Raw genomic sequence first — 576716 nt, forward strand, 5'->3', positions numbered from 1 at the left:
TTAATAGATTCTGGGTGAGATAGTCTACAATCCACTGAGTCGCTCTCACATTCTTAACGGCTAGGGTCACTGGAAGGTGAAAGCTGTTTGCGGCTCCTGCCTCTGTTACACGAGCTAGAACTAGTTCTTGTGACTTTCACAAGAGAATTTGGTTTCGCCTGCTGCTAGGGAGAGCTTTCTGGATGCAGGCAACACTGCGGCATGAAACTCCAACTCTGGCATCTTCTTTCTAACCTCCCGCTGAGTGGGAGCTTTCTTGGGGACGTCAGTGTTGGCCCTGCCTCTTGCTCTCATGCTATGGCGGGGGGAAAGAAGGGGTTCCAAGTGGGGCCTGTGGCAAAGGGTGAGACATTCAGAGGAGAGAGATCTAGTCCTGGATTTCATACCCCGGGCTCTGGAGCATTCAGCCCCAGGGGTTTCTGGTAAGTCGTTATAGATAGGGGGCGACCCAGGGCTGGATTCCAAGCACCCGCCACACACGCGCACACATACCCAGCTCTCAGGGTTAGGGAGGAATCAGGAGCTTGGCGTGCAACCTCAGCTTTTGTTTAAAAGAAAAAAATAAGTTTTTAGCCCTTAGGGTTGTGGAGAAAACAGTGAGAGTGTGAAGCGAGCGCACCCCCTGAAGCACCAACAAGCAAAGGGGGAGAGAACCCCCCAACTCTATCATTTTCAAACGATCTCATGATCTTTGAGCCAGTCTCATGACTTTTGGTGGCCTGAACCATGACACCTAAATGACGGAGGTTGGCAGACCTGTTGCAGGGAAGTAACACTGTAAAACGAGGGGAAAGCCCAGCCCAGGATCCCATCTTCTGACAGGGGCCAGCGCCTGGTGCTTCAAAGGGAATGAACAGAACAGGTCATGATCGACTGCTCCATCCCGTCAGCCAGTCCCAGCTTCTGGCAGACAGACAATAGGGACACCCAGAGCATGCAGTTGTGTCCCTCACCATCTTGACTAATAGTCATTGATGGACCTGTCCTCCATGAACTTATCTAATTCTCTTTTGAACCCAGTTATACTTTTGGCCTTCACAACATCCCCTGATGGACTATATGTTGTGTGAAGTACTTCTTTTAGTTTCTTTGTTTTAAACTTGTTGCCTATTCATTTCCTTGGGTGACCCCTGGCTCTTGTGTTAAGTGAAGGAGTAAATAACACTTCCTTATCTACTTTCTCTACACCAGTCATGATTTTATAGACCTCTCTCATATCCCCACCGAGTCATCTCTTTTCCAAGCTGAAAAGTCCCCATCTTATTAACGTCTCATCATGTGGAAGCTCTTCCATCCCCCTAATCATTTGTGTTGCCCTTCTCTGTACCTTTTCCAATTCTAATATCTTTTTTGAGATGGTGCGACCAGAACTGCACGCAGTATTCAAGCTGTGGGCGAACCATGGATTTACATAGTGGCATCATGTTTTATTTATTTTCATTTTATTCTCTCTCCCTTTCCCAATGGTTCCTAACGTCCTGTTCACTTTTTTGACTGCTGCTGCACATTGAGTGGATGTTTTCGGAGAACTATTCATAGTGGCTCCAAGGTCTCTTTCTTGAGTGGTAACAGCTCATTTAGACCCCATCAGTTTGTAGGTGTAGTAGGGATTATGTTTTCCAGTGAGCATTACTTTGCTTTTATCAACACTGAATTTCATCTGCCATTTTGTTGCCTAGTCATCCAGTTTTGTGAGATCCCTTTGTAACTCCTCACAGTCTGCTTTGGACATAACTATCATGAGGAATTTTGTATTGTCTGCAAATTTTGCCACTTTTTTCCAGATAATTTATGAATATGTTGAACAGCACTGGTCCCAGTACAGATCCCTGGGGGACCCCACTATTTACCTCTCTCCAGTCTGAAAACTGACCATTTATTCCTGCCCTTTGTTTCTGATCTTTTAACCAGTTACTGAACCATGAGAGGACCTTCCCTCTTATCCCCATGACTGCTTACTTTGCTTAACAGCCTTTGGTGAGGGACCTTGTCAAAGGCTTTCTGAAGGTCCAGGTACACTATATTGACTGGATCACCCTAGTCCACCCATTTATTGACCCTTCTCCAAGAATTCTAATAGATTGGTGAGGCATGATTTCTCTTTACAAACGCTGGGTTGACTCTTCCGCAACAAACTGTGTTCGTCTACGAGTCTGATAATTGTTCTTTACTATCATTTCAACCAACTTGCCTGGTACTGAAGTTAGGCTTACCAGCCTGTAATTTCTGAAATCACCTCTAGAGACTTTTTAAAAAATTGGTGTTACATTAGCTACCATCCGGGCATCTGGTACAGAAGCTGATTTAAGTGATAGGTTACATACCACTGTTAGTAGTTCTGCAATTTCACATTTGAGTTCCAGTAGCCAAATGCGTATGTCCTATGTTGTTCATGCCAAGCAGCCATTTTCCTCTCTTTATTTTGGTCATTTATTTTAGCTCTCCTGAGTGTAATGGAGCTACAGCCAGTGGAATGTCACAGATCCTAGAGAGCGCCCCTTCTGGCTACCCGCTAGGATGGCTGTGACAGGAATTCAAGCCTCTTTGCTTGGATCCCGTGGGACTGCAGCCCTGCTGGCCTCTCCCTTGGCCTCTTGGAACATTTTTCTGAGTCCCCTTCTCGGAAAGGAGGCTCCTCGGCCCACCTGCACTAGCACCCCAAGTGCAGTGCTGACCCCTAGATACCCCAGTCATTTAAGTGCACCCTCTCCAAGAACTCACCCAATGGTGTGACACTTCTGGCTACAGCGTGCCTCTCTTGGGGCACACAGACATTGTGAAGCAGCCAACACATACACACCCCTCACAGAGTCTAACACGTTTGTGCTCTTTTATACTTAATCTTAGAAAGCCCAGGAGAGCACAGACCACCCCAAATAATAAACATCTGAAACCTTGCCAGCTCACCCTCCCATCGTGAGCCTGTGGGGACCCACCTGGATGCAGGCAGGCAGCTGTTACATGGTAAGTGTCTGCCCCTCATGGCCTGGACAAAATGGACACCTGAGCAGATCAGCCCTGCCATTTTAAAACTTTCCACTTCCCCCGCCCCCATGTCAGGTGGCCATCCCTGCCAGCTTCCCTGCATGAGCACAGATCCCTGTCAGGTGACTTTGTTGCCAAGGTGACCATCCCCTAGACAGTCTTTCTGGGCAGGGACTAGTCTTTTGTCTAAAGTGAATAGATTTCCAACAATTGGATACTTAGAGTCAAGGACCCTCTGTTGCTGTTCTTTTACCATGAGCCTCACCCAGACACGAGGGTTCATGTTCTCACACCAAATTCACAAATTGTATAGACATATTCCCAATGCATCACATGGAGTCACACTGGTGTAATGGAGCAGAGAACCAAACCCAGGGGCCTAGATCCTCTAAGACAACAAACCTTGCTGGAATCCATCACCCATCTTGTATCTAATTGCCATTTAAAGAACATGTATTTGTGTATTGTTTCTGTATAAGAGACTAACTCTACAGGGAAGGAAACAATCTTGTGCTACCCCTGGGGTATTTCCCATTTCTCATTTCCCTGATTATATAAATGAAAATTGTAACACATTTGGAATGCATATTAGAATGGATAATTTCCTTGCAGATCAAATGGGAAGGCATTAAAACAATGAGAAGAAAGAAATGTATTTATATATACGTGAGACCTATGTTTTAAAACAAAAAGGACTGCCATGGATTTTGGCATTTCAGTTTCTTCCATACAAGTATGCATTCCTAATCAGGCAGATAAAGCCTAAGGGCTTTTTAATTAGCAGTTTCTGAGAGGCAAACCAGCTTATAGGAGGTTCTGTCTTGCGTAATATCTAATAGAAAGTTCAGAGCTCCTCCCAAATGCATATGAGTGTCTTCTCTCCCTGCCTTGGCTAAAACATTGTTGACAATAGCAGGTTCATCATAATTAGGAGCATGTTAACTAGGGCGAGCAATTCTGAACCAATTCGGGCGTCTAACTCTCTCCAGCTACTATTAGAATGTATGTCTTGGGCAATCAGCTGCAATGGTGTTATTTTCTAATTGAATCCACAACTCCTTACACATGAGATGTAAACAAATTGTTTAGAAAATGTGTGGGGCCTAGTGACGTTCTAGCTGCTTCTAATCCTTAGTCTTGGTGAGGCGTCAGCCCTCCTGCACCACTACAGTCAATGGGAACTTTGCTGTTGGCTTCTGCGGGTCCAGGAGCCGGCCTGCTTAGGAAGAGAAATCACATCAGCTTTTCTGCAGACCCTTTGATTAAGCAGCTGTTTACGGTCTTTCCCATTCTGTGGGTGAGGATGACAGTCAGATATACAGCCTTAGTCATTTATATGGGAACATCTGCCAGCCGCCCGAAATGACTGAGATGGAATGAGCACAAAAATAGGTACACCGCTGTGATCAATCGTTTCAGCCAATCACGGCTCAGCTCCCGCTGGCGTGAGAGAATCATTTGTGCTGTCAAAGGTGTTTCGAAAACAAATTAAAAAATAAATTCCAGTGGCAGAAAATGGAACATATGAAAACAAGAAGAAATGAAAGGCGAATGAAATCCTGGGTCCATTGAAGTTGATGGCAAAACTCCCATTGACCTTTGGTGAGGCTAGGCCTTCACCCAAAAACTCCTCAGAAGCTGTTAGGGTCCTGGACCCAAGGAAAGTGCCAAACTCTGTGGTGATAGCAGCAGCGTTTAGTCACACTGGATTGGCCATGCCTGGCCCTTGTTTCTTGTCCAGTTAAGTGTGCTGCCTTTAGGAGTGGAAATATACCCAGTGGAAGGCCCCACGTCCCCCACTGCACCAATCGTGCTTATAGGTGAATGCAGGCACATTGTTTAGTGTTAGTATTTACCAGTTCTGTTGTGGAGTGCCCCGAGCCCCACTGAGAATAGGTCCCCATTGTGCTAGGCGCTGTACAGAGAGCCCCTGTCCCAAAGAGCTAATCAATGTGACAAGGGCTGCCTTCCCAGCTGGATGGTGCTGTGACACTGGACCAGATGCAGAAGACCTTTACTCACACTTGTGGGCAGTTTCTCTGACAGACAGCACCACTGAAGCTGATAGATCTGCTCTCATGAGCAAGTGTTCACCAGTGTGAGTAAGGGGCTAATTATCTGGCCCCCAGTGTTTTACTAGACTCACGTGCAAGGCGGCAGGGCAGGAGAAAGAAGAACACAGCAATAAAGCGTGCCCTGGCACAAGCAGCATGGAGTGAGGTGCTGCAGTCAATGGCTGGGGTGTGCAGAAAGCCATACATGTGGGTTACGACTCTTGCAGGGCCAGGAGACATATCTTCATGGCTCTGATATGTGGAAATGGACTCTGAGTGCTCTGTCACTAGAAGCCTTTCATTTAATACAGTGAGACTTAGTCATAAAGTAAAGAAGATGCAGGTTTATTGGACATATCCGGCTTTGCGGTTCACCACGCTGTGTCCCAGATCCTGTAAAACCCCAGGTGCATTCTTTGGGAGCTGTTTCTGCTTGGACGGGTTCCCAAGTCCAGGCCTCGAAAAGGACTCTTTGCTGCAGACTGTGGACACTACAGTGACTGCAGGGCAAATGGTGTGACAGATATCTCCCAGCCAGTCTTGCATGGCAGCTCTCTTTAACCATAAACAGGACTTGCACAGGTTTGTGACAGCAGTGCCATGACAAAAACCCAATAACTGGGCTCATGCTAAGGCCTGGCAAAGAGATATGAGTACATCTGACCCTGAGAAATGTGTATTATGTAGCACTCACTGGGCCAGGGAGGGATCAGAGCCCTGTTGTGCTAGGCACTGTACACACCTCTGGGGAGGGAGACAATCCCTACCCCAAAGAGCGTACAATGTAAGCTTTCATTTGTACAACCCGTAAATCCACTTCATAACAAACTGACATTTACTCCTTGGATTTTACAGAAGCTCTGCTCTGAGTGATCTGAGCTGGGCGGGCAATGAGTAATCTTGGTCTGTCCGTCTGTCTATTGCTACCATCACCAGAATATTGAAGCACTTCCCAGGTAAATTAGATCTGTGTGGCATGGTCCCTAGTGGATTTCATGAGTCTTCTGCTCTTCTTCCTTCCCTGGTAGCAGAGGCTCTGCTTGGGGGATTGTACGTGTATATGTTGTGTTCACCCACTGCAGTTTCTCCCCCATTAGTTGGCTCTGGTGGGACTGCTTTGGCAAAAAGGAGGGTCTTGCAGCACTCCTTGAAAGTGGTCAGATTTTAGATTAGTGCAAATCCATTGGAAGGTCATTCCACAGCTCAACCCCTTTAACAGCAAGTGCCTTGTACCTAGCCTTCACATGGTTCCTCTTGGACTTTATAAGGTGCTCTACCCCAGAGGAGTGTGGCTGTCTTGCTGGGTCATGGAGGGAGATGTGATCACTGATGTAACTATGTCCTGCCCCACTAGCAGCTTTCAAGATCAGGTCCAAGGCTTGGAAGTGGCAGTGGAACTGGGCTGGGAGCAATGGAGAGATGGAAGCACAGGGGTAATGGAGAGGGAAAGGCCGCCCTGTTTGGCATGTGCTGGGGCCTTCAGACCCAGGTACAGCAAGTTAGAGTGCTCCAGGCTGAAGGTGACAAATGCCTGGATTGCAGTGACCAGATCTTTGCCCAGGAGGAGGTGGGGAAAGTCACTTTTGAAAAGTGATACTCCCTTGACTTATGGGTGAAGTGCTGAGTGAGAAGAGACCCAGAGGTGATTTGCTGAATGCAGGTAGTCGCCCTTGATGGAAGAGAGAACCGTGACCTGGCCCGTTCTTCCAAGTGTTTTCCCCTTTCAGCCAGCATCACTTCAGTCTCATCTGGGGTTGAGTGTGAGCTGGCTGGTGGTCACCCAGGGCATGGTCTCTGCTAGGCATTGTAACATCAGAGTGATGGCACAGATTGCCGTGGTGGCATTGTTTGCCATGGAGCGTTTGGCACCTCACACCTCTCCAAGAGAGGTGGGGAGATGTTGAAGAGGAGAGGGACTGGATAGATCCCTCTGGGACCCTGCAGGTGAGGGCCATCAGGGAAGGGGAGCAGTCGCCTATCATCGCTCTGGGTCTGTTGGAGTGGAATAACTAACTGAAGCCATTGCAGTGCTGTGCCTTCTCCAGCCAGCAATATGTCATGTAACTGGGGCAGCAGGGCACTGGAGTCACTTGTGTTGACAGCTGCAGAGAGGTCAAGTAGTATCAGCCTTGAGATGTGGCCTCCGTCCATTACCATGAGATATTCATGTACGGCATGGAGCTGCCCCCAAAGCCTGGGATTTTGTTCACTCGAAATCTCAATGTGATCTCCTTAGCAAGGACTCTCTCGAGACAGCATTGGTTTTAGTAGGAGTGCATAACAATGTTTCTAAAAGTGGAGGAAAGAGCTTTTATAATTAGCTGCTTTCATCGCAAACAGTGGTGATTAGAACAAAACCAATATTTTCGCACTCAGCAAATTCTGTGGGGGAATGACCAGGCAAAAACGGTATTTGGAGAGTTGGTTCCCTTCATTACTTGTGCTGCTAGCCAAATGAGGCAGTATTCTGTCAAATCCTTATGCTTCCTGAATTTCAATTATTATTATTATTTTGTTCCATTTTTTCTTTGTATGACTGTTCTAAGTTTGAGCCCTGCTACCCAATCTTTGTTCTGACTCATAATGTACTTAAATGAAAATTATTTATCTTTGCTTTCATAGATTTATATTATAAATATAAAGATTTTAAACCCAGAAGGGACCATTATGATCATCTAATTCTACCCTCCTTTATACTCAGGCCCTAGAATTTCACCCAGTAATTCCTGCATCAGGCCCATAACTTGTGGTTGAGCTAGAGGTTGTTTTGTTTTGCTTTTTGAAAAAGACATCTCATCTTGATCTAGACGTCAAATGATGGAGACTCAACCGCATCCCTTGGTAAATTGTTCCAACTGTTAATTACCCTTATTGTTAAAAATGTGTTCCTTATTTCTAGCCTGAGTTTATCTAACTTTGGCTTCCAGCCGTAGCCTCTTGTTATGTCTTTGTCCGATAAATTAAAGAGCCACCTGCCCTCTTAAATTTTCTTTCCCTTGTAGCTATTTGTGGATTTGCTCATGTCAGCTCTCAGATTTTTCTTTGACAAGCTGAGTAGATCGGGCTGCCTACACCTTCCAGGGTGAGGCCGGTTCCCCCTGACCTCACGGCAGTCTTTGGCTCTTTTCAGAGCCCTTTCATCTGGGCTAACGAGTAATTTGTTACCTTAATAAAAATATTCTAATGCAAAACTGTGGAGAACTAAATTCCATGCAGCTAAAGAGTTTGCATGTGTTGTTCACATGGGCAATGAACATTATGATACCTGTGCCAATCCAATTCTACCTAAACCAGGGGTTCTCGGGACACATTTTTGGTGGCCTCAGAGTGCGGCCACCAATTCTCGCTGGCGGCTCCTCTCACACTTTTTCCTAAAATACTTAATTAGCTTTAGGACAAACAAATAAATAGGCACAGACCTATGGCACATGTCCAAATCACTGTCATTTATTTATTGCTAGCTAGTAAGTCTGTTCTGACAAGTGATATTAACAAACATACAAGTATCACTTGTCACAGCAGACTTATTCAGCCTTGGCAAGCCTGGGGACAAATTAAGCCCCAGATGCGGGGATTGGGGGAGGCAGCAGGGGCCAAGGAAGCAACGGGAGCTGGAGCCTGAAGCCCTATGGCCGGGGGATGGGGCCTGGGGATGGAGCCCGAAGCCATGTGGCTGGAGCCTGGGACCGGCTGCCATGCAGCCATAGTCTGAGGATGGAGCCTGAAGCCCCAGAGCCAGAGCCTGCCACCCTGCCACCCCAGGGCTGAAGCCCAAAGACTGAGCCCCACTGCCCCAGGGAAGGTGGGGAAATCATGGGCTGCCTGCTCCTCCAGCGTTGTGCCTCCAGAGGGGGCAGGGCCCAACCCCTGCTGGTGGCCCCAGCAACCAACACCAAGGCGGTGCATCCAGGAGCAACAGGGAGGGGAGGTGCTGCTATTTTGCCCCCTCAATCACAGTCCAGGAGGCTGTGGCCTCAAGAAAAGCCCCTGATGGCCACATGTGGCCACCATGGCTGCATTTGAGAAACACTGACCTAAACAATCTACTGTGCAGGCAGAGAACAAGGCAGTGACTCAGACTGGGCCAGGAGAAGTGAAGACTCTGTAATGGAATCCAGTGAAAGGGAGAAGGAGCAAAAGGAAACATTGGAGGTTTAGAAGAGATCTAAGTCTGTGAATTATTCTAACAACTCTGTGTCAGGAAACATATCCATGAAACCAAAGAGAAATAAAGTAAATCACACTTCAGAGTCATCACCTATAGACATCTAGATTGGTGACATTAATATTTCAGGTACTGCCACTTTCCTAAAAGAGCCATCAATGCCTGGAAGCAGAACAGCAACTCAAAACAGTATCGCTTAGTCTGACAGGTTGCTTAGCCTGATTCAGCTGATCCACACCATGCCATGTGCACGATCGGCCACACGAGCCTGTGCCAGGGCAGGGGAAGTCCATAGGAAAACATCGCTCGTTTGAGAGACAAGGACCTGGGTGGGAACAGAAGAATCGAAGTGTCCCAGATGTTTAGGCATTGAGGAGGAGCTGATGCAATGCAACCACACTCAGCACAGTTCCTTATTCTTCTGGCTCATGTGAGTGGTTCCTCAATGCGTGAGCGATGCCATCTGTCAGAGAGGGACACCACCCAACAGTTCTCCACCCTTCCCATGCCCTGAGCACTCCCAACCGACCGTGGGAAAGTTCTGACATGCCAAAGAGCTACAGCCAATCTTCCTGCAGCAACACCTCCCTATCAGCTGGAAGGCAAGTGACACCACCCTCAGCAACTGGGTGGAAAGAAATCAAGTACGTAATGAGTCATTCACCTGCCAAAGCCTAGTGTAAGAATGCTACAAAGCCGCCTCGGGCTGCTGCTTGCTGGCACTTCCACTTAACCATCCCCAAATACATGGCTAAAAATGGAGCACATTTACATCAGCCTTCTCTGAAATTTCATGCAGGAATTAAAGTACTGTGTGTGTGTGCGTGCATGTGGGTGTGTGTGTTGTGTCTCAGAGTCACTGATAGCCTGGATTAACCTCAGAAGAATTGGTGCTTTGATTCTCATGAACACCCAGAAATCCAGATGCTTTTTGGGGGATGTCAAGGTTCCTTCCCTACTCTGAACTCTAGGGTACAGATGAGGGGACCTGCATGAAAACCTCCTACGCTTATTTTTACCAACTTAGGTTAAAACTTTCCCAAGGTACAAACTATTTTCCTTCTTTCCTTGGACTTTATTGCTGCCACCACCAAGTGTCTAACAGATATATACCCGGGAAAGAGCCCGCTTGGAAACATCTGTCCCCACAAAATCCTCCCCAAACCCTACACCCCCTTTCCTGGGGAAGGCTTGATAAAAATCCTCACCAATTTGCATAGGTGAACAGAGACCCAAACCCTTGGATCTTAAGAACAATGAAAAAGCAATCAGGTTCTTAAAAGAAGAATTTTAATGAAAGAAAAAGTGAAAGAATCACCTCTGTAAAATCAGGATGGTAAATACCTTACAGGGTAATTAGATTCAAAACATAGCGAATCCCTCTAGGCAAAACCTTAAGTTACAAAAAGACACAAAAACAGGAATATCCATTCCATTCAGCACAGCTTATTTTCTCAGCCATTTAAACAAACAGATTCTAACGCATATCTAGCTAGATTACTTACTAAGTTCTAAGGCTCCATTCCTTTCTGTTCCCAGCAAATGCATCACACTCACTCACACACACACACAGAGCCTTTGTTTCTCTCCCCCTCCAGCTTTGAAAGTATCTTGTCTCCTCATTGGTCATTTTGGTCAGGTGCCAGCAAGGTTATCCTAGCTTCTTAACCCTTTACAGGTGAAAGGGTTTTTCCTCTGGCCAGGAGGGTTTTTAAAGGTGTTTACCCTTCCCTTTATATTTATGACAGGGGACCTTTCCCAATGCCCTGGGTGTGCAGTGGAGCAGAGATTATTGTGTAAGTTTGGCACTACCAGCAAAAGACCCCTTGCAAACTCAGCACAAGAGATACTGCAAATATTGCCTTAGGGTTCAGGCATGAGCCCTGCTACACACCTATGCAGAGAGGCAAAGGGGCATAAAGAGACCCGTTATTCCTCTGTGTGAACTACCTGTATCACAGAAACTTGCACACTGGGAAAGCAACTGATGCCAGGTGGCTGTTCCCCCTCCTGCACAGCTGGGCAGCAGGAACAAGCAGTGAATGGAGGTTTGGCTCTGACACACACTGTGCAACAGCCAGCACCCACAGCCTGAGCAGAGGAGCAAACCCTCTACACCAGGCAAAGGACTGGTGCCGATCACTCCCACAGGAAGCAGGGACCCAGTGGAGACTCCCCGTCCCAGTCCAGTTACTGCCTGGAGCTAGTGCAGAAAGGGTGGGGGCAGCCCAGCAGGGAGCCAGAGCCACCTGCCCCCAACAAGTTAGAACAGCATGGGGCAGCTCTAACTCACCCCACTGGCACGGGGCCCCTGGTGCTCAGGGTTGGAGCGTGGCCGAGCTCCACACCACCAAGTCTCCATCCCACCCAAGCCCTGCCCAGAAGACATCCCATGCTCCCTCTCACATGGGGGCAGAGGGTGACTGACACAGGACACGGAGGACCCAGCACGTTCAGAGAGCCCCCTGTGCAGGGGAGCTTTTTGCTGGCTGTCTCTGGCTACACCGTGCTTCTGGCCCATCGCAAAGTGGCCTTAGCAGCTCTGCTGGGAATATGGCCCATGGTATCTCCCCAGGAGGAGCATGTTGTGTGTTCCATGGGCCTGTTTCTGGCCCACCTACACAAGCCATGGGGCGGGGGCACCTGTGCAACCTGCTGTGGGGCTGACCCTTCTCCTCCCCAGCCCCAGCTGAGCTCGATGCACCTCATGGGTCCCTGTCGCCTCCAGAGTTCTGTGGAAACCGGCCAAACGGGGTCAGCTGCCGTGACATGCAGGGGCCATGATGGAGGTCACTTCTCACTAGAGATCTCTGCCCCCTGCGAGCTGCCCACGGGCCTCGCTAGTGTGCACAGGGCTCGCACCACTGGGCTCCAGCCAGGCCCCACTCCCAAACCTAGCCTCGGTATTTGGGTCTTGGCTCAAACCTTTCAGAGGGCTTGTCTAACCTTCTCCCTTTCCTGAGAAGCCCTGCCCTGCCCCCAGGGCCAGACCCCACTCAGCCGTCTTGCCACCCCGCACCCATGGCTCGCTTTTTCCTTGGTGTCTATGGACTGCCCTTCCCTCCCCGCACGTGACACGGTTCTAGCAGCACAGTGAGGAGTAGCAGGTAGGCAGCCTCCTTCCACCAGGCCAGTATCAGGGCTGGGTGAGCAGGCTCAGTTTCAGGGTTCAGATCTCTGCATGGCTGAGTTTGACTGTCACTGCAGCCCTCGCCCAGGACCGCTGGCACTCTCCCACAAACAACCCCCTTCTGCAGAGCATTTTCCCCCTTCTTCTCCCCTCCCCCCATCACACCACGACTCTCTTCGGAAATGGGCCCATGTGACTCAGGTGATCTGCCCCAGGGGTGTATTCAGAGCCATATCTGCAGACATCACTCACAAAAAAGAGATTTTACTCCTCTCAGCACTGCAGGGTCGATTCTGGTCTGGGAGCATGAGCTGGATTCTGCCCTGCTCTGTGACCCATCGACAGGATTGGGAGACTCTGTGTCCCTGGCAATGATGCGTGAAGCAGAGAGCACCCAGCCTGCCTCTCAGATCCTAGGATGAGCAGTGAGTTAGTGACCAGTGCAAAGCTGGGAGACAAGAACCACAGATCATTAATGATCTCGATGATGTGATGGATTGCATCCTCAGTAAGTTCGTGGATGACACTAAACTGGGAGGAGAGGTAGATACGCTGGAGGGTAGGGATAGGATACAGAGGGACATAGACAAATTAGAGGATTGGGCCAAAAGAAATCTGAGGAGGTTCAACAAGGACAAGTGCAGAGTCCTGCACTTAGGGCGGAAGAATCCCATGCACCACTACAGACTAGGGACCGAGTGGCTCGGCAGCAGTTCTGCAGAAAAGGACCTAGGGGTTACAGTGGAACCTGTATGAGTTGCTGGATATGAGTCAACAGTGTGCCCTTGTTGCCAAGAACGCCAATGGCATTTTGGGATATATAAGTAGGAGCATTGCCAGCAGATCGAGGGACATGATCATTCCCCTCTATTTGACATTGGTGAGGCCTCATCTGGAGTACTGTGTCCAGTTTTGGGCCCCACACTACAAGAAGGATGTGGAAAAATTGGAAAGAGTCCAGCAGAGGGAAACAAAAATGATTAGGGGACTGGAACACATGACTTATGAGGAGAGGCTGAGGGAACTGGGATTGTTTAGTCTGCGGAAGAGAAGAACGAGGGGGGATTTGATAGCTGCTTTCAACTACCTGAAAGGAGGTTCCAAAGAGGATGGATCTAGACTGTTCTTAGTGGTAGCTGATGACAGAACAAGGAGTAATGGTCTCAAGTTGCAGTGGGGAAGGTTGAGGTTGGATATTAGGAAAAACTTTTTCACTAGGAGGGTGGTGAAACACTGGAATGCGATACCTAGGGAGGTGGTGGAATCTCCTTCCTTAGATATTTTTAAGGTCAGGCTTGACAAAGCCCTGGCTGGGATGATTTAGTTGGGGATTGGTCCTGCTTTGAGCAGGGGGTTGGACTAGATGACCTCCTGAGGTCCCTTCCAACCCTGAGATTCTATGATTCTAAGATGAGGTGTTAGTCTGCACACACATTACTCAAAAACATCTCCATTTTCTTTGCCTGATTATGCAGATACAAGGCCTTTTGATATGCAGAGCTCATCTAAACTAACCCAGACCTCTGTAGATTTGCCTATTACTCCATCTTGCAGCTCATAGCTTTGCCTTGGAAGGCTCCCATCCAACTACTAGCCAGGCCCAACCATGCTTAGTTTATTAGATCTGAGCTCGCTGTCCAGGCAATGTGGCTGCTGACTGAACCCTCATGCTCTCAGGGCTGTGGATCTCACCTGGGCGTGCTAATTCCATGGTACTTCTCCTGGGTAATGCACCCTGCAGCTTGGAAACACTAACTTCTTCCTCCGTTCCTTCTGGTGTCTCTTTACTTGCCCTTTCTGCTCCCGTCAGACTTCCTGCCCAGCTACCAATCCCCTGCTGTTGGCCAGCGATCCATGTCACGCCAAAGGACAAGTGCACACACAGAACATCCCTCCCAACTATGGAAACAAGTCTCCCCTGAAGAGCCCCTGCAGACCTGTCAGGTTCCACAGGTTTTGTTCGTGGAGGCTTTCAAGCTCAATAACCTCTTTGCAAACTCTTGCCAACCTCTCAGCAATTTCCTGTGATTGTCAGTCCAGCTTTCATCACTTCTTTCCCTCCAGCCGCTACTTCTTTTATCTGCAGATGGGCAGCTTCATTAGTAAACATGCATTGAATCATGGTTCCTAGGACACAGAAGAACCAAGGAAGTGCTAGGAGCTATAACCGTGCTCTGCCCAAGTAGTCAAGGCCCTCATACCAGGTGGTTTACTCAGTGGTTAATTGCACACCACCTTGCCTCTTGTTGCCTTTTCACAGAGCTGACATCAATCTGTGCAGTCAGATCACCCCTCTTGCTCAACTAGCATTGAGTGCCTCAGCCCAGGTGCTGTCAATCAGGGAGATCAGGTGCTGTCAATCAGAGAGGAGATTCTCTCTGACAGCCTTATGGGAAGCTTGCACATTTTGCTCTGAGTCAAACTTCAGAGAATGGTGGGATGCCGCTAACCACTAGTGAGTCAGGGCAGCTGGGTGGTGGAATGAGGAAGAGAGAATGGACATGCAGCAGGGGAAGAGACATGCCAGCAGGGACACTGCAAGGAAGAAAAGCTGAATCAAAAGTTAGCCACTGCTCCTGGAGAGTGGAAGCTTTATCTGACAAACAAGGGCAGGTGGTGGCAGTGCACAGACCTTCTCAAGCACACACAGCTAACCAGTCACATGATGACATGGTGACAAGTGTGGAATTAGTCCCCGCTTCTCCCCACTGGGGTCTTGGCCTCCTGCTGTTTTCATGTGCACTGTTTTCACACAGGTGTAACTCCACTGACTTCAGTAGCAAAACTCCTGAACTCTACTCTTCCTTCTCTCATCTGTTCTAGGCCCTCAGATCATGTCCATCCCCATGGCATCTGAATTACACTGGGGTGGCTGGTAATGTACATACTGCCCAGATCTGCAATGAGCAAGATCCAAAATCCCTACATGGTAACTTCCCCTCTGTATATAACAGCCATTCAACTGGCTTTTGAGGAGACCAGGATTAGCACATTGAAGTACAGTGCAGCTAATTTAAACTAATGAATGCCCTCTGGGTTGGAATTCATTAGATGAGTTTAATTGTTAGTCAGGGACATGCAGAGAGGTTTGGGGGCTTGTTTTTTCTCTCTTTGTTTTTCATTTATTTTTGTGGCATATTTTATATTTGATGCCTTTTCTCTCTCTCACACACACAATGACTCGGCTGGGCTGTGTCCCTTTTGTGCTTTGTAAATTGCACAGATAGGCTACTTTCCATCTCTTCGTGGAGTGTAAAACCCAAAGGTCAATAGTCTTCAGTGCCATCTACCTACAATATCTAACCCCTGTAATCTATTGGGATTTCTAAAGTGCCTGACTCCATAGTAGCTGGTATGTATTACCCAGAGACACCAATTACTACTGCACTACAGTCGTTCAGTGTCTACTGCAAGGGACACATTGGACCGACTAGCTGACTCCCACTGCCAACAAAAATGTGGTTACCTATGCCACCCACCCCCGACTTCAGATGCTCATCCAAACTCTACTTCTTATACAGTTAATTTTACATATTCCCTTTTTGGCTCTTATACTTTCTTTGTGACTGATGGATCCACTAATCTTGCAGGTTCCGCAAACAGTTCCTCAGTGTTGGTCCAGTCTAGTTATCTGGGAGAGCGCTGACAAAACATTGTGGTATATTATCGTTCATTTAAGCTCTGACTTCATGTGCCTTGTCCTCACTGTTCTTTTTCTTTTCTTGTTCTTTTAATTTTTTGGTGCTGTGCTGTTCTAGTTCTGTCTCTGTGTTGATCTGCCATTTACCCCATCCATTGTTTTGGGCATTTAAAAAAAGATTCCCTCCATTTTGCTGACTTTATTTTGATTTGAAGACCTTGGCAGTTCATTTGCAATCATTCCAAGTTTTGGAGGACTCAATGCAATTAATTTACCCTGTATAAGATCAACTCTAAGAAAATCTGAATTTGGCTTGAGCATTTCTTTTAGAGTGGAGCTGGAACCAAAATCTGGTTCTGAATTTTGCACTTAACCCTCACAACATAATTGGCCAAATGAAAACCTGGGATCCGAACTCCCTGTGTGTGAAAATGCAGAACAAAAATGTGCAGTTCTGACCTATTTCCAGTTTAGTTTCTTTCTCCTACTGATGTCTGTTCTCCCACTGACTGCAGTTTGATTCTATGATCTCACAACCATAATAGAATATCAGAGTTGGAAGGGACCTCAGGAGGTCATCTAGTCCAACCCCCTGCTCAAAGCAGGACCAATCCCCCAACTAAATCATCCCAGCCAGGGCTTTGTCAAGCCTGACCTTAAAAACTTCTAAGGAAGGAGATTCCACCACCTCCCTAGGTAACGCATTCCAGTGTTTCACCACCCTCCTAGTGAAAAAGTTTTTCCTAATATCCAACCTAGACTTCTCCCACTGCAACTTGAGACCATTACTCCTTGTTCTGTCATCTGCTACCACTGAGAACAGTCTAGATCCATCCTCTTTGGAACTCCCTTTCAGGTAGTTGAAAGCAGCTATCAAATCCCCCCTCATTCTTCTCTTCCGCAGACTAATTATTGCTCGGGTGTGGCGGTTCAATGATGAGACAGAACACAGATTTATTCAAGCAAGCAAGCTGGTCAGCTGAAATGGGCTGCTGCCTGTCAGCTTTCCACCTTCTCTTTTATTATATTTCTCCCCCCTGCACATTACCTACTTTCACCGCAAAGGAATGCATGACATTGATTAATATTCTTGTTTTTCAGCCTCTATCTACTACATTCCTAATTCTCAGGCCTTAAGGCCAAGCCAAGGAAGCTTCCCACGATTACTGTCCTTTAATCAAGTTCCCAGGGTTCATATCTGGTCCTCGTCCTTGGACGGAGCAATGTGTTGCTCCTCACAACGGTCAGGGTGTGCCCTGACTGTTTGCAGGTGGATGGACCAAACATGGGCCCTTCACTCGGGAATGTAGGAATGAAATCAGGAGGGCCAAATCGCACCTGGAGCTGCAGCTAGCAAGAGATGTCAAGAAGGGTAGCAAGAAGGGTTTCTTCAGGTATGCTGGCAACAAGAAGAAAGCCAAGGAAAGTGTGGGCCCCTTACTAAATGAGGGAGGCAACCTAGTGACAGAGGATGTGGAAAAAGCTAATGTGCTCAATGCTTTCTTTGCCTTTGTCTTCACTAACAAGGACAGCTCACAGACTGCTGCGCTGGGCATCACAACATGGGGAGTAGATGGCCAGCCCTCTGTGGAGAAAGAGGTGGTTAGGGACTATTTAGAAAAGCTGGACGTGCACAAGTCCATGGGGCCGGACGAGTTGCATCCGAGAGTGCTAAAGGAATTGGCGGCTGTGATTGCAGAGCCATTGGCCATTATCTTTGAAAACTCGTGGCGAACGGGGGAAGTCCCAAATGACTGAAAAAGGCTAATGTAGTGCCAATCTTTAAAAAAAGGGAAGAAGGAGGATCCTGGGAACTACAGGCCAGTCAGCCTCACCTCAGTCCCTGGAAAAATCATGGAGCAGGTCCTCAAAGAATCAATCCTGAAGCACTTAGAGGAGAGGAAAGTGATCAGGAACAGTCAGCATGGATTCACCAAGGGTAGGTCATGCCTGACTAATCTAATCACCTTCTATGATGAGATTACTGGTTCTGTGGATGAAGGGAAAGCAGTGGATGTATTGTTTCTTGACTTTAGCAAAGCTTTTGACACGGTCTCCCATAGTATTCTTGTCAGCAAGTTAAAGAAGTATGGGCTGGATGAATGGACTATAAGGTGGGTAGAAAGTTGGCTAGATTGTCGGGCCTCTGTATCCTATCCCTACCCTCCAGCGTATCTACCACTCCTCCCAGTTTAGTATCATCCGCAAATTTGCTGAGAGTGCAATCCACACCATCCTCCAGATCATTTATGAAGATATTAAACAAAACCGGCCCCAGGACCGACCCTTGGGGCACTCCGCTTGATACCGGCTGCCAACTAGACATGGAGCCCTTGATCACTACCTGTTGAGCCCAACAATCTAGCCAACTTTCTATCCACCTTATAGTCCATTCATCCAGCCCATACTTCTTTAACTTGCTGGCAAGAATACTGTGGAAGACCATATCAAAAGCTTTGCTAAAGTCAAGGTATATCACATTCACTGCTTTCCCCATATCCGCAGAGCCAGTTATCTCATCATAGAAGGCAATCAGGTTGGTCAGGCATGACTTGCCCTTGGTGAATCCATGTTGACTGTTCCTGATCACCTTCCTCTCCTCCAAGTGCTTCAGAATGGTTTCCTTGAGGACCTGCTCCATGATTTTTCCTGGGATTGAGGTGAGGCTGACCGGCCTGTAGTTCCCTAGATTCTCCTTCTTCCCTTTTTTAAAGAAATTTTCTGTTGATGGGTATTGGAGTACATCAGCTTCAAATTCACTTGCTGGAACACTAAGAGATTATTCACTAGAAAGTTCACGGAGAATGAACACGAGTCCCCAACGCTATCAAATATATCAGTTTAAAAATGTGAACCAGTATCTACATCACAACCTCACCCTATCCATATACATAAAGGAGCCTGACTGTCCCCTCCCAGACTGAGTTTGCAGGGCTGGCTCTTTGAAAAACAAACTTTTAACTTTGAAATGGAACAAGTTTAATGTGGAGTTGCTGAGAGACAACAGAAGAAACTTCATGGTGCTAATTCCCACTGAAATCGATAGGACCCTTCCACATGTTTTGGGCCCTTAGAGAGTCACTTTCCAAAGTCTGGCCACCCTTTAAGAAATTATTTGGATCCAAATTATGTTTAAGTCACTTCATTGAATTTTGCCAGTTGATTGAGCTCTTGCATCAGATGGAATGAGAACAGCAGTGCACTTGTTACAGGACCCAAAAGGTTATGGGGCCCCAATAGACGTGGCAGTGTTCCAGCATTTCACCTGGCACTCAGGGTTGCAACACCACTCATTCGAATTTGGCCCATCCACCAAGCCCGCCTGGCCATATCTGAGTCAGTGGCATTGTGACCGGGTGTGCAGTGCCAAGTGCAGCTCAGGTTTGGCCCAGCCACCCCTCTGTCATGGTGGAGGGGCAGCTGGTCCAAACATGAGAGACCTCCCAACCCTGTGTCACTCAGATTTGGCCCATACCATTGGAGTGCAGAGCAGGTGACAGGAGTAATCGGTGATGCTGTGCAGCTGGGATGGGGAGTAGCTGCCTGGGGTGGGAATGGGACACTGAGATACAGGGGTGCTGGGCAGTGGCCAGGAAATTCCCAGGTGTGGTGGGTGGGTGGGCAAGTTACTGGTGGGAGATGGTGGGGGCTCTGGGGTGAGGAGTTGGGGGATAGAAGATGGTGGCAGTGGAGGAGTGAGAGTTTGGGGTGGGTGGCTGATGATGGGGGTTGCAGGGTGAGGAGTTGGGGGTAGGAGATGCTGGGGGCTGTGAGGTGAGCAATTGGGATGGGAGGGAGATGCTGGGGTGGCAGGGTGAGGAGTTGGGGGGTGGGAGATGGAGGCAGCACTGTGGTGAGGAGTTGGGGGTGTGTGAGAGACGATGGGGGCAGTGGGGTGAGAAGTTGGGGGTGGGTAGGAGATGGTGGGGGCTGCAGAGTGAGGAGTGGGGGGGTAGGAAATGGTGGGGGCTGCCAAGTGCGGAGTTGGGGGGGAGGAGATGATGGGGGCGGTGGCCTGAGGAGTTGGTGGGTAGGAGACAGCAGGGCAGTGGGCTGAGGAGTTGGGGGGTGAGAGATGGTGGGGGTGGTGGGGTTAGGAGTCGGGGGGTGGGAGATGGTGGGGGGGTGGGCCGAGGAGTTGGGGGGTGGGAGATGGTGGGGGCGGCGGGGTTAGGAGTCGGGGGGTGGGAGATGGTGGGGTGAGGAATTGGGCAGTGGGGGCAGCGGGCTGAGGAGTCGGGGGGTAGGAGATGATGGGGTGGGGTAGGCTGAGGGTTGTTGTGGTGGTGGTGAGCACAGTTTTACATTTTGGAATCAGGAAGGGGCCCCTAACTAATGTTGCACCAGGACCCTCGCGGGCCATTGTTACACTCCCCGCATTGTCCTCGCAGAATATGCAGCCCTGGGCTGGCCCCAAGCTGGACTTTTCCCTTGGAGGAGAGGATGATTTCAGAGAAAATATCTCAAGGCTTGCCCACGCTCTGGGCGCGACAGCCACACAGCTACAGCGCTGGAGCTGGGTCGCTCCAGTGCCGACGCTTCCTGTCCTAGTGGCCGGAGTGTTTTCCACCGCCGTAGGTAACGCCCATTCCCAAGCAGTGGTAGCTCAGGCGAGGGAAGCATTCTTCCATTGACTCCACCGTGTCTACACTGCGGGGGCAGGGGAAAGCCGAGCCACGGCACTCAGGGGATGGATTTTTCACACCCCTCTGTGACTTTGCTATGTCAATCTCAAGACTAAATGTAGAGCAGGCCTCAGCCCCATCTCCAGCCTTTCCCTCCGCCCCGTGAGGCCCTGAGCCTTGTACCTGAACTGCAGCCAGGTGGTCAGTTGGAGGCCAGCAGGCTACCTTCCTGTGAAATCAGGCAACGCTTTGTGAAGTGTTTTCAGCAGGCCCGACATTTCCATGGAAGAAGTTCACAGACTTGACTAACTCTTGGTTCTGACGCGAATGGCTGTTTGTCTGTGCACCACACACGAGATTAGCCAAAACCCACGCAGCCTCTTAGCAGTTTAATTTCTCTCTGTGTGAGTTTCTCTTTCTTTCCTTGCACTCTGGGTGAACATCAAGCAGCCCCCAAGAGATACCATCTTTTCCCAGTCTGGCCTATTCAGTTAAGTGGCTCATCACTTTAATTCTTTTAATGTCAAGTGGTCACCGCCCTCTTCTGCTCCAGTGCAAACATGTGTGTTAGAGAACAGAAATGAAGTATTCCCAACTCACCATCTATGATACTTATCATAGCACCTCAGTATCTGAGCCCCTCACAATCTTTAATCTATCGATCCTCGTAACACCCCTGTGGGGCAGAGCAGGGCTGTTATTCCCATTGTACAGATGGGAACTGGGGCACAGAGAGACAAGGGACTTACCCAAGGTTACACAGGGAGCATAAGCTAGGAGTTGAACCTCGATCTCCTAAGTGAATGCCCTAACCCACCTTCCTCTGCTAGTTGATGCAAACTCAGAGACCCACAGAAAAAATAAACAAACTGGGAAATGGCACAAAAAGTTCCACAACCCCCCCGATCAGAGTGTATGTTTATCCACTAGAGCTCAGGAGAAGGGCTCTAGGGCATTCCCTTCTGCTAGTCTTAGGTCAGAGAAGAAAGAAGCTAAACTGTGCAAGCCAGGCAGCGAGCCTCTAGGTCCCCCTGGCGAGGTGTTACTCACCTACGTAAACTCCTGAAGTCCATGGGAGTTCTTTTCACTCGTGTAAGCAAGGGGTTCGCTCTGGCTCTCGATTCTCTCTCTCACACATATCTCAGTGGTGTCCATAAGGGAGGAGACGTTCTTGCCAGACAGGTGGTGCAGGTGTAAAACTGTTCCAAGGAGTTTCAGGTTTGCTCTGTAAGATTTAATAAATTATATCTATTTAGGCACAACCCTTTTCTTCCACTGTATTCTGTTCTCCCAGGGTCTTTACCTGCCTTTGGATGGCCAGGTACATGGCTTGCCCCAATTGCTGGATATGTCTTCAAAAGGAATTAGCTCTCACCATTTTCCTGATGGAACTACTGTTATAAAGCCAAAATGTTCATGGGAACTGTGGTGGGGCAGTGCCCCCATCCCCAGGCCAGATTGGGCTACAGCAGGCCAGAGCGGCTGCGCAGATGGGCAGCCAATCAGGGAGGGCCTGTTAGAGAGCCAATCAGGGCTGAGAAAGAGGCAGCCAATCAGGGCCAGGCTAGGCCCTATATAAAGGCTGCCCAGGCAAAAGGCAGGCAGTCTCTCCCAGGCCTTCAGAGGGTGAAGGTCTGTCTCCTGTGTGAGGAGACTAGCACCAGGGACAGTGCAATGCTGGGCAGGCAGGGGGAGCAGAAGGGAACCCCAGCCTGGTACCTGCCAGGCTGCAGGCCCTGAGGAAAGGGCCTAACTGGTGCAAAGAGGCCGAAGGGGAAGTGGCTCAGGAAGAGAGACAGACAAAGGGAGAGAAGGAGGTTCAGGCAGGAAGGCTGCTGCCAAAGGGCCCTGGGTCGGGACCCAGAGTAGAGGGCAGGTCTGGGTCCCCCCCTACACTTACACCTGGCTGTCAGGAGTGGCCATCATGGCCTGCACCAGACCCCTGCCAAAAGGGGTCACACTTTGGGGTGTGGTTGGCCATTGTGGCTGGGGCAAAGAGAAGAACTACTGATAACACCCCCACCCCTGGAAGGGGGTGAGCGTGGACTAGGGGGCACTGCCGGAGGGCAGTGTCCTGAAGAGGATGCTGAGAGAAGGGAGCAACATGGGTCCAGATGCCAACAGAGGGTGAGAAACAGGTGGGACACCACCAGTAGAGGGTGCTCCACATGGACTGAGCTAATTCCCGGAGTGACCAACAGGAGGCGCCTTGATGGTGAGTCCCAGCCCCGTCACAGGAACTGAAGGTCAGGTGCCTATATCCATAGTTAGGCACCTTTTTAAAAGGGCCTCATTTTCAGAGGTAATCATGGCACCCAGAAAATATTCTGCATTTCTGAAAAACCCAGGACCCTTTTATTCAGGTGCCTAACTATGGATTTAGGTGCCTGACTTTAGACACCCAGGGGAGAGAATATTGCCATACAATCACCTGGAACTGGATGGAGTTTCTAAGGTAGCAAGGATGCTGATGACAGGCTGAGCTCTGGCTTTCCCCGAATGCTGGGGAAGTACGGGTGAATGGTGGCATGCTGCTGCTCCAAGGGACGTGGCTGGTGGCACTCAGAGACCATGCTGCCTTCTCCACCAGCCAGAGTAAAGCACTGTAGGTGGTGCATTCTCCCTAACAGTGCTACCTGAGACATTCCACCTGTATTTGCCCTGCGCTGAGGGTCTGCACCCAGCACTCCTCACGCACTACAGTGAGTCCCTTACTTTGTACCTTTCCCGCCCTCCACACACACAAGCAGTAGACATGTTTGGAAAATGGGATTTCAATCCAGCAGGAAATTCCCCTCTTTCAACACTTGTTTTCAGCCCACAATGGATTGGAAATCAGACTATCAAAAATGTCCACAGAACAAAAAGTTCCAGAAAATGTCAGCATATCTGAATTCAATTTTTTTTTAAATTTCTATTGAAAAATGAGCAATATTTCAAACCGACAACAGGTCAGTTCAGAATAAAGCATTTTGTTGGGCATTTCCCTGCTGAAAAAGTGAACTTCAGTTTTGACAAAACCCCTGTCATAAATATAAAGGGAAGGGTAAACACCTGTAAAATCCCTCCTGGCCAGAGGAAATCTCCTCTCACCTGGGGTTAAGAAGCTAAAGGTAACCTCGCTGGCACCTGACCAAAATGACCAATGAGGAGACAAGATACTTTCAAAAGCTGGGAGGAGGGAGAGAAACAAAGGGTATGTGTGTCTGTCTATATTCTGTCTTTGCCGGGGATAGACCAGGAATGAAGCCTTAGAACTTTTAGTAAGTAATCTAGCTAGGTACGTGTTAGATTATGATTTCTTTAAATGGCTGAGAAAAGAATTGTGCTGAATAGAATAACTATTTCTGTCTGTGTATCTTTTTTGTAACTTAAGGTTTTTGCCTAGAGGGGTTCTCTATGTTTTGAATCTAATTACCCTGTAAGGTATCTACCATCCTGACTTTACAAGGGGGATCTTTTTTTTTTATTTCTATTTACTTCTATTTCTATTAAAAGTCTTTTTGTAAGAAAACTGAATGCTTTTTCATTGTTCTCAGATCCAAGGGTTTGGGTCTGTGGTCACCTATGCAAATTGGTGAGGCTTTTTACCAAACCTTGTCCAGGAAGTGGGGTGCAAGGTTTTGGGAAGTATTTTGGGGGGAAAGACGTGTCCAAACAGCTCTTCCCCAGTAACCAGTATTTGTTTGGTGGTGGTAGCGGCCAATCCAAGGACAAAAGGGTGGAATATTTTGTACCTTGGGGAAGTTTTGACCTAAGCTGGTAAAGATAAGCTTAGGAGGTTTTTCATGCAGGTCCCCACATCTGTACCCTAGAGTTCAGAGTGGGGGAGGAACCTTGACATGGTGGCATAGCGGTGGGATTAACCTGAAATCATTTTGAGATCCAGTTGAGATTTTTTGAACTAGAAATACAGATTTTAAAAAGGAAATTTTTTTTCCTTTGGAAAGGAAGTCCAAAAAGCAGCTGAAACTGAAAGCAGCTTGTTTTTTTCTCTGCTTTGTGGCCAAGCAGAGACAAAAGGGGATTATCTTTGTGAATTGCAGGTTTTCTTTGCCTGGAGGCAGGGTACTTAACTCCTGCAGGGAAATTCACAGTCTTCCAACCCAGAGTTTTTTTTTTCCTAAAAGTAAATAGAAGGGGGATGTTCTACCCATTTGCCTGGAGACAAAAGGGGCAGGGTTTGTTTTTTTTTTGGATTTTGAGTTTTTACAAGGAACACAAGTTTAAAAAGGAAACTTGTTTTTTCTTTGGGCTGGGTAAACAGGTTTCCAAGTAGTTGGAAGTTTTTGCTTTGATTTGGGCCCAGAGCAGAGACAAGGGAATTGTCTTTTTCTGTAGGCTGACAATCACTATCAGAGAATAGGTATTCTATTCCAGCACAGCAAAATTTTACAGCCAAGTTTTGTTTGTTTATTTCTAAACCTCGGGTTTAAAGTTAGTTAAAAACAGAGAGGTTAGAATGACAAAATCTGCAGCTCGACTACAGCTGGAATTAGCCAGATTTCAGGCTGAGGAAAGACAAAGGGAACATGAAAGACAGATAGAACTCATGAGGCTGAAGAAGGAGGAAAAGGAACAAGAGAGGAAGCATGTGGAGGAGGGGAAGGAAAAAGAGAGGAAGCATGTGGAGGAGGTGGAGAAGATAAAGGCTCAGCAGAATATACCAACAAACCCTAGCAATCCTTCTCCAGGTACCACTTCCCATCCCAGAAAGTTCCCCACCTACAAGGCAGGTGATGATACTGAGGCCTTCTTAGAAAACTTTGAAAGGGCCTGCCTTGGGTACAACATCTCTACTGACCAATACATGGTAGAGCTGAGGCCGCAGCTCAGTGGACCCTTAGCTGAGGTGGCAGCTGAAATGCCTAGAGAACACATGAACAAGTATGAACTGTTTAAATCCAAGGCGAGAGTCAGAATGGGGATAACACCCGAGCAGTCTCGTCGGAGGTTCAGAGCCCTAAGGTGGAAACCAGACGTGTCATTTACCCGACATGCCTACCACATTGTGAAACATTGGGATGCCTGGATATCCGGAGCAAGTGTTGAATCTCCCGTAAATTTGCCCTTCGTAATGCAAATGGAACAATTCTTAGAGGGTGTTCCTGAAGAAATAGAAAGGTACATCCTAGATGGGAAGCCCAAAACTGTAATCGAGGCAGGAGAGATTGGAGCCAGATGGGTGGAGGTGGCAGAGAAGAAAAAAACTGGTCGCAGTTGGAGCGGAGACCAGAAGGGACAACCCCAGACCACACCCTATTACCGGGGGCCACCCAAAGCCCCACCTACCTCCCAAAGAACCCTCCAGACCCCTTATCGTCCCACCACCCCATTCTCCAGCAACCCTCCTCGCCCCAGTGACCCGTCAGCTGGACGATGTTTTAAATGTAACGAGCTGGGGCATGTAAAGGCCAACTGCCCCAAGAACCCCAACAGATTACAGTTCATTGCACCGGAATCACACCAGAGGTCCACAGGCCCAGATACCTCCCAGATACCCTTGGAGCGGAGGGAAACTGTGAGTGTGGGCGGGAAGAAGGTCACCGCGTGGAGGGACACTGGAGCACAAGTGTCAGCTATCCATGCTTCCTTAGTGGACCCCAATTTAATCAACCCAGAGATCCAAGTGATGATTCAACCCTTCAAGTCCAACTCTTTCGATTTGCCTACAGCCAAGTTGCCTGTCCAGTACAAGGGCTGGTCAGGAATGTGGACTTTTGCAGTCTATGATGATTATCCCATCCCCATGCTGTTGGGGGAAGACTTGGCCAATCATGTGAAGCAGGCCAAGAGGGTGGGAACGGTCACCCGCAGCCAGGCTAAACAAGCCGTGAGGCCTAGCTCTGTTCCGGAAACTTCTATCAGGACCCAGTCAGAGGTGATGGACCCGGACCCCAGACCAATGTCTGCAACAGCAGTAGTGGATCCAGTCCCAGAGACCCAGACGGAACCAGTCCCAGAACCGAAACCAGCCGAACAACCAACACCAGACCCATTGCCAGCACTGGATCCAGTACTTGCAACCTCAACACCAGAGGGCCCCACCGACCCTGAACCGGCAGCAGCCGATAACCCGACACAAGAGGCTCAGCCGGAGCCTGAATCCCAACATAGTGCACCAGCGGAGAGCGGTTCACAGTCAACAGAAACAGCTCCATCCCCTATATCGCTTCCAGAGGGACCAAGCCTAGGTCCACAATCCAATGAGGAACTGATGTCTCCAGCATCAAGGGAACAGTTCCAGACCGAACAGGAAGCAGATGAAAGCCTCCAGAGAGCTTGGACGGCGGCACGGAGCAACCCACCGCCTCTCAGCTCTTCTACAACAAACCTGGATCGATTAGAAAGAGGACTTTTATACAAGGAAACTCTTTCTGGTGGACACCAGGAAGACTGGCATCCTCAGAGACAGTTGGTAGTTCCAACTAAATACCGGGCCAAGCTCTTGAGCTTAGCCCATGATCACCCTAGTGGCCATGCTGGGGTGAACAGGACCAAAGACCGTTTGGGGAGGTCATTCCACTGGGAGGGAATGGGCAAGGATGTTTCTACCTATGTCCAGTCTTGTGAGGTGTGCCAAAGAGTGGGAAAGCCCCAAGACCAGGTCAAAGCCCCTCTCCAGCCACTCCCCATCATTGAAGTTCCATTTCAGCGAGTAGCTGTGGATATTCTGGGTCCTTTTCCGAAAAAGACACCCAGAGGAAAGCAGTACATACTGACTTTCATGGATTTTGCCACCCGATGGCCGGAAGCAGTAGCTCTAAGCAACACCAGGGCTAAAAGTGTGTGCCAGGCACTAGCAGACATTTTTGCCAGGGTAGGTTGGCCCTCCGACATCCTCACAGATGCAGGGACTAATTTCCTGGCAGGAACTATGAAAAACCTTTGGGAAGCTCATGGGGTAAATCACTTGGTTGCCACTCCTTACCACCATCAAACAAATGGCATGGTGGAGAAGTTTAATGGAACTTTGGGGGCCATGATTCGTAAATGAGCACTCCAATGATTGGGACCTAGTGTTGCAGCAGTTGCTCTTTGCCTACAGAGCTGTACCACACCCCAGTTTAGGGTTTTCCCCATTTGAACTTGTATATGGCCATGAGGTTAAGGGGCCATTGCAGTTGGTGAAGCAGCAATGGGAGGGATTTACACCTTCTCCAGGAACTAACATTCTGGACTTTGTAACCAACCTACAAAACACCCTCCGAACCTCTTTAGCCCTTGCTAAAGAAAACTTACAGGATGCTCAAAAAGAGCAAAAAGCCTGGTATGATAAACATGCCAGAGAGCGTTCCTTCAAAGTAGGGGACCAGGTCATGGTCTTAAAGGCGCTCCAGGCCCATAAAATGGAAGCATCGTGGGAAGGGCCATTCACGGTCCAGGAGCGCCTGGGAGCTGTTAATTATCTCATAGCATTCCCCACCTCCAACCGAAAGCCTAAGGTGTACCATATTAATTCTCTAAAGCCCTTTTATTCCAGAGAATTAAAGGTTTGTCAGTTTACAGCCCAGGGAGGAGACGACGCTGAGTGGCCTGAAGGTGTCTACTACGAAGGGAAATGTGCTGGTGGTGTGGAAGAGGTGAACCTCTCCATGACTCTTGGGCGTATGCCGCGACAGCAGATCCAGGAGCTGTGCACTAGCTACGCGCCAACGTTCTCAGCCACTCCAGGACTGCCTGAACGGGCATACCACTCCATTGACACAGGTAATGCTCGCCCAATTAGAGTCCAACCTTACCGGGTGTCTCCTCAAGCTAAAACTGCTATAGAACGGGAGATCCAGGATATGTTACAGATGGGTGTAATCCGCCCCTCTGAAAGTGCATGGGCATCTCCAGTGGTTCTAGTTCCCCAACCAGATGGGGAAATACGTTTTTGCGTGGACTACCGTAAGCTAAATGCTGTAACTCGCCCAGACAACTATCCAATGCCATGCACAGATGAACTATTAGAGAAACTGGGACGGGCCCAGTTCATCTCTACCTTGGACTTAACCAAGGGGTACTGGCAGGTACCGCTAGATGAATCTGCCAAGGAAAGGTCAGCCTTCACCACACATCTCGGGCTGTATGAATTTAATGTACTCCCTTTCGGGCTGCGAAATGCACCCGCCACCTTCCAAAGACTTGTAGATGGTCTCCTAGCGGGATTAGGAGAATATGCAGTCGCCTACCTTGACGATGTGGCCATATTTTCGGATTCCTGGGCAGACCACCTGGAACATCTACAAAAAGTCCTTGAGCGCATAAGGGAGGCAGGACTAACTGTTAAGGCTAAGAAGCGTCAAATAGGCCTAAACAGAGTGACTTACCTTGGACACCAGGTGGGTCAAGGAACTATCAGCCCCCTACAGGCCAAAGTGGATGCTATCCAAAAGTGGCCTGTCCCAAAGTCAAAGAAACAGGTGCAATCCTTCTTAGGCTTGGCCGGTTATTACAGACAATTTGTACCGCACTACAGCCAAATCGCTGCCCCACTGACAGACCTAACCAAAAAGAAACAGCCAAATGCTGTTCAGTGGACCGAAAAGTGTCAGAAGGCCTTTAACAAGCTTAAAGCGACACTCATGTCTGACCCTGTACTAAGGGCCCCAGACTTTGACAAACCGTTCCTAGTAACCACAGATGCGTCCGAGCGTGGTGTGGGAGCAGTTTTAATGCAGAAAGGACCTGATCAAGAATTCCACCCTGTAGTGTTCCTCAGCAAAAAACTGTCTGAGAGGGAAAGCAACTGGTCAGTCACTGAAAAAGAATGTTACGCCATTGTCTACGCTCTGGAAAAGCTACGCCCATATGTTTGGGGACGGCGTTTCCACCTGCAAACCGACCATGCTGCACTGAAGTGGCTTCACACCGTCAAAGAAAATAGCAAAAAACTTCTTCAGTGGAGTTTAGCTCTCCAAGATTTTGATTTCGACATCCAACACATCTCAGGAGCTTCTAACAAAGTGGCTGATGCACTCTCCCGTGAAAGTTTCCCAGAATCAACTGGTTAAAATCGTCCTTGAGATGTAGAAAATATTGTTAGTCTTTATGTACTTGGTAGTATATTTAGAGATGCATGTGTCTTATTAACTCTGTTTTTCCTAGAGCTCCAGGAAGAAATCCCAGCCAGTGTTTCACCCTAGCTGAGATTTGGGGGGCGTGTCATAAATATAAAGGGAAGGGTAAACCCCTGTAAAATCCCTCCTGGCCAGAGGAAATCTCCTCTCACCTGGGGTTAAGAAGCTAAAGGTAACCTCGCTGGCACCTGACCAAAATGACCAATGAGGAGACAAGATACTTTCAAAAGCTGGGAGGAGGGAGAGAAACAAAGGGTATGTGTGTCTGTCTATATTCTGTCTTTGCCGGGGATAGACCAGGAATGAAGCCTTAGAACTTTTAGTAAGTAATCTAGCTAGGTACGTGTTAGATTATGATTTCTTTAAATGGCTGAGAAAAGAATTGTGCTGAATAGAATAACTATTTCTATCTGTGTATCTTTTTTGTAACTTAAGGTTTTTGCCTAGAGGGGTTCTCTATGTTTTGAATCTAATTACCCTGTAAGGTATCTACCATCCTGACTTTACAAGGGGGATCTTTTTTTTTTATTTCTATTTACTTCTATTTCTATTAAAAGTCTTTTTGTAAGAAAACTGAATGCTTTTTCATTGTTCTCAGATCCAAGGGTTTGGGTCTGTGGTCACCTATGCAAATTGGTGAGGCTTTTTACCAAACCTTGTCCAGGAAGTGGGGTGCAAGGTTTTGGGAAGTATTTTGGGGGGAAAGACGTGTCCAAACAGCTCTTCCCCAGTAACCAGTATTTGTTTGGTGGTGGTAGCGGCCAATCCAAGGACAAAAGGGTGGAATATTTTGTACCTTGGGGAAGTTTTGACCTAAGCTGGTAAAGATAAGCTTAGGAGGTTTTTCATGCAGGTCCCCACATCTGTACCCTAGAGTTCAGAGTGGGGTAGGAACCTTGACAACCCCATATTTTGCCAGCAAACATTTTCAGTCAAAACATTTCAAACAGCTTTGATGAACGTCTCTCCTCCATCAGCCTATGGTGTTGGCAGCAGCTACTTGGTGGCTAAAATGGAGATTCTGCTCCTTCTTCTTTGCACTTCTTGAGTGCCCCCCAGCCAAGGATCTCCTAACACATCCTGGTCGTTAATGAATGTAGCCTCATAGCACCTCTGAATTAGGATCGATAGCATTTCCTCCATTTTAACAGATGGTGAAATAGAGGCACAGAAACGTTGCATGACTTGCCCAGCATCACACAGGAAGCTGGTGGTAGTGCCAAAGACAAATCTTCCGACTCTAAGACATGCTTTAGCCACGAGTCTTTTCCTTGTCTGGGTTGATGGCTGAAAAAAGAGTGACAATTAGGGTTTGTCTAAATACAAACGCTGGACTGCTTTAACTATACCAGTGTAATTAAAGCCGTACAACTCTTCTTATGTGTCTGCAGTTATAGGAGTATAAAGGTGCCTTCTAACAGTACAGTTATTCCCATAGGGGAAGGGGAATGAAATGAGCAACAGCAGTACAAGGCACTTTTATACCAGTATACCCGCATCCACACTAGGGGCTGCCCCAGTATAACAATATCAATAAAGAAGAAGAAAATCACGCCCCTAATGGACAGTTATACCACTACAAAATCTGTGTGTAGAGCAGATCTTAGATAAAAGCTGAAGAGATCTATTTTAAATTAGCATGTAAAGTTTGGAGTTTGTATTTTATTCAGAGATTATGTAAATTTATCTGAACCTCTTTGATTCAGACGTGAGGTTAGGAATATAACAAGAGCAGGCACTCTTGTGTCATCATGTTCTCTCCCCTTTCAGTCTCAGCCAAAACCAGGATCTACAAGAGCACTTGGTAGTGGCCAGTTTTTCAAGGGCCATCTACCCACCCTCCCTATTCTATGTGGATGGAATTTGCAGCATAAAGATATAATGGTGATACGTGTTTGGGAGACCTGGCTTGGATGCACAGATGGACAAGATACCAGAGCAGTAATTTTCAGAGCTCGATGGGAAATGTTTTTCCCATTCCACAAAAATCTGAGATATCAAAAAATGCTCCTCTCCCAAATCAGGAGAAACAGCTGAAATCTCAAACATTTTCGCAAACCAAAAATCTGGGGGAAAAAAATAGTTCCAGTCAATTGAAACATTTTGTTTTCATGAATATCAAAATGCTTTGGTTTGATTTTGACCTTTTTCTTTTAAAATTTTTTACTATAAGTAGCTAGATTTTCTAAACAAAGTCATTTTGAACTGGAAAATCAGAATTTTTTGTTAAAAAATGTCAAAATAAAATGTTTCAACAACTTGGAAACTTTTTTCTCAAAAACTTTGAGTTGAAAGAATTCATCAGAACCGACCCTCTCCCATGAAAAGTTCCCGTTTTGACAAATGGGATTTCCAACAACAAGAACAAAAATTGTTGGAAAATTCCTGAGCAGCATTACTAATTTTAGGGACAAATACAACAATTTAGGAAGTTAGAGCCAGATTTTCAAAAGAGCATGTTCTACCCAACGCTGGTCAAGTTTTCAAATGAGCGCAGGACAATGGGGGGCACGTTGGATCTTTACAAAATCTGGACATAAGTGTCATAATGAGAGCTGTTGGGTGCCGAGTTTTTGAAAAACCTGGCCCTTATTTAAATGGCAAAATGGGAGCTGAGATCTTTGAAATCTGGCCCTGATTGTAGATGCTGAGCACTTTAATATCTGGCCCTTATGTATCTGCAGGTACCAATCTTTTCATAGTCAGATTTGCATCCACAATTAGCTGTGCCAAAACATAGGTGCAAATTTTGCCCATGAGAAGGGGAGACTTTCCCTATTAAAAAATCCCTCCCCACAGTTTAAAAGAAGAGAGAAATTTTCTCAACTTGTCAATTCCTCTCCCCTAAAAGCTGAGGCTTGATCTGGTTTTGTCTACATTTTGAACAAAGTTTTGAGTCAATTCTCATTATATCCAAACTGCTCCACCTATTCTTACCACCAGCCAAGGGCATTGTGAGTTAAATCCTGGCCTTGAGTTTCAGTTGTTTACAAAACAACCCAAAGTATAGTCCGGCTGCCTGGATGACCAGGAACTTCTTTAGCAAAATGAAAACTATAAAAAAATCAATAAAATGCGTTACGTTGTTCTCCAGACTTTCAGTACTATTCCATACCGCACAAAGATTTATTCCTAGAAATCCCCAGGCCACAGCATCCATCTTGCCTGAACCATTTTGCACGTCAAGACTCTGAGAAATAGCTGGAGAACAATTTCTAACAAAAATAATTCCCAAAGACGTTTGTTAGTCCAGAAGACCTAACTCGGAGCTTCAAACTGCCTGCGTTGGCATGTCATACATCAGATCTTCATGCTCACCCACGCCGAGGATGACTCATGTAAAATCTGTAGTGGAAAGTATTATTTTCAGGCTGATTCAAGAGTATCAGAAACAACAGAAAGTAAAATAAAAATTTAAGACTATTAAGAGTTAGTCAGTAGAATCCCGTTAACACTGCAAGAAAATGGGTTCTTTCTGAAGGAATTGCAGGACTGTATGGCTCAGTCAGTCAGGAAATATGATCTGATTGTTCCAATGGTTTAAAAAGTCCTACTTTTCCCATGGTAGTTTGATTTAGTGGTTTGTTCATATTTTTCTATTTCCTTTTCTACAAAGGGAAATATTCATACCTGTGGAATATGCTATACTGCAGGGCCTGTTATACTTTCATAGTGCTGCTAGGAAAATGGTCTAGTGCTTAAAGCAGTAGACTGAGTTCAGGTCCTTAAAATTTTAGTCCCAACTCTGCTGTTGATTTGCTGTGTGACCTTGGTTGGTGTCAGGGTTCCTTCCCCACTCTGAACTCTAGGGTTCTGACGTGGGGACCCGCATGAAAGCCCCCGAAGCTTATTTCTACCAGTTTAGGTTAAACCCTGGTACGCTGCCACCACCAGGCGACTTAACAAAGAATCAGGGAAGAGACCACTTGGAGAAGTCTTCCCCCAAAATATCCCCCCAAGCCCTACACACCCCCTTTCCTGGGGAGGCTTGAGAAGAATATCCTAACCAATTGGTTCCAAAATGATCAAAGACCCAAACCCCTGGATCTTGGAACTATGGAAAAATCAGTCAGGTTCTTAAAAGAAGAATTTTATTTAAAAAAAAAAGAAAGATAAAAATCATCTCTGTAAAATCAGGATGGAAAATACTTTACAGGGTATTCAGATTCAAAACACAGAGGATCCCCCTCTGGGAAAAACCTTAAAGTTACAGAAAACAGGAATAAACCTCCCTCTTAACACAGGGAAAATTCACATAAAACAAAAGATAAACTAATCCGCCTTGCCTGGCTTACCTATACTGATTGCAATATTGGAGACTTGGATTAGGATGGGTTGGAGAAGATGGATTTCTGTCCCCACTCAGTTCCAAGAGAGAATGGCCACAGAAACAAAGAACCCAAACAAACCCTCCCCTGCCCCCCCAGATTTGAAAGTATCTTTTGTCCCCTTTGGTTCCTTTGGTCAGGTGCGAACCAGGTTATTTGAGCTTCTTAATCCCTTACAGGTAAGAAGGAATTTTAGGCTACCCTTATGGTTATGACAGCTGGGTATGACACTTACTCTCTCTGTGCTTTGGTTTACCCAACAGTACACTGACAATAATATTTACCTAACTCAATGGCTGTTGTGCAATTTCATTGGTTAATGTCCTCACAGCAATTCCAGATCTTTGATTGAGAGGTTCAGGTATGTGCAACGACATCGCACGAGTATTGTACAAATAAAATGTGAAATCCCGAAGAGCATGGCAACAAAGTTTATTAATCAAAAGGCTCTCCATAAAACAGATTTCTAACTGCAGTGACTCATATATTTCTAGTGCACTTTTTCTAAGGGCAGTAGTGAGTGAGTGTTCATCAGACTGTTGGACACACTCAAATGATCTCCCCTATAAAATAACAGTAAATACTGCTGGATGGTAGCACTGATGGTTTGCAGGTATACTTTGTGTCCCTTATTGACCTCAGCCACATCTTCAACATGTTTTAGGGAAATGGGCATATCAAGGGCTTGCCCCAGCCATGCGACCTGCAGATGGAGTTTGCCTCAGGCTTTACCAACAAAAAATTCACAGTGAACTCAAAATAGCCACCACGGATGTTACAGTCCATAACATAAACACTAGTGCTTTGCAGACACCCAAGGCCAGGACACCCAAGGCCACTGCTGTCAGGACTAGGTCTCTGACTGGGTTAGGTCACATGGATTAGGGCAGGGAGAGCATGTCTTCCCTGTCCTGGCTTCACCCAGAACTGGCCCCTAGTAGAAAAAGCCAGCCCTTTTTATCTGGCCTGCTGGGCCCTGATTGGCCTTCACCTGTTTCCAGCCCATCTAGACACTGGAGGACCAACTCTCGCTGCTTCTGCCTGCAGCTGATCCTGGGAGGCCTCTCTAGGCAAATTCTGGAGGTCTGAACTCTCTCCTCATCCCTGACAGCAGTACTCCTTTTTAGGGCAGGGTGTGCCAAAGTGGTGGGGCTTCTAGCAACTGGCAGCGAATGCCTGGTACCACATCACATAATACCTTTCCCTTCTACTTTAGATGGAGTACCTTAGGTCAGGTATTGATCCTCCTACTCCTCACCACAAGCCAGAAATTCATTTTTCTTTGTCTTTTAAGGTGATCTGTAGCTGTTATTCCAGTAATAGACCAATTCCAAAGCAATCTTATATCAAGCAATACTTATCAGGAAAGTGAGAGAAAATCAAAATGTAAAAAGAACAAAATCCTATTGTCTAATAACATCTAGTCAATAGAGGAGGGAACTGCCTCACAAGGTAAGTTAAATCTTTCACCTTCAAGAGACTTTTCTCTGTGGATTGAGGAAAACAACAAGAAAAAACAAATGTAAAGTCCCCATGAGTGAGTACAGTGTGTGTTTCCTCTGTAGCAGGTTGCAGAGTCTGAGAGAACTAAATGGCTGCTGAACTTTCTCTTATAAAGAGAAAGGTGAAATATGCAGGAGTTAAAAATGGATCATACCTTGTCTATACTAGAAGGGTTTTGCCAGCACAGTAATATCAGTATAGCAAGACCAGCAAGACTGTCTAATGTAGAAGCAATTATTCCAGTGTTCCTGCATCCACACTAGGGCTTATACCAGCATAGCTAGGTTGGTAAAGCAGCACAACAACCAACAGAGCTATACCAGTACACTGGTAAGTGTAGACTGCAGTCTCTAAGGTACGTGTGCCTCGCTTCATTACCCTCAAATTCTCTCTGTGCTGTGATTGCTTGAAGCATAATGTGTGACATACTTTTAAGAAGCAGTGGGGTGCAATACATGCTTATCAAGACATTTTTAACCCAGGCTCTCTCATGCCATAGACAATATTTTTTAAATTATAGTGCTGGGAAATGTGCCACTCATTTGGGGGATTAGGGAAATAAAATAATTCAAAGCTAATAACCATGTGACTTTTCCTCCCAGTTGTTTTGCTGTAATCTTAGGAAAACGGATCAGTTTTGACATACATAGTTTACATTTTATGTGATGCCACATTTGATACATGCACTGAAAACCAACAATGGAATATGTTTCACCACACATAAAATGAATGAGAAATATTAATATATTCTTCCTTTTCTGGGTTAGTCGATATGGCCAAGGTTTAAAGTTATTTTCTATATGCTCCATATTTTGACACCTAAATAAGTGGCCTCATTTTCCAGAAAGTGCTGAGCACCCAGCAGCTCCCATTGGAAATCAAATCACTTAATTTAGATGTCTAAATATGGATTCAGGAGCTTAATGTTAAGCTCCCACATTTAAAGAACTGGGCTTTATTGTTTAGTCTAAGTCATGTTGTTGTTGTTCCCCATTTCTGAGCAGGAAGGGGCTGGGCAGTGCAATGCCATGTGAGTATTGTTCTATGATTTATCAGTATGAGATTTAATAGGGAATACATTGTTCAGGGGTTTGTGTGAGCATGCTACTCACTGGCCCTTACACTTCTTTTGAAAGCTTTGTGCAAGGTTTCCACTTTGACTACAATGCAAGTCAGGCAGCATTAAAAACCACATTGTGTTTTGAACGCTCAGACGGTGCTGGTTAGCTGACCAGAGCACATCCGGTAGCTATACCGGAGGAAGCACTGATCAAGAATTCTGAGAATTCTATTCAAGAAGACGGATGTTTGGTGAATACAATCACTATTTATTTATACGACTCCCTTCTCACTCGACTTGGTTGCTCTTCATTCACAGAAAACGCGACTCTCCCTCTATATGGAGTAACTTATTAGACATCAGACCCTGCAGTATTATTGCATTTCCAATGCTTAGATCAGTGACAATCCCATCACAATAGTTAGCATTATCTTGTCATATTTATGATGATTCTAATCAGAGCTGAGCTGCCTCCAACAATACAAGTTTAGCTGGATTGTCTTTGCTCCTTGTAGAACATTTATTATGCCAGGGCAATGTCAATGAAATATATGAGGGGGTGACTCCCTTTTCTATCACCTCTGAAGAAAGGACAAATATAAAGAGATCCAGAGTCAATTAGAGCCACAGTGATCGGTTAAAACAAACAGGGAGTGAGAACTTGAACAGTTAGAGTGGACACCTGTCACAGGGAGAGACTGGCCTTTTCAGAGGGAGCAGGGCCAGTGCATTCATCAGCTAACTCCAGTTAGCCTTAAAAGGGGGCACCTGGGCCCTAGGACGAGAAAGCTGGTGAGTCAGAGCTATCTGGGTCAGTCAGAAAAAGTGGCTAGGGAGAGCTGCCTGGGAGTGAGGAAAGGGCAAATGAGAGCTGGCAGAGACCAAGGAACTGGAGAGGTCCCTGAAGGAAGCAGCCTGGAGATGGTTCCTAGAGAAGGCTGAAGAGCAGCAAGAGGGGTTTTCTGGCTGGTGTCCCCAAGCCAGAGAGCCTGGGACAAAGGGTTGAAGGCCAGGGATCAGCAGCGGGAGTTGCCTGCTGACTTCTCAGCCTGAAAGCCCAGGGCTGAAGGCAAGGGAGCAGCGGAGGACGTCTCCACACCAGGGCGCTGGACCCAAGGGAACAATGACAGGGCCAGGTGGGCGGTGAGGGATGCTCTCTGGTGGAAGATGTTCTCCCACAGAGAGGCTGTGGGGCTCCTGTTGGGAAGAGCAGGGTTGCACTCCAGCTGGAGGGCTGGGGTGGCTGTCCTGGCAAAAGGACAGGTGAGGGCCAAGAAGAGCCCAGGTGTGGCTTCACCTCCCTCTGCTCGGAAGTTTAAGCTCAGATGCCGAGGATTCCCTTTGGACTGTCACCTTTTCCTCTCCTCCCTTCTCCAGCAAGGATCAGCAGCAGCCAGGGGCTGGGAGGAGGGAGAGGCACACGCACAGCCAGGCTGGGGAGGAGGGAAAGTTAAAGGAAAATAAAGGAAGGTGGCGTTTGCTTTTCCTGCCCATTCACAACATTCCTGTGTCAACAGGAGGAAACTGACACGAATACAGTGGGAGGAGGGGGATGTACCTGGAGCAGAAAAGCAGCAATCAGGGCTGCAGAATGCGAGGGAGGGAGTGACCTCTTAGCTGGGGAGGAAGATGGGCTGGCACTTGACAAGGCTGGAGTAGCTGAAAACTTTTATTTAGGGAAAAGGGACATGATTCTTTTTCTTGTGGATCCAACTATCTCCAGGGCTCTCTCTCAAGCTGGTAGGATTTTGAAGGAGAGGCAGTTCTAAACCGTGCACAGTTGACTGGGATTTTAAAGGTCCCTTCATGAAGGCAGCACCTTCTTCCTCACCCTTGGGAAAGACCTTTTAAAAACTGCCTTAAATAATCCAAAACAAGAGCCACTGTTGAAATGAGACTTGGCTCGTTATGGCTCCAGCTCCACTGTTGAATCATAGAATCTCAGGGTTGGAAGGGACCTCAGGAGGGCATCTAGTCCAACCCCCTGCTCAAAGCAGGACCAATCCCCAACTAAATAATCCCAGCCAGGGCTTTGTCAAGCCTAACCTTAAAAACCTCTAAGGAAGGAGATTCCACCACCTCCCTAGGTAACGCATTCCAGTGCTTCCCCACCCTCCTAGTGAAATAGTGTTTCCTAATATCCAACCTAGACCTTCCCTACTGCAACTTGAGACCATTGCTCCTTGTTCTGTCATCTGCCACCACTAAGAACAGCCTAGCTCAGAGGTGGGCAAACTACGGCCCACAGGCCACATCTGCCCCGCGGGACCGTCCTGCCCAGCCCCTGATCTCCTGGCCGGGGAGGCTCGCCCTCGGCCCCTTCTCTGCTGTCCCCCTGCAGCCACTACCGCGCAGGCAGCGTGGCTGGCTCTGGTCAGGTGTCAGGGCTGCGAGCTCCTGCTGCTCTGAGCAGCAAGATAAAGAGAGGGCGGGGGGGGGGGGGAGTTGGATAAGGGGTAGGGGATTCTGGGGGCAGTCAGGGGTAAGGGAGCAGACGGTGGTTGGATGGGGCGGAGGTTCTGGGGGGGGGCAGTCAAGGGACAGGGAATGGGGGGGGTTGGATAGGTGTGGGAGTCCCGGAGGGCCTGTCAGGGGGCGGGGGTGTGGATAGGGGTTGGGCCAGTCTAGGGACAGGGAGCAGGGGGGGTTGGATAGGGGGTGTGGTCCCAGAGGGGGCGGTTTGGGGCGGGGGGTCCTGGGAGGGTGTGTTCAGGGTACAAGGAGCAGGGGGGGTTGGATGGGTTGGGGGTTCTGAGGGGGGCAGTCAGGGGCGGGAAGGGGGCGGATGGAGGTGGGGGCCAGGCTATTTGGGGAGGCACAGCCTTCCCTACCCAGCCCTCCATACAGTTTCGCACCCTGATGTGGTCCTTGGGCCAAAAAGTTTGGCCACCCCTGGGCTAGTCCATCCTCTTTGGAACCCCCTTTCAGGTAGTTGAAAGCAGCTATCAAATCCCCCCTCACTCTTCTGCAGACTAAATCAGGCCAGTTCCCTCAGCCTCTCCTCAACCGTCATGTGCCCCAGACCCCTAATCATTTTCATTGCCCTCCGCTGGACTGTCTCCAATTTGTCCACATCCCTTCTGTAGTGAGGGAACCAAAACTGGACGCAATACTCCAGGTGTGGCCTCACCAGTGCCGAAGAGAGGGGAATAATCTCTTCCCTCGATCTCCTGGCAATGCTCCTACTAATGCAGCCCAATATGCCGTTAGCCTTCTTGGCAACAAGGGCACACCGCTGACTCATCCCCAGCTTCTCGTCCACTGTAATCCCCAGGCCCCTTTCTGCAGAATTGCCGCTTAGCCAGTCGGTCCCCTGCCTCTGGCAGTGCATGGGATTCTTCTCTCCTAAGTGCAGGACTCAGCACTTGTCCTTGTTGAACCGCATCAGATTTCTTTTGGCCCAATCCTCCAATTTGTCTAGGTCACTCTGGACCCTATCCAGAAAGGCTATTTGGGAGTTGATGGCCCAGAGCAGTGGCAGGCAAGGGCCTGGATCGGGGCTGGACTTAGACATTCAAATGGATTTTGGCTCATGGCTGACATCCCAGCCATCATGTAAAATGCTTCCCCTGTAGCCTTTTGACATGCACACAGCAGTATCTCACTGCCAAGTCACTGCCTATCCTAGCAGGGGAGGGGAGGGGAAAGGCTGCAGCGTGATCTCCCACCTCCATGCAGCCAGTGGCCTATGCTTGCCAAATTGACAAAATTTGCAGAATTTTGCAGAATTTTAAAATATTGTGCACAGAATTTAATTTTTTGGTGCTGAATTCCTTCAGCAATATGGGGTGCTGGGCATTTGGGGGGCTGTGAAAGGGGCGCTGGGCAGTGGGAATGTCTGTGGACGGGAGATCGCTGGGCACAGGGATCTATGGTGGAGATCTCTGGGTGATGGGCCACTGGGCATGGGGTTGCTGGGCATAAGGGGGTGGGGGTACTGGGCGGGGGGCGGTGTGGCGGGGCACACTGGCAGCACAGAGCTGGGTTTGGGGGCACAGGTGGGAGGGAGGTGCAGGGTTGGGGTGAAGGCAGCACTGTGTAGAAGTTATGGGTGAAGGCGGCACAATTAAACTGGTTTTAATAATGTGCACGTGGCAAGTTTTCCAATACTGTACACTTATGTTTGTGTTGCTAAGAGCAAGTCGGGCCTAGGGGCACCAGTTTAATAATACTGTGTAGGGCCCCATAAATCTTAAGGACGGTCCTGTCCATCCCTGGACCATGTTGCTGCCCACTGGGCCTCTCGCTAATCCTTTTCACCAGTTCACCAGCACCAAGAGGCTAGGAGACTGCGACCATCTAATCAGACTTTGCAACAACTGCCCATGCCTTTGTCCTCACAGCCCATACAGCCCACAGCGGCCACCCTCGGAGGGAGGCCAGCAGGAGCTTGGCATTTGCACTGGTTTCCTGTTCTCCTTCAGGGGCTACCCAAGACATTAGTGGTACTCTAGAGCCAGGAGTGGTCTGTGCCCTGCTCATCTGAGAGGCTTCATTTTGCCTTGTACTCTGCTGTGGCTCTGAAGATTGGCTAGGCAGCATCTGTTGTCAGTTCCTAGGCAGCTCAAGTCCCTGCCTTTGGCATTTGCTCCCACCAGCAGGTCACGAGTACTGGAGCTGAGCAAATTATAGGGCATCAGGCAAGACTCACCTCTGGGGTTAGCTCTCGGTTGGGATGTTTCTGTCTGCAGTTTGGTTTTTCCCAGTTTTATGCTGTTTTTGTTCTTTAAGCATGTGAGCAGTCACAGTGACTTGCCGAAAGTGAGTGGTCATTTGCAAAGTAAGACCCCGACCCTGCAGGTGCTTCCATGTGGTGTTTCCCGGTACGTGTGAGTAGTTCCCCTGACGTCCATGGCAATGATCACTTGCGTAAGGCTGAGCACATGCACAGATGCTGGCAGGATCAGTGTCTAGCAGCTAGAGGGGCAGGTGCATTGTACATCAATCAATCTCTCCGAGGACAGGGTCTCGTTCGGTTGGATTTTGCTCTGTTCAGTTTTATGGTTCTTTCTCTCTGCATGGTGAAAATTTGAAAAAAAAAAAAAAGAGCAAAGCCAGTGACTTTGTTTGGGGGGGGGGGGGGGAGGGAATCCTTTTCTTGCCTACACAATCCTTTCTCCTGCCCGAAAACCTCTTCAGAACTGTACTTGTCCCCTCATCTGCGTGGCTCTCTGTGGTTGGCCCTCTCCTCGGATGACTATATTGCAAGGTGCTGTGTTCTGTAAGTCCACAGCCAGTGTGTGATTTCTTCTCACTCCTAGGAGTTGCCCAAAGAAAACACCGAGCAAAAAGCTTCACCGGGCAGCAGTGAAACAAGCAGCACAGCCGTGCTCCCGCACAGAGTCATTTCAGGGAGCCCAAGAGACAGTGCTTGGGAGAGCAGTGACACCCTTCTAAGGATCCATTGCCACCGTAGTCACGATCTGCCAGACAAAGAACTGCCTAGCTGAGCTTCCAGGTGATGCTATTGAAATACTATTTACTCCTGACATCGCAGCAGGCAGTCAAAAGGAGCTCCAGGCTCAGAGGCTGGGATGGTTAGGTCACCAAGCTCGCAGAAGATGTCAGCAGGAAGACATTCATAGAATCATGGAATCATAGAATATCAGGGTTGGAAGGGACCTCAGGAGGTCATCTAGTCCAACCCCCCCCAACATTGTTTAACATCACTACAAAAAAAGGCAGGGGAGGGACAGGGAAAATGGAGGCAGTGACATGACACCTCCCCCAGGTATCAGAAGAGACTTTGGAAACCTGAACTGTAAATGGAAAGTGGCTAGATTGTGCTAGATGTTGCTCTCTTGAGTAAGAGCCATAACAAACACTCCATGTCCTCTCTAGCTGAGAGAAGAGACACACTAACCTATGAACTCAAACATTTGTTTTCCCCAAATATATGTATATATTTACACAAGATCCTGCTGCTTTTGACCACATGCTTCTACAAATGGCCCATTTGATTCCTGGCCAGAGTTACGTACGTGCTTATTTATGCAAATACACAGTAAATCCATCCAGGTGCAGACAACAGGAAATTCCATACCAGTAACAGAATCTTCATTAATCCAGAGAACTGTGCTTGTCCCTCTGTTAATTACTCCACATTTGCTAATGCACTAGGGCCCTAAGAGCCTGTTCATCATTCATGTGCATTTTATCCCCTGAAGAAAAAAGTCAACAGTAACCAGGAACAGTGCCTATGAAAACAGACTGAGTTTGCCTAGGTGCTGGGAGGCTCAGGTTTCAGAATGCTGTTCATGGTCGGCACCTTTACAAACAGATCACTTATAGCTAGAACTCTTTGTGGCTGATCAGCCTGGCTCATTGTTACTTTGGGTACATATTATTGTGTGTCTTTTCCAGAAGGTTTTTGAGTTGTGTTTATTGTTTGAGGTTGTTGATGTGTGCCTGGAAAGAGTTAATGAGGCTGGGAAGGGACCAATTAACCTGACAGGCTACCCCTGACTGAGGATGGATCCCAGCTGAGCAGGAGCAGGCCGGGCTGGTATAAAGCCAAGCAGTGAGGGAGGAAAGGGGGTTGCAATGTAGAAGTGAGCAGTTGCTCTCTGGTGGGGGAGAGTGGAAGCCCTGGGATCCTGGCCTGTGGGAAGGGTATACCCAGAGAGGTGGTAGAGTGGAAGCCCGTTAGAGGGGGAGTAGGAAAAGGCCTAGGGAAATGGTAGCAAGGTTTGAGGTGGTGCAGACCTCGGCTGCAGATTTGAGGGTTCCTGAGCTGGAACCTGGGACAGAGCAAGGCGCTGGGTTCCCCTATCAGCCACTGGAGGATTGGCACCATCTGGGCAGTGAATTGGAAGATTTTGATAACTCCTCCAGTCTGATAACGCCCTCTCAGCACAACCCAATGCCTTCTCCCTTTAGGCAAGTCCTAGCTGTCTCTTTGCTGTAAGTACCATGTAATGGGTGGCTTTTTTAGGGCAGTTGAAAATTTCAGTCTGGCTGAAGAGTATTTTCTTCATCACAAGTACCTGTGTGTGTCATTGAACACAGAGAGACAAAGGTGGGTGAGATGTAGGGTGACCAGACAGGGGGTGGGGAGGAGCCTATATAAGAAAGACCCAAAAATCGGGACTGTCCCTATAAAATCGGGACATCTGGTCACCCTAGTGAAGTGATATCTTTTACAGGACCAACTTCAGTTGGTGAGAGAACCAAGCTTTCCTCTTCCTCATGTACTTTTCCCAGAGCAGAAGAAGTGCTCTGTGTGGCTCAGAAGCTTGTCTATCTCTCATCAACAGAAGTTGGTCCAATGAAAGATATTACCTCCCCCACCTTGTCTCTCTAATATCCTGGGGCTGACATGGCCACCAATACGGTGCATCATTAAATACAGCAATATCCCGGATGCGCTTGTATGCCATTCTGCTTTACATTCTTATACCTCTCTATGCAATTGCTCCGTTTTACAGAAATCTTGTCCCTCCCAATTAACTTTGAAATATTTGCCTCCCTGTTTAGCAGGATGTAAGACAACAGTGAAGGCAATTAATAACCCTTTGACGAATTAATTAATTAATTCATCAAATTTGTCTCTTTCACTCCTCCAGCCCTACTCTCTGATGTCTGCATTTTCTAATTTCACTTCTCTTTGTTAAGAAAAAAATGAGAGGCTATTATTACTGGGTGCTTCTCCAGCAGCTCCCAGGATTAATGCCCCGCAGTTGCAGTAAATGTCTATAGGCTCTCTGGGGGATTTTATTGTCTCTCTAAGGGTATGTCTCTACTACCCGCCGTATTGGTGGGCAGCGATCGATCCAGCGGGAGTCAATTTATCGTGTCAAGTATAGACGTGATAAATCGACCCCCGAGCGCTCTCGCGCCGACTCCTGTACTCCAGCACCGCGAGAGGCATCGGCAGAGTCGACGGGGGAGTGGCAGCAGTCAACTCACCGTGGTGAAGACACCGCGGTGAGTAGGTCCAAGTACGTTATTCACGTAGCTGAATTTGCATAACCTAGATCGATTTTTCCCCCCCCCCCCCCCTCCCAGTGTAGACCAGGCCTAAACGGCTGTATATGTAGGAGCTGCCCTGGGACTCCCCGAATCCTGTAAAGCTGAACTGATCAGCATGCTGCCACTGATGTGCTTAAGACCCTGTATTAGAGAGAAACAGAGCTGTATGTAGATACATATGGTTTGATTTTAATGAATCAGTTTTTCCAGTGGATCCGTGCATGACACACTAAGTAATAGTGCTAGTGGGATTACCTGGGGGAAAGGTCAGGAGGGTTAAAATTTAGGAACTGCCTTTCCTCTCTCCTTATTCCAACAGGTTCACTTTTAATGCAGCATTTGTGGGGATCCTTGAGATTCGTTAGTCTGGCTAGAACTGCAAATCTGGCCTAAGCGGACATCTAAGCACCTAAATGTAGTGGCCAGACTCTCAAAAGGGCTCTGTGCCCAGCAGCCCCCACCGAGAACAATGAAGCATAGTGCTAGAGCTGGGGAGCGCAATGGTTTTCCTGTCCCAGGAAAATTTTCAAGTGTTTGAAATTTTTTCCCACCCCAGATCAGAACAAAAAGCCGAAATCTCAACAACTTTTGCAAACAAAACGGATTCCGCCCCCACCCCCAAGTTTGGCTCAATGGAAACTTTTTATTTTGATTTGACTTGACTTTTTTTCCTAACACCTCCTAAACAAAAAAAAACCCGTTTCATTTTTATTTCACATTTTTTTTTGTCCCCCACCCCTCCTCTCCATGGTCTGGAAACTTGTTAAACTAGTTCTGTTTTGCAGTTTCAGTTTGGACCAATCAATATTTTTCAGAGGAAAAACCACATTGTTGAGAAATCCCTGACCAGCTCTAACTAATGCCTTTCATCCAGAGATCTCAAAGCACCCGACAAAGGAGATCAGAATCATTATCCCCATTTTACAGATGGGGAAACTGAGGCACAGAGGGGCTGTGACTTATCAAAGATCACCCAGCCAGCCTATGGCAGAGTTGGGAATTTGACCCTGGTCTCCTTAGTCCAGAATAGCCTACCCACTGGGCCACACAACCAACCTCACTGGAAGACAATTGTGGGTCCTGGGTGCTTTTGAAAAGTCAACTACTGCATTTAGGTGCCTAGAGTGGAATGGAGCTCTCTGAAAAATCTGGCCACTAAGAAACGAACTCCTTAGATAAAAGGCTTTGGGCCAAACTCATCTTACTGACCCCAGCCAAGTGGCAGCAGGTGTGAATTTGGCCCAGTAATGTCTATTCTGACAAATGCTAAACACAAGAGAAGGCTGCTTCTGCCCATGCTGCAGGGCCATCCATCTGAGCAAACAAGATGGACACACTATTTCAATTCCCTGCTTTATCACAGACTTCTTGTGTGATCTTGGGCAAGTCCCTTAGCCGCTCTATTAAAAGGGGATAATAGCACTGCTCTGCCCCAGGGGCATTGTGAGGCTGGACCATGGGATGCTTGGATGCTACAGTAATGGGGGCGGCATAAGTACTATCGCTAGATAAGGGTCTTTCCGAAATACTGGAGTTGTTTTCTTTTGCAAGCGTTTGTTTTAACAGCAAAATTTAGCATGAGAATAAAATGCTTAATTGATTTTTGCCTTTGAATGCCCCTAGCAGACACTGCTGTAAACATTGTGCCAAGATATTGGTTGGATTGTGTTGCTATTTCTATTTTTCTTTTCTTTTTTAAAATAAAAAATACCTGTCCAATATCTTCTCTCAGTAGCTTGAATGAATTATCTCTGTGTGTGAAGAGAGTGCCCCATCACACCTTGATCTGAGGCGGCAGGGAGGGGTGGGGGGTGAATGCAATGTCTTTGCTTGCAGGAGGTTTCCTATTAGTGGCAGAAGAAGATACTTAGCTGGGCTTGACTTTGCTCTTACGTGGCTTTATCAGTGCAGCTCCAGTCAAGTTTTTCAGCCACGTGAGCAGGATTAGAATCAGAGTGGCTGTCTTCACATGCTGAACACAACTGCATAATCTGAGGCAGCATTCAGGTTGTCTGAGTGAGAGGACAATGCCACAGGGCAGGACTTTCCCTTTTGATTTGAGTTGTGTGAACCTGGGGCTGCTTCCCTCAATCCTTCAAAATCTCATTAATCAAGAACCGGGGCTGGAGATTTCCCCACAGCTCCAGTCGTGAGGGGTGACTGCACCACATGGCTGGGGCAGGGTTAAGGATGAAGGCGAGGAAGTGAACTAGCTGTGAGAGGGGAAACAGTGTGATGCGCAGTGGGGCGGGGACCCACAGTAGCTAGAGAGGTGGAGAGAGCAGGAATGCTACAGTCAGAGGCAGGCTTCGCCCTCTCCCTACTTCCCATACGTCAAGGCAAACCTTCCCCTCTCTGTCCCCTTGCCTCCTGCTCTTCACTGCCCCACTCCTCTCTCTCCCCTAGCCAGGCCAGGCTGTCCCCTCCACTGTGCACAGTGTTGCCAGCACTTGCAATTTGATCATGGGCTTTGCAATATCGGGTGTTCTGCTTAATGCCCCTGCTCCTGGAGTCAGGCATTTACATGAGAACCGCAGCCCTCCTTAGTGAAGCAGAAGTAAGTTTATAGCCCGCGTGGCGGCAGAGACTGGCTTGAGGGCATGATGTGAGTTTGCTCTAAAGGCTCAGCCTGACCTGACCAGACCCACTCACATGCCATGAGTTCAGGGTGAGCTGCCATTGCCACTCTACACTCGCTCTGCAATGAGCCTCTATAAGTCAGCTGGGACCCACAGTTAAGGCCACTCTTAACACTGTTCCAGCTCAGCCTATTATCCAAACACCCCTGGGTATAGGGCAAAACCCTGCTTAAATGAGATGTGGCTGGGGGTGTGACAAAGTGGGAATGTTTTCTCTGAATACAGTATGTGTGTGTCTCAGTTTCCCCTATTTATTTCTTAAGTAGCTAGGTGGTGGGATAAGGGTGTGTGCTTGTTGCAGAGACCTAGGGGCCTAGTGTGAGAGTGTCTGCACAGAGAATGGCCGACACCCTGTCTCCTGGCAACTGGTGGCCTGGGCCCCTTCCCTGCAGGGTGCCAACTGAAGGTGTTGGAGAACTAGGGTGACCAGATGTCCCGATGTTATACGGACAGTCCCGATTTTTGGGTCTTTTTCTTACATAGGCTCCTATTCCCTCCCGCACCCACCACCTCCTTTCCCTATTTTTCACATTTGCTGTCTGGTCACCCTATGGAGAACAAAGAGATCAGGTGGCCTCCTGGCCCAGGAAAGAGACAAAGGCCAGAGGAGGGGCTGGAGTGGGGTTCAGTTTAGAGCTGGCTGGGGAAACAGAGGAAGGCCCAGAACCGGGGTCTAGGCTCCCTACCCCACAAGATGGACCTGACTGAGGGGTCCTGTTTTCTGTACCTACAAGCTCTGTTTTGGACTGTATTTCTGTCGTCTAACAAACCACCTGTTTTACTGGCTGGGTAAGAGTCACAGTGAATTGCAGGAAGTGGGGGTGCAGGGCCCTGACTCCCCCACACTCTGTGACAGGGGGGTTGGGTTGCTGTGTGTTTGTGGGAGAGGAGGGGGTGCCAATTTTTTGCATGTCAAAAGTGGTAACCCTGGGGTCATGACCACAGGGCTCCCTCCATGAAGACAATATTTTTGCCCTCTCTCTGATCCCAGCCTACCAGTAAAGTCGCTAAACAGTTCAGATCCCCTTCTGGGGGTGTATCACAGTTCAATGTTCAGTAAATTACTTATCTTCTTTGGGGTCTTCAGTCCCCTCTTTGAGGTTAGCTTAATCTCACTCCTCAGACTCCAGGCAGCAACTGACTGCAGCTCCTTTTATAATAGCCTGGTGGGTCCAGATTGGCTGCTTCCCTGCTGCCTCTTCCTGATTGCGGCTTCCTTGCCCCCACTCTAGGCTGCTTGGAGGACTCATATCTACTGCTTCTTTCTGGGACAGGGTGTGGTGGGAGAAGGGTCTCTGGGCCTGGTTCACCCTGTCACAACCCTGAGAAGAGTTGAGCCGGAGTTGCATTTAGATTCATTGGGTTATCTAAAGTGTAAGCCCCCATGTGGAAAGGGTTTATCTCTGCCCCATTGTGACTAAGCAAATATTAGCAGCTCTCATTCTCAAGCTGCTCACTAGGAGGCCATATGGTGTGGGATTCAACTTCTCGCTGAGATGTTAATGATCATAATCCTATTTCCCTGGCCCTATTATCCTATTACAGTACTGCATTATGTCCCATTATCATGCAACTTACATAATACTGGTCTTATTATCCTATTATTACATGTGATCATGAACATCTTGTTATATTTCTGAACTACTATTCCCCTTCTACTATTGTTACTTGTGCATAAACAGGAGTAGCAGTGAATACGCACAGGGAATGGGAGTCGGACTTTCAAAGTGAGGTACATGCCCATTCTTCACGCAGGCATCAAGAAAGATATTTATGTGCATGCATGGCCAGCAAGGCCTCCAGCTGGTTATGTGTGTATGCAAATCCCATATTTTGCATGCATGCAAGGTATTTGGCTGCATAAGAGACCCAAGAGCAAATGCCTGCCGGCAGCTGCACAACTTTGAAAATCTGGTCCTGTATGTCTAAGTGGTGTCAAAACTTCTCACCTTGAATGGCCAGTGAATGGGACTGTTAAAAATTAGTCCCCTCAGCAAGTAAAAGGGGAAAATACATTTAAACGCTTGTTAGGAATGCAGGGCGAAAAGGGGTGCAGAAAGGGGGGACTCCATGCAGTGATGTCATCTGAAGTTTGGCATATTTGCAAAGAGAGCCTTCTATAACATGAAAAGAACCAGATAATCCCATGATAATAATCACATCCACTAGGCAGTTTGCTGGTGCTAATCTCTTCTGTGTGGAAGACACTCAGATGCCACAGCAATGGGCAACCCAGAGACTCCAAACAGGAAACTCTTCTCTTTTTTGTGAATCTGTCCCGAAGTGCTAAAAGTCCCCGCTGTTTGGAAAACAGAAATCTACTCAATAGTGTGACATCCAGAAGAGACTGATCATTTCTAGTGTCACTAGCAACTGAACTCCACCAGTAGCAAAGCAAAAGGAAATAGAAGCTATGTAAAGTAACAAGTAAATAAATTCTTTACTTCAGTCTTGACGGCTGAGGATGTTGGGGAGATTCCCCAACATGAGCCGTCTTTTGTAGGTGACAAATCTGAGGAATTGTCACTGATTGAAGTGTCACTAGAGAAGGTTTTGGAATTAATTGATAAACTTAACAGTAACAAGTCACCAGAACCAGATGGCATTCACCCAAGAGTTCTGAAAGAATTCAAATGTGAAATTGAAGAACTATTAACTAGGGTTTGTAACCTGTCCTTTAAATCAGTTTCTGTACCCAATGACTGGAAGATAGTTAATGTACTGCCAATATTTAAAAAGGGCTCTAGAGGTGATCCCGGTAATAACAGACCGGTATGTCTAACGTCAGTACCGGGCAAATTAGTTGAAACAATAGTAAAGAATAATGTTGTCAGACACATAGATGAACATAAATTGTTGTGCAAAAGTCAACATGGTTTCTCTAAGGGGAGATCATGTCTTACTAATCTATTAGAGTTCTTTGAGGGGGTCAACAAACATGTGGACAAGGGGGGTCCAGTGGACATAGTGTACTTAGATTTCCAGAAAGTCTTTGACAAGGTCTCACCAAAGGCTCTTATGTAAATTAAGTTGTCATGGGATAAGAAGGAAGATCCTTTCATGGACTGAGAACTGGTTAAAAGACACAGGACAAAGGGTAGGAATAAATGGTAAATTTCCAGAATGGAGAGGGGTAACTAGTGGTGTTCCCCAAAGGTCAGTCCTAGGACCAATCCTATTCAACTTATTCATAAATGATCTGGAGAAAGGGGTAAACAGTGAGGTGGCAAAGTTTGCAGATGATACTAAACTGCTCAAGATAGTTAAGACCAAAGCAGACTGTGAAGAACTTCAAAAAGATCTCGCAAAAGTAAGTGTTTGGACAACAAAATGGCAAATGAAATTGAATGTGGATAAATGTAAAGTAATGCACATTGGAAATAATAACCCCAACTATACATACAATATGATGGGGGCTAATTTAGCTACAACTAATCAGGAGAAAGATCTTGGAGTCATCGTGGATAGTTCTCTGAAGACGTCTACTCAGTGTGCAGCGACAGTCAAAAAAGGAAATGGGATGTTAGGAATCATTAAAAAAGGGATAGAGAATAAGACAGGGAATATCTTATTGCCCTTATATAAATCCATGGTACGCCCACATCTTGAATACTGCATACAGATGTGCTCTCCTCATCTCAATAAAGATATACTGGCATTAGAAAAGGTTCAGAGAAAGGCAACTAAAATGATTAGGGGTTTGGAATTGGTCCCATATGAGGAGAGATTAAAGAGGCCAGGACTTTTCAGCTTGGAAAAGAGGAGACTAAGGGGGGATATGATAGTGGTATATCAAATCATGAGCAGTGTGGAGAAGGTGAATAAGGAAAAGTTATTTACTTGTTCTCATAATATAAGAACTAGGGATCACCAAATGAAATTAATGGGCGGCAGGCTTAAAACCTCGGGGGAACACCCTGCACCCCACATGTTCATCTTTATAAAATGATTGTGTGGTATCCAATGCAAATTTTGTCATGTTGGGTGTCTTCGGAAGGCTCATGATGCAGTGAGCATGGTTGTTATAGTAATTGTTACAGTAATGTTATAGTAAGGTCATAGGTTATAATTTCATGTATATAGTTATGAGGCTGAAAATGTATCCTCCTGGCTTAAAGCAAGCCCAGGTGAAAACTCTCCAAGAACAGAGAGGCAGTTCACACCTCACCAGGGCATGGATGGGACAAACCCAGCCCAGCCGCACAGCAAAAAGGACGCTGGCCTAGGCAACAACAAAATGATCTGTTAGACTCTCAAGTGAGTCACCCCCATTCCTTTTGTCAGTTTGGAACTGCGATGAGGTAATGCTCACCTGACTCTGAAGGGGGGGGCAAAGCCAAGAGTGAAGAAAGGACCTGATAAAAGGGAGAGACATTGGCCGTGCTCTTCCTCTCTCTTCCACCTACATCGACAGGCACCACACCAAGCGACTGAAGCACTGATCAAAGGGGAGAGCCTGGCTGAAGAGCAACCAGCCAGCCTGTGGTGAGAAGCGTCTAAGTTTGTAAGGGCACTGAAAGTGTTAAGATCATCTTAGAATGTGTTTTGCTTTTATTTCATTTGACCAGATCCGACCTTGTGCTTTGACTTATAATCACTTAAAATCTATCTTTGTAGTTAATAAATCTGTTTGTTTATTCTACCTGAAGCAGTGCATTTGGTTTGAAGCATGTCAGAGACTCCCCTTGGGATAACAAGCTTGGTAGGTATCAATTTCTTTGTTAAATTGATGAACTCATCTAAGCTTGCAGCGTCCAGCGGGTATAAAGGGACACTGCAAGATGGCGGTTCCTAGGGTTGTGTCTGGGACTGGAGATATTGGCTAGTGTCATTTGGTTGCACAATTCAAGGAGCAGCTTCCATGCCAGAGACTGTGCATGAACAGCCCAGGAGTGGGGGTTCTCACAGCAGAGCAGGGTAAGGCTGGCTCCCAGAGTCAAGGATTGGGGTGACCTAGCAGATCACCGGTCCAGGTAACACCAGGGGAACGTCACAACTATAGATTAGGAAACTGAGGCACAGAGAGGTTAAGTGGCTTGCCCAAAATCCTCCTGTGAATCAGTGGCAGCTCTGGGACTAGAAACCAGTAATTATGACTCCAAGCCCTTTGCTGTAACCACTAGACCACATGCCTGTTTGAGTGAAACAAAGTCCCTCCAGAATCTTCCTGCAGATTGAAACTGGTGGCCGTTACACTAGAAACACACATCTTACAAATAAATTTCAGAAATACCATGGGGCCTAATGGAAGAGTCTAAGGTACTAGCTGAATTATCAAAGTCTGAGTTCCTTCCTTGATGTCCTTACCAGTGATTCACCTGTGCCTATAAACCAAAGAGACACACGCACGGAGGGCTTAGTTGTGTTGTATGGGCAGGCCCTGAGGAAGGGTACAGACACACACATCGGTGCACCCCCGTCACAGCCTGAGAGGGTTGACATGGATGAAATGACTGACTGGGTGTCCTACTGGCATAGGAGGCACATGGTCAGGGAATACCAAGGAGAGGGTGAGCAGATTCTGCTGCCGCTGCAAAATCCGGCTCGTCTGAAACCAGAACGATTTGTTTCTTTCTGATGTCACCTTTTGCTGAGCCAATGTGCAGTCTTCTGGGATCTCCAGTCTAGTGAAAAATGGCCTTTGCCAAAATGAAAGCCATGAAAATCATCCCTATTCAGGGCATCCTGCACTTCGTGTGAATTCCTGTTAACCATCCCTATCCTAATGCCCAGTCTACTGTGAACACTACCAGAAGAGAAATAAAATAACTATTATCAGCAATAATAAGTGGGCCCAATGGGAATTTTGCCTACGTAAGGGAAGACTGGTAATAAACTCAGCATTTCTATATCCTGTAACTTACATGGGGCGAGATGGCGTAGATTGTATTCATTTGGTTCATTCTGTCTTGGCCTGTTAACAGTCTCACATGAAAAGTTGTTCGTGTTTGAATTCTGATATCTAACAGCTTCCTTAGAGAAATACCAGGAAGTAATTCCATGCCTATGAACTAGGCTTAGTTATATCATCATGTTCTGAGACAAGGGGTCCTGTGCTTGCCATTAGCCATTCCTATGGCTAGTTGAGTAATTGATAAAGCCAAATGAATGACTCTGAATAGTGACTTCATCATTCTTCATGACTGAGCCAGAGAGAATACCACATTCGAGATCAACCTAGAGGGGATTGATTATGGTATGCAAGTACCTAACAGGGATGATTTGGGATCAGCAGGTAGAAAGCTGATCATTTTAAAGGCTAGAAAAAGACTGTGAAGCTAGAGAATGTGTTTAAGGAAGAGACTCAGATGAGGGAACTGGAGAACCTGTTTCAGCCAAAGGGCTATTAACTAGAGAGTTGGAAGTAGCTAATGCCAATGAATCATTAAACAGAATGGATCTCGGTGTTGGGGAAGGAGACCTGTTTTGGTTTCAGGAAGCCCTGGAATATGAGATGCTCCTCCTTAGGTTACCTCATATCTCTCTTTCTAATATGAGCCCTTGGGCTCTCTGAGCAAATGAGGTGTAATTAGTCAAGCAACCCTTCTCAGAATTAAGAGATTTCTTGTAAGCAGTGGGCAGGTGACAGGAAGAGCCCACCCCGAGACTCAGTCCGAAACTCGTGAGCGAGAGCAAACGAAAGGCCAAGTCTCAGGCAGACAGTTGGTTTCTAGCCAGGTGGCTGTCTCTGTAAGCAGCACTGCTCTCCTGTTTCATTCTTACGCAATGCAGCTGTGGGAGTCCAGCAAGGGGGAGCCCAGTGTTGATCAATATACTGGCTGTCCTACAGAGAACACCCTTTGAACAAATGAATGGCAGAGAGGCTATGGGGTCCCATAGAATAGCAGACATGTCAGGTTGGTGCTCCCACAGTGATGTCACTGCCAGTTTGGATGACATACGTGCTGAAAAAACATCCAGCTGATCTTGAAATGCCAAGACCATCGGGGCAGGTTCCAATACACACGTGCACATGCCGCCTAAAGTCATTGTCTCCATATGATTTGGGGGTTCCTCTTAGGATAACTTTATGCCTCTCACTGTATTGAAGTTTGTTTCACAATGGAAAGAGAAGAGTCAGCAATCTGGCGTCAGGGCACTGCTGGCAGTGCTTTGAGTGTGGCTCACTACTAATCCCTGTTCTTCATGCGGAGAGTGTTAAACATACACTGTGCACTTTTCTCCTTAGGGCACCATCCATTGCTTCATTTCTTTGCTCACAGGTGCAAGAGGCTGCTACTTAAGAAGCAATATGAGATGCGCATGGCCATCTAGCAGAAGGCAGAGAACTAGTTTTCAAGAGTACTGGAGGCCTCTGGCTGGACCTGCTGTATGTAAAGCTCTGCACGCAAGGTTTAGCTCAAGTAGGTGGCTTTAGCCAGGGTCCATGAATGCAATTGTACCCACGGAAATCAGGCCCCGGTTAATCACTGTGCACTTGGGGCACTGGCATAGGGGCCCCATTTCAGCTTTGGCCTGGCCCACCTCTGTCATGATGGGGGGTGCCCAAGCCAACTGAGTGAGTAGGGCTGTGAACCGACGCACCAGATCACAGCACCACTCGGGTTTGACCTGACTGCCCCCTCCAGGGGTGGCTGGGCTAAACCTGAATGGCGGTGCATCCCCGTGCACCAGGTCTCAACGCCGGGAGTGTGGAGCCAGGCCCAGCCCTGTGAGTGTGGGGCAGGCTCACTCTCCAGCTCCTCCATCCACCAGGCCTCCCCTCCATGCTTGATTTAGTTGGGGATTGGTCCTTCTTTGAGCAGGGGGTTGGACTCGATGACCTCCTGAGGTCCCTTCCAACCCCGATATTCTATGATTCTGTGCTGGGCTGGGATTAGAGGATGCTGCTGTGAGGGGTTGGTACCCCCTTGGTGTGGGGGAGGAGGAGGAAGAGAAGGACACTGGCCTGTGACTTTGGCCCTCCCTACCCCACAAATATACACTAGACTTTAGTGTAGAGCACCCACTAACGGGGAGGCTACATCCAGCCCTGAGCTGCAGGGACTCCTGCTCTGAGTTCTGGAGCTCCCTTGTTCTGCCCCCTGATGCGGCAGAAAATGACCGTCATTAAACTAGCAACACATGTCTAATAAATCAATGCCGTGAGACTGTGGGTAGAATGGGAGAGTCCAAATGAGCAGCTGACTTATCAGGGCCTGAGCATCTGTGGTGATGTCATTGCCAATGACTCACCCAGGGCTATCCATCAGACATGCAAATGGAGAGGCCTTGCTGTCCTTCACGGCCCTGAGTAAATATATCGTAGCAACCGCAGATACACCCCAAGAGTTTGATTGTGGCCATTGTGACATGGATGAAATGACCATTTTGTTTTCTGAATGGTAGAGGAACATCACTGGGGAGCTCAGGCAGAGAGACAGCTGCCAGGGACAGGACTGCATGGGAGCATGGGTGGTGAGGACAATCAGTGATTGGGACTGGAGGTGGTGGAAGGTATAGAGTGAGTGGTGATACACAAAGGAAAGAGGGGGAGGGAATGATGGGTAGGGGGTCATCATAGGACAGGCTATTATGGCTCCCTTCTTAAGCAGTATAGCCACTTAATCACTGTCAAGATTGAATCCCCACTCTGCCACTTCAATTGTAGGAAGTGGTGGCCTGCAAGGATTTTAAAAATTAATACTTGCCACTCGAGGTTTGTATTACACTCCCAAGGTTGCAGCTTCTCTCTGATCTTGGCTTGGTAAACGCTGCTACCACCCACATGCAAAAAAAACCCTTTTAACCCAGGAAGGAGCACTTGGGAGTTCCTCCCTGTGGAGTACCCTCAAGCCCTTTCACCCCCACTCCGGGAAGAGCTGAAAAAGAAACAAAGGAAATTAGCTGTGCCTACCAGCTAATCAAACAACATGCACAAACCTCTTAGGACACCAATAATCCAATCCTGTTCTTAAAAAAGATAAATTTTATTAAAAACAAAAAGAAAAAATACATCTGGAACTTAGACTTTTGCTAAATTTTAAAAGAGCAATTCCAAAAATTCAACACCAAAAATTCAGCATAGCTTTTTTGGGGTTCATCTTAAAGGTTACAAGCAAACTCATGGAGCAGGTCCTCAAGGAATCCATTTTGAAGCACTTGGAGGAGAGGAAGGTGATCAGGAACAGTCAACATGGATTCACCAAGGGCAAGACATGCCTGACCAACCTGATTGCCTTCTATGATGAGATAACTGGCTCTGTGGATATGGGGAAAGCGGTGGATGTGATATATCTTGACTTTAGCAAAGCTTTTGACACGGTCTCCCACAGTATTCTTGCCAGCAAGTTAAAAAAGTATGGATTGGATGAATGGACTATAAGGTGGATAGAAAGCTGGCTAGATTGGCAGGCTCAACGGGTAGTGATCAATGGCTCGATGTCTAGTTGGCAGCTGGTATCAAGCGGAGTGCCCCAGGGGCCAGTCCTGGGGCCAGTTTTGTTCAACATCTTTATTGATGATCTGGATGATGGGATTAATTGCACCCTCAGCAAGTTCGCAGATGACACTAAGCTGGGAGGAGAGGTGGATACGCTGGAGGGTAGGGATAGGGTCCAGAATGACCTAGACAAATTGGAGGATTGGACCAAAAGAAATCTGATGAGGTTCAACAAGGACAAGTGCAGAGTCCTGCACTTAGGACAGAAGAATCCCAAGCACCGCTACAGGCTGCGGACCGACTGGCTAAGCAGCAGTTCTGCGGAAAAGGACCTAGGGGTTACAGTGGATGAGAAGCTGGATATAAGTCAGCAGTGTGCCCTTGTTGCCAAGAAGGCCAAAGGCATTTTGGGATGTATTAGTAGGAGCACTGCCAGCAGATCGAGGGAAGTTATTACTTCCCTCTCTTCGGCACTGGTGAGGCCACACCTGGAGTATTGCATCCAGTTTTGGTCCCCCCACTACAGAAGGGATGTGGACAAATTGGAGAGTCCAGCGGAGGGCAGTGAAAATGATTAGGGGGCTGGGGCACATGACATGTGAGGAGAGGCTGAGGGAACTGGGTTATTTAGTCTGCAGAAGAGAAGAGTGAGGTGGGATTTGATAGCAGCCTTGAACTACCTGAAGGGGGGTTCCAAAGAGGATGGAACTAGGCAGTTCTCAGTGGTACCAGATGACAGAACAAGGAGTAATGGTCTCAAGTTGCAATGGGGGAGGTCTAGGTTGAATATTAGGAAACACTATTTCACTAGGAGGGTGGGGAAGCACTGGAATGCGTTACCTAGGGAGCTGGTGGAATTTCCATCCTTAGAGGTTTCTAAGGCCCGGCTTGACAAAGCCTTGACAGGGATGAGTTAGTTGGTGTTGGGTCCTGCTTTGAGCCGGGGGTTGGACTAGATGATCTCCTGAGGTCTCTTCCAACCCTGATCTTCTATAATTCTATGAAAAGCATCTGGGGTTAGCACAGAGGAGATCCGCAAGCCTTAAAAAATAAACAGAAATAAACCTGATCACTTGTAGCTAAACATTCTGATCTACTTACACCTTTGGATTGTTAAAAGTAGTTCTAGATATTATCTGATGATTTTCATATCTGGTTCAAACTTTACACAGCATTGCTGCTGCCCCGTCTCTCTTCAGCCCAGAGAACAACAGACAAAGGGAAAGTTCTCTCCCAATTTTAAAAAGTTCTACCTTCCCATTGGCTCTTTTGGTCAGGTGCCCACTCCTTTTCTTTTACCTGTGGGCTTGTTAACCCTTTACAGGTAAAGCAAGTAGAGAACAAACCAAGAGGGATTTTACAGCTAACTGGCTGGCTGGGTGTCCATCAAAGGGAGCTACTCCCCCCGCTTCATGTATCACAATTACACACTATAGCAGGCCAGACAAGATTTATTTAAGCCTCAGTTTCAAGCCCAACAGATAGGAACTCATTAAATACTAACAAGCTGGAAGCTATCCAGCAGCAGAATGATCTAAATGCTACACTACATAGCATGACCCCAGCCTACTCTCCTCCAGAACCTAATTACACCCTTAGCCTTTCATTATAGTTATGGGCAAGGGTGGAGATTTCTGAAAGGGTGTGTGTCTAAAGTTAGGCTTTTAAGTCCATATATAGGCACCTAAATCTGGCCAGGAGCTGCTGGGATCTTTTTGACAATGAGGCCACCTAGATCAATGGTTCTCAGCCAGGGGTACATGTACCCCTGAGGGCATGCAGAGATCTTCCAGGGGGTACATCAACTCCTCTAGATATTTGTCTCGTTTTACAACAGGCTACATAAAAATCACTAGCATAGTCAGAACAAACAAAAATGAATTGTTTTTACTGCTCTATATACCATACACTGAAAGGTAAGTACAATAGTTCTATTCCAGTCGATTTATTTTAGAATGATACGGTAAAAATGAGAGAGTCAGCCATTTGTCAGTAACAGTGAGCTGTGACACTTCTGTATTTGTATGTCTGATTTTGTTAGCAAGTAGTTTGTAAGTGAGGTGACACCTGGGGGTCGGCAAGACGGCTCAGGCTGCTGAAAGCGGCACAGTCATCTGGGAAGGCTGAGAGTCCCCGGGGCTAGAGAACTAAATACGGACTTAGAAGGCCACTTTTAGCCCCTTGTTTTTTAAAGCCTAGGCCGAGGCCTTGCCTGCTCCACCACAGCCTGCCTGTGTGACCTTGGTGAGCTCACCTGGCCTTTCTGTGCCTCCGCTCCCCATCTGTACAATGGGAATAACCCTGCCCTACCTCACCGGGGAGCTGTGAGGATAAATATATGCGAGATTGTGAAGTGCTTTGATATTAAGGGGCCACATACGCATGACAGATAGACAACAGCTGACTTATGACCACCCCTGAACTAGTCACATTTTAAACCAAATCTAAGTTTTTGAGACAAGTCCATCCATCACATACCATTTCTGATCATCATAAACAGCCTCATAGTATGTAGGAATTGATTTAAGCACCACCTCAATGATCTGGCCCCCAGTCGAGACAGTGGAAAAGTGTCCTGTTGACTTAATGAGAGTTGGACCAGGTTCTTAAGACTCCTCTGTGGAAAACCACCAGTCTGGATTTTAAACATATTTTATTTTGGTGGAGCTTATCTAATGTGTTGGATTTATTATTATTTTTTTTTACTAAGGGTCAAATTCTGTTCTCAGTTACTCTCATGTAAACTCAGGATAACACGTCACTGGTGCTACTGGACTTGACTCTGGATTTTACTGAGCGTGGAATTTGACACTTAAGTTAGTGGCTTTGGGCATATTCTCACCTTCATATAGCTACCTTATATGGCCCTCATTACTGTAGTGTCTGAGCACCTCACAATCACTAATGGATTTGACCCCCTGTGAAGCAGAGATTTTTTTTTATTTTTTTTTAATCCTTATTTTACAGATGGTGAGCTGAAGCACAGGGTAAATTAAATGACTTGTCCAAGGTCACAGCGGAAATCTATTGAGAGCTAGAAACTGAACCCAGGTCTTCCAGAGTCCCATATCAGCACCCTATCCACTAGAGCAGGGGTGGGCAAACTATGGCCCGGAAGCCGCATCCAGCCCTTCAGACATTTTAATCTTGGCTCCGTGAGGCGCCTGGAAGCAACGACATGTCCCCCGTCTGGCTCCTACGCATAGGGGCAGCCAGGGGGCTCCACACTCTCCCCCAGCCCCAAACACCGCCCCTGCAGCTCCCATTGGCCAGGAACCATGGCCAATGGGAGCTGCAGGGGCGGCACCTACGGACAGGCCAGCACACAAAGCTGCCTGGCTGTGCTTCCGTGTAGGAGCCGGAGGGGAGACATACCACTGCTTCCAGGAGCTGCTTGAGGTAAGTGCCATCTGGAGCCTGCACCCAGACCCCCTTCCACACCCCAATCCCATGCCCCAGCCCTGATCCCCCTCCTTCCCTCTGCACCCCTCGGTCCCAGCCCAGAGCACCCTCTTGCACCCCCAACCCCTCATCCCCAGCCCCACCCCAGAGCCCACACCCCCAGCCAGAGCGCTCACACCCCCACGTCCCAACCCCCTGCCCCAGCCCGGAGCTCCCTCCCGCACCCTGAACTCCTCATTTCTGGCCCCACCCCATAGCCCGCACTCCCAGCTGGAGCCCTCACCCCCTCCCATACCCCAACCCCCCATTTTATGAGCATTCTTGGCCTGCCATACAATTTCCATACCCAGATGTGGCCCTCGGTCCAAAAAGTTTGCCCACCCCTGCACTAGAGTATCCTGTCTACCTTAGTTCCTCTACCTCCCTGAATAGCATGAGAGGGAAGGAAGGATGGATAGCTTCCCCTGAATGAATGAAATACTCTTAGGGTTAAGACCTGTAGTTTGTCAGAGGTGTTCAGATACTATGGTGAGAGGACCATATAAGAACATAGGCAGACAGACAAGGTGCAAAAATGGAGGCAGTCATGCTGAAGGCTGTCATTCTAGTTTTTAAAAAAGGAAAAGCCTGGCACCTAATATCTTATTTTAATGAATATTAATTTTTGCCCGGGAAATTGAAAAGTCGAATAAACAACCTTCACTTTAAAATGACAATAGTCTAAACTTTGAACAGACGTTAGCCAGCAGTGTAACACCACACAGTAGATAGTCACCCTTTTAACCAGCCCAGGAGGAGTCGTTCATGGTGCTGAGTTGGCCAGAGTAACATAAACACGAGGGTTGGGCAGGGAAAGGGAATTCCAGTTCACGGAGGATTTAGATATTTTGAAATCTGGTTGTGTTCTGATGTGAAAAGAGAACCAAAAATGTCAACGTTGTCTCTGCAAGGGAACGGAGCCCAGGCTCTGGGGCTGTGCACCTGGCAGGCTGTCCCTGAACCACAGTTCTTGGGGCCCCCAGCTTCCAAGGAGCAGTGAGCTTGGGAGCCCGGGCTTCCAGGCAGCCAGCTCCCCATCCGCCTGCTGAGAGAGCTGAGGAGGTGCCCCAGATCTCACAAGTTTGGGAACAGGGGCTCTGAGGCTGCCATGGAGCCGGACAGGCCAGCTGGTTTGGAACCTTGCTGGCTTTCCATCAGGACACCAATGAAATTGAACCATCTCCATGAAACATTCCAGTTTAAACAAACCTGCATTCTCCCCCGGAAAACCGTGCCGACAGCGGCTGTGCGACCGGGTCTCATAAACGCCCCTGAGACAGGCCTTTGAGATCAGAGCCATGGCCCTGACAGACAGACACACAGCTCAGAGGGACGCTTACAAAACCTGTGCCACTTTCCATAGGCACATGAGTTCTGTGGAGGCAAGTCCCCCCCCTGCACCGGTCCCTGGACCTGGGTTGGTGCTGGGGGTCCCCAGGGCTGTTCTATCTCCTCCAGGCTGTGAGTGGCAGCAGTGTGGCTCTGTGGCAGGGATCTCAAACTCAAATCACCACGAGGACCACACAAGGGCTGTACCTTGGCCCAAGGACCACATCACTGACACCTTTTCATACAAGGATACAAAAGTATAGTCAAAAATGAAGAGTAATATAGTATGCTATTAAAAGTCAATGTATTAACTTTTTAAAAACTGTAATACAAAAAGTCAGTGCTAATTTTGACAGTCATTTCATTTTTGGCCACTTAGCTGGCAGCGTTTTGCATCAACCAGAGCATCAATATTAGGTTTGATATCCTGAGACAAAACGAATCTCAGTGTTGCTTGCAAATGTTCATCAGTGAGCCTTGATCTTAACACAGATTTGTTAATCTTCATGGAAGAGAAAAACTGTTCACATATATATGTACTTCCAAACATTGCCATTACCCTTGCGGAAGCAGAGAATAACATGGGAAATCTTTCTTGTGAAAGAAACCCTTAGAATTCTGGAATTCCAACATCTATATACTTCTGCTTCAAAATGTATCACACTGAAGCTCCACGAACTCCATCTGTATTTGTATTTGGTTTTGTATTGGTATTATTTGCATGTGTAGAGGCTTGTAGGGTCTTTGTACTGGGAGAGAAGCTGAGCCCTGATTAGGGGGCGGAGCTTCTCTGACTCAGGGTCCTAGAAAGGGAGCCAGCCAGTCAGGCCGTGGCACAGGAGCCAGCAAACAGGGCTGTAAACAGGGGAGTGGGAGTTTGCAAGGGGAGTTTGGGGGGAAGACTAAGAGAACCAGGCAGAGGGACAGACAGGCAGGCTAGTGAAGGGAGTGTGTGGTGTTCTGGCAGTGTTGTGGTGATTGTTGGGGGTTTGCTTTGCTGAGGGGGTGGTGTTTTGGTGTGGTTTGTGTTTCCCGGATTAACAGGGTTTAGGCGGGAAGGCGATGACAGATACAGAGGCAGCAGCGGGAGTGACTCATGTCGTGGAAGACACAATGGAGATGACTGGATGTGGAAGCTGCGGCATGTACATGATCCTGGAGGGGGGACCTGGAAAGAGTTTTGTCTGCATCAAATGCCGTCTGCTAGAGCTGATGGAAGAGAAGATCTGAGGATTGGAGATGCAGGTGGAAAGTCTGGTTGAGTTTAGAAGGGGGTTTGAGCAGATTATGGAGCAAAGACATGAGGCGGCTGAAGGGAAAAGCTCAGACTTGCAGATGGAAGCAGGACTGAGGAATTCTGATGGGAGACAGCTGGGTGAGGAAAGTGGTCAGTGGAAGCATGTGACTAAGAGAACCAGGCAGAGGAAAAGACGGGCTAGTGAAGGAGAAATAGAGCTCAGGAACAGGTTTGAGGAGTTGGAAAATGAAGAAGGGGCACAGCAGGTAGTCACTGAAGGTGGGAGGGCAAGGAAGAAGAGAAGAGCAGCTAGTCCTATAGGAAAAGGGGAAGGGTCAATAGAGATAACACCAAATATGTGGCCCAGGAGGATATAGGATGGGTTGAAGAGGATTGCAAGGGAGAATAGGAATGGAAAGGACTTGCAGCCAGAGGGAACAGGGAATAGACCAGAGAATCGCACCGTCACCAAGAAAAGGCAGGTCTACGTGATCGGGGACTCCTTACTGAGAAGAATAGACAGGCCTGCAACCAGAGCTGATCCAGAGAACAGAAGGGTGTGCTGTCTACCAGGTGCTAAGATATGGGTTGTGGACCTGAGGTTGAAGAGGATCCTAAAGGGAGCAGGAAAGAATCCACTGATCGTCCTTCATGTGGGAACAAATGATACCAATAGATTCCCATGGGAACGTATCAAGGGAAACTATGCCAGGCTGGGGAAGACGCTTAAGGAAATCGAGGCTCAGGTGATCTGTAGTGGGATTTTGCCTGTTCCTGGAGAAGGGCAACAAAGGTGAGACAAGATTATGACTATCAACAGATGGCTCAGGCAGTGGTGTTAGAAGGAGGGTTTTGGGATGTATGGCCACTGGGAGGCATTCATGGACAGAGGACAATTCTCTCGGGATGGACTTCACCTGAGTAGGGAAGGAAATAGACTTCTAGGATGGAGGCTGGCACAACTGATTAAGACAGTTTTAAACTAGGAATTTGGGGGAGATGGTTGGGAGATGTCCAGGTAATCTCCATGCTGGATTTTAACATTGAGAGGGAAGAAAACGAAGTAAGGAAGGATACAGCCGTGGGTAGGAGAATGGACATAAGGAGGAAGGGCAGTGTGGACACCAGTCTAATAGGTTCTACTGGCAGTAGAATGTCCTTGCCTAATAGGGTAAAGAATGTGAGTGAGGTCAAACAGCAAAAATGAAAATGTTTGTACACTAATGCGAGGAGCCTAGGTAACAAAATGGAGGAACTAGAGCTACTGGTGCAGGAAGTGAAACCAGATATTCTAGGGATAACAGAAACAGGGTGGAACAGTCGTCATGACTGGACTACGGGTATTGAAGGGTATGTGCTGTTTAGAAAAGACAGAAATAAAGGCAAAGGTGGTGGAGTAGCATTGTCTATCAATGACGAGGTAGACTGTAAAGAAATAAGAAGCGATGGAATGGATAAGACCGAGTCTGTCTGGGCAAAGATCACACTGGGGAAGAAAACTACTCGAGCCTCCCCTGGGATAGTGCTTGGGGTGTGCTATAGACCGCCGGGATCCGATCTGGATATGGATAGAGACCTCTTTAATGTCTTTAATAAAGTAAATACTAATGGGAATTGTGTGATCATGGGAGACTTTTACTTCCCAGATACAGACTGGAGGACAAGTGCTAGTAATAATAATAATCGGGCTCAGATTTTCCTAGATGCGATAGCTAGTGGATTCCTTCATCAAGTAGTTGCTGAACCAATAAGAGAGGATGCCATTTTAGATTTGGTTTTGGTGAGTAGTGAGGACCTCCTAGAAGAAATGGTTGTAGGGGATAATCTTGGTTTAAATGATCATGAGCTAATTCAGTTCAAACTGAACGGAAGGATAAACAAAAATAAATCTGCCACTAGGGTTTTTGATTTCAAAAGGGCTGACTTTCAAAAATTAAGGAAATTAGTTAGGGAAGTGGATTGGACTGAAGAATTTATGGATCTAAAGGTGGAGGAGGCCCGGGATTACTTCAAGTCAAAGCTGCAGAAGCTATCGGAAGCCTGCATCCCAAGAAAGGGGAAAAAATTCATAGGCAGGAGTTGTAGACCAAGCTGGATGAGCAAGCATCTCAAAGAGGTGATTAAGAAAAAGCAGAAAGCCTACAGGGAGTGGAAGATGGAAGGGATCAGCAAGGAAAGCTACCTTCTTGAGGTCAGAACATGTAGGAATAAAGTGAGACAAGCTAAAAGTCAAGTAGAGTTGGACCTTGCAAAGGGAATTAAAACCAATAGTAAAAGGTTCTATAGTCATATAAATAAGAAGAAAACAAAGAAAGAAGTGAGATCGCTAAACACTGAGGATTGAGTGGAGGATAAGGATAATCAAGGCATGGCCCAAGATCTAAACAAATACTTTGCCTCAGTCTTTAATGAGGATCTTAGGGATAATGGTAGCATGACAAATGGGAAGGAGGAGATGGAGATAGATATTACCATATCTGAGGTAGAAGCGAAACTTGAACAGCTTAATGGGACTAAATCAGGGTGCCCAGGTAATCTTCATCCAAGAATATTAAAGGAACTGGCACATGAAATTGCAAGCCCATTAGCAAGAATTTTTAATGAATCTGTAAATTCAGGGGTTGTACCGTATGACTGGAGAATTGCTAACATAGTTCCTATTTTTAAGAAAGGGGAAAAAAGTGATCCGGGTAACTACAGGCCTGTTAGTTTGACATCTGTAGTATGCAAGGTCTTGGAAAAAATTTTGAAGGAGAAAGTAGTTAAGGACATTGAGGTCAATGGTAATTGGGACAAAATACAACATGTTTTTACAAGAAGTAGATCGTGCCAAACCAACCTGATGTCCTTCTTTGAGAAAGTAACAGATTTTTTAGACAAAGGGAATGCAGTGGATCTAATTTAACTAGATTTCAGTAAGGTATTTGATATGGTGCCACATGGGGAATTAGTTAAATTGGAAAAGATGGAGATCAATATGAAAACTGAAAGATGGATAAGGAATTGGTTAAAGGGGAGACTACAGCGGGTCCTACTGAAAGGTGAACTGTCGGGCTGGAGGGAGGTTACCAGTGGAGTTCCTCAGGGATCGGTTTTGGGACCAATCTTATTTAATCTTTTTATCACTGACCTGGGCACAAAAAGCGGGAGTGTGCTAATAAAGTTTGCAGATGACACAAAGCTGGGAGGTATTGCCAATTCAGAGAAGAACCAGGATATCATACAGGAAGATCTGGATGACCTTGTAAACTGGAGTAATAGTAATAGGATGAAATTTAATAGTGAGAAGTGTAAGGTCATGCATTTAGGGATTAGTAACAAGAACTTTAGTTATAAGCTGGGGACATATCCCTTGGAAGTAACAGAGAAGGAGAAGGACCTTGGAGTATTGGCTGATCACAGGATAACTATGAGCCGCCAATGTGATATGGCTGTGAAAAAAGCTAATGGAGTCTTGGAATGCATCAGGCGAGATATTTCCTGTAAAGATAAGGAGGTGTTACTACCATTATACAAGGCACTGGTGAGACCTCACCTGGAATACTGTGTGCAGTTCTGGTCTCCCATGTTTAAGAAGGATGAATTCAAACTGGAACAGATACAGAGAAGGGCTACTAGGAGCGGAGATATGATTGTTCTCTATAAATATATCAGAGGGATAAATACCATGGAGGGAGAGAAATTATTTAAGCTCAGTACCAATGTGGACACAAGAACAAATGGATATAAACTGGCCATCAGGAAGTTTAGACTTGAAATTAGACAAAGGTTTCTAACCATCAGAGGAGTGAAGTTCTGGAACAGCCTTCCAAGGGAGGCAGTGGGGTCAAAAGACCTATCTGGCTTCAAGATTAAGCTTGATAAATTTATGGAGGAGACGGTATGATGTGATTTTGGCAATGAATTGATTGTTGACTATTTGTGGTAAATAGGCCCAATGGCCTCTAATGGGATCATAGAATATCACAGTTGGAAGGGACTGCAGGAGATCATCTTGTCCAATCCCCTGCTCAAAGCATGACCAATCCCCAATTTTTGGCCCAGATCCCTAAAAGGCCCCCTCAAGGATTGAACTCACAACCCTGGGTTTAGCAGGCCAACGCTCAAACCACTGAGCTATCCCTCCCCCCTCTCTTCAGGGATGTTAAATGGGATGGGATCTGAGTTATGACAGAGAATTCTTTCCTGGGTATCTGGCTGGTGAATCTTGCCCACATGCTAAGGGTTCAGCTGATCACCATATTTGGGGTCAGAAAGGAATTTTCCTCCAGGGTAGATTGGCAGGGGCCCTGAGGGGTTTTTTGCCTTCCTCTACAGCATGGAGCACGGGTCACTTGCTGGAGGTTTCTCTGCATCTTGAAGTCTTTAAACCATGATTTGAGGACTTCAGTAGCTCAGACATAGCTGAGAGGTTTATCGCAGGAGTGGGTGGGTGAGATTTTGTGGCCTGTGTTGTGCAGGAGGTCACACTAAATGATCATAATGGTCCCTTCTGACCTCAAAGTCTATGAGTCCTCTGCAATGTTGTCAATTTCCACAGCAAATGGTGTAGAAAACAGTTGAAAATGTGGTTCAAGTGCCTTGAAATCTTTAAACCGCACATCAAACTCTTTGTGTAAGTTAGAAATGATATCTGCATATTCTTTCAAGGATTTGGGTTCAACTTTTCCTAAGGAATTCAGAGTCAAGAAATTGACCAAATTGCCAGCAGTCAGCTGTTTCCCCATAAAGTAAGCTTGACTTTGAATGACTTAACATTGTCATACATCTGTGTTATCACCTGTTTTCTACCCTGAAGCTTCAAGTTCAGTGCATTCTAGTGATCAGTTACATCTGTTAGAAAAGCAAGGTTGCAGATAAAAGTGGAATCAGCAAGCTGTGGAACCTTCGTTTTTCATTTTCATGAGGGAATCAATCTCCTCTCTAAGTGCAAAAAAACCCTTCAAAACATTTCCACGACTCAGCCATCTAACTTGAGTGTGATACAGAAGTTCCCCATATTCGCTGTCCATACTTGCTAGACAAGAAGTGACCTGTCTGTGATTCAGCCTTCATGCATGTATAAAATTAACGCTTTTAACAACTATATCCATAACTTCCTTCATTTGTAGACTTTTACTACACAGGGCTTCTTAGTGCAAAATGCAATGTATGCTGGTGAAGCTAATGCCTGGTCTATTGAGGCTGTTCCGTTTGGTCTTCAATCATCCAACCACGCCAGCGTTTTCAGAGCACGCTGATGGCCACCGTCCATAGCCAAAGATACGAGTTTGTTCCATGGCAGTGCAGGTTTTTCAATGCACTCTTCCAGTCCTTGAAATATGTCACGTCCCGTTGTGGGACCCTTCAGTGGCATTAAGTCTAGCAATTCTTCAGTTCTATTCAAATTGCAGTCCACACCCCTAATGAACACTGTGCAGTATCTGATACATCTGTATTCTCAACAAGAGCAATTGAAAATGCTTCGAAGTCTTTTGCCATTTGAATCAATTGTTTTTGCACATTATCTGCTAAATCCGTTATCCTGCTGGCAACTGTATTGGCAGAAAAGCTTCTGCCTTCAAAAACTTTCTTCCTATCAGGACATAACATTTCGCTGGCCTTCACAAGACATTCTTTTACGAATAGGCCTTCTGTAAAAGGGCGCGATGATTTACCTGTCATTTCACTTATCACAAAACTTGCTCTTATTGAATCTTCTCTAGACTGGTTAATCTCCGAAAAGAAATGTCTTTGCTTGGCAAATGCTGCTTTAAGTTGCTGAACTTTTTCCTCTTGGATTTTTCCAGTGAATGCATCATATTTTTCACAGTGCATTGTGTCATAGTGCCAACATATGTTATACTCCTTGGGAACAGCAATCATTTGCTGACAAATAAGGCAATGAACTTTATCTTTTACCTCTGAGAAAAAATATAAATTCTCCTATTTGTCTTGGAAAACTCTTTTTCTTTTTTTCCATGAGTGTTCTTTTTTATTACGCAGAAGTCATTGCCGAGGGGCTTTAATAAACTATAAACACTCAGCAATGCACCTCACTCAAATGACAAAACACGCCTTTACTTTTAGAATTACTTCAGTTAAAGCCCCCACCTCTGCCCCTGGCCCCACCCCCCACTCCACCCCTTCCATGAGGCCCTGCCTTTTCCCACCCCTTCCCTGCCCCTATTCCAACCCCTTCCCCAAATCCCCGCCCTGGCCTCTTCTCCGCCTCCTCCCCTGAGCACGCCACCTCCGCATTCCTCCCCGCTCCCTCCTGGGAAGTCCTAAGGGCTGCCAAACAGCTGTTTGTCGGCGGGAAGCGCTGGGAGGTAGGCAGAGGAGCGGGGCTGGCAGTGGGCTGAGCGGGGCCGGCGGCTGGGACCCCGGCAGGCAGCAGTTTGCCATTAAAAATTGGCTTGTGTGCCGTCTTTGGCACCCGTGCCATAGGTTGCCAACCCCTGATCTAGTCTAATCCCCTGCTCAAAGCAGGACCAATCCCCAATTTTTGCCCCCGATCCCTAAATGTCCCCCTTGAGGATTGAGCTCACAACCCTGAGTTTATCAGGCCAATGCTCAAACCACTGAGCTATTCCCTCCCCCCTCCTCTGCGTACTTCACAGCCAGATCTACATGCATACAACAGCTCGGGCAAACCCGGCGGCATTTGCTGGCTTTGACCTCTGGCCTCTTCTGCCAAAGGAAAATGGAGGGGGAAAACAGAGAAGAACCAGCGGAACAAGACTTTCCTAGTTCTGTGTTTTCATAATTAGGACACCTATTGACATGATTTCGGGGGGGACATGATACTAGAATGATTAGATTTTTACAGCAATAAATTGTTAGGGTGGATTCCCTTCAAGTTTGGTCCAGCCTGTGCTGCAGAGATCACAATAATAACCCTCTTTGGCCCACCTGGCTCAGCTCTCTGCCGTAACTCAGACTATAGTTGGAAATGCCCAGCCAATCCATCCAGCAATCTGACTGTCTGGACATCTCTAATTGCTTCACGGTTTTTCTTTCCTAGCTGCATAAATATTATGCATTGAAATGTTATGTATCTAAAGTACAGAGCTGCACGATTTGGACCAAATGACTCCGCTTGGCTGCTAATGGTATTCATTGATCATTCCCAGCTGCTGTTTGTTTCTTTGAGTTGCTCCAGTGGGAAATATAAAAGCCTGAGATTGGATTTACTGCTCAGGACTCCTTGTGTTCAGCTTTCATTTGCTGGGAGGGTGAACAGTGCAGCATCAGCACATAGATGCCAGACGGTCCCTCAGACAGCTTCCCTCCATCCTAAGCCAATAAGTGGGTAAATCTCCCCCCTTCCTGGCCGGGTGGTGATGCTCAGGTTAGGAAAATCTCTCCCACCTCATTGACATTTGACACTGAAGATGTCCAAGGCGCATGAGCTTGCTCTGTATCTCAGATTCTGCAGTGCATGTGGACACATCCTAGGGACAAAACCGAGAACATAAAGTCAATCGCCTGATGATTTGTAGGCACGTCAGTTGGAAACACCGCAAGCCACTGAATCATTTCTTATCTGATGGTAAAATTCATAGAAAACTTGATGCAAGCCCTTCCCCACTGTCCTTCCCTCGCCCAAAGAAATGGAGCAAATTCCAATATTTGCCAAAAGCTTTTAGGGCTAATTCAAGCCCCCTACTCCTAGCCATGGGCGGCGAGTTCTATGGGCCCGTGGTGCCCGGGCACCAGGAATATTCCTGTCCCAGGGGCCCGGCTCCAGCAAAGTTTCCCACCTCCCCCCCCCCCCACACACACACTCCCCCGCGCTTCCCCCGGCCCCACCTGCCGCCCCCGGGCGATTTAAAACAGCCCGAGGCTCCCGCCACCCCCCACAGTGCAGCGGGGCTGAGCGGCTTCCCGCGCGCTCGTTCCACGTGGAGGCTGGCAGGTCCTTGCCGCCCGTGTGAGGGGGTTGTGCCACTGCCCCCCGCCCCCGCTGCCCCCGCCCTCTATCCACTGCGGCCAATGGGAAGCTGCAGGGGCGGGGCCTGGAGACAGCAGCGTGAGGAGACCCCCCCGGCCTGCCCCACCTAGGAGCCACTGCCGGAGGGGGCGCCCCAGGTAAGCATCGAACCCCACCCCCATCCACTTCCAGAGCCTGCACCCACACCCCGTCTGCAAACACACCCTTCGGCCCCCAAATTTCCTCCTGCACGCCCACACCCCTTCTCGCCCCAAACTCCCTCTCAGAGCCTGCACCCCTCACCCCCTCCTGCACCCCGCACCCCCTCCCCCCAACTCCCTCTTGCACTCCCACCCCTCTCCTGCACCTACTTTTGTCCCCAAACTCCCTCCCAGAGCCTGCACACCCACCCCCTCCTGCAACCCCGCCCCCTGCCCAGAGCCTGCACCCAGCACCCAAACTCATTCCCAGAGCCTCCACTCCAGACCCCCTCCCCCATCCAAACTCTCTCCCAGAGCCGGACCTCTCACTCCTTCTGCATCCAAATTCCCTTCCAGAGCCTGCACCCTGCACCGCTCCTGCACCCCAGTCCCCTGCCCCAGCCCAGAGCCTGCACCCAAACTCCCTCCCAGAGCCTGCACCCCAGACCCCGTCCCCCACCAAACTCCCTCCCAGAGCCCCACCCCTCACACCCCTGCACCCAAACTCCCTCCCAGAGCCTGACCTCTCACCCCTTCTGCACCCAAACTCCCTCTCAGAGCCTGCATCTGCACCCCCTCGTGCACCCTATCTCCTGAACCCCAGACCCCCTCCCCCACCCAAACTCCCTCCCAGAGCCTTAGGCAGGTGTTTGTGGGGAGTTTGCAGGGGTGGGGCGTTCTGGGTGTTCTGGGCACCACCAAAATTTCTACAAACCTGCCGCCCCTGCTCTTAGCACTTCCCTCTGGCCCCAATTTAACTAAACACTTGAGTACATGTCTACGTTCAAGCCCTGAAGCCTTTGCGCGTACTCCCCTGCTCAAAATTAGGCACATGCTTCAAAGCACCTTGCCGAAACAGGGCCTAAATTTACAGCCATGATTGAATACCAAAACGTTTCTGCTGGTCTGAATCTCCACATCAGACCCATGTCTGGACGGAAGAAGAGTGGAGATCGAAGTCCACTGTCTACTCTATTCGCTAATGGCAATGATGTTGCTTGCCTGGCTGAGCATACAGGGCAAGGAGGCATGTGACTGGTTTTAGCTACATCGCACTTCTGTAGGGAATCAGACTGCAGGCACACAGGCCAGGCACCCAGTCCTCCAATGTGTGTTCTACACCTAGCACAATGGGGCTCCCATCACTGTTCAGACCTTATGGGTCCAATAATGATAATGAATAGTACAGAGCTGGTACCCAGTAAAAAACATCTTTGATTAGCTGACGGAGGTGTTTTTGTGCCAAGAGAATGCGAAGAATAAGATGATTGTGTCTGAAATGAATTAGCTGGCCTGGCTTGGGCTACTAACACTGCTTAGAATGGCAGGGAAGAGGGTGGTTTAGACCATTCTGAATTAATGAATGTGAGGTTTGTGTTACAAGATCAACTGAGTGAAAAATGGAGTTTAAAAAGACTCCTTGGCAAATTTCAGTAGATAGAGAGTAGCTATTGCATTAGAAATAGGTCACACACCAAACAAATGGGCAGATAGTCCTGTGTAAAGTCGAGCAGAAAAATTCGTGAATCATTTCCCCTGCATGAAAGTCAGAATTTCTGCTCCCACCACGAAGGAGAAGAGGCTGAATTATTTCTGCTGCTGCTCGTGTTGAAGTCTATGAGAAGTTTATCATTAACATCAATGGAGGAAAAATCAGACCCGTAGTCACTACGTGCAGCCAGGAGCTGCCGCTGCATTATAGATGCAGGAGCTGATTTGAGAAGGTGATCCATAGGTATAGTAATGATTCGCTTTCAACTCTTTGCTCCAGGGGCATGGCACTGTGACAATCATCCATATGCCGCTGCTGGGGGGGCATAGAATGAAGCCCTCTGCTAAACTGCCACGTGTCTCTGTGGAAAAGTGATGGATCAGTACAGAGGAGAGAAAAGGAAAAATAAAATGCATCCGTGACAACAGATTCCACCAGCAGCACTTGCATTAGCATTCAATGGAAATAATAGAACAACTTGGTAACACTAAAACCATAAAAACAACAAGGAGTCCGGTAGCACCTTAAAGACTAACAGATTTATTTGGACATAAGCTTTCGTGCGTAAAAACCCCACTTCTTCAGTCTTTAAGGTGCCACCGGACTCCTCATTGTTTTTTTGTTGTAACATTGCCACTTTTAGGTCTATAATCGAGTGACCAGGGAGGTTGAAGTGTTCTCTGACTGGTTTTTGAATGTTATAATTCTTGATGTCTGATTTGTGACCTTTTATTCTTTTACGTAGCGACTGGCCGGTTTGGCCAATGTACATGGCAGAAGGGCATTCTGGCACATGATGGCATATATCACATTGGTATTTTCCACTGCATGCATCCGATGAAGTGGGCTGTAGCTCACGAAAGCTTATGCTCAAATAAATTTGTTAGTCTCTAAGGTGCCACAAGTCCTCCTTTTCTTTTTGTGGATACAGACTAACATGGCTGCTACTCTGAAAACTATAAGTTATGTTGCCTAATCCTTTAATTGTTCTTGTGGCTCTTCTCTGAACATTCTCCAGTTTATCAACATCCTTCTTGAATTGTGGGCACCAGAACTGGACACAGGATTCCAGCAGTGGCTGCACCAGTGTCAAATACACAGGTAAAATAGCCTCTCTACTCCAACTCGAGATTCCCCTGTTTATGCATCCAAGAACATATTACCTCTTTTGGTCACAGCGTCCCACTGAGAGCTTATCATGTTCAGGAGATTACTACCTAGCTATGCTAGCATGGGTAAATCTAGTATGTGTATGTGTACCCACTCTGCCGTCACACCCCGGATTGCAGTGCAGATGTACCCTTAGATTCCCCAGGCCAGAAGGGACCACTGTGATCATCTAGTCTGACCTCCTGCATTGCACAGGCCAAAGAATCTCACTCAGAGAGTCCTTCTGTTTGGGCTAGAGATATTTGGGGAATCCTGAGGACACAAACATGCACGCTGAGCATTGAGGAGGTGCAGTGCACAGCATGACTAGAGCTGGGTAAAATGTTTCCTACAAAAAGGGGAAGAGAAAAGGGATTTGTCTGGACGAGATTGCAAGGCATTTCACAGGGAACTCACCAAGCTAGGTGAATGAATTTACACACCATTCATTAAGCTGCCCAATGTTGACAAATGCAAAATAATGCACATTGAAAGGAGTCATCTGAATATTCGCACACCTGAATGGATTCCAAATTGACTGTATCAACTCAAGAAAGATTTGGGCCTCACTGCCAGCCGCTCCTGGGAGAGCAGGTTCAGTGTGCAGCCGTGATTAAAAAAGCAAAGAAAACATCAGGCTACATAAGAAATGGGATGGAGAATAATACAGAAAACTGCATAATGCCACTCTATAAATGAAAGGTGCAAGCCCAGCTGAAATGCTGTGCTCAGTTCTGGTCACTCCATCTATTACAGAAAGAGACAGTGCAAACAACCAGAGCTAGCCCTTGGTGGGTACAGTACGAATGTCAGTTTCACAATGGGAGCTTGGTGAATGTTGCAAAGATATTGCTTAAAAGGGAGGACATGGAGGACAGGTCCATCAATGGCTATTAGCCAGGATGGGCAGGGATGGTGTCCCTAGCCTCTGTTTGCCAGAAGCTGGGAATGGGCGACAGGGGATGGATCACTTGATGATAACCTGTCTGTTCATTACCTTTGAGACACCTGCCGTTGGCCACTGTCAGAGGACAGGATACTGGGCTTGATGGACCTTTGGTCTGACCCAGTATGGCCGTTCTTATGTTCTTATGTACTTCAGTGAGTATTGCATTGCTAAGACTGTGTCCTTGACCTTTTGTGTGACTTTGCATTGAGGAAATGACTAAGCAGAGCCAGCATGACATATATCAAAGGAACAATTTCAAGAGCCAGGTGTTATTCGTCTTACAGTCTCTCTGCTCCCTGTTCCCTGTCTTTATATGCTCTTGCAGATACTCTGCAGAAAGAGCATGCAGCAACCATCCACTTTGCTTTCAGGTCAACCAAATGCAATAGGAAATATTGCTAATGCAAAATGATTTGCTTCATGTTGGTGAAAATGGAGGAAGCAGCGAATACAACAAAACCCATTAATGCAGTATTTGACGTCTCTACATGCCACTCAATAGTCTTTGGCATTGCTAACTCAATGCGTACCCCAGAAGTGATCTTTATTTTTGATGAGTGATACTGAGGCAAAAATCAATGCTTAAAAAAACACCACTGGTTCATCTGAGTCCACTTAATCACACTTGCCTGACCGCCATGGGCGCAAACACCAGCATGTAATACTTTTACTATCCTGGGGGGCATATTTCCCATGGTGACAACAAGGAAGTTTTGTTCTTCATCAGTCCTTTCATTAGCACATTGCTAGAGACTTATCTCTGTGCTACACACAAAACTCTTTGTTAAAAGAACATTAAGTTTGCAAAAAAAGTTCGGGCATGCCAGAATTGAGGTAGAAGTGTGCGCAAGCGTTCGGATACAGCCTGTAATTACGTGATCACATGCTATTCTCCCCACAAGACCCTGCCTCGTTCATGACAACAGAGGAATGTTGAGACTCGGGAATCCTGGGTTCCAGGGCAGATTCTGGAGGGGAGTATGTCCCAGTGGTTACAAATCACACTGCCCTTGTTCCGTCCAAACTGGAGCACTTCTGCTTCTGTTCTCTCCAGTCCGTTCCTGTGCCAGTCCAGTCTCTTTCCCCCACCCCAGCTTCTCAGCCCAGTTTTCCCCCTGCTGGGCTCCATGCCGCAGTTCCAGTCTCTTTGCCTAGCCAGTCCCGCTGTCCACCAGGCTCCTTATCCCAGGTCTGGTTTCCTTGCCCAGACAGTTGCACTCTTCCCCTCCCAGCTCCTTGTCCCAGTCTCCTCCCCACGCTGACTCCCAGTCTCAGTCTCCGTCTCCATCCCTCCCTGGGTTCATCCCAGTCCCCACCTCCCCCAGGCTCCTTGTCCCAGCCTCCTTGCCCAGCCAGTCCCAGGTTTCCCTCCCCTGCCACATGCGTCTTGTCCTAATCTACTCCCTCCCCCCGCCTTCCCACCCAACATCTCCTCTCCGTATTCGTCAGCTTCGCTGCCTGGTGACAGCAGCTGGTGTACTGAGACAGTTCCCCTGCTTCCAGTTCCTGTGCCCCGAGCCACAGGAGGCCCTGGCAGACAGGAGGGACAATTGCAGGAAAGGTTCTGTTCAGCCCTTGCAGCCCTGGGCTGGTGCATGCCCAGCGCAGACAGAATCCTCAGGGAGGTTAGCCGCCAGACTCTGACAAGCCCCACAGATCAGGCGGGAACGGCTATGTTTCAGAGGCTGATAACTTGGCCAAATTTGGCTGTTTTTTTTTTTTAAATGGGAACATCAAAAGGCAACAGGGTTATTGGCTCCCTGCCAAAGGTCTCTGCTCCAAAGAGCGGGTGCACTAGAGTTTCTCAATGAAATGGTTGTTATAATTTTTAGCGTCGGCAAAACGCTGTGTTTTCCCTTCGTCTCGTTTTCTGAAATGGCTGAACCATTGTAGCTGAAACTTTAAAAACAGAATTCAGCCTGAGCCAGACACCTGGCATGAAAAATTTCCTCCCAAATGGTTAAAGTTTGGCTAAGTTATGAGCACCAGAAAATGGGATTGACGATGGAGAGTGCCAGGCAACCTTAACTACGGCGGAGCTGCCAGCGATAATTAAGAGCACGGTGCATTTCTCTAGCGCCTTCCATGTGAGGATCTCAAAGCACTTTACAAACATGAACAAAAATGAGGTCTCTCAAAGCCCCCCCTGTGAGGGACGCAAGCAGTATTACCCCCATTTAAAGATGGGGACTGGAGGCAGGGGGAGGTTAAGGACAACAATTTCCAACCTGGCATCCAAATATAGGCATCTAAAGCTAGATTTAGGTTTGTAAATAAATGAGGTCTGATTTTTCAATGGTGCTTATTGGCTTCCCTGGACACTGCAGGAGCTCAGCACTTCTGAAACTTTGGCTACTTTTATTGAGGTGCCAAAGATTTCGCACCAATTCAGCTGCATGGGGGCTAGCGCAGGTGGGAAGCGGAGCGAGGACAAGGCTCAGGTGGCTTTTCATGTCCTCACCACCATATCAGTTAAAGCGCAGCCAGTTTAACTGAGCCAGGCATAGCTACTGGAGTCACATCTACACTAGAGCTTCCAATGCGGCCGCTGAATCAGTGGTAAAACGGAGGAAATTTCTTTGGTGTAATTCCCTAGTGCAGGGGTGATGGCGGCCATCTTTGCCAACTGACTGGGGATTGAACCAATGACCTCGAGAGCTAAAAACATGAGCTCCTACAGCTTGAGCGAAAACACTTTATTTAAGGCTTTAACCGACTCCTGCCCCCTGAGGCATGGGCACAGACAGATTGTACCCCGCACTGACCGGTAGCAGAGCCTCCTGTAACAAACATAGCATGTCTGACAACAGGCCTATGCAAAGAGATCTGGAAAGCACATTTACTAGGACTGGTGAGGAGGGAACCGACCAGGCAGTCTCTGTGTACCTTTTCAGTCTGCTCGCTAATCCTGTCTCAGAGGGGTACCCTGGCTTCTAAGGAGGCCTCTGATTTGCACTAAAAATATTCCTGCCACACTTCAGCGATGGAAGCTTTTTACAAGCTATAAAAATTGGGGAGCACTCAAAAAGTGAGTGTGGGGAGCATTGTTTCCAAATGTATTGTGATCACAAAGGAAAGGCAGGCTTGTTTAAGCAAGAGAGGGATGGTCCAGTGGGTCGGGCAGTAGGCTAGCTGTATGGACACCTGGGTTCACATCTGTGCTCTTCCATAGACTTCCTGTGTGGTGTTGGCAAGGTGGCACAGCCTCTCTGTGGAACTGGGGTGATAGCACCATCCTGCCTCGTATTTGCTATTCGTATCCATAGATTATCTGAGTGTTGTATTGCCACCCAGGTGGCTTTTCAACAGTAAATATGGTAATTTGCACTGCTCTACATGAAATAACTGGGAAGGTTAAAGAGACAAAGGACCTTCCCGTCTCCTTGGAAGCCTAGTCTACTTGCTGCACTGGCCCCAGTTTAGGATAAGGCATCCACTGGCAGTGACGAAAAGTCATCCACCTGACAGCAAACCACTGGGCTGCATGCGATCAGCTGGCCACCCTGGTTCTGCCCTTACTGGGCACATTTTACCATCACAAGGACCTATGAATGCGGAAGCTACGAGGTCACTGATTTGGGTGCATTAGGTAGGCGATGCCCAATACCTAACTAATAGTGGGTGTTGGGCTTCACAATAAGGAGACGCTATTAGTTGTCTCACATGGGGCACCCCAGAACTGAGGCGCCCAAATATACCTATAGGTATATATATAGGGTCCAGAGTGACCTAGACAAATTAGAAGATTGGGCCAAAAGAAATCTGATGAGGTTCAACAAGGACAAGCGAAGGAAGAATCCCATGCACCGCCACAGGCTGGGGACTGACTGGCTAAGCAGCAGTTCTGCAGAAAAGGACCTGGGGATTACAGTGGATGAGAAGCTGGATATGAGTCAGCAGTGTGCCCTTGTTGCCAAAAAGACCAACAACATATTGGGCTGTATTAGTAGGAGCATTGCCAGCAGATTGAGGGAAGTGATTATTCCCCTCTCTTCGGCACTGGTGAGGCCATATCTGGAGTATTGCATCCCGTTTTGGTCCCCCCACTACAGAAGGGATGTGGACAAATTGGTGAGAGTCCAGCAGAGGGCAACGAAAATTATTAGGGAGCCGGGGCACATGACTTACGAGGAGAGGCTGGGGGAACTGGGCTTATTTAGTCTTCAGAAGAGAAGAATGAGGGGGGATTTGATAGCGGCCTTCAACTACCTTAAGGGGGGTTCCAAAGAGGATGGAGCTAGGCTGTTCTCAGTGGTAGCTGGTGACAGAACAAGGAGTAATGGTCTCAAGTTGCAGTGGGGAAGGTCTAGGTTGGATATTAGGAAACACTATTTCACTAGGAGGGTGGTGAAGCACTGGAATGGGTTACCTAGGGAGGTGGTGGAATCTTTTTCCTTTGAGGTTTTTAAGGCCAGCTTGACAAAGCCCAGACTGAGATGATTTAGTTGGGGATTGGTCCTGCTTTGAGCAGGGGGTTGGACTAGATGACCTTCTGGGGTCCCTTCCAACCCTGATATTCTATGATTCTATGATTCTATACCAGTGGCCATGTCTGACACTCTTGGCCTAGTGCGAAGTTCAGATGAAAGTATGCACCAGATGATAAAGCCAGCAAGAGGGTGGTCATGTCCCCAGTGGGGTCAAGGGGCTGGGAATGCTGGGAAGTGAAGGGGAGACACAGCAAGCACGGCTCTTCATGAGTCACAGGAAAGGAAGGGTGTTGTAGATAAGCCACCAAGGACAGACCCGGTTCTCCCAGCCCTTCCCTCACATTGCACAGGGACCTTCCACAGCTACCTGCCTGCAGCTCAGGAGCCATGAACTGGGTGGAGCTGAGAGGGGAGCTTGTGCCTGATTGGGCTCACTGGTGGCTTCTTTCCAGCATCCCCTTTGCTGCTGATTCCTCAGGGCTGGGCTCTGCTGTTCTCCTGGCCCTCATCCCCAGGGATCCCATGTCACCAGCCAGCCTGAAAGGAGTGATGGCATCTTTCCCTGTCCCCTTGTTCCTGCCACTGCGGAAACCAGGGTGCAAGGGAATGACTCCTTCTCTGCCCCCACCCCACAGAAAATTCCCAGTGTGTGTGCCGGAGAAGGGGGGCTTTCGCTGAAGGGAGAATCTCAAAGGGGGGAATTCCCAAAGTGTTGGGGAAAGAGGGAAGAGCCACCCGTAGGTGTGGGGGCCCACGGAGGGTGAGTTAGTGGACAGGAAGATGGATGGCTTGTCAGTGCATTTACTTTTCAACAGTGTATTTGAATGCAGCGTTTAACTTAGCTCTGCTGTCGGACAAGCCCATGTCGTTAGCCTCTTGCCACTGAACTCCCCGGTCCCCCTCCCCAGACGACGTGGTCATGGGGCCCTCAGGACCGAACGCGTCTGGCACGGCTGGACTAGCAGGGTTCCGCTGTGATGGAGGCAGCAGAAACAGAGCTGGAAATAGCAAAATGTCCCAACTCCTGCTGATTAACAGCCTCAGTTCCCTGGGGGGCCAAAACTTGGCTGCCAGGCCGGGGGACTGGGCCGCTGTATTGCCCGTGAGCAGGGCAGCGTGGAAAAGCTCACCTGGCTGCATTTTGTGCTGCATTGGGTGCCCGATGCTCCGTGGACAGGTAAGCAGCTCACCCCCCCATGACTCTCCGTTCTCCGAATGGTGCACATTCTGTCTCCATCTCCCTTTCGCTGTCACTCCTCTGCTCCCCAACCCCGAGTGCCCTGCCCCCATCCGGTGCTGGCCAGGCACGTGCAGCCGGAGGTGGCAGCGCAGCCAAGCTACCTACAGAGCATCACTCCCAGCCGTGTCCAGCATCTCCTGCTGCTGTGGAGAGGCGTCGGGTGCTGGGTCTCAGTGCCGTTAGCCTGGCGATAATGTTATTGGCTCTGTGTTCTCCTGGTCTGCTGCTGGCTCAGCTGCCCCCGAAAGAGGCCGGTCTGCTGCAGTTGACAGATCCCACTGCTTCTGGGAACAGGGGCTGCCCTAGAGACCCCTGCCTCCCCTAGTCATTGATGGGATGAGACCATGCTCCTCACTTACACGAGGGCGGGGGGAGCAGAGGTAGCCCAGGTTTGATGGAGAGAGGGTGGGATGGAGACAGTCTGGTTTAGAAGGTTGGGGCTTAGGTAAAAATATTGTGCAGGGCAGATTAAAAAGCTGCTCAGACCAGCCCTGGCTAGTGGAGATCAGGGTAATGCTGTGCTGGTGGGTGTCCTCAGGCAGTGGGGGCCTGTTGTGTGTTCACAGCCTGGGGAAAGCCCAGCGAAGCCGACACATCAGCTCTAATCCTATTTGCCATTTCCTGGCAGCGGGGGAAGGGAAACTTTTCACCTAGCTCTCAGCTTGGACTCTCTGATTCATCTCACTTCATTCATCTTTCACTCACTCCGTTACCATGCTGGGTTGGGAGCTATGATTGTGGATCAGCTGACAATGGGAGGTTAGGTTACTGTGTGTGAGAGAGATATGCAGCAGTTTGATAGATTAATGACCTTTTCTGCTTCAGCTCTATATGGTAAACTGTATTTTGGGGGTATTTTTGTTCTGTCATCTAAGTCAGTTTATTCAGGTAAAACCTAGACATGTAGGAACTGGATAAAAAATACTTTTCTGTTATTTCACACTCCAGATATTTTGCATAAATGCTTCTGTTTGCCAGGCACTCTTCCACATTCCCTTCAACCTCTAGTGGATTCTCTCTCTTTTTTTTTAATAAGGTTGACTCAGGGAGTTACTCAAATTCATATATAGTATAGAGAGACAGTAATGAGAATGTGAGTCATTTTGAGCTTCTGTGACTGGTTATGTGTGTGGTTAAGGCACAAGAATAGGACTCAGAAGATGGGTGTTCCATCCCTAGCTCTGTCAAAGACTTCTTGTGTGACCTTGGACAAGTCACTTAATCTTCAATTTTCCATCTGCAAAATGGAGATAATAATATTTCCGTTCTCTAGTACTAAAAACCCATAGTTTATTTAGTTCTCCTGGTGAAAACATTCCTTAAAAACAGGTTTGATCCTGAAAATAAAATGTCAATTCTGGCGTGATGCGCACGCAAGCACACTTTTGTTCATCGGTCGGGCATTTCAGTGTTGTGTGCCGCACGCCCGAAGATTTGAAGGCTAAGGTGTGTGCACCTTACCCTTTAAATGATGGCTGGGCAAGTGGTGCTACTTTTCCGGCTTTTCATCAAAGTGCCCTGTAAATATCCTTTCAAAAATATATATTCATAAATAGGCCCAATGGCCTGTGATGGGCTATTAGATGGGGTGAGATCCGAGTTACCCAGGAAAGAATTTTCTGTAGTATCTGGGTGATGAATCTTGCCCATATGCTCAGGGTTTAGCTGATTGCCATATTTGGGGTCGGGAAGGAATTTTCCTCCAGGGCAGATTGGAAGAGGCTCTGGAGGTTTTTCGCCTTCCTCTGTAGCATGGGGCACGGGTCACTTGCTGGAGGATTCTCTGCTCCTTGAAGTCTTTAAACTACGATTTGAGGACTTCAATAGCACAGATATAGGTGTGAGGGGTTTTTTTTGTAGGAGTGGGTGGGTGAAATTCTGTGGCCTGCGTTGTGCAGGAGGTCAGACTAGATGATCATTGTGGTCCCTTCTGACCTAAATATCTATGAATCTATGAAAAATATAGTTCATGAAAATTTCATCAGAGAGGCCTATAAAATCAAATGCTTTTTGAACAAATGCCATGAAAAAATTCAACGCATATATTTCTTTAAATATCCCCAAACGGGAACAACTTCATAAAAACAAATGGTCTTGCAAACACATTAAACCATGCAATCATAACAAATGTGTTTTAGGGGGTGCAGTGCAACATCATTAGCTAAATTTGCTTCTGTGGAGCATCTGCTATTGACCATACAACATTGCCAGTCTGAGCGTGCAGTTGTCCAAGGACAGACTGATCCTTTTATATTGCTGAGTGGAGAACAATGCACAGAGAGCAATGCTGGAACCTGGCTGAATGACGGACATAACCAACAGCAGGAGCTGCCATGGAAGCCACTTAGCCAGCAAATGATGTCTCAGCAAGGACCTGAAGCCCCAAAGCCAAAAACCAGACTAGCAAGAACATCAGCTAATGCACTAAAGGGCAAATTCTCTGCTCAAGTCCATCCCCCAGCACCTACATGATGGACACAAGGGGCATGTCTGACCTAGCACCATCCTACCCTTCTGAAAGAGGGTGGGCTTTCTCAGAGACAATGCGTAACTGTTGATGGGGGGGGCACAATTTAAAGGTTCTGGTGGTATGCAGTGGGGTTCAGGGCAGGGTATATGAACTCTGGCAGAAATCTGGGGGAGCATATGACCCTGTGTGACACACACACACACCCCCCATGCATCACCTCTGGGTTTTCTGATCCTTCTTTCTTCCCCATTTATGATGGTGGTTCATCAAAAAGGGACGTGGATTTTGGAGGAAAATAAGATACGTTTTTATCAAAGTAAATACTGTGTTTGCAAGGAAGATCTGGAGGCAAATTTAGTGAGCAGAGGTTACAATCAACATGAGCCGGAAGCGGAGCCAATGGGAACATGTCTGGCTACATCTTTCTGCCACAACAGAGATGCAAATACATAACGCAGCACTTGGAGAGAGCCTATGGATTTGTGACATTCTCCAGAGGATTGTGGAATGAATGGCTGTCACATGGCAGCTAGAATATGGATAACATTCCTCATTTTATTTAGTTGTTTCAGAGCACTGGCTGTGAGAGAACACAACACAATGGAAATTGCTTCAAAATGGACTGAAAATGTGAAAGGGGGAGCTGAAGTGTTTTGCAGCACTGCATACGTAGGACTAAGGTGGAGAAACGCTTCTTGACTGCCATTTCCTCTTACACCCAAGTAAGTGAAGCAAGAAATCCACCCTTTTCATGGCAAGGCCCTGAAAACACAGCACTACTGTAATGCCATGGCTGCAAGATCTCTCAACTACAGCTGTGCGGAGCTGCTTTTGGAAGTGACTGTCAATCACCAATCTGGCCTGTTTTGCTGGGCAGCTTTTTGGGGCTTGCACATCTTTTAGCAAGCCAGAGCTGGGTTTTAGACTGTGGGCCAAATTTCAGGCAAACCTGGATCTCAGTCTGAAACCAGGCAAAGCTCAGCAGTTTTGGATGAGCTTCCCTTTTAACATTTGGGTTCCCGAAAACCTGAAGCTCCCTGTGATGCAAACCCACACAGATTGAAACCTGGAAAGAGCTTTGTGTGAAAGCCTGTGGACAGAAACCAGCTTAGACTGTAAGATCTTTGGGGCAGAGAGCATCTCTTAGTGCGTGTCAGTGCAGTGCCTGGCACAGCAAGGCCCTGGCCTCACTTGAGGATTCTAGGCACTGCTGTAACAATCACACAAATTACCAGGGATCCCAGCATCACCAACACTGGTGAAGCTGAGCTGATATTAGCAAATATGGAAAATTTCTGCAAACCTGACCCATGCAGATCTGTCCTAAGCTTACACCTAGGGCTATAGTCAGATTTATTTGCATACCTGTTCTTGCCTACACTAAAATTAGCAGCCTTTCCCTCCTCGTTGGGTGCCTCTGTCTTTCCTTTGGGATGCTAATTAGGCTTCTGTTAATTTGGCAGAGGGTGACACCTGAAGCAATTTCTCTCCATCTGTAAAGAGAGAGAATCTTTGTACCTTGTCTCTAATTTCTCATCTATCGATAGTTTCAAGATCTATAGAATAAGGTTCCGGGATAGACCTAAGAATTTCTAGCTCACCACACCTGACAGCACTGCCACCATCCTTTGCAGAGGCCTATATAGAGACAACTGTCATTAAACCATACCAGGAGTCCTTGGAGAATGGACTCCTGGTATTGAAGACAAAGGAGAGAATATTACTGGCCAGGATCAAGTTGCTTGTAGAAACAATGTCTGAACAAGCGGGTTTCCAAGCAAGTATTTGCCTTAACAACACACACTGAGGCAGAATTCCAGCAAACACTCAGACAGGGCCGCATGCTGAGACTTATCTGCCACCTACAACCCTGTATGGAGGAACAGCCTCCTCCTGAAAGCCAGCAAAATTATCCCATGCAATGCAATGATAAAAGGTTTCCAGGAAATTCTGACCAACCATAGGTTTCATGTTTTCTTTGGTGAGCAGGCCATACACTCTCATTGACAGCTGACCACTGGAATCGGAGCTAACACTCAGTGGCCTTCCACAAACATCAGCAGGGAAATTTATCTATGTTGATGACATTGCTCTGATGACACAGCCATGAGATTTGCCTATCATAAAACAAACCCTAACAAAGGACCTCAAAACCATGAAAGAATATTTCTTATATGAGGGGTTAAAACCAAACCCCACTAAGACTGTCATGTCAGTATTTCCTCTTAAACAATCACAAGGCTAGGATGGAACTGCGGATGGATTTCTGGGGCCAGCAGATAAGACACAATCCCACCCTGAAATATCTCTGTGTGACATGAGACCAAAGCCTAACATACCACCCACCCCCCCACTACCTCCACAAGTAGCTGAAAAGTATCATGACAAAACAGAGATGCATGTAAACCTTATTCAGAAAGGTACTGATGCATCCGATGAAGTGAGCTGTAGCTCACGAAAGCTCATGCTCAAATAAATTGGTTAGTCTCTAAGGTGCCACAAGTACTCCTTTTCTTATTCAGAAACTGGCAGCAACGACCAGGGCAGCCAATGAAAAAATGTGACTGACTCCTTCACTGGCCCTTGTCAACTCTACAAAGACTGCTGCTCACCCATCTGGGGATGCAGCTCCCACACACCACTTGCCAATCCGCAGCTTAACACTGTGGTGCAGATTGTCACAGGTACAGTAAAATCAACACTACAAATGTGGCTTCCCATACTGGCACATCTCCACATACCCTAAATTCCCAAGCGATCGAATGCTAGAAGTATCTCTCCCCACCCCCACTCCTGAAGCCATCAGTTGGCTTGCCAACCTAGACCTGGACATCTACGTTCGTCTAACACTGCTGTTTTTAAGCCATACAAAAGAAGATAAAATCATATTAACAAAAATCACGTGAACACAGTTCATACAAGGGTCCTGGCCAGCACAAACCAGCCATAACCATTTTAAAATCAGTGTCAAATATATTTTATGCCCTGTCTACTCTGCAGGTGCAAACGTGAGGGATTCAGGAACAACACAGTTCTCCCCCTCACCTAATGGAAGTATGATCCTTGTTTTATTTAGCAGTGCTAAGTTTTCAGCACAATTCTCAAAACATGTTGATGTCCCATCCACACTGCAAAATCAAGCTATGCCTTAACCATGTCAGGGAATGAATGTAACTTGATTCCCTAACACAACTGCATCGATAATGTAGATAGGAACCTAGGCTAGGTTAACATGGTTTTTAAACAGTATAATCTGGTTATACCTGGCCTGTGCAAGCTGGGCAGAGTGTGTTTCCATTGTGTTAGCGAGAATGATTGTGATGGTTTATTATTTTTTAGCAATAATAATGTGCTCTGAAATTCACTCCTGCACAGAGGATACACCATTAAAAACTTGTCTAACATGGGGAAGTTATTCTAGAATAAGGTAGGGTTTGAATTTAAAGAGCAATAACTATTCTGAAATAATTCCCTGTATCTTAGACCTGGTCTATAGTTACAACTTAAGCTGATACAGGTAAAGCATTCAGGGGTGTGAAGACTCCACCCTCCAGAGCACCGTAGGTATGCTGACCTATGTAGACAAAGCTGGGCTGCCGGAAGAATGCTTCTGTCGATCTAGCTACTGTCACTGAGGGAGGTGGTGTTCCTTCATCCTTGGAAAAACCCCTTCAGTTGGTGTAGGCTGTGCCCACACTACGGGGTTATGCCAGCATGGCTATGGCACCCTAGCTATGCCGGCATAGCCCGTATAGTGTAGACATGGCCTTACTCCACTTTCAAAGTGGATTAAGCTGACTAAGGAGAAAGCACTCCTCTTCCTGAATAAGAGTGTCCACCCATGGAGCTATTCTGGAAGAGCTATTCCTGTCCATTTCCCCTAGTAAACAAGTCCCACTTAAATACTCAGACTCTTTGCCCACAGGTGAATTTCACCCTTGTACCTCACGCATGCTAACACAAGTAAGCCTAGGGCTTAAAGTGAGATTTAAATGGACTTGAGCAGGCACCTCTGAATTTCACCTTAGATGAATTCTGTTCAACCACAATTTAAAACTGGTTCAGTTAACATGGTCTATTGCCATTGTGGGCATTGCCTTGCGGGGCTGCTCTTACCTCACCTTTCTCCTTTGGGCCTGTCAGTTGGGCTCCTCAGCTAAGGATTTCTCTGTGCATCAGTCATTCACCACCGTCATCTGTTTCTCACTCTCTGTTCTAGCACGGCCCTGTCCCATGGCATGATTCATCTGGAAGTGAACCCAGCAGTAAATCTATTTATTTTCTCTCTAGCCTGGGGCCAGAGAAGGAGGGGGAGAGAACTGAGAGGAAAAGAGATTACAACATAAAACAGGCACTTGTCTTTTGAACCAAATAACAATCTTTTAGTTCCTGGTTCCTGCTCTGTTTATTTGTCTGTGGCACTGCATCTGCCCAGGAGTTAGTGTGTCTGGAAATAGCACCTGAAGGGTCCAGTCTGTAGATCCATCATGGCCCATAAGTCGTGCACACTCTTTTCAGCCTGGGCTTTCCCCAGTCAGAGGCACCAATCCGATGCCGTTTGCGATCCCTGGGCAGCTTAGTGCCGGGAGGGCCTCTGGGAGTGTCATACCTCTCTGGTATCCCACAGCTGGCAGGACAGGATGCTTTTGGGGGGATTCAAGAGTATTCCCTGCCATCCCCCAGTCTAGGGCTCTGGCTCTCAGCTCCCCATCAGAGAAGCACCCCCAAAGCACCTGGCCTTCTCCCCAGCTGCTGCTGCCCTCCTCATGCATGGCCACCTCCAGGGCAGGCACATGCCCCCCTCTTCTTACTGTCACCACTGCTGTGTTCTGCCCACCACGGGGCCAGGCTTATCTGCCCCCCTCATACGGTTCTGGGGAACCAAACAGGTGGGGGGGGGGTACCTTGGAGAGATGGGGAGGGAAGCAGACAGTCTGTGGGGAACGGCAGTGACTGGGGGAGGGAGGATCAGGACATGACCCAGTGACAGTGCCATCTGTGAGAATGGAGGGACGTGCTAGGGTGACTGGTGTCCCTCCTGGGAGGGAGAAGGGGTCAGCCCTGGGAGGCTGAGCAATACTGTGAGGTGTCCCAAGGGAATGGTGCTCTCTGAAGTAGCCCTTCTCCCAGCTCTTCTCTGATAATTGGCCTCTGCCCCAGTTTGCAGAGAGCTCGGGGAACAGACCTGACCACAAGAACAGGGTGGAGACAAGCAAATGGCTGCCCATACAATGAAGACTCCTCTCTAGAGTAAGAACTTGTCTGTCACTCAGCTCAGGCCCTGTCCCTCCAAGGAAACACAGAGCCAAGTCTTCTGAAGGGCTGGGTAAATCTCAGCTCAGGGCTATCCTGGAAGGACACTTGGCTAAGCTGAGTCTCCCTGGGATTTGAAACGTGCCCCTCAATGTCAGGGGTGCCGGTGTGAAGCCCTCTGAGCCTGGGTGGCCTGCCTCAGCTCCGGGCAAGGGGGAGACAGCCCCCGGGCAGACTGCATTCCCACTAGATGATTACAGTGGTCCCTTCCGGCCTTGGAATCTGTGAATCGCCGCAGAACCCGCATACGCTGCGCTCTAGGTGAGACCACAGGCCAAATGTTCAACCGTGCCTAGGTGACTTAGGAACACATGTCCCGTTTTCCAAAGGGACTTAGGCACATAAGAGCCTAGCCCTCATTGCCAGTCAATGGGACTTAGCAGCCTAAGTCACTTAGGTGCCTGTGAAATGGTTATTCTGCATCCCCCTAAGGTGAGCTGGAGCCCAGTCACACGGGTTGGCTCAGGATTTCCAGAGCTAGGATGTTCAGGCCCCCCCTTTTTTGGCTTGGGGCCATCTCTCCTCCTGACCTGAAGCCTGACCGAGTTAATCCTCCCCTCTGAGGAAGGACGCAGCCCGGGCACAGTGTTCATCTGTTCTGCCAGCCAGCCTCCCCCCTCCCCGACCGCAGCAGTCGAGGTGACCAGGCCAATCCTGTCCAGCTGGCTGGGGATGCTGCTGAGCGGACACTCACCACTGCCGTTGCCAGCGCTCAGTCCCCCCCATGGCTGGCCCTAACAGCATGTGCAGAGCACTTTGGGGCAGTTGACTGGGGGGAGCAATAGCCAGTCGACTTGTTCCTGGGGTGGTGAGCCCCCCTGCGGCGAAGGCCCAGGTGCCAGCCAGCATGCAGGCCGCGAATAGGCACTTCCTCTCCGAAGCCTCTTCTACTCCAGGTCTTTCCAGACTCATCATTCCCACCAGCCACAGCTCCGCCAGCTGCATTTTGCAGGGTGCCTGGACCGCGACCCCACTGTGGGCGAAGGGAAGAGGCAATGAAACTGGCCCTTTTCCTATTCAGTTCACCTGGGATTTATTACCTAACACCTGGGAGCCCAGCCGTGGACTGGGCACTGCACAAACAGAAAACAAAAAGTCCCAGTCTAGGGCTCTGGCTCTCAGCTCCCCACCAGAGAAGCACCCCCAAAGCACCTGGCCTTCTCCCAGGCAAGCCCCAGTCCTGCTGTCTCCCACAAAGGGCTCCGGCACTGCTGTGGGCACTGCATTGAGCCCACATGTTATGACACCTCCTCCTCTTGGCAGGCTCCACTCTACGCACAGATACTGTTCGGTGCTGCTTTCTTCTCCCAGCCCCAGCCCCGCTGCAGTGATTGGCAGAAGCAAGGGTGGAACGTGGGGGCAGGGGTAGCGAGAGGGTCCAAGTGTGGAGGGCTAGCTGGAGGAGTTGCCCTCTTCCATTCCCTTTTGGGTGCTATATATCACCCCCTTCCCTTGCTATGCAGCTGTTGGGTATGTGATTCATTATCATGATTTTAACTCAGAGGGCCTCGAGTGTAGTGCAATGGGATGCACCGGGGCCATCATGGCCCCCTGCTGGTGGCCCCGTGGTCCTACTACACCCCACCCCAGGAAAGAAGCAGCAAAGGTAGGTCCTCCAGACCTGCCTAGAGTGGCCTCATGGAAGCAGCCAATCAGAGACCAGCAGGCTCAGATAAAAGGATCTCCAGGAGTTAAGCAGGGCAGTTCCTGGCTGGGACCAGAGGGCCCTGCCCTGCCCTGCCCTGCCCTGCCCTGCCCTGCCCTGCCCTGCCCTGCCCGCATGCAGCATCCGGAGGCACTCAAGAGGTGAGATGTGCACACACACCCGTCACAGGCAATAAAATCAGAGAGCCAACCCTGCCAGTTTTCACTGGGGAAAAGATGTCATGGGACATCTAGGGAGGTGCGTGGAATCTCCATCCTTAGAGGTTTTTAAGGCCTGGCTTGACAAAGCCCTGGCTGGGGTGATTTAGTGGGGGTTGGTCCTGCCATGAGCAGTGGGTTGGACTAGATGCCCTCCTGAGGTCTCTTCCAACCCTAATCTTCTATGGTTCTGTGAAACCAACCAGCTGTCTACCACAGCACACTCAGGGCTTGTCTACACTTACAGCGCTGCAGCTGGGCCTCTAGAGCGCTTTAGCGAAGATGCTACCTATGCCGACGAGAGCTTCTCCCATTGACGTAGGTACTCCCCCTCCCCAAGAGGCAGTAGCTGTGTCAATGGGAGAAGCCCTCCTGTCACCATGGCGCTGTCTACACCGGGCATTGGGTCGATATAAGTACACCTCTCTGCCACACCCCTGAGCAATATACATGGGTGGTGGGGTCACATAGGCCTCCCCAAACAGCCAGGTGTGACCCTGCCCCCTTGCTGTGACCGCTCCCTGTGTGCAGCTCCAGTCCTCTGGCTCCAGCCCCCAGTGCTCTGAGGGGGCTGGGGGCCACATTGCCGCCCACCTTCTCCCCACCTCCCGGGCTGGGGCCGCATGCCGCCCGCCTTCCCGGAACTCCTTTGGGGCTTGGGGGGCTAGCCGTGGGGACTGGGCCAGTGGCCACGATGGAGGGGGGGCGGCTCTGGGCTACCAGGCAGGGGGGACAGTTGGCTACGGTGTGGTGATAGAAGGGACAGGGCCTCATGCGGAAGGGGTGGGGCTGGGGATAGCATCCCCCAGCTGTGGTTCACACGCCGCCCATTGCAATATAGTTATGCCAACATAAGTTCCTAGTATAGACCGAGCCTCAGAAGAGCAGCAACCAAAAGGAGACTTTTAGACAAAGGAGAAAAATGGCTTCACTAAGGGCCCAATTCTGAAACCTGAGCCAGGAAAGTGGCCTTTACTCACTCCAGCAGCTAGTCTTGCTAAAGGCTACTGGCCATGACTAAGGATTGCTGCCCTAGCTTAAGGGCTGCAGGGTTGGGCCCCTCAGTCTTGCTCCTGCTAATCGTTTTATTGGTAATGGAACAGGAGTGAACATTCGTGCCCTTTTACTGCTTTCACCCTTTTTCCTTTTACCCAGGAGTCTCCACGTTTAAGAATCTGGGGTGTTTTATATTTTCTCCTCCTCCCCCCTTAACTGACTAATTCATTTGCCATACTTAATTTTATGGCCCCTCTCTTCCCCCGCCCCCCATCCCCACCCACCCCCACAATTTCCTTTGCCTACGTTTTCTCTTGCTGTTGCTGTTACTCATCCCCTGAAACACTCACACTAACAATACCAAAAAAAGGGCGAGGGTAAACTTTTCAAAGGAACAGCCGATCTGAGGAAGTGGTGACCAGTGGGCGGGATGAATCGCTGTCTTTTGAGTATTTCTTTGACATCTTCTCTCCTCACTGAAAAGCCCAGGGGAAAGTGATCTAGTTCCGCACCTCACCGTGTTAAGTGTCTTTATCCTCACCCCGCCCCTGGAAAGTAGGCCAGGGCTGCAATCCCCACTGTACCGATGGGGAGCTGCGGCACAGAGGGACAGTGATTTGCCCACAGGGAGTGTGCGGCCGAGCAGGGAATTAAATCCAGGGCTCCTAAATCCTAATCATGGGACCATCCCTCCTCTCACTCAAGTTTGTCTTACCCTGACCCACAGTAGGTGCACATGGGGACACGTGATGGAATTACTGGTGGGCTAAATTAGACCAAACCATAAGCTGCTACTTGGTCCGGTGTACAGTCAGTCTTTGCAAATTAGAGGCCTGCCCTGTGGTGTTTGCTCCTGGATGGAGCGAGAGCTCTGGGGTAGGGGCATTGGCCAGCCAACCCGAGGCTCTTGGAGATGCTAGTGGAAAGGATCACGTGATGTGCCTGCCTGTCTGTCATGCAACCCAGCCATCCTGCCTTCTCTGGTGGGAGAGCTGCCCCGGTAGCTGTGTAAGCATAGCCCCCCATCCCAAGGGGATGCAGATGCAGAGAGGATGCCGATTCATCCAGAGCAGCACTAACTTCCCCAAAGGGCAGCATGGCACACCAGTGCACCTGCTCCCTGGCTCTGTCCACTTTCCTCCGCCACCCCTAGCATCCCCCCGAGGCACCTGGAGAGCTCCAGCCATGGAGCTCATACAGGCTCATGGGGAAGCGAGGATCTGTTGAGGTAATCCAAAGAGTTGCTTCCATCATACTAAAAAGATACACACCCAGGTTCAAATACATGCACTGTGAGTCGTTTTATTACCTTCAGTAGAACTATTTGTGCATAAAGTTCAGCTCATGGGTCAGTGTTTGCAAGATCAGGGCCTGAGTTACCCAAAAGTGCTTCAGAGAACGTGAGAGCAGGGGAGGAGTGCGTTTGTGTGCGCAAGAGAGAGCGACTCTGGGAGAAAATAAAGAAATGTGAGCAACAACTGCACGTTCCTAGTTGTAAAGCCTGCCATGGATGTGGCTATTTGATGTTCTCTAATTTCATTAATTTTGGCCATTCTTGCCATGCCCATAAGTACAAAGATATTGAAAACTGGAGTAAGAACTAGTGAGAGAGACAGCGAGGCAGTGGCACTGAACCCAGAATGGAGCTGCTCACTGGGTCCTGCGGGCATCCCCATGCTCACAGCCACAAGGCGGCGGAGACAGTTACAGCAAAGACCAGTGTGGGTCGGGGGCCACGTCCACCACCGCAGAGAGGAGCGTATTGTGCAGAAAAGGCCTGTGCAGTCTCTGGGTTGCAGAGAATGGAGGGACGGGGCGGGGGGGTTAATATCTTTTCATGAACCAACTTCTGCTGCTGGGGGAGAGAAGCTTTCGAGCCACACAGAGCTTGTCTTCAGCTTGTCTCTCTCTCCAACTGAAGTTGGTGCAATAAAAGGTATTCCCTCACCCACCTTGCCTCTCCAGTGTCCTGGGACTGACATAGCTACACTCACAGTGACAGAGAAAATGCCAGACTGGAGGAGGCCAAAGAAGTCAGAGGACCCTAGGTGACACTGGGTCTATTGTTTGAGACCATGGACACTGCTGAACACAGAGGTTTGTTGATCCAGATGTGGAAAGAGCTGTACTTCAGTGGCTCCATTCAGGGTGCTGGACCGAGGGGTGCTGGGATGCGGCCGCACCCCCTGGTTTGAAGTAGTTTCCATCACACAGAGGGTTACAGTTTGGTTCAATGGCTCTCAGCATCTCCACTATACAAACTGTTCCAATGCCCCGGGTCCATCCCTCCCTTACAACGCTTGGTTTTGGGAACTACTTTCCCTGGGCTCTCCCCTATGGGGTGTGGCAAGGCTAAATTCTGCCACCTTCCTTGCTCAAGCTGCATGCGTGGCTGCTAGGGAGGCTGGCTTGGGCTGCAGGGCTGTCAGTTTGCAAGTGATCCCCAGCTCCACGCCTGAATGGTTCAAGGAAAGCTATGCAAATTCAACCCTGAGATATAGGCCACTAAACTGTCTGCCTAAAGCACCTCAAGTCTTCACGGGACCCATGGCATTGCTTCCATTTATTAAACTGGAACTCTTCAACTATCCATCTTACCCTATAACTTTACCACGTATTGCTATCATTTCTTTTCTCTCCTCCCTCTCTAGCCCTGTAAGGGGACCGGGGGGAGGCGATGGGCGCTTTTCCTCCCCTCCACTCCTGCCTGCACTGTCGGAAACAAGGGGAGTTTTGACACTGAGGCTGCACTACTCTTGGAGCTAGGGGTGTGATTCCCAGCTCGCATAGACATACGCACACTCGCGCTCACTGAGCCAGCATGCAAAGAATATAGGCGCACAGCCACGGCAACTGGGCTAGCCACCCTGAGGACACACCCACCTGGCGCTAGCCTCTGCTCCGGCTCCCTGCTGCCCGGGCTGCCACGGCTCCTGAGCTAGGGTGTGGCACACCCCTCGCTGAAGAGGAGCAGGCACATGCCCCACTTACCCATGGGCCAAGCCAGCTTTGCCGTACAACCCAGGGAGAGCACGGGCCTCTCCTGACTGCCGTGGAAATGCAGTTTTATTCCAGCTTTTCTTGTAAGATGTACGAAGAGCACTGCCAATGGCAGTGGAGAGCAGCTTAGAGCTGGATCCACCAGGACTGGGAAACAACCTGTCACAAGGGCAGGCGGTACCTTGGAGCCCTGGAGCTTTTTTTCTAAGCAGCTGAGTGTGTGAAAGAGTGAATTGCAGTGCGACAGCCTGGCGCGAGGAGAGCCGGGTAGCAAGAGGCGGTGATTAGTATTCCTTTGCCAGGCTGAGACTGGGGTGGAGACTGTTTGTCACACACGTCTGGCACTCAGTGTTGATCAGCTCCCCTGTCTCAATGGGCATGTGTGAGCAGCGTGCCCTATGCTAGGCTGACAGCAAGCAGTGACCCCACTAAGACACGCAGATTTCCCACCCCAGTGCTTAGCCAAGGAAGTTCACAGCGGGCAGGGGCTGGCTCCCAGATGTGTTCTGTGAGCTCCCATCACTCCTCCTGCTGGATGTTAATTGCCCTCCTCATCCATATGTGTCTATGGCTTGGGACCTTTTCACTAGATCGGCCAACTTGCTTTGCAGAACAGGAAGTTGGCAGAAAAGGAAGGGGCGAAATACAAGACACTGTCCACCTTTTTTAAAGCCCCTGTCTATTTATTTCATTAACTTGTGTCTTAAAAAGGCTGCATGCACAGTGTCCCTTCAGTGCAGCGAAGATGGTCCATTTGTCTGGGCACTAGGCTGGGACTTGGGAGACCTGGGTTCAATTCACTGCTCTGCCACACACTCCCTGTGTGACCTTGGTCAATTCACTTAGTCTTGCTACCTCCGTTCTGCCCAGTGGGGATAAACACACTGCCCTGCCTGCAGGGGGTGTGAGGAGAAAGACACTAAGGCTTGCCAGGGGAGCTCCGATACTACGCTGATGGGCTTCAGATCAGTATGACAGAGAGAAAATGCTGGATTGTTTCCCACCCTCTCTCAGCGGGGTTCAGGTCGGATTCACACACTATTGAGGGAAGCCTGGAGACTGGTCAGTTGCAATGGTTGTTGCTGTGGTTACTGGCCCTTATGGAGCCGTTCTCACGTTGGTCCCCGGGCATCCCAAAGATGATTTAGATCGGGTACAGCTAATATAATCCAGCACAGGGAGCCAGTGACTGACGATCCCCTCCACAGCATGGCTGTTGTCAAGGTCAGAGACAGACCTGAACTAGCCAGGTGACATTTCCCAGCTTACGGGCGGCATGGACAGAGCGATGTATCACTGGACGTGTCCCGGGAAGTCTCCCGCTGGTGCAGCTGCCAGGGTGCTCGCAATGTTGGGAGTGCTAGGCTACACACGGCGCTGGCACTGTTACCTCCGTGTCGAACATCTCACAGCAGGCGAGATGACATCATAGGAAAGAATACCAAAGCCCCCCTGAGCCTTGTCCAAATCAGAGTCTCCCCGGTGGCTGTCCTCAGGACCTGCATTAGGGTGGAACAAGGCTGGGAGATTTTAAAAAGGACAAGCCTAGTGTAGACAGGGCTACGGCAGGGCCAGATTCAGACTTCGGCCTAGTCTATACTTAAAAATTAGATCGACCTCGCTATGTCGCTTAGGGTGTTGTTGGATCGACCTAGCCCCCAGCGTGGACTCAGCTATGGCAGTGGAAGCATTCTTCCAGCAGCCTGGCTCCCGCCTCCCAGAGACCTGGACGAAGAAAATCCGTGTAAAACTCCTTCACTCCTTGTAGGAGGCTGCGCTACGGCTCCGCAGCACAGCTGCCTGGCCGTCGCTGAGTCGCAGTAGCAGCTGCAGTGTGGACATGGCCAGAGCCTGGCTTCTGGGGCAGTGCCTGAGAGGTGAGGCCCTGCCCCTGGAGTGCTGGGCCTCGTGCCTCACCTCCTCTCCAAACCTGCATCTCCCAAGTCCGGGATGTGCGCTGTCAGTCCGGTGAGAGTGGAGTCTGGGGCTCTTCCCAACAGGGGCCCAGCCTTGCCTTCTGCAGTTCTTTCCCGCTGGCCATCTGGGAGGAAGCACAGAGGGTTCAGCTCAGGTTGCGGGGGAAGCTGCATGTGGGGGTGGGAGGGGCTGTCCGCCTTATCCGCCCAGTTCGCTCACCCCTCTGTGGCCCTGGATAGCCTCCAGCCCTGCCTGTTCCGGCCCCTTCCTGAGCGCAACAGCCAGGCGGGAAATGTGCTGTAACCACTGCCGTGTGCTGGGACCAGCGAGACCCCACTAATAAGGCAGAAACAAGCTCCCCTGAACTGAAGAAGAAAGTAGCAAGTGACAACATGCATCTCCTAGTCTTGATCAAACCTGCTCTCCTCCGCCCCTTCTATGGGGGCCTGATCCTGTCCCACTGAAGTCCCTGCAAACATCCCAGTGAGAGCAGAATTGGGCTCTGTGATGGAAAAGGTACATTTGAAGCTTCCAAGGCATCCTGTCCAAACCCTCTCTGCTGAACAGTGACTCCACGCCGTGCCTGGAGGGTTGCTGCTCCAAACCTGCTGGGGCTGGTCCCTTTGTTAAAGTGAGGAAGGCATGCAATCGACCCCCGTTTCCTTTCACAGCGCAGAGTTTGCCCACCCCTGGTTTATCTAGTGCATTTTATTTGGGCTTTGAGACTTCAAATGTCATTGATTAGCATCTGGCAAAGTTGATAATATGTGTGGGTGTTAATGAACTGGGTGATAGAACTGCCCATTACACTCATGTATAACTTGCACCATATATTAGAGAGACTTTATAGAATATCAGGGTTGGAAGGGACCTCAGGAGGTCATCTAGTCTAACCCCCTGCTCAAAGCAGGACCAATCCCCCACTAAATCATTCCAGCCAGGGCTTTGTCAAGCCCGACCTTAAAAACCTCTAAAGAAGGAGATTCCACCACCTCCCTAGGGAACCCATTCCAGTGCTTCACCACCCTCCTAGTGAAAAAGTTTTTCCTAATATCCAACCTAAACCTCCCCCACTGCAACTTGAGATCATTGCTCCTTGTTCTGTCATCTGGTACCACTGAGAACAGTCTAGATCCATCCTCTTTGGAACCCCCTTTCAGGTAGTTGAAAGCAGCTATCAAATCCCCCCTCATTCTTCTCTTCTCCAGACTAAACAATCCCAGTTCCCTCAGCCTCTCCTCATAAATCATGTGCTCCAGCCCCCTAAACATTTTTGTTGCCCTCCGCTGGACTCTTTCCAATTTTTCCACATCCTTCTAGTAGTGTGGGGCCCAAAACACAGTACTCCAGATGAGGCCTCACCAATGCCAAATAAAGGGGAATGATCAAAGTCCCTTGATCTGCTGGCAATGCCCCTACCTATACATCCCAAAATGCCATTGGCCTTCTTGGCAACCAGGGCACACTGTTGACTCATATCCAGCTTCTCATCCACTATAACCCCTAGGTCCTTTTCCGCAAAACTGCTGCCTAGCCATTCGGTCCCTAGTCTGTAGCGGTGCATGGGGTTCTTCCGTCCTAAGTGCAGGACTCTGCACTTGTCCTTGTTGAACCTCATCAGATTTCTTTTGACCCAATCCTCTAATTTGTCTAGTTCCCTCTGTATCCTATCCCTACCCTCCAGCGTATCTACCTCTCCTCCCAGTTTAGTGTCATCTGCAAACTTGCTGAGGGTGCAATCCACACCATCCTCCAGATCATTAATGAAGATATTGAACAAAACCGGCCCCAGGACCAACCCTTGGGGCACTCCACTTGATACCGGCTGCCAACTAGATATGGAGCCATTGATCACTACCCGATGATCTAGCCAGCTTTCTATCTACCTAATAGTCCATTGATCCAGCCCATACCTCTTTAACTTGCTGGTAAGAATACTGTGGGAGACCGTATCAAAAGCTTTCCTAAAGTCAAGGAACAACACGTCCACTGCTTTCCCCTCATCCACAGAGCCAGTTATCTCGTCATAGAAGGCAATTAGATTAGTCAGGCATGACTTGCCCTTGGTGAATCCATGCTGACTGTTCCTGATCACTTTCCTCTCCTCGAAGTGCTTCAGAATTGATTCCTTGAGGACCTGCAATGGTCCTCAAAGAATGACTTATCCTTCAGCTAGACAGCCCACCTGGGGGGCAAAAGGATCATTTGCTCTCAGTGCCAGTCAGTGTTTGGCCTGTTTGCCCAGGCTGCCAGCAGGGCTCAGAGCTTGGTTTTGGCAATGTGCTCACATGCTCATTGGAAGCTGATTGACGGCACAATTTCATTTCCCGTGGCCACCAAACAGCTTATCCTGGGTAGGGATTGTGAGCCCTTCCCCACCTCATTGGAGTGCAGTTAACGAGCTGGTGGTGAAACTGGCTCTGTAGCCCACTCCCTACTTTACATGAGTCTCTGTGCATTATGTTCCCTGCTCTCGTTCAGATGGATGTATCACACACTTGTATTTCAGCTCACATGCCTCCCAGCAGACAACGTGTCTTATGATACATGTTTGTTTAATAAAAAGGGGTTTATTTTAAAAAGCCTTAGGACAGCTAGAACTTCCTAGGGAAAAGGCTGCATCTGGGTTGTGTAATATGGGTGCTTGGAACCAGAGAGCTCATTGCATTAAACATAAACTGCTGGTAAGACACTGTTGGGTGTAGCTGCACATCAGAGCTGTTTGAAACTTCATCCATGGCAGCCAATTTACACAGGCTTGAGGTTTTGTGCCTTTTCTTGCACCTCAGGGAAATGAGAACCATAGAAGAGCAGGAAGCTCCCACCAGCATGGAGCTGCTAAGGGAAAACACCCAGTGACTTTCCTTCCTCTCACCCGTCAGGGTCACCTTCTGGCAGCTTCCCCACAGCCACCGAGCCGGAAGCGGAGCAGAGATTCCTGACACGAGAACACCCTGGCGTTCCTGGGCCAGCAAACCCATGGCAAGAGCCGCCATACAAGGGGGAGGAGGGTATTGCACAGCAATTGATTGCAATTTCTTTTATTTACTACCCCCCTCCCCACTAATAATGAGCCCAGAGTTGGAATATCCCCACATCGAATCACTGGCTCCAGACTGTTGTGGCAAAGAAGGGGGGAAAGCAGAGAACGTGAAAGGGTAAGTGCTGTTAAAGAGCTGGCTTCGTCAGGCTGGCGAGGGAGTGTTAATATGGCGTATGTATCATCCAGGCTCTGGAGGAAAGTCACTGATTATTTGACACTTGCCTGCCAGAGGAAAAGGGCAATTTGCTTTGATTATAGACCTTTTCTCAACACCAAAAATGAGACAACCCCCTCCCCCTCCCCCGCCCTCCCACACACAATCAATATAGGTTTCAGAGTAACAGCCGTGGTTAGTCTGTATCCGCAAAAAGAAAAGGAGGACTTGTGGTACCTTAGAGACTAACGGCTTATGCTCTAATCAATTTGTTAGTCTCTAAGGTGCTCACAAGTCCTCCTTTTCTTTTTACAATCAATATAGAGACAGAGACTAGCCCCTGCTGTCAAGTCGGCCACTCCCAACTGGGTTTGCACCCGTTACTGCTCTTCCTCCCCCCCAGTCCTTCCTGTGCACTCCCTGCAGCACCTCGCGCCCGCTGTGGGGTTTCGTGCTCTTTCCCCAGCCAGGGAACAGTGCTGCCTTCTGAATGCAGCTGGATGCTCCTGTCTGACACACACACGCTGGCCTAGAAAGGCAAGCACTTCCATGTTGGGTTCGTGGTCGACATGAATGAATTCCACCCTGCTGACGCTGATGTCCTTGCTGCTGCGTTTCTGGGCAGGAGGCTCCGAATGAGGTTTCTGCTTTTCCCCTTGGTGCAGGCCTGGAACGAATTTCTCAATGCGCCTTGAAGCCTGAGCAGCTGGCCTGCGTCGCTTTGTCCTGCCAGCCTCAGCCCTGTTTGCAGCCCTGTGCCCCTGACCTTCCTCAGCTCCCTTTCCACACGGGGGACCTGGGAACTGCTTGCACTTCCAATGTGCACAGGGCCCTGTTTCCTAGCGAGTCCACTGAGGTACACGGGGGTAATGCTGGTGGTCAGATCAGCCTCAGGCCCACGCTGACTTGAGGCCCTGCTCCCCTGCCTGTCATGGAGCATTGGCCAGTGTGTCAACCGGAAACACCCTCAGGTGCCCTCCAATGTTAGTCTCAGCCCTGAGACATGTCTGCACTGACTGCCCAGACAGTGCTGGGTTGTGGTGGGTATAAGGGAATAGTTTATGTAGGCTACTGGGCACAGACAGACCCTCAAATTCTCTCTGGGTCTAGCTACCGGACAGCTCAAGGTGGTAGGAGCAGAAGGGCAGAGCAGAAGGGCACAGCTGAGTCAGGAAGTGAAGAGAGACCCTCAAGCAAATGAAGATGGCTTCTTCTACTCCCCGGGGTCCTGCTGAAGCTCCTCCACAAACAAGCTGAGTGCTGGGGCTTCACATCACTGGAGGCACTAGCCAGGCTCAGGAGCAGTAGGCGTCTGAGGGCAACCACAGCCCGTGGCGTGTTTTCTTGGGGTCTGGGCAGAAGCACAACTCAGAAACAGAGCGTGGATCAGAGCTGCTCTGAGCAGTAATGTCCCACACCCAGCACCTGCACCCCTGCATGGAGGGGAGTGAAGGTGCAGGCACAAGGGGCAGCCCATGGCAGCGGCCATATTGGAGAGAGGGGCTCCAGAAGTGACAAGAACTGGTAAGTTATGGTCTCACTCGCTGCCTGTGGTCTGTAAAGGGAATTGCTAAGCTACTCCTGGGAAGGCGATGATGTTCACTCTGAACAGGTCAGTTTGCCAAAATCAGAGCCCACAGAAAGGTGGGAAAAACAAGTTCTGCATTATCCCTTTCAGAAGGTTCAGTGGTTTCTTTATTAACTCCATGGGTGGGCCATGATTCACCATTAACAGGACAGCCAGGCAGCTTTCAAGCTCTGAGACATAATTGCACAACTTCCTTAAGGCCCAGGGCAGCTGGACCTGTCAAGAGGATGACCTTATGGTCTTTTCAGTACCAGGGTTTGATAAAGAGCAAAACCAGGACAGCAGATTAAAGAGGGCTCTCTCTCAGCTTTCTGTTTGCATAGATAGATAGATAGATAGATAGGCTGTCAAGCGATTAAAAAATTAATCATGATTACCTCGCATGATTAAAAAATATAATCACGATTAATCGTGCAATTAATTGTGCTGTTAAACAATAATAGAATACCATTTATTTAAATATTTTTGGGTGTCTTCTACACTTTCAAATATATCGATTCCAGTTACAACAAAGAATACAAAGTGCACAGTGCTCACTTTATATTTATTTTTTAAAACAAATATTTACATTGTATAAAACAAAAGTGGCATTTGCTGGATCCTTTCGCTGATCATAGCATCAAAGACAGCAGCCCGTTGGAGGCTGCATGCAGCTTTGTGGCAAGCATAAGGGAAAGCTGTCAAAGATCTTTGATCTCTCTACTTGTGGTGACAAGACCCCATGTTACACTTGGACAGGAAATCCAGGATGTTCGTGAAAGGAAAGGAAGATAAAGGGACAAGGGGCTGGATTTTTAAAGGTATTTATGCATCTAAGATGCAGATAAGCACCTACTGGGATCTTCAAAGCACCGAGGAGCCTAGCTCCCATTGATTTCAGAGTTTTATCTCCCATTATGATCCAGACTAAATTATCTTGTTTTCTTCAGAGCTTGATCATTCTCTCTCTCTCTCTCTCTCACACACACACACACACACACACACACACACACTCTCTCTCTCTCTCTCTCTCTCCTAGCAAACTCCATATGGGCTTGAACCTCCTTCCACTGAAGTCAGTGGGATCTATATATCTATTACATCCCCCAACAACGGTGTGATTAAGCTTGCAAAGCCAAGCACTCAAAGGTGAGGAAAAGCCACGATTAGTTGCCTCCTTAATTCAGCTGGCTTGTGCATGCGCAGTGTGGCACCATCTCTACTTACTATTTTTTCCAGAGGACCCCGCCTCCTTTCGGGCGCAGTTCCCCTTAATATGGAAACGTTGCAGGGCCTTTGAGGAAGGACACTCAAAAGACACCACACCTTCTGGTAGGATTAAAAAAAAAGTCACACACAGTAACCAAATGACAGGGTGTGCGATTATACTTCTAACTTGGGGGTTGAGATTGTGTCTTAAGTTGTGTTTATACAGCACCTGACACTGATTCTAACCGAGCTATTGGAATACAAACATTAAAGAACGCTCACATCCAGCCCCGGAGTGCCAGGCAGGTGGCACGGCCGCAGTGCCCCCAGCCCCAGCACTGAGCGGGTGAGCAGCATGGCCCCAGCCCCAGGGTCCCCAGCCCTGGGCTGTGTGCGCACTGACCCCAGCCTGCCTGCCCCAGCCTCTTGGCCACAGAAGAGCAGGAAGGGAACAGGAAGCAGGCAGGAGGGGGGACCTGGGGGCAAAGCATGGGCAGGACCGTACCAGGTTGTTTCAGGAGGCACAGCCTTCCCCTGCCTATGCTACCCACTGCCCATGGTCAGGAGACAGACTGCAATAAGAGCTAGGGACACATTCGCCCTGGTGTAATCCCAATAAATGTGCAATGGCAGGGAAGAATGAGGCACCTGCCTTTTAATCCAACCTACCAACATGCCAAGAGGTTTAGAAGCAGGTAACACCCAAGCAACAGTCCGTCTCATAGGCTGTGCCATCCCACACACACCCATGCTCTGCTGCAATGGTGTAAATCTGGAGTAACTCCATTGACTTCAGTGCAATTGTTCTGGATCTGCAGTGGTGTAAATAAGCGCAGCATCTGAGCCCAAAGGCTCATCAAGCCTCGGATCTGTTGTAATAATTCAGCCTACGCATTTACTCAATTGTGAGATCACCTGTAAAAAGTATATGAAAGTTCCTACGGTGGTACAATAACCCAGAATAACAAATGTTAATGACAGTCAATCATGTGGTTTTCAGTGATGAGTGTTACAAACAGGTGCAAGAGAACAAGACAGAGACACTAAATTAGTCCAAACAAAAAGCCACGTTGATATAATTCAAGGACTATTTTGAAACCATGCTTAGTAGAAACAGAAGATGTGGAACTGGAAATTAGTGTCAGATATTAGGCCTAACTGGTGGACAATATAATGAGAGGATGGGCTGTTCCACCCCTCATTCTCCTTTTAAGTCCTTAAAGAAAGAGACTTTGGGGGGCAAGAACAAAAAACAGACGGAGGCTACTGGAGTGAGCTTCTGCCATCCCCACCATTGCCTGGGACCATGGACCTTCTTCGTCCTGATCCTGAGGGGTGTCCTGACCAGACTGAGCCAGAGAGAGGGTCCCAGCTGACATCACCACCCTTCCTGGCTCCAGATGAATCCAAACACCACCTGGGATGAAACAGGATTGGACTGTACCAACAGCAGCTCCAGCCCCTCTCAACTAACTTCTCTTTCCCCCCAAAGGACAGTCATTACCATCTCTGATCCCATCCAAGCCTGTCAGACAAGCGGGGGTTCCGTCTAAAACTCTCCCCAGCTAAAGGGGAAGGGAGCGAGGGACATTGTTAAAATGACAGCCTTATTTAGTACTCTACATTCCAAAGGCTTTAACTTTTTCCTTCTTTTCTGTATCTTTAGTAAAAGGTTAAAAGGATGGGCAAGTCTACACTACAGCCGGAATCAATGCTCTGAGATCGACCCACCGACAGTCGATTTAGCGGGTCTAGTAAAGACCCGCGAAATCGGCTGCAGATCACTCTCCAATCGAGCCCGTACTCTAACCCCGACAAGAAGAGTAAGGTAAGTCGACGGGAGAGTTTCTCCCACCGACCCCCGCGGTGTAGACCCCGCGGTAATTCAACCTCAGGTACGTTGGCTCCAGCTACGTTATTCACGTAGCTGGAGTTGCGTAGCGTAGGTCGACTTACCGCGGTAGCGTAGACATAGCCAATGGTTACTGGGGCGTTTGCCATGGAGCGAAGCAGGCTGAGGTCTCTGTATACCAAACGCTGGGCCTTGTTTAACACTGTTTAATGTTGGACAGTGACTGGGCTATGTTAACACCTTTGACCCCTTTATTCCAACTGAAATAATACAGCAGATTCTGCCTCAGCTGGTGCTCTAACGGCAGGATGGCGAGCGGGAGGACTGGCAGAGTGGGAGTATTTCTGTGGGGTGGCGTGGCTGAAAAGGGGAATGGGTTGGGGTGAAGAGAGATGGATGCAAGGCCCTGTGGGTCTAGCAATCAGAGCTATCAGACAGCGGGCCACTCCAGGCTGACACCTAGCTGCTGCTGTAACCTGCTTGCACTCCACCTCCCATGTCCTCCTGTGGACACAGTCCACAGGAAGTTCCGCCTCAAGGGTTTGACAGACAGCAGCTTCATGGCTCCTGATTGGCTCCCTACCCTATATAAAATCAAGCGGCATGGCAGGAAAAATCCAGGCAACAGTTGTGGCTCTCTTGTAGCTGCCATCACCATTCCTGCTCCTGAATCCCTGGCTTGATTTGGACTTTGCCTCCTGACTTGGACTCTGACCCTTGGTGTCAAGCCTGGCCTGGACCCCGACTGTGAACTCCCCTGTGACTTTCAGCCTTAGGTTTGCCCCTGCCCTGAGCCTTGACCCTGACTGTCCCCGGTAGGGCCCTGACAATGGCTCTCTCAGCTGGACAAATGAGGAGCGGTGCCAGCTGAGGGAGCTTTCATCTTTGCTCTCAAAGGTCTCAGCCCCCCACCTGAACTGGTGTAAGGCAGCTCTAGCGTGGACTAAAGGAAAAGCCTTGCTCCGCTGCGGACTGGCTGCTGTGAATGCACCCGGCCAGCGCAGAACAACCAGGGCAGAACAATTGCTTGTGGTAGTACTTGCTGGTCTTGGTCTCTCAGGGCAGGGGAGGCCTTTGTGAAGAGCCACAGAGTCAGATTGTCCCTGGCACTGAGTGGGGCACAAGAAGCCTCCCCCACCCCTCTTTGCATACCCCACACGAAGGGCAGCAATGATCACAGGAGCTGGAGGCACTGCCCCCTGGGGTGCACGTTGCCCCAGAGTAGGGCATGCAGGGCTCTGCTCCTCTTGCAGCCAGCCAGGGGCAGGGAGGAGGGCATGTTGCACAATCTGGGGGTGGAGGGGACTCTGTAGTAGTCTCAAAGCAGGGCAAAGACTAACTTCCAGAGTCAGACTGTTCTCAGCCCTGGGGCTTTGCATTCTCCCTGGGCTGGGCCCGAGGTCTTCAAACTAAATCCTTGTTGTTCCGTGACGCAGCTCCCAGGGGCCTCTGCAGCCCCTCCCGCAGACTCCGGGAGCTGGAATAAAGTCTCTGTTACTCCGGAACAGAGTGTCCACATGGGGGAGATCTACTGGAATAGCTGGAGCATCCTATTTCCCCCACTGGAGCTATGCCAATTTCCTCGTGTAGATAACCTCTTACAGAGCACTAGCTAACACACCCCCGGTACTAGGGCGATTCATGCCAGCAAGGGTCACCAGCTGAGGCCCAGACAAAGGGGCAAGCAGGTCTGTTAAACTTCCTAGGAGAATTCTCTTTCTCTCCCTAATGAATGGGCTGACCTGGCTCTACACAGGGCAATGCAAAAATCCATAAAAAGGCAGGGTTCTGAGCACTCTGTCCCAACCCAGCGTGTGACTAGTCCACCTGGCAGGTAGAATTATTGAGGCTCAGGATACCTATGCTCTATTGATTTCTCTACCACTGGCCTACTGGGTGACCTTGGGCCTGTTACTTCCCCGCTCTGGGCCTCCATTTCCCCAGCTGTAAAATGGGGCTAAGGATACTGGCCTCCTTTGTAAAGCATGTTGAAATTGCCTGAGGCAAAGCTCTAGGTGAGAATTAATGTTGTTACTTGCATTTAGAATTATAGAATATCAGGGTTGGAAGGGACCTTAGGAAGTCATCTAGTCCAACCCCCTGCTCAAAGCAGGACCGATCCCCAACTAAACCACCCCAGCCAGGGCTTTGTCAAGCCTGACCTTAAAAATATCTAAGGAAGGAGATTCCACCACCTCCTTAGGTAACGCATTCCAGTGTTTCACCCACCCTCTTAGTGAAAAAGTTTTTCCTAATATCCATCTAAACCTCCCCCATTGCAACTTGAGACCATTACTCCTTGTTCTGTCATCAGCTACCACTGAGAACAGTCTAGATCCATCCTCTTTGGAACCCCCTTTCAGGTAGTTGAAAGCAGCTATCAAATCCCCCCTCAGTCTTCTCTTCTGCAAACTAAACAATCCCAGTTCCCTCAGTCTCTCCTCATAAGTCATGTGTTCCAGTCCCCTAATCATTTTTGTTGCCCTCCGCTGGACTCTTTCCAATTTTTCCACATCCTTCTTGTAGTGTGGGGCCCAAAACTGGTCACAGTACTCCAGATGAGGCCTCACCAATGTCGAATAGAGGGGAACGATCACGTCCTTGATCTGCTGTTAACCTTCTTGGCAACAAGGGCACACTGTTGACTCAAATCCAGCTTCTCGTCCACTGTAATCCCCAGGTCCTTTTCTGCAGAACTGCTGCCGAGCCATTCGGTCCCTAGTCTGTAGCGGTGCATGGGATTCTTCCGTCCTAAGTGCAGGACTCTGCACTTGTCCTTGTTGAACCTCATCAGATTTCTTTTGGCCCAATCCTCTAATTTCCATATTGAGAGCAGCACCTTAGGCCAGGGGAGCTGGAACAATGTGTGTAGTGGGGGTGCTGAGAGCCTTGAACCAAACTATAAACCCTGTGTGTGATGGAAACCCACTTCAAGCCAGGGGGTGTGGCAGCACCCCTCGCACCCGTAGTTCCAGTACCTATGCCTTAGGCTGGTGGATTCAATGGACAGGGCTTCCTTGCACGGAGCTTGGCAGAGACCACTATTCCCCCACCTTTCCCAAATCTGGTCTCCGCTTGAAGCTTTATCTTTGACTCTGGGTTTAAAAACAAACAAAGTCTGTGGCAATTCAACATGTAAAATCTTGGGCTGAACCCGGCCCACTGTGGGAGCTAACTGCTTTTGCCTTCTGGCTTTTCAGCCTGTCTACACCACAGACCCAATTTTCAAATGAGCTCAGGGCCAGGTTTTCAACTGCTCAGCCCGATTTTGCTCTGATAGTCCAGTTATTGCTTCGGCTGGTTTCTCTGGCCATGGCCACATCAAACACCGGCTGTTGTTCCGATGCAGATGGCTTCCTGCACCCACCTAATTAGCTGGCTCCCCTAGCTGGTCCCTCTCAGGTAATTTCCACGTCTGTGGTTACTTCCCTCTCATACTCCTGAAACTGACACCGAGGAGAGCATGAAACACACAAGGGTGACTGCATTGTCCTGCCTCCCGCTCTTCAACTAGATTCTTGCATAATTTTCTTTTACTCTCCTCAGACTAAATTCTTGAGCATTCCCTGTGATTAACAAGCAAATGTGCCCTAAAGAGAGTCTCTTAAGTCTTTGCTTTCTTTGGGACATTTCTTTACAACATTAGTTGAATGAACTATTCACTCTTCAGGTAAATTACAAGAGAGACTGACTTCTGAGACTGCATGCAACATCAGCCAACAAGATCACAAGTGTGGAGCTAAGTGACGAATGATGCACACAGCTGCAGAGCTGTGATCTCCGCTGAGGGCAGGAAGGATGGGCTTGTGGTTAAGGCACTGGCTGGAGAGTGACGCAATTCAGATTCTATTCTTAGCTCTGCCACAGACTTCCTGTGTGACTTTGGGCAATGCACTTAAACCTTCTCAAAGGTTAACATTCTCTACCCAACACCCTTGAGTAACCAGGCCTAGAACTGGGCAAATACACAGGGACAAGAGGAAAGTAAACCTTCGCAAGCTCGGGGGTGGCTGCAGAGCCTACTGCGTTCTAATGGCCGGGAAGGGGGCCATGGCCCCTGCCTTGTGTGCAGATAAAGGGATGATCCAGGCAGTAATGGATGCCCAAAACCAGCCCCCTGTGGGCTGCAGTGCAGGGGGTGTGCATCCAGCCCCTCCTCCTGCCCTTGCCCCTACAGTGGGGCTGTCCCATTGCCTGGGGACTAGATTTCAGGCTTAGAGGAAGAAAAAAATCAAGGCAACTTCCACTGAAAGGAAAACTCACCCTTTGGGTTTGTCTGGTGGAAGTGCAGGAGCCGTTCCCAATGCTTTGCAGAAGCAGTTTGTCTTAGGTGAAGTCTCTAGTCTCTTCTGTATAGGTTCTTAATAATTAAATTGAGGGTTTCAAAAGAGATAAAGGCATGCTGACAGCTCCTGCTTGTTCACAATTAACTAGCTTTGTTTTTCAAAATTCCAATTTCTGACAGCACCCCCCTTATTTCACATGCATTACAAAAATAAAACTAGGGCCTAAGTCCAAGATTTTCAAAAATAAGTCCATATTTATACACCTAAATCAGTGGCCTGACTATTCAGACGTGCTGAGCACCCAACAGCTACCTTCAACAGGTGTTGGATCAGGCCCTCATTGATCATCCAGTATAGTCTGTCCCCTGTGTGGATATTTTTCTGCATGTTCCCAATCATGGGATGAATATCCCAGGGGCAGAATAAAAATCAGTAACTATTGTGAACAGTACCTAACAGAGGAAGATTGTGATTGATAGCCAGTGGCCTTAAATGGAGCTTGGAATGACCGAGAAGTAGCTGTTTCATGTATAACAGTAGAAAAATCTCAGAAAGAACCAGCCTAGAAGCCAGGTTTGCTACGAGAAAGGCAAAGATGCTGGGCACTACCCAAAACCAAATGAAACACAAGGCACAGAATCATAGAATCTTAGAACATCAGGGTTGGAAGGGACCTCAGGAGGTCATCTAGTCCCACCCCCTGCTCAAAGCAGGACCAATCCCCCACTAAATCATCCCAGCCTGTGCTTTGTCAAGTCGGGCCTTAAAACCCTCTAAGGAAGGAGATTCCACCACCTCCCTAGATAACACATTCCAGTGCTTCACCCACCCTCCTAGTGAAATAGTGTTTCCTAATATCCAATCTAAACCTCCCCACTGCAACTTGAGACCATTGGGTCCTTGTTCTGTCATCTGCCACCACTGAGAACAGCCGAGCTCCATCCTCTTTGGAACCAATGAAGTGAGCTGTAACTTATGAAAGCTTATGCTCTAATAAATTTGTTAGTCTCTAAGGTGCCACAAGTACTCCTTTTCTTTTTGCGAATACAGACTAACACGGCTGCTACTCTGAAATCAGTTATCCAGGGGTGCTGTATAGGCAGTCCCGCCTACCTCCCCACTTTCTCTCACATGTTATCCTAGTAGTGTTATGTGGGCCCCACCAATATTCTGGAAAATGGCCCCCACCCCACCAATATTTGAGCCAGGGGTGCAACCAGAATTTTGCTAAGAGGGGGCCCAGGTTACCTGCACACCACCCCAAATTTGAGTGGCATTGGGACCTGGTGCATGGATTCACAATGCCACTCAAATTTGGCCCAGCCGCCTCCATCCAAAGTGGTCCTTTGACTCCCACTGAAGGTGCTACCCTCCATTGAAATCTGAAAGGTGCCCCTGCAGTTATCCCATCTGTTAAAGATAAATATTCACACTCACTCAAACTTTAGAAATGCATTATTTAAACTTCAGGGACTATAGCCACCTCGCCAAGTTCCTGAGGCTCTTTCTCCTCCCTGCGGAAATGACTAGTTAATTACAGTCAGATAGTTACCATTTGGGAAGCTCTTGTTCAAAGGTAACTTTTTTTTCAAATGAACTGGTCGTTTATTAGCCACACGGACACTCGTGTCAGCTGTCACATCACTATGAAGGTGGCTGGGGTTCTGGAATGGTAAAAAGGGCAAAAGATGCACTTGCTTTTTCAAGTGATCTAGATTTATACCCTAAGATGACAGTAATGTTCCTAGTCGGTGCAGACAATAAGAGCAGAGCGTGTGACATGAAGGAGTTAGTACCAAAGAGCTACAAGACTGGGACTGATCTTTGTTCAGCTGACCCAGTTCTCTAAATGCTCAAAGATGAGGCTCGATGAATTGCTGATTCAGTGTAGTTGCCTGGGTGTGAGTCAGCAATTAGTCTGACCCATGGGTTTGTGTTCTGGTGGGGAGGGAGAATGAATACTCTTCTCTTGTCTCGCGGAATTGAAGCTTTCAGTCAGGACCCATCTATGCTAGTCAGGGGACCAGCTGAGCATGACTATGCCCTGACCTGGTGACAGCAGTCTACTCAGTAGTGTAGCCAAGATTGCAATCGTGTTCAAGGCTTTAGTCTGGTTACAGCCCATGGTAAAGTCTCAGCTATGCTGGTATCTGTCCCAGGGATAAATGCACCAACACTGGATCTCCTTGTATCTGTAGTGTAAATGGGCCACAAAGCTGTGTCTACGCTACACACTTATCCATGCTTCAGAATTAGGCCATGATCCCACAATGTTTTACACACAAGTGGATTGCTGTGCCCATGCAGAGCCCCGTGACAGCCCACAAAATGTAGGCCTGGGCACCTTGTTGTGTAACATGGTTATGGCCAAATCATGCTAGACTGTCTTGTCTTGTCATTGTGAAAGGAGACCACGCTGGGAAACCATCTTGTAACCCTGTCGTTATCTGTGCAGTGTAGAACAGACCTGTGTTTGCTAGGAGGGGCACAGCTGCATTCTCCTACAGCCCAGCCCTGGAACCCACGCTCAGAGCCACCCCCACCCATGGCTACTGGAGTGTGTACTGATCTTGGCTCTGGACAGTGATGTGGGGCTGGAGGGGAATGGAATGGCAGGAAAAGTAAAAACCTCCCACTTCACTTTTTTCTTTCTCTCTCTGCTGCCATGTTTGGCTTCATAACAGCAGGAGAAGCAGGTAAGGTAGAAGGAGAAACCACACTCATGACTGGAAGGCGAATCTATGATCACATCTGAGGCCTTCCCCTGCAAAAGACGAGGAGAGAGAATATGCAAAGGGAAGAAACAAGAATGAGGAGCTGTAAAATAGGGGGAAACCCAAACCTCCTCATGCCACGGTTAGGACACAACAGTATTGTCACCTGCTCCCTGGACACGGTACGTTTTGCTGTTACACTACACATATAATCAATGTAAACCACAGGTTTGGTCAAACAATTTCATGACCACTGTTTGTGTGGACAGGAGAAAAACATTTTATAGTACTCTTCGACACACAGACTTCCTAAACTTGATCATATTGTATGTTTTTTTCTGTCCACGCAGGCAAGGGAAAGAAAGTATTTCAATATGGGTGGGTTTGTTGTAGACAGGAGATTATCCCTTTAGGTCTGGACAGAGTCATCTCTGCTCAACCCTCTCCTCTCTTCTCCCACCACCATGGTATGTGTTTTTCGGGGAACTTACCTTGCATCGGTGTGCCTCTCAAATTTATAGCCCCCCCTCATTGGATTTTAGCTGGCACAATTACAAGAGGTGTACATTCCTTTTCCTTAATTCAAAGTACATATTGACATTTAATCATACAAATATGCATCTTCTTTGACAATTCATTTCCCCCAAACTCCTTTCTTGATTGCTTTCCTGGCCATGGCTGGATAAAAGACGACTCTTTGAGTCTATTGTGAAGGAAATGAATCACTTGTCAGGATATATTTCATTAAGCACCATTTGGGCACCCTTTGCAGTGAATATTATCTTTCACACTTTCAGAGTTTTAAAAATCAAGAAATGAGGTGACACACTCACTGGTAATTAAATCACTTCTCTTGCCCTGCAACACACAGGACCTTTGCATGATTTCCAATTGACTTGCTTTTGTTGCATCTTAACACCTTCCCAGACAAAGTTAAACAGAATTCCCTTCTAGTTAATTACCATATAGTTACTCCCTAGAAGGAGACAATTAACCCTTTACTTTCTTTAGGATTTTATAGCAACACAAGCAGAGGATGACCTTATAATATCTCAGCTAGGGTGCAAGCCTGGATGTATGCAAGGGAATCTTACTGAAAATCCCCACAGTGCAGGTGTTCTAGGGAGAAGCACTGCTGGAAATTTTGGAGATATAATTCCTTAGTTCCAACAAGGAACAAGAAAGACTAACTCTTCCAAAAGACTGGACGAAAGCAAAGGTTGTGCCAATTTTTAATCAGGGTAAATGGGATGACCCTGGTAGTTATAGGCCTGTCAGTCTGACACCGATCTTGAGCAAGATAATGGATTGACTGATACAGGACTCAATTAATATTGATATGGGACTTGATTAACAATTAAAGGGGGGTAATATAATTCATGCAAATCAACATGGGCTTATGGAAAAGAGATCCTGTCAAACTAACGACTTCTTTTTCTGATGAGATTACAAGTTTGGTTGATAAAGGCAATAGTGTTGATATAATAGACTTAGACTTCTCTGAGGTGTTTGACTTGGTACCACACGACATTTTGATTAAAAAGCTAGAATGATATAAAATTAACCTGGCACACATTGAATTGATTAAAAATTGGCAATGGATAGGTCTCAAAATGTAATTGTAACTGGGGAATTATCACTGAGTGGTTGTGTTTCTACTGGGTCCCGCAGAGATGGGTTCTTGGCTTTACACTGTTTACCAATGGTTTGGAAGAAAACATAAAATCAATCACTGATAAAGTTTGCAGATAACACAAATTGGGAGAATGGTAAATAATGAAGAGGACAGGTCATCGATTCAGAGCAATCTGGAGAACTTAGTAAACTGGATGCAAGCAAAGAATAGGCATTTTAATATGGCTAAATGTAAATGTATATATCTAGGACCAAAGAACGTAGTCCATACTTACACAAGGAGGGACTCTGTCCTGGGAAGCAGTGACTCTGTAAAAAATTTGGGGGTTGCGCTGGATAATCACCTGAACAGGAGCTCCCAGTACAATGCTGTGGCCAAAAGACCTAACGTGGTCCTGGGATGCACAAACAGGGGAATCTCGAGTGGGAGCAGAGAGGTTATTTCACCTCTGTATTTGGCCCTGGTGCGACAGCTGCTGGAATCCTGGGTCCAGTTCTGGTGCCCACTATCCAAAAAGGATGTTGATCAATTGGAGAGTGATCAGAGAAGAGCCACAAGACTGATTAAAGGATTAGAAAACCTGCCTTCTAGTGAGAGACTGAAGGAGCTCAATCTGTGTAGCATAGCAAAAAGAAGGGTAAACGGTGGCTCAGTTATAGTCTATAAGGATCTGTCTACACTTAAACCACTACAGCGGCCGCTGTCGCTCTTTGGGGTAGACCCTACCTATGCCGACCAGAGAGTTCTCCAATTGGTGTAGGTAGCCCTCCTCCCACGGAAGTGGTAGCTAGGTCGACAGAAGAATTCTTCCGTCAATCTTGCACTGTCTACATAGGGACTTAGGTCTGCTTAACTATTCTGCTCTGGGGTGTGGATTTTTCACATCCCCGAGCAACGTAGCTGCGTCAACCTAATTTTCTAGTGTAAACCAGGTGTTAGTATCTACATAAGGAACACATATTTGATAATGGGCTTGTCAATCTAGCAGACAAAAGTATAACACAATCATAAGAACATAAGAACGGCCATACTGGGTCAGACCAATGATCCATCTAGCCCAGTATCCCGTCTTCTGACAGGGGCCAGTGCCAGATGCTTCAGAGGGAATGAACAGAGCAGGTAATCATCAAGTGATCCATTCTGTGGCCCATTCCCAGCTTCTGGCAAACAGAGGCTAGGGACACCATCCCTGTCCATCCTGGCTAATAGCCATCCTCCATGAACCTATCCCCCATGAACTTATCTAGTTCTTTTTTTAACCCTCTTATAATCTTGGCCTTCACACTATCTCCTGGCAAAGAGTTCCACAGGTTGACTGTGCGTTGTGTGAAGAAATACTTCCTTTTGTTGTTTGAAGCCTGATTATTAGTTTCATTGGATGACCCCTAGTTCTTGTGTTATCAGAAGGAGTAAATAACACTTCCTTATTTACTTTCTCCACACCAGTCATGATTTTATAGACCTCTATCATATCCCCCCTTAGACATCTCTTTTCCAAGTTGAAAAGTCCCAGTCTTATTAATCTCTCCTCATACGGCAGCTGTTCCATACCCCTCATCATTTTTTGTCCTTTTCTGAACCTTTTTCAATTCCAATGTATCTTTTTTGAGATGGGACGACCACATCTGCACGCAGTATTCAAGATGTGGGCATACCATGGATTTATATAGAGGCAATATGATATATTATGTTTTATAATCTATCCCTTTCTTAATGAGTCCCACCATTCTGTTCGCTTTTGTGACTCCCGCTGCACACTGAGAGGATGTTTTCAGAGAACTCTCCACAGTGACGCCAAGATCTCTTTCTTGAGTGGTAACAGCTAATTTAGACCCCATCATTGTATATGCATTACTTTGTTCATCACTTTGCATTTATTAACATTGAATTTCATCTGCCATTTTGTTGCCCAATCACCCAGTTTTGTGAGATCACTTTGTTACTCCTCACAGTCTGCTTTGGACTTAACTATCTTGAGTAGTTTTGTACCATCAGCAAATTTTCCCACCTCACTGTTTACTCCTTTTTCCAGATCATTTATGAATATGTTGAATAGGACTGGACCCACTACAGACCCCTGGGGGACACCACTATTTACCTCTCTCCAGTCTGAACACTGACCATTTATTCCTACCCTTTGTTTCCTATCTTTTAACCAGTTACCAATCCATGAGAGGACCTTCCCTCTTATCCCACGACAGCTTACTTTGCCTAAGAGCCTTTGGTGTGGGACCTTGTCAAAGGCTTTCTGAAAATCTAAGTACACTATATCCATTGGATCCCCTTTGTCCACCAGCTTGTTGACCCCCTCAAAGAATTCCAATAGATTGGTGAGGCATGATTTCCCTTGTAAAAACCACGTTGACTCTTCCCCAATAAATTATGTTCATGTATATGTCTGACAATTCTGTTCTTTAGTATCATTTCAACCAGTTTCCCCCGGTACTGAAGTCAGGCTTACCAGCCTATTATTACAGGATCATCTCTGGAGCCCTTTTTAAAAATTGGCATCACGTTAGCTATCCTCCAGTCATTTGGTACAGAAGCTAATTTAAATGATAGGTTACAGACTACAGTTAGTAGTTCTGCAATTTCACCTTTGAGTTCCTTCAGAACTCTCGGGCGAATACCATCTGCTCCTGGTGACTTATCACTGTTTAGTTTATCAATTTGTTCCAAAACCTCCTCTAATGACACCTCAATCTGGGACAGTTCCTCAGATTTGTCACCTAAAAAGAATGGCTCAGGTCTGGGAATCTCCCTCACATTCTTAGCCGTGAAGACCAATGCAAAGAATTCATTTAGTTTCTCTGCAATGGCCTTATCATCCTTGAGTGCTCCTTTAGCATCTAGATCAGGGGTGGGCAAACTTTTTGGCCCTAGGGCCAGATCTGGGTGGGGAAATTGCATGCAGGGCCATGAATGTGGGGCTGGGGCAGGGGGTTGGGGTGCAGGAGGGAGTGTGGGGTGTGGGAGGGGCTGCGGTGTGCAGGAAGGGGCTCAGGGCAAGGGGTTGGGGCAGAGGAGGGATGCGGGGTGTACGAGGGGGCTCAGGGAAGGGGTTTGGGGTGCATGAGGGGGTGCAGAGTGCGGGAGGGGGCTCAGGGCAGGGGGTTGGGGTTCAGGAGAGTGTGGCACGGGGCTCAGGGCAGGGGAGTTGGAGTGTAGGAGGGCTGTGAGGTGCAGCAGGGAGCTCAGGGCAGGGGGTTGCGTGCAGAAGGGGTGCAGCAGGGGGTTGAGGTTCAGGCAGGGTGCGGGTTGGGGTTCAGGCAGGGGGCTCAGGGGAGGGAGTTGGGGTGCAGGGTGCAGGAGGAGTTTACCTGGAGCGGCTCCGGGGTGGCAGCAGCGTGCACCAGGGCCAGGGGAGGCTCCCTGCCCGCCTGCCCTGGCCCCACGCCGCTCCCAGAAGCGGCCAGCACCACGTCCCCGTGGCCCCTGGGGGAGGGAGGAGCAGAGGGTTCCGCGTGCTGCCCTCCCCTGCAGGTATCTCCTCTGAAGCTCCCATTGGCCGTGGTTCCCCATTCCCGGCCAATGGGAACTGTGGGGGGACGTTACTCACAGGTGAGGGCAGCGCGCAGAGCTCTCTGCCCCCCCTCCCCCAGGGGCTGCAGGGATGTGGTACCGACCGCTTCCAGGAGCCCACGGCAACATGGGGGTGGCAATCCTGTGGGCCGGGTCCAAAGCCCTGATGGGCCAGATCTGGCCCATGGGCCATAGTTTGCCCACCCCTGCTCTAGATCATCCAGTGGCCCAACTGGTTGTTTAGCAGGCTTCCTGGTGTATGTTTTAAAAATTGCAGTTACTTTTGCTGTTCTTCAAATTCTTTTTTGGCTTTTGTGATACAGCATGGCCAGAAGGCAGCAGGAGAGTGATATAGGCGAGCTATCCAGGGGAAGGAGTTGGAGCAGAGTGGTTTGGTGTTGGAGCAGAGAGCAGTTTGGAGGAGTTGGAGCAAAGGAGAGTTTCGAGAAGTGCCGTGGCTGGCTAGAAGACCAAGACCCTAGGTAAAGAGACACCTGGCTTGTGCAGAGAGAGGGCAGGAAGCCCCACAAGCTGAAGAGCAGGAGAGGGAAGTAGCCCAGGGGAAGGAAGCACTAGTTCAAGTGGTTTGCCACTATCCCTAGGGCCCCTGGGCTGGGACCCGGAGTAGAGGGCTGGCCCAGGTCCCTCCCTCTCCACTACCCTTCTCTGGGTTACTAGTCGGACAGTAGATACTCTAATTCAGGGACAGGAAACTGCACCCTGAACCCCCCCCCCCCCCCACACACACACACAAGAAGAGGAAGCGCAGGACCCATCATAATGGTGCCGGCAATTTGCCACACCTTCCTAATTATATTTTTACACTTCATTTGCCAGAGTTTATGCTCCTTTCTATTTTCCTCACTAGGATTTAACTTCCGCTTTTTAAAGGATGCCTTTTTGCCTCTCACTGCTTCTTTTACTTTGTTGTTTAACCATGGTGGCTCTTTTTTGGTTCTTTTACTATGTTTTTTAATTTGGGGTATACATTTAAATTCAGCCTTTGTTATGGTGTCTTTAAAAAGTTTCCATGCAGCTTATAATGGCTGGAAGTTGAAGCTAGTCAAATTCAGACTGGAAATAAGGTGTAAATTTGGACCTGTGAGAGCAATTAACCAATGGAACAACTTACCAAGGGTCATGGTGGATTCTTCACCAATGACAATTTTTCAGTCAAGATTGGATGTTTTTTTCTAAAGGATCTGCTCTAGGAATTATTGTGGGGCAAGTCTCTGGCCTGTGTTATTCAGGTCAGACTAGATGATCACAGTGGTCCCTTCTGGCCTTGGAATCTATGAAACTTGTAATATTGCTGGAGAGGGCCTTTCCCCAAAGGTGCTGGAAAGCGTTTGCAGCCATAGGCTTGGGTTCGGGCCGTTAGAGCCAGACAAGAAGTTCCAATCCAAACGTGAATCTGTATCTAAACCAGCTCTGTTTTGGCAACTGTTCAGATGTGGAGATTTGGATTAGGCCCATCTCTAAAGCTTACAGACAAACTAAAATCATATGTAGAGATTTTAAATGACGATGCACTTGTATGAGCAGGGGCATTTCAACACAATGGCAGCTCCCCTAATTCATTGCTCCTGAAAAGGCCATATTCTTCATGATGTTCTCTTGTGATTTCAAGGGAACAGCCAAGCCCCAGAATCATAGAAGTGTAGGACTGGAAGGGACCTCAGTAGGTCATCTAGTCCAGTCCCCTGCACTCAAGGCAGGACTATATAATAACTAGACCATCCCTGACAGGTGTTTTTGTCTAACCTGCTCTTAAAAACCTCCAGTGATGGAGATTCCACAACCTCCCTGGGCAATTTATTCCAGTGCTTAACCACTCTGACAGGAAGATTTTCCTAATGTCGGACCTAAATCGCCCTTGCTGCAATTAAAGTCCATTGCTTTTTGTCCTATCCTCAGAGGTTAAGGAGAATAATTTTTCACCCTCCTCCTCGTAACGACCTTTTTTGTACTTGAAAACTTATCCTGGCCACTTTCAGTCTTCTCTTCTCCAGACTAAACAAACCCAATTTTTTCAATCTTCCCTAATAGGTCATGTTTTCTAGACCTTTAATCATTTTTGTTGCTTTTCTCTGGACTTTCTCCAATTTGTCTACATCTTTCCTGGAATGTGGTGCCCAGAACTGGACACAATACTCCAGTGGAGGCCTAATCAGCATGGAGTAAAGCGGAAGAATTACTTCTCGTGCCTTGCTTACAACACTCCTGTTAATACATCCCAGAATGATGTTTGCTCTTTTTTTCAGTTGCGTTACACTGTTGACTCATATTTAGCTTGTGGTCCACTATGACCTCTAGATCCCTTTCCGCAGTATGCCTTCCTGGGCAGTCATTTCCCGTTTTGTATGTGTGCAACTGATTGTTCCTTCCTAAGTGGAGTACTTTGCATTTGTCCTTACTGAATTTCATCCTATTTACTTCAGACCATTTCTCCAGTGTGTCCAGATCATTTTGAATTTTAATCCTATCCTCCAAAGCACTTGCAGCCCCTCCCAGCTTGGTTTTGTCCACAAACTTTAGAAGTGTACTCTCTATGCCATTAACTAAATCATTGATGAAGACATTGAACAGAACCGGACCCAGAACTGATCCCTGCGGGACCCGACTTGTTATGCCCTTCCAGCATGACTGTGACCACTGATAACTACTTTCTGGGAACCGTTTTCCAACCAGTTATGCACCCACCTTATAGTAGCTCCATCTAGGTTGCATTTCCCTAGTTTGTTTGTGAGAAGATCATGGGAGACAGTATCAAAAGCTTTACTAAAGTCAAGATATACCATATCTATCACTTCCCCCCATCCACAAGGCTTTTTACCCTGTCAAAGAAAGTTATTAGGTTGTCTTTTGACATGATTTGTTCCTGACAAATCCATGCTGACTGTTACTTAGCATCTTATTATCTTTTAGATGTTTGCAAACTTATTGTTTAATTATCTTCTACATTATTTTTCTGGGTACAGAAGTTAAGATCGCTGGTCTGTAATTCCCCAGGTTGTCCTTATTCCCCTTTTTATAGATTGGCACCATATTTTCCATTTTCCAGTCCTCTGGACTCTCTCCCATCTTCCATGAGTTTGCAAAGATAATTGCTAATGGCTCAGATGCCTCCAGGGATTTCCCTATTCCCCCCCCCCCCGGATTTCCCCATAAGCGCCCCGGGGTCAACTGGTTACATGCAGTGTTGCCAATTTAGTCATTGGTTGGAAATTTTAATTGAAATTGAACCATTAATACACTCTTTAAAAGCACATACCGTATATGATAAAATACTTGTACCTGAAAAAGTATAATGGGTTTGAAAAGTATCAACAAAGACTAGCTTCCTCACACAGTCGTCGTATATGACTATGTTGGTGCATTTGTTTCAGCGATATTGGCCAACCTTATAATTTCTAATTATTATTTGTAAGCAAGGTCTGAATGAGCTGTCCCCTGACAGCTCGTGATGAACAGTGTGGGGCAGGCGGAAGCTTCAGGACCAGACTGTATTTACATGAACACACCTACTCAACCTAGGTATCCAGCAGACACAGCTGTGCTGCCCAAGTGATCGATTTTGGCTAGTATTGGGTTACAAATCACTTAAGTATTGATTGCAGGGATAATGAAATGTTGTTATCCTTATTGTATGAGTAAAGGGCAGCAGAACAGTTCCTAGCTTATCCTGATTGAGGGGGTCACCCTCAGTGTTTAATTTAATAGAATCATAGAATATCAGGGTTGGAAGAGACTTCAGGAGGTCATCTAGTCCAAACCCCAGCTCAAAGCAGGACAAACACCAGCTAAATCATCCTAGCCAGGGCTTTGTCATGGTAGGCCTTAAAAACCTCCAAGGATGGAGATTCCACCACTTCCCTAGGTAACCCATTCCAGTGCTTCACCATCCTCCTAGTGAAATAGTGTTTCCTAATATCCAACCTAGACCTCCCCCACTTCAACTTGAGACCATTGCTCCTTGTTCTGTCATCTGCCACCACTGAGAACAGCCGAGCTCCATCATCTTTGGAAACCTCTTCAGGCAGTTGAAGGCTGCTATCAAATCCCCCCTCCCTCTTCTCTTCTGCAGACTAAATAACCCCAGTTCCCTCAGCCTCTCCTCACACTTCATGTGCCCCAGCCCCCTGATCATTTTTGTTGCCCTCCACTGGACTCTCACCAATTTGTTCACATCCCTTCTGTAGTGGGGGGACCAAAACTGGATGCAATACTCCAGGTGTGGCCTCACCAGTGCTGAATAGAGGGAAATAATCACTTCCCTCGATCTGCTGGCAATCCTCCTACTAACGCAGCCCAATATGCCGTTGGTCTTCTTGGCAACAAGGGCACACTGCTGACTCATCTCCAGCTTCTCATGCACTGTAATCCCCAGGTCCTTTTCTGCAGAACTGCTGCTTAGCCAGTCGGTCCCCAGCCTGTAGCGGTGCATGGGATTCTTCTCTCCTAAGTGCAGGACTCAGCACTTGTCCTTGTTGAACCTCATCAGATTTCTTTTGGCCCAATCCTCCAATTTGTCTAGGTCGCTCTGGACCCTATCTCAGCCCTCCAGTTTGTGCCAGGGGTGCCAGGGCTGAACCCCGACACCTCTAGGCTTGCCAGTTAATAGTCCCAGGACCTCTGGGCTTGCCGCATCAGTGATGAATGTAAAAAATTTGCTTGAGCCCCAACACCTAATTGCTGGGGTCCCGGCATCTCTTTCACTGCAAATTAAGCCCTGGTCACCATCAACTGAACTGCACTCCCTAAGCAGGGGGTTGGATGCCTAGTGGGGAGAGAGAGAGAGAGGGTGGGGACAGGTGCTTTGCTTGGTGGTGTGGGCACTGCCTAAGAGCCACAGGCACTATTTGACCTGCCCCTCTACCCTGTTGGGTCAACTGGGTCAAGAGCTCTGGCCTGATGGTCGGGGACGAGTGGCAGGTGAGCTCCCTCCCACCCGCGCCGCAGGCCATCCGGTGGAGCGCGGCTCCACTGCTCTGTCTTGGCATTTACCTTTCTGCCACGCACCCGTCTCCGCCGGAGAACTGGCAAGGTTTAGAGGGCAGGGTATTGGAGTGGCTGCAGAGGTGGACGGGACTACTCTGGCGCCTCTCCTTGCGAGGGAGGGCACTGATGCTCAATTAGCTAGTCCTGGCCATGCTCTGGCACCGGCTCAACGCCCTGGTTCCAGCCCCGAGTTTCCTGGCCAACCTCCAGACGCTGGTTCTGGAGTTCTTTTGGCCAGGACTGCACTGGGTCCCTGCAGGGGTTCTCCACCTGCCCCTGGAGGAAGGAGGACAGGGCCTGAAGAGCCTGTACACTCAGGTCCACGTCTTCTGCCTCCAGGCTCCGATATGACCGGCAGTTCCTTTACTTCCATCCGAGAGGTCTTCCGCGAGACCTCTCCGGGCTGCTGGTCTTCTACCAGGACCTCCTCTGGACCTGGAAACTGGTTTTGGTGACCAGGTCCATGGCAGCCACTGAGGGGGCGGATCTCTTCGTGGAGCCCCTGCTACACAACCCCCAGCTCCGTGTGCAGGTGGCGGAGTCCCCCTCAGTGCGCCAGAGGTTGGTCCTGGCAGAAGTCACCAGAGTCGGAGACCTCCTGGACTACGAATGGGGAGACTGGCTGGATCCCCTGATGCTCGCTCAGCACATGGGGCTCTCCAGCCCTCGTACTCCCTGGCGTGTACTTCAGGAGATGAGGGCAGCCTTACTGCCCACTGCTCGGGCCGACCTCAACCAGGTCCTGCGGGAGGGTGCCCCTCACCCACCCTAAACCCCAGGCCCTCTGGCCCTTCTCATCGGGCCCCTGCCCTGTGGACCCACCTGGCCATCCCGCCCCTTCACCGTGAGCCGGCTGCACGAATTGCAGCTGGCTTGTTTCTGGACTACACCAAGGAAACATCTGTACACTCTTGTACTCCACACCCTTCATGTCCTCACCCTCGCGTCCCGCCCCAACACAAAGTGGCGGGACCTCCTACGACCTCTGGAGGATGAGGAGCCCCAGTTGGGCCAGCCTATACTCCACCCTGGTCCCAAAGCCCGCCGGGGATGTCAGTTGGCAGCTGCTTCATGGAGCCGTGAGCACGGGCGTGTTCTTGGTGCGGTTCACCCCCGTCCCAGACGCCTGCCCCTTCTGCACCCTGGCACATGTGTATCTGGAGTGTGCCAGGTTGCAGCCCCTATTCCAGCTCCTCTTAGATATCCTGTTGCATTTTTGGCTGCACTTTCCCCCTCACCTCCTTATCTACGCACTCCCTATCCATGGCTCCACAAAGTCGCAGGACCTCCTTGTCAACCTCCTCCTAGCACTGGCCAAAGTGGCCATCTAGAAGACCGGGGAGAGGAGGTTGGCCAACGGGGTTTCCTGCGACCGTGGGGCTTATTTCCAATCCTCCGTCAGCTCATGCATCCGGGTGGAGTTCCTCTGGGCGGTGTCCGCTGGCTCCCTTGACACCTTCGAGGAGCAGTGGGCGCTCTCTGGGGTTCTCTGCTCGGTGTCCCCATCAGGTTCCCTTCGTTTAGCCCTGTGACCTCACCCCATCCCTGTTATATCTTTAGCTGTCCCCCATAATTAATTGAGATCCTGGACCTTGTGGATCCTCCCCTTAGGCTGGGGGAGGTCCTTTCACACTTCCAGGATCCCAACAGGTCCCCTGTTTAAAGACAGAGCTGATTAGGCTCCACAGAGAGTCTTTTGTTTTGTTAAGTGACCACTAGAGCTGAAATCACTGATAATCAGGTCTAAGTGCCGCTGTGGGACAGCGTTTCTGTAGAAGAGACAGCCCAGCCTGCACTAGCCGTGAGGTTCTCCCACTGAGAGCTGAAATCACTGAGAGCTCGATGGAACCTCAAAAGACCAACTCGCAGTCTGCAGAGGTCATAGTGGCAGGTGGCAGCAGATGTTGATGGCTCAGGGCCATCGGCGACAGAGCGGAGGAGTGAACGGTGGCACAATGAACAATAGCGGCCAGAGCGAGTGGCTGGAGCGAGTGGTGAGTGGCTGAAAGAACGAGCAAGGGTGGGAGGTGAACTCAAGTGAGAGCACCTCTGAACTCTGGGTCTTCACTGACCCAGGACAACAACTATGAGTGGGGTGCGGTGGAGGGAGAAGGGAGGGGCACGTTAAAGGAACATTTGTTTGTTGGATTATGTTTTAGTGACTTTGCTCCAGAATGCTAGATTTGTGACTGGGAAGCTTATATAAATACACATTTCTTAGTAGGGCAAGATTTTTAAAATGCATTATTTGCTAAGGTCGTAATCTCACATCATTGCTATCTCGAGAGGTCATTATTTTGGGGTGTTTCTGTACTAAACATTTTTATTATTATGTTATAATTAATTTTACATAAGAACATAAGAACAACCATACTGGGTCAGACCAAAGGTCCATCTAGCCCAGTATCCTGTCTTCTGACAGTGGCCAGTGCCAGGTGCCCCAGAGGGAATGAACAGAACAGCTAATCATCAAGTGATCCATCCCTTGTCACCCATTCCCAGCTTCTGGCAAACAGAGGCTAGGGACACTCAGAGCATGTTGTTGCATCCCTGCCCACCCTGGCTAATAGCCAGGATCAGGACCAGATTGGATGGACCGATCCTCCATGAACTTATCTAGTTCTGTTTTGAACCATGTTATAGTTTTGGCCTTCACAACATCCTCTGGCAAAGAGTTGCAGCTGCAGAAGAAGACCAGCAGCAGAATGGTTAAATTGATCTTTTCTCTGATTCTATTGCTCATTCAAGAAAGGCAGCCCCCCTGGGATCCCTGGCTTCAGCAGATCGGGTGGGATTCCCACTGCGTGCAGGGCCTGCACAAAGCTCTAGGCATCATTTGAACTCCAGTGGTTGAAGTTTGATATAAGTGGTGCCTTGTGTGGGCTCTGTGCATGGCACTGAATTTCACTGAGTGATTGCCCAGAACGCACTTTGCTAGCAGCATCAGTCTCATTCACTGGAGAGCATGTGACTCGCCTACCGGAGAACAAGACACTACCCCACTGTGAGCATCTCCTCACGTTTTCACTCCTCCTAGTTCAGCGGGCATAACAAGCAGTATTGCAATTCAACCTTTTCTTTGATTACTGAGTAGACCCCCATGACCCTGGCTCCAGAGAGACTTCCTGGGGTTACTGGGTGCTGCTGATTTTAAGGGCTCACAGAAAGGTAGACCGCAAATACCAACTCCCTAAGCTTTGTGTCTGACCCTAACAAGCCAACAAACTGCCAGTCTCTGTAATTCCCAGATACGCTTGCTGCTGTTGCTGGAAGGGGTCTCTGGCCCCTGGGGATGAGTCTACACTCCAATTAAAAGGGTCCCAGCGCTCGGGTTCCAGTATGAGCCCCAACGACTATATGGCAATTTTACAGCGCAAGCCCGAGTCAGCTGACACAGGCCAGCCTGGGGTGTTTAATTGCAGTTTAGCCGTACCCCCATAGAACTACACTGCCAATATACCGAGGGCCAATGTTCAGCGGGGCTCAGTAACTAGCAGCTCCCAGTGAGAACAGGAGGAATTCCCCCCACGCACACTGAGAACAGTGGATGTTCTCCCCACCACACACACACTGAGAACAATGGAGAATGCCTCACTACCCCACTCCCACGCTGCCACCAAGAGAGACTTCTTCGTCACACACACACACACACAGGCTGACAGCAATGGAGAATTCCTCACCACCACCCGCCCCACACACACACACTAAGAACAGCGGGAGTGTTGAGAGCTGAGCTCTTTTGGACAGGCGGTCCTAAGTCTCCTAAGATGTCTCACTGACTCTTCTCTGGGACTTGTTCTCAATCACCTTGAAAACAAACTCCAGCCAGCCAGGTTCAAGGAGCTATACAGAACTCATTGTTTGGGCTACGCGCTATGGGGAACACTCAGGACAGACTGCCCACTGCACTCCCACCAAGCTCCATGCTTCTGTCGGATAGCAAGGACCAGACTGCAGGCCCTGAGTGTGCTGTGATGTCAGCAGAGGACATGCTGGGCAGGCACCATGTGCAGGGAGAGCTTTGACTGGGGAGCAGGGCGCTGGGCTTTACTGTTCTCCCAGCTGTAAAGTGGGGCTGATGAGTGTGACCTCCTGTATAAAGCCCTTGGAGCTCTGCTGATGGGGAGAGCTAGTTAAGGCTGAATGATGTGCCCGGGTCTGGTGGGGACTCACATGGAGCCCCCTGGCTCTCAGGGCCATCCCGAAGGGCAGGGACAGACCCCATCCTTGCTGCTTGGTGTTGCTGATCACTTTAAAGAGAAGAAATCCCAAACTCGCCTGTGTCTAATCAATATAAATACACAGCTATGAACAAAGGATTGGGGGCAAGTAGGGATCTAAATGCTGGGCTTCAGCATCCTCATCTTAGTTACCTGAGTAGTGAAGCGTCTCACTAGAGCAGGGGCTAATAGGGGCAGCATAGGCTGGTGTTAGTAGGCCGGATTTTGTCCCCGGAAGAGCAGGAGCTGATGGCAGGAGGGCAGATGCATCAGGATGGGTCTACCCCAACCTTAGCCCTGGGTAAGTGCTGTGGGGATAGGAGCTATTACAGACAAAGTGCTGAGTAGCTGCTGGCATTATAGTACCTATGTCCTCTAAACGTGCTGAGATGAGGTCCATGGCAACCTGGGGGGAAAAGCAGGAGACACCAGTGCCTTGTCGGCACCCATGCTCCCCACTGTTTTTAGCATTGCCAGGGTGAGCCACTGAGTGGCAGTGGGAAACTGTTGGAAATAAAGCCCAGGGTAGAGCAGGCCGGAGGAGCTAGCCTGTCTAAGGCCAGGATAATCCCAAGGAATGTTTCACAGACCGGATAGGAGCTTTCACAGTTCCCAATGACCCTATCTCAGTTAATGACCTTATCTGCAATGGCTCGGCAGGGGAGGGAAGCCCTACATCCCAGTTCAACCTACAGCCCTTTGGATCCAGGTCTGGTGAGGAGCCCAGCTCCTGGTCTCTGCGTACTTCCCCCCCACCCCACTTCAGCTAGTGCCACCCTGTTTGCTGCCCAGTGCAGCTGTCGAGGCATGAGCCAGGAGTAAGATGCACCCTTAAAAGGGCTCCTCCCATCTCTGGCATCCACAAGGACTCTGAGTGGCTGTTCCTTCCCCCGCTGCTCCTGGGGCAGAGCAGTGACGTGCTGCCCCTTACTCAAGCATAAAAAAAATCAACTTTTTGTTGGTCTTATGAAGTGCTGCTTATCCAGCAGGTTAAATCACTTCTCCCTTCTCTGCGAATAAGCCACCCTCTGGCTTGCCTGCTGGTGGGAGTGGCAGTGCCTTCCCAGGGCAGATACCCATACTCCATGGGAGGGTGGATCAGGAGCCTCAGAAGAGAAGATGTGATGTTCGTGATCAGCCCAGACGGCTGGAGCATCTTTGAGGCAGAGTGGGGGTTTTAACGCTCATCTCTTTGAAGGAAGACGATAAATGGGAGCTGCCTGAGGCGAAAGAAACTTGTTCATTGTCTCAAGTCTATAAAGAAAAATAGAGTAGCGACCGTCTCCAGGGCTGACTGATTGCTGAACTGAGTCATAAACTGTGCAGGACTAGGAGAGCACTGCCCGCCTGGTCTGGGGGCCAGCTTCTCACCTGCAGCTGGGCGAGGGAGTAAGCTCCATCTCTGGCTCCACACACCTCACTGGGCCTGCCAAGGCAGCGCTAGCGGGGATGGGGTTTTGCTTGCCATGTGGATGGGATAACATAGTTATAGAACTGAGCTGCCACACATCTCCCTAATGTGGCTCTTTAACTTGTTATCCCATCTACATGATTAAACTAAACTCGTGTCAGGACATGACCACAGCCTGACAAGCACGTGCCAGCAAGATGAGACTCAAGGTCTTCTAAAAATTACCCACTGTCATTGGTGCAGCACCATAGGTGGGAGTACTAGTATGGACAGTGCAAAAGTATCTACCGGCGTTGTTACCGCCGTGCCAAGTGTCAGCTGGACTTACTCAGAGCAAGGTCTCCGGACACTTCTGTAGGGCCTCCAGCACCGTTCACCTGAGCGCTCGCCCCATAAGTTTCCCAGACCTGAAGACGAGCTCTGTGTAAGCTCCAAAGCTTGTCTCTTTCACCAACAGAAGTTGGTCCGATACAAGATATGACCTCCACCACCTTGTCTCTCGACAAGGCCATGGGGTAGATGGTCTCTATCTTCTTGAACTCGGGGCCAGGCCCATAGGTTTTCTCGACTCACCCAAGCTCGGGGGTGGGCATCCCAATCACCTGCTTTTCATGGAAGATGTGGATGTTTCTGAAAACTTTTCCCTGCTCACAAACCCTGGTGCAGATGAGCCTCTGGCTGCCACCATTTATTGCAGCACCTCTCCTGTGCTCAGAGTAGGACTACTCAAGGCAGTGCTTCTGCAAGAGTCCTGTCTACAGCCAGCATCCCAAGGCTGTCACCATTGGTGGAGTTGAACTGGAGTGGGAGAAATGGGGGGAGTGGGAGAAATGATTGAAAAATGCCCTATTGTAATCAAGGCTAGATCTGGAAGTCACCTTAGTAACTGGTTCTGATTTTGGCAGTATCCACTCCTATGCTCCAATGCAGCAAGGGTCTGTGGGGCTGGCATGGCCCTCAGCCGGCTGATTCCAGGCATGTGGGAGCGGAGAGATGCCCTGCTCCCCTCCCCCACTCCAAAAGCAGAAGGGTTATGGGGTGCTAGTGGCCCCCTCCCTCCTGCAGACACCCCTTCATGTGCTCCATCTTTCCCTTCTCTCCCCTCAGGAGTTTGGACCCTCACTCTTCCAAACCACACAGGGGTGAGATATAGCAACATGTTCAAGTTAAAAACTCCCCTGTCAGAGGCAGGCTGAGAGGCTGGGGGTCAGGTTCCAGCCCCACAGCGAGGATGGTTAGGCCAGAGGGGCAGAGGAGGTCCGAGGGTTGGGGTCAGATCAACGCGCCAGCTTGGGTCCATACAAACACAAGGAGCTTTTCAAACAAACTGTTCCTTTTCCCTCTGGCAGCAAAGCCACAGTCCACGTGGAGCAGGGGTCCCCCTGTGTCCTCCTAATGCTCAGCGCTGGAGCAGGTTTCCTCCCCCGACTCCTGGCACAGCTGCCAGGGTCCCACAGCAGCAGTGACTCCCAGCCTCTGGTGCAGACAAGCCGCTCCATTCCCCACTGGGCAGGCAACTCCTTCTGCCTAACTGGGTCACCTTTGAGGAATCCATCGAGCCCGTCAGCCGCACCCAAGTGACCAGCTGTGGCTAGCACATGTTCTTCAAAGCTGGTTAGAACACTTTTGGGTACAACATAGCAGTCCCTCCTTTCCATTGCCCACCCCCTGCCAAACACACCGGTGGCTTTGCTTTGTAACGTAGTTACCCAGGCCAGCTCAGACGGACACCACGAGCTGGAGGTTCCAAACTAGATTAGAAACTCCACGACAAAATCCTGTATCTCTAGCTCAGAGCTCTAAGGCCTAGACTTCACCACTTCCTAAATGGAAACTAAGTGCAGTGCCAGTGTCACTTGAAAGCCCGACAGTGACTCATAATTGGGCGTAACAGAAATGTCTGCTGAGATCTGATTGATTTACCAGAGTGAGCAGAATCATGGTAACTTGAATTCATAGACTGTTCTTTACACTGGGATTTACCACCGACCATATTTGGCCCACTCAAACCTCCCCAGTAGCTGCTGTGTTATTCTTCACATTCTGTCCTGAACTGCTGTGTAGTGTTACTGTCTGCTGTTAAAGAGCTGCTGCATTTCACCCCAGAAACGGCTGCATTCCAAAACCTGCATTGTCCCCATTTTCTTGTTTAATGCATCCTGTGCACGAGCTCTTTCGGCCGAAAGTGTGAGTTTGGAAGTATTTAAGCTGTGGCTAGTCCGCTCCAGTAAACCTGCCCAACTGGAGTCAAGTTTTCTCTCTTCCTCTATTACTAGTATAGGAAAATTGGAATTCTTGTATGAATTTGAGTAATATTGATCAAGTCAGCCACCAATGAACATAACAGACTGCTTATACGTACCGCACAGACAAATGAAATATACTGATCTTATCTATTTTGCTGATATTTATACTGCTGAATATCATTTTCTGTACTAATTTTGATACAGCACAATGATACCTTTCACTTTCTAGAATGTGTATTTTAAAATAGGAACTGACACTTGAAACAGGCTCATCCTACCTGTAAATTTGGGAGCTGAGCAAGCACGTACACACACCCACACACCTTTCTGTGAATCGCCTTGAGGCAATTATGGGAGCCAGTCATACACAATAATTGTCAGGTACAGAGCGAGAACTCCTTGTATCATGACATTTTAATATAAAACCAGAGGTAATTAGTATTTAAGGTGTCCAAGATAGTAACATGCACCTGGATGTACTCCACATGACGTCATAGTGTGCACATGCTGGGACTATGTACTCTACATTTCCTACAAAAAGAAGCAGGATTCCTCAGTGTATTCAAGTGTCAAACATTCCCCTGCACAAAGGCCTACATCTTAGCATCAATTCTTTAACTGAACCTTCCATTGATTTCAGTGGGAGTTTCCTGAGCAGAAAGGTGCAGTTTATGGTCCAAACTAACATTAAATTCTGCTTGTATTTGAATACAATTTTTAAATTATATTGAAATCTGACACTAAATTTTACTTTTTTCTTTTCAAAGCTCAAGATTTAAGGATGGGGCTTTATTGTGGACATCAAGGGAAATGTGACGACCCTCTGTCACTCTTTGTAGGGCAAGGCCTCAAGGTATCTTGTATGTCAGTACCTGTAGTAGTAGACTTCCTCTTTCCTGGCTTCCTCTCACAAAGTTACACTTTGTGTATGTGACAAAATAACTTCATCTTACAGTGAATTGTGAGGATGTGGGATGGAATACTTTCCTTGGGGGTATTAAACACACTGCACCCAAGGCATGTAAACGAATGACTATATTTTATCAGTGGAAGCACTCTTATGGCAGCAAATGGTAAATTGCTGAAGGGTAAGACAAACCCAGCTGGCTAGCACAGAAGTCAACAGTGTAGCAGGCAGGAGCTGTCAAACAGGGAAGTGGGCAGCGGCAGGGAAATGGGGGAAGGGCACCTATCCACACCATGTGTCTGGGACTTGGGAACCATCTGTGTCCACTATGGGCCTGACTCCTCACTGCCTTGTGCCATGTGCTGCTATTGGCAGGAGTGTAAATGCTACCAAAACAGAATTCTCCATTCACAGACCTCAGTGATCGCGCTTTACAGCCACTTTGCACAGGTAATCACTGCCGAGCGAGCGTGTAGAGAATCACATCCCCTGTTAACCTGTCCTTCCAAACGCTGCCCTCTGTGGGAAGGAATGTCTTCATAGAAGCCTGCACACACTACCTTGTTGCCTTCTGGTAGCCGCCTACAGATGATATAAGGAGCAAAGCCACATCATTTGGCTAGAGAACTGAACTCTGTTCTGGACTCTCCAGCACTATTTACCCAAGAACAATCAGCCCAGGTATGTGAATGCGTACAAAACCCCTCTGCATTGGGTGTGCCTTCGTCTACCATTTCCCTCTTGTTCCCCTGGGATATGCCCCAACCTAAATCTTACTTGTAGGGTGGCCTTTTCCCAAAGCCATCAGAGGGTGGCAGTTTGATCTTGTTTAGAACCTGGACTTCCAAGCAAACTAACCAGGGCTGGCCAGGGGCCACTTGCTATTTATCATGCCCTGCAGGATTTCACAGGAAATTCTGCATTTTTGACATTTGTTTTCATTCCACATTGGCACAAAAATTTACCATGAAATGAAATTTTTTTGGGGGGGGGGAATAATTTTGTTTCAATCAAAATATTTTGAGTCAATTTTAACTTTCACCTTTTTTTACTTTATAATATAAAATAATTGTCATGATGCAGAGTCACTTTGAACTGAAAACCTGTTACATCCTGTTCTGAAGAGATGAAGCAGAACATTTCAACCTGATCAAAATGCTCCATTTCTAATGTAAAACACAATTTCATTGACATGCTCCCCCGGAAAGTTTCAATTGCAACAAAATGGCAATTTTTCAACAAAACACTGCTCCTGAGGAAAATTTTCATGCAGATCCATCCTGCTGGGTTCTGTTCAGGAGCCCCTTGTAAATCAAGCCCCTCCAATGTTTGTCCGGCCCTAGATAAAACCCCGTGGGAGGCAGGTGAAAGGAAGAGACAGAATGATGAAGAGAAGGGAAGGGGCGCCATAGGGGATCAATGCCTTAATCTTAGTGGGAAGAAAACAGGAAGTATTTGCATTATGGTGCCATAATTCCAACCAGAGACTCTGGTGAATTGAGCTTTTCTCCAACCTCCACCCCAAAATTAACGTATCCATTGGTTAGTCTATAACATGATGTCTCATGGTGTGATTAAAGTGGTATTCTAATATTCCAGTATGTCATGATCTCACCATTCCAAATGGGTTCAGGAAATGTCCCAAAATATACAGAAGGAATATGGATAGCCAGGGAAGGTCAGTTACAATAACATTAGTTTTGCATGTACATTTTAAATATAAGAGGTTGTGTTTCATTCTCAAACAAAACCTTAAGTGTTTCCCTTTTTTCCTCCTGAAAAGCTGTTGAACTCCTAAGAACATATTGGCAGTCACTGATATTTTATTAATCTGATTTTGGTAATAGCAAGAAAAAACACAGACCTGCCAGATGCATTTCAGTATGTGCGTGGAATGCTCACAGACTCGGTCCACTGGTTTATTTGTTTGAAATAATCATTTCCCCACAGAAGGGGCATGGAAATGGAAGCCTAGTTGTTGCCAGGATCCCAGTCACATGGGTATGAGGAAGGATGCCAGAATACAGCTTTTTGTCCTTTAAAAAAAAAAAATCACTAAATCCCACAGTTTAGGCTTCCTTCTAGATTAAGCTGACATCATTCATCCATGGCATTACAAGCAATGTCAGGGGGAGAGTTCCTATGACAGTCTTGTTCCAAATGAAATTCCCCATCCGCTCTCACATTAAAAATAAAAGCCCAGCCATGCAAAGGATCTCTTAGCATCCATTGCTTTTAAAAAAATGATACCCAAATCACTCCTTTCAGGGTCACTATGGTGCAATTCATGCCAGCTCCTCGGGCAATGTGGGGGCTGAATGATTGGGGAGGAAAACATCTTCCCCTCCCCCCAGCACTGCAGACCTACCAACAGCAGAAAGCTATAAATAGGGACATCTGTGGCAAAAGGCAAGGATGATGCTGGCCTACTCAGCTGCGATGTATGGGATAGCGAAGCATTATGCAGAAGGAGAGCTATTTCAAGAAAAACAAACAGGGATGGTGCATCCTCTGTGGGGAAGGGAGTAGGTTTTCAACCTGCTTGGCCTTGTACGGGAGGTGATCCCTGCTGAAGGGCTAGGTAGGTAGATAGGGAAGCTTACACGTGGGACTCGACACATGGGGCTGCCTGGCGTGGAGGGGGTGTTCTGGAGCTCAAGTGTCTGCCCTTTTCCCACCCACTCACTCACACGGTGCTCTCCACACTAGCTGTGCCCCACAGGCTCGCCCCTACTACAGACCCCTGCACAGGCCCCTGGCCCTATGGGCCCCCAGCAGAGGAGTCGGCCCTGAGGACCCCCAGCAGAGGAGCCGGCCCCTGGCCCTGTGGGCCCCCAGCAGAGGAGCCGGCCCGAGGACCCCCAGCAGAGGAGCCGGCCCCTGGCCCTGTGGGCCCCCAGCAGAGGAGCCGGCCCCTGGCCCTGTGGGCCCCCAGCAGAGGAGCCGGCCCTAGGACCCCCAGCAGAGGAGCCGGCCCCTGGCCCTATGGGCCCCCAGCAGAGGAGCCGCCCCGAGGACCCCCAGCAGAGGAGCCGGCCCCTGGCCCTGTGGGCCCCCAGCAGAGGAGCCGGCCCCTGGCCCTGTGGGCCCCCAGCAGAGGAGCCGGCCCGAGGACCCCCAGCAGAGGAGCCGGCCCCTGGCCCTGTGGGCCCCCAGCAGAGGAGCCGCCCCGAGGACCCCCAGCAGAGGAGCCGGCCCCCGGCCCTATGGGCCCCCAGCAGAGGAGTCGGCCCTGAAGACCCCCAGCAGAGGAGCCGGCCCCCGCCCCTGTGGGCCCCCAGCAGAGGAGCCGGCCCGAGGACCCCCAGCAGAGGAGCCGGCCCCTGGCCCTGTGGGCCCCCAGCAGAGGAGCCGGCCCCTGGCCCTGTGGGCCCCCAGCAGAGGAGCCGGCCCCTGGCCCCGTGGGCCCCCAGCAGAGGAGCCGGCCCCGTGGGCCCCCAGCAGAGGAGCCGGCCCCTGGCCCTATGGGCCCCCAGCAGAGGAGCCGCCCTGAGGACCCCCAGCAGAGGAGCCGGCCCCTGGCCCTGTGGGCCCCCAGCAGAGGAGCCGCCCCGAGGACCCCCAGCAGAGGAGAGACCCCTGGCCCTATGGGCCCCCAGCAGAGGAGCCGCCCCGAGGACCCCCAGCAGAGGAGCCGGCCCCTGGCCCTGTGGGCCCCCAGCAGAGGAGTCGGCCCTGAGGACCCCCAGCAGAGGAGCCGGCCCCCGGCCCTATGGGCCCCCAGCAGAGGAGTCGGCCCTGAAGACCCCCAGCAGAGGAGCCGGCCCCCGCCCCTGTGGGCCCCCAGCAGAGGAGCCGTGCCCCGTGCCCCGCGCCCCCGGGGACAGCGGCCTCGCACGGCGCCCGCCCATCCCCCCACGGCCCCATTCACCAGCCAGAGCCGCGCCGCCCCCTCCGCCCCGCCTCGCCGGGTTTTGTGAATGGCGGTGACGCGGGGCGGGCGGGCCCCGCGCTCCATTCAGCGGCCGGCGCGCGGCGGCGGGGCGGGGCCGGGCGCTGTAAAGGGCCGGGCCCGAGCGCCTCCGCGAGGGCTCCCGGCTGCGCGGCCCCGCTGCCCGCCCGCGCGCCATGGGGGAGCTGCGCGAGGTGGAGGGCAGCGCGCTGCGGCGGCTGCTGCGGCGCGAGGCGGGCCCCGGGCGCTGCCCGCCGCTGCTGCTGCTGGACTGCCGGCCCTTCCTGGCCCACGGCGCCGGCCACATCCGCGGCGCGCTCAGCGTGCGCTGCAACAGCATCGTGCGGCGCCGCGCCAAGGGCGCCGTCAGCCTGGAGCAGATCCTGCCGGCCGAGGGCGAGGTGCGCGCCCGCCTGCGCGCCGGCCTCTTCCCCGCCGTGGTGGTCTACGACGAGCGCAGCGCCCGCGCCGAGAGCCTGCGGGAGGACAGCACCGTCTGGCTGGTGGTGCGGGCGCTGCGCCGCGACACGGCGCGCGCAGACATCCGCCTGCTCAAAGGTGCGACCGGCCTGGGAGCGGAGCCCCGTGTGTGGGGGGCTGGGGGTGCGTGGGGGGGGGTGTGGAGCCCCGTGCATGGAGGTGTGGGGGGGCTGGGGGTGGAGCCCCGTGCAACGGGGGAGTCGGGGGGGGGGGGTGTGGAGCCCTGTACAGCGGAGGGGGAGTGGGGGGGGGGGTGTGGAGCTCCGTGCATGGAGGTGTTGGGGGTGCGTGGGGGGGGGGGGGTGTGTGGAGCTCCGTGTATGGAGGTGGGAGGGTCTGGGGGGGGTGGAGCCCTGTACAGCGGAGGGGGGTCTGGGGGGGGTGGAGCCCCGTGCATGGAGGTGTTGGGGGTGCGTGGGGGTGTGTGTGGAGCTCCGTGTATGGAGGTGGGGGGGTCTGGGGGTGTGTGTGGAGCCCTGTACAGCGGAGGGGGGTCTGGGGGGGGTGGAGCCCCGTGCATGGAGGTGTTGGGGGTGGAGCCCCGTGCATGGAGGTGTTGGGGGTGGAGCCCCGTGCAGCGGGGGGGGGGCCTGGGGGAGTCGGGGTGAGGGCTGGGGGCTGGAGCCCCGTGCAGCGGGGGGGTGTTTGGGGAGTCGGGGTGAGGGCTGGGGCTGGAGCCCCGTGCAGCGGGGGGGTGTTTGGGGAGTCGGGGTGAGGGGGGGCTGGAGCCCCGTGCAGCGGGGGGGGGGCTGGGGGAGTCGGGGTGGGGGGGGGCCGTGCACACATTGCAAGGCTCGCAGGGGGCTGCGTGTGACCCATGGGCAGTGCTGTATTCGTCGGCTGCGGGGCTGGCGGGCAGGGTCCCGCTGTGGTCTCTGGCTCGCTGATCGGTGACCGCGTGCGGGGGGCGGACCGGGCTGGCGCCCGGCCTGGCGCGGCCCCCGCGGGCGGACAGTGCTGCTGTCCTCGCCCGGGGCCTGCGCACGCCGGTGCAAAGGGGCCGCTCTGCCCGGCAGCCCCCCCCCCGAGCAGCCTTCGCGGGGGGCGGACGGGAGCTGGGCTGCGCGGGGCTGGGAGCCGGCGGCTGCTCCGGGTGTCGTGCGGGGCGGATCCTGCCTTTCCTTTCTTCCGTTCACACGGGCACATTCCATTCATTCTTTCGCCCTCCCAGCCAGCCTGCAGACCGGGGGGGGATCAAAGGACCCCCCCCCCCCCCCCCGCCGCCTTCCTTCCCCTTTGGGAGCTGCGGGCTGCCTCGGCAGCACGCCTGTGGCTGAGGGTGGGCCCGCCGACAGCGGGTTTATTGTCTGCTCCAGTTGGTTCCTGCCCGTCTGACCGGCCAGCTGTTGGGGAAATGCTACTGGTGACCTTTGCTTGAACCGCGAAGGCGAGTTGCAGGATTTTTTTTGGTTTAGGTTTCCTGGTTTTCTCTCTCACACACACCCCCGCCCTTGTTAACATTTTACCGGGGGAGGCGGAACCACCGGAGCTGAGTGTTTGTGACAAAGATCAAACGGGATCTAGAAGTGCGCAGCCAAATTCGCTTCTGTTTGCGGTCGGGTGCGGTGGTGTGGCAGCTGGAATGTGCTTTCTTGAAGGGAACTCTGCTTTATTCCTGTATAAAACCGTGTTCACGTTCCTAACTGCCTGGAATAATGTGATGGTCTCAGGACAAAAGAAAATTGTCTGAGCGCAAGGAGGATGTCATTTTCTCCACTTGTCTTTCTGTGGTGTTTTTAGGATAAAGCAATAATGTAATTAAAAACAAAACAAAACCAAACAACCCTTCTTGAAGGGTTCTGGTGTCCCTGTATGTCCTTTTTTTGTCTATAGAGTTTTGCAGTCAGACTGGGGGTGTGCTGATTTTGCTAACAGGGTTTAATGATAAGAACAATGCTATCATTAGTCAATTCTCTGTGTCAAGCTTAACTGACCTACTACAAAAAGAACAGGAGGACTTGTGGCACCTTAGAGACTAACCCATTTATTGAGCATAAGCTTTCGTGAGCTACAGCTCACTTCATTGGATGCATGCAGTGGATTTTATAAAATCTCCCCACTGTATTTTCCACTGTATGCAGCCGTGAAGTGAGCTGTAGCTCACGAGAGCTGATGCTCAAATAAATGGGTTAGTCTCTAAGGTGCCACAAGTCCTCCTGTTCTTTTTGCGGATACAGACTGACACGGCCACTGCTGACACCTGACCTACCACCTTATATTTCAGAGTATAGCCTTGACGCTGAGATCCAAAGGGTCTCTTACAGGCCAAGCACGAGTTTTAGGATAAACTCAGATGGGATCCACGTGCACGTTTTTAATATTTCAGGAATGTTGTTCTCCATCAAGCTTGATATTTAGAATATATTCTGTTTCTCTGGTGCTCTTCAGTTATGTCCGACTTTAAAGCAGACTGAGATCAGTGGGAGATGGATTGGTAATGACAGAACTACGCAGATCTTTAGACTGGGTAGATGGAACTAATTTGAATCAAATGAAACGTTTTTTAAAAAAAAGTGTCCACATTGGGATGCTGGTGTGGCTGGGTTGCTGAAGGCAGATTTTGCTTGAGCAAAAGTCGTCTGAAGTGTGGTTCACTGTAGTAGAAAGACCACCCAGTTCCAGAGATTTATCAGCTGCTGATTATTTTTTTTATTTTTTTTATAAACCATCTGCCTCCAATAGTCACTATTTTAAAAGCAGACAGACAGTAATGACCAATTTTTTAAAATAAAATTTTCTTCTACTTCTGTGTGTGTTTGGGTAATGTGAGCTCCCAGTGGAATTACATTTTTGTCTTTCAGCTAGCAAGTTTGAATCTGTTGGTTTTTACGTAGGGATCTGTGTGTGCCATTAGATGATGGTGAGCCCATTAACAGATTGGTTAAACATATTTGACATTTACTTTGTGCTAGGCACAGTAGAAAAGCGCCGGCTGTTTTTAAGACTAAACACTTACATAGCAATGGCACCTAGTATAAATGTTTGGTCTTTTTGCAAACGGGAAATGCTGGCTTGTTTCAATACCATGGCTGACTAGATTCACTTTTACATTCAAAAAAAAAGTTGGGCCCGACTTGGTTTCTTGTCACTTGTTTGACTATGAATTATTCCTTCCTGTAAAACTTGACCCTTTGGTTCTCCAGTCTTAGACTATATGTAAAATCTCAAAGCTTTTTCACAAGAAAGACCTGTTACACCTAAGGGTGTTTGTATGGCACTTGAGACATGGGGGTGGGAGTAAACTTTCTCCTAATGAAGTCAATGGGAGCAATATCAGACCCCCATCTGTTATGTTAAATTCACTGTAATCTTTTTTTTTTAAGTTGTGCATGGGGTTACTGTTCGACTAATGGGAGTCAGGTGAGCTGAAAAATACCTGTCGTATCCGCTGTAGAGTGAAACCAGGCTTTAAAACAGTTGTGCAGCTGGGTTAAGTGGAGTACAAGGAGATCCGAATGTCTTCCCAAACACACAGTGACGCAGTGGCTAAATCACAATTAAGACCCAAGAACCTGCAGCTCCACAGACCTTTCCCTAGACCACCCTGCCTGCCTATAGTTGCTGTAATCAAAGCTATGACATTCTTCTAGACCAGCGACTTTTGTATTACTTGTAATCCCGCCTTGGGGTTCTGTCTGTCATGGAGTGCAGTGTTTTAATACACAGGCTGCCTATCAAGAAAAAGGGTTAGAGAAACATCATTCAATAATACGAGCAGCAGAACCTCCGGATGGAGTGAAATGTTAGCATCGGATTGTTAAATCAGGCAGCAAATTGTGTGTGTGTGGAGGGGGAGGTATCCTTTCTCTCTGGCCTTGATCCTGCAAAAAAATCCCGTTGACTTCAGGAGGGGGTGAACAGGGAGGAATTTAAGCGCGTGCACATAACCTGTTCGAGTGCTTTGCTGAAGCTGGGTCTGTTCCCACTAGGTGCACACAGTCAATGCAAATTTCCAGTTCAGCTTTTTTACCAGTGCAATTAAACTTTAGAACTAAATCACAACCTTTATTGGGGTGGACGACATAAAGAATTGCACAGCCAAGACGCATAGCTCACAATTAACATGGCTTTAGGGCCGGATTCTGAGTACTTCATTGCTGTCCAGCTTCATTTAGGCTGGAGTGACTGAGAGCTGAATCTCATTGCATGAATGAATGAATCAATGAATGAGTCATTGCAGTCAATGGCAAAACACCCTTTGATGTCAGTGGGGCCTGGATTTCACGCTGGGCCTGCCCTTTCCTGCCTGGAAGACAGAGGTGCCATCTGGAAGCTGATGGTGGGGAACAACCTGTGGCCTGATGCTATGGTTGTTCAGCTCTGTCCTCTGAGTCACACACACAGCACCAGTGTCTGTGGGAGTTTCCCCTGGGTGTGATGGCTTCAAGATCCAAGCCCTAGAGACTTAGTTAAAATAGTCCTAAAACATGAAAACTGTTCATAAGTATTAAACGAGAAGAGAAACCAGAATTCCGGCAAAAGGTAATCTCACGTGGGAGTCTAGCAGCTGTAAAGAGAAGGTGTTGTGTAACACCCCCACCAGCTCACATTGAATTGTCATCCTACCCTTTTCTGTTATTCCTCCCAGAGCATGAGTGTTTCTAGGAAGGCAGCAGCTGCCAGCTCCCCTGTTGTGCGGTGGCTGTTGGACAGTGGATGCTCTTCCATCATCTTCTTGCAATTCTTTTTTGCTGCTGGTCATGCTACAGAGTCACACCTCAAAGGCAATGAGAAACAGGCAGAACCTGGGATCTAGAGAAATAAGGGTACATGAGGATGTGATGTGTTGATCTCCTCAGAGGCCTGAGAGACCTGACAACTAAGCATACTGGAAATCTACCGGGCACTGTATTTCAGTGAATGCCCTTCTAATATGGGGCAGGATGCTGGAAGGCGAAATGTAGGCCAAGTAATCAGTCTGCTGGGTTTTATAGAAGTTGCCACCAAGGAACAGTAATTGTGAGGCCTGCAAACCCGGAACTGCAGTAGTCTGGCTGGGATGAAACACGTCTGTGGATTAAGATTTCAGCAACTACCACAGGCCTTAGGCTTTGTGGACACTGGACTTCCATCAGTAAAACTTAGAAACACCCACCCCAAGCGACAAAAGCTTTTTACCAACAAAAAGCGCTGCTGTGAACAGCAGTTTGTCGGCAGGAGAGTGCTCCTAACGCCGCTCATTGGGGGGGGATTTTTTGTTGGCAGGAGAGCTCTCCTGCTGACAGAGCAGCTACACTGCACACCTTTTAGTGGCATAGCTATGTCGCTAAAAGGTACGTAGTGTAGACATAGCCCTACTGTGGCTAGATTCCTGCAGTGATGATAAAACAGCTCAGTTACATGCACAATATGGATTTTTAAACAGAGGTCAACATTTACAAGGACTCAAAGATCATTAGTCTTTAAAAGAGAGAGAAATATCCCTGGAGGTAAACAGATGACATTTGAGTCCCTGCACTAGAGAGCCAATCAATAACAGCTCTGTTTGTCTGTTAGTAGGAAAATATGAAGCCATCTGTGATTGACTGTCACATGGACAATTACGAAAACCAACAAGCTGTTTCCACAGCATCATCAGATCTGTGTTTGTGTGGGTTTTCTTTTTTAATATCTGTAAGTGTGATACAGCAAACCCTTAATCACAGGGATAAGCATTGTCTGTCTGATTCCATAAACTGTAAGGCATGGGGGAACTGGGCCAAGAGTTAATTTTTAAAAAGCTCCTTTGAGCAGAGAGGACTGCAGTGTGGGGAAAGGGAAAAGACGACTTGTGATGAGATAGAACAGCATAGATCCAGAGCTTCTTGATGACAATAAGCATCTGATTCCCCCCACCATCTAAAACCTACCAATCTGCTAGCAAAACCTAACTTGCATAGGTATAAGTGACTACACAAGGTGAATTTCACAGTTGCTCCACACAAGTGTAAATTACAGCATGAGATACAAGGTAAACAGTCTGATTTCTCTCTCCCCGCCACCCCCCAGTCAGTCATATAACTCTTGTTAGATCTGATGCTCAGCACAGGGTTGTGAGTTCATTTGATTTCGTACTTTCAAGTGATATCTTGGACTTGGGGGTGGAGAGGGTAAAAACCTTAACTCCAATGTGGTCCTCTTTCCAAACGGATGGAACTAGGGATCAGTGTAAATGGGAAGATAGGGTAGCAGGCCAATGTAGCTTGAAAAGAGAAGTCTCGGACATTGCAAATGTCACCTCCTTTAGACAGTGTGACAGAAGCTACCCTGTCATGGCCCCACCAGTTTAATTTTGAAAGCTGGCACTAACCTGTTTTCTGCTCTCCATTATCACTTGAGCTAGCACTCAACTGTTTTACTCCAGCTGGCTTTTCAGTCTCTGGAGTATGGTGCCTTTGAAGATGTTATGTTTTTGTTTGTTTTTTTTGCCCATCAAAATTGTCAGGTTTTTTCCCCTTGGTATAAACAACTCAGAACAGTTGCCTTTGCAAGGTTGTTCTTTCTTTTTGGGAACTCTCGCAGATAAGGATGGCAGGACAGTCTCCTATTATCTACTCTGACAAAATCTTGCTTTCCCCCTCCCCTTCCAAGCTAAAAGATACTTAACTGATCAAGAGGATTTTTCAGCCTGAAGACAGAGCAGCCTTGGGAAGGAGATTCTAGCACCCCTGAGAGAGTGAAGGTGCTAGTTTGCTCCTAACCACTTCCCAGAGCTATACTTGCATTTGGGCAAATTTCTTTAAGCAAAATAAAATTATAGCTGAGATGTGAAATCTGGATCAGTCAGCTCGATGAGGCAGGGGCTGTATTTATGTGTACGTACCGCACGTAGCACTACTGGAGTCTCTGGAGACTGCCCTAGTGTGAGTAATTAAGAGTGACGATTGATAAATGAGCACTGAGTCCGCCCCACCCCTTCCCCAACTGTCATTGGTGGGGAGGGCTAGATAGGCTACTGCCGGGGCCACAGTAAGCCACTAATGCCCTATGCCAGAGATTCTCCGCCCCGCACTGACCTCATAGCCCCAGCGGTGTGACCCTCTTTCAAACACAGTTAGAGTCTGCTGGTGACTCCCCTTGGAAGGGTTGGGGTCACGCTCCCCTGGTACAGAACCTCTGCCATATCGATTGCAGGCCTGCCGAAAGCATCCCTTGAGAACGGAGGTTGTGATGCACGGTTGGCTGACATCTGGTTCGGGTCCCTCCCTGGTATTCCGCTGCTGTAGCCATAGGAAGTGCAGCGGAGCCACTGGGGTCAGATCAGAATTCTGCCCCGTGTGGGATTTTTGTGTCGGGGGGCAGATCCTGGCGGCCAGGCTTGTGCCGAGGGTGTGAATGATGGCATTGGCAGGGTCTGTGGCTCAGAAGGGAGTCCGTGAACAGCTGTGGCTTGGACACAGCTCTGCTGCAGGGAACTGTCTGGCATGTAACGGCAGTCTGGGGCCCTTCCTGCAGCCAGGCTCGTGGGCGTGTGTCTTCTCATGCTCTGTGCATGGCAAGGGCAGTCTTGTGCGTCCCTGGCAATGTTGCCCTTTGAGTGCATGAACCCACACTCGCATGGAGCCCCATCCTGTGCCACTGACCTCAGTGGGAGCAGATAAGCGTTGGCTTGCCATGGTGCTGCAACCCACAAAATGGAATAATCCAAGACCGATTCTGTACTGGGGGTTATCCTGATACCAGCCACTAGTGTAAGGTGATCAGGAGACTACCAATGATCTCTGCCCCTGCAGGGCAGGGGAGGGGACAGCACTCAACCAGTGTAAACGGCAACTTTCCTGTGTGTACTGGGGGCTTGCAATGGTGGCTGGAAGGGGGCTGATCCCCCATGAGGACATGGTCTGAGCCCAGCATGGGTACCAGGATGGTGCTTCTGTTTACTTGAGTTATAGAAATGCTGACACGGGGCTGGATTTTGCCAGCATGGTGGTTATTCTGTAACTTCTGTGCAGGGAGGGGGTAGGTATGCTGTGTGACCGACAGGAAGACATGAGAGGGGGTTTCTCCGCAGCTGGGATGAGGGACTGCTGGGTGATGGAAACACACAGTCACGGAGAGCAGAAGTGTATTGCTGAGACAGTGCTCGCCCACCCCACCCCTTGGTTGCTGGATTTCAAGTGAGATGCTGTGTGTGCTGCTCACAAGGGCCACCTGGGGGCTGGGGAAAAGCTAGCCCTGAGCACGGACATTGAGAGCCAATGGCCCAATCCTGGAAAGTGCTGAGCTGCTGCAATGCTCTTGTCTTGGTTTTCCTGGAGCTGCTCATGCCTCCGTGGGAGCCCAGAGGAGGGGCAGAGCATAGCCCCTTGCGAGCTCAGATGCTCCTTAAGGTGAGGTGCCGTGTACTCCAGGGGGAGCGCTGTCCCTCGGGTAGTCTAGCCGTCCTAGGCGACCCCTCCCCTCCCCTGTGCACTGGTAGCATTGCCCTGAGAGCCGGACTAGGAGATGGAGACTAGAAATGACTGACACCATCCCCTGGAGCCGTTTCCTTGCAGTAGTGACATCTAGTGGCAAATGTAGAGCTGCCAGGTCTCTGCATTGTCAGCCCTTAGGCTCTGTAGTTGGCAGGGAATGCAGGCTGCCTCCTGTAGACAGATTTGTCTAATGAAATCGCTTTTCCAGACCCTTCATCCCTGTCTCTTTAATTGCAGGAGGCTACGAGAGGTTTTATTCAGAGTACCCAGAATTCTGTGCAAAAACGAAATCCCTGAGCAGCATTTCTCCACCAGCCAGCACGGAGCCGATCGAACTGGGGTGCAGCTCCTGCGGGACCCCCCTGCATGATCAGGTAGCTTCCCCATCCTTCAGCCCTGCTCTGAGCACCGTGCACACTGACCTTGGTCCCAGTGTTTAGAGTTTTCCCACATGCCATGAAATGTGTACCACCCTGAGCGTCAGGGATGGGGGTCTCTACAAGAGCCCAAACCACCACGTCTCCTGGCTCATCACTTGTGAGCCACGTGGCATAACCTGACATGGACAGTGCGTGCGAGCTCATGCTGTGTGCAGGACAGCATCTTGCTCTTTCAAAGGGTGTCCCCCATGCTGTCTGGGGTCCTGGATGGAAATAGTCCATTCCAACAGGGTTGTGCAGGTAACCCATTTGGGAAGGCCTGCTGTAATGACTGCCGCTCTCGGCTCTGGGGACTGGTCTGTCATGGCTGTGTGAGCCTGCCGAGCTGGAGCTGCAGTCTGCTGTTACATGGGCCTGAGTCAAGAGTGACTCTGGCTTCGGTGGAGACGCTTGAGATTCACACCAGAGCTGGAGGGTTTTATTTGCTCACTGGGCGCCAGAGCCTACATTTCCAGAAGCATGGAGTGATTTTGCATGTCTCTGTTCTTAGTGGCCTGGCATGAGACCCTGGGAACCAGGCCCCTTCAAGGGGCCCTGAGTAGGCCATTCAAACGAATGATCCCCGAATCCTGCGTCACTCTTGCAGATGCAGGACTTGCTGGCTTTTGCTGGTAGCTGGTCCCAGCCTCCTCCCCCTTCTGTGCATGACATTCTCCCCTGGCCTCCCAGCGATGTTCCCCACTGACAGTGACCTTTGTGTTGCTCTCTCCGGAAACAGGGAGGCCCAGTGGAAATCCTTCCCTTCCTCTACCTTGGCAGTGCGTATCACGCAGCCCGGAGGGACATGCTGGACACGCTGGGCATCACGGCCCTCTTGAACGTCTCGTCAGACTGTCCCAATCACTTCGAAGGACACTATCAGTACAAGTGCATCCCAGTGGAGGATAACCACAAGGCTGACATCAGCTCCTGGTTCATGGAAGCAATAGAGTATATAGGTATGTGTGCTCTGCTGGCTAAGCCTGGGAGCTGTGTGGTGGGCGTGGGGGAGGACAGATACTGGGGTGGAGGAGGGCTGGCTTACTCTCTCACCCAAGGGGCTTCCCCTCTGGGCTAGGGGAAGTGTGCATTTTCCTAGGGCCCAGTGCCCCATCTAGAACCTTCCTGTGACCCAGTAGTGGGGCAGGCCCCCTGTCTGTTAAACACTGGTTTGGAAAGGTCCCCTTAAAACACCCACTCACTTTGGGTGCCTGCTGTGGGCCAGCTCTGGGGCCTGCTTTCCAGAGGGGTGAGCATCCACTGCCCCAGTGGAAGGCAGGGGTGCCATGGGTGCTCAGAGGTACCTAATGGCAAGCAGCTGTCTGGAGCTTCTGACCCTGCTCCCCCATCACCTGGGCTTCAGGGCTGTAGCTGCTGTTCCCTACAGATGTGGCTTCGTCTGTTGACAACTCCTGTCTCTTGTGCCAGTGGCCCTTTGTCAGCAGGGGGTGCTCTCGAGCTGTCCATGTGAGTGGGGTGAGCTATTCACAACTCCCTCCCTTCTGCCCCCAGACTCGGTGAAGGACTGCCATGGCCGGGTACTGGTGCACTGCCAGGCTGGCATCTCCCGCTCTGCCACCATCTGCTTGGCCTACCTGATGATGAAGAAGCGTGTGAAGCTAGAGGAGGCGTTTGAGTTTGTCAAACAGCGCAGAAGCATCATCTCCCCCAACTTCAGTTTCATGGGGCAGCTGCTGCAGTTTGAGTCCCAAGTGCTGGCCACGTCCTGTGCTGTCGAGGCTGCCAGCCCTCCGGGGCCGCTGAGAGAGCGGGGCAAGGCCTCCTCCACGCCAACCTCCCAGTTTGTGTTCAGCTTCCCGGTCTCCATGGGGGTGCACACGACCCCCAGCAGCCTCCCCTACCTGCACAGCCCCATCACCACCTCGCCCAGCTGTTAGCACATGGCACTAACTACAGCACTGGGGCAGCGCCTCCAGCAGGAGGGATGCTGACCTCACAGCCGCTGCCAGCCACGAGACTGCAATAACTGACTGGCCTCGCTGGCCAGCCCTGCCACTCTCCCCTCGACACCGAGCAATAACGGCTGGACTGCTGCTGGCTTCGAGCTGCCTATGGGGGTCCTTGTTTTTGCGGAGAAACTCCTTACCTCATTGTTTTTTTTGTTTTTAAGCAGCAAGGCTTGAAATTGTGAATTCCACAAATCCTGACAATGTGTCTGACCAGTTTTGTTTGGGGAAGAAAATTACAATTTCCCAAAGTGCCTGGTTTTGATTTTTTTCCCTAATATTTCTGTAATAAAATCCCCCAAAACAAACACCCAGCAGAAATATTTTTAACCTGGGCAGGAGACTTCTGGTTTTAAAACATGGACTTGCTAAAAACAAAGTTGAACCCGGGAGATTTATTGCAGTGATTTCCTCAGAGTACTGAAATGCAACTTTTGTGCTGTCATTGATTCTATAACCTGTTTGTGTGTTAACTATGAGCACAACAGCATGCAGGTCTCAAAGCAGCTAGAGAACAAATCCTCTTATCCCATGCCTGCAAGGACTGCTGTACCAGTCTCCTGTGTTGGGGGACAGGGATTAACGTGTGTATTTCCGGGCTGTACACAAGTGAGTTCAGATCACTCAGTCACTGCGCCATGGACTCTTCCGTCCAAGGAACAATCTTTGTGCGTAGTGGGTAGCTCCTAGAGGTAGTATCCTGTCTCCTTCCTAGCCCTGCTTGTAGTAATGTATCTTACATCAGAAAAGGGTGGTTTCTTTACTTGGGCATGACCAATGCTTATACACCTGCTTTGCACTCCCCATGCTCCTCTGGAACGCTGTGTATATCCTGGCATGAGCTGGTGGGTGCTCTGTGCTGAGGCTCCTGGATGCTTGCTTGGGATCCATCCTCGGGGGATATAAGGGAACAGTGCCATGCTGGGAAGCCTGGGGCCATGGCATGCTAATCAGTAGTTCATAAGCATCAGTGACAGTAGGGTGCTGCTCTGGCTGCCCCAGAAATGTTATTTCCCAAATCAGAATAGCCTTTTTATCCACTAGAGCAGTGTTCTTTCTCTGTTAGGGAACAATCTTGGCATCTGTGGCTGGGCAGGGTCACTGTCCTGTCTGTGGACAAGGGAGGCCTTTCGCACTCTGAATGTACAGTGCAATTGGGTGTCAGTGGGCACCCATCATTTCAAGCCATGAGTCTGCAATGCCCTGCTGCAAACCCAGACTCATGGGCAGTAATGAATCCAGCTGTACTAAGAATCTATCCTGCCTGAGACTGCATTTGCTGGTAATGTGGTTACTAGCTTTTTGTACCCTTGTCAGTGTCCTTAGATTCACTCTAGCTGCATGCAGATCCTGGTCCCCTTGGCACCACTCCCATTTACTTCACTGAGATCTGGAGCTAACAAGGTACGTCTACACTACCCAAAACAACCCAGGAACCCTGCAGCAGCAAATCTCAGAGCTCGGGTCAGCTGACTCAGGCTTGGGCTAGGGGCTACAAACAGCTGTGTATACATTCTGCCTTGGGCTAGAGCCTGGGCTCTGGAGCCTGGGCTCTGAAACCTGGGAGCTCTGAGCCTCATTGCCCCAGGTCTGGGTTTTATTTGTTGTGCCGTGTAGACACAACCCCTGGGCTCCATGGCAGCAAGCCCCAAGCTTCCAGCCCAGCAGATTGAAATAAAAACCACAACCGCAGCTCATGGCACAATTTCCTCTTCTGTGTCTGGGACGGTGGACAACTCTGGCCACTGGGGGTCAGACACTTTTCACTGCAGACAGATCTTCCCTTGCCTTCCTGGCGGTGTTTTTCTCCATGGGATTTGTGCCTTAGTCCTGTTGGGAACTGTCTCCCCAGAGCGCTGCACCCCTGGGAACCATCAGTTCCCCAGACCCAAATACTGCTGGACAAGCTGACTCCTGCCCTGTGGTGGGCTGCTTGTGGCAGAAGGAAGCAGTCGTGTTTGCCAAAATGGTATCTCAATAATGCCCCCACCAACCTGTTCTGAGCAGGGGTTTCTCTTTTCTTTTCAGTCCCCCTTAAACATCGCCTTGGCTCCTGACTCAGCCTGGGTTGGAATGTGCTAAAATTACCCATTAAAGGAATACCCTAGGCTGTTAAATGAAGGTAGTTTGGCTCAAATGTTCAACAGAGGCAGCTAAGCTTCACCTCTGAGTTCCAGCCAGCGTTGGGTACATGCACATGCCAGCTGCTTTTACTTTTGCATGGGCCAATGTCTTGCAGTCATAGCTTTGGGTTTTGGAAAATGTGTCCCTTTATATGTGCCACACCAAAACTGGTAACTCCTCCCCAAGCCAAGGCCTCAGTGATCTGATCAATTAACAGATGGAGCACGCTCACCAGCCTGCATTGAGCAACACTGCATTTCACATCATTCCACCCTTAATGCAAATACACCCTGGAGTCTGTGACCTCTTCCCTGTGAGTAAGGTTCAAAACTGCCATCACCTGCCCTTTTTTTACTACTGTATTAACTGGTCAAAGAAGTTCAGTGTTTGTAGGGGGGGAATCTATGCCCAGATTTGTTTGAAGACTCTGTTTTCCAAGAGCAAGAAACCAAACGCAGCCAGGCCTGTTGTGTCACTGGGTCTCTGTTGTCTTCAAAATTTCTTCCATGTGGAGTGTGGTGGAGTTGAGCACCTTGCCCTCAGCACCCATGCTGCTGCTGATTCCCTAGTCCCGGCCCCTGGAGCAGGGCTGGGAGTGTAGCGAGAAGTGGAGCTTGGTGCCATGGGGGGTGGGGGGGGAGGGATGGATGGGTGTAGCCCCTTGGCATCACACAGGTATTGTGAATTCCAGTGCCACCTGGCACCAGGAGGCTTCCCATCACCAGGCCCTTCCTGCTCCTGAGGTGTCTTCACTGAGCTTGGGCCCAAAGCAAGCAGGACTCAGGTTAACACTTTATCCACAAGATGGCAGCTCCAGCTGGTGGTGCTGGATGGTGCTCTGCCTGTTTGGGTATGGGTGGCCTGGCCTCAATGCTCCCAGTCTCACTGCTGGCCGGGCGCACACATGGGTGTGGGTTTTTTGCTTCAGTGCTGGTTCCTCAAATGGCCGCTGATCTCTTGTCCTGCACTTTAAGTAACAAAATACCATGGCCCACCATAGGAGAGCATCCTTGCTTTTGATGATCGCACAGAATCTGTGCAGCTGGCTGCCCTCTCTTGACCAAGGTGGCCACAGATCCTTCTCCAAGGGCACAGCAAGGAGGCAGCTTTGGATAAAATCTGGAGAGCAATGCAATAATTCCTGGGTCCAGCCCCCTCACTCACAGTGGTCCTGTTGCTACAGATGTCTGTATGTGTGTCAGATGTATATATGTATGTTTTTTTAGAAAGTTGACATGTTTGTTTTTATTTATTGCCTGAGAGATCATTTGGAGAAAAATAAATACATTTTCAACAGTACTGTCTGTTTCATACTACTCCTACATAGCGCTTTATAACAGCAGATTTCAAAGCACTTCGCAATGGAGGGTCAGTATTGTCCCTGTTTTACAGATGGGAAACTGAGGCAGGTGAAGGTCACCAAGCAGGTCAGTGGCAGAGCCATGTCTCCTGAATCTGATGTTCCATCCATGAGGACCAGGATTCCCCTACAGCCGGGATGGGCAAACTTTTTGGCCTGAGAGCCTCATCCGGGCACAGAAATTGTATGGCAGGCCATAAATGCTCATGAAATTGGTGTGGGGGTGTGTGGGCTCTGGGATGGGGATGAGGGATTACCCAGAGGGTGGGAGGGGGATCAGGGTTGGGGTTGGGGCACTGGAGGAGGTCAGGGGTGCAGGCTCTGAGCAGCACTTTTCCCCAAGCAGCTCCCAGAAGCAGCGATATGTCCCCCCTCTGGCTCCTATGTGGAGGTGCAGCCAGGCAGCTCTGCACACTGCCCTGTCCACAGGCACCACCCCTGCAGCTCCTGTTGGCTGCAATTTCCAGACAGCGGGGGCTGTGTGCAGAGCCCCCTGGCTTCCCCTATGTGTAGGAGATGGGGCGGGGGGGGCTGGAACATGCTGCTGCTTCTGGGAGCCACGGCATGCGTGGAGTGGGACAAGCCCTGGATCCCACGCCCCGGCAGGATCTCAAGGGCTGGAATAAAACATTTGAAGGGCCAGATACAGAAGGGCTGTAGTTTGCCCATCCCTGCTCTACAGGATTCAGTGGCTTTCTTGCGGTGAGCTAGTGAACAGGAGCAGCCAACAGGGATGTTTTTCAAGGGATTTCTCCAGTTGAAAGAGGCAAGACTGTGCTCCTGGGGGTGAGCTTGTCTGGCGGTTAGTTGATAATTGTGCACTCATTTGCTTACTTGAAGATTTCCGTGTGGTCTGTGTGCTGAGCCTACTGGCCAGCTAGCCCAGCTGAGAGCTTCCTACCAAGGCTGTAGCCTGCTTGTAGCGAGGTGAACACCTGCTCCAGCCCTGAAAGGGTTGGAAAAGCCCTGCAGAGGGCTGGGGCTGGGAGAAAAACCCTGGCTGATTAGGGCATGGCCCCCCAGCTGCCACCACTTCCCCCAGTCAGGACCCAGCTGACTCTATAAAGGCTTTGAGCCAGGAGAGAGACTCTCTAGTTTGGAGAGAGAGGGACCTGGCTGCAAGGTGCTGAGCAGGGTACCTAGACTGGGAGCAGGGCTGGGGAAGGGCAAGGGAGCTGGGAGGCTCAGGCCTAGGAAAGCCCCAGGCTGTAGGCCTGGGAAGGCCTATTAGGTACTGGGGTTGCAGGGGCAGCCATGGGTAGGCAGAGGCAGCAGGTCCAAATCCCCTCGCGTGTGATGAGTGGCTGATACTGCAGTCTGGCCCAGGGAGCGGGGACTGAGTGGTGACTGGCAGTAGCTTAAGACTGAGGCAAGGTGGGGATGGTGGGTGGGGGTTCCCTGGGAGGGGGAGACTCCAAACTGTGGGGGTACTGCCAGGGGGCAGTACCCAAGACAAGGGCACTGGGGTCCAGGAGAGACACAGGGGCCAGGGGCGGCAAGACACCAGCCTGAAGGAGGCGCTCTGGAGGCTGGACGCTAATTCCCTAAGATGACCAGCAGGAGGCGCTGCCAGGTGAGTCTGCGCCCGCTTACACTGCTATCCTTTGAACTGTAACCCTTTTAGGATTCCTTGAGAAGGGGGAGAAGGTAACCTGGGGAGCACAGGGGATTAAAAAGCCAGCTCGTAAGAGAGAAGAGGTGCTAGAAGACAGGAGTTCTGTGAGGGCGTGCGGAGAGGCAGATACAAACGTATTCTAAACCACCCCCCAGAAACCTGGCACAAGTAAAAGTAATGCAGGCAGAAGTCCAGCAGCAGAGAGCAGGCTGTCCAGGTAATCACACTGAATGCAGCAGATACAATTATCCATGTTGTGGGCAGGTGGCATGTGTGCATGGTGCAAGCAGCCCCAGGCCCTCAGACACAGTGCCGGCTCCTGAGGCCCCAGTGGATGAACTGGAGAAGCTTAGGCAGCCCAAGATACATAGACAAGACTTTCTGGGACCTGTTAGAGCAGGTCCCACCCCTGGTCTGGCCCCCCCTGTGCTGTTGAGAAGGATGAAAGTCTCAGGGAAGGAGAGAATCAAGTTGGAGTGGAGGAAATGATCCCAGAGCTGGGACCATTCTAGGGACCCATGATGAAGGTGAGGACACGCCCCCCCAGGGAAGGGAACCCCACTTAGTAAGAAGACAGGTAATAGTAATGGGGGATTTAATTATTAGAAATATAGGATAGTTGGGTTTGCGATGACCAGGAGAACAGCCTTGTGCATTGCATGCCGGGTGCAAACTTTGCAGGTCTCGAGACATCTAGACAGACATGTTGTCAAGGTTCCTTCCCCACTCTGAACTCTAGGGTACAGATGAAAAACCCCCTAAAACTTATTTTTACCAGCTCAGGTTAAAACTTCCCCAAGGTACAAACTATTTTCCTTTTTCCGTTGGACTTTATCGCTGCCACCACCAAGCATCTAACAAATATATAACAGGGAAAGAGCCTGCTTGGAAACATCTTTCCCCCCAAAATCCTCCCAAACCCCTACACCCCCTTTCCTGGGGAAGGCTTGATAAAAATCCTCACCAATTTGCATAGGTGAACACAGACCCAAACCCTTGGATCTTAAGAACAATGAAAAAGCAATCAGGTTCTTAAAAGAAGAATTTTAATTAAAGAAAAGGTAAAAGAATCACCTCTGTAAAATCAGGATGGTAGACACCTTACAGGGTAATCAGATTCAAAACATAGAGAATCCCTCTAGGCAAAACCTTTAAGTTACAAAAAGACACAAAAGCAGGAATATCCATTCCATTCAGCACAGCTTATTTTATCAGCCATTTAAACAAACAGAATCTAACGCATATCTAGTTAGATTACTTACTAAGTTCTAAGACTCCATTCCTGTTCTGTTGCCGGGAAAAGCCACCCACCCCCTTTGTTTCTCCCTCCGTCCAGCTTTTGAAAGTATCTTTTCTCCTCATTGGTCATTTTGCTCAGGTGCCACCAATGTTATACTAGCTTCTTAACCCTTTACAGGTGAAAGGGTTTTTCCTCTGGCCAGGAGGGATTTTAAAGGTGTTTTCCCTTCCCTTTATATTTATGACACATGTGCAGTGCTGGGAGTAGCCAGTGGTTGTGGTACATGTAGGTACCAGTGATGTAGGAGAGAGGTCCTGGAGGCCAAATTCAGGCTTCCACGAAAGAGTAAAGTCCATAACCTCTATGGTAGCATTTTCTAAAAAGCTTCCAGTTCCATGTGCAAAGCCAGTTTGGCAGAACTAGAGTGTTAATATGTGGATGAGCCAATGGTGTACAAAAGAGGGATGTTGACATAGAGGAGTTTTTAAACTAAGGGCTAGGGGAAAGCCGACAGGTGCAGAGGAATGCATGGTTTGCACAGAGACATCCCTTAGGGGAGGATTTATTAAAAGGGAATTCTCTCTTAGTAAAGAGGGTAAAGACAGGTAGGCACTAGTGAGGGACAGTTAACCAAAAAAGAGTCCATTTAAATATAATGTAAAGATAAGCAATTCACTATTGACACGCTGTACAAATGCTAGCAGTCTAAATATTAAGATAGAGCTTGACATTAAAGGAGGCTATTGATATACAATGAGGAGTCCTTGTGGCACCTTAGAGACTAAGGTTAGAACCCACTTCAAGCTTATGCCCAAATAAATTTGTTAGTCTCTAAGGTGCCACAAGGACTCCTCGTTATTTTTGCTGATAACACGGCTACTGCTCTGAAACATATTGATATATAGGCATTGCTGAAACCTGGTGCAATGAGGGAAATCCATGAGACATGGTACTAGCAGTACAAAATCTCTCAGAATGACAGTAGGGTGTGCTGGTGGAGGAGTGGTACATATAGTCACATAGGGTTAAATGACAAATGAATTTCTATGGATAGACAGTCCATGCTTGAACAAGAAGAGCAGAGCAGTAGGAATATACTGCCGAACACCTCACCAGGCTGGTGATTGTGAAATGTGCAGGGAGATTAGAGAGGCTACAAAAACAGAAAAGCAATAATACTCAGGGATTTCCCCTATGGAGTGGGAACATGTCACCTCAAGACTGGATACAGAGATAAAAGGTCTAGACTATGTTAATGACAGCTTCTTGGAGCAGCTAGTCCTGGAACCCACAGGGGGAGAGGCAATTCTTGATTTAGTCATAAGTGGAGCACAGGATCTGGTCCCAGAGGTGAATATAGCTGACCAACTTGTTAATAGTGACCATAATGTAATTAAACCTGACACCGTTGTATGGGGTAACATATAAAATAAACCTACCTACAGTAGCATTTAACTTCAAAAAGAGGAACTGCACAAGTCAGTAAAATGCAAATGAAAAGGACTAGGTACAAGGGTGAAATGCCTGCAAACTGAATGGAGCCTATTTAAAAACACCACATGAGAGGCTCAAACTAAATGTATACCGCAAATAAGAGGACCAAAACATGCCCCAATGGCTAAACAGAGTACAACAGGCAGTTTGGGGCAAAAAGGCATCCTTTAAAAAACTGGAAGTCAAATCCCACTGAGGAAAATAGAAAAGAGCATGAACTCTGGCAAGTCAAGTGTTAAAGTCCAATTAGGCAGGCCAGGAAGGAATGTGAACAGCAAGTTGCTAAGGACAACAAATAATTATTTGCAGCAGGCTTCACTGCAGAAGCTATGGGTGGGGAGCAGGAATCACCACCTGAGTCATTGTTTTTAGTGCCAGTTCGGAGGAGCTGGCTCAATTTGAGGTGCCAGTAGAAGTAGTTTTGGAACAAATTGCCAAACTAAACAGTCACCAGGCCCAGAGGGGATTCACCCAAGAGTTTTGAAGGAACTCAACTATGAAATTGCAGAATTACTAACTGTGGCATGTAACCTATCACTTCAATCACATGTACCAGACGACTGGCAGTTCACTAATCAAATGCTGAGTTTTAAAAAAGGCTCCAGAGGCAATCCTGGCAGTTACAGGCTGGTGAGTCTCACTTCAGTACCAGGCTCATTGGGACACATTATATTAAAGAACAAAACCAAACCATCACCTACGTCAATGAACGCTACGCTGAAGCAGTGCCAACACGGCTTTTGTAAAGCTTCACCAATCCACTAGAGTCCTTTGAGGGAATCATAGAATCATAGAATCTCCGGGTTGGAAGGGACCTCAGGAGGTCATCTAGTCCAACCCCCTGCTCAAAGCAGGACCAATCCCCAATTAAATCATCCCAGCCTGGGCTTTGTCAAGCCTGACCTTAAAAACTTCTAAGGAAGGAGATTCCACCACCTCCCTAGGTAACCCATTCCAGTGAAAAAGTTTTTCCCAATATCCAACCTAAACCTCCCCCACTGCAACTTGAGACCATTACTCCTTGTTCTGTCATCAACTACCACTGAGAACAGTCTAGATCCATCCTCTTTGGAACCCCCTTTCAGGTAGTTGAAAGCAGCTATCAAATCCCCCCTCATTCTTCTCTTCCGGAGACTAAACAATCCCAGTTCTCCCAGCTTCTCCTCATAACTTATGTGTTCCAGTCCCCTAATCATTTTTGTTGCCCTCCGCTGGATGTTTTCCAAGTTTTCCACATCCTTCTTGTAGTGTGGGGCCCAAAACTGGACACAGTACTCCAGATGAGGCCTCACCAGTGTCGAATAGAGGGGAACGATCACGTCCCTCGATCTGCTGGCAATGCTGCTACTTATACATCCCAAAATGCCATTGGCCTTCTTGGCAACAAGGGCACACTGTTGACTCATATCCAGCTTCTCAAAAAGAAAAGGAGTACTTGTGGCACCTTAGAGACTAACCAATTTATTTGAGCATAAGCTTTCGTGAGCTACAGCTCACTTCATCGGATGCATACTGTGGAAAGTGTAGAAGATCTTATTATATACACATAAAGCATGAAAAAATACTGTCTGTAGGCAAGGACTGGCCTGTCTCCCAAGATTTGTCCTTGCCTACAGACAGCCCCCCAGCCTGAAGCAAATACTCACCAGCAACCACACACTACACAACAGAACCACTAACCCAGGAACCTATCCTTGCAACAAAGTCCATTGCCAACTGTGCCCACATATCTATTCAGGGGACACCATCACAGGGCCTAATAACATCAGCCACACTATCAGAGGCTCGTTCACCTGCACATCCACCAATGTGATATATGCCATCATGTGCCAGCAATGCCCCTCTGCCATGTACATTGGTCAAACTGGACAGTCTCTACGTAAAAGAGTAAATGGACACAAATCAGATGTCAAGAATTATAACATTCATAAACCAGTCGGAGAACACTTCAATCTCTCTGGTCACGCGATTACAGACATGAAAGTCGCTATTTTACAACAAAAAAACTTCAAATCCAGACTCCAGCGAGAAACTGCTGAGTTGGAATTCATTTGCAAATTGGATACAATTAACTTAGGCTTGAATAGAGACTGGGAGTGGCTTAGTCATTATGCAAGGTAGCCTATTTCCCCTTGTTTTTTCCTACCCCCCCGCCCCCCAGACGTTCTTGTTAAACCCTGGATTTGTGCTGGAAATGGCCCACCTTGATTATCATACACAATATAAGGAGAGTGGTCACTTTGGATAAGCTATTACCAGCAGGAGAGTGAGTTTGTGTGTGTGGGCGGTGGGTGAGAAAACCTGGATTTGTGCTGGAAATGGCCCAACTTGATTATCATACACATTGTAAGGAGAGTGATCACTTTAGATAAGCTATTACCAGCAGGAGAGTGGGGTGGGAGGAGGTATTTTTTCATGCTTTATGTGTATATAATAAGATCTTCTACACTTTCCACAGTATGCATCCGATGAAGTGAGCTGTAGCTCACGAAAGCTTATGCTCAAATAAATTGGTTAGTCTCTAAGGTGCCACAAGTACTCCTTTTCTTTTTGCGAATACAGACTAACACGGCTGTTACTCTGAAACATATCCAGCTTCTCATCCACTGTAACCCCAGGTCCTTTTCTGCAGAACTGCTGCCGAGCCATTCAGTCCCTAGTCTGTAGCGGTGCATGGGATTCTTCCGTCCTAAGCGCAGGACTCTGAACTTGTCCTTGTTGAACCTCATCAGATTTCTTTTGGCCCAATCCTCTAATTTGTCTAGGTCCCTCTGTATCCTATCCCTACCCTCCAGCGAATCTACCTCTCCTCCCAGTTTAGTGTCATCTGCAAACTTGCTGAGGGTGCAATCCACACCATCCTCCAGATCATTTATGAAGATATTGAACAAAACTGGCCTGAGGACCGTCCCTTGGGGCACTCCACTTGATACTGGCTGCCAACTAGACATGGAGCCACTGATCACTACCCATTGAGCCTGACAATCTAGCCAGCTTTCTATCCACCTTATAGTCCATTCATCCAGCCCATACTTCTTTAACTTGCTGGCAAGAATACTGTGGGAGACCGTGTCAAAAGCTTTGCTAAAGTCAAGGAACAACACGTCCACCGCTTTTCCCTCATCCACAGAGCCAGTTATCTCGTTACAGAAGGCAATTAGATTAGTCAGGCATGACTTGCCCTTGGTGAATCCATGCTGACTGTTCCTGATCACTTTCCTCTCCTCTAAGTGCTTCAGAATTGATTCCTTGAGGACCTGCTCCATGATTTTTCCAGGACTGAGGTGAGGCTGACTGGCCTGTAGTTCCGAGGATCCTCCTTCTTCCCTTTTTTAAAGATGGGCACTACATTAGCCTTTTTCCAGTCGTCTGGGACTTCCCCCGATCGCCATGAGTTTTCAAAGATAATGGCCAATGGCTCTGCAATCACATCCGCCAACTCCTTTAGCACTCTCGGATGCAGCGCATCTGGCCCCATGGACTTGTGATTGTCCAGCTTTTGTAAATAGTCCCGAATCATTTCTTTCTCCACAGAGGGCTGGCCTCCTCCTCCCCATGCTGTGCTGCCCAGTGCAGTAGTCTGGGAGCTGACCTTGTTCGTGAAGACAAAGGCAAAAAAAGCATTGAGTACATTAGCTTTTTCCACATCCTCTGTCACTAGGTTGCCTCCCTCATTCAGTAAGGGGCCCACACTTTCCTTGACTTTCTTCTTGCTGCTAACATACCTGAAGAAACCCTTCTTGTTACTCTTAACATCTCTTGCTAGCTGCAACTCCAGGTGTGATTTGGCCTTCCTGATTTCACTCCTGCATGCCCGAGCAATATTTTTATACTCTTCCCTGGTCCTTTGTCCAATCTTCCACTTCTTGTAAGCTTCTTTTTTGTGTTTAAGATCAGCAAGGATTTCACTGTTAAGCCAAGCTTAACATAATAATAATAACAATAAGCCTGTGGCCGAAGATGAGCCAGGTGATCTAATGTACTTGGATTTTCAGAAAGCCTTTGAAGAGGTCCTTCTCTAAAGGCGCTTAAGCAAAGTAAACTGTCATGGGCTAAGAGGGAAGGTCTGTCATGGCTCAGTAACTTGTTAGATGCTAGGAAACAAAGGGTATAACTAACACAGTGGAGAGAGAGAAAGAGAGGTGTCCCCTCCGGAGCTGTGCTGGGACCCGTGCTGTTCGACATATACGTAAATGGTCTGGGAAAAGGTGTAAACGGTGAAGTGGCAAAATTTGTAGCCAATAGACAATTACTCAAGATGGTTTAGTCCAAAACTGAGCTCTCACGCACGTGGGTGACTGGGCAACAAAAAATGGCAGCTGAACTTACTTCAGCGTTGCTAAGTGCAAAGTAATGCATGCTGGAAAAACTAATCCCAACTCTCCAGAGCTCTTGGAGTCAGCGGGGAGCATTTCCTGAAAACAGCCACTGGTGAGCAGCAGGCAAACCCACTACCAGAAAGATGGGTCCCACTGGGAAAGATCGAGTGAATAAAAGCAGACAGGAGTGTGCTACCCCGCTATAAAACCATGGTACGCCCACACCTTGACTACTACCTGGTCCCCTCAACTGACGCCCTGTGTTAGAACTGGAAAAGGCGCAAAGCCGTGTGATGCCCGTGCTTGGGGCATGGCCCAGCTGCCGTAGGCAGGGCAATTAGAAAGACTGGGAAGGGTCAGCTTAGCAAAGCGATGAGTTCGTGTGCTAGATGCGTGCCGCAGGCACGTTGGCCAGGCGGGACGTGGCTCCAGGCTGTGCGGCTTCCCCCTTCCCAGCCTGGCCCGGGAGCTCTTAGCAGCGTGTTTGCATTGCCGCGCGCGTCAGGCCGGCTGGCTGGGCCTGAGGCACCGTTCCCGTGGGTTTAACGCCCGGCTGGTGCTGGAGCTACTCCAGAGCCAGTGCAATCAGGGGTCAGCTCGGCAGAGGCCTCTTGGGGCAGTGTGGGGGCTGGGCGCTGAGGAGAACGGTGCAGAGGGAGGAACGAGCAAAAATCACGAGTCCAAATGAGACTGGGAGAAATTAGAAACCCTATTTTGCAAGGCCTCCAAATTAACCCCTTTCGTGCAGGGAGCCTGGGCCATTCCTGGAGGGGGGAAAGCGGGCACTGGCTGGGGGGAGCTGGCAGGAGCAGTAACCCTGGGCCTGCACTGGGAGCAGGAGGGTCATAGAATCATAGAAGATTAGGGTTGGAAGAGACCTCAGGAGATCATCTAGTCCAACCCCCTGCTTGAAGCAGGACCAATCCCCAATTTTTTGCCCCAGATCCCTAAATGGCCCCCTCAAGGATTGAACTCACAACCCTGGGTTTAGCAGGCCAATGCTCAAACCACTGAGCTATCCCTCCCCCGGTCAGGCTGGAGAAGTCCGCATTTCTGCCTGAGGCCAAAGTGGCTTACTTCCCTTCAGGCGCCTGTGACCTGGCTCCCGTTGAGGGACAGTCCCGGCCCCGATAAAGGTTCACCAGTCAAGCCCTGGATACAGCACAGACACCCAGCGCTTCAAGCCAGTCCTAGACATCCCAGCTCCCCAGTAACAGCCCTGGTCTGGGGGAGGCCAGGAATGGCTGGGGCAGGGTGCTCGCAGGCGGAGGAACCCTGTGGCAGCACTGTGTAGCAAGGGAATGTTTCTTATGGGGGTGCCAGCACCCTGGTAAATGCTGCAGTATATTTCCAGCACACTGCAGCCACTGATGAATACAGCCTGCCGTGCCGGGGACATGGGCATTAGACCTTAGACATGGGTGGGGAAACTGAGGCACAAAGCAGCTTGTCCAAAACCCAGGGGTGGTGGGTGCTCACCCCAATGCCACCTCATAGACAGACACCTGCCCCAACAAGGGCAGCTGAAGCTTAACGCAGCAGAGGGGCCACCCCTGGTGCACAGAGCCTGTGTCACTGCAGGGAGCAGACCACATCCCTGGCAGTGTGCTCTCAAATGGGGGAGGGGGCAGTGGGGAGCTGGGTGATGGTTAATGGGCAGAACAAACAGGTCCCTCTCATTCACCCCCCCCCAGGAGGCGGCTCTGGGCCTGCCAGGAGAGGTGGAAGGCACCGCCTGCCCTGGGCTCCTAGGCCTGACCAGCCCCAAGCAGTTAAGGGTCACACGTCAGGCCACAAACAATGAAGATATTGGACTAAAAATCATGAGTTAAACATCAGTAAGCAGTGCTGGGCTGGTTCATTTGCCTCCTGGTTTCTAAGCCCAAGGTCAATCCTTGCTCTGCACTTACGCAACACAGCAGCTGTTTTAAACTGCGAGCAGCGAGATTCCCATAATCACCTGGCTCCAGGAGCTGGCGCTTGGAGAAAAATACCAGCACTGCCACCCACTTCCATGGAGCTTTTCTCTTATCCCCCCCCGCCTTCACACAGCCCCCCTGTGTCCCAATCAACTCCAATCCCCCTTGCTCCTTCTGCCAGCTCTGAACCCCCATTTGCCAGGCAGCCACCTCCAATCCAGCCCAGTCCTTAGCTGCTATGATAAATGAAGAGCGGGGGTGGGGAGGGTAGCTCCCTTTTAGGGACATGCAGCCATCCAGTTAGCTATAACTTGGTGGCTGCTTAACCTGTAAAGGGTTAAAGTTCCCCAGGTAAAGGGAAAGGAGTGGGCACCTGACCAAAAGAGCCAATGGGAGGGCTAGAACTTTTTAAAATGGGGAAAAAACTTCCCTTTGTCTGTGTGTTGTGGTTCTCCGGGAAAGAGCGGAGACACAGAGCAGCAATGCTTTAAGCAGCTTTAAAACAAAAGTATGAAAAAACTTCAAACCATACTTCAGCCCTACTTATCTGAAACTCCAAATGTGTAAGTAGATCAGAAATGTCTATCAGACGTCGAGAATTATAACATTCAAAAACCAGTCGGCGAACACTTCAATCTCTCTGGTCCTAAAAGTGGCAATTCTTCAACAAAAAAACTTCAAAACCAGACTCCAACGAGAGACTGCTGAATTGGAATTAATTTGCAGACTGGCTACAATTAACTTAGGCTTGAATAGAGACTGAGAGTGGATGGGTCATTGCACAAAGTAAAACTATTTCCCCTTGTTTATTTCCCCTCCTACTGTTCTTGTAAAGTGCTGGAAATGGCCCACGTTGATTATCACTACAAAAGGTACCCCCCCACCCCCCGCAGCTCTCCTGCTCACCTTTCCTGATCACTCTTGTTCCACATATCTATTCAGGGGACACCATCCTAGGACCTAATCACATCAGCCACACGATCAGAGGCTCGTTCACCTGCCCATCTACCAATGTGATATATGCCATCATGTGCCAGCAATGCCCCTCTGCCATGTACATTGGTCAAACTGGACAGTCTCTACATAAAAGAATCAATGGACACAAATCAGACGTCAAGAATTATAACATTCAAAAACCAGTTGGAGAACACTTCAATCTCTCTGGTCACTCGATTACAGACCTAAAAGTGGCAATACTTCAACAAAAAAACTTCAAAAACAGACTCCAACGAGAGACTGCTGAATTGGAATTAATTTGCAAACTGGATACAATTAACTTAGGCTTGAATAGAGACTGGGAGTGGATGGGTCATTGCACAAAGTAAAACTATTTCCCCAAGTTTATTCCCCCTCCCCCCACCGTTCCTCAGATTTTTTTGTCAACTGCTGGAAATGGCCCACCTTGATTATCACTGCAAAAGGTGTCCCCCCCTCCCTCCCCCCACTCTCCTGCTGGTAATAGCTCACCTTAAGTGATCACTCTGGTTACAGTGTGTATGGTAACACCCATTGTTTCATGTTCTGTGTGTATATAAATCTCCCCACTGTATTTTCCACTGCATGCATCCGATGAAGTGAGCTGTAGCTCATGAAAGCTTGTGCTCTAACTAATTGGTTAGTCTCTAAGGTGCCACAAGTCCTCCTGTTCTTTTTACGGCTGCAGACTGACACGGCTGCTGCTCTGAAACCTGTCTATTCTATGAAACTCCAGCTGGCCAGCCCCTGCCTGAAGGCCCATTGTGCCAGCTGGGATGATGAAATGCTGATGCATAGGGAACAGTGGCAGAGGGTGAGGCTTTCGTAACTCGAACTCTGGCTCACAAGTCAGGCGTCCAGTCTGAGAATCCAGAAACAGCTACCCACGCTGAGCAAGCATCCAACCCTTTGCAATCAGCTCCAGCATTGGCCAGGGGCAGGGGGTGGGAGGGTCTATTTTCCCTGCTAGCGGCCCAGGCCAGAGGCACAGGTGATGAGCACACAGCTGCGTTTTCCTCACCTGCTCCTTGCATGAGGGGAGTAAGAACTGGCCCTACAGGTGGCAGAGGAAACCAGGGACAACTTTCTCAAGGGCTATGGCTGTCTAGCGCTGGAGATTAGCCTGCCTCCCTCCCGAGGATTTAGTCCCCTGGAGGCTGCTGCAGATATCACCCTTCAACTGGGGATGTCAAAGTTTAACTGGTTAACTGATACTCTTGATACTTATCAGTTTCTGTTAATGATTAAACTCCGCCCAGGGTCCCAGCTGCCGCCCCAGCATCCCGGCGTGCCCGGGGTCCCAGCTGCCGCCCCACGCCTGGCTTCCCGGCGTGCCAGGGGTCCCAGCTGCCGTCCCATGTCCAGGGCTCTGCTGCCCGTGTCTGGGGTCCTATCCGCCATTGCGCAGAGCCCCGGGTTGCGGGGGGGCAGCAGTGGGGTTGCCAACTTTCTGTTGGCACAAAACTGAACACCCTAGCCCCGCCTCTTCCCCAAGGACCCACCCCCCACTCACTACGTTCCCCCTCCCTCGGTGGCTCGCTCTCCCCCACCCTCACTCACTTGCACTGGGCTGGGACCCCGGCTGCAGGTAGCAGAGCCCTGGGCGTGGAGCCAGCAGCCACAATCCCCAGTGGAGCCCCACCTAAAACGTGAGGGTGCCGCAGCACCCCCAGTTCCCCGGTTAAACGTTTAACCATGTAACTGATAGAATTTTAATCAGTTACAGGGTTAGCGGTAGTTATTCACACCCCGACCTCCAACAGCAACCCATCGCTGACAAGGCGTGCAGCCGGGCCAGAGCAGACAAGGGCAGAGCTCAGCCCTGCCACAGAAGCCGGCCCTGAGTCATTGGGATGGCCGGTGGAAAGCTGCTTACAACACAGCTGTGAGCAGTTCTGCTACTCCCCCCACGGCCCTTCAGCTGTGGAAAGACCACCACAGCCTCCGAGCCGCCTGATGGGCACCCGTGGAGCTTGGCTTACACTAGTGGTAAGGGAGAAGAGGAATTGATTCAGTTAAAGCAGTGCAAAAGGCTATACTGATCATTATTTCAGCTCACACCAGGCTTACTTTGGTTTAGCTTAAGTTAATTATGAGTTGGTTTGCGCCAAACGGAAATCACCCATTTGAAACAACTACACAGCTTGTATCAGTTTAACCAAACCGGGGCACGGGTGTGTAGACAACCCTGTAGGCACCAAACTGGAGCGGCCAGATTAGTCGCTAGCTCGGCACTGCAAGCGGTGGGATGCGGGAGAGGAAACCAGGGTCTGCAGCCTGGGGAGTGCTGAGACCAATCCTTCGTCTTGTTCACAGGCTGCTTTAGAAGCACTGGGCAGAAAAGGGGAGTTAATGGCACATGGGAAACGGCAGCAGGATAAGCCGTGGGAAAAGCAGGGTTATGGCGTCACCTTCACGAACACTCATACGCTGAGCAGCGTGGCCGGAATGGTACTGCTGGAACAGAATGGAGCCTGCCCGACTGGCTGGTCACCGAACGCGGCCTTTCTGTGTGCAGCAGGGCCAGGAGCAGCCTGGGATGTGTCCCCGAGGTTTATTCCCCAGGGACGTTGTAGTTGTGCTCCCCCAGCTGCATGGCACATGGGCAGAGCTGTGGTATTTATGGGCTAGGACTGGTAGCTTCTCTGGTTTGGTCCTTCTTGGCTTCCCCCAGCCCTTCTCGGCCGGGAGATGTGCATGGGCCCAGTTACACTCCAGCTGCGAATTCCTGTGCACGTGCCTGAAATTCACTTTCCGCAAAGCTGCGAGGGGAACTGGTGACTGTGGAAACCTTGGGCTCTTTCGCCCACAGCAGTAAGAACCAGGTAGCGCTGAAGGTGCAGGGGTAGGTCGGAGCCCTGCACACTTTCTGCCCAGAGCAAAGGCACGGACACCATTGTCAACATGGGCATGTTCCACTCCAGGAGCAACACTGGCCCCTGACCATCTGCTCCGAGCAAGGGGCACTGCTGCCCCAGCACAGCAGGGACTGACCTGTGACTGGTGCCTTGGTGGCCCCTTGTCCACAGGGGCAGCAATCTGTCCCAGCCCTGTTGCTGGGCCACCTTACAGGCTTGCAGGAGGGTAGAGAGAAGAGACTGGGCCCACTCCCCACCCAACGAGGGGAAGCACTGGAGCTGCAGAGCTGCTCTCCCACCGTGTCGTGACATGTGATGGGGTACCTTCCCCCTCCTCCACGGCCAGCTCAGGCCTATCCCTAAGCAGCCACAACATCCTTGTCCCCATTCCACCCTCCCTGCTGCATCAGCTTCCCAAGTGTCCATTTGCAAGTCATGACACTACTTGAGCGGAAGCTTTGCAGCGTCTTCTCCAGATTCTGCACTGTGCTTACTGGGGGCATCAGTGGGTGACGGCTGGCGAACAGAAGACAGAAGACTGTAGGGCTGGGTGCAGAGAGGGTTGATAAAAGACAGTTCCCTTTTCTGTAACTGGTGCTCTTCGAGATGTGTTGCTCGTGTCCATTCCACAGTAGGTGTGCGTGCTCCCCGGTGCACCGGTGCCGGAAGTTTTTCCCCTAGAAGTACCTGTAGGGGAGCGGCCCTAGCGACCCCTGGAGTGGCACCTCCATGGCCCGGTATAAGGGGCGCTGCGCACTTCCCACATCCTCAGCTCCTTCTTACCAGACAACTCCAACAGAGGGGAAGGAGGGCGGGTTGTGGAATGGACATGAGCAACACAGTTCCCTTTTCCGTAGCTGGTGCTCTTTGAGATGTCTTTTCTTTGAGTGCTAGCATGTGGAGGCGGCGCTCCTCACTAGACGTGTGGGGTTGGGGCAGAGGACCGGCAAGGAGATGTCCTGGCCCATATGATAGGCGGAGACTGCCTTAAGGAGGAACGAAGGGTGTGGGTGGAGCTGGACCTTATCATAGAACCATAGAATATCAGGGTTGGAAGGGACCTCAGGAAGTCATCTAGTCCAACCCCCTGCTCAAAGCAGGACCAATCCCAAACTCCCCCGATCCCTAAATGGCCCCTTCAAGGACTGAACTCACAACCCTGGGTTTAGTAGGCCAATGCTTAAACCACTGAGCTATCCCCCCCCGGCAAACACGGTGTACGGGGGTTTGGAGGTCAGGGCCCGGAGCTCCGAGACCATTCTAGCAGATGTGATTGCCACAAGAAAGGCTACTTTCCCTAAGAGGTGGGACCAGGAGCATGTAGCAAGGGGCTAAAATGGAGGTCCTGTTAGCCGGGCCAGAACCAAGTTCAGGTCCCACTGAGTGACCGGAGGTCTAACATAAGGAAAGAGGTGGTCCAAGCCCTTAAGGACTCAACTGGTCATGGCATGAGAGAATATTGTGTGGCCCTGTACTGGCGCATGGAAGGCTGATATAGCTGCCAGATGCACTCTGACGGCGCTAGGCCCTGGGCTCTGAGATGAAGGAGTAATCCAGAATAAGATGGATCGGGGCAGCCACTGGGAAAACCGAGACCATTTTGCCAGTTAGGCCTGGCGTGTGGAGAGCCTCCTGCTCTCTAAGCAGGTCCTCTCCTCCTGGCCTAACCATTGAGCAACCATGCCATGCGGTGGAGGGCTGCTGGGTTGGGGTGGAGGCAGCAACTTTGGTCCTGATAGACAAGGTCCAGGCGGGTTGGCAGTGGTCGAGGCCGCACCCTGAGTCCGGCGTGACATACGTGCACACCGACATATAGCCCAGGAGTTGGAGGCATGCCCTGGTGGTCATCACGGGAAACCTTGTGACCACAGCGATGAGCTCCCTCAAGGTGTCGAACCTGTCCAGTGGGAGGGAGGCTCTGGCCGATGTTGCGTCGAGAATCGCACCAATGAATCCTATTCGCTGCAATGGGGGTTTGGTGCTGTTTACCAGCAGCCCCAGTGTGGTGCATGTGGACAGGAGGAGCGCTACGTGGTCCTGTACCTGTGATCTGGAGCTGCCTTTGACCAGCCAGTCGTCGAGGTAGGGAAAAATCTGGACCCCACGATGCCTGAGATAGGCTGCTACCATAGACATACACTTTGTGAAGACCTTGGGAGCCGTTGAGAGGCCAAAACGGGAGGACGGTGAACTGGTAGTGTTCCTGTCCTACCGTGAAGTGGAGGAAACGCCTGTGGCCCTCGAATATGTGAATGTGGAAGTACGCGTCCTGGAGATCGAGGGCGGTGTACCAGTCTCCGGGATCCAGGGTGGGGATGATGGAGGCCAGAGAGACCATGTGAAACTTGAGCTTTACCATGTACTGGTTCAGGCCTCACAGGTCCAGGGTGGGCCTGAGCCCCCCTTGGCCTTCAGGATAAGGAAATAGTGGGAGTAGTACGCTTTGTATCTGAACTCCGCCGGTACCACCTCCACTGCCCTTAAGTGAAGGAACCGCCTCACCTCTTGCTCGAGTAAGTTCTTATGAGGGGGTCCCTGAAGAGGGACCGGGAGGAAGGGTGGGTAGGGTAGAGAGAAACTGGAGGGTATAGCCCTGGGAGATGGTGTTGAGGACCCATTGGTCCGAGGTCAGCAGCAACCACACTGGGAGGAAAAAGAACGAGGAGTACTTGCGGCACCTTAGAGACTAACAAATTTATTTGAGCATAAGCTTTTGTGGGCTAAAACCCATTTCATCGGATGCATCCACTGGAAAATACAGTAGGAAGATATATGAAAGAGAACATGAAACAATGGGTGTTGCCAAACCAACTGTAACAAGACTAATGAAATAATTTAGGGATCTGGTGCAAAAACTGGCGATTGGTCCTGCTTTGAGCAGGGGGTTGGACGAGATGACCTCCTGCGGTCCCTTCCAATCCCGATATTCTGTGATTCTAAGGTAGGCTATTATCAGCAGGAGAAAAAAAACTTTGTAGTGAGAATAAGGATGGCCCATTTCCAGCAGTTGACAAGAAGGTGAGAGTAACAGTGTGTGTAGGGGGAAATAAACAAGGGGAAACAGTTTTACTGTGTGTAATGACCCATCCACTCCCAGTCTTTATTCAAGCCTAATTTAATGGTGTCCAGTTTGCAAATTAATTCCAATTCAGCAGTCTCTCTTTGGAGTCTGTTACTGAAGTTTTTTTGTTGTTGTAATATTGCGACTTTTAGGTCTGTAATTGAGAGATCTGATGTGTCCATTTATTTGTGTCCAAAGAATAAATGGACATAAATCAGACGTCAAGAATTATAACATTCAAAAACCAGTCAGACAACACTTCAACCTCCCTGGTCACTCGATTACAGACCTAAAAGTTGCAATATTACAACGAAAAAAACTTCAAAAACAGACTCCAACGAGAGACTGCTGAATTGGAATTAATTTGCAAACTGGACACCATTAAATTAGGCTTGAATAAAGACTGGGAGTGGATGGGTCATTACACACAGTAAAACTGTTTCCCCATGTTTATTTTTCCCCCTACTGTTACTCACACCTTCTTGTCAACTGTTGGAAATGGGCCATCCTGATTATCACTACAAAAGGTTTTTTTTTCTCCTGCTGAGAATAACCCACCTTAATTGATCACTCTCGTTACAGTGGGTATGGCAACATGCATTTGTTCATGTTCTCTGTGTATATATACACATCTTCCTACTGTATTTTCCATTGCAGGCATCCGATGAAGTGGGTTTTAGCCCATGAAAACGTATGATCAAATAAATTTGCTAGTCTCCAAGGTGCCACAAGTACTCCTCATTCGTTTTGCTGATACAGACTAACACGGCTACCACTCTGAAATCTGGGAGGAAAGTACATAGACGGTTGGAGAAAGGTAGGTTGGGTGGATCCCTGGTACAAATTGGTAAGTTGTCCCTGGGCGTCCCATCAAAACTTACCCATCTGCTTGTCCTTGGAGGGCCCAGGCTGAGATTGCCACTGTGGGAGCTTCTTATAGTCCCTTGATTTTTTGTAAGGGGGCTCGCTTCTGGAGTCGGTGGCCTGACTTGGGGCCTGCTGCAGCTTGAACTTGGTCCTGGCCGGGGCCGGGACACAGAGACCAAGAGTCTTTAATGTCGTGTGGGAATCCCTGAGACTGTGTAACTTCACGTCTGTTTGTTCCGTGAACAGGGCCTTGGTGTCGAATGGGAGGTCCTGCAGGGAGCTCTGTGCCTCGCTGGACAACCCAGATAACAGGAGCCACGATGCCCTTCTCATGGACACTGCAGAGGCCATAGTTCTTGCAGCCCATATCCATGGCATCGGAGGCTGCCCGAAGGGCTACTGTGGTGTCAGCTGTGCCCTCCTCTACCAGGGCCTTAAACTCCTTCCTATCATGCTCCTGGAGGGAGTCCGCAAACGTTGGCATTGAGCCCCACAAACTGAAGTCATATCTGCCCACCAGGGCTTGGTGGTTTGCCACCCTCAGCTGGAAACTTGAGGACGAATAAGGCTAGTCTCCTCGAGTCCTTATTCCTAGGGGAAGGAGTGGGTTAGCCCAGACGCTCCATATGGTTGACTGCCTCGACCACTAGGAAAATCACTGTGCCCCAAAAGTTAACATAAGAACATAAGAATGGCCCTACTGGGTCAGACCAAAGGTCCATCAAGCCCAGTATCCTGTATTCTGACAGTGGCCAATGCCAGGTGCCCCAGAGGGAATGAACAGAACAGGTAATCATCAAGTGATCCATCCCGTTGCTCATTCTCAGCTTCTGGCAAACAGAGGCTAGGGACACCATTCCTGTCCATCCTGGCTGAGAGCCATTGATGGACCTATCCTCCATGAATTTATCTAGTTCTTTTTTGAACCCTGTTATGGTCTTGGCCTTCACAACATCCTCTGGCAAGCAGTTCCACAGATTGACTGTGCATTGTGTGAAGAAATACTTCCTTTTATTTGGTTTAAACCTGCTGCCTATTAATTTCATTTGGTGACCCCTAGTTCTTGTGTTATGAGAAGTAGTAAACAGCACTTCCTTATCTACTTTCTCTACACCAGTCATGATTTTATAGCCCTCAATCATATCTCCCCTCAGCCGTATCTTTTCCAAGCTGAAAAGTCCCAGTCTTATTAATCTCTCCTCATATGGAAGCTGTTCCATACCCCTAATAATTTTTGTTGCCCTTTTCTGAACCTTTTCCAATTCCACTATTTCTTTTTTGAGATGGGGCGACCACATCTGTACGCAGTATTCAAGATGTGGGCATACCATGGATTTATATAGATGCAACATATTTTCTGTCCTATTATCTATCCCTTTCTTAATTATTCCCAGCATTCTGTTCTCTTTTTTGACTTCCGCTGCACATTGAGTGGATGTTTTCAGAGAACTATCCACAATGACTCCAAGATCTCTTTCTTGAGTGGTAACAACTAATTTAAACCCCATCCTTTTATATGTATAGTTGGGATTATGCTTTCCAATGTGCATTACTTTGCATTTATCAACATTAAATTTCATCTGCCATTTTGTTGCCCAGTCACTCAGTTTTGAGAGATCCTTTTGTAGCTCTTTGTGGTCTGCCTGGGTATAACCTATCTTTAGTAATTTTGTATAATTTGCAAATTCTACCGAGGGTCCGGTCTATACACAGACACTGAACCATTCAGGAAGAATAGTCATGGCAGCCAGACATGGAATGGAACACTTGCTGCCCAGTGGTAACGTTGAGTTTTACAGATTATGTGACCATGGCACAGAAGGGGGTGCACCCACGGAATACTTCTGGAAATTGGAAAGAGTTCTGGACCCCAGAGGCGAATAGGATGAATCTCAGGGAGTTAGTATAGCCAGAGCATTTCAGCCAATGCCACACTATCTTACTGTCCACAGTGTCTGACAGGTGACAAATCACAGTCACAATGTGACCAGAAAACAAACCTCTCACACCACTAAGTGTAGGTGATGGATGGCTTAACCCTTAGCTGAAGCTGTTCCTGCCAAGATGGGAGGAATCAAAGCTGTATTTACTGAGACCTTGTGAAATGCTGGGCCAACTGCTCCATTGGACCCAAGTGCTCTACTGGTTCCAAGGCAGGCTTGGTTAAGCTAAGGATGGGTGCCCGAATGTATTTTTAGTACCCATATAGGGATCCGCCAAAGACACTGCCCAGTCCTAGATACTGTAGGACATGGTGGAGCCAGAAGCAGACCTGAACAGTCTCCTTCCTGGCTTAGAACCAGGAACTGGTTATAACTGAAGGTAGGTAATCCAAAGCACAATAATGTTCTAATATTTCCTTCTAAGAGAGATCGGAGATCAATACACAAAGCCGAATGGTCTGTTGCAAAAAAAATGGTCACCTTTATTAGGTTCCAAAGCTGAAGAAAGTTCTGCAGATGTTAAGAAAAACTGAAATTACCATGTATCACATAACTACTCTAATCAAGTAAAATCAGTAATTAATGGAACCAACACTAAAAACTGCCACCCAAAGATTTAGCGAGACAGAAATAGATGTATCAAAACAATCAGATAATAAGCACTCTCAGGTATACTTGTTCATGTCATGTAAAATGCATAATTGGCCTCCCCTCATCTGTTGAGTCATGAGGCTCATTCATCTTTCTCCAGAAGTTTTTCAGATATGTCCCAGAGCTGGTAGGTTTTACTTATATCCCATATGTTCAGTACCTCTCCCTCACTGTTCTGTAGCTTTTCCATTTTAAAATATCATCAGGGTGCCTTCTGTTGAACTCCTTCAACATCCGTAGTTCTGTCTATGTTAGTGGACTCAAGTCCAGAAACAAAGAATAGCAGAATTCTTGAATTTTAACTCTGTTTGGATGTTGACAGATGGAGAGGAAAAAAGGAGGAAGAGAAAGGAGATGCGAAGGAGAGCCATACTCAAGAGGAACAAGAACACCGGTCACATTTGTTCTTATGTCACTGCAAAAATCACTCGCTCTACAAACCATGGTTAGGATATGGTGTATGAATCTCTGTTAACTAATTTCTTACCCAGCAAAATTGAAGTATTGTTTTAAAAGGGGCCTGAGACATTAGTCAGATACTTTATGTGCTGGATTTTTGAGCTGTGTGCGCACTTGTACCTGGGTGCCCAACAGCAGTAAGGAAGCAGACAAATCTCCTGCAAAAAGTGATCAGATCCCAACACTCTCCCCCAAACCCCAATTCCAGGTCAGTGTCATTGAGCATACAAATAATTAGACTGTGTCTTGTTCGTTGACCTTTATTCCATAATTTGTATAAATCTGGTTACGGGCAAATTTGGGTGATGTTTTGTTAGCAATCGTATGTGAATTCTAGATTAAAATAAGGAATTATGTACACATTGCTCTCCATGAGTCTAGGTTTAATAAAGGGATTTTGCCAATATTATAGCAAGCTACAATGGTCTGCAGTTGGCACAAGACTCTAAAATGGAATTGCAGCATCAGGGACAATGTCCTATATGGGCAGCTTCCGTGCAGCATCTGTCAGACCATATGGTTGCATGAAGCTCTGGCATCCAACAAGGCTTCACACTCCCACTGGAAGCAGACACTCTCCCTGCCTGCGATCTCCAGCAGAGAGACTCTTAGGATCCTTGCACTGGGAGTGAGAGGGAATTCTTTTCTCCAGCAGTGGTTTATCTTCAGACATCAAGTGTTTTCTTCTGCATTTGCTTCCACTCTCACCAATGTTGACAGAAAACAGAGCTTTACGATTCTTTTTAAACACAGAATTTTAATTTTAGGTTTATTCCAACTAGTACTGAACAACAAAAGTACAAGTCCATAAGTAAAACAATGAATGAGTTTCTGCCACATATGGTGGTGGTGTTGCTCTGTAGGAAGGGGATTTGGTCACAGGAGGTGTGAACAGGCCGGAGGAGTTTAGAAAGACATTCTTGTTTCTGGGATTCAAAAACAACTGTGTTCCAAAATGGTGAAAATTATATGCAGCGTTTGTAATAGTTTTCAATAGAGCTGGGATGTAGAGATAAGCAGACACAAAAAATCAAAATGAAAGGTATTGTGCTCTTATTTGTTTTACCCTAATAGAATTTGTTTACAGCACTCAAGACTGCAGTATTGTATTTTGGTATTGTACATTAGTTACCTAATTTATCTGTCTCACTGAAACCATCGCAATAATGGAGAGTAAAATCAGCACTTTCATTGTAAGTGGTTGTTCTATTTTTGAGGGTCATGTCACAAAGGGTCCAGAAGTTTCACAATGCATTGCCTCAAAAGGGTTAATGCTAAATTTTGACAGCCCTGAAGCCGGACCTTTCCCATTTTGCTCATGCAGCGGGCGAGCGGGCTCTGTAAATGTGGAGAGCATTCCAGAAACAGGTCTGCTAGAATCTGAACATCTTGGGCCAGGTTCTTCTGCCCGCTGAGCATGCACCATTCCCACTACCGCTAATGGAAGCTGCACACCCTCAGCTGATGGGGTGGCCAGGCTCAGGCTCTTCTTCATCTGGGTAACCCAGTTACGTGCCCTGAACTCTGAATTTCTCACATGCTTCCACTGGGTGTCAGAAGTTCAGACAGGCAGTGTTCTGGGTGTGCTGCGAATGGGTTTGCTCAGAGACCACCATACTGACATTGAGACATTTGCAGCCCTCCTTTTGGAGCAATGAGGATTCTCATCGTTCGGGCCACGTGAGTAGGTAAATGACACAGGTGCTGGGGCCACATTCGAGGCTCAGGCACTGGGTGCTGTTTTAAAGAATTAACAGACATGAAATTGAGTTGCTTGGCTAATGCCTTTTGTAAAAGGCTTTCCTTCCCATCACAGCGTTTGGCCTCTCCACCAGAAAGCTGTTTTACTCTCAGGAAAGCAACTCTGAGGGCTGGTCTTCACTATGAGGAGATCAACGTCGCCGCAACTGATGCAGCGGGGGTCTTCACTAGACCCCCTAAATCGACCCGCTAAATTGACAGCAGAGCACGCTCCGGTAGACCCCGGCACTCCAGCTCTCTGAGAAGAGTAAGGGAAGTCGGCCAGAGAGCATGTCCCGTCGACACAGCGCAGTGAAGGCACCGGGGTAAGTCGACCTAAGCTACATCGACTCCAGCTATGTTATTCATGTAGCTAGAGGAGCATAACTTAGGTCGACCTACCCCAGTAGTGAAGACAAGCCCAGAGGGTTGGACATTTGGGGATGGAACCTCAGCTGGTGTCAAGTGCCGTCAGCGGAGCTCTGAAAACGTACAACAGCTGAGGATCTACTACTTATTCTTTTGGCGAGAACCATATTAGGCTTCTGTGATACGTGAATGACTTTTAGCAGGTGCACTAGGCATGTGCATTCTTCAACTTTTGGCCCTGAACCGTTACAAAATCAAGTGATTTACAAGACAAAAACCACTGCAAATGATTTCCTCACACAGCACCTTTACTCTGCACAGAACATCAGATACATAACACTGGCAGTTAAAAGATATTGGACCACATTTTTGTCTTCTAGAAGTTCAGAGCTCCAGATGAAACCTAGAGCAGCCATTAGTTCAATTAGTACATTGGAAACAACAAACAACAACAGAATCAGGCATAGGGTTTTTTTTAAAGCTGTGAAGCTTTGAACTTCTACACCCATGTTAACTGTTTCGCTCAACTAAGATGCACAATTGTGTTACCATTTAAAACTATGTCTAATGAGAGATGGCCGGTAATATGCATTTTAACAGCTATCTGAAACTACTGCAGATGGCACATCCCCAACCCTTGATTAACTAAATAACGTAAAAATAAAAAGCCCTCTAAATGAATACAAACTTCAAAGCCTAGTTGTTATCATTTGAATTCTAACACTATTAAACAAATAGCCAAAACACAAACACCCAACTTGAGTCAACGGAATTTAATTAAAAGGGACAGCTGGGTCGTACTTCTGGTTTGGACTGACGAAGCATATTAGAGTCACAAAACCAAACTCAGAACCATATGTCCAGTGCTGGCACAGGAGACTTAAGCAAAACAAAGAAAAGTTTGATGTTTATTGAACTGCTGCTTCTAACCTTTTCTCTAGGTATACTGCAAAAGATGGTGTGCAGTTCAGCGAGTCTGCCTCAAATTACCAATTTTACAAGTGGTAACATTTGTTCTCCACAAGAATCTCTCTGCAGAATGTCTTCTGTTTTTATATTGAAAATCTCTGTTCAGATTTTTTTTGGATTGCTTTATCCACAGATTTGTGCAAGTAGACAATTCTTTTATTTTGTAAACGAAAGGCAATACACTAACCTGTCACTTCAATACTTTCTGGAGGTAAAAGGCATTAATGCAAGAATTGTAACATGAGCAATTTAACATCACTGGCTGTTATGCACTCGTAAAAAGTATAGCTCTCTCAGCCATACATTTTCCAAAGTCATTGCACAACAAATGTTGCAGTGCCTCTCGGTGATGCAGCCTATTCGAAAAGAATCTTAAAATGGTTTTATTTTCAACTTCCTCCATCTTCCTAAAGTTAAAGTGGCAAAAGGAAGTCAAGATTTTGTTTTTGTTAAATTTACGCCCTCTGTATTGGAGATTTGAAACCATTTTATATTATGCTAAGCAATGCTTGAAAGTAACCTTCCCCTACCCAGACAAAATAAAAACAGAACATTGTAGGAGGATTAGAAAGGACAAAGCTTGGCTTTGTTCTCATATAAACCCAGTCCCCACTAATTAATGTTTAAAACCAATTATACACTGGTGGAAATAAATGTTTGTATCTTTTCTGTACATCACTCATGCGCTTCAATTGTGATGTTGAACCCAACATAACGTAATCCATTTTTGTCGCTTTAAATTAGCCAGTTTCTGGGTGTGTCTTTAAGGAACTGCACTTTATACTCCTGCACACAATCTTCTGGCTTTTTACCCACTAATTTTCATCCCCTCACAAAGTTGATTCTTTTGAATCATATGCCACTGTCACTTGAGAACACTTCACAGTCTGCATTGTACTTCAGCAGTCTTTTTAACCTTTCAGTCATAAAGTGATATTTATCTTTTAGTCAGCAGAGGGCACTGACCTGCTTCACGAAGTTTTACCTAGCACAAGAGGCAGCTTTATGAAGTTCACGAAGCTCACTAATACTTCCCCAGGAAAACTGACAGAGAAAGCAGCTAATTGAAACTTGATTTGTTTCCACCCTAAAGTTATGCCTGTAGCAACGTTTGCTCATAAAAGTGCAAAAAACCCCTAAGCTGAAGAACTGGACCTAGCCCCTTCTTGGATAAGAAACTCATATTGCATTGTTAATGATTTTAGCCAACTTGACTTTGTGCAAAATATCTTTAAGAAGGTTCTGGCTCAATTTCAGAATATAAAAGAAGTAAAATAAATAGTTGACTAATATCTCTCTAAACAATAAGTTGAATTTTGTGTGCTGAAAAGAAATTCTGGGTTTAATGCAATTTATCTGTAAATAAAAATAACGAGAACAGTAGTCTGTGAAATTTTAACATATGGAGTTGTACTGGTAATGTTTTCTGCTTGTAGCATAATGTTCCCAAAGTCTAGATCAATGCAATGTTGTTTTACACTTGGTAACTGCGGTGAGAATGAGCCTGAGATATGTTGTAAAAAGGCAGTCCCTTGTAAACATTTCCTCAAAAGGAACAGTAGGAGTTGAGTATGTATCAGTTACTCATATTACACTTGTCAATATAGCAATGCTTTATAAAAGACATACAGCTTATTTCCAGGTTGTCATGAATTTTATAGGATATTGATTTTCTGAAACAAAATGTCATCCAGTCCAAGATTTAAATCATATTTTGCTTCACCACTCTACATTTACTAGGTCTTCTGCTCTGCTGCTGTTGCAGTCTGTGAGGGAGCTTCTGGTTTCATGATCTGGTATGTAATGAGATATTCTGGGTAAGCCTGAAAATAAGCAGAGGAACAAACCATTGCTTTTCTGAAGGATATGGACAGTAAGTTACAATTTCAGCCTTCATTTATTTTGCGTTGCTAAAGTATCACAAAGATGTAAGGGTCCATGGACTAGAACCTGGGTCTGCAGAACCTGGGATGGCTAACATTCCCCACAGAGCCACCAGGAGGCTATGGAAAGCTACAGCCAGGAAGCACTGTGGAGGGTAGCTGCAGCAGGAAGCAGCACCCAAGGGAGCCAGAGTGATAGTACCCTGTGGCCCTCTGATTGGCCAAGTGCCCTATTAAACCCCAGGGTTGTCACAGGAAGTTGTCTGGGCAACCATACAAACTTTGGCCTGCTGTGACTCCAGACTTCACCTTGTCACTTGACCTCCCATCTCCAATCACAGCCTGACTCTGATCCCAACTCTAGGTCACTGAATCTGGCTCTTGTGATTCCTCCGACCCCTGCTCAGCAACTACCATTCCTGATGTGAGACCCCCGTCCAGCCAGACTGCTTGTGCCCAGTCCCTTACAAAAGGGCTTTAGACCATGGAGGCTATTACATGTCTGTTACTGTAACACTGATGTTTCAGTATAAACATCTTCCTCCTCCCATCGGCTCTCCCGCTTTGCTTTTTAGCTTTCTCTTGATATCTGTAGAGATCAATGAGATTCCTCAGTAGGAAGGACTATATAACTGCTCCCTTACCTCCCCCTGTTATTCACGGCACCAGAATTCTTGAGCACAGCTACCAAAGAAGGAGAGCAGAGAGGAAAGCAGCAGGAGAACTAGATGTCTATGCCAGTGGGGGCACGGCAGAAAGAGCTCATATTAAGAGCCAGATTTTCCAGTGCTCAGCACTGAGAAAAGACAGTTCCCTTTTCCATAACTGGTGTTCTTCGAGATGTGCTGCTCATGTCCATTCCACAGTAGGTGTGTGTGCTCCCCATGTGCACCGGTGCCGGAAGTTTTTCCCCTAGCAGTACCCATAGGGGAGCGCCCCTAGCGACCTCCGGAGTGGCACCTCCATGCTGCGGTATAAGGGGAGCTGCGCGCTCCCCCCACCCTCAGTTACTTCTTGCCAGACAACTCCGACAGAGGGGAAGGAGGGCGGGATGTGGAAGGTAACTGTCTTTTCTTTTTCGAGTGATTGCTCATGTGTATTCCACAATAGGTGATTCCAAGCTATATCTGTTGGAGGTGGATAGGAGTTCACAAACTCTCGGGATGGAGTCTGGTCCTGCCGAACCCGGCGTCTTCCCTGGTCTGGGAGACGATCGCATAATGCGAGGTGAACGTGTGAACTGAAGACCATGTGGCAGCCCTGCAAATGTCCTGACTGGGGACATGGGCTAAAAAGGCAGCCGACGAGGCCTGCGTCCTAGTCGAGTGTGCCCTCACAGTTGGCGGCGGAGGGATTCCCGCCAGTTCATAATAGGTACGGACGCACGAGGTGACCCAGTTGGAGAGCCGCTGATTGGAGATCGGCCGACCTTTCATGCGCTTGGCCGAGGCGATGAACAGCTGTGAAGACTTCCTGAACGGCTTAGTCCGCTCCAGGTAAAAAGCCAGAGCCCGTTTCACATCTAGCGTGTGGAGACAGCGCTCCTCACTGGATGTACTGGGCTTGGGGCAGAGGACTGGCAGGAAAATGTCCTGACCCATGTGGTAGGAGGAGACCACCTTTGGGAGGAACGAGGGGTGTGGGCGGAGCTGGACCATATCCTTATGGAACACTGTGTACGGGGGGCTCGGAGGTCAGGGCCCTGAGTTCCGAGACCCACCTAGCCGATCGCTACCAGGAAGGCTACTTTCCACGAGAGGTGCAACCAGGAGCACGTAGCTAGTGGCTCAAACGGGGGGCCCGTCAGCTAGGCCAGCACCAAGTTCAGGTCCCACTGCGGGACAGGGGGCCTAGTGTTCAGGAAGAGACGATCCAACCCCTTAAGGAACTGGCCAGTCATGGCATGGGAGAATACTGTGTGCCCCTGCACCGCCGGGTGGAAGGCTGATATGGCTGCCAAGTGCACCCTGACGGACGAGGGTACCAGGCCCTGGGCTCTAAGGTGAAGGAGATAGTCCAATATGAGGTGGATCGGGGCAGCCACGGGGGGAATGCCCCGCTCACCCACCCATCGGGAAAACCGAGACCATTTTGCCAAGTAGGCTCGGCGTGTGGAGGGTTGCCTGCTTTCCAAGAGGATGCGCTGGACCCCTTCCAAGTATGTCCTTTCCTCCCGGCCTAATCACTGAGCAGCCACGCCATGAGGTGCAGTGCCGCTAGGCTGGGGTGGAGGAGGCGGCCCTGGTCCTGGGAGAGCAGGTCTGGGCGGGACGGTAATAGTTATGGCAGGGCGGCCGCCAGGCTCGTGAGGGTCCCTTACCAATGCTGCCTGGGCCACGCCAGGGCAATCAGGAGGAAATTGGCCTGACCAGGACAGGAGGAAGGCATTGGAGATAGCACCCCATCCCAGCCACCCCCGGAGCAGAACCGGGGACAGCGATGGTTCTGTCAAGTCGCGAACAGGTCCACCTGGGGAGTTCCCCACTCTTGGAAAAGTCTGTGCACCATCTCTGGGTGAAGAAACAACTCATGCTGAGAGGAGAAGTCCCTGCTCAAGCTATCTGCCCGTGAGTTCCGGGCACCCAGTAGGTGGTAGGCCTGTAGGCAAATGTCGTGGGCCGTACAGAAGTCCCACAGCTTGAGGGATTCCGGGCAGAGGAACGGCCCCCACCTTGCCTGTTGATGTAAAACATCGAGGCCGTGTTGTCCGTGAGGACCCTGACCACCCTGCCCTCCAGGTACGAGCGGAAGGCCATGCACGCCAGCCAGACTGCCCTGAGTTCCTTGACCAGGTCCTGCACAGACCACAGACCTTGGGTCTGAACGTCTCTCTCATGGGCTCCCCATCGGATACCAGTTCCAGAGATGAGGCCTACCTCTGAACGGGATCCCGTGGAGCATGTTCCCCGGGGAGGACCACCATCATTGGGAGGCGATCACCGGTTCGGGCACAGTGAGGACCTTGTCCATCCTGTCTCTGGCCTGGGAGAACACTGAGGCCAACCAGAGCTGAAGGGGCCTCATCCTGAGTCTGGTGTGACAAACCACATATGTGCACGCCGACATGTGACCCAAGAGTTGTCACTGGGAATCTTGTGACAGAGGCAATGAGCCCTTTCAGGGTCTCGAACCTGTCCTGTGGGAGGGAGACTCTGGCTGATGTGGCATCCAGGACGACCCCAAAGAACTCTATGCGTTGTACTGGGACTAATGTGGGTGTCATTTACCAACAGGCCCAGAGTGGCGCACGTGGACAGGAGGAGAGCCACATGGTCCCGTACCTGCGACCAGGAGCTCCCCTTGACCAGCCAGTCGTCCAGACTGGATCCCACGGCTCCCGAGGTAGGCTGCCACCAAAGACATACACTTTGTAAATACCCTGGGGGCAGTGGACAGGCCAAACGGGAGGACCGCAAATTGGTAGTGTTCCTGCCCAACCGTGAAATGGAGGAAGCGTCTGTGCCCCTCAAATATATGGATGTGGAAGTACACGTCCTGCAGATCGAGGGTGGCATACCAGTCCCCGGGATCCAGGGAGGGGATGATGGAGGCCAGGGAGACCATGCAGAACTTGAGTTTCACCATGTACTGGTTCAGGCCTCGCAGGTCCAGGATGGGCCTGAGCCTCCCTTTGGCCTTTGGGTTAAGGAAGTAGCGGGAGTAGCACCCCTTGCATTTGAACTCCGCTGGCACCACTTCCACCGCTCCTCGGCCAAGGAGCCACCCCACCTCCTGCTCAAGCAGAGCCTTGTGAAAGGGGTCCCCCAGGAGGGATGGGGGTGAAGGGTGGTTGGGTGGGGTATAGGTAAACTGGAGGGTGTAGCCCCGAGAGATGGTGCTGAGGACCCATCGGTCCAAGGTCAGCTGCGACCACTCCAGGAGGAAAGCACATAACCAGTTGGAGAAGGGAAGCTTTACTGGGGGTGGATCCCTGATGAGAACTGGTAGGTCACCCCTGGGCGTCCTGTCAAAACTGCCGCTTCCTTGCTTATTTGCCTTTGGAGGATCCAGGCTGGGGGGCAGACCGAGACTGTCTCTGCGACCGTTTTTTATAGTCCCATGACTTTTTATGGGGGGGCTCATATTTAGAGTGGGTGGCCTGGGTGGGAGCCTGCTGCGGCTTATACTCAGGTCTAGCCAGAGCCGGAACATAGAGGCCAAGAGTCTTAAGCGTAGTGCGGGAGTCCTTCAGCCCATGCAGTTTTATGTCTGTTCGTTCTGCAAACAGAGCCTTGCCATCAAACGGGAGGTCCTGCAGGGAGCTCTGCGCCTCGTTGGACAGCCCGGACAGCAGGAGCCACGACGCCCTTCTCATGGACACCGTGAAGGCCGTGGACTGCGTGGCCATGTCCGCCATATCCAACGCTGCCTGCAGGGTTGCCCTGGCAACCACTGTACCCTCCTCCACCAGAGCTTTGAACTCCTTCCTGTTGCACTCCTGGAGGGAGTCCTCGAACTTGGCAGAGAGCCCCATAGATTGAACTCGTACTGGCCCAGGAGAGTCTGTGCCACTTGTAACTGGAAGCTCGAGGACGAAGAAATTTTTCTCCCAAAGGAATCTAGCCTCCTCAAGTCTTTATTTTTCGGAGTAGGGGCTGGTTGGCCCTGCCGTTCCCTGTGGTTGACCGACTCAGCCACTAGGGAGTTAGGGGCACAAAATACTAGCATTCCACTCTCTTAGAGATGGGGGCGAGTGAGGCTGGGTTTGCCACAAGGCATTTGAAATTTTCGCCTCTCCTTCATGGAGTGGCAAGGCCACCCTGCCCGGTACCGAGGCAGACAGGATGTTAAAGAAGGAGCCCGAGGGCTTCTCCACCTCCTCTGCCTGGAGGTTGAGGTTTGATGCCACCCTTTTCAATAGTTCCTGGTGGGCTTTAAAGTCCTCCTGTGGGACGCAGGGAGGCAGGGCTGTAATCGCCTCATCAGGGGAGGGAGAGGAGATAGGCACGGTGCTTTGTGTGTCCACTGGCACCGGAGGATCCATCCCCTGGTTGCTCTCCAGGCACGGTGCTGAAGACTTGCGTCCTACCGACACCTTCCTCGGAGGCCAGGAGAGGGAGGCCACCGGCTGTTCAGAAGCTCCGGCCACTGGGGGCTGCGTTAGGGGCCATGGTGCCCACTGGTACCACTGCGCCAGTCCCGGGGCCCCGTGTCACTGCACCTGCTGTGGCACTGGCGCAGCAGGCTGTTCGGCCTGACCCATCGATGGATGACTACCAAGGGAGGCCGGGCTGACATATGACCTGCTGCTGTCCCTGGACCGGGAGGAGCGGCGACGCCGGGAGTGGTGCTGACCACGAGACCATGACCCTGACGTGGAAGAATGGTACCACCGGTAGCAGCTGCTCTGTGATCGGCTCTGGCAGGCAGATCCGCGACAGCGAGGCACCGGCGATCGACGTCCGGGGCTATGGGAGCGGTGCCAAGGCGGGGTCCTGTAGCGAGATGACGAACGAGAACGGCGTCGACATTCGTGTCTCAACTGGCTACGGCAGTCCTGTTGAGACGAGGACCTTTGGCGTCGTCTGCCTCGCTCCCGTCGGTATCCGCTTCTCGAGGTGGAGCGGTACCAGGAGTCTCTGTAAGACGGAACCCAGCCAGACAGCCTGGTGGGGGTCGACGGCAACCTACGTGGACTATGCATGGGATGGTCGCTGAGTGGCGAATGGCATCAGGAACATTCCCTCTACCGAGACCGGTACTGAGCCGGGGTAGACTGCGGAGATTCCAGTGGCAGCTTGCCTCTGGACCGCGTGGCCAACATTGATGGTGCTCCTGGTACTGGCATGGACATAACGTCCCGAGGGCATCCAGACATCCGGGAAAGCCTGCTCCAAACGGGCTGGGCTACTCCACTTGACCTGAGTCGGAGGCCAATGGGGACTGAGGACTGCCCAGAATGCGTCTAGTCTCTCCCCCAGTCTTGCTCCGGTGCCATGATGAAGAAGGCCTCTTAGCCTTCTTGGCGTGTCCCGTGGATGGGGAGCCGTGCCGACTGGTAGATGGTGCCAGTGGGTCGCCGTGTACTGACACCGCGGTACCTGGTGCTGACTCGGAGCGGCACGCCAGAGTCGGGGTCAACACTGACTCCATCAGGATGGCCTGGAGCCTAATGTCTCTTTCTTTCTTGGTCCGAGGCTTAAATGACTTGCAAATCTTGCAGCGATTGCTGAGATGGGTTTCACCCAAACAGATAAACAGTCTGCCTGTGGATCACTCACTGGCATTGGTCGCCTACAAGTGTCACACAACTTAAAACCCGGGGCCCGGGGCATGCCCTGGCCCGGGCGCACTAACTAAACTAAACTAATCAACTACTAATTGCAGGTACCAACACTGAACGAACAAGAGTCCTGGGGATGAGTTGCAGCAAAGCTGGAGCAGAGCAGTTCCGAAGCAACTTCACTGGTGGTAAGAAGGAACTGATGGTGGAGGGGAGCGCGCAGCGCCCCTTATACCGCACCATGGAGGCGCCACTCCAGGAGTCACTAGGGGCGCTCCCCTACAGGTACTGCTCGGGGAAAAACTTCCGACACTGGTGCATGTGGTGAGCATGAACACCTATAGTGGAATACACATGAGCAATCACTCGAAGAACAATGGGAGCTGCTGGGTGCTGAGCACTAATGCACATATGGTTCCACACGTTAAACCTTCAAGACCCTCCTGAAATGAGGCAACAAGTCTTAATAAAAAGGTGTTTGCTCCATGTGGGCATTAATGAATGGACCCAACAGCCAAACTTAGACAGTTTCTTTATTCCTGAGTTAACACCATGGGTAAGTTCCTGTCTGCACCTCCCCCAAGAGCGTAACAGAATACAGCAGTAGTACTGGACTGGTCAGTGGCCCTAACTAAGTGCCAGCTGGTGATCTGTTTCGTGACCTGCAAACATTGTAAGAATAAAGTAACTACTGAACGGGCACTGAGCACATAATGTAACTGCACTGCCAGTCCCTCACTGCAGGTCCCTGTGGCACGGCACTGCACTGGCTGTGTTGCTCCAGGGTACAGCATTCTGGAGCTTCTCCGCTTCCTCTGGCCGTGGACTGTGGGAACAACCTTCCTGCAGCTGCTCACAGTAAACAGGCATGTAAATGGAAACTTGTATTCCCAGGGCAAACGTCTCATCTGAACTGTTCTTATTCAAAACAAGTCTTCCATACTACTTATGCTGGCACAAAAGTAAGACTAAGTTTAGCCACATAAGGAATCACCCCAACTCCCTTTTTGCATGGCAATCGTATACTTTGCAGCAACGATCAATGTAACTACTAACTGGCATCTATGGAATAAGACACAGCTCTGCCCGCTAACTACCAGAAAAGTCTTTGAAATTAGTCTGCCTTCGCTGCAGCAGAGCCAAGGCCATGGAGAATCAGTGCCCTCTGCTGTGGCTACCAAGGCCAATGACATATTTTAAGAGGCTCTTGTCTAGTAGCACCAGACAGAAGGTGATTATATATACACAAAGGCCAGATTCTCATCTGTGTAGAACTGTGTAGCACCACTGAAGTCAATGGAAGCTATGCTGATTTACACCAGCTGGGGATCTGGCCACCACTATGTATTCAAATGACTTGTAGAGCCCTGACTGGTACATAATTTGGGAACTTTATCTGGATTGTTATCAGACAAGCACACAATACTTGGTATATGACATGGCCACACTGACTACAAATTTTGCACATTCCATTATTCTGATACTTTATAATTAAGCCCCTTTGTTTTCAGTTTAAACTGATTTTTACTGAAAAATTCCCAGGTTTCACAAAAACAATGATTCATTCTTTTCCGATTTTCACCCTACTTTTGTATCATTTAACTATATAAACAATAACTTGTTTTATTAGGAAAATAACACATATCTCATGCAATATATTGTACGATAATACATTAGTCTGGGTGTATGTGCAAAGCTGCCTGTTGACAGAAGGCTGTGTATTATTAGTCTAAAAGATACACACAACAAACAGGCACGCATGCAAACTCTGAAGTGCATGCACATCTGAACGTACTGATGAATCTCATGCCCACCACGTACACATTCCAAGGGACTAGCAGATAACAGTTTAAAGATTTAACACACTAAAATGGAAAGAGAACAAAAATCTGTCTCAAAACACGTTTCAGAACATAAGGAAGTATTCAAAAATTTAAAAAAAACAAAAACAGGAGAAAAGGATGAAGTTGAGTGTATGCGCTGCAAATGGTGCGGCCCAATTATTAAATGTAAATATTTATATACGAATAGTTCTAAGTCTACAACAATAAACTGTTTATTCAAATGAAAAGTTTTATGTGGGGATTAGAGATATCTTGTTTTCTTAAACTCAGAGGTGGCCTTGGGTTTTGAGTTCTGTTTTAGTTCTGCAGCAAAACACACTGATGAGTGGAATTCAAAGCATTAATCTACTGAATACTTTTTTCCTGTCTTTCAGGTCACCAAAATAAACCCTGATATTTACCCAGAAAAATTAATAATAGTTTTTTGCACTGATTTTCACCTGTTTTTGTTGTTGTGGTAATAAACACTGATAAATTCGCAGGCAAAATTAAATAAAATAAAAACTGAAAACGAAAGGCCCAATTTATAATCCACATACCTGCTCTCCTCTGTAGATAACATATTCAGCATATGCAAGTCCATTCACGCTTGGCCTGCCAATTACAGAATGATGTCCTGGAGGGGCATGAGCCATTTTCATTGTACTGAACTGCAGAAAGGATTTTCCAAGAGTGACTCTACAGAAAAGCATTTGTCTAAGAGAGAAACGAACACAACACATGGATCAAATCTTACTGGGAGCAGACGACTACTGTAAACCTTAAGAACGACTTCAATATTTAGGAACTTGTTTAAGTAATCAAAATGCATTTCCCTGAGCCTTCAAATAAGGAAATTAAGAATACATTTTTAAAAATGAAAACCATGAATGAAAGGAAAACCCTCATAAAAAACGGTGCATGTGGACACACATCTGGTAAAATGCAGGCTGTGGTGATCTACTTTATTTTATTTATTTTAAACTGTTTTGTTGCAGGCAGCTCAAATTCTTATTACCCAATGACTGGTTCAGAGAGGGAGAGAGGCCAAGGCCACTCGCCTATGAACCACTGTAGAGCTTGTTGATGTACTTCATTGACAATCATGGCCTTGAATAAATGACACGCACAAAATCCATGAATATTTGCTCGCTACAAAAACCCTGCTCTTCGGTCAAGCTGCAATAAATCCAGTTCTTGGCATCCCAGGTTTGTTCTGCCAGCAGATGCCACTACATGGAGGCACAAGCAGCTGTAAAGATTGCTTGGCATCCAATCACTATTATTTACCATGATCCACTCAGTTTCAATCCTGACATTTCAAGCCTTATTCAAAAGCCACCATTCTCTTTTATTTATACTCCCTGTAAACTCAATGTCTATATGTAATTTTCAAACCCTTTCTGGGGCTTGCTGGGACCCTTTCTGTTCAGCCCTGACAAAGTGTAAAAACTGAATTTTCATGCCATGTCCAAGCCCAAGTGGCTAGTCTTTCTCTGAAGCACATCCTGTGCCAGAGCTAAAAAGCATAAAGGAAACAGAAATGGTGTGTTTTCCCTGTGGGCAAATCCATTGGAAACTTACCTGTGACAAATGTAACAGGATCTGTCTTTGTGTGTTGGGCAGCCGGTCCCTCCCCCAATTCCATACACATACTGGTTACTTTTCGAGGAGTTCTCTGCAAAGTAAATTCCAGCTCCAAACATCCCTCCAATGTACGCATGTCTTTCATCAAATCCTTTGTGAATAATGGCATTAATAAAAGGAGACCCTAGAACAGAAAGACACATAAAGGGGGGGGGGGGGGGGTTAGCTTTTGTGCAGGTTGGAGCTCAGACTTACTGTAGACTTTTACTGATAAGAGGTACTTGTTTATGTGTAATATGTAAATTAAATGTTTGAAAATGAATTCAGTCAACTCAAGGGGAAGCTATATCTGATAAAATACTGTAAGGGATGGGATTTATCATTATGTACCAGAATCCTACATATGACTCATGATATTTGTTATTCCTTTACTAAATCTCATGACATGTCTTTTCCCCCCCACTCAAATTTCAGTGCAATTTATCTTGTCAAATGTAATCATTCTTCAGCAGTTAATTCCACCTAAGACAGGCAGCTTTTGTCTGATTATCCTGACAACGTTTTGCTACACGAAACCGACTTTTACTGGGGCTTGTGCAATTTGCTTAAGCTATTCAGGAGGCTGTAGTTTGCAAGCATTTCTGAGCAGTTCTCCAGAGTCTTTTGATGTCCTCCTTGTTCTTTCCGTCCTCTCTGGCTCCCTAACCTACCCTGGCATGGTGCAGCTCCCCTCCTTTCTCTGACATCCTGCCTCTCTCATGGCAATGCAATGTCATAGAATCATAGAAGATCAGGGTTGGAAGGGACCTCAGGAGGTCATCTAGTCCAACGCCCTGCTCAAAGCAGGACCGATCCCCAACTAAATGTCCTTCCTAAGGGCTGCCAATAGGTCCAGCAAAGTGGCTTGCACTGAATATGGTTTAACAAAGAAATAACAGTTAAAAGCGAGGTTACAATATAAAAGCGAGGTTACTCACCCTGTGCAACAACTGAAGTTCTTCAAGATGTGTGTCCCTACGGGGACTCCACTTTAGGTGTGCACGCACCCTTGTGCCTTTCGATATTTTTGGTAACAGTGCTTGTTCAGCCCACGCATGCGCCTTACCCATCCTTGTGCCCTGTTCTGCCCTCAGTTCCTTCTCTACCACAAAGTCCAACAAGAGAACATAAGAACTGCCATACTGGGTCAGACCAAAGCCCAGTATCCTGTCTTCTGACAGTGGCCAATGCCACGTGCCCCAGAGGGAATGAACAGACGGATAATCAAGTGATTCACCTCTGTCGCTCATTCCCAGCTTCTGGCAACCAGACGCTAGGGACACCATCCCTGCCCAAAACTCCAAAGCAGAGAGGAAGGAGGCTGGGTAGGAGGGCACATCTCAATGAACTCCAGTTACTGCACAAGATAACTGCTCCTTCTTCATGGCTGCTCCACTTCAGGTGACTGCCAAGCACTAGCCCCAAAGAGAGGAGGGAGCTCTGAAACAGAATCTAGTACTCAAGACAGAACTGCACTGCCAACCGCAGCATCCAATCTAGTGGCATGAACCACAGCATAATTGTTGGAGAAAGTATGTACTGAAGTCCAGGTCGAAGGTCTGCAAATCTCAACAACTGGAACATTCTAAAATAATGTCATAGAAGTAGTCTGTGATCTTGTAGAGCGGGCTAACCCTCTGGAACGAGGCTGAATGCGAGCAGGGTCGTAACATGAAATAACACACCCAAAGATCCACCTTGAGACCATCTGGTTGGAAATTGTGGATCCCTTGGATCCGTCTGCAACTGAAACAAACAGTCTAGGGGTCTTCTGGAAAGGTTTGGTTCTATCCAGACGAAAAGCTGATGTCCTTAGGTTTCTAACATCTAACATATGGAAGGCAGATTCCTACTGAGTCTGATTTGATTTTGGGGAAAAAAACTGAGATGAATGGTCTGGTTTATATGAAATTCAGAAGACATCATAGACACCATCTTTGTTTGGATGTGGCTATAATGATTCTTTGAAAAACTCTATAAAGGGGGATCTGCCATTAAATTCCCCAGCTCTTGGACCCTCTGGACGGAAGTGATGGACACCAAGAAGACTGTCTTTGGGGGGAAAGGTGAACAAGTAAACATGTAGCTAATGGTTTGAAGGGGCATTCAGGAGTCCCGTTTGTTTAAGATCCTCCCACTATCATCATTACATCAGACACACCACTCTTGGGCTAGGGGGGCACATTTGGGGGTCGCAAAAAAAACCAGGGCAAATAGTCATCTCGAGAGCAGTTTCTTCACATCAATCTTCTAGAGTTGAGAGCAGTGATTATCCTTTCACCAGCTGAATGACTGCAGAACCTACTGGGGAACAGGGCTTGTCCAGACTCTGCTTGTTTGGCACATAGACTGTCTGACCCATTCCTGGATGCACCGAAAATATTATCTGGCACACTGAGATACAAAGATGCAAACTGCCATGTGCCCTAGCAGTTGAAGACAATTTTTTACTGGGATATGAGAGCTGCGCATAATCCTTGAGATGAGATTCTGCAGGGTGAGAAATCTGTTCATAGGACGGTAAGCCCTGGCTGTTAACACAACCAGAGAAGCTCCTCTGACGTCTATCTGCTGTACTGGCGTCAAAACTGACTTTTTGAGAATGAGTCGAAGGCCCAAAATGTGGAATAGCGACCTCATTGCTTGTACTGCTGACAATATCCCTTGATAAGATCAGCCCCGATCAACAAATTGTCAAGAAAGAGAAGACCATTATCATCAGGCGATGAAGGTGGGGATCTATGACCACGAGGATCTAGGAGAATTCCCTTGGGGCAGAGGAAAGGCTGAAAGGGAGCACATGGTACCAATGGTGGTCGCGTTCGATGATGACATGAAGAAATATCTTGTGAGCGGGATGAATTGCCACATGAAAATATATGTCTTGAAAGCAGAGCTTTGGAACTGTGCTCCAGCTCCGTTCCAGCTCCAGGCAAAAACCTACAGCTGCACTGCTCCGGAGCTGCGCTGCACTCCAGCTCCGGGCTCCGCTCCAAAGCCCTGCTTGAAAGTTGAGAGTCACAAACCAATTCCTGGAATCAAGGGAGGGAACTACAGCTGCAAGGGTTACCACCCTGAATTTCTGCTGTTCACACAGTTGTTCGTGCATCTGAGATGGCATACTGACCTCCATCCCCATTCTTTTTGGGGATCAGAAAGTACTTGAAGTAGCACCTCTTTCCCCTGAGCTGAACTGGAACTGGTTCCATGGCCCCTAAGCATAGCAGCGAGGCCATTTCCTGTCTCAGCAATTGCCCATGAGATGGGTTTTTGAAAAGGGATAGGGGAAGGGAGGGACAGGGGGATGGAGGTGAAATGATTAGTATAACTAGATGTAATGGCCTCCAACACTCATCTGTTGGATGTTATGGTCTCCCAGCAGGCTGAAACTGGGAGAGGAAGTATTTAAAGGGGAGAAGGAGGATAGGATGGTGCAACAGTGAGTCCTTGTCAAGTGGGCAAGAGTTAGACTCTTGACAAAGCCAACAAAACTGGTGCTTGGATGGCTGGGATGAAGAAAATGTGGCAGCCACTGGCTTCCTTTTTGAATATTTAGGCCTCCTGGCCCTCCTGGCTTGGGTGGCCTATGGAAGGTGGAAAAATGGGCTGAGCAAGATCTCTGTGCTGACTGTGACTTGCTAAACTTTCTTTTATATGTTGGTGTATAGATCCGAAGGGATCTGTGCTTGGCCTTCGGTCATTCAAGGTGTGAATGGAGTCATGTGTAGACTTGAAAAACAATTAACGGCTGTCTCAATGGAGATCTTCAGCATTATTCTGCACCTCCCTAGGAAAGCCCGACAGCTGCAGCCAAGATGCTCACTGCATTATGATCACAGTGGAGATGGACCTGGCTGCAGTACCAGCTGCATCCAAGGAGGCCTGAAAGGATATTTTTACCAAAAGCTGATCTTCCTGTATAATAGCTTTAAACTGCTCCTCATGCTCCTCTGCTAGATGTTCAATAAAGGTTTTAAATGTATTGTAGTTCCAATAGTCGTGTTTTGACATAAGGGCCTGACGAGTCACTATTCGAAACTGCAACATGGCTAAGGAGTAAGTCTTATAACCAAAGAGGTCAAGTCTCTTCTTGTTCTTGTTGCAAGGGGTAGATTTTGTATTGTGCTGCCCACTGCATTCATTATCCGCCTACACTACCAGGGAGTTTGATGCAGAGTGGGCGAATAAAAACTCAAAATCCCTAGCTGGGACATAGTATTTCTTATCTGCATGCTTGCAAGTAGATGGTGCAGTCGCAGACGATCTTAGCAGGTTCCAGTAAAGCTTCATTGACAGGGATGTCTACTTGTGTAGAAGCTGAGGTGTGCAAAATGTCCAGGAGCTTATGATGGGAATCCTGGACCACCTCTAACGGAATATGAAGTATATCAGTGACATCCACACATCAGTCATCCGATATCGAAGGTGGAGGAGGCATGACTGCTTCATCAGGCGATGACAATGATATATTAGTAAGAGATGTCATCTCCTTGTCAGCCCTTGCCTCCTGGTCCTCAAAGATCCTCTCTTCTGCTAGAAAAGGTGGGAGTGGGGGCTAAGGAGAATACCTCTTTATGCTCTCTGTGGGAGTGAGTAGATGTTGTCAAATTGCTGACAGTACAGAGTCCAAGGCCACTGGGGAGGTCCAAAGGGGAAAGCATCCACGCTGGTCAAGCCAAGAGAATGGAGCTGGAGGTCTTCTGTCCTCTTGTGTTAGTACGTATTGGAGAAAAACCCTGACAGAAAAACCCTGTATTGAAATCTGAGTCAGATGAGTCTTCCTCAATATATTCCATGGTAGGTAACAACTGATCATCATGGATGGTAGAGTTCAGTGAGTCAGGTGGCCTGGGAGGAAAATGAGGAGTCAGTGACCGAGCGGGTGTCGGTACAGGTAAACGCTGGGTACCAGAGAGTAGCAGGGATTCTGGCTCACTGAAACAATGTGGTCTCTTGAATACTTAAACTCCTGTGATATTGATGGTATATGGGTAGCAGCTAGGTGAGATCCTGTAGAGATTGGTTTTGGTACTAATGTCTTGGACACTGGAAGCTTGGTTTGAGAGTGACCATGATCAGACTATGTTGTTATTGCAGAGGTTCAAGATGCTGTCGGTACCACAGTGTGATGGGATGGTGTTGTGCGATGGGGTGTATAAACCCCTCATGGGACAGGAGGGGATTAAGGAGCAATTCTGGGCGAAGGAGGTGCCAAACTTCTGCCTGGATACAGGGGAGCAACAGTACCCGATGACCGGGACTAGGGCTGAAAGCCTGGAGGTGGCAATCCCCAGAGATGGACAGCAGCTGGCTGGGACGCAGATTGCAGCAGGAAGTGACGCAGGGAAACTGACTTGAGGCTGACAGAAGACGCCACCAGGTAAGCAGCCAAACCAGCCTCCCAGGGCTCTGCATTGCAACCCGGTGGAGTGGAGGGCCCAGGTTCTCCTACCCTGCCCAAGGCCCATACCCACTAGATGGAGATATTATGAAAGAACTGGACTTAACATAAACCTGCACTTGCCATAACCAGCAGCCTTCTTGTGCATTTAGCCATCATGAAGTGAAAGTGAGGATACCACGCAGAGAGGAAGAATTTGGACTTGCTTAGGCAGACAAAAACAGCTGCACAAGCTGCAGTGTTACTAACAAGGACAGATAAAGTAAAATGGCATTAAATGAGAATGGAAGGGAGCTGACCTTGGTCCAGGTGCCTGTGTCTGTAAAACTTCTAGCTGAAGTTGCTTTGCTGATAAGTAGAATAATGAATTATTATTTGCTGTTGCTAGGGAAATTGCTAGCATATTAGGGGTCATTACGAGTTATGTGCTTTGTTTGAAGAAACCTATAAAGAGTTTAATTAGAGAGAATACTCTGGAGAAGTTTGGATTTTCTATGAGCAAGGAGACACTGAAATCCATCTCCCCAGTGGCTAGAAGGAAAGCCAGCCACTGGAACCCTGCTGCTGCCACTCGACACTATCTCAGCCTTTGTGTAACTATATCTATCTGGGGTGCTCTAGACTATTGCTATTTTTGATGTGTGCTTTGTACTCAATAAAAACAAGGATTTTTGGATGGAAGCACTTTTGTGTGAACCAATCGTTTATCAGACAGAAGTGCTGCGTCTCCCACTGATTTATTTCCTGACGCTGCCTGGAAAACAGAGACTAGTTACCATAGTTTTGGGTTCATATAAACCCAGTGCCACCTCTGACCTGTATCCCCTAGGCAGAGGTGCCACCCCGAACTGCACCCATTAGGCAGTGCTGCTGACCCTAACTGCACTCACTGGGGGTGACTGCCGCCTTGGGGTGCTAACCACTAGGCAGGGGACTCTTCCTCCCAATGCATGTTGGTATCAGAAATTCATTTCAGTGTCTGGTGGTGTAGTCCTCTTTGAGATCTCTAGTGGTCTGGGTACGAAGTAGATGACCTCAGTACCCAATCTCTCTTTGTAGTCGGTCTCTTAGAGGACACCTTAGAGGCCTTTCCGGTACCTGAACCACATGGAGAATCTAAAGAATTCCCCTTGTGACATGAGATATGCAGAGTCTTTTTGTGATTTGGTGCCCAAGATTTTCTAAGACACCCAGTACTCCGATTCTTCTCATCAGCAACCAGAAGCTTAGGTAACACAGCTCTCTGTACTGTGGACTTCTGACACAGACGTTGTGTCTGCTGAGACTTTTGGTGACTGATGCCCAGAGGTAAACTGTAGTTCAGCCCGTATACATTGAGGCATTCAGTGACGAGGATCTCAAAGTAAATGGGGCACTTGAAGCCCTGTGTACGTGGAGGTTTTCGGTACCCAGGTCAGAAGTTGGTCTTTGGGTTTGTTCCATCATAGAATCTCAGGGGTGGAAGGGACCTCAGGAGATCATCTAGTCCAACCCCCTGCTCAAAGCAGGACCAATCCCCAATTTTTGCCCCAGATCCCGAAATACTCCCCTCAAGGATTGAACTCACAACCCTGGGTTTAGCAGGCCAATGCTCAAACCACTGAGCTATCCTTCCCCCCGTCACTAGATTATCACTAATCTAAACTTTGTTTCCCTATGGTTTTGAGATCTGCTCTTGAATGACGTGCAGAACTTGCACTTGCTGGGGATATGAGTGTCTCCCAAATTGACAGAGACACTGAGGATGCCTGTCACTGATAGGGATAGGTTCCTGAAAGGAAAGAAAGCTCTTAAAACTAGGGGATCCAGTCAGACAGCCAGAGCAAAGTCCAAAAAATCCCGCTTAACAGGGAGAAAAAAGAAGAAAAAAAGAGGGAACCATGATTCCAACAACTAACACCACAAACATTAAACATGAACTAGGCTGACGAGGACAGGCACACTCTACACTTCATCTCAGGCTGAAGGAGCCTGAAAAAGAATGGAGGGTGGGTCCCGCATGCGGTTCTATATATCCTCGGAACAGGGCATGAGAATGTGTAGGGCACATGGAAGGGCCAAACGGGCACTGCTTCTAAAAATCTTTGCTCAAAGGTGCAGGGGCGCATGCACACCTGAAGTGAAGCACCCACAGGGACACTTCTTGAAGAAGTGTAACTTTTCTCATCAAAACACACTTGCATACGTTCTGATGGTGGAGAGGACAGCGAGCAGATATACAAAAACAATGTACAATGATTAACACTAACATTTACTCCCCACTCCCCCTTTTTTTTTAAGAAGTCGTGAAGCCTAGAAATAGAGACTAGTTCCTCACCATGAAACAACATACGCTCATTGTGATGGTTGTGATTTTCCTCGGAGACCTCCTTCTGTCTGTGACAGAATCTCTCCCTCAACTTCTTGTTCACAACCTTCTGAATCTACAGTGTAAACAAAAAATATGATTCAATTCTAATGAAATGTAATTCTATACAGTATAGGGAAACTGTAGCAAGAGGCATGGACTGTATAACAAATATCTGGGGTGGTTCGGTACCTAAGCTTTTGCTTTTAAAACAAAATTGGTAAAAAACATTACAGACGGAGCTGGCAGACCACCTTTAGTCCAGGTAGCCCAACACTTCCTGTTATAAGATCCTGTTTTCAGTTGCTTATTACTTTGCCAAACTTTTACCATTTGGGCTGAAATTTTAGGTTCAGGCAGAATTCTCAGGCAGAATTTTGTTGGAAAATTTAGGCAAAAACTGTTCAGCCATTTCTGAGAACAAGTTAGGGGAAAACGTGTTGTTTTGCGCACATGAAACATTCATAATACTATTTCGCTGTGAAGCTCTAGTCTAGTGCTTTCAAGCTTTGAAGCAGGGACTTGAAATTTGGTGGTGGTGATGCAGCTAGGCCTGGTGTCAGGGATGTGCCTTTTGCCATCCCTGGGAAAATCCACCCAAATTGGCCAAGTTATGAGCCTCTGAGAAATCTCAGTTTGCACATGCTCAGTAGAGACTTGTCAGAGTCTGGCAGCTAAATACTCTGAAGATTCTATCCATATTGAGCATGCTCCATCCCTTCACAGCTCCTAATGGTGACAGGACTGCACTTGGCTATCCCCAGAGTGACTGAACATGTTCCATCCCAGGAGCTGTAGGGAGCTCCTGTGGCACTGGGCACAGGAACTGAAAGCAGGGCAGCTGTCTCGTCTGTGCTCCCAATACTATCCCTGTTGACACCAAGGCAATATGAAGCAGGTCGAAGTTTGCTTTGTAAAAAAAAATTGGGGACATTACATTAAAAAACCAAACACAACGTTAAGGCTGCGAAGTCAAGCAATCAGAAGCCAGAATTAAGATTGCCTGTTCCACTTTAATAATTTGTCCTCTTTATGTGTATGCATTATGGTACAGTCTGTAATTACATGGTCACCTCCTGTCTCCTTCACTGCACAGCATGGATGTACAGTCTTAATTTTGGTATTTCTTACCTTCTGAGCGCTTGACTGAGCAACTTTAACGCTCTTGTAATGTGGATTTTTGTATGCAATTATATAATGACAGGGCAGCATATCAAAATGATTTCACCTGTTAGCATAATTTATCATTATTTTACTTCTGATTTTCTGAAGTCTTTGAGACTTACCCTGATGACATTATATCTGTTGAAGATCCCTCCAGCATTGCCACCGTCTCTGTGCTCCCGGATTGTACTTTGCATCTGCATAAAAATATCAAATGGAATTCTGAAACATAAAACTTGACACCTGCTAATAATATTAATGAGCTGGAAAGGGAGTTCATTTAAGCAAGGCCAAAAAATGAGGAACGGTGAATATACTTATAACAGATTACATTCGTTGAGAATGAGCAAAGAAACCCAAAAGTTAAGAGACCTCAAGTTTGAATACAGCTATGTTCTTTTATTTGTTAGAGTACAGAAAGTCCCAGTAGAGCATATTGCTCCAGGATATTGGCTGAGAACAAATCCAATGACCCAACTTGTCAATAAAACTCCAAGTAAGAAAATAAGCACATTGGAATTTACTGTCCAAAATAGACATGGACATTGAATTTCAAAAGTTCCAATTATAATGTTACAAAAAGCAAGAAAGATTTTCTGGAAAGACTATGTTGACATAATAAAGAATGTATAACTAAGGTACATAATCTTCCATTTCTTGGTTACTGGGGGGATCAGTACATTGTGATGTTTGTACATTACTATTACCTGCTATCAAGAACTATAATTTCATCTACAGGTAAGTGACTTTTGGTAGACAATTACAGTTAAAGTAACAGAATTTAATAACAGCCCAAATAAATATTGTATTTGACTCTGTTGGCAGTTGACTCTGTCTGTTACGCAAGCTATATGCAATCCCGTATGAACTCTGGATTTCCAAACTCTTGTCTAAGCAAGACGTAGCTTAAACATTTTCAACTTACTTTAAAAACAGAACAAAAAAACACTAGCACAGCACAGAAAGAGTTACAATCTAGGGCAATGTTAAGTCAGAAAATCAACATAAACTACACCAAGTGAGAGGCAAAACAGTCTAATACATGTGAACTTTGCAGTCGATATTCTGACTTTCGCTACGGCAGCAAGCTGTTAGGGTTGCTAAGCAGACTCTTGGCATCAGTATTTCACTGGTGACAAGGTGATTGGACACAATGAGGTTGTCATACCATGCCTCCTTATTAAACTAAGCAAACAATTTGTTAAAATAGCACCCTAAGTCCCTGATCCTGCATGTCCTAATGTGATTTTCTACTAACAGAAATGGACAGATCACACACGAAGTCTAGGGCTCAAGGTCAAAGGTTTTACAATGTAATCTGTTTATTTTTCCATTTAAATAGCTAATACCATAAAGTAGTACACACAAAACCTCCCTCCTCATTTTGATCTGTCATATGAGCCTTTTGAACACTTCTCCAAGAAAATACACTTTGTGAGGGGAGTTAATGACCCCGACCCAAGAGCACATTCAGTGGGTGTTTCCAAAAGACTTCAAGAAGCATAAGGAGCTGCCTCTTGAAGCAGTGGATACAAGCCACAGGGAAAGGGATGAACGAGAGCATAATCCCTTTGGTTCTATTTTAACCTATGTTCCCAAACACCCTAGCTAAAAAAGGGAAAAACTGACAACTTTCATGAAGGTAGGTGCACACACGTGGCCCTGTGGAGCATACACATCTGGATACCAACTACAGGTAAGGGTTACAGCATACAGCATCCATCCTACCCTATCTAAGTTCTTATCCTGGCACTCATCGCCTTAGTATCCAAGTGTCTCTGTGGAGAAGGCAGCACCTGAGCAGGAGATTGTGGCAAGGCAGGGAGAAGCACTGGGTTAGCCTGGCTGGCAGACAGTGGCCAGAGCAAGGAAGATCTGAACGTGGGCAGTCACCCAGCAACAACGAAAGCAGCCACAGCTCTATGTGCACCACCATCCCCAACAGCAGAAGGGTGTGTCTGGCCCCACCCATCACCTGGTCTCTTGGGGCAAGAGGCAATGCCACGTTAAGGGGATCATGGGGCTGTTGTGTGACCTGTCCTACTCTCAACGATGACCCAGGACCCTGGGGAGAAATGGTTGTTCCAGCCTCCACCTGCAATTACTCTCAGCTCATTTTTTGGGAGCTGCAGGATTGACTGCTGTCTTTGGGGGTGAGGTGATGCTGATGCCTGGTCTGTCCCCATGGAGCTGTGGGGGCTTGTGTCCTTTCCCCCCACACTACAGAGGACCTTGATGTTGTTTCGCTTGCCAAAAGAGACTGCATAAAAACAGCCCTTTCCTACTGCTCCCTGAGTGCCCTGGGGTCAGATCTTTTTTATTCCTGTTAACTGCTTTGGTGCTGCAGGGCTGGAGTCTCTCTTTGTGCAGCACCAACAGCATTGCTTGTTTATTTTAAGTCAGTGACACACTTGTGGAGCTCTACTAAAGGCAGTGAGGGTTGTAAAGGTATCACCGAGGCCATAATCTGAAAAAATGTGACGAGCGCAGGTGTACCTGGGTGTGGAATTGGGCCCGCAGAGCACTGGGGACATATAAGAGGAAAAGAACCTAGTTTGACCTTCAGTTCCTAGGCGGAGTTTGAAGATCTGGCCATCAGGGATCACATCTGGATCTGTAGTCACTGAGTGGCAGTAACGTGGAACCCACCAATGCTATTCTGAGAGGATCACTTTGCAGTGTAGAACCACACTGACCTCCAGGACAGACATTAAGCAGCACACACAAGCCAATTTTTAAAACAAAAATATTTGTATTTATAATACCTCCTCTTCTACTGATTGATACTCCTTATCATCGGGAGCAAGGTCTAGGAGAATAGTCCCTTGGCTCACACAGTGAAAAGTCAAATAAGGACTGGTGCCTGCAAAAGGGAAGAATTTAAGAAGTAAAAATCAACTGTAGGAAACAATACCTGCTGTATTTTTACCCAGCTTTACTATTATTGCTTGTTAAATAACCCCAGGGCAGGAGCAAATGCAATAAAGGACGTAAACAAAGGAAATACAACCTAAATTAGATCAAACGCTTGAAAAGCAGCAGGCATTAAAAGAGAGTATTAAAACAGAATAAAATATTAAAAGAATAAAATTTATGTGGGAGAAGAACTTATCGAGCAATTTCTGCTTTCAAGTGAAGCAGCCTGTGTGATAGAGACAATTCCAACAGTTTGCAATTACAGTGTGATCCATTCAGGAATTAGTTATTAGTAACCAACAGTTGTGTGTGTTAATCTTGGAACAAACCCCTGCACTAGACCGTGACTGGCCTTTATGTAGGTACACAAAGAGCTGCTCCCACTGTATGCCCTTCATGCTGGAGCCTGCTAGAATGATGGCCTTGTGCTCAGAGCAGCATAGAATCATAGAATATCAGGGTTGGAAGGGACCTCAGGAGGTCATCTAGTCCAACCCCCTGCTCAAAGCAGGACCGATCCCCAATTAAATCATCCCAGCCTGGGCTTTGTCAAGCCTGACCTTAAAAACTTCTAAGGAACGAGATTCCACCACCTCCCTAGGTAACCCATTCCAGTGTTTCACCACCCTCCTAGTGAAAATTTTTTTCCTAATATCCAACCTAAATCTCCCCCACTGCAACTTGAGACCATTACTCCTTGTTTTGTCATCTGCTACCACTGAGAACAGTCTAGAGCCATCCTCTTTGGAACCACCTTTCAGGTAGTTGAAAGCAACTATCAAATCCCCCCTCATTCTTCTCTTCCGTAGACTAAACATCCCCAGTTCCCTCAGCCTCTCCTCATAAGTCATGTGTTCCAGTCCCCTAATCATTTTTGTTGCCCTCCGCTGGACGCTTTCCAATTTTTCCAAATCCTTCTTGTAGTGTGGGGCCCAAAACTGGACACAGTACTCCAGATGAGGCCTCACCAGTGTCGAATAGAGGGGAACGATCACGTCCCTCGATCTGCTGGCAATGCCCCTACTTATACATCCCAAAATGCCATTGGCCTTCTTGGCAACAAGGGTACACTGTTGACTCATATCCAGCTTCTCATCCACTGTAACCCCTAGGTCCTTTTCTGCAGAACTGCTGCCTAGCCAGTAGCGGTGCATGGGATTCTTCCATCCTAAGTGCAGGACTCTGCACTTGTCCTTGTTGAACCTCATCAGATTTGTTTTGGCCCAATCCTCCAATGTATCTAGGTCCCGCTGTACCCTATCCCTACCCTCCAGCATATCTACCTCTCCTCCCAGTTTAGTGTCATCTGCAAACTTGCTGAGGGTGCAGTCCACGCCATCCTCCAGATCATTAATGAAGATATGGAACAAAACCGGCCCCAGGACTCCACTTGATACCGGCTGCCAACTAGACATGGAGCCATTGATCACTACCCTTTGAGCCCGACGATCTAGCCAGCTTTCTATCCACCTTATAGTCCATTCATCCAGCCCATACTTCTTTAACTTGCTGGCAAGAATACTGTGGGAGACCGTGTCAGAAGCTTTGCTAAAGTCAAGGAACAACACGTCCACTGCTTTCCCCTCATCCACAGAGCCAGTTATCTCGTCATAGAAGGCAATTAGATCAGTCAGGCATGACTTGCCCTTGGTGAATTCATGTTCCTCCCCTCCATGTACCTCTTGGGGTGTGCATTCCCCAGATAGGGTGGAGAGGAGACAAGACAATGGTTCCACCCCATCTTTGCAGCACCGGACTGAAAGATTCCTTTGACTCCAGCCATTTAATTTCTACTGCCTAGCTGGAATTTGGTTCAATGCTGCAAGCAGGAATGCATCTAACCACACCTAGACTCTTTGAAGTCATGGTCTAAGACTGGGGGTGGTCTAAGAGCATTCCTTTCAGAAGGCAATTGCTGAAGGCCTGCTGAAAATTATTTCCGACAGGTCCAGGTGTACATAACTCAAAGTTAACAGGTAGGGCCGACTGTTTTGATATATTTACCTTGCTGCCCTCCTAGAAGTCTCTCTACACCTTTTATTAGTTTGTGGCGATGTCCATATGCGTTAATGCCAATTTCTTTTAACTCTTCATGTCCCATGTCTGCTAATACATCAAGAGTTATCTGAAAAGAGAAAGGATGACAAAAATTAGTAGCCAAGTCTTCATTACCTCCTAAGGAAAAAATGAAAAAGTCCCATTGTTACAGAAATTATACTGTACCTACACTGCATTCATGCTAGGAGCAGAATCCCTCAGTTTATGTATTTTATTTTTATTATGATGACCCTACAATCTAATAGACTGCCACCTTCCTGTCTGAGGCTGGCCCAGGTAAATACCACAGGGTCTCTCCCCATGGTGAGACAGCAGGGAGCTGCTCTATGCTGGCTGCTGCAGAATGTGTGTAAATAACACAGAACATACCTCTCTCTTCCAAAAACTAACACGGAAATCTAATTTAGCAAAACAGTTAAAAAGTAAGCTATTTAATTTCCCATCCATCTCCCTTCATGGTAAGACTCCACACCAAACTGGGAATAATTTCTAACCATTTAATGAATGCACTGAAACAATAGTCAAATATTACCAGGAAAATGATTTAGTCTGGATCTGATATTGCTAAAGGAATGATAAAAGGCTTAATTTAAAACTGATAGGAGATTTCAAGTGTGCCTATGGGATTTAGGTGCATATGCCCCACTGAAAATCAGTGGGACTTGCATTCCTCTGTTCCTTAGGTGCATCATAACTCTTCCCCTTCAGTGACAGTGACATATTGGATTTTTTAAAATAATTTCCTGTACTGAAGTATCATTGATGGAGCTCCACATCAAGGACGATTGTACACAGGTGGCTAGTCATTGTATTATCTAGAATGGCTCTGAGGAGGGTTAGATGGCACTCTGGCTAACACACCAGTATACTATTTACACTAACACACCCACCATTGCTAGCACTAGTGGAGGTGCATGAGTGACAACAGAAATAGCAAAAAAAATCCCAGACAACAGCTTTCTTGTCAAGATTATTAAGGGGTCAGGATTACTAACGTGGTGCTGTACATCAGCACTATACACATATCAGCAGTTTACAGCACACTGTAGCCAGATTTTACATTTTTGCACAAAGACTGATAAACGTATTTCCACCACATACAACATGGAAATAAAAGTTCAGTCTAATTTTAGCCTGATAATTTCCCATTCTTTTGCTGTTATGTCCTTATTAAAATGTCTAACACATCCTACATCGATGCCATTACAGATTTTCGAAAACATTCACTTTGTGTTTATGTGGTGCGTGTGTGTCTCCAAACACGATTTGGCTATGTAAAATCATGCTTCAGTAACCCACGGTTCTTAGGAATAATGACTGTCATGATGACAGATCAGGACTATTCACTGGCTGTAATATATTAAGATTCCTCAAAGCATTTGACAAGGCTGCATTTCAAGGTAATAGAGATTACCTGCTAAAGCAGGAAGTAATAAAATAGGATGTTAAATAAAATGTGAAGCAGAAAATTGATTTAAGAGCAGGACATAAAGGGCAGTCTAGGCACAAACTTTTCATATTGTACAGAAATTCTATACACAGGTTACTTTTTGGACCTCAGAGATACAGAAAAATTTCATTTAGGAGAGGCATTCAAATACATCTGCTCCCAAATTTACACATTACAATAGAATTGGAGGCTTAGTAATCAATGGGAAACCATGCAACTAGATTCAAAAGGAGCTGGAGAGTTAGGATGACTGGATCTGTAAGTAGCAAACAAAGTCCACTGTAGACAAAGATAATATGCTTAATTCAGGAGAGAGGGACTCAACCAAGGGATATGCGATAAACATGACACCAAACATATCGATCAGGCAAAAGATATGAAGGTTACTATGAAAGAATCATTGAAAACATCCATCAAGTGCAGAGCAGCACTACAAAAGACTGCAAAAGATACTATCGTACTGCCAGAGGACTAGGATTAACGTCAGGGGAGATCCAAAATGAAAAGCTGTCCCTCCCTGGTACCTGTATCACAGGAGGGCTGTTTCCTTGCAGAGATTGTAGTGTATGGGAAACAAAGACAGTTCCAGACATCAAGTGTCAAAATAATATGGAATGACTATGAAGATGTACTCATTGTCTTTGAAAGGACAACAGTATGAGATGAATTAACAAGTTTTCAAAATGATGAAAGAGACAAGTAAAGCTGATTTGCATTTTTAAAACTCTCACTAGTGGGGGAAAATTGTACAGAACCTAGAAGTACGGCTGTCGAACAGTTAAAAAAATTTATCCTGATTAATCGTACTGTTAAACAATAATAGAATACCATTTATTTAAATATTTTTGGCTGTTTTCTACATTTTCAAATATATTGATTTCAATTACAACACAGAATACAAAGTATACAGTGCTCACCTTATTTATTTTTGATTACAAACATTTGCACTGTAAAAAACAAAAGAAATAGTATTTTTCAATTCCCCCATTACAACTACTGTAGTGCAATCACTTTATCACAAAAGTTGGACTTAAAATGTAGAACTATGTACAAAAAAAATAACTGCATTCAAAAATAAAACAATGTAAAACTTTAGGACTAAGTGGACTTGTGGGTTCTAAAGATTCATGCTTCAACCCCCATTCCAGAGGACATGTTGATGATGGGTTCTGCCTGATGACGATCCAAAGCAGTACAGACTGATGCATGTTCATTTCCATCATCTGAGTCAGATGCCACCAAGAGAAGGCTGATTTTCTTTATAGGTGGTTTGGGTTCTGAAGTTGCTCTTCCAAGACTTCTGAAGCCATGCTCCACACCTCGTCCCTCTCAGATTTTGGAAGGCACTTCAGATTCTTAAACCTTGGGTCGAGTGCTGTAGCTATCTTTAGAAATCTCTCATTGGTACCTTCTTTGTGTTTTGTCAAATCAGCAGTGAGTGTTCTTATAATGAACAACATATGCTGGCTCGTCATCTGAGACTGCTATAACATGAAATATATGGCAGAATATAGGTAAAACAGAGCAGGAGACATACATTTCTCTCACAAGGAGTTCAGTCACAAATTTAATTAACATATATTTTTTTAATGAGCATCATCAGCATGGAAGCACGTTCTCTGGAATGGTGGGGGCAGCATGAAGGGGCACACGAATGTTTAGCATATCTGGCCCATAAATATCTTGCAATGCCGGTACAAAAGTGCCATGTGAACGCTTCTTCTCACTTTCAGGTGACATTGTAAGTAAAAAGCGGAAAGCATTATCTCCAGTAAATGTAAACAAACTTGTTTGTCTTAGCGATTGGCTGAACAAGAAGTAGGACTAAGTGGACTTGTAGGTTTTAAAGTTTCAATTTTGTTTTTGAGTGCAGTTATGTAACAAAAAAAAAATCTACATTTGTAAGTTGCACTTTCATGATAAAGAGCCTGCTCTACAGTTCTTGTATGAGGTGAATTGAAAAATACTATTTTATTTGTTTATCCTTTTTACAGTGCAAATATTTGTAATAAAAATAATACTATAAAGTGAGCACTGTACACTTTGCATTATGCATTGTAATTGAAATCAATATTTGAAAATATAGAAAAACATCCAAAATATTTAATAAGTTTCAATTGTTATTCTATTGTTTAACAGTGAGATTAAAACTGCAATTAATCGCAATTAATTTTTTTGAGTTACTCAAGTGAGTTAACTGCAATTAATCGATAGCCTTACCTAGAAGATAAGCATCTAAAGCAGAACTCTTCAGCGCAAGAGGAAGGTTTTTTAAACAGGAAAAATGAGTTTAAGCAGCACTTAAAGATTTGTTTCTAGAGGGTCATGACTAAATGAAACAATCCAAGATTAGATTAAGATAACCACGGAGAGCAGAACTATTTGGATAGAAAAGTTTTTCCTGGTTCTAAAAAGCCAATATTTCAATTTTTCTGATAAATATAAACTTCTATTAAATATATGGAAAGCACACTTCTCCTAGGTAAGAAGAAAAAGGTAGCCAAGAAATATTACAATTCATGCTGAAGTGGAGAAGAGGTATACATAATGTCAATGAAAACTAAAGAAAAACTGTCATATCTACAGGAAATGGGAAGCAAAGGACAACTCTTAACACTTCATACAATAGTTTGGAGAATTTTCATAACCAACACATTATGTTTAAAGTGTTTGTTCCCTGACTTACGGCTACGGTTTGTTATGTCTTATTTCTCCCTCGCCTCACATTATATCTTAGTTCATACTAGTAAATTATGTGTTTGTCCAAGAAGCTGTTCAGAAAAAGAATTCACAAGTACATTCAAATGCTATTCTCTTCCAAAAACTGACCATAAACATGGTAACTTCTTACAATACATTTTGCATATCCAGAGTAACTGGTAACATGCTTTCCCCCCACTATTTACTCTTTAGCCCTACACACCTAAAACAGCTAAGATTATAACCTTGTTTGCAGTAGGAAACTATTTCCTGAAATTCTCTAGCGTAGACAAGGCCTGGGTAAAGTAGTTTCTCTTCTGCCTTGCCCATTAACTGCATTGTTTACTAAGTTCTAATCACTTTCACTTCATAGAATCATAGAATATCAGGGTTGGAAGGGACCTCAGGAGGTCATCTAGTCCAACCCCCTGCTCAAAGCAGGACCGATCCCCAATTAAATCATCCCAGCCTGGGCTTTGTCAAGCCTGACCTTAAAAACTTCTAAGGAACGAGATTCCACCACCTCCCTAGGTAACCCATTCCAGTGTTTCACCACCCTCCTAGTGAAATTTTTTTTCCTAATATCCAACCTAAATCTCCCCCACTGCAACTTGAGACCATTACTCCTTGTTCTGTCATCTGCTACCACTGAGAACAGTCTAGAGCCATCCTCTTTGGAACCCCCTTTCAGGTAGTTGAAAGCAGCTATCAAATCAAATCCCCCCTCATTCTTCTCTTCCGTAGACTAAACATCCCCAGTTCCCTCAGCCTCTCCTCATAAGTCATGTGTTCCAGTCCCCTAATAATTTTTGTTGCCCTCTGCTGGACTCTTTCCAATTTTTCCACATCCTTCTTGCAGTGTGGGGCCCAAAACTGGACACAGTACTCCAGATGAGGCCTCACCAGTGTCGAATAGAGGGGAACGATCACGTCCCTCGATCTGCTGGCAATGCCCCTACTTATACATCCCAAATTGCCATTGGCCTTCTTGGCAACAAGGGCACACTGTTGACTCATATCCAGCTTATCATCCACTGTAACCCCTAGGTCCTTTTCTGCAGAACTGCTGCCGAGCCATTCGGTCCCTAGTCTGTAGCGGTGCATGGGATTCTTCCGTCCTAAGTGCAGGACTCTGCACTTGTCCTTGTTGAACCTCATCAGATTTGTTTTGGCCCAATCCTCCAATGTATCTAGGTCCCGCTGTATCCTACCCCTACCCTCCAGCGTATTTACCTCTCCTCCCAGTTTAGTGTCATCTGCAAACTTGCTGAGGGTGCAATCCACACCATCCTCCAGATCATTTATGAAGATATTGAACAAAACTGGCCCCAGGACTGACCCTTGGGGCACTCCACTTGATACCAGCTGCCAACTAGACATGGAGCCATTGATCACTACCGGTTGAGCCCGACAATCTAGCCAGCTTTCTATCCACCTTATAGTCCATTCATCCAGCCCATACTTCTTTAACTTGCTGGCAAGAATACTGTGGGATAACTTAAATAACTCTGTTCAATGCAACAGGCTTGCTCAGGCATCATAGAATTGTAGGACTGGAAGGGACCTCCAGAGGTCATCTAGTCCTGTCCCCTGCACTCATGGCAAGACTAAATATTATCTAGACCAGTGGTTCTTCACCAGGGATGTGTGTACCCCTGGGAATACACAGATCTTCCAGGGGGTCCATCAGCTCATCAATATATTTGCCTAGTTTTACAACAGGCTACATGAAAAGTACTAGCAATGTCAGTACAAACTACAATTTCATACAGACAATGACTTGTTTATACTGCTCTATATACTACATCAGTGTTTCTCAATCTGGGGGTGGCGATTTATTTTATAATTATATGGTAACAATGAGAAAGTAAGAAATTTTTCAGTAAGAGTGTTCTGTGACACTTTTGTAGTTTTTAAGTGAGGTAACACTTGGGATACGCAAGACAAATCAGCCTCCTGAAAGGGGTACAGTAGTCTGGAACGGTTGAGAACCACTGATCCAGACCATCCCTGACAGGTGTTTATCTAACATGATCTTAAAATCTCCAATGATGGAGATTTCACAACCTCCCTAGGCAATTTATTCCAGTGCTTAATCACCCTGACAGGAAGCTTTTCCTAATGTCCAACCTAAACGGTCCTTGCTATAATTTAAGCCTATTGCTTCTTGTCCTATCCTCAGAGGTTAAGGAGAACCATTTTTCTCCCTCTTCCTTGTAAAAAACCTTTAAGAGTTTATGAATGGGAAAGGACACATGTAGCTTAGGGTCTAATTTGTCCTGCAAAACCTTTATTGGTAATAATGCTCAAGACCAAAGGACCAATCGTGACTCAGATCCCGGGATGAATTTGCAGAGCTGGCAGTTGGGAAAAAAAATATTTTACTTTTAAACTGAGCAAACTTGATACCAGCCTCAAATAACTGTGATGCCATTTATTCAGTCTTTTTCTGAGTAGAACCTCACTTTAAGGTACTAGATGACTCATTTGTAGTTTTCTTTGTTATTTTTGTTTTTCACAGATGTTAAACAGTCATTTAAAAAAAGTTAGGAAATAACAGATGCAATCAAAATTTGCTTGAGTATTTATTGTATTCCCTATAAATGAACATACAAGTGCACCATACATGAGGCTCACTCATTACCTGTTCTGTTTCAAAGATATCCCGCAGGTGTTCAAGCCCAAGGCTTTTCAGGAACTGGCTGATATTCATGTCAAGACCAGCGACTATAATGAAAGAAACAGATCAATGTAGAAGATATTCATCATCCAGCATAATGTCAGCTTGTCCTCAGTCTCAAAACACAGCTCTCTATAGTCCTCAGCCAAATAATCTACCTTAGACTGTACAAAAGCTCAGTAAAAACTGAATGTTAAATACACATTAAAAACAACCGCTTAAAACAGAAACATCTGATTTCAGTAAAACAGGACAGCAAGTTACACAGGAATACAGATGAAGATGGATGCATTTTTGCTATACCATCTTTCAGATGCTGATGGACAGCATGTATTTCAAATATTAATCAAAGGATTAAAACTTTAACAACCCCCTCATCTCAGCCATCGTGTTTCCCCAAATCACAATTATACCCATCAGAATTTTTGTCCAGCAGCAACAGCGGAAATCTGTGCATTTAGTCAGTGACCCTTACCTTTGGATTCTGAGCTAATCATGAACGAAAAGATAACGAAGAGGAACAGTCACCCAAAGAGCAGAGGAAGAAAACAGGAGAAATAGTGAAATTCACATTTCTTTGAGATGGGAGTATTTTTATATTCAACATCTTCAGGATCAAGTAAGGCAGAATGCAATGCTAAGCACCTTCTTATTGTATTTTTGCACAGGAACCTTACCCAGCAGAAAAATTACCTTCTCCTTCTTTCCTTTCTGTTCCTGCTGCTCCATCCCCAGCATTTGATGCTCCTCCCACTGCTAGTTCTGCCAGAGGCCCTGTAAGGTTATCAATGCTGCTGGCAGCAGAGAGACAGGAGGGAGTAGATGCTGGTGAGATTAGAGAGGCACTAACTACGGTTGCCTGAGGTTTAAAACAGGTAGGCAAGGCTTCTGGAGGCATTGCATCTATCAGCAAAGCTCTGATATCATCAGCCTGAAAGACAGAAAGCACATTCACATAGGGCTTTATTTTCATTAAAATCACCATCTATTCATTTACTAAGGAAGGAAAAAAATACATTCAGTGGATAACCTTATTCCCAGTCCCCATCTAAGTAAAACCCCCAACAATCTCATAACATAAATTTAATCCTCTCATAGGTCATCCATTTTGAAGAAAAAAAAAAAAAAAAAAAAGCAAAAATTGCACCCACTTAACACAACTTTTTAAGACCAGGTCTATTTTCTATTATATGTCAGAGAGTTAATTACATTTTTTCCTCATGGCAGTGTGATTTTATAGATTTTAAGGCCTGAAAAGACCAGTATAATAATCTCATCAGACCTGCATAGCAGATCAGACAATTCCACCATGTAATTCCTTCTTCAATCCTGTAACTGCTGGTTGAGCTAGAGAACCTATTTTAGGGCTTGTCTAAATATTATAGAGCTTGCAGTGGTGCTGCTGTAAGCGCTCTAATGTAGCCGCTCTAAACCGAAGGGAGAGAGCTCTCCCGTCAGCTTAGCTATGCCAGCCCCCTTGAGCAGCGGTAGCTGTCAGCAGTAGAGTATATCCTGCCAACATAACGCTGCCCACACTGGCAGTTGTCGGTGTAACTTATGTCGCTCAGTGGGGTGGTTTATTCACACCCCATAGCACCATAAATTATGACAACATAGGCTGTAGTGTAGTCATAGCCTTAGTTCACAGGAATCGTCCACATGGAGCCTGTGGCCGCGCACTAAAAGTTCACTAGTGTGCTTTAATATACTCCCATTTCAAAGCAGCATAAATCAAAGTGCCATACAGAATTTTTAGTACACAGTCATCAGGGTCCACATGGACACTCAGTGCACAGCAGGCTAACACACACCAGCAGTCCCCAGTACAAACCTGCTGAGACCCCACAGGTACATACTTCAGATGGCGAGCCTTTGTCATTGCTCACTGCTGCCGCACAACTGTGGCTACACTACTATTTTTAGAGTGTTAGCTGGATATGAGTTAGTGTGACTGTGTCTGCACAAGCTGGGAATCACACCAGTAGCTCCAAGTGTAGACATATCGTAGAATCTCAGGGTTGGAAGGGACCTCAGGAGGTCATCTAGTCCAACCCCCTGCTCAAAGCAGGACCAATCCCCAGTTTTTGCCCCAGATCTCTAAATGGCCCCCTCAAGGATTGAACTCACAACCCTGGGTTTAGCAGGCCAATGCTCAAACCACTGAGCTATCCCTCCCACCACAGCCCAAGTTTGCAGCAAGCTGGGGTGTAAGTCTATCCTGCACTAAATTGTTGTGCATTAAGTGTCTGTGGACCCTGCTGCTGTGCACTAAAAGTTCCTGGTTTGAAACAGGAAGAGATCAGAGAGCACTAGGGAACTTTTAGCTTGCTGCAAACTAAATGTTCCTTTAGATAAGCCCACAGGAAGACATCCAGTCTTGACTGTAAAGACTCTGAAGGATGAGGAATCTACCATTTACTTTGGTAAACTGTTCCAAAGGTTAATTTACCTCACTTTTACAAAAAGCCTGCACCTTATTCATCGTCTGAATTTGTCTAGCTTTAGCTTGCAGCCATTGGATGTCATTATGCCCTTGCTGCTAAACTGAAGAGACCTCTCCTGTCAGAAACCTCTTCCCCATGTGGATACTTGTAGAGCATGGTCAAGTCACCTCTTGACCTTCTCTTGGAAAAACTTAATTGAGCTTCTTAAGTCTCTCACTGTAAGTCAGGCTGTCCAGATCTCAAATACTTCTTGTAGCTCTTTTCTGAACTCGCTCCAATTTTTCAACATTTTAAAATAAATGTGGACAGTAACACTGGACACAATATCCAGTAATGGTCTCACTAATGCGGTGTACAAAGTAAGAGCACCTCCTTACTCTGACTTGATGCTCTCCTGTTTATAAATCCAAGCACTGCATTAGCCCTCTTAGCCATAAGATTGCACTGGGAACTGATGTTCAGCTGGCTTCCACAATGATCCCTAAAGTCCTTTTCAGAGTCACTGGACAGCAACATGTGTGGAGGTGCAGGGGGAACATGTAAAGTGGATTTATTTGGGGAATGGTGTCTAGACCACTCCATGAGTCTGTTTTCTTCCCCAGCCCAGCCTCCTCACCCCCTCCTGTGGCTCAAACTCTCCTACTCCCTCCCCTGTCTATTCCAAACGTCTCTACTTTCCAGTTTTCTGTGTGCCACTCCCCACATAGCAACCATCAATAATGGGGTCACCTGGAATTCATAAACTCTGTGTGCCCTATAAGATATGTGGAAACTATTTTTAACTAATCCTGCCACTAACAAAACCCAACTAGTCAAAGACACGTATTCAGGAAGACCTACAGCTAACAACAAGTTTGGAGGTTCTGGGTCATTCTAGCCACATTGTTTTGGAGTTATGTTGTGCCTAAAAAGGGTTAAGAAATTATTTAAGAACTGAGAATCCCCTTTTTGGAACACTCATACTTCCTCAAAGTCTGATCTATTTCACTGAAAGGATTCAAATAAACAAAGTGTGTGTTGGCTAAAGCTCACATCCGTGACATTTCAGGTGGAAAGATTCAGTCTGGGTAAAATTAAAGTGTTGGGAATTAAACTGGTATTTTAAACCTTAACTAAGATACTAGAATCTCATCCTACGATTTGTGCATGGGCTTGCCGCCAACAGAGGGGTTGTGCATGGACGTAAAGAAGTCCTGACCACCCTACCCTTCCCAAATCCCAGGGTGGAGAAGGCTGAGGACCACTGGCACAGTGGAGGCACTGAGTGTCATTTAATACATAAAGCAAATTCTTTATAACAGTTTCTGATGCTTTGCAATATGAACTTACTGTTGCCAGGTCTAAAGGCGTTTGACCCTCCTGGTTCTTCATGGTTGGATCTGCTCCATGAGCTAGTAGCAGAGCACATAGCTGTGTCCTTCCTTTTTGTGCTGCTTCATGCAACGGTGTGAATGCCCATTTATCTGTTGCATTTACACATGTGCTGTATTTAATCAAGAGCGCTGCTATATCCACATGCTGAAAAAAAACCAATACTTTTATCATTAAAGTACAGAGTAGCTGCTACAGGGTACAGCAATGTAGAGGCCATACGATGTGATATTGTTAAGTCACATCTTCATTTCTTTTATGCAGAGATAATATGGATATTCAGAGATCCTCTTCATTTCCCCTCCCTTTATTTACACCCACCTCTACAACTCACCTGCCTAGGTCACAACAACTTTCCCTCCAGTCAAAGACTGAAAAACGTTCCCATCAGCAATGGGCATATGAACAATGATGGACATTCTTTCCTCTTCCTGACTCAGCTTTGTGATTTCAAAGCCACATAAGGCAGCACAAGGCCATATTTTGTTAGCTGAATAAACTACGTTTCTCTAAATATGAAAGTGCTAAGGAAACCCCAACTTCCCAATTCGCTCAAAGGAATCAGTTGTGCGAGTTGCTTTGGATTGCATTTAATCATGTAGTTTAGCTGTACTGTATATAAGCTATTAAGCAGTTCAGCTCCAGAATAATGAGATTAGGTGATTTTCTTTGGTTGATGTTACAGAAAGGGATAATTATGTGGAATTTTAGATTTGCATTATCTTATTCTAAGAAGAATTCTTTACATTTTCAGACCCTGATCCTGCACATACTTACAAATGTGCTTTACTGTAAGTGTGTGATATCCCTGATATCCAGTGTGTAAGTGTTTGTAGGACGGGGACTTTGCTGTACCATCTTTCTTCAGATTCAGATTGCTGTAGCTTGTATGGCCTGACGTAGATTTTAAATATGTATGAACAGGGATAAAGGAACACGTTTCATCTGCTGTTTTCGTTCTGCTTAGCAGTTCATTGACTTACACCCAATGTTAGAAAGCAAACGGTTAAGGATCTACAGAATACTGATTTACAATAAAATATACAAAATAAGAAAACCCGGGGAAGAGAAGCATTATTATTTTCTGTGTTCAAACTACTGCCGTTTATACAGTGTCAGCTAGTGCAGCTTAGTGACTTTTGGCCACATTTTAAGAAATACTCCCATTTGGGCTCCTAAAAAGGTGGTTGGATTCAGTTGCAGCTGAACCCGGTTGAAACGAACCCGTTTGAAAACCTGGCCCTTGAGCATTTATTTCATTATTTGGTACAATGAGCTACAAAAAATACTTTGAACCAAAGTGATGCTGGTACAGTTTCCCTCATCTACATTTATTTCCATAGGCTACAGATGTGACATTTTAACAGACATGTAATTTGCTTCTGTACCCCACCCTTACAACTATAAACCATTTAAAATCATAGAATCATAGAATATCAGGGTTGGAAGGGACCTCAGGAGGTCATCTAGCCCAACCCCCTGCTCAATCATCATCCAAATTAAAAAAGAAGAAAAGGAAACAAATTATAGGGAAAAATTACTCCCTGTACCACCTTCCTATGAGTATTTTTACTGACTGGTTTATCATTGCATAAAGGCAAAAGCAGTATACTCAGCTAAAAAAACCAGCAGATTGAAGTATGAAAACTTGTTTGAAATAGTCAGCACAGACCCAAACCCAGAGATTCATGACACTGACAGATTTCATCTTTCCCTACGGTTTTTTTTTTTTTTAAAGTAGCTACCAACCTCTCGCAAAAAGGCTTGGCTTTATCGCTCAAGAAATATTGGTTTAAAAGATGGCTAACCTCACTTCTCCCCTTCTGAACTTGCAGAGCAATTGGTATTTCCCATACTTTTCTGCCACATAGTATAAAAGACACTACCTAATTATGTGGTAAACAAACAGGGTATATCCAACATGAAGATGGGGGAACTAAAGGAAAAGCAATTTTTAACGAAGGAGTTACAAAACGTTGACTATATTAGATAAAAATTCAGGAGCAACCAAGTATTCCGCCCTTCACAGTTGATCTATGCCATGTCACTGAAATTAAGAGGTGCCGATGGCTAATATACAATAAGGAGAACAATTTAAAAAAAAGATGATGAAAGAACATTGAACACAACTCTCATTAGCCACGCAGAAGAGGGGACACTGAATTAGACTGGAATTATGATTTCTTAAAGTGATTATTAGTATGAAACAATTATTGGCAATTTTCTATTCCAAATACCCTCCAATTTCCCTTTCAGCAGATTAAAACACTTGATACTGAAGTTGTGGGTGTCAGCGAGGGGTAAGCTTGTAGCCCTCTGCATGAAGAGCAAGATGGAAATCGCAACACTTATTTTCATTTGGAATCCATGGTCAGTTCAAGGCTCTCTAAGACTCTCTCCCCCAATTTCTGTTCATTTTACTTCAAGGTCATTAGACTTTTGACAAAGCATATGGCCACTCACTACCACTCCCTGAAAAACATGGAGAGAGTTCCCAGTTCTCCTTCCATGGTTATCAGACCTTCTTGGCTAGATAAATATTTTATACTGACTAAAAATGAAACTTCTTTGTGTAACTGTGGGAGGCTGGCACTTTTCTCCCTTCTATCCCACTTTTAAAACCAAGTTTTCTAATACAACACTAAATCAGAGACTGTGGACATCTGTAAATGGGAGAGGCAAGAGCTGTCAAAGGCATATAAAAAACCAGCTCTGTCTCCTTTTTTCCTGCTGCCTTCTTTATGTAAGATTTACTGTTTAGCTATTGGAGAAACCAAACTTGTTAAATTTGCTGACAAAATGTCTGAGGGAGCAATAAACAGCAAGGGTTAAGTACTGCTCAGTTCTTAAGAATTTAAAAGAACTATCCTATACAGCTGTGACAAAACACAGTAAATGAAATGCAAGGCTAACAAATGTGATAAATAACCTGTAGTTTAACTATATAAAATGTGTACATTAAAAGCGAAGGATTGACCTCGAAGACGTAGAAAAAGTACTGAGCTGTGATGGATTGTTCTGCAAAGATGGAAAAGAGCTAGTTTACTGAAGTTTGAAAAAAACACCTGCAGCACAAGACTTAAATATTCAAATAATGTTAACAACTTCAAATGATCCTTAGCAAAAGGAAGAATCAGATTAGAGGCTTCCATTCCATTGTTAATCCTTCTCATCATACCCACATATTGCAACATATCTGGTACAGTATCTGAAATAACCACTGACAAACTGAGGCATAAAATACAGCATCACAATAGCACCACTAAATATATACAATTTGGTAACTTGCATTTTGGTATAAATGTGAAAACAATTTTGGACTCAATTACCGCATTCAAGCCATTTCCCCTCTGATCTCCAGTGCAGTCATTTTTGTCAGTGTTCTAGTTGCTAAAATTGCATTTACAATAATGGGAGGAAGCAGAGGAAAACACAACTAGAAGAGGCAAACAAATCCGGCATTAACTTAGTGTCATGTATGTAGTCTTTCATCTACCTGGGATTCTTTCAAGAACGGACTTCACGCAATTGCTTGTAATAGATTTCCTTCTGCAATCACCCACAAGGTAAAGTGGCATGTAGTGTTTTAGGGAAAGGTCCATCTTACATCTGTGCAGATACTGCACATAAAGATGCTTGATTCTCTATATGTTAATGCTGCTTTGTGAGGGTGGGAAGGAAGGGAGATCACTAACAGACTACTCATCCTAATAATGCTGCTCCACAATGAACTTGTGCTTGATGCACAGACACTGCTCTCTCTTCCTTCCCACTCAAACTCTTAATCACCATCTGAATCTTTGCCTATTTCTACAACTGCAGGAGAGATTTCTTTGGTTAAAAACAAGAGGGGCCAAACATTATGCCAACTTGCTACAAATGTTTTGGTTGCCATAATAGCAACTGTTTCAATGGTACTCCAAAATTTCTGTAAGTGACCCTATATACAGTAGTACCAACTGCATCCCCCTCCTAGTCAAATTCTGGGCTTTTTTATGAAAGCCACTGAGACCCGTGGGAGTAAGATATCGTAGTGACTTGGACCAATAATTCCCTCATGGCTACGGAGGCCAAACTTCGTTCCAGATAAGACAGTCTGTCGCAATAATTTGCTTTAGATGCAACCACTTGAAAGACTTCCCCCTACTTTGTGTACTAAAAATATTACAAAATTACGAGAAGCTTAGCACTGTAAATCACAAGTATAAATGCTTATACATACCCCATAGGATGCTGCATTATGTAAGGGGATTAGTCCTCCTTTGTCTTGAGCATTAACGTCAGCACCATGCTCTAGAAGGTATTCAGCTACTTCCAGGTTATTATAGCCAGCTACAAAAAGAGAAAAGAAAACAGAGTATCAGTAGAACTAACAGAAAAACTGGGAAGGTGGGAAAGCTAAAACTATTTGATTTTTGGAGTTCAAAAGCACCTCTTTTGCAAGCTACTGTCTTCCTGTAATACGTCTAGACAGCTGGCCTAGTAACCAAGGCAATTTGCTGTGAAACTATTACTATGTCAGTTCCTTATAACATGCTCTGTTTTTTGTTGATTCCATTGCATAACTGTGATAAGAGAGTCTAGAAGCTCTGGTAAATTGCTTACCTGCAAGATGTAATGGTGTTGAATTTCTTCCTTGGGTGTCTCTGCAATTGATATTGTCTGGTGTACACAGCTTCTGCACTCTTGCCAGACAACCTTTTTTGGCAGCATCTAGCAAGGCAGCGTCTCCCCGCAGCAAGTCCTGTATATCTGTGTCTCCTTCTTTCACCAGATCTAGAGGAGTGTTACCATCTCTGTTCTTTTTTGTTGGATCTGCTCCATGCTGCAAATAACAATTCTACATGTTATTGCCACAAATACATGAGTGCAATACATAGGTATGTCAGTTCATGGACTGCATTCTGCAGCATAGCACTGGGAATGCTCTCAAAGCTAGTGAGATTTTGGCAATCCATTTTCATGAATTAACAGCCATGTACTTTAGTGGATACCCACTGTACAGAATAGACATTACGAAAGCTAAACCCAAACTGCTAATCTACAAAGCAACCTTACAGGTCTGAAGAGCCTTGTCTATACTAGAGGACTGTGGTGCTGTAGATGTACACTGCACTTGTAACTTCTTGCACCTATACATTACACAGCTTGCCATGGTTCACGGGTTTTGCAACTGCATCGTTGTAAAGGCAGCTGCGTGGAGCAAGGCTCATCCCAGCTGTATTCTGCATGTGGTCATTCTTCACAGTTGCAGTGCTAGCATAATCTAAAAGCACTGGTGTTGTAAAGGCACTTCTGTACAATCTGACAATGCTCCTGTAACCCCTTTGCAATTCCACTCTGCAGGTTGTGCAGGTTTCCTCCTATACCCTGATAATTCTGTTCTGAGCTACTGCAGCTCCTGAGTTTTGTGCTTTACAAGCTGCTGCACTGCCACATAAAGGCTTTCTTGTTCCAAAACTGAAGTATATATTTTTATACAATGCAAAATGCTGATTTCTACAATCCACATTTAAAAGTTTTTAGTACAGTTTCTCTAACTGGGGATTACTATTCCCACAAACCTCTACCTCTGGGCCCTGTGGAATAGGTACCCAGTGTGCTGGTCCTGGAAGAGATGGAGGAGTGCTGAATGTTGATGCAGTGCAATGGAGCACTCAGAAGAGGATGGCCCACAGGGACACATTGCATCACTACAACCAAGTGAGTTGCACCATTGTTAATGGCAATAATGTAGCAAAGCCGAGATTCAGGAGAGAAATGTGAATCTACATAAGGGAACGTTTTTACCAAAGGTTAGCTCCCCTTAACTTTCCCACCACTGCTAACAGTTCCTGTGGTGTCATAACAGTGGGAGAGTTGCAATAGACAAGGTGCTGGCAACTGCCAACATGTTACCCACTGTGTTGTATAGCAATCTTCAGAGCAGTCTAACAGTTGTTAGCACCAGCGAAACAGCCCTGCTGTTAGCTAAGGTGGGCAATTGGTGGGGGGGGTAGGGGGGGGCTTACCACTCTCCTGCTTCCAAGGCTGTGTCTATTAGACAGGAGTATAGAGTAAGGATGTGAATGGAAGAAGCGGGCAGAGATTGGCTCTAATGCATCCAAGCAGCTTTTGGAGAGAGTGTTCTCTGTGGCACATTGTTTAAAATGTCTATTGCAATCTTCTGAAAATTACACCTCTAGATCCCTAATGTGAAAGGTTTCAAAGTGGAACTTTTCTCCTTCTGGAGGACAACAAAACACGCATCCATGGGCTCAGATATATGCTGATAGGGTCATATAGAAACAGACAGGGAGAATGCTAATGAGAGACAGACAAAAATTAAGGAACACAAAGACAGCCCTCTTCACCTACAAGCACAGAGAAGCAAAAGAGAGGATGCAGTTCAAAGCAAGGTAATGGAAGAGAAGGTCACATGAGATAAGGCCAACAGCACGCCTCCCAAAAATACATTTGAAAAAACAACTTTATTTTTAATATTTTTAAATTCAAGCGGAGCGGAACAAAGTAAGGGAGATTTCAGGAGGATGCACATTCCGCATCCCAGCGCACACCAAAACAAAGGCATTATTGCCGGTCAGAGCAGCAGAAACCCTTTGTAACCAGCGGGCTACGAGCACAAATGCCAACCAGTACAAGGCTCAAGGAAATCGTCTCAAATGTACCCAGGACCAACAGATTTAAAGACCAACAGTGCCAATTTTAAGGGTGTGTCACTGGAGCCTTTTAGCTCTTGGATGCAGAAGTCTGATTTACAACAGGTATTATAACCTCAACCTCCTAGGGACCTTAGGGAGTGCTTCTAAGTCTTCTGTGATGTGTCTATTAAGGAACCGACTTTTGTTGAGGATCCTTTGAGGTTGAGTGCAAGAACGGCTAATCCCCCCCTGGAACGATCCTGGGCTGCAGAGCACTCCAGTGCTGATAAAAGAAAAGTGCATTTGAGAGTTTGAGATAACTTCTGTAATCAGATGTCGCTTTAGGGACCCTCAACAAGCACAGCCCTGGGACCTCTGTGAGGGAGAGCTTGTGGGTTCTACTGCAGCAGGATTTTAAATTGCTGTGGTGGTCCTCCATCAAAGTGAAAAAGTCCTCAGAAAAAATAACAAGATTGAGTAGGAATAGCTTGGCTAAGCAGCAACCATGTAAAAAGGGGTGAAGAGAGCCTGACAACTGCCTACCTTTTAAAAAAAGTATATAAACGCCTATGATGAAAACAATGTGTGGGGTTAATTTCCCTAATAATTTCTTGCAATTTTGTCAAGCTTATTTTAAACATTCTCATTAAGGGTTTTTGTTTAAAGCAGGGGCTGCTAGCTTGAGCACTCCTGCTGATTATCGTGCTTCTTCCAAACTGTCTTAATTTACATTTCCTCTGAGGATTTTTTCATACATAAGATATTTTCTAAAGACCACATTTAATTATTGCTGTATTCTGTACACTTGCACAAATATCAATGAAAGTTTATTCAATTGTAGCAACTATTCCACAAGTAAAAGTTCATTTTTTTGTATCCTTAAACTAATTCCATTTGTTTCAGTTTGTATGAAGTAAATGTTATTTAACTGACATTATTGAATGTATTAGAGGAATATTTCAGAATAAATTAAAACATTGTCTTGAAAAATCATTTGTACTGATGAATTTTAATAAAGTGAACATGTTCTGAAAGGCACTTCAAATGACTTTACATTCAATATAGAAAGCGCCAGATATCACAGTAAAATTTAAGATGAAAATGGATTCAAATTAATTTACTGAAAAATAATAAAATGATCTTTGTTTCAGATCTTAAATATAACAGAACACACATTTAAAAAGACATTTGGTAACTGTAAATGACTTACTTTTAAAAGCAGCTTGCAGATTTCATATTTTCCTTTTGCTGCTGCTTCATGCAGCGGGGTAAATTTCCACAGGTCTGCCACATTGACAGAGGCCCCATGCCTCACCAATAGCTCGGCCACCTCATAGTGTCCATATGAACAGGCATTATGCAAGGGTACTAAGCCGCTAATCAAAGAGAAAGAAAGTTTTAATTGTCACAGAAAGTCGAATTCAAATACAAGTTTACAAAGCTCCCGTGGATAAAACAGCCTCAGAGAGAAAAAAAGACTATTAGCATCTTTTAGTAGCCCCAGTTTCACAGCTTTACATGCCCTTCTATTGAGGTACATATGAAATGAACATCCCTTTTCCAGGCAGCGAATGAAAACAGCTTTTCTTCAGCTCCTGCCAATGATGTTTTTAACTGATGATGTTCGACCAACTGTCATTATTAATAATTTCTATAAACAGGCCATATCAATATTGCTAACAATAACCATATGTTGCAAGAATCACTGCTGTAATGTCGACTTTGGACACTTGGGTGTAAATTTCCAAAAAGGGTTTTAGTGGGTGGCTAAAATCCCATCTGACATGTGAAGTTTGGGCATTAGTAAGCCATGCATGTGTAATATTGTGGGGAAAAAACTGTACTCAATTCCATTTGAAAGGAGCTTAAAACTTCAAGACATTTAGGATCTGAACCTAACCTTGAAACTCTGTTCATTTTTCTCTTCTTCATAGATGGTTTATATTAATACAGAAAAACAACTTTTTAAAAGTTGACTATTGGTTTCTCTAACTATTGTGACATGTTTTCCCTCTTTTAAATCAAAGTGCCTGGAAAGGCTAGAAATAATAAAGAGGTTGTATAGTATTTCTAGCCTTTCCTGATAGTTTGATTTAAAAGGGGGAAAACATGTCGTAATAGTTAGAGAGAACAATAGTTAACAATAGTTAACTTTTTAAAAGTTAACTTTTTGTATTAATATAAACCATCTATGAAGAAGAGAAAAATGTACAGCATTCACCCTGGCTATTTCACATCATATAAGTAAAAAGCTAATTTTAGACCTTCCAAAATATTTGATAAACTGTTATTAAGCAGAAAGAAGAAAAACAAAACAGAGAACAGAGGAGAAAAAAAGCTGCAGAGATTAAAGTTATCCCAACTATAATACTATCGTTTAATATCAGAAAGCTAAACATTACTGAGAAGACTATTAACTCTCTCCCACAATGAATGTGAGGAGCACTGGTTAATAAGAAACAATACTGAAAAGTTACCCTTTGTCTTTGGCGTGCACATCTGCCCCATGGTGCAGCAGATACTCTACTACAGACACACGGTTATAACCTGCAGCAAAGTGCAGCGGGGTTGAATGACGTCCCTCCAAATCTCTGCAATTCACATTCTGAGGACTGCAAAGCTGCTGTTGAGATCAAAGAGGAAACAAAACGTTTACTACAGAACTTGATCACAGTTAGAAACTTGTTTATGTTTTCAACTCATTTCTTCCCCCTTAATTAAAGTTTGAAAAGTAAAAAGTATTCTTTTCTGATAGTGGGATGTTTCATAAACTGAAAATGGCACTTCCTAACTTCATGGCTTCGATTTGACAACTTTCCCCCTATTTTAAGGCAGTATATTTTGAGTTCACTCTCCAAAGCCACAACTTAGAATACTGGTAAACAGAATCCCAGTCTAGTTGGGTCAAGAGATGAGGCAAGCAGGTATTATCCCCATTTTGCAGATGGGGAATCAGAAAGACATGTTAGTGGCTTGTTTATGGAGGTCTATGGTCTAGTGGATTAAACAATGGCACCTAGTGGAATGGGGAGTCAGGAGAGCTACGCTCTAATCCTGGCTCTTATACCAATTTGCTGTATGATCTTGAAGAAATCACAACCTTTCTACTTTCGTTAACCCATCAATTAGCCCACCTAATAAGATGCTATTTTCTTACAGAATGTTGCGAGATCTAGCTAAACAATACTTTTAAAGTGCTACATAAAAATGAAAAGTTAAGGCCACTTAGTGGTAGAGGTAAGAACTCTTATCTTAGCCATGTGCTCCTTTGTCTAGGTCGCCTGCTTTGAATGGGGAGGCACCATTACCCCTCTGTCTCCCTCTTCAGACACAAGATAGTCTGGGAAATGGTGAAATCTTTGTAAGGTCTGATAGGCTTTAAAAACTCTTGCAAGTTTAGATCAAGCTAACAGAATTCACAGTGGCCCTAACATCCAAACCTGCCTTAGATCTACAGTAGTCACCACTGAAGAGTAAACATTTACCAACTATAACCACGCAATGTTCTAGTCTATTCTGAAGCATAGGGAAACCCCCACAGTACTGGGACTGAGACTTCTGTCTGGCCAACCTCCGCAGTACAAATTCTACTGGCGAAGTCTATTGTGCATATTCAACTCCAACATTGTAAGCCTTAGGCTGAACTGACTCTTCCCTGCCACAAATTTTACACACGTATGAAAAAACCTTTCAATTTTTAACTTAAGAATCAATGAACCCATTTTTTTCAGACTTCGTTTGTTCTATAGAAAAATTATATACAGCTGTTTGCAGGAAAGGGATTATGCTCCCTTGATCTTCTTGCTGAACATAATGCTATTACTAACAGGATTTAAGGATAGCTGTCGCAGAGATATACTTCTCAGATGATCCAAAGGGAGAGCCATGGATACACTTAACACCAGATTCAAGCCCCATGCAGGCTTCGGATAATGAACTACCACTCTCAGTTTATCCACTGCCCTCAGAAACCTGGAAACTTTGGGATGATAGCCAACTGAGACTATACCAACTGAGCCTCTGAACACTGTGACTATCATGGCCTGAACTCGAATGTACCTGACGCTCAGGCTCAAAGTTACACAAGCTTGCAAGATATCCAGGATGACTGGCACTGTGGCCTCAATTGAGACTGCAAACTGTGCTGGGCCGTCATGAACTACTGGACACTATCCCTGGTAACAGAATTAACAAGAGCTGGAGAGAGGGTGGGGACACAGACATCACCAATTACAGGTACCACTGCCTTCTTAGATCATAGAATCTAAGACCATAGATCATAGAATATCAGGGTTGGAAGGGACCTCAGGAGGTCATCTAGTCCAATCCCCTGCTCAAAGCAGGACTAATCTCCAATTTTTGCCCCAGATCCCAAAATGGCCCCCCTCAAGGATTAAACTCACAACCCTGGGTTTAGCAGGCCAATGCTCAAACCACTGAGCTATCCCCCTTCCAGCATACTGGAGCTACAAAAAGCTCCCCTAGATCTGGCAAACTTCTGTAGTACCCTGACTATCACGGATGGGAGAAGGGGTTAAATGTACAATAAATCCAAGGTCCAGAGTATTTCCAGGTTTCAGAGTAGCAGCCATATTAGTCTGTATTCGCAAAAGAAAAGGAATACTTGTAGCACCTTAGAGACTAACAAATTTATTTGAGCATAAGCTTTTGTGAGCTACAGCTCACTTCATCGGATGCATTCAGTGGAAAATACAGTGGGGCGATTTATATACATAGAGAACATGAAACAATGGGTGTAACCATACACACTGTAACCAGAGTGATCACTTAAGGTGAGCTATTACCAGCAGGAGAGCGGGGCGGGGGGGGGGGGGGGGGGGGGGGCGGGGGGGAGAGAAGAGGGGACCTTTTGTAGTGATCAAAGTGGGCCATTTCCAGCAGTTGACAAGAATGTCTGAGGACCAGTGGGGGGTGGTGGGGTTTCCAGGATATCTGTTCGATTTGCTCCTGTTTCCATGCATCTAAGACACTTCTGGTGAGACTCAAGGATTGGCATATCCTGGAGATGGTTCAGTTTGAAAAACAGGCATTAGTGACTCCATCCTGAATCCCGAGGAAGGAGGTGACTCTTTGCAAGTCCAAAACTGGACACAGACTCCCCCACTATTTTGGAGACAATTAAGTAGATCCTTGTGTCCCTTTTCTCCCCAGACCAGCGATTGGCCTGTATCTGTAACTGACATGGCTACAGGGCAACAGAATGACAAAGTCCCTGGATCATCTCACATTGCCCTTAACTAGGCATACTGGTCTATTATCATGTCCATGACCCATGGTGGGACCCATATGTGGAAGAAATCCCTCAGCCTTCCTGTGATGTTGGGACTCTGCGCTCAGGCCCTTGTACCGTCAGACAAACGATTTAAAGCCTGAAAGGGATCCCTGCAGTCTGTTACCTCTTCTTTGGTAACATAAAAAGCTAATCCTTTTGTTAGTCTGCCTTTTTTATTGGACTAGCTAGTAGGTCCTCGTCTCCTTGGATACGCGCCTACTGATCTGAAATTCTGGGGACCTGCTGGGAATCTCTTGGACCTCAATTCTCTGAAGACGCTAAGAGCTAGTGGATCTTCTCCAAGTTCTTCCTGAAAAAAGCCTGCCTTGAAAAAGGGTATGGCTTCTAGCCTGGTGTTGGAGGTAGAATATGCTACCCACTGTTTTAGCTGCAGGGGTCTCCGGCCCTCTGCTAAGGCTCCCATTGATAGGATTATATCCTGTATGGTGTAATACATGGACAACATATTCGAGTGCAAACTAGGAGAGTGTTGGCCTGCTCAGAGCTCTCATTTTTGGCCTCTGGAAATTTCCAAGCTTCAGTAGGCACCTCACTGCCCCATGGGAGGTGCATGTCGCATGTACTGAAGCTATAGTAACTATGAAGGACCTTGTCAGGCATACCTCATTTGTCAAGAAGACCTTTGAGAGCTACTTCTCTTTCCAGAGGGATTGCTGTTCTCTTTCCACCTCTGACACGGCAGCATCCATCCCTCAGGCTCTAAAGGAGCACCTCCATGTCTGACACCCAGAGGTCAAAGAGCCTTGTTGGGCTGGTTTTCTGTCTAGGGTGCCCTAGTCTCTGCTCCAACATGGAAGTAGAGCCCTGTAAGAGGAGGATAAGAGTTCCCTGGCCCCAGCAAATACCTCCCAAGTACATGCCAACCTCTAACAATGTTGGCTGGTCCCAGTGGCGTACCCAGGTGGAGAAAACAGGGGGAGTGGAGATAAAAAAAGGTGCTACCCGCTTGTACTCACTTGGTGGCGCTCCGGCATCAGCTCCTTCACTTGGACCCCTCATCGCCAAAATGCCGCCGAAGACCCAGAGCGAGTGAAGGACCCGACGCGGAAAACCCGAAGTGCTGCCGGGTGAATACAAGCGGGTGCCGCTGAAGACCCAGAGCATCGCCTGACCCGCCGCGCAAGTAAAAATTAAAAAGGCCCCACTTCTGCTCGGTGGGAGTGCGACCGCTGTACCGCTCCCCCCAGCTACGCTACTGGCTGGTCCCCTCTGTAAGGGGTTCAGCCTTCTCTTAAGATTGGGGAAGCCTATTTCTCACTGCTCGACCTCCTCCTCAGCTAGGCCTTGCAGACTTGAGTCGTGTCTGACTGGACTGACATCTTGAGTGGTATTCTGTGACCAGGACTCAGCTATTTCTTCTCTGCAATGGAATGGATGAGGGCTGCACTCTTCCTGTTGTCTCTGTCCTGGCTTGCTCTTTAAATACCAGAAGGCAGAGCCCCAAATCTTCGTGAAGTCCAGACTGAACAGCAGGGGAGCCCTACGAGGAGGAATAGGAGGAGGCAGCTGGAGGTGTGGTCCTGCTCCAAGTGACAGCTGTAGAGGTTTCTCTTCTTCAGTGTCTCCGCCCACGTGGAGCCAAGCTGGGCACAGTCAGTTGGGGGCATGGAGAGGGAAGAGCACATTGCTTTCTTTCCTTAGCTCATCCCTTTCACCTCTCAGGGGTAACCGAGAATGGTGGCTGCTCTTTGTCCTTAATCTCCTACCTGCCCCTGTGGGAGCTGGAATTCTGATCTGACGGAGTTTGGTGAGCATCTGCAGGCAGAGCTACACACCAGCAAGATGCTCCCATCCCGCATTTTCTATGAGGACTAAAGTGTTGTTAAGAACAGCTGGAGCAGCTTCTCCTCTCTGCCCCCAGTCTGCTTGGCAATGGTGTGTGTGTGGGAAGCTGATTCCCGGGGCTGCAGCTGCTGGTACACTCCCTGCTCCATGGTGGAGAGCAAATCTTCTGCAGGAAGAAGACTGGTGCTAGACCTGCTCATCAGCTGGCATGGGTATGGTGGAAGGTGCTCAAGGTCCAAGACAGTTCAATTTGCAGCTCAAACCAAGACATGACTATGAAAGCTACAGGGGGCTTTCCTAGGACCAGTGTCCCTCCTCAAGGCAAGTGCTGCACCTGCCCAAGGAAGGGGCAGAGTTGGGTCTGTCCCTGTTTTCTACTCCTTTTCTTTATCCTGGGAGCTGCAGATGCTGGGGTCCAAGGAGCAATCATCCTATTGTGGGGCTCCTGAATCCCTTCCTGCCCTAAAGAGGCCAAGTGTTGGTGTGGCGCCTCCTACCTTTTCGGGGCTTTCTGAGGGGACACTTGGCCCTGTTCACCCCTCTCAAGCCCAAGCTGCCCTGGCACTTCATGCAGGAGGAGGTCTGGCAATGCTAGCAGAATTGGAGCCCAGCCCTGTACTGGGGCCTCATTCTCTTGCTATGGATATGCTAGTAAAGGTGTGGGGGTTTCCCTGTTACACATGGGCAAGCCAATCGAGAAAAAATTGGGGCCCCTGTTCATCATGTTCTCTGGGACCCCTCCCCTCCAATTTCACTCCCATTTCACCCTTGTTAAAGACATTTTAGGGCCCCCCTGAGCTTGGGGCCCCAGTATAATTGTCTCCTTTTCTCCCCTTCTCATCAGCCCTGCACGAGGGGCTAAGGCTCACTGGCTTTCAGTGCCTCATATGAGCTGCTATGGCAGCCACAGACCAAAGTGTGCCATGCGGCTTCCTTTAGGTCTCAAGGACCTACTTCTCTCTCTCCTCTGGCAGCCTGCTAGGGGGACACAGTGTGCTCAATCTACTAATGGCTAAGGGATATCTGGACCCTTATATGTGACATTCTCAAAAGCATGTGTGCTTTGTCTCCATCAGATGGCTGGGAGGAACTATAATTCCAAATGTCTGGATTGGTGGAGAACACTGAAAAGAGAAATTCTATTTAAACCATAATTATGGTACGTGCCATGTGCCAGATCTGACTTTTGTGGCTGATCTTTTAGATAAAACAAATTATGTACGGTCACTACATTTACAGGCACTGGCATTAATGAATACTTGCTCACGGATGCTTTGCATTCCACAGTTAATGGAAGAAAGAGTGGTTAGGTAGGGAAAACACCGTATAATGATCACATTATTGAGCGTGTGCCTGAACTCTCATGTGCACAAGCGCCCAAGCATGGGAGAGTGGGGTCATTTCACAGGAACAAGAAAAAACAACATTTCTGAACATTTAAAAGAAAGCAGTGACAGAACCAAGATCACAGAATCATTGAAATGTAGTGCTGGAAGGGACCTTGAGAAGTCATCCAGTCCAGCCCCGTGAGCTGAGGCAGAACCCAGTATTCCTACACTATCCCTGACAGGTGTTTGTCCAACCTGTTCTTAAAAATCTCTAATGATGGGGATTCTACAATCTCTCTTGGGAGCCTATTCCAGAGCTTCATTATCCTTATAGTTAGAAAAATTTCCTAATATCTAACCTAAATCTCTCTCGCTGCAGATTAAGCCCATTACTTCTTGTTCTACCTTCAGTGGACATAGAGAACTACTGATCACAGTCCTCTTTATAACAGCCATTAACACATTTAAATATTCTTTTCTCAAGACAGCCCCCCCCTTCCCTTTTTTTTTTTTTTAAAAACTTTTCCTCCTAGGTCAGGTTTTCTAAACCTTTGGTCATTGTTGTTGCTCTCCTCTGGATTCTCTCCAACTGGTCCACATCTTTCCTGAAGTGAGGTGCCCAGAATAGGACACAGTACTCCAGCTGAGGCCTGAACAGTGCTGAGCAGAGTGGGACAATTACTTCCCGTGCACCAGATTGTTGACTCGTATTCAGTTTGTAGATCACAGATCTTTTTTAGGAATACCATCACCTAGACAGTTATTCCCCATTTTCTAGTTGTGCCTTTCATTTTTTCTTCCTACATTAAGTACTGCAAAGAACTTATCTTTATTGAATTTCATCTTACTGAATTCAGATGAATCAGCCAATTGTTAAAGTCATTTTGAATTATAATCCTATTCTCCAAAATGCTCAAAACCCAGCTTCATGTCATCTGCAGATTTTGTAAGCATACTCTCTACTCCACTATCCAAGTCATTAATGAAAATATTGAATAATACCAGACCCAGGACTGATCCCTGCAGGACCCCACTATATACATCCTCCCAGTTGGAAAGCAAACAATTGATAACTACTCTTTGAATACGGTCATTCAATCAGTTTTACGCCCACTTTATAGTAACTTCATCTAGACCGCATTTCCCTAATTTGCTTATAAAAATTTCAAATGCTCTGAGTCAAAAACCTTACTAAAATCAAGATATATATCCCATCTATTGCTTCCCCCCATCTACTAGGCCGGTTACCCCGTCAAAGAAGGAAATTAGGTTGTTTTGGCAAGATTTGTTCTTGACAAATCCATGCTGGCTATTTCTTATAATCCAATTATCCTCTAGGTGTTCACAAATGTTCCATGACAGGTTTCAGAGTAGCAGCCGTGTTAGTCTGTATCTGTAAAAAGAAAAGGAGTACTTGTGGCACCTTAGAGACTAACAAATTTATTAGAGCTTGCTGTAGCTCATGAAAGCTTATGCTCTAATAAATTTGTTAGTCTCTAAGGTGCCACAAGTACTCCTTTTCTTTTTACAAATGTTCCAGTATTTTTCTAGGTATCAAAGTAAGACTGACTGATTTATAATTCCTCAGCTCCTCTTTGTTCCCCTTTTTGAAGATGGGTAAACAATAGAACCTTTCTCCAGCCCTCTGGGACTTCTTCCATCCTCCAAGAGCTCTCACAGATAATTGCTAATGGTTCCAAGGTTGCTTCAGCTAGTCCCTTAAGTACCCTAGAATGAATTTCATCAGGCCTTGTAGAGTTGAATATATTTAAGCTATCTAAATATTCTTTAACCTGTTCTTTCCCCATTTTTGGCTGGTGTTTCTTCCCCCTTGTTGTTAATTTTAATTGTGTTGACTATCTGGTCACCATTAACCTTTTTAGTGAACCCTGAGGCAAAACAGGCATTAAACACCTCAGCCTTCTTGATGTCATCAATTATTAGTTCTCCTTCTCCACTAAGTAGAGGACCCACACTTTCCTTTATCTTTCTCTTGCTCCTAATGTATTTAACAAACTTCTTATTGCCTTTTATGTCCCTTGCCAGGTGTAATTCATTTTTTGCCTTAGCCTTTCTGATTTTGTCCCCACAAGCTTATGCTATTCTTTTGTATTCCTCCTTAGCAATCTGTCCATTTTTCCACTTTTTGTAGGATTCCCTTTTGATTTTTAGGTCATTCCACCTTCTCCTAGCAGAGAAGGTCTTGCTCAGTAATACTTTCCATCCTACAAGTATCACCTAGACAAACCTACCTTCACAGTTTCCAAATCTCCTGCTTTGGACGCTTCTAACAGTCGATAATCCACATCAGAAGTGCGTACAGGTGTACTTTCTACAGAAAAGAAAAGAAACTTTGATAATTATATAGCCCTACACCAAAATACCTAAGATGCCATAATACGGACAAACTCAGCCTCACACATTTTCTAAATTGACCAAAGAGACTACAGGCACAATTTTTTTAAAGTGCTTAAGCAATTTAGCACAGCTTAAGTCCCATTTTCAAAAATCACTTAGGCAATAAGGTGCAGAGCTGCTGACTTTAGAGACTGGAATAGGATTGTACAGTTTTTTACTCCTGGTAGTATTGCAGAGCCAACACAGCAAAGGGAGAGGGAGATGGACTCTAGAATCTGGTTTTGGGCAGTCATTGTCCAGGGTGCACTCTGATTGGCCAGGTGGGATTTCTTGATGATGTAACAATGTACACAGTTATATTAATTTAGAAGGAATAATGGGCTAGAGGTGTTAATGTAACTAAGTTACTGCCTAATATTAAACAGTTTTAAACAAGGTCTGGGGTTTGGTGTACAGAGACCTCAGCCTACTTAGCACCATGGCAAATATACTATTAAAAACCTTTTTAACCTTTTATTAAAGATCTAGAAAAGAAGGAGAAACAGTTAAAACCTTTGAAACATAAAGTATTAAATAAGGCTCTCGTTTTAACATTTTTTGTTTTCTATATCTTTAGTTGGAGAGAGTTTTAGAAAGAAAAAATTCCTTGTTTGACAGTCTCTTAGATGGTATTAAAGATGGTAATAACTGTTCATTTTTAGAAAAAAGAGAAGATGTTAGTTGACATGGGCTCGAGCTGTTTTTATTGCTGCTGCTGTTAAAGTTCTTTCATCCCAGGTGGTATCTGGGTTGTAAAGTGGCTCCCTCTCTCTCCCCCTGGCCTGGTCTGGTCAGGACATTTCTGAAGATCAGGATAAGGAAGGCCCGGGGTCCCAAGAAATAGAGGAAGTGGCAGCCATGATGGTGAAGCTTGCTTCAGTAGCCTCTGTCTGTTCTTTCAAGTGTGCTTTTTAAAAACTCTTTTGTACTTTCCCCACAAAATTTCGTTCTTTTAAGGACCCAAAAAGTGAGGGGTAGCAAAACACATTTTTTTGAATTATACTGACTTAGATATTTTGTTTAGACTAACAGAGTTATTTTGCATTCCTTTCGTACTGTGCCCTTCAACATTTGCTATTTTTGGTTATCGTAACATTTTATGAATTGTTACATACTTTTTACAGTTAAGCTCACAATCTGGGTAAATTTGAAGGCCCAAGTGTCACAACATCACCAACTACCAAATTGAAAAACAAAATCTCTCTGCCTCTATTTACAGAGTTGGTTTAAAAAAAGTGAATGGGAATGGGGAGGTAATAAAAAAGATGCATTTTAAATATATCTTTCCTCGTTTTTAATGGATAGTTAAAAATTACAGGCATTAGCTCCAAACCCAGCCATAAACTGTACCCCTCCCTCACCCATCTTGACTAGATGTTGCTTCCTCTTCTTCCAACTGAGAGCTGTGCAGGACTGAGGCACCTGAGTGAGAAAGACAGTCAGTTGGGAAGAGAGGAAGAGGCTGGGTGGAAAGGAGTGGGAGCTCAGCTGACCCTGGAAAGTTTATTGTCCTCTGGTCACTTTTGCCTGCTGAATTGGAAACTCTTCAGTATTTCAAGCTTTACAACAAAATATGAGTCGAAAGTGGCATCTGTGTCACAAACATTTCTGGCAACTATACTCTTTTCTCCTATCTTTTTACTGGAGACTATTTTTCAGAGTGGGAGGACACATTACTTAACCCCCCATTCAGTTTAAGGAGCTGAGGAATAATTATTTCTGTAATGTAGCCTAACTGGTGATTCTGAGACTATTTCCTACTTCAGGTCAAAAGGGACAGAGCACTTGGGGATGGGGTCTCTTATATGCCCTGAAACCACAGGCACACTGCCCCAGGGGCCACTATTTCTAGACGGTTCAGAGCTTGCCGTGCCAAGGAGTATGCCCACAAGAAAGTGGGTCTGCAGAGGTAATTCTTGAAGGACAAAAAGAAAGCTTTAAAAATGTGTATAAAATTTTAACTATCATTAAGAAAATTAACCCAACAGACCATACAAGCACCTTCTGCAAGTACACAAACAGAGTGATCTGGTGTCATTAAAACGTCCACAATTCTCACTTTGCTATTTCTAACCAGTTAGTGAAATCAGCTGTTTGCAGAAGAGCACAACTAGTACAAATGGACATCTGAATTCCCAGCTAGCTGTGCATGTATATTGATTTGCCAGTTCAATCTGAGGTTGTATTTCTCATTTGTATACCCTGTTTTCTCTTCCTGACACATCCTGTGATGACATAGCAGGCAGAAGGTTGCAAAGCACACAGGCAGTAGATATCCCAGCTGCTGTTCTTGGACCCTGCCACAAAGGTAAATTAATCTGCCTCCCCTCTGTCTCTATGCGAGAGAGAGAGAGAGTGTGTGTTTGGGGGTGTGTGTGTGTGTGGCGCAGGGTAGAGGAGAAAGGAGAGAGAAGTGGACAGCGCTAGCTACGGGGGAAGGTAAAAGGCAGAACCTAGGAACCCACTTGCGAAGGTGGGGAAATGCTCACTAAGAGCAAGGGCAGAGGAAACTCTTGCAAACTTAACCCTCTAGGGACGGGATCAGCATCTCTGGTATGCCCAGAAATGCTAAGTCTTTCTCTTGAGCCTACCCAGGAAGCTAGCACCACTGGCAGCTGCCAGCACGGACATGAGTAAATGATGTGCCAAAAGCTGCTGGAAGGGGATGCAGTAGGCTCACTGCTAGTATCAGCAGCCCTGGGCAGATCACGGCATGAACCGAATTCATTTTTAGAAGGTTCAGATTCTAGCCCTCTCCCTCCAGTCATGATCTTAGTAAGAGTCTATTACCCCATTTCCCTTCCTCTCCCCAGCAGCTGCTGGAGTTCAGCTGACCACAGCCTCCTCAAAGCTTTGAAGTAGGGAGGCTGCACTGGAGAGTATCTTACTGCTTTGATAGGGTCACAGAATACCACCTGGGACTTGGCTCTTCAGCTGTTGTTTCCTTATCTGCTCTCTGGCCTTCTGCCCTCTAACACCACAATATGGCCCAGGAACTGACTTCAAACGGGAAATGAAGGTAGGATCACAAAAATCAGAAATACAATCTAATTAAATTTGGAAATGGAAATTAAAAACTCCACCAGATTGAGATTTGATTAAGGAAAGGCTTTGAATATTTGAGAAGCTGACTGAGCAAAGAAACAAAGGTACTTACGCTTTAAGAGAAGATAAACAAACAGCATTTTTTAACAGGAGTTTAGAAAACTTTCTAATCAGCCCATTTTATGAACTTTCATACATTAGAAATTTGCATTTCATGGTCATAATCAAAATCTCAATACCAGTTTGAGTAAAGACAGACCTCCCACCCATGAGGTCATCAGAAAGCTGTTTGAACAGTTGTGATCTCATAGCTGTGAAATATCCCTGCTTGTAAAACATGTGGGGGGGAAAAAATCAAGCATACTCCAAGATAATTTTAACCAATACTTCTCAGTAATGCAATAATGGAGCTAAATAAGAGTCTTTACATCAAGCTAAATTGAATATTTAAAAATATTTCTTCAAACGAATCCTATATAAAATAAATCTGCACAGATATTTATGGGATTTTAATATATAAACAGGATTAAGACATCTGATTACCTGGAACACAGAACAAAACATGCTCAACAACCCGTTGTTGTTCTGAGGGCAACACAAAGCAATCGCGTGCATCACGTCAGCCTCAATCTTTGCGGGGGTTTGTGCGTGTATTTGGAGGAGGGAGATAGGTGGGAGTTTTGCCTAAGTGCAAAGATACTGCCTCCTGTGCCGAAAACCAGTGTTGCATGATGTCCGAAAAAATGGTTACTCACTTCTTGCAACTGTTGCTCTTCGAGATGTGTTGTTCACGCCCATTCCATTCAGGTGTGTGCGTGTGCACGTTGGTTGGAAGATTTTTCCCCTAGCAGCATCCGTTGGGCCGGCCTGGACACCCCCTGGAGTCGTGCCTTCATGGCGCCTCATATAGAGCCCTGGGGACCCGCCACCCCCTTAGTTCCTTCTTGCTGGCTGCTCCGGTAGGAGACTGGGTATTGGAATGGACGTGAACACCAGATCTTGAAGAACAATAATTACGGGAAGTGAGTAATTGCTTTTTCTTCTTCGAGTCCTTGTTCATGTCCATTCCAATCAGGTGACTCCCAAGCCAAATTTAGGAGCTGGGGTTGGAGCTATCCACGGATTGGAGTACTGCTCTTTTAAAGGCCGTATCGTCTCTGGCCTCCACACAGGTTTTGAAACCCGGGGACCGCGACATACCACGGTTCCGGGAACTGGAGTGGCGGGGGGGTTGGGGAGAACCCCCAACAAACTCTATACTAAGACACTAACAACGTTAATAACACTAATGAACTAACTATATACAACCAGATAAAGAACGAACTTGCTGAGCGAGAGTTCCAGCCACCGTCACTGGTGGTAAGAAGGAACGGAGGGGGTGGCGGGTCGCCCAGGCCGACCCGACGGATGCTGCACGCGCACACACCTGATTGGAATGGACATGAACAAGCACTCGAAGAAGAAATTAAAGTTTTCACAGAAAAGACAAATAAGTGCTTGCTTTTCAAAATGCTTAATTTTAAAGCTTTGCCTTACCTCTTCCTGAAATTAAATTCCGATAATCTCTTTAACAGTAAGGGAAACATGATTAATCACCCTCTCCACATTTATTCCCTAAATTTTTATTTCTCTTTCTCACTCTCTCTCTCTAATACACATATATAAAATCACACAGAGAGAGAGGATATACATATCTAATGTATACATAGGTACGCATCTCCTTTATGTACCCACACTTTACAAGCTTTGGTTTTTAAAATGGCACCCCCTTCAAATCATATTGAAGATTTTTTTTTTTGCTAGAAAACAACCGGCCCACGGTATCATTTAAGTTTTCAATTTTCAAAGGAGACTAAGGGAAATAGGTGCCCAGTTCCTACTGGCTTTCACTGGCTCCTTTCAAATCCCAGCATACAAAAATCATTACCAAGTGTTGTTTAATTTGTACAAATAATAATAATAATAGTAGTGTAACATATACAGGCATGCAAAAAGGCACATGCATAAAGAGATGGAAGTGCTTAATGAACTACTTGAAAACAGTGATACCCTTCACATATGTTTGCTGTTCTATAATTGATATAAACTTTATGATTTTATAAATCACGTTCCAGTGAGTTGTTACTGGATAATCAAAGCATCTGAAGTGGGAGTCGATTGCTTTTACAACTATTGATATATTTTTCTGCTCATGCCTTATACCTGAAGACAGCAATAAGAAGAAATATTTAGTGTTTCTAAAGGCACTAGGAGTTTAAGCATCATTTAAATTACTCTGCTCCATATATTAAAACACGTTTTTTCCTGTTGGATAATTTTTTTTATCATACAAACCAAAAACAGTCTGTTTGCAATTTAGAAAAAACAATCTAACCTTCGTGCCCCTTCAGGAATTCCTCTGAATGATTATTTTAATATGTTGATCTGTGCTTTTTTAACACTTCTGAACTCTTTAAAACTAACTTCCAAACATAAGAAAACACATCCTTTAGAATTAGGTGCTGAATACCCCAAATGACTATAGATAAGATAAGCAGCGAGCATATTTATACAGTTAATGGGAACCGTACTTTCATATCTGTAGAGAGGCTCTCTGGAGTGATAGTTCATACTAGGTATGATGCCCCAGCATGTACTCTGGTGACAACAGACACTGCTAATGTCTGGAGAGATCATCTGTAAGACAGTTAAATGGGGGCGGAGCTGGAGAGCGTATGACCCACATGCAAAATATACCTGCCTACACTTACTAAAGCATTCTTATTTTGAGTCTTCCCACCACCAATATTAAAAGCTTTAGAAAAATCCAAAATGTTAGAAATGGGACTCCAATATCTTTATAGGTAGGGTCCAGTTTCTAGTAGGTATTACATCCCGAGCAGAGGGCAGCTGTAGCTAGCAATCCACAGGTCTGTACTTTGGGACAGAAGAAATAAATAAAAGTAAAATGAGAAATATGCTCTATGCCATTCTTATTACCTTGTGTCAAGGTTCCTTTACTTTTGCCCTTGGTCTTTATTGCTGCCACCACCAAGCGTCTAACAAATATATAACAGGGAAAGATGATACTAAACTGGGAGGAGTGGTAGATACGCTGGAGGGCAGGGATAGATACAGAGGGACCTAGACAAATTGGAGGATTGGGCCAAAAGAAATCTGATGAGGTTCAATAAGGATAAGTGCAGGGTCCTGCGCTTAGGACGGAAGAACCCAATGCACAGCTACAGACTAGGGACCGAATGGCTAGGCAGCAGTTCTGCAGAAAAGGACCTAGGGGTGACAGTGGATGAGAAGCTGGATATGAGTCAGCAGTGTGCCCTTGTTGCCAAGAAGGCCAATGGCATTTTGGGATGTATAAGTAGGGGCATAGCGAGCAGATCGAGGGACGTGATCGTTCCCCTCTATTCGACATTGGTGAGGCCTCATCTGGAGTATTGTGTCCAGTTTTGGGCTCCACACTACAAGAAGGATGTGGATAAATTGGAGAGAGTCCAGCGAAGGGCAACAAAAATGATTAGGGGTCTGGAACACATGACTTATGAGGAGAGGCTGAGGGAACTGGGATTGTTTAGTCTGCAGAAGAGAAGAATGAGGGGGGATTTGATAGCTGCTTTCAACTACCTGAGAGGTGGTTCCAGAGAGGATGGTTCTAGACTATTCTCAGTGGTAGAAGAGGACAGGACAAGGAGTAATGGTCTCAAGTTGCAGTGGGGGAGGTTTAGGTTGGATATTAGGAAAAACTTTTTCACTAGGAGGGTGGTGAAACACTGGAATGCGTTACCTAGGGAGGTGGTAGAATCTCCTTCCTTAGAAGTTTTTAAGGTCAAGCTTGACAAAGCCCTGGCTGGGATGATTTAATTGGGGATTGGTCCTGCTTTGAGCAGGGGGTTGGACTAGATGACCTCCTGAGGTCCCTTCCAACCCTGATATTCTATGATTCTATGATTCTATGAAAGAGCCCGCTTGGAAATGTCTTTCCCCCCAAAATCCTCCCCAAACCCTACACCCCCTTTCCTGGGGAAGGCTTGATAAAAAATCCTCACCAATTTGCATAGGTGAACACAGACCCAAACCCTTGGATCTTAAGAACAATGAAAAAGCAATCAGGTTCTTAAAAGAAGAATTTTAATTGAAGAAAAAGTGAAAGAATCACCTCTGTAAAATCAGGATGGTAAATACCTTACAGGGTAATCAGATTCAAAACATAGAGAATCCCTCTAGGCAAAACCTTAAGTTACAAAAAGACACAAAAACAGGAATATACATTCCATTCAGCACAACTTATTTTATCAGCCATTTAAACAAAACAGAATCTAACACATATCTAACTAGATTACTTACTAAGTTCTAAGACTCCATTCCTTTTCTGTTCCTGGCAAAAACCAACACACAGACAGAGAGAACCTTTGTTTCTCCCCCTCTCCAGCTTTGAAAGTATCTTGTCTCCTTATTGGTCATTTTGGTCAGGTGCCAGTGAGGTTATCCTACCTTTTTAACCCTTTACAGGCGAAAGGGTTTTTCCTCTGGCCAGGAGGGATTTTAAAGGTGTTTTTCCTTCCCTTTATATTTATGACACCTTGGGTTATTCAGGTCATTCAACAAATATTGATTTTTTGCAATGTAGCAGGTTACATTTAAATGTCTACTGGGCAGTGTTTTATTACATAAAATAACTGGAGAACTAGAGCAGATCTTTATAAAAGGTATCAAACACAAAGTAAATTGCAGACATTTGTGCGTGTGGTGCGGTAGCAGAGGGAAGACAAAACTTTATATAACACCGAAAGAATCAGTCTCAGAGAAATCACGTTTAACTCATTACAACTGAGGGGGAAAAAAAAGGAGAAGGTAATGTTAAAATATGAAGTCTATTTCTACCCACCACTTAGAATTTGCTGCACTGCTTCATTTCCCATCTGTGCTGCTGTGAAACCTTGTAAGGAGATGATGGAGGGATCAGAGCCGTAATTCAGCAGGAGGCGACAGGTTTGCAAGTGACCTGCCAAAGCAGCCCTATGCAAAGCTGTTTGACCAAGTGTGTCCAGTGCATTCATCTGAAAAATCATTCAGCAATATAAAATTAAGTATCTTTATAATTGCAAGCCTCCACCCCGTCCCACAACCTTAATATGAAAGAAGAGTAACAAGTAAAATTTCAGCACATGCTAATTTACTTATAAACCCTACTGCCTTGCCACATTATTAAGACAGAATAAAGAAGGATCAATTAAAATATTCCTAATTAAAAAGTAATTATTTCAGATTACATTTCTTAACTCCTTATATAATGCAGTTATTAATTTATGTTGCTCATAAAACGAAACAGGATTACCAGAAAAATCTGTACTTCAAAACTTTATTAAATATTTTGACAAAGTTCACTTGGATAAATTAAATCTTTTTGAAAAAAAGTCACCCTTTAACAAAAGTAACTGAATGAGCAAAACTCTAATATACAGTGGATGATTGGTTAATATATTTACATCTAACCTAAGAATTTCATGCAGGTTCAAGCTGCAAGAAAATTACCATCTGCCATCCTCAGAGGAGAAATAACTCAACATAATCTAATAACAATAATTCAAAAACCCATCTAAAGAGGTCAGATGGAGGAGAATTCTTCAGGGAGAAAAATGCAAGCCTGAAACCTAAATTCAGTTATCACGAATTCAGTCCATCTTGCTACTTGTTAATTCTTTTAATGAAACAGAAATCTAGAGCTTATAAGCAGGCAACAAGGAATTAGGTAATGCAGAGCTCAGCATAGAACGATGAATAGGCATCTTCAAGTGACCTAATAAAAAAGTCTCATCTAATGGAAACCTACCTGTATGACAAGATCTAATATAATAATCTAATCTAAACATCTGGAGTTTATGCAGAACATTCACAGAGAAAGTAAGAGAATAATAGCCAAGATGCACTTTAAAAAGATTTTAAGTAGAACCTTTGTAGCTAATGGCTGTTCATGGCAAATGTAAATGCAGATATCCAACAGCTTTGGGGTTTTTTGGTCAATTTAGGAAACGCAAACTGCTCTATATTCTTTGGACATTGTCACAGATAACTTGCCATCACCTTCCAACTGTAAAGTTTCCATGCTGTGAGCTGCATGCATCACAGATGTACTTACTATACAGAACTCCCATCTGACTTTCCCAAAATTCTTACCTTGGTAGAATAGAACAAAGTTTTTGCCTCAATTCCTGACTAAAAGTGTGCAGCGGAGGGCAATGAAAATGATGAGGGGGCTGGGGCACATGACTTATGAGGAGAGGCTGAGGGAAATGGGCTTATTTAGTCTGCAGAAGAGTGTGGGGGTAGGTGGGGATTAGATAGCAGCCTTCAACTACCTGAAGGGGGGTTCCAAAGAGAATGGAGCTCGGCTGTTCTCAGTGGTGGCAGATGACAGAATAAGGAGCAATGATCTCAAGTTGCAGTGGGGGAGGTCTAGGTTGGATATTAGGAAACACTATTTCACTGTGTTCCCTAGAGAGGTGTGTGGAACCTCCATCCTTCGAGGGTTTTAAGGCCCAGTTTGACAAAGCCCTGGCTGGGATGATTTAGTGGGGGGCTGGTCCAGCTTTGAGCAGGGGGTTGGACTAGATGACCTCCTGAAGTCTCTTCCAACCCTAATCTTCTATGATTCAATGATCTACAGAAAGTGAATAGGGAGTTTGCACAACATCCACCTGCAAACAGGTTTGACTTACACCAGTGCTATTAAGTCCCTCCCTTTCATGCTCACTTACCAAAAAGACTTTTATAAAAGACTAGACAAACCATATACACAAACCAGGCACTGAAAAATTAAAATCCAGTTTTATTCAACGGAAGTTTTATTTCTGACTTGGAACCCAAGATTACCATAACCATCGACAACGGGTACAACTCCTTTAAAGAGTTTATGGCTGCCCAGGGTTATAGATGGTAAGGTTAGGATAAAATTAAACTATGTAGGCAATAATACTGCATTTTGGCCAAGGGGATGAACTAGAGCAGAGGCCCTCCCTTTCTCTAATTTCAATACTTTGTGACTGACAGCACAGAATAACAGGATCATAGCAGCTATACTCTATCCCTCAGCCTCAACACTGCACATGAAAATGATGCACACATGAAAGGGACAATGGCAAAGTCATCAGATCTACCACTGGAGTAACGGAAATGGAATGAAATTTAACAGTACCAAGTGTAAGGTCATGCACTTAAGGACTAGTAGGAATTTCTGCTATAAGCTAATGGCTCATCAGTTGGAAGCTACAGAGGAGGAGAAAGACCTGGGTATATTAGGTGATCACAGGAAAACTATGAGTCCCCAATGGGATGCAGCTGCAAAAAAAGGCAAATGCAATAAAAGGATTTACCAGGTGAGGTTTTTCCAGTAGAAACAGGGAAGTATTAGTACCATTGTAGAAAACACTGGTGAAGACCTCATATGGAATGCTGTGTACAGTGTTGGTCACCCATGTTCAAGAAAGATTAATTCTAACTGGAACAATGCAGACAAAGCCTACTAGGATAGGGGAATAGAGAGCTTATCTTACAAGAGGAGACATGGTAGCTTGTGTGTCTCGGGATTGGATAAGACCTTGTCTTGTTCCGCCTAGCAAAACAAAAGCTGAGAGTATGATTGCTCTCTGTATATACATCAGTGGGGTAAACACCAGGGAGAGAGAAGTGATGTTTCTGCAAAGGGACAATGTTGGCATAAGAACAAATTGGTATAAACTGACCATTAATTAATTTAGACTGAAAAATTACAGCAGATTTCTATCAGATGCATGAATTTCTGGAATAGACTTCCAATACGACTAGTGGGGGCAAGAAACCTAGCTGGTTTTAGGATGGAGACTGATAAGTTTATGAATGAAATTATGTGACCAAGTTGACTGTGACAGAAGACTATTAACAGAATCACAGATTCCAGGGCCAGAAGAGACCACTGTGATCATCCAGTCTGACCTCCTGTATAAGGCAGGCCAGAGAACTTCCCCCAAATAATTCCTAGACCATATCTTTTAGAAAATCATCCAATCTTGACTTAAAAATTGCCACTAGTGGAGAATCCATTAAATCCTTTGTAAATTGTTCCAATGGTTAATTACTCTGTTAAAAATATATGATTAATTTGCAGTCTGAATTTACGTAGCTTCAACTTCCAGCTACTGAATCATATTCAGCCTTTCTGTGCTAGACTGAAGAGCCCATTATTAAATATTTGTTCCCAATGTAGGTACTTATAGTCTGTAATCAAGTCACCTCTTAACCTTCTCTTTGTTAAGCTAAATAGATTGAGCTCCTTGATTCTAACACTATAAGTTATGTTGTCTAATCCTTTAATCGTTCAGGTGGCTCTTCTCTGAACACTCTCCAATTTATCAACATCCTTCTTGAACTGTGGGCACCAGAGCTGGACACAAGATTCCAGCAGTGGCTGCACCAGTGTCAAATACACAGGTAAAATAGCCTCTCTACTCCAACTCGAGATTCCTGTTTATGCATCCTAAAATCGCATTAGCGCTTTTGGCCACAGCGTCATACTGGGAGCTCATGTTCATCTGATTAGCCGCCATGCCCTCCAAATCTTTTCCAGAGTCCCTGCTTCCCAGGATAGAGTCCCCCATCTTTTAAGTATAGCCTGCATTCTGTGTTTCTTGATGTATTAAAACATATGTTGTTTGCATGCGCCCAAGTGATCCAGATTGTTCTCAGTCTGTACTCCTGTACTCCTCATTATTTACCACTCTCCCAATTAGTGTCATCTATAAACTTTATCAATGATGATTTTCTTTTCTTACAGATCATTAATAAAAATAGCACCAGGCCAAAAACTGATCTCTGAGAGACCCTGTTGGAAACACAGCCACTCAATGATTCCTTTGTTCACAATTGCATTTTGAGACCTATCTGTTAACCAATTTTTAAGACATTTAATATGCGCCATGCTGTCACAGAGGAGGTCCCCTCCAGTCCTATATTCCTAACTGTTTTATGTTATATGGCATGCAGATCTTACCTTAGTTCTCAAATAACTAATTTTCCTCACAACCAATCCTTGCAGCAGACAAACATAAGCAATCTGAACAAGTACATGCTCACTTCCTGGACAGAAAGGGGCTGGGGATGATTAGAGAGCCGGTAAGCAGGATGTGAACTAGTTATTATTCTGAGTCCCTACAGCACTATTAGCAGAATGTACACTTGCTTTCCATCTTTGAAGGGGCCACTTAAGTTGGGAGTGTGGCCTCCTTAAAGCCAATCTGCCTTCAAAGCTATACAGCACTCTCATCCCAAACAATCCCAGGGACAGAACGTTACTTCGGGAACCGTTTTGTACTGTAAACCAACACACAATCTTTAGGGCTGGAGACTGTGTATTTACTTGTTTGTTCACACTGAAAGACTTATTTCAAGAAAAGGTTCTACAAGTATCAGATATAAAATACAAGTCTTTAATTCCAGAAAAATATATTGAGACTTACAGTAAGTCCAACCTGATAAGGTAATTCTTTGGGTTACTTGACAATTTCAGGTCTAAAAGAGTGTCCTTTCAAATTCCAACTCTAAGTGAGAAAATATACAGTATCCAAACTACCATTATATATGTGCTAATGGGCCCGCATGATCATTAGAGCTGAACTAGTCAAATAAATGAGATGGTCATCCATGTGGATTCTCCTCCTGAGCACTTTCAAATCAGACAGCTACAGCTCCGAACTGCTTTCCAGACAGTCCTTTGTAAGCGATTCTCTCAACCTACCACACAACAGATTTGACAGCTTTTATGCTATAGAAATCATCCTGGATCCAATCTCCTCACATTTTAGCATGTAAACAGTCACACCTCTGTTCTAACCATGACATTTAAAACCATTTACCTGCCAAAGAAAAGTGTTTTGAGTAAGCATTAAAAACCTATGTTCCTATCAATTGTTTTCCATTGCAGGGATCTCTCTTGCTCCCTTGTTAGTCTCTAAGGTGTCACAAGTACTCCTGTTCTTTTTGCGGATACAGACTAACACGGCTGCTACTCTGAAACCTCTTGCTCTCTATTATTTCCCTCTGTTCTTTTCATTTCAGTGCCTCCCTCATGAGACCATCTGGTAGAGAAAATCAAAATGGATGTGTACTAGCCGGCACTGAAGACATTATTTTCATCACCGCGCTGCTGCTGTCTCACACAGAATAGAATCCAGAGCTTCAGCAATATTTCTTCATACTGCCAGTCAGCTGTGGCAGCTCAACAGTTGGGATCTGCTCAGGGAACATTTTGACAGTGGATCATCAGAATATCAGCTTTCGGTCAGTGTCAAATGCTGAAAGTTTGCAAAATCCTCCTAACTCCTCGGGAGAACAGCAGCACAAAGAGCAACAAACTTTTGACTGACCCCGTTGTATCTCAGTAGAAATATCCTCTTATTCTAAAATAGTCTCTTGACAGGATTTATAAAATATTTAACCATCTCAGTTTTTCTCCTACAATTCCTATGTGATGTTTTACACTCATGCATAGTATCTGAGTATCAGCACTGTCCCACTGACTCCTCAGAAGTGGGCCATTTCCAGCAGTTAACAAGAATGTCTGACAAACAGTGTGGGGTGTGGGGTGGGAATAAACATGGGGAAATTGTTTTACTTTGTGTAATGACCCCTCCACTACCAGTCTCTATTCAATCCTAAATTAATTGTATCCAGTTTGCAAATTAATTCCAATTCAGCAGTCTCTCGTTGGAGTCTGTTTTTGAAGTTTTTTGGTTGAAGTATTGCCACTTTTAGGTCTGTAATCGAGTGACCAGAGAGATTGAAGTGTTCTCCAACTGGTTTTTGAATGTTATAATTCTTGACATCTGATTTGTGTCCATTTATTCTTTTACGTAGAGACTGTCCAGTTTGACCAATGTACATGGCAGAGGGGCATTGCTGGCACATGATGGCATGTATCACATTGGTAGATGGGCAGGTGAACGAGCCTCTGATAGTGTGGCTGATGTGATTAGGCCCTAGGATGGTGTCCCCTGAATAGATATGTGGGCACAGTTGGCAACGGGCTTTGTTGCAAGGATAGGTTCCTGGTGAGTGGTTCTGTTGTGTGGTGTGTGGTTGCTGGTGAGTATTTGCTTCAGGTTGGGGGGCTGTCTGTAAGCAAGGACTGGCCTGTCTGCCAAGATCTGTGAGAGTGATGGGTCATCCTTCAGGATAGGTTGTAGATCCTTGATTATGCATTGGAGAGGTTTTAGTTGGGGGCTGAAGGTGATGGCTAGTCGTGTTCTGTTATTTTCTTTGTTGGGCCTGTCCTGTAGTCGGTGACTTCTGGGTACTCTTCTGGCTCTGTCAATCTATTTCTTCACTTCAGCAGGTGGGTATTGTAGTTGTAAGAATGCTTGATGGAGATCTTGTAGGTGTTTGTCTCTGTCTGAGGGGTTGGAGCAAAGGCGGTTGTATCGTAGAGCTTGGCTGTAGACAATGGATCGCGTGGTGTGGTCTGGATGAAAGCTGGAGGCATGTAGGTAGGAATAGCGGTCAGTAGGTTTCCGGTATAGGGTGGTGTTTATGTGACCATCGCTTATTAGCACCGTAGTGTCCAGGAAGTGGATCTCTTGTGTGGACTGGTCTTTAGAGAGAAGCTTTTTCTGCTAGGATAGCTCAGCTTACAGGCATATCACTGCAGAAACGTTTTCAATTAAATGAAGCTGCTGTAATATCAGCCAGTGGGTAATCATGTAAAAATATACTATTCTCTCTATTAAAAGTGTTTGTTACAGGGCTATTACACCTGTATTCCCCTTACGTGGTCCACGGAGGGCACCCATTCTCAGCTCCCGCCTCCTCAGCCATCACCTCTCTAGGGTGGAGACCAGCCTCTCTCTCTCTCGACCAAGGGTTTTCCAGGCTGCATGATTCCCTGCTCACACTGATATTCCCAGCATGCCAAACTATCTAAAAGCCAGCATCTGCACTTTGCTTTCTCTCCAGAGGCTATGTCCAGTGTATTGCCCGCAATTACAAGTTACACACAGCACTTTCTAAGCACGCACATTTATTCTTTGATGAAACCACTACAGAGAAATCATATTAAAAAAAAAAGAACCCACATGCACGCTAAAAAGCTTACCAGAGATCACCCCAACTCCAACATCAGGCTCTGGTAGGTGAGAGTCATTCAAAAGCCATAACTGGGTTTTCCCTGTGATTTACAGCTCATAAATCTAAGATTCATAACCAGAGGAAACATGAATAGCTCAATCTTTCCTTTATACAGCTTGGGCCTTTGAGCCCGGCCTCACGTAACGGGTTATCAGCAGACAATGGCCCACACCTCAGGACATAGCTTCAAAAAGTTTGGCATTTGCTAATTTGCATTCACCTCCCCCTAGAGATTCTCCAGGAAAACCCCTTAACACTTTTTGTTCCAAAAGTCCACCCTTGTTTGGCACATTGTTGAACACAGTCCTTTGAACCCTCAGGTCTCACATGTGTCACATCTTCCCCCTTAAGAGGCTGTATACAATCCTGGCCCATAAGACATAAACCATTCATTTAATACAATGGACTCCAAAGATACTTATACTTAATTCAGTAAGGTCTCTCAAAGATATTGTAGGAAATTGCCATACCCATCACAGGGCTCATTTGAATTTCCTGGCAGAAGAAGTCCATGTGACTGAACAGTGTCAATTTACAACATGTCACCAAGCATGAATGAAGTCTAGCCTTGGGTCATTTACCCAAATGTTGACTTGGATACTTTGTGCTTTAAGGGGAAGTAGACAGTTTGGACGGCTGCTCCAGTGGCACCTTTCAGCACAAAGCAGTTCCAACAAATTGCGGATGTGCATGGTATAATTAATCATATCTGGCATACTTAGCAGCTTATTGTAAGAATATTATGGCAGGAGTGTTTGACTTTTTCCTGCTCTGAGTTTAGATCTGTTGTGTTTCTCAATCCCACAAGGAATGAAGTAGACAAAGATCAGCTGGTTATGTAATTCTTGCCAAAATATTTATAGCAAACTCTTCATATATTTCAGCTGATGCTGGACAATATTAGTGGTATTGAGGCTTTTACGACTATTATTTGAAAATAAAGGGTACCTACATAGATCAACCAGACAAGAGATCTTACTATAAATACAGCCTTCACCTTGCCATTTGATCTTGAGCAGTCAACAACATCAACAATTTTGTAGTTTACCTTGAGTTAAGAATAAAGAGAATTAAATCCCTGCCACCAAAAAGGAAATACAAATGCTAAGGTGGTCTGTTGGAACCTCCTCTCCAACAAGCTGTTTTTAGATCTTGCCCCACACATACGAAACAAAAATGACATTCCTGTATTTTAAAGAAGTTCTATGTTTAATCTACAAAATATATACAGTTAGGGCTCAATCTAACAAGGTACTGACCATTCTTACTCTGATCCAGTACCACTGAACTGCTCACATGCTTAAAATTAAGCACCTGCTTAAATGTTTTCCTGGATTAGGGCTAGAGTGCCTAGCAACTTGCAGGACTGAGCCCTAACTGTGAAATACAATCAGTTTCTCTTCCCCATCCTCACACAAGAAAAAGAACTGTCCCCTGCCCACCCAAATAGCTGCCCAAGTACATCATACCTATGTCCGATATATTTTTTTAATGAAACAAACAATTTTACACACATTGCAGCTACTCCCCACAAAGCAGAAGAGCTTTCACTTAATGTATAAAATAGTGCCAAGGAAGGCCCTCAAAGGAAGACCCTTACCCAAGGTACTCTAGTGCTTCCTACACATTTGTCTCCCACCTCCAGATGTGTATATTTTCAGTGTTTATTTTTGAGCGTTTTAAAAAAAAAATTCTATTTTCGATTTAAATTGTGACAGTTGTGAAAAATTATGGGGGGGGGAGGGAAAACAGACAATTATGTAATAGACACAGATTAAAAAAAAAGCTTTATAATCATTAAACTACAAATTGTCTATTACACGTCAAAACATACAAAGTAAATATCCTTACATGAAACTCTGAGAAGTTCTCAAGCAGCATTTTTCATACTTTGCCTGTCTGAAAATTCTTGATTACTACTGATGACAATATTTTTGTTGGTGTGTGTGTACGGTGAAATCAACGTTTACTGATATTTACGGATAGAGCTCTAATCCTTCCAAGCCTAACCATGAGTTATCAAAACTACCGTTCTTAGATGATACCAGAGATCTGTTCCAGGATAGCTATTATTTTAATCTCCCTAATGCTGTTATCCCCTCCTCCCCCCGACCCCTCAATAACTGCTGATACTGAACTCTTGAAAAATCTGGCCATAATCCTATGAAATCTCAATCTGCTGCTGTAAGCAACAGATGAGATTCCTGTTTCTAGCATATAGCTATATTATCAGGAGATAATGTGGGAAAATGATTATAGTTAACAGCTTGAATGAATGCAAATGCTCTTCTCAAAAAAAAAAAAAAAATCTCCTTGGAAAAGTCTTAGGCAAGCTATAGCTGTATCAGAATTCTAGAGCATGACACACTGTGCCATGGTACAGTCATTAAAATATTTTATGATTCTATTAAACCTCTTTGAAAGTGAGTCAGATACTGAGATCTGCAAATTAGCTCTAAAATGGGCACCTACATTGTAATTCAGTTGTCTTAAAATAAAAAAGATTTGTATTAACTAGATGTTCAATTACATTGCTCTCACCTCCTAGTACTTCAGGAGTGACATTATAGATTGTTATTATAGGCATACTTCTTCATTTCTAGCTACCTGGATGCAGACTCAGCTATAGCAAACTGAACTACCCTAAAAGCAAAAATAAGATTGTTCAAATTTTAACTGATTCATAAAAAATGCCTTTTATGCAGAAAATGTCTTAGAGAGAAGGTAAGTGGCAAAATGATAATGATCACAATAACAATTTTCTAATTAGTTGCTACAGTCATCCTGAAGGGACAAAGACACACATCTTTGAAAGATGTTTAGAATTGTGGGGCTACACTTTCATCTTTTCCTGTAATCTTATGACTTCCAAAACATGACCTTTAAAACCACAACTCACAGTGAGCTTATAAATGACTTGTGTGGGTAGTGGTTATTATCTACAGCAAAAGGGTGAATTAATAAAAGGAATTTTTTAGATGGGAAAACAAGAAAAGAGTTAATTACTGAAGGCTGAGAACAAAGTTTTCAAAAATCTATAGCTAGACATCTAACTAAAATTGGCCTGATTTGCACAAGTACGGAGAACTCAACAGCCCCCACCAAACGTTAGACATTTTTGAAAATCCAGGGCAAGACTTTTAAAGAAATGGGTGACTAAAGTTAGGTTCCTAAATCTTCATATAGGCACTTAAGTAAGTGACCTAAATTTCAAGTGCTGAGAATTCAGCATTTCCCACTGATTCAATATAAGCACACTTCTGGAGTCACACAGAAAGTGTGAGGCACAGTAAGGAAAAAGCAGTAGTTCTCCTGACTGCTAGCCATGTGCTTTAACCACAAGACCATCTACCTCCTACTACTTTATTTAGAATATATTTACCTTTGCTCCATGTTTATGCAGAACTTCCATGACATCATTATGAGCTCTTTCAGCTGCAACATGCAAAGGCGTCATGAAGCTAGGTGAAAAATGGCAGACGTTAGTTTTATCATCCAAATACTGTATTACCTAGTCCTTTGGAAATGTAAAATTTGGCTTAAATTTTCGGACACCTACTCTTTGTTTTTCTCATTAACGTTAGCTCCTTTCCTGAGCAACAGTTCTGTAACTTGTTTCCGTTTAGGATGCAGGGAAGTGACAGCACAGTGCTGAAAAACAAAGCAAAAAAATTATCTACTACTTAGACTATGCAATATTTTATGACGCATGCTTCATCATTTTTACACACCCCACTGAACATTAGACTGAAGCTTACAAATAGAACCCTACCGAAATGTATTACATTTCTGCTTCAATATAAAATACACCAAACAAAATGTAAGCTAGTTATTAAAGCTAAATCATGGTGCTTTTAAAACAATTTTGATTTTATAACTATTAGTCACACATGAGAAATGGTTAAGTCACCATCTGTAAAAGCAAGATATAGGGACATTAAATGGTGTACTACAAGAAGTGGCTAAAGGCAAAAATCCCACTTTCTGCAGATGGCTTCTGAAGAGTTACATTGCTTCCTTCAATGTAACATGAGTTCTGTGGTAGACTGAGTTAATTGTTTTATTTATTCTTCTATTTTGATGTATACTTAATGTGTTAATCTTAACTGATTGCCATGCTGGTACAGTATGTGTTTGCAGTTACTGCTCAATATCTGGATTTATGAAATAAAGGAAGATCTAAGGAAAGTAATGCATTCTGCATGGCATAGTTTGGTTAAACGTTCCAAGTGAGAGGTATCTTTAGTGGGGTGTCTTGGAAGCAAGGGCCTTCATAACCTCCCTTGCCCAGGGGAAGACAGGAGCAAGTTGCTACAGTCCTTTACTAGGTGCAATATACCTCTTTGTGTGGGTCAACTCTGCTGGCTGCTTTGTGGGGAGGGTTGCAGCGTACTGAGCATGCAGCCTTTGCTCTGCCCATGAAGCCATGCGTTCAGGTAGGGCAGGGTGATGGGCCATGCTCCCTCTTACTCCTTTGCACCACTGCATTAGGGCCAGTCACCCCCTGGACTGAAATTTTCAAACATGTCCACTAATTTTAGGCCCCAAATTGAGATGTCAAAGGACTGATTTTCAGAGAAACTAAGCTCCCACAATTCCAAGTAACTGAAAATCAGGTCCTAAATTCCGGAGTAACGGTTGGAAGAGACCACCACTAGGATGAGAGACCATCTTGGACAAAGCTAGTTATTGGTCCCTGTAAGACAGGGCCTATTGATCTCCTGATGTTTCTGAGCCCAGCCACAGGGGTTTTAAACAGCAAGCACAAAAGTCACACTTAATAGTTATGACTCATTGCTGTGAAGAATTCCCTCTTCTAACACTCAAAGTAAAACAACATAGTCACACTGATTTGAACGAGATCATCAATTCCATCCCACTTCACTTTCTATGTCTATGTTAAAGACTGCTGGGATATTGGCTCTATGTTCTTTGACTTCACTGCTAGCTGAAATGATGAATTGGAAGCAGAGGCTAATTCCAGTGAAGTCACTAACACACAAAAATACACGCAAGTGACACTGTACCTTCATACAGAAGGCCCCCTGCTAGATAATGCCATGACCACAGCGAGCACAAAGTTCAGCATACTGCTGGGGTGCTTTGCATCTTTAACAGTGTTCCATGTCAAAGACCTGAACAAGAATTGAGAACTCATAGGGGGGCCAACTACCACAGGCAAATCCAGTAAACAACTGTCAATGCAGATAAATGCAAAGTAATGCACATTGGAAAACATAATCCAAACTACACATATAAAAGGATGGGGTCTAAATTAGTTGTTACCACTAAAGAAAGAGATCTGGGAGTCATTGTGGATAGTTCTCTGAAATCATCCACTCAATGTGCAGTGGCAGTCAAAAAAGCAAACAGAATGTTGGGAATCATTAAGAAAGGGATAGATAATAAGACAGAAAATACTATATTGCCTCTATATAAATCCATGGTATGTCCACATCTTGAATACTGCGTGCAGATGTGGTCGCCCCATCTCAAAAAAAGATACACTGGAATTGGAAAAGGTTCAGAAAAGGACAAAAAATGATTAGGAGTATGGAATGGCTGCCATATGAGGAGAGATTAATAAGACTGGAACTTTTCAACATGGAAAAGAGATGTCTAAGGGGGGATATGACAGAGGTCTATAAAATCATGACTGGTGTGGAGAAAGTAAATAAGGAAGTGTTATTTACTCCTTCTAATAACACAAGAACTAGGGGTCACCAAATGAAATTAATAGGCACTAGGTTTGTTTTAAACAAAAGGAAGCATTTTTTCACGCAACGCACAGTCAACCTGTGGAACTCCTTGCCAGAGGATGTTGTGAAGGCCAAGACCATAAGAGGGTTCAAAAAAGAACTAGATAAGTTCATGGAGGATAGGTCCATCAATGGCTATTTGCCAGGATGGGCAGGGATGGTGTCCCTAGCCTCTGTTTGCCAGAAGCTGGGAATGGGTGACAGGGGATGGATCGCTTGATGATTATCTGTACTGTTCATTCCCACTGGGGACCTGGCACTGGCCACTTTTGGAAGACAGGATACCAAGCTAGATGGACCTTTGGTCTGACCCAGCCCTCGTCTACACTATGAGTTTACGTCAAATTTAGCAGTTTTAGATCGATTTAACCCTGCACCCGTCCACACAACGAAGCCATTTTTGTTGACTTAATGGGCTCTTAAAATAGATTTCTGTACTTCTCCCTGATGAGGGGTTTAGCTCTGAAATTGACATCGCCAGGTCGAATTTGGGTTAGCGTGGACGCAATCCGACGGTATTGGCCTCCAGAAGCTATCCCACAGTGCTCCATTGTGACCACTCTGGACAGCACTCTCAACTTGGATGCACTGGCCAGGTACACAGGAAAAGCCCTGCGAACTTTTGAATTTCATTTCCTGCTTGGCCAGCGTGGCAAGCTGATCGGCACAGGTGACCATGCAGACCTCATCAGCAGAGATGACCATGGAGTCCTAGAATCGCAAAAGAGCTCCACCATGGACCAAACGGGAGGTAGTGGATCTGATCGCTGTATGGGGAGACGAATCCGTGTTATCAGAACTCTGTTCCAAAAGACGAAATGCCAAAATATTTGAAAAAATCTCCAAGGGCATGAAGGACAGAGGCTATCACAGGTACAGGAAAGGCAAAGACCGCCACTTCAGCCCCTGTGTAATCAACCGCCCTCCTCCCCAAGTTCTATAGCGTCCTCACCCAGACGCCCAAGAACGCGGGAGAGGAGGGGGACCTCCTCTGGGCACCCAACCACTCCACCCCAGAGGACTGCCCAAGCAACAGAAGGCTGGCATTCAGTAAGTTTTGAAGTGCAGTGTGGCCTTCTCCTTCCCTCCTCCCCCACCCCACCTGGTGCGTCCCTGCTCCCCCACCCCTCCCGGGCTACCTTGGCAGTTATCCCCCTATTTGTGTGACGAATTAACAAAGAATGCATGAATTTGAAACAACAATGACTTTATTGCCTCTGCAAGCGGTGATTGAAGGGGGGAGGGGAGGGCGGTTGGCTTACAGGGAAGTAGAGTGAACCAAGGGGACGGGTTTTCAACAAGGAGAAACAAATAGAACTGTCACACCGTAGCCTGGTCAGCCATGAAACTGGTTTTCAAAGCTTCTCTGATGCACAGTGCACCCTGCTGTGCTCTTCTAACCAGCCTGGTGTCTGGCTGCGTGTAATCAGTGGCCAGGCGATTTGCCTATAGGCATTTCAACAATGCCAACAGTTATTTTCTGGTCTGGAAAGTAAGTCCCTTGCTGCAGCTGTTCATACAGACAAGACTTCCTGAAGATACAAGCGTCATATACCTTTCCCGGCCATCCCTCACGTTGATGTTGGTGAAATGTCCCTTGTGATCCACCAGTGCTTGCAGCACCATTGAAAAGTGCCCCTTTTGGTTTATGTATTCGCTGCCTTGGTGCTCCGGTTCCAAGATAGGGATATGGGTTCCGTCTACGGCCCCACCACAGTTAGGGAATCGCACTGCAGCAAAGCCATCCACTATGACCTGCACATTTCCTAGAGTCACTATCCTTGATAGCAGCAGCTCAGTGATTGTGTTGGCTACTTGCATCACAGCAGCCCCCACAGTAGATTTGCCCACTCCAAATTGATTCCCGACTTACCGATTGCTGTCTGGTGTTGCAACCTTCCACAGGGCTATCACCACTCGCTTGTGAACTGTGAGGGCTGCTCTCATCTTGGTATTCTTGCACTTCAGGATAGGGGAAAGCAAGTCACAAAGTTCCATGAAAGTGCCCTTACACATGTGGAAGTTTCGCAGCCACTGGGAATCATCCCAAACCTGCAACACTATGTGGTCCCACCAATCTGTGCTTGTTTCCCGGGCCCAGAATCGGCGTTCCATGGCATGAACCTGCCCCATTGCCACCATAATGGCCAAATTGCCGGGGCCCATGCTTTGAGAGAAGACCATGTCCTCATCCATGTGTGTCCATGTCCTCATCAGTCTCGTCACCGCGCTGCCATCACCTCCCCTTGCAGGTTCTGATTCTGCATATACTGCATGATAATGCGCGAGATATTTACAATGCTCATAACTGCTGCGGTGATCTGAGCGGGCTCCATGCTTGCCGTGGCATGGCGTCTGCAGGAAAGCAGAGTTGCAGGGGAAGTGGTGGTTGGATGACCAGTTTTGCAGACCTACTGCAACGTCTGCTGCCAGGACACAATAGCTGAGTGCGCTGCACACTTGCCGTGGTATGGCAAGATAAGAGCAGCCAAGCAGAGTTACAGCGGAAGCGGCCCTGCGAGACCACCAGGAGAGCAGAGTGGCAGCAGAAGCGGTCGTCCAATGACGATGGTTTGCAGACCTACTGCACCGTCTGCTACCCGGACACAACAGCTGAGCGGGCTGCACGCTTGCTGTGGTATGGTGAGACAAGAGCAGCCAAGCAGAGCTGCAGCAGAAGCGGCCCTGCGAGACCACCAGGAGAGCAGAGTGGCAGCAGAAGCGGTGGATGACGACGGTCACACAGAGGACCTGCGAGGTGGATTCATAGCACCAGGAGAGCAGAGTGGCAGTGGAAGTGGTCGTTCGATGACGACGGTTTGCAGACCTATGGCACCATCTGCTAAAAGCAGTATGGGGCCCGTACGGAAAAAAGGAGAAAAATGACTGTCTGCCGTTCCTTTCATGGAGGGAGGGGTGACTGACGACATGAACCCAAAACCACCAGCGACAATGTTTTTGCCCCATGAGGCATTGGGAGCTTAACCCAGAATTCCAATCGGCGGCGGAGACTGCGGGAACTGTGGGATAGCTACCCACAGTGCAACGCTCCAAAAGTCAACGCTAGCCTCGGTACTGTGGACGCACTCCACCGACTTAATGCGCTTAGTGGGGACACACACGATTGACTGTATAAAATCGCTTTCTAAAAAATTGACTTCTATAAATTTGACCTAATTTCGTAGTGTAGACATACCCCCATCTGGCCACTCTTACGTTCTTCTGTAATGCTAGACAGGTCTGAATGTCATCACAACAAATATACGTTGCCAGCAGAGACTTATACCAATCAGCTGGAGAAGGGAAACAACTGGTCGGTCAGTGAGAGCCAGAAAGCCCCTATATAGCAGGAACAGCATCAAACGTTTCACTGCTGACCTCTGTCAGATGTTGAAAGAATTAAGTATTATTAATAAACTCATCTGTGTGGGAATGTTGGAGAATGATTTTCATCAAGAAGCAAGTCTAATTGGGATTCCGGTGAAAAATTTGATTTAAAAAAGAAAAAATGAAAGATAGAGGGCAGCCTGCTAACTTATTCCAATCTCCCATAAGCCAGCATGATACGTTTCTGTTGCCTGCCTCATCTCAACCCACTGGCACCCCAAAATATTTTTTGCAACAAGTGTCCATAAAACATAAGACAAAATAGAGAGAAAAAACAAGACAACTGCAGTGATAGCAGAATACAGAGAAACCCTCTAGCAGTTGTCACTACAGGGAAGGTAATCAGGTGGGGAGAACACAAAGGTTCAACATGAAGAAATAAGCAATAGCTTACTTGAAGGTTTCTGGAGAAATCCTGCATAAAAACTGAATTCAAGGGTGAAAAAAATGTACAATGTTTCTTCTATAGCAGTGATTTACTTTTAACACATAAGATGCCTGGTGGCACATCCTCAATTTTAGATGAATACATTTTCACAGTCTAGCAATTAAAAAAAAGCTCTTCAACTAGCACTACTTCCATATATATCATAAAAAAATGAACTGACTATATAATCTCACCAGTGCGGTCTCATGTGACTGTGGCTGTTTGAAATTAATGATCTCCAAAGCAAGAGTCTTTTTCACTTTGGCTAGGTCTGCCTCTCTGGCTGCTTGCAGTAAAGAATGTCCTTTGAATTCATCTGTTGGAGAAATAAGACATACTTAATATTCAGCAACACATCAGATTTATAAATCTTATTTCAGAAACCTAACTACAATTAACCAAAGGGGAAAGAAAAATGTTCTATATTGCCCTAAATAGTAACATCAGCTATGATGACAGAATCCTAAACCCTCTCCTAGTGAAGGCAGAAATATATTCCTGGGGTGAGATAGGAAGGAAAGTTCCAGTTTCCAGGGCAAAACCCTCATCCTCCCACTCCAGCCCCAAGATGAAGAGTGTTATAAGAATCACTAAAAACTCTGTATCCAGCCAGAGGAGGAGTCTTCTAGGACCAGCACTACTGAAGACAGCTACCAGGCCACCTTCTGAGAGCCCTACCGCAATCTCCAGCATAGGGGGCATGCCAGGGTGGGGTTGCATCACACAGCACTACAGAGATTTCAGGCCCAAATTACACCAGTGGACCTTCCAGCCTCCAGATCAATCCAGGACCAAGAGGACACAAAGTTGGCTTAAAGCCAACTTACTTAACCCTCTCCCCCATCAGAGAGTTCGGTATTGCACCTGTTGGAGGTGCAGCATAGAATCTTACCATTATATTGCTCCTTTAACATAAAAATGGCCAAGCATCAGATCCTGCTCACTTTGTTCCTGCAAGTAATCCCACTGATGACACTGGGATTACTGGTGAGAGTAAGGAGAGCAGGATATATTAATATCCATATATGAAAAAGTAACCTTTAATAAATGATGAACAAAACCGAAAGTCAGCAGGTACAAAATTTCTAACTTATTTCAGAAGTTACTTCTTGTGGAATTAGCAGTTTTCTGTAACTTTATAACTTGTGTTAATTGTCTTTCATTGTTATAAGAGTGAGACAAAAACAGATGAGAGAGAACTTTAGACTCAAGGTTAGGACTTAACTTTCCCACCACTGGGTTAGGAGGAATCCTTTTTGTTTGGTTTTCTGACCAGCTATCAGAAAAAAGAATTTAGAAAAACAAGACTGAGTAATGAAGGTTCTTGTGGAAAGCAGCTCTTTATTTAAGTTACAAATGATGAATCAGAGTTTGGTAACATGATTATGACCAAACTAACTTCTAGAATAGTTATATTTTATATGGTCATACCTAAGTTTAGAACATTGACCATCATGAAGTAATCAAGAGGGTTTGAGAATGAATTCCAAAGAATTAAATACCGTTGCGAGAATTAGCTATAGTATCAGTGGCAACTTCACGCTGTAAGGCCACATGCCAGCATTTTCTATGTCAAACTGATGACATGCTTCAACAGATTAGTCTAATTTTCCAGCCCAGGAAGAACACATATATGAAACTGGATGACAAAACAAATCAAAAGCCTTTTTACTGCTTTACAGCCATCTGTGCCAAAAAGTATTGAACTGGTTCTGTCAAAACCATCTTCTCCTGTCCGAGAATAAGCCTGGCATAGCGCAGTGAGATTCAGACAGCCCAACAATGCTACCAGGCCTTACAGAATACTGGAAAACAAAGCATCGTTGATGCTTCGCCTCTCTTTCCTTGTCATTAGTTTGCAAAAGCAAAAAATCAATCACATTATAGTTGGTTAGCACAGGCTAATTTGCAGGGACAGATAAATCTCCAAATGAAGTTGTCTGAAAGTCATATTTTTGCTTTACAAAGTTAATTAAAATCATTTCCCTGAACTCTGTTCTGCTCTTATTATTATTTAATAATGAAACAACAACTTTTGAGTTTGATTAAAGTGGAGAGGGTAGGGTTCCCAAATTAGAACATATGACTTTACTAAAGGGAAAGAAGGGAAAGTAACTGGAGGTTTTTCGAAATGTGTGGTCTCTATCTGTATTCCACTGAGGGTTACGTGCATGCGTCATATGCCCGGAGCCAGAACCTTTGAAAGTAGTATCGTTCGGCAGTCCGCACATGCGCCCATGTATTGCCTTGTGGTTTCGCCTGAGGTGATAAAGGGCAGGGTGGACTGCCATTGTCTCCAGGTCCTTCTCCACCACAGACCTATCAGATACACAGCCGAGGGGAAAGAGGTTGGGATTGGAATAAAGATAGGAACCACATACCTCAAAGAACCCCCAGTTACCAGCAAGCAACCTCTCTTTCTTCTTTGAGTGATGGTCCCTATTGCATTCCATTGAGGGTGTCTGACAAGCAGTTCATAGTGAGGAGGAGAATGCGAGGAAGATGATGGAATCATAGAATGGAGGACTGCTGCACTGAATGAGGCGTCTCCTGTGGAATCACATACTAGAGTGTAGTTGGAGGAAAAAGTGTGTACCAACTCCATGTTGCAGTTTTACATATATCTGCAAGGGACACATCATGACGCACAGCTGTGGTTGATTCTTGCACTCTCATTGAGTGGGCCTATCCCACCTGGTGGGGATTGTCTTGACAACTTATGTAATGCACCTAGAAACCCATTTCAAGATTCACTGGATGGGGGGGAAATGGCCTGTCCTTTAATTCTCTCCTCTATGGCGACAAATAGCCTGGGAGACTTCCGGAATGGATCCGTCCTTTGTAGGTAAAAGGCCAGGGACCTACGCACATCAAAAGAATGAAGTCGCCGTTCTCCATGAAAGATGTGTGGTTTGGGGAAGAAGGTACGTAGATGTAGGAGTTGATTGAGATGGAATCAGAAAACCACTTTTAGTAGCAACTTGGATGCAATCAGAGTGAGACATTGTCTTTATGGAATGCAGTGAAGGGGGGAGGGGTCTGCCACCTTGGCTCCCAGTTCACCAACCCACCTCGCTGAAGTAATGGCAACAAGGAAAGTGACCTTCATGGAGAGGAGAGAAAGAGCAGGAGGCCAGGGGTTCATTAATGAGGAACACTAGGTTGAGGTCCCATTGGGTAGCGACAGGTTGAATGGGGGGTACTTACAAAAAAAGGCCCTTCCAGAATCAGGCAGTCAAGAGGTGCATAAAAATTGAATGTCCAGCCACTAGAGGGTGGAAAGCGCTAATGGCATCTGCATGAACTCTGACGGAGCTGAGAGCGAGACTCAAGATTTTCAGATAGAGAAAATAGTCTACGAGTATCTGCATGCCCACGGCCTCGGGGACAAGGCCTTGCCGTTGAGCCCAGGAAGTGAAACGTTTCCATTTGGCCTTATAGGAGCATCTCATAGATTCCTTTTGGCTACTGGAAAGGACGTCTTGCACTGCTAATGGGCATTCTCGTGCTAACCAAGGCGTTCAGCCAAAAACCTAGCTTTCAGTGTTGCGTCCGTAGATCTGGGTGCCTGAGTCTGCGGTTGTGCTGTGTCAGCAGTTCCGGGAATGTCTGGAGTGGAAGTGTAGAGTGCTTTGACATGTGGAGAAGAAGAGGGAACCAGAATTGGCAAGGCAAGAACAGGGCAATCAAAATGGCCATTGCTCTCTCTTGACAGAGTTTGTGGAGGGAACGCGATAGGAGTGGTATGGAGGAGAAAGCATAGTTCTTTCAGTCCAACTAATTGACAACCAGAGCGTCGCTCTGTGAGTGGGGACCATGTCCCCTCTTCAGCAATACTGGGTGCAGCTGGTATTCTGTGAAGCAAAAAGGTCTCTGACAAGCATCCCACAGCAGTCAAAGATGTGCACAATTACTGTGTGAGGCAATTCCTATCCATGGTGGGTAGTAAAATTCCTGCTGAAGGCATCTGCAATCACGTTCTTGGTGCCAGGCAGGGAGGTTGCCGATAAAAGGGTATGATATGCTATGCACCATTTCCACAGGCATATTCATGCACAGCGCTGGGAATCTTATGCCTCCTTGTTTGTTTACGTACTGTATTGTGGTGGTGGTGTCTGATGTTACGAGGATGTGGCAACAGTGGATAGCTGGTAAGAACACGTGACATGCTTTGTGCACTGCCCGAAGTTCTGGTATATTTATGTGCATCCCGACCTATCGCATGATCCAGATGCCTTGTGTCATGTGATCTTCCATGTGAGTGCCCCAACCTGCTGTTAGAGGGCTTATTCCCTCACCCTCCTCCTTCTTGCACAAACAGAGAGCAACAATATCCCAAGTCCGAAGGTGCAAACAATTGGATGTTTATTGGGATGAACTTCCAGCAAGCTTAAATTCAAGTCCTTTTTTCCTTATTTTCGAATCCCAATTTACTTCCTGTTTGCCCTGTTTATATAGTAATACTCTTAGCTATACTTTAACCAATCATTCTACTGAAATTTACCTAACCAATCCTAACATGATTAGCTAACCAATTATATCCCACCACCTTAATTAGTTTTACACCCAGCAAAATTAATTATACAGCAGACCGAAACAATTAGAGAACCAGACAGATTAACAATAGAAAAGTGGGAGCCATAAAGATAAAACATATAGAATTGAGGGTTCATAGAACCATAGAATATCAGGGTTGGAAGGGACCTCAGGAGGTCATCTAGTCCAAGCCCCTGCTCAAAGCAGGACCAATCCCCAACTAAATCATCCCAGACAGGGCTTTGTCAAGCCTGACCTTAAAAACCTCCCTAGGTAACCCATTCCAGTGCTTCAACACCCTCCTAGTGAAAAAGTTTTTCCTAATATCCAACCTAAACCTCCCCCACTGCAACTTGAGACCATTACTCCTTGTTCTGTCAACCACTACTCTTTGTTCTGTGGTTTCATAACCACAACTATTGAGAAGTGATTTCTTGCCAGATAGGATGCTATCAAACTAAGTTTTTTTTTTAAAACCATTTTTATCTGGAGGTGATAGGCATTATCAGGACAGGATTGTATTCCTAACAGCCCAATAGCACCTTATTTCAGTGTTACTAGTTTGAAATGTAAGGATGTGACCATACGCTTCCCAGCTTATGGCTGTCTCTGCTGCTTAGCCAAAGGCCTTAGCTTAAGAACAGGGCCTTAGATTGTCACAATGAGAGAAGGCCTTTACATAAGAAAACAGTAATTTTAAGTCTTTCTTTTATGCCTCTATAACTAGCTAAATGATAAACGTATACCTAAATTCTTAAAGTATAGGACTTTACAGACAAGCCTGAATATTTATATCCTAACACCTGCGAGTGACATGTCCGTTATGACTGTCACGCTCAGCAAAGATAGGAGGAAGGGCATCTGGAGCAGACTTGAAGCGGGTCTCTCCACCACCAAAGTGAGGAGATGTCTTCCGGCAGGACAATGAGTATAGTGTCCATGAATTGGTGTATGAGAGAATAAATCCTTTGCAGTCACAGCTGTAGACAGCAAAGATGCAGCTAGGCAAATGGCATGACATATGTGTACGCTGCCATGTGCCCTAGGAGGGAAAGGCAGGTCCTGGCTGAAACCAAAGGGTTAGAGGTTACTATTCGGTCCAGTAGGCTTTGGAATCTGTCCTGTGGCAGATAACTTGTGAAGAAGCCACATCGATGCGAGCTCCTATGAATTCCAGGGACTGAATAAGGTGCAAAGTCGATTTTTCAACATTAATGCTCACTCCTAGGGAGGAGTAGAAGCTGAGATGTTGATACTTGAGCTTCCTCTCTGGACCGCGCTGCTAGCGGCCAGTCATCCAGACAGGGGAAGACAAGGACTCCCTGACACTGGAGATGAGCCGCTACCACAGAGAAAATCTTTGTGAAGACTCAAGGAGCAGAAGTAAGTCTGAATGGGAGAACCCTGTGTTCCAAGTGTCAAGGTCCTATTTTGAACCTCAGGAATGTCCCGTGGGTCAGGTGTACAACGATATGGAAGTAGGCGTCTTGCATATCAAGAGCCATAAACCACATACCTTTTTCTAGCAAGGGAATGATCGCTTGCGAATTCAGCAGTTGAGGAGCTGGAGATCCAAAATGGGTCTCCATCCTCCTTCTTCTTGGGTACCAGGAAGTAGTTGGAATAGAACCCTGTGTCCTGAAAGGATGCAGGGACTGGTTCCACTGCTAGTCTCTGCAGGAGGGAGTCCATCTCAAGGGTAAGATTTAGGGCTGTCAAGCGATTAACAAAATTAATCGTAATTAATTGCACTGTTAAACAATAATAGAATACCATTTATTTAAATATTTTGGGATGTTTTCTATATTTTCAAATATATTGATTTCAATTACAACGCAGAATACAAAGTGTACAGTGCTCATTTTATATTTATTTTTATTACAAGTATTTGCACTGTAAAAAACAAAAGAAATAGTATTTTTCAATTCACCTAATACAAGTACTGTAGTGTAATCTCTGTATCATGAAAGTTGAACTTACAAATGTAGAATTATGTACAAAAAACTCTCCCCCAAGGAGTTAAGTCACAAATTTAATTAATGCATATTTTTTTATCGATCGTCATCAGCGTAGAAGCATGTCCTCTGGAATGGTGACCGAAGCATGAAGGGGCATACAAATGTTTAGCATATCCGGCATGTAAATATCTTGCAATGCCAGCTACAAAAGTGCCATGCAAATGCCTGTTCTCACTTTCTGGTGACACTGTAAATAAGAGGGCAGCATTATCTCCTGTAAATGTAAACAAACTTGTTTGTCTTAGAGATTGGCTGAACAAGAAGTAGGACTGAGAGGACTTGTAGGCTCAGAAGTTTTACATTGTTTTGTTTTTGAGTGCAGTTATGTAAAAAAAAAAATTTGTAAGTTGCACTTTCACAATTAAAGAGATTGCACTACAGTCTTGTATAAAAATACAATTTCTTTTATCATTTTTACAGTGCAAATATTTGCAATCAAAAATAATATACACTTTGATTTCCATTACAACACAGAATACAATATATGTGAAAATGTAGAAAAACATCCAAAATATTTAATAAATTTCAATTGGTATTCTATTGTTTAACAGTATGATTAATCACAATTATTGTTTTAACTGCGATTAATTTTTTTGAGTTAATCGTGTGAGTTAACTGCGATTAATTGGCAGCCCTAGTAAGAATACTATCATGAGAGTGATCTCAGCAGAGAGGTCAGGAAGGGATATGGAGGAGATATCATAAACTCGAGGTGTAGCTACGTCAAATGATGTCCGCTTGTCCTTTGCTATAGTTCTCCATGCTGGTAGAAAGAGTTTGAGATGACGCCCAAAAGAGGTTCATGGTAGGAACATTGGTATACAGAGTGGTTGACAGCTCTCTAGCCGCACTCAGAAATACCATTTTCACGACAATTGAGTGTGTTGTGCAGGGGTCTGTGTTGCCCAAACAGGTGGATGGGTTCTGTGCACCTTACGGTGCTTCTGAGGAGGCTCAAAGGCTCATTGGTGATAGAAATGGGCTGTTCTACAGCATCGGCTTTGCAGTGGGCTATAAAATTTTTCTTTTTGGTTCCAAATGCCCACGGATTGTAAGGTGGCTCTAGAGACTTTTAGTGAATGTAAGTAATCATCAGTTTTCTGGTTCAAGAGGTCTGACTCGTCAAATGGAAGGTCCTTGTATTGTGTTTTGTACCTCTCTAGGGAAAGCTGAGGACTGTAACCAGGATTCCCTCTTCATGACACTTCCCATTGCTAACACACGTGAGGATATGTCCGCTGAATCAACTGCAGCTTGAAGTATGGATATGGTGACCAATATGCTTTCCTGTAAAATTGCCTGGAAATGATTATGATCCTGTTGGGGTAACTTGTCTGTAAATTCTTCCATCCGGCCAGAGTTTATAAAGTCATACTTGGCCATCAGTGCCAAGTAGTTAGAGATCCAGAACTGTAGTCCAGCAGAGAAGACCTTTGACTCATAAGGTTCAGTGCCTTACCCTCCCTGTCTGCCAGGGTGGAGCACTGGTGTTGTTTCGTACTCCGACACAGCCTGTATCACCAAGGAGTTAGGTGGAGGGTGTGAAAATATAAATTCTGCCCCCTTAGGGAGGACGTAGTATCTTCTCTCGGCCCATCTTTTCTCGGCCCCCTTCGGGGTCAGTGTGCATATGGCCAAGGTATGCCACGTGGTGCGGTCTGGTTAAAGAATGGCCTCATTGATTGGTAGAGCCACCGTTGCCAGTACCGATGTGTGCAGAATGTCTAGTAGCTGATGCTGACTGTCCTGCACCTCTTCTAGTAGGATCTCAAGAGCATTGGCTAGCCTCCGTAGGAGCTCTTGAAACCGTCAGTAGTCTGGTAGGGAGGAAGGTGTTGATGACATGGCAACATTTGGAGACGACAAAGGGAATCTCTCCAGATCCGCCAGTACCATAAGAATCGGGCTAATCGGTGCATCGTCTAACCCCATGTCCGAACGTTTAACCGGACTAAGGTTGTCGGGGCAAGATGGGGAACCCTCCCAAGTTGAACGGGACCGCTCTCCAGGTGAATACTGAGGCTATGAGCTCCACTATGACCAACCCAGTTGATCCTGCTGCTGTTGAGCCTGTGCTCAAAGAGCTGGGTACTACCTCTGTGGGTAAGACAAAGTGGGAAACTGTCACGGTGCCGTCGGAACCCTTCAGTAGTTGTGTTTCTGAAACAGGAGTGGCAGGCCATGCCAAACATTTGTATCCTCAGAATTGGAGACTTCCACAAATGGTGGTGCCAATGGAGCTGTCAGAATGGGGTGTGTCAGAGTACTGAGTAGCAGGTGACAGAAGTTTCATGCTTCGACCACCATTCCAGGGGACATGCTTCCATGCTGATGACTCTTGTTAAACAAATGTGTTAATTAAATTTGTGACTGAACTCCTTGGGGGACAATTATACGTCTCCTGCTTTTACCCACATTCTGCCATATATTTCGTGTTATGGCAGGCTCGGATGATGACCCATCATATATTGTTCGATTTAAGAATGCCTTCATTGCATATTTGACCAAACACGAAGAAGGTACCAGGATAAGATTTCTAAAGAGAGCTACAGCATTGGACCCAAGGGATAAGAATCTGAAGTGCTTTCCAAAAATCTGAGAGGGATGAGGTGTGGGACATGCCGTCAGAAGTCTTACAAGAGCAACACTCTGATTTGGAAACTACAGAACCCGAACCACCTAAAAAGAAAATCAATCTTCTCTTGGTGGCATCTGACTCAGATGATGGAAATGAACATGCATCAGTCTGCACTGCTTTGGATCGTTACTGAACAGAACCCGTCATCAGCATGGAAGCATGTCCTCTGGAATGGTGGTCGAAGCATGAAGGGTCGTACAAATATTTAGCATATCTGGCACATAAATACCTTGCAATGCCAGCTACAACAGTGCCATGCAAACACCTGTTCTCATTTTCAAGTGGCCTTGTAAATTAGAAGCAGGCAGCATTATCTCCTGTAAATGTGAACAAAGTTATTTGTCTTGGCGATTGGCTGAACAAGAAGTAGGACTGAGTGAATCCGTAGGCTGTAAAGTTTTACCCTGTTTTATTTTTGAGTGTAGTTATGTAAAAAAAAATTCTACATTTGTAAGTCGCACTTTCACGATAAAGAGCACTACAGTACTCGTATGAGGTGAATAGAAAAATACTACTTTTTTGTTTATCTTTTTACAGTGCAAATATTTGTAATAAAAAATATAAAGTGAGCACTGTACACTTTGTATTCTGTGTTGTAATTGAAATCAATATATTTGAAAATGTAGAAAACATCAACAAATATTTAAACAAACAGTATTCTATTATTGTTTAACAGTGAGATGAAAACTGCAATTAATTGCAATTATTTTTTAATCTCACGATTAAGCGCAATTAATTTTGTTAATCACTTGACAGCTCTAATGAAAAGCATTTTGGGGTCATAGTAGAGAAGCAATGCAAGATAAGCTTCCACTACAATACTGTGGCAAAGAGGACCAGTGTGATTCTTGGATGTATAAACAGTGAGTAGGAGTGAGGAAGTGATTTTACCTCTGTAGACGGAACTGGTGAGACTGATACTGGAAGACTGTGTTTAGTGCTGGTACCCACATTTTAAAAAGGATGCTGAAAATCTGAAGAGGGTGCAGAGATGAATCACAAATGATTCAAGGGCTGTAAAAAATGCCTTGGTGCGAGAGACGAACAGAGCTCAGTTGCTTAGCTTGTCAACAAGAAGATCCAGAGGAGACTTAACTACAGCGTAGAAGTATCTTCATGGGAAGAAAATACTGGGTACCAAAGGGCCTTTTAATCTACCGGGGGCAGGCATAACAAGAACCAGTGGCTATAAATTCACACCAGCCAAATTCAGATCAGAATTAAAGCACGCATTTTTAACAGAGAGAGTGATTGGAACAGACTACCAAGGAAAGTGGTGGATTCTCTATCTCTTGAAGTCTTTAGATCAAGATTGGATGGCTTTCTGGAAGATATGCTTTAGTCAAACCCAAGTGATAGGCAGTGGCGGATTAGCCCCCTGGGGGCCTGGCCAACTGTGGGGCGGGGTCAGGGAAAAATCCCCCGCAAGGCAGCAGAAGCCTGGAGCTCCGGCCACCAGGCCGGCAGGGTGGGAGAAACCGCAGGCCCCAATTCCATGCCCTGGCAGCAGCTCTGGGTGGGTGGGGGAATCCCCCCCAACACCCACAGCCCTGGCAGAAGCCGTGGGATGGGGGAAGCTCCCCCTTCCTTCCAGCGGCCCCAGCCCGACCCAATCCCCATCAGAAGCTGTGGGATGGGGGAAGCCCCTCCCCACCCACAGGCCCCATCCCCATCAGAAGCCACAGGACAGGGAAAGCCCTAACCAGCGGCAACCTTGTCCCCAGCAGAAGCCGTGGGAAGCCTCCCCTCCCCCAAGCAGAAGAAGCGACACAGGGGAAGCCCCCTCCCCCGCCCCCTCCTCCCTCAGCAGAACGCTGCTTTTGGCAGAAGCCCGGGGGGGGGGGGTGTGGGGGAGGAGGCAAGGGGGGAGAAGCTCCAGTGCCCTGACCCTGGTCACCCAGACCCCCGCTGCGGCCAGGGACTGGAGGAGCTCTCATTCCTTGTTGCGCCCCAGGGCCATGGTGCAGGGACAGAGCTTCTCCGGTCTCGTGGGCGCAGAGGGGAGGGAGGGGGAGAAAGGAGGGAAAGGGGTTGCAGGGCTGCAGTGGAGGGGGAGAATGTGGGGACCTTGGGTGGAACAGGGGTGGGCCTTGGGGAAGGGGCAGAGAGAGGTGGGGCTGCAGGTGGAAGGGGCAGAATGGGGGCAGGGCCTCAGGCGGAAGGGGCCTTGCTCTGGCCCAGGGCCCCAGGAAACTTTAATCTGCCTCTGGTTATAGGGATTACTACAGGGGTAACTAAGTGAAATTCCCTGGCCTGTGTTGTGCAGGAGGTCAGACAAGATCTAACGGTCCATTCTGGCCTTAAACGCTATGAATAAAGGCAATTTCATGAAGGAGAACATGTATAGATCTCTACAAGTTTAGAAGTGAGAAATGGACACCTCTATATCCTGTTGTTTTGCATTTCCCATTACTAACAAGGAACTGGGTTGAAAGGTGAGTCAGTTTATATTAATAATTATTTCACGGTTGAAATACATACAAGTCAGTCTCTCCCTTAGCTCAGGTGTTGGAGCCATATCGACAGCACTCTTGCCATGGCAGTTGACCAGTGTTGGATCTGCACCATGACTAAGCAACAAAGAGCAGACTTCTACACGATTCTTGGAAGCAGCTTCATGTAAGGGGGTAAACTGCCAGAGATCCATAGCATTAACACAGGCTCCATGCTAGGAGTGGGAAAGAAATTTTTATGTTAGTAATAAGAGATAACCATGACAAAGATCACAAGGTTTTCATTTTTATAACTTTAACACTCATTAAATTATTTTCAAATGAAATGAAAAATAATTGATTTATCTTCATCTACCGAAATCTGAACTTTGCAATGAACTTAATTTTTATTGAGACACCTTTGTTTCAAAAAAATTCCAGTTAACTAAATTCTAATGCTTGTCTGCAGAGATTATGCGGAAAAAACACATACTTAATTCAGTGGTACAGGTGTATGTCTAAAGCCCCAAAGCCCCATACAACTGAAATAACGTATTACAGGCGTGAAAATCAGGATTTTTTTTTTTTAAAAAACAGAAATAAGGCTACAGTCTTAACTATTGTATGATGTAACTATCTCTCTCCATAATTTTGCAATATTGCAATGCTTATGTTTTCTTCCATTTCTCCACTTACCTTAAGTAACAATTCTGTGACTTCGTAATGTCCATATGAACATGCATTATGAAGAGGTACAAGTCCGCTAGATTAAATAAAACAAAACAAAATTACATATCTAGGAAGCATTTTCAAAGACTTTTGAAGTATTTTCAGGCTGTAAAATTAGCAGATTTCAAAATCAAATGGAATCTTAACCAAATACATTTACATTTATTTCCAGAATAATGCGCTGGTTAAGAATAGCATAAAAAACATTTTTGAGTAATGTAACATACGTGTTTAATCTACCATACATTAATGTTAAGAAATAGCACTCACTGCATTCATAATTACACCTCTACCCTGATATAACGCGACCCGATATAACACGAATTTGGATATAATGCGGAAAGCAGCGCTCTGGGGGGCGGGGCTTTGCACTCCGGGGGATCAGCGCGTCAGGCTCTGACATGCTGCTCTGAGCGGCATGTTAAGGGTGCCGGGCTGGGGCCGAGGGGTTGGATAAGGGGCAGAGGGTCTCGGGGGGCGGTCAGGGGACAGAGAGCAGCGGGGGGGGGGGGGGTAGAATGGTTCGGAGGTTCTGGGGGCAGGGCGGTCTGGGGATGGGGGCGTTGGATAGGGCGTGGGAGTCCCGGGGGGCCTGTCGGGGGCGGGGATGAGGATAGGGGTCAGGGCAGTTAGGGGACAGGGAGCAGGGGGATTGGGTAGAGGGTGGGGTCCTGGGGGTGATTAGGGACGGGGTGGGGTCTCTGGAGGGGGCGGTCAGGAGACAAGGAGCAGGGGGGCTTAGATAGGGGGTGGGGTCTTGGGAGGGGTGGTTAGGGGAGGAGGGTCTCTGGAGGGGGTAGTCAGGGGACGAGGAGCGGGGGGGGGGGGTTTGGATGGGTCGGGCATTCTGAGGGGTCAGTCAGGGGGCAGGACGTGACTATTAATAACAGAAATACTCGAAGCCAAAGCAAGTTCGTTATAGCTGCTCTGGGGAGGGGGCTGGAAGTGCCCCCACAACCCTAGCCCACACCCCAGCCCTCTGCCCTGACCCCTACACCCCCCCACACACCCCAGCCCTGATCCCTGCAACCCCCCACACACACTACCGGCCCTCTGCCCTGACTCCTGCACCCCCCCCACATACCCAGCCCCCCCACACCCCATGCCCTGACTCTTGCACCCCCCACATTCCCACCCCCACCCTGAGCACCAAACGGGAGCTCCTGCACCACCCCCCACATTCCCACCTGCACCCCTCGCACCAAATGGAAGCTGCCCAGGTAGGCACTCCACATCCAAACCTCCTGCCTCAACCCTGACCCTCTCCCGCATTCTAGCTCCTGGCCAAACCCTGCACCGCAACCCCCAGCCTGCTCCTTCACCCCCAGCCCTGTCCGAAGTGCACTCCCACCCTCAGCTCAGTGCAGAGAGAGAGGAAGAGAATGGGCTAGAGCCAGGGAGAAGGTAGGTACCCACTCCATGTGGGCAGGGCCGGAATCCCAGACCGGCAGTGGGCTGGGCGGAGCTGGCAGCCGGGACCCTGGCTGGCAGGAGCCGGTGGACGGAACCCCAGGCTGGCAGCGGGCTGAGCGACTCAGCCCACTGCCGGTCTGGGGTCCCGGCCACCAGCCCCTCTCAGCCCGCTGGCGGTCTGGGGTTCTGGCTGCTGGCCCCTTGCCCACCAGGGTCCCGGCCGCCGGCCCCGCTCAGCCCACTGCCAGTCTGGGGTTCTGGCTGCCCACCCCTTGCCAGCTGGGGTCCCGGCTGCAGGCCCCCATCAGCCTGCTGCTGGCCTAGGTGAACAGAACCCCAGGCTGACAATGGGCTGAGCGGGCCGGGGGCGTAAGATCAGCATTTTAATGTAATTTTAAATGACGCTTCTTAAACATTTTGAAAACCTTGTTTACTTTACATACGACAATAGTTTAGTTATATAATATACAGACTTAGAGAGAGAGACCCTCTAAAAAAAAGTTAAAATGTATGACTGGCACGCGAAACCCTTACATTAAAGTGAATAAATGAAGACTCGGCACACCGCTTCTGAAAGGTTGCTGACCCCTGTTTTATACTATTGGCCTTCACAACACTCCTGGAAACGAGTTCTAAAGATTGACTGTGTGTTGTGTGAAGCAGTACTTCCGTCTGTTTGTTTTAAATCTGCTGTCTATTAACTTCATTGAGTGACTCGTAATTCTTGTGTTGCATGAAGGTGTAAGTTAACATTTCCCTATTCATTTTCTCCACCCCATTAGTGTTATTACAGACCCCTATCATAGGACTCAGCCATCTTTTCTAAGATGAAGAAGCCCCAGTCTTCTTAATCTCTCCTTATACAGAAGCTTTTCCATACCCGCAATCATTTTTGTTGCCCTTCGCCGTACTTTTTCCAACTCTACTATATCTTATTTGAGAAGGCGTAACCAGAACTGCATGCAGTATTCAAGGTGTGGGCGAACCATGGATTTATATAGAGACAATATTATGTTTTCTTTTCTTATTTTCTTTCCCTTTCCCAATGGTTCCTAACATTTTGTTAGCCTTTTTGACTGATGGTGCACATTGGACAGATGTTTTCAGAGAACTATCCAGAATGACTCCAAGATATCTTTCTTCAGTGGTAACAGCTAATTTAGATCCCACCATATTGTATATATAGTCGGGATTTTGTTTTCTACTGTGCATTACTTTGCACTTATCAACACTGAATTTCATCTGCCATTTTCTTGCCCACTCACCCAGTTTTTCTGAGATCCCTTTGTAACTCTTTGCAGTCAGCTTTGGACTTAACCACCTGAGTAATCTATGAAATATGTTAATTCACCTTAGAAAAGACTGCTCTGCTGTCTTCTCTTCCTATGATGTTTACTGCTGGTAATAGCTGTGAAACTAGGTGCTTGTTTATCTCATCAGTTGTGCACGTGCAAATCTCATGGAGCTGACATGCATATACCTGACAAGATAATCAGGTCACAGAAAAGTGTAACTGAATATGCCTTGTCTGTCACACCTTGCATTCATTTTTTATTGCCAAAATAATACCAGAAGTCCATCAACACTCAAAATTGTGCACAGAATTTCCAATAACACAGCGGACCCATAAAGAACCAAGCAATATAGATTTCAAAATGCACTTATTTAATGAAGGAATAATCCATAAAATAGAAGATCTACATAACTAAGGAGCACACCATCCCACTTCAATCCTCACTTGGGCTTTTACAAAAGATTATTTACCACAAAAACAAATTTTGATTCTGGAAACAACTGTGCCCCAATTCTCATCTCCAATTTTAGATTAACTCATTTTCAGATACAGACTGAATTACAACATACAACTGAACAATGATAAAAATAATTCTTAAAATGTAACTAACTAGTGAAACCAGAGAATGAATTAAAAACCAATATACATACCCCTTGTCCTTTGCATGAACATCAGCACCATGCTGAAGCAAAAGCTGGACTATTCGAACTCTGTTATAGCCTGCTGCTAGATGCAAAGGAGTGGACTGCAAAGAGAAACAACAGAAAGTAAGACGGAGGCAGAGTACATAGGCGGTTTGTAATTTATGCAGCCCACAAAATGAGAGGAGCAGCCAAAGTTAATGAACGTCAAAACCGATGCATAAAAAAGGATGAGAGTCGTTTAATAAAAGGCAAAGGGTTCGAAACAGAGGAACCAAGTCACCAATCTTATTTTCAAAATGCTGAACACCCTGCAGCTTAGGGTTGCCAACTGTCTAATCACACAAACCCAAACACCCTTGCCCTGCCCCCTGCCCTACCCCATCTCCGAGGCACCACCCCACTCACTTCATCCCCGTTGCATCTGTCGCTTGCTCTCCCCCACCCTCACTCACTTGCACCAGGCTGGGACAGGGGGTTGAGGTGTGGGCTGGGGCCGAGGGGTTTGGAGTTTAGTAGGGGGCTCCAGGCTGAGCCTGGGGCAGGAGGTTAGGGTGCAGGAGGGGTGAGGGATGTGGGATACAGCTGGGTGGCACTTACCTCGGGGGGCTCCTGGTTGTTGGCGCAGTGGGGCTAAGGCAGTCTCTCTGCCTACCCTGGCCCCATGCCACTCCCAGAAGTGGCCTGCGTGCTGCCCCCGCCCTGACTCCGCAGCGTCCATTGGTCGCAGTTCCCAGCCAATGGGAGCTGCGGAGTTCTCCTGCCCCCCCACCCTGGGGCCGCAAGGGAGCAGGGATGTGCTGGCCGCTTCCAGAAGCGGCGTGGGGCCAGGACAGGCAAGGAGCCTGCCTTAGCCTCACTGCACCGCCAGACTTTTAGCAGCCTAAAATCTCCCGGATTGGCTTCTGTAGCCTCCGGGAGATAGAGCCAGATTCCAGGAGACTCCCGGAGAAACCGGGAGGGTTGGCAACCCTATGCAGCTCCCACTGACTTCAGCACTTTTGAAAGTCTGGTAACTTATTTAGGAAGTTTCGCATAAACTCAGAAGCCTAACTTTAAGATCCTATCTTTGGACATCTTGGCTATAGTTCTTAAATTTAAAAAAATTAAGTTACAGGGAGTCAAATTTCTGCCACCAGGTCTGCATGCGTGACTCTGGGAATCCATGAGAAAAGATTTTGGGAGACTACAACTTCTCCCATATTTTTAAAGAGAGAGATAGCAGTCAACTTTATGGCAACCAAAGGGAAATTAAAGCATCTACTTCCCTCTTCAAGTAGCTGCTCCTTGGGTTAGTAATGAAAGTGTTATGAGAGATGCTAGTATAATTTGGTAACTATAAAGCTCTTCATTGTACTTCAGGTTTTTTAAAAATTCTGTCTTGTAGCTCTGATTCCAAAACATCTCAATCCTGACTGTCCTGCTGCCAGTGCAAACCCAGCATCACCAAAATTGATCTCTTCTCCCACCTCCCTTAACTCTTCCCCCCTCACTCCTTTTTTTTGAATTGTTCATAATGTCACTATCCCCAAAATCCCCAAACACCAGCATATACCCCCACCCCCAATCCACCCTATTACTACTTCCTCTACAGCTCTAAAAATCTAACCTTACTTCAAATCATCGTGTCAACACTCTTCTCTGCACCTTGAGTCAGTTCTCATGGAAGGCCTCAGCCCATACAAATGCTGCTACCAAAAGACACCTTCCCCTCATGTCTCTCATCCTTGCTTTAAAGGCTCTAAAAATATTCTGCTTACATTTCTGATCTTCTCTCTTTCCACTCATTGCCTTCACTCAGTATAAACCAGACACTTGGCTACTCCCTTTGTTCCTCACACAGCTATATCTTCTTCCGTGATGCACGTTAAGTTTGGCATAGTTTCAAACTTTGTTTCCATTTGATCATATTTCCGTCACTCAAATTACTCCTTAAAGGAGGATTCTTCTGAACAGTTTAGGATGATCCACCATACAAGTTATTTTCACTAATTACAAGTGATTCACTGAAAAAAAATCCAATCCCAACTGACAAAATAGTGCATAATTCAGGATCTTCTGCCCATAAGCAAATACATATTCCTCTGGAATATCTACTCCTTGTTCTCTCTCCCCATCTTCCCCTCACCAAGCATGATCTCTTGTCATTTGTGCATCCCTATTTAGACTGTAAATGGCTAAAAAGAGGAATTGGTGTCTTGTATGCACCTATCAATCATAGAAATGTAGGACTGGAAGAGACCTCAATAGGTCATCTATAGTCCAGTCCCTTGCACTGAGGCAAGACTAAGTATTATCTTCTATACCATCCCTGGGACATGGTGCTGGCCGCTTCCGGGAGCGGCACGGGGCCCAAGGTGCCACGGGGGTAGCAATCCTGCGGGCTGTAGTTTGCCCACCCGTTCTAAAAAACCTCCAATGACAGAGACTCCACAACCTCCCTGAGCAATTTATTCCAGTGCTTAGCTATCCTTATAATTAGGAAGTTTTTCCTAATGTCCAACCTAAACCTCCCTTGCTGCAAATTTAAGTACATTATTTCTTGTCCTGTCCTCAAGGGTTAAGGAGAATCATTTATCATCCTCCTCTTTACAACAACCTTTTACATCCGCTCAGTCCTCTCTTCTCCAGACTAAACTCCAATTATTTTTTCAATCTTTCATTGTAGGTCACTGTTTTCTAGACCTTTAATAATATTTTTGGCTCTCCTCTGGCCTTTCTCCAGTTTGTCCACATCTTTCCCAAAGTGTGGTACCCAGAACTGGACACAACTACTTCGGTTGAGGGCTTACCAATGTGGAGTAGAGCAGAAGAATTACTTCTCATATCTTGTTTACAACACTCCTGCTAATACATCCCAGAATGATGTTCACTCCTTTTTGCAACAGTATTACATTGATGACTCATATTTAGTTTGTGATCAACTATAACCCCCCAGATCCTTTTCTGCAGTACTCCTTCCTAAGCAGTTGTTTCCCATTTTGTATTTGTGCAATTAATTAGCCCTTCAGAAGCGTTGTGCTTTGCGTTCATACTTTTGTCTGCAAACTTTGTAAGTGTACTTTCTATGCCATTATCCAAATCATTTATAAAGAAACTATCAGATCCAGGACAGATCCCTGCTGGACTTCATTCAGTGTCTCTTTCCAGCTTAATTGCAAACCATTGATAACTAGTCTCTTGAGTATGGTTTTCCAACTATAAAGTTGTGATCCCACTTTATAGTACGTTCGTCAGGGTTATATTTCTCTAATTTGTTTATGAGAAGGTCATGTGAGACAGTATCAAAAGCCTTGGTCTTCCTCTTGCTTCTAATGTATTTGTAAAATGTTTTCTTGTTGCCCTTTATGCCCCTAGCTAGTTTAATCTTGTTTTTTGCCTTGGCCTGTCTAATTTTGTCCCTACATGCTTCTGTTTATTTTATATTCACTCTTTGGGAAGTAATTTGACCTAGTTTCCACTTTTTGTATGACCCTTTTTTGAGTTTCAGGTCATTGAAGATCTCTGTTTAAGCCAGGGGAGTCTCTTACCACACTTCCTATCTTTCCTATGCATTGATATACTTTGCTCTTGAGCCCTTACTAACGTCTCTTTAAAAAACTGCCAACTCGCCTGAACTCTTTTTCTCCCTCAGACTTGCTTCCCATAGGTTCTTATGTATCAATTCTCTGAGTTTGCTAAAGTCTGCCTTCTTGAAATCCATTATCTTTATTCTGCTCTTTTCCCTCCTACCATTCCTTAGAATCATGAACTCCGTCATTTCATAATCACTTTCACCCAAGCTGCCTTCCACCTTCAAATTCTCAACTAGTTTCCCTCTATTTGTCAAAATCAAATCTAGAATAGCCTCTCCCCTACTCACTTTCTCCATCTTCTGTTATTTAAAAAAAATGTTGTTTCCAATGTATTCCAAGAACTTGTTGGATAATCTGTGCCCTGCTGTATTATTTTCCCAACAGATGTTTGGGTAGTTGAAGTCCCCCACCACTGCCAAGTTCTGTGTTACAGATGATTCAACAGGTCTGCTTCCTGCATCTATCTTAACATCACTGCAAAGATCTTTGGTTGTAACAGATGTACTAAGAGGTTGTCCAGATTTTTATTGTTGGGGTAGCTGTGGGATTTTTATTGGGTGGGAGTGTGGGGGGGGGGGGGGGGGGAGAATAAGGTGTCCTTCACACCCACAACAGTATGGAGAAAATGAACAAAACAAAAACAATACACAGCATAGGATAGCAACACCACCAGCCTCCCTACATAGCCTGAGGACCTTGGCTCTCTAGCCAGCTCCAGAACAATGCTTCTTGGCTAGCACTCCTAGCTAGGACGGGTTGACATTTTTTGTTCAAAATGTTTATTGGTTTGTTTTTTTTAACAGCTTTCTTCCCCTCCCGCCCCCACCCAACCCAACTAGTAATTTTTGAAAGAGATGTCTGTTTGAAACATTTGGGGGGTTTTCATTAAAAACAACAAAATTTTGAAAATGAAAAATTTGGCCAGTCAGGTGAAAATTTTCTGTAAAACCAAACATTTTGTCAGAGTGGCCACATTTTTTGTGTTTTCTGGTTTTTCAGCAAAAACTCAAATAAACTGTAGAAAAGGAGACAAATGCGTTCTTTTCATTTTTGTCAAAAAAAAAAATTTTTTTTTTTTTTAACCCGAAAACAAATTCCTGGCTAGCTATACTCCATACTTCTACTGACGCTTCTGTCCTAGTGTTGCCAACGCCCATGAGTTTATCGTGTGGCTTGCAATATCTGATGTGTTGGGGTTTTTCTGAAGCCTTAGACCCTGGAGTCATGTAACTATACCAGAATCTCCAAGAAACTGAAAAAAATTAACCATAGGGATTCAAAAGCCAGAAGACAAATAAAAGGAACTTCAAATGTATTACTCTTAAAATCATGATTCCAGCCAATCTCATGATTTTTGGGGCCTGTCTCAGGATTTTTCACCACTTGATAATAGCAATGCTGTTATACACTTTATTTTTAAATTGACTGGCGCAACTGACTTCCCACAGCTGTTACTAGCCATCCCAAGTGGATGTATTTGTGCATGACAATCCAGATCAGGTGGGGGGAGGGGGACAGATCCAGACAGCTACAGATCACCCTCTCATAGTGGTGCTAACTAAATAATGGCCCAATTTTTTAGAAATGCATGTGCAGTTGTGTACACAATGCTCAGTGCAAATATGCAGGCTGGGAAATTTCATACATACATAAAACCTGAATGCATGCAGAAATGCATGTTCATTTTTTAAAACACATGCCAACATTTTTAATTCAGATTCCAAAAAGTCAAACATATAAAAATTGGGGGAGGAAGTGCAGTGCATCATGCAGAAAAAGGGACTGTGCTCCATTTGTAGGACGGCTGTCTTTCTCTGGCTCTGTGTCCAAAGATTGCAGGTGTCTTGGTGCACCATGCTTATGTACATAACCATGAATATATAGCAAACCACGGTGGATAAAAATCAATGATTTTTTTTAAAAAATAAAAAAATCTGATTTTTTAAATTTAAATCAGATTTTTTTGATAAAATGCTTTTTGAGGAAAAAACCCATCTAAAGACAGTTTTAATTAAGATACATTATAGCTCATCATGGAATAGGGATTATAAATTCTAATTCTATAATATGAGACAATATATTCATATCATGTTTAAGAAAAGTTTTGTAAATGAGTTCCAATAGTAGTTCATGGATTAGGGACCCAATCTTATGGGGCTCCAGGGGCTTCTGTATAGATTATTTAGGTTAATTTAGGGACTCAGTGCTCAGTCGAGAAAGTACCATCAGAGATGCTTAGTTTTGCAGTTCTCAAACTGTGGATTTGTCTCTCCAGCGATAACATGCTTGTTAACAGCAAAAATGTTCTTAAAAAAATAAATAATATATAGAGGTGAGAAATAACAGACCTCAACCCTATTGTCCCTCTGCAAATGTGTGTACACAGAGTCAATCCCTTACCTCTCTCTAAAAGTGCAAAGTTTCAAAAAGATCAATGAATAGGTGATTGTTGGGGGCGGAACAGAGCTGGACAAGGAGAAGAAGTCTGGAGATAAATGTGAGAAGGGAGGGACAGGCAGTAGAAACAAAAATGAAACTGTTTGAGCAGCATATTGCAGAAGTCTTGAGGTCTGAGAGTGGCCTTCACTGATTTGAGATCTACCATACCATTCTCTCACTAGAAGGGAAAACCTATAACGGCAGCAGGCCGTAAGAGAGACCCAGTTTGGGAATATTTTAATGAAGTTCCTCTACCTGTGGGTAAGACAGGCATGCGTGCAAAATGCAAACAGTGCAACAAAGAAATGCAAGGCCTGGCTACCTAAATGAAACAACATCTTGAGAAGTGTTCCCTCTCAGGAAGACGCTGCATTGAAGATGATGAAAGGAAGCAGGCTGGTCAAGAATGTACTTATGTAGAAATCTATGATTAAATCGAGTCTTCCTGACTAGTGATTTAAATCAATTTGATTTAAATCAAATCCACCCTGTAGCAAACTGTGTACAGTTTGTATAGTTTCCTCCCACAATGTTCAATTCTTTTGCAAACTCTACATTTTAAATGGCAAAACATTTTGCTACTTAAACTCTGCCCAATAATTAAAATCATATCTTTTACACCTAATTAATAAGAACACCATTTTAACTGAGTGCAACTGTCCCACTTTTATTCACTTATAAGAAGTTTAACTACCTTAAAAGCTTTGAATTCAGCAGCGAATTTTGTGTACTTTTCTTCATTTGAAGGAGCAAGTACACCTATAGAAAAGGGTGATGTTATTCCCATCTTCCCTCGGAGTTAGAGCTGGGAATTTGAGAAAGGGTTTAATTTCACGAGTTTTTGTTTTGTTTTTATTTTTTTCCCCCCACACAATTCAAAAGATAATGCAAAGACAGTAATATCCTACATAGAAACAGATATTCACCAACATCTAATGAGAGTTGCAAGTCATGTAATATCCTTTGTTTAGCCGTAAGACCTATAATTTAGTGTTAACATTTAAAATATACAGTATTAGAGGTGTTATTTAAGATACTTCCTCTATCATCCAGCCAAACTGCAAATTGTTACCACTTTCTGTGATAAAATGTCAGAAAATACTGTACATTCACATACAGTACGTGTTTTCAGGAATTAATTCAGATTTAGGACTATTACATTACTTTGAGTAGTCTGGAGTAGGTTTTTAATATAGTTCCAATATTTCATTTCAGAAACAATAGTTGCTCTGGATACTAAGCAGTAAATCTGTATGTCTCCCTGAGGACAGAGCTAGCACTGATACTGTTTGAAGTAATACCACTCACATATTTTAGGAAAAACATCTGCATTTACTGCTTGCTAGATTTTAATTTCTGGATTTTAAACTAGTTATTTAGTTTTGTATGAGACATATACTTGGAGAATTATCTATTTTGTTTTCACAGTTCATTAGTGTTTGAAGTGTAAACAACAAATGTAAAGCTCTTAATTTAGAAGCAATAACCTGAGCCATCCATCTTGTTACAAACTTCAAAAAGATATACGAGAGTAACCTATACTTTCTCTTCTTTAGTCCCTTATAAGTACAAAACAATTCTTCAAAGTTTATGTCCCTGAAATTCTTGGGATGTTATTCTGCTTTTCTGTCGTTGAGTTCACAGTTTGGACGAAAGTAAGATGTATTAACTTCATGGGGGTCTGCCCCAGAACAGACCACTGTAAAATGCTATGTCATCATGGTTAATGTTTCAGAGCGTACTTCAAGAATGCATATATTGTGCTAATTGTCTCAATTGGTATAGTATAAACACCACTGGAAGGCATCTTGTGGAAACGGCTGAACAGTCCCAATATACCAAAAGGTCTGAACTACCTGGGCTATCTGGAGCGGAGATCAGACCTTGGACGGAGACATGGACCACAGCAGGATCTGTCAGCCTAGTTTTGATGAAAGTAATTGCCTCAATTTTTATCTGCATACTATTTCTAAAACAATGATGGCCACATTGCAAAGTTCCTTTTCACTCATATTAAGTGGGATTAAAAGGATATTCTCAACAAAGAACTAACTAACTAACTGATCAGGCCTCTTGTCAAGATTCCTTCATTGCTTGAAGGCTTTTTAAAAAAAAATTATGACTCAAGCAGAGGCCATGTAATCTGCAGCTGTGTGGCTGTGGTATCTGTCACTTAATTTATCCCTTTGCCATAGAAGTGTGCTCCAGTTTTCATGGAAACAAATTTTCCAGCTTTAATGGTTGTTGAAAATATGAACAAAATGAATGCAGTGTTGCCTTCCTGAGGGCTTGTCTAGATGGCAAGTCAACAAACTTATCATCTAGACAAACCCTGAGTCTGTAGACAAATTAAGACAATGGCTTTCAAAAGTGTGAACTGCTTCAATCTTCTTAATCAAGGCCCTGTGGACTCCACAATTCCATGACCACAGAATACCTAATTTTTCCCCCAAGATACCATGGAATTTGCCATTTTGCTGCATCCATTTGGTTTTCTGGCTCTGCCCTGCTGGGATGTTTCCTGTAGCTGCCTCTTGCTCTCTGGCTTTCCCTTCATGAAATTGCTAATTGGTGCTCTGCACTGTTCGATGGAGCCAGAAGCACAGGCTGGCGAGCCTAAAGAAGAGCACAGCAGCAAAGCCTGGAAGATGAGCCACTGAAACAGACCAGAAGTATTTCCCTTCCCTGAGACACCTGGGATGGAGGTAATTCTGCACCAGGCTGCCTAGAGAACATCTTGGAGCCAAGGCATGGAGCGTGGTGCTAGGATCCCTGGAGAACACATTGAAAATAATCACTATAAAAATAATCAGTGGAGTTTATGTAGATGGGTTCTCAACTATGAGCCATAGCTGCATGTACTTGTGTGGAGATGGAGGAACGGCAACAAAGGAAACTTCATGGCAACTGAATACATTAATCTTGCCATGATTAATTTAAGGGATTTAGTAGTTATTGCCATGGAATTTTGGGATTGTTGCCTCAAAATTTTGTCCCAGTATATCATGGTGTACGCAGGGCACTGCTCATATGAGCTCTCAAAGCAGACATCAGAGAACTTCCAAAGGTCTTTTATGCCAGTATGCTGCACTTTGGCAAGTGGCGGCGGTGGTGGTGTTTGGGGGGGGGGGGGGTTAAACGGCTTATTTATGCTTCATGCAAAGCATGTCTTTTTCATAGATTTCAAGGCCTGAAGGGACCATTGTGATCCTGTATAACACAGGCCAGAGAACTTAGCCAAAATAATTCCTAGAGCAAATCTTTTAGACAAAAACATCTAATATTGATTTTAAAATGGTCAGTGATAGAGATTCTACTATGACCCTTGGTAAATTTACATCTTATTTCCAGTGTGAATCTGTCTCACTTCAACTTCCACCCACTGGATCATGTTATACCTTTCGCTGCTAGCTCATTAGTAAATATTTGTTCCTTAACAGCAGGGCTAGCCTTAAGGCTAGGTGATCCTGGCATCTGCCCAGGGCGCCATAGTTGGGGGATGCCATGGTGCAGACGCAAGGGGCTCGGGCATCCCCTCACTGCCTGCGGGATGCAGCCCGGTGCAGCAGGAGTGCCCGCCTCCCTGCTCCAGAGTGGAGATCCCCTGCTCTCTGCCTCACATGGTTTCCCAGCCCGGCTCCTAGTCCTGCCTCTGCTCTCTGCAAGCTGGCATGCTCTTCCTCCCCGCCACCCTCTGGGACTGTCCCAGCCCGGCTGTTCCTCCTTCCATGGGCAGCTTGAATGAAAGCAATGCCACCCAGTGGAAGGTGAGTGTGGCATCTCAGCTGGCCAATGGGAGCTGGAAATTGCCAGCCTCTTCCAGTTTGGGAGGGGAAGGCAAGGGAGCTAAAACTGCAGGGCAAAAACACCAGTCAGTCTTAGGGGGTCCTGACTCTGTCCCAGCTCCCAGCCCCGCCAGCTCCTGGGGGCCCCTCCCTGTGCCCCCAGGTCCCAGCCCCCCTCCATGCCCACACAGCTCCCAGGAGGCCCCTCCCTCTGCTCCCCTGGTCCCATCCTCCCTGTTCTTAGCCACCCCGTCTCCCCCCCAGTTCTCAGGGTGTCCCTCATATCTTCAAGATCCCCCTCCTGAATGCCACACTCTGAACCTCTCAGTTCCTTATGCTCCCCAGTTCTCAGGGGCTCCCCCTTTTTCTTGGGAGGTGCAGGAGAGGTAAGACTCTGCTCCAGAGCCTGCTCACCCTGTCAGAGTGCAGCAGACCGCCTACTACATCATCTTGGCTGTCCTGCTCAGCGACCAGATGAGGGTCCCCTGGAGCACTGGCAGGGGGAGTCAACGTGACTGCTGTGGGGTTTCCTATGATGCCCATCACCATGGCATCCAGATGTGAGTCACTGCATGGCAGGGCTGGCCCTACAGGTAGGCGACGTGGTCAGGGGGATGCTGTGGTTAAGAGGCTGGAGTGCGAGGGCGGGCCTGGAGTGCGAGGTCATGGAAGGGAGCTCGGGGCAATGGGGGTCGGGGGCAGCAGGGCCAGGACAGTAGGGGGATGAATGGGGAGACAGCTGGGGCCAGGGGTGCCAAAATACAAGTTTGCCCAGGGTGCTATTTTCCCTAAGGCTGGCCCTGCTTAACAGTGTAATCAAGTTATCCCTGAATCTTCTCTGTTAAGCTAACTAGATTGAGGTCTTTGAGTCTACTACTATAACACATATTTTCTAATTCTTCAGTCATTATTGTGGCTCTTCTATAAACCCTCTCCAATTTATCAACATCCTTCCTGAATTGTGCACATCAGAACTGGATACAGTATTCCACCACTGGTCGCACCAGTGCCAAATACAGTGTTAAAATAGTCTCTCTACTCCTACTCGAGATTCCGGTTTATACATCCCAGGAACACATTAGTTCTTTTAACCACAGCGTCACTTTATGAGCTCATACTCAACTGATTATCCATCACAACGCTCACATCTTTTTTAGAGTCCCTGCTTCCCAGGTTAGAGTCCCCATCCCGTAAATATGGCCTACGTTCTTTGTTCCACTCTTTGTCTTGAAACAATAGGGTGGATTTAACATTTAACAATTCCTACTATACACGTGCTAATTAATTAAACTAAGGCCTACCAAGATAATGTCATACTACAGAACCTGATCATTACACAAATTGCTAGGATCAAGGAAAGAACCAGTAAAATACTGCAGTAAATGGACTACTATGTGAAACTGATGGATTGTTCCAACAGCCTCTGGAGACTAGAAACCAGCTATCATGTCAATGAGTAGCAATACTGTATATCATACCATACCTCTAAGGTATACATCTCAATCTAATGGTCTTACTTTTAGAAAAAGACTTAATTGTTTTATGAATTCACTGTCTCCCCAATGCTTTGCACTGGAAGCCAAGTGGCCTACAATTAGGAATCCCTAGATAGCACCTACATATGTAACTATAATTCTGTGACGGTATTACTATATACCAGAGGTTTCCAAACCCTTTTTGCTGCATCCACCTTTGGAGATTCATGTCCCATTCGTGCCCCCCTCTGTCTAAGAAGCAGTATTTTTGTGGATGAAGAATCAGGGAGAGGCCATGTCTTCTCACTCCTTGACCCTCCCTTCTCCTTGCTCTTGCCACAGCTGCCAGGCTAGAAGAACTGTAGCAGGAGACCCAGCTACTGAGAGGACAGTCAGGCCCTTACACACTCCTGGGAACCTTGTTGTACTCCTAGGGTTACCACTTTTGAAATGGAAAAACAAAAACAAAAAACCTGGCACCCTCTCCCCCCGACATGGCAAGCCTGCCACAACTCCAACCCCCAACCACAAGGCTATTCTGCACCCCCCATTTCAACAGCCACTTATAGTATCTAGAGAGAGAACACAATATAGATAGGATTGATAACATCACACATCTCCTCACTCCCACATGACTCAAACCCTCTCTTTTACACACACACACACACACACACACACACACACGTACAATGCACTTGCGTGTTGGTGGGCAGATAGCTGCAGTATTTTCAACAGTTTTGATCTGTGAGCAGTGTGGCCTCCCGCAGAGCTAGAGGGGGAGGAACCACCCTCCGTGCCCAAGTGGGCAGAGCCAGGCCTGCTCCGCTCCTCCTGCCGGAAGTACATCACTGGGAAAGGAAGCTGGGGCCTCCCGCTCAGTTGGAAGATAGACATTGAAGGAGGCAGATGGACCCTGCTCACTCCCGGCTGTTGACCCTGCTGCTGAGCCCAGCAACACCCTACCCACTGGGGAACCTGCTTCTGCCACAGACCTGCCAGGACTGCTACTTGCCACCTATGCTGAAGAGGTGGAGGATCCCATGCCCTACATACAGGGCTCCTGTTAATACACCCCAGAATGATTTTAGCCTTTTTCACCACTGCATTACACCACTGACTCATATGCAATCTGTGGTCCTTTTCAGCAGTATGTTATCCTGATTGTACACATGGGGACATTGAGGCACAGAGAGGGGAAGTGATTTGCCCATGGTCACTTTGCAGGTAAATGGGAGAACCAGGAATAGACCGCAAGTCTCTCAAGTCCCAGTTTGGTGCTGTATCCACTGGGCCATAACTGCCTTATATATATGATTGCTCTCTATAAATATATCAGAGGGATAAATACCAGAGAGGGAGAGGAATTATTTAAGCTCAGTACCAATGTGGACACAAGAACAAATGGATATAAACTGGTCATCGGGAAGTTTAGACTTGAAATTAGACGAAAGTTTCTAACCATCAGAGGAGTGAAGTTCTGGAATAGCCTTCCAAGGGAAGCAGTGGGGGTATCTGGCTTCAAGATTAAACTCGATAAGTTTATGGAGGAGATGGTATGATGGGACAACATGATTTTGGCAATTAATTGATCTGTAAATATTCGTGGTTAATAGGCCCAATGGCCTGTGATGGGATGTTAGATGGGGTGGGATCTGAGTTACTACAGAGAATTCTTTCCTGGGTATCTGGCTGGTGAATCTTGCCCACATGCTCAGGGTACAGCTGATTGCCATATTTGGGGTCGGGAAGCAATTTTCCTCCAGGGCAGATTGGCAGAGGCCCTGGGGGTTTTTCGCCTTCCTCTACAGCATGGAGCATAGGTCACTTGCTGGAGGATTCTCTGCTCCTTGAAGTCTTTAAACCATGATCTGAGGTCTTCAGTAGCTCAGACATAGGTGAGAGGTTTATCGCAGGAGTGGGTGGGTGAGATTCTGTGGCCTGCATTGTGCAGGAGGTCAGACTAGATGATCATAATGGTCCCTTCTGACCTTAGTATCTATGAATCTATGGTGCAGGTACACCCCGGGGGGAGGAGAGGAAGTGGCCCAGGGACAGCAGATCTCTGTCAGGCTGTAGTTCTGCCTGAGGCAAGGTCGGCGTGTTGTGGCTGGATCCCTGCTGGCCCAGTGGTGCACCACTCCACAAGTGTTAGGGGTCTGGTGGAGTAGGGTGGACCCGAACCCCACCGGCTACCCCACCCCACCCTACCTCTAGGGTGGTAGCCTCCCCTCGCCAGGTCCAGTGCCCTGTGCTCATAGGTTGTCCCCCGAAGCTAGGCTACCTGACCCCTGGGGTTTGCTCTGTCTCTGCAGCTAGAGACCGGAACTCACTAACTGCTGGAGTTTGCTCTGTCTCTGCCTTAAGAAATCAGGGCTAATTGCCTACTGGCTTTGCTCCGTCTCTGCCACAAGAGACCAGGACTAATTGACTGCTGGGTGTGCTCTGTCTCCGAGCCCAGGGACTAGAGCCAATTGACTACTGGGTTTGCTCTGGCTCTGCAACCCGAACCCAGAGCTAATTGCCTACTGGTGTTGCCCTGTCTCTCCATTAAGAGATCTGGGCTAATTGACTGCTGGCTTGCCCTGTCTCTGCACCAAGGGACCAGGGCTGATGGACTCCTGGGGTTGCTCTGGCCCTGAAACTAGAACCCAGAGCTAATTGAATGCGGGGTTTCCTCTTTCTCTGCCTCCAGAGGCCAGAGCTAATCGACTACTGTGTTTGCTTCGCCCTGGCTGAAGGGTCTGGAGCTACTTGTCACCTGTGTGGGCTCTGAGCCCTGCTACACTAAGCTGTGTGCAGCCTCGGCTCGAAGGGCCCAAGGGCTATAAATGGTTGGCTGCTTAGCCCATTAGGTGTTAACATCCTGACCCGTCTAACGCTAATTTCCCTGATAGTAGGTGGAGGCCCCGACGAAAGAGTGAGGCGGTGTGGCCTCCTTTCGACCCAGAGGGGGAGGGACAACCGCCACACCACTACAATCTGTTACCGCTTGAACTGTGGAAGTGGGAACACTGCAGCATCTTTAGCTGGACACACAAACTTTTAACACTATTCTCCCAATACACTGGGATACGTAATGCAGATCTTTAGACCCACGTAAAAAAAAAAAAAAACCATGGCAGATTAAATTATTTGTCTGGCAAATCCATAAAAAAAACTGGCCAGGCTGGTGAAATACTAGCCAGGTGGTAACCCTACATGCTCCCCATAGAGGCGCACACCAATGCCATATACCAAGGCATACCAGTCATTTTCTAATGCAGAGGTGGGCAAATTACGGCCAATAGGCCACATCTGGCCCATAGGACCCTCCTGCCCGGCCCCTGAGCTCCTGACCCGGGAGGCTCGCCCCCGGCCCCCTCCCCTGCTGTGCCCCCTCCCCCGCAGCCTCAGCTTGCCGTGCCGCCAGCACAATGCTCTGCGCAGCGGGGCTGCGAGCTCTTGCCAGGCAGCGCAGCTGAAGAGCCGCAGCCTGACCTGGTGCTCTATGCTGCACGGTGGCGTGGCTGCCTGTCCTGGTGCTCTGGGCGGTGCGGCTGTCGCACGGCCAGCCACCAGTGCTCCAGGCTGTATGCTAAGGGGGCAGGGAGCGGGGGGGTTGGATAGAGGGCAGGGGAGTTCGGGGTGGTGGTCGGCTGTGTGGATAGGGGTCAGGGCGGTCAGAGGGCAGGGAACGGGGGGGTTGAATGGGGGCAGGGGTTCTGGGGGCGGTCAGGGAGAAGGGGTGGTTGGATGGGTAGGGGTTCCAGGGGCAGGGCAGTTGGAATGAGAGGAGGGTTGGATGAGGTGGTGGGGGCCAGTCAGGGGCGGGGAGGTCTGGGGGCCATCAGGGGATGGGGGGGGCCGGATAGGGGGCGGGGGCCGGGCTACGCCTGGCTGTTTGAGGAGCACAGCCTCCCCTAACCAGCCCTCCATACAATTTCGGAAACCCGATGTGGTCCTCAGTCCAAAAAGTTTGCCCTCCCCTATTCTAATGGCTAGGGTAATTAAAAGGGGTATAACTCCACTTTACAAAACTAAAGTAAAGGCTTATGTAAGATGCTCGTGTTATCTTCGAGTTGTATGGTTTCTGTAAAGCAGGAAATGCAGGTAGCACGCATTTAAGTGGAGATCATTGTACACAGGGTGGCAATCACCGCCAGCTTCTATACCCCAGATCTGTACTCAAACAGATGTTTTTTCCTTTAACATTTTGGAAAATGAGCTGCTTGGGAGTTGGAGAAGCAGGGCGATGTTTTAAGTAAAGAAATGTACCAGGGACTGAAGTTATTTTCACTTAACCTTCTAATTATCATGTTCATGCTCCTTACAAAACTGTATGTGCAGTCAACTAAGGAAAATCAATGTCTAAGAAATGCAGTAAAAATATAAAATATATAAAACCACCCCCAAAGACTGCTGATCGTGAGACGGAATACTGTGAGCCCAATCCATACAAACTCATATGGCATTAATCCATTGGAACACCCACCCGTTACTTCCTGACCATTTTGCATTAAACAAACAGGTATTTGAACTGTGCAAATTAACCATTAGTTGTCCTTACAACCACCAGAGATACCCTGTGCTCCTGTCACGCCAAAACAAGTCGCTAGCCACTCCCTTGAGGTTGCAAAAGTTCCCCTGAATAAGCTTGTAAAATGGCAGATTCACGATGAATGGCGGCAATTCAGATGCCACTTTCTCAGTGCATAGCCCTATTCACAAGTACTGAATTAGACACTGTACTAAGTAACATCAAACCCGGAACGATGGCAGGATATAACAATATTTCGCCAGAGTTTCTGAAACACCAGGAAACACCTGAAACACTAAGGTGTTCCTGAAACCACCTTAATGCCTGTTAAGGGCTATCCAAAATCCTGACACAGGTTGTTAATGAGAATAACCTGCCAAGGATCTGGAGGATGTCAAAAGCGATCACCCTTCTAAAACTTGGAGAGGACCCACACAATGCGGCAAGCTACCAACCAATCTCTCTGCTATCTGTCATCTTGAAAGTCCTGGAGTGGCTTATCCTCCAGCATGTATCTCCAGAGGTAGAGGCAACTCTCAGCGTCGACCAAGCTGGCTTCTGGAAGGGTTGAACCACATGCGACCAAGTCCTAGCCCTCACGACATATATAGGAAATGGGCTTCAACAGAGCTTGAAGACAGGAGCCGTTTCCTTGGACCTGACAGCGGCCTTTGATACAATATGGCACACTGATCTTCTGGTAAAACTGTCAAGAGCTCTCCCAGCATGGGTGGTGGACACTGTTGAACTTCTACTTTGTAACAGGCATTTTTGGGTACTGTGATAGGATGCACTGACAGACACTTCATGTCCCACAAAATCTAAGTTTTCCACAGGAAAATTTCAAATTTGCTGGAAATTTTTTTATTTTCTTTGGAGAATCATTTCCAGCTCTGTAGCTCTCCCACTTCCCAGCAGCCTGCTAGGCTGCAAAGAAGCCTGGGCTTCCAGACACCTGACTACCAGGCTCATCAGTAGCCCAGAAAATCTCAGCTTCCAGGCTCCCAGAGATGCCCGGCTTCCAGGCTCTCCAAGCTCCTTGAATGGTAGGATGCCGGGGGATTCCGGGCAGCTGGGGGAGCCTTAGAAATGTGTCAAAAAGGTCAGAACAAAATGTCATTTTTAATTTTTCAAAACAAATTTTGGAATTCTTCTATCAGTGGAAATGTTAATGATCTGTTCCATTTCAGAGTGATTTTTTAATTTCAGAATTTCCTCCTGAACGGGAATTCCGTTTTCCAGCCTGCTCTAGTCGGAATGCCAACACAGGTTCCAAAGTGCTAGAAACACAGGCACGGGCAACAATTATCAGCATGCCAACGTACGTACTGAAATACTAGAAACATTGGGACTAGTGCACTGTAGTGCTGGGTGAAAGTAGTATTCAGGCACCTGAACAAGGCACCAAAAGACATAGTGAAGCAAAGGCATCAAAGTGCTAAACATACATAGAATTTAAAATGGAACTCGCACCTCGCTGAAAGGCAGAACACAGAGAAAAAGATGGATAATGCCTTCAAATCTGGTCAGCAAGATAAGGAACTGGAGGATCATCAGAGAGATTCAGCTCTTGACCACGTGAAGCAAAGGTTTTCCTCACAAGAAAGAACTTAACTGGAAGGTTCTAAGAGCAGCAGGTAAACTCAAAATATGGTACACAACATCCAACAGAGGCTAGCTCACACTCCACCCTTGGGGACCAATATATTTCTCAAGAACTCAAGGATTTCTGCCCATCTCACACTGGGGAACCAAGAACATATGTGAGAATCCTAGCAGACAGAATCTTTAGAGAGTAAGTATTTTAAACCTGAGGTTCTTAAACAATTATGAATATGTCCCAGATTATTAATGCCAGTGAACCAATGACTGTTTGAAATAACACCATATTACAACACTAATTCTTCTAAAGCAAACAATTTGAGTTAAAACGTTAATTTGCTATGGATTTACTGTGTTTAACAGTTAAGGAAGATGATTACTAATTACTGTACAGGGCAAACACCTACATATAGCACAAACTTTGAGCAGTCCCATTAAAGCCAGTTGAATAAAATTCTATGTATGCAAGAGTGTCTGCATGATATGATCCATATGTTTTATCACTGGGAAGTACAGTCATGAAAAAAAAAAAAGAGTATTATGAGTATGATTCAGCAGTTTTTCACATCACCCCCACAACCTAAACGTTCAATTGACATACCCTTACTATTCTAGTCAGTATTAGCAGGAACAAATCTGGAAAGACGTTCCCATTATGCAGAGACAATGTACAGATTACTGGAAGCAGCACTACCTTGAACAGAAGTAATTTTCTATCTATATGCATTTTAATTTTGGTTTAGCGGGTTAAAATGCTGGCAACCCAGGGGAAACGCTATCTCCACACTAGTCTAAAAGGGACATTACCTTCAATATCAGCAACTGAACTGCTGCTGCAATTTTTTTTAATCATAGCTGAAACGGTCATCTTTTTTGCTTTCTGCAACAAAAATCTCTGTACTGCCATGTTCTACAGTAATTGGAATGAATCCTTTGTTTTCCAGTTCACAACCTGTTGGCCTGAAGTCCTAACACCTTTAGTCTACTGTTTTAAAATCTCTATAATTTTTAGACAGGGTGAGCCAGCAGAATTCCATGCTGATGTGGTCTCTCTTTGTAACTTAGATTTTGCTGGAGAGAAAATAATTACTTTCAACATTAAAAATTTTGTTCCATAATTAAGGTATTCTCGTAAGAAACAGAAGTTTCAAATGGTAGGCTATTATACATTTTTTGTGCTTCTAAATCACTAAGATTTGGCCTAGCTTAATGGACCCGGGATTTTAATATTAAATACAAAAGGTAGTGTGAATAAAAAACCAGTGGGCAGATTCTTGTGTGTTCCAGAGCTCTTGCTCAGCAGGGGATACTGTCAGGGAGCAAATTCCAGCTCCCTGGTTTTGAGAGCCAACTCTGATACCCAAAAGAAGTTTCAACTGCTGCTCTAAATTGCGCCACTGACTTAAGGTGGACATTCTACCAATAGAGGATAGCACCCAAATAATTGAAATGGTAGTTATCCCTGCTCTGGCTACATTGAAGGTGGCCTGCAAAGAAAGGGATAGGGGAAAGAGAAGGGGGTTATATCCCTTTTTTGTTCTTCTATGTTTTACAAGGAATTTGAAGTGTTTAAGAAAAAAAGGGAGAGGTGTACTGCCTCAAAAGATGAAGCTTGATCTTTACTGGATTTGCTAGAGAGCTCCTTGCAGGTCTCAGGCTTGAATTGTGAGCTCTCAGCTCTTAAATGAAGGAGCAGGTATGCTGAATCCTTAATAAGAACCACTTTGCTCCCTGTTTTTCAGACATTTATATTCAACAGTAAAAAAAAACAAGGCGTTTTGAAGAGTGAATAAAATCACGTTCTTTTTCTGTTATTCTGGTTCACTTACATCATGTCTTGGATGTTGTAATCGTACTGGTTCTACAGTTATCCATATAGTCTTTCAGGAAAAACAGGAGAGACAAGATTTGAATTTCCTATGTAGAAACTTAGCAGAATATTTCAGAGGCCCGCACACTTTCAGGACTTCTGTATAAATCATAAAGAAAAGGGACTATGCCCAATTTTCTTCTTTGCTGGTCATTTTTAGCTCTGTTATACGGCAATCCTGTGGATTTTATTGTGTACATTAACAACAAAAATTCATTTAGGTTTTTGTTTACTGAGGAAGGGAGAAGAGGAAATACTACGTTTTATACATGCAGCTTTCCCACCTTCCCCACAGTCAGCGAGTCTGAACAGATTTATTTCAGAGCAGCAGCCGTGTTAGTCTGTAATCGCAAAAAGAACAGGAGGACTTGTGGCACCTTAGAGACTAACAAATTTATTTGAGCATAAGCTTTCGTGAGCTACAGCTCACTTCATCGGATGCATTCAGTGGAAAATACAGTGGGGAGATTTATATACATAGAGAACATGAAAGAATGGGTGTTACCATACACACTGTAACCAGAGTGATCACTTAACATGAGCTATTACCAGCAGGAGAGCGGGGGGGGGGGGGGGAGGGAGAAGGGGGAGAGACGGGACATACACACGACGGGACCTAAGTTAATTGTATCCAGTTTGTAAATTAATTCCAATTCAGCAGTTCTCCTTGGAGTCTGGTTTTGAAGTTTTTTTGTTGAAGTATTGCCACTTCTAGGTCTGTAATCGAGTGACCAGAGAGATGGAAGTGTTCTCCAACTGGTTTTTGAATGTTATAATTCTTGTCGTCTGATTTGTGTCCATTTATTCTTTTACGTAGAGACTGTCCAGTTTGACCAATGTACATGGCAGAGGGGCATTGCTGGCACATGATGGCATATATCACATTGGTAGATGGGCAGGTGAACGAGCCTCTGATAGTGTGGCTGATGTGATTAGGCCCTAGGATGGTGTCCTCTGAATAGATATGTGGACACAGTTGGCAACGGGCTTTGTTGCAAGGATAGGTTCCTGGGTGAGTGGTTCTGTTGTGTGTTGTGTGGTTGCTGGTGAGTATTTGCTTCAGGCTGGGGGGCTGTCTGTAAGCAAGGACTGGCCTGTCTCCCAAGATCTGTGAGAGTGATGGGTCGTCCTTCAGGATAGGTTGTAGATCCTTGATGATGCGTTGGAGAGGTTTTCATTGGGGGCTGAAGGTGATGGCTAGTGCCCTTCTGTTATTTTCTTTGTTGGGCCTGTCCTGTAGTAGGTGACTTCTGGCTCTGTCAATCTGTCTCTTCACTTCAGCAGGTGGGTATTGTAGTTGTAAGAATGCTTGATAGAGATCTTGTAGGTGTTTGTCTGTGTCTGAGGGGTTGGAGCAAAGGCGGTTGTATCGTAGAGCTTGGCTGTAGACGATGGATCGTGTGGTGTGGTCTGGATGAAAGCTGGAGGCATGTAGGTAAGTACAGCGGTCAGTAGATTTAGAAAATGCAAGCAGCGATGCAAAATTCTCACTCATTTTTCATCATATGTTACAAGTTACATTTATTCAAATCCGAATGGACTGCCTGCAGAGAACAGCAGTAATAACGATAATACTTTGCACTTGTAAAGTGTGTCTTAGAAGCTCCCTCAAAGCATTGTGTGTTTCACCTTCTTTGAATTATGGGATGCACAGCGGGGTTTCTAATCAGAGAAAAGGTCTCAGTTTCATAATTTACATACAGCTGACTACTTTGAAAGATGTCCTGATTCCTGACAAGATGATTATTTGAATTTGGTATACTAAGCAAAAGCTTCTGAGCAGGCAACAAACCTTCTCCTCTGTGGGTTAGAATTTATGCCACAGAGCCTCTTTCCAATCCCAACAGCCTGGGTTTATTTGATGCTGTTCTCTTACAGCTTTCTCTAAAGCCAACTGCATCACTCATGAACGTATATCAGGAATATGTTCCAAATGCAGGCAGAGCAGCAAGAGCCTTGCTGCCACTTTATCATACTGATTGACAAGAATGAGAGAACAAGTTGGAACTACACTAAAATCTCTAGCAGACATTCCTGAAGTTTTACACTATACGTATTTGTTTTTAACTAGCAGCTTGAAAAGTGAGGCTACAGAAAATACTTTGCAATAATGTATCCAGCTGTTGTCTCTTGTCCTATACTTAGATAGTAAGCTCTCCAGGGCAGGGAGCATCTTATTGTAATGTGTTTGTATCTGCCTAGCACAATGGGGCTGGGAACGCTAGACACTATCACAATAAAAATAATGAAATGAGTGCTACTTTGAAAAATTTAAATTCCTGATATCAAATAGAGTATAATTATTTAATATTTATACTGTGGTGTCCAGAGGCTCCAATCAGGATTAGGGCTCCACTGTGCTAAGTGCTGTATAAAGACACACAGAAATCTAAGTAATGGAATTAGATTCTCTGTGACTAGACAAGAGTTCATGCAGACATGTTAGTCAGCCACATGGCTTGGGATCCTCAACTATTCAAACTGCACCATTTCCCACTCAATCATTTTATAGCAGTCATGTGCTCTCTAATTGCATGGTTGACCGTTATCCCTTAAGGACAAATTTCTAAATGTAGCTCCATGAAAGCAAGTTAAGTCTTGCTGCTGAATGTAAATGGACTAACAGTAATAAGTGTAAACGCTGAAATGACAGAGCCACACCAGCTACTGAGCTAAAATAATTTCTGTAAATTGTGTGAAGAATAAAAAAAGGCAACTCTTAATGACTACAAGATTTTAAAACTAAGCAAAGAACACACTTCTCACTCAACTGTTAATCTTAATATTGAGATTAGAACTACAAATTAACTTTTGGTCATTGAACCAAATAGCAAAATATAGGACTAAAACAATCCCTATTACACTATTTTCTGATTGGTAAATCAGTTTTCAAGTTTACCACATAGACTGCATTTACCAGTGGTAATTTAAATTTAGTTAAATATAATTTAATTGAAATTATACTATCTTCAGAACACAGCTTGCAATATTTAATAGTGCTGTTGAACGGAATAATTTTAGCCTGGTAAAATTAACAACAATTACTACTAAAAGAACCTCCCATGGTGCTTTGCAACCAGTAATACATACTCCCCAAAATGTCCAGATCTGAAAAACATACTGATTTAATTTTAAAATTGAGATCTCTTGTGAGGAGCTGAAAGAGACTGGGGGCAGATGGGAACTGACTAGGTGAAGAAAGAATACTTTTCATCATTCCTTTATTTGCTGTCTGAAGAACAGACAAAGTGAAAAGTCTACAGAAAAAAAATACCCCAAACCACCAAAACTTTCTCTGCCACTGAATAATTTCAGGAGACAGTACAGCCAGGGTTGTGATACATAGCACAGAAAATCCCCAGCTTCACCAAGGGCTTATCTCCTAGTAGTGTATGAAAGTGCTCCCCTAGGTCAGTAAGTAATTGTGATTGTGAAGCATCACACCATGGAACACAGAAGTAAAAATCCCCGTGTACAGGACTCTGATGAGATCTTGCCAGGAACACTGCATTCATATTAGAGCTATATGACTCAATACTAGACAGATGCTGAAGATCTAGAAGAACAGCTGGGAATGATTATACATTTTTTATTTTAAAATCTTACACGCTTGGCTATGTGAAGACTACATTATAGGTTATTGTCTACATACCTTTGTGGTGTAAACACCAAGGAAGCAGAGTAAGCACTGGAGTGCCTCCAAGGTTTAGGAAAGTACTAAAGCTCTAGTGTTGAACAGCCTAGTGTGAGATGATAAACATTCAAGTTCGTTCCTGATATTTTGGGACCAAATTAATGTAAAGAATGTAAGATACTATTAAAAATATTTTACCAAATCCGCTTTTCCAAACCAAAAATGGCTATTTATGAGGTGTATAATTTAATTCCTTAATAATCCAGGGAAGTAGATCACATTGTTCCACTGCAGAACTAATGCAGCCTTGCAAAAGGGAAAAAAGCAGTGAAGAGATCATTCTTCTTATAGCTAGCTTCAGTGTGCTTCAAAATTGAGCAGTTACCATTGTTGAGAATTTACAGACTGTAGTGAATTTTGTCTGTAAGAAGGAGGTTTCTATTGCAAGGTGCTAATGTAGTTTTATAATTAATGCTATGCTTAGGGGTTATCTGATCAGCCTTTTCTATTTTCTTCTTATTCACTGACATTTTGTTTTTTCAAGAGTTACGATACCATGAGGATTCTTAACCAGTGGCACAATCAAGAGGTGGAGGGGGCTGCGAATGCCCCCTGCCCGAAGCATTTTGTACTTGCTCAAAGGTCCATAGACTATGCAGCCAGGGAAGGCCGTGGCCCAACTACTGGAGGTCTGGAGCATCACTCAGGCTGCAAGGTCAAAAGGCCATTGAAATCTGACTCGGTCTCCCTTCTGCACAGCAAAATGGTGTTGAGACCTGGTGCATTGAGAGTCTGTTTCTCCATGGTGTAGCATAGGGGAGTTTGCGAAGACCTCAACTCCTGGTGGCCCCGGCTCCTGCACTGTGTGGATATGAGAGAGGAAGGATTCCCGGACCAAGGGAGACCCAAGGTCCCAGGGAAGAGGAGGCAGACAACACTGGATTTTGCCTCTCCCCCCAAGTAGTATCTGAATTGGCACCACTGAGCTAGACATTTTGTTTCGTATCCCCCCCTCATCTCGCTGCTCATCAAAGGAATACAATATAACTCAGTTTTAGAAATGGTTTATATGTACATTGCATTGTATGCCTGAATATGTATCTTTGTGCATTATCTCTGTGTTTCTCTTTGTATAGGGTTAAACTGATTGCTCTAAGTCCCTACTGATCATCAAAAAAACAGTTATTCTTAGCTACTAATCATTTTCTACGACTGGCAACAACCCTAATGATCATGATCTCTATCATCTGACGTTCAGGTAGAGTGCCCTCCAATCAGAATGGAAGATTTTTAGGTCAACTCCTTCTCCCTTCTAAATTCTTCCAGCAGACTTCCAAGGCTGACACACACAGGCATTATTGTACTGCTTATCTTCTTATTTTCTCTAGCACCCACCATCATAACATCCAAGTGAATTTACCTTACCCAGGTAAATTAGGTTTGCAAGATGAGTTCCCAAGTGGACTTTGAGTCTTCTGCTTTTGTCTTTTCCCAGGTAAAGAAGATTCTTCTTGGGATTCTTCAACGGGCAGTGATCAATGTCTCCATGTCTAGTTGGCAGCCGGTATCAAGCGGAGTGCCCCAAGGGATGGTCCTCAGGCCAGTTTTGTTCAATATCTTCATTAACGATCTGGAGGATGGCGTGGACTGCACCCTCAGCAAGTCTGCAGATGACACTAAACTGGGAGGAGTTGTAGATATGCTGGAGGGTAGGGACAGGGTACAGAAAGACCTAGACAAATTAGAGGATTGGGCCAAAACAAATCTGATGAGGTTCAACAAGGACAAGTGCAGAGTCTTGCACTTAGGAAGGAAGAATCCCATACACTTCTACGGATTAAGGACCAAGTGGTTAGGCAGCAGTTCTGCACAAAAGGACCCAGTGGACGAGAAGTTGGATATGAGTCAACAGTGTGCCCTTGTTGCCAAGAAGGCTAACAGCATTTTGGGCTGTATAAGTAGGGGCATTGCCAGCAGATCGAGGGACGTGATCGTTCCCCTCTATTCGACATTGGTGAGGCCTCATCTGGAGTACTGTGTCCAGTTTTGGGCCCCACGCTACAAGAAGGATGTGGAAAAATTAGAAAGAGTCCAGCAGAGGGCAACAAAAATGATTAGGGGACTGGAACTCATGACTTATGAGGAGAGGCTGAGGGAACTGGGATTATTTAGTGTGCGGAAGAGAAGAATGAGGGGGGATTTGAGAGCTGTTTTCAACTACCTGAAAGGGGGTTCCAAAGAGGATGGATCTAGACTGTTCTCAGTGGTAGCAGATGACAGAACAAGGAGTAATGGTTTCAAGTTGCAGTGGGGGAGGTTTAGGTTGGATATTAGGAAAAAAATTTTCACTAGGAGGGTGGTAAAGCACTGGAATGTGTTACCTAGGGAGGTGATGGAATCTCCTTCCTTTGAGGTTTTTAAGGTCAGGTTTGACAAAGCCCTGGCTGGGATGATTTAGTTGGGGATTGGTCCTGCTTTGAGCAGGGGGTTGGACTAGATGACCTCCTGAGGTCCCTTCCAACCCTGATATTCTATGATTCTATGATCTGATTGCTGTATGGGGAGAAGAATCCATGCAGGCAGAACTCCGTTCCAAAAGAAGAAATGCAAATATATTTGCCAAAATCTCCATGGGCATGATGGACATAGAATCATAGAATATCAGGGTTGGAAGGAGGTCATCTCAGGAGGTCATCTAGTCCAACCCCCTGCTCAAAGCAGGACCAATCCCAACTAAATCATCCCATGCCATGCCCCATCTTATCCTGAATCATTCTGGTTCTGATAATAGTCCCTTGACTCAGTTCCATCATCTGACAGGGGCTTTCTGGAGGTGTGCCCACACTGGTGTTAACAAGCCACGGAAATACTGCTTCTTCCATCTCTTGGCTGAAATCAATGTGGATAGTAGGTCTGACTAGCACTACCCAGACCCATGGGGGAGTCCGGTCACCTAACTGGACTAGGCTGAAATGAACAGGAGGGAGGTACTCAGTGGTAATCAGGCTGCCTTTTAAGAAAGGTCAATGAAGTCCATGGCAGGAGAACTGTCCTCCACACATGTTCTGAAGGCTGGTCATGTCTGCTGATGCAGCCAAATCCAGATGGCAGTGCTTGATTAACATACTGAGCACTAAATGGCAGCTCCGCACAAATCATCTGCTGTAAGTTCTCTCCTCTCAGCCAAGAGATGGGAACTACTCTAGAGAAGCATTGCCAGAGTTTTACTGTGTGAGGGCAATCACCATGAGGAAGCAAACAGCTAAAGGAACATGTCCTTGACAAATCTGTTGCCCTTTTCAAGGATGCTCATATGAGACAAAGTAAAAGAGACTTTGTGAACTCTAGAGAAAAGGCTAGATAAACTTTGACATGGCCTTCTAACATACAAAGAGCATTACTGCATCTCCTTCTGGGCTCTAGGGTGAGAACAGACATTTTCCTGTCCCCCACCTCCAAAAAACATGAACTGTAATAAATTAGAAGAATACAGGACCATGTCTTCCTGTGTTTGTATCAGCACATTGCATAACAGGGCTCTGCTTTTGATGGGGCTCTCCGGGCATTACCTTAAGTATAAATATGAAGCAGTAATAATAACCTATTATCAAAATTGTTTAACTCTGAAGCAGGAGAGGAAATATGACACAACAGGGATTAAGGAAGCCTCTTAGGCTCAGTCTAGCCTAGGAAAATGACACACATTTAACAAATGGGTCAGATAAAATGCGTTTAATTAACAGGTTTGAAACACCACTCAGCACCTAACATAGACAAAGAGACAACAGTTTTTAAAAACCGTGATAGCAAGTCATGGTCAATCTTAGTTTAGCAAGTGTACTAGCTAACCCAGAACATTTCTTTATTATTATTTGTATTAACCTAGAGCGGAGGAATCATAGCCATGGACTAGGACCCCTTTCCGTAGTCTAGCTATGGCCATAAATCCCTACCCCTAAGAAGTATTTTTTCTGTACATTAGTCGAACACAGACTTCACCTCCTGTCCTAAAAAGAACCCCACAGAGTTAAGAAAAAGAGAAACCCTAGCACCTCTAAAAACAACAACAAAGAAATATTTTACTGTCAGAAAGCTAGTCAAAGCAGAGTAAAGATAATGTGACTTTTATTTAGATAGTGGCACTGCAAATATATTGGGCATGTCAAATATTTAAATATACACATACATACCCAACATACCCAAATATTTAAACATACCCTTGGGGCACAGTAAAATATACTGCCTATTGGGTATTTGTTCACAAGTCTTTCACTATATGTGCAATTTTTTTTGAAGATAATTTTTATTCTGACAACAGTTAAAACAATGAAACTTCCCTATTGTAACTGTAAATGGAGTACTAATACTATAATTTCATTCTTCTAAACAATATTCATTTTAGAATATTCATCTTAACACACAGATCTGAATATAATCCGTGCACTATGTACACTGCAAACAAATGGATGGGCTTATGTGGTATTAATTTAAAAGGTTTGATTTTTACTTGTACAATCAGAAGGAAAAATGCACAACATTGAAAAAGTTCAGTGTTCCCACTCTCGTGATTTTGTCAAAAAGCTTGCAATGTTTGTTTTTTTTTCTTGAAGTCCCACCTCCTAAACAGCTGATTTAAATAAAGGCTGAAGTTTTCATGTAAAAAAAAGCTTCTAGCCTTCACAATTGCAGAGAAAAGTGTGACAATGTGGACTGAGAGTTCCCCGAAGGCTCAGAAACCAGAAGGCAAATAAAAAATAAAAAAGAGGTTACTTACTTTGTACAGTAACTGGAGTTCTTTGAGATGTGCATCTCTAGCGGTGTTTCACATCCGGATGCACACATGACTGTGCATTCCTGATCATAGATTTTGTCAGCAATGTCTGCAGGACTGCACCTGTGCCCCAGGCACTCTTGTGCTCCAGTACAAGTGTTTATAGGGACAGGGTAGACCCACTACCACTTGAGTTCCTTCTCTGTCACAAAAGCAAAAGACTGAGGCAGAGGGGAAGGAGGACAGGAAACAGAGCAACCACAGGGACACACATCTGGAAGAACTCCAGTTACTACACAAGGTAAAGAACATCTCCTTCTTCTTCAAGCAGTGTCCCTACAGGGCTCCATGTCAGGAGATTCCTGAGCAGTACCTCATTTACGAAGGAGAGTGCCGAGGAGCCAGATTCAGTACAGATTGTAAAACAGTATCACCGAAAGCAGTGTCAGCTCTGGAAGCAAGTACGAGAGTGTAGTGCTAGGAAAACATATGCACTGAAGACCAGATGGCTGCCCTGCATATGTCTGAGATTGGTACGTATGGCAGCAGGGCTACAGAGGTAAATTGTTAATTCCATCAGGGCCCAATCACCTTTGGAGTGGGGAAAACCCCTGAGGCTTCATAGATGCATCCTGCAACCCATTTGGACAGTCTTCCGGTGGAAGACGGATGCCCTTTCATTCTTTCTGCAATCAAGATGAAAAGCCTTGGTGAAGCTTTGAAGGGCCTAGTCCTATCCAGATAAAAAGCGAGTGCTCATCTTACATCCAGTGCATGGAGACTCATTTCTGCTCTCAAAGAGTGGTGCTTGGGGAAAAAACACCGATAAACTGATTTCCTGATTAATGTGGAATTCTGAAGAAACCTTATGTAGGATGCAAGGGGGTGGACAGTGTATGATGGATCAGCCATCAAAGTTACAAGGTCTCCTACCCTCCTGACCAAGGTGATGGTTATAAGAAAAGAGGTTTTAAGGGCCAAATGAAATAGAGAACAGGTTCAAACTGGGTTCTCCTCAGTGAACTGAGGATAAAGTTGAGGTCCCACAGTGGAGATGGTTCCTTGACAGGAGGAAAGAGGTTGAACAGGCCTTTGATAAACCTCACAGTGGTTGGGTGGGTGAAGACTGAAAATCCCTCAATAGTGGTGTGAAAGGCTGCGAGGGCAGCAAGGGGAATTTTAATTGAACTCAGCAATAATTCTGTAGTTTTTACTTTACAGGTAATCAGAGAGTGTGTGTCAGATGAGACTCGAAAGAAGGTATAGATCGGTGACTGTACCAAGTCTGGAAGCATTTCCTCTTCTGCAGGTAAGTTTTCCTTGTGGGTTTTCTGCTGTGAAGCAATACTGTTTGAACTTCTGGGGAACAGTCCTGACCTACACCAGAAAGCCATTTAGTAGCCATGCCTTGAGGTGAAGCACCAAGAGGTTTGGGTGGATGATGGATCTCGACTCCTGAATGAGGGGGTTCTCTGTCAGAGGCAGGGGAAGAAGTGGTCCCAGAGACCAACTCTCAGTCATGACAGTGCTATGAGGATGGCTTCTAACTTTTCTTGCCAAAAATTTGTTCAAGACCTTGAGCAATAACGGAGTTAGGGGACAAGCATATAGCAATACATGAAGCCAAGGAATGATATGGGCATCTCCCATTGAGTTGTGACCGTGCCCCTCTCCTCAAGCAGAATCACCCGCACTTAGCATTGGATGGTGTCACAAAGAGCTCTATCTGTGCAAGACCCCAGATAAGAGGTAATTTGGGATAACTTGCTCAGCTCCCGCTCATAGTTGATGCTGAAATGCACGCTAAGGGAGTCCACACTGTTCTGTAGTCCTGGTAGATAAGACACTGAGATCTGTATGCAGTGTAATATGCACCAGTTCTGTAGTTTTATGGATTTGGTGCACAAGGACTGGGACGTTCCTCGTCCTCAACGACTGACACACTACATTGCTACTCTGTTGTCTACAATTATTCTGATCAAGTGGCCCTTTATATGGGGTAAGAAGTGCTGGCAAGTGTAGCAAACTGCTCTGAGCTCCATATCAATGTAGATCACTTCCTGAGGAGCTACGAGATTTTGGAAGCATGCACCCCAGCCAATCAGGGAGGTGTTTATAGTGATAATGCTTGTGGGAGGAGGCTGCAAGAATGGAACTCCCATACACACCTTCCACCAATGTAGAGAACCAAGGACTCTCTGAGGTATGATTCCCACTTGAACAGACTGTTTGTTGGTGGTGTATGTATACTGTTCCCAGCTAGGCCTGAAGACACAGTGTATTCTTGCTAAGGGTGTCACAAGCATGCAGGTTGCCACATGGCCCAGAAGTTGCAGGCAGGCCCTTGCTGTGGTTTGTGGGCTATTGTATTGTTGAGATGAGGCTGGATTTAGTGGCAAATCTGTCCTGGGGCAAGTATGCTCTGGCAGTAGAGGAGTCCAGAGTGGCTGCGATGAAGTCTATTTGTTGGGTGGATGAGAGAGTAAATCTTTTCATATTGAGGCAGAGGTCCAATGAGTGGAACAGAGATGGGACATCCTGGTTGCTGTCTGTACCTCAAGAAATGAGTGGCCTTTTGGGAGCCAATTGTAAGGAAAAACAATTATTCCCATTGGGCAAAGATGGGCTGTGGTGGCTAAGGGGACTTTTGTAAACAACTGTGGGGCAATGGAGAGGCCAAAAGGTAGGATGTGATACTGGCAGTGGTCTCTGCCCACATAAAACATAGGAAGCATCTGTGCAAGCAATGCACGGAGATTTGAAAATAAGCATGGTGGACGTCGAGGGAGACAAACCAATCTCTTGGGTCCAGAGAGGGAATTATGGCTGTTAGGGTTACCATTCTGAACCAGAGGGAGTAAACAAAGGTGCTCAATGTCCTGAGGTCCAGAATTGGTCTCTACTTCCCCTCCATTTTTCTTCTGAATCAGGAAGTACTGGGAATAGAATATTTATTCGACAAAGTCCACTGGAACAGGTTCAATCGCCCCTAATGTTAGGAAGGATTATACCTCCTGCCTCACAAGACACGCATGAGAAGGGTCCCTGAAGAGAGTGCGCGGGGGGGTGGGGGGGCAGGAGTGCGGGAGATGGAAAGAAGCTGAACTGGATGCAGTAACCTGTAGAAATCATCTCCAGTATCCACCCGTCAAGATGATGAGCTCCCACGAAGGTAAAAAATAGGAGATGATCCCCATAAGGATATGGGGGGATAGGTGCAGCATAAGATCCAGAGAGGGAGAAAGTTCATGACCCTTGACAAGGGTCAAAATGGTCGCTTTGAGGATGTCACTGACTAGGCAGTTGCTGTAGAGGACAGTCCTTTCTTAGTGAATGTGGGCTTCTTCTTGGGAGGTGTGGCCATTCTCATGGATTGGTAGTGGACAGGGTGAGATCCACTGAGCTGTCTGTGGTCTATGGTCCTTTTTACTTTGCTGCAGGGGTTTAGATGAACAGAGATCATAGTGTCAACCAGGAGTCTCTAAAAGAATGAAGGGACCCATCCGTAGTGTCATTAAAAAAAATTGTGTTCCTCAAAGAGAAGGTCTCAACAGTGTTTGTACCTCCTGGGGCAGACCAAAGAACTGCAGCCAAGATGACTAGTGCATGACTAGTGCTGTAGCCACGGTGCATGCAACTGTGTCAGCAGCATCGAGCAAGTCTTGGGGAGATGCTTTGACAATTGTCTGCCCTGCTATTACGAGGGCGAGAAATTGTTCTCTCTGATCCTGTGGCAGGTGTTCAATAAAAGATGAAAACTTGGAAACGTTTGTATAATCATATGTTGCCATCAGGGCTTGGTAATTGGCTACCCTGAACTCCAACGAGGCCAAGGAGTAGCTTTTGCTAGAAGGTCCACCCTTTTAGCGCTTTGTTGGTTGGCATCAAACAGATCCAGTTTTTGTCTGTTGCATTTGTTAACACTCTACAACTAGGGAGTTGGGTGAGAATAAAATATCCTGAGCCTTTGGGTGGGATGCAGTGTTTTTGTCAGCCCATTTACATGTAGGTAGTATTAGTAGCTGGAATTTGCCACACGGAACATAATCACAGAGCATCATTGATGGGCAAGGCAATTTTGCTCTGAGTCAATGTATGAAGGATGTCCAACAGGGAATGCCGTATCTCCTGCAACAGACTATGCAGGGTCTCTGCTACACATTTCGTAAGGCCTTGAAATTGTCAGCATAAGACGGGGGGAACGGTGAGAGGGACAGAGCCTAACCGCTTCATCTAGTGAGGAGGAGGATCTCTGAGAGGGTGATATTTCTTCCACCTCAGGTAATTCTTGCTTATTTATAAGATTCGCTGTATAGCAGGACCCAAGGATGATGGTTGTTGCTCCTGATGTGCCCCCTTACAACACAGGACCCTGCAGAACTGGTCACCATAAGCAGTCCACGGATTCCAACAAGCCCACCATGATGGGGCATAAATGAAGGGGAAAGGACTTCCATGGTTGTCCATGCCAGGGTTGCCAGGTGTATCTCCTGATAGGAGTTTCCTCTTCATGGTGTACTTCAAGGGAGGGAGGTTGAAAGGTGGAGAAATCTTGTATAAACACCTCAAAATCAGATGAGGTGTCATCTCCCGTGTCAACTGGAGACAGAAATGGCTTCGGGTACCAGTGGTCGAGTTAGTCTTAGGACCTGAAAAGAGCCCTGTAATTGCATGGGTACCAGAAGTCATTATTGTTGGTGTGACGGCACTGGAGCATGTTGTGTCAGTACCGGCTAGAAAGGTCTCTCCGTTCCCGCAAAGACTTTTTGAGGGGTTTGTGACAGTGTCAGTACTGGAAGGCAAGTTTTGAAGATGGTAGCAGAGGGTAAGTAGGCTCTAGGAGGTGACATGGTAGGAGTGGGGAATGTCTCTTGGTATCCCTCAGTAATGGTGATTTAGGTTCTTCCAGGATTCCAGGTCCTCATGGGATAGGAGTCTCAAACTGGTACCAAGGTGCCAGACAGGGAACCTCAGAAGACAGTATGTCAGGTGGTACAGGAGACAGTACCCAAGTCTCTGATTGGTGCATCCTTCATGTCTGGCTATTGAAGGTGGTATATCAATAAGGATTTCGACTTGGCCTGGAGTCCCTGAGTTTTGGAGGCACAGAATCTGGTGCTCATGTAAGTGCTGCTCTAGGTGGTTTATCTGACGGCTTCTCAGCATACAGCATGGTCTTAAACAGTGCTTTGATCTCAGTACCGGAAGATATCGGCGCCTCAGTAGTAGCTGTAACAGACACGAGGTCTCCCGAGAGTCAGACCAAAAGGGGGGGGGGGGAGGGGGACTTCCTCTGTCTTTCTTCTTTGAGGGTCTAGATCAGTGGTTCTCAACCTATTTACCATTGTGGCCACATATGCAGATCTCTGTGTTATGTAGGCCACATCCACACAATATATAAGAACATAAGAATGGCCATACTGGGTCAGACCAAAGGTCCATCCAGCCCAGTATCCTGTCTGCTGACAGTGATCAATGCCAGGTGCCCCAGAGGGAGTGAACCTAACGATAATGATCAAGTGATCTCTCTCCTGCCATCCATCTCCACCCTCTGACAGACAGAGGCTAGGGATGCCATTCCTTACCCATCCTGGCTAATAGCCATTAATGGACTTAACCTCAATGAATTTATCTAGTTCTCTTTTAAATCCTGTTATAGTCCTAGCCTTCACAACCTCCTCAGGCAAGGAGTTCCACAGGTTGACTGTGCGCTGAGTGAAGAAAGAACTTCCTTTTATTTGTTTTAAACCTGCTGCCCATTAATTTCATTTGGTGGCCCCTCGTTCTTATATTATGGGAACAAATAATTAACTTTTCCTTATTCACCTTCTCCACACCATTCATGATTTTATATACCTATCATATCCCCACCTTAGTCGCCTATTTTCCAAGCTGAAAAGTCCTAGCCTCTTTAATCTCTCCTTATATGGGACCCCTTCCAAACCCCTAATCATTTTAGTTGCCCTTTTCTGAACCTTTTCTAATGCCAGTATTTCTTTTTTGAGATGAGGAGACCACATCTGTAAGCAGCATTCAAGATGTGGGCGTACCATGGATTCATATAAGGGCAATAAGACATTCTCCATCTTATTCTCTATCCCTTTTTTAATGATTCCTAACATCCTGTTTGCTTTTTTGACTGCCGCTGCACACTGCGTGGACGTCTTCAGAGAACTATCCACGATGACTCCAAGAGCTCTTTCCTGATTAGTTGTAGCTAAATTAGCCCCCAACGTATTATATGTATAGTTGGGGTTGTTTTTTCCAGTGTGCATTACTTTACATTTATCCACATTCGATTTCATTTGCCATTTTGTTGCCCAATCACTTAGTTTTGTGAGATCTTTTTGAAGTTCTTCACAGTCTGCTTTGGTCTTAACTATCTTGAGCAGTTTAGTATCATCTGCAAACTTTGCCACCTCACTGTTTACCCCTTTCTCCAGATCATTTATGAATAAGTTGAATAGGACTGGTCCTAGGACTGACCCTTCGGGAACACCACTAGTTACCCCTCTCCATTCTGGAAATTTACCATTTATTCCTACCCTTTGTTCTGTGTCTTTTAACCAGTTCTCAATCCATGAAAGGATCTTCCTTCTTATCCCATGACAACTTAATTTACGTAAGAGCCTTTGGTGAAGGACCTTGTGAAAGGCTTTCTGGAAATCTAAGTACACTATGTCCACTTGATCTCCCTTGTCCACATATTTGTTGACCCCTTCAAAGAACTCTAATAGATTAGTAAGACAGGATTTCCCTTTACAGAAATCATATTGACTTTTGCCCAACAATTTATGTTCTTCTATGTGTCTGACAATTTTATTCTTGTTATATATATTAATTTTTATAATTATATAATTATATATTATATATTATAATTATATATAATAATTATTATAATTTTATAATAATATATATTAATTAATATATTCTTATTATATATATTATCTGTATGGCCCAGAGGACATCCCATGGGCTGCAGGTGTGTGCTGATTGGGCTGCAAGCGGCCTGCAAGTTGCAGGTTGAGAATCACTGGTCTAGATGGTTTTGAAGGGCACCCAGGGTCTTTGCCCACTGTCTCAGTAGAGATGGTCACCAGAACTCTCTGGAGGGCCAATGTTCAGGGGGAATGAGGGGGGTGTCATCACTCAGATCCCATCAGTCTCGGTGAGTGCTCCACTAACAAGAGTTTTAGCCTGTCTTCTCCAAAATCCTTAGATCTGCTTTTGAAACCCGAGCAGACCTTACATATGGAGCAGATGTAAGACTCTCCCAGGCAGCAGAGGCAGTCTGAAGGTCTGCTGCTGTGAGGGAAAGACCTGTGAAGGTCTGGCAGGATTTGAAGTGTGTGGTCTCAGGCATAACCCTTACTCAAAGCCACAGGTCAAGGCCCGAGAAAAACAAAGCCCAAATTGTGCAAAAGGAGGGAAGGGGAAACCTCCTCGTAAAAGAGCACAAACTGTGCTAACAAAATAAAAAAACAATACTGAGAAAAAGAAAAAATTAAGCAAGAAGGGTAGCAAACTGCATAGCTATCTAACAGACATTGTGATACTCCATCTCAAGCAGCAGGCAACTCAGAAGCAACTGGAATGGTAGGTGATCCACTTCCTCCCTCTATACTCTTGTATCAGAGCACAGGAGTGTCTGGGACACAGGTGCAGATACTGCTGACAAGTCTTCTATCAGGAGTACACAAATGAATGCTCACCCTGAGGTGAAGCACCCATAGGGACACTACTCGAAGAAGAACCCAACATTTATTATTTTTTTACATTTCCTAAATTTTAAGTCAATCTCATGATTGTGGATTGCACAGGGTTGGCAACCTCGAGTATTCTAGGTCAGGAGCTGGCAAAGCAATTTACCAACTCAGCTAGGAAGCTTTCCCCGGGGAGCTAGGGAATAACTCATCTGTTTCTTATACAGTTCACTTTCTGCTTACCTGACCTGCGCATACTACAGCCCGAGCAGTCAGGCAGTGAAGGTGGGAGGAGTGGATGGGAAGAAGAGAGAGATGTAATCTCCCACCATCCCTCACAAGGTCACTCCAGAGCATCACAGCTGCTCTGTGGATGTTGCTAGAGCTTCAGAACTGGAGTAATTTCCATGCCATTGTCCCCCAATACAAGCACATACTACACTGGGTGGGTTGTTCTCATATCCAGATTGCTGCTACACAGTGGCATATATGGGACCCACCCGAGAGCCGGACTTCTTACTATGCATTTGCTATAGAGAATCCATAAATCCTGCTCGACCGCATGTGGCAAAGCATTCCTGTGTCACTATGACAGGGGAGTATGGGTCAGGAAGAAGCAGCCTGACTCAAATACAGAGAGGACAAGTGCTGGATTTGAGGAGATAGGGGCACTGCGGCAGAGGGAGTAGATTAGGACAAGAAGCCTGGTGGGGGGAGACTGGGAGCTGGTAGATTGGGGGGGGGGGGGGGGCAGACACTAAGTTGGCAGTAAAGGAGTGGATTAGACTGAAATTGGACGAGGAGGGCCCTTGTGCGTGTGCACTATACATACTAATTCTTCTAGATGGTAGGTGTGCTCTGAGAACTAATCAGGGCTGTGTAGTGAAGGGGACTGGTCTCATTTGTTGCAGAGGCTGGAAGGTATGTAGTGAATGAGGCAGGGGGTTGCAGGAAGAACTTTTTGGTCTCAAGTTGCAGTGGGGGAGGTTTAGGTTGGATATTAGGAAAAACTTTTTCACTAGGAGGGTGGTGAAACACTGGAATGCGTTACCTAGGGAGGTGGTAGAATCTCCTTCCTTGGAAGTTTTTAAGGTCAGGCTTGACAAAGCCTTGGCTGGGATGATTTGACTGGGGATTGGTCCTGCTTTGAGCAGGGGGTTGGACTAGATGACCTCCTGAGGTCCCTTCCAACCCTGATATTCTATGATTCTATGAAAGGATGGGCTCATGGTTAAAGCTATTGAATGCTGCCCTAGGGAACTGGGTTACATGCCTGACTCTGCCACAGAGTTCTTGTGTGATGCTGGGAAAATACATTAAACCAGGCTTTTCACAGGTGGTCCCTGATTGTGTTCCCCATTTTCTGGGTGCCTGACTTGAGACCCTGGGGTCTGATTTGCAGAAATGCTGAGCATGCACAGCTGCAACTGAAGTCAATAAGAGCTGTGCTTGGCATATATAAAGTGTGCGTGGCATTTTACAGACTAGATGATTTCCCTGCTCCAGAGGGCACTACAGCTAAATTAGACGCATATCATAATAAGATTATAATGCTAAGTACCCTGAAAAATCAGGCCCAACATCTCTCAAATTGGGCACCAAAATTAGTGGATACTTTTTCATCTTAATGCGCTTGTGCCTCAGTTTCCCTCTGTAAAACGGGTATAACGTCATCCCTCATCTCACAGGGAGTTGAGAAAATTAATTAGTGTTTGTGAAGGGCACTCAGGTACTACATGGTGATGAACGCCATGGAAAAGTGCCTGAGGAAATTAATAATACTGTCTTCAGAGCAAGGTTTGAACAGTGTGCAGTAAATAAGGCATGGGGCCACACACTGACCTATATGGATAAAACAAAATACAGAGTAGCAATTCATTATGTGTGCACTATCTATCCTTTCCACTGAATAAGGCAGGGGTCCTCTGGAAAAAAAGCATGTGATCAGGTAATCTTAACTCTGGCATTTCCTAACTTTGGAGTGCTTGGATTTGCAACCTTAATAGTGTTCTTTTAATGTAACATTTTTTGTAATTTATATATAGAACCACAGGTGTACATGGCATTTTACAGACTAGACAACTACTTCCCTGCTCCAAAAAAGTGTAAATTTAAGTTAGACAGATATAGTACGAAAAAATAACAAGCCATGGGGAAAGGGAGGAGCAAGACCCAGAAGACAAGTAGAAAGGGAAACTGCTTGTGTGTGTGCGTATGCACTCTGTCTCCCCCTCAGCAGGGTACTCAGGTTCTCTTTCACAAAGAGTGTTTTAGTCAGCTTCAGGTGGAGTACATTTTAAAGGTTATATGGCCACCTCTGGGACCATGAGTGGACATTGTTTCTTAGGCAATTCTTGAGGTGAGGGTAGGCCAAAAGCATTGCTTTCATAGCATCATTTCTCCTCTTTGCTGGCCCTGTGGAAAGCTCTCTGTATGCAATCTGTGGGAACTAGCTCCCTGAGTCTGTGGTGGGTAAAAGGTAAAGCTACTATTCGAGGTAGTCCCCCTCAAAAGGCAGCAAATATCCACGCTGAAGTTGATGCTGCTTCAAGCAGCGCTATCTGTAGATGAATACTTGCATCCATTTCTAAAAGAGGGGTTAGAGATATGAGGTATCCAGCCATCTGGAAGGCACAGATGTGACGGGACAGATCCTACTTGACTTGTGTCTCTAACCAACAGAATTTTTGAAAAGCATGTATACCAGGGCATATTTTATTACTATTTGTTTCTTGTGAAATCCTGCTACTATATAATGCTTTCAGTTGTCTTGTCAAGAAATTTACTATGTACAGCTTAGTTACTTGTGTAGTATCCTCTACACACACACACACACTTACAAATTCTATACATATATACAAACGAATAGTTACACAAACTAGTTTAATGTGTGAGAAGATACTTCTGTGCAATATTGTTGTTTATTCTACTCTATCATAATAAAGCTCATAAATTATAGCTAATCTTTGATACTGAAGACAACCACAATCTTGGGAGTGCTTTAGCAGATGCGTGTTTTTTTGTTTCATGTATTTTCTCTCTCTCTCTCTCATGTATTTATTTCTTTAAAAACACTTATGAAGGTACTAATTCAACAGCCGTGAATACTGAAGTTCTCTATTTATCAAGAGAAAAAGTAATAGGCAGGCCTCAGCAGTGAGACCCTCTCCACAACATCCAGGTAACGTGTTTAAACCTTGACCTGGAGGGACCACCTCTATGGTAATATGATAGTTCATTTCCCCTGCCTATTCAATCTTTGGCCTTTATGCTGAACAAATACATAAAAGTGGTGAGAGAGGCTAGCAGTGCCAGCTGTGATGCTATTTACGATCGGGACACCTGTCCACTAAGAATTGGACTCTTTCGGATCAACAAATTTCACAATGAAGAACAACTCTGGATCTTGTTTATGCTGCGTAAAAATTATACAGACAAAAAATGGGTAAACTATAAAATTATAGCAAGCATTAATATAAATTCTGACAACAACAGCTAGAGGAAAAATGTTTGAGAAAACGTAAATAGTAGTTCTAATGCAACAACTCTTAGTATGCAGATTCTAAAATGTAAAGAGCACAATGTATGGAACCTATTGATGTCTTATGTTACACAAAAATAAAAAACAACAAACAAAAGTACAGAGGTTAGTGTAAGTTTTCTCACCTACAATTAAATTTGTGCCTCGCTAGTACAGGTGCATTAAAAATGTTAAAATCAGAGAAATACACAAGAGTTTTTTTCGGAAAAACATTAAGGAATGAAAAACCAGTCTATTATCTACACAGTAAAACATTAAAAAACCAGTGTGCTAGATCCTGAGTTGGTGTAAATCAGTGTAGGTCAACTGGAGTCAATGTAGCTACTCCAACTTACACCAGGTGACACACTAGCTCACAACAGTCCATATACCATCAGCTGTAATTATTTGCACCACAGATTCATCTAAACTTCTTCAGAAGTCCCACAAAATAGTCTTGCACTGTTAAAGGGCCCAAAACCCACACCCTACTAATACAATACTTTCAGCTGAACAACACTGTACTTATAAAAAATGCCTTCTACTTGAATTTCCAATCTGCACACTAATATTGAAAAAAAGAAATATAAAAGTCTCAAAATAGCCTTGTCTGTGGATTCAATTTATTGAATGGATTGAGTGGATTCAATTTATTTAGCAAACTGACTCGATGGTACACATTTTTATGATACTGACTACTATTACAAAAAGGACATAGTCCTAACAATTAACAGAACCGTCTTATCCTTATCTGGATGAAAACCACCTGATTTCTTAGAATGCTTTCAGCAACTAGTTCTTTTACTGACAAGAATTGGACAAACACAGAAACCAATGTATTCTCTAAATGTCAGCATTGTTTACTTCTAACTCTGATGTGCGTTCTGAACCTTGGACTTAAATTAAGCTTTTGTGTTAACTCAAGTGCTGTCATATCATTCAAAGAGGGCTACTAACCAAATGAATAACTTTTTCCTTACATCTAATTTTTATTTCATGGCAACACAAATTCTAGACAGTATATTTCTGAGGGATCATTGGTCTTGTTGACCAAAGTCGCAATCCTACCTTTGGCCTCATATCAGTAGTGATGGGGCTTAAATTCTCAACCAGAAATGTGTTGTTGATTTGTGTGTCTTACTACTCAGCTATGACAAAACAGTATTTTACACATATTTAAATAATACTTCATCTAAACAGGTCTGTCTTATCTTTTTAAAAACACAAACTGTGAGTTATATCTTTATAATAAACACATAGGGAGTACATCATAGATCCCCATGTATCAGGACAAAATACTGCATTACTGGAGAGAGGTAAATAGTGGTGTCCCCCAGGGGTCTGTGCTGGGACAAGTCCTATTCAATATATTCGTAAATTATCTGGAAAAAGGGGTAAACAGTGAGGTGGCAAAATTTGAAGGTGATACAAAACTACTCAAGATAGTTAAGTCCCAGGCAGACTGCGAAGAACTACAAAAGGGATCTCACAAAACTGCGTGACTGGTCAACAAAATGGCAGATTACATTCAATGCTGATAAGTAATGTACATTGGAAAGCATAATCCCGAGTATACATATAAAATGATGGGGTCTAAATTAGCTGTTATCACTCAAGCAAGATCTTGGAATCATTGTGGATAGTTCTCTGAAAACATCCACTCAACGTGCAGCGGGAGTCAAAAAAGTAAACAATGTTGGGAATCATTAAGAAAGGGATAGATAATAAGACAGAAAATATCATATTGTCGCTTGAATACTGTGTGCAGATGTGGTCGCCCCATCTCAAAAAAGATATACTAGAATTGGAAAAGGTTCAGAAAAGGGCAACAAAAATGATTAGGGGTGTGGAATAGCTTCCGTATGAGGAGAGATTAGTAAGACTAGGACTTTTCAGCTTAGAAAAGAGACGACTAAGGGGCGGGATACGATTGAGGACTATAAAATCATGACTGTTGTGGAGAAAGTAAATAAGGAAGTGTTATTTACTTCTTCTCATAACACAAGAACTAAAGGTCACCAAATGAAATTAATATACAGCAGGTTTAAAACAAAAGGAAGCATTTTTTCCCACACAACACACTTGTGGAACTCCTTGCCAGAGGATGTCGTGAAGGCCGAGACTATAACGGAATTCAAAAAAGAACTGTAAGTTCTTGGAGGAGAGGTCCATCAATGGCTATTAGCCAAGATGGTCAGGGATGGTGTCCCTAGCCTCTGTCTGCGAGAAGCTGGGAATGGGCAACAGGGGATGGCTCACTTGATGATTACCTTTTTTGTTCATTCCCCCTGGGACACATGGCATTGGCCACTGTTGGAAGACAGGATACTGGACTGGATGGACCCTTGGTCTGATCCAGTATGGCCATTTTCATATGCTTATACTCTTTTTTAATGGGTCTTAAACGTAATTGCTTAAATAGCTTGTTCTACCAAGATTCAGAAGGGTTCAATTATTGACAACAACCCATAATATTTAAAATACAGATTGTGGAAGTAAAACACTAAATTTTTTAATGTTTCTAGATATTGCAATTCAAAGATATTTTAATTTTTCTATTAAAAAGTTACTTGTTTCATTTAAGCAAATGTTAATCACATTTCAGAAGAGCAGCCGTGTTAGTCTGTATCCGCAAAAAGAAAAGGAGGACTTGTGGCACCTTAGAAACTAACAAATTTATTAGAGCATAAGCTTTCATGAGCTACAGCTCAAGCTCACGAAAGCTTATGCTTAAATAAATTTGTTAGTCTCTAAGGTGCCACAAGTACTCATTTTCTTTTTGTTAATCACATTGATGCCTGTAAAGGTCTGTCAGCATATTTTAACAAACGAAGCAACATTCTAGTAGCAAACAGCAGGCACTCTGCAATGGTAAGGCAAGGAATATTTTCCCTATGAATAAAGTGGGCCAGATTCTTGGCTAGTGTAAATCTGCATAACTCCATTGGCTTCAATAGAGCTGTGCCCATTTACCCCAGCTGCAGATCTGGGTCAGCAGTTTTATTACACTTAAAAAAAAATTTTAAAAAATAATAAAAAAAAGAGATTGCATTGAAAATACTTTTAAAAACAGTAAGAATTTAAAATACATGCTTTTCGGTCTGAAATACTTATTTACTGGATCAACTCAAACTCTTCAGAGTGTGATGTACAATTGCATGTGACAGATTTTCTAAGCTACATATATTAAGAAAATTCCAACATATACTTAAAAATAGCCACCAAAGTCCGTAAACCTAGAAAGCTAGACAAATCTGTGTCTGTTAATGTGAATGTCTATCATCATAAATCATGAAACCCTAAGGACATTAAGCATAGAAATTAAGTAGCCAGATGCACATTATGTAATTTACATGAACATATCCTAAAAGTCTTGCCAGCATTCTGCCTTAGTTGTACATGCTCTTCTGTTCCCCTAATTCCAAATAATCCTTATTTTCTTTCATTCAGCATCCCTAATAAATAAAACTACAGCCAAGCCAAACAATGCAATGTCAAAGTTAAGAAAATTCAGTCAGTGCTAATCTCATTAATACGCTGTCAGCTTTAACTGGCAAGGTATTAGGGCCTATGAGAGCCAACTTCCTCTACCGAAGAACACCCCCCACCCCCACCCCCACAAATGGGATAGCCACACCATGTAATGCAGTGGCTCAAACTTCTGTACTGATGACCCCTTTCACACAGCAAGCCTCTGAGTGCGACCCCCCTTATAAATTAAAAACCACTTTTTTTATAATTTAACACTATTATAAATGCTGGAGGTGAAGCGGGGTTTGGGGGTGGAGGTTGACAGCTCGTGACCCCCCATATAATAACCTCGCGACCTCCAGTTTGAGAACCCATAAGTATAATGTAGAGACAGTAAACGATCCTCTGTTCCTTTAGCTATTTTATTAACAGTCTAACATGTTACATTTTGTTCTTATTCTTGAAGACTCTGCCATCTCATTTTCTATACAACACAGTACCTGACATTTAAAAGAAAAGGCAGGCTCAAAATTCATGGTCCACTGGCTCTGTCCGTCTGCCACAACTGCCAGTATCAAGTATGGCAGCATTTAATTTCCTGGTGAAAACACATCATTTAGAATTCAGCCGTATCCTCTGTCCTGGTTTATATATCTGCATTTCACAGTGTTCACATTTACCTCTCTAAAACTGTAAAAATATTAAATAGATATTAACTTACTTTCCGCCCATCACTTGCATGGCAGTTCACATTTAAAGGAGTCAATAAAGCCATTAGTTTTTCTTCATTACCGCTCCTGCAAGGGGGGGGGAGGGAGAGGGGGAAAACATGTCCCTTTGTAAAAGATTTGATAAGAAGTTTCATATTAATGTAGTGTATATTGCTATTATTCAAAGCAGAGAGTGGAAAATATGTCAATTTGCAAAATATCTCATAAGTGTTTTAGAACTGCTGATGAAATCCGAATATCCTTCTATTTGCTATTAAATCCACAGTAGATCATGCAAAAAAAATTTCTGAACGTCTATTTCTTCAGCCTTATAATAGGATCTTTCCTTTAGCCAGTTTTACTGATCTGCTGAAAGCCATTTTCTGAATTAGTAGTTAACTTATTCTTCAGGTCACATGCCAAATACCACTATATATTGCTAAAAATAACATTTTAAAATGTTATTGAAAGGGAAAATACAGTATAAGAAAAACTGTTTTACAAGCTGTCAAAGAAAAAGAATAAAATCATTTCTAGAATATTAGACTGAACTTTACACCTTTCGCTCTTGCTTCTCTAGGCTGTGTTTTGGTAGGAAACATTTTGAAAATAAAGCTTTCAGATGGTGAAACAAAAAAGGAAATACTCCAACAACATGCAATTTCCACCTAAAAAGGACAATCACTAAATGGTAAATAGGATTTCTAGCAGCTTAAGGCAAGAACTCAATTAATATTAACCTTACAAGCATCATATTGGGGGATTTCAATTAAATAAATAGACTTTTCTATTTATAACAGACTGTAAAGTCCAAAGAGATTTATTCTAATAAACTGGTTTATCTGCATCATTTCATAGAAGGCAATGCAAAACATTACAGTTTATAAAAGCCCCTTTTCCTCATCTCTTCCCATTCCCAAAATATGCTTTGTATTCTAAGCAGCACTTACCTAGCAGCTTCCAGGAGTTCGTCCTTCTTGTATTCACCTAAATGATTGCAAAATATCATGCTGTTAGCATTTGGCAGAAGACAGATTAAGAAATGCAATAGGAAGCAAATACAAAATTAAAACAGAGAAGAGGAGAAAAAAAGAGCCCACACCCTGCTGGGTGATGGAGCTGTGACGTTAGCCAGCTTGTGAAGGCAGCATCACCAGTGCCTTGGAGACGGGCAGAAAATTGACACAGCTTCTTATCCAATCCTCAGATGAAATGGCTTTCTTCAGACAACCAATGAATGCTAAATCTTGTGTCCAGAAACACATTCCCTCTGATAACAGTATGCCAACTGAAGACAATGTCCCCGCCCCCACTTTCCTATTCAGTAGGACACAGTATACTTGTGAAGCATAATAAATTCTGAGACAAAAGCAAGGCATTATAGCTCTTTAAAAAGGTACAAATTACCAGTTTCTATGGCAGTTTATTTTTGAAGTTCAATATTATTATTCAAGGTCCTTACAAACAGCAATGGCTCGTAAAGGCTTAGAAAATTTCCAAAATCAGAACTTCTGAAACCTTTTCTAGACTTCAGGAAAACCATACACTTAAAATATAAAATATACCCCAAAAGGCACAAACTCTCTGAAAGTTGTAGTTTCGAACTTGCATTTAATTGCAGCGAGCATGTTCTTAAATCATAAAAAAAAAAAAAATCACATGAATGGTTGTGGTACACTTTAAAAATTGAATCGCCTGAATATTTTAAGTGAAAAGAGCACACGGTGAAGATGAGCTGTTCTGGCACCTCACCGCAAATGAGATGACATTCAGTGAAGCTCAATCACAACTATACATGTTAATTATAAATGTAAGCAAGTTATATTCAGAATTAGGAAACTCACTTTTAAACATCCTCAGCAAACGCTCTGAAAGTAGGACATTCCAGGAACGCTTAATGCAGGGTTTGGAAAATGTCCTAGACTCCTACTAGCCAGAGGATTAAAGCAACCATCCAAAGGCAGATACGAAAAAAATGGGATATAGCATTCTCCTGCATGAGTGAGGTATGAAGGCAAGGCCCTGCTAAAAAGCCTACTACCACCCACATTTATTTATACCAGCCTCTGGTGAAACTCCTGTTAACTTCAATGCGAGCAGTCAGACTTACACTGAGCACCTGCGAAAATCCCACCCTAGGCAGCTGATAAGTAGGAAGATGCCAATCAACATCCCCTAGAAGAGTTGAGTTCTTTTTCTCCCTCCCCAACCCAGATCCTAACTGTTGGGAGAAGAAGTGCTTGGGTCATCTTCCCTTGTGAATAGCTTAGTGTCTATTTCTGCCATCGCTTTCAGCTTTTCCAACCAGCAGCAGAGTGAAACGGACACAGTTCTTTACAGTTTCATGGCTGCGTATAGGATTCTGAATAGCAGCAGTGTAATGGACCAAATCTAGTTAATTACAAAATTAAAATCACCAGCAGAGGCACTGAAGGTGACTGCTGGACTTAGGAAAACAAGATTAGAGTCATTTTTGGAACATTCACAGAAACATGCTTGTAAGGAAGATTTGAACGCTGGAAAAAAAACAAACCAACAAAAAAACAACCAATGGCTAGGTCTCCCTGCTGCTCTCCAAATTCACCCAGAGAAGTTTCCTAGTTACCACTGGTGAGGAGATTTTTTCAAGCCACAACACAACATATACCTCATTCTTAGCACAGTGTAAACAAAACACTGGGCATAATTACAGTACTTCTAATCAATGCAGAATCAAAAGCGCTGATTTACTTCTGAATCAAATAATTTACATTTTGTTATACAAATAAAGCAACAATGACAAAAAAATTCTGGCCACTAGAAAAATGGCTTGATGCTGTTTGTTATTATATATCATTTCCAGCAGTGACTCTTAGCAGCCCTACTCAAATGGGGGGCCCACCTTGCAGATTGTGTGCTCTTCATCAGTGATGGCACAGCGCCTACCACAAAGGAGCTCCAGTCCTGACTGGATTTATAGTCGTATCCAAAGGTCCCAAAGTTAAATAATATTTTGCTAGATGCTGTTCAAACACGAGCCCTCTCTCTGTCCCAAAGAGCTTGAATACAATGAAATATTTCTAACAGAAAGAAATCTAGGATTAGGTAGCTTGATTTAACTAAGTACATGAATTATTTTTAATAAAATCAGAGATATTTACAGATAAAAGAGGTTTTGATATCAAAACCAAGACAAGAGAGTCTTAAAATTTGTCACAGCTTTCCTGCACTATGCATTAGGAAAAAAATCCTCTTTAAATGAGTGCAACTTCATTGTTCTAAAAAACGTATCTAATCTGAATGGCATGCTTTGCCATGAACTATGATCCAAAAAAGAAGTAAGCACTTGCTACACCAATTTGTATAAGAAAACCTGGACACAGACTGCACCATTTGGTCCCATGTATATAATGATAAATATGTTTGCAAAGTACTTTTTTTAGAATATACATACTCATGTTATTAAACATTAAAGTTTGGAATTGAAATACAAAAATTCAGACCATCCGCCTTGCAAATTGATTTTTAAAAATTGTAAGAAATGGACAGACTTGGACCAAACAAACAAATTAACTTTGGGTAGGCTGAGATTTATGGCTTCACAGAGTAATGCTCAATCTTCACAAGATTTAGATAGTGTAGCATGAGTTTCTCTTTCAAATTCCTTAGCAATTCTCAGCTTTGGAAGAGAGAAAAATTCCTTCCAGGGACAGGTTTCAGAGTAACAGCTGTGTTAGTCTGTATTCGCAAAAAGAAAAGGAGTACTTGTGGCACCTTAGAGACTAACCAATTTATTTGAGCATGAGCTTTCGTGAGCTACAGCTCACTTCATCGGATGCATACTGTGGAAACTGCCTTCCAGGCAGTGTCTTCCAGGGACAGTGTCAGTGCCAATGATCTTGACAGCACGAACCAAGGTTGAGAGTATTATAGTAGTTAGATTCTGATAGTAAAGACAGGAATACAACTATAGCCTGACAAATACCGTGCTGATCTCCAATAGGGGTCATCTTTACATCATTTCCACCCATACCAGTGGATTCAGCCTTTTGTTTATATGCTTTACGTTGATGTTATGCATTATCACTAGAAAAACCCAAAAACCCAAAGCTTTTATAGCTAAACTCACTGAACCACCTGGTAGGTACCAAACCCCCAAATCGCTTCCCAGGCATTTCCAGACGACAAAAACTCCAGTTCTTTGCCAGGCTATCAAGAGTTCCATTTTTTTCACAGACATCTTCTGTTATATAATTATGGCTTACAATACAAATATCTGAGTCATACTGAAATTTTGGGAGGCAGCATAAAGTAAATTGAATTATATTTCAAAATAAATGCAAGGAATAATGATCCAATCATATTATTTTATTTTGATATTTAATTCAGGCTTTTAATTACTTGAGGCATCCACAGAATTTTATAATTAAAGCAGAATACAGCACAAGAGTTCAGCAGAAACATGAGCCAGAACTTCCTGAATACAATTTAGTATCCATACCTTGGTGTCCAAAGACCACTATCTAGTGGCAGCATAAAACGGTTTCTTTTTAAATGCCACATCCTAGAGAATATCAACAAAATGAATCAGTCTTCCAGAATATTTCATCGCCAAAACAATTTTAAACTTTTAAGCCAAACAATTAAAACTGCAGCTGCAGAACTGCCTGTATGTATGGGATAAGATTGTAGTGCTCTCTGGTGCCTTTTCAGGTGAAGATGAGCAATTCTGGCACCTAACAGGTCTTTTCACTTAAAAGAGCACACTGTGAAGATGTGTCCACTCTAAGGGGAAAAATGCTTTGTTTTGTATTTCACTGCTGCTAACGCACTGTAAACATCTTAGCGTGGACAAGGCAGTTGCAGTTTTAACATGTTAGCACTAGCTAAAAACTACAAATGCCTTGTCAACATTAGGATTATACCATGAGTTAGTTACCACGTTAGCTTTTTCCACTGAAGAAAAGCTCTTAAATCCAGATAAAGACTAGCAACAGATCAGTTATGGATGAAACCAGGCAATTACAGTCAAAGAAAACAGCAATGAATGATGGAGAAAATACATGGGTTAAAATGTTTTCTAGGAATTGAAAAATTAAGTGGGATTAAAAAAACATTAAATATGTATAATATGTTATTGCAACTATACACCACAACCATGCCATATTACTGAAAGCTTAGGCCACTTTTATGGTCAGATCTAGTCCCATGTATTAATCCCTATTTTAATTTTATAAAGATCATAGAATCATAGAATATCAGGGTTGGAAGGGACCCCAGAAGCTCATCTAGTCCAACCCCCTGCTCGAAGCAGGACCAATTCCCAGTTAAATCATCCCAGCCAGGGCTTTGTCAAGCCTGACCTTAAAAACCGCTAAGGAAGGAGATTCTACCACCTCCCTAGGTAACGCATTCCAGTGTTTCACCACCCTCTTAGTGAAAAAGTTTTTCCTAATATCCAATCTAAACCTCCCCCATTGCAACTTGAGACCATTACTCCTCGTTCTGTCATCTGCTACCATTGAGAACAGTCTAGAGCCATCCTCTTTGGAACCCCCTTTCAGTTAGTTGAAAGCAGCTATCAAATCCCCCCTCATTCTTCTCTTCTGCAGACTAAACAATCCCAGCTCCCTCAGCCTCTCCTCATAAGTCATGTGCTCTAGACCCCTAATCATTTTTGTTGCCCTTCGCTGGACTCTCTCCAATTTATCCACATCCTTCTTGTAGTGTGGGGCCCAAAACTGGACACAGTACTCCAGATGAGGCCTCACCAGTGTCGAATAGAGGGGAACGATCACGTCCCTCGATCTGCTCGCTATGCCCCTACTTATACATCCCAAAATGCCATTGGCCTTCTTGGCAACAAGGGCACACTGCTGACTCATATCCAGCTTCTCGTCCACTGTCACCCCTAGGTCCTTTTCTGCAGAACTGCTGCCTAGCCATTCGGTCCCTAGTCTGTAGCGGTGCATTGGATTCTTCCGTCCTAAGTGCAGGACCCTGCACTTATCCTTATTGAACCTCATCAGATTTCTTTTGGCCCAATCCTCCAATTTGTCTAGGTCCTTCTGTATCCTATCCCTCCCCTCCAGCGTATCTACCACTCCTCCCAGTTTAGTATCATCCGCAAATTTGCTGAGAGTGCAATCCACACCATCCTCCAGATCATTTATGAAGATATTCAACAAAACCGGCCCCAGGACCGACCCCTGGTGCACTCCACTTGACACCGGCTGCCAACTAGACATGGAGCCATTGATCACTACCCGTTGAGCCCGACAATCTAGCCAGCTTTCTACCCACCTTATAGTGCATTCATCCAGCCCATACTTCCTTAACTTGCTGACAAGAATACTGTGGGAGACCGTGTCAAAAGCTTTGCTAAAGTCAAGAAACAATACATCCACTGCTTTCCCTTCATCCACAGAACCAGTAATCTCATCATAAAAGGCGATTAGATTAGTCAGGCATGACCTTCCCTTGGTGAATCCATGCTGACTGTTCCTGATCACTTTCCTCTCATGTAAGTGCTTCAGGATTGATTCTTTGAGGACCTGCTCCATGATTTTTCCAGGGACTGAGGTAAGGCTGACTGGCCTGTAGTTCCCAGGATCCTCCTTCTTCCCTTTTTTAAAGATTGGCACTACATTAGCCTTTTTCCAGTCATCCGGGACTTCCCCCGTTCGCCACGAGTTTTCAAAGATAATGGCCAAGGGCTCTGCAATCACAGCCGCCAATTCCTTCAGCACTCTCGGATGCAACTCATCCGGCCCCATGGACTTGTGCACGTCCAGCTTTTCTAAATAGTCCCTAACCACCTCTATCTCCACAGAGGGCTGGCCATCTCTTCCCCATTTTGTGATGCCCAGCGCAGCAGTCTGGGAGCTGACCTTGTTAGTGAAAACAGAGGCAAAAAAAGCATTGAGTACATTAGCTTTTTCCACATCCTCTGTCACTAGGTTGCCTCCCTCATTCAGTAAGGGGCCCACACTTTCCTTGGCTTTCTTCTTGTTGCCAACATACCTGAAGAAACCCTTCTTGTTACTCTTGACATCTCTTGCTAGCTGCAGCTCCAGGTGCGATTTGGCCCTCCTGATATCTTTCCTACATGCCCGAGCAATATTTTTATACTCTTCCCTGGTCATACGTCCAACCTTCCACTTCTTGTAAGCTTCTTTTTTATGTTTAAGATCCGCTAGGATTTCACCATTAAGCCAAGCTGGTCGCCTGCCGTATTTACTATTCTTTCGACTCATCGGGATGGTTTGTCCCTGTAACCTCAACAGGGATTCCTTGAAATACAGCCAGCTCTCCTGGACTCCCTTCCCCTTCATGTTAGTCCCCCAGGGGATCCTGGCCATCTGTTCCCTGAGGGAGTCGAAGTCTGCTTTCCTGAAGTCCAGGGTCCGTATCCTGCTGCTTACCTTTCTTCCCTGCGTCAGGATCCTGAACTCAACCAACTCATGGTCACTGCCTCCCAGATTCCCATCCACTTTTGCTTCCCCCACTAATTCTACCCGGTTTGTGAGCAGCAGGTCAAGAAAAGCGCCCCCCCTAGTTGGCTCCCCTAGCACTTGCGCCAGGAAATTGTCCCCTACGCTTTCCAAAAACTTCCTGGATTGTCTATGCACCGCTGTATTGCTCTCCCAGCAGATATCAGGAAAATTAAAGTCACCCATGAGAATCAGGGCATGCGATCTAGTAGCTTCCGTGAGTTGCCGGAAGAAAGCCTCATCCCCCTGGTCCGGTGGTCTATAGCAGACTCCCACCACGACATCACTCTTGTTGCACACACTTCTAAACTTAATCCAGAGACACTCAGGTTTTTCCACAGTTTCGTACCGGAGCTCTGAGCAGTCATACTGCTCCCTTACATACAGTGCTACTCCCCCACCTTTTCTGCCCTGCCTGTCCTTCCTGAACAGTTTATAACCATCCATGACTGTACTCCAGTCATGTGAGTTATCCCACCAAGTCTCTGAGTACACTGTAAGACGCCAGCTCACTAATATCTGAGAAAAAGGATGAGGAAAAAAAATTCCTGTCAAATATTCAAGCCAAAATAAAAAACCAATATCTTTTTTCCTTTATGTTGATTTTAAATTTGAATAGTTTTCTTTAAACTAAATCAAAGACTGAAATTCCAAATAATTGAAATGTCTGTATTATTGCACATATTTTAATGAGAGTTCATTTTTGAGACATTCAAACAAAGATTCAGAGTTAAGCATGCAGCCATAGGCCACAATCCTGGAATGAGATCTATGCACATATAGCCCCAGGGAAATCAATTGCTCTTGTAGATTCAGGACCTTCCCATTTCCCGAATCTGAATTCTTGATTTTCTAATGTTGCAATAAAGATGACTTTGTTTTGTCTTTTAGCAGCATGGAGTTGATCATTTCTGTGTGGTTTGTTACAGACAAGCACATTATTGAGAATATATGATGTGTTGGTGTTATAAAAGGATAAGATTTTTCACACTTAGATGACTAAAGCTGGACTCCTCACTCCAAAGCAAAGTGCTTTCCTGAATTAAGGGCTCTATTTACAAGCTTAAGCACACACACAAATTAAATGAGTGCTTAAAGTCCCACTGACTGCCCCAAACAGGAATAATTTCCTGAGCCCTGACCTGATTGAAAGAGGGGCTGAGCACCCAAGAGCGTTTACATGCGAGCAGATCGAGGGACGTGATCGTTCCCCTCTATTCGACATTGGTGAAGCCTCATCTGGAGTACTGTGTCCAGTTTTGGGCCCCACGCTACAAGAAGGACGTGGATAAATTGGAGAGAGTCCAGCGAAGGGCAACAAAAATGATTAGGGGTCTGGAACACATGACTTATGAGGAGAGGCTGAGGGAACTGGGATTGTTTAGTCTGAAGAAGAGAAGAATGAGGGGGGATTTGATAGCTGCTTTCAACTACCTGAGAGGTGGTTCCAGAGAGGATGGTTCTAGACTATTCTCAGTGGTAGAAGAGGACAGGACAAGGAGTAATGGTCTCAAGTTGCAGTGGGGGAGGTTTAGGTTGGATATTAGGAAAAACTTTTTCACTAGGAGGGTGGTGAAACACTGGAATGCGTTACCTAGGGAGGTGGTAGAATTTCCTTCCTTGGAAGTTTTTAAGGTCAGGCTTGACAAAGCCCTGGCTGGGATGATTTAGTTGGGGATTGGTCCTGCTTTGAGCAGGGGGTTGGACTAGATGACCTCCTGAGGTCCCTTCCAACCCTGATATTCTATGATTCTATGCATCAATGGGAGCTATTGCATGATAAGCCACTTTTGAAAAATCAGGGGGTGAAAATCACGGTCCCACTGAAATCAATGGGAGTTTTACTTTTGACTTCAAGAGGCCAGGATTTCACCCCAGGTCACTTATTTAGGAGTCTAAACATGGAGTAAGAAGTCTCACTTTAGGCTCCTATTTTGGAAAATCTTGGTCTAAGGTGTTTATGAGTGGCAGTTTGGAATGGACACACTATTCAAAAGTGCTGAAGCTACAAAAGAGTTATGCAGATCATTCCTAAATGAGTGATGATAAAACTTTCACACAACTCGTGTATTCGGTATATCATATGTGACAAAGTATTCTAGAAATTTTTCATGACGTTTTTAAAAGATTTATTGGGACTATTGTTTGTGTCTCTCTACCTGTAAATTAGCCTTGGTTACCATCAGTCCAAAAGCACAGAGCTTAGAGAAGACATAAAAATATCTCTAAAAAAACCAGAAAAGGCAATAAACTTTAGAGTCCGATATCGCAGGAGCTTGCAGACCTAGATGCGAGTAATGGGCAAATATACATGCAACATTCTTTTAATGAATGTTAGTTTCTTAAAACAGCTTTTCATAGATTCATAGATATTTAGGTCAGAAGGGACCATTATGATCATCTAGTCTGACCTCCTGCACAACGCAGGCCACAGAATTTCACCCAGCACTCCTTCAAAAAACCTCTCACCTATGTCTGAGCTATTGAAGTCCTCAAATCGTGGTTTAAAGACTTCAAGGAGCAGAGAATCCTCCAGCAAGTGACCCATGCCCCATGCTACAGAGGAAGGTGAAAAACCTCCAGGGCCTCTTCCAATCTGCCCTGGAGGAAAATTCCTTCCTGATCCCAAATATGGCGATCAGCTAAACCCTGAGCATGTGGGTAAGATTCACTAGCCAGATACTACAGAAAATTCTTTCCTGGGTAACTCAGATCCCACCCCATCTAACATCCCATCACAGGCCATTGGGCCTATTTACCATGAATATTTAATTACCAAAACCATGTTATCCCATCATACCATCTCCTCCATCAACTTATCGAGTTTAATCTTAAAGTCAGATAGATCTTTTGCCCCCACTGCTTCCTTTGGAAGGCTATTCCAAAACTTCACTCCTCTGATGGTTAGAAACCTTTTTCTAATTTCAAATCTAAACTTCCTGGTGGCCAGTTTATATCCATTTGTTCTTGTGTCCACATTGGTACTGAGCTTAAATAATTCCTCTCCCGCTCTGGTATTTATCCCTCTGATATATTTATAGAGAGAGCAATCATATCTCCCCTCAACCTTCTTTGAGTTAGGCTAAACAAGCCAAGCTCCTTGAGTCTCCTTTCATAAGACAAGTTTTCCATTCCTCGGATCATCCTAGTAGCCCTTCTCTGTACCTGTTCGTTTGAATTCATCCTTCTTAAACATGGGAGACCAGAACTGCACACAATATTCCAGGTGAGGTCTCACCAGTGCCTTGTATAACGGTACTAAAACCTCCTTATCCCTACTGGAAATACCTCTCCTGACGCATCCCAAGACCGCATTATCTTTTTTCACAGCCATATCACATTGGCGGCTCATAGTCATCCTATGATCAATCAATACTCCAAGGTCCTTCTCCTCCTCCGTTACTTCTAATTGATGCGTCCCCAGCTTATAACTAAAATTCTTGTTATTAATCCCTAAATGCATGACCTTACACTTCTCACTATTAAATTTCATCCTATTACTATTACTCCAGTTTACAAGGTCATCCAGATCCTCCTGTAGGATATCCCTGTCCTTCTCTAAATTGGCAATACCTCCCAGCTTCGTATCATCCGCAAACTTTATTAGCACACTCTCACTTTTTGTGCCGAGGTCAGTAATAAAAAGATTAAATAAGATTGGTCCCAAAACCGATCCCTGAGGAACTCCACTGGTAACTTCCCTCCAGCCTGACAGTTCACCTTTCAGTAGGACCCGTTATAGTCTCCCCTTTAACCAATTCCTTATCCACCTTTCAATTTTCATATTGATCCCCATCTTATCCAATTTAACTAATAATTCCCCATGTGGCACAGTATCAAACACCTTACTGAAATCTAGGTAAATTAGATCCACTGCGTTTCCTTTGTCTAAAAAATCTGTTACTTTCTCAAAGAAGGAGATCAGGTTGGTTTGGCACGATCTACCTTTTGTAAAACCATCTTGTATTTTGTCCCATTTACCATTGACTTCAATGTCCTTAACTACCTTCTCCTTCAGATTTTTTTCCAAGACCTTGCATACTACAGATGTCAAACTAACAGGCCTATAGTTACCCGGATCACTTTTTTTTCCCTTTCTTAAAAATAGAAACTATGTTAGCAATTCTCCAATCATACGGTACAATCCCTGAGTTGACAGATTCATTAAAAATTCTTGCTAATGGGCTTGCAATTTCATGTGCCAATTCCTTTAATATTCTTGGATGAAGATTATCTGGGCCCCCCAATTTAGTCCCATTAAGCTGTTTGAGTTTCACTTCTACCTCAGATATGGTAATATCTACCTCCATATCCTCATTCCCATTTGTCATGCTACCATTATCCCTAAGAGCCTCTTTAGTCTTATTAAAGACTGAGGCAAAGTATTTGTTTAGATATTGGGCCATGCCTAGATTATCCTTGACCTCCACTCCATCCTCAGTGTTTAGCAGTCCCACTTCTTCTTTCTTTGTTTTCTTCTTATTTATATGGCTATAGAACCTTTTACTATTGGTTTTAATTCCCTTTGCAAGGTCCAACTCTACTTGACTTTTAGCCTGTCTCACTTTATCCCTATATGTTCTGACCTCAATAAGGTAGGTTTCCTTGCTGATCCCTTCCATCTTCCACTCCCTGTAGGCTTTCTGCTTTTTCTTAATCACCTCTTTGAGATGCTTGCTCATCCAGCTTGGTCTACAACTCCTGCCTATGAATTTTTTCCCCTTTCTTGGGATGCAGGCTTCCGATAGCTTCTGTAGCTTTGATTTAAAATAATCCCAGGCCTCCTCTACCTTTAGATCCATAAATTCTTCAGTCCAATCCACTTCCCTAACTAATTTCCTTAATTTTTGAAAGTCAGCCCTTTTGAAATCAAAAACTCTAGTTGCAGATTTATTTTTGTTAATCCTTCCGTTCCGTTTGAACTGAATTAGCTCATGATCACTTGAGCCAAGATTGTCCCCTACAACCATTTCTTCTATGAGGTCCTCACTTCTCACCAAAACCAAATCTAAAATGGCATCCCCTCTTGTCAGTTCAGCAACTACTTGATGAAGGAATCCATCAGCTATCGCATCTAGGAAAATCTGAGCCCGATTATTATTACTAGCACTCGTCCTCCAGTCTATATCTGGGAAGTTAAAGTCTCCCATGATCACACAGTTTCCATTAGTATTTACTTTATTAAAAACATTAAAAAGGGCTCTATCCATATCCATATTAGATCCCAGCGGTCTATAGCACACCCCAAGCACTATCCCAGGGGAGGCTCTAGTAGCTTTCTTCCCCAATGTGATCTTTGCCCAGACAGACTCGGTCTTATCCATTCCATCGCTTCTTATTTCTTTACAGTCTACCTCGTCATTGATAGACAATGCTACTCCACCACCTTTGCCTTTATTTCTGTCTTTTCTAAACAGCACATACCCTTCAATACCCGTAGTCCAGTCATGACTACTATTCCACCGTTTCTGTTATTCCAAGAATATCTGGTTTCACTTCCTGCACCAGTAGCTCTAGTTCCTCCACTTTGTTACCTAGGCTCTTCGCATTGGTGTACAAACATCTTCATTTTTGCTGTTTGGCCTCGCTCACATTCTGTACCCTATTAGGCATGGTCATTCTACAGCCAGTAGAACCTATTAGACTGGTATCCACACTGCCCTTCCTCCTTATATACATTCTCCTACCCATGGCTGTATCCTCTCTTACTTCGTTTTCTTTCCTCTCAGTGCTAAAATCCGGCGTGGAGATTACCTGGACATCTCCCAACCAACCATCTCCCCCAGATTCCTAGTTTAAAGCTGTCTTAATCAGTTGTGCCAGCCTCCATCCTAGAAGTCTATTTCCTTCCCTACTCAGATGAAGTCCATCCCGAGAGAACTGTCCTCTGTCCAGGAATGCCTCCCAGTGGCCATACATCCCAAAGCCTTCCTTCTAGCACCACTGCCTGAGCCATCTGTTGATAGTCATAATCTTGTCATGCCTTTGTTGCCCTTCTCCAGGAACAGGCAGAATCCCACTAAAGATCACCTGAGCCTCGATTTCCTTAAGCGTCTTCCCCAGCCTAGCATAGTCTCCCTTAATACTTTCCAATACTTTTACAGCAATTAGTTTTAAACAAATATTCACCTCATTAAAATTGGGAGCAATTAGTGCCCTGACACAGACTACATGAGCTGGCTTAAAAAAAAAAAAATCTATTTTTCCCCCCCACAAAACCTCAAAGTTTATTCTCTCTGTAACCTCTTTCAGGGAGAAATGGAAAATAGTCCACTAACATATTTCCATTTTCCCATATGATTATCCCTGCTCTAAAGCAAGCAAAGAGAGTAAAATACAGCATTAAGTCATGACAAGGTGTTTTAATAGTCCAGGAAGCATGAGGCTGTGGTAGTGTTCTAATATTACAGGGCTGAAAACTAGGGCTATCTTTTAATCGCAGTTAACTCACACAATTAACTCAAAGAAATTAATCACAATTAAAAAAATAATCATGATTAATCGCAGTTTTAATCACACTGTTAAATAACAGAATACCAATTAAAATTTATTAAATATTTTTGGATATGTTTTTCTACTTTTTCAAATATACTTATTTCCATTACAACACAGTATACAAAGTAGACAGTGCTCACTTTATATTTATTTTTTATTACAAGTATTTGCACTGTAAAAATGGCAAACAAAAAAAATAGTATTTTTCTCATACAAGTACTGTAGTGCAATCTCTTTAATTGTGAAAGTGCAACTTCCAAATGTAGACCTTTTTGTTACATAACTGCACTCAAAAGCAAAACAATATAAAACTTTACAGCCTACAAGTCCACTCAGTACTACTACTTTTTCAGCCAATTCCCAAGACAAACAAGTCTGTTTACATTTACGGGAGATAATGCTGCCCGCTTCTTATTTATAGTGTCACCTGAAAGTGAGAACAGGCGTTCGCATGGCACTTTTGTAGCAGGCATTGCAAGGTATTTACCTGCCAGATATGCTAAACAGTCATATGCGTCTACATGCTTCGACCACCACTCCAGGGGACATGCTCCCATGCTGATGATGCTCATCAAAAAAATAATGCATTAATTAAATTTGTGGCTGACCTCCTTGGGGAGAATTGTACGTCTCCTGCTCTGTTTTACCCGCATTCTGCCATATATTTCATGTTATAGCAGCCTCAGATGATAACCCAGCACATGTTGCGCATTTTAAGAACATCTTCACTGCAGGTCTGATAAAACACAAAGAAGGTACCAATGTAAGATTTCTAAAGATAGTTAGATTACTTTACCCAAGCTTTAAGAATCTGAAGTGCCTTCCAAAATCTGAGAGGGATGAGGTGTGGAGCATGCATTCAGAAGTCTTAAAGGAGCAACACTCCAATGCGGAGACTAGAGAACCCCAACCACCGAAAAAGAAAATCAACCTTCTGCTGGTGGCATCTGACTCAGATGAGGAAAGTGAACATGCATTGGTCCGCATTGCTTTGGATGATTAGCAAGCAGAACCCATTATCAGCATGGGCGCATGTCCCTTGGACTGGTGGCTGAAGCATGAAGGGACATATGAATCTTTAGCGCAGCTGGCACATAAATATTTTGCGACCCCAAAAGTGCCATGCAAACACTTGTTCTCACCTTCAGGTGATATTGTAAACAAGAAGTGGGCAACATTATCTCCCGCAAATGTAAACAAACTTGTTTGTCTGAGCGATTGGCTGAACGAGAAGTAGGACTGAGTGGACTTGTAGGCTCTAAAGTTTTATATTGTTTTATTTTTGAATGCAATCTTTTTTTGTACATAATTCTTCATTTGTAAATTCAACTTTCATGATAAAGAGATTGCACTACAGTACAAATATTTGTAATAAAAATAAATATAAAGTAATCACTGTACACTTTGTATTCTGTGTTGTAATTGAAATCAATATATTTGAAAATGTAGAAAATATCCAAAACTATCTAAATAAATGTTATTCTATTATTGTTTAACAGTGCGATTAATAGCGATTAATTTTTTTTAATCGCTTGAGAGCCCTACTGAAAATTTTAAAAATATAACAGCTTGTAAAAAGTGTGTTATGGTAATCATAGAATATCAGGGTTGGAAGGGACCTCAGGAGGTCATCCAGTCCAAGCCCCTGCTCAAAGCAGGACCAATCCCCAATTTTTTCCCCAGATCCCTAAATGGCCCCCTCAAGGATTGAACTCACAGCCCTGGGTTCAGCAGGCCAATGCTCAAACCACTGAGCTATCCCTCCCCCCCAGAGCTCCCTGGTGGTCAGGATTCGGTGCTCTCACTGCCGCGGCCCGGGTTTGATTCCTGATCAGGGAACGCGACTTCTTTTGGGGGGAGGGATAGCTCAGTGGTTTGAGCATTGGCCTGCTAAACCCAGGGTTGTGAGTTCAATCCTTGAGAGGGCCATTTAGGGATATTGGGGATTGGTCCTGCTTCAAGCAGGGGGTTGAACTAGATGACCTCCTGAGGTCGCTTCCAACCCTGATATTCTATGAGTTCTATGAGTAATATCCTTTCTCTGTGTGAAAAAGAGTTCTCAGTGAAAGAATGCAAGAAAAAAGTGAGGGGAAGGAAGCAGTAGAGGAAGACATACATAGTATAGAAATGTTTTTTAAATTTGTCTTTTATTACCTCAGTTCTTCCTCCCCGTTTAGATTTGAGTTCCTAGATTCCATAATGTCTCTTGCCCCATCTGTTTCTCAAAGGCAACTGGGCTGCTACTATAAACTGTTTATTTAATAGGCTAGATCAAGAGTGCAGTAAGCACCCCATTTTAAGCCTTTGTAACCAAAAACTAGCCAAGCCCAACCACGTTTTAAGTATTGCAGAAAAATGGCAGATTGCATTTGGAAGAGCAAGTTCGAAACATTTCCCCTGCCTGCAACAACACTTCCATGGTACCTTAACTTTTAGTCTCCTCTGACAAAGCTAACTAGGGAGAAATTTAAAAGGCTTCTTAATTAAGCGTTTTGAAACTTGATATCAAATATGGCTCAATTAACCGTGAAGTGCTGCTGAGAACAGATTTCAAAAGGAAAAATTATGGCCTGGTTTTACCCACAGTTCTGCCAAGTCACTTTGCTGGTAGCCCAGGTACTTTTAATAACCTTTAGTTTCTTATACACCTGAATTTAAGTGCAGTTCGATGCTCCTGATTCAGCTTTAAAGAAACTGAAAGTTAGAAGTCCCCTAAGGCCTGACAGGAAGTAATGCTGGGGAAATCTAGAGGCCCCTTCTGCACACACTGCCAAGAAGAGATTTCTGTAATAGCGTTCTACCAATCTCAGTTACATAATGCATATATGTCATCTACTATGTACAAGAGATGTGGCAATATTATTACTATTAAAGCTCAGATGCAGTTTAAATCCCCCATTTAACATGGACATGGGAATCACCAAAAAGGCCCAACCTGCGCATCAGAATAGGTCTCTGGACAGTCTGTGTCTAAAGGTACAGCGTAGCATATTTCATTATATTTTCAATGTATAGCAGATTTCCATTTCTGATGGATGATTTTCAGAAGCTATTTATTATTTCTTTGTAAATTTCTAATAGTACTATCCAGAGAGGAAAGGAAACAGAGACTTTGTCTTCAAGGGTTTGCAAACTAAAAATCAACAAAGGAGAACCTGTGAGGCAAAGAGAAGCCCATCAACAGACTGTTAGAGGGGGCTCTTCCTGCACATTACGGGGAAATAATAGAATCAAATCAAACTGCAGAATCATAACTGATAACAGGTTTGGTAACCTATTTAATCTTCACTGCCTTCAACAATGTTACCCTGTCCCAAAATATTGTTTCCTCTAAGATTTTTCAGGGTTTTTTTTTTTTTTCCACTTTTACTAGTAGTTTCTATTTCTTCTCTGAGTAGTTTATGCCACTCACAGTAACACTGTGCTGCAACAAATCAGGCACATATCCCACCCCACTTTTTTTTTAAAAAAACTTTGAGTGAGAGAAATAAATACACTTTCCAATCTATCATACCCTATTCTACACATCAAGCTTTTGCTAAAGACGTATTTTCACTGTATTCAATCACTCATTCAAATTGCGATGGGAGGACAAGACAGACAGATGGAATGCCAAGAGAATGAGAAGACACTGATAGAGGTTTGCAACTCAAAATGTACAGTAGGTAGGATGTGGAGACACGTAGAATCTTTTTGAAAAGTAGCTGCAACCTGAAGAGTTTTAGGGCCAAGTTTTTGAGAGCTCAGCACCCAGCTGTCAAAGAGGTGTGCGTTTATTGGGGGCAGTGGGGTAGATCTCCATTGTTCTCAATGGAAGCTGTTGGATGTTCAACACTCTTCAAAATCTGGCCATTAATTACTCCTGAGGGAATTCTGTGCCAAAAAACTGTTACTGACCTTTCTGGAGATGATCAGTAGCTGGTATAAACTGTGAGTTTGAGTCCCCAGCCCTTGCTTGATCTTCAGTTGCCTATGATGTAACACAGCATATGGCTGCCTATATTTGTTGACTAATAACTAGAAGTAAAGGGTAAATACTAGCTACATTACTATTAGACAGAGGGGGGTTGGGGATTTCCTCCAATGCTCCCCCCTCCCATTCTCCATCCATTGCATTGTAGTTTAAATAAATTACCAAAATAGTTGAAACCAGCATGATTATACTGCATTATTTTAACAAATAAAGTATGTAGAATTTTGCAGAATTCTAAAATATTGTGTGCAGAATTTTTAATTTTTGGTGTTGAATTTTTAATTCATGAAGCACATTTTGATAGGAAATTTTTTCAGTTCAAAAATTTAGACCAGTTCTAATTACTAAAGCACCATAAGCATTTATAAGGCCATACTGTCCTTTACAGTAAGGACATTACCACTCTGGCAATGTACAGGAGCCTTCAAATTTTTACACCTGTTTTATACCCCTGGGGGAATTCACTAAGAACAATGGGAACAATTCACTAAGCAGGCAGGCTGCTACATTCTGCTCTGCCTGAGGGGACAGAGCCTGCCCCACGCCTACTCCTCAGAAACATCCCAAAGCCCTGACCCTCCACCCTGAGCGTTCTGCAATAGTGAGCAAGAGGGACAGAGTGTCTGTCTCTCTCACATGTACGACTGCCCAGCACCCCCCACCCCCACCCCCAGCCACCCGCAGTGATTTACGTCTCTACCAGCTGCTCCAGGCTCCCACACCAACCTGTGCATGACCACCCTTGCAGCTTCCCTTTGCTTCCCCATCAGAAGTCATTTTTCTTCAGGGAAGCAAAGACATCTGCGGGAGCCATGAATTCTGTGCACACACAGTGATGCAAAATTCCCCCAGGAGTAATTAATGCCTAATGCAATGATACTTTCACTCACTTTCTTTTTTTTCCATTTCAATTCCCAGTTTTAATACTGGAAGCCAGGTAACATGAGCCTTCACTATGGCTCCTGCCACTACTTCACTATTGCATATTGTTGACTAACAATGTGTCTAATTTCTAGATTTTTCTTTGTCCACTCCTTCTCTCATTCCCATTTTCTATGAGTTTATCTTTCTCCATCCTCCCATCCTACCATGAACACACACATTTTCTCTCCATGTGTTTTTTAAAGTAGTCCATCTGGTATGTCCTTCTATAAAGACACACAGGACTAAGCAAACAAATATTCCTATTTAGTTTTTCTGCAGCCTCTGTGTTGGCTGTATGGTTGATGCCCCCCGCCCACCATACGAAGCAAGACACCGATGTTGTACTGAGTCAGAATTCCTCCTGAGAAGATGTCAGAGGTGTGATTGCAGCACGTGTAGACAAGCCTGAGCTAGCGCTGATCGAGCTAGCTTGAGTAACAACAGCAATGATGTCCTGGAAGCACAGATTTCAACATGAGCTATACAACAAGCCCATCCAAGACCCTGACTACATTCTTAAGCAGCTCGCCCGTACTGAAGTCGGTACTGCTGCAGCTTCACTGCTACTGTTACTCAAGCTGGCTAGATCAAAGCTAGCTCAGGGCTGGCTACATGTTCTGCAATCACACCTGTTTGCAGTGTAGACATACCCTGAGTTACGTAAGTATTTCTCCTGCTACACGTCCATCAATGCATCAGCTTGCAAGCACTTGATTCTCAACCTCAGCTGGCTGGAATAGTTCCTGAGGAGCTGAGCAGCTGTGTACAAGCAACAAACAACTCATGTTAGCACATCCTCTTGAACAGCCCACTCCTGAGCAGGACTCTCAAGTGGCACAATCAGCTGCTCTCACACAGTAAGGCCAGGTTCTCTAAAAAAGGAAGTGAACACTTTAGGGTTCAACCACAAGCATGAGATTTGGAAGCAAAGCAGTAAGCAAAATATATAGCCCTTTGGAAAGTCACATCATGAAAGTCAAGGATGCAGCTGGAATGTTACAGTTTCTGTTCCAGAGTCATCCCAATGAACCAAAAGTTGGAAAAGACATTAAACCATGTGCTTCAGGACTTATTCCGTCTATGAGAGATCAGGATTTGGCTTGAGACCTAAAGGGGGGGTGGGAAGAGGGATTGGTGGTTATTAACCCACATCCGCCAAATGCATGGTTCTTGCACCTGACTTTAAAGCATCTGGTGCTAGCCCTGTCAGAAGCTAGATACTGGACTTCATGGACCTTGGGTCTCATCCAGTCCAATCATGTTATTTTGGTTAAACAAGAACACACTGTGTAGATAACCAGAAACATCACCATTCCTCCCCCAGCCCCCACCCTTAACTGAGGTCTTTTGTGAACTCTCACTAACTACTCAGACCTTGGCATCTCCCTGGGAAAATTTGCTTGATAATGGCAGCTATGACCACATGCATATTCTGGATCAATGCCCAAATAACCCTGGTGGATCAGACAGGTAGTGAAGTAACCTTAAGGTAAGCTTCTCCTTCATGGCTGTTCACTTTGAATGTAATTTTGGGAGCAGAGGGATGGACAATTACAGCCATGAGAAGGTTTGCGAGTTTTGGAGAGACCTGGATCAAACTAATTGATGAATGCACTTTTCTGCTTTAAGGTGTACTATCAAACAGGAGTTACTGGCATTTGACAAACACAAATATATAATGTCCTGGAATTATTGGGAAAATATGCTACAGTAGTGACAGTCAGTTAACAGCAATGTGAATCCACCAATATGTAAGGCTACCAGTAAGTAGAATGCATGGATGATCTGCACATCTCCTCAGAGTAAGAACCGGCACTTGAAATTAGGAATTGAAATTACTTCTCTGTTTTATCCCATCTACGCCAGGGGACTTGCTGTGAACTTGCTTACTTTACTCTTTTCCCACTTGGCTGTTCAATGGTCAGAGAATAAGTGGATGAAGATGACATTAAAAGACTCAGAAATGACCAACAAAACCAAGCCTCTGGCCACGTTCAATAATATGCACCCTAGACTGTGAAAGTGACGAGATGTTCCTCACTGGCAGATGGAACCGAAAAATCTATATTAAGGTTGACCATACAGAGGTCAGTCAGTAGACAGAGAAATTGTGACCACTGCCCTGTTGAAAGCCAAAAAGGCCGATGAGAGCTGTTTTGCCGATTTGTTCCAATATTTCCACGAGATTTTAAGGAGAGCGCGGAGGAGAGAAATAACCCCCATCCCTCCTGAAAACACTATAATCACAGTCGTTCAAAGAAGGGCTGTGAACTTTCAGCACAAACAATCAAGTGTACAGCATGTCAGTGACATAACACTCCCAACCGACACCTGCAGCAAGCAGTGGGAAGATGAGGCGGTGGAGTGGGAGGGGGAGAAGGAGAGGGAGAATAAGCAAATCTCTTATTCCCTACTCTGCCCCTCACCCTTCCTTGCTCCAAAAGCATATTTGGCATTCTTGTGTTACAGACTTTTAGGGAGAGGAAGAAGACTATTCCAATGGATTATACACTGTTAGGAGGGCTGGCACATACAAAAACGGGAGTTTGTACTTATTGTATGAGGAATTTTTAACACTGATGTTAAAATATATTTTATTACTATAAACCAGGACTCCTGCTTACTCTGTGATTCCATGACCATAGAATTTGCAGAAGAACCCATCCCTTGCCAAGGAATTGTGCTGCAGCATCTCATCTTTCATTTAAAAACCTGTGGCTCTCCTTTTGGTTACAAAAATAATCTTCTAAACAGGAACAGATTGTACACGGATGAAAGAGGCTTTATCTACACTGGAAAAATGAGTTGTGAGAGAAAACATGTTAGCTATCTGGTTACAGGGTCTTTGCTTTAAGCATGCAGCTTGCTTCAAAATTGCTGTTTTTTTTTTTTCATAAAAAGCTACATATAGCTGTATGTGGTGAACTTGGGGGATGTGGGACTAGGAATTTATACAAATTTAAGGGTTGGATTTTTATCTTTACAGGGGAATATATACAATTGGGACAGGTACTGTACATGCTTTCCTTTTTTTAATCTTAAAAGTCTATTACTGAAGAGTAATTTTTTCCTATATATCTGGAGACATCTCTAGTATTTGAACATATACTTATAGCTTGGGAGAACAGGGTGACCTCCCCAGAACTGCACCTGTGTTGCCACAGCTGCCCTTAACACATAACCCAGCAAGAACAGTAAGAAGCCAATAAGAATTTAGTTAATTCTCTGGTGTGGCTCAGCAGGAGCAGCACCTGAAAAATCTACTCCTATTAAAAGCGAGAGGGAAGACAAATGTTAGTCTCTACTCCCACTTCTGCCAAGAATGTCATCCAAACATCACCAGCAGAGTGATTCACCAAGATCTACATCGTAAAATTGGCCAGAATTAAATCAGTTCCACTTTGCTGTTGTCACAGTTCAAGCACTTTCTTGTCAGAGATTCTCCACAGAGTCTTCCAGATACTTCCAGTTATCAGTGAAATACAGTTGTGTGTCTTTCTTTAATACAGTGACAGAAAAGGTTAAGAAACACCTTGGTCAAAAACTGAAAAGATCTTCCTCTTTCTCACCAGAGGAGAAATATACATTGGAGATCTCTCTAACTTAGGATGCACGTCACAATGAAACTTCTTAACAGGGTATTTTGGAAGCTGAAGAAAATCAGAAACAAAACAGACTGCATCATGTCCTCATTACCAAGTTGTTGGAATTGTTAAGAAAAAATACAACTTCATATTTTTATGTAACATTTACAGCAAACTATGGCAAGCAATTTATCATCAAAAGAACATCAGAACAAAAAGTAATAGATTTTGCTATAATGAATAACTGACTATCCTGTGTAGAAAATCTGAACTGTTGATAAATTAGTTCTCTAAAGTATTTTGAAAAATATGATGTTTCCCACAGTAAAAAAGAAAAAGAACAAAACAGCTTTTCCACATTTATTTTAAAAGCCACAAAACTCAAAAGTAGTTTTGCCTCCCAGCTGCAGCTATGATTCATTAAACCTTTCTTCCCTCTGGCTCACTAGCCAAAAAGCATGCAATTAACAAATAGGAAAAGAATTAGGAACAAAATATTTTTTGAAAACAGGCAGTAGCTTAGGTGGTATAACACTGAGTGACTATTTGCTACAGTATCTAATATTCAGTTACCACTGCATATTACCTGGACCCAATATCCCTCTTCATATCTCAAATAAGTTACTTCATAGTTAAAAAGGGAACACAAGGTAAGATGTACTAGATATGCTTGTGTGAGCTCTGTAGGGAAGACTTCGAGAATTTTGTTCACAAGTAATGTTTAGATTCTTTACAACCTATAGATTCTTTTTAAAGAAATATTCTACGAAAGTGGCAGCTCAGAAACTAGTAAAATTTGCCTGATATTTAAATACAGATACCATTTGATGCTTCTGCAGAAATACAGCACATGGTGGCTAATATTACAGTTATATGGGATAAAAGTGTGCTTAAGATCTAGCTGTAAAAGATTATGTTATTCATTCTTCACTGGAGAAAGACTGAAAGACTTTTCTCGTGTCTACAACTGAACTTGCCTCAACATTTTCTGGCCCATGTGCCAGTACATACCACGCTTACTTATTAATATAAATGTTGTTTTGTGTTTGTTAAATGCACAATGGTTTACAGGCTAGATATATATCAGGATAAGGCAACCAATGAATTTTTTTTTTAAACTTTATCCTCTATGACAATATACTTCACTGAAAACATAGTATAAATAAAAGCTTAGCTCCTCAGAAAACAGACTGGCAGGAGGAAAGAAAAACAAGCCAATAAATTAAAGACAAAATCCTTTAATTTACTAAGCTGCTGTGATTTAGTTTTGATTCCAAAGAACTGCATTATTAAACATTCCATTTATGCATGAAAAGATTTATCTGACGTTACAGCTGCCCATTCCCAGCATGTGTTACATGCAGATCAATCCATTGGAACCAGTCTCAGATTATTTCCACCATGCTAACACTGTCTATACACAAAACATAAATAATGTATGTTAGCCTTTTTACCATTAAAGCAATCCTCAATCTAGCATAATTTACATGGTTCACTATTCTTGAAAGGTGTCTAAATTTGGCAGAGGGAAACAGTATGCCAAAGTGCAAAACAGAAGATGCTTGAAGGAGGAAAAGAGAGATGAGGAATCCCAAACGAAATACTCTCCGCCACCACCACCCCGCCTCACTTCACAAAGGAAGGAAGGGGTCTCAAACAACAACAAAAAGTCTGAAGCAAGATAAGCCAGGGAAAGAGGGAGAAAAGAAAATCTTATTTTTCATTGTATTTTCTTCAAAAGGCACATCAAGCAATCTTCACCCTTGATTGTGTTCAGCCTGAGTTGTCAAGCAGGTATAGGACCTCTGCCCTCTTCTATTTCCTCCTCAGAAAAATTCATCTGAAGCTGTAAAATATAGAAAAATGACAGCAACCATGCAAACCTTGTATGAGAAAACAGTTCCAGCTTGAAGACTAAAAAGGGATGGGCTGTCAGGCATGAATTCTTGAGCAAAGGAAGTTACTTGTTTAACTTAGAATGTCTTCTTTATTTATAAAGCATCTCTGGCAAGCCTTCTCATTGAGAAGTGAGCAGTAGTGATGTCCCAGGAAGAGGGGTAACTTTGAGGAAATATACAATAGAAGAACCCCTACTCTTTCAAAAACATCTCTAGCACAATGGGACCACTCTGTCATCCTCAACATCAGAGGACGTGATTGTATTGTGTCTGGTAAAAGTATGCCTTACCCCCAAGTGGCCACCTTAAAATTTAATCAGCTGACACATCTGAGTTGTACGCCCAAGAAGCAGCAATCCTGAAAGAACAAGTTGGGGTGGCCACACAATTTTTCGAGACATTTTGGTGATAAGAACAAAGGGATTTTTTCTTCCTGGTGAAAGTTCTAGTCTCGTCCATCTATGTGCTTATCCACTTGTAGGAGACACGATGTCCTTATCATTACAGACAAATTCAGACATCTTTTTTCTAAAGGCCTCCTCTCTATTACAGAAATTTGAAGCTGCTAAGTTCTGTTCACTTCCAAGGGTTATAATTATATCCTAGAAACCACTTTGTAGGAAAACTCCAATGTCCACAGAAGCATATAGGACAAAGCAGCAGCTAGGGAAGTCTTGCAGATCTTGGATTTTAATTCATCTTCTGTGGTTGACATCTCTTTATACCATCCCACCACACTTTGGGGAAGCAGGGGAAAGTCTGTATGGTAGCTGCTGCAGAGTGCCTTCTCAGAGATGCTTCTATTTTTCTATTCATGAAGTTTTTTAGAAAGAAGTCACCCTTAGAGAGCTGAATGGCTCCTTTACCAGCAAGCAAACAATTTAATCTAGTGTACATGTTAATTTGTGCGTGTGTGTGAAAACTCACAGAATGTATGCATAATTTAGGATAGGACCATTCACATATCCTATAAAGAGCCTTGTGTACTTGCACAGTAAATAATAAATCTATCCACGAGATCTGCTAGTATTTATTCCATGTATTTTGTAAAACACTGCCCATTTAGGTAGTTCCCCTCATTTGGGTTGTCTGACTTATCTATGCTGATAACTTGTAACTCCTCTACTACAGGAGTAACTGTCTCCTTGGAAGACATGGGGAAAAAATACCCTCTTGCATCTGAACTTCCTCTTCTGTTGAAATAGTCTTCGATGGTCTCTGCTCCCAAACACTTGAGTCAGGCATTCTAGTTCAATGAACCCTACAGTTGCAAGCCAAGCCCTGAGGGGAGAAGAGAACGGAGATTTCCTTTCTGAAGATCAGACATGCTATAGGCTGGAAGGCTAGGGAGACCGAAGCCACTGAACAAAGGACTGTGTTGAAGTTCTGAATGACTAATAACAGCTAATGGTGTTTTTTAATTTGCTCCTAAACCCATTAGGAAAATCCCATCCTTAGATTGTGAACTCTTCAGTGCAGGGACTCAAGGGAAGCACTAGATGCTTGTACTGTGCCTGAACAATGGACCTTGATTTGGACCCCTAGGCACAACTGCAATACAAACCAACAGCCCCAATGAGGAGGAATGCAGAAGGATGGGGCCATGGGGACCCACTTGCAAGTAACAGCTTTTAGTTATAGACTCTGTGGTTACTGGCCTGGCAGAATACAAGCTAATAGTAAGGACAGACAGATGTGTTCAATATCTTCATGAATGATCTGGAGGATGGCGTGGATTGCATCCTCAGCAAGTTTGCAGATGACACTAAACTGGGAGGAGAGGTAGATACGCTGGAGGGTAGGGATAGGATACAGAGGGACCTAGACAAATTAGAGGATTGGGCCAAAAGAAATCTGATGAGGTTCAACAAGGACAAGTGTCCTGCAGAGTCCTGCACTTAGGACGGAAGAATCCCATGCACCACTACAGACTAGGGACCGAATGGCCAGGCAGCAGTTCTGCAGAAAAGGACCTAGGGTTACAGTGGACGAGAAGCTGTATATGAGTCAGCAGTGTGCCCTTGTTGCCAAGAAGGCTAACGGCATTTTGGGATGTATAAGTAGGAGCATTGCCAGCAGATCGAGGGACGTGATCATTCCCCTCTATTCGGCATTGGTGAGGCCTCATCTGGAGTACTGTGTCCAGTTTTGGGCCCCACACTAGAAGAAGGATGTGGAAAAATTGGAAAGAGTCCAGTGGAGGGCAACAAAAATGATGGTGGGGCTGGAGCACATGATTTATGAGGAGAGGCTGAGGGAACAGAGATTATTTAGTCTGTAATAATGGCTGAATACTGTAGACCTGGTTACTGGGATGTTTACTGTATGAATATATTGGGTTAGTTTAATACAGGCTGCAAAAGACAAACAAGCATGAAGGAAAAAGAATGACTCAAGATAAAGCCACTTCTCTGCAACCACTTGAGGGTTAAAAGACAATGCCAAGACAGGAAAAGGACAGGAAACAAAAGACGAAGAAGACTATAGCAGTTTTAAGAGGAACTCTCCTTGTCTCGAGAGAGACGAGAGTTGTTGCAGGGAACCAGACTAAGACACGGGCACTCAATGAGATGTCTGAAGAAGGTACGCCTACCTACGTGAGCATCAGGGGATGGAAAACCTTTAGATAAGAGGTAGACTGTTTTAAAATCCTTTTTCTCTACATGTTATTTCTACAGTTAAAATAAACAATATTTTGGTTTTGTCACTGGATAACACTGGTCAGACTCCTGAAAGAACGAACCACAGGTGTTGAATCCAGTTGGACCTGCTGGTTAAGGATAGGGCACTGTAGCCTAGGGCTCAGTCTAACAATGGGTGAATTGCTGAGTTCCACCACAGGAGAGGTAAAGGCACAAGGCCTGATACCAGAAGGTGTGCACTCAGAGACCAGAAACAGCACAGGGTTGCAGCTAGCCCTGTAACCATGAAAACTTTAAACTAAAAAAAGCAAAAACAAACAATAAGAAGTTTTCATGTGGGGCTCCAAAAATCATTGTTTCAGCCTTTGTGCCAACTAAAGATAGGTAAGTACTAATCCATAATTTGATTTTAGTGTAAATGTATAAAAATGATCAAGTCCGTCTTTTGTAAAGAATAAAGATACAGAAATAGCCATTTGTTCTAGCAGTAACATTCCAAGTTTCAAAACAAAATTAGGTTTCAATTAATATGTCACTTAATATCTGAGTTTACCAAAACATTTAATCCCTCCAAATATGATTCCATCTTACTTCTGTAAAAAATAAAATTTGAAGAAAGTCACATTTATGTTGTTCTCCAAGCAAATGAACTTCCTTCTGCTTAGCTGAGCACATGCCTGTAATGTAAAAGTCGTATCGAAGTCTTTTTATTATGCTGACATAACCCTGTTAAAAAAACTAACCGTAATTATTTCTACATGACCACTCACCCCAAACTGCTTTCTGTATATAAGACGCAGAAGGAAGATTAATGTTGGAAAAGGACTTAGCTCCTTGCAAACTCCAGGTTCAAAGTGATTCCAAACAAGGACTTGAAAAGGCCATTCACACCAGTGAGCAGGAAGCTTTCCCAAAAGAGTGCCATCAGTGTCTGCGGAATCATTTCTATCCCTTATGGTTGGGAAGATAAACTTCCCAATATGAACCAAGTGTAGTGATGCATTGTAATGTGCAGTCAGCTCCCTTGCCTCTCATGCAGCCCAGAGCTTCTTCAACAGCTGCAGAGTAAAAACTTACAAGAAGTCTCATAAGTTTTCCCTGCTGCTCTTCTGATCAATTTTACTCTTCTGCTGCATGGGAAAGTTATGACCAGTACTGAAGTTATTCGCTAGAAAAGACTCAAAGTTGGGGAAGGGCTGAAGTAGTGGAAGCTCACCACCCTTACTGCAAACAAGAGGCTCCGAGGTGGGAGGAAAAGAAAGGAAGGCTGCTTCATGCAGGGTGACCAGCTTCAGATTCATCAGACACCTACAAGCCAGAAGCAGATATGAGACCCTCAAGCAGGATCCTCCCTTTTCCCAGCAGCTGGGGCAGGGAGGTAAGCAGGATGTACATGCAGTGGGTCTGTACTTGGCACAGCTAAACCATGCCACCACAATTGCTACCCTTTCCACCATGGCAACACTGCAATACTGGTGCTAGCTCAGTGAGAGCTAGCCGGAGTATATGTACACTGCCAGAGGAATCACACCCCTAGCTCTTAGTATAGCCAGAGCCTGAGGTCGCAAGTAGAGAAATCTTCTTTAACAATGCACACAGACACAGAAAGGATGCCTTTCCAGATGTCAGGAACACTGATGCTGATGCTGCCTTGGAAAGTACATAGACACAGCCAAAGCCTTAAGTAGACCTGATGAAAACAACAATTTTCAGGGCTGTCTCACGGAATGGCAGTGTCCTTTATGAGAGATGACAAGGCTGCAACAACCTTAAGAAGGGCGACAAGACCTGATTTACATTAATACACACTGTAACACTGCTTGGGTACTTTATTTAGCCTTTTTGATGCATTAGGAAATCCCAGTCCTCTGTGATAATTGTCTTTAAAGGTACTTGACACATGGTTCAAGTTTGGAATACAGATCAGGGAGGGCGAGTTCGAGAGTTGCAAGAATCTGGACCAGGACTGGAAGGCATCATGAAACTTGGGGACAGGCATGTGCCAAAGGTGGAACTAATGGAAGCGATTTGGTGTGTCTTAACAGCTGAAGGACCAATAATGCTGTGTCCTCAGGGAAGCCGGATGGCGTTCTTAAGCTGGGTGCATGGGAGCTTGGCAGGGGGACACCCCGGATTTGAGGAGGCACTGGGAACTTTAAAAAGGTTGTGCTGGTGGCCAGGAATGGCAGCTGATTTAAAATCACATCTGGAACATTGTTTGGACTGTGCCAGGCACAACCCACCTCACAAGGTGCTAAGGGGAGAATTAATGAGACAAGCTCCCAAGGGGACCATGGGAAAGAATACAAATTGACTACACAGGACCCCTACCACCAGATCACAGGAGAAACCGATTCATGTTGGTGGTAGTGGATGCTTTTAGAAGGTGGGTGGATCGCTTTCCCCACGAAGTATCAAACTGTCCAGGTAACTGCTGAAATACTGGTAAATGAGGTATTCACTTGCTGGGGGGTCCCAAAGGTAATTGACTCAGACCAAGAGATTGCTTTCCGGTCAGATCTGTTAGGGGAGCTACCAGCCCTCACTGGAATCACACAATTGTTCCATATTGCTTATCACCGCCAGGCTGCGGGGCAGATGGAATGCATGAACCGCACCATTAAAAGTGAGCTAAGAAAGGGAGTGGAAATGGGAGGAAAAAACTGGTCACAGTTACTGCCCTTTGTCTTAATGAGAATAAGGGCCCAAGAATCAAAGGGCACAGGATTTTCTCCATACAAGGCTCTCATGGGAAGGCCCACGGAACGGTGGGAAAATCTACTTACCCAGTATCTGGGGAAGTCACTACACAAGACTTAACACAAGAATGGATTTTAACTCTAATCGACCATGTAAAACAGGTACAGCAGGCGGTGGCCTGGTGAGACGAGCAAGGAGCAGCAAGAGTCAAAGTATGGTATGACCTGCCCGGGGAGCATGATCTACCCATGGTGGGAGATCTAGTGATGTACAAGATTCCAGGTCAACACCAATCATTCCCAGCTCCTAAATGGAAGGGCCGCTATCTTGTCCTTGACCAGTTAGGGCCCTGTCTGCTATTACTGGGTAAAGAGAATAGAAGATGGGAGTGGGTTCACTGCACGCAAATAAAAAGGTACAAACAGGGGATTGGGAAAGGGGACGTGTAAATTTTGTTATGTGTGTATTACAGGTTAATTCTAAAGGGAGAAAAGGATGAAAATTCCCTGGCCCTGGATGGAACAATTACTAGTGCTAATTACAATTGTAACATTACAAATTCTATTCAGATCCTAGGATGTGAAGTGTCAAAAGGAGGAAACAAACACATGGATGGCTACACATGCAACCTGTGGTAATAAAGCTAATGAAGACTATGAGAATCTCCCCATAGAAAGATGTACCACTAATACTCCAACAGGAATTTGGCAGTGTTGGTATATGGTTTATGGATTAAATGGGGGAATCCTGACCAGGTGGAGAATGTACAATTTATCAGGAAATATTGCATGGTACTCCCTGGGTGCTGCAATGATTACTGATAGTGGAAAACACAGTTACCCAGCTATGTGGTTTGTTATAGAGGGTCCAAAGAATATAACCCTCTGGTCTCCTGGAACAAATGAACCCTCTGGGGAAAATAGGGCCCCACATTTAGGTTGTGATGTTACCATATGTAACCACAATGGTACTTCCATGGAAGATAATCCCCGAAGGTGTGATTGTTACGTACATATTACATTGGGCGTAAAATCCCCTTTGGGACGCTGGGTGTACGATGAGTTAACCATTTTACAGACTGTAGCCCTACAGGTGATATGGATGCCAAGTTGGAAGAATTCAAAGTGGCCACAGCCTGGAACTGAGAATATTCCCCGATGAGCAAATGTCTGGGAGCCATTGTGGGAGCAGGTGCAGCCAGCACTTTTTGACGAGTCCTTTCACTCTATTCCAGGGATGGGACGCCCCAAGGCATGGTGGGTGGACCGAATTCATCCTAATGGTAGTATGTACATAAAATGATTGAAACAACAATTCAATGGGTGGGTGAGGGGACACACCTGGAATTGTCGTCAGAAGAGGGGATTGTGGGCAGCTGGGAACACTATGCTGGGTACATGGAATCTGGGGGACGAGTGGGTAACCGAACAATTAGCGAGCCAAAATGTGAAATTTCAACAACAAATTGATGAATTAATGGCACAGCAACTATCGGCAGTTGCCACAGGGTGGAGGACGCAGTGGAGGTAAACTTACAGTTAACTCATTGGGCAGGGGACCTGGTGATATGGGTGGGGGATCGCTTCAGAAGACTAACATGGGGAGAAGTGTGTGTAGGTATTAGAAAAATACATTTGCAAAAACATACAATTGCAAAAACATACCCATCTAGCGGGAAAATAACATCCCCCACCTGTGGGGAGAGTTCTTGTGTAATTGTTACTATGATACCATGGGAAGGAAATGCAGATAAGGCGGTCCCCTTGAACCCTGTGGGAGTAACTAGGGAAGGGGGAGCGTGTTGGGAGCCACTAGGAAATAGGTGGGAGGGTGGAATGGGGTAAATTGGACTGTCATCACATTAAGTAGTTGTATATCCAGAGGAGGAATATGGACGTGCCCCTCTCCTATGACTATGGAGGAGCAGGATCAATGGCCTATTGCAAAGGGGGGGGGCATTCAGGGGTAATGTGTATGAGGTACGGTGTATTCTCTTGGGAATGTATGCAATCCTGCAATATAACACTAGGAGGCAAAATCCTTCCACTATATGACCAAATTATGAACTTCTATACACTGCCACCTGGACTATGGTGCACCAATAGATCAGTGGACTTAATTGTTGTAAACAATTGAACAAGCACCTACTACCCCATGCCGTACCAAGTAGTTGAATTGGTTTGGACAATACCAAATTTCACTGTGGATATTCAATGGATACACAATATGGACAAAAGTATGCAAAGATTACAAAGCAAATTGCTGCAAGCGCCAACAGTTGGACACACTTACAATACACACTACAGGATGGCGCTGACAAAATTTTAACCCTATCAAAGGAGAAGAAGCAGTGTTCTTGCTGGTGGCCAGGATGTTGGACCATACTGCAGTGGTCAGGACTCTCAGTGTTGCTGTGGATTATCATAGCAGCTGATGTATTGTTAACTGTATTTGTGTTACGTTGCATATGGAAACAATCAAGGGGGGCACAACCCCCTAGACAACCCGGACCCAACCTTCTCGGGCCAGCTATAATGGAAAATCTGGAACACTAATTGGAATAGGTGTGGTATGCCCGTACGAGAGAAGGTGCAGGGCACTGTACTACACAAGGGGCAGTGGGACAGATGGAGCATCAACACCTTCCACCTTGATGCCTGGCCCTATCAGGAAGTGTGTCGCCATATGTCCTATGCTTTTCCAGGGATACCTGGGCAGGAGGATCCCAAAAGAAAAAAAGGGGTGGAGTGTTAGGATATAGATATCCAGGCCTGCCTGTAAAGGCCTATACTTTAAGAATTTAGGTATATGTTTATCATTTAGCTAGTTACAGAAGTATAAAAGAAAATCTGTGTAAGGGCCTTCTCTCACTGTGACAGTCTGAAGCCCTGTTCTTAGGCTAATGCCTTTGGCTAAGCAGCAGAAGCAGCCATAAGCTGGGAAGTGTACGGTCACACCCTCACATTCCAAACCAGTCATACTGAAATAAGGCAATCTGGGACTGTTAGAAAGGTGATCCGATCTATCACCTCCACAGAAAGGGAAGAGCCTAGAAGATGTAAAAGGAAATTTAGTTTTCTATTTGGTAAGAACTCACTTATCAATAGGTTTCAGGGTAGCACCTGTGTTAGTCTGTATTCGCAAAAAGAACAGGACGACTTGTGGCACCTTAGAGACTAACAAATTTATTTGAGCATAAGCTTTCGTGAGCTACAGCTCACTTCATCGGATGCATTCAGTGGAAAATACAGTGGGGAGATTTATATACATAGAGAACATGAAACAATGGGTGTTACCATACACCCTGTATGGTACACTTACACTCTGTAACCAGAGTGATCACTTAAGGTGAGCTATTACCAGCGAGGGGGGGGGGGGGACCCTTTTGTAGTGATAATCAAGGTGGGCCATTTCCAGCAGTTGACAAGAACGTCTGAGGAACAGTGGGGGGGGGGGGGGGGGGGGGGGAATAAACATGGGGAAATAGTTTTACTTTGTGTAATGACTCATCCACTCCCAGTCTCTATTCAAGCCTAAGTTAATTGTATCCAGTTAGCAAATTAATTCCAATTCAGCAGTCTCTCCTTGGACGACCCATCACTCTCACAGATCTTGGGAGACAGGCCAGTCCTTGCTTACAGACAGCCCCCCAACCTGAGCAAATACTCACCAGCAACCACATAGCACACAACAGAACCACTCACCCAGGAACCTATCCTTGCAACAAAGTCCGTTGCCAACTGTGTCCACATATCTATTCAGGGGACACCATCCTAGGGCCTAATCACATCAGCCACACTATCAGAGGGCTCGTTCATCTGCTCATCTACCAATGTGATATATGCCATCATGTGCCAGCAATGCCCCTCTGCCATGTACATTGGTCAAACTGGACAGTCTCTACGTAAAAGAATAAATGGACACAAATCAGACGTCAAGAATTATAACATTCAAAAACCAAAAAGAAAAGGAGTACTTGTGGCACCTTAGAGACTAACCAATTTATTTGAGCATAAGCTTTCTGTAGCTCACGAAAGCTTATGCTCAAATAAATTGGTTAGTCTCTAAGGTGCCACAAGTACTCCTTTTCTTTTTGTGAATACAGACTAACACGGCTGTTACTCTGAAACCATTCAAAAACCAGTTGGAGAACACTTCAATCTCTCTGGTCACTTGATTACAGACCTAAAAGTGGCAATTCTTCAACAAAAAAACAGACTCCAAGGAGAGACTGCTGAATTGGAATTAATTTGCAAACTGGATACATTAACTTAGGCTTGAATAGAGACTGGGAGTGGATGGGTCATATCAACTGCTGGAAATGGCCCACTTTGATTATCACTACAAAAGGTGTGTCTGTCTCCCCCCCCGCTGGTAATAGCTCACCTTAAGTGATCACTCTGGTTACACTGTGTATGGTTACACCCATTGTTTCATGTTCTCTATGTATATAAATCTCCCCACTGTATTTTCCACTGAATGCATCCGATGAAGTGAGCTGTAGCTCACGAAAGCTTATGCTCAAATAAATTTGTTAATCTCTAAGGTGCCACAAGTACTCCTTTTCTTTTCACTTAACAATAGACATAGCTGGGAAACCCTTATGTCTTTATAGATGTCATTGTGAAATCCTCACTTCTGTATTGTTTTGTCATTATAGTTCCCCCTTTACTATTGTTTATTTGCATGGTCTCTGTCTGGTTCTGTGATTGTTTCTGTCTGCTGAAAAATTAATGTTGCTGGGTGTAAACTAATTAAGGTGGTGGGATATAATTGGTTAGCTAATCATGTTACAATGTGTTAGGATTGGTGAGATAAATTTCAGTAGAAATGATTGCTTAAGGTATAGACTATATAAATTAGGGGCAAACAGGAAAAAAGTTGGGATTCAAAAATAAGGGAAAAGGAACTTGGATTTAAGCGTGCTGGAAATTCACCCCAATAAACATTGAACTGTTTGCACCTTCGGACTTCGGGTAGTGTTGCTCTCTGTTCATGCGAGAGTGAAAGAATAAGCTCTCTAACAACTGTAACGCTGCTTGGGTACATTATTTAGCCTTTTTGAGGTGTCAGGAAATCCCAGTCCGCCATGATAATTGTCTTTAAAGGTACATGACACGTGGTTTAAGTTTGGAACCAAATGGATAGTTCTTCTTTGTGGTGTCGTTTTCTCTACTACCTTGTTTTAACTCCTTGTGACCCGTGGGGTCGTCCTGCAGAGCCTAGTCAAGTACTGAGGCTGTACTTTTTGAATATGGCCTTCAGTATTCAATTTGAAAAGGCTTGTCTTGAGCCTTCTCCTTGGGCCCTGCAACAGTCTGACAGCTGGCCATCTTCCTAACAAGTGGAGTGAGACTCATCCTGCTTACAAGAAACAGATTTTATCCTGCATTTCTCAAGGTGATCTGTAGCACGATTCCTTGACCAGATTCCTTACAGGAGAAAGAGATCCCTTCTGCTGACACTGGGATGTTTTTTCTTGGCAACAGGGGTCTTTTTCCTATGTGCTGCTCTTTTTCCTGCCCCCTTTTGATGGCAATGAAAAGGAGGAGGGAGAGGAGCTTGGCAAAGGCTTTACATTTCTTACTGTGGAGACTAGGAGTTGGCAGAGCACTTGCTGTGCTCTTTTCTCCTCCTCGGACACAAAGGGAGAGTTCACTGACGGGCCACAGTAGACTCCCCTGAAGAGGTGAAGCCTCATGAATACCTTTACACCTAGACTTCTTGCCCAGAAAAGGAGAACTCTGGATGGTGGACAGAAAAGGAAGGAAGCAGGTTTGTTAGGTTTTTTTTAACCTGAATTTTGGTGATTTCAAACAACCTAAAAACTAGAAGTTGAAAACCACTTTTTTTTAAAATGTATTTTTAATTTTATATTTCACCCTTTACCAAGCAAACTTCCCATTTAATCCAGGGAAAGTTTAAACCCTGGCACCTTGAGCAGTGCTGTGTTCAAGGGAAGCAGGAGGAGGAGAACGGAATCTGGCTATGACCCAATTGGGTTTGTGGTGCATTCCCGTTCGGTGGTTCCCATGCCTCTGGGAAGCATCCCCCATCCTCCGGCAAGATCAGAATCTGCTTCACTGCTACTGTGCAGCACCTGATCTCCTCCTTGTTTGGCTAGCAGAGGTTGCTCGTCAGGACATTTCCTGGCCTCCTCTCCTGTTAAGCAGAGTTAGCACGTTCCTTTTCAGGGCTCTAAACCCACACTGGCTCACTGGCAACTAAGCAGGAACGTGAGTGTGCGTAACTAGCTGGGCGCATTAACACACCAAGGGAATGAAGAGGCAAGGAGAGGACTCATAGGCAATGATGCTGAGGTTGCTATGGGGGAGGGGAAGTTCTCCTTTCACACTCTCTCAACAGACCCTATAATGTTAAGATTATCATCACTGAAAGAGTTTAAAGAAAATGCATTGTGTTACTTTGGCTGGTTATTTCATGCTTTGGATAGCACCTTTTTGTATGACCAGTTTCAGTCGAAAGTAAAGTGATTCAGGGAAGGGTGGGGAGGTGGAGTTTACTGGACAATAACTAGACCAACAAGCTTTGGAATGCATTTCTGGAACCCTGTATGTAGAGAGCTTCCACCACATTCCATAAGGATACTATGTCAAATGAAAAGGAATCTCCATTACATTTTGTATTTTAAATTTGTGTGAGTGAGCTAAATGAATAAGAACATTAACAGAGAAAGGTTATTATATTGCATTCTGATATGAATATCAAATTTAATGTATAAATTACTGTAGATTATTCCACTCTGTTCTTTCATACATAATAAAATTTGAGTGATAAAGTTTATTATTGAACATTTATTTGCTTCCTTTTGTTTTTTTAGTTGTGGAAAAATACTATCTCCCTTTATCTGCTAGAGACTGGAAATGGTATTGATAAAAGAATGTTATGTTTGCAGGAATTTAAGTGGTATTTGCAGGTTTGCTTTCAGAGGAAAGATTGCTTCTGTGTTCAGTCACTGTCATTGGCACTCCAATAACTTTTTAAAACACAACTCATTTCTGTGTCCTGTCATAGACAATATATCTTTGCTTTCCAATGCAGCAGAAGATAAGAGATTAATAGCAAAACCACACATGAAACGGTAAGTATATCACTGAGAAAGTCATCTCTCTTCACTTATCCAGGGCATCTTTGCCAGATACTATTTTTTGGACTCATAACTTGGAGCAAGAAGAGAGAGTTTCTTTCCCATTAAACTATACTTCCTGTAGACTGGATGACTGAGGGAAACAATAATGAAATACAGGATCTTTCACCTCCAGATCACTAGTTCAACTTCACCCCAGAAAGTCTAACAATAATAGGGAAGATTCACTCTGCAGTCACACAGTGGGGATACAGATTTGGATTCCCTGAATCCACAAAGTAGGGGCCATAGAAGGGATTCAACTTAGAGAGAGCAAGGATAGCGTTTTCCTGGAAGAAGTGCTTCACTGGTGAATTCCAGAGGCTGGCCTGTTTGGAATGCATTCATTAGTAAGTCAGTCCAGTTCCGAGTGGATAGTCGTCTACAATGGCACCTTTGCTGAAATTCCCAACAAAGCTCTGAGGAACTATGATGCGGTGTACCAGGCTTTGAGGCCCCCTCCTGGAGACCTTGCAGTCCTGTCACACCCCACCCCAGAAAAGGAGCAAGGAAAATGGATCCTCCAGGCCTGCCAAGAGAGGCTGAGGGGAAGCAGCCATCAGAGTGCAGCAGGCCAAGTTAAAAGGAGCTGCCAGGCCTAAGCAGATCAGTTGCTGGCTGCGACCAGAAGGGAGAGGACAGAGGAACATTCCAGGCAAGGAGGCCTGGAAGAGACCCTGCACAAACAGGGAACCCAAAGACTGTAACCCTAAGGTAACAGGTGAAGGTGATGGGACAGAGTGGGAAGCAGCCCAAGGAATGTACCCACAGCAATTATTAAAGAAAACAGTAGGTCCATCCCTGGACTGGGACCCAGAGTCGTGGGCAGGCCCGGGTCTCCCCAGAGACCGCTGGAGAGGTGTACTAAGCCCCAAGAAGGGGATAAGACTCAGTACTAAAAGCCCAGAAAGGGGCTAGAATGTAAACAGGCCCACGGATGGGACTAAAGACCGCAGAGAGGGTTACCCCGGAAGGAGTTCTTTCATATGTTTACACTTGTGTGACTTCACCGGAGGGCTGAGCCGCTGAAGACCCGCCTGACAAGGACAACTGTTGATGTGACACCATGAGCAGAGAAAGAGAGTGCAGGTTTGCACACATCCAACAGGAGGGGCTCACAAGAGGTGAGTGCGTACTGCCACAGGAACACAGTCATGCCCATACAATAGAGGACATTTGTAACTTAGTAATTATGAACTTCCTAGGGCAAGAGGGGAAGAAAGGTTATATCAGGGGTTGGCAATCTATGGCACGGGTGCCAAAGACGGCACACGAGCTGATTTTTAATGGCACGCTGCTGCCTGCCGGGTCCCAGCCGTTGGCCCCGCTCAGCCCGCTGCCGAACCCAGGCAGACAGCAGCGTGCATTAAAAATCCTGCCCGCCCCGGCCCGCTCTTCTCCACCCCCCACTTCCCCCCGCAGGGGCAGGGTGAAGAAGCTCCCTCCTCCCCCGCCTCTTCCCCCAGCATACTGGGTTCCTGCCCCTCCTCCTCTCCCTCCCTGCCGCCAATCAGCTGATGGCCCTTGCAAGGGAGGTGGAGAAGCGGAGCCGCAGTGCGCTCGCTGTTCCGGAGGTGGAGAAGAGGTGGGGACGGAGGGGGGGAGGAAATCAGGGCATACCCCCTCCAGCCACCTGCCATGAACCACTCTGGGCAGGGGGCTGGAAGCAACCCCACAACCCTAGCCCGCACCCCCAGCCCTCTGCCCTGACCCCTGCACCCCCCTCACATACACCTAGCCCTCTGCCCTGATCCCTGCACCCCCCATGACCCCAGCCCTGACTCCAGCACCCCCCACACATACCTAGCCCCCCCACACCCCGTGCCCTGACTCCTGCACCCTCCTCACACACCCCCAGCCCCCTGCTCTGACTCTTGCACCCCCCACAGTCCCACCCCCACCCTGAGCACCAAACGAGAGCTCCTGCAACCCTTGCACCAAATGGGAGCTGCCCAGGTAAGCGCTCCACATCCAAACCTCCTGGCCCAACCCTGAGCCCTCTCCCTCATTCTAGCTCCTGGCCAGACCTTGCACCCCCAGCCCTGTGCTCAATGCAATCCCACCCTCAGCCCAGTGCAGAGAGAGGAAGAGAATAGGCTAGAACCAGGGAGAAGGTAGGTACCCACTCTATATGGGCAGGACCGGGATCCCAGACCGGCAGTGGGATGAGCAGGGCCGGCAGATGGAACCCCAGACCAGCAGTGGGCTGAGTGGCAGCTGGCTGAGCCACTCAGCCCACTGCTGGTCTGGGGTCCCGGCCGCCGGCTCCGCTCAGCCCACTGCCGGTCTGGGGTTCTGGCTGCCCACCCCTTGCCAGCCAGGGTCCTGGCCGCAGGCCCCCCATCAGCCTGCTGCCGGCCTAGGTGAACGGAACCTCGGGCTGGCAGCGGGCTGAGTGGGCCAGTGGCTTAAGATCAGCATTTTAATTTAATTTTAAATGAGGCTTCTTAAACATTTTGAAAACCTTGTTTACTTTACATACAATAGTTTAGTTATATAATATATAGACTTATAGAGAGAGACCCTCTAAAAACATTAAAATGTATGACTGGCACACGAAACCTTCAATTAAAGTGAATAAATGAAGACTCAGCACACTACTTCTGAAAGGTTTCTGGGTTATATGATTCTATGATTCTAAGACAAAAAACATGTCACTGAGAAATGCAGGTTAATGTGCTTAATAAGAAAATATATATAAACATGAGAAAGAATATGGCATGCTGAATAGCTGAATGTATCTGAACTTTTAATGAGCACATTTTACAAATTATGATGATGATACATATTGTGGCAGCACCCAGAAGACCCTAACTGGACTGGAGAGTCATGTTACACTGGGCTTCATATGACCCACTCACTACCCAACCCTAGCAGTACAGGACTGTTCTACAATATATTTTCTAGGGCTGTATCCACTCTAGTTTTGAACATTCAGATGAGAGAAGAGAGGCAGCCCTAGAAATGTAATGATTTGCTTACCTTTCCAGTGCCAGGTCACAACAATATCTCAAAAAGAAAAGGAGGACTTGTGGCACCTTAGAGACTAACAAATTTATTTGAGCATAAGCTTTCGTGAGCTACAGCTCACTTCATCGGATGCATTCAGTGGAAATGAATGCATGAATGCATCCGATGAAGTGAGCTGTAGCTCACGAAAGCTTATGCTCAAACAAATTTGTTAGTCTCTAAGGTGCCACAAGTCCTCCTTTTCTTTTTGCGGACACAGACTAACATGGCTGCTACTCTGAAACCTAACAATATCTCAGTTTCTCCTCTGGTACAGTAGTTTAGCTGTCCAGACAGAACCAATTAGTTCTGTCATCCTTCCCCAGATCTAGATGGTCTCTTAACTCTGTTGATGCAGGAAGTTGAAGGGAGGGGGGCTTCACCCTCATTGGAAGCCTTGACCTTGTGCCCCTAGAACAGGTGTCACATCTAAGTCTAAATCCTATACTAATACTTTTTTGCCCCGGATCTCTTCCTTCACCAGCCCTAGGGTTCCTGCCTCCTCATGGACTTCTCCACAGCCTCATCTGGACTGAGTGCTTCCCCAGCTCCCATGGCAGAGCATCCCAGACCAGGTCGGACTTACTTCTGGTTTCTCTCAGCACTTCCCTACTCCCTGCCACTCACTCTTGTTCTCAGTCTCAGGTATTTCATTATAAAATTCCTACCCGCTCTTTCCAGGAGACCTTGCAGCAGCCCACAATTCCTAGGGTCCCTATGGTGACTACGTCTTCTAGAATTCCCTTGGCCTAAAGGATCAGGCCCAGTAAAAGACAGGCTGGCACCACCGGCTTGCACAGAAGTCAACACATTGTATTACAAGGAGACTACTCTACAATGCAACCTGTTCCAGCAGCAAATTTCTTCCAATATTCTAAGATTTTCTTTTTTCAATTTCATCCGCTCTCCCTCATCTTCATACCACCCTAAAAATAACTTACAAAGGGAAAAATGGATTTGCGCCCTTTGGACACATTATGATGAAAAGATGTTTTCCTGATTTCTCCCTTCCCCTACCCTCGCCTCAGTTTGGAAATACCAGGAATGTCAAGTCTTGCTTGCCCTTTTTTGGTAGAGGACTTCTTGGCTGAATCATACCAGGATTAGGCATTTTCTCAGTCCGACTGAATGAAGAGAGGTGCTGAATCTCTAACAAAGAAAGCATTTCTCCAACAAATCATTTTAATCAGTCTACATAAAAATCAATTCCCATATCATATTTCACTTCCTTGAGTGAAGCCATAAAGCTACTAGGCAGGTTCTTCTGGGGCAGACAAGACTTAAATTTCTAATGTAAAAATTAAGCAGGAAACCAACCAACCAACCACTTTCCTTTCTGTAACAGAACTAAGGGCACAAATTCTTTCATTTTGCAGGACAACTTTAATAATTCATCTCCCTTTTAGGAGTTTACACCCAAATATTTGCAGATGACCATGCATCCCTATAGGGTCACTCAGTGTAAATAAGAATCAGACCCAGTTTACCTTGTTAGTCTAAAAGTCCTTTACATTGCTCTGGCAACGTAAAGGGGTCTTATGCAACCGCTCTTCTGAGAATCCTTTGTGCTACCAGAGTGGCACAAAGAGGCCTTAGTGTTTGAGAATGAAGGCCTCTAATTAAAGAAAAAAAGATATAAAGAACTATGTGCAGTCTTTCAGGCCTTAATCTTTACTTTTTCCTTTTCACAAAATTTACTTCAGTTTATCTACATCTTTATGGTCCTGAGAGGTCACTCAATACTTCACTGAAATCACTATTCCAGGAGTAAGTCCACAGAAGTAATAGAGGCAAAGGACTTTGTGGATGTGCTTACCTTAAAGCACAGGAGTATCCCCATTGACTTCAATGAGACTACTTGTATGCTTTGAGTGCTTTGCTGGCTTGGAGCCACAAGGAGGGACTATCGCATTGCTTCACCGCAAAGCGATACCCCCAGATATGCAAACCAAAACTGCACTGGCCTTTTTGTGCTGTCACATTACACTGCAAATCCCACCCAAATTATCACTGTTCGCAAGGAGGAAGGCATAATTTGTCTATATTCCCCCAGGTCTCTCTTGTCCTGGTTTACTCTTTTTTTTTTTTTTTTTTTTTTTTTTAACAGAATACATAAACCAACAAATATTGCATGAGTCAGTAGTTTAGAGCATGCTCATCTTTCCTTCTGACAAAGACTGGCTGAACTACAGGAGTACTTTACTATCTGAATAGGATACAAACACCTAGCAGCTACAGAAGCGCTCTCTCTACCATGTACCACTATCCCAGCAAACCTTTACCCCTGAAATTGCCCACATACAAAATGTATAGAGATAATAGTAATGAAGTGACCAGATTTTCAGAAGTGCTTAGCACCCAGCTGCTATCACTGAGAACAAACACCTGCTGGGTGTTGAGCCTTTTAAAGTTTGCCCAAAATGTCTAAGTACTTCCTTCTACCTTCACCCTGTCTCAAGTCTGCTCCCATCTGCCACTTCTCTCTCTCTCTTTGTTCCTCTCCATCTTTCCCCTGTCCGACTTATTTGGAAGGGCTGGACCTGCTCTTCATTCTTCACAAAACCACTAGATGGGGGAGATGGAAACAAATTTAAGATGGGTCTGCAAAAACTGCTCTCAAAAGATGTAGATGGGTGCTCTGAACCGGAGAGAGAGGACATTTGAGAGAAAAGCAAGGGTAATCAGGGAAAGAGTAAACCAAACTGGGATGAAGAAAGAACTGAAGCAAGGAAAAATGAAGAGGACTGTTAAAGGTAGAGATAATTTGAATATCACATTAGGACCTGTGAGGACAAACTATGTTAGATAAATATATCTGTTGTACACAGCAAAATTGGCTAATATCAGCATACATACTGAAGCAAGGTATGGTATTACAAGTATTAACTTATTATCCAAATCCATATCCAACTGTTCAGATACCCTTGATTTGGGCTACTAAAACAAAAGCTGATGTAAAGCATGATACTACAGGGAGCAGCTCTCCTACTCTCCCTGATCAGAGGGATTGTGCCAAAGTGGTTCTCCCTGAAATAAATTGCATTTGAAAAGCAAGAGTGTTAAAACCTATTGGTCAAACCACCTTGATATCTTTTGTTGCTTTGACCTTACAAGTTTGGTTGATAAAGGTAATAGTGTTGATGTAATATACTGAGACTTCTGCAAGGCATTTGACATGGCAACTCACAACATGGTGATTAAAAAACTAGAACAATATGGAAGTAAAATGGCACACATTAAATAGATTAAGAGCTGGCTAAATTGATAGGTCTCAAAATATAATTGTAAATGGGGAATCAGCATTGAATGAGTGTATTTCTCGTGGAGTCCCACAGAGATCAGTTCATGGCCCTACACTATTCAACATTTTTATCAATGATCGGGGGGGGGGGGGGGGGGGGATAAAATCATCTGCAGATGACCCTGATAAAGTTTGCAGATGACACACAAATTGGAGGAGTAATAGATAATGAAAAGGAAACCACTGACACAGAACAATCTGGATAGTTTGGTAAACTGGGAGCAAGCAAACGAAGACATCTAGGAACAAAGAATGCAGGTCATACTTACAAGACAGGGGACTCTATGCTGGGAATCAGGGACTCTGAAAAAGATTTGGGGGCATGGTAGATAATCAACTGAACATGAGCTCCCAGTGCAACACTGTAGCCAAAAAGGGCTAATGAGATTGTTTGGTGCATACCAAGGGAATCTCGAGCAGGAGCAAAATGGTTATTTTATGTCTGTATTTGGCACTGGCGCGACCATTGTTGGTATACTGTACCCTGTTCTGGTGTCCATAAATCAAGAACGATATTGAAAAATTTGAGAGGGTTCAGAGAAGAGCCATAAGAAAATTAAGGGTTAGAAAACATGCCTTACAATGGTAGGCTATAGATATAGAGCTCCTGGAGTCTAACAAAGAGAAGGTTTAGGGGTGACTTGATAACAGTCTATAAGTACCTACATGGGGAACAAATATTTAATAATGGGCCCTTCAGTCTAGCAAACAAAGGTCTAACATGATCCAATGGCTGGAAGTTGAAGTTAGACAAATTCTGACTGGAAATAGGGTATTAATTTTTAACAATGAGTGTAATTAGCCATTGGAACAACTTACTGTGGTTATGGTGAATTCTCCATCACTGCCAATTTTTAAATCAAGATGGGGCGCTTTTCCAAAAGATCTGCTCTAGGAATTATTTTGATTATATTCTCTGGCCTGTATTATACAGGTCAGACTAGATGATCACAATGCTCCCTTCTGGCTTTAGAATCTACAAATATGCAACAGGCATCTGTCTGAAAGTGGTAATATCCTAAGGAGAATACATTCTGTCCTGAAACACCATACTTCAGAATCAGAAGCTGTAGAACTGCACATGAATTTCCCTCAAACCCTCATCCCTTTACAGAAGTAAAATTCTCAGTATGTCAGTATGTACATACTGAACACAAACGAGTGAAACGTGAGCTGAAGCAAATGTTGCAGCCTACAGTAATGACCCATTAACACAGTATTATCTGCATGAAATTAAGCCTTTACGTTGTTAAACAGCTTGATCGCCTTATGCAATATGATTGACACTGAAAACAGTGTGGCTGGATCAATAGAAGTAAGTACAATTCAATCATCATCATACATGGAGCCCACAGGAATGAATACTTGAGTCCTTCCTACCCAAGCCAAAGTTAATATTATCCTGTAAGAGTCTAAAAGTTAGGGTTGGATCCCCTGATACGGCTGAGCTATACTCAGCAGAGACTCAAAGAGAGGAGAGGGCCAAAGGTATCTAAGAAATAGTGCAGTCACTTGTTCTGGGCCAGCCCAAATGCTGTACTAGTATATATCCAGACACCCACCGCCCCAACAGTCCATTCTATCAGCCAGGGAAAGCCAGACCATAGCAGGTCCTGGCCACATTGGGAACTGAGATGTGGATGGCACAGTCACACCAACAGAATCCTTCGCTAGCCATTTAAGTTTTGTGCTGCTACAGCCGGGAACAGAGTCTGGCACCTATTAATTCTGTATGAGGACAATTAGGCAGGGAATTAGTTTGCCAAAGACCAACTTCTTTTTAACAAGGCTCAGATTTTCAAAGCTGCCTCAGAGATGTCATAGAATCTCAGAAGATTAGGGTTGGAAGAGACCTAAGTCAGTCATCTAGTCCAACCCCCTGTTCAAAGAAGGACCAACCCCAACTAAATCATCCCAGCCAGGGCTTTGTCATGCTAGGCTTTAAAAACCAGTAAGGATGGAGATTCCACCACCTCCCTAGGTAACCCATTCCAGTGCTTCACCACCCTTCTAATGAAATAGTTTTTCCTTATAACCAATCTAGACCTCCCGCACTGCCACTTGAGACCATTGCTCCTTGTTCTGTCATCTGCCACCACTGAGAACAGCCTAGCTCCATCCTCTTTGGAACTCCCGTTCAGGTACTTGAAGGCTGCCATCAAATCCCCCCTCACTCTTCTCTTCAGCAGACTAAATAAGCCCTGTTCCCTTAGCCTCTCCTCATAAGTCATGTGCCCCAGCCCCCTAATCATTTTCACTGCCCTCCGCTGGACTCTCTCCAATATGTCCACATCCTCCTTTCTGTAGTGGGGGGCCCAAAACTGGACGCAATACTCCAGATGTGGACTCACCAGTGCTGAACAGAGGGGAATAATCACTTCCCTTGATCTGCTGACAATGCTCCTACTAATGCAGCCCAATATGCCATTAGCCTTCTTGGCAACAAGAGCACACTGTTAATTCATATCCAGCGTCTCGCCCACTATAATCCCCAGGTCCTTCTCTGCAGAACTGCCACTTAGCCAGTCGGTCCCCAGCCTGTAGCAGTGCCTGGGATTCTTCCGTCTTAAATGCAAGACTCTGCACTTGTTCTTGTTGAACCTCATCAGATTTCCTTTGGTCCAATCCTCCAATTTGTCTAGGTCACTCGGGACCCTGTCCCTACCCTTCATCATATCTACCTCTCCCCCCAGCGTAGTGTCGTAGTGTCATCTGCGAACTTGCTGAGGATGCAATCGATCCCATCATCCAGGTCATTAATGAAGATGTTGAACAAAACCGTCCCCAGGACTGACCACTGGGGCACTCCGCATGATACTGGCTGCTAACTAGACATCGACCCTTTGATCACTACCCATTGAGCCCGACGATCTAGCCAGTTTTCTATCCACCTTATAGTCCATTCATCCAATCCATGCTGCTTTAACTTGCTGGCAAGAATATTGTGGGAGACAGTATCCAAACCTTTGCTAAAGTCAAGGTATATTACGTCCACTGCTTTCCCAATATCCACAGAGCCAATTATCTCATCATAGAAGGCAATCAGGTTGGTCAGGCATGACTTGCCCTTGGGGTGAATCCATGTTGACTGTTCCCGATCACCTTTCTCTCCTCCAAGTGCTTCAAAATGGATTCCTTGAGGACCTAATCCATGATTTTTCTGGGGACTGAGGTGAGGCTGACTGGTCTATAGTTCCCCAGATTCTCCTTCTCCCCCCCGCCCTTTTTTTTTTTTTTTTTAAAAAGATGGGCACTATAGTTGCCTTTTTCCAATAGTCCGGGACCTCCCCTGATCACCACGAGTTTTCAAAGATAATGGCCAATGGCTCTGCAATCACATCAGTCAACTCCCTCAGCACCCTCGGAGGCACTGCATCCAGACCCATGGACGTGTACATGTCCAGCTTTTCTAAATAGTCCTTAACCTGTTCTTTCACCACTGAGGGCTACTCACCTCCTCCCCATACTGTGATGCCCAGTGCAGCAGTCTGGGAGCTGACCTTGTCTGTGAAGACCGAGGTAAAAAAAAAGCATTAAGTACTCCAGCTTTTTCCACATCCTCTGTCACTAGGTTCCCTCCCCCATTCAGTAAGGGTCTCACTTTCCCTGATCATCTTCTTGTTGCTAACATACCTGTAGAAACCCTTCTTGTTACCCTTCACATCCTTTGCTAACTGCAACTCCAATTGTGTTTTGGCCTTTCCGATTACACCCCTACATGCTCGAGCAATATCTTTATACTCCTCCCTAGTCATCTATCCAAGTTTCCACTTCTTGTAAGCTTCTTTTTTGTGTTTAAGCTCACCGAAGATTTCGCTGGTAAGCCAAACTGGTCGCCTGCCATATTTGCTATTCTTTCTATATATCAGGATGGTTTGTCCCTGCACCCTCAATAAGGCTTCTTTAAAATACAGCCAGCTCTCCTGGACTCCTTTCGCCCTCATATTAGCCTCCCAAGGGATCCTGCCCATCAGTTCCCTGAGGGAGTCAAAGAATGAGTAGTAAGAAGGAGGAACACCAAAAAGTTGAAGTGTCTGGTGGTTTGGGTTGCCTTGACCCTTAAGCTCTCAGGAGGCAGAGCAGGAGAGCATGAGGGATGCATGTGCCACCCCTAGAGGACACTGCTAGGGAAAAACTTCTCAACTCCCATGCAGGGGCACAAGTGCACTAGGAGTGAGATCCACATGCACAGTTACTGTAGGGTAACAGTTCTCTCTTCAAGTATGTCAGTGCATTCCACTGAGGTAACTGGCAAGTGAGTGGAAGTGAGGCATATCAGCTGAATTAGTCAAAACAGTTGAAGTACTGCTCTCCCAGACTTGGCATCTGCTCTGGCTGCTACAGCAAGGGCATAATGTTTCCCAGAAGTCAGTCATTTACTCAAGGTTGCAGCCTTACAGATCTCGGACAGTGGAATGGTTCTAAAGCAGCCAACAGATTTAGCCTGTGCTCTGGTGGACTGTGCCTTGATATTCAGATGGAGAGGCTCATCAGCCAGGTGCTAGCTGGTGGAAATGCATTATGTCATCTATTTGGAAATAATCTGTGCCAAGATGGCTTGGCCTGTGGACATACCAGCAAGGACACAGAGATAGGGAGACGGTCGAAATAACTTGATCGTATTAAGGTAATAAAGTAAAGCTCTGCATACATCCAGAGTATGCAGCTTCTCTCATGATGCTGAGTGCAGCTTCAGGAAGAAGTCTGCCAACTTAATCAGTTGGTTCCAGTGAAGGCCCAAGACCACATACAGATGAACTTGGGGCATGGTCTCAACACCACCTTGTCCCTATGGAAGGATGTGTATAGCAGTATGGCCATGAGAGCTTGGAACCGGCTGACTCTGAGCTCTGGGAACGGCCATCAGAAAGACCATCTTGATGGTAAGATGGTGCCTGGAGAGACATCACTGAGGTCCATGAGGAAGTCCAGACCCTAACCAGAGAGGTCTTAAACTTTGATACATTTGGATGTAAAAAAAGAGCGTGACTATACCAAAGTGTGACACATTGATATTGCTGCCAGGTGGACCTTGAGAGATCTAAATGCTAGTCCCTCTTGCTTCAGACAGGTCTCCACTGGATCAAACTGTTCTGATTCGCACAAAAAAATACAGAATCTTTTCCACTTCAAGCAATAAGTCTTCCTGTTTAAATGTTTAAAACCTGTTCCAAGCAGTATCTGTCAGCAGTGCTCAATCAGCCAAAACCCAAGTTGTCAGGTGCAATGACTGAGAAATGCCATCAAGCCGAGCATAAGACCTTAAGTGACTTGACCAAAAGGTACAGTTTTGTAGACACTGAGGAGAAGATTGTGTCTTTAAGGCACAGGCCTGCACTGGCAGGAGTGTAGCATCATACCACCCGTTGGGAGTGCCAGGAAGTGCTATGCCTTCCAGAAAGCTTCCTGGCATTAAGCACAAATGTACACAATGCACTCTCCCTTAGGCAGATGCTGGACAGTGCAGTGTTTATGGAGACCATAGCCTATCTCCTTCATTTCCCCTTTAGAATGCTTAGCATCCACAAAGACTGCAATCGATTCAGGGTGAGTTCGTTGGATAAGCACACAAACACACACAAGAACCAGGCACAATTTGGTTCTGAATGAACAACTCCAAGCCAAATTTCAGTTTTAAAAATATCCAAAGAGAAAAGCAGCAAACTGTAATATATACACTAACTTTATGTGTAGAGATGTCTTATGGTACATTTAAACAAAGTGTTAATAACTGAATCTAAGAGCATAAATAGGGCAATTCTGGTTCTCAACTTGTTTAATTTGTTTGCTGAGTCCATGGGCAAGTGAAGACTGGGAAGGAAGAAATGAGACCATGTGAATTGCTGTTAGTATTTTCATTTAAACAAGTGAGTCTGAACACACTCGTTAGGAAACCCTGCTTTAAACAGCACTGCACAATGACATTTCCTTGGCTCTTAACTACCATGTCTCTTGAGCAGAGTGTTCATCACCTGGACAAGCATTTAGGGGGCCAACAATCACAAAGCACAGTCTGAAGCACTCTCTCTTGCAATGGGAGCATTAAGGCAACAGGGGAGAGGCTCAAAACAGAGAGGAAGCATCCTCAGAAATTGTCTAAGTAGATTACACAGTGTGCCTACGTGAATCTCCATCTAGACTCCTTGGCGGCCTTGTGACAAATGTCACTCTTTATATGCCCAATGAAGTTTTGAGGAGGACCACTTTGGGCAAGTGGCAGTTGGACTAAGTTTGGTTAAAAAACAGCTTTCAATTGCCTTACAGCAAGCATTAAAATTGAGGTGTTTGTATGTTTTGCCCACAGCAAGGTTAAGCTACCTATCGCCAAAAGGGAGGTGACAAATTTATCCTGTACTAATGTTACCATACAAACTAATGCTTTGGAATACTTTAAAATAAAGTTTTAATGTGTGAACATCCAATGTATAAAATACAGATGTCTCATGTATGCAAGGAGGAGTATGGGAAAGACAATATGTGCAAAGAAAGCATTTTTAAAGGAAAACTGCACCCTGTTTGCTCAGCTCAGAAATATTCAGAGTATAGCAGGGAATCAGGTCATTCAGATATAAATATTTGGGAAGATTTCCTATGTGGAGTGTAACCAATTGCCTAACAAAGAAGCTTACAATCTACACAATTAGATTTTTTTCTAAAACACCTGTCTCAGATGCCAACATAGACACGGGCCAGCGCGAAAGACCTTTTCAAAGATCAAAGAAACTGGATATATTGGGTCAATATGAATTTCAATCTAATGGCTAGTGAATATACAACACCTAAAATGAATTTTAAATCTGACCCAGGAATATTTTCAAGGCAATGTTTTACTGAATGTCTGAATGTTACAATCAAGAAAAAAATTAAATTATACAGTTATTTTAATCCTTAATCAGATTCTTGCCAGGTTCAAAGGATCTTCCAGGAAGGACCAAGTAGCCATACTTAGCTGTATTTCTTCTGGGCTACAGTTTCTCTAAGTCAGTCACTATACTGATGTAAGCCATTCAACTAAGAAATTCTGCAACCTAAATACCTTACTCTTCATGCAACTTAATTTGCAAGTAGCAAAGATAAGGAACCTAAAAGCTTGTTCTAGTACAGTGATTATGATTTATTTGTAATTTTTTTTCTGAGATAGCGGGTATAACAATTGTAAAAGAAAAATTTTAATACATGGATATCTAAACATTTCACTCTTGTAACATTTCTTGGAGAAATCTGTATTCAAATATATTTTGTCTGTGTTCATAAAGGACAGCAATCAAACACCTCAGTGATCTCAGGCAGCTCTGCTTATTACAGAGGATCTGGAAAGTATTTAGATTCACAGATTAACTGCCAAATGTATGGAAAAGTCTGGTCAGAGTAGGGAAACAGTGAGGTAAGGAGTTGTGACAAACCCGTAAATTACAGAAATAACATTAGGACAATATGGTGCTAAAGCAGAAAAACAAGAGCTCCAGCCTGGGGGTGAACACGTCTCCTGTGTGTCAAAGTGAAAGCGTCTCCTGTAGAAGAACGCACATAATACTGGAGTATCCCTGCTAGTTCAGAGTATTTGGAAAAAAGGAGTTTTATTACTTGAAAGTCAGACTTTTACAGGTGGTATCCCCCTTTATAAGGGCTTTGGTGTCCTCAGCTGCCATTGCATAAGTCTATCTCCACTTGAGGTTTCTTGAGTAAGGAGAAGGACTTTTGCTAGAGTCAAATGCTAGGTTATACATCTAAGAACAAAGTATGTTGGTCATTGTTACAGGATGGAGAACTGTATCCTGGAAACTAGGAACACTGAAAAGGACTTAAAGTCACGTCAAATAACCAGCTGAAGGAGAGCTCTCAATATAATGCTGTACCTAAAAAGGCTATGTATACACAGCAAATTGGAGATACAATTAAAACTAGCATGAGCATGCCTTACCTGAACTGCTGTTTAGCTAGCACGGCTAAAAAGAGCAGCGAAGATGCAGCGGCACGGGCTTCAGTCCGAGCTAGCAAGGCAAGTACATACCGGGTTTTGAGCAGGCTTGCACAGCTTGCACTAAAGCCAATGCTGCTGCATCTTTACTGCTATTTTTAGCTGTGCTGGATAGACTAAAGCAAGCAGAGATATGCCTACCCAAACTGTGATCACGCTGACCGTGGTGCAGACATAGTCTAATAGGGTTAATGTGATCCTTGGATGTATAAACAATGGACTATGAACAGGACACAGTATTACCTGTTTATACAATATTGCTCAGCCCACTACTGCAATATTGTGTCCAGTTCTGGTGTCCACATTTTAAAAACAGATGTTGAAAATTTGAAGAGTGTTCAGAAGAGGGCTATGCAAAATATCCAAAGTCCGGAAAACCTGAAATAAGACTTAAGAGTGAGAAACAACCTCAATCTAGTTATTTTATCAAAAGAGGGTAAGGGGTGACTTGATCACATTCTGTAAGTACCTGTATGGGAAGAGGATACCTACTACAAGAGGATTCTTCAAATAAGAGCTAATAGCTGGAAATTCAAGCTAAACAAATTCAAACTATAAACAAGGTGCACATTTTTAACAGTAAGCATAATTAACCACTAGAATAACTTACTAAAGATGTGGTGGATTCTCCATCACTTGAAGTCCTTAAAGACTGGATGGCCTTCTGAAATATATGCTCAAGCTCACATTCACCAGAATACAAATAAAACCCTGAAGACCAAAACATTCACCTGCTTATTTGGAGAACTACCCTTTAAAAAAAAAAAAAAAAAAAAAGTTATATCGGAAATTACAGATGCCCCCCCCCATCACAAGCATCTAGGTTTCAGCATTGCAGCAGAGAAAACCAATGGCTTCTCTCTCTCTCTGCCTTCTTTTATATAAAGAATCACTTTAGTTTATGGAGACCTCAAAGAACCATCTCAATAAGCTTTCCCAAAATCCTATGACCAGTACTGTGCCTAATGGAGTGATCCAAGTATGCTTCATAGGCAGCCCAAGAAAAATTTAACAAGCCTAACCCTAAGGTTGGCTCTAGCTCTGATGCTAGAGATGCTAAAGGATTTGAGTATCATTTGCTAAGCATTAGCCCTTCTGAAACTATTGGAAATTGTTGAAAATCGTTGTAGAGGGGGCAGTAACGGAAGAACACCAGGAAATAAAATTTCCAATACACAGTCTCACTGTGCCCCATTTTCCTCAAACATTAAATATGCTAGCTAAAGTTCATGAATTTATTTATTTTTCCTCTATGTGGAAGAGTAACAGTAATTTTTTAAAAGTAGAATTGCTATCTTGATAGCATAAAGTTTCAGTTTTACCATTGAAAATGTTTTTGTTTTGATAAATATTAACTGCCATCACTATCAGAATGCCAAGTAAACTGTAAGTGCATTTCTAAAATGGTTATCTGGCTGTAGACAGTGATAAAACAAAATGCAACTTAAATGACTGATATTCACTACAGTCCACTGTACTAAAAGTGACAGCTGCTCTCAAGGTGCACTAACGAGTTACTATTATGTTCTGCAAATATGTCATCTCTGATGAGCTGAAAAATAATGTTGGTTATAACTATTCAGGCTTGCATTACATTCAAAGCTTTAAAGCAAAAGGCTTAATTACTACAGTAGTGAGGTGTTGCAATTGAAAGGCACTTTCATTTTCTTCCTCATTGTGTATATTTCTTCCAAGGCTAGCTGGTGTTTGAGGGAAAAGAGGTCTGTCCAATACTTTCCACAGGGCTTCATGAGGAGATTCAAACAGCAAAAGTTAAACCATCTAAGGTCTAACAAACTTTCAGATAAATGAAGTTATTGCAAGGATGATAAGTGTGCAATAAAAAAAGAAGAAAATGACACCCTTTTCTGTTCAAATATTTCAAAAAATTCTATGCTTGAAATTAAGAAAGGCTAAGTAGCAGCATGTGTTTGAAACAAAATAAATTATATTGGCTCCTAAAATATCCCAATCTGAGACTTGCTGCTGTGACTCATCTGCCTTATTGAATGGCCTTAAGATGTCCCTGCAAGTTCAGAACTGCTATATGGGGAGAACAAAGAAATAGGAAATGCAATCAGATAGCCATATTAACAGGATTCACACTTGAAATATTGTGAGAATCTAAATGAAAAAATTGCTTTAAGGGCTTTATGCTCTAGATAAAAGCAGAAGGGCCTATATATGTAAAATTTGGCTGAAGGGCTCTCTCCAGCATGTCCAAGTGAACTGAGACGAAATTCCTGAGGAAGGTATTTCAAATTAGCTAACAGCATGGGTATCTTTACAAAATACTGTAGAGGATGGATCAATTATAGCCTGAAACTCACTAAGACAAAGTCAACTTTCCATTTAATGACAGGTTTCAGAGTAGCAGCCGTGTTAGTCTGTATCCGCAAAAAAAAAAAACAAAAAAAAAACAAAACACAACACCCAACACAAAACAGGAGTACTTGTGGCACCTTAGAGACTAACAAATTTATTAGAGCATAAGCTTTCGTGGGCTACAGCCCACTTCATCGGATGCACTGAATGGAACATATAGTAAGAAGATGTATATATACACATACCGAGAAGGTGGAATTTGCCATACAAACTGTTAGAGGCTAATTAAATTAGGATGAGCTATTATCAGCAGGAGAAAAAAAAAATTGTAGTGATAATCAAGATGGTCCATTTAATGAATCTGAGGATCAACTTGACCAAAAGGAAAAACTTAATCAATTTACTTATTCCTGAACAAAATCACTAAAAGATTAACAGATAGTGGTCTGCTATTTGCACATTTTGCATGTTCAAATAAGACAAATTAAGAAAGAATGGTGTACTCAGTCTCTTAGAAAGTGACCAAACAGTTTTGTGAGAGAAGTGACAAGAGTAATATTAACTAACTGTCACACAGTGAACTTGCAAACTTTCCTATAAAGTCAATCTTAAACAGAGAAACTGGATGATTTCTGCCCTCCTCCACCACGAGCGCATCAAACGAGTCAATCCCTACCCTATTAGAAACAGAACCAACTAGGGCAAAGGCCCTAAACTTGTGTAGAAAAGATAATATCTCTTTACAGTTATGTAAGCAATACAATGATGGTATCTGTAAATGCCATCTGTAACAGAACTGAGAACCAAACTATTCTTGGCCAAACTGTCTCTCCTGGGCTTGCTCACAATGCAGCTACCAGAGCAAAGAGTGAATAGAAATGTTTTTCACCAATGAAGGGGAAAAGCATATATTCTCACTGAGGAGTTGCCCCTGTTTCTTGTTCTATGTATATTGCCTTGAAATTCAGTTAATCCTTACACAAATAGCTATTATGGACTCATTTCAGAGTAACAGCCGTGTTAGTCTGTATTCGCAAAAAGAAAAGGAGTACTTGTGGCACCTTAGAGACTAACCAATTTATTTGAGCATAAGCTTTCGTGAGCTACAGCTCACTTCTTAGTCAATATCTGAACAGGAATCAGGGAACCTCGGCAACTGCAGCAAACATGCATTCACTGTGGTAAAACATCTCAGAAGTAGAGAGTTTATCTTTGGGATTACTAACATATGGGAGAGGTCCTTTGAGAGAAAGGAATGTACTCTGTTCTTTCAGCTTCAAAGGATCAGATGACACTCCAGATCATCGTTAACTACTATAATACTACTGGTACTGTAACCAAGGTAAGAGGCATGGCTTGTATAGTTGTACAAAGGTTATGATACTACTGACCATTTAAAAAAAACAACTTAACACACTGAATATCTGTGGGATTTTTCTAAGGCTATGCTTCCTAGTTTTCATCTTATCTATCCCCCAAGAGATGTCTGATTGTTTTTTGAAGTCTAAATCTGCACTGAGAAACAATTTAACTTGCAATTTCTTATTTGATGTTAGCATTTCCTTGAAAAATTCCCATAGATTTCTAGAGAGATGCTGCTGCAGAGAGGCTCTTTCTGGAACACAGCACACACCACCCAATCACCATCATTCACAAATACATCAAAATAAAAACTATTAATTTCTATGGAAGGATTTCCACGAGGCTGGAGAGAAAAAGCAAGGGAAAAGAGAAAAATTAACCTACATCACCACCTCTGCTTGCCTCCTTAAGAATGATTTTTGGACGAAGTGAATGAATTTCTGTACTCAACGGGAAATGTTTTTTCTTTTAAGTACAACTTTTTTATATTGGTAGCATTTCTACATTTCACTGCTCATTTAGGCCCCGGTTCTGCAATGAGACTTCTGAGGACAGCCCTCTGTGCCCACATTCTGTCTCACTGACTTCAAAGGGTCTAAATGGGCTTAAAGAGTCAACTACCTCACTGCAAGACTTGGGGCCAAAGTGGGTTCACTTTTTTTTAAACAACTTTTATGAGGGAAGGAAGTCTTAGCCCTGGTCTAGACTATGAGTTTAGGTCGATTTTAGCAGCATTAGATCGATTTAACCCTCCACCCATCCACACAATGAAGCCATTTTTGCCGACTTAATGGGCTCTTAAAATAGATTTCTGTACTCTTCCCTGAGGAGGGGATTAGCGCTGAAATCGACATCGCCATGTTAAATTTGGGTTAGTGTGGACGCAATTAGACGGTATTGGCCATTGGGAGCTATCCCACAGTGCTCCATTGTGACCGCTCTGGACAGTGCTCTCAACTCGGACGCACTGGCCAAGTACACAGGAAAAGCCCCACAAACTTTTGAATTTCATTTCCTGTTTGGCCAGCGTGGCGTGAACACGCAGAGCTGATCAGCAGAGATGACCATGGAGTCCCAGAATCGCAAAAGACCTCCAGCATGGACCGAACAGGAGATATTGGATCTGATCGCTGTATGGGGAGACGAATCCGTGCTATCAGAACTCCATTCCAAAAGACGAAATGCCAAAATATTTGAAAAAATCTCCAAGGGCATGAAGGACAGAGGCTATTACAGGGACCCGCAGCAGTGCCATGTGAAACTTAAGGCGCTCAGGCAAACCTACTAAAAAACCCAAGAGGCAAACGCTCGCTCGGGGTCAGAGCCCCAGACATGCCGCTTCTATGATGAGCTGCATGCCATTCTAGGGGGTACCCATACAACTACCCCACACCTGTACGTGGACTCCTGCAAGGGAGTCTCACGCAACAAGGATGAGGATTTTGCGGAAGAGGAAGATGATGAGGAGGGGGATGCTGAAGATAGCGCACACCAGGCAAGTGGAGAAACCATTCTCCCCAACAGCCAGGAACTGTTTATTACCCTGGAGACAGTACCCTCCCAACCCGAGCTCCCAGACCTTGAAGGAGGAGAAGGCACCTCTAGTGAGTGTACCTTTGTAAATATAATACACGGTTTAAAAGCAAGCGTGTTAAATGATTAATTTGCCCCGAAGACTTGGGATGCATTCGCGGCCAGTACAGCTACTGGAAAAGTCTGTTAACGTGTCTGGGGATGGAGTGGAAATCCTCCAGGGACATCTCAATGAAGCTGTCCTAGAGGTAATCCCAAAGCCTTTGCAAAAGGTTTCTGGGGAAGGCAGCCTTATTGCTTCCTCCATGGTAGGACACTTTGCCACAGCAGGCCAGTAGCAAGGAGTCTGGAATCATTGCATAAGAAAGCATGGCAGCGTGTGGTCCCGGTGTTTACTGGCATTCAAGCAACATCCGTTCTTTATCTCTCTGTGTAATCCTCAAGAGAGAGATATCATTCATGGTCACCAGGTTGAAATAGGGGAATTTTATTAAGAGGACATTCAGAGATGGCCATTCCTGCTGGGCTGTTTGCCTATGGCTGAAAAGAAATCATCCCCGCCGTTAGCCACGCGGTGGGGGGAGGGGTGAAGTGATCATCCCAGAGAACTGAGTGTGTGTGTGAGGGTAGGGGGGTTAGTTGGGTTTGTGCTGCACGTTAACCCAAAAACATCAGCCCCTCCTTTTAAATGGCCAAAGTGTCTTTTTCAATTTTAATCTCCTTTTTTTCCCTCCGGAAGCTGCAAGTGTTTCAACATTGCGACTAGCATCTCTGTCCCATAGGTTAGTGCAGATAAGATGGCGAAAACAAACACACTCGCGATAAAATGTTCTCTGAACTCATGCAGTCAACCCAAACTAAAAGAGCCCAACAGAATGTGTGCAGGCAGACAATGGCAGAGCCCAGGAAAAGACAAAATGAATGCGAGGACAGGAGGGACATGCGAGAGGACAAGTGACAGGAGCAACAGGAGAGGTGGTGGGATCAAGAGGAAAAGTGCAGCAGCATGATGAAAGGAGGCAGGATGCAATGCTGAGGCTTCTGGAGGATCAAACTGATATGCTCTGGGATATGGTTGAGGTGCAGGAAAGACACAGACCGCCACTGCAGCCCCTGTGTAACCAACTGCCCTCCTCCCCAAGTTCCATAGCCTCCTCGCCCAGATACCCAAGAACACGGGGGAGGAGGGTGGCCCCCTCTGGGCACCCAACCACTCCACCCCAGAGGACTGCCCAAGCAACAGAAGGCTGGCATTCAATAAGTTTTGAACTGCAGTGTGGCCTTCTCGTTCCCTCCTCCCCCACCCCTCCCGGGGCTCCTTGGTAGTTATCCCCCTATTTGTGTAACGAATTAACAAGAATGCATGAATTTGAAACAAAAATGACTTTATTGACTCTGCAAGCAGTGATCGAAGGCGGGAGGGGAGAGCGGTTGGCTTACAAGGAAGTAGAGTGAACCAAGGGGGTGGGTTTTCATCAAGGAGAAACAAACAGAACTGTCACACCGTAGCCTGGTCAGCCATGAAACTGGATTTCAAAGCTTATCTGATGCGCAGCGCACCCTGCTGCACTCTTCTAACCGCCCTGGTGTCTGGCTGCATCTAATCAGCGGCCAGGCGATTTGCCTCAACCTCCCACCCCACCATAAACGTCTCCCCCTTACTCTCACAGAGATTGTGGAGCACACAGCAAGTAGTAATAACAACGGGAATATTGCTTTCCCTGAGGTCTGACTGAGTCAGTAAACTGCGCCAGCGCGCTTTTAAATGTCCAAACGCACGTTCTACCACCATTCTGCACTTACTCAGCCTACAGTTGAACAGTTCCTGACTACTGTCCAGGCCGCCTGTGTATGGCTTCATGAGCCATGGCGTTAAGGGGTAGGCTGGGTCCCCAAGGATAACTATAGGCATTTCAACATCCCCAACGGTTATTTTCTGGTCTGGAACGTAAGTCCCTTCTTGCAGCTGTTCATACAGACCAGAGTTCCTGAAGACGCGAGCGTCATGTACCTTTCCCGGCCATCCCACGTTGATGTTGGTGAAACGTCCCTTGTGATCCACCAGTGCTTGCAGCACCATTGAAAAGTGCCCCTTTCGGTTTATGTACTGGTTGCCTTGGTGATCCTGTCCCAAAATAAGGGATATGGGTTCCGTCTATCGCCCCACCACAGTTAGGGAATCCCATTGCAGCAAAGCCATCCACTCTGACCTGCACATTTCCCAGAGTCACTGTCCTTGAGAGCAGCAGCTCAATGGTTGTGTTGGCTACTTGCATCACAGCAGCCCCCACAGTAGATTTGCTCACTCCAAATTGATTCCCGACTGACTGGTAGCTGTCTGGCGTTGCAAGCTTCCACAGGGCTATCGCCACTCGCTTGTGAACTGTGAGGGCTGCTCTCATCTTGGTATTCTTGCACTTCAGGGTAGGGGAAAGCAAGTCAAAGTTCCTTGAAAGTGCCCTTATGAATGCAAAAGTTTCACAGGCACTGGGAATCATCCCAGACCTGCAACACTATGTGGTCCCACCAATCTGTGCTTGTTTCCTGGGCCCAGAATTGGCATTCCATGGCATGAGCCTGCCCCATTGCCACCATAATGGCCAAATTGCCGGGACCTGTGCTTTGAGAGACTGTCTGTGTCCATGTCCTCATCATTCTTGTCACCGCGCTGCCATCGCCTCCTCACCTGCTTTTGCAGGTTCTGCACATACTACATGACAACGCGCGAGATGTTTACAATGCTCATAACTGCTGCGGTGATCTGAGCAGGCTCCATGCTTGCCGTGGTATGGTGTCTGCAGGAGAGCAGGGGGCAGGGGAAGCGGTGGTTGGATGACCAGTTTTGCAGACCTACTGCACCGTCTGCTGCCAGGACACAACAGCTGAGTGGGCTGCACACTTGCTGTGGAATGGCGAGACAAGAGCAGCTGAGCAGCGCTGTAGCGGAAGCAGCCCTGCGAGACCACCAGGAGAGCAAAATGGCAGCGGAAGCGGTGGATGACGACGGTCATATAGAGGACCTGCGAGGTGGATTCACAGCATCAGGAGAGCAGAGTTGCAGTGGAAGTGGTGGTTCTATGACAACGGTTAGCAGTCCTACTGCACCGTCTGCTGAAAGCAGTATGGTGCCCGCACAGAAAAAAGGCGCGAAACGATTATCTGCCGTTGTTTTCACAGAGGGAGAGGCAACTGATGACATGTACCCAACAATGTTTTTGCCCCATCAGGCATTGGGAGCTTAACCCAGAATTCTAATAGGCAGCGGGAACTGTGGGATAGTTACCCACAGTGCAACGCTCCAAAAGTTGACGCTAGCCTCAGTGCTGTGGACGCACTCCGCTGACTTAATGCGCTTAGTGGGGACACACACAATCGACTGTATAACATAGCTTTCTAAAAAATTGACTTCTATAAATTCGACCTAATTTTATACTGTAGACACACCCTTAGTACTGGAAAAAAGGTTAAATATTGTTAAAACAAGTTGCTACTACGTTACCAGTCCCAATAAGCTTTCAGAATTATGAAGAACCTTGGGCTGTCAATTAATTGCAGTTAACTTATGTGATTAAGGCAAAAAAACCTGTGATTTAAAAAACTAACTGCAGTTTTAATCGCATTGTTAAACAATAGAATACCAATTGAAATGCATTCAATATTTTCGGATTTTTTTCTACATTTTCAAATATATTGATTTCAATTACAACACAGAATATAAAGCTTACAGTGCTCACTTTATATTATTTTTTATTCCAAATATTTGCACTGTAAAAAATGATAAAATAGTATTTTTCAGTTCACCTCAGACAAGTACTGTAGTGTAATCTCTATCGTGAAAGTGCAAGTAACAAATGTTGATTTTTTTTGTTACATAACTGCATTCAAAAACAAAACGTAAAACTTTACAGCCTACAAGTCCATTCAGTCCTACTTCTTATTCAGCCAGTCCCCAAGACAAACAAGTTTGTTTACATTTACGGGAGATAATGCTACCCACTTCTTATTTACATCACCTGAAAGTGAGAACAGTCGTTTGCACGGCACTTTTGTAGCTGGCATTGCAAGGTATTTACGTGCCGGATATGCTAAAAATTCGGCCACCATTCCAGAGGACATGCTTACATGCTGATGACACTCATTAAAAAAATAATGCATTAAATTTTTAACTGAACTCCGTGGGGGAGAATTGTATGTCTCCTACTCTGTTTTACCCGCATTCTGCATATATGTCATGTTATAGAAGTCTCGGATGAGGACCCAGCACACGTTGTTCGTTTTAAGAACACTTTGACTACAGATTTGACAAAACGCAAAGAAGGTACCAATTTGAGATTTCTATAGATACCAACAGCGCTCAACCCAAGCTTTAAGAATCTGAAGTGCCTTCCAAAACCTGAGAGGGATGAGGTGTGGTGCATGCTTTCAGAAGTCTTAAAAGAACACCACACTGATGTGGAAACTACAGAACCCAAACCCCAAAACAGAAAATCAACCTTCTGCTGGTGGCATCTGACTCAGTTTATAAAAATGAACATGCATCAGTCTGCACTGCTTTGGATCGTTATCGAGCAGAATCTATTAGCATGGATGCATTTCCTCTGGAATGGTGGTCGAAGCATGAATCTTTAGCGCATCTGGCATGTAAATATCTTGTGACAACGGCTACAATAGTGCCATGCGAATGCCTGTTCTCACTTTCAGGTGACATTGTAAACAAGAATCAGGCAGCATTATCTCCTGCAATGCCAGCTACCAAAGTGTCTTTTGAAAGTGCTGTGTGGGTTTCCTTTGAGGATGAGGACTGATAGGTCAGATATAGAGTGATCACTTTGTGAAAAGTGTTCACCCACAGGTGATAGGATGTTTTTTCTATTATCATTTTCCTGTGAGAGTTCATTCAAAAGCTATAGCGCAGTGATTGTCTGGTTTCACTCACATAGCTGCTAATTGGAGCATTTAGTTAACAGCCACTTCACCTTGAATGGTCCCTTGAAATGTGTGTTAACTACTTATGCTGAATCTGTTCAAATCTTGTATTTAGCAGAGACACTTTGAGTTAGTTTCCCAGGCCATGTTTACGCTACAAAGTTAAGTCAACTTTATGTAAGTTGACATCAGGCCTCCAATTTAAGCAAGTAAATCTTGCGTGTCCACATTACACTCATTGTGTCAACGGAGCACATCCTCACTAGTAGCGCTTGCACCAACGCACAGAGCACTGCAGTGTGAGCAGCTATCCCATAGTGCATGTAGCTGAATGGAATTTTTGGTGCGGACTGCAATGCCTTATGGGACTAAAACATTGGTGTGGGTGGTTATGGGAACATGGCGTTAGCCTCCCGTGATACACTTACCTCCCTTCCTCCTCCCCTGAGATCAACGGCAAACAAACCAAGCCTTTTTCGTGCCTTTTTTTGTAAGCCTGGGTTACCTGCACAGACAATAAGCATGGACCCCGTTCAGCGCCCTATCCTGCAGTATTTACACAGCCAATACAGGAGCCGCCTCACAGAACAATGTGATGCCACATAAGCAGCCCTGCCGGAAGACACAGAGCAGAGCAATTTGCAGTTGCTGGTGAACGTCAGGCATTACCTTGACACGGTTGAGCGCCGTTTCTGGTCCCGGGAAACAAGCATTGACTGGTGGGATCGCATCGTTATGCAGCTATGGGATGATGAGCAGTGGCTGCAGAACTTTTGAATGCATAAGGTCACTTTCCAGGAACTGTGTGAAGAGCTTTCCCGAGCCCTGAAGCGCAGCAATAGTAAAATGAGAGCTGCTCTGACAGTGGAAAAGCAAGTGGCAACAACTCTGTAGAAGCTTGCAATACCAAATTGCTATCGGTCAGTGGGGAATCAATTGGAGTGAGTAAATTTACCGTGGGATCTGTTGTGATCCAAGTCTGAAGGGCCATTAACAGACTTCTGCTAGGATAGTGACTCTAGGCAGAATACAGGACATAGTGGATGATTTTTCTGCGATGGGGTTCCCTAACTCCAGTGGGGCGATAGACGGAATGCATATCCTTATCTTGGCACCAGACCACCTTGCCAAAGAGCACATAAACCGAAAGGGATACTTCTCTATGGTGTTACAAGAGCTGGCGGATCACACAAACAGCTGTTTCACCGACATCAACGTGGGATAGTTAGGAAAGATGCATGACATGCACATCTTTAGAAACAGAAGTCTGTTCAGAAAGCTGCAAGCAGGGACTTCCTTTCCAGACCGCAAAATAACCATTGGTGATGTTGAAATGCCAATCATGAGCCTAGGAGACCCAGCCTACCCCTTGCTCCCATGGCTCTCGAAGCCGTATACCGGTAGCCTAGACATCAGTAAGGTGTGGTTCAATCATAGTCTGAGCAAGTGCAGAATGGTGGTGGAATGTGCCTTTGGACGTTTAAAAGGTCACTGGTGGTGTTTGCTTACTAGGTTAGACCTCAGTGAAAGTAGTATTCCCATTGTTATTACTGCCTGCTGTGTGCTCCATAATATCTGTGAAGCAAAGGGAGAAAAGTTTCCACCGGGGTGGGCGGTTGAGGCAGATCACCTGGCAGCCAATTTTGAGCAGCCAGATACCAGAGCAATAAGATCACCACATCGAGAGACTCTGCATCTCTGTGAAGCTTTGAAAAACAGTTTCAGCAATGAGCCAGAGTAATGCGACACTTATGTGTGTTGTTCCTTACCAAACTGTCCCCTCCATTGCATTTTCTTCCCTGTAAACTTCACCCCCACCAACCACCATGTGCTGAATGAATAAATAGCCTTTTCTCCTCAATCATTTAGTTTTATTATGCAGACAAACACACAGACAGCAAGGAAAAGTAAGATAACCTGGGGCAAAAGGGCTGATAACACTGTGGGGGGAGAAACAAGGAAAGCTTTCTTACAGATGAACTGCAACAACAATCAAAGGTGTTGGGTGCAAGTGATACAGAACTCCCCAACCCCTGCCCCAATGGACGTTTGAGAGAGGAGGATTGAGAACTGGGTGATGATGGCAGCAAATTCAGCATAGGCTGCAGAGAGACTAGCATCCAGCTGCCTTTCTTGAAACTCAACCAGACAGCTCAAAATGTCTGACTGCACCTTCATAATCCGCAGCATCTCTTCCTGTCCTCCCTGTCCATGTCCAGGTTCTCAGACAGTGTAATCCTCCATGCTCTAAGCTCTGTCTTGTCACTCTCAGAGGTGCACATTAACTCATTGAACATGTCCTCCCGAGTCTTCTTTTTCTGCCTTCTAATCTGGGAAAGTGTCTGTCATGGTGTGGAGGATGCGCCAATGGACAAGGTTTCAGCTGAAAGAAATGCAAAGCACAAGGGTAGGATTGACAGTGCATACATTGTTTCTGGCGCAAGCCACAACGTAATCACAAGTGCTAGCTACTGCTGCTCCAGCCATGGTGAGTAAGGCCATGAGGCATGGGTGAGACATCCTGTGCTGTTGCTTTTGGGAAGACATCGTTGGGATCACAGGTTGGAACTTGTAAAAAGCCCTCTTTCCCACAGCAACCTGGATGGTGCTTGAGGACCGGCATCAGTGTAAAGCCCCCCAAATAGGTTTGTTTGTTTTAAAAAAAAAAAAATTAACAAAAGCGGCCCTGGGTTGAGGAGGGAAGGGAGACAAAGAGGAAGCAACCACACCCCCATGCTGCTTGCAGTACACGGTGATCCCTTGCAACCACAGCCATGGCACTTTTGGAAAAGCATAGTTGTGTGACCCAGATTTCACCAAAGGGGGGGTGGATTACTTACTGAACTTTTTCCAGTTCAAGGGCTTGCATTGAAAACTTACCGTTTCTCCCAGCGATACCACTCTCCTGAGGAGAACAGAGGCAAAAAGGAAGCAGATGCTACAAGCATCTGGGTACAGACCTGGTCCTTATGTTGCAATGTTCTGTGCTGCAATGATGTCAGAAGAGTTCATACTTGAGCGGCACGGGAAAGCGTCCTACCGCACTGGACGAAATAAGGAAGCCCTTCCCAGAAACCTTCTGCAAAGGATTGCAGAGTACCTCCATGAAAGCTTCCAAGAGATCTCCATGGAGGATTCCCAGGCCACCCCCACACACAAACAGTTTTTTTTTTCCTGAGAGCACCCTTTGCACAACCGGAGTGGCCATCGATACCCAGTACACCTACTTTTTTTTTTTTTTTTCAGATTAAACATTAAAAATAATAGCATGTAACTCCTACAGTTTGACTGGAAGTGTGTACTCACCAGAGGTACATTCCCCAGCATCACACTCTGCTGCCAACTGGTCCTGTGAAGGGATGGGCTCCAGGGTTAAAAACAGTTCTTGGCTGTTGGGGAGAATGGATTCACAGCTTGCCTGCTTCCCATTCCCCTCTTCCTCATCAACAACGTCCTCCTCGTTGTTGCTCAAGGTCGCCCAGGGCTCCTCGGAGGGCTCCACTGAGCATTTTGAGGTAGTAATGGGGTCGCAGCCAAGAATCGCATGCAGCTCCTCACAGAAGTGGCATATCTGTGGGGCAAAACCAGAACAACTGTTCGCCTCCCTTGTCTTCTGGTACGCTTGCTGAAGCTCCTTTATTTTCACACGGCACTGCTGTGTGTCCCTCATGTAGACCTTCTCCCCCACACCCCACACAATCTTGGCATAAATGTCAGCGTTACTTCTGCTGGATTGGAGCTCTCTGCCTGCACAGACAATTCTCCCCATACAGCAATAAGATCCACCACCTCCTGTGTACTCCATGCTGGAGCATGTTTGCGGCCTTGAGTCTCCATGATCAGCCGTGCAGACGAGCTCTCCATGATGAACAAACAGGAACTGAAAAATCAGAAGTTCCCAGGGTTTTAACAGGGGATCAGCTGTTTCCTGTGTACCCGGCTGACGTGCAGAGGAATTGAAAGTGCTCTGCAAAGCGTTCACAGCGGAGCACTGTGGGACACCTCCTGGAAGCCAATTCATTTGAATTACACAATGCAGTGTCTAAACTATCCCCATGTCAACCTGCGGATGTTGAATCAAGTGCTACACTTCTCGCGGAGATGGGAGCACAGAAGTCAACTTTACAGGCCACTTAGATCAGTGGAAGGAGCTAGACAGTGTAGACACATACATTATTAGATCGACTTAACATGGCTTCTGTCAACTTAAGTTTGTAGCATAGACCAGGCCCCAGATCCGAAAGAGAGCTCTGTGTAAGCTCGAAAGTCTGTCTCTCTCACAATCAAATGTGATCCAATAAAAGATATCACCTCACCTACCTTCTCTCTCTCTAATCTCCTGGGACCAACACAGCTACAACTTATCTGCAAAAAGCATCTTTATGGGCGGTTCTTTCCTTCTTTCTCCCTTCTTCTCATCAGGGGAAAATTTATGTGGATTTTTTAAAATTATATATTATGAACCAGGTTTTTGTTTTGTTTTTAGTGATTGGCAGGTTGAAGAAGAAATAAAATATTATAACATGTAAATTATAGTAAAAAGGCCTACTGACTTTCATGTTTCTTTTTCAATGTAAGAAATCATAACCTGCCATCACATATCCAGGATAAATAACCACCTCTTACGATGGAATATGAGAAATCTGACATTTCCCCAGAATGGCTGTCAGTGAGTGACCGGTAATAAAAGTAAGTGAATTTTCCCCCATCAAATTTCAATTCTATAAAATTAGAACTGCACAAAAATATATATAGTATTCAAGAAGTTCATTACCTTCAGTTGACTCTTATAACAGGAAATTTCCAACAAAATTTCTCCTCCACTTGCTTCTTAAGGCAGTTTTGTATTACTGAACAATTTAATTATGCTGCTTTCACTGTGAATTACATTGAAATCTGATTTTTAAAATGTGCCTGTTAGTGTTTTAATATGCATAATTATAGTCACTACCGAAATACCCACAGAGCAGGTGGAAGGTTTGCCGCAACTCCGCACAGCTGCCTCCCCAGCTCTTACCATGGCCGGGCTGCAGCTCTGAGCCGCCCTGGAAGCTGTGGGGAACCTGGGTCCTTTCCACTTGCCCTGGGCGGGGGGCCCAAGCAGCCACCGGGCAGCTCCATGGGTCTCCCCTCTCCCCCCGCCAGGCCAGCATTGAGCCCAGCTGGAGAGCCATGGCAGACCCTCCACCTGTCCGGGGTGGGGCGTGGGAGGTGGAAAGAGAGCTGAGAGCAGGCCCTGGGAGTGTCCCCACCCCCGAGGCTCCCCGCCCAGCTGAGGACAGGTGGAGGGTCCGTAACTCCGTGTGGGCTCTCCATAGCTGACCGCCCACCCGTCTCTCCCCAACCAGGCTCCAGAGGGGGGATGCCTCGGAGCCTCAGCCCGTTCCCCAGCGTATAGCCCTGCAAATCTGCAGATATCCGCAGATAATTTTGGCGGATAGCGGATTGGATGCGGATACACATTTGTGTATTTGTGCAGGGCTCTATAGGTTGGGGAACAGGCTGCGTGAGGAGATGGGCAGGAGTAAAGGGGGACGGGGACATGCTAAGAGAGAAGCACAGAGTCTGTTGCTATTAGAGCACACTCCTCTTCAGAACCTAGACTATGTTGCCTGTGCAACTTGAATTCAAGTTTCTTGGACATATGCTTTCTGATACAATTTTGATGACATTTTTCCCCCATAGGACGTCTGCCTCATTCGCTGCACGCAATGGACAGTGCTTAAGCAAGCAATCTGGATTGTGTAGTGAATGAGGCTGTCAGCTGGACCCTTATCTCATTTGCTGCAGAAGTTGGAAGACTCAAAGGGACTGTAGGAAGAGAGAATGGTGTCGTGGTTAAGATAATGCATTGTCACACAGGAGAACTCCAGTCCTTCCCAGGCTCTACCACAGAATTTCTGATGCTTGGCAAGTCACTTAAACTAAGCTTTTCACTGGTGGCCACGAATTGCATTCCTCATTTTCTCTGTGCTAAACTTGACACGCATGGTGCCTGATTTGTAGAAGTGCTGAAATGCAAGTTAAGTCAATGGGAGCTGTACTTCGAACATAAAGGGCTATAAAAATACTGCAAAATCAGACTTTAGATGTCTCAGACTGGGCACACACAGTTAATTGATCCTTTTGACCTTAAACTCTCTGTGCCTCAATTCCTCCATCTATAAAATGGGGGTAATACTACCTCACAGGGGTGTTGTAAAGATAAATTCATTAGTGTTTGTGAAGCACTCAGATAATACAGTGATAAGCAACTTAGAAAAGCCAGTGAGGAAATTAATAATTTGGTATTCAACACAGGGTTTGAATAGTGTGCAGTAAATAAGACCTGGGGCCATATACTGAACAATACATTGAATAGTTCATTAAGTGAGCAGTGTCTAATCTGTGCGCCACCTGAGGCGAGGACTCTGTTGGGGAAAGAGTACATGACCATGTAAACACAGAATGTACCATAATGCATGGGCACAAGGGGTATGAGTTAAAATTGCACAGGAAACCTCAATATGGCATTTGCTAGTTTTTGAATGCTTGACCTTCCAAGCCAACCAACGCATTTTTTAAAAAAATATAATTCATATTAAGAGCCCCTGCATGTGAGGGTGGCCACTGGGATCATCATTATTTTTGTAGAATGTGAATTTACCAGAGAGGAGGTGGTCTCACTGTCCATTGCCAATGGACTGGAAACTACGTTCACAGCACCTTTACCTTCCTAAATCCAAGAGCTACAGCTACTGCCCCTTGGTCAAGAACTGTGGTTAGGACATACCTGTAAAACTACCACCTGCATTCTTAGCCTAGGAAAGAGGCAGAGAGCTATTAGACAAGCATGCACTGTATTTGATACCATACAAAAGTTACAACTATAGTCAAAAGCCACTCTCAGGCAGTCTAAAAATCTCCATTCAAGTTCTTCTTGCCATCTGCTTCCACGTAGGCACTGTGCCCTATCACTGGTCACACAAGAAGAAACTATCTACATATGAAAAAAGAATGCTTTCTCCCAGCTTAGATCCTAGGCTGACCAACTAAGGGCTGTGAGATAAAGAAAATAATGGCCTATTGGTAATTACGGGAACTTCAAGGGCTACCAAATGAATTATTTAAAAGAGTTCAAGTACATTAGACAATTATATTATCTCCCCTTTTTATATCTGTTTTTAAAGAAAATAATTGGAATGAGCTGTGGGAAGAAAATTCATATTGCCCCCCCCCATCCTCCCGTTTCTCCCCCTGTTCCCCAACATAACAGAATAATAAAAAAGTATTTTATTCACCCACAGGAGGCTAAATGCTAGGAAAATATTCTTTAAAAGATCTGACAAAGTGCCAGAGACGGAAATGTGTGAGTTTAAGTACTGGAACACCATTTAGACCCTCTGCCCACCCGTGTCACAAAAATGACACTGCTAAATTCAGTAAGATTGCTAGTCAGCTTCAACAGCTAAAGCCATAGGTCTGGAACCTAAGAATGAGGACTCTATTACAACTTACACCTTTGAAGAATTGAAACTTCTATGTTGTTCGAGAATTATAAAATTCAGAGTTCACAGTAATCAAGAAATATAGGACCATCTAAAAGTCAGAACATTAGGAGCAAAAAGTAACTGATTGTGATGTTTCGGAGGTATTAGGGTTGTGAGGTACCTCACAACCACCTGCTCTTAGCATGAGGAATCTTTGTCTGTGCCTGCTGTTGGTCAGTTTCCCACCACCACCAATTTCTGGCAACACTAGTGCTGCCTTCCAGGCTGCCACAGGCCCCACTGTCTCTTTACAGGTTAACAAGAGGTGCACTCCAACCCCCAAGTCCTGAGAATCTCCCTGGAGTGCCCAGCCCCTGATCCAATACTAGACACTCACAGAATTATCAGATCCTCTGCTCCCAAAGGAACACTACATCAGAGTTTATCAGTTATACCGTAGAATACCACTCAGCTTAACGCACTGTACTTACATACGTTTATAGAGAAAAGAAGTATACATTTATGTACCAAAGAACAGAGATTCAAATGATAGCAAGTAGAAATATTGGAAAGAAGGGACACACACAAAATAAAACAAGCATACAGGAGCCTAAAGTTAACCAATAAGCCCCTGTCATGTCATCAGAGCAAAAGCACACCCAAAATCCTTCCAAAACATTACAGCCAGACTTCGCTGTGATCTTCGGTTCAGGAAAAAAATCACATCACACTCTTGCCTCCTCAGTGGAAAGATCCAGAGTCAGTCTCTAGTTATAGCCTAAAAATCTATAGCGTGCCCTCATAAACAGGATAACCTCCACTGCTTTGTGCTTTCCTCTCTAGGGTCTTCCATGGAGATTTTATAATCATTTGATTAGCATTTTGTTCAGACTGTAAATGGGTGTCCATTGAGAACTATACAATACTCAGTGTACACGTAGATAGATGGATAAACATCTCTTGCCTGAAAGAAACCGGTTTCTCACCTTTTCTGGTGACCAGCCCCAAGTCACAGATTTTAAGAACATAATTTTCAGTATATATACAGAAACATCCTTACCTATTACCCCTATATATATTTGACTGTGATTATGAGAACAAATCTGACACAGGCTCTCATTAGAGACCTTATATGACACTTGGGCAAATAGTATGTAGATACCAAACCCTCTGTGCCCTCTGCCAGTTGGCACTAAGAGGTCGCTGGTTCACACTGAGGTAGAACGATTTCAAGCAGAGCGTGCAATTACCAAGGAAGGCAACTGAACCTAAGAGCCTGACTGATGCCAAAAGAAAGTCCCTCCCCTTTCCTTGGAGCACAAAAACGAGTAACAGATACAGTGGAAAAAATGAAGGTGGGACCAGAGAGCAAGCAAAAATAGACAGGCACTCCTGAACAGATGGTTTGCACTGTTAAAATGTGTGTGTATTACTAAAAGTTAATTGCTGTACCTCTCTATTCAAGTATGGTAGCAAGAAAGGAACCACGGAGGCTTAAAAATAAAGGGTTAGCGTTCAAAGTAAAACTAAAATATATACAAAGTAAGAAGCTTACAAAGCTCTGGTGCTATTGTAACTAATGGATATGAACGAACACTCACTATATCCAAAGCTGTGCTTTGCATGGCTCCATTATACGAAAGAATCTATTTGCCAATCTAACATACACTCAGAATTCACACCAGATGGGACTGACAGAACATATAATACCTGATCAACCTTTATGCAAAGTTTTAACTCTTATAAACATATGCTAAATAATACATGCACCATCACCGGAGATTTCTCCCTCAGTGGTATCCATCGGGCCGGCTCTAGCGCCCTCTTCTGCCGTCTGCTCATGCACCAGTATAAGGGGCCCAGCCAGCCTGTAAGTGTTCTAACTCACCCTGCAGCACCTCCTGCTGGTCATTCTTGGGAATTAGCTCAATTTCCAGCCCAGAGCACTCTCCGCAGGCCGGTGATCCGCCTTACTACTGGCCCGTGTCCCTCCCAGACCCGGTGCCCTTGCCTTGGGTGCTGCCCCCCTGGCAGTACCCCCACTCCCTGGGTCTCCCCACCCCAGGGAACCCTCACCCACTATCCCCACGTCTGACAGAGCTTCTGGCTCCCATCCTTTATAAGGGCCAGCTGGGCCCTGATTGGGGCATGGCCCAGATGCGGCTACTTCCCCAACCAGCCCAGCTTCTAGCCCACAGCCCCAGCCCTCTCCAAGGGCTGTTTTAAGCCCAAAAGGGCAGGAGTGGGTAACCACCCCGCTACACAGCTCCACACCCTCTCAGTTCCTTCTTGCCAGCTAACTCTGACAGAGGGACAGGAGGGTGGGTCGTGGAATGGACACGAGCAATGCATCTCAAAGAACAACAGTTATAGAAAGGTTAGTAGCTGTTTTTTCTTCGAGTGCTTGCTCATGTCCATTCCACATTAGGTGACTCCCAAGTGGTACCTAAAGAGATGGGCTCGGAGATCATGGACATGTGAATTGCAATACTGCTCTACCGAACTTCGCATAATCCCTAGCCTGCTGGGTGATGGCACAGTGGGAGGAAAGAGTAGTATCAACGACCAGGTCATTGTTCTGCAGATATCTCGAATCGGGACCTGGTCCAGAAACATTGCTGATGAAGCCTGAGCTCTCATCAAATGGGCTGCCAAGATGGTAGGCAGTGGGGAACCTGCCTGCTCATAGCACGAATGTAGGAAGAGATCCAAGAGGAAATTCTCTGAGCTGAGGCCTACTGGTTTGCTACTGACACAAAGAGCCGTGTGGACTTATGGAATGGCTTGGTTCTTTCAATGTAGAAGGCCAGGTCACATCAAACATCCAGCATGTGTAGACAATGCTCCTCTGTATTCTTGTGTGGTTTTTGGAAGAAAACTGGGAGGAAAATAGCCTGATTACTATGAAACTGCAAGACCACCTTTGGGAGGAATGCTGGGTGGGAGCGCAGTCGAACCTTGTCCTTAAAGAACACCATACATGGGGGTTCTGACGTAAGAGCCTTGATCTCAGAGACCCTCCTGATCAAGGTAATCACTACCAGAAAGGCAACCCTTCCAGGAGAGAGATGACAGAGAGCACGATGCCAGTGGCTCAAAGAGAGAGTCCGTGAGTTTTGACACAACCAGGTTTAGGTCCCATGGTGCAATGCATTTATGAATTTGATGGTAAAGCCTCTCTAATCTCTTAAGGAAGTGAATGTACATCTCATGTGAGAAAACCAATCGACTGTCCACCGAAGATTAGAAGGCTGAGATTGCTGATAGATGCATCTTAAATCTATGAAGTGGCTAGTCCCTGTTGTTTCAGATGCAGCAGGTATTCAAGCACAGACTGAAGGGGCTGATGAGAGGCCTTGTTGAGAAGACCACACCGAGAAATATTTCTACTTGGCTAGATAAGTTGCTCTAGTAGTTGGTTTCCTACCACCTAACAAGACCCCGTGGACTTGTTCTGAGTAGGCCAGCTCCATCAGATTCAACCCAGATCAACCCAGACACTAAACTGGGAGGAGAGGTAGATATGCTGGAGAGTAGGGATAGGATACAGAGGGACCTAGACAAATTAGACGATTGGGCCAAAAGAAATCTGAGCAGGTTCAACAAGGACAAGTGCAGAGTCCTGCACTTAGGACAGAAGAATCCCATGCACCGCTACAGACTAGGGACCAAGCAACAGTTCGGCAACAGTTCGGCAGAAAAGGACGTAGGGGTTACAGTGGACGAGAAGCTGGATAGGAGTCAACAGTGTGCCCTTGTTGCCAAGAAGGCCAATGGCATTTTGGGATGTATAAGTAGGGGCATTGCCAGCAGATCGAGGAATGTGATCGTTCCCCTCTATTCGACATTGGTGAGGCCTCATCTGGAGTACTGTGTCCAGTTTTGGGCCCCACACTACAAGAAGGAGGTGGAAAAATTGGAAAGAGTCCAGCGGAGGGCAACAAAAATGATTAGGGACCCGGAACACATGACTTATGAGGAGAGGCAGAGGGAACTGGGATTGTTAGTCTGCAGAAGAGAAGAATGAGGGGGAATTTGATAGCTGCTTTCAACTACCTGAAAGGGGGTTCCAAAGAGGATGGATCTAGACTGTTCTCAGTGGTAGCTGATGACAGAACAAGGAGTAATGGTCTCAAGTTGCAGTGGGGGAGGTCTAGGTTGGATATTAGGAAACACTATTTTACTAGGTGGGTGGTGAAGCACTGGAATGGATTCCCTAAGGAGGTGGTGGAATCTCCATCCTTAGAGGTTTTCAAGGTCAGGCTTGACATAGCCCTAGCTGGGATGATTTAGTTGGTGTTGGTCCTGCTTTGAGCAGGGGATTGGACTAGATGACCGCCTGAGGTAGAAGCAGGGTAGAGTAAACGGTGCCACTTACGGAGCGGAGCTAGAGGAGGGGCCCAATGCGGGTCGCACTCCACAGCACTTCCTTTGCTTGTCCTTGCTCGGTTCCAGCAAGCATCCTCTACAGAACCACTGACTGAACACCTTGCCGAAACAAGAGAAGTTGTTCCAGAGTCTGTCACAGGAGATAAGAAAGAACTGAGAGGATGGGGGGCCAGTCAGGCTCCTTAAACTAGCGCATGAGCGTTACGGCACCAGAGGGCACTAGAGCTAGCCTGATGGATACCACAAAGGGAAAAATCTCTGGCAACGGTGCACATGGCACGCACACACCTAACATGGAATGGACATGAGCAAGCACTCTAAGAAGAAATGAAAATGTATCCCCTCCTCCTGAAGCTTGTTACTTAAAATGAAAGTCAGTTAGGTTGTGCACAAAGTCCTTTCTCCTACTCTCCAAGCCTCAGTAAATTTGCAGTAAAATATCCAGCATATTTTGCCTTTTTTTCTAATAGTAAATTATCCATTGATGGGATTTCTGTGTACAAATGTGTACATTTTATGTAAACATATCTCAGCCTATAGGCTGTGTGTGAACTACTTGTTTACACTAAGAAGGTAACATCACTTGGCATTGTTTCTGCTCCGAGTGACTGACAAACATTTATAAATAAAAGACTCAAAGAAGATTTCAGAATGGCTGCACAAACACTTGGTGTGAATCTTCATATGAAGATTTATGTACATTCTTTGAAACAAAAAACAAAAGTCACTCCTATGAGTGTTCACAGAAAACTAACAAAAAGGAATCAAACGCCAAAATAAACTAAAGGCTTATTCATATAAATTCTCATTAACACTTTTTTGTAGTGTTAGCCCAGCTTCACCACTACAAATCTACATAACATCTTTTTTAAAAATAGGTGAGGGTGAGAAAAGCTGAATATATGATTTGAGCAATGCTTTTCTTTTTTAAAAAAAAGTGGTATTTTTATTTCCATAATAAGTAGGAAGATCACGGTCCTTGTTCTAACTTGGAAAGTGGATTCAGTTCATGAACAAGAAATTAGTTTTCCCTAATAGTCCTTTTATCTGGGGAAAGGGTCTAAGGTATTCAGGTTTGGGATTTCATTTCTAGGGGAACCCTCACCTATCAAAGAGCATACTTTCCACTCACTGCGTATTTAACTCCCATTAATAGCTTTGGAAGTTGCACAAATGCACTGATGGGCAATTCATATGTAAGAAGCAACTCCGAATAGCAAGCAGTAGAGTAGGAGTAGGAGAAGTGAAGCTCATAACACGAGCAACTTTAAAATGAATAGTGAATTTTCTCAGTTAATTATATGACAGCATACAAGAAAAATAAAAACATTAACATTTAAAATGGAAATAGGTAGAACAATGCAATAATTAGAGGCTGTTACTTATTGGACTTCTATTGCAATACATCTCCCAGAAGTCCCATTCATTATTAAGGCCCATTGTGCTAGCAACTGTACAAACACTGATTAAAAGTCAGTCCCTATCCCAAAGAGTTAATCTAAAAACAGGTTAGCAATTTAACGAAGAGGTAACTAGAAAGCTTCTTTAAAAGGCTGCAGGATGTGTATAACTTTACCAGTTCTTTAGACATGGGTATTTAATTTTTATAGCAAAACTGGCATAAAGACAATACAGAAATTTTAGCCCAAAAGGAAGATGTTTGTTGCAGGGTAGGTACGTGCCGTCCTGGGTGCCGGGTCTCACATGGGGAGAAGAAGGGGAAAAAACTGCATAGCAGCCAGTTAGGTCCTGTGTTCATGGCCCTGACTATAAAACATGGTAGTGCAGCCTAGTGGCCAGAGTCAATAAAGCAGCCCTTCCACTCAGGGCAGCATGGCCTGATGGCCGGAGTCAGTAAAGCAGCCTTTCTGCTCAAGGCAGTGAGGCCCAATGGCCAGTGACAATAAGTGGCCTTTCCAGCAGGGCAGCGTGGCCTAATGGCCTGAGTCATTAAAGTAACCCACCTCTGTGGGATTGCATGGCTCATTGGCCCGATGGGGAAGTGGGACGCCACTTAGGGGTGTGTGGCGCCCAGGGTAGGGGGACTCTGGCCCTCCCTGCTCCTGCGAGTCCCAGCCCAGGGACCTGGCGATGGTGGGGGTGCTCACCACCAAGTGAGCGGGGATCCTCCCATGATACGCTGTCTGGCTCTCCAGTTCACTCACTGGGAAATGTCTAAATGCCCTGGGCTGCTTCCTATCCTTTCTCCCTCGGCGATGCTCCACGGTTCCCCAGGGTCTCTGGGGTCCTCAAGTGGCATAGCTCCTGCCAGCACAGTCCCTTTTCCGGGCTCATCAGGCAGCCTGGAGTCTGCCTAGACCTCTGTGTGCCATAGCTTTGTAATCAGGGCCTGTAGCAGCTCCCTGGAGAGAGCCTGCAGTCTACATCCTCCCACTTCAGCTGCCTGCCCAGACTGAGTTGGGCTGCTTCCTTTTATATTTTGCCTCCAGGCTGAGCATGCTCAGCAGAGTCAGAAGCGTGGGGTTTCCTCAGCCTGCAAAGCACAGTTAACCTTTTTGTGACTGGTGCAAGGTACGTACACCCCGTCACAATGATAAAAACCCTTCTTCAGTCAGCTTGGAGGAAAAGTTAGAGATGGCTGTATTTTGCTAAGAAAGGCATAGGAGTTTTAAAAAAATGAGATAATTAACCACTGGCATGAAATGCTTGTGTCACTCCAGGGATGACTTGGTTACTTGCAGAAGGAAGGGAAGCTTGTTTCTGAGTGTAGGTATCAGAACACAATTTCCATCCTCTGGATGAATATACAATTATTTTCAGGAGCCGAAACTGGGTGTTTACTTAACTGGCGTTAGAGAAATTAAACGGTTTTAGACTCAGTTTCAATTTTAGAGCAAACTTTAGAATGCCATTTCCACCATAAAATTGGTCCCTCATTTGCATTGTGTCTTCTTTGTACACATTTTAAGAAAATGTATTAGAAGAGAAGCTGGAAGTCTTCCCTGAAGGCCTTGCATTATATACCCTTCCCCCAGGCTGAGAGACAGGGTGGTAAATACATTTTCCTAGTCTGGAGGATGAAGAAAATGGAATCACTGTGGATTCGACAATTGCCGCCACTGTGCTTAATATTGCTGGAAATGCAATCTACATGGAAAGAAAGTATGAAACTCCCATTATTGAGCTAATGGGAGTTTTTTCTTCTTTCATAAATCTGTCTGAAGTATTTCTTTTATGACTTAGCCAGTGTATTGATGACTTCTCTATTCACTTTTTCTCTTTAATTTGTAGTTCACAAAAAGTTCACCACTGAAGTTTATTCCCAAAGCATGTATCAATGCACAAAATTCATTGGGTAAATAAATGAGCTTGTAAGAGGAATCTCAGTCTCTCAAGCTATGCAGCAGTGACCATATTACACACATGGACACTTAAACCCTACATGAATAACAGCAATAAATCAACATTGCTTGAATAAGTGAGTTCTCTAAAGGTACAAGCATAATGAAGGTTTGGATGAGTTTTCCAATACACTTGGCATTAGGATAGGTACGTCTACAGTACGAAATTATTCTATTTGAATTTTTGGAAGCGATTTTATACATTCGGTCTTGTGTGTCCCCACTAAAACACGTGAATTTGGCAGAGTGCGTCCACAGTACCGAGGCTAGCATCGAATGTCAGAGTGGTGCACTGTGGGTAGCTATCCCACAGTTCCCGCAGTCCCTGCCGCCCACTGGAATTCTGGGTTAAGCTCCCAGTGCATGATGGGGCAAAAACATTCTTGCAGGTGTTTCTGGGTGTGTGTCATCAGTCGCTCCTCCCTCCATGAAAGCTACGGCAGACAATTGTTTTGTGCCTTTTTGGCATGCAGACGCCACACTGCTTTCGGCAGATGGTGCAGTACGGTGCACCGCTTCTCTCCTGGTACTACGAATCCACCTCGCATTTCCTCTCGTCTTTCTATGTAATCTCTATAAGTATCTACATTCTCTCTCTTCCTCATTGACCGCTTCCGCTGCCAACTCTGCTCAGCCATCGTGAACCAAGCAGCACAGCTTCCACCGCCAACTCTGCTCTCCCGCTCTTGCCGTGCTAACATGGATAAGCTCGGTGTCTGTCCTGGGCTCCAGCCTCCATGAAAGCTACAGAAGACAGCCATTTCCCGCCTTTTTTCAGCTATCGTGAACCGAACAGCACCTCTTCCACTGCCACTCTGCTCTCCTACTTTTCGCGCCATTTGTCCAGGATTACCCATGCAGGCGCCATAGCAGATCTCCACTGCAGTTCTGACCATTGTAAATACCTCGCACATTATCCAGCAATAGATGCAGTACCAGCAAAACCGGGCAAGGAAGTGACGACAGCGCGATTACTATACTGATGAAGACATGGACACAGACGTTCCTAGAAATGCGGCATGTGGTGATTGGGAGATCATGGTGGCATTGGGCCAGGTTCATGCCGTGGAATGCTGATTCTGGGCCCAGGAAACAAGCACAGACTGGTGGGACCGCATAGTGTTGTGGGTATGGGATGATTCCTAGTGGCTGAGAAACTTTAGTATGAGTAGGGCCACTTTCATGGAACTTTGTGACTTCTGTCCCCTGCCCTTAAGCGCAAAGACACCAAAATGAGAGCAGCCCTCATAGTTGAGAAGCGAGTGGCGAAAGCCCTGTGGAAGCTTGCAACGCCCGACAGCTACCGGTCAGTCGGGAATCACTTTGGAGTGGGCAAATCTACTGTGGGGGCTGCTGTGATGCAAGTAGCCAAAGCAAAAACCAAGGCAAAGCAAAAGCAAAGCAAAAGCAAAGCAAAAGCCAAAGCCTACCCCTTAATGCCAGGCTCATAAAGCCATATACAAGCACCCTGGACAGTAGTAAGGAGCAGTTCAACTATAGGCTGAGCAAGTGCAGAATGGTGGTAAAACTGCTTTTGGACGTTTGGCAGTGCACTGGCGCTGTTTACTGACTTGGTTAGATCTCAGCACAACCAATATGCCAATTGTAATTGCTGCTTGTTTTGTGCTCCACAATATCTGAGAGAGTAAGGGGGAGACGTTAGTGGTAGGGTGGGAGGTTGAGGCACGCTGCGCATCAGAGAAGCTTTGAAAGCCAGTTTCATGACTGGCCAGGGTACGGTGTGACAGTTGGTTTCTCTTGAAGTTACCCGCCCCCTTCATTCATACATATTTTTTATATATATGAAAAGAAATAGTCACAATTGTTTAAAAAACGTTCTTTATTATTTGTTGCACAACACATTGAGAGAAATCAGAAGGTAGACCAGGGAGGAGGTGGGGTATTAGGTTGGTGGGGTGGAGGAGGGAAGGACAAGTCCAGAAAGCAAATCAAAATTTCGGATATGCCATTTTTCTGCTGCTTGTGCAATCCTCTGGGGTTGAGTATGTGGGTCCCCGCAGCCTCCCCTCCCCCGGCCCCGTGTTCTTGGGCATATGGGTGAGGAAGCTATGGAACTTGGGGAGGAGGGAGGGCAGTTATAAAGGGGCTGCAGTGCAGTCTGTGGTCTACTGTCTTTCCCGCATTAGTTCCACCATACAGTGGAGCATGTCAGTTTGCTCCCCCGTGGGCTTGACCATAACATCCTGCCTGCTCTCATCACGCGCGTCCCTCCTCTCTTCGTGTTCATTTAATGATTTATGGGACTCTGCAATTGTTTGCCTCCACACATTCAGCTGGGCCCTATCAGTGCGGGAGGACTGCATGAGCTCGGCGAACATGTCGTCCCGAGTTCGTTTTTTCTGTCTTCTAATCTGGACCAGCCTCTGGGACAGAGTAGATAGGAGCCGCGTTGTAACAGTTGCACCTGCGGGAGGAGAAAAAGAGAGGGTAGTATTTTAAGATACATTTTAGAGAACAAAGGGGACACTTTCTCAGTGAAACAAGCAATTCAGAGCATGTGCTGTGTACTATTTCTGTACAAGGTCGCATTTTGCCCCTTATGCTGAAGTGCCTGACACTTTGGTGTGAGTAAGCGGGCCGGGCAACAGAATTCAGCTTGAAGGCAGACACGGTAAGCCCTAGGGGCACGTGGGGTTCTGCTTCTTCCACATTCATTTCAATGCTTTCAAACTGCCGGGCCCCCTTTCCCATAGCAAGCAATGCCTGGTGGGTTTGCCATATAAAAGGAGGGCCTGCAAGCTCTCTGGGATGATCGCTTTACACAACACACCACCTCCCCCCACCGCGTGGCTCTGATGTGGCTCTGAGCAGGGATGAGCCCTTTAAACTAAACGTGAACAGTCCAGCGCAGCTGGATTTTCCCCCACCCCCAGGCTCCGATCAGACTCGTACTCACCAGAAGTGCCTTCTCCAGGGTCATGGTCCAGGAGGCCGCCCTGGGAGTGGGGGGAGGCTATTGGCTCCAGCATTAAGAATAGTTCCTGGCTAGGGGGGAAAAACGGATTCCCCACTTGCTGCCTGTGCGCTGTCCTCCTCTTCGTCCTCCAATAACTCATCCTCCTCGCTCCGTGCAACTCCCCCCTTGCAGACGTCCACGGACAGTGGTGGGGTAGTGGTGGCGTCACCCCACATAATTGCATGTAGGTCACGGCAGAAGCGACATGTATGGGGCTGTGACCCAGAGTGTCCATTCGTCTCTCTGGCTTTTTGGTACGCTTGCCTGAGCTCCTTGATTTTTGTACAACACTGCTCTGTGTCCCTGGAGTAGCCTCTTTCTGTCATGGCCCTGGAGACTTTAGCACACATCTTTGCGTTTCTTTTTTTGGAGCATAGTTCTGCCATAACAGATTTGTCTCCCCAACATGCAATGAGATGCAGTACCTCCCATTCGGACCAGGCTGGAGCTCGTCTGCAAATCCAGGACTTTGTGGTCTCTTGTGATGGTGGACTCTGCATGGTCGCCTGTGATGGTGGACCGTGCTGAGGGTGACCAAACAGGAAATGAAATTCAAAAGTTCCCGGGGCTTTTACTGCCTACCTGGCTAGTGCATCGGAGTTGAGAGTGTTGTCCAGAGCGGTCACAAGGGAGCATTCTGGGATAGCTCCCGGAGGCCAATAACGTCGAATTGCGTCCACAGTACCTGTAACCTGGAACTGAAATCTCGATTTTAGCGCTACTCCACTTGCCGATGTGGAGTACAGAAATTGGATTAAAGAGCCCTTTGAAAACCGGTTTGGTCATGTGGACGGAATCCGTTTTACTTCATAGAATCATAGAATATCAGAGTTGGAAGGGACCTCAGGAGGTCATCTAATCCACCCCCCTGCTCAAAGCAAGACCAATCCCCAATTTTTGCCCCAGATCCCTAAATGGCCCCCTCAAGGTGATCAATGGCTCCATGTCTACTTGGCAGCCGGTATCAAGTGGACTGCCCCAAGGGTCAGTCCTCGGGCCGGTTTTGTTCAATATCTTCATAAATGATCTGGAGGATGGTGTGGATTGCACCCTCAGCAAGTTTGCAGATGACACTGAACTGGGAGGAGAGGTAAATACGCTGGAGAGTAGGGATAAGATACAGAGGACGCTAGACAAATTAGAGGATTGGGCCAGAAGAAATCTGAGAAGGTTCAACAAGGACAAGTGCAGAGTCCTGCACTTAGGACGGAAGAATCCCATGCACCGCTACAGACTAGGGACCGAATGGCTCGGCAACAGTTTGGCAGAAAGGACCTAGGGGTTACAGTGGACGAGAAGCTGGATATGAGTCAACAGTGTGCCCTTGTTGCCAAGAAGGCCAAGGGCATTTTGGGATGCATAAGTAGGGGCACTGCCAGCAGATCGAGGGACGTGATCATTCCCCTCTATTCGACATTGGTGAGGCCTCATCTGGAGTACTGTGTCCAGTTTTGGGCCCCACGCTATAAGAAGGATGTGGAAAAAGTGGAAAGAGTCCAGCGGAGGACAACAAAAATGATTAGGGGACTGGAACACATGGTTTATGAGGAGAGGCTGAGGGAACTGGGATTGTTTAGTCTACGGAAGAGAAGAATGAGGGAGGATTTGAGAGCTGCTTTCAACTACCTGAAAGGGGATTCCAAAGAGGATGGATCTAGACTGTTCTCAGTGGTAGCAGATGACAGACCAAGGAGTAATGGTCTCAAGTTGCAGTGGGGGAGGTTTAGGTTGGATATTAGGAAAAACTTTTTCACTAGGAGGGTGGTGAAACACTGGAATGCGTTACTTAGGGAGGTGGTGGAATCTCCTTCCTTAGATATTTTTAAGGTCGGGCTTGACAAAGCCCTGGCCGGGATGATTTAGTTGGGGATTGGTCTTGCTTTGAGCAGGGGGTTGGACTAGATGACCTCCTGAGGTCCTTTCCGACCCTGATATTCTATAATTCTAAGGTTTGAACTCACAACCCTGGGTTTAGCAGGCCAATGCTCAAACCACTGAGCTATCCCTCCCCCCCCAATTAACTCGGCTAATTCCATAATAACCGCGTACTGTACACCAAGCCTGAGTCAACTCTGCTCCCATTAAAGTTAGGAGTTTTACCATTGTCTTTAAGAGGAGCAATGTTAATCAAACATTGAGCACCTCCAAAAATATCACCATGCAACATACAAATACTGTAAATGAAGTGTAATCTAGTACTCATCTCACTAAACAATACCTTCTAACACACTTATATCTGATCTCAGAGAGAATGCTACTGCCAAAGGCTACTGTGAAGCTCGAGCCACCAAAATTTTCTGTCAAATCCCTTTAAGTCAGTGAACAGAGGAGAGCCTCTAAAGATGTAGCACACTGAAAATACATGGGAAAGCAGAAGTTTAACAGAGAAGATATGCAGATGAATAGTCTCCACAAAACAGTCATTAATAAGAAGTTCTGATTTAGGTGGATTCCAGCTACAACATTTTTAAACCTATTAATTCTGTTGTATGCCAGCTGAAGGGTGATGTGTTTCCAGTGTATACAGCTAGGGCACAGATGCACAATATATAACTGAAGGGCCAAAATGTAGCCAAGAGTCACCTTCAGGACAAAGCTGAGGAACTGCAAGCTCTCACTGCTAGTGATAGTAAACAAAAAAAAACCAAAATCATTTTATTAATCTAAAAAGGAAGAATACAAGCAAATTTGGATCTATTTATATTTGAAGTTTATATGCAGCTTCGGTGCAGACCTTTAGCTTCCATCAATTTGTCAAGGTATCCCTCAGTACTGCAACAATTGGGCACTCCTGTGCTAGGAGATAAGGAAGAACAATTGCAAGCTCCATACAGCAAACTATGCTTACCGCAGGGAGAGTCTACAGCCTTCCAGAAGGCCACTTCCAGCCCACACACACTTGCTACAACAGACTGTTCTCTTTTTCCAAAGGCACATGGGCCTGATCCAATGCCCACTGAAATCTGCAAAAAGATCCCCATGTACTTAAAATGGATAATGGGGCATGTCATAGTGAGGTCACCTTTGCAAAAGCTCTTCCTAAATTTATTGCTGACACCTGAGGTTGGCCTTAGGGAGAGCCTGAAAAGATGGCATGAATCAGTGGCCCCAAAGCAGAAAATTTTCAGTGTTGCTTGTAATTAAATTTTCCATTCACATTAATCCCTTCCTAGGTAGTTTATTTTAAAGTTGCCTTGATTCCCACATATATCTTACCTGCATGCAGTGTCTGTACTACCTTACCTTTTATTAACTGACAAAAATCAGATTAACCTGATTAGCACAGTTATCATTAATGTTAATACTACAGGAGTCTCTTTAAATTTGAGGCACAGTAATTAAAGTAAGTCATGTTTAAAGAGCTTTGTTCCACAAACACACTCAGTTCACTTCAGATCAGATAATGTATAACAGTGTACTGGAAGAAAAAAGAAAGGGGGGAAATATTTACTGACCGAATGTGATGGGAGCTGTATTCTCCCTTCCTAAACATAAACATGCACAAGGAGAGATGTGTTTTGCATTAGCAGATCAACTACACATTAACTGGTCAATACAAAAGAGGAGGGAAGAGTGCAAAGACAAATAAAACACTAGGGAAAAAAATAGCTAGTTGTTGACAATGAGGGTCAACTGCTGAATCTAATCCCCAGCCTAATATGCTTTTATGGCCACATTTATCTCCTTCTAACCTCTATTTCCTAAAAATCACGTAAAACAAAACCAGCACAAAAGGTATATGAACTCTGGACATACAACTCTTCCATAGGATACTAATTTTTAATGTTCATTGATATTTTAAAGTAATTAATAAATATTATATATAAAAATATAGGTATATAAAAACATTACATTCGTAAAAAATAATGTGCAAAGTATTCTTTAATGGTTAGGTTAATAGCCCACAGAATTCAGTGTCACCCATCATTTATATCTAAATGGCTAATGATGAGGAGGAAGAAGAGCAGCACACAAATCCATAGCAAATATTGATTTAAGCTATAAGGTAGCAGGTTACCTTTCTGATCACAGCTACTATTACAGTAATACAAACGTCCTTGATTGTTTTAAGACCTTCACTGTTGAGTAATTGACACTTTTTTGCGGGGGCAGGGGATGGAGGCTGCAATTCAACCCATATGAAGGCTAGTGATAAAAATGCAGTGAATAATGAATGATGTTTTCTAATTACATAATTCTCTCAAATAAGTGAAATAAGCAATTCAAACCTCTGGAAGCATGGCAATTAATGGCAGTTATATCCACTCAATAAGGAACCTGATAACGACACATACATTTTTGCTCCTTCTATGCTGAAGAGGTATATACACAATGAACTATAGAAGACAATTCAATAGAAACTTATGTCTCTTACCTGTGAGTACAGCTTTCGCTGAAGGATCTGCCAGGTCCAGTGCTGATTTCCCATCAGTGTTCCGAATGTTTGGATCAGCTCCGTGCTGCAGCAGCACTGTGCAGGGAAAGCAGAAACAATATCTTACCTCAGGGACACACAGATTATTTACTGGTAAGGGTCTCCTCGGCATGATGTAGGCATAAACACACATTGCACAATTTTCCCTGTTTTTTTTAAATACACTGCAGCAAAGGATCCTCTCTTGAGTAAAGCTAAGTTGGCAACTTAAGGTATAGTAAAGATCACATGACTTAGCATCATAATCATGAAACCTGAATATTTTTTCTATATACAGTTTTCGTTCCCTCCTGCAGGCAGCTATCTGGGAAGCTGTGTTCACACTGACTCATACTGTGAAATATGCTAACTGTGGAACCTGCTCTGTCTTTACTACCGCTGTTGCTGCTGCTGCTGCTCCTTTTACTGCTGAATATCCAGATCCTTCTATCTCAGAACAGTAGTAATGCTCAAGTCTTTTAGTGGCTCACCATTTACAGAGAAACCTTACCACAACATACTCTGTGTCCAAAAAATGTAACAAGTAGGGTAATATGTGCTATTCTGGTACCCTGCAATCTGGATGCTCAGAAGTTACTACCCTCCACAATATTTTTTTCTACTGAAACTACTGAGACAAAAATTCAATTACATAAAAATATCTGAAGCAGAGAGCAGTATACAACCATAGGCATGTACGTGGTAATTCACTGTAGCAATATCCTACAAGAGCCTTTGCAAGAAACTGGAAATGGATATTCCACACTTAAGCTATCTTAAACAAAAATAACTACAGTAATACAGTTCGGGCCTTTTACTTTCAAGACCAAAACATTTCCTAAAGAATGGGATGACAAATAGTGAAGTCCACACACCAACATCAAATATTAAATACCAGGAGACCAACTGTCCACTGCCCCGTACACTGCACAAAGTAAGTAAAATGCTACCAATTCTGAATGACCATTTTATACCCACTTTACACAGGTGTGAATGATAGTAGAGTGTCCAAGACAATGAAGAATCAGTCTCAAGGACACTATAGGTAAGAAGAAAAGCAGGTGTTTGGGGCAGCTCAAGCAACAATGCTCATCGTGAAGCTGCAAGACTACAATGGATTTATGATGAAAAAGTACTGGGAGGTATTTCATCTTGCAACTGATAAAACCCCAAACATTTAAGTGACAGGATTCCAGAAAGAGAATATTGAGTGATCCAGCACAAAACCAACTAGTCAGTAATAATCATATCTAACCAGTGAGAGATTCTTCAAAGAAAACACCTGCTTTATTACAGATTGAGCTAGGAGCACCACCTACACTGAAGTCTGTCTGACATGTCCCCATAAGACGACCCTGGTTTTAGTTGTTTATAACTTTGCTAAACTTTAATCATTTAGGCTGAAATTTCCTATGCCGGGCTTCTGTCTCAGTCTTAATTTTTGGGTGAAAGTTTCAACAAAAGTAGTTTGTTTCAAAGAATAAAAGACTGAAGAAAGATGTTGTTTTGCCCATGTTAAAGTCACACAGCTGTTTTGTTGAAAAGCTCTAGTACTTTCATGCTTTAGAACAGGAACCTGAAATGTGGCAGGGGGCACATGGGTTCTGGTGTCAGAGATGTGCCTTTTGCTGTTCTGGGCAGGAAACTCAAAATTTGGCCACGTTATGAGCCTTTGAATAATCTTAGCAAATGCTCAAAAGAAACTTTGTTAGAGTTTCCCTGTAACTGCTGATCCTGGTGGCACCAGGCAGAAAAAAATGAGGAAAGGGAGACAGTCTGCACTGTTAATGCTCCCCCTACTATGCCCAGGTATCATGGAGGAAAAAAGCAACCTGTCTCAGATGCAGAGGAGACAAGACCTGGACCTAGGGAAGGGAATAGATTGGTACAAGGAGCCAAGGAAAGGGTATTGAGACTGGGAGATGGAGGGGAGAAGCAGAGGGTAGAATACTAAGGGGAGAGAGAGATCAGATGAGGAGGTTGGGGGCAGGGGACTGGAACTCGCTAGGCAAGGAGCTGGGGCAGAGGGAGAGAGATTGGAAAGGGGCTAGAAGGGACAGACAACCAAGACTGGATGAGGACCCCAGAGAAGGAGACTGGTAGCCAGGGTTTGGGGATGGCAGGTGCAGGGAAGCAAGTGGAAATCTAACAGGGAGTCTGCTGTGGGAGAAAAGGGCTGGCTGGGAAAGGAGAGTGGGGCTGTGTTTACACTGCCACTTTCAGCGCTAAAACTTTAGTTGTTCAGGGGTGTGAAAAAAAAACATACCCCTGAGCGACAAAAGTTTTAGCACTGAAAAGCGCTAGTATAGACAGCACTCCCAGCGATAAAGCTACCGCTGCTTGTTCGGGGTGGTTATTTTTTTTATCGCCGGGAGAACTCTTCCCCCGGCGATAAAGTATGACTAGACTGCCCACATCACTGCACTGCTGCAGCCGCGCTGTAACATGGGCAGTGTAGACATACCCCAAAAGTGTGATGAGAGGAGTCATCGGGGGCAGGGTGGGGTGGGTGTATGGAGATTAGGACTAACTAGATTGGGAGACTGGAACAGAGACAGGCCGGAGGTGACAAATGCAGAGGGGTCTGTGACCACTGGAGTATACTCCCTATTCTCCCCTCTAGAACCTAAAATGGAATACAAAATTTCTGAGTCTGCTCCACTGCCACCAGACATCCGTGAAACCCACTGGCAAAACGCTTCTCATTGCCCTCTGGTGCCTTAATCATGAAACAATCCTCCTGTACTCTTCTACCTCATTCACCACACACCTTCCAATTTCAGCAACACAAGGCAGGGGTCCTACAGACAATTGCCTCTTTTACTACACGACCCTGATTCATTCCCAGAGCAGGTCCCATCCTGTGCACCGTATGAGGCAGGGGTCCTGTGGGGGGAAAAATTAGTATGTAATCACATAATTAAAGACTGCATCATAATGCAGAATTACTGCAGAGCGAAAATCCCATTTTGTAGCTCCACAATACAGAAATACCACTAGACAGTATCCCCTTTCAAATTTGTATTTAATTCAAACTTTTTTTTAAAGTCTGGCAGTCAAAATAAACAGGTATAAACAATACCATTACCTACCCATTAGGCCTTTTTCACAAACTTTTGTAAAACCAGTACAGAACAGTTTTCTTTTAACTGATCCTTTATATAAAAGATGAGAAAAATCAAAATCCTGTAAACTTAACTATCCAAAAGCTTTACATGGAATTCAACTGCATTCACCACCACTATGATTCTTAACTTATACAGATTGCTGGTCTTCACTGATGCCTCACATTTCTTCACGTGACACATAAGTTTGTTTTAATTACATTTGTTACTACAGCAATCAGTACAACAGATAGTTAAAGGTCAGATTCCCTTCTCCCCCCAGAAAAATGAGTTATAAAGTTACACAGAGCATGAATTACAGCTGCTGTTAAGTGCTTCAGGTTACTCCCAACTTGATATAGCAGGATGAACCCTGAAAGTAAGGCCGTGTCTACACTAGCACTTATGTCAGCAAAACTTCTGTCACCCAGAGGTGAGAAAACATACGCCCCTGAGCCACACAACTTCTGCCAGCATAAGCGCTCGTGTGCACAATGCTATGTCAGTGGGAGACGCTCTCCCACTGACACAGCTACCGCTGCTTATAAAGCTGCTTTTATTATGTCAGCAGAAGAACTCTTTCCCACCAGCATAACGTGGCTATAAGAGCACTCTTACAGTGGCACAGCTGTATCAGTACAGCTGTGCTCCTATATGCTTGGAAGTGTAGACATGGCCTCACCACTTGATCTAATGCCGCTTGGCATGGTTATTTTCAAAACGACTGAACTTGATCATTTTGCTGTCAAAAATTTGTCTTCCCTTTAAAAAATAGTGAGTAAATAATTTCACATTTAAATATACTGTATTCTTACCTTTCCCAATTTTCCCTGGCAAGACTCAGTGAAAGCTTTCCTGAGTAACTACAAGACAACAGTGAGTCAACAGTGTGCCCTTGTTGCCAAGAAGGCCAATGGCATTTTGGGATGTATAAGTAAGAGTATTGCCAGCAGATCGAGGGACGTGATCGTTCCCCTCTATTCGACATTGGTGAAGCCTCATCTGGAGTACTGTGTCCAGTTTTGGGTGCTACACTACAAGAAGGATGTGAAAAAATTGGGAAACAAAAATTATTAGGGGACTGGAACACACGACTTATGAGGAGAGGCTGAGGGAACTGGGATTGTTTAGTCTGCGGAAAAGAAGAATGAGAGGGGATTTGATAGCTGCTTTCAACTACCTGAAAGGGGGTTCCAAAGAGGACGGATCTAGACTGTTCTCAGTGGTAGAAGATGACAGAACAAGGAGCAATGGTCTCAAGTTGCAGTGGGGGAGGTTTAGGTTGGATATTAGGAAAAACTTTTTCACTAGGAGGGTGGTGAAGCACTGGAACGGGTTACCTAGGGAGGTGGTGGAATCTCCTTCCTTTGAGGTTTTTAAGGTCAGGCTTGACAAAGCCCTGGCTGGAATGATTTAGTTGTGGATTGGTCCTGCTTTTAGCAGGGGGTTGGACTACATGACCTCCTGAGGTCCCTTCCAACCCTGATATTCTATGATTCTATGATAACAAAAATGGAAGTAGTCTTCCAATACGGTGGAAGAGAACCTCTATGGGCTTGTCCACACACAGACTTTCATCAAAATAATAATCTGTTTTCATTCACACTTTATTATCAATTGAAGCTAAAGCTATTTAAGACCCACAGCCTGAAATAAAAGAGCCCATGGCCATATTGTGAACTGAATTCCAACCCTATGCTCATTGTACCAGAATGCACCGCCTTGCTGTCCAGAACTGCTGAGCATCCACAACTACTATTTACATCCGCTACAGCTGCAAGCAATCAGCACTTCTGCAAATCAGGCACCAGATGTTCCAAGTTGGGCAACCAGAAATAAGGAACCGACTGTGGTTAACTGAAATTTTGATCTAAATGACTCACCCCGCACCACCGAGAAAGTCTGTGGCCCAGCCAGGAACGGAACAAAGTTATACACAATGGATCACTCACAGCATCCCAGAGCTATTTGCAGTCTCAGTACAGGAGTACAGCACTGACTCATTCAGAAGGTTACCTTAACTATCAAAGAATTTCCGCAATCCTGCAAAAACCCATGTGGCCATCAGAGAAGTGATGGTTTGGTGCACTGGGCATACTAGCTGAGAGAGCAACTGGTATTTACTCTTCATGGGCATAAATTCTTATTGTCCTTATTGTCTGCATGTAGAGCCAATATTTGTCATGAGGATTTTGTCTAAGCCAGGTGACGTCTGGAAGTACAGAAGTGGCTACTGGCCAACAAAGTGTTAGTGTTTAGCAAGACACTTGTGATCCAGGAACACCAAAGTCCCTAAAGTTATTGCTCATGTGGTTTTCAGATTACAGTATTTTTTTCCCTTAATTGGGATACATATGAAAGTAATTTTATTCCAAATGAGTTAGTTTTGTTGTTCATAAAATGGATTTAATTAAATCAGTCTTCAGCATATTTTTCTATTATACACTTTTAGCTCCTTTTGATTTTGTTCATTTCTCTTCTTCAAATGTCTTAATTTCATTAGTATTGATCTGTGGTCAATACCTCATGTCCTTCCCGTTCCCATCACCAGCCTCCTTTAGTTTACTCTCCGTTTTTTCCTTGGTGGGAGGGAGCAATGGAGTGAGGGGATTCTCTCTCAGGCTACAGAGGAAAAAAAAAAAAAAAAAAGGAGGGGGGGGGGGGGGGGAAAAGGCTTGCTAGCGAATCTCAGAGCCCAGGTCAATGGATTCTGGTTCAGGAGGCTCAAGCTGCAGTGCTAAAAATAGCAGTATAGTTGAGCCTGGACTCCAGATCATCCCCCTTCACTGGGTTTCAGAGCCTGGACTCCAGCCCGAGGCCTAATGTCCACACTGCTATTTTTTAGCTCCACAACACAAGCCCCAGGAGCCCAAGTAAGTTGATCTGCGCTCAGATTCGTTACCGTGGGTCTCTCTCTTGCTGTGTAGACATTCCCTTAATTATTTTCATTGTATTTCCCCTCTACCGCATCCCTCCCAAAACATCTCTCTCTAGCCACCATATTTCCCCAGCAGCAGACAGAGAAACATTAACCTAATAATCTGGGCCAGTTTCACCCTGAGGTTTGGAAACAGTATGGCAACCACAGCAAGTACTGTGAATATATTTCTAACTGTGATTGGGAAAGGGACTGCAACATGTTCTGATTTCATCCAATACAGAGAATCTGAGCCACTGATCTTTGTTTGCTTAATATTCCTAATTCTAAAATCCAATTTAAACCTATTTCTTTAAAATGCTTCTAATTGGATGAGGCCTTGTATTAAAGAGATTTTATTAAAAGAACTTTTTAAAGTGATATGTATCATTAACAGCTAAATATAAAGCAGCAACAATAAATTTAGGTCTGGAAGGGACTAGGAGGTCATCTAGTCCTTCCCCTGCACTGAGGCAGGATTAAGTATACCTAGACCAGTGGTTCTCAACCTATTTACCATTGTGGGCCACATATGCACCTCTCTGTGTGTTATGTGGGCTGCATCTACACAATGTATATACTAACCGTATGGCCCTGAGGATGTCACATGAGCTGTGTGCTAACTGGGGTTGAGAACCACTGACCTAGACCATCCCTGGCAGGTGTTTGTCTAACCTGTTCTTAAAAACCTCCAAGGGCGGGGATTCTGCAACCTCCCTAGGTAGCCTGTTAGAAAGTTTTTCCTTATATCTAACCTAAGTCTCCCATGCTGCAAATTAAGCGGTTTTCTTCTTGTCCTACACTTGGTGGACCTACAACTGATCACAGTCCTCTTTGTTAACAGCCTTTTACATATTTGAAAACTTACCATGCCACTTGACCCCCCAAAGTCTTCTCTTCTCTAGGATAAACATGCCCAATTCTTTCCAACCTCTCCCTATAGGTCGTGTTCAAAGCCTTTCTTCACTGTCACTCTCCTCTGGACTCTCCAATTTGTTCACATCTCAGAGAGTGGTGCCCAAAACCGGGACACCATACTCCAGTTAATGCCTCACCAGTACTGAGTATAGCAGAACAATTACCTTCCATGTCTTACATATGACATGTCTGTTAATAAATCCCAGAATATTTGTCTTTTTCACCACAACATCACACTGTTAGCTCCAGGAGCTCAATCTATTCAGTTTAACAGAGAGAAACTTAAAGGGTGACTTGTCACATTTTGTAAGTCTGTACACGGGGAACAGAAATTTGATAATGGGTTCTTCAGTTTAGCAGACAAAGGTATAACAAACTCTGATGGCTGGAAATTGAAGGTAGGCAAATTCAGACTGAAAATACGATTCAAATTTTTAACACTGAGGGTAATTAACCATTAGAACTTACCAAAGGTTGTGGTGAATTCGCCATCACTGGCAATTTTTACATTAAGATAAGATTTTTCTTCTAAAAGACATGCTCTACTTCAAATAGAACTTCCCTCAATTAATTCCTATTGTCAGTGTTACACAGGAGATCAAACTAGATGATCACAGGTTTCAGAGTAACAGCCGCGTTAGTCTGTATTCGCAAAAAGGAGTACTTGTGGCACCTTAGAGACTAACCAATTTATTTGAGCATAAGCTTTCGAGAGCTACAGCTCACTTCATCGGATGCATACTGTGGAAAGTGCAGAAGATCTTATTATATACACACAAAGCATGAAAAAATACCTCCTCCCACCCCACTCTCCTGCTGGTAATAGCTTATCTAAAGTGATCACTCTCCTTACAATGTGTATGATAATCAAGGTGGGCCATTTCCAGCACAAATCCAGGGTTTAACAAGAACATCGGGGGGGGGAGAGGGGGGAGGAAAAAACAAGGGGAAATAGGCTACCTTGCATAATGACTAAGCCACTCCCAATCTCTATTCAAGCCTAAGTTAATTGTATCCAATTTGCAAATGAATTCCAATTCAGCAGTTTCTCGCTGGAGTCTGGATTTGAAGTTTTTTTTGTTGTAAAATAGCAACTTTCATGTCTGTAATCGCGTGACCAGAGAGATTGAAGTGTTCTCCGACTGGTTTATGAATGTTATAATTCTTGACATCTGATTTGTGTCCATTTACTCTTTTATGTAGAGACTGTCCAGTTTGACCAATGTACATGGCAGAGGGGCATTGCTGGCACATGATGGCATATATCACATTGGTAGATGCGCAGGTGAACGAGCCTCTGATAGTGTGGCTGATGTTATTAGGCCCTGTGATGGTGTCCCCTGAATAGATATGTGGACACAGTTCGCAACGGGCTTTGTTGCAAGGACAGGTTCCTGAGTTAGTGGTTCTGTTGTGTGGTATGTGGTTGCTGGTGAGTATTTGCTTCAGGTTGGGGGGCTGTCTGTAGGCAAGGACTGGCCTGTCTCCCAAGATTTGTGAGAGTGTTGGGTCATCCTTCAGGATAGGTTGTAGATCCTTAATAATGCATTGGAGGGATTTTAGTTGGGGGCTGAAGGTGACGGCTAGGGGCTTTCTGTTATTTTCTTTGTTAGGCCTGTCCTGTAGTAGATGACTTCTGGGAACTCTTCTGGCTCTATCAATCTGTTTCTTCACTTCTGCAGGTGGGTACTGTAGTTGTAAGAATGCTTGATAGAGATCTTGTAGGTGTTTGTCTCTGTCTGAGGGGTTGGAGCAAATGCGGTTGTATCACAGAGCTTGGCTGTAGACGATGGATCGTGTGGTGTGGTCAGGGTGAAAGCTGGAGGCATGTAGGTAGGAATAGCGGTCAGTAGGTTTCCGGTATAGGGTGGTGTTTATGTGACCATCGTTTATTAGCACTGTAGTGTCCAGGAAGTGGATCTCTTGTGTGGACTGGACCAGGCTGAGGTTGATGGTGGGATGGAAATTGTTGAAATCATGGTGGAATTCCTCAAGGGCTTCTTTTCCATGGGTCCAGATGATGAAGATGTCATCAATATAGCACAAGTAGAGTAGGGGTGTTAGGGGACGAGAGCTGAGGAAGTGTTGTTCTAAATCAGCCATAAAAATGTTGGCATACTGTGGGGCCATGCAGGTACCCATAGCAGTGCCGCTGATCTGAAGGTATACATTGTCCCCAAATGTAAAATAGTTATGGGTAAGGACAAAGTCACAAAGTTCAGCCACCAGGTTAGCCGTGACATTATCGGGGATAGTGTTCTTGACGGCTTGTAGTCCATCTTTGTGTGGAATGTTGGTGTAGAGGGCTTCTATATCCATAGTGGCCAGGATGGTGTTATCAGGAAGATCACCGATGGATTGTAGTTTCCTCAGGAAGTCAGTGGTGTCTCGAAGGTAGCTGGGAGTGCTGGTAGCGTAGGGCCTGAGGAGGGAGTCTACATAGCCAGACAATCCTGCTGTCAGGGTGCCAATGCCTGAGATGATGGGGCGCCCAGTATGCCAACATTTTCATGGCTGATTTAGAATAGCGTTGAATAGAGACTGGGAGTGGCTTAGTCATTATGCAAAGTAGCCTATTTCCCCTTGTTTTTTCCTACCCCCTCCCCCAGACGTTCTTGTTAAACCCTGGATTTGTGCTGGAAATGGCCCACCTTGATTATCATACACATTGTAAGGAGAGTGGTCACTTTAGATAAGCTATTACCAGCAGGAGAGTGGGGTGGGAGGAGGTATTTTTTCATGCTCTGTGTGTATATAATAAGATCTTCTACACTTTCCACAGTATGCATTCGATGAAGTGAGCTGTAGCTCACGAAAGCTTATGCTCAAATAAATTGGTTAGTCTCTAAGGTGCCACAAGTACTCCTTTTCTTTTTAGATGATCACAGTGGTCCCTTCCAGCTTTATAATGTATTAATCACATTTACAGATAACAGGTTGAGATTTTACAAAAAACTAAAATCACTTTACAGCCCAGTGACTATTTCAGCTCTCTCATGCAAACTAGAATTGGTGTCTTCTCCCCTACCCTCCAATGCAATACGGTGACTCAGGGAAACAGCACTGTCAAAATGCAATCTAGCTGTGAAGAAGGTGACATTTTTGCCAAATTCATTTTGAAACACAGTATAAAATTACTCTCTACTACTTTTCTCTAGATTATAATACCTACAAGGTATGCTGTACTTTGTTAACCCAGGAACTGGTAGCACATAAATCTAGGTATTGGCTGTGAACATCACATATTCCCAAACTATATTTAACTGAAGATTTAAAAGCTCATTTCTCTCAGCATTTGAAAGCATCCAAACAATATACAGCAGTCCAAATGGAATTCACTCTTTTGATGCAGACTAAAAGGTATTTTACCTCCACTATTTCTATACTTAAAACTATTGAAATTTTGATACTTTTTTGTTCCCAGTAGGATGATCCCTTACCTGAAATTCATTGTTTTGTGTCTCAGCTACTCTAATCCTGAATTGACAGGTTACCAAGCCTGAAAGTAAAACTGGCCCATGGGGAGGAAAGCAAGAATTTAGCCCATTAAAGGGGGGAGGGGGGAGGTCATTACTCAGCACCTGCCTTATTAGTTTACAGAAAAAGGATTAATCTGAACTGGCAGTAACTATGCCATCAAATACTGCTTACAGAAAGCATGAACTGATATCATATAGCAATGGAACAGGTTCAGTCTGCCAAGAAAGTTGGAATCCTAGTTAAGGGAACTCCAACCCATCAGTCCCCATGCTGTGATGCCCAGTGCAGCAGTCTGGGAGCTGACCTTGTCTGTGAAGACCGAGGCAAAAAAAGCATTCAGTACTTCAGCTTTTTCCACATCCTCTGTCACTAGGTTCCCTCCCCCATTCAGTAAGGGTCTTACACTTTCCCTGATCACCTTCTTGTTGCTACCATACCTGTAGAAACCCTTCTTGTTACCCTTCACACCCCTTGCTAGCTGCAACTCCAATTGTGCTTTGGCCTTCCTGATTACACCCCTGCATGCTCTAGCAATATTTTTATACTCCTCCCTAGTCATCTGCCCAAGTTTTCACTTTTTGTAAGCTTCTTTTTTGTGTTTAAGCTCACCGAAGATTTCTCTGTTAAACCAAGCTGGTTGCCTGACATATTTGCTGTTCTTTCTGCACATCAGGAGGTTTTGTTCCTGCATCCTCAATAAGGCTTCTTTAAAATACAGCCAGTTCTCCTGGACTCCTTTCCCCCACATATTAGCCCAAGGAGATCTTGCCCATCAGTACCGTGAGGGAGCGTTTTATTACATTAAAACGGTGGCTCTCAAACTTTTTTTTACTGGTGGCCCCTTTCAATACCAAGCCTCTGAGTGCGACCCCTCCTTATAAATTAAAAACACGTTTTTATATATTTAACACCATTATAAATGCTGAAGGCAAAGCAGGATTTGGGGTAGAGGCTGACAGCTCGCGACCCCCCATGTAATAACCTTGCAATGCCCTGAGGAGTCCCGACCCCCAGTTTGAGAACCCCTGCATTAAAACAAGATTACAAAGGGAGCTTGGATTGGAGAGCTATTTCTGTTCTATATGCTTCTCTAACACCAGGGGTGGGGAGGTGGAATGAGGGCTGTGAATTTTGAAGGTATGAGTAGCCTCCATTTTACCCCTCCCAGAAGACAGCTAGAAATTCCGATTTACAGCATTATCTAAACAGAGATTTACAGCTTAAGAGTAATAAGAAATACTATACATACCCCGATCTTCAATTATATTGAGGATATCTGCCCCATAGCCCGTAGAGCTAGCTTAGTCTATATTTTACTCAGCAGTAATGCAAGCAACATATAGGTCTGTATCCTGTAAGACACTGGCTTCAGCAAGTTAGCATAAGTAAAGTAGGCCTTTGACCCTTAGCACTGGGGGGAAGGATAGCTCAGTGGTTTGAGCATTAGCCTGCTAAACCCAAGGTTGTGAGTTCAATCCTTGAGGGGGCCACTTAGGGATCTGGGGCAAAAACTGGGGATTGGTCCTGCTTTGAGCAGGGGGTTGGACTAGATGACCTCCTGAGGTCCCTTCCAACCCTGATATTCTATGATTCATAGATCAAATGGCCCAACAGTTCCCATTTCCCCAAAATCTAGGGTAATAGCTTGCTCAATAGAGGGAGCTGGTACATAATGAAACCAGACAACCACAAGAACATTGAACTGATATTGGGCTTAGATATTCTAGAGTAAAATCGCTGGTAGATTTAATAATAGGTGATGTATATGATAATGGCCTAAAAGGCATTAATATGTTATCCTATAGGTTAAGTGTACCCCACTATTATGAAGGTGAGGAAGTTAGATTTGGACATACAAGACTGGGCATCAGCATGAACATTCATGTTAGTGCCGAGGCCCTAAAGATACTGAAGTTGTCAGTTTTAATTCTATGGAGCCTGATTCTGGGATAAGAACCGTATTACCCCTAACTCATTGAATTAGTACCAATTGGGAATCAATACAATTATTAACCATCTAAAAGGATCAGGCTACAGCTCCCTTGAAAAAAAAAATGCCTCTCCTCTTCTGGTAAAGAGAGTGAGCACAGATCCTTTCAGAACCTGAAGTCACTGGAAAACACTGTGTAAAACCACCACCCACACCCACCCCTTTTGCTAGCAGACAAGAGTGAGGCAGATACACAATTAGCTTGCATCACCTCACAACAAAGCATTGCCCTGTTTGCTGCAACGAACACAGTGATAAGTTAGAAATGTTTAAAAAGTTTCTGCAGGAATGTCAGAGACTAGTCTCAAAAGAGGATTTTTGCATTGCCCCCACACCATCTTTTCAGTTTTCTATATGCTGCAGATTTTTTACACTGAAAGCATATAACTGCATCATCAAAAATAGTCACTATGGTGTGGGGAGAAATCGCAGTCTTAAAGCATAAAATATATTTCAATAGTTCGTGCTTTTTTGTATGGCCAAAGGGAACAATTTAAAAGGTCCAGAAGGCTTCCCCAAACTAATATTTTAGACTATAAAATACATTAGTACACCATACATAGGAATACACAATGTTTTTTGAAGCTTGTCTTACACACAGACTAGTTTCAGAGTAGCAGCCGTGTTAGCCTGTATCTGCAAAAAGAACAGGAGTACTTGTGGCACCTTAGAGACTAACAAATTTATCTGAGCATAAGCTTTCGTGGGCTTATTTTAAGTCAAGTTATTTGTGCCTCAGTTATTGCACAGGTTGTCCAAGACAAAGTTTCATCTCAAAAAGCTGTAACTGCAGCCAGAGCTTGTATTTTACAAGGGCTTTAAGTCTGTTCTCTATTGGAGAGGGAAACCACAGAAGAATGGTGGTCAAGCACATCCTTCCACCCAAGCCCTCAGAATTTACTTTGGCTACCGCTCCCATTAAACAGCAATTGTATCTTTATCTACCCAACCAATTGACTATAACCATACTTTCAAGTTAAGCACTTTGCATTTTTTTAATATTGCTCCATTTCCATTCAATCTCCAATGCAGGACTAGAGGTTATAAGCTCACCACTTCCTCTTTTTAGTTACCTCTCCCTGATGTGATCCTCAACCTTTCCAGACTGCTGTACCCCTTTCAGCAGTCTGATATGTCTTGTGTTTCCCAAGGTTCACCTCACTTAAAAACTACTAGCTTACAAAATCAAACATAAAAATACAAAAGTCACAGCACACTGTTACTGACAAATTGCTTACTTTCTCATTTTTACCATATAATTATAAAATAAATTGTAGCCCTCAGGTTGAGAAACACTGATACAGTATATAGAGCAGTATAAATAAGTCATTATTTAGTTTGTACTGACTTTGCTAGTGCTTTTCAAACAGCCTGCTGTAAAACTAGGCAAATATCTAGATGAGCTGACGTATCTCCTGGACGACCTCTACATATTCCAAGGGGTACACACACCCCGGTTGAGAACCACTGCCTTATAGTATGTCCATACTAGAGATTTTGTTCTTAGAAGTTAAGCAGAGTTAGCTAAAACAATTATGAATGTTAGTCTGAACATTACATAAACATCTTTGTCCCAGGACATAACTGTTTCTATAGGCTGTGTCCTAGGGTAAGCTACAGGCACTTGTATTCTGGAACAAAACGTCCGTAAACACTAGACTAGATACTGTACCATTTATGTTAGGCAACTCAGGTTAACAAGGGCAAAACCCTCCAAACTAGACATAGTGCCTCAGAGGGCCACAAGACCTCCAGATATCCCACCATGTTGGCAAGAAGACTTTGTTTTGAAAATACCAGAACACAGAAGCACCACTGCCATAATTTGACAGCCTTCCTGCAAAGTTGGGAAGAATAAGCACCACCTGGCTTTCTATGTAGAACACTGTAGTAGTTGTAGTAGAGAGCCTGAGACACGTGCCCTTGTGTCCGAGGCCTGAGCTTACTGAGTCGGCAAGCTTTGCGAAGTCACAAAGTCAGGCGGTGAGCAGATGTCAGACCCTGTGTATTTGCAATACCAGGCCTATTCTTGCCAGAGGCTGTGAGCCTGCTCGCAGGCAGAGCCTGATGTCTGTCTGCTCCCAGCCTGACTTTGGCTAACTTTGCTTTATATCAGGAACACCTGCCCACGACTTTAGCTCAGGCCTCTGATACAAGGGCTTATCTCTCAAGCTCTTTCTTTCTGTTACCACTCACCCATCTGAAGGGCAGGGTGGTGCAAGAATGCTTTCACAATGCCCCTCTGACAACTCTTAGCTCTTACTGATGTGCAACTTCCTCTCAAATATTCCAAAGACTGAGCCATGAGGCTGCTGCAATGACCTCCCCAGCCTGCTTTGGAAGCATTTGACAGTACCCCTACTGACAAAATGCCACCCCATTTGGAGAGGCTGTCCACCAGTATAGGTGTATTAGACCATTCTTTAGAATAGTAACTCTTGTTCATACTGTCCTGTCCCAGCATGTAACGGTTGAGAGCCAGTGACTCCTCATTTTTAGCCAAGTGTATGGGGTTACATATGTTGTTGCAGCTAACATGCCCATTGATTTGAGGCAATAGTCTCACACAAGGTATGTACAGCCAGTGTTACACTCTGAAATCTGTCAAGGTAGGAACACTTTGTTTTCTTGGGAGTCCAATACCACACCTATTAAGAGGATTCTCTGCAGTAACTGAAATGATTCATTTTGATTTATTGTAAATCCCCGAGTCTGGAAGAGGGTGCATGTATCAAGAATACTTTTGGCAAACAGAGATTGACACGGACTTTATTAACCAGTTGTGAGAAAGAGAAAACAAATGCCTTGTCTCCTGAGGTATACGAACATTGTGATCACTCGGGGGACATTAACAGTCCAATGGGAAGGAACCTGTATTGAAAATGGTTTCAGAGTGGTAGCCGTGTATCAGCAAAAACAACAAGGCGTCCTTGTGGCACCTTAGAGACTAATAAATTTATTTGAACATAAGCTTTCGTGGGCTAAAACCCACTTCACCAGATGGTGAAAATGCTTATTTCCCCAAGGTGAGCCAGAAGGATGTGCGAACATCTTACAGAAATGTGAAAACACATCTTTCATGTTTCATGCAAACCAGACTTTCTGGGAAAGCTTGGGAATTAGAGAAGCTAAAGTCAACATTCAGAAGCAGAACTTGTGAATTTGTTGAGCTTTCTTAGGTCTGGGATTGGACAAAGACTCCCTCCTTCGGGGGTATCTGGAAATAACTGGAATAAAATCCTCTGCCCTTGAACTTTTCCGGGACCTCCTACACAGCTCCCAATTCCATGAAAGCCTGAAACACTCTGATCTTGATAGATTAATGAGGAGGGTCTCTGAACATGGAGGGAAGAATTGGAAGGAGGAATATTTCTTTTAACTGAATTGAGTATCCAGTGTGGATAATTTCTAATGTTCATTTGTCCGATGTCACAGATGACAACTGGTGGAAATATTGACTGTCTCCAGAAGAAAGTGAATTAAAATCTGGGAGGAATGGTTTGCAGTCCTTGAGATGCATGTCAAATCTGAAGCTTGACATTCAAAAATATTGCTGTTGAAGACATCTCCTTGCCCGCAGCTCTTGGCTTACTATTCCTTCTCCCATACTGATATGGAAGAGGAGACTACTGATGCTGGTGATAGAACTGGTTCTCCCCCCTCCTTCTACATTTAATGTACAAAAAAGGCAAACTTCTAATACTTAAACAATCTTCTTCTGGGTGCTTTGTAGAAACCCAGTCATCTAGCCACATACCTTGTAACCTTTATTCTCTAAAACCTCATCTGTCCTGGTGCTGAAAAATCCCTCTTCCTCAAAAAGGCATGTCTTCCACCTTAGTTCCAGGTGCAACCCCAAAGATACGAACCTAGCGTATCTACACAGAGAGCAGATACAAGAGTTCTGACAGCTGTAACTGAAGAGTCAAATATTGTGTGCAAAGGCAGCTTTGCTAGCTGCTGTTCACCAAAGACTATGGCATTAGCCAATTTTTCTGTTCATCTGGTAACATTTTAGTAAAATTAGACATTTTGTCCCGAAGACAGAACTGATAGAGAATGGCCCACTCAGTAAGAGTGACTCAAGCTCAGGGTAGAGGAGGAAGACACCTTTCTTCTTAAAGTAATAGCTATCATCCTGGTCTGACAGTGTGGAATGCAATCACCCATCTCTGACTCTCTGAATAGCAGCTTCTACCACTAGAGTTAGGTTTCAGGACATATGAAAAGCCATCCTGAGATAAGTGATACATCTTTATCCGCTTTTTTGGACATTGGATAAATTTTTCTCTGCAGCCTAATTAATTCTGCAAGTTGCAACAGACTGTCTGAAAGTTGTAATGATACTCTTCCCAAAGACTGAGCACACAATCAAAAATTGGATGTATTTCTTTCAGAGAGCAAGTAGGTAGTTTCAATGCAGAGGCCATTTTCTGTACTAGTTCTTGGAATGCTACTGTATCTTTATATAGATAAGTGGCTGGTGAAATGTTCATGTTTTTAACAGGCAACTGCTGGACATGTGTTTCAGGGTCCAAATCAGTAAACTCCTGAAAGGCCACTTGCTCTTCATCCTCTGAAAAACTTCTTGTAGACACAACGGAGATTGTACCCCTTCACCAGATAACTGTCAAGCTACATTATGTGTGGATCTAAGAGAGCCAGTTCCAACACTGCGGTAGCTACCGCCTTCTATCATCTTCCATCTGTTACGGATTCATAATGAAAGGTTGGGGTTGCCAGTAAGGCAGTCTGTACCACAGTGGCCTTCTCCATTCCAACTGATAATCCATCTGCAGATCCAGTTCATAATAAGAGTTCTTGGGGGATCAGTTGAGATCCCAAGAGTTTCACTCTGGATGAAGGCTAGAATCAAGGTTGTCCTTGATCTGATTCTCCTTTGGCTTGTCATTCTAATCTAGGATTCAAATACAAAGCTGTGGATACTAAAGGCCCCAGACCCAGAGAAAAATATCTAGCTGGGGAAGTGAAAAATACTTAAAGTAGGCGACCATCCTTCTCAGGTGAAGAGGGAACACAGACATGGCAGACAATTAAGAGCAGGTTTAAAAAGAACAGAGGTTTGCTACCCCAAACTGTTTGTGGAGGAGTTATTTTTAAAAGTTTTAGACAGAGGCTGAAGTTAACTCACCTTACTAACTGAGGGTGAAGGGCAAAAAGCCTTAAAGTATAAAAGAGTGCAGCCTTGTTCAGACTGCTATCTTTGAGACAGTCACCAACTAAAGAAAGAGTTTCAAGGCCCATGAGGAAGGAGAGGAAACAAAAATATTAGAAATTAAAAGCAAGGAGTTGAACCCTGAACACCAGTTCAGAGGATTTTTCACTGAACCTGAACTGAACCCAAACTGAAAACCTCTGAGTTGCATTGAACCCGAATTGAAACAGAACCCAGAAAAAACAAAAACCGGTTCAAATCAAAAGATTCAATAATCAGGTGCTGAGGGATGGTCTCTCCCTGGTCCAACCCTCAAAAAGGGATAGATGCTACACTTCCCAGTAAGCCTTTGGAGGAGATGAAAAGACAGGTCAGAGGCTTAGAGAGGGGTTCTAGGATTGGTAGTTCTCCTGTTATGCCCAGGTAAGGACTGCCCATAGAAGGGAACACCTCCCTCCCCTTCCACTTCCTGCTGATTGTTAGCAGCCAGTAACTCAGGCCTCAGACCTGACGGTGAGGCAGGACGAGAGAGAAACAGGACCTTTGTTTTGACTTGAGGCTGCAAAGCTCCCCTGCTCTTCCACTCTGTTTCCGGTTTTGTTTCCCTGGTGATGAAGTTCCTTCCTGCTCCCACTCCACCGGCCACCCTGCATAGGCTAAATTACTCTGTTATGCTGGGGGAGGGGAGACAGCAAAGGAAGGAAGGAATGTCTCTAGGGGACTGAAAAAAGGAAGAATGAAGGGAGGGGGCTGAGGAGGGAGAGAAGGAAGTTCAGTCTGAAGGGGGAAAGGTTCTGTAGCAGTTCTTCTGACTAATTACCCCACTGTCACCTCACCTCAATGGCTGGTTGGGCCCAGAACTTTTCCCCTCTGTCCACTAGGACAGAGGAGTCTTTTTTTCCAGAATAGACATTGCATATTGCTTGATTTATTTATTTATTTATTTAAGGTTTGCAGTTCCATGGTGTAGAATCTTTTATTGTTTAATATAGGCAAAGAAATATTAGTAAAAAAAATTAAGGCCTGTTACTTTCCTTTGCTACTTTTTTGGGTTCCTTTATTTCAAAATTAACTACTTAATAAACTCTCTTTCATTCTTAATCTCAAAGAATGTTGAAATGTTTCAGTTGCATTAAATCTTTGAGTTGATTAGCTTAAACAAGTAGAAACAACTAAACACAGTGCATTGCTCAGGCCAGCAGCATGGCCAGAACCAACTGCTAACTCACCCACTGCCCAACCTGAGGCTGTGCCTACGGTCTCTCACGTGTGTCCTTGAGGACAAAGAGTAGGATCAACCACTGACAGAGGAAAAATGGACATCATGTGACCTGGAATTTATCCTAACCCACCAACCCAGCTCATAATTTGGAATTGTGATACATTTTTGTAGACAATTTTTTGAATGAAATTCTGTTGAAAAAGTTCCTAAAGCATACAATGATAAATATTTTCGCTAAGAGTTACAAAGCAAGCATAAGAGCGTATAATATTAATCTACAAGAAATGTATCTGAACTGGTTCAAACAAGAGTGGTTGAACCAGTTACCAAACCATCATTCTAAGTTAGTGTCTGAACTGGAACCAAACTGGAGAGTTAGGAAATATTGATGAACCTGAACAAGAACTGAACCAAAATTTTTAACAGTTCAACTCCCTGATTAAAACAGTCTTGTAGGTTAGACAGAACTTCCAAAGTGCAATGTTTTGTTTTTATTTTTTAAAATCCTTCACCTCTATTATGAAAACAACCTTTATGCAAGCTGCAACAAAATTCTACATTTATACATTTTTGTCCTGCATACTGCAATTTGTGTAACATGTGGTTTTACGTTTATTTTTATGCCACTGGAGTTTAGTGATGTAAACTGGAATTCAATTGAAAACACAAAAAACAGCTGTTTTAAAACTGTATTTATTTGTTAGTTAACTAAACTGCCTTGAATGTGCTGGATATGCAAGAAAAAATGTTTATCAAAATATGTTTTGCATTTACAACTGATTAAACAAAGGAAGTATCTGTAGTTAGTGATCTGAACTGATTGTTTCTGGTCACCAAGTCCTTCAAGATTCAATAGATAATCCTCACACCCCATTTTTATTCATAGATTTAAAGAGGACAAGCAGTTTTCCTGCTTTTTCCAACTCCCCCTCCATTTCTAAACTTTGAACGAACTAGTCATTTAATTTAAGTAGCTGAAGAAAATTATTTCTCTGCCCCCGCAGAACAGGCTACTGCTGACAAAAGCTGGTTTAGCACTTCAACTAAAATCCTAATTTTAAGTGCTTAGCCAGTGATTCCCACTAGTTTAGGGGGGTTAAAACTCTGGCAGCCCATGTTCTGTTCACATTTAAAAAAAACGAGTTAGATTGAAGTTTAGGCCTTAATAAAGGTTATTTAAAAATACAGATGGTACTCTATCAATAAAGAAGTCTCTACTAGAAATCTGAGGTGTCAGCTGTGGGCCACATGGATGGAGAGGAGAAAATATGGATTCAGAAGATATAGAGCCACAAACCAGTCCAAAAAGATCTAGGGAAGGGAGCGTGGAAGCTAGGATGACTATCTGGAATCTAAAAATGACAGATAAACACATTGAGATTTTGAAAGTCAAGGAAGGGTCTCCAACCCACCTTCTTCGGGGCTGGAAAGTAAATGACAATAGAAGTCTCTCCCTCAGAATACTAAGGGTACTTACTCCAAGAGCTCTGTGTTGCATTAGGGAGCTCACCTCCTGTTCCTGAAGAGACCCATGAGACTGGTGCCTGAAGAGGGTTGAGAAAGGAGGGAAGAGGGTTGTTATTAAATGAATGAATCGGATACTCCTTTACCTCGAGGACCCACCAGTTATAAGTTTTCCTCATCCAATTGTCTCGAAAGCAGGAAATAGAGTTCCTAAAGGGATGAACAGAAGCAGAAGCAGCAGCAGAGATCCATGGAGAGTTCTGTCAGACTCAACTCGCATCAAAATTAGTTTTTGGAGAAAAGGTCCCTCCTGAAGGGCAGAGTTGGGATCCTTTTCAGGAGGGAAGGAATACTTGTGGCACCTTGGAGACTAAGGTGCCACAAGTACTCCTTTTCTTTTTGCGGATACAGACTAACATGGCTGCTACTCTGAAGCTTTTCAGGAGGAGTGTTTTAGAAAGCCTGTTATCTGGACTTCTCCCGAGTTGCTTGCACCACTAAGGAACAAGGATCAGGTGCCAGAAAAAAAAAGATTCAAATCACTTTGTGGGGACTTGATACTTTGTCCACCCTCTTCACGCTGGGTAGGATGGAGACAGGAGTATGCCAGATAACAAGGATCTTTTTGAGCTGACCAAAGTTAATGGGCATTGCTACTCTACCCAGTGTTGCCATGTGGAGAATGTCTAATAGTCTGTTTCTCCTGTATCACCTCAGATTGAATGTGAAGGGTCCCTGCAATCCTCTTCAAGAGATCCTGAAGGGTCTTAAATTCATTCTGAGATACAAAAGAGGGTGGTTCGACAGCCTCATTAAAGGGACGAAGACGAGAAGTAGGATGCTCTATGTACTCCGTGCCCTCTAGGATTCGGGGCTGAGTGGTTGGGGTTTGCCTCATCTGTAAAGGAGATCTTAGCTGACATACCGAGGAAATGAGTCTTCTGAAGTGGGGATTCATGTCCCAGGGGCTGGTAAGAAAAATGGGGTGGCAGACTCAGGGAGACATCACAAAAGGTGCTCCTTGAAGTCCACTTGTCTCACGTTCTCTAGTATACTCTTCTCTAGGTTCCCTACCAGATACCCATTGGGCCACACAAGGTGGATATGGGGGCAAGGGGGAAGACAGCCTTTGGAGCATGCTGATGAAGAGGACAAGGAGGAATAGGTCTCCTCTAGAGGGGGCACTCCTGTCCAAAGTTTTGGGTCCACATGGTTCCAAATGAGGTATGATTGTAGCAGATAGTTGCTTGGAGACAACACCTCAAAAAATCCAGTATCAGAGACTCAGGGAACAGACCGATAGGTTGATCAGCCAGTAGCATGAAGAGTCTCAGTGCTGGGATCTCCAGTGCCAGGGAAGGGTCAGTGCTGAGATGGTGCTCTGTGACAGGGTGAAGTGGTCACCACCAAATACGTCTGCCAATGCCAGGGCCAGAGTCACCATGCAGCTATGGCACTGAAGCAGCACAGTCCTTGTGGGATGAAGGAATCATCAGTGCCATGGCACTGGGAAGGAACTTCAGGCCATGGATCTTGATGGAAACAGAGGAGAAGTTTTAGGCCTCTTACTTGGGGTCAGGGGTGGTGATCTGCATCTAGAATCCTGATTGGCATGGTACTCAGTTCTCCTCTTTAAAAACACAAACAGATGCAGTGTGCTCTGAGAGAGGAAGCACTTTTCAAAGTAGAGGCTGAGCCACAACTTCCTGGTGCCGAGGTAGGGTGCACTGGATCATTCCCAGGCTTCTCAGGGACAGAGATGGATGTTGCATTAATCTTTCCAGCAGCAAGAAATTCAGCCTCACTTCTCTATTCTTGAGGGCCCATGTTAGAAACAGAGCTGCAATCTGGCACATGCCTGTCTCCCACACAGGCAGATGAGGTAACTGGTGCACCTATCATTAACAGGCATGGCGGAGTCACACAACTGTCAGGTCTTCAAGCCAGGAGACTTGGGAACTCCCAAAATGAAGGAATAACCCCCTCTACTGGGAGTGTGCTATACTTACCCACTCAAAGGCCACGTCGACTCTACCAGCTAAATCAGCACCGCTGCGATCGATGTGGTGGTGTCAATTTAGCGGGTCTGTTGAGAGCTCTCCCATCGACATTTGTACTCCACCTCCCTGAGAGGCAAAAGCTATGTCAATGGGAGAGCATCTCCCATCGACATAGCACAGTATAGACACTGCAATAAGCCAACCTAAATTACGTCGACGTCAGTTACATAAGTTACGTAACAAATAATGTAACTTAGATTGATTTACAGCGATAGTGTAGACCAGCCCAAAGACAGCCAAAAAAGCAGCCAACAGGTAAAAAGAATAAAAACTAAAGTAATACTAAACTAAGACAGGTTTCAGAGTAACAGCCGTGTTAGTCTGTATACGCAAAAAGAAAAGGAGTACTTGTGGCACCTTAGAGACTAACCAATTTATTTGAGCATGAGCTTTCGTGAGCTACAGCTCACTTCATCGGATGCATCCGATGAAGTGAGCTATAGCTCACGAAAGCTCATGCTCAAATAAATTGGTTAGTCTCTAAGGTGCCACAAGTACTCCTTTTCCTTTTACTAAACTAAGAATAACTCTAAAAAAGTCCACGTAGTGGAAAGATTTAGGGAATCTACATAACTTTTGAGCTCTGTCTGAGATTATGAACTCTGTATGTATCTTTACTAAGCTGCAAACTAAATTCTGAAGGTGCAGCACATTGCCTTCTGTTGTCCTTTCACCATCATGTTGGACCTAAATTCCAAAGGGCTGTGATACCAGGCTGATAGAAGACAATCCTAATTTAATGATTCTATTCTAACACAAACATCCTAAACAGACTGAATCATAGAATCATAGAATATCAGGGTTGGAAGGGACCTCTGGAGGTCATCTAGTCCAACCCCCTGCTCAAAGCAGGACCAATCCCCAATTAAATCATCCCAGCCTGGGCTTTGTCAAGCCTGACCTTAAAAACTTCTAAGGAAGGAGATTCTACCACCTCCCTAGGTAACACATTCCAAAGTTTCACCACCCTCCTAGTGAAAAAGTTTTTCCTAATATCCAACCTAAACCTCCCCCACTGCAGCTTGAGACCATTACTCCTTGTCCTGTCCTCTTCTACCACTGAGAATAGTCTAGAACCATCCTCTCTGGAACCACCTCTCAGGTAGTTGAAAGCAGCTATCAAATCCCCTCTCATTCTTCTCTTCTGCAGACTAAACAATCCCAGTTTCCTCAGCCTCTCCTCATAAGTCATGTGTTCCAGACCCCTAATCATTTTTGTTGCCCTTCGCTGGACTCTCTCCAATTTATCCACGTCCTTCTTGTAGTGTGGGGCCCAAAACTGGACATAGTACTCCAGATGAGGCCTCACCAATGTCGAATAGAGGGGAACGATCACGTCCCTCAATCTGCTGGCAATGCCCCTACTTATACATCCCAAAATGCCATTGGCCTTCTTGACAACAAGGGCACACTGTTGACTCATATCCAGCTTCTCGTCCACTGTCACCCTTAGGTGCTTTTCTGCAGAACTGCTGCCTAGCCATTCGGTCCCTAGTCTGTAGCAGTGCATTGGGTTCTTCCGCCCTAAGTGCAGGATCCTGCACTTATCCTTGTTGAACCTCATCAGATTTCTTTTGGCCCAATCTTCCAATTTGTCTAGGTCCCTCTGTATCCTATCCCTGCCCTCCAGCGTATCTACCACTCCTCCTAGTTTAGTATCATCCACAAATTTGCTGAGAGTGCAATCCACACCATCCTCCAGATCATTTACGAAGATACTGAACAAAACCGGCCCCAGGACCGACCCCTGGGGCACTCCACTTGATACCGGCTGCCAACTAGACATGGAGCCATTGATCACTACCCGTTGAGCCCGACAATCTCGCCAACTTTCTACCCACCTTATAGTGCATTCATCCAGCCCATACTTCTTTAACTTGCTGACAAGAATACTGTGGGAGACCGTGTCAAAAGCTTTGCTAAAGTCAAGAAACAATACATCCACTGCTTTCCCTTCATCCACAGAACCAGTAATCTCATCATAGAAGGCGATTAGATTAGTCAGGCATGACCTTCCCTTGGTGAATCCATGCTGACTGTTCCTGATCACTTCTCTCTTGTGTAAGTGCTTCAGGATTGATTCCTTGAGGACCTGCTCCATGATTTTTCCAGGGACTGAGGTGAGGCTGACTGGCCTGTAGTTCCCAGGATCCTCCTTCTTCCCCTTTTTAAAGATTGGCACTACATTAGCCTTTTTCCAGTCATCCGGGACTTCCCCCGTTTGCAACGAGTTTTCAAAGATAATGGCCAATGGCCCTGCAATCACAGCCGCCAATTCCTTTAGCACTCTCGGATGCAACTCGTCCGGCCCCATGGACTTGTGCACGTCCAGCTTTTCTAAATAGTCCCTAACCACCTCTTTCTCCACAGAGGGCTGGCCACCTACTCCCCATGCTGTGATACCCAGCGCAGCAGTCTGGCTCCAATCCATGAGGACTGGTTTGTCAGGGGAGAGGTTGCAAGACAGCAAAATCAGCTTGTAAGGGTCTGGGATCACCTGAGGAGGCTGATCTGGGAGCCACCTCATACAGAGAGACAAGGTGGTTATATACAGGGCAGGAACTGATCTATTCTGCATCTTCAGCCATTCCACCACCTCAAGCAAATGGAAACTAATGCAGGAATATGAGACAAGGGAACCTTGCCTACCTCATAATTCAGACAGTTGTCCCCTGCCCCACAAATGAATGGTGGGCAAGACTGAGCAGCATTACATTAGGCTTACATTCTGTATGATCTGTACTCTATTTCTGGTGCTTAAGGAAAGAGCAATGAGGTTTCAGAATCCTGTCCAAAGTAAGTATCTGAGGTATGTGCTACAACGAATTAAGTTTCCCTTGAAGAGGGGAACTGTGGGCCCAGAATACCGACATGGCTTGAGTTACAAGAGACAGTGCGTTTAAACTATGGTGAAGTCTAAGTTGTTAGCACTGCTAACAGGCTAGGCAGCTTAACCAAGATGTCTCAGCTCTCAGAAGGGGGCACTTGACAGAGGATCTTCACCCTAAGAGTGATAGACCCCCCAAGCTAGGGGCAATGCTTGTACTTGATTCAGACTCCAGAGGCTTAATGTACATTGGATCCAGCAATAGGATCCACTCAGCAATCTGATGAGACCCCAAAAGCGTGTGCTTGTCTGGATCTTCCGACAATAGTGACCTAGGAAATGGCTATGTCGCATGAGGAACATGGGCACTGCTAGTATTTTGTCTTGCACCAGGAGCAAATCAGAGGAACTGAGCGATGGGTACCCTGCCCTGCCCCTTACACCCAGAGCTATGATATTCTGGAGGGAGGGATGGGCATTAGTGCAGCCACAACTGGTACTGCTATTCAAAAAAGAATCTGATTTCACACACATGGGGCACATATGCACCAAGAGTAGAATCAGTGTAGACAATCACCCAAGCATCATAGCTTGTAAAGACACTATTCTCTTGTCACTGTTTTCAGACAGTATTTCAGTATCACTTTCCTTCAAGGAATGTGAATATTTGTAAAAGCTTGAATGATTGTTGTTTTGCTTATGTTTTCCCACAACCATAGCATTACATTTGAAACCAGTCTTGCTCTGTATAAACCCATTTTCATTCTGAGTGCCCTGATCTGTAGTGTTTGATCATGTGTAGTTAGCCTCCCATGCTCCACAAAGTTCTACTTGGCAGGCACCAACTATGCTCTCTGAATGGCATCTGGGTCTGACTTGACATTTCAGTCAAAAAAAGATCAGAACAAAATTAGAAATCCACAAAGCCCACAGGGTAGGTGGTAGAAAATGTATTTTGAAAGCCAGTGATGAAGCTTTAGAATTAAACCCACTTTAAGAGTGCTCAGAACAGTTTAAAACTCATAAACAGTGTCATCAAATTCGACATATCTCCTCTCCAAATAAAGTGGTTTCTTACACAATGACAATCAGTTCTGCCATCTTTGACCTACTTTAAATTCACCTTGTGGTCATTTGACACTTCCATTCCAGTACATGCCTATTTTTCAACAGTTTGTCAATGAGACATTGTGATATTCTATATCTTCGGGGAGCACGCTGTAACCCCCATATTCCTCATTTTAATATAATCGTGATCTTACATATAAAGCATGCCTTGTAAGGTATCAGGGGAAAGGTCATGGTCTGCTGGAAGTCATTTCTCTATCCATAGATGTGTATCATTAATGCATATGATATGAGAACTGTGTAGTATGGTGGTCACTAAAACATGCTGTAAGTTGGGGGAAATCAGCCAGGTATTGGGTCCTCAGAAGCAACAGCAAGGAAAGTAACCAACGTCCGGGTGGGGTGTCAATAAACCATCAACAGCCATTGTCCAGCAAGGGAGCTCCAATGCAATGACTTGCCTGCATGAGGCCCCACCAGGGAATTGCTCAACCTTGCTGGGAAAGACTCAGCAATGCCCCCCAGACATGCCTGGACTTACGTTCTACAAGAACATGGACTGAGGGCATAAAACAGGCAGAGTGGACACATACTGGGCCCTTTTCCTGCCCCCACCTCTGCTGCAAACAACAAGGACACTGAGAAGACGACAAGACTCCAACACAGGAGACTGGCCCAGGTTTAAGGAACAAACCTGCATATTAAGGACTGCAATATCCAGTAGGGTGAGAAAACTGCTTAATCTAGTTGCTGCCCAGTCTAATAGGGTTGAGAGTTTAGACTGTGTGCTTATATATTTTATTTTATTTTGGTATCCACTCTGACTTGTTATGCATTGATTTATAATCACTTAAAATCTATCTTTATAGTTAATAAATCTGTTTGGTTTGCAGTGTGTCAGAGGCTCCCCTTGGGATAACAAGCCTGGTACATATCAATTTCTTTGTTAAACTGACAAACTCTCATAAGCTTGCAGCGTCCAGAGGGTATAACTGGACACTGCAAGACAGAGGTTCCTAGGGTTGTGTCTGGGACCAGAAATATTGGCTAGTGTAATTCACTTACAAGTAGCTGGGAACAGCTTACATGCCAGAGACTGTGCGTGAACAGCCCAGGAGTGGGGGTTCTCACAGCAGAGCAGGGTAAGGCTGGCTCCCAGAGTCGAGGATTGGAGTGGCCTAGCAGATCACTGGTCCGGACACCACCAGAGCGGAACGGCACAGACATGTAATTCAATTCTTTGGCATTCTAACATTTCTATATCCCTTAATGCTTATTATGCACTATTCCCATGTTTAGTCAACTTTTAGATTTTAAAGTTAGTTTTTAAAGCTTAGATTTTAAGTTAGATTTTAAAGCCAAAAATAACCATGCTGTCTTAGTCACGTCTCCTGTATGAGTCAGATCATAGAATTTCCTCCACTTCCACTCCCTAATTTCTATAAATAAGTGGGGATGTTATTTTTATGGTGACTCCTTCCCACTCTCCCCGAATCCACAGATATACCTTTCTAACAAATAGGGTTAAAGTTCTGCAGGAAAAATATGTTGCTGTCACATATTAGCAAGAACTGAAACATTTGGACTATTAGTTCATACTCGTCGTAAGACGGGTTTCCTATGGTGAAAAAAAGAGTAATCTTTATTTTGTGATTCCAGCAGACAGATTAAGTGAAAAAAGTAGCACTCGAAGAGCCCTGCTTCCTGTGGAGATCTCTGGTCAGAACACACCTAGTAAAAATCTACCATTAAATTGCTATTATAGATTATGACATCACTGGAACCACAAATTCAGCATGCTATCAGATTTTTTTTTTTAAAAAATTTTTAGGGATGTCAAGCGATTAAAAAAATTAAACAATAGAATACCATTAATTTACATATTTTTGGATGTTTTCTACATTTTCAAATATATTGATTTAAATTACAACATAGAAAGCAAAGTGTCCATTTTTTTGTTTATTTTTTATTACAAATATCTGCACTGTGAAACAAAAGAAAGTATTTTTCAATTCACCTAATACACATACTGTAGTGCAATCTCTATCAAAGTTGAACTTACAAACGTAGAATTACGTACAAAAAAATAACTGCATTCAAAAATAAAACAATGTAAAACTTTAGAGCCTACAAGTCCACTCAGTCCTACTTCAGTTCAGCCAGTCACTCAGACAAACAAGTTTTTTTACATTTGCAGGAGATAATGCTGCCCGCTTCTTGTTTACATGTCACCTGAAAGTGAGAACATGGCCCTGTTGTAACCAGCATCACAAGATATTTATGTGCCAGATGCACTGAAGATTCATGTGTCCTTTCATGCTTCACCACCATTCCACGTGTCCATGCTGATGACGGATTCTGCTCGATAACAATCCAAAGCAGTGCGGACCAACGCATGTTCATTGTCTGAGTCAGATGCCACCAGCAGAAGGTTGATTTTATTTTTTGGTGGTTTGGGATCTATAGTTTCTGCATCAGAGTGTTGCTCTTAAGACTTCTGAAGGCATGCTCCACACCTCATCCCGCTCAGATTTTGGAAGGCACTTTAAATTTTTAAACCTTGGGGTGAGTGATCTGTCTGGCTTTAGAAATCTGATATTGGAACCTTCCTTGTGTTACTCATAGACTTTAAGGTCAGAAGTGACCATTATGATCGTCTAGTCTGACCTCCTGCACAATGCAGGCCACAGAATCTTAACCACCCACTCCTGTTTTGTCAATCTGCAGTGAAAGTGTTCTCAAATCAAACAACATATGCTGGGTCATCATCCAAGACTACCATAACACGAAACATACGGCAGAATGCGGGTAAAACCATGGAGCAGGAGTCTTACAATTGTCCTCCAAGGAATTCAGTCACAAATTTAATTAACGCATTTTTTAACAAGCATCATCAGCATGGAAGCATGTAGAGGCATATGACTGTTTAGCATATCTGGCAGGTAAATACCTTACAATGCCGACTACAAAAGTGCCATGCGAACACCTGTTCTCACTTTCAGGTGACATTGCAAATAAGTGGACAGCATTATCTCCCATAAACGAAAAGAAACTTGTTTGTCTGAGCGACTGGCTGAACAAAAAGTAGGATTGAGTGGACTCGTAGGCTCTAAAGCTTTACGTTATTTTGTTTTTGAGCGGAGTTATGTAACAAAAAAATCTACATTTGTAAGTCTCACTTTCACAATAAAGAGATTGCACTACGGTACTAGTATGAGGTGAACTGAAAAATACTATTTCTTTTGTTTGTAATTTTTACAGTGCAAGTATTTGTAACCAAAAATAATATAAACTGAGCACTGTACACTTTGTATTCTGTACACTTTGTATTTTGTAACTGAAATCAATATATTTGAAAATGTAGAAAAACCATCAAAAATATTTAATAAATTTCAATTGGTATTATATTAACAGTGCAATTAAAACTGTGATTAATCACAATTAATTTTTTAATTATTAATTTTTTGAGTTAATCGCGTGAGTTAACTGCGATTAATTGACAGCCCTAAAAATGTTATAACCATCGCTGAAGAAAACAGCTTTTTATAGCCCTTGATAATACAAAATAAAAGAAAATCTGACATCAGACCAACTATTGCTGATGAATCCTTAATATTCTTTGGACTAATGGGACTTTTTGAACAAAGTCTTGGAATGTGTACAACATGAAAGTTAGGTTTCAGAGTAGCAGCCGTGTTAATCTGTATTCGCAAAAAGAAAAGGAGTACTTGTGGCACCTTATAGACTAACCAATTTGAGCATAAGCTTTCTGTAGCTCACGAAAGCTTATGCTCAAATAAATTGGTTAGTCTCTAAGGTGCCACAAGTACTCCTTTTCTTTTAACATGAAAGTTAGCTACCCTGTAGCTAAAAATAGCAGTATAGACTTTCCCGGTCTGGCTCGAGCCCAGGTTCTGAGACCCTCCCGTTCAGAGCTCCAGCCCAAGTGGGAACATCTACACTGCTATTTTCAGCCCTGCAGTCTAAGCCCCATGAGCCTGAATTAACTGACCCAGGCTCTGAGTCTCAGCACCACACATTTTTCTTTGCAGTGTAGACATACCCAGAGAGGAAAAAGCTAAAGCTAGAAGAGCTGTATTATTGAGGTCCTGACTTCTGCAGATTACAGGGGATTGGCCATATGCCACACTTTCTAGGAGAGCCACTTGGTGCAAGAACTCTTGGATTGCTGAAGTCTCACTATAACAGGGGTGGCCAACCTATGGCTCCGGAGCCACATACAGCTCTTCATAAGTTAATATGCGGCTCCTTGAATAGGCACTGACTCCGGGGCTGGAGCTATAGATGTTAACTTTCCAACATGCCGGGGAGTGCTCATTGCTCAACCTCTTGATCTGACCCAGGCCCTGCCCCAACTCCACTCCTTCCCCCGAGCCTACCATGTCCTCGCTCTCCTCCCCTCCCCACCAGAGCCTCCTGCACACTGCGTAACAGCTGATCATGGCGGACGGGAGGCACTGATTGGTGGCCTGCCGGCAGGCAGGACACACTGCAGGTTGGAGTGGGGGGAGCTGGTGGGGGCTGCTGATATATTAATGTGGCTCTTTGGCAATGTACATTGGTAAATGCTTGCTCCTTCTCACGCTCAGGTTGGCCGCCCCTGTGTTATAACAATGAACCAAGGAGTACCTCAATAGCAACAAACTAGCTTCTTCCTTTTCATTGCTTTGATTTCCTCCAGCATGCAGAAGGGTTCTAGAAGAATCCAAAGATTTCTCAAGTGTTCCTACTGAGACTAATAACGAAGTTCTCTTTACAATAGTTGGCAGCAGTTGTGGGAAGTATTTGGAAAAATGTCTGGTATAGACAAAGCCAAAGATATCAAAGGATGTTGTAACAAGTTACGATGCTCAGTCTCCATTCATAGTATCTGGAGTGATGCAGAAAAAAAGCTGCATACAGAAGTGAAATTCATACAACTTCAGTTGCCTAATCCATAACAAGATTTACATGCATGCAAAGACTATCAATCAAGGTTCGTTTTCAGTATTTTGCTTCAGCAAAAAAAAAAAAAAGGGAAGCTTTTCCTACATTTTGGCCATAAGCATGTGTGCTCTACACCTACACCCAGCACCACAAACGGTCAGTATTAAGCTAGATGCAATGTTTTATTGGCATTGTACAGAAACAAAAAGGTTGAATTCTTAGTACGCTCATGTTCCCTCATATTTGGTCTTCCATAGCAAACTGGAAACCTTCGTTCTCCCTATCTTAGCTTTGAAAATCACTTCTGTGACTTGACAGTACTCTTCCATGAGTATTTAGTGTTCATTCTTGAATTATAGTAAAATGCTTCTTGCTTGGTTCTTCCCTAAGCAAATGAAATGGTGCTCGATCTTGAATAGCAATACTTAAGAGCAAAATGCTTCTCATTAGCTCTGGGAGCAGAACTCAGACACTAAACATGCATCTTAGTAACAGATGAGCCAACACAAAGATCTATAAATATCATCAACTTGCAATCTAACAGTTTTCTTGTTTCCAATGCTTGAGTCAATTTGAAAAACACACACATTCATTAAATGGTGTTAACACACAAAACCTGACATACATTTGATTACTAAGTAATGAAAACAAATTTTCAATGCCTAGTCATCCTGAAAGAAATGGCCAGCACATGTTCACTTTTGCTAAGCATTTGCCATCCTCAGGGATCCTTGGTGTTCCAAGATAGAGAGCACAAAGATGACAAAGAGACACACCAGGTCAGACTACAAGTCATGGGCCAGATTTTCTGAGCTAAACAGGTGCATCTTTCCATTCTGTTCTATACAGATTCTTATACTGTCTAATCACCACGGTAAACAAGCGCCTTCCTGTAGCACATTAAGCAACATGACCTACACTTGCCACATATGGTTTGTTCTCTCTCATGTTGTACCTGGGGGAAAGAAATGTTGTTCAGTTAGATGCAAATAATGTCAATGTCAATTAAGCAATATAAAAACTATGCAGTAGAAGTGTGCATTTACTATTTTAAAAACTATTTAACATCTGAAACCCAGAGACCATTAGCAATCTTCAGATCTATTGTAATCACTATCCAGTTTTTGCTAGTATTCTAGCATTCCTATCTTGTTACATTTATTGTGGCTCTGAAAGACCGCTGTTAATGACTTTTCCATGTTTCCTGGCTCATTATGCTCTTCAATTACCAGTTTACTCTCCTGCCATATTACAGAAGCAGCATTCGCATGGTAACGAGGATATGGACAAGACATGCAGATGGGAGGAAAGAACAAATATGGCAAGCATCTTCCATTTTAGCTTTTGGATGATGTTCAAAATAAACAAGAGCCAAAATGAAGCATGTGGGGAAAAAGTCAGTAGACAGTTTCTAAAAAGAAAAGTTTCAGCAGATATTGTGGTATTCAACAATAAATTCTCATACGTTGTGCCAGTGTTCCAGACACTGTCAAATTCTTGCTTTATAATAAAGCACACCTGACTTGTTTAAGTCTAGTACCTGACACTGATTTGTACCAGCCAATTTCTTATATAGCAATTATATCAGTAATCTACACTTTGGGTAAAAATAGTTACTGTACAATATACTTAGGCTTGGCAGAATCTATTTTTATGCATGTCAGCATTTTTTGTATAATGTCAGTTGAAGTTTATTTTTAAGCCTTTTCCCCCCATTTAAAATCTTCACAGTTGTGGGAGTGGGTCAGAATTATTTAATGACAGCATAAGTAAGTTAAATCTTTATACATCATTAAAACAAACTGTCAACATCACATGTCAAAATATACAAAGTAAATATCCTTAAATCAACAAGTCATACCCGTTACTATTCATTCATGAATCCATTCATAACAAGCCTAATTCAAAAAGTCTTAAAAAAAAAATCTCTGGATTTTGACTAAAATTCTCAGCATTTTTATTACCTTTCCTATCTGCAAATGTTTATCATCTAAGCATCTGTCGGTGTGTTTAGGGTGAAATCAACATTTATCAATAAAAATTAATCCTTCCAAGCCTAAGAATATTGCAGAAATATATTTGCAAGTGGTCTGAATCCTTGCTGTGCCATCAAATATTGCTTAAGGCATGAACAAGACTCCACCAACCTCTCTATCAAAGACTGATATTTGTACGTCCTCTTAACACAAGCGTTCTGCCATACATAGAAAATTAAATAAATAAATGTATACAAGTCTGCTTTGCAGAGTTATTTACTTACAGGACTTGGAGATAGGGCCCCGTATAAAATAGGAAGGGACATACTAAAATGGGTAAAACAGACAGGCCAGACACTAAATTATCTACATCTTGATCAAACTACACCAGAATCATTTCACACACATGTAGAAAAAAGTGTACACCACAGGTTTCTATGGAATCATTTAAGTCCTTAATATGGCATGAGAAAGACCATGATTCTTGATGTAAAGATTTCAATTGATGGAAAAATCTACCACATCCCTTGGCAAAATATTCCCAATTACCCTCACTTAAATTTGTTATGTATTCCTGTGCACATCTAGACTCATCTTGTCATGCCATTGTCACCTAAATGAGCTCTCTAGCATCAGGTCTCTTCTTCCTGTGTAGCTATTTATGGACCACGATTAAGTCACCTCTTAACCTTTGTTTTAAGGTCTCAATACACGGCAGGTTTTCCAGTTCTCAAATCATTCTCGTGGCTCTTCTCTGAGCCCTCTACATATTTTCCACCACCCTTTTTGGAGTGTTGTCTGAGAACTGGACACAGGACTCCCATTAGTGGTCTCATTATCCACTGGTAATATAATCTCCCTACTAAATTTTTGTCGGGACTGTCTTTAAGCAAACACTGTAGGTTTTTCAAAATTGGTCCATATAATAAAATGAAGTGCCCTCAGATTAAAACTAAGATCTCAAATTTGTAACCATGATCATTAATATGATGTGGCTACATAATAAAGTTATTTTTTCCCTCCAGATCTGAAATACTGACCACACAATTTCACGGCTTCCTTCAGAAGTAACTTTCAAGCCAGTCTGCACAATTAAAAATAAAGAACTTTGCTTGAAGAAAGTATTACTAAGCAGACTGAAAATATATAAAAATGAAAGATATTACTGAAGAATATTTACTATGATCTACATACATTTAAAATGATTGAAATATTCAATTTTATTTGAAATTGCTTTGGCTCTAGGCTCTTCTATGACGAGATAACTGGCTCTGTGGATGAGGGGAAAGCAGTGGACGTTCCTTGACTTTAGCAAATTTTTTTGACACAGTCTCCCACAGTCTTCTTGCCAGCAAGTTAAAGAAGTATGGGCTGGATGAATGGACTATAAGGTGGACAGAAAGCTGGCTAGATTGTCGGGCTCAACTGGTAGTGATCAACGGCTCCATGTCTAGTTGGCAGCCGGTATCAAGCAGAGTGCCCCAAGGGTCAGTCCTCGGGCCAGTTTTGTACAATATCTTCATTAATGATCTGGAGGATGGTGTGGATTGCACCCTCAGCAAGTTTCCAGATGACACTAAACTGGAAGGAGAGGTAGATACGCTGGAGGGTAGGGATAGGATGCAGAGGGACCTAGACAAATTAGAGGATTGGGCCAAAAGAAATCTGATGAGATTCAACAAGGACAAGTGCAGAGTCCTGCACTTAGGACCAGAAGAATCCCATGCACCACTACAGACTAGGGACCGAATGGCTCGGCAGCAGTTCTGCAGAAAAGGACCTAGGGGTTACAGTGGACGAGAAGCTGGATATGAGTCAAGTGTGCCCTTGTTGCCAAGAAGGCCAAGGGCATTTTGGGATGTATAAATAAGAGCATTGCCAGCAGATGGAGGGATGTGATCGTTCCCCTCTATTAGACATCGGTGAGGCCTCATCTGGAGTACTGTATCCAGTTTTGGCCCCACACTACAAGAAGGATGTGGAAAAATTGGAAAACGTCCAGCGGAGGGCAACAAAAACGATTAGGGGACTGGAATACATGACTTATGAGGAGAGGCTATGGGAACTGGGATTGTTTAGTCTGCGGAAGAGAAGAATGAGGGGGGATTTGAGAGCTGCTTTCAACTACCTGAAAGGGGGTTCCAAAGAGGATGGATCTAGACTGTTCTCAGTGGTAGCAGATGACAGAATGAGGAGTAATGGTCTCAAGTTGCAGTGGGGGAGGTTTAGGTTGGATATTAGGAAAAACTTTTTCACTAGGAGGGTGATGAAGCACTGGAATGGGTTCCCTAGGGAGATGGTGGAATCTCCTTCCTTAGAAGTTTTTAAGGTCAGGCTTGACAAAGCCCTGGCTGGGATGATTTAGTTGGGGATTGGTCTTGCTTTGAGCAGGGAGTTGGACTAGATGACCTCCTGAGGTCCCTTCCAACCCTGATATTCTATGATTCAGTACATGCTGAAAATATATAACTGTTCTGAACAAGTTTGTCTTGTAACTAGTCCCTCAAAGCTTTCAAATAGTAGTAAAATGGTCAGCCTTTCATTTCTTATAACACAGGAAATACCCGACTTCACAGTTTGACGAATACCACAATACCAGGATCAGCCTCAAAAAGCCATGATGTTATCAGAAGTCAGACCTTCCATTTTATTGGCAGAGTTCTCATGTTATGTTTCTGCCAAAATGGTAAATTAACTCCATTAGACTACTCCTCCATCAAAATTTAGCTCCTGTGCCAGTTTAGCTTTCCAGACCGCAAGCTTAGAAAACACTGTGTTGTGAATCCTGTAAGTCACTAAATTTTAGGTTACCATCTCTTTACTTGCCTACCAGGGGCGTGGGGATGGGGGGGAAAAATACACCCTTCTTAACAAGGAAGAGAAAAACAACTGGTCCCTTGTCTATCAAGTGGAATGGAAACAGTCACTACAATTCTGAGCGATACAAGTTCACTGCAATGTTAATGTGTTTAAATTTTTAGTAAATTGATGTAATCAATGACAAATACTTACCAATACACACATCTATCTTCCCTTTGATGGCAGCTTCATGCAGAGGAGTGTAGTTCCAATTGTCTCTGGCATTTGGATCTGCACCTTGACATAGTAACAGGCTAACCACCTCAGCATGACCAAAGGAACAAGCATTATGAAGAGGTATTAGCCCTCCATCATCACGAGCGTGAACATTGGCTCCTGTTTGCAGCAAGTGTTCTACTACATCCTTCCTTCCAAAACCTGTGAGATGAAAGAAACCTTTGTTATACGTTTGTCGACACAGAGTCTAATTAAATATCTATGTTGGGCTAAGAAGTGTGTTCTAGAGATAGGAACAACCACATGAGAAGTAAATCCATTCTTAAAATCCTCTGCATTTCAATCGTTTGATCATAAACATGGAATGTTCAGTACAGGTCAAATATATTTCCGACTTGAAAGATGCACTTAGACTGACAAGGGACATATTTACAATAAATTCAGGTAATGAGAAGAATGTCCCCTAAACTCATGTGCTTCCAGAGCCTCTTGCAGAAACAGGTTCTGGAGCACAAAGGTTACTGCCCTTTGGGGCCCTTTCTGAGAAGACCTTGTAGGCATCTCAGCCTTAGCACTCTTCACCTGAAGCCGGTGCAATAATCCCTTTCTTTTAGACGGGTCCCCCATCGTGGGCAAGGCCTAAATTAAAGATTCAATGAAATGGTCAGAGTTAAATAGTAAAAACAAACTTTTCCACCTAACCCTAGTGACAAAATAAAAAAACTATTTATAGTCAAGTTTGTTTCTTTAATAGTGGATGAAGGGAGAGAGACTTCAATGACCACTCCAAAGGTCGAGAAACTGAAGGACCATTAAAAGGTGGCAGTCTAGGCAATGGAGGACCTGAGGAAACTGCAATCATAGCTGCCAACTATGGCTCAGAAGCGTTCCGAGGTTGGGCACAGGACTCATACAATGGGCTCTGTGAAAACAGTGTCAAAGGGAAAATAGAGTGCCTTAAAAATGAATGTTAAAATCTTCAATTAGCACTTCTTTCTAGAGCTCATCATTACATCACACATCCCAAAATCATGGACAATCAGAAGGTTAGTTCTCTAAAATCCAAGGCACCAATCCGAGTGCACATACACGGGTAGTATGCCCCAGCAAGAAGATAGCAGTTAATATTAGGTCCCTCCCAAAGACCTCTTAAGAAGGTAAAAGTCAAAATCCTAACCTTTTCCTCCATTTCTCATTGGGGGGGGCAACAGGTCTAGAAACCTCTCTCCTGGGTCACATCCTACTCTTTCAATTTTATGTATTCTGGAATGCCTTTTCAAAGAGCACAACTGACAAAATTTTAATGTGGCTAAAGTCAACACTGACTAATCTAGTTATTGCTGTTAGATCCTCCCTTACACATGCAGATTAGGACAAGCAACTGGACAAAGCAAAGTTCCTTCCTCAACCCCCTCAATCTGTAAAATGGAGATCCCACCATCTCCCTCACTCAGTTTTGCCAAGAATTAATGGATTGCATGAAACAATGAAGATTAAGAACAAGAATCTAATTAGCACTTTTTTAAAGTCTTGTTTCCAGTTCTATCAATGAAGCTTTTTAATTCAGGAAACACATGAGTCAGACTCAGAATCATTAAAGAGATTATGGGTCTCTAGAGACCCACAGACAAAGAAAAGTGTTTTGGATATACAGCTCAAGTTTAAACTGACTTCAGGGCCCTCTTTCTGATCCAGCAAATGGACAGAATCTTCTGTTCAAGGGAGGGCCCAAAACCTTAGGAAAGGGCTAGAAAGACTCCTGCTGGAGTTGGAGGGGGGAAGGGTGATCGTTGGTAAGTTTATTAACATGTGTAGGTTCCTTTATTGTTTTTAATGTTTTCTTTGTAATGCTTTCACCTTAAGAATAAATGTGCTTGCATCAAAAGGGTTGTGTTAACGCATAACTGCTGGCAGTTACTTTGTTCATTGTCTTTCAAGGGTAAGCAAACACAAATGCCATGCTCATTAGGCAATCTGGCAATAACAGTGTAGACAGGGAACTGTGCAGCTTGGAAATACCCCTGGAGGGGATGGGAGGGAGAAGAGAGAGACAGACGCGCGCGCACGCACACAGGTCTCCACCCAAGAGAGGTGAAAGCTAAGCAGCTGGGAGCCTAGAGTGGGTGTTGCTGCTGCATCACAGAGAGGAATACAGGTTCAGTTGCCCTGAACTGTGAGAGTTTTGTTTAAACCTTAAATCTTTGTGCATCTCCAAATAGAAAGTTGATCCATCTAACAATTTACTCAGATTGAGGCTTTAATTCAAAATCCTCAACTTAAAGACCTTGCACAGATGATCAGGCAAAACATTAAGAAAATTAAACCTTCAACAAGACTCGAAACCAGTGGCTCTCAACCTGTGGCCCTTTACGGCCCTATCAGCACACAGCTACCACCCACGTGACATCCTCAGGGCCATACAGGTAGTATACAGGTATAGTGTGTGGATGCAACCAGTGATGAGCTGAAAGAAGCTGAAGAACCGGTTCCTTCAGTCGCTCCGAGCCTTCGGCGGCACTGAAGGACCCGCCACCGAAGGTCTGGAGCGAGTGAAGGACCCGCTGCCGAAGTGCCGCCAAAGGCCCGGAGTGCCGCCGGGTGAGTAAAAATTCACAGGGGGGCCTCCCCAGCTGAGAGCTCAGGCGGGACAGACAAGATGGTCCCACGGGCCAGAGTTTGCCCACCCCTTTAACAAATGCTTCTAAACCGGCTTCAAAATTTAACAACCGGTTCACACAAACCGGTGCAAACCAGGTCCACCTCACCACTGGTGGTTTACTGCGGCCCACATAAACACAGAGAGCTGCATATGCAGCCCACAACAGGTTGAAAACCACTGCTTTAAACCAAGTTCATCTTGACAATTAAGTCAGTGGGAGTGGGTAGGTGCTTAGCACTTCTGAAAGTCTAGTTACTTATTTAGGTGCCTAACTTTAGGCTTTATTATTAAGTCTTGGCTCTCATGTTTTCTGCAGGTAAGAGACTAAAGTCATAAAATACTACAGAATATCCATACCCTTGCATGAAGAAAGAAGAATATGTCTTCCCCAATTAGAGTACTAGCTACATATCAAGTTCTAGTTATATCATGCAGTCAGATAATGCAGTCGTATAATTTCACTTGTCTTATAAAAAGCAGAAATTTATATCTGGTTTTGACAGGTATCCCAGGTAATGTGGGAGTGTCAAGTTGTTTGGCTCAGCCAATGACAACTAGTGCAACGTGTGAGCCAAACTAGCTAGGTCTATTTTCTTTTAAACTAATTATAATCTCAGTTTTACTCTGATCTCAATTTTCCATAAAACTTTGGTTTTCAGTTTTCTAGGAAAGATTTTTATTGTACTTTTTCTTGTAATTGTACTTTCATTGCATCTTTTACCCTCTCTTCCACATTACAGATTACTTGCTCTTAGATTTGTGTTAGTCCAAACACTTCTTTAAAAAAGTCTGAGAATATATCCTCAAGAAAATGGAAAAGCACAGTTTATCCGTATCTGAACACTGTCATTATGTTCGATAAAATAGCAAAAATGCACTGAATAAACGTAATCCCATTTCATTATTTTTTAGAGGACCAAACCTAGTTCACATCAGAACATGTGCATTTCTCCATTTCAAAGCGCTCATCTTATTAAGAAAATGGATGTTCTTGTCAGAATGGTTTCCGTGGTAGGCGGGGACTTCAGGCTAGTTTAATTTGTCTTTTCAGTTAAGCATATTTTGAGCCAGATTTTCCCTCACACCAGTTTACATCAACACAACTCCACTGACTTAAATGGAGCTATTCCCAGTTCACAACAGTGTAAAAAGAGAATTAAGACCACTGGCTGAAAATAAGTGCATTAACTTAACTATATCTAGAAACTGAATCAGACATTTTCAGTGCAGCATACAAGCTTTCCAGTAAAATGCGGTTTGAGGTTTCACTAAATAAATAATCTGAGTTTAAGTTCTATGTTCATGTTCTTGTATTTTCTCATTCTCCACCTCCACACATTTTAAACATGATTTTGTTGTACAAGACCACACTATTCAGAGAAATCAAAAAACAGGCCATAGCTGAAGCACAGAATGCTTCATGTCATTAGAAGTTAATACAATTCATACAGATAAAATATTGAGAACGATCAGAGATGTTTAAAGTGAAAGTCTGTTGGATCTATTAAATTTGTCCTTGGGATTTTGCCATCTCACAGGCCCTAATCTTGCAAAGGCGTCCAGTCCATATGGGCATGAGTTTGCGGACACGGATCCCTTTGCAGGATTAGGGCCTTGGCTTCTAGAAGTGTTTTAGCCTCCGCAAAAAAGGTATACTTCAAATATTCTTCTTTATCCTCCCACACCATCAGGTGCATAGGGCATCCAGATTCCACCACTGATTTTGGTTTGGTGCTGGTCTGTTCTAAGTGTCAAGCAGATAGATTCGGCTTCTTTCTCCCTTGTTCTGCATAATGCTTCTCTAGGTTGCCCTCTTCTCTTTCCAGGTAGTGTCCACATTATTACTTGATGTGGAAGTCAGGCTGGTGGCATCCTTAAAGCATGTCTTAAATATGTCCATCATTGTCTGACCATGTTTGATGCTTTTGTTTAGTTTGCTCTCCTTAGAATTTCTGATGTTGCAAGATACTTCCCAGTGAACTCTGAAGACCTTTCCCAGGTTTTTACTTTAGAATGACAGGTTTCAGAGTAGCAGCCGTGTTAGTCTGTATTCGCAAAAAGAAAAGGGAGTACTTGTGCCACCTTAGAGACTAATAAATTTATTTGAGCATAAGCTTTCGTGAGGTATAGCATCCAATGAAGTGAGCTGTAGCTCACGAAAGCTTATGGTCAAATAAATTTGTTAGTCTCTAAGGCGCCACAAGTACTCCTTTTCTTTTTTACTTTAGAATGAGTTGATCTTATCCATTTCTGTTGTAGATTCTCATGACTCTGCTCCATAAAAGAGGACAGACATGAATTAAAAATTCATACTTGTATCACTGTCAGCCATACTACTTTTCCAAATCTTTTCAAGTTTCTGAAAGTTGTTTGCTGCTTTCAATATAGACTGCTTGACATACAACATGGTGACACCATCTTTACGCATCTCACTCCCTAGACAGGTAAAGTGCTTCCTACTTCTAGTGTCTCTCCATCTACTCTGTTTATTTGGGGACATTGATAACCATATATTTTGTCTTCCCTTTATTGATGAACCAATAGTTTATCTGCCAAAAGCTGGGTCTTTTTGTCCCTTAAGTGATGTGTTGAACTAAACAGGACAATATCATGAGCACAAAATAAACAAGGGGTTTATCCAGTTGTGCTTCATTGGTCAATAAAATTCCTCAGTTGCCTTCTGCAGTTACTTTCCTCATGACATAGTGGGGACATAATACACCCTTACCTTACTCCTGTTGTCAGTATAAACCATTGGCTGATGTAACCATCAGACTATATGTTTAACGTTATATAGATCCTTGATGGTGCCAATTATTCTTACTTATATTTCATAATATTCCATAATTTTCCAGACTCTCTCTCTGCACACTGTCAAAAGCTTCTAGAAAGCTCTAAACTTTATCACAAGAGGTGCCTGCTGTGATTTTGCACTCCATTATGTTTTATGGAAATATGCTTATGCGTGTGAATATGATGTAAGTGGGATATGCTTTATGCAAAAGGTCTCTTGTAAGGTATCAAAGGTTATAACCTGCTAAATATATTCCTCCTATTAGTATGTATGTATCATTCTTGTATCTGAAGCTAGAAATATAAAGTATAACTCTGAGGTCCTATTGTAATTATGCAAAGTGTGGGCCATTAATGCTGGTTTAAAATCTTGATGGCTCCCACTGACTAGGACAATTGGTTGTAAATGGCTCTGTTTACTTGCAAGCCTTCCTGTGTCCCTGTGAGCCAACCCAGGAAGAATGGAGGCTGGGGTCTCACAGGACATGTGAGCATGTCACCTGATGCTGGAATCCATCTTAAACCTGGTGCTTTTCCATTTAAAAGGAGGGGTGGGGACCCAGAGAGACAAAAGATTCCCACCTTGTGCCAAAGCAATAAAAGGGAGTGGAACAGAACAAAGGGGGCTGCCAGTCATGAGAACACCCCTGTTTTCCACCTAAGATGTCTGCTGGAACTAACAAGGACTGTATGAGGGGAAGTATCGGGCCCAGACTAGGAAGGAGTCTAGTCTGTGAAACAAGCTTATTGAAACATCTCTGAGGGTGAGATTTTACCTGTAATCAGTTTCTTAATGTATTAGGCTTAGACTTGCGTGTTTTTGCTTTATTTTCCTTGATGACTTACTTTGTTCTGTCTGTTAGTACTTGAAACCACTTAAATCCTACTTTTTATACTTAATAAAATCACTTTATTAATTAACTTAGAGTAACTAATTAATACCTGGGGGAGCAAACAGCTCTGCATACCTCTCTATCAGTGTTATATAGGGCAGACAATTCATGAGTTTACCCTGTGTAAGCTTTATACAGAGTAAAACGGATTTCTTTGGGGTTTGGATCCCATTGGGAGCTGGGTGTCTGGGTGCTGGAGATAGCTGACCTGCTGAGCAGTTTTTGGTTAAAGTCTGCAGCTTTGGGGGCGTGGCCCAGACCTGGGTCTGTGTTGCAGCACGCTAGCGTGTCTGGCTCAACAACGCAGGGTTCTGGAGTCCCAAGCTGGCAGGGAAAACAGGCTCAGAGGTAAATTCAGCACATCAGATGACAGTCCCAAGGGGGTCTCTGTGACGAAACCCGTCACATCTGCCACTCCAAGATTTGTTCTAAAATAGGTCTGAGATATGGTTCAGAGGTCTAAAACCTGCTTCCGTCTCTAAGCTGGAGATCTGTTTCTTAATATGTTCCAGGATAATGTTGCACATGATTTTTTGCAAGCACTGAGAATAATGATACCTGTCCAGTTATTAAGCCACCCTTCTTTGGCAATTTTACTATCAGGTCTCTTTCCACTTGGTAGGTTCACTACTTCACTCCATATTCCAGACAGAAATCCCAGGAAAAGTCCAGAGGGCTATTTCATCACTTGGTTAAGTATCTCTCCAGTAATATACTCTCCAACTGCTTTCCCATTTTTAGGTTAATGGATAAGAACATAAGAATGGCCAGACTGGGTCAAACAAAAGGTCCACCTAGTTCAGTATCCTGCCTTCCGACAATGGCCAAAGCCACATGCCCCAAAAGGGAATGAACAGAACAGGTAATCAAGTCATCCATCCCCTTTTGCCTTATCTTCCTCTATTAAAGAGAAACAATGACAGTTTTTCCAATTTTCCAAGTGAGATCATTGTCCTTTGGTCTGTTGTACTAATTTAGATTGAATAAGTGGGCCCGAAGAGTGAAGTGTTAACATGACCTCTACCACTGTTTAAAACTGTTCAGTGTTGGACACGGTTCAGGGTTTGGTATACAGAAACCTCAGTCTGCCTTGTACAATGGCAAACAAACCATTAAAAATCATTTTAGCCTTCTATTAAAGCTGCAGAAGAGAAAACAGTTAAAACATTTGAAATATAAAATATTAAAATAAGACTTTCATTTTAACAACATCCCTTGCTTCCTTTAGCTGTAGAGTCGGGGGGGGGGGGGGGGGGGGGAAGACACCTTGTTTCACTGTCTCAGAGGGTAATAACTGTCCTTTTTTGTGGGGGGGGGGGGGGGGGGGGGGGGGGGAGAGAGAAGTTAATGGACTGGAGCAGCTACCATTAAAGTCTGATCCTGTTTCCTAGAAGACAAACACAAGACAAACATACAGAACACGGGAGAGAAAAGAACAGCAAAAGAAGAAAATGCAGCTTCTGTTTCTGGTGTTCCCTTTTACTTGCAATCTTACCAATGGAAAAAGACAGGAACAGCATGCAGTCCTTATTAGTCACTCCAAGACCTGGCAAACTTCTACCAGCATCAGGCTATTTAAGGCATTGCTTTTAGCTGCCTTTTTCTAGTCACAGTTTTGCAAAATACAGAGTGTTGGCCAGCAAAGCCAGACTCTTACTAGACATCAGGAAAACGGAGAGGGGTAAGAAAGAAGGTGAAGAAGGAAGAGAACACACAAGGGGGAGGAGGGGGCTGACCGAGTCTCACATCCCAAGTGGTATTTGGGATCTAGCCAGAGCCAGTGGTGGTGGCAACGTCACCTGGCTCTCTCTCTTGCCTGGTCATCTCATGATTAGGCTAAAGAAGGTCTGGGGTCCCAAGAGATGGTGAGGGTGGCATCCATGGTGAAACTCACTGCTTCCCAACAGCCAGTATCTGTCCACTCAAAGTATCTTTTTGAGGACCCCAAAAGAGAGCAGTGGGCCAAACAATGCATCTCATTATTTTGTCCACCAATTAGGCATAACTTCCAACACACCAATTTTGATTCATTAATTTCTGGTCTCATAGGCCTCTTGTTTACCAGGCATGTTCTTAACACAATATTTGAATTATATCAGTAGACCTTTGTTTAGATTAATTCAGTCTGTCTCCCTTTTGTAATTTTCCCATCAACATTTATTATAGGTTGTGACGTTTTATAAACTTTCACTCACTTTTTACAGATGAGCTCACTATTAGGATAAATTTGTAGGCCCAATTATTATCATAGGTCCTTAGTCACTAGTTGTAGTTTACTGTGGAAAGATTTAAAAAATCCTCAACATTTATTATTGAGAGCAAAGGGATCCAACGCCTAATGAATATTACTAAAGTTAATGAGGAGTACTTCTAAAGAAAGACATTCCCCTTCCCCAACTAGATTCCTTTGTTAAGCTAGTCCCGAGCAGAGGGGCAGCAATGGATACACCTCAACATGTAGTCTCTTTACCTTTTACCCCAGGCCCATTTCATATCTTAAGACTTAAAAAGAAAGTTATCATGAAAATTCACCTGCCCAGGCACAGAGTCTACTCACCCATCCTTACCACAATAGTAAGTGAGACCTATCACCTCTTCCATCAAAACAAGTCACTCAGCTCAAATAAAGTGTTGCAATACTGATCTAAAACGGTTCTACTGTTTGGCCTTCTTTGGCATAAAGAGGCAGCCTTAAAAAGTAAGTTAACACTGCTAGAAGTAAACCATCTAAGAAGAACAGAATCACTATAGTGTCTTCATTCCTTTGTGATAGCTCCCTTACAAAAGGGAGGGGGGAGGGGAAGAGTAGGTCTCATCTTCAAGCTATTTCAGTTTTAGAAGAGAAACTTCTTTTCCTTGATCTTCAGAGAAACAGAATTACAAAGTATCTTCTGGCAACATTTTTCACTCCTGCTTGTCCAGCACTCCAAGTTCTTCAGAATTTTAGATCCAAGCACAGCGATAGCAGGTAGGAACATGTGATATCCCCTAAAGGTAGAGAAGCACTACCCTTGAATCCTTCCAGTCATAAGAACACCCATACCAGGTCAGACCAAAGGTCCATCTAGCCCAGTATCCTGTCTTCCAACAGTGGCCAATGCCAGGTGCCCCAGAGGGAATGACCAGAACAGGTAATCGACAAGTGATCCATCCCCTGTAGCCCATTCCCAGCTTCTGGCAAACAGAGGCTAGGGACACCATCCCTCCCCATCCTGGCTAATACTCATTGATGGAACTATCCTCCATGAATTTATTTAGTTCTTTTTTTTAAAACCCTTTTGCTGGCCTTCACAACATCCTCTGGCAAAGAGTTCCACAGGTTGACTGTGTGCTGTGACACTTCATGACAGAGCAGAAAATAGAGACTTTCCATAAAAAGACTCAGTCACAAAAATTACTGAAGAATTAAATGCATCAAGGAGACACTGCAATAAAACAGTGTAAAATTAACCAGCTCCTCTCAACATTGTTTACTGCCAAACTCCAAGGAAATTCGTACATGAGGCATCTCCAGAGAAACAGAGTATCAAGGTATTTTTCCCTTCTCTGAAGACACCATTTCTGCTGGATTTCTACTCTTCGAAGGGAACTGACTTGGTGAATGTTTAAGAAAGCAAGCATTAAAACTCTGACAAAACAGCAAGAACAAGGCCAACGGCAACAAAGTAAATTCTAAATATAGAGGAAGGGTAAGAAGACTCCTCCATAAATGGTATTTTTATATCCTATAAGTTGCATCCAAAAGCAAAAAACTGCAGTGTGGCCAACTCAAAAACACTGATCACCAAAAAGATATTCTAGAGGGCAGGAGTGTTTGAGCATTACTGCTTCAGAAACAGACCAAACCCAAGCCAAGCAATCATACTTGGTAGAGTATACAGAGCGAAGACTATGAGGCTATTTTTCCTATGTCTGAAATGAAAACCTCCATTAGTCAATGAATTGAATGAGCCTCGCCATGGCCCTCCAGCTTCACGCCAGCCACATCACAACAATGCAAGATGCAATCAGCCAGCTATTTGCCATGGTCTTTTAGTGACAGCACCGCCAAAAAAATGTTGTTGAATAGAATAAAGTTGGGTGGACCTTAAGGACTTTAATCCACTTAAAACACAGCCAGTATTCAGTACCAGATGGATTGCTGCAGCCTGTAATTCATTCATATTACATGCTGAAGTCACTGCCTCTACAAAAATGGCCTCCCTCACCTAAGAAGTTTGAGCTCCCAGCTAAAAGTGGCTCAAAAAGCAGCTTTCAGCTCCACATAATGCATCATGTCCTTAGAATGTTTGTTTCCTTAACATTTTGAAAACCTAATTGTGAAAAGATTCAAATATCAACCTTAACTCTGCCCTACTATCACTGTGTACCATCCTAGCAAGTGAAAGCCCTCGTCAGTTGCCATGCAAAACTTCGCTCTGTTAACTATAGGAATTAAAGCAGAGTTCTCTGCACATTATAAAAAAAGATTTCAGCAAGTTCTTGTGTTCTGGGAAACAGATATGTTGAAAAGAAACACCAAAACTGTTAAGACAATGAAGTACCTTAGAGTGACCAAACCAGCAACATAAACTGGGTACAGCAGTACCTCCTCTGATTGTCTACTGACTTGGTTGATTTGAGGGAAAATGTGGAGAGCAGACAAACTGGCAGCTCTGTGCTGACAGAGGGAAAAGGAGGCTGCCACGCAAGAGTCACACAATACAGCTCCTTTATGGAAGATGGAGCAAAGGACTCCTGCTCAAATTTATATGATACCTTGGGGTCTCTAGATCATTTGTTCTATCCACAATGGCTAAAAGGGAATTCTTTGGGCTGTATACAGAGAACAGGATTTCCAACTCAATTACAAGAGTGAATAGTATAGGTACAGTGGGGTTTTCAGTTGATGACTGGAAAGTAGTAGTAGATTCATAGATAAGGCCAGAAGGGACCATTGTGATCATCTAATCTGACCGTCTGTATAACAGAGGCCAGAGAACTTCCCTGAATTAGTTTGACTTACAGAACCTCTTTTAGGAAAACATCCAATCTCAAAAAGCAGCGGTATGTGGCCCACGCTAGGGGAAGAAGTAGGAGGGAAGAAACCACTTGTAAAAATTTCAAGTTTGTTTTTACATATTATATCTCAGTGAGAACCAGCACACTATTTACCACCAAAACACAGCGTAAGAGTTCCCAAACAAAGGGGATACACATTTTCACAACGTCCCCTAAATCTACTCTAAAGCTCTAAAGCTTTCATTTAAAAAACAACAACAACAAAAAACGAAGTCTCTAGACCATCTTGCTGCAAAAAAAATATAACCTTCAAAATATAAGCCTGTCACTAGGCTTACAAATTTTGGCATCTGATTTTAGAAGTTAAACAAAAACCCAGAAGGAATCATCTAAGAAACATCCAGTCCTTGCCAGCTGTTCTTTCTCCATCTTCTGGCAGCCAGAATCTTCACCCTCCCCACTAATAGAGGCAGAGAACAAAGGCAAATAAAATTCACCAGTCACTGCCACATGCAACTCCTCTTGAATATCTGCTTGTGAAATTCAGCAGCCCACTTAATAGCACCAGGGGAGGAAAATATATATGGCCCCCAGCCAGCCCCTTAACCACCGCTGCTGCTCCCCCCACAAATACATACTCCCCTTTCAGGGAGATAAAGTTCCTCAAAAGGTGAGTGGGAAGAAGAGCATCTCCTGTCCATGAAGACACCCATAGTCCCAAAAGAGGCAGCTCCAGAAAGATATGCTCCCTGTGCTACCTGAATAAGGAAATAAATGTGACTCCTTATTTACCATCCTCCTGACGTGGTAGAAGGACTCCACCATCCAGATACAGCCTAAAAGGTCACTTTTACCTTACTGATTGCTGATGAAAGGAGCTATGTTAAACTCATCTCAAGCCTCTAAAGACAGTTTTGCTAATGTAACAAGCGGATGTATTAAACTTCATTGTTTCAACAGTGTATCTTGAGTTTTGCAAATAATTGCTCCAGAGTACACATGTATTTTGCAATCTTTGCACTAGAGAGAGAAAGGGAAAAAAAGCATTTTGATTCCTAACGTTCTTTTCCCAGGGGCTATTTTTCTTCTCTTTCCCTTATGATAGAGAAAGATTTGTGAACCTAAAAACTTCATAAAGTTAAAAAACACTGATCTCAATGCTTTTTACCAAAAAACCTGAAGCCAAAAGATTACTATTGTAATAAATTAATTCTTCTAATTTGTCACTGTTGCTAAAGAAGCAATGTCTGAACATGAACAGTCAACAGGACTGTGAATTGGGTGGGTGAACCAAGAGCCAGAAAGAAGTGACTGGAGAATGGAGCCTTATCAACAGCCACAGGCAAAATTCACATATAAGTGACTGCAGCCTGGAGGTTTTGGTTTTGTTTGGGGTTTAGTTTTTGTTTTGTTTTTTCGGGGGCGGGGTGTGGTTCCTTCTCTTTTATGAAAAAAGAAAAGGAGTACTTGTGGCACCTTAGAGACTAACCAATTTATTTGAGCATGAGCTTTCGTGAGCTACAGCTCACTTCATCCGATGAAGTGAGCTGTAGCTCACAAAAGCTCATGCTCAAATAAATTGGTTAGTCTCTAAGGTGCCACAAGTACTCCTTTTCTTTTTGCGAATACAGACTAACACGGCTGTTACTCTGAAACTTCTCTTTTATGTTAGTCAGCAGTGCCACTGTCCTGAGGCAGCTGCGACACTGTAAGATCTCTAGTGTAGCCAGCCGCTCAATGCCGACAGAGAGCCCTCTCCCATCAATTTAATTAATCTGCCCCAAAGAATGGCGGTCGCTATGTCGGCAGGAGAAGCTCTCCCACCGTGTCCACACCAGCGCTCATGTCAGTGTAACTTATTTTGCTCCAGAGTACACATTTTGTATTTGGGGGGGGGGGGGGGGGGGGGGAGAGGAGAGGAGAGGAGAGGAAGGAGGTGGTCACACCCCATAGCAACATAAGTTACACTGACATAAGTGGTAGCGTACCTAGCCAGAGACAAGCTTTTGAGCTTACACAGCTCTTCTTCAGGTCTGGGAAATGTACACAGCAAAATACAAGATGGAACAGATTGTTTAGCATAAGTAGTTAACACATATTTCAAGGGACCATTCAGGGTGAAGTGGACCATTAACACTCATCCAGTCATAGGATGGAAAGGAAAGGGGGAGGGGGTTGTTATGTTGTCGTAATAAGCCATAAATCCAGGATCTCTGTGCAGTCCATGTTTTTTAAGACCTGGTCTACACTTCTACTTTACAGAGCTGAAACTTTCTCGCTCAGGGGTGCATCGCCCTGAGCGATGCAAGTTTCAGCGCTGTAAAGTGGTATTGTAGACAGTTCACCAGCGCTGGTAGCTACTCCCCTCGTGGAACAGCTCTCCCAGCGCTGGTGCCACTACTACACAGCCACATTAAAGCGGTACTGCGGCAGCGCTTTAACGTTGGTAGTGAAGACATACCCTTAGTGTCGAGCAAAGTTACAAATTTAAGCTCCCACACTAGTCTTCTGAAAACATTGTGCATGTTTTCTATGAGGTTGAGACTGACAGGTCAGACAGATTGATCACATCATGAAAAGTGTTCACTCACAGGTGATGTGGTGTTTTTCTCTTCTATCATTTTCCTGTCAGTTAATTCAAGAGTGTAGTGACTGTCTGGTTTCAGCCACATAGTTGGTACTGGGGCATTTAGTCCACAATCTCCATCGGAAATCAGTTGCCATGGCTGACATTTGCAGACACTTTCAAAGGAAGAACTTCCTAATACAAAAGTTTATCCTAATACCTTCCCAACACATAAAAGAGATCCACTAGTACCTGATGTCATTCTCATCGAATTACGATAATTTACATGGCACCTAAAAAGTGTCTAGTCCAGGGATTCTCAAACTTCTTTGCGCCGCAACCCCTTTCTGACAACACAAATTACTACATGACCCCAGGAGGAGGGATTGAAGCCTGAGCCCGTCTGAGCCCCGCTGCTCTGGGCAAGGAGGCCAAAGCTCGAGCCCCACCTCCCTGGGCAGGGGGGCCCAAAAAACTTCATCTCCAGGCAGGAGGCCTGTAACCTGAGCCGCACCGCTCAGGGCTGAAGGCTCAGGCTTTGGCCCTAGGCCCCAGCCAGTCTAACGCCAGCCCCGACGACCCCATTAAAATGTTTGAGTACTGCTGGTCTAGTCTATAGATATAGGCACATACAGAGTTAAGTTTGATGTTGAATCTTCCAACAGTAAGTGGCCTGCACTTCAAGCAAGTTTTTGTTCTTCTGTTAGAACATAATATTCTGTTAAAATTGTTTTAAAGGGCAACATTCGCAACTTCTCTCACATAAGTTTTGTTCATTTCCCCTCAAAGTGGGAAAGTGTTTTTCATGTTCACAATCCAAGTGGCCGATTAAGTTTTGCTTGTAACTTTAGTGACACCTGTGTTTCACCAGTGATGCTCAAGAGTTTATGTATGTATGAAGTATGTTGGTGAAGCTTTTATAAGCTTGAATTCAGGATAAGTAGGACCTAGCTGAGGCCAGGGCTCGGAACCACCATGTCACGCAACGGACACTTGACAAAATTACCATACTTAGTGACGGACACTGGGGGGGTTGTGTCATTCAGTCCTTCAATTTTTTGAAAAATTACCACGGACCTCAAAATTTTTACCACAGACACTTGTGTCCATATACGGACACGCCGCTGACCCTTGGTTGAGGTCTCATGGAATTATCACTTGAGCTATAGAACTTAAGGAGTTTGCAACCATAAGCCCACATTTCAAGGCTCTGTAGAATTAAACTCTATCTGCATACTCCTTGGGGATAAACTGCTTTTACAAATTCAGTCAATATGAAGCTCATGAGCTATAGTGGCAGCACTTGGGGACTCAAGACATGGGCCCAGCAGAGAACCACTTTTTGACTCTTTACATCAACATATCCAGAATAACCAAGGCAATACCAGTGGGAAAGGAAGCTGGACACACTTTGAAGTCTTTGAGAGAGCATTCCTTAAAAGTGCTGATTTTTCTAAGAAAGTCATTTCAGTGTGGTTAGTCTGAACCACATTTTAAAATGTAAATATTGATCATTGTGTACACAAATAGATTTTGTATTATTAAAAATTTTAAGAGTAATGCCCAGAGGCCACAATGTACAGCACTTAGCACAAAGAAATACAGAATGTGCCAGAGAATTTACAATCTGCACAAGAGCCACGTCCAGTAATCATGTTAGTTAGTGGGCTGAGGCTATGGCTTATTTTGAACATCTTGCAAATTTTATTGTTATCCCCTTCCTTATTTGTGTGTTTTTATACACTTGTGTCATTTTCACTAGCCAGGACTATGTTCTTTGGAGCAGGATCTCTCTTTTAGTACATGCCCACATAGTGCACAGCTGAATGGGGCCCAGGCTGATACCCTAGGAACTACTGTACTACAAACAACATCATCCCCCAAAAGGAAGTTGGAGCCCAACTGTGTTCCGAAAGTGCCCCAATGTTACTTTCTCCCCTAATTATATGCACACTAGTGGATTAACTTCTTGTACAACTAGTAAGGAAGAAAATTTTCATGACCTATGATTTTTTTTGTTTCTCATTGATCTTTCCTCCTCTTTTTCTCTTACCCCAGTGAGTTCAAAGTATTATTTTTTGCCCTTGTTTGGGGGGGGAAGGGGACATTTGAAGAGTCTGCTCTCACTTGCCTCCCCACCTGTAGATGCTTTGAAGATTCCACCACTAAAGCAACTTTTGTGCTCTAGAGACCCTTCTTAACACAAGGATGGAACTTGGTGTCTTGGACCTTGTGGTGGAAACACTGGAGAGCTACTTCCACACAAGTCCTCTTCAGACAGTGTGGAGACAGCATCTCTCCCTTCTCAACAACCAGGAAGGATTACAGGACACAGGCAATACATCTCCCCATGCAAGAATAATCAGAAGAGAGTGGCTCACACGGACACCAAGAATATGAGTTTGAAATAAGAGCTTAGGCAGAGAGCAGTTACTGACATCACTGACAGCCTACCTTAAGAATGTAGTAGTGTTTTCTGTTACTAAACTGCCTTCCTTTAAGAAAAGGCCATTGACCTACATCTACTCAGCAGTTTGTTTTGAACAGCTACAAACTTTTTTTTAAACTAATGTTTAAGTTACAAAGAAAAGTGCCTGTAACATTCACCAGGAAGATAAGGAAAACACAAAGACAGTCATCCACTGATAACCAAAACTTCTGTTCTCCAAATCTGTAACACTGCTAACCTGACATTAACACATCCCTGTCAAGTCGCGAGCAGAGCAAAAATCCTTAAGGTTTTTTTTTAAAGGGGGGGGGAGGGGGTCAGAGGTGGTTTCAGAGTCTCCAAGGCAGCAGTCTGAAGCGCTCTCCCCAAGCTCACGAGCCAGCTTTATCCTAGGGTCTGATCTAGCCCAGCCCATGGGGGGATCTCAGCTCCATTCTCATCCAGTGACCTAGCCACCTCCCCAGCCCACTGCCCAGCAGCTACACTGGGGCAGGTCCCCCGGGCCGGGCCGGGCCGAGCCGCCCACCGCCACGCAGGGCGCCCCCCGCGCACAGCGACCCCCTCCCCCGCCGGGCGGCGGCGCTCACCCGCGGCGAAGTGCAGGGGGGTGGATTTCCTTCCCGCCATGTCCTTGGCGTTCACGTTCCCCGTGTCCACCAGGCGCTTGACCCGGGTCACGTCTCCATTGCGACAGGCCTCGAGCAGCTCCCGGAAGGCGCCGCTCCCCGCGCCCGGCCCAGGCGGCTCCGGGCTCTCGGCCGCCGGGCTGGAGGCCGCCGAGGAGGACGACGAAGCGCTGCCGCTGCTGGTGGCCACGCTGCTGCTACTGGAGCCGGAAGCCGGCGGGGGGGCGGCCCCGGCCGCGCTCTCCGGCTGCTCCGGCGACAGGGCGCGCTCCGCGTCCCGGCCGCCGCCCGGAGCGGGGGCCTCGCCCTCTGGCCCGGCCAGGCTGTGCCGCTGCGGGGAGGGCGCGGCGCCCGCAGGGGAGAGGCCGGGGCTGCGCGGCGGGGAGGCCGGCGCGGGGGGCGGCGGGTGATGGTGGTGATGATGCTGGGAGCGACGCGGCGCCGCCATCTTCCACTCCAGCCCTGTCACTGCGGCAACGGAGCGGCGCCCGCCCTCGCTTCCGGTCCGGCGCCGCCAATCGCAACTCAGGGCGCCCGGAAGTGACGTGTGTTGTTGTGGTGAGGAAAGCGGGGCGGGGGCCGGAGGAGAACAAGGCGGGGCGGGGTTTGGCCGGAGCTCTTCGAGCCCGACGGCGGCCTGGCCGCGCCCCCTCCGGCCGCCAGCGGCGATGGGAGGAGACCAGGCCCCGCCCCCCCGGCCGTGCACACTCGCCCCGAGCCAGCCCGGGGCACGCTCACATTCCCACACGCCTCTGCCCGGCGCACGCTCGCGGGCCCCCGAATTTGCTCCTAGTAGATTAGAAGCAAGTGGGAGACCAAGCACAGGGCAGGCCTGTGACGTAAGGGGAGGGGGCAATAACAGGAAATGGGGACCTGGCACAAGGGCTTGGTGACCTGTTTGTGTCGGTTCTCATCAAGAAGGTTGGTGGTGACGGGACATCTAGCGTAATGAATGCTGGTGGAAACGAGGTAGGCGCAGAAGCGGCTAAAACAGGGAAGAACAAATTAAAAATTACTTGGACAAATTAGGTGTCTTGGAGTCGAAGAGCCTGATGAAATGCATCCTACCTAGAATACTCAAGGAGCTGACTGAGGAGATCGCTGAGCCGTTAGCAATTATCTTTGAAAAGCCATGGAAGACGGGACAGATTCTAGAGGACTGGAAAACAACAAATATACTGCCCATCTATAAAAAGGGCTATAAGAACAACCCAGGAAATTACAGACCAGTCAGTTTAACTTCTGTACCCGGAAAGATGATGGGGCAAATTATTAAGCAATCAAATTGCAAACATCTAGAAGATAATAAGGTGATAAGTTACAGTCAGCATGGATTTGTCAAAAACAAGAACATAAAGATAAGAAATCGTGTCAAAACAACCTCATTGTTTTCTTGATAGGGTAACAAGTCTCGTGGATGAGGGGAAGCAGTAGACATCGTATATCTTGACCTTAGTAAAGCTTTTGATACTGTCTCCCTGACCTGATAAACAAATGCAACCTTGGGAAATGCAACCTAGACAGAGCTATAAGGTGGGTGCAAAACTGGTTGGAAAACCAGAGAGTAGTTGTCAGTGGTTTACAGTCATGCTGGAAGGGCATAATGAGTGGGATCCCACAGGGATCAGTTCTAGGTCTGGTTCCGTTCAATATCTTCATCAGTGATTTAGATAATGGCATACAGAGTTCACTTACAAAGTTTGCGGACGTTACCAAGCTGGGAGGGGGTGCAAGTGCTTTGGAGAATAGGATTAAAATTCACAATGATCTGGACACACTGGAGAAATGGCCTGAAGTAAAAAGGATGAAATTCAATAAGGATAAATGCAAAGTGCTCCATTTAGGAAGGAACAATCAGTTGCACACATACAAAATGGGAAATGACTGCCTAGGAAGGAGTACTGTGGAAAGGGATCTGGGGGTCATAGTGGAGTTGTAACGGAGTAGGGAGTATTAAACTGGTAATGTTGCATGGGAGTTTTACTAGTTTACTGTCTTCTGCTAACATGGGGTGTGCCTCTGTTTCCCTGGGGTACTGCACTAGATGGAGATGGGAAATAGGGGTGTGACTTCACTGAGGGATGATACTTGACGGCCAGCACGTAACCGATGGCAGCTGCCCTCCATAACCTGAGCCCAGGAGGGGGTTGGGGCCAGGTAACACCCTCTTCCCGGGAAACTGGACAAAGGCTGGAGAAGGGGCTGGGGGAGGCTGCAGGAAAGGGTTTCAGTTTGGAGCTGGCTAGGGAGACGGGGTGTTAGGGGGCTTATTCCTTCACCCACTTACTTCCCTGGTCCTTCTCGCATGAACAGAGAGCAACAATACCCGAAGTCCAAAGGTGCAAACAGTTCGATGTTTATTGGGGTGAACTTCCAGCAAGCATGATTCCAGTTTCCTTCCTTAGTGTCCCCCTTCCTAGCTCTGACACCACAGAGCCTTACACCTGTGTCCCTTTTCCCATTCCTGCCCTTAGCCAAACATGATTCCAATTTCCCCACCCCCATTTCCTGTTCCCATTTCCCCCTTTAGCAAAACATAATTCCAATTTCCCAACCCACACACTTCCTGATTGACTGCAGACTATATAGTAAAACTTGAGTTCTGCTTAGCTATACCTTAACCAATCATTTTCCTGAAATTTAACTAACCAATCCTAACATATTGGTACATGATTATGTAACCAATTATATCCCACCACCTTAATTAGTTTACATCCAGCAAAATTAATTATACAGCAGACAGGAACAATCACAGAACCAGGCAGAGATTATGCAGACAAACAATAGGGAAATGGGGACTACAGTGATAGAACAACACAGAAATGAGGATTTCACATCCCAGCTATTAATAAGTGAGTTCTTGCCAGGCAGGATGCTATCAAACTAAGGGTATGTCTACACTACGGAATAAGGTCGAATTTATAGAAGTCGGTTTTTTAGAAATCGGTTTTATATATTCGAGTGTGTGTGTCCCCACAGAAGTGCATTAAGTGCATTAACTCGGCGGAGTGCTTCCACAGTACCGAGGCTAGAGTCGACTTCCGGAGCGTTGCACTGTGGGTAGCTATCCCACAGTTCCCGCAGTCTCCGCTGCCCATTGGAATTCTGGGTTGAGATCCCAATGCCTGATGGGGCTGAAACATTGTCGCGGGTGGTTCTGGGTACATATCGTCAGTCCCCCCTTCCCTCCCTCCCTCCGTGAAAGCAAGGGCAGACAATCGTTTCGCGCCTTTTTTCCTGAGTTACCTGTGCGGACGCCATACCACCGCAAGCATGGAGCCCGCTCAGGTAACCGTCGCCGTATGTCTCCTGGGTGCTGGCAGACGCGGTATGGCATTGCTACACAGTAGCAGCAACCCCTTGCCTTCTGGCAGCAGACGGTACAGTACGACTGGTAGCCGTTCTCGTCATGTCCGAGGTGCTTCTGGCCACGTCGGCTGGGAGCGCCTGGGCAGACATGGGCTCAGGAACTAAATTTTTGGTGACTTGACCAGGTCATTCTCTTAAGTCCGGCAGTCAGTCCTATTGAACCATCTTATGGTGAGCAGGTAGGCAATATGTCCTTCTGCACTGTCTGCTGCCAGCCAAAGATGTAAAAGATAGATGGAGTGGATCAAAACAAGAAATAAACCGGATTTGTTTTGTACTCATTTGCCTCTTCCCCTGTCTATGGGACTCATTCCTCTAGGTCACACTGCAGTCACTCACAGAGAAGGTGCAGCGAGCTAAATCTAGCCATGTATCAATCAGAGGCCAGGCTAACCTCCTTGTTCCAATAAGAACAATAACTTAGGTGCACCATTTCTTATTGGAACCCTCCGTGAAGTCAACCCTGTAACCCCTCCCTGCATCAGAGCAACGGCAAACAATCGTGCATCTGAGTTGAGAGTGCTGTCCAGAGCAGTCACAATGGAGCACTCTGATTGGGCTAAAACATTGTCGCGGGTGGTTCTGGGTACATATTGTCCGGCCCCCGTTCCCTCCCTCCCTCCGTGAAGGCAAGGGCAGACAATCGTTTCGCGCCTTTTTTCCTGAGTTACCTGTGCGGACGCCATACCACCGCAAGCATGGAGCCCGCTCAGGTAACCGTCACCGTATGTCTCCTGGGTGCTGGAAGACGCGGTACGGCATTGCTACACAGTAGCAGCAACCCATTGCCTTCTGGCAGCAGACGGTGCAGTATGACTGTTACCCGTCCTCGTCGTGTCCGAGGTGCTCCTGGCCATGTCGGCTGGGAGCGCCTGGGCAGACATGGGCGCAGGGACTAAATTTTTGGTGACTTGACCAGGTCATTCTCTTTAGTCCTGCAGTCAGTCCTATTGAACCGTCTTATGGTGATCAGGCAGGCAATACGGATTGCTAGCAATCGTACTGTACCATCTTCTGCCGGGCAGGCAAGAGATGACGATGGCTAGCAATCGTACTGTACCATCTTCTGCCGGGCAGGCAAGAGATGAGGATGGCTAGCAGTCGTACTGTACCATCTTCTGCCGAGCAGCCATGAGATGTGGATGGCATGCAGTCCTTCTGCACCGTCTGCTGCCAGCCAAAGATGTAAAAGATAGATGGAGTGGATCGAAACAAGAAATAGACCAGATTTGTTTTGTACTCATTTGCCTCTTCCCCTGTCTAGGGGACTCATTCCTCTAGGTCACACTGCAGTCACTCACAGAGAAGGTGCAGCGAGCTAAATCTAGCCATGTATCAATCAGAGGCCACGCTAACCTCCTTGTTCCAATAAGAACAGTAACTTAGGTGCACCATTTCTTATTGGAACCCTCCATGAACTCCTGCCTGAACTACTCCTTGATTTAAAGCCACCCCCTTTGTGGATTTTAGCTCCCTGAAGCCAACCCTGTAAGCCGTGTCGTCAGTCGCCCCTCCCTCCGTCAGAGCAACGGCAGACAATCATTCCGCGCCTTTTTTCTGTGCGGACACCATACCAAGGCAAGCATGGAGTCCGCTCAGCTCACTTTGGCAATTAGGAGCACATTAAACACCACACGCATTATCCAGCAGTATATGCAGCACCAGAACCTGGCAAAGCGCTACCGGGCGAGGAGGCGACGTCAGCGCGGTCACGTGAGTGATCAGGACATGGACACAGATTTCTCTGAAAGCATGGGCCCTGACAATGCATGCATCATGGTGCTAATGGGGCAGGTTCATGCTGTGGAACGCCGATTCTGGGCTCGGGAAACAAGCACAGACTGGTGGGACCGCATAGTGTTGCAGGTCTGGGACGATTCCCAGTGGCTGCGAAACTTTCGCATGCGTAAGGGCACTTTCATGGAACTCTGTGACTTGCTTTCCCCTGCCCTGAAGCGCATGAATACCAAGATGAGAGCAGCCCTCACAGTTGAGAAGCGAGTGGCGATAGCCCTGTGGAAGCTTGCAACGCCAGACAGCTACCGGTCAGTTGGGAATCAATTTGGAGTGGGCAAATCTACTGTTGGGGCTGCTGTGATGCAAGTAGCCCACGCAATCAAAGATCTGCTGATATCAAGGGTAGTGACCCTGGGAAATGTGCAGGTCATAGTGGATGGCTTTGCTGCCATGGGATTCCCTAACTGTGGTGGGGCCATAGACGGAACCCATATCCCTATCTTGGCACCGGAGCACCAAGCCGGCGAGTACATAAACCGCAAGGGGTACTTTTCAATAGTGCTGCAAGCTCTGATGGATCACAAGGGACGTTTCACCAACATCAACGTGGGATGGCCGGGAAAGGTACATGACGCTTGCATCTTCAGGAACTCTGGTCTGTTTCAAAAGCTGGAAGAAGGGACTTTATTCCCAGACCAGAAAATAACTGTTGGGGATGTTGAAATGCCTATATGTATCCTTGGGGACCCAGCCTACCCCTTAATGCCATGGCTCATGAAGCCATACACAGGCAGCCTGGACAGTAGTCAGGAGCTGTTCAACTACAGGCTGAGCAAGTGCAGAATGGTGGTAGAATGTGCATTTGGACGTTTAAAGGCGCGCTGGCGCAGTTTACTGACTCGCTTAGACCTCAGCGAAACCAATATTCCCACTGTTATTACTGCTTGCTGTGTGCTCCACAATATCTGTGAGAGTAAGGGGGAGACGTTTATGGCGGGGTGGGAGGTTGAGGCAAATCGCCTGGCTGCTGGTTACGCGCAGCCAGACACCAGGGCGGTTAGAAGAGCACAGGAGGGCGCGGTACGCATCAGAGAGGCTTTGAAAACCAGTTTCGTGACTGGCCAGGCTACGGTGTGAAAGTTCTGTTTGTTTCTCCTTGATGAAACCCCCCGCCCCTTGGTTCACTCTACTTCCCTGTAAGCTAACCACCCTCCCCTCCTCCCTTCGATCACCGCTTGCAGAGGCAATAAAGTCATTGTTGCTTCACATTCATGCATTCTTCATTCATTCATCACACAAACAGGGGGATGACTACCAAGGTAGCCCAGGAGGGGTGGTGGAGGAGGGAAGGAAAATGCCACACAGCACTTTAAAAGTTTACAACTTTAAAATTTATTGAATGACAGCCTTCTTTTTTTTGGGCAATCCTCTGTGGTGGAGTGGCTGGTTGGCCGGAGGCCCCCCCACCGCGTTCTTGGGCGTCTGGGTGTGGAGGCTATGGAACTTGGGGAGGAGGGCGGTTGGTTACACAGGGGCTGTAGTGGCAGTCTGTTCTCCAGCTGCCTTTGCTGCAGCTCAACCATACACTGGAGCATACTGGTTTGGTCCTCCAGCAGCCTCAGCATTGAATCCTGCCTCCTCTCATCACGCTGCCGCCACATTCGAGCTTCAGCCCTCTCTTCAGCCCGCCACTTACTCTCTTCAGCCCGCCACCTCTCCTCCCAGTCATTTTGTGCTTTCCTGCAGTCTGACATTATTTGCCTCCACGCATTCGTCTGTGCTCTGTCAGTGTGGGAGGACAGCATCAGCTCGGAGAACATTTCATCTCGAGTGCGTTTTTTTTTTCTTTCTAATCTTCACTAGCCTCTGGGAAGGAGAAGATCCTGTGATCGTTGAAACACATGCAGCTGGTGGAGAAAAAAAAGGGACAGCGGTATTTAAAAAGACACATTTTATAAAACACTGGCTACACTCTTTCAGGGTAAACCTTGCTGTTAACATTACATACATAGCACATGTGCTTTCGTTACAAGGTCGCATTTTGCCTCCCCCCACCGCGTGGCTCCCCCCTCCCCCCTCCCTGTGGCTAACAGCGGGGAACATTTCTGTTCAGCCGCAGGCAAACAGCCCAGCAGGAATGGGCTCCTCTGAGTGTCCCCTGAAGAAAAGCACCCTATTTCAACCAGGTGACCATGGATTATATCTCACTCTCCTGAGGATAACACAGAGAGATAAAGAACGGATGTTGCTTGAATGCCAGCAAACATACACTGCAATGCTTTGTTGTACAATGATTCCCGAGTACATGTTACTGGCCTGGAGTGGTAAAGTGTCCTACCATGAAGGACGCAATAAGTCTGCCCTCCCCAGAAACCTTTTGCAAAGGCTTTGGGAGTATATCCAGGAGAGCCGCGAATGCCAGGGCAAAGTAATCCTTTCACATGCTTGCTTTTACACTATGTATAGTATTTTAAAAGGTACACTCACCAGAGGTCCCTTCTCCGCCTGCTGGGTCCAGGAGGCAGCCTTGGGTGGGTTCGGGGGGTACTGGCTCCAGGTCCAGGGTGAGAAACAGTTCCTGGCTGTCGGGAAAACCGGTTTCTCCACTTGCTTGCTGTGAGCTATCTACAACCTCCTCCTCATCATCATCTTCTTCGTCCCCAAAACCTGCTTCCGTATTGCCTCCATCTCCATTGAAGGAGTCAAACAACACGGCTGGGGTAGTGGTGGCTGAACCCCCTAAAATGGCATGCAGCTCATCATAGAAGCGGCATGTTTGGGGCTCTGACCCGGAGCGGCCGTTCGCCCCTCTGGTTTTCTGGTAGGCTTGCCTCAGCTCCTTCAGTTTCACGCGGCACTGCTTCGGGTCCCTGTTATGGCCTCTGTCCTTCATGCCCTGGGAGATTTTGACAAAGGTTTTGGCATTTCGAAAACTGGAACGGAGTTCTGATAGCACGGATTCCTCTCCCCATACAGCGATCAGATCCCATACCTCCCGTTCGGTCCATGCTGGAGCTCTTTTGCGATTCTGAGACTCCATCATGGTCACCTCTGCTGATGAGCTCTGCATGGTCACCTGCAGCTTGCCACGCTGGCCAAACAGGAAATGAGATTCAAAAGTTCGCGGTTCTTTTCCTGTCTACCTGGCCAGTGCATCTGAGTTGAGAGTGCTGTCCAGAGCGGTCAAAATGGAGCACTCTGGGATAGCTCCCGGAGGCCAATACCGTCGAATTGTGTCCACAGTACCCCAAATTCGACCCGGCAAGGCCGATTTAAGCGCTAATCCACTTGTCAGGGGTGGAGTAAGGAAATCGATTTTAAGAGCCCTTTAAGTCGAAATAAATGGCTTCATCGTGTGGACAGGTACGGGCTTACATCGATTTAACGCTGCTAAATTCGACCTAAAGTCCTAGTGTAGACCAGGGCTTAGTTTCCTTTTACATCTTTTAGGCACTTCCCTTTCTCTGGAGGCGATAGGTACTATCAGGACAGGATTGTATTTCTAACAGCCCAATAGCACCTTATTTCAATGTGACTAGTTTGGAATGTGAGGAGGTGACTGGTCGCTTCCCAGCTTATGGCTGCCTCTGTTGCTTAGCCAAAGGCCTTAGCCTAAGAACAGGGCCTCAGACTGTCACAGTAAGAGAAGGACCTTACACTGGCAGACAGTGATTTTGATTCTTTCTTTTATACCTCTATAACTATCCAAGTGATAAGAATACACCTAAATTCTTAGAGTATAGGCCTTTACAGACAGGCCTGAATATCTATATCCTAACACGGGGGGCTCCCCACCCGCCAAGAGGGACCTGACTGAGGGGTCCTGTTTTCTGTATCTACAAGCTCTGTTTTAGATTGTGTTCCTGTCGTCTAATAAACCTTCCTGTTTTACTGGCTGGCTGAAAGTCACAGTGAGTTGCAGGAAGTGGGGGGTGCAGGGGCCTGACTCCTCCACACTCTGTGACAACTGGTGGAAGCGGTGGGATCTACTGCACCCCGTGGATGGCACTTCCTGCAGTAAGTGACTGGGGAGCAGTAAAATGAAGGGGGATTAATGAGAACCAGGCATGCTGAAGGCTCAGAGAGGAGCTATGCTTAACCCCTGGGAGTGTGTGACCAGGAAGGACAGCTGCAGTAAGGGGATCCCCCTGGGGACTGCTGCAAGCGGTTTTAGGGGCAGAGGAGTCTGCGGCTTGACCCTGGGAAAGATGTGGTGACCTGGAGAAAGGCTGGCACAGTAGGGGTTCTTCCTGGAAACCCTGGGGACCTGAGAGCACACAGGCCTGCGAGTCCACAACAACTTGGGAACAGCGGGGAGATGTATAACCATCTCCTTAAGAGAGACCTTGTAGAGCTGTGCAAGGAGAAAGGGCTTCGCAGAGGGAAGGCCACCAAAGCATTGCTGATTGCCCAGCTGAAGGAGGAGTATCGCTGGGAGGAGCTGATCCCTGTCCCTGAGGGAAGCAGCCTGGCAGATGCAGCGCCAACACCGGTGTCTGTCTGGGCTGGGAGTGGTCAGACTGCTGCCGAGGGCACGCCAAGGCCCCTCCCACCTATGGTTGTGGGAGGGGCTAGAGGCATCCAGGCAAACCCCAGGGACACCATGACCCCCATGGCCAGCAGGGGATCCTCACAGCCAAGCTCCTCATCGCTGGAGCTGAGGCGGTTGGAATGGGAAAGGGAGATAAAACTGAAAGAGCTGGAGGATTGGAAGAAACAGCAGCAGCATGAACGGGAGTTGGCAAAGTTGAGGAGCAGAGAGCCCCCCGCTGCAGTGAGTGAGGGAGGACCGAGGACTACATGGAACTTTGATAAGCGCATCCTGTCCCAGTTTAAGGAAGGGGAGGACATAGATGAATTCCTGATGGCCTTTGAGAAGGCCTGCGGGCTGCACAGAGTTGACCTGGCAGACAGGCTCTGGTTTCTCACCCCCTTACTGGACCCCAAAGCCGTAGTGATGTACAACCAAATGGAAGGGGTGTAGGCAGGGGACTATGAACTGTTCAAATAGGCCCTGTTATGCAAGTTTGGAATGACTCCCGAGGCGTACCAGAAAAGTTCCAGAGTCAGCGTAAAACCCCTGAGGACACGTCTGGAACTGATCCTCCAAATGGAGGGATATGTCCACAAGTGAGCAGATGGGTTCCAGACTAAGGAGGACATGGTTAAACTGGTTGTACTGGAACACCTGTATGAATATTGCCCATCCGACTTGAGGATATGGTTGGTGGACAAAAAGCCAGAGGACCTGCAGAGTGCAGGGCAGCTGGCCAATGATTTTGTGGACAGCCGGTCAGGGGGTGGAACGGAGGAGTCCCAAAAGAATAAGCCCACCACAGTGCAGAGAGAGAGTCACCCTGGGACCCCCTCTCCAGGGGAACAACCAGCACCAGGACCAACCAACTGGCTCACGGGGACCAATGGACTGAGCAAATCGAACCCTCACAGGGTTAACTGGGTAGGGACCCAGCCGGAGGAGGGGCAGGCTTCCCAGGTACGGGGGGCTAGCAGCTTACCAACTGCTCAGGAGGGAGGAGTTTCCCGGACCAGCTTCTCTGGGGGGCTTGATGCTCCGGACTCAAGGTTCTCAGTTTACAGGGTGGGCGCGGGGCTGTCCCTGCGGAGCAAGTGCCTTGTTCCCCTGGAGGTGGATAGAAGGGAGGTCAATGGATAGTGGGACACAGGTGCTGAGGTGGCGCTGGCCCAGCTCGAGATGGTGGCCCCAGATCGGGTGGTGACCGATATCTACCTGATGCTGACAGGCATGAGTGGGACTCCATTCAAGGTGCCTGTAGCGAGGGTACATCTGAAATGTGGGGCCATGGAGGGCCCCAAAGACATGGGGGTGCACCATCATTTGCCCACTAAGGTGTTGATGGGAGGTGACCTAGAGGATTGGCTAAGCAACCCCAGAACGTCTTAGTTGTGAGCCAGAGCCAGCGAGGGGCACTATGCCCTGACATTGGGGAGGGTACCTCACTGGAGGTGCAGGACCGTACCCTGGTGGGGAGGGAGTGCACACGGACAAGGCTCAGAGGGGCTGTGGCTTCAGACCCAGCCAGTGAGAGGGAGCAGGCCCCCATCCCTTCCCCAGCTGCTGAGTTCCAGGCCAAGTTGCAGAAAGATCCCTCCTTGCAGAAGCTAAGGGACCTGGCTGGCCTCAGTGTAGCACAGACCATGGGGAAAGGTTACCAGGAGAGGTTCCTGTGGGAGAAGGGATTCCTGTACCAAGAATGGGCTTCCCCAGGGGAAGTGGAGTCATGGGGGATCCGGAGGCAGCTGGTGGTCCCCCAGAACTATCGCTGCAAACTACTATACCTGGCCATGACATCCCTCTCGCAGGACACCAGGGAATCCGGAGTACCAGGCAGAGGCTGCTACAGAACTTTTACTGGACTGGAGTCTTTAATACTGTCCAAAAGTATTGCAGATCCTATGACTCCTGTCAGAGGGTGGGGAAGGCCCGGGTCAAGGAGAAAGTGGCTTTGAGACCTTTGCTCATCATAGAGGAGCCTTTTCAGAAGATGACTGTGGACATAGTGGGGCCTCTCAGAAAGACAACCCAGTCAGGGAAGAAATACATTCTGGCGGTGGTAGATTTCGCTACCCGTTACCCCGAGGCAGTGCCTTTAGCTTCCATTGAAGCAGACACCATGGCAGATGCGCTGCTGACCATTTTCAGCCGAGTGGGGTTCCCCAAGGAAGTCTTGACAGACCAGGGATCCAACTTCATGTCAGCCCTGCTCCAATGCTTGTGGGAGAAATTTGGGCTCCGGCACATCTGGGCCTCAGCATATCACCCCCAGTCCAGTGGCCTGGTGGAGAGGTTCAATGGAATTCTAAGGATGATGCTGAAAACCTTTATGAACCAGCACCCACAGGATTGGGACAAGTATTTACCTCACCTGCTGTTCGCGTACAGGGAAGTGCCCCAGGAATCTACTGGGTTTTCGCCTTTTGAACTGTTAAACGGAAGAAGGATAAGAGGGCCCCTGGACCTGATGAGAGACGAATGGGAGGGGAAAGCCACTCCCAATGGAGAATCAGTGATGGAGTATGTCTTGACCTTCCAAGAAAGACTTGCTGAGCTCATGGGCTTGGCCAAGGAGAATCTGACCAGAGCCCAGAGGAAGCAGAAGTTCTGGTATAACCGCAGGGCGCGGGCCCACGCCACCGGGGACCAGGTGATGGTTCTCATCCCCGTGAGAAAAAACAAACTACAAGCCGCCTGTGAAGGCCCTTTCAAGGTTGTCAAGCAACTAAATGAGGTAAACTATGTGGTGGAACTGTCTAACCGGGCACACCGCCACTAGGTGTACCATGTTAATATGATGAAGCCATACTATGCCAGGGGGAATGTGGTTTTGGCCGTGTGTAGACATTGGAAGGAGCAGGGAGATGACCCTTTAGTAGATCTATTCCCTGAGACAGGAGCTGGCTCCTCCATGGAAACAATTCCCCTCTCTGATCAGTTAACACCTGCCCAGCAAGCTGAGATCAGAGGGGTGCTGCATTTGTACCAACAGCTGTTTTCCAACCAGCCTGGACTCGTTAATCTTACTGTCCACCGGATGGAGACAGGATCGCATCCTCCTATAAGATGCTCTCCCTTCCGAGACACAGGGAAAACTGCTCAGGACCTGGAAAGAGAGGTCAGTGACATGGTGGCTTTGGGGGTGATCCAGCCATCTTCTAGCCTTTGGGCCTCTCCTGTGGTGTTGGTCCCCAAAAAGGATCGGTTGATCTGGTTCTGTGTGGATTATCGAAAGCTTAATGCCATCACCGTGTCTGATACCTACTCTATGCCCAGGCCTGATGAGCTCCTAGAGAAGCTGGGAGGAGCTCACTACCTTACCACTATGGATCTTACAAAGGGCTACTGGCAAGCGCCACTGGATGCAGATGCAAGACTGAAATATGCTTTTATCACCCCTCTGGGGCTCTATGAGTTCCTGGCCCTGCTTTTCGGCCTCAAGGGGGCGCCTGCTACCTTCCAGCGCCTGGTTGATCAGCTACTGAGGGGGATGGAGAGTTTTGCTGTGGCATACATTGATGACATCTGTGTCTTTAGCCAGACATGGGAGGACCATGTGTCCCAGGTTAAACAAGTGCCAGACCGACTCCAGGAGGCTGGGCTGACCATACAAGCTGAGAAGTGCAAGGTGCGGATGGCCAAAGTATCTTACCTTGGCCACCGGGTCGGGAGCGGCTGCCTAAAGCCAGAACCATCCACAAAAGCTTATGCCCAAATAAGTGTTAGTCTTTAAGGTGCCACCGGACTCCTCGTTGTTTTTGTGTATACAGACTAACACGGCTACCCCCTGATACTTGATAGTATAGACGAGGGGTCGGCAACCTATGGCACGCGTGCCAAACACGGCACACAAGCCAGTTTTTAACGGCACACTGCTGTCTGCCGGACCTTGGCATTTATACAGAACAACAAGAGGACCTGCGAAGTGGATTCATGGCACCAGGAGAGCAGAATTGCAGCAGAAGTGGTGGATGAGGACGATTAGTTGTTCTGTATAAATATCTATTCTCCTGGCATCCGTTGTCATCCACCGCTTCCGCTGCAACTCTGCTCTCCTGCTCACACCACACCACGGCAAGCATGGAGCCCGCTCAGCTCACCGCTGCTGTTGTGAGCATTCTAAACACCTTGCGCATTACACACAGTATGAGCAGAACCTGCAAAAGCAGGCGAGGAGGCGACGACAGCGCATTCCTGATAGTGATGAGGACATGGACACAGGCTTCTCTCAAAACACGGGACCTGGCAATTTGGACATCATGGTGGTAATGGGGCAGGTCCATGCTGTGGCACGCCGATTCTGGGCTCGGGAAACAAGCACAGACTGGTGGGACCACATAGTGTTGTAGGTCTGGGATGATTCCCAATGGCTGCAAAACTTTCGCATGCGTAAGGGCACTTTCATGGAACTTTGTGACTTGCTTTCCCCTACCCTGAAGCACCAGAATACCAAGATGAGAGCAGCCCTCACAGTTCACAAGAGAGTGGCGATAGCCCTGTGGAAGCTTGCAACGCCAGACAGCAACCGGTCAGTCGGGAATCAATTTGGAGTGGGTAAATCTACTGTGAGGGCTGCTGTGATGCAAGTAGCCAACGCAATCATTGAGCTGCTGCTATCAAAGGTAGTGACTCTGGGAAATGTGCAGGTCATAGTGGATGGCTTTTCTACAATGGGGTTCCCTAACTGTGGTGGGGTGATAGACGGAATGCGTATCCCAAACTTGGGACCAGACCACCAAGGCAGCCAGTACGTAAACCAAAAGGGGTACTTTTCAATGGTGCTGCAAGCACTGGTGGATCACAAGGGACGTTTCACTGTCATCAACATGGGATAGCTGGGAAAGGTGCATGACGCTCGCATCTTCAGGAAATCTGGTCTGTATGAACAGCTGCAGCAAGGGACTTACTTCCCAGACCAGAAAATTACCGTGGGGGATGTTGAAATGCCTATAGTTATCCTTGGGGACCCAGCCTACCCCTTAATGCCATGGCTCATGAAGCCATACACAGGCACCCTGGACAGTAGTCAGGAGCAGTTCAACTATAGGCTGAGCAAGTGCAGAATGGTGGTAGAATGTGCATTTGGACATTTAAAAGTGCGCTGGCACAGTTTACTGACTTGGTTAGACCTCAGCAAAACCAATATTCCCATTGTTAATGCTGCTTGCTGTGTGTTCCACAATATCTGTGAGTAAGGGGGAGACGTTTATGGCGGGGTGGGAGGTTAAGGCAAATTACCTGGCGGCTGATTACATGCAGCCAGACACCAGGGCCATTAGAAGAGCACAGCTGGGCACCCTGCACATCAGAGAAGTTTTGAAAACCAGTTCATGACTGGCTAGGCTACAGTTTGACAGTTCTGTTTGTTTCTCCTTGATGAAAACCCGCCCCCTTGGTTCACTCTACTTCCCTGTAAGCCAACCGACCTCCCACTTTCAGAGGCAATAAAGTCATTATTGTTTCAAAATCATGCATTCTTTATTAATTCATCATACAAATAGGGGGAAAACTTGCAAGGTGTAGCCTAGGAGGGGTGGGTGAGGAGGGTAGCACTGGGTGGGGTGGTGGATAGGGGAAGAAGGGAAGGACAAGGCCATACTACAGTTCAAAACTTATTGAATGCCAGCCTTCTGGTGCTTGGGGAATCCTCTGGGGTGGAGTGGCTGGGTGCCTGTAGCCTTCACCCCCCATTCCCCCCCCCCACGTTCTTGTGCATCTGTGTGAGGAGGATATGGAACTTGGGGAGGAGGGCAGGTGGTTACACAGGGGCTGCAGTGGTGGTCTGTGCTCCTGCTGTCTTTCCTGAAGCTCCACCAGACGCCTGAGCATGTCAGTTTGCTCCCCATTAGGCTCAGCATTGCATCCTGCCTCCTCTCAGCATGCTCCATGGGTAATGAACAGTTCCTGGCTGCTGGGGAGAAGGGATTCTCCGCTTGCCTACTGTGCACTATCCTCAACCACCACCACCTCCTCCTCCTCATCCACACAATCCTCACCCTTTTGTGTGAGACTCCCCCGTTGCAGGTGTCCATGGACAGGGGTCGAGTAGTCTTAGGGGGCCCCCCTTAGAATTGCCTGCAGCTCATCATAGAAGCGGCATGTATGGGGCTCTGACCTAGAGTGACCATTTGCATCCTTTGTTTTTTGGTAGGCTTGCCTCAGCTCCTTAACTTTCACACGACACTGCTGTGTGTCCCTGTTTTAGCCTCTATCCATCATGCCCATGGAGATTTTGGCAAATATATTTGCATTGCTTCTTTTGGAACAGAGTTCTGCCTGCATGGATTCTTCTCCCCATACAGCGATCAGATCATAGAATCATAGAATATCAGGTTTGGAAGGGACCTCAGGAGGTCATCTCGTCCAACCCCCTGCTCAAAGCAGGACCAATCCCCAACTAAATCATCCCAGCCAGGGCTTTGTCAAGCCTGACCTTAAAAACCTCAAAGGAAGGAGATTCCACCACTTCTCTAGGTAACGCATTCCAGTGTTTTACCACCCTCCTAGTGAAAAAGTTTTTCCTAATATCCAACCTAAACCTCCCCCACTGTAACTTGAGACCATTACTCCTTGTTCTGTCATCTGCTACCACTGAGAACAGTCTAGATCCATCCTCTTTGAAACCCCCTTTCAGGTAGTTGAAAGCAGCTATCAAATCCCCCCTCATTCTTCTCTTTTGCAGACTAAATAAACCCAGTTCCCTCAGCCTCTCCTCATAAGTCATGTGTTCCAGTCCCCTAATCATTTTTGTTGCCCTCCGCTGGATGCTTTCCAATTTTTTCACATCCTTCTTGTAGTGTGGGGCCCAAAACTGGACACACTACTCCAGATGAGGCCTCACCAATGTCGAATAGAGGGGAACGATCACGTCCCTCGATCTGCTGGCAATGCCCCTACTTATACATCCCAAAATGCCATTGGCCTTCTTGGCAACAAGGGCACACTGTTGACTCATATCCAGCTTCTCGTCCACTGTAACCCCTAGGTCCTTTTCTGCAGAACTGCTGCCGAGCAATTCGGTCCCTAGTCTGTAGCGGTGCATGGGATTCTTCCATCCTAAGTGCAGGACTCTGCACTTGTCCTTTTTGAACCTCATCAGATTTCTTTTGGCCCAATCCTCCAATTTGTCTAGGGCCCTCTGTATCCTATTCCTACCCTCCAGCGTGTCTACCTCTCCTCCCAGTTTGGTGTCATTTGCAAACTTGCTGAGGGTGCAATCCACACCATCCTCCAGATCATTTATGAAAATATTGAACAAAACCAGCCCGAGGACCGACCCTTGGGGCACTCCACTTGATACCAGCTGCCAGCTAGACATGGAGCCATTGATCACTACCCGTTGAGCCCGACAATCTAGCCAACTTTCTATCCACCTTATAGTCCATTCATCCAGCCCATACTTCTTTAACTTGCTGGCAAGAATACTGTGGGAGACCGTGTCAAAAGTTTTGATAAAGTCAAGGAACAACACGTCCACTGCTTTCCCCTCATCCACAGAGCCAGTTATCTCATCATAGAAGGCAATTAGATTAGTCAGGCATGACTTGCCCTTGGTGAATCCATCCTGACTGTTCCTGATCACTTTCCTCTCCTCTAAGTGCTTCAGAATTGATTCCTTGAGGACCTGCTCCGTGATTTTTCCAAGGACTGAGGTGAGGCTGACTGGCTTGTAGTTCCCTGGATCCTCCTTCTTCCCTTTTTTAAAGATGGGCACTACATTAGCCTTTTCCAGTCATCCAAGACTTCCCCCGATCGTCATGAGTTTTCAAAGATAATGGCCAATGGCTCTGCAATCACATCCGCCAACTCCTTTAGCACTCTCGGATGCAGCACATCCGGCCCCATGGACTTGTGATCGTCCAGCTTTTGTAAATAGTCCCGAACCATTTCTTTCTCCACAGAGGGCTGGTCTCCTCCTCCCCATGCTGTGCTGCCCAGTGCAGAAGTTCTGGAAGCTGACCTTGTTTGTGAAGACAGAGGCAAAAAAAGCATTGAGTACCTCCTGTTTGGTCCATTCTGGAGCTCTTTTGCAGTTCTGGGACTCCATGGTCACCTGTGCTGATCAGCTCGCCACGCTGGCCAAACAGGAAATGAAATTCAAAAGTTCGTGGAGCTTTTCCTGTCTACCTGGCCAGTGCATCAGAGTTGAGAGTGCTGTCCAGAGCAGTCACAACGGAGCACTCTGGGATAGTTCCTGGAGGCCAATACCGTCGAGTTGTGTCTACACTACCCCAAATTCGACCCAGCGAGGTCGATTTTAGTGCTAAACCCCTCACCGTGGTGCGTTTTATACAAGAGTGGTCTATCTAAAAGATATGCTCTAGCTCCAACAGAAGTTATGGGCTTAGTGTAGGAATCAGCAGGTAAGGGCCCCTGGTATGTGCTAGAGAGGAGGGCAGATGGGATGAGCATAATAGGGTTTTATCAATGCCAATCGCCCCTGGGGCCCAATGCCTGTAACAGGGCTGCTGGGCTCCAGCTGCCTTGCTCTCATGAAGTGGCAGCTCTTGCCAGCCAGCCCTCACAGGAGAGGGTGCGCTCTGCCGCAGGGAGAGGCAATAGGTAAAGGCAGCAAGGAGACGCCATACTGCTGTCAGCGATGCTCAAAGGCACTGCTTTCTAGGAGCAGTCCACAGCTCAGCAATGGCAGGAGCATACAGCCCATTAGAGTCACTCTGTAAAGGCAACATAACCCAGGAACTGTGGTTACTGCAGAATAATCTCTGTATAGATCCATCAGCACCTGTGGCTCCAAGAACCCGGGCCATGGAGTTTAGTTTGTGTTGATCTCCTCCTGTTTTTGTTTTAAGCGAAAGGGGGCAGCACTAGTTACCCACTGAATTAGAGAACTAAAATAATGGGACTGGAAGTCTGGGTGCAGATTCAGGTGCTGGATACATAGCAAATGGCACTTGAGTTCACAGGTCCAGCTCACTCACTCAGAGAGAGTAAGAGTTAGTCACAAGTGTCCGCATCGAAGGCCTTCAGCCTAGATAAATCCAACAAGGCAAAATGAATTTGCTGCCTATTCATTTGTCTCAAAAGCGCCTACGGTGTATAGCAGCATAAATCCCCCACTTCCTAGGGGATGTATGCACCTAAATCCTTTAGGGGTCTTGAAAATCTCCCCCTAAGTCTTAAACTATTAAGAGCAATTTACTAATGAATAAAATGATCAGGTGAGATTTTTGTGAAAGTTGGGTAATTAAGCACACGGTTTGAACCCCAAAGGCTTCCCATTGACTTGGATTTGTCCCCTGTTGTAGTCCAAGGGAGTTTTGGCTGAGTAGAAGCTTCAGGATTTTCCCACTTTTAAAAAGTTCATTTCTCTCTGCTAGACTGAAAGCTTGTGTAGCAGAAGAGACAAGCACTACTTGCACTTACCTTTTTGGTCCATTTAGCTGAACAGTGCTTGCATTTGCAGAGCTGAAGAGAGATTTTTGCATTAAATGGAGTCAGAGTGGACTGTAAAACGTTGTTCACCTACACATTCCTCGCCCTGTTGTCGGAGCCCTTGATGTGACATGGCTTTCTGAAGTTAGTGTTGCAGTGTGTCAGGAAATGATGCTTCATGATGTAATGATGCTATGATATAACTATCACTACATAGCGGCAGGAAATAACACCATGGTTACTCTGTGTTTTGCCCTCTTGCCAAAAAGGTTTATAGAGTTAAATAGGGAAGGGATTAAACCAATAATGGTCTATGGACATTTAATATAATTCTACAGAAATTGAATTATAGAGCTACCTTTCCTATGTTTATTTGAACTATCCTATAGAATTCTAACAGATACCATTCCCTAGTATGACTGATTGAAATCAGTCAGTAGTTCATATTTGATATAGTGCAGGGAAAAGGGGAGGATCAAGAAAATAGAAGCCCTGTCTCTTTAAAAGCCAACAAAGCTGGATTCAGATTAATCCTCTGAGCCAGGGACAATTGACGGGCAAACCAGGATCCTGTCTCCTTGACATTTCAGACTGGTTACTGGGAAGGCAAGAGCACAACGACATTTCTGACAGTTGGCTTTGAAAAATGAAACTGGGAAATAACTCTAGAGCTAGATTTGAGCTGGAGGTGGGTGAGGAAGAGTAGAAGGGAGAGAGATTTTGGCAGATATAGGTAGGTGACCATATGTCCCATTTTGGCCGGGACAGTCCCTTTTTTTAAGCCCTGTCCTGGCCGTCCCAACTTTTTTGGCAAAACTGGGCATTTGTCCTGTTTGCTCTTGCCAACTTGATCAATTGGCAAGAGCAAACAGGACAAATGCCAACTTGTGTCAAAAAAGTGGGGTACGGAGGGGGCAATGCCAGCCCCGTGCCAGGGGGGAAGCAGGGCTCGGGCGGGGGGGCAGTCAGGGGTCAAGAGATCAGTGACCCCAGCCCACTCAAGGGGCAGGCAGGGCTTGGGCAAGCAGCGACACCAGCCCCAGTCTTGTATGTGGAGGCAGGCAGGGCTCAGGTGAGCAGTGATTCCAGCCCCATGCGGGGAAAAAGGGGTAGGGGGCAGGGCACAGGCGAGTGGCTCAGGCCAGCCCCTCATGGTATCCTGTTTTCCCTTTGGGAAATATGGTCACCCTAGCTATAGGGGACAATAGGAGAGACTATTATACTTTCTCCCCAGACAGTACACCTGATCAAATACAGCATTGCTGGCATGCTGGTGTAACCTCAACCTGCATTCTCATATGATAAAGGGTTCCATTACATCTCTATCATTCAAAACCGACCATAGAGTGTAAAGAAACGGGACTGCAGGGAGCATGGCCCGAGGCACCGGAGATGAGAGCCATGCTGCTCAGGGAAAAAGGAAAAAAACCATGAAAGCTGGTTAAGGACACCCCCAGGAAATGTGTGGATTCTTTTCTCTCCCAATAGGTGGCACCTGGCCCTGCACAGGAGCCGGGCTTGAGTCTCCACTGAGAGAACTCAGGCCCCGATACAGCACAGTGCTTAAACTTGAGCACATGAGTAGTCCTATTAAGTGCTCAGCACTGGAAAATTCAGCTTCTTATTTAGGCACCTAAATATGGAATGAGAAGCTTTAGGCTTCTGTTTTTATCCATATGGTACCACAAATACTGTGACATATTACTGCAATCTCCTTGCCTCTATGGTATTGTACATGCTGCAGCCTAGTCCACTTCTCTTTTGATAGAAAGATGGCTCTAATCCTGTACAGTTACATTTCTTCATATAATTAAATATTCAAGTTATGACCAAATTGGTGGTAATCTTATTTAAAGGTGGTTTTAATAACATTTGTATCCACTTCGATTCTAAAACTAAAATATTATTTGCCATATAGGTAGTTTGGAGTGATACATATATGACCAGCTGAACTGAAAGGAAGTCTTGGTAAATGCATAAAACAAAGCAGAGTAAGATGAAAAAAATTAAAGAGAGAGAGAGAGAGTGTGTGTGTGGGGGGGGCTGAATAGTAGAAAGTAGAAGAGCATTGTCATACTGAATACAGTACACTGGCGCAATGTACCCACTCTTCCTGAGATAAGGAGGACACATGGCAAAAGTAAACAGCTGACATTATATGCTTTAGTTCTGTTTGCCAATGTGTATAGCACTCTTTTAGTCTACTATTTTTGTCTATTGAAGCTAGGAGATTTCTTGATCTGCCAGCACCTTGCGATGAGGCCCTAATAATCAGTAATTGGCGTTGGCCTGGAGTGCTGCATCAGAGCATCACAAAAAGGAAAATGATGAGTTTTGGGCTAAGGCCTACAGCACTGAATGGCCTACTCCAGATTCATGCTGATTGTGAAAGTGAGCTAATTCCTGTGGCCCCTCTCTGTATCTCCTGTATTGCTGCAGATTGGGATGGTGTATAAATGGTGAGATCGCAATGATCCAATGTTAACAATTGTCATTTTAGGATGACAGTAGCACACTGACAAAATGCAGCCCCTGTCCCTTCAGCATGGCCCTCTAAGGCACAGCATGAAATAAGAGGTTAATGTGAACAGAAGCAAATGCTGCAGTCTCCACAAGACTCTCTTTATGGTCGGAGTTGCAGTAGTGCTTAAAGGCTTCAATTCAGGGAACCTGTGCTAGGTGCTAAACACACCTACAGTGAAGAATTAGATCAGTTCATGGAGGGCAGGTCCATCAATGTCTCTCAGCCAGGATGGGCAGGGGGGCAACCCCAAGTTTTGGGTATCCCTACCCCCTGACTGCCAAATGCTGGGTCAGGGAATGGATCACTGGATGATTCCTGTCCGTTCATTCCCTCTGGGGCACCTGGCATTGGCCACTGTTGGAAGACAGGACACTGGGCTAGATGGACCATCGGTCTGACCCAGTGTGGCCATTCTTACATCTTCTCTGTAGATCCCAAGGCCAGAAGGGACCATTGTGATCCAGTCTGACCTCCTGGCTATAGAACTTCCCCAAATAATTCCTAGAGACGGTCTTTTAGATAAATATCCTATCTTGATTTAAAAGTTGTCAGTGATGGAGAATCCACCGTGACCCTTGATAAATTGTTCCTATGGTTAATTACTCTCACAGCCATATTGAAGTTATTAAAAATTTTTTAACCCAGTTATGCTTTTGGCCTTCACAACATCCCCTGGCAACGGGTTCCACAGGTTGACTGTGCGTTGTGTGAAGAAGTACTTCCTTTTGTTTTGTTTTAAACCCACTGACTGTTAATTTCATTGGGTGACTCCTAGTTCTTGCGTTATGTGAAGGAGTAAATAATGCTTCCTTATTTACTTTCTCCACACCAGTCATGATTTTATAAATTTCTATCATGTCCCCAGCCCACCCACCCACAATGCTGAATCAAGGTATAAACTAACTAAGCTACAGTTTAGGATTTCGCAATATGAGGGGCCTCTAAAAAAGAAAAAAAATGACTCCATTTCAAATTTTATCAAAATCGGTTGATAAATAAAGGAGATATGGGAAAAGGAAGATTCTTTCTAAATATAGACATTTTAATTCAAAGATTGTAATGTCACGGGGCGAGACCCACCCCTGCGGCGCCTCCTGTCGGTCATCCTGGGAATTAGCTCTTTTGACCCGGAGCACCCTCTGCAGGCTGGTGCCTCGCTGCCACTGGCCCCTGTGTCCTTCCCTGACCCGGTGCCCCTTGTCCTCAGGCGCTGCCCACTGGCAGTACACCCGCTCTCTGGGTCTCCCCACCCAGGGGAACCCCCACTCACTACCCCCACCTCACCTCAGTGGCTACTGCCAGTCACCATCTAGCCCCCTTTCACTGGGGCCAACTGCAGTCTGTATAAGCCACTCATCACAGGCAAGGGGGGTTTGGACCGGCTGCCTCTGCCTACCCTGGGCTGCACCCTTGCACCCCAGTACCTTTCTGGCCTTTGACAAGGCTGCAGCCTGGGGCTTTTCGAGGCGGGAGCTCCCCAGCTCCCTTACCCTATTCCCCAGCCTGTTCCCCTCAGGTACTCTGTTCAGCTTCCCAGCAGCCAGGCCCTTCTCCCTCTAGAGACAGAGAGAGACTGTCTACTCCTGGCCCACTGCCCTCTTATAAGGGCCAGCTGGGCCCTGCTTCTCCATTCAGCCTTCCCCAGCCACAGCCCTCCCGCAGGGCTGCTTTTAACCCCTCCCGGCAGGAGTAGGGTGACCACCTCGCTACAGACAAAAATATACACATCTGGCTACCCTTACTCTACTTTTACCCTTCACTAATTGTTCATTATTGACAGATGGGAGGCCAGGGCTGAGAAAGAAACGATAATTGTACTTGTAAAATTAGTATTTCTACATGTAAGTCTTCCATCAGTCTCCTAAGGCAGCCTTTTGTTGGCCAGCTGCCACTGGTAAAATTCTGACCGTGCCTTCAGAACATTTAAATAAATAAATAATCTCGCTGCTGATAAAATCGGGAAAAATGTGAAGTCGGAGACAGCAGGGTCGTGAAGCCATCCTGCCATGCTCCTACTCGTATGTTAGTGGGGTCTTTCTCCTTTTGGTCTGTACAGACGGACAATTGTGTATTTTAGTGCGCACACCGCTTGCTGCTCCATGCGTTATCCATGCTTCACACAACTGAGTTTGCAGGCGATCATCTTATGGACTTGGGTCGAGTGGACCTTGGGGAGGATAAATTTGTGTTGGCTTTCCTCCGTCAGTTTCAGGAACCTTCACAGTAAGTATCAGAAAGTGCGGACGAAGGGATAAATATAGGGTTTTGAGAGAAGTGAAGGAAAATATACATATATATCAAAATATTTTGAGTACTTGGTGAGCAAGTTATTTCAAACTATGTGCATATATGACTTATAGGCTATGACTTATAGGCTATTATGATAGGCTATTTATAGGAAAGTGTGGGCTCCTTACTGAACGAGGGAGGCAACCTAGTGACAGAGGATGTGGAAAAAGCTAATGTACTCAATGCTTTTTTTGCCTCTGTCTTCACGAACAAGGTCAGCTCCCAGACTGCTGCACAGGGCAGCACAGCATGGGGAGGAGGTGACCAGCCCTCTGTGGAGAAAGAAGTGGTTCGGGACTATTTAGAAAAGCTGGACGATCACAAGTCCATGGGGCCGGATGCGCTGCATCCGAGAGTGCTAAAGGAGTTGGCGGATGTGATTGCAGAGCCATTGACCATTATCTTTGAAAACTCATGGCGATCGGGGGAAGTCCCGGACGACTGGAAAAAGGCTAATGTAGTGCCCATCTTTAAAAAAGGGAAGAAGGAGGATCCAGGGAACTACAGGCCAGTCAGCCTCACCTCAGTCCCTGGAAAAATCATGGAGCAGGTCCTCAAGGAATCAATTCTGAAGCACTTAGAGGAGAGGAAAGTGATCAGGAACAGTCAGCATGGATTCACCAAGGGCAAGTCATGCCTGACTAATCTAATTGCCTTCTATGATGAGATAACTGGCTCTGTGGATGAGGGGAAAGCAGTGGACGTGTTGTTCCTTGACTTTAGCAAAGCTTTTAAGTGAGCTGTAGCTCACGAAAGCTTATGCTCAAATAAATTGGTTAGTCTCTAAGGTGCCACAAATACTCCTTTTCTTTTGACACTGTCTCCCACAGTATTCTTGCCAGCAAGCTAAAGAAGTATGGGCTGGATGAATGGACTATAAGGTGGATAGAAAGTTGGCTAGATTGTCTGGCTCAAAGGGTAGTGATCAATGGCTCCATGTCTAGTTGGCAGCCAGTATCAAGTGGAGTGCCCCAAGGGTCGGTCCTGAGGCCGGTTTTGTTCAATATCTTCATAAATGATCTGGAGGATGGTGTGGATTGCACCCTCAGCAAGTTTGCAAATGACACTAAACTGGGAGGAGTGGTAGATATGCTGGAGGGTAGGGATGGGATACAGAGGGCCCTAGACAAATTAGAGGATTGGGCCAAAAGAAATCTGATGAGGTTCAACAAGGACAAGTGCAGAGTCCTGCATTTAGGATGGAAGAATCCCATGCACTGCTACAGACTAGGGACCGAATGGCTCGGCAGCAGTTCTGCAGAAAAGGACCTAGGGGTTACAGTGGACGAGAAGCTGGATATGAGTCAACAGTGTGCCCTTGTTGCCAAGAAGGCCAATGGCATTTTGGGATGTATAGGTAGGGGCATTGCCAGCAGATCGAGGGACGTGATCGTTCCCCTCTATTCGACATTGGTGAGGCCTCATCTGGAGTAGTGTGTCCAGTTTTGGGCCCCACACTACAAGAAGGATGTGGAAAAATTGGGAAGAGTCCAGCGGAGGGCAACAAAAATGAGTAGGGGACTGGAACGCATGACTTACGAGGAGAGGCTGAGGGAACTGGGATTGTTTAGTCTGTGGAAGAGAAGAATGAGGGGGGATTTGATAGCTGCTTTCAACTACCTGAAAGGGGGTTCCAAAGAGGATGGATCTAGAGTGTTCTCAGTGGTAGCTGATGACAGAACGAGGAGTAATGGTCTCAAGTTGCAGTGGGGGAGGTTTAGGTTGGATATTAGGAAAAACTTTTTCACTAGGAGGGTGGTGAAACACTGGTATGCGTTACCTAGGGAGGTGGTGGAATCTCCTTCCTTAGATATTTTTAAGGTCAGGCTTGACAAAGCCCTGGCTGGGATGATTTAGTTGGGGATTGGTCCTGCTTTGAGCAGTGGGTTGGACGAGATGACCTCCTGAAGTCCCTTCCAACCCTGATATTCTATGATTCTATGAAAGCCGATAATCATTATTTTTGCTTGAATATAGGTTAGTTTTTCTTCAATGCCTGTCTAGAGATTACCAGTCTTTTTTCTAGTAAATCTTTTTTCTCTTTTGCACAAACAGCTTGTTCTCACTCTGTGCGTCCGAGGTGTTTACTCAAGTTTAATTAGTGGGCCTGGGGGAGACAGAGGATAGAGAAGCGAATGCAAAGAGAAATATCGGCCTAGAAAACAGACTGGGATTTTCTGCTCGGCGGCTTTGGAGCGCACAAGATCATATTTTATTACAAGTCGTGTGCTTTGTACAAATGCTTCTACAGACTTATAAATCACATCATGTATGCATAATGCATTGTATTTTTATAGTATGGCAAAAGAAAAATCCCAACAGTTCATTGTTTCGTAGCAAAAATTAAATGGGAATAAACATTTGTAAATATATTTTATATATAGTCTGGATAAACTTTGTATTTCCCTACCAAAATTAATCAAATGTTTTTTTCATTTATTCATATGAAAAGAAAGATAATTCCCTTATTCATGGTGTAAAAAAAATTATATATCTTCTCGTTTTCCTGTGAGAACATAGACAAAATAGCACTAACATTCTCAGAAATATCCTGGTAAAATACAGGTTTTTAGCATATATATATATTAATAAAATATTATTTTTGTATAGATATATAAATCTCAATATTTATAATATAGAATTAATTTTACTGGTTTCAATAAAAACTTTTTGCTACTTATTTTAGTACCAATATTAGGTAATTCAGCATAACCTTCTATAAAAACAAAAGAAATCAATTTATTGGAAAAATACAACCCACAGTTTTCTGATGGTTTGCTTATTACCTAGGTGTAATTTATATCAATAGAACTAACAGGTGAGCTTTAAGCTTCTGGGTTATCCCCATCCTATATCCTCTATTGCCTCTTGTATTGTCTATTGCCACCTTATGTCTTCTAGGAGTCTCATTGCGTATTCAGACAAGTAATTCCACAATTTAGATGCCAACAGAGAAGACAAATTTCCTGAGAACTCTTCTAGTAAATTGTATTATTTACTGTATTTTTTTATTTTGTATTTTTTATATTGTATTGTTTGTTTCTACTTTATTTACATGCAATTAGTTCAAAAAATTTGTCTAAAATTTATTTCTGTCATGATGTCATTGTTACAGAGAGGGCTGCTGAAAATGAAGATTATTATTTTATTTTTTACAACTTCGCCTTTCTGTATATATGCAAATATAAAGGTTTTGTTTTTATATATCCAATGTCCTTTCTATGAAAATAATAAATTCATTTTTTTATGGCAGGGGGCCTCTTACAGTTGACATAGCTTAGGGCCTCAGAATGTGATAATCCGGCACTGCTCAACCATCTTGGAAAAGAGACAGCTAAACAGCCCCAGTCTCTTTAATCTCTACTCAAGGGGAAGGTGTTCCATACCCCTCATGATTTTGTTGCCCATCTCTCTCTCTCTCTCTTTTCCAAATCTAATATATCAAATTAGATGGAGATGGAACAACCAGAATTGCATGCAGTATTCAAAATGTGGGCGTACCATGGCTTTATATAGTGGCATTATGATATTTACTTCTTATCTATACCTTTCCCAATGGTTCCCAACATTGGTAGCTTTTTTTGACAGCAGCTGCACATTGAGTGGATGTTTTCAGAGAACTATCTATAGTGACCCCAAGATTTCTCTCTTGAGTGGTAACAGCTACCCCACCGTTTTGTACGTATATCTGGGATTATGTTTTCCTCTGTGCACTACTTATCAGCAGTGAATTTCACCTGACATTTTGTTGCCCAGTTTTGTGAGATCCCTTCATAACTCTTCACAGGCGGCTTTGAACTTAACTACCTTGAGTAATTTTGTATCATCTGCAAGCTTTGCCACCTAACTTCTTACCCCTTTTTCCAGATCATTTATTGACTAACACTGGCCCCAGTACAGCTCCCTGGGGGACCCCACCATTTAGCTCTTCACTGTGAAAGCCAGCCATTTATTCCTACCCTTTTGTTTTCTATCTTTTAACCAGTTACTGAATCATGAGTACCTTCCCTCTTATCCCATGACTGCCTACTTTGCTGAAAAGCCTTTTGTGAGGGACCTTGTCAAAGGCTTTCTGAAAGTCCAAGTACACTATATCCACTGGGTCCCTCTTGTCCACATGCTTGTTGACCCCCTCAAAGAATTCTAGTAGATTGGTGAGGCATGATTTTTCTTCACAGAAGCCATGTTGACTCTTCCTCAACAAATCATGTCCATCTATGTGTCTGACAATTCTGTTCTTTACTATAGGTTTAACCAGTTTGCCCAGTACTGACCTCAGGCTTACTAGCCTGTAATTGCCAGGATCACCTCTGCAGATTTAAAAAATAAAGATGTCACATTAGCTATCCCCTAGTCATCGGTACAAAGGCTGATTTGAATGATAGGTTACATACCCAGTTAGCAGTTCTGCAATTTCACATTTGAGTTCCTTCAGAACTGTCAGGTGAATACCATCTGGTCCTGGTGATTTATTACTGTTGACAGGTTTCAGAGTAGCAGCCGTGTTAGTCTGTATTCGCAAAAAGAAAAGGAGGACTTGTGGCACTTTAGAGACTAACCAATTTATTTGAGCATAAGCTTTCGTGAGCTACAGCTCACTTTATCGGACGCATTCAGTGGAAAATACAGTGGGGAGATTTATATACATAGAGAACATGAAACAATGGGTGTTACCATACACATTGTAACCAGAGTGATCACTTAAGGTGAGCTATTACCAGCAGGAGAGTAGGGGGGAAAAACCTTTTGTAGTGCTAATCAAGGTGGGCCATTTCCAGCAGTTGACAAGAACGTCTGAGGAACAGTGGGGCGTGGGGGTGGGGGATAAACATGGGAAATAGTTTTACTTTGTGTAATGACCCATCCACTCCCAGTCTCTATTCAAGCCTAAGTTAATTGTATCCAGTTTGCAAATTAAGTCCAATTCAGTAGTCTCTCCTTGGACGACCCATCACTCTCCTTCCTTCCTTAGAGGTTTTTAAGGTCAGGCTTGACAAAGCCCTGGCTGGGATGATTTAACTGGGACTTGGTCCTGCTTCGAGCAGGGGGTTGGACTAGATGACCTTCTGGGGTCCCTTCCAACCCTGATATTCTATGATTCTATGATTCTATGATTCTCACAGACCTTGGGAGACAGGCCCGTCCTTGCTTATAGACAGCCCCCCAACCTGAAGCAAATACTCACCAGCAACCACACAACAGAACCACTAACCCAGGAACCTATCCTTGCAACAAAGCCCGTTGCCAATTGTGTCCACATATCTATTCAGGGGACACCATCCTAGGGCCTAATCACATCAGCCACACTATCAGAGGGCTCGTTCATCTGCTCATCTACCAATGTGATATATGCCATCATGTGCAGCAATACCCCGCTGCCATGTACATTGGTCAAACTGGACAGTCTCTACGTAAAAGAATAAATGAACACAAATCAGATGTCAAGAATTATAACATTCAAAAACCAGTTGGAGAACACTTCAATCTCTCTGGTCACTCGATTACAGACCTAAAAGTGGCAGTTCTTCAACAAAAAAACTTCAAAACCAGACTCCAACGAGAGACTGCTGAATTGGAATTAATTTGCAAACTGGATACAATTAACTGAGGCTTGAATAGAGACTGGGAGTGGATGGGTCATTACACAAAGTAAAACTATTTCCCCATTGTTTATCCCCCCACCCCCACCGTTCCTCAGACATTCTTGTCAACTGCTGGAAATGGTCCACCTTGATTATCACTACAAAAGGTTCCCCCCCCCGCTCTCCTGCTGGTAATAGCTCACCTTAAGTGATCACTCTTGTTACAGTGTGTATGGTAACACCCATTGTTTCATGTTCTCTATGTATATAAATCTCCCCACTGTATTTTCCACTGAATGCATCCGATGAAGTGAGCTGTAGCTCACGAAAGCTTATTACTGTTGAATTTATCAATTTGAGGTGTCAATAATGGGGTTTTTGGAACAATCTGGGATGGTTCCTCAGATTTGTCACCTAAAAGGAATGGCTGAGGTGTGGGAATCTCCCTCACATCCTCTACAGGGAAGACTGATGCAAAGAATTTAGCTTCTTCTCAAGGGACTTGTGACACTTGGTGTGCCTGGAGCAGACCTCCCTGAAAATGCCAAGGTCAAAACTGGTGGTTAATAGTGAAGTTAAATTCACTGCCAGTCACAAACTGTGCTCCTGATCCCCCACATTGGTTATCAAGAAGCTGAAAAAGAAATCACACAGCCCCCTCTTTTCATTCCAGTTCTCTGGCTCCCAATCAGCACATAGATACAGTAAAGTAAGGAGTTATTTAAGAACTCTGCTCACTGTACAAAATGTTCTTCTGACCCCAAAGGGTCAGCCACATTACCAGGTCAATACTAGTTTGACTCTTACCCCAAATACCACGCTGACAGCCAATCCTTTAGTATCTAAAACTAAAGGTTTATTATAAAAGAAAAAACAAGAAGAGAGGTGTTAAATGGTAAAGCATTCAGATACATACAGAGCCTTCAAAGTCCATATATTAGGTTCTTAGTAGTATTGGTGAGTTTGCTGGCTTGAAAGTCCCCCTGGACAACATCCACAGCTTGGATGGGTCATTCAGTCCTTTGTTCAGAGTTTCAGTTTGTAGAAAAATTACTCCAGAGGTAAGAGGCAGGAATGAAGACACAATGGAGTTGATGCAGCTGTCCTTTATATTCCTTTTGCCATGGGGCTTGTACTTCCTGTGTCCCAAACACAAGCTTCACATAAGGTTGCCAACTTTCTAATGGCACAAAACCAAACACCCTTGCCCTGCCCCCTGCCCTAGGCCCCACCCCTGTCCTGCCCCTTATCCAAGACCCCGCCCCCATCACATCATCTTCCCTTCCTCGGTTGCTTGCTCTCCCCCACCCTCACTCACTTGCTCATTTTCACCAGGATGGGGCAGTGGGTTGGGGTGCAGGGTCTGGGGTGGGCCAGGGATGAGGGGCAGGGGATGCCGGAGAAGGCTCTGGGCTGGGGGCGTGCAGCTGAGGAGTTCAGAGTGTGGGAGGTGGCCCAAAGCTGAGGCAGGGGGTTGGTGTGCAAGCTCTGGGCTGGGGCCAGAAATGAGGATTCAGGGTGTGGGAGGGGGTCTGGGTTGGGGCAGGGGGTTGGGGTGTGGGAGGGGGTGCAGGGTGTGGGCTTGGAGGGATTTTGGTTGTGGGAGGAGGCTCAGGGCTCGGGCAGGGAGCTGGGGTGCAGGAAGAGGTGCAGGGTGCAGGCTCTGAGAGGGAGTTTGGGTGCGGGAGGGGGCTCAGGAAGGGATGAGGGGTGCAGGGTCTGGGAGGGGGCTAAGGGCTGGGGCAGGGGGTTGGGGTACGGGAGGAGGTGAGGGGTGCATGCTCTGGGTGGTGCTTACTTTGGGGGACTCCTTGGAAGCTGCAACATGTCCCTTGGCTCCTAGGTGTAAGGCAACCAGGTGGTTCTGCACAGTATGCACTGCTTCCGCCCTCAGGCGTTGCCCCCGCAGCTCCCATTGGCTGCAGTTCCTGGCCAATGGGAGCTGTGGAGCAGGCGCTCAGGGCGGGAGTAGCACAATGAGCCCCATGGCTGTCCCTCGGCTTAGGAGTTGAGGGGCATGTCGCCGCGTCCGAGGAGCTGCACAGAGCCAGGTACGGAGCCTGCCAACCCCTTGAGGGTTCCAGGACTAGCAGATACAAGTCATTAATGATGTCTAGAAATTGTATCCCTGCATCCCATCCTGAGGTGATATACCTAGTCAATATGGATATATTTGAAATCCCCCATTATTATTATTTAGTTTTCTATGTTTATAGTCCCTCTAATTTCCTTGAGCATTTCCTAACTGCCATCCTCTTCCTGGTCGGGTGGTTGGTAGTATTTCTACTGCTATACTCTTATTGCTCAAGCATAGAATTTCTATCCATCGAGATTCTATGGTTCAGTTTGAGTCATTTAAGATTTTTACTCTATTTGACTCTGCTTTCTTTCACATGCAGTGCCACTTCCCCACCAGCACAACCTACTTGTCATTCTGATATATTTTTGTACCCTGATATTAGTGTCCCATTGATTATCATCATTCCCTCCAAGTTTCTGTGATGCCTATTATATCAATAGCTTCATTTAATACCAGGCACCAAAGTTCACCCATCTTAGTGTTTAGATTTCCTGCATTTGTATACAAGCACTTATAAAACTTGTCAATATTTAGTTGTCTGCCTTCATGTAATGTAACTGAATGAGATTCTTTTTCATTTGACTCCTTCTCTTCAGCTTCTACCTGTGCTTTATCAACTTCTATCCTCACCTCCTCACTAAGATATAGAGAATCCCCGTTAATCAATCCTCCCCTAAGGGATGTCTGTCCAAACCATGCACTCCTCTGCACCTGTCAGCTTCCCCCCAGCCCTTAGTTTAAAAACTGCTCTGTGCCCTTTGTAATTTTGGTTCCATTTTGATTGAGGTGGAGCCCATCCTTCCTGTATAGGCTCCTCCCGTCCCAAAAGGTTCTTCAGTTCCTAATCAACCTAACCCGCTCCTCCCTATGCCATCATCTCATCCACACATTGAGACCCTTCAGTTCATAGAATCATAGAATATCAGGGTTGGAAGGGACCTCAGGAGGTCATCTAGTCCAACCCCCTGCTCAAAGGAGGACCAATCCCCAACTAAATCATCCTAGCCAGGGCTTTGTCAAGCCTGACCTTAAAAATCTCTGAGGAAGGAGATTCCACCACCTCCCTAGGTAACCAATTCCAGTGCTTCACCACCCTCCTAGTGAAAAAGTTTTCCCTAATATCCAACCTAAACTTCCCCCACTGCAACTTGAAACCATTGCTTCTTGTTCTGACATCTGTTACCACTGGGAACAGTCTAGCTCCATCCTCTTTGGAACCCCCTTCAGGTAGTTGAAAGAAGCTATCAAATCCCCCCTCATTCTTCTCTTCTGCAGACTAAACAATCCCAGTTCCCTCAGCCTCTCCTCATAAGTCATGTGTTCCAGTCCCCTAATCATTTTTGTTTCCCTTTGCTGGACTCTTTCCAATTTTTCCAATCCCTCTTGTAGTGTGGGGTCCAAAACTGGACACAGTACTCCAGATGAGACCTCACCAATGCTGAATAGAGGGGAATGATCACGTCCTTCGATCTGCTGGCAATGCTCCTACTTATACATCCCAAAATGCCATTAGCCTTCTTGGCAACAAGGGCACACTGTTGACTCATATCCAGCTTCTCGTCCACTGTAACCCCTAGGTCCTTTTCTGCAGAACTGTTGCCTAGCTACTCGGTCCCTAGTCTGTAGCAGTGCATGGGATTCTTCCACCCTAAGTACAGGACTCTGCACTTGTCCTAGTTGAACCTCCTCAGATTTCTTTTGGCCCAATCTCTAATTTGTCTAGGGCCCTCTGTATCCTATCCCTACCTTCCAGCTTCCCCTACTAATTCTTCCCGGTTTGTGAGCAGCAGGTCAAGAAGTGCTCTTCCCCTAGTTGGTTCCTCCAGCACTTGCACCAGGAAGTTGTCCTCTACACTTTCCAAAAACTTCCTGGATTGTCTGTGCACCACTGTATTGCTCTCCCAGCAGATATCAGGGTGTTTGAAGTCCCCTGTGAGAACCAGGGCCTATGATCTAGTAACCATAGAATCATAGAATATCAGGGTTGGAAGGGACCTCAGGAGGTCATCTAGTCCAACCCCCTGCTCAAAGCAGGACCAATCCCCAACTAAATCATCCCAGCCAGACTAACGTCTGTTTGTTGCCTGAAGAAAGCCTCGTTCACCTCATCCCCCTGGTCCAGTGGTCTATAGCAGACCCCAGCACGACATCACCCTTGTTGCTCACACTTCTAAACTTAATCCGGAGACTCTCAGGTTTTTCTGCAGTTTCATACTGGAGCTCTGAGCAGTCATACTGCTCTCTTACATACAATGCAACTCCCCCACCTTTTCTGCCCTGCCTGTCCTTCCTGAACAGTTTATACACATCCATGACATGTGAGTTACTTCAGTCATGTGAACTATCCCACCAAGTCTCTGTTATTCCAATCACATCATAATTCCTTGACTGTGCCAGGACTTCCAGTTCTCCTTGCTTGTTACCCAGGCTTCTTGCATTTGTGTATAGGCACTTAAGATAACTCGCTGATCATCCTGCTTTCTCAGTATGAGGCAGGAGTCCTCCCCTCTTACGTTCTCCTGCTTGTGCTTCCTCCTGGTATCCCATGTCACCACTTACTTCAGGGCTTTGGTCTCCTTCCCCCGGTGAACCTAGTTTAAAGTCCTCCTCACTAGGTTAGCCAGCCTGCTTGCGAAGATGCTCTTCCCTCTCTTCGTTAGGTGGAGCCCGTCTCTGCCTAGCACTCCTCCTTCTTGGAACACCATCCCATGGTCAAAGAATCCAAAGTCTTCTCTCCAACACCACCTGCATAGCCATTCGTTGACTTCCACAATGCGACGGTCTCTTCCTGGATCTTTTCCTTCCACAGGGAGGATGGACAAAAACAACATTTGTGCCCCACACTCCTTTATTCTTCTTCCCAGAGACATGTAGTCTGCAGTGATCTGCTCACGGTCATTCTTTGCAGTATCAAAGAAGTGCTAAAGGAATTGGCGGATGTGATTGCAGAGCCATTGGCCATTATGTTTGAAAACTCATGGCGATCAGGGGAAGTCCTGGAAAACTGGAAAAAGGCTAATGTAGTGCCAATCTTTAAAAAAGGGAAAAAGGAGGATCCTGGGAACTACAAGCCAGTCAGCCTCACCTCAGTCCCCGGAAAAATCATGGAGCAGGACCTCAAGGAATCAATTCTGAAGCACTTAGAGGAGAGGAAAGTGATCAGGAAAAGTCAGCATGTATTCACCAAGGGAAAGTCATGCCTGACTAATCTAATTGCCTTCTATGATGAGATAACTGGTTCTGTGGCTGAAGGGAAAGCAGTGGACGTGTTATTCCTTGACTTTAGCAAAGCTTTTGACACGGTCTCCCACAGTATTCTTGTCAGCAAGTTAAAGAAGTATGGGCTGGATGGAAGCACTACAAGGTGGGTAGAAAGTTGGCTAGATTGTCGGGCTCAACCGGTAGTGATCAATGGCTCCATGTCTAGTTGGCAGCCGGTATCTAGCGGAGTACCCCAGGGGTCGGTCCTGGGGCCGGTTTTGTTCAATATCTTCATGAATGATCTGGAGGATGGTGTGGATTGCACCCTCAGCAAGTTCGCGGATGACACTAAATTGGGAGGAGTGGTAGATACGCTGGAGGGTAGGGATAGGATACAGAGGGCCCTAGACAAATTGGAGGATTGGGCCAAAAGAAATCTGATGAGGTTCAACAAGGACAAGTGCAGAGTCCTGCACTTAGGATGGAAGAATCCCATCCACCACTACAGACTAGGGACCGAATGGCTCGGCAGCAGTTCTGCAGAAAAGGACCTAGGGGTTACAGTGGACGAGAAGCTGGATATGAGTCAACAGTGTGCCCTTATTGCCAAGAAGGCCAATGGCATTTTGGGATGTATAAGTAGGGGCATTGCCAGCAGATCGAGGGACGTGATCGTTCCCTCTATTCGACATTGGTGAGGCCTCATGTGGAGTACTGTGTCCAGTTTTGGGCCCCACACTACAAGAAGGATGTGGAAAAATTGGAGAGAGTCCGGCGAAGGGCAACAAAAATGATTAGGGGTCTGGAACACATGACTTATGAGGAGAGACTGAGGGAACTGGGATTGTTTAGTCTACAGAAGAGAAGAATGAAGGGGGATTTGATAGCTGCTTTTAACTACCTGAAAGGCGGATCCAAAGAGGATGGATCTAGACTATTCTCAGTGATAGCAGATGACAGGACAAGGAGTAATGGTCTCAAGTTGCAGTGAGGGAGATTTAGGTTGGATATTAGGAAAAACTTTTTCACTAGGAGGTGGTGAAACACTGGAATGCGTTACCTAGGGAGGTGGTGGAATCCCCTTCCTTAGAAGTTTTTAAGGTCAGGCTTGACAAAGCCCTGGCTGGGATGATTTAATTGGGGATTGGTCCTGCTCTGGGCAGGGGGTTGGACTAGATGACCTCCAGAGGTCCCTTCCAACTCTGATATTCTATGATTCTATGATTCAGTGGTGCCCACGTGGAGAAGCAGGAAGGGGTGGCGATCTGAGGGCTTGATGAGTCTTGGCAGTCTCTCCGTCACATCGTGAATCCTAGCTCCTGGCAAGCATCACACTTCTCGGCTTTCCCAGTCAGGATGGCAGATAGATGACTCAGTCCCCCTTAGGAGGGAGTCCCCGACCACCACCACCCACCTCCTTCTCTTGGGAGTGGTGGTCATGGAACCCCCATCCCTAGGACAGTGCATCTCATGCCTTCCAATCGGTGGAGTCTCCTTCTGCTCCCTTCCCTCAGATGTATCATCTGGTCCACTCTCCGCATTAGTACCTGTGGAGAGAACATGAAAACGGTTGTTCACCTGTATCTGCATTGCTGGTACATGGAAGCTCCCCTTTCTTCTTCTGGAGGTCACATGCTGCCAGTTTTCTTCACTGTCCTCCTGTCCGCGCAGTGCGGCCTGCTCTGAATCTTCAGAATGTTGTGTTCGCAGAAGCATATCCTGACATCTGTCCAGGAAATCTTCAGTTTCTCTTTTGCAACACAGGGTTGATACTTGTTTCCCCAGACCTTGAACCTTCTCTTCCAATATGGAGACCAACTTCCACTTTGTACAGACAAAGTCGCTTCTCTCCTGTGGAAGAAAGACAGACGTGGCACAACCCTGTGCAGGTCACAATGGCTGATCGCTCACCATCCATATTACCTTCCTTCTAAGAGCTTCCTCAGCCGTTGCAGTACCTACTCAGAGAAGCCTGTAAGATGAAAGCCTCAGTGGGCTCTCCCCAGGTGAACTCCCTCTGTTAGCCTCTCCGCTGTTCACCGCTCCGCTGGTTCGCAACTGGCTGCCTTTTTATAACAGTCAGGCTCACTCAAGGCCCACCTGGAACAAAGCTCTCCCAATTCACACTTTTCAAACAATCAAGCCACATGATCAAACTGACAAACTGTCCCTGCAACAGACACTCAGATACTCACCCCCTCACCAACTGCCAACGCAGCCCCCCAGTGCAGCACTTGGCATAGCTCCTCTCGGACAGACCCCAGGCCAACTCCCTCTGTTAGCTGCTCCGCTGTTTGCCGCCTGTCTAACTGGCCCTGCGCGTGGAACTGGGAGCATTTCAGATAGTGTTACCATGGACTTTGTAGTCTTATGTGGCTGCCTGAATTTGGCCTCGAGGACCTCTCTCCTACCTTTCCCTACGTCATTGGTACCTACATGTACCACAACCACCGGCTTTTCCCCAGCACTGCACATGTCTGTCTAGATGTCTAAGAGATCCGCAACCTTTGCACCCAGCAGGCAATTCACCAGGCGGTTCTCCTGGTCATCACAAACCCAACTATCTATTTCTAATAATCAAATCCCAGATTACTATTACCTGTCTTCTCCTAATAACGGGAGTTCCCTCCCCCAAAGAGGTGTCCTCAGCACAAGAGGATACCATGACATCACCTGGAAGGAGGGTCCCACTATGGGATCATTTCCCTCCACTCCAGTTTGATATTCTCCTTCTCTGAGACTTTCATCCTCCTCAACAGGACAGAGGCTGCCAGACTGGGGGTGGGACCCACTTTACTGTGTCCCAGAAAGTCTCGTCTGTGAATCTATCTGCCTCCTTTAGCTCCTCCAGCTCAGCCGCTCTGGCCTCAAGAGCCCATAGGCCGTCTCTGAGGGCCAGGAGCTGCTTGCGCCAAATGCACACATACGCCTCCTGCCCACAAGACAGGTAATCGTACATGCTGCATTCACTGCAATAAGCTGGATAGCCCCCACTCTGCTGCTGGACTTCTGACTGCATTATTTTTACTCATGCAGCTTTTTCTTTCTTTGTTTTTGGGGGAAATGTTTATTGGCCTACATTCAGAGAATGTTAGCTGTATCTGGTGGTCATGCTCCCTCTCTGCACTCCCTTGCAAAACTCCCCTGTTTGCTTGCTCCTCTGGTCGCTTAGGTCTGGAGCTGGCGTTTTAAACTCCTGTGGTCCGTGAGTAGCCCTGCCCCCTTGTTAAGGGATCCTAAAGGGATCAAAGCCTCATTTCAGCAGCTCTCAGCCTTGCCTGGCAGGCCGCTAGGCTCAACGCCCTCCAAACAGACCACTCCACTCTATAAATTTCAGTCAAGCAGGCATACAGCAAGCAGCAAGCGAACAACAAACTAAGAAGCAAGCAAACTCACTCCAAAGGTCACAGTCATTCCTTCTTCACCCTGAGAGCTGCCTCGCAAAACTCCCCTGTTTGCTGGTCCATTTGCTAGCTCTGCAAACCATGCAAAGGAAGGGGGAAAGGGATGCAGTCAGTACGCAGGCAGGGCGGTATGGGTGATAGCAGGGACACACCACGTTAACCCCAGGGACTTCTGTATAGGCTTTGTGTACATATATAAAATATTAACTGAAGACCTGCACTGAGGGGTGGCTGTGGTTTGATGTGGGAGAGGAGGGGGGAGTTCTGCAGTTGGAAGAGGGGGATGGGTAAAGAAAGGGAGGTCGTAATAAAGTGGAAAGCACAAGGACAGGGAAGTGGTCTCAGGAGATGAGGGAGTGCAGTGGCAGGAGAAGCAGGGGACCATCCACCAGTGGAAAATGCAGCAGTCCCAAGGCAGCCAGGTGTCAAGCATCTTGTGTGGCACTCACATACTTGGCAGGCCTGTCCCACATTCCCACAGTGTGTCTGAAGCCTCAGGCACTGCAGGGAGGAGCTGCAAGTCACCCTAGCAGACACTAGAGGGTGCTGAGGTTGTCAGTTTGGAGCCTAGGGAGGAGGTGGTGGCCGTGCTGCAGCAGCAAGCAGCAGGGATCTAGGAAGGAGTACTGAGACTGGGTCATAATGGGTCCCCCACACCCTCAACAACCTTCCAGGCTTTTAGAGCCAAACGTCCCCTGGCCTACTTTTTTGGCTCGGTCCCTCCAATCATTTCTTCTGAGAGTTGTGTTTAACTTTCTCCACTCTCTCACTTCCACTAAAACACCTCAAGGAGGCCTGGAATCATGACATTTCTCATCTGTCTAGATTCTGAGCAGGTTCCACCTGGTTCTCTTCTACCAGCCCAGATTTCAGGCCCAGTTTGGATAGGTTTTGGCTGGGCATCTAAACTTCTGGGGGGTCTTCTGAGCTGATCATGAGAGCTGGGTCATGTCTGCTGATAGCAAAATAGTGGGAGGGGGAAATGTCCAGAATTCTGGACGGCATCTCTGATGTCATAGTCACCGAATTCCAAAGCCAGGAGGCTTACAAGATGAAATGGTGTCCTCTGAGCCGTGGGAGGTCTACTGAAGATTTTCTTCTCTTAAACTAGAAATTGTTAATTACAAGTTACTGAAAAGAAGAAAATCTTGGGCCCTGTGGTGCCTTTATTTGAAACACATGTTCTGGAAGCAAAATGCTGAGCTGGTGAGTAAGATGCCTTTTGAACATGAAAAAAAAAACTGTTGGAGGAAAAATTCCCTAATACGTGGTAAGTTCTTGTCAATTCATTGTGTATGGGAGCTAAGAGAAATCATTAGAACAGTGTGACAGTACTGCATGGCACAGGAGGACAACATTATATACAGTGCAAAGAGCAATAGGGTAACTGGAGAGACTGTAGCACAATAAGGGGACAGCACCATAAAAGGAGGAAGGGGAAACTGAAGGCTTGTGTTGTAACTAGGGCTGTACTGTCATCCTGTTACCACTGGACTTGATCAGAAACCACTTATATTAATTTTCATAAAAATCAGTCTATGCATCACTGACGTAGAGCAATCCTTCAGCAAGGCATCTTCCCTGAAAAGGCACATCTGCACAGATGCTGTCCAAAAGCCCACGGCGCTGATAACCCAAGTAATGGAATGGACCTGCAGGTATAAGTAGCACTTCAGGCTCTTCTAGAAAGTGATCAGAAAGGGACAGGAATTAATCAGGCAACTGAAAAGGAAGAAAAAGTGAAATTTTCAGACCAAGTAACGCTGGCTGGGTAGACAAGCATTAGAAGTATTCCTCCAGCATTGCAGGGGATTGAAGCCATAAAGATTGCCTCTCACCGATAAGAGCATAATATTTTTCAGACATCAGGACAAGTTATCTTCCCATGAATCCAAACTGGGCACATGGGCACGAAAAAATGCCAACTAAGATCTTTGGATTTACTCCTTTGCAATGAAGGGTCAGCAAATCAATTTAGGTCAGGGTCTCTATTCTGCTCCAAAAGGCCTGGAAAGGCATGTGCTGAACTTTGATATGGATGAAACAACCTAATGGCTGTTGGTAGCTCACTGTTGATCAAACAGATGCTGAGGGAGGGTGGAGTGTCTGCAGGCTGGATTGACGTGAACATTGTAACACTTGTTTTGAACAGCTGAAAATAATCTGTTCTATGACTCTGCTGCGGATGCCCCCACCCTGCCAGATGACACGGCTCCCAAAGCAGATAAAGCCTCAGCCCCCAGTTATGATCACAATTTGTGAACCACTAGATGTATCAGCAACATGAGCCTAAAGATCTTTTAGGACAATGTGGGGGAGGCTGAATACAGCTCCAAATCATCAGTTTACCAAGTCACTCCAGTATGGTCTGTAAAGCCTGGTGCAAAGATCGTAGGCAGATGTAAAAGGAGCACACTCCTTGGCACATACAACAGCCTCCCAAAATGACTTGTGGGGGCAAACAAATTAGGTAGTGTTAAGAGAGAGAGGGATAAATTTATGAGTGTGATTGTATGTCAGGCTACTTGTGATGGTGGGGGCAGGGCTCAGCAGGCCTGATCATCCCTTCTGGTTCATGTCAGGGTTTGTAAAGTCTCATGCGTCAGGGCTTTAGCTGAGCACCTGCAGGGATCAGGATGGGTTTTTTCCCCTAATGTATTCTGCTGTTTTGTTCTTTTCCTCCAAAGCATCAGGGATGGCCATGGCTGTAGATGGGTGAATTGGCTGGGGTGTTCCAGGGCTCTGAGCATTCTCAGGTGCTTGGCTGTCTGGTTCTTGCTCAGGATCTGACTGATCACCATAGGGGGAGGTCAGGAAGGAATTTTTTCCCATGCCAGATTAGCAGTGAGCTTGGGTTTCTTTGCCTTCCTCTATGCTGTAGGTGTATAGATCAGCACAACTTGAACCTGTGCCTGCAGGGCTCCTTGGTAACCAGCACCCCAACACCATCACCCAGCAACAGCTGCAATGGGGCCACTCCCTTTGACCCACAACCCACAAAGGTTCAATGCCACAGGAAGTTCTTTCTCGAGGGATGTGACCAACAGTGGTTTTTGCAATCTCTGATTAGCTCCTTGTCCCTATAGAAGCCCATGGGACATACCAGGAAGTTTCCAGGCAACAATATGGGTTTCTAGGTAGCTGCAATGACTGCCCTTCTTTTCTGTTCCTGAGCTTCTGGTATTGACCTTGGTTCTGACTCCTGATTGGCCCCTGGAATCCCAACACGGACCCCGATACCTGGTTTTGACCCTCAGCCTGATTCCTGGCTCTGACCCTTGGCTGAACTCTTGACCCTGCTAGCACCTCTGACCTGTGGCTTCAGTTCTAGAATTCCAGACTCCTGCCTCCCTTTGCCCAGGATCCTGATAGCAGGCTGTGGTTCATCTGCCAGAATCACCTGGGTCTGTCTCAACTTAATTCCCTGCCATTGCAAGGGGCTAGGGCACTGGTGCACCTGGATCCCTCCTGTTCTCTGCCCATGGCACGGAACAGGCAAGTCTCCTACAGGCTGCAACACTTTGGGCTCATTGTGGTTGCTGAGTTCAGCGAGCGAGCGCTGGGCGGTGCTGGTGGCCTGTGATACGCAGGAGGTCAGACTAGATGATCTGCAGGTGCCTTTTGACCTCAGGCTCCATGACTGTCTACACACAAATCCACAGTCTAAGAGGCAACCCAAATGCCATGTGCACTGTCCCCCTTATCTCCCGTCAGTCTATCCCATTCCCTGAGTGATCAGACTGACGGCAGCTGAGTCACCCTTTCCCCAGGGAAGCCTCTTACACCCCAACTTGTTGGCTGTAGTCCCCAGGCCTGTGAACCCAGCTCTCTAGAGACATGCATCCCACTGGTCATGGTGGCTGCCTCCCATTCAAGTCCAGTTCCCTCCTGGTTATTAGCTATAGCTGGAGCAGCCTCAGTCTGAGCAGTACACTGCTGTCAGCTATGCTAGGGCTGGGCTGACTTAAGTCTCAGTCTCCAGGAGAGACCATTAACTTTTTCATGCCTTGGTCTAGCACAGGGTTTGTACATCACATTACATCGTCCTTTCCTAGTGTCCCAGCAGGGAGGAGAAGATAATGGTGAAGAGGAAGCAGAGAATAAAATCACTGATAAATGAAGCCCATTTCCTCCCTTTCAATCAACACGCTGCTTTCCTGCTGGATATAAGACCTTTCTCCCCTGATCTCTCTGGAGAGCTCAGACGCCGTAACAACCAGGAACTCTATTGTCTGTTACATACTAGCAAATTCCAGTAAGACTATGTGGGGCCACCAGAACTGAGCCAAATGCACTTGGAATGACTAGTGCAGCTCTTGTCGCAGCTACTTCCTACACACCTTAACCCCTTCTTTAAGGATAAAGAGACTACAGTTTATTTTAATCGGTCTTTTTTTGTAAAAAGGTGGGAACGAGAAAATGCTGGAGAAGAAAATCCCCATCATCATTCTTCCCATTGAATAATAAATAAAATGAAGATATACATAATAAAAAGCCCAACCAGGCTCAGAAGTCAATACTAAATTAAAGGGCAGGAAAAGGTCAGCAGCAGATAACAGCAAGATTGTAATAGGGAACACATAAATGCAGGGTTACATAAGAATGGTCATACTGGGCCAGACCAAAGGTCCATCTAGCCCAGTATCCTGTCTTCCACCAATGGCCAATGCCAGGTGCCGCAGAGGGAATGAACAAAACAGGGAATCATCAAGTGATCCATCCCCTCCCTGTCTCTCATTCCCAGCTTCTGGCAAACAGAGGCTAGGGACACCATCCCTGCCCATCCTGGCTAATAGCTCCATGAATTTATCTAGATCTTTTTTGAACCCTGTTATAGTCTTGGCCTTCAAAACATCCTCTGGCAAGGAGTGCCACAGGTTGACTGTGCGTTGTGTGAAAAAATACTTGCTTTTGTTTGTTTTAAACCTGCTGCCTATTAATTTCATTTGGTGACCCCTGGTTCTTGTGTTATGAGTAGGGCCATACCAAATTCATGGTCCATTTTGGTCAATTTAACAGCCATAGGATTTAAAAAATAATAAATTTCATGATTTCAGCTATTTAAATCTGAAATTCCACAGTATTGTAATTGTAGGGGTCCCAAAAAGGAGTTGGGGGGGAGAGGGTCACACGGTTATTGTAGGGGTGTTTGCTACCTTTACTTCTGCACTGCGGTGGCGCTGCCTTCAGAGCTGAACAGCTGGAGAGCAGCAGCTGCTGTCTGGGAGCCCTGCTGTGAAGGCAGAGCCACCGCCAGCACCAGCGCAAAAGTAAGGATGGCACGGTATGGGATTGCCACCCTTACTTCTGCGCTGCTGCCTGCAAAGCTGGGCCCTCAGTCAGCAGCTGCCACTTTCTGGCTGCCCAGCTCTGAAGGCAGCAGCGCAGAACTAAGGGTGGCCTGGCATGGTATTGCCACCCTTGCTTCTGCACTGCTGCTGGTGGGGCGCTGCCTTCAGCGTGGGCGCCCGGCCAACAGGCGCCACTCTGTGGCTGCCCAGCTCTGAAGGCAGCGCAGAAGTGAGCGTGGCAATACCACAACCCCCCTAAAATAACCTTGTGACCCCCCTTTGGGTTAGGACCTCCAATGTGAGAAATGCTGGTCTCCCCCGTGAAATCTGTATAGTATAGGGTAAAAACACACAAAAGACCAGGTTTCATGTCCATGATACATTTTTCATGGCCGTGAATTTGGTAGGGGCCTAGTTATGAGAAGGAGTAAATAACACTACCTTATTTACTTTCTCCACACCAGTCATGATTTTATAGACCTCTGTCATATCCCCCCGAGTCATCTCTTTTCCAAGCTGAAAAGTCCTAGTCTTATTAATCTCTCCTCATGTGGCAGCCGTTCCATACCCCTGATCATTTTTGTTGCCCTTTTCTGAACCTTTTCCAATTCCAATGTATCTTTTTTGAGATGGGGCGACCACATCTGAACGCAGTATTCAAAATGTGGACGTACCATGGATTTAAATAGAGGCAATATGATATTTTCTATCTTATTATCTGTCCCTTTCTTAATGATTCTCAACATTCTGTTCCCTTTTTTGACTGCCACTGCACATTGAGTGGTTGTTTTCAGAGAACTATCCATGATGATTCCAAGAGCTCTGTCTTGAGTGGTAACATCTAATTTAGACCCCATTATTATATGTATAGTTAGGATTATGCTTTCCAATCTGCATTACTTTGCATTTATCAACATTAAATTTCATCCGCCATTTTGTTGCCCAGTCACCCGGTTTTGTGAGATCCTTTTGTAGCTCTTAGCAGTCTGCTTGGGACTTAACTATGTTGAGTAGTTTTGTATCATCTGCAAAATTTGCCACTTCTCTGTTTACCCCTTTTTCCAGATCGTTTATGAATATGTTGAATAGGACTGGTCCCAGAACAGACCCCTGGGGGACACCACTATTTACCTCTCTCCATTCTGAAAACTGACCATTTAGTCCTACCCTTTGTTTTCTATCTTTTAAACAGTTACTGATCCATGAGAGGACCTTCCCTCTTATCCCACTACAGGTTACTTTGCTTAAGAGTCTTTGTGAGGGACCTTGTCAAAGGCTTTCCGGATCCCTCTTGTCCACATGCTTGTTGACCCCCTCAAAGAATTCTAGTTACTTCATGACCACATGCATTCAAACAAAGGCAGATTATTGAATCCATCTGCATTGGCGGAATGATTTGAGCAGCATCCCTTTTTGGGGGAATAAATATGGTGTTAGTTTTCACATAAACCATGCAGGACACATCCTAAATTGTGGCTACAAAATGTATATATTCAGTGTGGGTAAAATTTGCACTTGTATATTCAAGCTGATATCTGGGCGTGCAAACCTACCTTATGTATCTTTGGTGCTTAGCTCTACTGGGTTTTTATAGAGCAGCTGGTGTCATGGTACCCAAGTGAAAATGCGTAATTATGCTTGCAAAAGAACCCTGTGTGTGCAGTTGTGTATTTTTATACACATTGATTTGCACACAAGACCCACTGCATATTCAGTTATGTGCACCTTACCTGTTTGCATGCATAAGTGCTCCTCTGTCATGCAAGTTTCCATCTGCATGTTTTTGCCAAGCATTGTTCTGCTATTGAGCCACCCAAGCCTTTGCCCCACCCCCCAGAGAAATGAGAACATAAAATCAAAATCAGATAAATTTATCTTCAACCCAATTCTGTGGCCATTTTGCAACACAGTACAGCAGTGCCTCCATCTTCCATAAGTATAATCCAGGCAGAAAGCTACAAATTCCATAAAATTTTCATTTAGGAAATACCACAACATGGTGTTTCCAAAACAAAATACAGTTCCCTGGGATCCTGGCAGAGGTGGATTGAAATTCACATATGCTTGTCAGTCTCACTGCTAATCGCTGTATTAGCAATGTACTTGACCCACTGTCCAAGTTACATGCTGCTATTCCACTGGTGGGCAGCAATGACAATGACAAGAATCATGTCAATTTCAGTCACCAGGTGCTAAGGCTTCCAGATTCTGTAGCTCAGGGGCATCCCGTCCAGAGTAGGTATCAATGGTTTTCTGTCAAACTGGCAGGATGTGTCTAGTGGGGTTCTATGGGGATCTATTCTGGATCGAGACTATTCACTCTGTTCATTAATGACTTGGACAATGGTGGAGAGTATTGTTACAAAATTTGTGGAGGACATCTGTCAAGGCTGAGTCCCCACTCTGGCACTTTGAGTGCAGAAGATGGGGGCCCGCAAGGATTCTAAAAATTAATACTGGCCCCTCCAGGCTGGTATTAAACTCCCAAGGTCACAGCTTCTCTCTGACCTTGGATAGGTAGATGCTGCCACCAACCAAGTGCAAAAAACCCCTTTGGACCTAGGAAGGCGCACTTGGGAATTCTTCCCTGTGGGGTACCCTCAAGCCCTTTCCCCACCATCCCCAAAGGGGAAGAGCTGAGAAAGAAAAACAAAGGAAATCAGCTGTTGCCACAAGCTAATTAAATAACATGTGCACAAACCTCTTAGGACACAAAAAAATCCAAACCCAATCCTGTTCTTAAAAAAGGTAAATTTTATTAAAAACAAAAAGAAAGAAAATACATCTGGAACTTATGTTATTGCTAGATTTAAAAAGAGCAAATATAATAATTAAGCATCAAGAATGGTTTTCTTGAGGTCCAGCTTAATGGTTACAAGCAAAACAAAAGCATTTGGGGGTTAGCACAGAGGAGTCCACAAGCTAATAAGGAAAAAAGAGATAAACCTAATCACCTCTTCCTAGGCATTCCCTGATCTACTTACATATCTGGGGGTTTCAAATAAGTAATCTCTAGGTATGATCTGGTGGTTTTTCATACCTGGCTTAAAGCTTCCTACAGCTTAGTTCAGCCCTGTTCCTGCTCCACGTCTCCTCTCTCTGGAGAACAACAACAGACAGACCAAAGGAAAGTTTTTTTCCCAATTTTAAAAAGTTCTAGCCCTCCCATTGGCTCTTTTGGTCAGCTCCCCACTCTCTTCCTTTTACCTATGGGCTTTTTTAACCCTTTACAGGTAAAGCAAGTGGAGAACAGCTACTAAGAGGGATTTTATAGCAAACTGGCTGTCTGGGTGTCCACAAAAGGGAGCTACCCCCTCCCCTTCATTTATCACAACATCTAGATGGGAGGGGTTGCTCGTGCTTTGGAGGACAGGATTAAAATTAAAAACAACCTTGGTACATTGAAGAATTGGTTTGAAATCAACAAGATGAAGGTCAATAAAGACAAGTGCAAAGTACTGCACTTAGGAACGAACATTCAAATGTTCAACTACAAAATGGGGAATAATTGGCTAGGTGGTAGTACTGCTGAAAAGGTTCTCGGGGTTATAGTTCATCAGAAACTGAATACGAGGAAACAAAGGGATGTGATTGCAAAAAAGGCTGTCATTCTGGAGTGTTGTAACAGGGCACAGTCTGTCCCTATCTTTGGGTGCCCAGGAACTTCTCAGACTGTACAGAGAGCAGCATCTCCGTGTTATTTATTTTTTTACATTCCCACTGTCATAAATTTAAAGGGAAGGGTAAACACCTTTAAAATCAAGGGAAAAGTACCGGGTGGCCATGCTGGGGTGAACAGGACCAAAGACCGTTTGGGGAGGTCATTCCACTGGGAGGGAATGGGCGAGGACGTTTCTACCTATGTCCAGTCTTGTGAGGTATGCCAAAAAGTGGGAAAACCCCAAGACCAGGTCAAAGCCCCTCTCCAGCCACTCCCCATCATTGAAGTTCCATTTCAGCGAGTAGCTGTGGATATTCTGGGTCCTTTTCTGAAAAAGACACCCAGAGGAAAGCAGTACATACTGACTTTCATGGATTTTGCCACCCGATGGCCGGAAGCAGTACCTCTAAGCAACACCAGGGCTAAAAGTGTGTGCCAGGCACTAGCAGACATTTTTGCCAGGGTAGGATGGCCCTCCGACATCCTCACAGATGCAGGGACTAATTTCCTGGCAGGAACTATGGAAAGCCTTTGGGAAGCTCATGGGGTAAATCACTTGGTTGCCACTCCTTACCACCATCAAACAAATGGCAGGGTGGAGAAGTTTAATGGAACTTTGGGGGCCATGATACGTAAATTTGTAAATGAGCACGCCAGTGATTGGGACCTAGTGTTGCAGCAGTTGCTCTTTGCCTACAGAGCTGTACCACATCCCAGTTTAGGGGTTTCACCATTTGAACTTGTATATGGCCGCGAGGTTAAGGGGCCATTACAGTTGGTGAAGCAGCAATGGGAGGGGAACTAACATTCTCCAGGAACTAACATTCTGGACTTTGTAACCAACCTACAAAACACCCTCCGAACCTCTCTAGCCCTCGCTAAAGAAAACCTACAGGATGCTCAAAAAGAGCAAAAAGCCTGGTATGATAAACATGCTAGAGAGCGTTCCTTCAAAGTAGGGGACCAGGTCATGGTCTTAAAGGTGCTCCAGGCCCACAAAATGGAAGCGTCGTGGGAAGGGCCATTCACGGTCCAGGAGCGCCTGGGAGCTGTTAATTATCTCATAGCATTCCCCACCTCCAACTGAAAGCCTAAGGTATACCATATTAATTCTCTAAAGCCCTTTTATTCCAGAGAATTAAAGGTTTGTCAGTTTACAGCCCAGGGAGGAGATGACGTTGAGTGGCCTGAAGGTGTCTACTATGAAGGTGCTGGTGGTGTGGAAGAGGTGAACCTCTTCATGACCCTTGGACTTATGCAGCGACAGCAGATCAAGGAGCTGTGCACTAGCTATGCGCTGATGTTCTCAGCCACCCCACGACTGACTGAACGGGCATACCACTCCATTGACACAGGTAATGCTCACCCAATTAAAGTCCAACCTTACCGGGTGTCTCCTCAAGCTAAAACTGCTATAGACCGGGAGATCCAGGATATGTTACAGATGGAGGTAATCCGCCCCTCTGGCAGTGCATGGGCATCTCCAGTGGTTCTAGTTCCCAAACCAGATGAGGAGATATGTTTTTGAGTGGACTACCGTAAGCTAAATGCTGTAACTCGCCCAGACAACTTTCCAATGCCACACACAGATGAACTATTAGAGAAACTGGGACGGGCCCAGTTCATCTCTACCTTGGACTTAACCAAGGGGTCTGGCAAGTACCGCTAGATGAATCCGCCAAGGAAAGGTTAGCCTTCACCACACATGTCGGGCTGTATGAATTTCATGTACTCCCTTTTGGGCTGTGGAATGCACCCGCCACCTTCCAAAGACTTTTAGATGGTCTCCTAGCGGGATTAGGAGAATATGCAGTCGCCTACCTTGATGATGTGGCCATATTTTCGGATTCCTGGGCAGAACACCTGGAACATCTACAAAAAGTCTTTGAGCGCATAAGAGAGGCAGAACTAACTGTTAAGGCTAAGAAGTGTCAAATAGGCCTAAACAGAGTGACTTACCTTGGACACCAGGTGGGTCAAGGAACTATCAACCCCCTACAGGCCAAAGTGGATGCTATCCAAAAGTGGCCTGTCCCAAAGTCAAAGAAACAGGTTCAATCCTTCTTAGGCTTGGCCGGTTATTACAGGCGATTTGTACCACGATACAGCCAAATCGCTGCCCCATTGACAGACCTAACCAAAAAGAAACAGCCAAATGCCATTCAGTGGACCGAAGAGTGTCAGAAAGCCTTTAACCAGCTTAAAGCGACACTCATGTCTGACGCTGTACTAAGGGCTCCAGACTTTGACAAACCATTCCTAGTAACCACCGATGCGTCCGAGCGTGGTGTGGGAGCAGTTTTAATGCAGGAAGGACCGGATCAAGAATTCCACCCTGTAGTGTTTCTCAGCAAGAAGCTGTCTGAGAGGGAAAGCATCTGGTCAGTCAGTGAAAAAGAATGTTATGCCATTGTCTACGCTCTGGAAAAGCCCATATGTTTGGGGACGGCATTTCCACCTGCAAACCAACCATGCTGCGCTACAGTGGCTTCATACCGCCACGGGAAATAACAAAAAACTTATTCGGTGGAGTTTAGCTCTCCAAGATTTTGATTTCGATATCCAACACATCTCAGGAGCTTCTAACAAAGTTGGCTGATGCACTCTCCTGTGAAAGTTTCCCAGAATCAACTGGTCCTTGAGATGTGGAAAATATTGTTAGTCTTTATATACTTGGTAGTACATTTAGAGGTGTATGTGTCTTATTAACTCTGTTTTTTCCTAGAGCTCCAGGAAGAAATCCCAGCCAGCGTTTCACCCTATCTGTGATTTGGGGGGCGTGTCATAAATATAAAGGGAAGGGTAAACACCTTTAAAATCCCTCCTGGCCAGAGGAAAAATCCTTTCACCTGTAAAGGGTTAAGAAGCTAGGATAACCTCACTGGCACCTGACCACAATGACCAATGAGGAGACAAGATGCTTTCAAAGCTGGAGGGGGAAAAAAAAACCAAAGGGTCTGGGTCTGTCTGTGTGATGCTTTTGCCGGGGACAGAACAGGAACGGAGTCTTAGAACTTAGTAAGTAATCTAGCTAGATATGTGTTAGATTATGATTTCTTTAAATGGCTGAGGAAATAAGCTGTGCTGAAAGGAATGGATATTCCTGTCTTTGTGTCTTTTTGTAACTTAAAGTTTTGCCTAGGGGGATTCTCTATGTTTTGAATCTAATTTCCCTGTAAGGTATTTACCATCCTGATTTTACAGAGGTGATTCTTTTTTACTTTTTCTTCTATTAAAATTCTTCTTGTAAGAAACTGAATGCTTTTTCATTGTTCTTAAGATCCAAGGGTTTGGGTCTGTGGTCACCTATGCAAATTGGTGAGGATTTTTACCAAACCTTCCCCAGGAAGTGGGGTGCAAGGGTTGGGAGGATTTTGGGGGGAAAGACGTTTCCAAACAACTCTTTCCCAGTAACTGGATAAACGTTTGGTGGTGGCAGCGAAAGTCCAAGGGCAAAGGGTAAAATAGTTTGTACCTTGGGGAAGTTTTAACCCAAGCTGGTAAAAGTAAGCTTAGGAGGTTTTCATGCAGGTCCCCATATCTGTACCCTAGAGTTCAGAGTGGGGAAGGAACATTGACACCCACCACCAACATTAATAGAGTCTTGTGCAGACAAGTACCTATGGTGATTTCCTGCCCTTTCCCACAGGGCTAGAGAAGAACAGAGCTTCCTCACCCTTGGGATTTCATAGCATACTGGACTCAGTTAACCCCATCCTCTCCCCTTGTTTCCTTCCTGTGTCTTCTTTTATAGCCTTCAGATGATGGCTAGTTGGTTCGCAGCCCCCAAACTGATTAGCTAATTAGCTGCATATTTCCCCAGTCAGCCTTCTCTAGGGGAGCTGATTGGTGCCTAAGTGAGCAGAGGGCCCACCTGTTCACTTCTAGCAGCCCCCACCCCCAGATCCCTCCTGCTGTCTTGCTAGCTGCTGCGTGGGAGACCCTGTTGGTCTTCCTCTCAGAGAGGAGCGAGTGACCCCACCACCACCGGGGTCTCTCCTGGCTGGCTGCTGATGTTGAGGAGGAGGAACAGCTGCTGTTATTGGACTCTGTGGTAGGAATGCTGTTGTTGCTGGACTGAGTAATTTTGTCATCTCTGCTTGCTGGAAGCTGTGGTCTCCATGAGCAACCACAGTCTGCCTCTTTGTGGCAGTGCTCAGCCATGCCCTGGCACTGGCACCTCATCTGGGCACAAGCTGCTCGTGCAGGGGATGAGGACGAGCAGCATCGAGGCCGGGAGGAGCCTTTGCAAGGGCTTTCCCAGCCCCTGCCCTACTCGGGATGCTCTGTCAGGGGCTGGGACCTTGCAGCCTCCCCATCACAGCACAGGCAAAGGGTGACTCACGGTACAGCGCTGTGCTAGTGAGTGACTGTCCAACCCACCTCGCAGGGCCCTGTGCTCATTGTCTCAGGGGCACGAATGCCTCCAACTCCCCAGGAGCTGGGAATCATGCTAGGGCCTTCCCAGCCTTGCAGCATCACCAGCAGGAATGATTCGGCAGGTCACATCCTGACCTCTGTGCAGTCCCCACCCCAACTGTCCTGCCACCTTCAGGTCACACACACAGGTGACTCATGTGCAGCCACATCCTCCTCCCCCCATTACCTTTGGGTCCTGCCCCCGGGTGAGCCCCACAGAGCCCTAACCCCATTGCCTGCATTAGATGGCCCAGCTAGCCATCCTGCTGGTGATGTGTGAGCCAGACTAGTCCCTCTTCCACCACTGGGCTGAGTCTATGGCGCTGACAGGAGGTTTTGTTTCCCTGTGAACCAGCAGCTCTGACTGTTACCTCCAAGGGTCATTCTGTGCAGCACAAAGGGGCTGTTCCTTCAGAGGTACTTCTTGCTGCTTACTGCAGCTGGTAACGGAGCTGACCTCTTTCCCCTTCTTTCTGTGATGCCAGGCTTTTGGGAGCACATGGCCCTCGTACCTCCATATCCCCTCTCAGCAGCTCTACATGGAGGTTCCTTTTAGTGTGAGGAGCCCCTCAGCTTTCAGCAGTTCCAGACTCTGGGAGTGCTTTTGTAGGGCTGGGAGATTGACTCCTATGTAGGGGAGATGTCTAGCTTGCTATCTCAGGGTTTTGTCCTGCTGTCCATCACTGCAGTATCTGAGTGCCTTCCACATGAGGTCAATAGCAATAAGAAAGTCCCTAGTGATGAGCAGCTTAAGTAGGGAGTTAGGTAATGGGTAGGCCCCATTGGCACCCTCACTGGTGGGGACATCAAAGCAGGCATTCCATAACTGATCAGTGGACTCCCTATACTTCATGAACCCATCCTGGCCCTGTGCCTAGCCGCAAAGAGACGGGTAGTACACACCCTGAGGGACTGACCCACGGTTTGAAGGGGCTGAAGAGATGGGAACTAATAATGTTGGGGAAAGGGCCCTGATGAGGAGAGTCTGTACAGAAGGAGAAAATAAATAAAATGCTTTAAAAATAATGGACAGCAAGCCCAGGGTCACTTGTCCCTGGAGTGGGGCCTTGAGGGAATCCCAAGGATCTGCTAGGGAACTCTAACAAAGCTATTTTTAAAAAAATACCTGATTTGGGACCTTCCTGTTGACCAGCTCGGAACTGCAAGAGTCCCTCATCACTCCCCTCCTAGCATCCATCATGTTCACTTGTTGTGTTGGCTTTTAAGAATGATTGGAGCTCTTGGGAGTAGGGACCATCCTTTAGTCTGTGTTTGTGAGGTCTGTGTAGTCTCATGAAGTGGAGTCCTGATCTTGATTTAGGCAAGGGAACCACAGGGCTAACCCCCTCCAGAGCCAGAAAAGGAGAGATGCTGAGATTGTGGATCACTTAAAAGCTGCCTGGGGAGCCCCAGACCCTCCACCTGCCCTGGGAGGGGAGGCCAGGGAGCCTGAGATCAGCCCTTGGCCCATGTCCCTGCCCCCCAGGGCATGCTGCCCAGGACAGGTGGAGGGTCCAGGGCTCCCCACAGCAGCCTGGGCTCCTTGGGCAGTTCTGACCACGGGCCAGCTCCAGCTTCCGGCCAGGCCAGGGAGCAGGGCCTTGGGTGAGGGAAGGGGAGGAGCAGGGTGCTGGGCCGTGGGGTGCGGGTGGGGAAGCCCAAATGTTCTTTGTGCCCAGGGCCCCAGTAAATCTTAATCTGCCTCTGCCTCTCATTCCACTGGCAGGTACAGATCCAGCTGCTGCTGGCAACTTGTGACAAAGAGGCTCTTGAGGGGTCCTTTCAGGGGACCCAGTACTGGGTGCATTATTCCTTGGGGGAGGCCTGGTGCTTCCTTTGCTGGGCAATGGGGCACGTCCAGAGGAACTGCCCCTTGGCCGGCATGGAGGGGCATCTGGGACTCCCAAGACCAGGGAGGGTGCTGGCCCTGTTACTGCCAGCGACCCTGGCCACCCAGTTCCAGGTGCTGCCCTTCCTCCTCCTTCCCCTGCCATCACCTCTGCTTGGGCTCCAGGGATAGCCCCCCTGTAGTGCAGGTTGGCCCCGCCACCACTGTGTACAGTGTATTGTCCCACCTTTGCCTCCCCGACCCCTGAAACCATCAGTCTTGCCCCCTAGACCTGCCCCCACTGGCCAGCCCTCCACTATCACCTTGGAGGGCTGGGTGCTCATTCAGGGGAAGCACAGCAAGTGGAAGGTGTGGGCCCAGCACCTCCTCCTCGGCATGGAGGGGGAGGAGGCCGCCCGTAAGACCATGAAGGGCTGCTGCTGCCCAGCCTTGCGCTGCGCCCCCTGACAAGGCCCAGTGGCTGGGGCTGGCCTGGGATACCATGGCAGCAGAGGCGGCAGTAAAGCCCCCCTCCTGGATCCCCTCCCTGAGAAGGCCTCGGAGGGAGCCCCCTGCCCCTTTGTCATCCATGCTCCCCGTTGGCGCCAAGGTAGACGTTGTGTCGGTTGCTGATGGGAAGGACTCGGTGGTGGTGGTGAGGACTTTAGCTCCATTTTCGAGGAGCTCTAAGTCCTGGGTCTGACCCCGGTTACCTAGGGGAAGGGTGAACCTCTGCCAGCAGGCCTCACTCTGGGTGCTGATTTCATTGCACCCATCCCCTCCCCTTCCCTAGGCAGCTGTCCCCACTCGGCTCGTCCACCTGCCTGGCCACAGACATCACCCTGCTCCAGGCCACTGAGCCCATTGTGGTGGTGGCTGGTGCTGAGGTGGGGCAGCTACTTCCTTTCCCATCTGGACGCCTGGATTCAGGCAATCCCTCACCTGTTGCCATGGCCACAGGTGCCAAGTCCATCATGGCACCAAGGACTGAATTTTTTGAATCTTGGTTTAATCTATCATGGGCCCACTCCTCAAGCATCTGACCGGCCCCCTTTTTGGACCATCATTTGGTGACTGTGACAGCCTCTCTTACTGTGGAGAGGCCAGGGCCAGTCTATTGGCATTTCCACAGTATCCTGCTGGAGGACATGGGCTTCATGGCATCCTTCCGGGACTTCTGGCTGGCCTGGCGCGGGCAGAGGTGAGCCTTTCCCTCGGTGCATTGGTGTTGGGATGTGGGGAAGATGCGTGCCCTGCTCTTCTGCTGTAGCTATACATAGGGGACCAGCTGGTGGAGGGATGTGATGATAGAGTAACTGGAGCAGGAGGTCTTGGAGCTGGAGATGCGTCTGGCTGCCAGCCCTGGGGATCCATCCCTCTGCGGAGCATGCAGGGAGCTCTGGGCCCTTGATGGCCATAGGACTCAGGGTGCCTTTGTTTGATCCCTCATCCTTCTCCTTTGGGAGATGGATCACAGCTCCCACTTCTTCTATGCCCTGGAGGAAAAAGAAGGGGACCAAGAAGCATGTCACCTGCCTTTTGGCAGGGGATGGCACCCCCATCATGGATCCAGTGATGATGTGGGGGCGGGCCAGGGTCTTCTAGGTCAGCCTTTTCTCCCTGGATCCAACAGATGCAGATGCCTGCTGGGTGCTCTAGGACACACTCCCGATGGTCAGCACGGGTGACTGGGACCAGTTAGAGCTGCCCCTCACTCTGGCCATGTTCTCGGAAGCCCTCCATCTGATGCCCACTAATACATTTCTGGACATGGACAGGCTGACCATGGAGTTCTACTGCATGTTCTGGGACGTCCTGGGCCCGGACCTTGCTGTCATCTGGGCCAAGTTCTTAGGGAGCGGGTGCTCCCGTTGTCATGCAGGTGACATGCTTGCCTTGCTGCCTAAGATGCTGTGACCTTCAGAATTGTCATCCCATCTCACTCAGCACAGACTACAAAGTCATAGCAAAGGCATTCTTGCTGTGGCTGGGGTCCGTGCTGGTGAATGTGGTCCACCTTGACCAGACCTACACTGTCCCGGGCCACACCATCTTTGATAACCTTTATTTGGTCCATGACCTCCTCAAGCTTGGATGTAGGGATGATCTGTTTGCTCTCCAGGCCCTGGACCAAGAGAAGGCATTTGACAGGCTGGACCATGGGTATCTCCTGGGCACTCTGTAGGCATTCGACTTCAGGACCCAGTTTGTGGGCTTTCTCCAGGTGTTCTACCCTTCCATGGAGTGTTTGGTCAGGCTCAACTGGACCCTGACCTGTCAGCTTCTGGTGAGGGGTGCATCAAGACTGTCCGCTGTCAGACCAGCTTTACACTGTGACCACTGAGCCTTTCCTCCATCGCCTCTGCAGGAGGTTGATGGGGCTGGTGCTCCATGAGCTGGAGCTCTGGTTGGTCCTGTGAGTGTAAACATGCTCCTAGTGGTCCGGGACCCAAACCTGGTGCAAGTGGAGGCCTGCCAAGCTATCTACTTAGCAGCCTCTTCTGCCTAGGTCAACTGGGTCAAGAGCTCTGGCCTGATGGTCGGGGATGGGTGACAGGCAAGCTCCCTCCCACCTGCTTTCCAAGCCATCCAGTGGAACGCAGGCCTGCTGCTCTATCTGGATGTTTACCTTTCTTGCACCCATCTCTCCCTGCCAGAGAACTGGCAAGATTTGGAGGGCAGGGTGGCTGAGTGGCTGCAGAGGTGAACAGGACTGCTTCGTTGCCTTTCCCTGTGAGGGAGGGTACTGGTGCTTAACCAGCTGGTCCTGTATATGCTCTGGCACTGGCTCAACACCCTGAGCCTGGCTCTGGGTATCCTAGCCTGGCTCCAGAGGCTAATTGTGGAGTTTTTCTGACCCGAGCTGCAGTGGGTCTCTGCAGGGGTCCTGCGTCTTCCCCTAGAGGAGTGAGGACAGGGCCTGGTCTGTCTCTGCAGTAAGGTCCATGTCTTCCGCCTCCAGGCCCTGAAGAGACCCCCTTATGGTGCAGGTAGTCTGGTGTGGAGCATGTTGGCACACGCCTTCCTCCACTACCTCTGAGGGCTCCGATATGACTGGCAGCTCTTTTATCGCCATCCAAGGGGTCTTCCGCGAGACCTCTCTGAGCTGCCGGTCTTCTACCAGGACGTCCTCCTGACCTGGAAGCTGGTATCAGCAACCAGGTCTGTGGTGGCCACCGAGGCAGCAGATCTCCTCGCGGAGCCCCTGCTACACAACCCCCAACTTGGTGTGCACATGGCAGAATCCCCCTCGGTGCACCAGAGGCTGATCCTGGCAGGAACCACCAGAATTGGAGACCTCCTGGACTATGACCGGGGGCACTGGGGTGGATCCCCTGGCGCTCAGTCAGATCCTGGGGCTCTCCACCCTTCATGTCCTCCGGTGCATACTCCAGAAGGTGAGGGCAGCCTTATTGCCCACCTCTCGGGTTTTCCTTGAGTGGGTCCTGCAGGAGGGTGCTCCCTGCCCACCTCTGGCCCTTGGCATCAGGCCCCTCTCCGCGAGTTTCCCCTGCCCGCCCCGCCCCATATTCTGAACCAGCTGTGTGACTTGCTGTCGGTTCGTGTTTGAACCGTGGCTTGGAAACAGCTGTACACGCTTATGCTCCACACCTTTCATTCCCTTACCCTCGTGTTCCATCCCAACATCAAGTGGCGGGACCTCTTACCATCTGTGGAGGGTGAGGAACCCTGGTGGGCCAGTTTGTATTCCACTCTGGTCCCACGGCCTGTCGGGAACATCTGCTGGTGGCTCCTTCATGGGGCTGTGAGCACAGGCATGTACTTTGTGCGGTTCACCCCCCTTTCCCTGACACTTGCCCCTTCTGCAGCGTGAGGTAGACCCTGGCACACATCTACACAGAGTGCACCAGATTATAGTCCCTTTTCCAGCTTCTCCAGAACTTTCTCCATAGGTTATGGCTGCACTTTTCCCTGCAGCACACCCTATCTGTGGTCCCACAAAGTCACAAGACCTCCTCACCAACCACCTCCTGGTCATCTATAACACCAGGAGGAGGATGCTGGATGGGGAGGTGCTCTGCAACTGTGGGGCCTGTTTCTTTTCCTCCCTTCGATCACGCATCCGGGCAGAGTTCCTCTGGTCCATATCCACTAGCTTTCTGGATGCCTGCAAGGAGCAGTGGGCGTTGTCTGGGGTTCTCTGCTCAGTGTCACCTTCATGCTCCCTGCACCCTGTAACCCTCACTCCTGTCCCTGTTTGACATCAGTTGTCCCCCAAACTCACTTGAGCCCCAGGTTCAATAGGGGAGGGGCCTTCAGCTATGGACAGGCTCACACCCGCTCACTCCCAGAACTCAGTAGGGTCCAGCACTCTATCACAGATATATTAAGAGGAGTATTCTAAGTAACACGGGCGGTGATTGTCCTGCTCTACTTGACACTGGTGAGGCCTCAGCTGGAGTACCATGTCCTATTTTGGGCGCCTCACTTCGGGAAAGATGTGGACCAATTGGAGAGAGTCAAGAGTGCAACAACAATGATCAAAGGTTTAGAAAACCTGACCTATGAGGAGAGGTTTAAAAAACTGGCCATGTTTACTCTTGAGAAAAGAAGACTGAGGAGAGATTAACTGTCTTCAGATCTGTTAAGGGCTGTTATAATTTTCAGCAAGGCAATTTAGGTTAGATATTAGGAAAAAACTTTCTAATGACAAGGGTAGATAATCTCTGGAATAGGTTTCTGTGAAGATACATGCCCTCAGTCTGGCCGAGAGGAGACTAACAAGCTCTTCTGGGCCTGTTTGGCACTAACAAGGTGCACCTGCAGGGCTTGTTCTGCCTGGTTGGGGGGAAACCTGGCCCAGGAAGGGGTGGTGAAGAGGAGAAAGGCTGCTCCAATCCCAGAGTTGGCAGATGAGAGGGAGACAGTTGCAGGCCTCAGCACCCACAGAGGTGCACAGACAACCTGGGGCAGGATACCCCAGAGGAGAAGGCAGAGGTAGGCCCCACTAAGGGACAGTAGACCTGCTGATAGACCCAGTCCAAAAGACTCCCTGAGAGCCAGGCCACCTTTGCCCTTCTTGTCTTTCACTTGGAGTCCCCTGTCTCCTACAGGAGAGGGGGCGGGGGACATCTGTTCTTTTTTGTTTTACTCTGAGAGCCCCTCGTGTGCTATGAACTGGGGGGTGGGCAGACATTGTACATGACTGGCAGTGGGGCCTGGAGAGGACTTGAGGGAGCCCCTGCCACCCAAGCTTCGAAGGGAGATTGTGGAACCTCAATCACTGGGGGGTTTAAGACCAGGTTGGACAAACACCTGTCAGGGCTGGGCTAGGTAAACTCAGCCCTGCCTCAGCCTGGGGGATGGAGTAGCTGACCTCCTGAGGTCCTGTCCACCCTGACATTTCTATGATTCTGTGACCCCAGTGGACTGCTGAGGAGTGGGGTAAGCGAGCTAGCAGGGACCAGGCAAGCTACAAAATCCTGCCTGCGTTCTGTTAAGACTCCTCTTTTCCCAGTGCTGTTGTAGCCATGTTGGTTCCAGGGTGTCAGACAGACAAGGTGGGAGAAGCAGTATCTTTTACTGGAACAGCTTCTGTTGGTGAGAGAGATGAGCTTTTGAGCTCCTCCTCAGGTCATTGGAAGTGATGTGTTTCCAGGGAGTATTTCACTTTTGATGAATCTGGATTTATGTCTGTAAAACGTTTCGCTGGAAAGTTTCCAACTGGCTCTAGCTGCAAAGCCAACCAGCCAAAAGTCAGGCAATGCCAGCTTCACAGCTGCCCATCTGTGACAGGGGGCTGGGCAACGGCAGTTGTGACAGCGCTCTGATTGCTGGCTCACCAACTGAATCATCCCTGGCGGGAGAAAATCTGAGGGGCAAGACTGTGCCTAATTGATAGACTGGGCTGGGCAGGAGAGAGCTACAAAGTTAGTTAACCCATGAGGTGAGAAAGTAGCAAGACACGGGAAGGAAGGGCTCAGAGGGAAGAGAGAGAATAGCAGACTTTTGAGAGTGAGAGCCAGGGCCGGATTAATTCTCGTGTGGATCTGGGGCTATTAGATTTTGTGGGGCCCTGGTATACAAGTCTGTCATAACCATACAGCTAAGGGTAGCCTAGAATTCCTCCTTACCTATAAGGGGTTAAGAAGCTCAAATAACCTGGTTGGCACCTAACCAAAAGGACCAATGGGGAAAGATGATACTTTCAAATCTGGGGGGTGGGGGGAAGGCTTTGTTCCTGCTCTTTGTTTGTGTGTTCTCTTGAGAAGCACCAAGTCAGAAAACTCCTTTTTCTATAAACCATCCTAAAGTGAGTCTCAATCTTGCAAAAAGAGTAAGTAAATAAGGCAGGGCGCGTTAATTACCTTTTGTTTTCAACTTGTGAATTTTCCCTGTGCTAAGAGGGAGGCTTATCCCTGTTTTTTGTAACTTTAAAGTTTTGCTTAGAGGGGAATCCTGTGTTTTGAATCTGATTACCCTGTAAAGTTACCTTCCATCCTGATTTTACAGAGGTGCTTCTTTTACTTTTTTTTTCTTTATTATAAAGTTCTGTTTTTTAAGAATCTGGTTTACCTATTTGGTAGATTATTCTCAAGCCTTCCCAAGAAGGGGGTGTAGGGCTTGGGGGCAGGGATATTTTGGGGGAATAGGAATTCCAAGTGGTCCTTTCCCTGATTCTTTGTCTAAATCACTTGGTGGTGGCAGCGTACCATCCAAGGACAAAGGATTTGTGCCTTGGGGAAGTTTTTAACCTAAGCTGGTAGAAATAAGCTTGGGGGTCTATCATGCGGGTCCCCACATCTGTACCCTAGAGTTCAGAGTGGGGAGGGAACCCTGACAGTCTTTTTCCTAATTTAAAACAAAATTATCACAATTATGGCATCAAGGCTATTAATGCTATGCTAGACTTGCCTTTTAATTAACATAAAGCCATTCTGTGATTACATTTCAGTCTTAAAACATGTAGAATATAGTTAAGTTAATTCAAAATAGCCTACTTCTTACCTTAGAACAGCTGTTATATTAGTTTCTTTCTGGGAGGGAGTTTGGGTGCACGAGGAGGCTCCAGGCTGGGGCAGGGGGCTGGGGTGCAGGAGAAGGTGAGGGGTGTGGGCTCTAGGAGGGAGTTTGGTGCAGGAGGGGATTCTGACCTGGGACAGGGGGTTGGGGTGTGGGGTCTGGGAGGGAGTTTGGGTGCAGGAGGGGGATTCTGACCTGGGGCAGGGGGTTGGGGTGCAGGAGGAGGTGCGGGGTCTGGGAGCTGCAGGGACAACACAGAGACTCCTCCCCCACCCCCCCCACACACATCAGGGGCCGCAGAGACATGCCAGCAGCTGGCCGCTTTTGGGAGCAGCGTGGGGCCATGGCATGCAAGCAGCCTGCCTAATCCTGTTGGAGGGAGGGATAGCTCAGCAGTTTGAGCATTGGCCTGCTAAACCCAGGGTTGTTAGTTTAATCCTTGAGGGGGCCATTTAGGGATCTGGGGCAAAAATTGGGGATTGGTCCTGCTTTGAGCAGGGGGTTGGACTAGATGATCTCCTGAGGTCCCTTCCAGCCCTGATATTCTATGATTCTGAGCGTTGCTGCACCGCTGGACTTTTAGCAGCCTGGAGATCGCAATCAACTGGCAGAGGCTATGGGATCGACCAGTTTATCACAATCAGTGGGTTAGTGACCACTGAATTGTGTATAATTATGGATTTATTTTTGTAGGGCTCCCCTTAGCCCGAGGCCCTGGGCTGCAGTCCCTAAAGCCCCTGCGTTAATCCGGCCCTCGTCAGAGCCAGTAGAGATCTCTCTGGAGGAGATACCATCCACTCCTCCCTCCTTTGCTGAATGAGCTGGGGAGTGAATGCTGTTGTATACAAAGATGCACAAGTTTTGTAATGGTGATGGGGGAAAACATGGTAAATAAATTGCACAAAGGTTGTGGCTAGAAAAGAGACAGGAGCAGGATGGTGCCCTGTCTCACCATGCAGTCTTAATAAACCCCCTTTTTGTAAAAAGAAAAGGAGTACTTGTGGCACCTTAGAGACTAACCAATTTATTTGAGCATAAGCTTTCGTGAGCTACAGCTCACTTCATCGGACCCTTTTTGTGTGCATCCAGTGCACTGAATAAGGCAGGGGTCCTGTGGGGGAAAAAAGTGTGTGATCCTGTAATTAGACTGTATCATAACAGCTATGCATGTAACCCTGTAGCAGGTGGGGAGCTCACTGCATCCATCTAGTGGTGAAGCCAAGGGGCTGCTTTATAAGCTACACATAAAAGCTCTGCAGAAAGGAGTTCTCTGCCCCCATCTGTTGGTCAACAGGGGGAAGTATAGCTGTGGAGACAGTTCATTTGCATATGCTTGCTACCCAGAAATCCTCCAAGTGACACTTTTGGGAGTAACCAGAACTGCACATGAATTCCAAACTGGTGGAGTAGTAGGACTGACCTGCAAGCAGAGGAGGAGAAAGACATTTCTACTTTGTGGCAAGCAGCATGTCTCCAACAATAAGGACTCTGCTCAAGGGTCTGATGTGCCATTGAATACTCTCCAATGAAGACTTGGCAAAGAGATAATGCCGAGGCAATTCTGCAATGAAAGATGGAACAGGGCGGAGGCAGCTCTGCAACAAGAGAAGTCTCTTTGCAGAAGCCTCAGAGGGCAGCAGCTGCTGAACTGAGGGCACTCCAGTAAGGGCATCTCTACCCAGCACAAGTAAAGCTGAGATCACTCTAGCTGCGCTGGGTGTGGCACCGGAGAACCAAACCAGATAGCACTTCCCAAGGGACTGGAGACAGGTCTACCTGAGTGCACTCCCAGACTCTTGGACCATGCTACCCAGTGACACCAAACCGTGAGTGGGGTGCAGTGGATGGGGAAGGAGGGGGGAGTAATTTGTTAAAGGATATTTGCTTGCTGGATGTTCACATAGGCAGGTGGGGAACTGAGTTACAGCATTCCTGCCAAAGACACCAGGAGAGTGGGGCATGGAGGAGGAATCTGAGTTTTCATTCACTTATCTCTGCTGTTGCTGTGTTTCCCCAGACTGATGTTGTGTCCCCTGATGGCTTTCTCTTGTTTCATGCCCAGACTCCATGCTGAGTGGGGAAGTTGCCTGTCGAGGGTGCCTAGGAGAGGTGTTTAGCTTTTCACAGGTTTCTGTGTGGGGCCTTGAGCTGGTGGATTTCTTAATTTTAAGAAGAACCCCTAGAGATTTGTTTCTTCTGACAGCCCCGAGCAGAAGAGTTACGCGCACAAGGGGCAGAATTAAGGTCACATGAGCAACTGTAAATCTGGCATTTCCTACCTTTCGAATGCTTGGTTTTGCAACACAAAAAGCATTCTTAAAGTAGGTTTTAAAAATATATTTTCCTATTTTTAAAGAAAAAAGTAGAAACCTTCTATTATGTGTAACTATCCATCCAACAGGAAACTGGCTGCTCAATGCACAGAGTTATAGGGCTGGTTGCTGTCTGCATCCTGCTGACCTCTCAGCCTGTGCTGTCTTGCCAGCTCCCCAGTGGTCTCGTAGTTATGGTGAATAGTTTGGTGGGGACGAGATGGGCCTGAGGGGGTTCCATAGTATGGGAACTGTTGTCCATAATGACTTTTTATATTTGGCCTGAGGGGGAGGGCCTGACCCATTTCAGATGAGCCCTTCCACCTGAGGTCTCTGTATACATCTAGGAACAAGGAATGTAGGCTGTCCTTAAGAGATGGGGGCCTCTCTCCTGGGAAGCAGGGACTAAAAAAGATTTGGAGGTCATGGTGGATAATCAGCTGTACATGAGCTCCCAAAGCAATTCTGTGGCCAAATGGTCTAATGCAATCCTGGGATGTATAAACAGGGGAATCTCAGGTAGTAGCAGAGAGGTTATTTTACCTCTATTTGGCACTGGTGTGACCACTGTTGGAATCCTGTGTCCAGTTCTGGTGCCCACAATTCAAGAAGGATGTTGAAAAATCAGAGAGGGTTCAGAGAAGAGCCCCAAGAATAATTAAAGGATTTGAAAACCTGCCTTATAGTGATAGCTTGAGGTCCTTGAGTCAAACATAGTTTAACAAAGAGAAGGTTAAGGGGTGACTTGATCATAGTCTTGTGACGGGGCAAGGCCAGATGGCTATAGAAAAGTAGTGGGAGAGAAATATATTAGCTCCAGGCTAAACAAATCCCTGGTACCAGGATAGGTGAAATGGCAGCTGCTCCAGGTCAATTAAGACACCTGGGGCCAATTAAGAACTTTCCAGAAGGCAGGGAGAAGGCTAGGTTGATTGGGACACCTGAAGCCAATCAGGGGCTGGCTGAAACTAGTTAAAAGCCTCCCAGTGAGTCAGGTGGGGGTGCGTGTCAGGAGTTATGGGAGGAAGTTGCGCTGTTGGAGAGGCTGAGTAGTACACACCATATCAGGCACAAGGAAGGAGGCCCTGAGGTAAGGGTGAAGTGGAGCTTGAGGAAGTGAGGGCTGCTGTGGGGAAGTAGCCCAGGAAATTGTACATGTTATGTTTCTAAAAGGTCAGCTTCCATAGCTGATACTATTAGGGTCCCTGGGCTGGAGCCCAGAGTAGAGGGTGGGCCCGGGCCTCCCCTGCCCAGCCCCCGCACCTTTGCCCCCTGATTAATCACTGAGACTGGGAGACAACAGAGACTATGCAAGGAAGGATAACTTCTCCTCACCTCTCTCGCTGGCTGATGATGAAAATGGCTCAGTAGACTGTGACCCTTGTCTCTAGAGAGAGAAGGGTTACGTGCAGGGTCACAGTGAGCCTCTGAGGCTAGTGAAATCCGCCAGGAAACGCGGGACCCACGGAGGCAATGACAGAGCTTTGTCACAGTCTCTAAATACCTACACGGGGAACAAATATTTAATAATGGGCTCTTCGATTTGGCATGATCCAAGGGCTAGAAGTTGAAGCTAGATGAGTTCAGACTGGAAATAAGGTGTCAATTTTTAACAGTGAGTAATTAACCACTGGAACAATTTACCATGGGTTGTGGTGGATTCTCCATCACTAACCATTTTTAAATCCAGATTGGATGCTGTCACGGACTCACAGGACTTGTGCTCTCTTTCAGCTTCGTACAGTCCCTGGGAGGAATCCCCTTCAGTGTGACAGCCTTTCTCAGGGGTCTACTCTCAGGGGTTAAGCTGTAAGCCCCTTCCACCTTCTGGGACCGCACCTCTCTGAGCCTCCAGCACACCTGGCTCTGCTGTGGGCCACCTCAGGGAGTCCACTTGCTCTGGACCCTCAGGGCCTCCACTCGCAGAGGGAGCAAGGCAACTCTGTTCTCTACACACTCAGCCATGTAAAACAGGAGGGTTTATTGAGAGTCTGAACACAGCACATGAAACTCTCAGGACCCTCGGGCCTAGCAACCCTCAGCACAGTACATCTAGGTCTCTTCTGCATCCAGGTGGGCTCCGTCTGCTCTCTCAGACCAGTCCAGAAGCCCCATCCTTCCAGCCACGCATCCTATATCACCTCCCCCAGTTCCTCCCCTGTCCTTTGTCTTCAATCCCCGGTAAAAAAGTTGCCTGGGCCCTCTCTATTTTGTCCTTTGTTCACCACTGGCTGGAATCAGTTGATCAGGTCCCTGGGGTCCTCTCTCCTCAGCCCTTTGTCCTCCCACTGGCCAGAACAGGCTGACTGCCAAGCTCGGGTGGGACTCCTGGTCACCAGGTCACCGGTCGCTGGGGTCCCCCATCTCCAGGCAGTTGTTTGGGCTCTTGACAGCTAGGCAAGGTCACACCTGGTACTCTGTAACAACAAACCCCCTCTCCCACCACCTTGTTACACATTCAGCACACAGGGAAAACTGAGACCCACACAGTATTCATGCAAAACACTAAAAAAATCCCCCACTTCTTCACAGATGCTTTTCTAAAAGATCTGCTCTAGAAATTATTTTGGGGAAGCTCTGTGGCCTGTGTTATACAGGGGGTCAGACTAGATGATCACAATGGTCCCTTCTGGCCTTGGAATCTGTGGAAAAAGTGTGATTCCTTCTCCTGGCCCTTATGGCTACTGAATGGTTTGTGTTTCAGCCCCAGCCCAAAACATCGTTGTGGGAGGTGGGGAGTCCTTGTACAATGTGGCTAATGCAATGGGGAGCTGCCCAGTTTGCCCGGACTCTCCTATAACCTCATAGCCTTAAGTATCTGGGTGCCACTGCTGGGCATGACCACATATTCCAGAGCTATGCTTTACATCCCCTTCCCCCTGCCCTCAATGCTGGGACCAGCTGGATGCTAGTTAAGCCCCCAGCACTAGTTAGAGCACCCTCTGGGATACTCTAAGCTAAGTCATGCTGGCTCATAATAACCCCTTACAAGAATCCCCAGCTGCTTTCCAGTCCTTTTGTGCCACCAGAATGGTGCACAGGGGCTGGCTTGGGGGCCAGGGCTGACCCACAGTTTCCAGAACAGACCTGGATATGGCTTCCAGCAGACAGTTCATGAAGAAAGATAATACACAATTCATACTTGCCACACTTTCATGCTTATCCTCTCTTTAGCCATTGGATTCAGGGAAAATTGCAATCATCTGTGTTTTACATTGTCATTCAGAATCTAGCAGCTCTTTGCTAGCATACCCCTCCCTGTCCAAAATATGAATGTAGAAAGTGCTGTGAATCTTTCTTCTGGGACCATGCCTTGGCATCGATTACTGGGCATACTAAAAATTACATCCCAAATGCAGTCTTGAATGCATTGCAAAAAGTCTTGCTATCACCATTTTGTTTAAATTTACTGCTTCGTTCCCTTCAATACTTCAATATTTAACAAGTGAGATACACATGAACTCCCTCCCCCAGCTGTACTGAAATGTTCATAGCAGGAGCTCCACTGTGCAGCACTCAGGTGACCGCACAAGGATGGATGTAAATGGCGCAGTTGGTTGTTAATGCTCAGATGTTCACTCGTCATTTCTTTCTATTACTTTAAAATACAGAGACAAAACCACTCCAAGTGACTGTAAAATACCTCAATCCATTTAAAATTATGCCTCAAAAGTTGTATTGTTTCCTGGGTACACAAAATATACAGAATGAAAGAATGAGAGTGTGATGTGACATAAAGGTTTAATGGCATGAGTTTGGGATGGGACATTATGCACAAGCAAGAGTCATGAGCTAGAGCTCATCACAATGTGTGCCAATAAAATCAATGTGCCCCAACAAACAGCTATAGTATACCACGCTGTCAGACTGACTTTGCTCCACATCCATTACAAGAAAAATAAACTTGTTAAAATGCTTCAGTGAGTTTGAAACCATTTCATTGGGTTGTTTTTCATATCTCTCCACCTGCAAAGCTAGCTCCACCATGGGTCCAAGGGCATAGAACTCCGAAGGAGAGGAAACTATGGCGAATACATTTTTAGACCCCTCAAATTGTTTGTGTACAAAGTGTTCCATTTTCAAGTTGTGGTTGCTTATGCTCTCACAAGACTAACAAGTGCTGTTTCCTACTGGAAGAGGGTGGGGGTCCTAATTCTCCATAGAGCATTCTCTGCTCTAACACAAATCTGACATCAGGAATCATAACATTCAAAAACCGGTAGGAGAACACTTCAACCTCTCTGGCCACTCAGTAAAAGATTTAAGGGTGGCAATTTTGCAACAGAAAAGCTTCAAAAACAGACTCCAAGGAGAAACTGGTTTCAGAGTACCAGCCGTGATAGTCTGTATTTGCAAAAAGAAAAGGAGTACTTGTGGCACCTTAGAGACTAACCAATTTATTTGAGCATAAGCTTTCTTGAGCTACAGCTCACTTCATCGGATGCATTACACATATTGAATCTATTTCCTTAAGTTAAGTATCCTCACACCTTCTTGTCAACTGTCTAAATGGGCCATCTTGATTATCACTACAAAAGTTTTTTTCTCCTGCTGATAATAGCTCATCTTAACTAATTAACCTCTCACAGTTTGTATGGTATCTTCCAACTTGTGTGTGTGTGTGTTACTATATGTTCCATTTTATGCATCGGATGAAATGGGCTGTAGCCCACGAAAGCTTATGCTCTAATAAATTTGTTAGTCTCTAAGGTGCCACAAGTACTTCTGTTCTAATTCCCATGGCTCAGAAGATCATCATTTATCATCAAGGTGAATCCCCCAGGGGTGTAACCTCCTTGCAGGCTGGTTCTCACCCAGATTTCTGTGGCTCACAGGTGGACTGTCAATCAGGAACTTGTTTGTGGCTCTCTCTTGCCCAACTTGCATCTCAGCCAATGTTTGCCCAAGGCATCTTGCTCTTTCCGTGAAGAGAGCAGACCAGAACACACGCCTCGTCTTGAGAGCTGGCTTGCTTTCAAACCTCACTTGGTTCCTTTGTAGCTGATGCATTTAGTTGCATTATTCTATAGTCACATAGTGCCACAAGCGTGCAGAGCATGTTACAAACTGGGATTCCTTTGTAGTCATCAAAGAGGTCCTTGATCTTTCTGGGGAAATGGGGAGGATTGCCAGGGCATATACAACCAGTGCCAAGAGGGGAGGTTCTCTCTCTGAACAGCTAGCATTCACTTCTGTTTCTCTAAATTCAGTACAGCTGCTGGTTGCTTTATTAGCACATGGGGTGAGGCACACGTGCCACACAATGACAAATAGCGTGTCAGTCACCATGCTTTGTAACCACTCGAGCAGTGGATCGCTGCAGACCAGATCCGGAAGGGCTCTGAGTTCCTCCGGGGTGGAGCTGAGAGCACTTGGCTCCCTGTGATGTGATTGCTGGCGGGAGCTAAGGATCCCAGTCACTGCCAAGAGCTGAGCGCCCTCAGGCCATATGTGTGCGTGACAGTGAGACAAGGGTGTATCCTTCTATTAAATGACACAGGAAAGATTTCAGCCCATCACAGACCAGAAAATGACGTGTAACCCCACAAACAATACTAAAATAAAAAGAAAAGGAGTACTAGTGGCACCTTAGAGACTAACCAATTTATTTGAGCATAAGCTTTCGTAAGCTACAGCTCACTTCATCAGATGCATTCAGTGGAAAATACAGTGAGGAGATTTATATACACACAGAACATGAAAAAATGGGTGTTATCATACACACTGTAAGAAGATTGATCACTTAAGATGAGCTATTACCAGCAGGAGAGCGGGGGGGGGGGGGGGGGGGGGAAGAAAACCTTTTGTAGTGATAATCAAGGTGGGCCATTTCCAGCAGTTACGTCCAAGGAGCAGTGGGGGGTGGGGGAAATAAACATGGGGAAATAGTTTTACTTTGTGTAATGACACATCTACTCCCAGTCTCTATTCAAGCCTAAGTTAATTGCATCCAGTTTGCAAATTAATTCCAATTCAGCCGTCTCTCGTTGGAGTCTGTTTCTGAAGTCTTTTTGTTCTAATATTGCGACCTTTAGGTCTGAAATCGAGTGACCAGAGAGATTGAAGTGTTCTCCGACTGGTTTATGAATGTTATAATTCTTGACATCTGATTTGTGTCCATTTATTCTTTTACGTAGAGACTGTCCAGTTTGACCAATGTACATGGCAGAGGGGCATTGCTGGCACATGATGGCATATATCACATTGGTAGATGTGCAGGTGAACGAGCCTCTGATAGTGTGGCTGATGTGATTAGGCCCTAGGATGGTGTCCCCTGAATAGATATGTGGACACAGTTGGCAACGGGCTTTGTTGCAAGGATAGGTTCCTGGGTTAGTGGTTCTGTTGTGTGGTGTGTGGTTGCTGGTGAGTATTTGCTTCAGGTTGGGGGGCTGTCTGTAAGTAAGGACTGGCCTGTCTCCCAAGATCTGTGAGAGTGATGGGTCGTCCTTCAGGATAGGTTGTAGATCCTTGATGATGCGTTGGAGAGGTTTTAGTTGGGGGCTGAAGGTGATGGCTGGTGGCGTTCTGTTATTATCTTTGTTGGGCCTGTCCTGTAGTAGGTGACTTCTGGGTACTCTTCTGGCTCTGTCAATTTGTTTCTTCACTTCAGCAGGTAGGTATTGTAGTTGTAAGAATGCCTGATAGAAATCTTGTAGGTGTCTGTCTCTGTCTGAGGGGTTGGAGCAAATGTGGTTGTATCGTAGAGCTTGGCTGTAGACAATGGACTGTGTGGTGTGGTCAGGGTGAAAGCTGGAGGCATGTAGGTAGGCATAGCGGTCAGTAGGTTTCTGGCATAGGGTGGTGTTTATGTGACCATCGCTTATTAGCACCATAGTGTCCAGGAAGTGGATCTCTTGTGTGGACTGGTCCAGGCTGAGGTTGATGTTGGGATGGAAATTTTTGAAATCATGGTGGAATTCCTCAAGGGCTTCTTTTCCATGGGTCCAGATCATGAAGATGTCATCAGTGTAGTGCAAGTAGAGTAGGGGTATTAGGGGACGAGAGCTGAGGAAGTGTTGTTCTAAGTCAGCCATAAAAATGTGGGCATACTGTGGGGCCATGCAGGTACCCATATCAGTGCCACTGATTTGAAGGTATACATTGTCCCCAAATGTGAAATAGTTATGGGTGAGGACAAAGTCACAAAGTTCAGCCACCAGGTTTGCCGTGACATTATCGGGGATACTGTTCCTGACGGCTTGTAGTCCATCTTTGTGTGGAATGTTGTGTGGAAACTTAGGCTTGAATAGAGACTGGGAGTGGAGGTGTCATTACACAAAGTAAAACTATTTCCCCCTGTTTATTTCCCCCACCCCCCACTGCTCCTCGGACGTTCCTGTTAACTGCTGGAAATGGCACACCTTGATTATCACTACAAAAGGTTTTCTCTCCCCCCTGCCCCCACTCTCCTGCTGGTAATAGCTCATCTTAAGTGATCACTCTCCTTACAGTGTGTATAATAACACCCATTTTTTCATGTTCTGTGTGTATATAAATCTCCTCACTGTATTTTCCACTGAATGCATCCGATGAAGTGAGCTGTAGCTCACTAAAGCTTATGCTCAAATAAATTGGTTAGTCTCTAAGGTGCCACTAGTACTCCTTTTCTTTTTGTGAATACGACTAACACAGCTGCTACTCTGAATACTAAAATAGCCAGTCGGGATGTGTCCAATAATCCCCAAATTCTGGCTTCCGGTTTGGTTCCTGGTTGTTCAATAAAATTCCTAGATGTTTTATTTATAGGCCATTGTTGGATCCTTTGATACATCCCAATGTCTTCCCCTACCTCCCATTTCATCTTTGTTCTCAGCTTTTGAGCCTCCAGCTTTCTTGCTGCCGTCCCCAGGTTCTGCACCCCCATCACCACTTGAGCCTGCTTGTTGGATGTTCTCTCTTCTCGGTGTCAGGAGTGCCTGTTTTCCGGCTCACATGCTCTGTTGTAGAGCGTGGCAATGGGTCAGTTTCAGTTTGTGAAGCATGGCTCAGAATCGGCATTGGTTCAGAGGATGCAGACTGCAGCCTTACTGGAGGGCATTTTAGCCATAAAAAACTTAATTAGCTTTTTGGCATTTATTAAAGCATGACTACTGAATTTTTTTGCAGGACAAAACTCCCAAGTTCTATCATCCCCACATCCTTGGATACTAATAAAGATGGTTCTAATAATTTACCCTGAAGTACTAGAGTTAATTGTAAGTGAATCTGTCAGATTACCCTTATTCTCCCTAGAATACTGGGTCTGCAAAGTCATCCCTCCATATTGGAGCCAACCTGACTATCTCATGGCAGCAGTGTCGTATGTCCAGCGTTTCTGACTGTCCTACAAAGCCACTGGGGTTTAGCGAGACATTGAGAACCAGTTGCCACAGTAGGTGTATCCCAAAGCTTTCCTCAGACTGCTTCTTCAGCCGGTTCTCACTTCTCTAAAACTGGCCCAAGATGGTGCTTACAGGCCAAATGTTGTGCCTGCCATACAGATGTCACTGAGGGCCTGATGCTACCCCCAGTGCTGCAGGGCCAGGTTTTAAAGTGCTCCGCTCCCATTTAAGCACCTAAAGGAAGTGGCCAGGTTTTCAAAAGCACTGAGTCAGAACTCAGCAGCTCCCATTGCAATGGACAACCTCCCCTACCCCACTGTGAACATTGGGTGCTACTGTGTGCGGAGCTTTTGAAAATCTGGCCCATAAATAACAGCCCTGTGTCTGGGCTGGATTCCATTGGCCTTGTCTGGCTACAATGCCTCTAGCCCTATCCAGTGTGTCTTCGGCCGCGTCTACGCTACAGCCCGTGTTGGCATTCCCCAAGCGATGTAAGTTACACTGACACAAGCGTTCGTGTGCACAGCGCTATGTTGGCAGGAGAGCTTCCCCCGCTGACCTAGCTTATGCCACTCACAAAGGTGGGATTTTTATGCTGACGGGAGAGCTCTCTTCCATCCGCACAGAGCATCTTCACCACACGCACTGCAGCAGCACATCTGTATTGGTACAGCTTTACATAGAGACATCCCCTTAGCCGTTGAGACCAATGTTCCCATTAGAACAACCAACTCCCTTAAAAGTGGCAAAGAGTCCTGTGACACCTTATAGACTAACAGACGTGTTGGAGCAACAGCTTTCGTGAGTGAATACCCACTTCGTCGGATGCATGGAGTGGAAATTTCCAGAGGTAGGTATAAATATACAAGCAAGAATCAGGCTAGGGATAACGAGGTTAGTTCAATCAGGGAGGATGAGGCCCTCTTCTAGCAGCTGAGGTGTGAACACCAAGGGAGAAGAAACGGCTTTTGTCGTTGGCGAGCCAGTCACAGTCCTTGTTTCATCCTGAGCTGATGGTTTCAAATTTGCAAATGAATTGAAGCTCAGCAGTTTCTCTTTGAAGTCTGGTCCTGAAGTTTTTTTGCTGCAGGATGGTGACCTTTACATCTGCTATTGTGTGTCCAGGGAGATTGAAGTGTTCTCCTACAGGTTTTTGTATATTGCCATTCCTAATATCTGATTTGTGTCCATTTATCCTTTTACGTAGGGACTGTCCAGTTTGGCTGACATACATAGCAGACGGGCATTGCTGGCACATGAGGGTGCAGATTACATTGGTGGACGTGCAGATGAATGAACCGGTAATGGTGTGGCTGATCTGGTTAGGTCCTGTGATGGTGTCGCTGGTGTAGATATGTGGGCAGAGTTGTCATCGAGGTTTGTTGCATGGATTGGTTCCTGAGTTAGAATTACATATTTATACCTGCCTCTGGAAATTTCATAGAATCATAAAATATCAGGGTTGCAAGGGACCTCAGGAGGTCATCTAGTCCACCCCCCTGCTCAAAGCAGGACCAATCTCCAACTAAATCATCCCAGCCAGGGCTTTGTCAAGCCTGACCTTAAAAACCTCAAAGGAAGGAGATTCCACCACCTCCCTGGGTAACGCATTCCAGTGTTTCACCACCCTCCTAGTGAAAAAGTTTTTCCTAATATCCAACCTAAACCTCCTGCACTGCAACTTGAGATCATTACTCCTTGTTCTGTCATCTTCTACCACTGAGAACAGTCTAGAGCCATCCTCTTTGGAACCCCCTTTCAGGTAGTTGAAAGCAGCTATCAACCCCCCCCCCCCGCCCCCATTCTTCTCTTCTGTAGACTAAACAATCCCAGTTCCCTCAGTCTCTCCTCATAAGTCATGTGTTCCAGTCCCCTAATCATTTTTGTTGCCCTCCGCTGGACTCTTTCCAATTTTTCCACATCCTTCTTGTAGTGTGGGGCCCAAAACTGGACACAGTACTCCAGATGAGGCCTCACCAATGTCGAATAGAGGGAACGATCACTTCCCTCCATCTGCTGGCAATGCCCCTACTTATACATCCCAAAATGCCATTGGCCTTCTTGGCAACAAGGGCACACTGTTGACTCATATCCAGCTTCCCGTCCACTGTAATCCCTAGGTCCTTTTCTGCAGAACTGCTGCCTAGCCATTTGGTCCCTAGTCTGCAGCGGTGTAGGATGGGATTCTTCCATCCTAAGTGCAGGACTCTGCACTTGTCCTTGTTGAACCTCATTTGATTTCTTTTGGCCCAATCGTCTAATTTGTCTAGGTCCCTCTGTATCCTATCTCTACCCTCCAGCGTTATCTACCTCTCCTCCCAGTTTAGTGTCATCTGCAAACTTTCTGAGGGTGCAATCCACTCCATCCTCCAGATCATTAATGAAGATATTGAACAAAACCAGCCCAAAAGAACAAAACCAGCCCAAAGAAGTATGGGCTGGATGAATGGACTATAAGGTGGATAGAAAGCTGGCTAGATTGTCAGGCTCAACAGGTAGTGATCAATGGCTCCATGTCTAGTTGGCAGCCGGTATCAAGTGGAGTGCCCCAAGGGTCGGTCTTGGCCCTTGGGGCACTCCACTTGATACCGGCTGCCAACTAGACATGGAGCCATTGATCACTACCTGTTGAGCCTGACAATCTAGACAGCTTTCTATCCACCTTATAGTCCATTCATCCAGCCCATACTTCTTTAACTTGCTGGCAAGAATACTGTGGGAGACCGTGTCAAAAGCTTTGCTAAAGTCAAGGAACAACACTACATGCATCCAACGAAGTGGGTATTCACTCACGAAAGCTTATGCTCCAATACGTCTGTAAGGTGCCACAGGACTCTTTGCTGCTTTTACAGATCCAGACTAACACTGCTACCCCTCTGATGCTCAACTCCCTTCCTTTTTCTTTCAGAGCTGCAAGACAGCACCTCTTTTTGTTACAACAAGAGAGCATTACTGTCAACATACTATTGCTACTTGGGCATCACTTCTTATTTATTCTTTAGTCTAATGCCCCTTGAAGCAGGAGAGTCCAGTCTTCTGATGCCTGCTAAGAACCAGCAATCTTTAGTGATAACACTTGTCTGTCTGTGGGCAATTATTGTGTGTACACCATCTCCTGTGGAGTTTAGCTTTTTGTATTTTCTTTTCATATTTCCTGCTGTTTGCAATCCCTCACCCACAAGTACACTGAAAACAATATTTCTTCAGTTACATAGGGCTTGCTGTATGTCTAGCATAGAGCCCATAGTAAGGAGCATTGCAGGCCACTACCCCAGAGGGAGATCTGAGAGGCACCATGCCTCCTGGGCCCCTATTGCACTGGTGGCTTGGGGGCGGACCCTATCACACCCCTTTAAAGGCTGCAGCATACTCTCCACCATGCAGCTTTGCTTGCTTCTAGCCCCCTCTCCACTCACATCCATCCAAAGGTGGGGAACAGCTCCCAGTTGGCCCCTTCCTCTCTCCTACACACCCACCAGGCCATGGTAGGGCAGGCCCCAAAGCATCCCTTCGGAAATGCTGGTAGCTTGGCTGCAAACTATACAAATGGGGTTACTAAATATTAGTCCACATTTGCATGCATACTGGCAAGAGTTCATAAAACACTGTCCTTTACTGTAACATATTTTTCTATTAATTATCATGTTTAATTTGGAAAGCAAAAGCAGAAATGCCATATGGAACATTAATTCTACTAATGAACTTAGTGAGCAATTTTCTTGCTCTCATCTAATAATTAGAATTTTACAACCCTCTGCCTGCCTTATCTAGGCCATCCAAGACTTGCTACATTTGTCTTCATGCCATTAAATTCTGGCTTCTCTCTTTTAAACTGACATTAATTTTACTATATTATCTTGATAACAATCAAACAAACTGTCAATAAAGAGAATTAGCCAGTTCTGACATTTTCATAGTGTCAAATAATTGTGTTAATTTTAGGAAGGGGATGTTAACAGATTGTGGGCAAAATCACACCCCAAGTTTTCCCAAACTAGGTGACATCACATGATCTCAGAAGCTTTTGCAAATACAGGCCCCAGTTCAGGAAAACTTTAATTCTTAATTTTAAGCATTTGTTTGTGCCCCAATTAGGACTTGGGCACATGCTTAAACTTAAGCTGCTAAATAGTAATACTTTCTTGACTGGAGGATGAAGAACATTATTTGCTTGGAAAATGTTTGCCTCTCCTTTTCTCCTTCTGTTTTATGCAGTAATGTGTGTTCAGTACAACATGGCCAAAGTTTTCAAGCCTGGGAGCATAAAGCTAAGCTCTTAAATCCATATTTAGGCACCTAAATAGGTGACCCTATTTTTATAGATGCTGAGCACCCATAAGACCCTTCAAAGTCAATGGGACCTGCAGATGCTCAGCACCACTGGAGAATAATCAGGCTGTCTTCATTTTGGTGCCTAAATATGGCTATAGGAGCCTAACTTTGAGCTCCCAGGCTTATATCAAATAAGGCTTCTAAAAACGTGAGCTTTCTAGTAATGTGTCTCTCCTGCAAATCAAATCCAAAGGCGAAGTAAGAACTTGGGTGAGTGGAGATAAATAGGCTGCCCACCATCCCACACCAGCAAATGTTATTTCCTGTTTGATTTATGAAGTGTGTAGTGATGAAATGTTGGGGTGTGAGAGGGTGTTGTCTGATATGTGAATACAAGCCATGATTTATAGAATCATGGATACGTAGGGCTGAAATGGACTTTGAGAGGTCATCTAGTCTACCTCCCTGCACTGAGGTAGGACCAAGTAAACCTAAACCATCCCTGACAGGAGTTTGTCCAACCTGTTCTTAAAAACCTCCAATGACGGAGATTCTACAACCTCCCCAGTTAGCCTGTTCCAGTGCCTAACTATCCTTACCACATGTTAAGCCTTTTCAGGCTGAAGCCCAAGGAAAGGGAAGAGATTTGTACCACACTGTGGAGATCAACAGGCTGAGCACTACAGACTGACACAGATAGCAAATCCCAAAATCAAGGGACCTGTGCTGAAAATGCTCAGCTTCCAACTGAGAGTCATGGGAATGTAGGACTGGAAGGGACCTCAGTAGCTCATCTAGTCCAGTCCCCTGCACTCAAGGCAGGACTACGTAATAACTAGACTATTTCTAACAAGTGGTTGTCCAACCTGTTCTTAAAAACCTCCAGTGATGGAGAGTCTACAACCTCCCCGGGGCAATTTGTTCCAGTGCTTAACTAGCCTGACAGTTATGAAGTTTTTCCTAATGTCCAACCTAAACCGCCCTTGCTGCAATTTAAGCCCATTGTTTCTTGTCCTATCCTCAGAGGTTAATGAGAACAATTTTTCTCCCTCCTCCTTGTAACAACCTTGTATGTACTTGAAAACTGTTATGTTCCCCCTCTTAAATGAACCAAACTGTACCATAGAATCTCTATGGATAGCAACTCCATACTCTAATAATAAGAATGTAGCAGTAGGGATATATTACCAACCACCTGACCAGGATGGTGATAGTGACTGTGAAATGCTCAGGGAGATTAAAGAGACTATTAAAATAAAAAACTCAATAATAATGGGGATTTCAACTATCCCCAGATTGACTGTGTGCATATCACCTCAGGACAGGATGCAGAAATAAAGTTTCTTGACACCTTAAATGACTGCTTCTTGGAGCAGCTAGTCCTGGAACCCACAAGAGGAGAGACATTTCTTGATTTAGTCCTAAGTGGAGCACAGGCTCTTGTCCAAGAGGTGAATATAGCTGAACCACTTGGTAATAGTGACCATAGTATAATTACATTTAACATCCCTGTGGCAGGGAAAACACCACAGCAGCCCAATATTGTAGTATTTAATTTCCGAAAGGGGAACTAAATACTTTGTATTTATACTTATTGAATTTCATCCTGTTTATTTCAGACCATTTCTCCAGTTTGTCCAGATCATTTTGAATTGTAATCCTGTCCTCTAAAGAGCTTGCAACCCCTCCCAGCTTGGTATCGTCTGCAAACTCTGTCATTATCCAAATAGTTTATAAAGATAATGAATAGAACCAGACCCAGGACAGATCCTTGCAAGACCCCACTCAATATGTCCTTCTAGCTGGACTGTGAAACAATGATGACTACTCTGAGTGTGATTTTCCAACTTGTTGTGCACCCATCTTATAGTTGGATTGTAGAGGCTATATTTCCTTTGTCTGCTTATGAGACAGTATCAAAAGCCTTACTAAAGTTGAGATATCCCATCTACTGCTTGTCCTGACAGGGTCTCTCTCTCTGCAGAGTTAGTAACAAAGTAAGAATATACATTATCATTTTAAACCTAAACAGTTTCCCTTAAGTGACTTGCCAAAAGATGTCAGAACATGTTAGTATTAGAGCTGAGTGGGTCTAATATTTAGTTTTCTTTCTTTTATATAGGAATTAGATACAATGCTAATACTTTGTTTACACAGTGTTCTACAGCAACTGATTAACACAAATCACAACATTATTTCCATTTTATAGGTGGGAAAACTGATGGGATAGATGGGATTAGACCCCAGGTTACCTAACTCATTGTCTGGGGTGAGTGTTCTTTAATATTCACTTAAAAGCCACTATCTGAGCAAACATTCCCGAAAGAAAAATTCATTGGCGAGAATAGTTTTGGAAAGTGCACGCACACAGTGTGGCCAGGTGGCTGAAGATATTCATAGTTTTTTCAAGGGAATATTTACAGAACAATTTTCACCTAGAAAACAGATATTTTGGAGCATTTATGGTGGCTGTTGCTTCAATTTTGGAACGTGTCAGTTCTGCAAGTTTCCATTTAAGCCAGTACATTAGCCTGGTAATCTGCATAGGGAGATAGGATTTGCCATCCCAGATCACGCAGCACTTGGTCTATGTCATGTCAGATATCCTGCCTCCAGCAGAGACCAACAGCAGATGCTCCATGGGAAGGCAATTCCTCCTTTACCACTCTTGCACTTAGCCAGCTGGACTTATGAGGAGAGGCTGAGGGAACTGGGATTATTTAGTCTGCAGAAGAGAAGAATGAGGGGGGATTTGATAGCTGCTTTCAACTACCTGAGAGGTGGTTCCAGAGAGGATAGTTCTAGACTATTCTCAGTGGTAGAAGAGGACAGGACAAGGAGTAATGGTCTCAAGTTGCAGTGGGGGAGGTTTAGGTTGGATATTCGGAAAAACTTTTTCACTAGGAGGGTGGTGAAACACTGGAATGCATTACCTAGGGAGGTGGTAGAATCTCCTTCCTTAGAGGTTTTTAAAGTCAGGCTTGACAAAGCCCTGGCTGGGATGATTTAGTTGGTGTTGGTCCTGCTTTGAGCAGGGGGTTGGACTAGATGACCTCCTGAGGTCCCTTCCAACCCTGATATTCTATGACCTAGCCTCTGATTGCCAGAAGCTGGGAATGGGCGACAGGGGATGGATCACTCAGTGATGACCTGTTCTGTTCATTCCGTCTGGGACATCTGATAAATTGACATTTCTGGTCAGGCTGCAGCATTCCTTCTGCTTTGTCCCACTTAGCTATTCGAGGCATTAATACTGGGGTGTCTCATTCTGTAATTAGTGAAGACCTCCATGCTGCTGCTGAATGCTCTCTCCTGTTGCTGCCCGAAAGCATTTATAAAAGGCTCATTTTACGAAACAGCCCCCTAATGTGCAGTGTTATGTGCCTAGTGGCAATGTACAAAGACACAGCTGCGGAATGAAATCTGGGGTGGGCTGGTTCAGGGGTGGGGGAATAAAATTTGTCTCTGCTTTTCTGAGCAGCACTTGGATTTTTTTATGTTTGACAGACTCCTCTCCAAGGGGGTTTTCAGCATCCTTTTAAGTGCAGGGACAGGAACAAGCCCTCAGCCAGGATCACCTGTTGCTCAGCTCATTAACAAGTTAGAGAGAGCACAGATCTAGCCTTTTCAGCCACACGTCATTATCTACCCTATCGGAACAAATCCCCAAATGAGACGCCAGTGCAGAATGGTGTTCTATGACCTCTGGGATCCTGATCATGTGTGGTGGTTTGCGTGGCACTACAGCATTGTCTAGAAATCTCACCGAGTGGGCCATGGGGTTGAAAACACAACAGGCCTCCTATGAAAGATGGGACACGCCCTAAAGTTCAGGGCAGGATGTGGATCCAGTGCCAATTTCTCCAGTGTTTGGGTCTGTTTGGATCCAGGATTGGGGTTCAAGCCAACCCCTGTGTGTTATTTAACTAGACTGACATCTCAGAACCCACATAATGCCACCCTGGCAATGGCATCTGTCACTCAACCCAACCACTGACTGGAGCTTCAAGGGCAGAACTAAGGAGAGGGAAAGCATGTGTTACAGAACAGCGCTCACAGTCTGCTTTTCTGGACAGGTTGCTGGAAAAGGGGATTGCGTTCAGGTACTAGAACATACTTGCTATACTTGCCTGCCTAACACTGGGACACGTTCACACATGTACTGCACTGACGGATGCAATAGAAAACCAACAGATTAGACAGTTTTTAAAGGAGGGTATACAAATGGATGTGCATATTCATCTTAGGAAGTTTTAATAAGAATATATGAACACCATTATAAAAATGCACCTATATTTCTAGACACATTAAACACACATCTAAGCAATCACTCCATGGAGTGTGGTACGTGACTACCAAGTTTCCTAGTTAATGGCCTCTTGGGAGGAACTACGTAACCTTTGTGAAAGGTTTGTGATTAACGACAGCATACTGACTGGCTCGCCTTTATTCACTGTTCTGTGAATTCCATGTAGAGCCATATTGTTCAGTAATTACATTCCAAGCCATTAAAAAAATATTCTCAATAGTTCCTTGCTTCAAAACACTGAACAGGTGAAGATCTGGGAAAGGGCTGGGACTGACTAAAACTTTGGCAGAATATGAGACCAGGGGGAGATGTGTAAGCAGAGCTATAGAACAAGAACCAGAGAGGGTTATTCCAGCATAGCAGGCTTGATTCAAAGTCCATTGCTGTCAATGGAAAGATTGCAGTTGCTCGGCTTTGGGTCAGGACCCTCCATTATAGTCTAGTGACAGGGAAGCGCTACAGCTCTGGGTACCTTTTTATAAAGTGGTGATTAGAGGAGGAAGGAAGGCTTAGTTATGCAGCCCATATTTCTTCCGTGTCGTTATGGGATCACAAAATATGAAAGAGAAGACAGGTGATAGACACAACAAGGCTAAGAATAGAGCTGTTCAGATTATTCACCATGAAGAAATTATCCCATGCGTTTAGCCACAGAGACTGATTTTAAATAATTTATTTGCAGTTATGCAAATAAATGTCAGCCATTGGGTTGTTTGCAAACTGTTCACTTTGACTATTTGCTGTTCATGGAATACGATTGTCCACCTAACTCATGTGGTATTGTTTCTGCTGTCTGACTTCCGGACTGAAATGTGGCAAATAGGAGAAGAGTGAATACTTGTTTGTGCATGTACGCTGCTTTGCATGTGAAGACGCAAAGATCAGTCATTCTCCAGATGTTCAGGCAAACGAAAAACCATTCACAGGAATGCTCGTAAAAGTAGCATGAGCACAGTCGAGCTAAATGTCTACCTCGAGTTCTCGTAAGAACCCAGCACTGGTTTTGCTGTATTGGATTAGCTTTAGCTAATAAAAATACTTGGTAAGGTTACAGCACCTTTCATCTTAAGTAATTGTATTACACTAATTAATCCTCACAATACCCTGGTGAGGTCGGCAGGTAAGTATCGTTACACCCATGTTAAGAGGGCCGAACTAAGGCAGAGAGGTTAAATGACTTGCCAAAGGCTGCCACAGGAGTTGGCATCTGAGCCCAGATTAGAATGCTGAGACTTCTGTCTCATCTCTGTGTCCAGCCCGTCAGCCCAGGCTGTGCCTGCCTACTGCTCCAGCTTGAGTTAATGAAAGGAGGCGCGCACGCTGGTTGCTTAGACGAACAGGCAGAAGGTAAATGCAAGCAAGCACGTGGACACTCACATAGCCATTATAAAAAGTCTCGGCAATTGTTCCACTGCAGCATAGCTCACAGCCAGAAGGGAACTTTAACCACCCTGGAGACAGGAGGCTGTCAAGCTATGCACAGAGCTAGCCTAGACGAAAGCATTTTCTTACTCCTGCTTCCCTTGGGCTCCCTGCTCATCTTTCCCTGTTACAGTCAGGCATTTTAAGTCTGGCAGTAAAGGTCCCCAGGGCAGAGAGAATTCTCCCTGGAGGCTTGTCTAGTGTCCAGCACAATGGGACCCTGATCTGTATTAGAATCATAGAAGACTAGGGTTGGAAGAGACCTCAGGAGGTCATCTAGTCCAACCCCCTGCTCAAAGCAGGACCAACACCAACTAAATCATCCCAGCCAGGGCTTTGTCAAGCTGGGCCTTAAAAACCTCTAAGCGAGGGGATTCCACCACCTCCCTAGGTAACCTATTCCAGTGCTTCACCACCCTACTAGTGAAATAGTGTCTCCTAATATTCAACCTAAACCTCCCCCACTGAAACTTGAGACCATTGCTTCTTGTTCTCTGATCTGCCACCACTGAGAACAGCCTAGCTCCATCCTCTTTGGAACCCCCCTTCAGGTAGTTGAAGGCTGCTATCAAATCCCCCCTCACCCTCCTCATTAATGATCTGGAGGATGGCGTGGACTGCACCCTCAGCAAATTTGCAGATGACACTAAACTGAGAGGAGTGGTAGATACGCTGGAGGATAGGGATTGGATACAGAGGGACCTAGACAAATTAGAGGATTGGGCCAAAAGAAATCTGATGAGGTTCAACAAGGACAAGTGCAGAGTCCTGCACTTAGGATGGAAGAATCCCATGCACCGCTATAGATTAGGGACCGAGCGGCTAGGCAGCAGCTCTGCAGAAAAGGACCTAGGGGTTACAGTGGATGAGCAGCTGGATATGAGTCAACAGTGTGCCCTTGTTGCCAAGAAGGCCAATGGCATTTTGGGATGTATAAGTAGGAGCATTGCCAGCAGATGGAGGGACGTGATCGTTTCCCTCTATTCGACATTGGTGAGGCCTCATCTGGAGTACTGTGTCCAGTTTTGGGCCCCACACTATAAGAAGGATGTGGAAAAATTGGAAAGAGTCCAGCAGAGGGCAACAAAAATGATTAGGGGGCTGGAGCACATGATTTATGAGGAGAGGCTGAGAGAACTGGAATTATTTAGTCTGCTGAAGAGAAGAGTGAGGGGGGATTTGATAGCAGCCTTCAACTACCTGAAAGGGGGTTCCAAAGAGGATGGATCTAGAGTGTTCTCCGTGGTAGCAGATGACAGAACAAGGAGCAATGGTCTCAAGTTGCTGTGAGAGAGGTTTAGGTTGGATATTAGGGAAGAAAATTTCACTAGGAGGGTGGTGAAGCACAGGAATGGGTTACCTAGGGAGGTGGTGGAATCTCTTTCCTTAGAGGTTTTTAAGGTCAGGCTTGACAAAGCCCTGGCTGGGATGATTTAGTTGGGGATTGGTCCTGCTTTGAGCAGGGGGTTGGACTACATGACCTCCTGAGGTCCCTTTCAACCCTGATATTCTATGATTCTATGATAACAAAAATGGAAGTAGTCTTCCAATACGGTGGGGCAGGAATGCATTTGTCAAGGCCGGAGAACAAGATGTTGCAGGTATTGAAACTTCTGTCTTTCTGGATTTAATTTCATCCCACTCCTAGTTCTATTCCCTCATGTCACTCAGAACAATTTCTCTCTCTCCCTGGAGTTTTACCTTGGGAATACACTTATCATTCAAAAGTCTTAAGATGTGGACTGAGGAAGGTAACAGAACCAATGGACAATGTCCCATGCCAGTGACACCTGTGCAATCCCACTGATCTGAAGTTGCAACAGCGAAGTATAACCTGATTCAAGTTAATGGAGAGTAACTGAGTTGTAGGTGTAACCAAGGGCAGTTCTTCGTTGTTTACTAATTGGGTCTGCAATGACACTGACAAGCATTGTTCATGATTCATGCAATCTAATTTATTGCTGCCGGTGCCAACACCATGTGTCCTAAACTTTCGCCTTCGTTTCTGTTCTTTTGTGGACTTAAATTAGTGCTCATGGAAAGCTGGAGATATAATTTATTTCTCCCCTCTTGACTCCAGCATATTAATTCTATTTAAAAAGATATGTAAATCATGGTCACAGCACCCACGCTAAAGGGAAACCCTGCTAGCATGGAGCAAGATAATTATTCTGAATCATCTCTCCAAAGCACTCATTCTTATGCATGCCAAGCCTGATGCATGCCAAGCTCCCACTAGACATGCTGCAGGGTGACTGTCGCTAATAAAAATGCCTGCGAAACAAGGAAGGAGACTCTGAGACCAAAACTTCTTATGAACTCATAGGTGCTGGTTTCCATAGAACCCAGGACCTGCTCTTCTTCCAGAATTCAACGAATAGAGTTATTTGGCAACGTTTGTACAACGTGAAATCAGATTCAGACTCCGCATTCATTATGGTGCATCCCACATAGATTCTGTGGTGCTACGTTCCATCTGTTCTTGGGAATCAAGGGCTCTGGGTGGTAGAGGCCTGGATGTCTGCATCAGATGGGCAGCAGGCGCCTGCCCATGCAATGCCTGGATCTGGGATTAGGGCGGAAGGGGCCCAGTGGGACAAGGGTTGGGGAGTAGCTGTCAGGGGCAGGAGGTTTGCTCCTCTTGCTAGACACTTCTGAGCAGAGGATGTTTCTCTGGGGGCCAGTTGTGAAAATAAATTTCCAGTTGGAGGCCATGTAAACCATGGTGTATTCCTCCTGGTGAGAATGGTGGCTCTGCCAGCGGGAGTGATCCAGGATGCAGATTCAAAAGTACTGAGTACCCAAGAGCAACTCTTTCCTCCCTGCATATTTCCTGACTCCCTCACTCCTGCAAATGCCCTTTTCCCCCAATCTTCACTCTTTCTCCCCAAACACCCTTTCCTTCATCCCCCAAGTCTCAAATTCTCTCCTTCTGCTCCCCCAACCCTTCTCTCTCCATTTCATGAGAAGACCTAAAGCCACCCCCACTTTCCTCCCTCCCATCTTCATGGTATGACCCTCCTTCTCCTTCCTTACGTGCTGTGGTAAGCACTGCAGTAGTTCACAATGTTGACATATAAGGTATCCTCATTGGCATCTGCCTTAGTCCTCACTGAAATGAACGGAGCAGATCACACCTCACACTCTCTGCAAATTCGTGGAAGTGTCTCTGAATTGGTCACATTTTGCAGGGTTTTTTTTTACCACCATAACCGCTAGAGACTTGCTTTTTAAATCATAGAAAGCTTAGATTCTGGAGACCAACCGAGAGGCCAGGCATCCTTGTAGCTCTTTTCTGAACTCTTTCCAACATTTCAACATCCTTTTTGAAGTGTGGACAGCAGAACTGGAGACAGTATTTCAGTGATAACTTCACCAGTGCCATATACAGTACAACCATCTCCTTACTCCTGTTTGATATTCCCATAGTCATACATCCAAGGATTGCATTAGTTCTTTTGGCCACATCTTCATGTTCAGGTTGTTCTTCACCATCAGCTGCACTCACACAAGCCCAAGAGAGAAAGAAGGATCTCTGTCTCTCTCTGCTCTTGGTAGGAGAGGGAAAGCTGACTCCCCTTGACCCTATCCCCCAGCTAGGGTAATCCACAGTCAGAGATACAGAGACAGAATTTAGGAATGTTTACACAAGGATGTGATCTTTGTATCCAAAGAACATGGCTGCATTCTGGGTATCAAAAGATACTTAAATCCAGAAAATAAGATGATTCTGGGTTAATCCAGATCAAAACAGCAAGTGTGCAGTACAACTGCACAAAATAAGGGTTCCCTTCCACTTAGGAGATGAAGCTGTTTTTGAATCGACCACCTTGGGGTGATATATATCCTGTCTGGTGACATTGTTAAATGCACTTCTCATTTTAAAGGGAATGGATTCAAATGCAATTAGAAAAGGGTCTTGCTCATTTGCCTTAATATGACTCATTGCAAATTATTGAATTTTGTGAATTAGCAAATAGGTTAAACCCAGATTCAAAAGCAAAAGTAGGAAAAGCTTTCCTGTTCAGGAAATATGGACTGACTTCTATGGGACTTATGCACATACTTAACTTTCAGCAAATGCTTAAGATCTTTCCTGAATTGAGACCATAGTGCATTAAACATACTTTGCTCATTTATTTGGTAAGTGCAGTTTAATTATTTAGCATATACTTACATGACATCTGTTTTATACACTGCAGTGTATTTGTAAGAGCAATGAAGTCCTAGTAATAGGAGACTTCACTGTAGCTCTTTGCTCGTGGAGAATTCTTGTGTGAGGGGATTTAGCAAAGTGCTCAGTTGAAAGGTATTAGTTTTCCTTAACTCTCAGTGGGATTGTTCTTGTCTCCTTCAGGCCTACATTAAAAATGTAATGTGCCAGGTCCTCAGCTGCTTGCAATCTGCATAAGTCAATAGAACTATACCTATTTACACTCGCTGAAGATTTGGCCCAATACATGGGAAACAATCTTTGAATGAAATCATGTGTCATTTCCAAATCTGAGGTCTTCATAGAATCTCAGGGTTGGAAGGGACCTCAGGAGGTCATCTAGTCCAACCCCCTGCTCAAAGCAGGACTAATCCCCAATTTTTGCCCCAGATCCCTACATAGCCCCCTCAAGGATTGAAGTCGCAACTCTGGGTTTAGCAGGCCAATGCTCAAACCACTGAGATACCCCTCCCCCTAGACTGCTTCACTTCTGGCTGTGCAGCAAATGGCAAGCCCCTGAACGGCTTTATTTCGTTCATGTGGTGATTCAGATTAATAGATTTTAAAGCCAAGAGGGACCATTATAATCCTCCTGTCTGACCTTCTGCATAGCACAGACCACAGAACCTCAGCCAGTAATTTCTTCACCATGCCCACATGTGATGATCTAGGGAATCTGTCCATATACAGCTTACGATACTGGTTGATCCTGGGGGCTGTCTACGTGTATTCATGTCAGACTGCAAGCTCCATTTTGAATGCGGGGGTTCGTTCACTTTCTCTATTGTCCGTCTACCTCCACATCAGGCTGAAATGCCAAGGGATAGAGGCACAAGGCTAATAATAAAGGGCTGTTAAATCTGGATGGCCCTCTGTTCACATAGGCAAAAGGCTGGCTCCTACCTAGGAGAGCTGGTTTATCCGGAGAAGTCGCCTGGAAACAATGTCATCTGGAAGGGGACTGTGGTCCTCTTTTGCGACTGATCAGCCAGTCACATGACCAAAGACACTGGGAGGTTACAGAAAGGTGGGAGCTGTTCTGCTGTGCGTCTTTGGCCATTTTCACCAGCTCAAGCAGGGGGGAGCTGCTGCAGGGAACCCTGCCTACCTGAACACAGATGGTCCCCCAAGGACTCCCAAGGGAAGGGTGAGCTAGAGAGAGGCACATGCCGCTCAGGAGAGTCTGTTTTCCAGTCATCTGTGCTCTCTTGTGCTTTATCTCTTGAGTAGAGAGTAACTGGGTTAGGAATCTTTTGCTAAGCCTGAGTCAACTGGCTTTCAATATCGCTTATCCCTGACTCAGCAGCACAGGTACTGGAACTAGAGGTGTGGGGGGGGGGGCAGCAGCACCCCTGGCTTAAAGTGGTTTCCATCACACACAGGGTTTATAGTTTGGTTCAATGGCTCTCAGCACCCCCAGGATCCACATTGTTGCAGTGCCCCTGCTCAGCAGCCTGGCAAATGTCCAACAGTGGGCGCTTGACCAGATCTGTGGCACCATAACTTTTGTGAGAGCTACAGTGCATCTTCTAGAAAGACATCCAGCCCTGATTTCAAGTGACGGAGAATCCACCACAACACTTGGGAAGCTGTTCCAGTGGTTAATCACCCGCAGCTGTTAACAATTTATGCCATATTTCTAGTTTGAATTCGTCTAGCTTCAGCTTCCAGCCATGAAGTCTCATTAGACCTTTGTCTGACAGATTAAAAGAACCCTCTACTCTCAGAAATCTCTCCCCTGGTAGGTACTTGTGGACCATGATTAAGTCACCACTTGACCTTTCTTTAGGAAAAATAAATAGCTTGAGCTTCTTAAATCTCCCACTATAAAGCAGAATTTCAAATATCAAATCTTATGTTGTGCTTTTCTGCAGCCTGCAGTTATGGCAGAGGTGAAAGTAAGCCGGTATTCCTCGGTATGGTGTACCAGTAAGAGCCGATGCGCTATACCGGGACCGGCTTTCCCAGAGGGCAATTTAAAGCCCTGGGGTAGCGGCGGCGGGGCTGCGGCGGGGATTTAAAAGGCCTGGAAGCTCCAGCTGCAGCTACCGCCCCGGCCCTTTAAATCCCCGCCTGAGCCCTGCTGCTGAAGCCCTGGGGTAGCGGCGGGGCTGTGGCGGGGATTTAAAAGGCCTGGGAGCTCCAGCCGCAGCTACCGCCCCGGCCCTTTAAATCCCCACCTGAGCCCTGTTGCCGAAGCCCTGGGGTAGCGGCAGCGGGGCTCTGGTGGGGATTTAAAGGGCCCCGGAGCTCCAGCCCCCACTACCCCCCCCCCCGGGGCCCTTTAAATCCCTGCATGAGCCCTGCTGCCAAAGCCCTGGGGTAGCCGCTACCACAGCGAAGCCCCAGGCCCTTTAAAGCTCTGCCAGAGCCCAGAGCCCCGGAGTAGCGGTGGCAGCCGGGAGCCCCCAGGTTCTCCTCAGTGATTTAAAGGGCCTGGGGCTCCACTGGAGCCCCGGGCCCTTTAAATCGCCCCCGAGCCCTGGCCCTTTAAATCAAGATTTAAAGGGTCGGGGGACTTAAGGCCCTGCCTCTTCCGGTTGAGGCCACGCCCCCTGCTCAGGACTCCGGCGTACCGGTAAGTCCTCTAACTTACTTTCACCCCTGAGCAATGGTCTAGCTGATGCCCTCTACAGCAGTTATGGCACCTCCCTACGTCGACCTGCTATTCCCCTGCTTGGTGGCACACTTATGACCGAACCCCAAAGATTTCAAAAAAGCCTGGCTTATAGCCTCTGCGCTGGAAAGCTCCTGAATGTTAGAAACTCTGTATAATGGACTTGAGTACTGCTAAGCCAGGAAAGGGTGGTCGTGTGAACCTGCGATAAAGAGCACGTAAAGCTACTTTTCTCAGAGTGAAGAGTTCATAAGCCACTGGAATTTCAGAACGGCTCTCAGGAAACCTTTATTAAAGCAGGGAGCATTTTTGTAATCCTCCAGAAATTTCAGGTTATCCTCTTGCAGGAATATAGTGGAGCTTAATAAAAGCCTTCTGCAAGACCCAGCACCCAGAAGGCATTACTGTAGAATGATATGCCTGTCTTTGAAATAAAATGTGCAATTTGCAGGTGAAGAGTAAATAAAGTTATTTTAATGCATTTTACCTAAAATTCATGGCTCCTTGAGAAGTACTGCTTCCAAAGAGATTGTTCACTGTATACATTAATGTTTTGTGTCAGCTGCTGTCTCTTTTCAGTGTATGAATGATTAATATATGTTGAAGCCAATGTGAAGCAAGGAGATTCTTTTCTCCAAGAATCAGGCAGCACAGACAATACTGAAGAGGTTTATTTATGGCACCGGGGAGGCTGATAAACAACTTCAAAAGTACAATGTTACAGTGACCAGTTATATATATATATATATATATATATATATATATATATTATTTGCATTTATTTTGTACTTACAGAGACAAACATTGTTTCAGAGAGAGAGATAGGGAGAGAACACTTAACATGATAATGACAGGAACAGAACATATGGATAGAAACCATCCTGATTACATTAATTATCTATGACTACCCTTAAGGCGAAGGAGTGGGGTGGTGGGGGAAGGGGTGAGTGTTCACAGATATCCGGAAAGCTGTGGAGGGTTTCTACTGTTCTTCCTTACTGAGAGGCCGAGTTACTGAGCAGACATCTGACCACTGAAGTTGTCAAGTGTTTACAGCCGCCATTGTCCTTGGGCCTCTGGGAGGCCAGCTTGTTAGTTATGTGGGGTTTTGCCTTAGCTGCTAACTGAATTTTTACCTAACAGTTCCCTCATAGGATCATAGAATCTCAGGGTTGGGAGGGACCTCAGGAGGTCATCTAGTCCAACCCCCAGGACCAATCCCCAATTTTTGCTCCAGATCCCTTAATGGGCCCTCAAGGATTAAACTCACAACCCTGGGTTTAGCAGGCCAAAGCTCAAACCACTGAGCTATCCCTCCCCCCTCCTGTTTAACAAATCGAATTCCCAGGTGAGGATGTAGTCAATATTTGAATGCTTTGATATACATGATTTGTTTTAGGGTTACCTAAGGGAGGTGGGAGAGGGGATGAGGAGGGGAGTTGGGGGAAAGGGGCAAAGGTAGGAAGCATAGTGAGATTTTTAAGCATGTGTCTGAAATACCCACACATGACAATAGAGGTTAGTAACACAAATACAGAAGCAGCAACGGCTGTGATTTGTACAATAGTCCACCAGCAGATGGGCTAACCCTTGCCTAACACCAATAATAAAATTCATTTTGTGAACATGGTGTAACTGCACATTCTTGGGACATCCATAAAGACTTTCATAAGATGCTGTGCTCTTTTTCTAAGAACTGAATCCCCAAACCCCAAACTAACCTGACTGTGCACCAGCGAGTGTAATTAGGAGGTAACACAGGAACCCTGAATTGTAAATCCGGTTCAGGCATGTATAGAAGATGCTCTGTTAAATCACCATGAAATCTCTGAGCAAAGTTCCTGTTGACAGATATTTGAAGCTTTCCAAGAAGAATGTGTCTGAGGATAAAAAAAAATCCAACCCAAATGAAACCAGTTATCAATGGCTGGCAAGGAGGCCACTAGAGGACTTGTATCTGTCACTCCTGTCACCTGCATCTTCAGTGTTTACGTTTGATTGAAGCCGAATGAAGGCTACTGCTGCTCCTGGATGTTCCGATGGCCAGTTGGTTTCAGCTTGGTGCTTGTTTGCACAGCCCCAGCAGTGCCTTAGGGCTGTCCCCAGCCTCCGCTTGCTTCTCTGACCACACAGAGACACAAGCTGTCACCACAGAGTCTGCTCGCTGTTCCAGCTGGGGAGCATGCACTCCGCAGCAGCCATGTTCAGCCTGACATGACCACCCAAGCCCAACCTCCCATTCTGGAAAAGCGTGGCCTGATGTGATAGACTGATCTGATAAATCACATCTAAGCCGCACAGTTTGAGTTTCAAATAGTCATGATACATCCGTAAACCAAAATCTATTATCTAACTGTAACATGTATTGGAGGAAAATGATATTCTATAAGCAGAATGAGGTCAAATTTGTCAGATAAATATCTCATTGTGAATCATTCCCTGGGCTTGGCCTGTATCCTTTCCCATCCATACTGCATTAGCTTACTGGAAATCATAGCCACCCTTATGTCTAGGGTTAGGTTGTATTTAAAATACTGAGGTATTTCTTCCTTCATTTTGGCTGCTGCATCTTTCCCTTGTAAGAGAGAGTTATTTAACCCTTTAACCCGGGGGGGGGGGGGGAAGGCACGTAACCAAAGGGTTGAAAATCTTTTGTAGCACTGCATGCCTTTGATTCTCTAGACTCTGTTGTACAGGAGGTCAGATCAGAAGATCACGATGGTCCCTTCTGGCCTGAGAAGCTATTAATCTCTCCTCTCCTTCCCTTGCCATCTGAGATCCACCCACTTCTATTCCTTCCCCTTGGCCTTTAAACTCCTGCCCTGATTCACCCTCCAGATCCTTCCCCTGCATGACCAGCCACACAACTAGACTGGTCGGAAAATGCCGATTTGCTGGACTGAAATGTTTCATCTAATCTACTGCAGACTTGAGAAGACTTTTGCCTAAACACTGGCAGGTTTCTTGCAGGTGTCCAGGGCCCACAGCTCTGGGGTGGAATGAATGGGTTGTTAAAGGACTGGCTGAAACCCACCCATATCAATGGAGGAGCCCACAAGGCCAGTGGGAGCCCCTGAGGACTGTAGAGTCGACACCTTGCCATGGGAAGCTCTGGCAGGCAGACATGGGAAGCTCTGGCAGGCAGACGTGTGAACTCAGCGTGGGTCTGCAGGAATTGAACAATGGCCTGAGAGGTGCCAGGGGCTAGAATAAGAGTTGGCTTTTGGGAGCAACACAGAGCTGTCACCTGAGACTGGGAGAGAGATGGCGAACTAGAGCCAGAACTGGGTTCCATGGCAGGCTGACTGGGTGGAGCACTGGTTTGGCCAGAATGGACTATGATTTAACCCTTATTTCCCTATGCTAACTTAAGGACTTCCCGATGCTGTGTTCGAGTTGGCTAATAAACACTGCTCTGTTTTGAAAAGGTTGCCTGGTGTCACTGCAAATGCTGGCTGAGGTGCACTGGTCCCTGAACAGTGTCAAAGTCTCTGACCAGGAATCTGTCTCAGCTGGATCACTGAGCAGAGCTCATGGTGTGATGCAGGGCTGTTGGAGCATGGAGGCTCAGTTGTGGAGGTGTTGAGATTGCCTGGCTTACCCTTAAGGAAGAGTGAGATCCCTTGGGGGGCTGGCACATTGAAAGGGTTCCTCCAAGGGACTGTTTACAAGCTGGGGTGTAGCACAGATCCTGTGGAGCTGTGACACCCACTTGGCTGCACATACAAGTGCCTTCTGTAGCTCTTACTGGTGCTTGCCACTATCCCACATGGCTCCCAGTCAACCTCCTTCAGTTAGCCAGCCGCCCTCTGCACATGACCTTCCTGGCTGTGCCCCTGCTCCAGATCCCTTGCCCACCCTCTGCTGCTGTGCAGCTGGCAACGGGCAATCTGAGAGGTTAAGGCGTAGCTTGCATAATTGCACTTCCCCTTGAATGTGCTCAAAATGTCCTTGAAGCTGGAAGTACTCCAGCACCTGCCCTGTTTATTTTCTCCTGATCCAAGCACTGAACTCCATGTGAAGTCTCTCTGATTTCTCCCTAAAATACTCTCGGAGTGATGCCTGAGTGGCAGTGAAGGGCTGGAGGAGCAGCGCTGTCATGTTTCATTCAAGCCATGCTGCAGGGTGACACAGGTGAGATGTGATGTGCATACGCAGAGACGTGGAAGGCTCTGCATAGGGAGCAGTTTCTCTCCAAGGATTCCAGGTTCTCTAACACTGTGCCTAGGTTTGGCAGCTGATTTGGAATCCAAGGTAACCTACTGTGATATCTGCCAGCATCTTGCAGAGGCAACACAGAGATTAGCATGCTAAAGGGCTTGCCAGTAGCAACTGCCCCAGCTTCTGTCAAGGTGAGATTGAGATTGATCCAGAGATAAAATAAGGATGATGACATCACAGTGTTGCCGGCACCCAGTGCCGAGAGGCAAAACAACAGCTGGGGTTGGTTCGCTACCCGGTGTGCTTCACCCAATAATCACAACGAGAAGCAGAAAAGTTTATTTGAAGCTTCAAAAAGGTACAGGGAGAATAGAATCTCAAATCCTGCACATAAAGCAGGAAGTTACACAGACTTTTATACATCCTTTCTTCAGCATACTTATCCAATAGCAAGCTGCCCTAAGTATCCATATAGCCAGCCAATCCAGTTCCCAGCTAGTTCCCTTGTTTTTTTTATCATTTGTTAACCTATACATAAAGCTGCTTTATTCAGCATTGTTCTTCCATATCTGCCCTGTTTGGCCTTGTTGATGTAAGCAGTGTCAGGATGAGCTCCACCCTGACATCTGGTGGTGAGGTGTGGCAAGCTGTGCAAAAAAACTTCAGGGGCCGATCTCATTTGCATAGGCACACCCACCCCGCCTAGACTGAGGCCATAGCTGCCCAAATGGTCACTTTGGCTGCTGTGGGATCCCCAGTGTCTCTGTTATTGGGGCAGGAAGAATAAATTGTTATTACCCTGATTATGGGAACTGTGCTGGGAACTGTACTTGGCCTTTTGTTGTGATGGAGGGACTCACCATCAACTAAGTAGCACTCGCTAGGCAAGGGTCATGGGTTCCAAAACTGTGAATTGAGAGAGGCTGGGGACAAGTATTAATACTTGGTGGCATGGGCCCCTTGGTGAGGGCCTTACATGCTAATTGCACTTCTTCCTCTCTCCACTGTGGAATATCAGAGCTAATTTTGATTTCATTAGAAGTCTAGTTACAGGCTGCTGAGCGCACTTTGGGCTAATGGTGCACCAGCACTGAGGCTCCCCTACTACAAGCTGAATTCACTAAAGAGCTGAACTGACTAAGAGCTGAAATCACTGAGCATTGTGTTAAGTAGGGGGGGAGCCTGAAGATATATCGTGGAGCAGTTGTGGGACGGCTGGAGTGCCTTGTGGACAGGCTGGCGGAGCAGTTCGTAGGACGGCGGGAGCTGTTGGTGGGACGCGGAGCAGTTTGTGGACCAGCTGGTGGAGCAGTTCGTGGGACGGCGGGAGCTGCTTGTGGGCCGCGGAGTGGAGTGGAGCGGAGCGGAGCTGAGCGAAGGAGTTCGTGGGGCGGCTGGCGGAGTGGAGCGGAGCGAAGGCCTATGGAGCTGTGGGACGGTCAGCTTCAGATCATGTAAGGTGCCTCTTACCCCCGTCCCATCTCCACCCAGGGTGGGAGGTAAAGCTCCACAGATAAACTTTCGAACTCTGGGGCTGCCCTGACCAGGGACAGAGACTTTTGGGTCATTGGACTTTTGGGACTTTGGGTGATTTGGGGTTGCTGGACTCAAGAACCAAAGGGAAAGGGGCATGCCCCAATTTGCTTGGGGTGGGGTTTTTTTTGCTCATGGGTTGTGTTATGAATCCTGTTCGTGGTGTTTCCCCAACATAATGCCACATTGTTTCTCTCTGTTATTAAAAGGCTTTTTGCTACATTCAGACTATGTGCTTGCGAGAGGGGAAGTATTGCCTCTTGGAGGCGCCCAGCGGGGGTGGTATATATTTGTCCCAGGTCACTGGGTGGGGGCTCGAGCCGGTTTGCATTGTGTTATTGGAATGGATCCCCTAGATATTGAACCCGGCCCTTGTTGCTGCCAACTCTGACGGGCAGAAGGGTTACAATTAGTTTCAGGCAGTCTGACTCTGCAACATATTGTTGCAGATCCTCAGCATAACTGCTGCGAGTGCTTCCAGGCGGGAGGGGGGGCCAAGGACACTTGGGCCTAGTGCGAGGGGGCTTCATCGACACTCGTGGTCTTCCATCCCCTCGAGTTACCTAGTGGCCATGCCCCAGTGTCCCCAACAACAGGAAATGAGGATATCCAGATGTGATATTATAACCCAAACCCTTTCCCTTCCGGGGCCCAACCTGATCCCTTCTGCCCTCTGACCCTCAAGCAGAAGGCCCATCTTATGTTGGGAGGGGAAGAAGCAGCAGGATTTCATGTCATACGCCTAAACTAATAACTGAGAAATAGCACCACAACTAGAAATGATAAAGAAATACATTGGGATGCAAGGAGAAGATAAAATGCAAAGACAAAAAGAGGAAAAATATGTCTTGAAATATATGAGGGGTTTTAAGGAAAATTGGAGTTTGTAAATCAAAATGTCAGTAAAAAAACTTCTCAGCACATTTTCCCACAGGAACTATTGGAGAGAGGAGTGTGAAGACCTAGGTATTTATAATGATACTTTATACTGATCTGTGATATAAGAATTATATATTTTATTACAGGCTTTTAGAAAGCAAATATGAGACTTTAAAAAAAGATAAACAGAATTGCTGATATTCTTACATAAGTATTGAAAGAGGGAGCAAATACAGAATGTAAAGAATTATAGTTTACACTTTCTAATGGGTATTAATATTGATTTTGTAAAAATCCTGTGAATGAATGTTTAAAAATCGGTTCATCCCTTTTGGCTCATCTTTTCTCAAATAGGCCAATTTTTAATGCAATGTAGATAGTAAGTCACTTCACTGTCTTCATTCTTTTATTTTGGTTCTGTAAAAAGTCTGGTTTTGCAACCAAAGTGATCAAATGCATTTATTGGGTGCAGCCATGAAAATTCTAAGCAGGTGTCTGTCTTTATTTAGCTTTGGACACGTCAGGATATGTTCCTAGCACAATGGCCATAGGAACTTGGGGGGCTGGGCCCTAAAATAGCTCTTACATCAGTTTTCTGACATCCGACATGTAGTCATACCAGATTTTAAAGCCAAAAAAGGTTTGTATTGTCAATATATATATATGTTTTAAATATTTATAACAACCCCTAACAATAGTGAATGGAGAAAATGATTTATATATATATAAATATATAAAACTTAAATTATTAAACTAAAAAGCAGGAAGCAGGAAATTTGTTAAAATCATTTTAAAAATTCTTTAATATTCTTACAAGGTGTGATACAGAAGGGCCAGGGAGCAGTGGGAGAGTGCTAGAGGGGAAATATATAAGCTCAAGGCTAATTAAGGCGTGGGTCCCTATAGACTAGGGAAGGGGGCTGCAGGTTAATTGGAGCACCTGCAGTCAATTAAGGCCCTGTAAGGAACCTAATAAAACCCTCTGCTTCAGGCAGACAGAAGGAGAAGGACGGACGGACGGACCGACCGACCGACCGACCGACCGGAGCTGTGCTGTGCTGTGCTGTGCTGTGCTGTGCTGTGCTGCTGTGAGACTTGGAAAATCAGAGAACTGAAGTAAGGGGGACCCTGCCCCAGTAGGGGAGGGAGACTTCCTTCCCCACCCAAGGGAGAAGAGGGTAAGAACTCGCAAGGGTTGAGAGGGGCTGGGGCTCAGAGTGAGGAGCAAACCCAGACCCCTCCCCCGCTTCCCTCCTTTACCACCTTCCTGGGCCACTAGCGAGGCCATCGGTGCCCCAAGAACGGGGCAAGGGGTGGCATTTTAGCTCCCCACCAAGAAAAGGGCAGGACCCCCCCAGGCTAACATCGGCCATCTTGTCACACAAGGGTAGAGAAAATATCACTAATGAGTTATTGCCTAGAGTTGTGGAGGTCTCAGACAATGGGATGTTTTTACTACTTTTTTATTTAAAAAACAAAACAAAACCCTAAAGCACAAAGGATGGAAGTTTCCTCCCTGTTTGTACATGCTGGTCCCTGGTGCAGACATTAGAGTTGTTTTTCTCTAGACTATGGCAAAAAGGAAACCCTTGCTATTTTTGCCATTGACTGTCATGCTGTTGTGAATATGCTGTAGATAAGGGAGCACTGGGTCACTCCCCAGGCTGGGGTAGCCAGTAATAGGGCTGCAGAACAAGTAGGCCCTGTCCATCATTCTGCCACGATCTGTTAGGCATTTGAGGTAGAGTGTGGGGATGATGGGAGGTTAAGCCAAAATCAATGACAGGAAATGGATCAGCCCCTTCTCAAGGAGTGTTTTGGATGGGCCGTCTCTCTTGAGAGCTACATGAGATGGGCACACATGGTACTTACATGTTCAGACCCGCTTGCTCTTGACTGAAGGGCAGAACTGCCCCCAATGAGCAAAGAAAATGATACGTTCTTTGGAAAATGTCAAAGCTGGGACAATACTGCACAACACACACAGACAAAGCACTGCAGTTGATTCCACACAGCATAGCCAGATTTGCCATGCAGCCTGCATGCAGCAGCTCTGGACTCAGGGCGCTGTTCTACGGATGAGATGTTACACTGACCTCGCCGGTGCAAAGCAGTCCAGGGGAACGTAGGGCACTCTTGGCACATGGTTTATCACTTTGTGTTTGGGACAAACTTTCCCCCTTCTGTGAAGCAGGTTTTAGTGTCTCAGCCGTGGATGGGTACTAAGTAGCTGATGCCCTGAATGATTTTTAAAATAATATAAAAAAATGAAGTCATGAAAATAAAATAGAATATTTCAACTATCATGTCAGAATATGTCCTGGAATTATGATGTGTTCACAGTAGTAGTGCATAGTATGACATGTCATAGTGACCACTGCTATTACTGACATGTCATGAAAGCATGTAATGATGACAGAAGTAATATACAATAAAATATATTTGTAAATGAAACTTTCTAAATGAAAATTTTTCTAATGAAAAACATATTTTTATGGAAAATATTGTGAAAATTTGATCTGATTTTCCAAAAATAACCCCCAACATTTCATTGAATTGATGCAGCATTTCCCAAGAGAAGACTGCTCTGTTGCAACTCTTATGAATTCATCATGAGTGTCACAATATTCACTGTTTTAAAGCCCCATCTCCTAGAGTCCTGTGATTAAAAATTTTGCTTTCATTAACAAAAAATGCATGTTTCCAATCCTCATGGTTGCAGAGAATAGCTTATAAATGTGACCCAAGTGCCCTCTAAAAGCTCAAAAGCCAGAAGGCCAATAAAAATAGCTTAATTTTAAAAAAGACTTTATTTTTTTTTTAAGTTACTCTAATGATTTTGGGCAGCCAGATTAATGACCTGTGAACGGTTGGGGTAGGCAAGGCTGCCGGTTAGGACCACAACCACTGACTATCATGTCATTGTCAGCTCTGCCCCTCCCTCCGTCCGCTCTCCAGTCCTTGTTTTCAGATGCACTGTGAGATTCCCCTGGGAGTAACCAACTTGGTGCAACTTTCAAATCACCTTGAATATTTACAGGAAATGTCCATTGCTATCTAGGAGACGGGCATGGCTAATATAAATGAACAGAAAGGAACTGAGCGAAGGTGGACAAAAGCCAGATCAGGCACAGAGAAGTTCTTCATCCTTCAGTGAATCTGAGGGATGAATGGACAGGAGTAGCACTGGATCAGTCCTGGTGATGGCAGACCAGGAACCATGCTGCTGTAATTAGCATTATATAGAGTCACATGCAACCAGGAGATCAGATGAAATGGACCTTATTATAGGGAGTTGCGGAATGTGCTTTGTAGACACGACAGAATTATCCCCATTGATCTCCAACTGAAGGGAGTTCCCCACTGACCTGAAAATCACAGGAGCACATGCTGGAAAATGGTGAGTCTCATCTTTCACATAACCCCAACATCAGCGTTTATGCCCAAGCCTGTCCTTACACAGGAGTCAATGTTTGCTGGTCATTGGGGCTATCCCTTTTTTCTGGTTGATGAACACTGAGATTATCAGACCTCGGAATGCTCCCTGCACCCACTCCTAGAGTTACCAGCCACTCCCCCACCTGAGGCCTACAAGAGTAATTTTCCAGTCCACAGAGGACATTTACCATTTTTTGATAACTGACATTTCTAGTTGTGTACCTGATTTGCTTTTGGTTAGAAAGAAGAATTTAAACATTTATTGACAAGCTGTAAATAAATACTTAGTTTTGTGAACTCAAAGTAAGAGAAGCATAATTTTGCCACCATTAATGTAGTTTCTTATGGCCCAAGTCACCCAGCACAGCTCTATCAGAGCAGGAAGAGAATCCGATCATCTGGCTCCCGGTGCTATGCTTTAATGAACAAATATGCTTCCGAGACCAGTATACCACACTGGCAGCACTTCACATACACCACAGTGGTAACTACCAGCTCGATCAACTCCCACACCGTATAGCAATCAGGTGAGAACATTTATTGTTTAAACAGAAGCATTCTCCCCATTGTCAGATCACTGTGAAAGTTGAATGCAACTTACAGCTTAGTTTGAACTCCATTTGGTGTACTTCCTTTCTTTCTTCAGCATATTAAAAAAACCAAACTAAAATGGTATTATTGAGCTGGTCATAGAGTGAGAAAAGGCAAAAAACATTGTGGCAAATTCCCCTGCCACACCCACGCACACTGTCCATCAAAATTTCCTGATCAGCTCTAACTTTCATACACCAAACAAGAGGAGCATATCAGTCATAGGTACAGTATAGAAGAGTCTGACGTTTAATTACAATGCCCCTGGCCTCGTTAGTAATTTACAAGTATTCTGAGTGGATGTGGACCTCAGTGGCAATGTTTGGCACTCCACGCTGCTCCAGTGAAACTGAACATCCGCTGTGCAATATCTAAGGTGTAAGGTATTGGAGGGTTGGGCCCAACATACCATGTTTCTTTGCTTTCTTACCCACCAGGTTCCTTAGCAAAGCCATGCTATTTGTGTAAAAAACTCTTTGCCATAGCTTAGGGTTATGTTGTTGGTTTTTTTCCCAGGGCAGCAACTGGATGAGAGCACCACCGTTTTGAAGTCTCCATTATTTTCTCATCCATTGTGCCAAAATCCAGCTTTAATATACATTCATAATAGAAGCCAGATCGCTGCTTGTAACAAACTAGGCTTTTGCATGACTATGCTGCTCCTATTTGTTTTTTCCTATGTGCTTTCCTGTGAGGGCCTGATGGCTGGCTGGCAGAGAATCTCTTTCAGATGTCAGTAGAAGTATTTGAAGCACCACACACTGTGGAAAGCATCACTAACAAAATTCCTTCAGCGTCTTGATTACAGTACAGACTGCTAAGGTGTATTGCTTCCTGGGTGCCATCTAGTGTGTCTTCCCTCAGTTTAGAAGGGATTCCTGAGGAAGGAAGATAAAGACACTGCCTTCGTTAGCAAAGTATATCTAAAATGACAGCAGTTTGAAAAGCTAGAGGAAAACACAATTATTTGTGTATTTGGAATGAAATGTTAAAATAGTCCCTTGACATTTTAAACCATTTTTACATGGATTAATTTAACAAAATTCCACTCCGCCACGGGATACCTCCTCTCAGGGTATGTACATGTTAGCAGTTTAGGACTACACAAGTTGTTAAAAAAATTCACATCCCTAGGCACATTTTTTCAAATCACGTGTCAAACGCTTCACACTCTTAGCACTGATTGGTCAGGGTGGTGCTAAGAGGGCTGTGACATAGGTCCTGCCCCTAAGCATGCATTGGGGCAAAGTCAGGACTTCTGATGGTAGCATCTCTCCTCCCCTTGACTAATTAGCACTGAGATGGGTCCAGAAATCACAACTCTCTGTCTTCTGAGACCCCACTGACCAGGGCTGTCATAAACATACAGCTAAGGGTAGCATAAAATCCCTCCTTTACCTGTAAGGGGTTAAGAAGCTCAAATAACTTGGTTGGCACCTGACCAAAGGGACCAATAAGGGAAGAAGATCCTTTCAAATCTGTGGGGGGAGGTTTTTGTTTGGGCTTTCTTTTTGGTTCTCTCCAGGACAGAGAGAGACCAGGAAAAATACAACTCCTAAAACCCTACCTGAAATAAGCATCTAAGTCCATGGGGCTGGATGCACTGCATCCGAGAGTGCTAAAGGAGTTGGCGGCTGTGATTGCAGAGCCACTGAATCAAAGAATATCAGGGTTGGAAGAGACCTCAGGAGGTCATCTAGTCCAACCCCCTGCTCAAAGCAGGACCAATCCCCAACTAAATCATTCCAGCCAGGGCTTTGTCAAGCCTGACCTTAAAAACCTCTAAGGAAGGAGATTCTACCACCTCCCTAGGTAACCCATTCCAGTGCTTCACCACCCTCCTAGTGAAAAAGTTTTTCCTAATATCCAACCTAAACCTCCCCCACTGCAACTTGAGACCATTACTCCTTGCTCTGTCGTCTGCTACCACTGAGAACAGTCTCGATCCATCCTCTTTGGAACCCCCCTTTCAGGTAGTTGAAAGCAGCTATCAAATCCCCCCTCATTCTTCTCTTCTGCAGACTAAATAATCCCAGTTCCTTCAGCCTCGCCGCATAAATTATGTGCTCCAGTCCCCTAATCATTTTTGTTGCCCTCCGCTGGACTCTCTCCAATTTTTCCACATCCTTCTTGAAGTGTGGGGCCCAAAACTGGACACAGTACTCCCGATGAGGCCTCACCAATGCCAAATAGAGGGGAATGATCACATCCCTCAATCTGCTGGCAATACTCTTACTTATACAACCCAAAATGCTGTTAGCCTTCTTTGCAACAAGGGCACACTGTTGACTCATATCCAGCTTCTCGTCCACTATAACCCCTAGGTCCTTTTCTGCAGATCTGCTGCCTAACCACTCGGTCCCTAGTCTGTAGCGGTGCATGGGATTCTTCCATCCTAAGTGCAGGACTCTGCACTTGTCCTTATTGAACCTCATTTGATTTCTTTTGGCCCAATCCTCTAATTTGTCTAGGGCCCTCTGTATCCTATCCCTACCCTCCAGAGTATCTACCCAGTTTAGTGTCATCTGCACACTTGCTGAGGGTGCAATCCACGCCATCCTCCAGATCATTAATGAAGATATTGAACAAAACCGGCCCCAGGACCAACCCTTCGGGCACTCCGCTTGGTACTGGCTGCCAACTAGACATGGAGCCATTGATCACTACCCATTGAGCTCGATGATCTAGCCAGCTTTCTATCCACCTTATAGTCCTTTCATCCAGCCCATACTTCTTTAACTTGCTGGCAAGAATACTGTGGGAGACCGTATCAAAAGCCTAAAGTCAAGGAATAACTCGTCTACTGCTTTCCGCTTATCCACAGAGCCAGTTATCTCGTCACAGAAGGCAATTAGATTAGTCAGGCATGACTTGCCCTTGGTGAATCCATCCTGACTGTTCCTGATTACTTTCCTCTCCTCTAAGTCCTTCAGAATTGATTCCTTGAGGACCTGCTCCATGATTTTTCCAGGGACTGAGGTGAGATTGACTGGCCTGTAGTTCCCCAGATCCTCCTCCTTCCCTTTTTTAAAGATGGGCACTACATTAGCCTTTTTCCAGTCGTCCGGGACCTCCCCCGATCGCCAGGAGTTTTTAAAGATAGTGGCCAATGGCTCTGGCTTGTTGGAGTAACACAGTGTAGGCTGGGAACCGTGCAGCCTGGTAAAACCCCTGATCTCTGCCCAAGAGCGATAGCAGCTGAGAGCCATAAGCCTCAGTGGGTGCCCTGGCTGGACCACAGGGGTAGGGGGGAATATAGGTGCAGTTGCCCTGAATTGTGACAATCGGAATCTGGCCCAAGATTTTCCAGGCTCTGGAGAGTCAAAGGGGTTAAAGCTTTTGCAGGCTGCTTCCAGGCAGAGCCGTCCCTTGGGTAGGGCGAATCGGGGCGACCGCTCCGGGACCCGAGCTTTGGGGGGCCCTGCAGGCCGGTACGATTGGCCAGCATGGTTGGTCCCGAAAGAGACGAATCTGCCCTGGAACATGCACCCCCCCACAGGGATGGCCCTGCCTCCAGGTCAACTAATTCATGTGCCTTGAACAATTTAAACTTAAACTCCAGGTTGAAAATAAGCCACTTCTTATGATTCCACAGCTTTGTGATTTCATTGGTAAGACACTGTTCACGTCCTCCTTCTCTTTTCAATCCACAGACGTAACAACAACTAGCAACTCCTAGCCTGCTTTGGTTCTCTCCTTTATACAGTGCCCGAGGTGAAGGAAAACGTCACCTCACTCCACAAGCAATGAATGAAGACGTGGAGCTGAAATCACACAGGACAATCGGGTTGCTGATCTGGTCAGACTGTAATTTGAAAGAAATTTCTTCAAATGCAGTATTGGATTGCAGCTAAAGTAGATCATTTCCCAGTTGCAGCAAATAAAGTCTGGATAGATCTTCCACCAAAATACCTGTCTTGTGTCATTCCCTGTCGTGAGTATAGTGACTTTGGAAATGTCACGCTTATAAAATGTGTGGCCTTAGTGGAGAGATTTCCAGATCTATTCAGAATGTGCGTAACAATGCAGATAGTGTTTTCTTCTTCCTGACATTGAAAACCAGGATTTATTGCTCTCTGCGGAAAATACCAACATTACCTCTTGGGTTCATAACGAATGCTATTCACCTTCACAAAGGTCAATAGCTGCTGGTAATATGGCTTTATGTCACACAAGCCCCACATTTTGATTTACCGAAAGTATTTTAATCTGAATGGGAAAATTTTGAGGATTTCAAGTATCTTGGGGATTTTTTTTCAGATTTGTGTGATATTACCTTTGTATATGGCATTCGGGAACCCATTGTTGTCAGTATTGTAAAATGGATGTTAAAAGACTGGAATGTGCTCAGAAAAAGAGCCACAAGAAAGATCAGAAATCTGGGAAATCTGTGTTACAGTGAGATGCTTAAGAAGCTCAATCTCTTTAGTTTATTCAACAGAAAGAGGAGCTTTCCGCAGCTCGAGGGCAGACCAAGGTACAGTGAGCTCCAGGGGCTGGAAGATGAAGTTGGTCAAACTGAGACTGGGTGCAGGGAGCACATTTGTAGCAGGGTTCTGCTTCGTGCTGGGCAACATTTTTCAGCCACATGTTTGTGGGGAAAATGCAGATTCAGTGGCCGTAAAATGGTTCAGGAATTTGTGTCTGGATTGTGACAGTAAAATAATTACATACATTGGAAAAAGCCGAATCGTTTTGTTTTGACATTTTTCAAAATGAAATGTTTTGATTTTTTTTTCAGTCCAAAACTATTTTCCTTTAATTTTATTTAAAAAGCAAACATTTTAAATGATCAAAACGGCAATTAAACATTTTGATTTTGTCAAAACAAAATGTTTCATTCAACCCAACCATTCATTTTTGGTTTGCTCTGAAACAATTTGGCAAACTGAAAAATCTGCTATTACCTCAGCTCTGGCTGCGGTGGATTCTCTATCATTTGAAATCAAGATTGGACATCTTTCTAAGAGACATGTTCTAGGTCAATCAACCAATGATTCCAGCCTCTGAAATTCTATGACTTGTGTTATGTTTGATGACCATAATGGTCCCTGCTGACTTAAAGTAGATGCAGATTGGTTTGTTTTAAGGTGTGTTTAATAGCATTACAAAGAATACAGAGTTAAAAAAGAGAAACAACACAAAAAGCTCTGAATTCCCCAAGAGTCTCCTTTTAACCCTGGTCTAATGACATACAGATGCCTACCTGTCTGCTCTGATTCTGTTCATTGGCTTTGCTCAGATTACAATACCCACTGACAATAAATAATAGATTAAAAAATGAATCTCTCTTCCTCTGGCACTTAGCTATCACTTCCCATCATGCTGCGTGCATCGTATCTTGTAGTGTGATGCTGCTTTGTCCTGACACACTGCGGCACAATCAGCCATGTGAGTGATGCAACTGGACACAACTGATCAGAAGGCAAAAAGAGTTGTTACAATATCACAGCCAGAACAAAGAGTTGCTCTTACTGGATAGTGGCTCTAAAGTGAGAGAAACCTGCACTTTACATACTCTGCCTACAAGGTCAAAGTTACCCTTTTTTAAATCTAAACACATCATAAACACCAGCCTATGGCCTTGTTTCTACTGAAATACTTTTAACTCATGATGTGATTCTTTTTTTTAAAACTGATTCGGGTAAAACTGGTTCAAACAAAAGTGGACCCTCTTAATACAATTTAAACCTGATTTCTATAGATTTTGTTAAGGAATCAACTTCAGGTAAATGGGTATAAACCTGGTTTAAATCAAGTTAAGGGTGTTCACACTGTATCTTGCACCAGCTTAACTAAATAGGTTTAAAATAATTCATTTAGTTAAAACAGTGCATCTTTGAATATAGATAAGGCCTCAGTCTCCTACCCTGTGTTGGCTGCCTTTTAGGGATGCTACTTTGACCTATTTGTCCCAGACTCTAGCTCCCTTTCCTGAGGGCATCTCCCACTTCCCTTATCTTCAGGGATGTGTCAGTGAGTCACAAATGCCCGAGTGAGTAACCTGCAGCATCAGTGAAAAAGTCAATGACATGTTTGGAATCTACCTTCTTTCAGCCCATAAGAAAATGTGACCTCTGTGGCAAACTGTCCCTCAAAGCAGCATCTTGGAACCCCCATATTCACTGCTGTCATATAATTATGACGTGTTGTGTACAAAGTCTGCCTTGTGAGGTATCATTTTAAAAGTCTTGATCTGTTAGCACATACCAGTCAACAGGATATTAGTGTTTATCATTGTATAAGAAGTTATGAAGTTTTGCTACGTGTGTGTTACTGGAATATGTTGTGAGGTTGGGAACACCCACAACCAGCCTTTCAGGTACAACAGTGGAGCAGCCAGATGCTGCTGATGGCCCATTTAAGGGAATCCACACTCACAAGGGCTATCCTAGGAACTGTATACAGTGGAGACTTCTCAGACATAGCACATAGACAATGGAGACTGCTTGACCCACCCAAGCAAGATGGAAGAAGCAATAAAAGAGGGGAAGTGACATCACCACTTGGCCTCATTTCTCTTTCTCCCCCCCACCACTCAACACCTGGAAAAACGTCTGTAGGACAAAGATCTTGAATGGGGGAGGCTGTCACAGGCTGAAGTTACAGGTTTCAGCTTGTGTATTGAAAATATGTGACCTGTTTGTACTATCTATCAGGGTGAGACACTGCTTGATTCAAATCCTGCTTATAGAATTCAGATTGTGTGCTTATTTTTGTTTTCTCTGGTAACCATCTCTATCCTTTATGTCTACCACTTACAATCACTTAAAATCTATCTTTCTGTAGTTAATAAACCTATTTTATGTTTTATCTAAAACAGTGCATTGTGGTTGAAATGCTTGGGAAAGCTGCTCAGTGTACAAAAACTGGTGCATGTCCTCTCCACATTGAGGGAGGGATGGACCGGTACAGCTCTAGGGTCATAGGCTGAGGGCTGGGAGGAATTGGCTGGAGCCTCTCTATTGTTAGTTCATGAGTGAACTGGGAGAAGCATTCATATAACTCAGCTGGGTGTGTCCCTGCCTGTGGATGTCTGTAAGTACAGTACCTGAGAGAGGTTTGTGGCTTAGCAACAGCATCACAGTGTGAGAGAAAGCGCAGGTTGGAGGGAGAGAGGACTCAGCGGTACTCCAGTTCCAGGTTGCACCCTGGGAAAACCCGTCACAACCTCCACTTGCATTTCATTCCTGGCTTCCCTTCAAACTAAGCAACATTGCTACAGTGGGTGATGCCCAGTCCGACCACGGTTTTCTACTACTGGGGTTCCAGCACCTGCAGATAGATCGGAACAACAGGACAGTCCTCACCCATCCATCGTGCCATCAGCATTTTCTCTCTCGGCATATTGTCCTGGCGCCTGCCCTCTAGAAGCAGATGCTGTATTTCCACTCATCTGACACATGATGATTCAACACCCCAGCATCTCGTGGTTTACTTATAGACTTGGAAAAAGAAAAGGAGGACTTGTGGCACCTTAGAGATTAACAAATTTATTTGAGCATAAGCTTTTGTGAGCTACAGCTCACTTCATCGGGTGCATTCAGTGGAAAATGCAGTGGGGAGATTTATATAGACAGAGAACATGAAACAATGGGTGTTACCATACACACTGTAACGAGAGTGATCAGGTAAGGTGAGCTATTACCAGCAGGAGAGTGGGGGGACGGGGAGGGGAACCTTTTGTAGTGATAATCAAGGTGGGCCATTTCCAGCAGTTGACAAGAACGTCTGAGGAACAGCGAGGTGGGGGGGAATAAACATGGGGAAATAGGTTTACTTTGTGGTTCACACATCAATGCAGTAGGTCTACACTAAAGGCTTCCACTACATCAGTGCAACCACCAGATCTGTGCTTTATTAGACACGGAAACCCCAGACAAGCCAAACATGTTTTTCTTATTTTTTGTCTTCAGTTGTCATGGAGTTTTGATCAGACTGACATTTATCATGCCTGACTAATCTAATCGCCTTCTATGATGAGATTACTGGTTCTGTGGATGAAGGGAAAGCAGTGGCTGTATTGTTTCTTGACTTTAGCAAAGCTTTTGACACGGTCTCCCACAGTATTCTTGTCAGCAAGTTAAAGAAGTATGGGCTGGATGAATGCACTGTAAGGTGGGTAGAAGGTTGGCTAGATTGTAGGGCTCAATGGGTAGTGATCAATGGCTCCATGTTTAGTTGGCAGCCGGTATCAAGTAGAGTGCCTCAAGGGTCAGTCCTGGGGCCGGTTTTGTTCAATATCTTCATAAATGATCTGGAGGATGGTGTGGATTGCACTCTCAGCAAATTTGCGGATGATACTAAACTAAGAGGAGTGGTAGATACGGTGGCAGGTAGGGATAGGATACAGAGGGACTTAGACAAATTGGAGGATTGGGCCAAAAGAAATCTGATGAGGTTCAACAAGGATAAGTGCAGGGTCCTGCACTTAGGACGGAAGAATCCAATGCACCGCTACAGACTAGGGACCGAATGGCTAGGCAACAGTTCTGCGGAAAAGGACCTAGGGGTGACAGTGGACGAGAAGCTGGATATGAGTCAACAGTCTGCCCCTGTTGCCAAGAAGACTAACAGCATTTTGGGCTGTATAAGTAGGGGCATTGCCAGCAGATCGAGGGACGTGATCGTTCCCCTCTATTCGACATTGGTGAGGCCTCATCTGGAGTACTGTGTCCAGTTTTGGGCCCCACACTTCAAGAAGGATGTGGAAAAATTGGAGAGAGTCCAGTGAAGGGCAACAAAAATGATTAGGGGTCTGGAACACATGACTTATGAGGAGAGGCTGAGGAAATTGGGATTGTTTAGTCTGCAGAAGAGAAGAATGAGGGGGGATTTGATAGCTGCTTTCAACTACCTGAGAGGTGGTTCCAAAGAGGATGGTTCTAGACCATTCTCAGTGGTAGAAGATGACAGGACAAGGAGTAATGGTCTCAAGTTGCAGTGGGGGAGGTTTAGGTTGGATATTAGGAAAAACTTTTTCACTAGGAGGGTGGTGAAACACTGGAATGTGTTACCTAGGGAGGTGGTAGAATCTCCTTCCTTAGAAGTTTTTAAGGTCAGGCTTGACAAAGCCCTGGCTGGGATGATTTAATTGGGGATTGGTCTTGCTTTGAGCAGGGGGTTGGACTAGATGACCTCCTGAGGTCCCTTCCAACCCTGATATTCTATGATTTTATGATTATCCAAGTACCACCAGCCCCAACACTGCACAGGATCTGATTCCCAAAGGTGATCAGTCCTTGATGCTGGATATAACATTAGGCAGTTGCCATTCTCAAAAAGTCTTGACAAGTTTGTCTAGAAAAATTAAGCAATGCAGTGGCTGATGAGAGACAGTGTCTGTTGAGGTTTATAATGATTGCAGATTTAATTCATCGTTATGGCTGCCTTGTCAACCTTCATGAGCGGCGACTGGTTCTTTCCTTCAGTAGCTGTCCAGGGCCGAAAGAGAAAGTAATAATCCGATTCTCTTCCCTGTCAGACTGGCCTTTCATCTAAAAGGCTGGCCTTGTTACACAGCCCCTTGCTAGGGCTGTCTTTTCAGGACAGATTTTCTTTTTATTCCAGCTGGGCTTTTGGTCTCTTTGCACAGGCATGCAATGAGGTTCTTCAGAGCTCAGCACAGCACCTTCTACACAGAAATCAGCCGTAGCTTTCTCTTTGCCTGTGGGGAAGGTGCTGAGGTTATGGTATTTCTGGGACACAGAAACCCAAATCCCTTTTTAAAAAAAAAGATTAGTCTCTAGAAGTGCGTGAGCAAGTCAAGTGCTCTTCCTGCCCTAGATTCAGCACAGCCCCACCAGCACACCCAGTCTCTACTTAGACTCATGCAGTGAAACAATCTCAAGGGACAAGACTAACAGATTCTGCTCCCTGCGTAAAGTGGAAACTCAGAGCTTCCTCTTGATTTTACTTCCTTTTACTGCAGAAAGTGATGCACAGAAAGACACATCCACTCTGCACCCACTGTGGGGAGGAGGAGGAATGCCATGGGCCTGTGCAGAGGAGAGCTGGCATTAAATGACGATAAACCCGTGAGCAACTGCATGTCTGCTTGGGTCACTGGCTAGCGAAGGGTTAAATAAGAGGCAGCGTGGGAAGGAACGGGCCCTGGATGTGAGCAGGAGACGAGCACACAGGCCCATGTGAATACATCCATTGGTCTCATCTGCAAAGGCCAGCCTCACCCCCACCCTCCTAGCCCTGTTCCCTGAGTTTTGTTTCCAGATTCAGGCCCAGATGAACCCCTGAACTTTAAAGCAAAATTTACCCCAATTCACTGCCAGCTTTGAGTCAAAGCACATGTGGGAGCCTCCCCAGACATGCCCCTCTCTCACACCCTCCCTGTGCATTGTGCTGTCCCTTGGAGGGGGGAGCACGGCCTGCAATCCCCTCTCCTGACACACTGGACCAGGCTGGTTGGCTTTCCTGGGCCCAGCCTTCGGGGTGGAGTGGGGGTTGACAAGGCCAGCCCCCTCGCCCCCCACCCCCATTAAAAGGTACATTGAGCAGCACAGGATCATGCTCCTACCAGGCAGTGATTATCCATGGCCCTGCTCCTCTGCCTGCAGGAGTCCCAGCTGCTCCAGGCTGGCCCTACCATGATTCTCAGGGTGTTTATTAGGTGTCAGTGCACTCCCCAGCACCAACCTCTCCGCCGGCCAGCACTCAGCCCTCCTGCCCCTGGCTCCTCTCCGTGGCTTGGCTTCTGCTGTGGAGTTAAAGTGCTGATAGGAAGTTGAGGCAGTAGCTCACTGGCTTTCGGATGTTGAGTGCCGGTGGCTAAGGAAGCTGTGCTGTCCATCCCTCCATCTACGTCCCTCAGAAAGTGCCCAGCCCAACAGGGCCTTGATCTCAGCGAGAACTTTCCGCATGCACTCCTCAGAAAGTGGCACAGGCTAAGATCAAGGCCCTGTTGGGCTGGGCACTTTCTGAGAGATGTCCCCTGCCCCAGCAAGCTCCCCATCTAACTGGACAAGAGGCAAACCGAGGCCTGGAGAGGGGAAGCGACTTGCCATGGATCATACAGCAGATCCTTAGCAAAGCCAGGATTAGAATCCAAGTCTCCTGCTCCCTAGACGAGGGCCCTGTCCAGCAACCCTTGCTGTCTCTGCTGCTGCTACTGTTAGCACTAATCCTCATCTTAACTTCTGTAGCTGTTAGGAAGTAGCTGTTTGGAGGGTGTTTTAGCTTCCATTAATGCACTGGTCCTGTGAGCAGATGCAAGAGTCACAGTAGACACTCTGAGGTCCTCTGCAGCCACCTTAGGGTCACTGATTCTTTTAGAATGGAGCCAAAGGTATTTATGGGCTGAATCTGCCTTTGCTGATGGTCTCTGGGCCTACAAACTATGGGGTTGAATATCTCATAGCAGAAGACCCAGGTCCAGAACCTCTGAGCTGGGCCACCAGAACCCCCAGCATGTGGGATCGAGCACTGTGGAGAAGACTGACAAGTTCATCTGTGTAAACTGCAAAACATCTATGTGCTGAGACTGAGGTCAGGATCTAGTGAACATGTGTGCTGTCTATATTGCTGTACAGGTCAGAAACCTGGATCCTGTTACAGGCAGAGTTGGAGTGGCTGGAGGCATTCCATATACTCTGTCAGCACCAAATCCTGAGCATAAAGTGGTCTAACTTTGTGCACCATGTCACAGTCTGGCAGAGATCTGGCTTTTCTTCAGCCATGTTGCTCTTAACCTCTCCATCAGCTCATGAAGGGTTGCACGCTCTGACCCTACCTGGCACTGCCTACAGGGGTGCCCCGGAAATTCGTGGATTCGCAGGGTAAGCCACATCTGGGAACTTCACTACACAACACCAGATATGACATCATCAATCATGGCTACTCTGGCTGGTGCAATGGTCCACAGTGCACACTTGATGACGATGATGACTGGGCCTACGAGCTCTTTCAGCCAAATGCCTAAAAGCCCATTAACATTCACATTAGCCAGACTGCTTGGCATTGTGTAGACTCCCCTTCTGCACTGCTAGGGGCTGTTGGCCACTGCCCGAGAGAGCAATAATCATTCTTCTTCGCAAGTTCCCAACTGCGTGTTTGAGCAGCATTCCCAGGAAGATGCACTTCTCGGAGGAGTCAGCTTGTAGAGAGACTGTTTCTCTGAACCCATTGTGATGCTGTGTGAAATACGGGAGACACTTTATGATATTATTAACACCAATATTATAAAACTGCAAGGAATCTGAGCAGATATACCATGTGAGGTATCTGCGAAAATGTTAACAAATGTTATAATTTGCCAAATATGATAAGCTTGTTTATATGTTTGTATCCCCTTTGTAGTGTGAGTTATAGATAGGTTGGAACACTTGTGCTGTGTTTCTGGGTGACACCCTCAGACAGACTGGCATCAACACTGTCTAGCCCGTTCGATGGCCCATCAGGGGTCATCAGCTGTACAATGACCCCATTGACTGGTGTCAGGGGTTACACCTTATGAGTCAGCAGGCCATGTAGGGGCCTGCCTATGGGCAGAACTCTACAGCTTTCTATGCCGTGTGCTGTGAAGCTTGTGTTTGGGACACGGGAAGTACAAGCCACAGGGCACAAGAGTATAAAAGGCAGCTGCATCTTCTCCATCTTGTCTTCGTTCCTGCTTCCTACCTCTGGAGGGACTTTTCTACAAACAAAACTCTGAACAAAGGACCCATCCGAGCTGTGGATCTGTTCCAGAGGAACTTTCAAGCCAGCAAACTCACCAGTACTGCTAAGAACCTGATATATGGACTTTGAAGTCTGTATGTATCTGACTGCTTTACCATTTAACAACTCTCTTCTTGTTCTTTCTTTTTCCTTTGTAATAAACCGTTAGTTTTAGATGCTAAAGGATTGGCTGGCAGCGTGGGATTTGGGGTGAGATCTAAACTAATATTGACCTGGTAATGTGGCTGACCCTTTGGGGTCAGAATAACATTTTATATAGTGAGTAGAGTTTTTAAATAACTTCTCACTGTACTGGACTCATGTGCCAATTGGGAGCCAAAGAACTATAAGGGGTGGGGTGGGGCAGATGACAGAACAAGGAGCAATGGTTTCAAGTTGCGGGGGGGAGGTCTAGGTTGGATATTAGGAAAAACTATTTCACTAGGAGGGTGGTGAAGCACTGGAATGGGTTACCTTGGGAGGTGGTGGAATCTCCTTCCTTAGAGGTTTTTAAGGTCAGGCTTGACAAAGCCCTGGCTGGGATGATTTAGTTGGGGATTGGTCCTGCTTTGAGCAGGGGGTTGGACTAGATGACCGCCTGAGGTCTCTTCCAGCCCTAATCTTCTATGATTCTATGACTGTGTGATTTCTTTTTTCAGCTTCTCGATAGTCAGTGTGGGGGATCAGGAGCACAGTTTGTGAGTGGTTGGTGAGTCTAACTTCAGTGTTAACCACCAGTTTTGGGCGTATTCTCTGTCCCTTTTGCAGCCTGCCCTGATCTTGGCATTTTCGGGAGGGCTGCCCCAGGCACCCTGGGTAACACCCATGTCCATACCTATCAACTTGCCCAAGCCCAACTATGGGATAGTGTGTGACAAAGCCATAACACAAAGGACAGGACCCACTACAAGTCCCATAACTAGAAGGAATGGAGCTCTACAGAAGGAACGGCGCTCCTACAGGAATGGAGCTCTCTGGAGCCCTCTGGCAGTGAGAAGGGCAAAAAACTGCTCCGTCCGCTTCATTTCCATGATTATCCACAATTCCACCTAACAGGATTGGTGGGTTTGGTTAGATTTTGTTTATGTTTTAAGTAGGAGACTAATAAAAAACAGTTAACTTGGCAATAAAGAGGGGCATAAAAATTGTGTTGAACATGCCCTGACTCAGGGGTTACCCAAACTCTACAAGAACTATATTTTGGTGGGATAGTGAAGGTTGGGTCCAGAAAGAGAAGGGTAAAGCTCTGTCTCATGGAGGAGGACTGTGATGTAGGGATTGTGTAGGGACTCTATTTAGAGATCTAGTGTGTATGGTGTTTCCACACTGATGGAGGAACGGATGCTCTCTGGAATGATGTCAATGGCACAGAACAGACTCAACTCCTTGACTAGAACAGCATGGGCTCTTATCATCAGGCTAGCAGAGGTGAGCTGAGCAGGCTTTGCAAGGCCCTGACCCACTTTGCTCTGGGCTATGTTGACTTGCAGAGTTGGACCAGGTGGTTGCTCCAAGCTGAACAGGGCCTCTACCTCATTCAGTGCACAGGATGGATGGCGCTCACTTAATGAACAGCTATTCAACAATTTGCTTTGGCCTTCTTGTTTGCTGTGTGGCTCCAGGCCATATTTACTGACCACTATTCAAACCCTGTTGATTACAGAATTATTAATTTCCTTATGGGCTGTAGTATGGCACTCATCCCTATTGTGTGTGAGTGATTCACACTCATTAATGAATGCATCTTCACTATACCCTTTTGAGGTGAGGTGATGCTATTATCCCCATTTTACAGATGGGGAAATTGAGGCACAATGAGATCAAGGTCAAACTTTTCTACTGGTTTGGGGTACTCAGGCAACAGCAGTGGAGACACTGGAGTTCCTGTACCTGGTCCCCCAGAAACCTGAAGGAGCAATTGCAGGGAAACTCCTGCATAGGTCCTGCGTCCCCAGGCTGCAGCATACTCAGTACAGGTTCAAGTTTTGGAGAACTTAGCTGCCAAACTCAAACAAAGTCTCTACTGAGCATGTGCAAACTGAGATGTTTTCAAGGGCTTATGAATTTGCCACATTTGGATGATTTTTTATGGAAACAGCAAAAGGCACATCCCTGGCACAAACGCGACTCCTGCCAAGTTTTAAGTCCCTGCTCCACAGCATGGGGGTGCTGGAATTCCTCAAAATAAGTTGAAAATTAATTTAACATGATCCAAAATCCAAAATAATGTATTTTCTCTTAACCTTGTTCTCAGAAATGGCTGAAATAAGTGATTAAGGAATGAGTGTTCATGCTCAACAGGTTGTGAGTGCCTGGGGTAGGGTGGGGAAATGTGGCTTCGCTCTCAGATCTGATTCATAGAATCCAAGGCCAGAAGGGAGGCACTGTGATCATCTAGTCTGACCTTCTGGATAACACAGGCCAGAGAACTCCCCCAAAATAAGCCCTAGAGCAGATCTTCTAGAAACACATCCAGCCTTGATTTACTAATGTTCAGTGATGGAGAATCCACCATAATCCCTGGTAAATTGTTTCAGTGGGTAATTACTCTCACTGTTAAAAATGTACACATTATGTGCAGTCTGAAATTCTCTGGCTTCAACTTCCAGGCATTGGAACGTGTTAGATCTTTCTCTGCTAGCCTGAAGAGCCCAGTATTACATACTTGTTTCCCATTTAGGTACTTATAGACTGTAACCATGTTTAATGACAGGTTTCAGAGCAGCAGCCGTGTTAGTCTGTATCTGCAAAAAGAACAGGAGGACTTGTGGCACCTTAGAGATGAATTTATTTGAGCATAAAGTGAGCTGTAGCTGTAGCTCACGAAAGCTCATGCTCCAATAAATTTGTTAGTCTCTAAGGTGCCACAAGTCCTCCTGTTCTTTTTGTAACCATGTTGCCTCTTAATCGTCTCTTTGTTCAGCAAAATAGATTGAGCTCCTTGAGTCTATCAGGATAGAGGCAGGTTTTCTAACCCGTTAATGATTCTCATGGCTCTTCTCTGACCCCTCTCCAAATTTATCAACATCCTTCTTGAATTGTGGGCACCAGAACTGGACACAGGATTCCCGCAGCGGTTGCTTCAGTGCCAGTTCCAGAGGTGAAATAACCTGTCTGCTCCTGCGCGAGTCGAGATGGCCTTGTTCATACAGCCCAGGATCACATTAGCTCTTTTGGCCACAGCATCACACTGGGAGCTCATGCTGAACTGATCATCCACCAGAACCCCCAAATCTTTTTAGAGTCCTGGCTTCCCAGGACAGAGCCCCCCCATCCTGTAAGTATGGCTGATGGTCTTTGTTTCTAAATCTATACAATCACATTTAGGCGCATTAAAACCCATATTGTTTGCTTGCACCCAACTTACCAAATGATCCAGATCGCTCTGAATCAGTGACCTGGCCTCTTCGTTATTTACCACTCCCCCAACTTTTGTGTCATCTGCAAAACTGATCAGTGACGATTTTATGTTTTCTTCTAGATCATTGATAGAAAATGTTAAATAGTGTAGGGCCACAAACCAATTCGTGTGGGACCCTGCTGGACACACATCCATTCTGTGGTAATTCCCCATTGAAAATTACATTTTGAGACTGACCTGTTAGCCAGTTTTAAACCCATTTAATGTTTGCCTGTTAATTTTATATCTTCCTACGTTTTTTTCCTGAACATGCCATGCCGTTCCAGGTCAAACATCGAGTCTATTACAGGACCGCTGTTACCCCTGGCCATAGGTGTTGTGCGACTGCTGTATTGGGGAGGGCAAAGTGCGTGTACACACATGCGCACGCTGAAGCCAGTTGCCTTGGCTCCCTGGCTCTCTCCCCCAGCCTGGAGTGGTACCTGAGCTGCGGGGACGGTCCAGCTCAACGGGGCAGCCCCAGCTGCTGCGGGTGGCCCCTCCAGCACTGGCTGCTGCAGCAACGTGGCTGCTCTGGTTTGGTTGCAGCCACCTCCCTGCTAGGGCTGCTGCTGCTGCGGAGGGGACGCCACATGCCCAGCTTCCGGCCCCCCCCCCCCCCCCGGCCCAATCCTGTATCCCCTTCTCTTCCCAATCCCCTCCCCCTTTCTCTCCCCACTGTCCCCTGCCCCATCCCACCCCCTTCTCTTCCTCCTGACCTATCCTTCTCTCTTCCCCCAACTTGCCTTCCCCCCGCCCCAGCCCAACCCCCTTGCCCTGCCCCCCCTGCCCCCGTGTACAGGAAACAGGCGGGCACGAGGACTCAAGAGGCAGCGGCCCACACCCATGCCCCATCAACCAAACCTGTAATCTCACCAAAAAAATTAAGTGGTTTGACAAGACCTAATTTACATAAACCCATGTTGATTGGTATTAATTATATTACCCTCCTTTAATTATTTATGGAGTCCTGTATCAGCTGCTCCATTATCTTGCCTGGGATCAGTGTCAGACTGACAGGCCTATAACTACCCAGGTCATCCCTTTTACCCTTTTTAAATATTGGCACAACATTAGCTCCAGGCTTCTGGAGCTTCCCCACCGTTCCAAGACTTATTGAACATCAACATTTATGGTCAAGTGAGCTCCTCTTTTAAAAATCTTGCAAGCCAGTTGTCTGGAACTGCTTATTTAAATATGTCTAAATTTAGTAACTGCTGTTTAACATCCTCCGAGATATTAGTGGAACGAAAAGGGTGTATCATATGACATGACGACATCATCTGGGGTTTTTTCCCTCAGAACAGAAATACTTACGGAACATGCCTGCCTTTTCTGCATTGTTACTGATGGTTCTACCATTTTCTAGTAATGGTCCAATACCATCGTTAGCATTCTTTTTGATCCTCATATATTTAAGGAGTTTTTTTATTGTCCTTAACTCTGGTCATAGATTTCTCCTTTTGTCCCTTTGCTTCCCCTATCAATTTTCTACAGCTCCTAGCTCAGGGGTGGGCAAACTACGACCTGCAGGCCAGATCCGGCCCACCAGCCATTTTAAGCTGGCCCTCGAGCTCCCGCTGGGGAGCAGGCTCTGGGGCTTGCCCTGCTCCAGCGCTCCAGTGCTCCAACACTCCAGTTGGTAGCAGAGTCGGGGGCCGCTCCACATGGTTCCCGGAAGCAGTGCCATGGCCCCCCCTCTGGCACTGCAATAGGAGCTGCAGGGGCGGCACCTGCAGATGTGGCAGCATGCAGAGGCCCCTGGCCGCCCCTCCACGTAGGAGCCGGAGAAGGCACTTCTGGGCGAGCTGCTTCTGGGCGAGCTGCTTGTTACTATCAGCTTCCCCTTCTGTTTTTATTTTTTTTAATTTATGGATGCTTTCACTTCCCCTCTAAACCAGGTCAGTTTTGTAACCATACAATCTTCTTTCTTGATTATGTCTCTTTGGGTATCTAGTAAAGTGTTCTGAAACAATTCCCAATTTTCATTCAGATTTTACTGATTAAATTCTTCCTCCCAGCTGGTTTGGCTCATAACTGTTTTCAGCTTTGTGCAGTTGGCCCTTTTAAGTACCAAATATGTATATTAGTGGTCTGGACTTTATTCAGTTTGCACATTATAAATGTGATCAGTTCTGTAATTAGTTCCTCTTTATGTGTCATGACAAGCTCCCGCCGTGTTGGCTGCAACACTTTTTTGAGCTAGGAAATTGTCATCTATAATGTTTAGAAATTTCGACGTTGTTTTAATATTGGCTACATGACACCTTGAGCACATGTCACTGAAACTGAAAGTCCCCCATGATCATACAGCTTTTTTTAGAGAGGTATGTAAGGAGGCAGGTCATTCTGTTCCCAAGTGTGATTTGGTGGTTTGTAGCAGACACCAACTAATACCCCATCATGTGCTTTATCTATTGGAATAGTGAGCATTCCCTAAGCATTCAAGATAATTTTCTTCCACGTTAACAGTGACACGGAAACAGGTGATGCCATTTTTGGCAGTATGCCACTCCCCCCACCTTTGCCCACTCAATCCTTCCTAATTAGATTATAGCCATTGATCTTAACATTCCCGCCATGGGAATCATCCCACCAGGTGTCAGTCACACCAACTAGATTGAATTTATGATCATAAATGAGTAATCCCAGTTCCTCTTGTTTGTTGCTCAGGCTCCTAGCATTAGTGTATTGGCAATTAAAGAATTTCTTCTCTTCATATGCTTCGGTTCTTTGTTTAATTTTGTTCTAAATGTTTTTACCTTCCCTTTTTGTTATTACTTTAACCCTCTCCTGTCTACTTTAACCAGCTTGTTCATGAGAAGATTGGTCCCCCTTCTCCTGAGAAGGCCACCCAAACTATACAGCCCCCTCTCCCTATAGAAGGTGGATCAATGTTCCACAAAACCAAACTCTCTAACCTATACCCCTTACCTAGCCAGAGCTTCACATCCAGAATTTTCTTCTTTCTGACTTCCTTTGCTTATGGGACAGAAAGGATCTCAGAGAAGATTGTTTGGACATTATTATTCTTCAGCACACTTCTGAGTTTCATGAAGTCATCTACTGTCTGTGAGAGATCCCATGACACAATGTCATTAGTGCCAGTATGAACCATCACCAATGGATCCTTACCTATCGACTTCAGAAGGTTTCCCGATCTTAGAGTGACATCTCATGTCTTGGCTCCAGGAAGACAAAACACTGTCCTCTTGTCCACCTGTCCCTTGTAGAATGTTCTCTCAATTTTTCTGAGTATTGAATCCCCAACAAGGATCGTATGTCTTCCTTGGACAGTTGGAGAACTCTTTGTGGGCAAGCTTGATTTTCTTACAAGTTGGGTCAAGCTCCCATCCACCGGTGTGGTCCCGTACATCTCTCTGTTCCCTTGGACCACATCCAAGATTCTTTGGATCTTAGGAGATATCTTCCACAGTTTCCACATTGAGAACCTGGTATCACTTGAAAACTTCTAGCTGTGTGGAATTCCTCCTGGTCATCTTCTGTCTAATGTGCACCTGTGCTTCAATTTCCCCTTGGTGACCTGCAGTCACCTTGTGCTGGTAGGCTAGTTTGTACCTCAGTTTCCCCTCTGGCTAGGGAACCCTTTGCAAATCTATAAAATTGATCTTTTGTTTTGGGCCTTACTACCCCACAGCATTCAACCTATATAGAATCATAGAAGATTAGGGTTGGAAGAGACCTCAGGAGGGTCATCTAGTCCAACCCCCTGCTCAAAGCAGGACCAACACCAACTAAATCATCCCAGCCAGGGTTTCATCAAGCTGGGCCTTAAAAACCTCTAAGGATGGAGATTTCACCACCTCCCTAGGTAACCCATTCCAGTGCTTCACCTCCCTCCTAGTGAAATAGTTTTTCCTAATATCCAACCCAGACCTCCCCCATTGCAACTTGAGACCATTATTTCTTGTTCTGTCATCTGCCACCGCTAAGAACAGCCAAGCTCCATCCTCTTTAGAACCCCCCTTCAGGTAGTTGAAGGCTGCTATCAAATCCCCACTCAGTCTTCTCTTCTGAAGACTAAATAAGCCCAGTTCCCTCAGCCTCTCTCATAAATCATGTGCCCCAACCCCCTAATAATTTCCGTTGCCCTCCGCTGGACTCTCTCCAATTTGTCCACATCCTTTCTGTAGAGGGGGGCCCAAAACTGGATACAATACTCCAGATGTGGCCTCACCAATGCCGAATAGAGGGGAATAATCACTTCCCACATTCTGCTGGCAATGCTCCTACTAATGCAGCCCAATATGGCGTTAGCCTTCTTGGCAACAAGGACACACTGCTGACTCATATCCAGCTTCTCGTCCACTGTAATCCCCAGGTCCTTTTCTGCAGAACTGCTGCTTAGCCAGTCAGTACCCAGCCTGTAGCAGTGCATGGGATTCTTCCATTCTAAGTGCAGGACTCTGCACTTGTCCTTCTTGAACCTCATCAGATTTCCCTTAGCTCAATCCTTCAATTTGTCTAGGTCACTCTGGACCCTATCCCTACCCTCCAGCATAGAATCATAGAATCATAGAATACTAGGGTTGGAAGGGACCTCTGGAGGTCATCTAATCCAACCCCCTGCCCAGAGCAGGACCAATCCCCAACTAAATCATCCCAGCCAGGGCTTTGTCAAGCCTGACCTTAAAAACTTCTAAGGAAGGAGATTCCACCACCTCCCTAGGTAATGCATTCCAGTGTTTCACTACTCTCCTCTCTCCTCAGCTTAATGTCATCCGTGAACTTGCAGAGGGTGCAATACATTCCATCATCCAGATCATTAATGAACAAAACCAGCTCCAGGACCGATCCCTGGGGCACTCCGCTTGATATCGGCTGCCAACTAGACATCGAGTCGTTAATCACTACCCGTTGAGCCCGTTGATTGAGCCAGCTTTCTATCCACCTTATAGTCCATTCATCCAATCCATACTTCTTTAACTTGTTGGCAAGAATACTGGGGGAGACAGTATCAAAAGCTTGCTAAAGTCAAGATATACAACATCCACGGCTTTCCTCATATCCACAGCGCCAGTTATCTCATCATAGAAGGCAATCAGGTTGGTCAGGTATGACTTGCCCTTGGTGAATCCATGTTGACTGTTCCTGATCACCTTCCTCTCCTCCAAGTGTTTCAAAATGGATTCCTTGAGGACCTGATCCATGATTTTTCCAGGGCCTGAGGTGAGGCTGACCGGTCTGTAGTTCCCCTGTAGTTCTTCCCTTTTTAAAAGATGGGCACTATATTTGCCTTTTTCCAATCATCCGGGACCTCCCTGATCACCATGAGTTTTCAAAGATAATGGCCAATGGCTCTGCAATCACATTGACCAACTCCCTCAGCAACCTCAGATGCAGTGCATCCAGACCTATGGACGTGTGCACATCCAGCTTTTCTAAATAGTCCTTAACCTGTTCTTTCACCACTGAGCGCTGCTCACTTCCTCCCCATACTGTGTTGCCCAGTGCAGCAGTCTGGGAGCTGACCTGGTCTGTGAAGACCGAGGCAAAAAAAAGCATTGAGTCCTTCAGCTTTTACCGCATCATCTGTCAGTATGTTGCCTCCCCCATTCAATAAGGGTCCCACACTTTCCCTGACCACCTTCTTGTTGCTAAAATACCTGTAGAAACCCTTCTTGTTACCCTTCACATCCCTTGCTAGCTGCAACTCCATTTGTGCTTTGGCCTTCCTGATTACACCCCTGCATGCTTGAGCAATATTTTTATACTCCTCCCTAGTCATCTGCCCAAGTTTCCACTTCTTGTAAGCTTCTTTTCTGTGTTTAAGATCAGCAACGATGTCACTGTTAAGCCAAGCTGGTCGCCTGCCATATTTGCTATTCTTTCTGCACATTGGGATGGTTTGTTTCTGTAACCTCAATAAGTCTTCTTTAAAATACAGCCAGCTGTCCTGGACTCCTTTCCCCCTCATATTAGCCTCCCAGGGGATCCTGCCCATCAGTTCCCTGAGGGAGTGAAAGTCTGCTTTTCTGAAATCCAGGGTCCGTATTCTGCTGCTCTCCTTTCTTCCTTTTGTTAGGATCCTGAACTTGACCATCTCATGGTCACTGCTGCCTGGATTGCCACCCACTTCTACTTCCCCTACCAATTCTTCCCTGTTTGTGAGCAGTGGGTCAAGAGGAGCATGGCCCCTAGTTGGCTCCTCCAGCACTTGCACCAGGAAGTTGTCCCCAACACTCTCCAAAAACTTCCTGGATTGTCTGTGCACTGCTGTATTGCTCTCCCAGCCACTTTGTTCCTGCAGAAGAAATAAGGACACTTGTAAAAATGTTCCTTGAGGTCTTTTTTTATATCATCTGTTTAATTCCTCATTTATTGTGCTGTGTCCTGACATTTTATCTAAATCAAGAATTCTCTCTTACAACAGCTCAGCTTCATGATAGAACTGCTGCAAAATTGCAGTGCTCTTCACAGAAAATCCCAGTTCAATATGCTTTTGTTGTAATAACAGATTTTCACTTTGACTGTCTGGCAAGAATGGCTTTCTATGGCATTAGCTAAATGAGAGTTGTGCATCTGTATAATGACCAAGGTTTAGCTGTAAGTACAGTAGCCTCAGTACTGCCTCCTAAAGCAATGTAGGAATTGTCTAATGCTCTTTTAACTGCACAAACATATTTTGAACAGCAGGTGGCCTTAGAGATACAGTGCTGGGCAAAGCAAATAGTTTCTCAGCTATAACTGGGGCCATTAATTTCACATCACCTGCACTTCCAGACACAGATACTGCTCTTGACTAGGCCCTGCCTTCACTCCATCAAAGTGAAGTGCTGTTGGCTATCGGCACTGCTGTGTATCACACCTCTCTCTCCCTTTGCAGTGAGACTTTGCAACCACTGCCGGGAGGGGAGCTGCTGTTTGGACACAGGAGATGAGCACTTGCCTGCAGCTAATGGCCTGAGTGAAGGAGGTCGGTCACACCTTTTGTGCTGTTAATGTTCCACAGTCCGTCAATGTAAATCCTGTACCACTGCTTGGATCTTGAGGGGTATCTGCTGGCATTTGAGGGACTTTAAACTCCAGATATATAGATCCCCTTGTGGAATCCAGCAGAATTTCCTGGATTTTATAGAACCCCCGAAATCTGTGCAAAATCAATCACTGCAGCAGCGATAACTTTACACCTGTAGGATGTCTCTAGTACTAGATTTCACAGTCCTGTGTCTCACTGTGTCTGACCTACACTGCGCCGAGCCCTTTCCTTTTTCTTGGTCATCTTATTTCCATTTTCAAAACGAAGCCATCAACAAATACATAGTGACTAACTTGGCAGGGAAACCCTTTTAAAATGTTCTTGCAGAAGTCTGAAGCAAAAGCCTCTAAAACAGCCCAGGTGTGGCTAACCATAGTAGGGAACGGTTGGACTGGCAGACTAATAAATACAGTAAAGCCCCAAATCTTGCTGTGCTATCTCAGACCCTGCTATCTCAGATAATGATCTGAGCAAGTACAACTGCAGGCAGTGAGTGAAAAGCTCTTCCTCAGACATAATCAGTGGATCAAATTTTGCTTCATCATCAGAAATGCTGAGGTGATCAGGCATGATACCCGGATCTTAGCGGCTCAGTAAGAAGTGTTGTGGCATTGCCATAAAAAGATATTTTTAATAGCTTCAGTGGTTATGTGCAATTTAGCAGGGACAAGCACTGATGCATTAAAACTCAAAGTTATTTGGATTTAGGAACCAAAAACCTTTATGTTGTCTCAGCCAGATAAGGAGGAAAATCTGGCTTTCTTTTTTTTAATCTACTAAACTGTCTTTTTGATTCCAAACTGTCTGCAGGTCTTCCTCATCAGTTAGAGTTCTGCACAGAATATAAGTAGAAGGAGATCTTTTTAAGTATTTAAGTATTTGAAATGGAGCCTTAAATGTATATTGTGGCATCAAGTTCCAAAAACAGACAACCTATCATTTGGGCCACTTTGAAAATGTTCCCATGCATCTAATATACAAACTTTAAGCCCAAACATACTAACACTTAGGGCATGGCTACACTTGCAGATATAGAGCTCTGTGAGTTAAACAAGCCTTCAGCGATGGCAGTAGGGAGTAGGGAAAGCACTGCAGTCTGTCCACACTGACAGGAACAAGCGCACTGGCGTGGCCACATTTGCAGCACCTGCAGCAGCATTGGGAGCAGTGCATTATGGGCAGCTGTCCCACAGAGCACCTCTTCCCATTCTGGCGCTGTGGCTTGTGGGAAGGGGGTGGGGGGTGGGGGACATTCTGGGTCCTGTCCTAATGCCCCGTCATGCATCAGTTTTCATCCCAGCAATCCCTGTGCTTCCGTCCACATTTGACGCCATCTTGCAACATTTTTGTACTGCGCGCTCTGTCTTCCCTTGAGGTCTGCGGGAATGGAGCCCGAACTGCTGAGGAGTATGCTGATAGGTCTCGCCAGCACGTCACGTTTGGCAGTCGAGTTATTCCTTATGATCCAAACTGACAGTGAAGGCTCCGACGATGATGTTGAGTCGCGTAATGCATATGATACGAGATTGCTTGTGGCATTCACGGACATGCTCACCACCGTGGAACGCTGCTTTTGAGCTCAGGAAACAAGCACCGAGTGGTGGGATCACATCGTCATGCAAGTCTGGGATGTCGAGCAGTGGCTGCAGAACTTTCGGATGAGAAAAGCCACTTTCATGGGACTGTGTGAGGAGCTCGCCCCCACCCTGCGGCGCAAGGACATGAGGTTGAGAGCTGCCCTGATGGGCGAGAAGTGGGCAGCTATTGCAGTCTGGAAGCTGGCAACTCCAGACAGCTACCGATCGGTCGCTAACCAGTTTGGAGTAGGGAAGTCGACTGTTGGAATCGTGTTGATGCAAGTTTGCAGGGCCATTAATCGCATCCTGCTCAGAAGAACCGTGACTCTTGGCAATGTGCGTGACATTGTGGCTGGCTTTGCACAAATGTGTTTCCCTAACTGCGGAGGGGCAATAGATGGGATGCATATTCCAATTCTGGCACCAGCCCACCTAGCCTCCGAGTACGTTAATCAGAAGGGGTATTTCTCTATGGTTCTCCAGGCGCTTGTGGATCACTGTGGCCGTTTCACTGACATTAATGCAGGCTGGCCCAGAAAGGTGCATGACGCACGCATCTTTCAGAACACTGGCCTGTTCAGGAAGCTGCAAGCCGGGACTTTCTACCCAGACCAGAAGATCACCATAGGGGAAGTCAAAATACCCATTGTGATCCTTGGAGACCCCGCTTACCCTTTAATGCCATGGCTCATGAAACCCTACACAGGGAACCTTGACAGCAGCAAGGAGCAGTTCAACAACAGTCTGAGCCAGTGTAGAATGACTGTGGAGTGTGCTTTTGGCTGTTTAAAGGGCCGCTGGTGCTCTCTGTATGGGAAGCTGGACGTGGCCGATGACAACATCCCCACTGTTATATCCACATGCTGTACCCTCCATAACATTTGTGAAGGGAAGGGTGAACGATTCCCTCAGGCATGGAGTTTGGAGGTTCAACACCTGGAGGCTGAATTTGAACAGCCAGAGAGCAGGGCTATTAGAAGGGCCCAGCGCGGGGCTGCAAGGATTAGGGATGCCTTGAGGGAGCAATTTCAGGCTGAAAGCCACCAGACGGGAGTGAAGTGCAGTGGCTCCAATGTTAGTAGGAATCTGTGTTTGCTACGCTGACTTGCAGTGCCTGTTTCTTTCCTGGGCTAAGGTATCTTTTATTTTATGCAATAATAAAGAATGTTTTCAAAGCCAAAAAATCCATTTATTGAAAAGAAAATTAATTTATTGAAAAGAAACACAACTGCTATGTGAAAAGAAACACAACAAATTATGCTATTGTGTAGACTTTGCTTGTCTTTAAGTACAGGGGAATCATTGCTCTGTCTGGTGTGAACAATGCTGCCTCTGTTAAGTGTTGCATTTTGCCTTTATGGATGCAACCTTGAGATCTCAACTGTCCCTGTTATCACCGGCTGAAAGACTCCATAGAATCAGAAAGAGGCTACGTAGAAGCAAAGAGGACATGCTGCGTGAAGTAATGCAGCATTCCAGTAATGAAAATCAAAAAGCGCAGGAGTGGCGGGACAGTGAACGGAGGATCCGCCAGCAGAATGAGGAGCGCCGGCACAAAAGCACAAAGCGGCTGCTAAGCATCATGGAGCACCAAGTGGACTCAGTACAGGCTCTCGTAGCAATGCAAGCGGAACAATGCACACACCTCTGCCCGCCCCACCGCGCGGCTATTCTCTAGGATGATCCCTTCACCCCTCCCCCCGCCGTGTGGCTGTTCTCCGGGATGATCCCTTTTAGCCAAGCACAAACAGCCCAGCATGAATGGGGTCCTTTTACTGTTCCCTTACAAAAATCCCCCTCTTTCAACCAGGTGACCATGAATGATATCACTCTCCTGAGGCTAACACAGAAAGATTAAGACCGAATGTTGCTTGAATGCGACCAAACCCAGGACCATTCGCTGCCATGCTTTGTGCTGCAATGGATTCCAGACTACGTGCTACTGGCTTGCCATTGTAAAGCGTCCTACCGTGGAGGAAGAAATAAGGCTGCCCTCCCCAGAAACCTTCTGCAAAGGCTTTCAGAGTACCTCCAGGAGAGCTTCATAGAGACGTCCCTGGAGGATTCCTGCTCCATCCCCAGACACGTTAACAGACTTTTCCAGTAGCTGTACTGGCCACGAATGCATCCCAAGTCTTCAGGGCAAATCGAACATTAAACACTATTGCTTTTAAACCCTGTACTGTAGTTACAAATGTGCACTCACCAGAGGTGCCATCTCCGGCTTCAGGGTCAGGGATCCCGCCTTGGGAGGATATTGGCTCCAGGGTGAGGAAAAGGTCCTGGCTGCCGGGGAGAACGGATTCACCACTTGCCTGCTGCACGTTCTCCTCCTCCTCATCCTCTTCCTCATCCACAAAATCCTCCTCCCTGTTGAGTGAAACTCCCCCCTTGCAGGTGCCCACGGACAGTGGTGGGGTAATGGTAGGGTCCCCTCCTAGAATGCCATGCAGCTGATCATAGAAGCAGCATGTATGGGGCTCTGACCCGGCGTGACCATTTGCCTCCTTTGTCTTTTGGTAGGCTTGCCTGAGCTCCTTGACTTTCATGCAGCACTGCTGTGTGTCCCTGTTGTAGCCTCTGTCTATCGTGCCCTGTGCGATTTTGGCATGTGTATTAAGCATTTCTTCTTTTTGATCGGAGTTTGGCCTTCACAGATTCTTCTCCCCATACAGCAATCAGACCCAGTGTCTCCCTTTCAGTCCATGCTGAAGCTCATTTGCGATTCTGGGGGGACTGCACGCTGACCAAACAGGAAATGAAATTCAAAAGTTCCCGGGGCTTTTCCTGTGTACTTGGATAGTGCATCAGAGTTCAAAGTGCTGTCCAGAGCGGTCACATTGGAGCACTCTGGGATAGCTCCCGGAGGCCAATAACGTCAATTTGCATCCGCACTACCCCAAATTCGACCCACCAAGGTCGAGTTTTAGCACTACTCCCCTCGCCGGGGAGGAGTACAGAAGTCGATTTTAAGAGCCCTTTAGGTTGACAGAACAGGGTTAGTTGTGTAGATTCATTCATTTTAAAATCGACCTAATGCTGCTAAATTCGACCTAACCCCGTAGTGTAGACCAGGGCTCTGGGTGGCAAAATCTGGCCATAAGCGTTTGCAGGATTGGGAGTTGAGAGTTTTTAGTCCTTCTATTTTACAATGTAAGGAAGATCTGTCTTTAGTAGTAGCACCAGTTAACATTTTAAATTGCCATTCTGTGACTGTAGATGTTATATAGTTCACTTCAGGCAATTATCAACATTTCTACTTCCCCCCCTTTCCCCCCCTTTCCCACATTTCCAAAGTGCAAGGCGGTGGGATGTGGCTTTCCCAGCATTCCCATGATAACTTTTCAGTGACTCAGATAGTGTCCAGTGCTGTAGGAAACAGAAGGCAGAGGCTATAAACGGACTGAGAACATCTCCTTTCAGTCCAACTCAGCAATTTTTATCTATCATCTCCAGCATAACAGACAGGAAGTAATAAAACATTGTACCGTGGACAGGATGTACTGGACCCACCATCACCATCCTTTCCCCCCACCCCCCCACCCAAGGAATTTTCCCAGAAAGAAGAAGGCAGCCAGAAGATGTAGGAAGGCGTCCAGGGAAATAGCAGCAGAGTCTGGGAGCAAGCAGATCATAGTTGCTAGGCATGGAACCTGGGGATATAGAGTGGGCCAGGGTTCCCCTAGCAGCCACTGGGGAAGGAAGGGAAGGCTGCCCTTTTGGATGGAGAAACCTTGATACCCCAGAAGGAGAGGACTATAGTGACTAGGCTGGAGGCCAAGCCATGAAGAGGGCGTGCCCTGACTTGCAGAGGGGGAGGCTCTGGGGCATGTGAACAAATGACAGAAGGGAGTCTTGGACCTGGAGGGAGCTAACCCCCAGAGCAACCAAGAGGAGGTGCCTTAGTGGTGAGTGGTACCCTGTGACACACCCATCTCACCCCTGTCAGTCTGGCCATTTCTGGTCTTGCACTATGATGCATCACTGTGAGAGGTTCTGGTGGAGCTGGGAACAGAACATGGACATAATGGCATTGTGCTCTCTCCCAGTCCTCAGCTCTGCAGGCTCTGGTGGAGGGGCGCACACGCTCGCTGATCAGCTCAGGCCAGATGAATATTGCTGTGGAGGCCCTAGCTAGCTTGGGGACTGCTTTAGCAAGCCTGCCCCACTGGTCTCTGTTCTGGGGACAGCTGACCCATTGCCTTGCCCTTTCTGTGACACTCCCCAGGGTTGGAAGGCACCTCACCACCATCTGCCCTTAGCATGGAGCAGTCTCATCTGGACATGCTGTGGATCAGCTCCCTGATCCCACCAGCCTCTGGCAGCACAAGGTTAGCGATAGGAACACACCTACCCCAGCATCCCTCTGGAGTGCTAAGCCCCTACCCCGCTGAACACTCGCCGACCTCTCACTCTGCTCCCAAAGGAACAGTACACACCAGCTTACTATCAGATGCAAATGGTTACATAACAACATTATAGCATGCTTTGGAGAGCCTAAACTTAACTCTCAAGACCTTCCTCCTGTCTCCTACAGATAGCTACCCCAAGTCCTTTCCCCAGCATTTTCAGCCAGGATGGCGGAGAACCCCCTTTCATAAGATCAAGCCCACTGCCAGCCTGTCCTCCCAGACAGAAGGATGCAAGGGCATCTCTCTGCACCCCCAGATATACCAGACCAGACCTTTGATCTTCACCTGAAAATGGGGTGACCCCGCCCCCCGCTGCGCACCTCTTCCTGATCATTTCCTCCTGAAGTCTCCGTAAGCTCCTCATTGGCTCAGTAGGCTCACAGGTGTCTATTGTAAGACACGTCATCCACAGTCACCCACCCAGGAGATCAGTGCTTCCTCCCTCGTGCCTGAAGACGTTTGTTCAAGACACGCTGCCTTTGAGTGACCTGCCTTTAACTACAAGGCCTAGTGCACATAATATTCAGCACGTAGACGTAACTCCTCACATATTCACCATACATACACCTCACAATGGTTATGATGACCAGTGTGGCACAGGCTTTCAGCAGAGACCTTACATCACCCCTGTCAGTGACCTCAGGGGATCCCTGTAGCCCTATGTACCCTGTGCCCTCTGCCAGTTGGCATCAAAGCCCTTGGGTCTCACTTTCCTCTCCAGGCCAGCCTGATCACCCCTATCGGTTTCTGGCACCATCCAGTGACAATGGGGGCCCAGAGCTATCAGCCCAGCACGGGGCCGCTGCACTGCAGTAAATCTCAGTGCTGGCACCACGTGTGGCATGCTTGCCCAGGGCAATGGTAGTGTAAGGCAGGCACATGAGAGTATCAGGACAAGAGCATGCTGGAAATAGAGGCTCTCTCAGGTCTAGGTTTGCAGTTATGATACTTTGCTGGCCTCAGCTAGTCCTTTGGGCTCACGGTGGAGACCACGCGCTTGTGGCATGGATACCGAGAGGCTCAGCCGTTCTGTAACTAATAAACACATTCTACATACAAAACCGGGGAGGGTGGGGCAGGTTTCGAGTAAGCATGCAGGAATCTATTTTGGTGACTGACCCAGCAAGTATTAGCTAGTGACTGGATACAGATCAGATAAGGTAAAAAGATGTTGAAAATCAGAATCAAATGTATGTAGCATTGGTGTAACATCTATACCAATGAACAGGGGGTTGGACTAGATGACCTCCTGAGGACCCTTCCAACCCTGATATTCTATGATTCTATGATTCTATGATCTACTGTTGGATTTTTTAAAAATTGTTCCTAATTTGTTTTTGTTCCCATTGCCCTGCTTACAGTCTGCTCTGAGGCTATGGTGTCATGAGACATGAGGCTTTTGCACACTGTGTCTCACAGAAAAGAGAGCCTTCTGAGATTTGAACCCATGTTGGCCCCTGTCCAGAAAAGCATGTGTTTAAATACAGTTCCCTAAGAACGTGATAATAGGATCTCAGTTCTCACTGCCAATGGGGCTTTAAGAACTCCTGTATTTGCCTTTTCGGACTGAGAACCATCCTGCAGAAATTCAGAACAAAGACTTCTCACTAAACACTGACTCATAGGCTCACAGATTTTTAAGGCCAGGAGGGACCATTAGATCATCGAGTCTGACCACAGGCCAGAGAGTTTCACCCTTTTACTCCTGACCCCAATAACTGTTTTATTAGCTTATCTGAACATCTATTCTCTAACTATGGTTAGATGTGTCACATGGCAGACTGTGTTAATGTTACAGGGCATGAGACTTATGAATGCTGCATTTTAGTGGGATGCTGTTAATCATGTGGTTATCTGATGTGTTTACATTTGTGCCAATGAGCAATTCACTGAATCCAGGCACCTCTAAAAATCTGGATTCCAGCATGACTCAAACACACGTCCCCAACTTGCCATGACCTGAATTAGGTCTTTGTGCAATAGGGTAAATTTTCAGTATTCAGTTTCATGTATTGGCATTTCTCCCGTTAATTGTAACAAAAGTTGTAATCCGAATTCTGCACCCAGTGCTCTTAACTTACTTCACTGTAAAGAAAAGGCAGAATTTTCAGCAGCATTTACTGCTGGCCTCATGCTGCTCCCATTGAAATTAATGGGAGTTGATCAATGGGACCAGTGTAAGGCCAATGCTGAACGCCTCCAGCCGAACATGTCCACTGGGGAAGTATGTCATGCTGTGAAATCTCACCCACTCATTGCTGCACCCTATCTATTAATATGATCTCCGAACGATGGTTTGCACTCATTGGAGCAAATGGTACTCCGTGCTCCAAGTCACAGAGAAACAATCTCTGACGGCAAGTTTCGATGTGGGGTTGGTAACACAGTAACCACATGTTCCCATCCCTCACAGCCAATTGTCACCTGCCCTCTTGGTCGCTAACCGTGGCCTGCACAGCTGGTTTCCCAGGGTGCCTACCTCTGCAAATAGCATTACCTAGCCCAGAAAGCAACATGCCTGCACCGCTGTGGTACATTTTTTAAATGATTTCACAGCCTAACACAGAAGTGGCCAAACTCCACACAAGCAAGTGACGGCCCGTTTGATAGGCCATAGGGCAGATGCTGAACTGGCATAGGCTGAAAAAGGGAGCAGATTTATTTGTAAGCCTGGAGGTACCATCCGTACTCAAGAGCCAGCTGCAGCCACCTGGAGACAGTACTGTTGGATAAAGCTGGGCTGAGCTTGCTAGCGTAGGTAGTGCAGGGAGGGAATCA

At 45.9% G+C, this 576716-nt stretch overlaps 2 protein-coding genes and 2 long non-coding RNA genes across 6 annotated transcripts; 2 read left to right on the top strand and 2 right to left on the bottom strand.

Moving 5' to 3' along the window:
- Positions 1 to 128780: 128780 nt before the first annotated feature.
- Positions 128781 to 133187, bottom strand: LOC122465504. Of its 2 annotated transcripts, none has more exons than XR_006290415.1 (3): positions 131121 to 131896; positions 129673 to 129838; positions 128781 to 128880 (listed from the first exon to the last, which is right to left on the bottom strand). It is a non-coding gene; the product is annotated as an uncharacterized LOC122465504 (long non-coding RNA). The 2 variants fall into 2 exon arrangements; XR_006290414.1 differs by lacking the exon at positions 128781 to 128880 and adding an exon at positions 133128 to 133187 and having other exon boundaries at positions 129243 to 129838; positions 131121 to 131292.
- A 100-nt stretch (positions 133188 to 133287) lies between these two features.
- On the top strand, positions 133288 to 147830 carry DUSP4 (dual specificity phosphatase 4). Its single transcript, XM_037896521.2, has 4 exons — positions 133288 to 133706; positions 142259 to 142395; positions 143180 to 143399; positions 143953 to 147830. Exons 1-4 carry the CDS (start codon positions 133325 to 133327, stop codon positions 144336 to 144338), a joined length of 1125 nt encoding a protein of 374 aa, XP_037752449.1. The 5' UTR covers positions 133288 to 133324; the 3' UTR covers positions 144339 to 147830.
- A 23861-nt stretch (positions 147831 to 171691) lies between these two features.
- On the bottom strand, positions 171692 to 446994 carry TNKS (tankyrase). 2 transcript variants are annotated; one of them, XM_037896522.2, is made up of 27 exons: positions 446472 to 446994; positions 429500 to 429724; positions 393300 to 393395; positions 310409 to 310445; positions 309470 to 309545; positions 266397 to 266491; positions 263007 to 263073; positions 262360 to 262546; positions 250881 to 251002; positions 244673 to 244764; positions 244496 to 244574; positions 233849 to 234020; positions 225777 to 225856; positions 217575 to 217720; positions 216308 to 216473; positions 213062 to 213281; positions 212679 to 212788; positions 208415 to 208603; positions 205335 to 205572; positions 204606 to 204688; positions 197758 to 197878; positions 195603 to 195700; positions 192960 to 193034; positions 191644 to 191749; positions 183884 to 184070; positions 182860 to 183016; positions 171692 to 174193 (listed from the first exon to the last, which is right to left on the bottom strand). In XM_037896522.2, exons 1-27 carry the CDS (start codon positions 446956 to 446958, stop codon positions 174107 to 174109), a joined length of 3798 nt encoding a protein of 1265 aa, XP_037752450.1. In that variant the 5' UTR covers positions 446959 to 446994; the 3' UTR covers positions 171692 to 174106. The 2 variants fall into 2 exon arrangements, with proteins under 2 accessions (XP_037752450.1, XP_007065939.2); XM_007065877.4 differs by lacking the exons at positions 429500 to 429724; positions 446472 to 446994 and adding an exon at positions 413623 to 413889.
- LOC122465380 lies at positions 404400 to 417136 on the top strand. Its single transcript, XR_006290180.1, has 3 exons — positions 404400 to 404547; positions 408247 to 408252; positions 417123 to 417136. It is a non-coding gene; the product is annotated as an uncharacterized LOC122465380 (long non-coding RNA).
- Positions 446995 to 576716: the final 129722 nt, after the last annotated feature.

The sequence above is a fragment of the Chelonia mydas genome, chromosome 4 (genome assembly GCF_015237465.2).
Source record: "Chelonia mydas isolate rCheMyd1 chromosome 4, rCheMyd1.pri.v2, whole genome shotgun sequence".
NCBI classification, from domain to species: Eukaryota; Metazoa; Chordata; order Testudines; family Cheloniidae; genus Chelonia; species Chelonia mydas.

Bases quoted from the DNA above. Each gene is read 5' to 3' on its own strand.
- TNKS (XM_037896522.2), bottom strand. From the start codon at position 446,958: ATGGCGGCGCCGCGTCGCTCCCAGCATCATCACCACCATCACCCGCCG. The intron at 217,721-225,776 runs GTAGGTTTGTCT...TGATCTCAACAG, and splicing joins GAGATTTGGAAACTGTGAAG to CAGCTTTGCAGTCCTCAGAA. The intron at 191,750-192,959 runs GTAAGTCTCAAA...TTTACACTGTAG, and splicing joins ACAGATATAATGTCATCAGG to ATTCAGAAGGTTGTGAACAA.
- DUSP4 (XM_037896521.2), top strand. From the start codon at position 133,325: ATGGGGGAGCTGCGCGAGGTGGAGGGCAGCGCGCTGCGGCGGCTGCTG. The intron at 142,396-143,179 runs GTAGCTTCCCCA...CTCCGGAAACAG, and splicing joins GGACCCCCCTGCATGATCAG to GGAGGCCCAGTGGAAATCCT. The intron at 143,400-143,952 runs GTATGTGTGCTC...TTCTGCCCCCAG, and splicing joins GGAAGCAATAGAGTATATAG to ACTCGGTGAAGGACTGCCAT.